The sequence below is a fragment of the Chionomys nivalis genome, chromosome 17, assembly GCF_950005125.1.
Source record: "Chionomys nivalis chromosome 17, mChiNiv1.1, whole genome shotgun sequence".
Lineage (NCBI taxonomy): Eukaryota > Metazoa > Chordata > Mammalia > Rodentia > Cricetidae > Chionomys > Chionomys nivalis.
This window is the reverse complement of record NC_080102.1, coordinates 34,381,976-34,912,182: the sequence shown is the minus strand read 5'-3', so window position 1 is coordinate 34,912,182 and position 530,207 is coordinate 34,381,976. Positions and strand designations below refer to the sequence as shown.

Here is a 530,207-nt window from a genome sequence, read left to right as displayed (position 1 = left end):
GGTTCCATGCAGTGGGGGATGATCTGCATTAAGATTCAAAAGATAATAAAAGAATGGTTTGCTGTGCAGTGATGGGGGCACACACCTTTAATCACAGCACTCAGGAGGCAGAGGCAGAGGCAGGTAGATCTCTTGTGAGTTCAACAAGGCCAGGCTGGCCTACAGAGCCGGAGCCCTGTCTTGAAAAAAAAAAAAAAGACAACACCCCCTCACACAGACAAAACAACAACAAAAAGATGATGGATTTTCTGACTCATTCAAACCTGATGGGAAAATGTTCCAAGCTACAAGACTTTCCCTGTCCAGAACTGGGTTCTCTGTCCTAGCTCCCTTCCTGTCTTCGCTGTACCATGTCACAGGCTTCTCAAACTAAGCCCAATTCTTTCTGTTGTTGATATAACCCAGGTTGGCCTTGAATTTGTTGTCTGTGGCTAGCCCTGATCCATCTCATCCTCCTGCATCTTCCTGTCAAGTTCAGAGGTTTATGCCACCATAGTTAGACCCAAGGCTGGGTAAGCACTCCTACAAACTGAGCTACATTCCAGCTATTAACTGTTTTGTATGTATGTACATACATATTGTGTACACATGTATGTGTGCATGTGGATAGCATTCAGTCACATACATGCCACACTGGAGGTCAGAGAACAACTTTTGGGGTTACAAAGATCAAACTCAGGTCATCTGACTTGTTCTGAAAATGTGCATTTATCTACTTAGACATATTTCCAGCCCTTCTAATTTTTCTTATAAAGGTTTATTATTTATTATTGTTAATATTATTATTGAGGCAATATGTCACTTAGTAGCTCTTGCTGGTCAGGAACTTGGTATGTAAACCAGGCTGAAAGGCTGAAACTCATACAGCTCCTCTTCTCAAGGGCTGGGATTAGAAGTCAAGCAACGACCTAGAACAGATAGGGCCTGAGGAAACAAGCTCCACTGGGAGCAGAAGCCAGGAGCAAATCCAGTCCCAGGACACTGGCAGACCAGGATCGAGCCAACAACCCTATCCAGAATCAGCAATCTCCACTGGAACCATAGTGGAACTGAACCAGCTACTTAGGACAGAGAGGGAACAAGCTCCACCAGGATCAGAAGCCAGGAGCAAATCCAGTCCCAGGAGCCAACCTAGTCCTGGGACACTGACTGATCAGAATTGAGCCAGCAACCAGATTCAGAGTCACCCATTTCCGCCGGAACAGGTACAGGGGAGTAATGGCTGAGTGAGTGAGCCAGAGCCAGAGACTGCTAAGGGTCTGGACATGAATCTTGGACCTTCAAGGGAGTAGACCTAAGCAGGCCCTGGTAGGTCTGGACTGAGTCAAAGCCTGCCAGGAGTTAGGCCTGAGCCAGGACCTCTGTCAGTCTGGGCATGAGTGAACCTGGGACTTCTGAGGAAAAAGGCAGGAACCAGAGATCTGGGCAGGGCCAGGCGTGAGTCTGGGACCTCAGAGGGAGTAGGCCTGGGCCAGGACCTCTATGGGTCCAGGTATTGGTCTGGGACATCAAAGGGGATAGGCAGGAACCTGGAACCTCTGCGGGTCCAAGTGTAAGTCTGAGACCTCTGAGGGAGTAAGCAGGTCCTCTGCGGGTCCGGTTGCACCAGAGCCTGGGACGTCCGAGGCAGTAGACTGGAACAAGAAACCTTTCCAGGCCGGGCGGTAGTGGCGCACGCCTTTAATCCCAGCACTTGGGAGGCAGAGGCAGGCAGATCTCTGTGAGTTCGAGACCAGCCTGGTCTACAAGAGCTAGTTCCAGGACAGGCTCCAAAACCACAGAGAAACCCTGTCTCGAAAAACCAAAAAAAAAAAAAAAAAAAAGAAACCTTTCCGGGTCCAAAGCCAACCCAGGGACTTTTGCAGGAGGCGTTCCAGACCAGGATTTACAGAAACAGGGCAAAGCCAGCAACCTAGGTCAAAGTAGGCCTGAGACATCAAACTCCAAGGGTGCACAGCAAAGCACATAAGTGCTGAGCTATCTCCAGGAACACGGAGTAACCAACGGGGTAAAAAGAACTGTAACACTGACTGTACCATGGGGAACAACCATCTGAGCTTTGGATTAATTGGTACCTAGAAGATTATTCAGCAGAATCTCAGACAGCCCCAACCACACCTATTAGAAAAAAAAAAAAAGATGAGTAGAAAAGGTAAGAACACATGCAACATCACAAAGAGCAACACAACCCCAGTAAAACCTAACGACCCTACAACAGCAAGACCTGAACAACCAAATATGGATGAAGCAAAAGAAAATGATCTAAAAAATAACTGCAAGAAAATGCTTGAAACTCTAAAAGAGGAAATGAGAAATTCTCTTAAAGAAATGGAGGAAAAGACAAAAAATTGGAAGACATCAGCAAATCACTTAAAACCAAGAAAAAGAAATCAAACATATGAAAGAAACTATTCGAGACTTGAAAAATGAAATAGAGATAATAAAGAAAACACAAACCACAACCGAAGGAATTATAGAAACAGAAATTATGAGAACCATAAAAATTATGAGAAATTATCTGGAACCACAAAAGCAAGCATGAACAGCAGAATACAAGAGGTGGAAGAGAAAATATAAGGCATTGAAGATACTATAGAGGAAATAAACCCATCAGTTAAAGAAAACATTAAATCTAACAAGAACTTAACCCAAAATATTCAGGAAATATAGGACAACATGAAAAGGCCAAATCTAAGAATAATAGATATAGAAGAAGGAGAAGTTGTTCAACTCAAAAGCACAGATAATATATTTAACAAAATCATAGAAGAAAACTTTCCTAACCTAAGGAAAGATATGCCTATGAAGATACAAGAAGCTTACAGAACACCAAATAGACTGGAACCAAATAAAAAGTCCTCTTGCCACATAATAAGACACTAGACATACACAGTAAAAAAAGAATATTAAGAGCTGCAAAGGATAAAGGCCAAGTAACATATAAAAGTAGACCTATCAGAATTACACCTGATTTCTCCTTGGAGACAAAGTCAGAAGGTTGTGGTCAAGCGTTATGCAGACATTAAGAGACTGGATGCCAGCCGAGACTACTATACCCAGCAAAACTGTCAATCCCCATAGAAGGACAAAACAAAATATTCCATGACAAATCTAGACTTCACCAATACCTAGCCACAAACACAGCCCTACACAAAATACTAGAAGGAAAACTCCAACCCAAGGAATTTGGCTACACCAACAAAAACACAAGACAATTGATGGTCTCATAGCAACAAATCCCAAAGAAGGGAAAAACGTACAAATTAACATCACCAACAAGGAAAACTAAATCAACAGGAGATAGTAATCACTGGTCATTAATATCCCTTAATGTAAATGGTCTCAACTCACCTATAAAAAGGCACAGGCTAACAGATTGGATACGAAAACAGAATCCATTCTTCTTCTGCGTACAAGAAACACATCTCAACCTCAAAGACAGTCATCGTCTCAGAGTAAATGGTTGGAAAAAAATATACCAATCAGATGGACCTAAGTCAAAAGAAACAAAGAAGGTCATTTCATATTAGTCACAGGAAAAAAAATCCATCAGGAGGAAATATCAATATTGAACATCTATGCCCTAAATACAACAGCACCCTCATATGGAAAAGAAACACTTCTAAAGCTTAAATCATACATTAAACCCCACACACTAATAGTGGAAGACTTCAAACACTCCACTCTCACCTCTGGACAGGTCAGTCAGACAAAAAATGAATAAGAAATAAGAGAACTAACAGATGTTAGGACTCAAATGGACTTAACAGACATCTATAGAATATTCCATCCAAACAGAAAAGAAAACAGAAAACCTTCTTTTCAGCACCTCATGGAACCTTCTAAATAAGTGACCACATACTCGTTAACAAAACAAACCTCAACAAATAAAAAAAAAATGGAATAACCCAATGTACCTTATCAGATCACCATGGTATAAAACTAGAAGTCAACAGCAATACTAATTCCAGAAAACCCATAAACACATGGAAATTAAACAATGCTCACCTGAATCATCAATGGGTCAAGGAAGAAATAAAGGGAGAAATTAAAGACTTCCTAAAAATCAATGAAAATGACCACACAACATACCCAAATTTATGGGACACAGTGAAAGCAGTGTTAAGAGGAAAGTTCATAGCACTAAATGCCTACATAAAAAAGCTGGAAATATCCCACACTAGTGAATTAACAGGACATTTGAAAACCTTAGAACAAAAAGAAACTCACCTAAGAGAACTAGATGGCAGGAAATAATCAAGTGAGAGCTGAAATCAACAAAATAGAAACAAAGGAAACAATATAAAGAATCAATGAGACAAAGAGTTGGTTCTTCGAGAAAATCAGCAATACAGACAAACCTTTATCCAAACTAACCAAAAGGCAGAGAGAGAATATCCAAATTAACAAAATCAGAAATGAAAAGAGGGACATAACAACAGACATGGAGGAAATACAGAGAATCATCAGGTCATATTTTGAAAACCTGTACTCCACAAAATTGGAACACTTGAAACAGACAACTTTCTGGATAAATATCACTTACCAAAATTAAATCAAGACCAGATAAGCAAATTAAACAGACCTATAACTGCTGAAGAAATAGAAACAGTCATCAAAAGTCTCCCAACCTTCAACGCAATGCCCATCAAAATCCCAGCAAAATTCTTCACAGACCTGGAAAGAACGCTATTCATACGGAAAAGAAAAACCCAGGATAGCCAAAACAATCCTGTACAATAAAAGAGCTTCTGGAGGCATCACAATCCCTGACTTCAAACTCTACTACAGAGCTACAGTACTGAAAACAGCCTAGTATCGGCATAAGAACAGACAGGAGGACCAATGGAACCGAATAGAAGACCCAGATATCAATCCACACATCTTCGAACACCTGATTTTTGACAAGGAAAATTTCAAATGGAAAAAACAAAGCATATTTAACAAGTGGTGCTGGCATAACTGGATATCAACATGTAGAAGAATGAAAATAGACCTATATCTATCACCATGCACAAAACTCAAGTCCAAATGGATCTAAGACCTCAACAGAAAGCCAGCCACACTGAACCTCATAGAAGAGAAAGTGGGAAGTACGCTTGAACACATTGGCACAGGGAACCACTTCCTAAATAGAACCCCAGCAGCACAGACACTGAGAGAAACAATTAATAAATGGGACCTCCTGAAACTGAAAAGCTTCTGTAAAGCAAAGGACACGGTCAACAAGACAAAACGACAGCCTACAGAATGGGAAAAGATCTTCACTAACCCCACATCAGACAAAGGTCTGATCTCCAAAATATACAAAGAACTCAAGAAATTGGTCACCAAAAGAAAAACTAATTCAATAAAAAAAATGGAATACAGACCTAAACAGAGAACTCTCAACAGAGAAATCTAAAATGGCTAAAAGACACTTAAGGAAATGTTCAACATCCTTAGTCATCAAAGAAATGCAAATCAAAAGAACTCTGAGATTCCATCTTACACCTGTAAGAATGGCCAAAATCAAAAACACTGATGACACTATGCTGGAACACCAAGGGCTCTCATGATGGTGACTTCAGAGCCAAAGTAAGCAGAGATGAGACATAGATGGAGAAATTTCACTAGCTGTAGCAGGTAAGGAGAGCATGAGCATTTTGGGGAAGGCAGTGTCTTCCTGGAACATAGAAACTATAGGGATTTGATCCAGGGAGCATTCACATATTTTAAGATGTGTGTGTCAGTTCTGGAAGGTGCTCACTGAAGGAGGACATGACACTATTAAACATGGTCAGTTTAAGGTCATGTATCCCATCCCATGCTTTTTCAAGTTATATGAGAGAGGGTTGGCAGAGAGAAAGAACCACTGATTGACTGTATCGATCATGGTACCTGAAATGTAAGTTGACACAGTCTGACCAGAGAAACACTCTTAAGTTTGCACTAGTGCTCCTTCGAGAGGACAGGGACGTGTCAGGAGGACATTGAGATGACAACGCCCTAGAACTAACTGTACTTCCCTGCTGATGTCCATGCCATTAGTGCTCCCATTACATTGACTTATGTTTCTATAAATCTGAGGTTAAATAAACCCTGCCTCTTGCAAGTGGAACTCTCCCAACTACTAGACCACAGCTGTGAGAAAAATTACTAGTATAGTGGCTGGAGACAAGAATGTAAGAGAAAAAAATTCAAAAATCACTATGGATTTTGCTAAGCCTTGATTGGGCCTTTGCATGTGACATAACATGGAATTCATATGAGGTAAGCTAAGTATCAGCCAATAGGAGGGCGCCACCTAAGACTGGGATTTGTCCTTGTCCTTCAGAGAAGCAGTTGGGTGCTGCGGGGTGAGCAGTTGGATTCAGTTGTTTCTCTTAGATTTGGACTTTTCAAAGCCTGGAGGATCCCGATAGAGTGAGTATATTTCCCAGGTTTCAGTCTGGGCTTTTGTCATTTGATGTCTATTTATTCATTGGTTTGGGTTTTGATTTTATTTATTTATTTATTATGTATACAACATTCCTTCCATGTATGCTTGCAGGCCAGAAGAGGGGCACCAGATCTCATTACAGATGGCTGTGAGCCACCATGTGGTTGCTGGGAATTGAACTCAGGACCTCTGGAAGAGCAGTCAGTGCTCTTAACCTCTGAGCCATCTCTCCAGCCCTTGGGTTTTGATTTTTGCCTTTAAGTTCTTTTTCCTCATTTCACTCCATTTTCCTTTTATAAACTTTTTTCTTTGTCATTTTGCCTTTGTTCTTGTGTGATTTACATATTTAGTGGTACGTATTAACTGGTTTTGATGATGAGGAATTTGACCATGACTTCTTGTATCTGCCTGTATTGCATTTTGATCATATTTACCTGCTCTATTTCACTTACCCACCTTTGAGTGTGACAAGAACTTCCAAATGGAGAAAGGTTGTTCCCCCTGCTTCTTCATGACCCCTAGGAAACAAAATGTGACACCTGTGTTTGTGGAACTGGAATATTTGAGGTAACACTTTCTCTAGTCCCAAGCTTTTCCTGAAAAGGCATTTCATTCATTTGATGTCTGATTATAGGAATTACCTATAATGTTGTATGTACGCTATGCCATGAGTCAGTTTATGTGTGTGGATGAATCCTAATGTTCCTGGTGGAGGCATCTTGAACATAAAGTATGGTCTCCTCAATGTGGTGTTGACTTTGGTGTGAGCTACCTCTCATTAAGGATTTTCTAATCTGTGCTATTCAAGGACATCGCCTGATACTGGGCTCTTGTTAAGTTTTATTTAATTGCTTTGAGAATAAGAATTGCTTTTACGAACAAATTTGAAAATATTCCTTCCGTCATGTTGATAGGCTAGTGAAATATTTGGAGAACATTGCTATTAGATGTTGAGATTGTAGAATCCATAGGCTATTTGTCTTAGTCACCATAAAGTCCTTCTTGATACTCAATAATTTCATAGTGTTTTGTCTAGTTTTATTTCCTAGACTTTTATATTTAATTTATCATTTTCCTCCCTCTTGGATGTATTTTTTGTTTTTTTAGTAGGCAGAGAGGGAATGGCCAGAGGTTATAGAAGGAAAGAGTTGCTAGGACAGATCTTCCCTTGAGACTAAAGGTCGTTAATAATGATTGACTCTCAGTGCGTGCCTGAAGTTTTATTCCCGCCCTGATAATGTATGTCTCCATGAATTTCAAGGTTTCTGTGAGAAAGGGGGTTTCTGCAGTACCAGGAAGCAGTCTTGGTTAATAGAGACCTAAGCTATACAGCATAGGATGGGATCTGGAATTTAGGCTACTTGAAGAACTCATTTATAATATTCAGGGGTGTGTGGGAGAGATATGGTCAATGTGTGACTGTGACAGCAATGAATCTATCTTGACTCCTGGGAAAGTAACGGGTGGGTTGGGGCTGAATACCACCCTCTCTGCTAAGGGCATTTGTCCTTTGGGGCAAAAAAATGTAAACTGAAAAAAAATTTAAAAAATCACTGATTTTTTTTCCTGAGCCTTGATTGGTCCATTGCATGTGACATCATATGGAATCCTTGTGAGGTATGTTAGATACTAGCCAATAAAAAGGTGCTGCCTGAGACTGGGTTTTGATGTACTTCACAGAAGCAGTTGGTTGGTGGGAGAGCAGTTGGGTTCCAGTTTTTTCTCATATACTTGGCCTTTTTCCCAAACTGTTGGATCTGGACATAGTGAGTTTCTCTCTCAAGTTTTCAGTTTGGGCTTTTGACATTTGGCATATATTTATTTATTTACATTATTGGTTTGGGTTTTAATTTTTTCCTGTAAGTCCTTTTTCTTCATTTTGAACTTATTTTCCTTTTCTCAGCTTCCTTTCTTTGTCATTTTTTTTTTTGCTGTGTTCTTCTGTTTTCTTTTTAAATAAATTTAGTGGTATCCATAACTGTATAGGATGAGGAATTTTGTCATGATTTTGATATCTGTCTGTGCTCTATTTTAATCCTATTTATCTGCTGTATTTCACTTCCCCACCCATTGAATTTGACAAGTACTTCCCATTATACAAAGGCTCCCCTCCTGCCTGCACATGATCTGTGGGAAACAAATTGTGACCCTTGTGTCTGTGGAACTGGCACGTTTGCAGTAACTTTCTCCAGTTCCAAGCTTTGTCCTGAAGAAAGCATTTCATTCCATTGACAGGACTTAGTGTGCTATGCTCTTTGCCAGTTTCTACCTGTGGACTAACCCTTAGTGTTCCTGGTTAGAGACATCTCGATCATGAAGTACTGTCTTATTAATACTGTGTTGACTGATGTGAGCTATCTATTACTCTCATTCAGGATTTTCCAGTCTGTCAGTCAAGCATATTGCCCGACACTGGGATCTTTCTAAAATGTCTTATATGGTTTGAGAATTAGGGTAGTACTTCCTTTATGAAAAGAGTTTGAAAGTGTATTTTCTCTCGTTTTTCTGGACTACGGAAGTACATGCAGATCATTGCTGTTGTTGAGATTGTAGAAGATGATTTCCAGTTTGTTGGTTTACATCCTGGGCTTTAGGTGTGCTGTTTCATATTTGTATTTATGCTGTTCCCTTCTGCTTTTTATTTATTCTTCTTTCCTATAGTGCCTTCTGACTGCATCTTCCCCTCCCTCCACTCCTCCCAGTTGCCCCCCACCTCCACTCTCCACCTGATTCACTGCTCCTCTGTTTCCCTTAAGAAAAGAGCAGGCTCCCTAGGGATAGCAACTGATTGCGGCATAACAAGGTACACTAAGAATATACTGAAATTTTTGTATTTGTTCAAGTGGTATATTACCCAATTTTTATTTTTTAAAATTTAGTCTATATTTCCCTTTGGTTTCTTTTTTCTCATATAAAACACATTTCTTATTTATAAGAGTAAATAATTATGTGTATTGTATATATTATAATACTATAAAATTGTATATATTAAAATACATGCTAATTATTATAGTATAATGTATAATTGTGCTAGTTTATTTTAAGAATTTATTATACTATATTATATACTTATAATAATCAGTTATATATTTATTACATTATACTAAACATAATATAATATATATACATTACAAATATAAAACATTACAACTATAACGTATATACATCACAAATAAGCATGTGCATGATATATGCATGATTCTACTGTACTTTGTTCATACTTCCCATATTTCCAGTGCCCCCACCACATCTTTATGATGTATACTATGACTTTACAAAAGCTCAGCCCCTACTTTCCTCATGACCCAGAAGAGACAAAAGAGATCCTTTTCTGTTTGTGAACCAGCTTTGTTTCAGGGAAAACTATACCTAGTGTTAGCTCTTTCCTTATAACACAACCGTTCACTATTCCCTGTGCTGAGTGTGGACCCCACAGTCTCTGTCTATGCTGTGCTGTTGATCAACTAGTTTGTTTCAAATGTTCCTTCAGCTCCTGGGTGAGGCCATTCTGACCCTTTAGTGTGTTGCTGAGATGGATGTGCAGTATCAAGGACTCTCATTACAGAGTCCACATCTATGTTCATCAAGGAAAGGAGCCTGCACTTGCTCTGTTCATTGAGCTTATTTGATTGTAGAATCAGGGTAACACTGGCACGGGGATGAGTTCCATGTCTTCCTTTGCTTTCTCTTTCTTTAAGTATATTCTGTGACCCTGGTCTTTATTCTTCTGCAAAGTTTTGAATAATTCAGGGAATCCATGAGCTCTTGGCTGTGCCTTATTTGGAGCTGTTTCTGTTTCCAGTTCAAATTTGTTGTTTATGACTCACGTGTTTGTGTTTTTGTTTTATCTTCATTCAATATTCACACATGTCTAGGAATTCCTTTTATATTTTCTAATATCCTGGAGTATAAAACTGTAACATCCCTGAAAGACCATCTGGACTGTAGTTCTATCAGTTGCAACACTGAGTTTTCTATAATGTAATCTGTATCTGCTCTCTCCTGAGGATATTGCCTTGTGATACATCTATGAAAAGAACTCGCTCCTTCTGTCAGGGATCTCAGGGTTTCCTCTTCATGCCCACTTCACTGATTCCTACTCCGAACTTCCCTATGTCTCCTCATCTACTGCCGTGGGTTTGGGTTCCTCTAGTGTGTTTATATTCTTGAAGAGCATCGTTAGGTCGTTGGTGATGTCTAGATTTTATGACAGAGAACAGAAAGCTATAAACTTCCCGCCTAAAACTGCATTGATTTTTTTTCTTTAGCATTGTGTGACTCTGAAATTTCCCACAAGATAAAGTGGTTGAAATTGATCACAACACCATGGCCAGCAACATGGAAGAGGACATTCTTGAAGAGGATTTCAAGATCTTACTATCCCTAGGTTGTGGCGCGTTCGGGGAGGTGAAGCTGGCCTGCCACCTGCCCACTCAAACACGAGTGGCTGTCAAGGTCCTTGAGAAAACCACCAACAGTGTGGCTGACATCAGCACTGAAGTGAACATCCTTCAGTCTGTAGAACACAGGAACATTGTTCGGTTTTTCCACATGATCGACACACTGACAACCACTTACGTGATCATGGAGTATGTGGCAGGAGAAGATCTGGAGAGCTGCCTCAGGGCACTGGGCTGTCTGAAGGAGGAGGAGGCTCGAGCGATTTTCCGGCAGGTTGTGTCAGCAGTGCACTTCCTCCACCAGAGACGCATCGCACACCGAGACATTAAATTAGAAAACATCCTGGTCGATGCAGCAGGAAATGCAAAGCTTTGTGACTTTGGTATGGCAATTGAAGTCCCAGAGGGGCAGATGTTGGAGGAGATCTGTGGCTCCTTGCTCTATTGGGCCCCAGAGATCTTGGCAAGGAAACCGTATGATGGACTGGCAGGTGACATGTGGAGCCTGGGCATCGTCCTGTACACCCTGGTCACGGGGCATTTTCCATACGTAGAAACCACCCTGGAAGCTATGCACAGGCTCATCACCACCACGATGTGTCCCATTCCTTACCATTTATCAAAACCATGCCATATTATAATTGCAAGATTACTCATGGTCCCCACCTGGTACAGAATGACAATATGCCAGCTTGTGGAACGACCATGGCTGGGCCCCATTCAAGAGCATGTGCCACCTGCCACTAAGGAACTCCTTCCCAGGGTCGTGGAGACTATGTGTACTATCGGCTATACCTGTGAAGAGATTGTTTCTTCCCTAAAGCACAGGGAGCCAAGTAACTTAACAGCCACCATGAATATCATCAAATACAAACTGAGCTGTGGAGATAGCCTTGTGCAAAATAAGACCTGGTTAAATGTGACCCATGCAGCTCCCCTTAGCCTCCCAGTTGCCTTGAAGAGGAGAGCTAGCGAACCAGCTCTTCCTGCTGGGAAGAGTCACTTTCACAAAAAGGGGTTGGGAGAAAGTGTCAAGAGGTGCAGGAGCTGTCCCATGCTCAGGAGACCCTGCAGCCTGGAGGTGATGCCGTGCTCAGGTAACGCAGTTCCAGAAAAAGATGCCTTTGTGGCTGATGTCATCAGCTCTGCTCCAGAGAACACTGCAGTCAACAGGAATTCAGTTGACAGTCTGCCTGGCAATCTCTGCTACCCGGAATCAACTCTGGATGGAACTTTCACGGGGTTTGTGAACATGGGCTTCACAGAGGAACCATCCACGGGGCAAGGCATCCCCAGTGACCAGTCCCAGGTGGCACCCACAACATCTGGATCGAGGCCATTCCGGGGCTGGAAACTGGTGAGGAAGAGAATTTCCCAGGCACTGAGAGCACTGTGCTGCTGCTGCTGCTGCTGCCTGTCCACACCACGGTGAGTCCTGGATCCTTGTGTCAGGGGCTTCAAGAAAAGAGAGGACAGTGGAGACCTACGTGGAGTGCGGTTGGATTGGTCACCCAGAAGGATTCCTCCCTTGTATTTTCACAGTGTTATTTCAATATCATTTATAAATGACAAGTTGAACCCACATAGAAGGCACAGAAATGAAGATGTCTTCCTGTTCATGTAAATACCCGCATGCTGAGCCAGAGGCAGATAGCACAGCATGTGGACCTCAGGGTGGGAAGGAAGGGAGGGGATTTTGGATAAAGGGGACAAAGCTCCAGAATGGAGAAATTGGTAGGGGAACTATGGCACCCAACATTTCTCTGTCACAGTTACTCACAGGGCTGCTTTCTTGTTTCTTTCTGCTTTGAAGTGTGGAAATTGAAATGGTCTAATACAATTCCAGCCCTGGTGAGGAGTGACTGCTAATGAAGGGGACCAGGACAGATCTCCAGAGTGCAGTCCCTCCAACCCAGGGCCACAGACTCCTGCATCCATCCTCCAGCTACTGGGAATAAGCTGCGAGTTTGCATTTCCTTCAGCTTCTTCGAGCTCCAGCACCGCTGTTGTACAAAGAGCTGGTCATAGGCACAGCTTCCCAATGACCCTCTACGTCCCTAGCTTGGGCTGTGCTTGTGAGGCCACTCACACGGCATGTAAAGCAGCTGACTCTACAACCAGCATGCCTAGCACCAATCTGGGCTGCTCTCACCTTGATAACTCTAACCTCTCCAACTTGTTCTGTGACTGTCTTCTGGAAAGGACAGCGAGACCCGTGTGAGTCTCTGGAGGAGGGAGATGGGTGAAAGGAGATAATGGGGATGAATTGGGAGACAGGATCGAGACAGGAAAAGGGGAAATGAGAGGTGGTGTAGGGTAAGGAATACACTCTGTCCTGAGGAACTTCCTATCAACATAACATGAAAGAGATGGGCATGCTGACCTGTGACAGGGGCCCTGGACAAGCTAGAGCAGGGAGAAACCTCCCCTGAAGAGCATATAGGGAGGGACTAGGAACAGCCAGCAATGAGCATGAGAGGCTCCTCTGATGGTTCCAGCATGTGTCAAGACACACAAGTAGGTGCTGCCTTGGAAATATCATTCTGATCTTTCCTACTGAGCTAGGGTGTGGCAGGAGAAAAGGGAGGCCTATTGGTCAGTGGATTCGCATCTTCCTCAGTGCTGAGTAACTCCTGTCTGTCAAAGTCACTAGAGAGGGACTTTCCCTTGGTTTTTACTGAGGGAGAGTGCGATGACCTATTGGGATGTAACTGAAGGATCAGGTCACGGTGCTGTGTCCTGTGATGATATGTCAGGGCTACAGGTTCTGGTGTCCATCTTCCCGCTACAGAGTCTCAGTTCCACCTCCCTGCTGCCCTGCACTGTTGTTGGGCATCCCTGCTGCCCTGCACTGTTGTTGGGCATCCCTGTGTACTCACATGCAGCATCAACACTGAAGGCCTCCTCCCTTGTCTCATGGATCCTGTGGGACCAGGCTTCCCCGGCATCTACTAGCCGGCCTCTGTCGACAGGACAGGCTTGCACACAGGATTCAGGCTCTGTCCTCTCTGATCTCTCCATCACACCCTAACTGCTTTCTCACTATCTTTAGGAAGAACTTCAGGAAGTGTAAAAGCAGAGGGAGGTGAGAGAAGAGAAATAATGGGGGCGGACCAGGGGAACGGAGGTGGAGAGGATAAAGAGGAAATGAGAGGACCTGCAGAGAGAGGAAGTCTGTCCTGAGGAGCTGTTCTGTTTTCTTTTCTTTTCTTTCTTTCTTTTTTTTTTCCGAGACAGGGTTTCTCTGTGGCTTTTGGAGCCTGTCCTGGAACTCGCTCTGTAGACCAGGCTGGCCTCGAACTTACAGAGATCCACCTGCCTCTGCCTCCCGAGTGCTGGGATTAAAGGCGTGCGCCACCACCACCTGGCGGAACTCTGGTTTCTTGCCAGCCATGAGGAGGAAAGTCTCTGCTCTGAAGGTTTTGGCATGTGTCATGGTAGAAAAGTGTGAGGCGGTCTTGGAAAGGCCTTCTTGACCGGGGCTACTGATGAAGGGTTTCTCAGGATAGAAGGGTGCTCCATCATAATTGGAGTCCTCCCCTGGTCTGACATGGCCTATGGCAGGTCTGATGACATCTGTGTCTTTGTCCTCATAGTCTCCTTCATCCAGACTTTCCATGTTGCCTCCCATCGCCTGATCCAAGAATCTGGCATCATTTTTCCTTCTCACGAAGGGATTTATAACCTACATTAGACCTCACATTACCGTTGTTCTGCTCCAACGTGGGAACGTAAGTACTCATGCCAGATCTGATGTTGAGTTCTGCCTTCACAAGGTCAGCAGCCAGGGGCCTTCTCTATGACCAATGCCCACCATAGGGGCATGTGCACAAGGAAACCTTGGTCATCATGGAGCTCCTGATGACAGTCGGTGGTGCAGTGTGAAGACTGGTGAGTGTGGGGTCTGAACTGTTTTCCAGGACACCTTCCAGGTAGGAAGCAGCTCGCTGAGTTGCCAAGGGGAACTGAAATCAACAGGTAATCCAGGGCCCAATTTGTGCGCATCATCACCTGAAGGTAAGATTGAGTGCAGTAAGTATCTGTTTATGGTAGAAGATGAGTTTCTGAAGCCTGGTCCTGATGTCATGAAGAAAAGGATCCCATGAAGCGGCCTCTTCCAGCACCCCTAACACAGAGGGAAAGTTACCATTGACTCCCTTGACTGAAGAGCAATGGGAGGCTGAGAGACCGAGGAGGTGTGGCAAGGGAGGAACCATCTCTCTGTTGTCCTTGGCATCCGACTTCCATCCTGACCATCTGACCTTTTAGCTATCACTGGTTCATATTGAAGGCTTGGCCTGATCTTCATCCCAGCAGGACAACAGCCAGCTTGTGATGTCACGTACGTTCTAGAACCCTGACCATCTGGTGAGTCCCACGTACACAGAACAAGAAGCAGCTTGCTTGGGGTGAGAGCTACTTTAATTAATGGGAATCAGCTGGGATCAGATCTTGTTTCTTTTGCATATCAGTGAAACCAGGGCTGTGAAATGGTTGAGGGTTCTGTTGAATTCTGGACATGAGATAGGGCAATTTCCTGAATCCACATTTTATATTTTATGTTTTGAGACTGGATCTCACTATGTATTCCTGGATGTCCTGAGACTCTCTATGTAGAGCACGCAGATCTCAAACTCATAGAGATCGACCATGTACCCCTGCCTCCTGAGGGCTGCATTACAGAGGCACACGGCCGTGCCTGGCTTCCACAGCTGTATGGCGTCCATGGTAAGTTCCTCCAAACAGCTGTATGGCGTCCATGGTAAGTTCCTCCAAACAGCAGTATGGCGTCAATGGTAAGTTCCTCCAAACAGCTGATGCAGTATCGTACCAGTTCTGTGCTTTTTTCATCTTGACAGGGTCAGGACTGAACTGAAGGTTCTTTTATCCATGAGGGACTGGGAACAGGGGGCAAAGTCCAAACCTAACCTTCAGAATAGAAGTCTATGTCCAGCATGAACAGACACCTGGAGGTAAGAAGTGCCATCAGGAGTTCTTCTGTGGACACAAGTTAGTAGGCTGGGGACATGTGCCTTTGCTAATTCATACTTGGGAACAAGGCACAGAGTATTAAGTCTATGCACCAACCGTGTTTTCACAGAATCTCCACCTGAAGTCTTGGCACAAGTCATATGACTTCAAACTGACCAATCAGCAGAGTCCAGATTGGTTTCCTGGTGTGATTGATTGAGTTCTCTCCATTTAGGCCCTGAGAACAAGGCTGAGGACTCAAGGTTTGTCACTGCAACCCTGGGCTCCTGTCTTGGGATTTTGAAGTCAGAGGACACTAGTGCTAGAGGCAGCGCACGAAGCCACAAATCCTAGATAGAAGATTCCAGTCCTATTCATCCAACACACAGATAGAGTCCGCTTGGCTGCTGGGTTCCACGGCTGGACTTGCTCATGGATGCCCCACGATTTCTTTACTGTGTTTGGGTTGGTTTTGGCCATTGAACCTTCTTCATCCTTGCTGTCTTGTGGGGATCTCAGAGCTGCTGGAGTCTTGATACTGAGCAACTCGGACTCTGCAGCACATGCTGGACTCTGTAGCACACGCTGGACTCTGTGAGGGCAGAGGTGATCATTCCCCTCCCCAGGACATTGTGGGCCATCCCTGGGGGACCACTGTCCTACCCATGTCCTTAGTGTTCTGTCATTCATGTTCCGGCTCCTACAGACCTCCAGATTTTCCATATGAGAGAAGAGAGACCTGTTTGGCTTTTGGGAATTGCTTGCCACACATAACATAGCATCTTAAGATGCACATGTATTCTGGAAAATCACACTCTTGATGCTGAGTGTGTGCTCTTTCCCCATATCTTCAGATAGTTATGTCATCAGTTTTTCATACTTGAAACTGTCATCTGTCTTTTGCAATTGGCCCATTAACTTGTTCCCCTGTACGGGTGTAAATTTACAAATCTGACACCAGAATCTCCAGTCCCACAGCTCTCCCTGCTTCTAAGTAAAGTGACATAGTTGAGCTGGAGATGGAACCAGAGGGTGAGAGACAGAGGCTGCAGAGGCAGCAGGAAAGAGTTTGCAGAGGAGGAATGTGGATGGGATGGAAGAGACAGAGGGGAGGAGCCATGGGGAGAGGGAAGCTCAGTGGGTAAGGAGAGTGGAGACTGAGTGCAGCGTGTTTCCGATTCCCTTAGAGCCCCTCTCACGGGTCCTTCCTGTTTAACGTGATGAGCTCTGGACATCAGGAGACACGGGTGGAGATTGCAAGTGTGGCCCGAGACTCAGAAGTAGGAGCATTGGAGGAATTCCAGATGGCAGGGTGCCCACGTCCCCAGCATACAGGGTCTCTGTCCAGCAGAGGAGGAGGTAAGGTATCTACCACAGGTTTCTCCCTAGGACACCATAGTTTTCAAGGGAAAATGTCCAGGGCTGGCCTTTCAAAGCATCCCTGTGGTCTTGAGCCAATTCCATGTACAAGATGCCCATGAATGTGCAGACCCTGTGGACCAGTCTGCAGGGAAATGCCTGCGCAGAACTCATTAATCTCTCCATTCCTTCAGGTTTCTGGTCCTAGTGAAATGTTTCTCCACGTGAAGACAAGGGAACTCCTTCCCCTCCCTCATCTCCCTCTGCTCCCTGTGGATGTGTTTGCCACCTTCATTTATCCCGGACTCTGCCCATCAGAAAGGACACAGTCACACTGTGTGCGGCTCTGGTTACTGTGTTTGTGAAGGGGCCTCACTGTAGGGAGTTTTATCAGAACTGTATTTTTCCTCTGACAGGGAAGTGACAGCCAGCTGGAGGAAAATGGGCATCACTTTGGAACGCTGGGACTTTGCTCCACTTTGGAAGTGAGTAGGGCTTACCTAGACTAGGACACAGAGGCCAGAGGTGGGGTCAGCACTCTCACAGCTACTTTATACCCAGGTCCCACTGGTCGCAGGGGTCAGGCCTAGGCAGTCTTGTTGATCGTAGAGCTAGGACTTTCAGCTCAGCTGTCAGCTAGGTTGTCCCGCTGCGCTAATTGTCTAAAGTGCTGTCAGGTGCACATGACAGGCTGATCGCTGCTCCATGCAGTGAAGGATGGCCACTCTGATGGGGTTGAAGGCCAAGGCTCATCTGTGGGCAGCACATGGCTGAAGACATCACTGAGACCACTACATACCAGCCTGTGGTAGTTGAGATGTGTTTGTTTTCTGCTCTAAACTTGGCTCTGCTTATAGTTTAGGAAGCATGAGGCTGACCAGACAGGCTTCCCTCAATCCCAAGGGAAAGTGGTCATTGAGCTTGTGTTACAGATGACCAGAAAGAGAATGAGAAACAACACCCAAGCCATGGCTTCAGAGGGATGTTGAGAAAACTTGCTGTAGGTAGTACATCTCTCCCCTCTGATCTTAACATCACTGGGGAGGAACAGTTTGAAACAAAGAAGGTGAACATCTTTGATGGAGGAAGGTCATTTGTCAATAAACAAACTGCCTTGGCCCATTTGATAGGCCATCCCTTAGGTGGGTGGAGTAGACAGAATAGAATGTGGGGAGGAGGAGGAAGTGAGCTCAGACGCGATGCTGCTCCTCCCCAATGCAGACACAATGAAGCAAGCCGCCAGGTCAGACATGCTGAATCTTTCCCGGTAAGACTGGTGCTACACAGATTATTAGAGATGGGTTGATCAGGATATGAGAATTAGCCAGTAAGGGCTAGGGCTAATGGGCCAAGCAGTGTTTAAAAGAATACAGTTTGGAGCCGGGCGGTGGTGGCGCACGCCTTTAATCCCAGCACTTGGGAGGCAGAGGCAGGTGGATCTCTGTGAGTTCGAGGCCAGCCTGGTCTACAAGAGCTAGTTCCAGGACAGGAACCAAAAAGCTACGGAGAAACCCTGTCTCGAAAAATCCAAAAAAAAAAAAAAGAATACAGTTTGTGTGTTGTTATTTTGGGGCATAAGCTAGCCAGGCGACCAGGAGCTGGGGCGGCAGGAACACAGCCCACAGCTCCTACTACACATCTTCTCACACAAGGGGATTATAATAACCACAGCACACAATACAGATGGCATTCACTCTTCTACTCCCCAGTGACAGTCTGTGTTGAGTTCCACAGCCAGGAGCATGAAGATTCACACATCCCAGCAGGAAATGGGCCCAGAGAAATTGGCTGCTTGCTCTTTGGCAGTTGTCTGATCTGTTGATCAGTGAGTGACCACTAAGCAGGCTTCTGTCCTGATGTACTTTACCGACACCAGTGCCTGGGCAAGGGAGACTTGGGGACTGTGACCACGTCATGGAACCTCAGAAGAGACAGCCAAGTGGAACAGGGGCTCCAAGCCCATCTGATTATCTTTAAGCACATGAATCTCAGAATGCAGACATGATGCCCAAGAGGCCTGATGAGTGCAATGTGTATTTTTTATATCGCTGGCCACTAGAGAGAGCCCGTTGTGGCCTTTAGACTGTTACCTGAGCTCAGTCAGCTTAAGATCAGCTCACACATTTAACATCCCCCTTCCTCACTGTCTCCCTGATGGAGGCAACAGGAAGAGGTGCAGTCAACAGCAGCTATTTGCACCCAGATCTCTGCACACACGTTGCTCAGTACTGTTTCCCTCGCAGTGGGGAAAATTGAGTCCCAGAGATGCTCATTGGCTCTATGGACAGAGCATGACTGGTTGGATCCCTGGAGGGATGGCTCAGTGGTTAAGAGCACTAACTGCTCTTCCAGAGGACCTGGGTTCAATTCCCAGCACCCACATGGCAGCTCACAAGTGTCTGAAGATCCAGTTGCAGGGGATCTGACACCTTCACACCAATGCACATAAAATAAAAAGTTAAACCATAAAAATATTTTAAAGAGGGCTGGAGAGATGGCTCAGTGGTTAAGAGCATTGCCTGCTCTTCCAAAGGTCCTGAGTTCAATTCCCAGCAACCACATGGTGGCTCACAACCATCGGTGATGAGGCCTGGTGCCCTCTTCTGGCCTTCAGGCATACAAGCAGAAAGAATATTGTATACATAATAAATAAATAAATAAATAAATATTTAAAAAAAATATTTTAAAGAATAAAATAAAATAAATTCCTTGTCCCCAGCTATGATGACCATTGTGGGTCCCTTGTAGTCTCAGAGGTCACCCCAGACCTCTCATTGACTGCCCTTCTCTCCTCATATCTCCAGGTCCTGTTGGACATGCTCTGGGACAAAGCTCATTGTCACCGTATGTGCATCCTGTGTCGTCTAGGCAAGTGTTGAATGAGATGGGGTGCAGGAAGCACAGTGCCCAGATACAGACATGTTGGTGGGAATCTGCTTCTCCTCCCTGACCCTAGAGCCTTTTCACAGGACAGGAGCAGGAGAGCCGGGACAAACCAATCCCTGCAATCATAGCTTCCTGAGGAGACCATAGTGAGTTCTCCTTCAGAAAGGTCACACAAGAAAGTGGACACTGACCTGTCCTCATTAGGTCCCGGATCCCACCAGAAAGAACCCTGCTATTTTGTGTAAGGCCACAGCAGAAGGACTGGTGAGTGAATCTCTCTGCCAGCCTCGTTATTAGTCTAAAATAAGGTTTCTCTTGTAGGTGCCGGGCCACAAACTTAGTCATGGACCCCGAAATTCCTGACCTGAGGATGTGCACACCTAGCATTAGTGACATTGAGGGAGTTGTTGGCCCTCACTATCACTTCTCATGGACGACTAGCATGCCATTGCCTGAGCTCTTGAGTAGCTCTGAGGCTCCACAGGGCGTTATGAGGACACTCTGTGGAGGACAATGAAGTGGTTGCTCTTCCACCTTCTAACTATAGACAGCCATCCAAATTACCAGCAAGATCTGTGGGATCCACAGGGGCCCCCTTGTAAAAGCCTCCCAGTGGGTAGATATTGTTGTATCCCTGCCCAACTTAGACCCCTCTGCATTTTGACAGTGCAGAACGTGACCTGTGTCTCTTTGTGTTCACAAATAACCCAGAAACCCTGTGTGAGCAGGCTAAGAAATTATCGGAAAAGAGCCTTGGGAAATGAATGTGCTTCTCTTTCTTACTGGATCATCTGAGAAGGATCATCCAAGAAGTGTCCATGGACCCCCTGTCCCAAGGTACCAATAATATGAATAGGGAGACTTGAGGTCATAGAGTTGGGCCAGACTCACTGATATTAGATAGAGACATTTTATAAACAAACAATTCTTGAAATACTTGGTCTCAGAACACACGATTCACAGAAATCCAAATTGATAGCTCTCAGGGTCTACCAGTTGCTATTTCCAAGGTGACAGACCTTTGCCCTTCATCTACAGACTCAGCAAAATCCAGTCTGATGCTCAAACACCAAACGGAACAACTAACTGTACCTAAACCTAGAAGAGATGGAAGAGGGCAGAAGAGATTCCTCCAGAACCACACTGTAGTTCTAGTACATCCCAGAAAACCCCAGAGATCCAGAAAGGGCTAGAGGAAAGTATGGAGACTGGACACGTGGGACAGAAAGCTCCGCAGAGGACCCAGCTATGTCCCGTCAGCTGGTTCTGCCATGGCCACCCATGGAAGTCAAGGAAGAGAAAACGATTTGTACACGAAAGGCGCAGAAGTTTAAAAAACAAAGAACAGGGACTCCACTGGAAAACTAAACGCAGTCACCATTTCAGCTGACCCCAAATAAAACACTATAATGTTCACATAAACGTAATCGAAGAGGCATTTGTATGTTCCTGCCTTACAGGGAGAAAGAGCAGAAATAAATTGGAGATGACGGAACTGTGGACATGGGAGCCCTGAGGTCTCCAGCCAAGAGACACAGCTGGAGCATGGCTGGAGCAGACACTTCCCTAGGTCATCTAGAGGGAGCCTGGCCCCTGACACACCCCAGGAGACAACAGACCCCTGTCAGTGTACATCGTGTGGTTATGAGGAGGTGGACATGTGTTGTGTGCTGTGTGGTGTGATGAGGGCGGAACCTCTCCCATTGTGTGGGATGGAGACGGGCTGTCCAGTGGATCTGATAAGGGCACAGTCGGGTGAGGAAGCAGCAGAGCCCGATACCTAGATACTTATATATGCTAGGCATGCTCCTCCCTGTCAACACCTTACATACATCGTCAGTTTAAGGACATGAAGGACACCCCTCACCCACACTCACCACATACTTTTCTAGGGATCCGGCCTAGATTTTCACCCCCTTCTGCTGTCAAAACACAATGCTAAGTAACAGGCCCTGCCAGAAATCCCTCCGACCGCAGTGACAACTGAGATCTAATGGCAGGTATCTGGCGTTGTTGGACACTTCACCTTCTGTCCATGACACATACCTACTGCTAGGTTCGGGCCTGTGTGGACGCCTCCTGCCCTGACACATATGACTCCTCCCCTGACTAGGTATAATTCACTGCCAGACACCACACCCACCCACCTCACCTGCTCTGCCAGCTGTCAGACCCTGCTGAACAAATCCCCTCACACACACACACAAACACACACACACACACACACATAAAACCTCAAATACATTCCTAAATATTGGCCCATGAAAGAGCCCCCACCTAACCACATATTCGCTATAGGTACCAGGCCCTGCTGAGCAAACCAATCCCCACATCTCATATAAATACCTAGGCATTGGGCCCTGAATGAGACTCCCTTAACCCCACAAAATGCCTGTTATCTGGTCCTGCTGGATCATTGCCACTCTGCCCTAAACACACTGCTTTTATTTGGGCCCCACAGGATCCCATCACACCACAGGAGGTCCACATACAGTGGAGGGTATCAGACCTTCTTCTGCCTCCCACCGCACAAATGGCATTCTCCAGTGTTAATTCTCAGGCCCTGAGGCACACCTCATGACTTGAACTCATATATAATTTAAGGATATCACACCTTCTTGATATCCAAACACTCTAACCATGATAACTCCTATTATGTCAGTTTAAGACCCTTTAAACACACACACACACACACACACACCACACACACATCACCCTGCAGCAGTCTCAAATCCACTGCTAGGTATCAGGCCCTGGTGACACTCCCTAATGCCTCCCACACACTCTGAAGTGCCAGGTACGCCTGGATGTCAGACCAACACCGCCTACTCTCTTCTGAACAGGCCTGCATGGGCACTAATTCACCCCCTCAGCTAACACATATTTATCAGGTGTGGGGCCCTGCTGGATACTCCCTCCTACTGCTCCCCACTGGTGTTCACCCCTACACTCCTGTGACCACACATCTACTTTCTGGGTATCAGGTGGTCTCATTTGACCTCCTACCCCACATAAACCACAAGCTATCAGATTGTGCTGGAAGCTTCTCCCCGTTACCCAAAATCGCCTGCCAAGTATTTGCCTTGCTGGACACCCTTCCTCTGAGCCTGTCACATCCACGGAGCTAGGCATTGAGTTCTGCTGGACTCTTCCCTCACCACACAGTGCTGTGCATCAGTGCCATGCTGTACCCCCACTGTAATGGCATAGAGAGTGGTGTGGATCACGTCCACCTGAACACCAGCCTGCCCTCCCACACGATGCGGTAGGTGTCAGACCACCTTGTCATACACTGCTGGCCAACAAACACGGCGATATTTCACGCCCTGATAGAAACCATGTCACCACCGTATACAAGCTTCTAGGTATCGGGTCCTAGTACCACTGTGCAGACGCTGTCACCCATACAATGCTAGGCATCAAGACTTACCTGACATCTACCATTCTGCTACTACATACATATATAAGGATGTAGATGGAGGATACGGAAGGATCAGAATTATATCAGTGCATACAGAACTTCAGCACTATTATAGCCAAAGACATGCACACATACATGGCTAGGTAGGTATCAGGTCTTGCCAGAAATACCTTCTTCTTTAGCGAATGCCAAGGACACAGGGCAAGGTTTCAGATCTTTCTAGGTAAATCCTTCCCTACAGCCAACATTCTTCCTACACATCCAGGTATCAGGTCCTCCAAAGGATCCCTGCTCCAGTTAACCCCTCCAAGGAGAATTAGAAGTCAGGTCCTCCAAAGGATCCCTGCTCCAGTTAACCCCCTCCAAGGAGAATTAGAAGTCAGGTCCTGCCTGGTCCTTTAAGTGCAGTCAAAGACCCCACACATAAAGAGACACAGAGGACTACGTGTCATGTGTGTCCTTCTCAAAAATGACAGGTTTGTTGGCCACAGGTCCTCGGCAGGACCTCACTGCTGAAGGTCCTCACATGAGATGTGCCTTTCTCTGTGTAGTACATTTCACTTACTCTAATGTCCTTGGGCCTCATCCATGCTCTAGCATGTGTCAGACTCTCCTTCTTCTGTAGTGGGGAAGAGAATTCATATGTGTACTGTTGTATTTTCATGTCCGTTCCTGCAAAAGTGGACACTCAAGTTGGTCCATCTGAATCACATATAGTGTGGGTGTCAAATGTCTGACTGCTCTTTTCGGGTTTGCTCAGAAATGGGAGACTGGACCACATGGCAACTCTGTACTTTTTGTCCTCTCCTTGGTTACCAGAGTCAAGTGCCAAGGGTTTTAAGGCCGTTCTGTGGCATGTCAGTGACATCAGCTACCCCTTCCTGGTGGCTGAGGACTGTGGTGCCCTTGGCCCTTGCTGCAGAGATGCCTGTTGTGGCTCCCCAGGCTTCTCCCTGACCACCAGCCCATCTTCTCCATCTATGTGGGAATCTCCTGAACTTGAGGTCTCATCCTTTCTGTCTAAAGCCCACTGGCAATTCCTTCAGTAATCGGTAGAGTCTTCAATTAAACACCAGCCTCTGAGTAAGTTTCTAACCCTGTTTAAACTGGAATCACAAGGCTGCCGAGTCCACTCAGCAAACGTGTCTGATGCTCCTGACCATTGTGAGCACAGTGTACATCACACAGAGGGCAGAGTTATCTTCACTCCAACATGGAAATACTATGATCATGGGTTCAATTCTGTTGTCTTACACTTGGCTCTAATTTGTCATGCAGTTCCCACATTGTTCAGAGCAAAGACAGTGTTGTCCTGAGGATGAGTGTGGAAGCCAGGCTGAGTGTCAGGACCCTTCCCCTCCCAGGGACGTCAGTGTGCGGTCCAGTTTCCTTCCCTGTGCTTTGCAGCCCTGGCAGCTTTGTCTGTGTTGACGCCTTATGTGATTCCAGAAGTCCCATGTCACATGCTCAGTTGGGAAATCCTTGTCACCTCCATGGTCCCTAGAGAAAGTGAGGTCAGCAGAGAGGTAGGCTCTGTTTTGAGCCAGCCAGTGCAATATCCACCTTGTCTGAGGTCTGTCATTTTCAGAATGTGAGCTGTGCAGTGGTGACCACAATGGTCCTGTACCTTGGCTGATGACCCCTCTGAGCTCCACTAGGTGGTGCTGGTGTTTACCTTTTGCCTCCCAAAGTCATTGCAGGGTTACTTCCCATTGCGTTAAGTCATGTAACCCCTTTTAAAGTTGTTATTATTCATCTTCTTATTTTTACATTCTGACCACAGCCTCCCCTTCACCCTCCCCTCCCAGTCCCTCTCTCCCATATTCCCCGTCCACTCTCCTTCCCCCTCTTCTTCCATCAACAACCAGGAAATGGTGGGTCTTCTATGAGTATCAATAAAACAAGGTGACCCAGTATTAGAAATGGGGTCCCAAAATCCAGCAAAGGGGTTGGAGACAGCCCCTATTCCAGCTGTTAGGAGTCCCATAGGAGGACCAAGCTGCACAACAATAGCATATATGAAAAAAATAAGTATAATTCCTGCAAGATAATAGGATACTGGTGCTATGGCCACAGAATTCAGGCAGTGAAAGAGAAATAGAATGAAAGAACTAGGCACTGAGGCTCAGAAAGGTACAAGAAACTAGTGCAGTAATTCTAGTAGTCTAAGTGACTACTAGGCAGTGGGGAATGGATGGAGATGGGTGGCTGCTGGAGAACATTATTTTCAGGTGTGTGACTTTTGTTTACGCTGCATTTGTTTAACTCAGTAAAGCTGTGTTACGGTGCCTATCAAAAACACTTGATTATCCTAATAGAGAGCTGAATGGCCAATAGCGAGGCAGGAGCAAGGATAGGCGGGGCTGGCAGGCAGAATGTGTAAAAGCAGAACCAAGAGGGACCAAGGACGAAGAGAGAACAAGGAGAGGAGGACACCAGGGCCCAGCCACCCTGGCGCCCAGCCACCCAGCCAGCTACAGAGTAAGAAGGAAAGAAAGGTATCAGATATAGAGAAAGATAAAAGCCCAGAGGCAAAGGTAGATGGGGTAAATTAAGTTAAGAAGAGTGGGCAAGAAACAAGTCAAGCTAAGGCCGGGCGGTCATAACTAAGAATAAACATCAGTGTGTGATTTATTTGGGAGGTGGGTGGTGTGCACCCCCAAAAAGCCAAAAGTAAAACATCACACAACAGTGGACAGTTTACATCTATGAAAAAAGAAAGTAATAATAATAATAATAATCATCATCATCATCACATCTCCATTGGCTGCAATTGCCTCTGAACCAAAGGTCTTTTCAACATTCCAATTCCTGATGTGGCAGCTACCCTGGGTGACATTTCTTGCCATATTACTGGTCAATTGAACTGTTCTTTAGTTGATCTTCAGGATGGGCTCTGCTTATATAGCTGGGGGTTGAAATCCATATTTGTCTCTTTCAGCTGAAACTGCAGTCGGGTTCTGTGGCCCCACCCTGACTCTGTTCGGTTGTGTTCACTCTGGGCCCTGATCAGTGGGTCTCCATCATGGCTGCCCCACAGCTTTTATGGAAATTTTCATGGTTCTGCATCTCACTGTGGTGTCCTCTGACTGTTGAGTAAAGTCAGACAGATGAAAGAGGAAAGAATGAGAATAAGAAAGGCTACAGAAAAAAATAACTTTAAAAAGGAAAGTGTGCTCCCAAGTGTCAACTCTCTGAATATGGATCTTGGCTTGAGTCCTGACTGGTTGCTGAACTGTGGTATGGAAACCATTACCTCTGAACATATCCATTTCCACCAGTAAAAATATCACACCTGCCCCCATTACCGACAATGATGATGTGTTCATTGATAAGACACTGAGATGTTTAGTTTTTCAGAGATGATTTTAAAACTCCAAATCTATAGTAAAATTTGAGCTAGTGCCACCTGCTATCTTTCTCTGAGAAGCTGGATTGGGGTGGCCATCAAGTCCCAAAGGCATACATGTAGGGTGATGCCCATCTCAGTTGGCCCCTGGAATCCAGCCTTGCTTGCTGTTCCTTCTGTTAGGAGAAAAGGAGAACCATTCAACAGTCATGTGAGCTTAGAGACAAGAGATTTGTCCAGGCAGTGGACTTTGACCCCAAGTACTGTGGGAGCCAAAAGAAAACAGGGGAGTCTGCTGTGGAGAATGCTGGGGGCTTCTGAGAGGAAGCAATGCATGATGGTTCCAGGTTGCATCACAGGGGCTGGAGGCGTGAGAAACCCATGCAGGTAGATACCCAGGTGCCAGACTTGGTGAACGCAACAGCACGGCTATCTGCATAAACAGACTCCAGGATGAGGGCTGTGCAGACTCGGAGGAAGAGGAGGAAGAAATGTTTTGCTGGAGAGAGTAAGTGAGCAGGGCAGGGTCATTTAGGGGGTGATCTATGGAAGGTTCCACAATCTGTCATGTCAGGTCTTTCTTCCTGAATTCCACAGAGAACTCACAACCAAGGTATCATGCATTGAGGGGGGTTGGGATGTGGAGCTAGGTTTTTCCTTTCTGTAGGTCAGCCAGGAGGGTGGGACTTTGGGTGGTACCCTAGACGTGGGCATTCTATTGTGTGGGCTGTACTTTGCTCAGCAAGTTAGGGCTTTCACTTTCAATTGTCGGGTATTTACAAGCAGGAAGCTGCTCCTTATTGGGACGCTGAAGTACAGCTACTGAGCTGATGCACAGGGAAGATTCCAGTTCAGCCACGGGAAGATTTTTCGCTAAGTTGGGGACCTCTTAACCCCACCTACCTGCTCCAACTCCCAGCTGCTCTTTCAGAGAAAGATGATCAGGTGAGATCACCAAGGTCCTCAAGACTCTGCTGAAGTTTCAGTCTGCCTGAGACCTGGCCAGCAGGCCCCCCAGGGCAGGTGGCTGTTGTGGGGCCTCCCTCCTTTGGAATGGAGGGAATGAAGGACGTAGAGAAAGGCAGGCAGACAACCCAGAGCTCACTGGTTCATGTGTCCTGTGAACCCTGAGGTTGGCCCTGGGTCGTTACTGCTGCCAAGACCAGATTGCACAAATGTTGTCTGACTTGGGGGCTTCAAGGTGCCCAGGAGTTGTGCCGCACACTGTGTCTCTGAGCATGTGTCCATGCCAAGGCCCTGTGGGAATGGGGGTGCCTTGTTGAGGATTCTGTGAAGCAGGCTGAGCAGGTGGGAGACAGGCCCGCCTCCGCTGGGCTTCCCCAGCCTCTGCACAGCCTGTGAGGGGTGAAGAAGGAAGACAGACTGGCCTGTGTGTTTGGGTGGGCAGGGCACAGTGTGGGGCATGGAGGGACAAGTTGTACAGCCCCATATTTAGCTCTTTGAGTCCTGTTATCACAAGGTCAAAGGCCAGACCACAGGTGGGGGTAGAGGAGATTATCTCTGTGCCTGTAAAACCAGAGCTTTAAGATGATGATGACGGTGATGATTTTTTTTCTTTTTTTTTTTTTTTTTTTTTGGTTTTTCGAGACAAGGTTTCTCTGTGGTTTTGGAGCCTGTCCTGGAACTAGCTCTTGTAGACCAGGCTGGTCTCGAACTCACAGAGATCCGCCTGCCTCTGCCTCCCGAGTGCTGGGATTAAAGGCGTGCGCCACCACCGCCCGGCGACGGTGATGATTTTATTATTAAAATTTTAATCCACACTTTTTCCTCAAATGGAGCTATGTCCTCAGAAGCTGGGGACTCAATATCCAAAGAATGTCTCCAGAGCCCAGACAGCGGCACGCTGGGCACATGAAATGAGGCAGTCCTGCTTGGTCCTGGCATCTCATGGGACTGGAGACATTTCTTGTGAGGGAAGAGACTTAGCAGAGTCCTGGATCCCTGGAAGCTGCTTGTGGGTGCAGTGGGGGAGAAAAGAGGAAATAGGAGAAGGGATGGAAAGAGGACGGGGCTATAGTAGGCAGGAGACCCTCTGTCCAGGGTAAATCAGCTTGAATGTGATCCTGGGAGCTAATTAACCATTCTCAGGTTTGTGCTGTCCTGAGCCCTGTCTCCTTGCCCTAGGAAGATTCTCCACAGACACTGGGAATCGAGACTTACTGAAAGCCTCTATCTGCTCCACTGAAGAGCTTCTGCACAACTGGGGAGAGGACACTCCCAGCGTGGGCTTCAGCTGGCCATCAGAATGGAAGGTCTGGGGGTCACTTATCCTTCCTCCTGACTCACATCCACAGGATGCCAGTGCTAAGAGGCTCTGTGTGTAGCTGATTGAGTGGGGGGAGGGGCTTAAAGGAAGCATGAAGGACAGCTGGCCTTTCTCTTTTCCTTTCTTTTGTGACACTAGGTGCCAGTCCCAGGACTTATGCACTGGACAAGGGCTTGACCACTGGGCTAGGCCACCAGCACAGAGTGACCAGAGACAGGAAACTCAGAGTGCAGACATTTCACCCAAGTATAAGATCACCCCAAATGCCAGTCTTTCTTCCTGACAGCCTCTGGGGTCCTGTAGCCTATAAAACAGGGCACATGAGGTAGGGACCTGAGCTCTCCTGTCATACAGGTACCTCTAGCAAGAACCTCTGCCATCAGCCTCCTTATGTCTGGCTACTGTGGTAAATGAAGACCTGCAGTTACATATGGACTACCCTGGGAATGGCCAGGGCAGCTGTGGGTAAGGGAGCAAAAGGAAGCTGTGTGTCCTGGCAGGAAGTTCTTTTCACAGCCTGGCCTCCCTCCTCCCTCCCTACATGGCAGAAGCAGCAGGTGTCTGAGTAGTCAGTGTCTTCTGCCCGAAGGCTAAGGACACTCCCGTCATCCAGTGAGCTTGCCTGTGGTGGTGGTTATTCTCGGTGATGACGAAAGCTCACCATGGAGAGCCATGGCTGCACCAGCCTGGCAGAGAAAACCTGTCAGGACCAGGGCTTGGCAGGGGAAGCTTGAAGGAGAGTCTAGATGTGTGCTGCAGGAAGTGAGGGCCAGTTGTGTCCGGAGTATCCGTGGAAACCTTGTCTGTGGACAAAGAACAGGACGTAAAGCCCTACTTGGCAAAGACTAACACTTATTCTTCCTCTCCAGCAAGAGGGACCTCAGAACATTTGGGACTATAAGAAGCTGACTGTGCAGACATGACTTACCAAGATAGATATTGATATAGCACCCATTAGCAGATTGGGAAGGCTCCAGGTTTGCTTCTGGCAGGACCTTCTTGATGCACCATTAACACAGTGGGACAGTCCAAATGGGCAGATTTAGGGTTTCTTCCTCTCTTCATAGAGCCATGAGCCTTAGTGTGGCAGCCCAGACCTATGCATCACACCCCTTCAGGTAATACGGACTGTCACCATTGCTGCACACAGTTCCCACCCCGAGTACCAGACTATTTCTCCTCATCTCTCTGAAGAGGCTAGGTCCCTTCCCATGGCTGCCTCCAGCTGATTATCCATGTTCAGTGGACCTAACAGGACAGGAGGCCTCTGCTCTGGCTTGGGTTATGGAAGTGTGAGGGGAGGCCTAGGACTGAGTCCTTCAGGGGTGTGACCAGGGCCAGGCGCTCTTCGACCTTAGTTGCTCTGCTAACCTGGAGACAGCAGCCTCCAATGAAGCTGTCCCCACTCCATCCTACAATTTGTTTTTATCTTCCTTTTAGCCCAGACTCCCAGATAGTTGTGAGGAAAACCTGTGAGAGACCCCACTCCTGGCACCAAGGACCCTGCAGCCCTCATGGCTTCCAAAGGTATAGATTCCTCTTCTCTGGCTCTTTCCTGAGTGTGTCTGAGTGTGGGCATCACACTGAGAACTTGTAGAGTTGAGGTTAGAAAGAGAGTCCCCAAGATGAACTAACAGAGTATCAGCTACCTGGGTATAAGGAGTTCTCCTTTTTGACTCTGTCTTAGGGAGCATGCTCAGGGATCCCCTCCTCTCTCCTGTGCCTCTTAAGGGGGGTTAGGAAAGCCTGGTGACATGGAGGAAATCATGTGGTTTAGGGACAACTCCCAAAGTCTGAGGAAACCCCAAACTCTCCAGCACACGGGATATCACTTGATCCCACAGGCTGAGGGCTTGGACCAAAGACCCCTGTTTCTCTCAGGTCTGAAAGTCAAAGTCCACAACAAAGAAACAGCGAGTTGCTGTGGTGAGGGCACTCTTCCTGGTATGTAGTAGGAGCTTGCTACCTGAGAGTCTGCACATAGTCTTCCCTCTGTGCATGGTGACAGGCCAGAAGGGACTAAGTGGAGGAAGGGACACTAGACACAGGGACCAATGATGATAGGTAAGAGGGTAGGTCAGTGGTGCTCAACCTGTGGCTTTAAGCCACTTTGGGTGATGAAAGACCCTTTCACAGAGGTCATCTAAGACCATCAGAAACACAGAGATTTACATTATGATTCACAACAGTAGCAAACTTACAGTTATGAATTAGCAACAGAAGTAATTTTATGATTAGGGGTCACCACAGCGTGAAAACATGTAGTAAAGGCTTGCAGCATTAGAGAGATTTAGAATCACTAAGATAGATGGATAGATAGATAGATACATAGATAGATAGATCGATGGATAGATAATACATACATACATACATGACATTATACACACGATGTCTATTTTTTTTGTTCAGTACTACACTCCCATGGATTAGGGACATATATTTATGACATCATCTAATCCTCATTTCTTCTCTTTCTTAAAGGCCCACCTCTAAAACTGTTCATGAATTGAAGACACAACACATTCCCTAGCATTGCTGACTCAATTCATGCCCCCAATGGCAGATGCTGAATACTCTGGCTGTTAAGTGCCATACGCTCTTTGCCATTTAGACTCTTCCATGCTGACCTCTAACCTCATTCTCTTTCTTCCCAAGTATTGAGGAAACCCTTCATCCAGCAAGTCACTGAGTGTCTGCAGGACTCAGCAAGCAGAAGAGACCTGCAGTTCCTGTTGGCCAAAGAAGACGCTTGGAAGGTGTTGGTGGCAGAGGCTGAATTGTCCAGGTCATCTCCACGGGACTCCCAGATTGTCCCCAGTTTTGCTCTGATCCCACATCCCTGTGCTCACCTACAGAGTTCCCAATGAGCAAATATTTGGTAGTGATGGCACAGACCTTGAGTGGAGCCATCTTTATCATGTGCCTGTCACTAATGTGTGTCTTAAAATGACTTCACACACTGACACCTACGGACTAAGAACCATTGAGTGTCTGTGGTCACCCTGTAGAATGTAGAGAGTCTGGGGTTTCCTGTAGAAGGCAGAGTCCTGCACATAGTAAAACTCTTTCCCATTGGTTCTACAACGTAATTCTGTGATTTGCATAAGATAGATCTTGGGGAACCCATCTTACAGCGAACAAGCCGTCTTTCTGATGCTCTGACCTCTTCTGTTACAGAGATGAGGAAGCTGCACTGCGTAAGGCTCTGGAGCAGCTCCTAGAGCTCCCAGTCGTGGAGGACAAAGAACGGCTTCAAAAAGAACTGCAGGACAGGAAGAGGTTTGCGGAACATTTTCCTCAGTTGAAAAGGAAGCTGGAGAAAATCATCAGGAAGCTCCGAGCTCTGGCTGACCATCTTGACCAGGTGCACAAGGGCTGCACCATCTCCAACGTGGTGACCAACTCCACTAGCACAGCCTCTGGAGTCCTGGGCATCCTGGGTCTAGCTCTGGCACCTGTGACAGCAGGGGGCAGTCTGCTGCTCTCAGCCACTGGGGTGGGGCTGGGGGCAGTGGCTGCTGTGACTGGTGCTGCCACTGTAGTTGTAGAAGAAACAAGCAAGTGGTCAGATGAAGCCGAAGCCAAGCGCCTGTTGTCAGACACCATGGACACTATGAAGAAAGTTATTGACCTGGGAAAGATTGTGTGTAAACTTTCTGTAAAGTCCTATGGTGTCTTCAGTAAATTGAAAACCTTGGGACAAAACATCCGTGCCATTAGGGTAGCCAGAGCCAACCCTCACTTAGTGGCAGATGCCAAGCTCCTCATGACTGCTAGAAGAATCTCTGCCCAACAAGCTAGTCAGGTGAAGAATGTCTTTGAAGGCACTGCTCTGGCAATGACCAAAAAGGCCCGAATCAGAGGGGCAGCCGTTGCAGGTGTCTTCCTCGCAGTGGATGTGTATTACCTTGTGAGAGAATCTTTGCATCTATATGACGGAGCAAAGTCAGAGTCAGCCAAAGAACTGCGGGCGCTCGCTCAGGAGCTAGAGGAGAAGTTGAAAGAGTTTGATAAGTTCTACAAGACTTTCTAGGTTCCTTAGTGACAGCCTCCCCCGACAACACAGAGGTCAGTCAGAGGAGAAGACCTGGACAGATTAGAGGCCCTGAGGCATTTTGTTGGAGGAGGAATGAGGTAGCTAGCGTTAACCCTCATCTCGACACAACCTAGAATCTATCTTGTGAGAAGAGAGTCTTGATGAGGGACTGTCTAGCTCAAGTTGTCCTGTAAGCATACTTGGGAGATATTTTTCTTCATGACTCTAATTGAGGTGGGTAAATTCCTTCACTGGGTATGGGTTCTGAACTGTATAAGGGAAAGAAGGCTGAGCACCGGTAAGCATGCATGCAGGAACTCACTTCTCATTGCGCTAGACTGTGGACGCATTGTGACTAGTTGCTTTGACTTTCTGCCTTGACTCCCTCAGTGATGGACTACAGCCTAGAACTCTAAGCTGAATAAAAGCTTTCTCCTCTCAGTTGCTTTTCTGTTGGGTGTTTATCACAGCAACAGCAATGAAAGTTGAAAAAGCAGAGAGTGTGGGAGTGAGTCTATAGAACTGAGCCTTGAGGAGCTTGTGTTTCTGTGGCTCACTGTATGGTTTAATACGGACGGCTAGAGGGTCAAGGAAAGATGTGGCAGCATCCTGAACTGAGGGACCAGAGAGGGTTAGAGATTGCAGGAATGGGTCTAAAGACACATAGTGGTTTGTGGGTATGAACAGAGAGGGCTGTGCAGGGGCGAGTAATGGGAAGGTCAGGGAAACAGAAGAGCTGGGAGTAGGAGGCTCCAAGCCTCCCTCCCCACAGAACAATGTGTTGTGAGCCACAGCCCTTTCTGTCCAGCATCAGCTGAACCAACTCCCCCTCTGTTCATCGGGCACCTTCCATATGATGACAGAGGTGCTGAGGATGGTAGCGGTACAGCACAGGGAGTAGAGCTCTTGACGAGGGGCCAGCCCATGAAGAGGACAGGGTAGCAGGAAGGACCAGTGAAATTAAAACCAATATCCATGTGTCGAGCTGGGTCAGTAATTTATTTGGAGAGAGAGGGGAAGCCATGTTTGAGTAAGAGATCAAATGAGGCCGGGCGGTGGTGGCGCACGTCTTTAATCCCCAGCACTCGGGAGGCAGAGGCAGGCGGATCTCTGTGAGTTCGAGGCCAGCCTGGTCTACAAGAGCTAGTTCCGGGACAGGCACCAAAGCTACAGAGAAACCCTGTCTCGAAAAACCAAAAAAAAAAAAAAAAAAAAAAAAAAAAAAAAAGAGAGAGAGATCAAATGAGTTGTGGGGTGGATATATCGGCTAGTTTGTGATTGTGAGACTCAGTCTGTGAGCCTCGACCCCTCTTGACTAAGAAAGGGGAGGTAGGCAAGATGATGTCTTAGGTCCACTGGCTCTGCCCACATGATATCTATAAACTATGGCTAAATAACTATCGCTGATAGTTGGGGAAGCTATACTACGAACAACCAACAGAATAAGAGAAGGTGACTTGCAAAAAACAGGCAGAAAGTGTCAGCATGCCCCTATTGTGATCTGTATTTTGTATCTTTAAAGATTAAATTTATTTGGAGAAAGACAAAAATCTCTCAACCAAAGGACAGGATTTTACATCTCAAGGCATCTCCTAAGTAATATCTACAGACTGAAAAATCATTTTCACATAAGATAGCTTTGTACAAATGTTACATGTATTCAGGAGCCTAAGTCAACCTGTTTTACTCTAACAGGGGCACAAAGTAGGAGAGTGGGTCAGAATCACTTTCTCTTGGGTGCAAATGACTGAAGGCAAAGAGACAAAGAGGGCAAACTGTCTTTCATTGTCCACAACCACATTCCTCATGGGTAACCCTCTAGAAGAGCACTCTCTAGCTATTGGCTGTCAAGTTCACTAGATAAGTGTTTGCTATGCCCACTGCACACTAAACCAACTCACCAGACAACAGGCTTAGGGCTTGCATGAGAGACCGAGGTGTCTTTTGCCTGCAGGTACCCTGACTTCCTCCAGCAGTAAAACCTGCCATCTCTGGAGCTGATGCCTACAGTGGTGATGTCAAAGCACACAGGTCAAGCTGCCGTGTTGCCAGTGAAACCAAGCCCTTCAGCTGCTCTTCCTGTTGTTCTCTACTCTTGAAGGAAGTCAAGAAACCACCCTCATAACAGGAAGCCACACACTGTAGGTCACATGATAGACCCGAGCTCCAGCTTGGGATTCCAGTAACGGAAACCTGTATTGTGGTAGGGTACCCACCAGAAAAGATAACTCAGACACGGGTTTAAGCCAACAGAGTCTTTATTAGCTGGCCAGTGACTACAAGAGTGTTCAGAATCCCAGTATAGCACTGAGCCTTTCTCAGGGGGAGCTTTTAAGCACAAAATCCTTATCCTAGGCTGACATGCTTCAGTTAACAAGAACAGTTAGCCAGGAGCAGAACTACAGAAGTAAAAAGGCAAGGTTAGTACACTTAGGGACTTTCTCAGAAGCATGGACTTTGATGGGTTAAGTCTTTGTTTCCATTTTGTGGTTCTGTCTACATGCTGAGTTTTACAGCCTGAATGGTGCTCGTATCATGGAGTCAGTTGTGCTAAGGTATGGAGGCCTACTAAGAGCTGGGGGCCTTTTTCAGTAGAAACCTGAAAACACCCAAATCAAGGTTGAAGGACTGCAACTCAGATCTCCCTATTTACACACTCCTATTCACCCCTCCCAGCCCATCATCTGAAATGCCCTGACCTGCAGGGGCGAAGGCAGCAGGAAAAGACAGACAGGAGCAGGAATCAAAGATAACAAAGAGATGGTTCTCTTGAGAAAAGCAGCGACTCTTGAGCCCACACCTTCTGGTCTTCTGGTGACTGAGACGAAATGTTTTCAACCTCTCTCTGTCTCTCTGTCTCTGTCTCTCTGTCTCTCTATGTGTGTCTCTCTCTCTCTGTATGTGTGTCTGTCTGTCTATCTGTCTGTCTGTCTCTGTCTCTTTCTCTTTCTCACTTGCCCTGGACCTGTGGTCCAGTTTTGGCTCGTCCAGATGAGGCTGCAGTTTTTCTTGCCCTCTCTTCCACTCTTGTATTTCCTTCTCTGGCAGCTGTGCCGACTGGCTTTGCTCCTCCACAGAATCCACTCAGCTGGACAGGGAAGCGCTCAAAGAGGAATCATCTTCCACTAGAGTACTCTGAGGCTTTTGATTCAGGTTGGATCTTGGGGTAGGGAGAGTCCTCTATCATGACATCTACAGTCGTTCAAAGTGAGCAATCATCTTTGGGGCTCCATAGTATCATCCTGTCTCCTTTGCTGGTCTTCATGGGGCCCCACCTCCCCTGTAGCCATCACCCTACAGTACCCACAGCAAATGCTCTTCTTTGCACTGCCTGTCATGGAGTCATAGCCTCAGGCACTGTCTCTGCGGCCTCAGTAATCATGTCAATCTCAGTTCCATTGTCTCCTTATTCTGGCGGGTGCCATCCTATACCCCAGTGCACATCTCAGTACCCTGATGCCCATCCTAGATCCCCGTGTCCATACTATTACTGGTCTTAATCTTTAACCATCTCGATATTTGTCTCCAAAGGGATCATAGGTTCTCCTAGGTGGATGTTCATTAAAGCTGCCTATGGTGGTCCAGGCCATCCAGACTATGTCTGTTTTGTTGGAATCTTGATTTCTACCTTGATTGAAAGAACAGTCACCCTGTCTTTATCCTACGCTTGATCAGTAAAATCCTCTCCAGGCCTTCTGCTACCTAGAGACTTCCCACTGAGACTCGGGGCGGGCACTGAGCAGGGAACCCAGGTCCTCTAAGTCAGTGAATCCAAAACCATTAACCTGTCTGGATTGCTGGGTTTGTGATGTTAAGTGCACTGCAATTATATTTATCCCTCTGGAGAATTCCTTAGGGGCTTTTCTGTCCCATCATCACAGAGCAGATTCCTTGGGAAAGCAGTGGAAAGTAACAATTTTGAAAGACTGCTCCAGTTGATGCTGGGTTCCCAAGCAGTGCATGGAGCAGTGAAAATGATAGAACGACCAATCAGAGGGGCCGATACACATCCTTGCCGTTACCATGTTAATGATGGGCACATCGCTGTGAGGTCACTTTTTTTCATTGGTCGCGTTGACTGCTTCCTTCACCAGTTCCCCTCCCCCTATCCTCAGCTAGAAAGTCTGTTAGAGACAGGTCTTTCTCTTTCTCCTCCTCATCCACCTCCGCCTTCTCCTTCTTCTTTTGCTGAGGCTGCCACGTTAGGGAGGAGGAGAGAATGCAAAGGTTCCCTGTACTTTTTAATAGGGAGCCACAGACTACACCAGGGACAAGGGCATCAGGAAGCCTGGTGGTCCTGCCACTTGGCTCAGAGGGACGATAATGGTGATGTTTATTAGAGTCAAAATGTGCCTGCTCATGTCTCAGCTGACAGCAATGATGCCAGGCATATTTCTAACGTTCACAGCACTGGGGTTCAGCTGCCAAGCCCCATGTGCCGCTGACATTGCAGGAACCATGCAGGGAAAGCAGGTCAGGGTTATTCGTGACCTTTCTGATAGTTGTGATTCAATATGGCTTCGGTCAAATCACACTAGATCCCTGGACTCCCCGAGCCTCTGCTGTGTTAGCCAGCTGGCTCCCCGGGCACTGATTCCCCGACTTCTCTTTATCCCGAACCTTTCTCCCAAGGAGTCGGAAAGCAAGTCCTTTGCTGTGTTTCTGTGTAGCTTTCCCACTCTACAGAGACTCAGTTACTCAAGATTCCGCCACCTGCAGTCCCACTAGAGAACCCAGTGAAACTCATTCCTGGCTGGTGGGGCTGAGTTCCTCATCCATAAGCCAAGTTCTGGATTGACTGGGCTCAGGGTCCTGTGTGCAGATGTGCATGAGGCGTAGCTGTCAAGTGGCCAAGAGAAACTGCTGGGCAGCATCATTCTTCTCCAAGATGCCTTCTTGTTTTCTTCTCAGGGAGAGCTTTAAGGACGGCCTTTTTCATGGTGTTCCTGCCAGTTTGCACACAGGACCAGAATGGCCCTTCAGACTGTCGCCCCAATTAACTTCTGGCTTGCTGTTCTTCCATGGATTTTATTGCCCTTATAATGAAGATTTCATGCTGTCCATAGATGCCTGTTGTATCGAGTAGTGCTCAAATGTGTAGCCATATGCAGAGTACTGACTCTGGGTGGGGGAGTTAAGGGGAGTGGTGGATAAAAGGGCAAAATATGGGCGTGTTCTCCATTTCTTCTTCCTCAGGGGAGATGAAGGCCACTAGGACTTTCTGAAGAGTCTTCTGAGAACATGCTTCGACGGTCCTCGCCAGGGAAAAGAGAGATGTCCAACATGGGACTGCATCATGGAGGGACACATCTCCCATTCGGATAATCAGATGAGATGTTCCTGTCAAGCTGACTTCTGAGCATTGGAGTTCACACCTGTAGATGACTTTTTCCAGCCTTGGACAGTGAAGGTAAAACCATGCACTGGGCAGTGTACACTGGAGGCTGACGCACTGGGCAGTGTACACTGGAGGCTGATGCACTGGGCAGTGTACACTGGAGGCTGATGCACTGGGCAGTGTACACTGGAGGCTGATGCACTGGGCAGTGTACACTGGAGGCTGATACCCCGCCAAGCTCCCTTTAATAAGTGGCCATTGCTGTGGCAAAGTGGGGCTGTGCACAATCATAAACACAAGTGAGTCATCACACAATTATATTACTTCCCTTGCAAGTCTCAGGGAACATGGAAGTGGAGGGAACAGAGACTGTAAGAGCTGGAGAAGGGTAGAGAGCTGTGGAGCTGTCATTTCCCAATGGAAGCTTTCCATACAGGATGGAGAAGGATGCTACTAAGGCTCAAGAAGGTAACGAAACGTGCAAGGCTTAAGAAGTTCATAAATTACAAGATTCACAAGGAACCCCCACTCCAACTTATTAAGGCAGCACACTTTAACTGCTAGAGACCTTTCCAGCTGGCCCGCCCACAGCTTGTGCAGGAGTCTCCAGACACACGGATTTTATGAGCTGTCACCCATGCAGGAGTGGCTGCTCTGTGAGACAGCTGTCTTTATGTCACCCACACACCTCTAAGCAACCCCTTAAACAATCTCCTGTAAGTAACCCAAATGAACCTACTGAGTTACTGAGCCAGCCTCAGGTAGGGTCATTTCTTTGGTCTGTCACCAGCACCTTTCCTGGCCTGGTGTAAATAGATATTTGTTCATAGCTCCCAGGAAAAGTCAGGTGCCAACTTAGAATTCTCAGAACACGGATAGCTAGGACCAGGTGAAGCAATTAGTGGGTCATCATGCATGGGGTGGATAACTGACACATAACCCGTGGTGCCAGCATTTCAGGCGACTTTACCACCCCATTAGACAAAGCAAAGAGCTTCAGAAACATGCGGATGATTGACATGAATAGCAGTTGCTCATGGGGGACCCAGCCAGACCATCTACACTGTGTCCGCTGTCCTCAAGGCCAGGCGGGAGCTGGGAAATGATCTTATGGTATTTGAAGTGTCGTGACTCATCTTAGGCTCCAGGGAAAATGCAGGGATGAAAATCACATTCTCAGAACCCATAATCACGTTCTCTCCTTTTGGAGAGTAAGACAGCTTTAGAACAAAAAAGAAAACAGGAATCACACCTGGATATAATTCCAGCAGTACCACGCTTAAGCGTATAAGGAAGTGTTTGCAGACTAGGACTGTCTCTGAAGCAACCAGAATTTTCTTTTTCTAATTATTTTATTTTATTAAAAATTCTTAGTATAATCTTTTCTCATTTTACATAGTTATCCCCATTCCAGCTCCCTCCCCTCCACCCCCTCCACCCTTTCTTCCACCTCTCTCCCCATCTATTACTCAGAAAGGGTAAGGCTTCCCATGGGGAGTCAACAAAGTCTGACACTTCACTTAGAGGCAAGACCAAGGCCCTCCCCACTATGTCTAGGCTGAGCAAGGCATCCATCCAAAAAGAATGTGATCAAGTACTAGGGATAAATCCTGGTCCCACTGCCAGCAGTCCCACAGACTGCCCAAACCTCACAATCTTTTTCTAATTATTTAACCTTTTATTTATTCTTTGTGTTTTTCACCTCATTTATCTCAATTCCAATCATCTCCCCACCCCTTCATATCCACCCTCTGCCCTTGCATCTTCCCCCCAAAATGAACTAAAATAAAATTTAAGGGAAAAAAAGAAAAATCTCATCATGGAAGCTGCACTGTGACCCAGCGAGTCATGCAGTAAACACTTTTGTCCACGTATCTTTACTACAAGTGCTCATTGCAAAGTCTTTGGTCTGGTTCAAGGCCTCTGGTTTCTGCTACACTGCTGATGCTGGGCCCTCACTGGACTCCTCTTGGACATTCTGTTGCTGTCCTGTGTCATGAAGATCCTGCAGCCTTGGGTCTGCACGACTGGCCCTCTCAAGTGCTCCAGAAGATCACACAGATGGGGTGGATGCTGTAGTGGGTGAACTCAGAACCACAGTTCTGGGCCTGGGTAGTGCAGGGCTGGTCAGCCAGCCAGCTCTCCCCAGTCCTCACAGCCAGGGCGAGCTCTCCAGTGCTGCCCCAGCTAGTGCGCCATATGCAGCAAGGAGCAAGGGACAGGGCCAGTTCTCCTGCTCTCAGGCCCTCAGATCATCTCTCCCACATCTACACCACCAGGGCCAGCTCTACTCTGTTGCGTAGGTAAGGTGCAGAGGCCACTCTATGGAGTGCTGCAGTGGTGAGGGGCAGGAACAGCTTGCCCACTCTTATGACCTTCAGGCCAGCTCTCCCACCTGCCACAGGTGGCATGGGGTGGAGCAGGGGAAGGGGCACTCACCTATGTCCCCAAGACATGGCCAGCTCTATTGTGTTGCCCAGTTGAGGTGTAGGACCCTCCCTCCTGAGTGTTTCACCCAGTGAGGGGCAAGACCAGTTCTCCCTAGTGTTGCTGTCAGTGAAGGTAGGGCCAACCCTGTACATCCCTATACTTTGGGCCTTCAGTGGTATCATGAGCCATGGACATCAACGGAGACCATGGCTGCAACAGGGCCATAAACCCAGACAAGAGCCGGGGGCACCATGGCCCTGGATGGCAATGAAGTCAGCACCTCAGCCTGCTCCTCACCACTGTCATCTCTTCAGATGTGCGTGTGTCCGTGGGGAGTGAGGAGATGAGCCATTATCTATCTATCTATCTATCTATCTATCTATCTATCTATCTATCTATCCTCTATCTATCTATCTATCTATCTATCTATCTATCTATCTATCTATCTATCTATCTATCATTCTATCTATCATTCTATCTATCTATCTATCTATCTATCTATCTATCTATCTATCTATCTATCTATCATTCTATCTATCTATCATTCTATCTATCTATCTATCTATCTATCTATCTATCTATCTATCTATCATCTATCTATGTATCTCTATCTGTCCCACAGCATTTGCTCACCATAATAATGCCCGACTGCCCAGCAGAGTAAGACACCAGGCAAACCTGTGTTTTCTCTTAGGAGCCCAGAGCACACAGCCCCTGACATGCGTATGAGCCTCCCTGTCCTGCTTAGTCTGTCACAGCGCTGGGCAGGACCTTGCTTTCTCCTCCTATAATTTTCCTAAGTCAAAACATTGCAAATGCTTCTTTCCTTTAATATTTTAAAGATCAATTTATTATTCATATTTTATGTGTGTTGGTGCATTTACACCTGCAAGCACGCCTGGTCCGACGAGACCAGAAGAGGGTGCTGGATCCTCTGGAATTGGAGCTAAGGATGATTGTAAGCTGTCGTGTGGGTGCTGGGAATTGAACCCTGGTCATTGACAAGAATGGCGATGGTAAATGACAGCCTTGTTCATCTCTGAGCCATCTCTCCAGACCCCTTTGGCTATCAGCTTTACCAGAGAAGTTTGGATTTTGAAAAATATTAGAATTGGTCAACTGTGTTTATACTAGCTTTATTCATAATAGCCAGAAACTGGAAACAACATAGATGTCTATAACCCAAGAATGGGTAAAGAAAATGTGGTGCATTTACACGGTGGAGCGTAACTCAGATGTTAGAAAAAAAGACATAAAATTTGCTGGCAAATGGATGGAACTAGAAAAAAAAAATTCCTAATTAAGACAACCCAGACCCGGAAAGACAAATATGGTATGCACTCTGTAGGTAGGACCCAGCCATGACAAGCTCAATAGAGGCTCTAGTCTCAGTAGTTTACCCTGAGGCAATGCCTGGTTACAAGAAAGACCACAAACTGAGACCACCCAGGCACCACCCAGGAACAGACCATCCAGAGGAAATTGTTAATGTTCCAACCATTATAGATAGGATCACCAGCCAGCACACACCCATCGTTTTTCACCAGGACACCCCTAAACAAATGTCAGCCAATCAGGGGTCCTGAACCTCAGCAATCCCTCACCCCCAACCTCTGCTATTATAAAAAAACAACCCCAGCTGGCTCAGGGCTCTCTGACCACTCCAATACGTTGGACACACGGAGAGTCCAAGTTTGCCAACTTGTGTAAGAACAAAGGCTCTTTGCTTTTACATACGGTACTCAGTCTCCTAGTTGGTTTTGGGGGGACTCTGTGATTTGGGCATAACATACTCAGTTATGATATTATAACTTATAAGTGGATATTATTTGTTAAGTAAAGGATAATCCACTACAATTATTGCATGCACTGCATGCATCCCCCTGAGAAGGGGACATAGAATGGATTTGTGGGTAGATTTGGGGGCAGGTGGGGATGGGGACAGGGAGGAACAGATGGGGGGGTGGAGAGAGAGTGTGCAGAGAGAGAAGACTGGATTAGGTGGGCATTTAAGGGGCAGAGGGGAAACCTAGTGCAGTAAAAATGTCCTAAAATCTATCAGGTCGACTCTAGCGAGGACTCCTAGAAATAGCAATGGAGGATATGCAGCCTGAGCTGGCCATCATCTGTAACCAGTCAGGCTCCCAGTGGTGGGACTGGGACACCAATCCAGCCACAAAACCTTTGACCCTGCTGACAAGAAGCACTGGGGCAATGGTGGCTCAGAGTTTGGAGGTGTGGCCAACCAATGACCCGTCTAACTTGGGGCCCAAGTCACAAGAGGGAGCCCGTGCGCAACGCTGTCTGGAGGTCAGGAACTGGAAGCTATGTGGCTATGTGACTCACAGACCTAGGGTAGAACCAAACATGACTGAGAAAAAAATGTCTAATGGGCTGGAGAGATGGCTCAGTGGTTAAGAGCAATGCCAGCTTTTCTAAAGGTCCTGAGTTCAATTCCTGGCAACCACATGGTGGCTCACAACCATCTGTAGTGAGGTCTGGTGCCCTCTTCTGGCCTGCAGACATACACACAGACAGGCCATTTTATACATAATAATAATAATAAAAAAAGAAACAAAAAAATGTCTAATGCTAGTCTGCTCTACCCACAGGACCAGTCTAGCCCAATCGTCATCAGAGAGGTTTTCTCCAGCAGCTGATGGGAGCAGATGCAGAGACCCAAACATTAGACGGAGCTCCTGGGACCCTGAAGAAGAGGAAGAGGAAGGAGCCAGAGGGGCCAAGGACACCCGGAGAACACAGCCCCAGAATCAACTAACCAGGGCTCCCAGGGTTCCCAAAGACGGAAGCCGCAGCAGCAGAGACGGCCTGGGTCTGCCCTATGTCCTCAGAGTACAAATTGTGGTTGTTTAGCTTGGTGTTTTTGTGGGCTCCCAACAGTGGAAGGGGGTGTCTTTGATTCTTCTGCCTGCTTGCTTGCTTGGGATTCTTTCTTCCTTCTGGATTGTTTCCAGCATTGATATGAGCGTTTCTGCCTAGTCTTACCGCATCTTGTTATGCCATGTTTGGTTAATATCCCTGGGAAGCCTGTGCTTTTCTGAATGGAAATGGAGGAGCAGTGGATCTGGGGGAGAGGGAAACTGGGGTGAGGAACTGGCAGAAGGGGAGGGAGGAGAGGCTGTGATCAGGATGTATTGTGTGAGAGAAGAATAAAGTTTTAAAAGAAAAATTAGATTTTTGAAGCTGTGGTAAAATATACATATGGCCCACCATAAGCACTCATGTGTGTGTGTGTGTGTGTGTGTGCCACCCTGAGTAACATTTCTTGGCATGTCACTGGTCAACTGAGCTGTTCTTTAGCAGATCTCTAGGATGTCCAGGTGGGATGGACCTAAGGTTAGAGACCCCCTACTCCACTCCCCCACTGCATGAGTCTGTAGCTCCATCCTGATGCTCAACCCAGAGACTGTCAAGAGTCTGCGGATATTTCAGTGTGTTCTGTACTCTGCAGAGGGCCCATATCCCTGCTAGCCTGCAGCTTGCGTGGACCCTCACAGTCCTGCATCTCGCTGTCTAGCTGAAGTCATATTAATAAACAGGGACAGATTTCAGTGCAAGGAAACCTGACGGAAGAAACACAGTCAACAATCGCTGGAAACCAGAGAGCATGGCCACAAGTATTTGTGGGGAGAGTCAAATAGCCTCTAGGAGAGCCAAGATGTTCTCTTTGTTTTTAATGTCCTTTCCCCAAGAGGTGAGAGGCCATCTTTCTCTATACATCATCCTGTGGAAATGCAGGTAGTAAAACTATAGCAACAGTCTGTGGTTATGGTGAGGAACTTTTTTTTTCCCCATCTGAACCTGGGTCAGGCCGATCAATTTTGCTGTGTGGACTGAGGTACCTGACTTGGGCTAAAAGTATTTCAGTTAAAGTAATTACTCCAACTTCCATGTACCTGGTTTCATCTTTCATCTTATGACAGTCATAGATGAGTTGATATCAGGAAAGATGGTATCAGAATTGAAGGCAGTCAGCTTTTCCAACTTGAGTCGAAAGTGGCCCAGGAGTAGGACCTGGTACTGGTTCACATAGGCATTCCAGCATTCTTGTGTTCCTCAGAGGAGAGCCTCAACAGTGTGGGGTGCTGTGAGTATAAGATCCTGACCGAGAGTTAGCTTGTATTTTGTTGTTGTTGTTTTGTTTTTCCATTAATGGTTGCCACCACCGCTCTTAGGCAGGTGGGCCGTCCTGTGACTACAGGGTCCGATCGTTTGGAAAGGCACGTCACAGGGCATTTACATGGCCCCAGAGTTTGGGTTAGAACCACTTTGTAATGTCTTTTATTTTGTGGACATCTGGAAGTGCTAGGGTTGGAGCTGAAGTCAGAACTGCTTTTAAAGTTTCAAATGCCTTTTGTTTAGTCTCAGTCCAAATTAGGGACTCAGTGTCCCTGCCTCTTGTGCTGGTGTATAGAGGCCTTGCTATGTCCACAAACCCTGATATTCAGAGGCAGCAATACTTAGCCACACCTAGGAACTCTTGAACCTGTCTCTTAGTCTTTGGAACTGAATCTCAAGGATGGCAGCAATCCTACTCCAAGATTGCTCCTTTTGCCTCCCCCAGCTGGGTATCACCATGGGTAGGCTCTGATGTACAAAGTCGGTCCTTCTTAGCTGGTGCTGTGGAGACAAAGGTCTGTCGCTCTTGCCGCAGTCCCTCAGTGGCCCTTTTAGAATTTATTTCAGTTTTAGAGGCTAGGAGGAGGTTTGGTTAGAGTATACGTTGTAAGAGTGTGGTCCCAGGAAACCTCTGATGAAGAACAGGAGGTCAGCACTTAGTGTCTCATCAAACAGGGCTGGAGAATTTTCAAATCTTTGGGACAACCTTGTCCAGGGAAGTTGCCCACTGCAACCTTTTTTTCTGGATCTGACCATGTAAGAGCAAAAATGTGTTGACTCACCTGTGCCCACGGGAGGCTGAAGAAGGCATCCTTCAGGTCCAAGACAGTGCACACCTGTTTCTCTGGCAGAGTCAGACTCATGAGAACCAGAGGTCCCAGGTTTCTTGACAGACATGAGAAGTGTATTCCAGGGTGACTGGCAGGGCACCAGGATGCCTGTCTCTCTAAGCCTGGCAATGTGGACCACAACTTCCCTTTTTGTTTCCAGAGTCATTGGGGTATTGTTTAGTCTGCAGAGAGTAGCTGAACTGATTAATTGAGCAATTACATGAATTTGGTGTTGGGGCAGTATTGAGGGGTTGATTTCTGCCCATATCCCCAATAATTGTAAATCCAAGAGATAGCCCAGCTGTATCCTTTGATTAGGGGCAGAACTCTCAGCTGGGCGATATTCTTCCGACAGAATCTGTAAGTCTAACTGTGTCTCATCATGAGAGTTGACAGTGGCTTTAAGTTTATGCAAAAGGTGTCGTTTCTCAATTGGTTCTCTGCTGTTAAACGCCTTTGAGCTTCCTCCAGCAACTGGGACCCATTTATACCTATACATTTTTCTAATTTTTCTAACTATTTTCTAACATCTGGGGCCAACTGGGTGACAAAGGAAATCTTTCAGCAGCTGTCATTCATCCTTCTGAAAGAACCTGGGAAAAATTATTTAAAGTCCCCTTGGTCAGTGTTGGACATAAGGGAAAATCCATTCTGTCCAGGCTGACTAGCCCTGCTCTAATCCGCACACTGACGAGGTTCTGGGGGAGGGTGTTCTACTTGTTGCAAAGAATGGTAGGTTTTGAGTTCTCCACTTACACAGATTGCTTGTTGAAAAAGATACAAACATCATGAAAGAGGAAGGAGTGGAACTTCCTCTTTTGCTCAGGAACATTTCCTGTTCCCAGGGGCTGCTTAGAGAAAGGGGGAAGGGGAGAAAAGGAAGTGTGTGGTTTGGGAAACTATTTCTCCTTGTGGGCATTCTGCTTAGATGTCAGCCCCCCACCCCACCCCCCAACGCTTCATAGAGACTGGGACTGATTCCAGCCATGAATGGGAGTCCAGCAACAAAACAGTGGGATGCTCTTGGAGTGGGACAGGCAGAGGTAATTTAGGCTTCTGGGTGACCTAGCAGAACCAAAAGGATTCAGGTCCCCAACAAGAAGGCACAGGTCATAAACAGACAGACCGTTTTGTTTTGTCTTTTTTTTTTTTTTTTTTCCTTCTCTCACACCAGAGAACGCCACTGGTCAGGTCAATACAGGGAAATAGAACTGACAGAAACACGTAGAGAGACACACAGTAGAGACAACCAGGGGTGGACGCCACACATTCATACACCTGAGCAGACCAGGGGAGTCTGGTGATGTCTCACACAGATCCCGGACACTAATCAATGGCTATGTCCGGCCTCTCCTTGTGTCCTAAACAGAAGACATCTTAACAAGACTTACCTTTAGAAGGTGACAGGCCAGGTGACATTCTAATGTGTTTCTTTTTCCAGTGGAGGTGTCAGACCCCTGGAAACATTAGTCAGTGAAGAACCAAAGTTCCTCTATTTTGTCCTCTGCCTCCATCTTGTGTCTTGTGTAAGATATCTCCTGTAAAACATTCCAGTCCTCAGAAATGGCTACGGGCAAAGCTAACAGGTAGGTAGCCGTCTGGAAAGTACAGATAATTACAGACTGTCCCCACCTGAGGGTCAGCTGATAAGAAAACTTGACAAGCAACGGGTGAGGCTCAAAAGTAAAATTTCTGAAGTCCCTGGACAAGAGTCGGTCAGGATTGAGCCTGTCATCCCACACTCCGCTAATGTAAATTTTCTGGGTTTTGCCTTTAAATAACGCCCTCTAGAAGAGCAGGGTACCTCCTCTTGCCCCTGCTGCACCAGTTGCTTTGACGAGCTCCCTGTCAGCTTGTATTGTGCACACAATAAACCTTGCTTTTTGCATTTTGGTGAGTCGGTCTCCCTGGTGGCCTTTTGGGGTCCCCACAGACTGGGCATAGCAGGCAGGAAGTGACCAAAAGGAATCCTGGGGACCTGAAATGTAGAAAGTTTCCTGCCCCTTTGAACTCCTTGATCACTGCGCTCTTCCTGCTCTGAGGGGATCTGATGTCTCTAGGGATCTCCAGAACTGTTGTGGGAATCCACCAGAGATGGCTATTCAGACATGGGCTTGAGCCAATAGAAAGTCTTTGTTAGTCCCCCAGTATCTACAACTGTGCTCCATATCCCAGTACTGCATTGAGCACAAAAACCATATCCTGGCATGGCATACTTCAGTTAACCAGAACAGTCAGCCAGAAGCAGACTCCAGAAGCTACAAAGCAAGGTTAGTACATTTAGAGACTTCCAGGAAAACCATGGACTTTGATGGATTAGAATTTAGTTTTCCTTATGTCAGGTGATGCTGTCTATGTGCTGGGTTTTGTGGCCCGAATGGTGCTTCCATCATGGAGTCAGCTGTGCTAAGGTCTGGAGGCCTACTAAGGTTTGGGGGCCTGTTGCCCTGAGAGGATGTGATACTGAGTGATTCAGAGCAGGAGTTCCTGGAAGGAGAACCCACAAAAGCAGATGACCAGATACTGTGTATGCCATCGCAGCACCACGGTCAGCATCAACAGAACCCAGGAGGTGGGGGCGGTGCTGAGGCTGTGGATGGGGAATGGAGGGGATGGGATAAACAGAACCCAGGAGGTACAGAGAGTATCTGTGGAGGGTCCCCAAATCTGTGGGGCCAGGTCTTTTCCCTCTAGGCCACAGAGACACCGCCCCATTTAAAGTGGGCTCAGCTAAGAACCTAGGACTAAGGTCACTCCTTTGAGGCAGTGTGGGATGAGGGTAGCATCCAGCAAGACTCAAATTTCCTGGGTTCTGTCAGTTCCTTGCCAAGTGGGACTTTCTCTTTCGTTTTCTGGTTTGGGTATATCAGCAGGAGGCCGTGTTCGGTAACCACTTGGATGCACAGCTGGTCACCATGTCCACACAGCTAAGGACTGTCCAGCCCCATCCAAACTCAGCCTGTTGAAGATTTTGTGTAAATTGGGGAATGTCTAAGCTCTCACGCCTACATATCCCCACAGCCTCTCTGAAAGAGGAACATGGCCCCTGTTTTGTTGATAAGTTCAACAAGGTCAGGCATCTGCCTCGGGTCACAGACACAGCATCAATGAAACTAGCCTTGCAACAGATTTGGGGTCCAGCTGCTCCCCCTTCCCATCTGCCCATGAGACACAGTGAGGGGCTCCTCAGATGGGACCATAGAACCTATGGGACTCAGCATGTGCACCAGGTCAGGACACTTGATCGGAACACCTCAGGGAGAAGTCGGCTCTCGGTGTTCCTCCACTGGGAAACAGGAAGCAACAAGATAGGGGATAAGGGACCACACATCTCTGTTTGGGGGCCTAGACATGCAGAGCTGGCTTTGGGGTGCTGTGACTTAAGCAGAATGGGGACACGGACTGCTTTTTGAGACACAAGGACCGCAGGGTTTTTGCACCCAACCTGTCTCTGAACCTTCACTCTGGGTCAGGCCTTGTGAGGAAACCGAGGTTTCAGAATAGAGAGACTTGACCAGGATTCTGGGACAGGGACACAGCAGGTGGCTGGCAGCCATCTACCTTCTGAGCCCTTTGATCTCCTGTTAGGGTATGAGTGGAAAGGGTGGGGGCTCTCATGTATCCGTGTGGGGGTTGGGACACACACCCGCATAGCCTGCTCCAGGAAGCCCAGTGTCCCCCATGTCCCCACCCCTGCAGCACTCTTTCCAGTTTTTGGAGTGCTCTCTGGGGTCACTGGACTCGGGTTTGCTTGACCACCACAACCTGACTGCAAAGTCGATTCCTTCTCTCCTTGGGCATTAAAACTTGGCTGCTACCAGCTGCCTCTGTCACCCTGCACATGGTTTCTTGGAATATTTGTTCCGACTCTGCCCACTGGATACCTGAGGTTCAGATGTGACCCTGCTTGGGATTGGTTCAGAGTGTTTGATGTCTGAAGACATCTGGGTATCTATGATTATAGGGGAGTCAGTTGGCAGTGAATGTTTGGAATCATTTAGGCAAGGGAAAGTAGGAGTATGAGAAGAGAGATGAGATTTGTGGGGAACAGGCGATCGTGAGGGAGCAGGAACCAGAGGGTGAGGGTGGGGGTTAGGAGAGCACCCTGTGTTGAAGAAAGGTTAAGCATGCTGCTATCTGGGTCATGTAGTAGAGTGGCCTGGACAGAGGTGGGTTGAGTCGTAAGAGAGGAAGCCTTGGAGGGTCACCTTGGCAGGTGGGAGATTGCAGCTGGTGTTGGACAGATACGTCATGCCGAGAGATTGGGTATAGAGTTTATTTAGTGCGCTATGGAGGGAAAAGGAAAGGGGAAAAGGGAGATGGGGGAAGGAGAGAAAGAGAGAGACAAGGGGTGGGGAGGAATGAGCAGAAGCTACCTTTTCAGGAGAAAGATGGAAAGAGAGACAGCTCATGCTGGAGGAGGCCAGAGACCCGCTTACCTCAGTGGAAGGGGAGGGTTGGGAGGGGACAGGGCTTTTCTCTTAAGGGACAGGATACCCAGGTGACAGGACAGGTTCGTAGATCATAACATTCCCATCTATTATAATAAAAAGGTGGGAAGTTAGGCACAACAGGTGTCCCTAGCCCCTGGTTCCTGAGCCAACCGGCTGGGAATCAGCTTGACTTTATTATCAACCCCCACCCCCGCCTGGAGACATCCCGCCAGCTGCCCTGCGGTTTGTGTCGTTTTCGTCGTTCTCACATCTCAGCTGTGGAAAACCAACCACACTTCTAACTAAATTTAGATAATCACACCATGTGGACAACCATGGCTGCTGCCATTTTCTTTGACCTTAGCAAAGGGAGGACCCTCGGTGTGAGGTCCCGCCCCTAGCCAGCTTCCTTCCGCTCACTTTTCATTTAGCTATATGTGTATAAAAACTTAAATTCAACTGGGTGTAAATACATGTATATTTACTGTTACATGTTATAATTGTCTGTTTACTTATCTCATTCCAGACTACAAAACAACAACTCTCATGTTCTAAATTGGTACATACTTTTAAGTCTCTTACAAAAAGTACTATTTATGTAATCCGACCCTGCTTTAAAATATGTTAAGCTGTTCTCTACTGTTGTCAGTTCTGTTCCACCCTTATCTTCTGCTAAGTTGAGAGCCATTGCAGTCAGCTTAGACTCAGTTCTCCAGGCAGGCAGATTCTATACTGTAGTTATACCTGATAAACAGCCCTCAACTGCCAGAGATCTGGGAAATATGGAACTTAAATATTTAATTATTAAAAAACTTTTCGTAACAGAAAGACAGTTTGGCTCTTAGCAGCAGCACGCTATTTCCTCCAAAGAAGACAGAAGACAGATGGGCACAGAACAACATCCATCCACAACTTGCTTTATCAAATGCTGACCAAAACTGCCTTTCATCTAAACTGAAGATATCCAGACAGTGGACAGAATCACTGGAATTGACAGCCTAGCTGCTCAGGTCAAGGTAGGCTTGTCTTCCTACATATTTCTAACTCACAGGATCTTCTAAAACCTGGCTGGCCCTGCGCTAAACAGCAAAAAGGCAAATACGACCCTCAGCGACCATAAAGGACTCTGAGGAGTAGCTCTAGGTGCCAACTAAGTAAGTTCTCTGTTGCTTTTTTAATTGATAACTCAAGTAAAATTTTATCCTTCTCAAAGATCTCTGATGTAGTTTGACAGCTGAGAGGTTTTGTCATTTAAAAGGACAACCTCACCAAGAAATTTCAGTAAAATACAAAATAAATGTTGTTAAGGTATGTACCTGCAAGTTATACAGAAGATGTTAGGACAAAATTCTCTATTATGCTGCCTTTCATAGACTTAAAGATACTTTTCATTATACAAAAATATCTGTCACAGTCATTGTGGTATAAATATGCTACTGTTTAAAACTTATGTTTTCATAAACCCAAAAAGTTCTTGTAAGTTCCAGGGAGCTCAATTAAAGGATCCACCTTAAACAGGTCAGATTACACCCTTCTCAATTCCCTGATTCTGAAAAAATTTTTCTTCCTAAATTTAACTTTGTCCTCTGTTCTCTTAACACCTTGCTAGGTCCAAGAGACACAGGAGAGTTCCATACCACAAACCCTGGACAGGTGAAAAGTGACCAGCTACCCCAGGATATGACCAGCACCCAGTTTTCTCAGGTCCCCCCAAGACAATGCCCAAAAATAAGCAGGAAGCACTCTTGAGAATCCTCCCTCCTGATTTCTTTAACCCGTTGTGCCTAACTTCCCGCCTTTGCATTATAAAAAATAGATGGGAATGTTATGATTTACTAGCCTGTCCTGTAACCTGGGTACCCTGCCCCTTTAAGAGGCAAGCTCCGCCCACTCCCAACCATTGCCTTCAACTGAGGCAAGCAGATCTCTCGCCTCCTCCATCCTGAGCTCTCTCTCCTGAAGAGGTAACTTCTGCTCTCTCTCCCCTTCCTCTCTATCTCTCTCCCCCCAACTCTCTCTTTCTATCTCTCTCTGCCTCTCTTTCTTCTTCCCCCTAATCCCCTTCCTCATTTCCTTTTCCCTTCATAACCCACTAAATCAACTCTATACCCAATCTCTCTGCATGAGGTATTTGTCTGTCTCTCACTCACTGCGGTCTCCCATCTGCCAAGGCGACCCACCAAGGTCTCAGGGACTCACCCAGGCCTTGGATTACCTGCTACTACCCCTCGCGGGGCCAGCCCCCACCACTATATCTTTAAAAATAATAACAGGAGGAGGAGAGCTTGAGGGAGCAGACATGCTTTGGATTAGGTTCTTTCTGCCCTTGGCAGTCACCATGGAGCGAACTGTGGGTCAGCAGATCCCTGGTCACAGCAGCTGTCCCCATTCTGTCCCACAGGTTGTTATTTCCTCCTGTAGCCTGGACACCCGGTGAGCTGTAAGGAAATCTCTCAGGATCACGTGAGTGACACCAAGACCCACAGCTGTCATGGGCTCCACAGGTAATCAGTCTGTTCTCTACTGCTGCTCATGGCCAAGGACTACCAGGGCCTCCCTGCTGGGGCCTGCTGAGGAGTCAAAGATGCAGAAGGAAAACCACAAGGGGGAGCAGAGAGTCCCCCAGTTCAGGATAGAGCAGCCTCCCTCCTAGCCTTGTCTTTGGATGCATTCTCAGGAGGAACTTCATCTATACCCAGTCTGAAAAATGGAAGCCAAGGAGGGAGGAATGGAGGGAGCAGGAGGCAGGGAATGTGAAGATGGGAGGCAGCTCCAGCCCTCTCTTGGTGGCCCCCTCTCAGCTGACCCTGTGGCGCTGTCCCTGAGGAGGGAGCCCACCCTGCACCAGCTCAGACACCCACCTGTTCTAATTGCTTCAGCAGGAAGTTACTACACCCCAGAGAGACCTTGCCCACAGTCCATCTATGTTACCTGGAGATTCTCACCTCCTATTACCTATTCAGGGCCAAGTGTCCCCATGTGTCCAGGCAGGCTGGAGTCTGCTACAGCCTCTACTGCACCTCACTAACTCCAGGTGACCTAATCCCCATCCCCTGCACAGCCCTGCACAGCCAGGACCAGAGCTTGTTTACCAGGTGTGTTGGTCTCAAGTCAGGCCTGGTTTTTCTTCTGTCGTGCAAAAAAATTAAGTTGAAACAGAAACCCAGAAAACAAACAAACAAACAAACAAACAAAAAACCAAGAACAAAAAAGGTCCGCTCAGTGACTCTACCCAGGAACAGCCCCTACACCAGCCCTTGTTCCACACTAGCGTCCTGAGCCCTGTGTTCACTGTCTTCTTCCCTCACCTCTGCTGCTTAGGCAGTCAAGTCATTTGCTCAGCTTGGCCAACCCACACTGCACAGCAGGCGTGTTAAAGAACGAGAGAGAAAAAACTACAGAGCTATGCACTTGGTCAGGACGCCAATAGAACTTCAATGTAACCTAGTTATCCCACCCAAGGGTGTACACTCCAAGGAACCTCCATGCATGCGTTAGAGAGGAGCTGGAGCCTTCATGGCCATCACAGTGTGATTCACAATAACGGAGACATGGGAAGAGCAATCCTGCACATCGACAGATGCATAGAAACAATGTGGTGCACACAATGGTAGAATTTTATTCAGACATAAATAAAGATGAATGAAAGTGTGCCATCTGCAGGAAAATGGTGGAACTGCGGGGCATCCTGTTGAGCAAAATAGGTCAGATTTAAAGACAAATGTTGACTGTTTCTTTCAAATGTGGAACCTAGAACACACACACGCAGTGTAAACATAGAGGGGAACTATTATCCAAAGGCAGACTAGTAACTGGAGAAGGTACCAAGTGAATATTGCCAACATACATGATAAACTTGAATGAAATGACATTTCAAAACTCTCCACTTTGGATAATAAATAGACGTTAATAACAGAGAAATCATGAAATAGAATAAGGAAGGGAGGAACCTTTAGATGGGGGGTGATTAGAGCATGCAGGAGGCTCTAGGGTCCATGAGGAAGGAGACAGAGCATGTGGAGTCTGCAGGGTAAGTATTCCTTTCTACTAAATGGGGAGGCCTGGAAAGCCTTGGCAGGTTCTGGGGTGCCAGACCCTGACACATGAGGAAACCAGGGTCACCGTGGAGGGTCCCACCAACCAGTGACCCCCGTATGCTGCCGATCTTAGCATGTCCATCACAGCAGGAGTCTTTACTGACACTTGATTTTAGTAGTGTGTCCTTTAAATGTCATTTTCAACCTTAAGAGGCACACCCTCCAGGTATGTTACAAAATAGCTCATCCTCACTCCCTTCTCTTTACTACCATAACCTCCTCATCGCATGGGCAGGAGCTGACCTCCAGTGACCTGAGAAGATTTGCAGCCATTACGATGTTGGTCTCCTTTAACGGGAAATTCACGTGTTCTGCTGCCGGTCTGAATGAACGCCTTTACTGCTGGAACTGCCCCGTATGCCTCCTCCCTTCTTCTTCTCCATTCTCCAATTCTCCCTACCCCTCTCTCTTCCCTGCCACTCAAAAAAGTCTTGCTATGTCACCCAAGTTGACCGCAGACTCACAATCCTCCTGCCTCATCTGCGATGTGCTGTGTTATGGGTCTGCACCATCATTTCAGGATTCCATTTATCAGACATTAGAAGTGCTGACTAGGGTTGGGTGGTAGTGGCACATGCCTTTAATCCCAGCACTCAGGAAGCAGAGGCAGGAGGATCTCTGTGAGTTCGAAGCCAGCCTGGTTTACAGAGCTAGTTCTAGGACAGCTAGGGCTGTTACACAGAGAAACCCTGTCCCAAAAAAAAAAATTTTTTTTAAAAAGGTAGTGATAGTGAGAATTGAATTTTGAACAAGCTTTTAAAAACTGATTTGTTTATTTTCATTTTATGTGAATTTGTATTTTCCTACATGTATGTTTGTGTGAGGGTGTTGAATTCCCGGTGCTGAAGTTACAGATAATTGTGAGGTGCCTGTGGGTGATGGGAATTGAACCTGGATCCTCTGAAAGAAGAGCCAGAGCCCATAACTGCTGAGCCATCTCTCAGCCCTATTTTGAACATTCTTAACTGAATGATAAAATTTTAAACTAATAACATAATAATTTATCATGAAATATCATATTGGTACATCCATGCATACAATTACAATGAGATAATTAAACTGAAAATTCAAAAATCATGTAAAAGTATTGTAAAAGATTTAAATTCTGAATTAATAGAGTGTTGGTGTGTCTATGTGTGTGCGTATGTGCATACATGGAATCATCCACGGGTGCTCGCTCTTCCTGTCTTCTTTCCTCTGGTATTGCCAATTCCACTTCTTTTTAACGTTTTGTTTGTTTGTTGTCTTTTTTTTTTTTTAAAGACAGGGTCTCACTTTGTAGCTCTACTCTTCTGGAACTCAGTTCCCAATGCCCACACCAGGTTCACAGCAGGCTGTAACAGCGGCTCCAGGGGAACAGGACCCTCTTTGGTCACCAGACACACATGGTGCAAAGACATGAATGCAAGCAGGCAAATCTTCCTGTAGAAATAAAAATCAGGGGAAAACATCACATTCAAGGACTGGGCCCCAGGCACACAGTAGATGGATGCCATCACTGGACTCTCCCTCTTCCTGGGGATGAGAGTCTCACTTTCTAACTGTTCTGAGCTGAAAACCATACGTGTCTCTAAAACACCATGACATCTCCTTGGTATATCTGTCCTCTCAGGATGCCATCACAAAGTGACACTGGGTAGGTGACTTAAAGAGAAAAGACCTCTTCTCTCACTGTTCTGGAATCCAGCAACCACAGTCGAAGTGTGGCAGATTAGCCCTGGGCGGGGAGGGAACACTCTCTTCCAGGTTGGTAGAGGGAGCCCATACCCTGTTCTAGCCCAAGGTCTCTCTTGTGTGTCTGGAGAGAAGACAGTCAGGGAAAGGGAGAAAGGGGCGGGTGGGGCAGACAGAGAAAGAGGGAATGGAGGGAGGGCGCTTCTTCTGGCTGCTGTGAGGACACTAACACTCTGGGTCAGGGACCTCACTCACGACCTCACTTGCTTCCTTATCTATCTCCAAATACAGTCACCTGGGGATAGAGCTTTAACAAATGTGTTAAGGGACACAACTCAGTCCCTACCAAAAGTGACACCAGATTATACCTGAAGGGACAGATGCTCAGGAACACATTTTAAAACCTAGCTCCTGAAGCCGCTCAAGCTCTCCAGCATGCTCCTCTAACCAAATTCCTTTTCCTTCCCATCTAGAGAGGAAAGGCTTCATCGAGTCTGTGGTTGAGGACCTCTGGGACACAAGGAACACAGAGGTCCTGCAGGTCCTGCCAACCAAAGAGGAATCCGAAATACAACTTGTGGAAAGAGCTGGTTTGTCCAGTTTCTCTCCATTTAATTTGATGTTGGCTGGTGGCTTGTTGTTGATTGTTTATATTATATTTAGGTAAGTTCTTTGTATCCCTGATCTCCATAAAACCTTTATCATGTAGGGGCAGTGGATTTTGCCAAGAACTTTTTCACCATCTAAGAAGATGATAATGTGTTTTTTTTACTTTCAGTCCATTTATATTGTCGATTACATTGATAGATTTTCTTATATAGAACGATCGCTGCATCTCAGGGATGAAGCCTACTTGTTTATGGTGAATGATTTTAAGTGTTTAAGGATTCAGTTTGCCAGTATTTTATGGAGTCTTTGCATCAGTGTTCTTGAGGGAGACTGGTCTGTAATTCTCTTTCATTGGTGCATCGTTGTGTGGTTTGGGTATTAAGGTAACAGTAGCCTGATAGGAAGAATTCCACCTAGCTTTTCTATGTGGACTCTGGAACACAGAACTCAGGTCCACGTGTTTGTATGGCAAACACTTTACAAAATTAGCCACATCCTAAGGGGGCATCTAGATATTAAGGGAGAATTGTTTGCTGTCCTCAAGACACGGCACAGTCACGTGAGAGCTCACACGGGGTGACACACACCAAGAAAGATGCCTTGGTAGAGAAGCCATGTTCTGACATGAGTTAGCAGTGAGGAAGGTGCTGGTCTGAGCTGTTGCTCTAAGGGAAAGAGATAAAAGAGTTTTGGATATGCATTCAGCTGGGGACTCTGGCAGACAAACTGAGTGAGGGGCAGTAGTTAGCAGGGGGCAGGGGCACTGTGAAGCTGACCTCATGGGATTCCTCCTGAGGGAGGTCAAGACTAAGACACCAGAAGTTAAATACAGGAATTTGATTGAGTATTGAGTATCAAAAGTAGGGAAGTCTCACAACTGACTTAAGATTCTTGACAAGTCTGGGCAGGGAACACCAACGTACACAGGAAAGGCATGGAAAGTCAAGACCAAGCCACCCTATGAAAGTAGCTTAGAAAAGTTTAATAAAGTTGACTCAAGAAAAAATATTTACCCACATAGGCATCAGTGTCCAGAAGTTTGTTGGGCCTTGATCACATACACAGTCCCCATGAGAGCTCTGGGGTCTCCCTCCCTCCTGGAGTCCATGTCTTTAGTGTCTAGATCCCCCTGGAGGTCAGAAATGACAGCAAAATCCCACCACACATCACCCTTCTCAGCCTGGGAATTCATCGTAGCGAGAGCTAGGGAACCTACATGTTGTGTTTTCTCAGTTTTTCCTGCCGTGGAAACACTTGCAGGCACAGTGAGGTGCCTTGGGGATGGGATCCACATGGGAATGGGGATTCACTCATGGTTCTTTATCTTCTGCTCACAGCTGGAAGGGAACTTTGTGTGCTGGGTTTTGAGGGGAAGGGTCTTAGCTGTGAGCGGCCCCACCAGCTCAGGTGTGCACACAGCTGCAGGGCAAAGAGACATCAGCTTCAAAGAATACCTGTGCAGGGTTTCTCTCTCAGGGGTGTGCAATTTGCACACACTCAGAGTCCAAGTCCCCAAGCAAATGTGGACATTCCTGACCAGCAGGTCACTGTAGGGTAGACAGGTCAGTTCCCAGTAGCTGATGCCAAGAGGAGGTTTTTCTTTAATTGGAGAAAGTGTACTCTTTGGAGAACACTAACTTCCCTAAAATAAAGGTTCCCCCCGCAACCTCACTTATCTGTGTTTTAGAGTTCCTACAGAGAAGCATGTTGGTTGTGATGGCATTGACCTTGAGGGGAAGCCATCTTTATTAAATGTCTAGCAATAAAAAGGTGTGGTAAGCAACTAGAGATGACTCAGGAGTTAAGAGCACTGGCTCCAGGTGACTGAAGTTCAGTTTTCAGCATCCTCATGATGGCTCACAACTGCCTGTAGCTCCGAGTCTAGAGATCCAATTCTTTCTTCTGCCCTCCATGGTACCGGGCCTGCACATCACACACACACACACACACACACACACACACACACACACACACACACACACGTAGGCAAAACACTCAAATATATAAAATAAAAAATTAGAGGGACAGATTAAAATTAAAATGATTTTAACTCATTGTGTTCTTAACAATTAAAGATCATCATTTATAGCTCAAACCTGCTCCTCAATGAAAGAAAGGCCCTGTACAGCTGGAGCACTCTCCTCCACTTCACTCCCAGCAGATGCTCTGATTGCTACAGGACAGATCTTTCCAAACTCTCTTCCTCACTCTGTTAGTTGGTCTCTCCCTTTACAGGAAAGTGAAAGATGCCTCACATGAAGCTCATGGTGAGACCACAGTGGATACAGAAGTAGCAGATGAAGAGAAACTCCAAAAGGCCCTGCAGGAGAAGAAAAGGTTTTTGGAAGTTTATCCTCAGATGAAACAGGAGCTCGAGGAGCGCATCAGGAAGCTCCACACCCTTGCAGACAAGATTGACAAGGTGCACAAGGGCTGCACCATCACACAAGTGGTGGCCAAGTCCACCTGTGCTGTGTCTGGGGTCCTGACAATCCTTGGTCTCACTCTGGCACCTGTGACAGCAGGATTCAGTCTGGGACTTTTAGCCTCAGGCTTGGGACTTTGGGGAGCAGCGGCTGTGACGAGTGCTTCCGCAAAAATTGTGGAAGAGGTAAACATGGAGTTAGCAGAAGCTGAAGCCAGCCAGCTTCTGCCAAGGAGCAACAACACTGAGAATGACATTAAAAGCAACAACACTGAGAAGGACATTACAGAATCGTTGGAGAAGATCACCTCCAGGCTTGTTTCTGTATCTAAGCAATTTGTTAAGAATGTGGATGACATAAAGAAGAACATTGATGCCATCAAGCTGGAAAAAGCCAGCCCTCGCCTAGCAAATAAAGCTAAGCGTCTAATGACCACAGGGAAGGTGTCAGCCAAAAGCACGAAAGAGGTGAAGAAAGCCTTTGGAGGCACTGTGCTGGCAATGACCAAAAGAGCCCGGATCATGGGTGCAGCCACTGCAGGTCACTCCCTAGCACTAGATATAGTCAGCATCATAAAAGACACAAAGCATTTGCAAAACGGGGCAAAGGCAGAGTCTGCTGCAAAGCTGCGGCAGCAGGCTCAGGAACTGGAGCAGAAGTTGCAGGAGCTCATCCAGGTGCATGACATCCTGACTCAGTGACCTCTTCTTCAGTGCAGCTCAGAGGACTGGGGGTGGGGTGTGCTGGGCGGAGCCTGGACACTTGATACTCCTGAGTGTATCGCCTTTATACCAATGCCATGATAGTAGTAGTGCCTGCTAGAGGAGAGGCCACATTAAGAAAAAGGAAACAAGAACAAAGAACACAGATGGAACAGGCTTCTTACCTCCCACTACACTACACCGCCCTTTTAGATCCAAAAACCTCCAGCATCCCACATAAGGACCAAGCTTCCAAGCTGGGACGCACATCCAAGGCCTGGCTAAGCCACAGCATGGCTGCTCCCCAGTCACACCCACCACACTGCTCCTAACAAAGGCTCGCCATCCTCACAGTTCCCCGAGCTGCCAACTTTCCCACTGCTTTCTGATTGCTTGCATAGAGACTTCTCCTTTTTCCTATGTCTGCTTCATTCTGTGTTTTTCTAATTATTTCCAAATCTTACAATCAGACTCTGGGTGTGAACCCCATTTCTTTGTTCATGGCTTTGTCACATGGAGTGATGGAGATTTTGGTGGAATGCTCAGAGGGTAGAAAGGAACGGAGGCTGGGGACACCATCTGCAGGGTCATCACAGGTTCTTGGTCCTATGTGCCAGCCGTGCCTCTACAGGAAGGAGAGGTGACAGGATGTGGTGGTGAACTCTGCTCTCTGCAAGCAGACTCTTGGGGAAATCACAAGGCTTAATTCCTACTGAAGTTTAAGACCTGCTCTATTTGGATGAGATCTGCTAAGATGCACACGAAAGCTACACTTGCTCCATAATATGTGAAGAATTAATTAGTAAACACTGTAAACACCGACCTGGTCATGCTTTGTGTTTATGAAAATGATATCATGTGTTTTCTAGGTTGTTGACTTCAGAAAGTTGATAATTGTCTCCAGATTTCTATCATCTCCTCTTTTAAAAACTGTTTTCTTTATTGTGGATTAACAAGAATATTTGAAATTTATACAAGAACCATTTTCCTTCTTGATCTCACGTTACCCTTCTGGCCACAGAAGCACCCTGAGGCTGCAGCAGTGAGCTGTGTCCCCTCCTTCCTTACCACTCAAGTTCTGAACACCTGAGACAGAGAGCTGACCTGTGTACTTCCTGGGTCTTGTCTGTTAGAGGAACATTCTTGGGTTGCACAGCCCCTCTGTCCTTCCTTGGAAGGGATGTCTGGCTAAGGGACAGCTGGATGTGGGCAAAGCCATCTCCCTGGGGGTGCAGAGCAGTAAGAGAACTGAGTACTGGACGAACATGGGAAAGAAATCTATCTGCATCATGCGCTGCCTAGCAACTTGCTCCTCGGTGTCAAAGTTCATGGAGTCCTCTCTACTGTTGAGCCCCTGTGCCCGTGTGATGGTGAACACTGTGCCAGAGCTCGGATTCTGTCCCTGAACACACTCAGGAGCCAGCACCAGAGCTCACCACATCCTTGACCTTGAACCCTGCCCTCTCTCCTGACTCCATCAGTCTGGTCCTTAGGACACAGATTACTTGAAGAGCCTGTGCCTTTGTCACTGCACTCTTCCAGGCTCTCAGGACTCTCAAAACTACCATACCATAGCCCTTTGAATGAATGACCACTTTAGGTGTCCAGTGCCCAGAGAGCTCCCTGCAGCTTCCAGTCCAGGGCCACTTCACCTCCAAAGTTCTGCCCACCAGGAACACACCTTCCTTTACGAAAGAGACAAACAAGCATGGTGGGTGTCAGTGAGAACTGACACAGCCCATGGTCACTTCTCATAGATACAGCATTACCTCATGGGTGGTGAAAGTATTCTAGTAGGTAGCAGCATATTTTCAAACTAGAGATACATTTAAAAAGAAATTAAAGTGAATTTCTAGGATGTAACAATGTATCTCAGGTGTTAGAAGTGCTCTTAGCAAAAGAAAGGCTATGGACAGAGACCAGTGAGCCTCAGAGATGAGTAGAGGACCCAGAAAGGGACAGGGGAGATGGACAGGGTGAAGGAAGGACAACGCAGAGGAGGAGCTGTGACCAGGTCTGTCCCTGCTGAACACCAGTGACAGACAGCAGGACTGTGCCTGCAGCTGCTGCCCCTGGAGGGGTCTGTGTTCAGTTCAGGTGTCTGAGGGTGTCCTGTATGTCACAAACCCATGTTTTGCCCATCAAAAAGTGAAAGTGACCTCTGGATGGTGACAGTGGTGGTGTTGGTGTTGAGGGTGGTAGTGATGATGACGGCAGAGAGGGTGGAACCCTTGGCAGGGGTCAGGGCACCTAAGGGACCAATGAAATTAAAATGGATCCACATGCGCAGTGCTGGGACAGTGGTGGTGAAGGAGAGAAAGAAACACGTGTTACGCATTTATCACCTTTAATGGGCACCTGGTGCAGTCAACCTACTATGTACACAAGGAAGCTTAAATAACAATTCCTCCTCAAGGGCTCTGGGATTATGTAGAATTAAAACTCCACTTCTAACATACTTAGGATAAAGTGCTCACCTCAGACCTGTGTTCTTGTTGCTTCACCTGAAACCCAACTGTCCTTCACTCCCGCTGACTTTGAAATGGCTAACACTTAGGAAAGCTATCTCTTCAAACAGACATGGCAGAAACTGCTGGAACCCTGTCAGCAAGGCGTGCCTGACTGCACTGGATTTCCTCTCTAAGCGCCCTCTGCAGGTGGCCGTGCAGGGTATGAATTCAACACTGTTGTTCAGCCCATAAAAACAGTGAGAAAACCCCGGTCGGGGCTGGATTTTGCCAAGCTCTGGCTGGGTCCAGGCCAGACAGTGAAATCAGCCCTGAGCTCCACAGTCCTCTGTGCGGCTTGATTCTTTACTGCTCAGCTTTTCCACAGCAGCGCATTCTGGGCCCGGTGAGTGCAGACAGATTTTATCAGAAGCCAAACAATTTGTGGTGTGTAGTGTGCAACCCCTTGGTGTCTGAAGACATGGTTTGGGTCTGGCAGGATGGCTCAAAGGATGAAGTTACTTTCCTCCAAACCTGGAGATGTGAACCTGAATCTGGGGGACCCCTGTTGTGGAAGGTAAGTACTGACACCTCAAGATGTTCTCTGACACCCCTAAGCCGCCATGGCACCCACTCATTCCCTCCAAAACTCATGCACACACTGAGTTAATAAATGAAATTAAATATCATTTATAAAAGATACTGAGGTTATCTGAAATTGGAAGGAAGGAGGAGGCTCAGTCCATGAGCCTCAGCTTCTTCCAGAGCTGGGAATGGGGTGCTGGCCTAGACAATGTCTCAGGTCACCTGAGTCTGTCTGCCTGATGCTCTATAGACTTGGGATGAATAAACATCAGTTACTGCTCAGGAAAAATGGATGAAACAGTCAACCATGTAACAGGAGGCAGCGTGGGACAGAGGAAATGGACAGGAAGTGTTGAAATCCCACCTGCCATGGTCTTTAATGCGGACCTATGAATGATGTGAGGTCAAGGGAAGCAGGAATCCTGGTGACCTCCAGGGATTAGAGGGAGAGTTTGTGTCCTGAGCAGGATAATGGTGACATTCACCAGAGCCAGAAAGTGGCTGCTCTTGTCGTTAGTACTCAGGCATCTGCACTGGCCTGCCCTTGGGGTCCTGTCAGGATCCCTCCTCAGCTGCAGCCACTAAGAGCTCCTCCTGTGCACATCTGCTACATTCCTTTAAATGGTGGGCCTTGCCCACCTACTGTCTCTCTCTCTCTCTCTGTTTCTCTGTCTGTCTCTCTGTCTCTCTGTCGTTGTCTCTCTCTTTCTCTCTCTCCTCTCTGTCTCTCTCTCTGTCTCTCTGTCTCTCTCTGTTTCTCTGTCTGTCTCTCTCTCTTTCTCTCTCTCCCCTCTCTGTCTCTCTGTCTCTCTCTCTGTCTCTCTCTGTGTCTCTGTCTGTCTCTCTGTCTCTCTCTGTGTCTCTGTCTATCTCTGTCTGTCTCTGTCTCTCTGTCTCTCTCTCTGTGTCTCTGTCTGTCTCTCTGTCTCTCTCTCTGTCTCTCTGTCTGTCTCTCTGTGTCTCTCTCTCTCTGTCTCTGTCTGTCACTCTCTCTCTCTCTCCCCTCTCTCTCTCTGTGTCTCTGTGTCTCTGTCTGTCTCTGTCTGTCTCTCTCTCTGTCTCTCTCTCTCTCTGTCTCCCCTCTCTTTCTGTCTATCTTTCACCATCTTGTCCACAGGGATTAGTCTTGCCCCATTCCTGCCCCCCTCTGCCCTGCTCTCCCCTTTCTCCCTCCTCTTCCGGTAAACCTCCTGTGTGAGCCTCATTGCAGGACGTGACTTCTCAGTGCAAAATTTCCCAGTGTTGTAATTTTTAAAAGCAGCGAGAGTGAGAAAGATGCCGTGCCACAGAGCCCACGTGGAGGGTGTTTGTTGGGGGAAAGGGAATGGGAGGAAGGGGAAGGGGAAAGGGGAGACCAGCCTCTGGGGACAGGAGCAGCAGAAGAGACACACGGGGGGGGGGGGGGGGGTATTGAGCAGGCCCACCTTTTAAAGGGGAACACAGCAGATGTGCACAGGAGGAGCTCTTAGTGACTGCAGTGAGGACGGATCCTGTCAGGACCCCAAGGCCAGTACAGGTGCCTGAATGCTAACATCTGTCTCACTGACACCCAGGATGCCAGGCCCATTTTTAACACTGACAGCCTGTGGTAAACTCTCATGTGCCACTGCAAAAGCTTGGTACCCAGGTGAGAATTTTTCTCTCTGAAGCTAGTTTTAGAGACTTAGAACTTTTTCCTGTACAAACAGTTAATTTCCTGGGCTATGATCTCATGTTAGTTGAGACCAAGGTGGAGGGTAAATACAGAATATTAGCAGTCTGTTACGTCAGAGCAGGAGACGGTAGATTCCACCTTCCCGAGTCCGCTGTTGGAGCAGACACATTGCCTGCTGTATGAGGCTCCTTTCTTATCAGTGACTACTGTCAATAAAGAAAGTTTGTGGGGGAACATTTTAATGTAGATTTTGGCTATGAGAAAAGGACTTGACTGAATCCTTTTCACGCCATGGCTTCACGGTATGAGGGGAGGTATCCAGCTGCCCTACAGGAAAAGTCGGTTCATACACTGCAGGGATATTATAGAAGGGAGAAATGCCATGAGTTCACAAGATTTTTACAGAATTGACAGTGACTTATCCAAAGCTTGTCCCATAGCTCTGCAAAAACAGGTTCTCCAGGTGAAGTGAGCGTATACACTCCGTGGATAGTCCGATAGATCTGTCAGCTGTCCGTTTACTTATAACACTTGTGGGCTCACTCATGTGGGGACTGGCTTTGGAATACGTTGACTAGCTTGCATCAATAGCAGCGGCCCTATCGCCCTTCATCTACGACAGCAAAGGAGGTGGAGACTAGGACCACATTTTGAGATATTTTAAACATAATGGCCTGACAGGGACGCCGGCCAACCGTCTCTCTGGCGACTAAGGAGTGAGTGCTGCCCTTGCTCCACTATGAGGAACTGCAGGGGGAGGGGGAGTGACTCTCTTGGACCCTCCTTTCTTTCCTCCCATTCCTATTTGGGCACCATTGAAGCTGGATCCCCTCTCTCTTTAAAGCTCACTGGCACCATCCTCAGGGTTCAGCAGTAGTTTTGAAGGTGAGCATAGGCTCTGTGTCAATCACTAGATCCTGTCTGAACTGGAATCAGAGCTACTGCGTCCCTCCGTAGATACACCTGCCATCCCTGACCTGCATATGTGTGTCAAACTGAGGTGAGTTATCTGTACTTTCTCATGAAAATAGGGTAATTGTGGCTTACACGCCATCTTCTGCATACAGTTCCTCTACGACCCTCCTGGAAGTTGGCACTTGTGATTTGGGCTCTGCTGTGTCATCTGAGCAAAGACATATAGGCTTCTTCTCGAAATCAGGTGGTTGGATAGATTCAGGGCTGGGGGCAGTGAGCGCCTCTTCTGTTTCCCTGTGTCCACCCAGAGCTGTGAACAAGGGATGCACTTCTCTTCCCTGTTTTTGCAGACCTGGGATGTTTGCCTCTTGAGTGACTTCAGATGCCCCATTTAACATAGTCAATTGAAAGACACCTGTCCCTACTATGTGATGTCCCTAGAGAAAGGGAGACCAGGAGAGAGGTAGATCCATATTTTGGGGACCTAGTACAGTGTCCAGCATGTTCGAGTCCATGGTGTGTACTTGATGGTTGTAATAACCAGGGTACCAAGATGCCGTGGCTGCAGATCCCTCTGAGGTCCACTGGGTGGTGCTGGTGATCATCCCTTCCTCCCAAAGCCAAAGCAGGGTTACTTCCCTTTGCATTAAGGCCACATTCCCAATGGCTGCAGTTGCATCTGGAACAAAGGTCTTTTCAGCATCCCCACCTCTGGAGTGGCAGCCACACTGCATGACATTTTTTGTCATGTCACTGGTCTGTGATCCAGTTTTTAGCGTTATCTTCAGGATGTCCAAGTGAGATGGTTTCTCCTTGTTTACCTGGAGGTTGGCATCCTTAATTCTCTCTTTCAGGCAAATCTGTGAACTGTCCTATTGCTCCAGGTTGACTCTGTTCAGGACTGTATTAATGTTCTGGTTCATTGTCTGCTCTGCTCTGCTCTGAGACCCCCTTCCAGGCTGTCACTCAGCTGTCTGTGGACATTTTAACGATCTGCACCTGACTGTGAATTTCTCACTGTCAGGCTAAACCCTTGGTGATGGAGGGAAAAGAGACAGAGCAAGGGAGTGTGGAGAAAGAGAGCAGCAAAAAAATAACTTTACATTTCATAATTCTATTGGTTCTGTGTGTGTGTGTGTGTGTGTGTTAGTGCCTGGTTGTCTGTGTGTACTCCACTTGTGTGAAAGACCCCCGGTAGGGACCTTCCCTCAGGTGGAGACCCCGGACCCACAGACCAGGCGAGACCACGAGTCGGATGCAAACTGCAAGAGGTTTATTAGGTAGACACAGGTACCTGCGGGTGGCAAAGTCTTTCGGAGGACTTGCGCGCCTGCAGACTGGGAGGAGGACTTTTTATAGGAAAGAGGGCAGCAAAAAGCAATTTACAGAAGCAGAAGCGTGGTTATCAGAATGAGGCGGGGGGCATGAATGGTTTTCCTCTCCCAGCATGGATGTCTGGCAGCAGACATCCTGCTCTTATCTTATAGGTATCCTACTTTGAAGTCATCCTGCTTTGTAGATGTCCTATCTTATAGATATCCTGTTTTCCTCTCACGAGAGCAGGCTAGCTGCTGATCCTGAGAATCTTTCAAGCAAACAGGACGTTCTCCCGGGGAGCCTGCTAGCTGCGGGTTCTGAGGAGGGGATCTGTAGGATCTTTCAGTGTGCTGTGCCTACAGGGATCATAACAGGGTGTCAGCTCCTCTGGACCTGGAATTACAGGAGGCTGTGAGCTACTTGATGTGGGTGCTGAGACTAAACTGCCCAGACTCCAAGTAACATCAAGGTAGAAAGTATGGTCACAAGACTTTAATGTCTGATGGTAAATCTTGGCTTGGGCTTGGAAAGTCTCTGAATCCTGAGATTTAAGCCATTACCTCTCCCAATAGCTCAGTATCCTCAGCAGAAAGCCACGGCGCTCCCTGGGTATTAACACATGAGCTTCCTGTCTGTTATAAACCAGGAAAGGTCTGGACAATAAGGGAGGATGATTAAGCTCCAGCCCGATGTGGAAGTAAGTGTGTTGGCAGCAGTAGTGTGGAGAGGCCATATCAACTGCTGTCCTTCTCTCAAAAGTGAGGATGGCCACCAAGCTCCAAGGACACATGAGTGGAATGGAACCTGTCCTGACACAAGGGTCGGTTGGCCAATGAGGTCCAGCCTTGTTTAAATCCCATGCAGCATGGAACAAAGCTGACTTGTTCCACAGTCGTCACACCTGTTGTTGACTCAAATTTCCTGTCTGCAGTGGGCTTTGGCTCCTCTATGCAAGGGGTCATGGGATCCAATCTGTGGCAGAAGTATCCACATTGGCAGGGGGTCGCTATGCACTATGCCTGCCACCATCAGGATCGCTGTCCTCATCAAATATCTGGGACAGGGAGGGACATTCTGCTGAAGTGCAATAGGGGATGGGAAGGATGATGCAGGAGAATTGTCTGTATTCTGTCAATCATGTTTTAAATAAACGCTGATTGGCCAGGCAGAAAGTATAGGCGGGAAAACCAGACAGGAAGTAGAAATGGTACAATGAGAACAAGAGGGGAAGGAGGAAGTTGATTCCTCCCACTCCTGCCCATATCACTGAAACAGCAGGATGTGATCTGCCCCACTGAAAAAGGTATTGAGCCACATGGCTAACACAGATCAGAAAAATGGGTTAATCAAGATATGAGAGTTAGCCAGTGAGAGGCTAGAGCTAATGGGCCAATCAGCTTGTAATTTATGGAGACCTATGTGTGATTTTCTTTGGGGCTAAACAGTTGTGGGGTACCATGCGGGACAGAAACCCCAACAAACAAGCAGCCTGGCCCTCGTGTTACACACTGGGGAGCCTTGCCAAAGCAGGAAGGGACTAGGGGTGATCTGTGGAGGGGTCCCTAGTTTGTGCTGGTATGTCTTACCGCTGTGGGGAGCATACCAGAGATGGGGTTGGCCAGAGCAGAATTGGGAGTGTTAAGCTGAGGTCACTCTGTTGACTCAGTATGGTGGATGGGCCGTGGGTGGCACCCTCCAAGTGTCCATTCCAGTGTGTAGATTGGATCAGAGCTGCCCAGGCGAGACTTTCGCTTTCCATTTCCCAGCTAGATCCATCAGCCAGAGGCTGCTGCTCAGGAGACTTTCGCTTTCCATTTCCCAGCTGGGTCCGTCAGGCCAGAGGCTGCTGCTCCTTCTGACTTATGTGCAGCCGTGACCAGATCTACACAGCCTAGGCCATCTGGGTCCTGGACAAACTCATCCCTGCAGAGACTCCTTGGTAAGCTGAGCCTCCTAGGCTGCTCTGCCTCCTCATCCTCACAGTTTTACCTGGGGAAAGAGGGATAATTGCGTCATTGTAGGGATGAACCCAGGGAACTCGGGCATCATCGCCAGACCAGAGTTCAGCCAGGTTGGCATGGGGCTCTTTCTCTCTGCACTAAACACAAGAAAGGATGAACAAACCCTCAGATGGGGTCAGCATGTGGTCTGGGGCTCAGCTCAGGGGCTAGGATGCCTAAGGGTCCAGACAGCAGACTCCTGACAGAAAGCTGATTCTGGGTGTCCAGCAGCTGGGGAAATGGAGAAACTGAAGGATGTGGAGGAGGGCAGGAGACTCAGAACTTGCTGGTCCTTGAGAGCATCTGACGGTGGACCAGGACTATGGCTGCCTAGACCAGCTGGGGACAAATGCTGACTTGGAGATACAGGAAGCCCGGAGACTGAGCCACCAACTGTCTCTGAGTGTGTATCTCTGCCATGCCGTGGGGAAACTGAGGACCTAGAAAGTGGCTTTTGCTGAGGAATCTGTGAAGGGGATGAGCAGGTGGGTCACAGGCCTGCGTCCCCTGGACATCCCCTGAGCTCTGTCCAGTCTGTAGGGGATGGAAGAGAGAGAAATGGTTCCCTGTGTATTAGCTGGGGAAGGGCGTCAGTGTTGGGGCAGGAAGGGAAAATGTGAACAATCAGGTAAACTGCTCACTGAGCTGTGTGTTAATCACAAGGTCAAAGATCAGACTTCAGGTGTGTGTTGAGGGAGGGGTTTTAGTCCCCTGTGCCCGTCGAAGAGGAGAATGTTCTAGAAACATTGGAGGATAAGAAGAGGCAAGGAGGACAGAGAGGATAATTAAAAAGCAAGCACTTGTTATCCTTTATTGATGCCAAGTCCTCAGAAATTGGCGACTCTGTGTCCAATAGATCTCCCAGAGCCCAGATCAGGGGCACTGTGGGCTCTACAGGACAGTACCCACTTAGATGGATCTGGAACCATTATTGGGCTACTACTCAGAACATGGCTGACACTGGTGCTGAACCAAGACTAATGGAGAGAGGGGCCCAGGAAAACACTGTGTTCAGTTCACAGAGGAAATGCAGAAGCCTGCGAGAAAGAGGAGGCCTGGGAGATCTCAGTGGGTGGAGGATGCAGGCGTCTTATGGGGAGGAAAAGGCTAGGGTGGGCCTGAAAAAATGGATGTTGCTCGAGGGGATTAGCAGGAGGGACTGCCACAGGCTAGGACCTCTGAGAAAGGTCAAGGTCCGGAACCTGACCCTTGTGAAGGAATGGACTTGTTAATGAGGCGAAACCAAGGAGTCAGAGATCAACAACTTCTTCTTTCATGACCTTATATAGGCTTTCAGCAGAAGGCGTGCCTTAGATTAGAGTCAGGGCTTCCTTCCTCAATAGGTCTGTATTAAAGATGCATCTTCCCACCTTAAATATCTGACTTAGAAGTGAGCATTGCCACAACAAATTAAGAAAATCCCTTCACAGGTGTGTCCAACATTTGGGTTTAATTTAATTCCAGATGTAGTTAAGTTGCCAACCAAGACTAGCCATCACACATGTCTACCAAAGTCCACTAACCCCAGGGAGTGCACTGCCACCAAGACACAGAAATTAAGTGTTAGGCAAGAAACACTTTTGAAAGCTTATGGTACAAAGTTTGAAACATAGTTTCGTCGAGCTGACTGGGAAGTGTATGTGCCTGTGTTTATGTGCGCTGTGTGGGATGTTGTTTAAATTAGTTAAAGTGAAAATAGTTTATATTTTAACTATCTACACCCTGAGTCCTTGACTGATCTGGGATCCAGGATTTGGGGCCCGGCTTCTTCCCTCTGAGCATCTCCAGCATCAGAGACAAGCTCCTTCTTCCTGGTACCCACTTTTCCATGGCCTCTGCGCCATGTGTGCCAGCAATCCAGCTACCCAAGGAGAGCAGTGCCTGCTAGGGGTGAGCAGAGCAAACAGTCCTAACTCTGTTTATCTGACGAAAAAGAGATTCTGAGAGGGAAAGTACTGTGCACGATGTTACTCAGCTGATTCTGACTTTCAGGGGAAATGTGATTTTTAATAATTCCAAAGTTTCTAGAATATTCTCTGCTTGTACAGGCACATAACTGGCCCCTCTCTTGGCTCTGCCCTTTGATCTCTCAAACACACAGCCTTTGACCTGGATCCTCCCACCATGGCCTTTAACAATTGGATCTTTCCTCTTTTCAGGTTAAGAAAACTAAGACAAAAACCCAAGCCTGGTCATATGCAGGTGATCAAGAACTGCATTGACCCTTTCTAGAGCTCTCAAATTCCAATTCATTTCATGGGCATGGTGGCATGGAGGCAGACCTGGTGCTTTTATAGGTGAGAATTCTACATTCAGATCCCCAGGTAGCAGGAGAGAGAGACACACACTGGCTTGCCCTGAGCTTGTGAAGCCTCAAGGTCCACCCCTAGTGACGCACTTCCTCCATCATGGCCACACCTACTTCAACTGTGTCTGGCATTTTTACTTTTTTTTTTTTAAATTTTATTGATTTTATTGAGCTCTACATTTTTCTCTGCTCACCTCCATGCCTCTCCCCTCTTGTTCAACCCTATCCCATGGTCCCCATGCTTCAAATTTACTCAGGAGATTTTGTCATTTTCTACTTCCCATGTAGATTAGATCTCTCTTAGGGTACTCATTGTTGTCTAGGTTCTCAGGGATTGTGATTTGTAGGCTGCTTTTATTTGTTTTATGTTTAAATACCACTTATGAGTGAGGACATATGACAATTGTCCTTCTGAGTCTGGGTTACCTCACTCAAAATGATGTTTTCTAGCTCCATCCATTTGCCTGCAAAATTCAAGATATTGTTATTTTTTTCTGCTGTGTAGAACTCCATTGTGTAAATGTACCACGTTTTCCTTATCCATTCTTCAGTCGAATGGCATTTAGGTTGTTTCCAGGTTCTGGCTATGACAAACAATGCTGCTATGAACATAGTTGAGCGCATGTCCTTGTGGCACGATTGAGCATCCTTTGGAGAGATACCCAAAAGCGGTATTGCTGGGTCTTGGGAAAGGTTGTTTTCTAATTTTCTGAGAAATCGCATCACTGACATCCAAAGGGGCTGTACCTTCTTGCATCCCCACCAGCAATGCAGAAGTGTTCCCTTTACCCCACAACTCTCCGGCATAAGTTGTCATGAGTGTTTTTGATCTTGGCCATTCTTACAGGTGTAAGATGGAATCTCAGAGTTGTTTTGATTTGCATTTCTTTGATGACTAAGGATGTTGAACATTTCCTTAAGTGTCTTTCAGCCATTTTAGATTCCTCTGTGGAGAGTTCTCTGTTTAGGTCTGTATGATGACAATTTCTCGAGTTCTTTGTATATATTGGAGATCAGCCCTCTGTTCGATGAGGTGGGTTGGTGAAGATCTTTTCCCATTCTGTAGGCTGTCGTTTTGTCTTCTTGACCATGTCCTTTGCTTTACAGAAGCTTTTCGGTTTCAGGAGGTCCCTTTTATTAATTGTATCTCGCAGTGTCTGGGCTACTGGGGTTATATTTAGGAAGAGGTCTCCTGTGCCAATGCAATCGAGTGTACTTCCCACTTTCTCTTCTATAAGGTTCGGTGTGGCTGGCTTTGGTTGAGGTCTTTGATCCATTTGGACTTGAATTTTGTGCATGATAGATATGGATCTATTTGTATTCTTCTACATGTTGATATCCAGTTATGACAGCACCATTTGTTAAATATGCTTCCTTTTTTCTATTTGATATTTTTGCTTCTTTGTCAAAAATCAGGTGTTCGAAAGTGTGTGGATTGATATCTGGGTCTTTGATTCAGTTCCATTGGTCCTCCTGTCTGTTCTTATGCCAGTACCAGACTGTTTTCAGTACTGTAGCTCTGCAGTCGAGTTTGAAGTGCGGAGTTGTGGTGACTCCAGAAGTTCTTTTATTGTACAGGATTGTTTTGGCTATCCTGGGATTTTTGCTTTTCCACATGAATTTGAGTACTGTTCTTTCAAGGTCTGTGAAGAATTTTGCTGGGATTTTGATGGACATTGCATTGATTCTGTAAATTGCTTTTGGAAGATTGCCACCTTTGCTATGTTAATTCACCTACCCAAGAGCATGGGAGATCTTTCCACTTTCTGGTGTCTTCTTCAATTTCTTTCTTCAAAGATTTCATGTTCTTGTTATACAAGTCTTCCACTTGTTTGGTTAGAGTTACTCTGAGATATTTTATGCTACTTGTGGCTATTGTGAAGGGTGATGTTTCTCTGATTTCTTTCTCAGCCTATAATCTTTTTGAGTTAATCTTGTATCCTGTTACATTTCTGAAAGTGTTTAGGAGTTGTAGAAGTTCCTTGGTAGAATTTTTGGGATCACTTATATAAACTATCGTATCATCAGCAAACAGTGAGAGTTTGACTTCTTTTCCAATTTGTATTTCCTTTATCTCCTTTTGTTGTCTTTCTGCTCTAGCTAGGACCTCAAGAACTATATTGAATAGATATGGGGAGAGTGAACAACCTTGTCTTGTTCCTGATTTCAGTGGAATCATTGGGAGTTTCTCTCCATTTAGTTTGATGTTGGCTGTTAGCTTGCTGTGTATTGCCTTTATTATGTTTAGGTATGTTCCTTGTATCCCTGCTCTCTCCAAGACTTTTATCATGAAGGGATGTTGTATTTTTTTCGAAAGTCTTTTTGGCATCTAATGAGATGATCATGTGGTTTTTTTTCATTTCTCAGTTTGTTTTTGTGGTGGATTACGTTGACAGATTTTCGTATGTTAAACCATCCCTGCATCTCTGGGATGAAGACAACTTGATCATGGTGGATAATGGTTCTGATGTGTTCTTGGATTTGATTTGCCAGAATTTTATTTAGTATTTTTGCATCAATGTTCATGAGTGAGAAGGTCTGTAATTCTATTTCTTAGTAATGTTTTTATGTGGCTTGGGTATCAGTGTAATTGTAGCCTCATAAAAAGAGTTTGGCAATATTCCTTCTCTTTCTAGTGTGTGGAATAATTTGAGGAGTATTGGTATTAGTTCTTCTTTGAAAGTCTTGTAGGATTCTGAGCTGAAACCACCTGGTCCTGGGCTTTTTGTGGTTGGGAGATTTTGATGACTGTTTCTATTTCTTCAGCAGTTATAGATCTGTTTAATTTGCTTATCTGGTTTTGATTTAATTTTGGTAAGTGATATTTATCCAGAAAGTGTATATTTCCTGTAAGTGTTCCAATTTTGTGGAGTACAGGTTTTTGAAATATGACCTGATGATTCTCTGTATTTCCTCCAGGTCTGTTGTTATGTCCCCTTTTTCATTTCTTATTTTGTTAATGGGGATATTCTCTCTCTGCCTTTTTGTTAGTTTGGATAAAGGTTTGTCTATTTTGTTGATTTTCTCAAAGAACCAGCTCTTTGTCTCATTGATTCTTTGTATTGTTTTCTTTGTTTCTATTTTGTTGACTTCAGCTCTCAATTTGATTATTTCCTGCCGTCTAATTCTCTTGGGTGAGTTTGCTTCTTTTTGCTCTAAAGTTTTTAAATGTTCTGTTAATTCACTGGTGTGGGATTTTTCCAGCTTCTTCATGTAGACATTTAGTACTATGAACTTTCCTGTTAACACTGCTTTCGTTGTGTCCCATAAATCTGGGTATGCTATGTGGTCATTTTCGTTAAATTATAGGAAGTCTTTAATTTCTCCCTTTATTTCTTCCTTGACCCATTGATGATTCAGGTGAGCATTGTTTAATTTCCATGTGTATTTATGGGCTTTCTGGAATTAGTAATACTGTTGAATTCTAATTTTAAGCCATGGTAATCTGATAAGATACATGGGGTTATTCCAATTTTTTGTATTTGTTGAGTTTTTTGTTACCAAGTATGAGGTCAATTTTTGAGGAGGTTCCATGAGTTGCTGAGAAGAAGGTATATTCTTTTGTGTTTGGATGGAATATTCTATAGTGTCTGTTAAGTCCATTTGAGTCATAACATCTGTTAGTTACCTTGTTTCTCTGTTCATTTTTATGTCCAGTGGTTAGAGTGCAGTGTTGAAGTCTCCCACTATTAGTGTGTGGGGTTTAATGTATGATTTAAACATTAGAAGTGTTTCTTTTACATATGACTGTGCCCTTGTATTTGGGGCATAGATGTTCAGTATTAAGATTTCCTCTTGATGGATTTTTCCTGTGACTAATATGAAATGTCCTTCTTTGTCTCTTTTTTTTTAAATATTTATTTATTTATTATGTATACAATATTCTGTGTGTATGCCTGCTGGCCAGAAGAGGGCACCACACCTCATTACAGATGGTTGTGAGCCACCATGTGGTTGCTGGGAATTGAATTCAGGACCTTTGGAAGAGCAGGCAATGCTCTTAACCTCTGAGCCATCTCTCCAGCCCTCTTTGTCTCTTTTGATTGATTTTAGTTTGAAGTCTATTTTGTTAGACATTGGGATAGCTACACCAGCTTGTTTCTTAGGTCCATTTGATTGGAAAATTTTTCCCAACCGTTTACGCTGAGGCGATGTCTGTCTCCTGCGGTTGAGGTGTGTTTCTGTATGCTGAAGAAGGATGGATTCTATTTTCGTATCCAATCTGTTAGCCTGTATCATTTTACGGTTGAGTTGAGTCCATTTGTATTAAGTGCTATTAATGACCAGTGATTGCTATCTCCTGTTAATTTACTTTTCCTTGTTGGTGATGTTAAATTGTGTGTTTTCCCCTTCTTTGGGATTTGACCATCAATTGTGTTTTTGTTGATGTAGCCAACTTCCTTGGGATGGAGTTTTCCTTCTAGTGTTTAGTAGGGTTGGGTTTGTGTATAGCTATTGGTTAAATCTGGTTTTGTCATGGAATATCATGTTTTGTGCGTCTATGGTGATTGAAAGTTTTGCTGGGTATAATAGTCTGGGGTGGCATCTGTGGTCTCTCATTGTCTGCATAATGCTTGACCACGACCTTCTGGCTTTCATTGTCTCCAATGAGAAATCAGGTGTAATTCTGATATGTCTACCTTTATATGATACTTAGCCTTTTCCCTTCACAGCTCTTAATATTCTTTCTTTATTCTGTATGTTTAGTGTTTTGATTAAGTGGCAACGGGACATTTTTTTTCCAAGCCTGTTTGGTGTTCCGTACCCTTCTTATATCTTCATAGGCATATCTTTCTTTAGGTTTGGAAAGTTTTCTTCTATGGTTTTGTTAAATATATTTTCTGTGGCTTTGAGTCGAACTTCTCCTTCTTCTATACCTATTATTTTTAGATTTGGTCTTTTCATGGTGTCCCATATTTCCTGGATATTTTGGGTTAAGCTTTTGTTAGATTTAATGTTTCCTTTGACTGATGAGTCTATTTTCTCTTTTGTATCTTCAGTGCTCGAGATTCTCTCTTCCATCCTTTGTATTCTGCTGTTTATGTTTGCATTTGTGCTTCCTGATCATTTTCTCATAATTTCTGTTTCTATAATTCCCTCGGCTTGTGTTTTCTTTATTGTCTCTATTTCAGTTTTCAAGTCTCAAATAGTTTCTTTCATATGTTTGATTGTTTATTCTTGGTTTTCCTTAAAGGATTTGCTGATTTCTTCCAATTTTTTGTTTGTCTTTTCCTCTATTTCTTTGAGGGAATTTCTCATTTCCTCTTGAAGAGTCTCAAACATTCTCCTGAAGTTATTTTTAATTCATTTTCTTCTGCTTCATCTATATTTGGTTGTTCAAGTCTTGTTGTAGTATGCTCTCTAGATTTTACTGGTAGTGTGTTGTTCTTTGTGGTGTTGTGTGTGTTCTTACCTTGTGTACTTATCTTTTCCTCTAATGGGTGTGGTCATGACTGTCTGTGATTCTGATGATTGATCTTCTAGGTGCCAGTGAATCCAAGGCTCAGATAGTTGTTCCTCATGCTACACTCAGTGCCACAGTTCTAGTTACCCCATTGGTCACTCCTTATTCCTGGAGGGTGCTCAGCACTCCTGGGCTTTGCTCCACTCCCATGGAGTTTGCTGTCTCAGGCCTGCTCTAGACTAGGTTATTGGCTCAGATCTGTTTCTGTAAAAGTCCCTGATCTAGATCTGCTCCTGCAGGGTCCCTGGCTTGGGGTTGGTCCTGTAAACGTCTCTGGTTCTGATCTACTCCTTCAGAGGTCCGAGACTCGAGTGTGCCCAAACCCACAGAGGACCTGTCTCAGGCCTACTCCCTGCAAGGTCCCAGACTCACACCCAGACCCACAGGGGTCCTGGCTCAGGTCTAGTCCCTCAAAGGTCCCAGATTCATGTCTACACCTGCACCAGTCTCTGGTTTTGGCCCATTCACTCACTGGTTGCTTCCCTGTACCTGCTCCTGTGAAGTTTGTTGTCTCAGGTCTGCTCTGGCCCAATCGTGCCTCCACAAATGACCCTGGTTTGTTCAACTCCTGCTCCTGTAGCATTCGCTGTCCCAAGCCCGCTTTGTCCCAGGTCGCTGCCTCAGTCCTGCCCTTTTGGAGTTCGCTGCCTCAGACCTATTCTGGCCTAGGTTCCTGGCTCAGTCCTGCTCTGTTGGAGTTTGCTGACTCAGTCCTGATTTGACCTAGGTCACTGGCTCAGACTTGCTTCTATGGAGTTCACTACCTCGGGCCTGCCCTGTCCTAGGTCACTGACTTGGTCCTGCTCCTATGGAGTTCACTACCGCAGGCCTGCTCTGACATCTTTACTTTTTAAATTTGTTCCTACTTAACGTATTAGCTGCTTAAGGTTTCACTATCTCATACAAACTCTTTCTTTATTGTTGTTATTTTTCAAGACAGGGTTTCTCTGTAGTTTTGGACCATGTCCTAGAACTAGCTCTGTAGACCAGGCTGGCTTCAAAGGCACAGAGATTCCACTGTCTCTGCCTCCCAAGTGCTGGGATTTAATGTGTGTGCCACCGCTATATGGCCCCCATAGAAACCCTGAAAGAAGCAGTATCCTCCCCTTTTTCAGCTTTCTCAGGCCATATGGAAGCATAGACCACACGAGTTTGCAAAAATGTTGTGAGGTTTTTTATTACTCTTTGTGGGCCAGACATCCAGATACAAAGCAAACCATGAAATAAGAGTAAGATTTACCGAAGAAAGAGAATGGAAAAAGCCAAGAGGCAAAAGAGTGATAGGTTAATTTAAGTTAAGAAGAGCTGAAAAAAAAAAAAGACAAGCTAAGGCTGGTCATTTATAAGTAAGAATAAGCCTCCATGTGTGATTTACTTGGTAGCTGAGTGGCAGTCCCCCAAAGGAGTAAGAAACCAACAACACACAGGTATATGGAACTCAGTGAGTTAGAAGCCAGCCTGGTCTACAAGTGGGTTCCAGAGCAGCCAAGGCTACATGGAGAATCCCTGTGCCAAAACACAAAAAAAAAAAAAAAAAAAAAAAAAAACGAAGAAAGAAAGGAAGAAAGAAAGAAAGACTCATGATCAATACTTACAGGGTACTGGGAGCAACCCAAAGGTGGCTACCAATACATTCCTCTCCATCTTTCATTCTGTGTTCAGGGGCTTTGTTTCTCCTCAGCTGACACCTTCTGCACTGTCCCCAGCATGCCATTAGTCCTCTTCCTTGCCTGGAGAGAGGGCAGCAGGGCTGGAGCCACAAGGCAGACTTCTTAAATAGCAGTCACAGAGTCTGGGGAGTAGACATGCTTTGAGTCACTTTCTTTTGGCCCTTGGCAGTCAACATCGAATGATCTGTGGGTCAGCAGATCCCTGGTCACAGCAGCTGTCCCCATTCTATCCCACAGGTTGTTATTTCCTCCTGTAGACTGGACACCCGGTGAGCTGTAAGGAAATCTCTCAGGATCCCGTGAGTGACACCAAGACCCACAGCTGTCATGGGCTCCACAGGTAATCAGTCTGTTCTCTACTGCTGCTCATGGCCTAGGACTCCAGGGCCTCCCTGCTGGGGCCTGCTGAGGAGTCAAAGATGCAGAAGGAGAACCCCAAGGGGGAGCAGAGAGCCCCCCAGTTCAGGATAGAGCAGCCCCACATCCTCATCTTCTCTTGGGATGCATTCTCAGGAGGTACTTCAGCTATACCCAGTCTGAAAAATGGAAGCCAAGGAGGGAGGAATGGAGGGAGCAGGAGGCAGGGAATGTGAAGATGGGAGGCAGCTCCAGCCCTTTCTTGGTGGCCCCCTCTCAGCTGACCCTGTGGCACTGTCCCTGAGGAGGAGCCCACCCTGCACCAACTCAGACACCCACCTGTTCTAAATGCCTCATCAGGAAGTTACTACATCCAGAGAGACCTTGCCCACAGTCCATATATGTTACCTGGAGATTCTCACCTCCTATTACCTATTCAGGGCCAAGTGTCCCCATGTGTCCAGGCCGACCAAAGCCTGCTGCAGCCTCTCCCTGAACCCCATTAATTCCAGCGGACCTAATCCCCATCCCCAAGCTGTGTCAGGGCACCTGCCCTACACAGCCAGGACCAGAGCTTGTTTCCGCAATGTGCTGGTCTCAAGGCAGGCCTGGTTTTTCTTTTGTCATGTAAAAAATTGAAGTTGAAACATAAGACCAGAAAGAACAATAACAACAACAAGAAAGGTCCACTCAGAAGTGACTCTACCCAGGAGCAGCCCTAAGCCCAGGAACAGCCCCCTACACCAGCCCTGGTTCCACACTAGTGTCCTGAGCCCTGTGCTCTCTGTCTTCTTCCCTCACCTCTGTCGCTTACTGCCGCTTAGGCAGTCAAGACATTTGCTCAGCTTGGCCAACCCACACTGCAAAACAGTCGTGTTAAAGAATGAGATAGAAAAAACTACAGAGCTGTGTACATGGTCAGGAAATAAGCGACAAACAGTGGGAGAGAGGGATGTGTGCTCTTCATAGGAATGTAAGTTCTTTTGGGCAATTTGGAAATCCTCATGGAGATTCGTCAAATAATGAAAACAGAACTTCAGTGAGACCAAGTTATCCCAGCCAAGGGTGTACTCCCCAAAGAGTCTCCATGCGTGTTAGAGAGGAGCTGGAGCCTTCATGGCCATCACAGTGTGATTCACAGTAACTGAGACATGGGAAGAGCAATCCTGCACATTAACAGATGCATAGAGACAATGTGGTGCACACAATGGTAGAATTTTATTCAGACATAAATAAAGATGAATGAACGTGTGCCATCTGCAGGAAAATGGTGGAACTGCGGGGCATCCTGTTGAGCAAAATAAGTCAGATTTAAAGACAAATGTTGACTGCTTCTTTCAAATGTGGAACCTAGAACACACACACACACGCACATACACACACACACACACACAGTGTAAAAGTAGAGGGGAACTATTATCCAAAGGCAGACTAGTAACAGGAAAAGGTAGAGAGTGAATACAGCCAACATACATGATAAACTTGAATGAAATGGCATTTCAAAACTCTGCACTTTGGACAATAAATAGTCGTTAATAACAGAGAAATCATGCAATAGAATAAAGAAGGGAGGAAAGCTTAGATGTGGGGCACTTAGAGCATGCAGGAGGCTCAAGGATCCATGAGGAAGGATACAGAGCACATGGAGTTCACAGGGTAAGTATTCCCTTCTACTAAATGGGGAGGCCTGGAAAGCCTGGGCAGGTGCTGGGGAGCCAAACCCTGACACACGAGGCAACCAGGGTCACCATGGAGGGTTCCACCAACCAGTGACCCCCGTATGCTGCCGATCTTAGCATGTCCATCACAGCAGGAGTCTTTACTGACACTTGATCTCAGTAGTGTGTCCTTGAAATGTCATTTTCAACCGTAAGAGGCACACCCTCCAGGTATGTTACAAAATAGCTCGTCCTCACTCCCTTCTCTTTAATACCATAACCTCCATCGCGTGGGCAGGAACTGACCTCCAGTGACCTGAGAAGATTTGCAGCCATTACGATGTTGGTCTCCTTTAACGGGAAGTTCACGTGTTCTGCTGCTGGTCGAGAATGAACGCCTTTACTGCTGGAACTGCCCCGTATGCCTCCTCCCTTCTTCATTCTCCTTTTCTCCCTACCCCTCTCTCTCCCTCCTCCCTCTCTCTTTCCTGTCACTCAAAAAGTCTTGCTATGTTGCCCAAGCTGACTGCAAACTCACAATCCTGCCTCATCTGCAATGTCCTGTTTATGGGATTGCACCATCATTTCAGGATTCCATTTAAGTTTTTTTTTTTTTTTTTTAGATTTATTTATTTAGTATGTATACAACATTCCTTCCATGTATGCTTGCATGCCAGAAGAGGGCACCAGATCTCATTCTAGATGGCTGTAAGCCACCATGTGGTTGCTGGGAATTGAACTCAGGACCTCTGGAAGAGCAGGCAGTGCTCTTAACCTCTGAGCCATCTCTCCAGCCCTCAGGATTCCATTTATCACACATTAGAAATGCTGACTAGGGCCGGGTGGTGGTGGCCCACGCCTTTAATCCCAGCAATCAGGAAACAGAGAGGCAGGTGGATCTCTGTGAGTTCAAAGCCAGCCTGCTCTACAGGGCAAGTTTTAGGATAGCAAGGGCTGTTACACAAGAAAACCTGTTTCAAAAAAACCAAAAAAAGAAATGCTAGCTAACTTGATGTTTAATAGTAACTAATTGAATGTTTCTGAGCAGGTAGTGATAGTGAGAATTGACTTTTGAACAATCTTTGTTAATGATTTGTTTATTTTAATTTTATGTAAATTTGTCTTTTTCCTGCATGTATGTCTGTGTGAGGGTGTTGGATCCCTGGTGCTGGAGTTACAGACAGTTTGTGAGGTGACTGTGGGTGATGGGAATTGAACCCGGTACCTCTGGAAGAACAGCCAGTGCCCTTAACTGCTGAGCCATCTCTCTGGCCCTATTTTGAACATTCTAAAGTAAATGATAAAATTTTAATTTATCATGAAATATCATACTGTGTTTCATACATACATACAATTACAATGGGACAATTGAAAATGAATATTCAAAAATCACTTAAAATTATTGTTAAAAATTTAAATTCTAGGCCGGGCGATGGTGGCGCACGCCTTTAATCCCAGCACTCGGGAGGCAGAGGCAGGCGGATCTCTGTGAGTTCGAGACCAGCCTGGTCTACAGAGCTAGTTCCAGGACAGGCTCCAAAGCCACAGAGAAACCCTGTCTCGAAAAACCAAAGGAAAAAAAAAAAAATTTAAATTCTGAGTTAGTAGAGTGTTGGCAGATATGTGTGTGTGTGTGTGTGCATATGTATATACATGGAATAATCCACAAATACTCACTCTTCCTGTCTTCTTTGCCTGGTATTGCCAAATCCAATTCTTTTTAATGTTTTGTTTGTTTTTCTTTTTTCACTTATTTCTCAATACAGAGTCTCACTTTGTAGCTCTACCTCTCCTGGAACTCCCTGTGTGGACCAGCCTGGCCTTGAACTCACAGAGACCCACCTGCCTCTCCTCCCGAGTGCTGGGATTCAAGGTGTGCACCACCATGCCGGCCTGTATTTGCTTGTAAAATTCTTCTATTGGCTCTGAGACCACTCACTCATTTATTCTGTACAAGTTAGTTGTTAAAGCTGACGTCACTCACTTTTGTCATTGTTGTAAATAATGAAAGCAGATTATCTCACTTACAATATTGCATATTTTGGTCCATCCTGGAAGGGAGGCAGGGTGGGCAGCCCACATCATGACACACAAAAGCAGTGACGTGAAAGGGCCAAGACAAGACGGCAATCAGCCCCAAAGACACATCCCAGCTGCTCTCCTGACCCCAGCCAGACTCTACTTCCCAAGGTGCCCCACCTCAATCTTTGAACCACTCACACACTCAGAGAACTTAGGATCTATTATATCTGGGAACTCCCTAACACCCCACCGAGAGACAGGCTACTGATCTCCCAGATATTTGTTAACCCAGTGGATTGAAACTAAAGAATAAGAACTAATCATTCCAGTGAGGAAAGTCAAGTTTGGGGCTAGAGAGTGGCTCAGTGGTTAAGAGCACTTACTGCTCTTTCATAAGACATGGGCTCAGTTCCCAACACCCACACCAGGTTCACAGCAGGCTGTAACTGCGGCTCGAGGGGAACAAGGCCCTCTTTGGTCGCCAGACACACATGGTGCAAAGACATGAATGCAAGCAGGCAAATCTTCCTGTAGAAATAAAAATCAAGGGAAAACATCACATTCAAGGACTGGGCCCCAGGCACACAGTAGATGGATGCCATCACTGGACTCTCCCTCTTCCTGGGGATGAGAGTCTCACTTTCTAACTGTTCTGAGCTGAAACCCATACGTGTCTCTAAAACACCATGACATCTCCTTGGTATATCTGTCCTCTCAGGATGCCATTACAAAGTGACACTGGGTAGGTGGTTTAAAGAGAAAAGACCTCTTCTCTCACTGTTCTGGAATCCAGCAACCACAATCAAAGTGTGGCAGATTGGTTCTGGGGGAGGCACTCTCTTTCAGGTTGGCAGAGGGATTGTTCTAGCCCATGGTCTCTCTTGTGTGTCTGGAGAGAAGAGAGTCAGGGAAAGGGAGAAAGGGGCGGGTGGGGCAGACAGAGAAAGAGGAAATGGAGGGAGGGCGCTTCTTCTGGCTGCTGTGAGGACACTAACACTCTGGGTCAGGGACCTCACTCACAACCTCACTTGCTTCCTTATCTATCTCCAAATACAGTCACCTGGGGATAGAGCTTTAACAAATGAGTTAAGGGACACAACTCAGTCCCTACCAAAAGTGACACCAGATTATACCTGAAGGGACATGCTCAGGAACACATTTTAAAACCTAGCTCCTGAAGCCGCTCAAGCTCTCCAGCATGCTCCTCTAACCAAATTCCTTTTCCTTCCCATCTAGAGAGGAAAGGCTTCATTGAGTCTGTGGTTGAGTATCTCTGGGACACATGGAGCACAGTGGCCCTGCAGCTCCTGCCGACCATAGACGGATTCGGAAAACAACTTGTAGAAAGAGCTGGTTTGTCCAGTTTCTCTCCATTTAATTTGATGTTGGCTGTCGGCTTGTTGTTGATTGTTTATATTATATTTAGGTATGTTTCTTGTATCCGTGATCTTTGTAAAACCTTTATCATGAAAGGGGGTGGATTTTGCCAAAGGCTTTTTTCAGCATCTAAGAAGATGATCATGTGGTGTTTTTCTTTCAGTCTGTTTATATTGTAGATTGCATTGACAGACTTTCTTACATTGAAACATCAAGTAAGAGATGAATTTTTCTTCATGATGAATGATATTTTTAAGTGTTCTACGATTGAGTATGCCAATATTTTGTGAAGTTTTTGCATCAGTGTTCTACATGGAGACTCTTTCATTTGGCATTGTTGTGTGGGTTGGGTATTAAGGTAACAGTAGCCAGATAGAAAGAATTCCACCTAGCTTTTCTATGTGGACTCTGGAACACAGAACTCAGGTCCACGTGTTTGTATGGCAAACGCTTTACAAAATTAGCCACATCCTAAGGGGGCATCTAGATATTAAGGGAGAATTGTCTGCTGTCCTCAAGACACGCCACAGTCACGTGAGAGCTCACACAGGGTGACACACACCAAGAAAGATGCCTTGGTAGAGAAGCCGTGTTCTGACATGAGTTAGCAGTCAGGAAGGAGCTGTTCAGGACTGCTGCCCTAAGGGGAAGAGACAGAACACTTCTGGATATTCATTCAGCTGGGGACTCTGGCAGACAAGCTGAGTGAGGGGCAGTAGTTAGCAGTGAGCATGGGCACTGTGAAGCTGACCTCATGGGATTCTTCCTGAGGGAGGTCAAGACTAAGATAGCAAAAGTTAAACACAGGAACTTGATTGAGTATTGAGTATCAAAAGTAGGGCAGTCTCACAACTGACTTAAGATTCTTGACAGGTCTGGGCAGGGAACACCAGCCATCGCAGAAAACGCATGAAAAGTCAAGACCGAGCCACACTATAAAAGTGTAGAATAGTTTAATAAAGTTGAACAAGGAAAAATATTTATCCACATAAGCCTCAGTGTCCAAAATTTTGTTGGGCTTTGATCACATACACAGTCCCCATGAGAGATCTGGGGTCTCCCTCCCTCCTGGAGTCCATGCCTTTAGTGTCTAGTTCCCTTGGAGGTCAGAAATGACAGCAAAATCCCACCACACATCACCCTTCTCAGGCTGGAAATTCATTCTAGCGAGAGCTAGGTAACCTACATGTTGTGTTTTTTCAGTTCTGACTGCCGTGGAAACACTTGCAGGCACAGTGAGGTGCCTTGGGGATGGGACCCACATGGGAATGGGGATTCACTCATGGTTCTTTATCTTCTGCTCACAGCTGGAAGGGAACTTTGTGTGCTAGGTTTTGAGGGGGAAGGGTCTTAGCTGTGAGCGGCCCCACCAGCTTAGGTGTTCACACAGCTGCAGAGCAAAGAGACATCAGCTTCAAAGAATACCTGTGCATGGTTTCTCTCTCAGGGGTGTGCAATTAGCAGACTCTCGAGTCACAAGTCCCCGAGCAAATGTGGACATTCCTCTCCAGCAGGTCACTGTAGGGTAGACAGGTCAGTTCCTAGTAGCTGATGCCAAGAGGAAGTTTTTTATTGGGAAAAGTTTACTCTTTGGAGAACACTAACTTTCCTAAAATACAGTTGTTGTTTTTTTTTCTCTAACCTCACTTCTTTGTGTTTAAGAGTTCCTACAGAGAAGTATGTTGGTAGTGATGACATTGGCCTTCAGGGGAGGCCATATTTATTAAATGTCTAGCAATAAAAATGTGTGGTAAGTGACTAGAGATGACTCAGGAGTTAAGAGCCCTGGCTGCTCCTCCAGGTGGCTGACATCCAGTTCTCAGCATCCTCATGATGGCTCACAACTATCTGTAACTCTGGGTCTAGTGATCCAATTTCTTCTTCTGCCCTCCATGACACCAGGACTGCAGATGGTACACACACACACCTGCAGGCAAAACACTCAAACAAATAAAATAAAAAATTTAAAGGACACAGTAATATGGTTTTTAACTCATTGTGTCCTTAACAATTAAACGTTGTGTGGTGGATCCAACCTGCTCATCAATGAAAGAACGACATTATACAGCTGTAGGACTCTCCTCCATTTCACTCCCAGCAGATGCTCTGATTGCCACAGGACAGATCTTTCCAAACTCTCTTCCTCACTCTGTTAGTTGGTCTCTCCCTTTACAGGAAAGTGAAAGATGCCTCACGTGAGAAGGAAAGGTTTCTGGAAGTTTATCCTCAGATGAAACAGGAGCTTGAGGAGAGCATCGGGAAGCTCCACGCCCTTGCAGACAAGATTGACAAGGTGCACAGGGACTGCACCATCACACAAGTGGTGGCCAAGTCCACCGGTGCTGTGTCTGGAGTCCTGACGATCCTTGGTCTCGCTCTGGCACCTGTGTCAGCAGGAGTCAGTCTGGGACTTTCTGCCACAGGCTTGGGGCTTGGGGCAGCAGCAGCTGTGACGAGTGTTTCCACAACCCTTGTGGAAAAGGTAAGCACAGCGTCAGTAGAAGCTGAAGCCAGACAGCTTCTGACAAGTAGCAACGTCACTGAGAATGACATTAAAAGCAACAACACTGAGAAGGACATTACAGAATCGTTGGAGAAGATCACCTCCCGGCTTGTTTCTGTATCTAAGCAATTTGTTATGAATGTGGATGACATAAAGAAGAACATTAATGCCATCAAGCTGGAAAAAGCCAGCCCTCGCCTAGCAAATAAAGCTAAGCGTCTAATGACTACAGGGAAGCTGTCAGCCAAAAGCACAAAAGAGGTGAAGAAAGCCTTTGGAGGCACTGCTCTGGCAATGACCAAAAACGACCGGATCTGTGCTGCAGCCACTGCATGTCACTCCCTAGCACTAGATATAATTAGCATCATAGAAGAAACAAAGCATTTGCTGGAGGGTGCAGAGTTTGCTGCAAAGCTGCGGCAGAAGGCTCAGGAACTGGAGCAGAAGTTGCAGGAGCTCATCCGGGTTCATGACAGCCTGACTCAGTGACATCTTCTTCGGTGCAGCTCAGAGGACTGAGGGTGGGGTGTGCTGGACAGAGCCATGAACACTTGATGGATTTGAATGTATCCCCTTTATAACAATACTGCGATGGTGGTAGTGCTTGGTAGAGGTGAGGCCACATTAAGAAAAAGGAAACCAGAACACAGATGGGACAGGCTTGTTACCTCTCACTAGACTCCACCTTCCTCTTAGATCTAACAGCCTCTAGCATCCCGCATAAGGACCATGCTCCCAAGCTGGGGAGCGCATCCAAGGCCTGACTAAGGCACAGCATGGCTGCTCCTCAGTCACACTCACCACACTGCTCCTAACAGAGGCTCACCATCCTCACAGTTCCCTGAGCTGCCAACTTTCCCACTGCTTTCTGAATGCTTGCATAGAGACCTTTTCCTTCTTCCTAGTTCTGCCTCATTCTGTGTTTTTCCAATTATTTCCCAATCTTACAATCAGACTCTGGGTGTGAACCCCATTTCTTTGTTCATGGCTTGGTCACATGGAGTGATGGAGATTTTGGTGGAATGCTCAGAGAGTGGAAAGGAAGGGATGCTGGGGACACCATCTGCAGGGTCATCACAGGTTCTTGGTCCTATGTGCCAGCCGTGCGCTCTACAGGAAGGAGAGGTGACAGGATATGGCTGGTGAGCTCTGCTCTCTGTAAGCAGACTCTTGGAGAAATCACAAGGCTTAATTCCTACTGAAGTTTAAAATCTATTTATTTGGATGAGATCTGCTAAGATGCACACGAAAGCTACACTTGCTCAATAATATGTGAAGAATTAATTAGTAAACACTGTAAACACCGACCTGGTCATGCTTTGTGTTTATGAAAATGATATCATGTGTTTTCTAGATTGTTGACTACATTAAGCTGATAATTGTCTCCAGATTTCTATCATCTCCTCTTTTAAAAACTGTTTTCTTTATTGTGGATTAACAAGAATATTTGAAATTTATACAAGAACCATTTTCCTTCTTGATCTCACACTCCCCTTCTGGCCACAGAAGCACCCTGAGGCTGCAGCAGTGAGCAATGTCCCCTCCTTCCTTACCACTCAAGTGGCCTTCTTCCCAAGTTCTGGACACCTGGGACAGAGAGCTGACCTGTGTACTTCCTGGGTCTTGTCTGTTAGAGCAACATTCTTGGGTCACACAGTCCCTCTGTCCTTCCTTGGAAGGGATGTCTGGCTAAGGGACAGCTGGATGTGGGCAAAGCCATCTCCCTGGGGGTGCAGAGTGGTAAGAGAACTGAGTACTGGATGAACATGGGGAAGAAATCTATCTGCATCATGAGCTGCCTAGCAACTTGCTCCTCAGTGTCAAAGTTCATGGAGTCCTCTCTACTGTTGAGCCCATGTGCCCGTGTGATAGTGAACACTGTGCCAGGGCTCAGATTCTGTCCCTGAACAAACTCTCAGGAGCCAGCGCCAGAGCTCACCACATCCTTGACCTTGAACCCTGCCCTCTCTCCTGACTCCATCAGTGTGGTCCTTAGGACAGATTACTTGAAGAGCCTGTGCCTTTGTCACTGCACTCTTCCAGGCTCTCAGGACTCTCAAATCTACTGCACCATAGCCCTTTGAATGAATGACCACTTTAGGTGTCCAGTGCCCAGAGAGCTCCCTGCAGCTTCCAGTCCAGGGCCACTTCACCTCCAAAGTTCTGCCCACCAGGGACACACCTTCCTTTACGAAAGAGACAAACAAGCATGGTGGGTGTCGGTGAGAACTGACACCGCCCATGGTCACTTCTCATAGATACAGCATTACCTCATGGGTGGTGAAAGTATTCTAGTAGGTAGCAGCATATTTTGAAAATAGAGATACATTTAGAAAGAAATTAAAGTGAATTTCTAGGATGTAAAAATGTATCTCAGGTGTTAGAAGTGCTCTTAGCAAAAGAAAGGCTATGGACAGAGACCAGTGAGCCTCAGAGATGAGTAGAGGACCCAGAAAGGGACAGGGGAGATGGACAGGGTGAAGAAAGGACAACGCAGAGGAGGAGCTGTGACCAGGTTGTCCCTGCTGAACACCAGTGACAGACAGCAGGACTGTGCCTGCAGCGGCTGCCCCTGGAGGGGTCTGTGTTCAGTTCAGGTGTCTGAGGGTGTCCTGTATGTCACCAACCTATGCTTTGCCCATTGGAAAGTGACCTCTGGATGGTGACAGTGGTGGTGTTGGTGTTGAGGGTGGTAGTGGTGATGACGGCAGAGAGGGTGGAACCCTTGGCAGGGGTCAGGGCACCTAAGGGACCAATGAAATTAAAATGGATCCACATGCGCAGTGCTGGGACAGTGGTGGTAAAGGAGAGAAAGAAACACGTGTTACGCATTTATCACCTTTAATGGGCACCTGGTGCAGTCAACCTACTATGTACACACGGAAGCTTAAATAACAATTCCTCCTCAAGGGCTCTGGGATTATGTAGAATTAAAACTCCACTTCTAACATACTTAGGATAAAGTGCTCACCTCAGACCTGTGTTCTTGTTGCTTCACCTGAAACCCAACTGTACCTTCACTCCGGCTGACTTTGAAACGGCTAACACTTAGGAAAGCTATCTATTCAAACAGGCATGGCAGAAACTGCTGGAACCCTGTCAGCCCGGCTCCTGAAGGCCTGCCTGACTGCACTGGATTTCCTCTCTAAGCGCCCTCTGCAGGTGGCCGTGCAGGGTATGAATTCAACACTGTTGTTCAGCCCATAAAAACAGTGAGAAAACCCCGGTCTGGGCTGGACTTTGCCAAGCTCTGGCTGGGTCCAGGCCAGACACTGAAATCAGCCCTGAGCTCCACAGCCCTCTGTGCGGCTTGATTCTTTACTGCTCAGCTTTTCCACAGCAGCGCATTCAGGGCCCGTGAGTGCAAACAGATTTTATCAGAAGCCAAACAGTTTGTGGTGTGTAGTGCACAACCCCTTGGGGTCTGAAGACATGGTTTGGGTCTGGCAGGATGGCTCAAAGGATGAAGTTACTTTCCTCCAAACCTGGAGATGTGAACCTGATCCTGGGGGACCCCTGTTGTGGAAGGTAAGCACCGACACCTCAAGATGTTCTCTCACACCCCTAAACCCGCCGTGGCACCCACTCATTCCCTCCAAAACTCATGCACACACTGAGTTAATAAATGAAATTAAATATCATTTATAAAAGATACTGAGGTTATCTAAAATTGGAAGGAAGGAGGAGGCTCAGTCCATGAGCCTCAGCTTCTTCCAGAGCTGGGAATGGGGTGCTGGCCTAGACAATGTCTCAGGTCACCTGAGTCTGTCTGCCTGATGCTCTATAGACTTGGGATGAATAAACATCAGTTACTGCTCAGGAAAAATGGATGAAACAGTCAACCATGTAACAGGAGGCAGCGTGGGACAGAGGAATGGACAGGAAGTGTTGGAATCCCACCTGCCATAGTCTTTAATGAGAAGCTATGGATGATGTGAGGTCAAGGGAAGCAGGAATCCTGGTGACCTCCAGGGATTAGAGGGAGAGTTTGTGTCCTGAGCAGGATAATGGTGACATTCACCAGAGCCAGAAAGTGGCTGCTCTTGTCGTTAGTATTCAGGCATCTGCACTGGCCTGCCCTTGGGGTCCTGACAGGATCCGTCCTCAGGTGCAGCCACTAAGAGCTCCTCCTGTGCACATCTGCTACATTCACTTTAAACGGTGGGCCTTGCCCACCTACCGTCTCTCTGTCTCTCTCTGTTTCTCTGTCTGTCTCTGACTGTCTCTCTCTGTCTCTCTCTTTCTCCCCTCTCTGTCTCTCTCTGTTTCTCTGTCTGTCTCTGACTGTCTCTCTCTGTCTCTCTCTTTCTCCCCTCTCTGTCTCTCTCTGTTTCTCTATCTGTCTCTGTCTGTCTCTCTGTCTCTCTGTCTGTGTCTCTCTGTCTCTCTTTCTCTCTCTCCCCTCTCTGTCTCTCTCTCTGTCTCTCTCTGTCTGTCTCTCTGTCTGTCTGTCTGTCTCTGTCTGTCTCTCTCTCTCTCTGTGTGTCTCTGTCTGTCTCTTGTCTGTCTCTCTCTCTGTCTCTCTCTCTCTGTCTCCCCTGTATGTCTCTCTATCTTTCACCACTCTCGTCCACAGGGACCAGTCTTGCCCCATTCCTGCCCCCCTCTGCCCCGCTCTCCCCTTTCTCCCTCCTCTTCCAGTAAACCTCCTGTGTGAGCCTCATTGCAGGACGTGACTTCTCAGTGCAGAATTTCCCAGTGTTGTAATTTTCAAAAGCAGCGAGAGTGAGAAAGATGCCATGGCACAGAGCCCACATGGAGGGTGTTTGTTGGGGGAAAGGGAATGGGAGGAAGGGGAAGGGGAAAGGGGAGACCAGCCTCTGGGGACAGGAGCAGCAGAAGAGACACACACGGGGGGGGGGGAGTGAGCAGGCCCACCTTTTACAGGGGAACACAGCAGATGTGCACAGGAGGAGCTCTTAGTGACTGCAGTGAGGACGGATCCTGTCAGGACCACAAGGCCAGTACAGGTGCCTGAATGCTAACATCTGTCTCACTGACACCCAGGATGCCAGGCCCATTTTTAACACTGACAGCCTGTGGTAAACTCTCATGTGCCACTGCAAAAGTTTGGTACCCAGGTGAGAATTTTTCTCTCTGAAGCTAGTTTTAGAGACTCAGAACTTTTTCCTGTACAAACAGTTAATTTCCTGGGCTATGATCTCATGTTAGTTGAAACCAAGGTGGAGGGTAAATTCAGAATATTAGCAGTCTGTTACGTCAGAGCAGGAGACAGTAGATTCCACCTTCCCGAGTCGGCTGTTGGAGCAGACACATTGCCTGCTGTATGAGGCTCCTTTCTTATCAGTGACTACTGTCAATAAAGAAAGTTTGTGGGGAGCATTTTTATGTATATTTTGGCTATGAGAAAAGGACTTGACTGAATCCTTTTCACGCCATGGCTTCACAGTGTGAGAGGAGGTATCCAGTTACCATACAGGAAAAGTAGGTTCATACACTGCAGGGATACTATAGAAGGGAGAAATGTCATGAGTTCATAAGATTTTTACAGAATTAACAGTGACTTATCCAAAGCTTGTCCCATAGCTCTGCAAAAACAGCTTCTCCAGGTGGAGTGAGTGTATACACTCCGTGGATAGTCCAATAGATCTGTCAGCTGTCCGTTTACTTATAACACTTGTGGGCTCACTCATGTGGGGACTGGCTTTGGAATACGTTGACTAGCTTGCATCAATAGCAGCGGCCCTATCGCCCTTCATCTACGACAGCAAAGGAGGTGGAGACTAGGACCACATTTTGAGATATTTTAAACATAATGGCCTGACAGGGACGCCGGCCAACCGTCTCTCTGGCGACTAAGGAGTGAGTGGTGACCTTGCCCCACTATGAGGAACTGCAGGGGGAGGGGGAGTGACTCTCATGGACCCTCCTTTCTCTCCTCCCATTCCTATGTGGGCACCATTGAAGCTGGATCCCCTCTCTCTTTAAAGCTCACTGGCACCATCCTCAGGGTTCAGCAGTAGTTTTGAAGGTGAGCCACAGGCTCTGTGTCAATCACTAGATCCTGTCTGAACTGGAATCAGAGCTACTGTGTCCCTCCGTAGATACACCTGCCATCCCTGACCTGCATATATGTGTCAAACTGAGGAGAGTTATCTGCACTTTGTTGTGGAAATAGGGTAATTGTGGGTTACAGGCCATCCTCTGCATACAGTTCCTCTACGACCCTCCTGGAAGTTGGCACTTGTGATTTGGGCTCTGCTGTGTCATCTGAGCAAAGACATATAGGCTTCTTCTCAAAATCAGGTGGTTGGTTAGACTCAGGGCTGGGGGCAGTGAGCGCCTCTTCTGTTTCCCTGTGTCCACCCAGAGCTGTGAACAAGGGATGCACTTCTCTTCCCTGTTTTTGCAGACCTGGGATGTTTGCCTCTTGAGTGACTTCAGATGCCCCATTTCACATAGTCAATTGAAAGACACCTGTCCCTACTATGTGATGTCCCTAGAGAAAGGGAGACCAGGAAAGAGGTGGACCCACGTTTTGGGGACCTAGTACAGCATCCAGCATGTTCGAGTCCATGGTGTGGACTTGATGGTTGTAATAACCAGGGTACCTAGATGCCGTGGCTGCAGACCCCTCTGAGGTCCACTAGGTGGTGCTGGTGATCATCCCTTCCTCCCAAAGCCAAAGCAGGGTTACTTCCCTTTGAATTAAGGCTACACTCCCAATGGCTGCAGTTGCATCTGGAACAAAGGTCTTTTCAGCATCCCCACCTCTGGAGTGGCAGCCACGCTGCATGACATTTTTTGTCATGTCACTGGTCTGTGATCCATCTTTTAGCGTTATCTTCAGGATGTCCAAGTGAGATGGTTTCTCCTTGTTTACCTGGAGGTTGACATCCTTAATTCTCTCTTTCAGGCAAATCTGTGAACTGTCCTATTGCTCCAGGTTGACTCTGTTCAGGACTGTATTAATGTTCTGGTTCATTGTCTGCTCTGCTCTGCTCTGAGACCCCTTCCAGGCTGTCACTCAGCTGTCTGTGGACATTTTAACGATCTGCACCTGACTGTGAATTTCTCACTGTCAGGCTAAACCCTTGGTGATGGAGGGAAAAGAGACAGAGCAAGGGAGTGAGGAGAAAGAGAGCAGCAAAAATAACTTTACATTTGATAATCCTATTGGTTCGGGGGGAGTGGCTTTCTGTTTGTTCTCCACTTGTGTGGTGTGCCTACCGAGATCGTAACAGGCTGTCAGTTCCTCTGAACAGGGAATTACAGGAGGTTGTGAAGCCCATGATGTAGATGATGGGAACTGAACTACTGAGACCCCAGAAAACTTCCAGCAAGAAAGTATGTTTACAAGTGTCTAGTGTCTAATGCTGAAACTTGATTTGACCTTGGAAAGTCTCTGAATCCTGAGGTGTAAGCCATTACCTCTGCCAACGCCTCAGTATCCTCAGCAGAAAGTCACAGCGCTCCCTAGGTATTAACACTTGAGCTTCTTGTCTGTTATAAACCAGGAAATATCTGGACAATAAGGGAGGATGATTAAGCTCCAGCCCAATGTGGAAGTAAGCGTGTTGGCAGCAGTAGTGTGGAGAGGCCATATCACCTGCTGTCCTTCTCTCAAGAGTGAGGATGGCCACCAAGCTCCAAGGACACATGAGTGGAATGGAACCTGTCCTGACACAAGGGTCGGTTGGCCGATGAGGTCCAGCCTTGTTTAAATCCCATGCAGCGTGGAACAAAGCTGACTTGTTCCACAGTCGTCACACCTGTTGTAGACTCAAATTTCCTGTCTGCCGTGGGCTTTGGCTCCTCTATGCAAGGGGTCATGGGAGCCAGTCTGGGAGTCAGAGAGTCTGCCATGAAAGCCGCTGGGCTTTCTCAGAGGTTCTGTGTGATGGAACTGAGCACAGAGCACAAACATGAGGCAGAAGTATCCACATAGGCGGGGCTACTCACTGTGCCTGCCACCATCAGCAGTGCTGTCCTCATCAACCAACTCAGACAGGGATGTTCCGCTGAAGTGCAGTAGGGGATGGGAAGGGGTTGCTAGGGCACTAGGGAGGCTTGCCAGAGCTGGAAGAGGCTGGGGGTTATCTGTGGAGGGCTCCCCAGTTTGTGGTGGTGTGTCTTTCTGCCACAGGGAGACAACCAGAGATGTGTTGACCAGAGCAGAATTGGGAGTATTGAGCTGAGGTCACTCTGTTGACTCAGCGAGGTGGGCGGGACTGTGGGTGGCACCCTCCAAGTGTCCATTCCAGTGTGTAGATTGGATCAGGGCTGCCCAGGCGAGATTTTCGCTTTCCATTTCCCAGCTGGGTCCATCAGGCCAGAGGCTGCTGCTCCTTCTGACTCATGTGCAGCAGAGACGGGATCTACACAGCCTAGGCCATCTGGGTCCTGGAAAACTCATCCCTGCAGAGACTCCTTGGTAAGCTGAGCCTCCTAGGCTGCTCTGCCTCCTCATCCTCACAGTTTTACCTGGGGAAAGAGGGATAATTGCCTCATTGTAGGGATGAACCCAGGGAACTCAGGCATCATCGCCAGCCCAGAGTTCAGCCAGGTTGGCATGGGGCTCTTTCTCTCTGCACTAAACACAAGAAAAGATGAACAAACCCTCAGATGGGGTCAGCATGTGGTCTGGGGCTCAGCTCAGGGGCTAGGATGCCTAGGGGTCCAGACAGCAGACACCTGACAGAAAGCAGATTCTGGGTGTCCAGCAGCTGGAGAAATGGAGAAACTGAAGGATGTGGAGGAGGGCAGGAGACTCAGAACTTGCTGGTCCTTGAGAGCATCTGACGGTGGACCAGGACAATGGCTGCCTAGACCAGCTGGGGACAAATGCTGACTTGGAGATACAGGAAGCCCGGAGACTGAGCCACCAACTGTCTCTGAGTGTGTATCTCTGCCATGCCATGGGGAAACTGAGGACCTAGGGAGTGGCTTTTGCTGAGGAGTCTGTGAAGAGGCTGAGCAAGTGGGTCACAGGCCTGCCTCCCCTGGACATCCTCTGATCTCTGTCCAATCTGTAGGGATAGAGGAGAGAGAAATGGTGCCCTGTGTATTAGCTGGGGAAGGGCGTCAGTGTTGGGGCAGGAAGGGAAAATGTGAACAATCAGGTAAACAGCTCACTGAGCTGTGTGTTAATCACAAAGTGCAAGGTCAGGCTTCAGGTGTGTGTTGAGGGAGGGGTTTTAGTCCCCTGTGCCCGTCGAAGAGGAGAACGTTCTAGAAACATTGGGAAGGTAAAGTGAGGGGAGGAGGAGGAAGAAGAAGAAAATTAAAAAGCAATTACTCATTATCCTTTAATGACGCCATGTCCTCAGCGATTAGTGACTCTGTGTCCAATAAATATCCCCCAGAGCCCAGATCAGGGGCACTGTGGGCTCAGGACGACAGTACCCGCTTAGATGGATCTGGAACTATCATTGGGCTACTACTGGGAACATGGCTGATACTGGTGCTGGACCAAGACTAATGGAGAGAGGGGCCCAGGAAAACACTGTGTTCAGTCCACAGAGGAAATGCAGAAGCCTGCCAGAAAGAGGAGGCCTGGGAGATTTCAGTGGGTGGGGGATGCAGGCATCTTATGGGGAGGAACAGCCCAATGCAGGCCTGAAAAAAACTGGAAGTTGTTTGAGGAGATTAGGAGAAGAGCCTGCATCAGGCTGGGGACCTCTGTGATAGGTTCAAGGTCCTGAACCTGACCCTGGGAGAGAATTAAGGATTCTCTCAGAGAGGAGCATGCTGTCCTCACCCCTTCTGCCCAAGTGAAGAAGTCAGGCAGACACCGGGAGATGCTGTGTTGAGAGCTCGAGTGCTGATGGAGAACACAGGCTCTCAGCCTGGGACTTCAGTCGGCCAGGAGCAGAAAAGGACAGGCTCATCCTCATATTTCCTGGGATATAACCAGGGAGTCACTCATCCAAGAAGGCTCATTGTCCTGCTGGCCAGATGGAGGGCTTAATACAGGTAGAGCAAGACAAAATTTTATATAATTATTTAATTTTGTGGTACTGGGCTTCAATCCCAGGGCCTAGGGCCTAGGGCCTACCTGGCAAGAAGTCTACCCCTGAGTCGTCTCTCCTGCCCAGACTCACACAGAACTACAAGATTCACGGTGCAGACCCTTCACCAATGCTTACTGTCGCCCGAATTTCCTACTTTTCAGCTGACAGCCTGTGAGGTCTTGTTCCTGTGAGGCAGAAGGGACTGCATGTCTTCTATGCACCGTGCCTTTAGCAGGTGCCCCAAGAAACCCCTCAGGATCCTTCTTGTGCCTTGTTGGTCAGGATCAAGTCACTTAGTCACTGTGTTATCGACCTCAAGTCTGAGAAAAACCAATTCTGTGTGGAGGACAATGGGGGCAGGGGGTGGGGGTGGCTATTGCACACAGTAGGAAGTCAGAGATGCCATCTTCCTGGGAACACCCCATGCTGCTAAGGCTTAATAGAGAAGAGAACCTTTGGCTATCCAGGTAGGGACACCTCACAGCTTTCTTCCAAGAGACAGAAGTGACTTATTTCTGTGAAGTTGATGTCCTCCAGCCCAAGGACCCAGGGACACACCTGTCATTCAGTGACCCTGGAATGGTTGTTCCCAGTGGTGCAGAGGGTTCACCACAAAGATCCAAGGCTGGAGGGAGGGTAGATAGAACCTTCATTAGGATCTAGGCTGCGGGTGGGTGGTGCTAGCAGAAATGTCTGGATGTATGTGGAGAAGGTGAGGGCCAGTTGTGCCATGGAATTTCTCCGTATCCTGTTTAAGGAGACCTGAGGAAGGACCCACCAAGGTGTACTTGACCAGGAAGGGACTTCATTTCTTCTGCCATGGCACAGGGACTCGATGTGGCCATATGACTGTAACACAGTACCTGCAAGGATGCAATTTACAAGAGAGATATTTACTGAGCTCCCTGGAGGAGGCTGGGATATCTCAGAGCATGGCCCAGGCTTCAACTTTAGTTTTTTTTTTTTTTTTTTTTTGGTTTTTCGAGACAGGGTTTCTCTGTGGTTTTGGAGCCTGTCCTGGAACTAGCTCTTGTAGACCAGGCTGGTCTCGAACTCACAGAGATCCGCCTGCCTCTGCCTCCCAAGTGCTGGGATTAAAGGCGTGCGCCACCACCGCCCGGCTCAACTTTAGTTTTTGACAGGATATTCTTATTACACCAAAACAAGATGTCATCACAGAGTAGGACAGAGTAAGAATGCAGACGCCATGCTCTCTGCCTCTTCTCAGAGTCCTAAGCCCCAGCCTGGCTGCTCAGGTCCCTGAAGCAGAGCCGCTCTGTTGACGGTAGCTGGTATTGCTCAAACACAGTTCCCACACCAGAATGTTCTTCCCTCTCTCCACTTTCTGTCTTGATCTGAATCTTTTTTTTTTTTTTTTTTTTTTTTTTTTTTTTGGTTTTTCGAGACAGGGTTTCTCTGTGGCTTTGGAGCCTGTCCTGGAATTCCCTTTGTAGCCCAGGCTGGCCTTGAACTCCCAGAGATCCGCCTGCCTCTGCCTCCCGAGTGCTGGGATTAAAGGCGTGCGCCACCACCGCCCGGCTTGATCTGAATCTTTTTCACAACTATGTCCTCAGTGTGTCACACTTCCCTTGGAACTCTTGGACAGTAGGCTTCTTCCCAGGCTGGGGCGAGGGAGACAGGAGGCAGCCAGAAGCCTGGTCTTGTTAAATAGCAGCTATGCGATTCAGGGAAAGACTGAGCTCTGTGAATTAAGTCACTTTGACTCTTGGCAGCCCCCCTGAAGGGGACCGTGGAACAACGAGAGATGTGGTCACCCGCCTTTCCTGCAGTTGTCCTCACTTTAGCCCAGCTGTTTCTTCTTCCTAGAGCCGGGACATCCAGTGAGCTGTCAGGAAAATCCCTCCCTGATCCCGTGACGGGCGACCAGGATCCAGAAGCACTCATGGCCTCTAGAGGTAGGCGTGACCCTCGGCCTTGCTGCCCTCTGCTCTTATCTGCACACCAGATAAGGATGAGGCCACCAGCAACCAAGGTGTGTGCCCTAGCTCTAAGTCTCTAGGGATCCATGTCCTAGCCCTATATGGGCACATATGAGGGGTTACTTTCCCTCCAACTGTCCTCTCTGCTGTGACCAGGCGAGCCCGATGATGTAGAGGACAGCAGGGCATGTGGCGCCATCACACTTCCCAAAGTCAGCGTGGTTCACCGACGTGGTAGACTGTGTAGTTTCCGAACATCCAGAGAGGGCAGAGCTCCCATCGGGGAAGAAATACTTCTACAGTCTCGTCCAAAGCAGGTCATCATTGGCTCTGTAATCTACTTAGACATATTCATTATGAATATAAGATAACTCCAAAAACAATACCTTGCTGTGTTCAACACACTCTGATATCATTTCTATTCCATTTTCCAATGTTGCACTTTGACCCAATAAACTGGTGTCAGAGGCAGAGAAAGTCACCTTTGGAGGCACAGGTACCACAGTGTTTGATGTGGCAGAAGGACAAGGTGAATGCAAACCAGCACTGGAGTTTCCCCTTCCCCAGTGACACCTCCGTATACAACTCCTTCCCATGATATATCTCACAATACCACAGATTAAGGGAAAACAAAAGTCTGTCTTTTCTCTCAGCTCTGGACGCCAATGTAAATGAGGAAGGTGAAGCAGGTTGGTTAGCGTGAGGGCTCTCTGCCTGGCTTGCAGTGGGAGCAGGCTCACTGTAGGTGCAGATGCCTCTGCTGCTGTGTTTGTATGAAAAGTAACAGAAGGGAGAGGGAGAAAAAGAGAGAGAGGGATGGAGGGAGTTCACCGGGACTGTGTATTAGGGACTCGCTTTATATTACTTCATTGCAATGGCTTCACTCCATGTAGACTCTACCTATAAATATAGACCCAGGGCCTCACGACTACTGCATAGAAACCAAAGGACACAACACCACAACACTGGTGAATCCATCAAGCAGAACGGCATGTGACAAACGCTCAGGACATGACACTAAGAACCTTGTGCTCCACGCCACCTCAGCCCCTCTGACTTGTCTCTAACTTTATTCTTTGTTTCACGTAGAGAGCAGACTCTTCACCGGTGAAGCCCCTGGGCACCTCCAGAACATGGCAGGCAGAGATGGCCTGCATCGCCTGATGACCGAAGATGGAGCCTGGGAGGCGTTTGTATCCAAGGCCAAGTTGCCCAGGTTACCTCTATGGGATGCCCCAGCACTGCCCCCAAACCCCTTCATGACAGGATCTCCTGGGCAGGCACACACACTTCAGACAGTCCCAGGAGATGGAGTCGAGGACATTCCTCAACAATTCTCGGAAACAACTCTAACACGCTGTCCCTGGCAAGCAGCTACATCAGATTGAGGGGACATGGTGCCCACAGGGGAAAGGATCATTTCATTTTTGATTAGTGGATTGTAGCATGTAAGACTTGTGTAATACATGGGCACGGACACACGTGTCAAGGTCAGATGGCATTATTCTTTACTACTAATTTGGCTGAACTTGGGCAGAGCCAAAGAAACACATAGATTGGTAACAGCTGCTAAGCTTATGCTTAAGACTGGGAGACAGCGGCTGACCACTGCTTGCATGTGGTACCAAGCTCCTGGTCACAGTCTGTGCCAGGAAAAGTCATGTTCAGCCACCGCTCCTCGATAAACCAACCAGAATATGCAAATTGGTTGTAAACCGGGTAACGGTCATACGGGAAAGAGGAAGCCCAGGGTACAGTGTCTCCTCGGGTCTGTCTTTGGGTCCTGAGTTAGATTAAACTCTGAATAGGATGCAGAGATGTGAACTTGGAAGCAGTCCTGGTCAAAGACTGGTCTGGTCTTTAGAATCTTCCAGATTCGGGATGCTCAAGTTAGATGGTCTCACGGCTGAAGTGCTCAGGTGAACACACCTGTCTGGCAGGCCAGGGCTGTAGAGGACATTCCAGCAGCTGAGGAGAATGAGAAATCTTGTCTTTGGGGAAAACGATCTCTCTGCAGCACACAAAGAATGAAGAGGGCATTGATGTCATTTGGGGTTCTGTGTTCATCGGCAGACTCCCCTCAGCACACACATGGTGGTGGTGGTAGTGGCAATGAGCCAACCCTCAGCAAATCTGTCTGGAGGTGATGGCATTTACCTGGTAGTTAAGCACAATTTTGCAATGTCTACCACTAACTTGCCTCTCAGGTTGACTACGATGAGACATGTGCAAACATGTGTGTGTTCATGTGTGTGCGAGGTGTGCATAAGTACGAGAGGTCTGAGGATAGCCTCAGCTGTACCTTAGGTACTGTCCTTGTACATCGAGAGGTCAGAGGATAGCCTCAGATGTACCTTAGGTACTGTCCTTGTTTTTGAAGCAGAGTTTCTCACTGGACTCTCATTTGCCAAGTAGCCTGGACAACACGGCCAGTGAGTCCCAGGGTCCACCTGTCTCTGCCTCCCCAGCACCGAGATTACAAAGCCATCCTCGGGGTCCGGCTCTTTTTACTGCTGTTTGAGGGATGGGACTCCAGCTTGCGTACTCACATGGCAAGCTCCTTCCCCACTGAGTGTCTCTCCAGCCCTTATGGTGATTCCCCCCTACTGAGGACAACAAAGTTTGTCTTTGAAATACCTAATATCACCCACCAAAGTGGAACTTGCGCACCTTTAGAGTTCCTGTTGGGTGGTGACTGGACACATAAATGCAGGGGGCTATGACCGCCTGTTTTACACAGACGAGAGGCATCTTTCTCATGCACTTGACCTCCGCTCTTACAGGGATAAGGCAGTGGCCCTTCACAAAGTGCTGAGGGACCTGACAGCACTCTCGGCCCTAGCAGACAGAGACAGACTTCAGAAAGACCTGCAGGGCAGGAAGAGGTTTCTGAAAGCATTTCGTCACCTGAAGGCAGAGGTGGAGGAGCACATCAGGCAGCTCCACGCCCTGGCTGACCGCGCTGAGGAGGTTCACAAGGGCTGCGCCATCTCCAACGTAGTGGCTGACTCCTTCAGCACCTTCTCCGACGTGCTGGACCTCTTTGGTCTGTTTCTGGCACCAGTGACAGCAGAGGGAAGTCTGATGCTCTCTGCCACTGGCTTGGGGCTGGGGGTAGCAGCTACCGTGACTAATGTTGCTACTTCCATCGTGGAGGAAGCAAGCAGGTTTTCAGATGAAGTGAAAACCGGTCACCATGATTCAACTGGCATGGATGTGTTGGAGGCTGGAGCAGCCGTGGCCAGGATTGCCAGCAAGTTCCCTCAGGCTGCCAGAGATATCACCAAAGATCTTGAAGCCCTTGAGCAACACATGGATGCCCTCAGGCTGGTAAGAGCCAACCCTCGCTTAGAAGAAGATGCCAGGATCCTCGCCAAAACAGGAAAGATCCCCGACCAGCGTGCTAGACAGGTGAGGGCCACCTTGAGAGGAACCCCTCTGGCGATGAGCGATGAAGCCCGCATCAAGAGGGCCACCGCTGCAGGTGTGTCTCTCTTGCAAGATGTGGACAGCCTTGTGAAGACGTCAAAGCATCTGTACGAAGGGGCACAGTCAGAGTCAGCTGAAGCTCTCAGGGAGCTGGCTCAAGAGCTGGAGGAGAAGATGGGGAAGCTCGAAAAATTCTACACCACTCTGCTTATCTCCCAATTAGTCTCCCCATCCCCCAAAACATGCTGAGGTCAGAGGGTAGGAAGTGAACAGAGATGGGGACTGTGGCGACATTGTTAGAGGGGAACAAGAGTCCGGCCAAGTCCTTGGGACGGAGACACAGGCCTATGGCTGAACATGGAAGGTTAAGTGTGTCCAACTGGAGCCTGAGACAGGGACCAGAGGAGGTGCCAGGGAGGGACTGGAGAGAATGGCCTCTGGACTAAACGTGGAAGAAGCCAGTTATCACAAAGACTGGAAAGCCCTCCCCATCTCAGCTACCAGAAACAAAGCATGAGAAAGAAGAAGCCACAGAACACAAACCCAAGAGAAGGTGTGTGCTATGTAGATAAGCCATGAGCCCCCAGTCCTGTGCTTTAGAGACTGTGCCTTCCCCAGCTCCCCAGTCCATTCCTGCCCTCAGGCATGTCTTCGTGCCCTAAATAAACTGCTCCTGCTGTCACGACCTCACTGTGTGTATTTGTCCTGGGGCATGAGAACCTGGAAGATTCAGGAGGTATCCTATCTCTCCATGTTTCCTCTAACAGCTGGTGAGCCAGGCAGGGGTTAAGCACAAAGGTTCCTGAACTCGTCATTAGCAAGGACACCAGGTGCAAGTGCTGTTCCCTCCTTCCAGAAGCTCAGGGACACCAAGGAAATCTCCCACAGGCGGCTCCACGTGTGGGGACACGCCTCTCCTCCCACCTCTGCCTTCTGTGTGTGTGTGCATGCGTGCGTTCGTGCGTGTGTGTGTGTGTGTGTGTGTTTCGTGGAGATGGTGCAGCCAAGGTGAACAGTGTGGGTGATCCCTCTCCTCCAATTGGGGCAGTAAGGGAACTGATGCCAGGACAAAGCAGCACAGGAATTGACATGAAGTCCCAGGCCTGAGCTCTGGGTTGAGAGGCAGCAGCTGCTCACTGCTGTAGTCAACAAAAAATACAACTCTCATCTCAAACGGGAAAAGACATAATTGATTGTGGAACCAAATAGGAGTGACCATGGCTCAGGAAGACAGATTTAGATGACCCCAAAGACCATCTTCTGACATGGCAACCATTTCATGAAGCTTTTATAGTAGCAGACAAAGAAAGCCATAAATGAATACATTTCCAAGATAATTGGGGAGACATTGGAGAGGGCTACAGACCCCGGATGTCATCTGTGGAAGGTCTTAGTTTGTGGGCTGGAGAAAGCTAGTGGTCTGCTGTGTTAATACATCCAAGTGCTTTTTATCTTAGTCAGAGAGTGTTAAATCCAACACAGCGGTGGCAATAAATGGATAAGAACAGTCAGAGACAAAGTATTATTAGGTCATGATCTGTAACATTCCATCTCCCCACTGCTATTGACGTTCTCATGAGCCAATTAGGATCTTAGAAGCCTCGGTTGGGATTCCTTCTGGACACTTCCATTTGTACCATCCACATTTGCTCCTGAGCTTGGAGCCAGGGTCTGTGCCCCATGAAGCCAGGTGAGAGATGGGGAGGAGTTTGTACAAGAAAGAGGGACAGAGCCCAGAAAAGATGGCAAGTGATCCATTGAGGGTCCCACAGTCACTGGTGGCTGAGACCACAAAAACTCATCAAGCACTGTGAGATGAGAAGGGCCTGAGGTCGCTCCTCTGAGTGGGTATTAGAGATGGCAAGACAGACGGTGGCACCAAGAGAGTGGCTTGTCTGAGGCGTCCTCTGGATCATCAGCTGCTCAGAATGTGTGACCCCACTTGCCCTTCTCAGGCTGGCAACATCGGTCCAGAGCTTGCCTCTGGTTGGGACTGGGGACTGGACACACTGCTAAGGACCACTGTGTCCCATCAAACTTAGTCGGGAGAAGATTCTTCCATAAGTCGGGAAGTATCGGCCCATCCCCACAACCACTATACAGAGGACTATTGTCCCATTTTATAAATGTGATTTAGGCAATGGGCAGGGTCACAGGTTCATCAGCCTGTGGCTGAACTGCATCGATGTTACAATCTGGGTGCTTTTTCCACTCCCTCAGAAGTCTGCACAAGAGACTGTCAGACATCGTTAGATGTGTTGTCTAAGGCTGCTCATTCCTTCCCGGCAGCCCAGATTCTCCAGACCACCTGACTTATGACTATAGCACCTCAGAGGGAAGGTGGGCTGGTTTGGGTGGCCTCTGGGAAATGGAGGAATTGAGGATGTGAATGGAGAGAGCAGAGAATCCAGAGTTCTTCCATCCTTGTGTCCTGACCACCCTGGAGTTCCCTAAGGTGTTGCCACAGGAACGGATGGTGGCAAATGTGGACGTGTGAGATACAAGGAGCCCAGAGACTGCACCGTGAATCTCTCAGTATGTGTGTCTGTGCCAGGATCCATGGTGGAACCTGAGGCCCAGAAAAGAGTGTCCTGTTCTGGATTCTAGAAGGAAGGAAGTTAGTGGATGTCCAGCCTGCACCTCCTGAGCTTAGCCAGCCTCTCTTTAGTCTGTGGGGCAGCAGAGAGAAGGCCAGGGTTGTTCTGTGTGTTGGGTGGGACAGAGTGCCAGCCTAGGGACAGGGAGGGCAAGGTGCACAATCCTGTAAACAGTGCCATAGGCTGTGTGTTTGAGAGATCAAAGGGCAGAGTCAAGGGAGGGGCAAGCTGTGTGTTTATACAAACAAAGAGCATTCTAGAAACCTTGGAATTATTAAAAAAAAAAAAAACAAACCACAAAGTCAGAATCAGTTGTGTGACATTGTGCACAGTACTTTCCCTCTCAGAATCTCTCTTTTTAATCAGATAAACAGAGTTAGGATTGTCTGCTCTCTCATTCCTAGCAGGCACTGCTCTCCTTGGTAGCCGGGTGTCTGGCACACATGCCACAGAGGCATGGGAAAGTGGGTACCAGGAAGAAGGAGCTTGTCTCTGATCCCGGAGATGCTCAGAGGGAAGAAACCAGGCCCCAAATCCTGCATCCCAATAAGTCAGAGTCAGGGTATAGATGGTGAAAATGTAAACTGTTTTCACTTGAACTAATTTAAACAACATCCCACACAGTGCACATAAACACAGGCACACACAAACTTCCTGGTCAGTCTTAGCTCCACGAAGCTGAGTTTCAGCATTTGTCTCATGGGCTTTCAAAAGGTTTCTTTCCTAACACTGAATTTCTGAGTCTGGGTGGCAGAGCACCTCCTGGGGTTGGTGGACTCTGGTTGAGTGGTGTGTGGCTAGTTTTGGTTGTCAACTTGACTACATCTGGAATTCAATTAAAACCCAAATATGGGGCCACCTGTGAGGGAATTTTGCTTAATTTGAAGTGAGAAGATACACCAGTGAGCTGGATCTTATGGTGGGAAGACTCTTCTTTAATACAGATCTTCTGACGAGAGAAGCCCTGACTCTAATCTAGACCACGCCTTCTGCTGGAAATCTATATAAGGTCATGGAAGAAGGAAGTTGGTGATCTTTGCCTCCTTGTTTTTGCATCACTAACAAATCGATCCCTTCACCGCATTACAGCCTCTTTCTTCAGGGTTCCCACATATACTGAAGTCGAGCTGAGCCATCCAGTCTTGTGGACTGAACAGCGTCTGGAGTCTCCAGCCTTCCATTCGTAGGCAGCCACTGTTGGACTAGCTGAGCCACAGCCCGTGAGTCATTCTAATAAACCCCTTTCTATGTAGAGAGATGGATTCTGTGAGTTCTGCTACTCTAGAGAACCTGACTAGTACAGATGGTCACTTCTTCCCAACTTACCCCACGTGGGCCTTCAGCAAGCTACTCTTACCTGTACCACAAAGCCCAGCACAGGTTTCCATGGACTCACTCTTCTGTCTATCTGCCGGATAGTTCAGGGACTGTCGCCCCACCTGATCATACTACAGTCATGGGTGAGTGTTGTTGACTGTTCTACAAAACTCCACAACCTTCCACAGCCAACAGCTACAGTGGTGATGTGTACCTGGAGATGGATCAAGGGCATCTTCCAGAATTTAAAATTCTTTGGCCAGTAAGTTACTTTTAAGATGCATCTCGGTGTTAATGATTATTTGTGAACCTGGCATTGAGGAGATGACTCCATCCCTGTCACCCTGACCCAAGCTCCTGATAGAATTACTGAAAACGTATGATGCTGGCCCTGAGGAGTTGACCCAGGCTTTCACTTCGGGGAGGGGACTTCACAGCACCTGCCATGTCTCAGACTCTGATTTGCTTTTACATTTTAAAAATATTCTTTCATTTCATTGTCAATTCCTGTGAGTATTTCAAGGCTTGCACGGGGGAGGGGCACAAACCTGGGCTCCTGACACTTGGGTGGAGCAAGTCTAAGATTAGGCATTTATGAGGCTGCAGATAAGGAGTTCATGGTTCTCCCAGGCTACAGAGTAAATGTGTGGACAGCCTGGATAGGTGTGTGCCTGCAGGGTTTGAATGAGTAATCAATTACAAGGTCAGAGTGCAGTCCTGAGAGCGAGCCACCAGTATCTTCAGCTCTTCCCACACCAACAGGTCATTCACTCTCATTTTGGTCAGGTCCCAGGAGCTGACGCCTCAGACCCACACTGCTAACCGCGTTTCTTTCCTTCCTCAGCTTCCAGGCAATCCCAGTGCAGTGCGTGTTTCTCTCTTTATGAAGTCGTCCCCATCCCCAAAGACTCCTGAGGACTGGTCAGGATGAAGGAATGTGCCTCCTCACACACTGCCTGTGTTAACGCCCTTAACCCAGTCCTTCTACTCCTACAAATGTCAAAAGGAAATAATCTCACATGTAGGCTCTAACAGGCAATGAGAACATTCTTTGTATCACTATTTACATAATGATTAGGATCACCGCAAGGTCCCGGACTCAGGGAGAAGAGCAAGTATCAAAGACACACACAGCAGGGCTGGGAACAGGCAGGACTCCAGATCCTGATAGGACAAGGATATTGTAGAAGCAAGGAGGGTGTGGTCTTTTGGCATCACGGAGGACCCCAGTGCATTTACTAAGATGTGGACCTGGTACTTGGCACAGGCAGTGCTGTGGAAAGAGAAGAACCATTTATAACACACACAATGATGCACACATTAATATAAAGAGTGGGGAATGCGGTTGTGTCTTTAAGACAGTGGAGTTTAGTCATCTGAGAGTGAGGTGTGGATTACCATAGTCAGGGTTCAAGTCCTCCTCTGCCAACACTGAAAACTCACACACATTATCGAAATATGTGCCTGTCAACCTCCATGACATGGAGTCTCAAGAGTCTCAACCTGATTGAGCATGTCCAAAGACTCGTATGTGTCAGGAGCCAGAGCATCATGGACAGTAAGTGCCCTGGTTTGGAATAGGAACGGCCCCCATAGACTCATACATTTGATGCCTGGTCATTAGGGTGTGGGGCTACTTGAGAGGGATCAGGAAGTGTGGTGTTGTTGGAGTAGGTGTGGCCATGATGGAGGAAGTGTGTCACTAGGGATGGACCTTGAGGCTTTACAAGCTCAGGGCAAGTCAGTGTGTGTCTCTCTCTCCTGCTACCTGTGGATCTGAATGGAGAGTTCTCACCTATAAAAGCACCAGGTCTGCCTGCATGCCACCATGTTCATGACATGAAGATAAATGGACTAAACCTCTGCAACTGTAGACAAGCCCCAAATAAAAGCTCTCTTTTGTAAGCGTTGCATTGGCCATGGCGTCTCTTCACAGCAATAGAACAGTGACTAAGACAGTAAGTGTAAGAAATTACAGCCAGACATTGGTTACACGTGCCTTTAATCCCAGCCCTCAGGATGCCTAAGTGTTGTAGAATATTATTTTAAGGTGTGTTACTTTTGTTTATGCTCTAGAATATTTATTTAATGGTGCAAAGAAGTGTTACATTTGTTTAATTAAGTAAAACTCACCTGTCAAGTTTCAGGAGGTCTCCCTTGGTCAAACCTGATCCAGACGATTCCTGTAGGAGTCCAACAACCTCTCATCTCCTCTGCGAACAAAACTGCAAAGCACTTTTAATTTCTAGTTAAAAAAAATACATATTTTGACTTCTTTTTGAACGTTAAGGCTTTCCTAAAGTTCAGTTTTACAGTCAACTCACAATCCCATTCTCCCAGCAGCTGTCTCTGGCTCATCAGCCATCACAAAATTCAAAATCAACAAACTACTACACAGGATCCAGACTCCCTGTGGATTTCCCATCTTACATGACTTTTTCCTTTTACTCTCTCTTTAACGACTTTATTGTATAAGCTATGCATTTTATGACTATTCACTTTTTCTTTATTTCTTAATGTATGTACATTATAAAACACACTGGAACCTGGTTAGTTTTTCCATCTAGACATCTTATTGAGTATCTTTTCTGACTGCACGAGCAAACTTTGAAACTGCTAAAATACACCTGGATCCCCCGACCGTGGCTTTTAACAGTTGGTTCTTCCCTCTTTTCAGGTTAAAAAAGCTAGGGCTAAACCCCACAACCTGGTCATACGTGGGTGATCAAGAACTGCATTGGCCCTTTCTAGAGCTCTAGAATTCCAATGCTTACACTGTGTCAGGCATTTTTACTTTTTATTAATTTTATTGATTTTTATTGAGCTCTACAATTTTCTCTGTTCCCCTCCCTGCCTCTCTCCTCCCTTCAGCCCTGACCCATGGTCCCGATGCTCCAAATTTACTCAGGAGTTCTTGTCATTTTCTACTTCCCATGTAGATTAGATCGCTCTTGGTGTCCTCATTGTTATCTAGGTTCTCAGGGATTGTGGTTTGTAGGCTGGTTTTATTTGTTTTATGTTTAATTATGACTTATGAGTGAGTACATATGACAATTGTCTTTCTGGGTCTGCGTTACCTCACTCAATATGATGTTTTCTAGCTCCATCTATTTGCCTGCAAATTTCAAGCTGTCATTATTTTTTTCTGCTGTGTAGTACTCCATCGTGTAAATGTACCACATTTTCCTTATCCATTCTTCGGTTGAGTGGCATTTAGGTTGTTTCCAGGTTCTGGCTATGACAAACAATGCCACAATGAACATAGTTGAGCACATGTCCTTGTGGCATGATTGAGCATCCTTTGGATACCCAAAAGTAATATTACTGGGTCATGAGGAAGGTCGTTTCCTAATTTTCTGAGAAATCGCCACACTGACATCCAAAGGGGTTGTACCAGCTTGCACTCCCACTAACAATGAGGAATTTGTCCTTTTCCCCACAACCTCTCCAGCAAAAGTTGTCATGAGTGTTTTTGATCTTGACCATTCTTTGTTTTGTTTTTGTTTTTCAAGACAGGGTTTCTCTGTGGTTTTGGAGCCTGTTCTGGAACTAGCTCTTGTAGACCAGGCTGGTCTCGAACTCACAGAGATCCGCCTGCCTCTGCCTCCCGAGTGCTGGGATTAAAGGCGTGTTGACCATTCTTACAGGTGTAAGATAGAATCTCAGAGTTGTTTTGATTTGCATTTCTCTGATGACTAAGGATGTTGAGCATTTCTTTAAGTGTCTTTCAGCCATTTTAGATTCCTCTGTTGAGAAATTTCTGTTTAGGTCTGTACTCCATTTTTTGTTGGATTATTTGTACTTTTGATGATCAATTTCTCTTTTTTATTGATTTTTATTGAGCTCTACATTTTTCTCTGCTCCCTTCCATGCCTCTCCCCTCCCCTTCAACCCTTCCCAACCTCTCCAGCATAAGTTCTCATCAGTGTTTTTGATCTTGGCCATTCTTACAGTTGTAAGATAGAATCTCAGAGTTGTTTTGATTTGCATTTCTCTGATGACTAATGATGTTGAGCATTTCCTTAAGTGTCTTTCAGTCATTTTAGATTCCTCTGTTGAGAGTTCTCTGTTTAGGTCTGTGTGATGATCAATTTCTTGAATTCTTTGTATATTTTGGAGATGAACCCTTTGTCTGATGTAGGGTTGGTGAAGATCTTTTCTGATTCTGTAGGCTGTCATTTTGTCTTGTTGACCATGTCCTTTGCTTCACAGAAGCTTTTCAGTTTCAGGAGGTCACATTTATTGTTTCTCTCAGTGTCTGTACTACTAGGGTTATATTAAGGAAGTGGTCTCCTGTGCCAATGCATTCGAGTGTACTTTCCACTTTCTCTTCTATAAGGTTCGGTGTGGCTGGCTTTATGGTGAGGTCTTTGATCCATTTGGACTTGAGTTTTATGCATGATAGATATGGATCTATTTTCATTCTTCTTCATGTTGATATCCAGTTATGCCAGCACCATTTGTTAATATGTTTTCTTTTTTCTATTTGATAATTTTTGCTTCTTTGTCAAAAATCATGTGTTCGAAGGTATGTGGATTAATATCCAGGTCTTCGATTCAGTTCCATTGGTCCTCCTGTTTGTTTCTATGCCAATACCAGGCTGTTTTCAGTACTGTAACTCTGTAGTAAAGTTTGAAGTCGGGGATTGTGATGATTTCAGAAATTCTTTTATTGTACAGGATTGTTTTGGCTATCCTGGGTTTTTTGCTTTTCCACATGAATTTGAGTACTGTTCTTTCAAGGTCTGTGAAGAATTTTGCTGGGATTTTGATGGACATTGCATTGAATCTGTAGATTGCTTTTGGTAAGATTGCCACTTTTACTATGTTAATTCTACCTACTCAAGAGCATGGGAGATCTTTCCACTTTCTGGTGTCTTTTTCAATTTCTTTCTTCAGAGACATAAAATTCTTGTCATACAAGGCTTCCACTTGTTTGGTTAGAGTTACTCTGAGATATTTTATGCTATTTGTGGCTATTGTGAAAGGTGATGTTTCTCCAATATCTTTCTCAGCCCATTTATCATCTGTGTACAGGATAGCTACTGATCTTTTTTAGTTAATCTTGTATCCTGTTACATTACTGAAAGTGTTTATGAATTGTAGAAGTTCCTTCATAGAATTTTTGGGGTTGCTTAATGTAGACTATCATATCATCAGCAAACAGTGAGAGTTTGACATCTTCTTTTCCAATTTGTATCCCCCTTGATCTCCTTTTATTGACTGATTGCTCTAGCTAGGAACTCAAGACAACCTTGTCTTGTTCCTGATTTCAGTGGAATCGTTGGGAGTTTCTCTCCATTTAGTTTGATGTTGGCTGTTGGCTTGCTGTATATTGTCTTAATTATGTTTAGGAATGTTCCTTGTATCCCTGCTCTCGCCAAGACTTTTATCATGAAGGGATGCTGTATTTTGTCAAAAGCTTTTTCGGCATCTAATGAGATGATCATGTGGTTTTTTTATTTCTCAGTTTGTTTATATGATCGATTACGTTGACAGATTTTTGTATGTTAAACCATCCCTGCATCTTTGGGATGAAGCCGACTTGATCATTGTGGATGATGGTTCTGATGTGTTCTTGGATTTGATTTGCCAGAATTTTATTTAGTATTTTTACATCAATGTTCATGAGTGAGATGGCCTGTAGTTCTATTTCTTAGTAATGTCTTTGTGTGGTTTGGGTATCCGCGTAATTGTAGCCACATAAAAAGTGTTCGGCAATGTTCCTTCTGTTTCTATTGTGTGGAATAATTTGAGGAGTATTGGTATTAGTTCTTCTTTGAAAGTCTTGTAGAATTCTAAGCTGAAACCATCTGGTCCTGAACTTTTTGTGGTTGGGAGATTTTGATGACTGTTTCTATTTCTTCAGCAGTTATAGATTTGTTTAATTTGCTTATCTGGTCTTGATTTAATTTTGTTAAGTGATATTTATCCAGAAAGTTTTCCATTTCCTTTAAGTTTTCCAATTTTATGGAGCACAGGTTTTTGAAATATGACCTGATGATTCTCTCTGTTGTTATGTCCCCTTTTTCATTTCTTATTTTGTTAATTTGGATATTCTCTCTCTGCCTTTTGGTTAGTTTGAGTAAAGGTTTGTCTATTTTGTTGATTTTCTCAAAGAACCAGATCTTTGTCTCATTGATTCTTTGTATTGTTTTCTTTGTTTCTTTTGTTGATTTCAGCTCTCAATTTGATTATTTTCTGCCGTCTAGTTCTCTTAGGTGAGTTTGCTTCTTTTTGTTCTAAAGTTTTCACATGTTCTGTTAATTCACTAGTGTGGGATTTTTCCAGCTTCTTTATGTAGGCATTTAGTGCTATGAACTTTCCTCTTAACACTGCTTTCATTGTGTCCCATAAACTTGGGTATGTTATGTGGTCATTTTCAATAAATTATAGGAAGTCTTTAATTTCCCCCTTTATTTCTTCCTTGACTCATTGATGATTCATTGCTTATTTCCATGTATTTGTTGGTTTTCTGGAATTAGTAATACTATTGAATTCTAATTTTAAGCCATGGTAATCTGAAAAGATACATGGGGTTGTTCCAATTTTTTGTATTTGTTGAGGTTTGTTTTGTTACCGAGTATGAGGTCAATTTTTGAGAAGTTTCCATGTGGTGCAGAGAATAAGGTGTATTCTTTTGTGTTTGGATGGAATATTCTATAGTGTCTGTTAAGTCCATTTGAGTCAAACATGTTAGTTACCTTATTTCTTTGTTAATTTTTATGTCTGACTGAACTGTCCAGTGGTTAGAGAGGAATGTTGAAATCTCCCACATGTCTCAAACATGCTCCTGAAGTTATTTTTAGGTCATTTTCTTCTGCTTCATTTATATTTGGTTGTTCAAGTCTTGCTGTTGTAGGGTCTCTAGATTTTACCGGTGGTGTGTTGCTCTTTGTGGTGTTGCGTGTGTTCTTAACTTGTGTACTCATCTTTTCCTCTGATTGGTGTGGTCATGGCTGTCTGTGATTCTGGTGATTAATCTTCTAGGTTCCAGTGAATCCAAGGTTCAGAGGGTTGTTCCTCATGTTACACTCAGTGCCACAGTTCTAGTTACCCCATTGGTCACTCCTTATTCCTGGAGGGTGCTCAGCGCTCCTGGGCTTTGCTCCACTCCCATGGAGTTTGCTGTCTCAGGCCTGCTCTAGACTAGGTTATTGGCTTAGTTCTGTTTCTGTAAAAGTCCCTGATCTGGATCCACTCCTGCAGAGGTCCCTGGCTTGGTGTTGGCCTGTAAATACTTCTGGCTCTGATCTTCTCCCTCAGAGGTCCCAGACTCACACTTGAACTCACAGTGTTTCTGGTTCCTGCCTACTTTCTTTCGTGTCCCAGACCGAAACCCAGACCCACAGAGGTTCTGGCTCAGGCCTATTCCTTCAGAGGTCCCAGACTCATGCCTAGATCTGCAGATATCTCTGGTTTCTATCTACTCCCTCTGAGGTCCCAGACTCATGCCCAGACCTACAGGAGTACTGGCTCAGGTCTAGTCCCTCAAAGGTCCCAGATTTATGCCCAGACCCACAGCAGTCTCTGGCTCTGGCCCACTCACTCAGTGGTTGTTCCCCTGTACCTGCTCCTGTGGAGTTTGCTGTCTCAGGTCTGCTCTGGTCCAGGTTGCTGGCTCAGTCCTGCCTCCACAAATGTCCCTGGTCTGGATCTGCTCCCGCTCCTGTGGAACTTGCTGTCTCAAGCCTGCTGTGGCCTAGGTTGCTGGCCTAATTCTGTTCTGCAAATTTACCTGGTCTTTGTCTACTCCTGCTCCATGGAGTTCGCTGTCCCAGGCCTGCTTTGGCCCAGGTCGCTGGCTCAGTCCTGCTCTTTTGGTGTTCGCTGCTTCAGACCTGTTCTGGACTAGGTCACTGGCTCAGTCCTGTTCCTATGGAGTTCACTATCTCAGGCCTGCTCTGCCATTTTTACTTTTTAATTTCTTCCTACTTAACATCCTAGCTGCTCAAGGTTTCACTATCTCATACAAACTCTTTCTTTGTTGTTGTTATTTTTCAAGACAGGGTTTCTCTGTAGTTTAGGAGCCTGTCCTAGAACTAGTTCTGTGGACCAGACTGGCCTCGAAGGCACAGAGATTTCACTGTCTCTGCCTCCCAAATGCTAAGATTTAATGTGTGTGCTACCACTGTCTGGACCCCATAGAAACTCTCAAAGCAGCCCTATCCTCCTTTTTCTTTTTTCAACTTTCTCAGGCCATATGGAAATACAGCCCACATTAATTCGCTAAAATATTGGAGGTTTTTCTTATTACTCTTTTGGGGGCCAGTCATCCAGCTACAAAGCAAACCATGAAATAAGAGTAAGATTTACTGAAGTAAGAGAATGGAAAAAGCCAAGAGGCAAAAGAGAGACAGATTAATTTAAGTTAGGAAGAGCAGACAAGAAACAAGACAAGCTAAGGCTTAAGTAAGAATAAGCCTCCACATGTGATTTATTTGGGAGCTGGGTGGCAGGCCCCCAAAGAAAACAACAACACACAGGTATGTGGAACTCAGTGAGTTTGAAGCCAGCCTGATCAACAAGTGGGTTCCAGAGCAGCCAAGGCTACATGGAGAATCCCTGTGCCAAAACCCAAAAAAACAATCAAAAAAAAAAAAAAAGGAAGGAAATAGCATATAATGAATATAAACAGGGTACTGGGAACAACCCACATGTGGCTTCCAGAACATTCCTCTCCATCTCTCATTCCATGTTCAGGGTCTTTGTTTCTCCACAGCTGTGTCCTCAGCTGACACCTTCTCCACTGTCCCCAGCATGCCATTAGTCCTCCTCTTTGCCTGGAGAGAGGGCAGCAGGGCTGGAGCTGCAGGACAGGATCCCTTAAATAGCAGTCACAGAGTCCAAAGGGGCAGACATGCTTTGGGTTAAGTTCTTTCGGTCCTTGGCAGTCACCATGGAGAGAACTGTGGGTCACCAGATCCCTGGTCACAGCAGCTGTCCCCATTCTATCCCACAGGTTGTTATTTCCTTCTGTAGCCTGGACACCCGGTGAGCTGTAAGGAAACCTCTCAGGATCCCGTGAGTGACACCAAGACCCACAGCTGTCATGGGCTCCCCAGGTAATCAGTCTGTTCTCTACTGCTGCTCATTGCCTAGGACTCCAGGGCCTCCCTGCTGGGGCCTGCTGAGGAGTCAAAGATCACTAACATAAGTTAGTTGTTAAAGCTGACTTTTGTCATTGTTGGAACTAATGAAAGCAGATTATCTCACTTATAATATTGCATATTTTGGTTCATCCTGGAAGGGAGGCAGGGTGGGCATCCACATCAGGGCGCACAAAAGCAGTGACGTGAAAGGGCCAAGACAAGACGGCAATCAGCTCCAAGGACACATTTCAGGTGCCCTCCTGACGCCAGCCAGGCTCTACTTCCCAAGGTGCTTCAGCTCAGTCTTTGAACCACTCAGCACTTAGGGAACTTAGGATCTATTATATCTGGGAACTCCTTCACAACCCACCGAGAGAAGGGCTTCTGATCTCCCAGATATTTATTAATCCAGTGAATTGAAACACAGGATTAATAACTGATCATCCCAGTGACAAAGTCAATTTGGGACTAGAGAGTGGCTCAGTGGTTAAGAGCACTTACTGCTCTTTCATAAGACATGGGCTCAGTTCCCAATGCCCACACCAGGTTCACAGCAGGCTGTAACTGCGGCTCCAGGGGAACAGGACCCTCTTTGGTCACCAGACACACACGGTGCAAAGACATGAATGCAAGCAGGCAAATCTTCCTGTAGAAATAAAAATCAGGGGAAAACATCACATTCAAGGACTGTGTCACAGGCACACAGTAGATGGATGCCATCACTGGACTCTCCCTCTTCCTGGGGATGAGAGTCTCACTTTCTAACTGTTCTGAGCTGAAACCCATATGTGTCTCTAAAACACCATGACATCTCCCTGGTATATCTGTCCTCTCAGGATGCCATCACAAAGTGACAATGGGTAGGTGGTTTAAAGAGAAAAGACCTCTTCTCTCACTGTTCTGGAATCCAGCAACCACAATCGAAGTGTGGCAGACTGGTTCTGGGGGAGGCACTCTCTTTCAGGTTGGCAGACGGATTGTTCTAGCCCATGGTCTCTCTTATATGTCTGGAGAAAAGAGAGTATAAAAGAGAGAAAGAGAAGGAGGGAATGGAGGGAGGGTGCTTCTTCTGGCTGCTGTGAGGACACTAACACTCTGGGTCAGGGACCTCACTGACAACCTCACTTGCTTCCTTATCTATCTCCAAATACAGTCACCTGGGGATAGAGCTTTAATAAATGAGTTAAGGGTCACAACTCAATCCCTACCAAAAGTGAGAGGGGACAGATTCTCAGAAACACATTTTGAAACCTAGTTTCATGAATCCATTCAAGCTCTCCAGCATCCTCCTCTAACCATATTCCTTTTCCTTCCCATCCAGAGAGGAAAGGCTTCATCATGTCTGTGGTTGACTATCTCTGGGACACAAGGAACACAAAGGCCCTACAGGTCCTGCCTACTAAAGAGGAATCTGGAATAGGACTTGTAGAAAGAGCTGGTTTGTCCAGTTTCTCTTCATTTAATTTGATGTTGGCTGTCGGCTTGTTGTTGATTGTTTATATTACATATAGGTATGTTCCTGTATCCCTGATCTTTCCAAAACCTTTATCATGAAAGGGGGTGGATTTTGCCAAAGGCTTTTTTCAGCATCTAAGAAGGTTATCATGTGGTTTTTGTCTTTCAGTCTGTTTATATGGTGGATTACATTGACAGATTTTCTTATACTGAACCATCCCAGCATGTAAGGGATGAACCCTACTTGTTCATGGTGAATGTTTTTAAGTGTTCTAGGATTGAGTTTGCCAATATTTTATCTAGTTTTTGCATCAGTGTTCTACATGGAGACTCTTTCATTGGTGCACCATTGTGTGGGTTGGGTTTTAAGGTAACAGTAGCCTGATAGAAAGAATTCCACCTAGCTTTTCTATGTGGACTCTGGAACACAGAACTCAGGTCCACGTGTTTGTATGGCAAACACTTTACCTAATTAGCCACATCCTAAGGGGGCATCTAGATATTAAGGGAGAATTGTCTGCTGTCCTCAAGACACAGCGCAGTCACGTGAGAGCTCACACGGGGTGACACACACCAAGAAAGATGCCTTGGTAGAGAAGCCATGTTCTGACACAAGTTAGCAGTCAGGAAGGTGCTGGTCTGGGCTGTTGCTCTAAGGGAAAGAGATAGAAGAGTTCTGGATATGCATTTAGCTGGGGACTCTGGCAGACAAGCTGAGTGAGGGGCAGTAGTTAGCAGGGAACAGAGGCACTGTGAAGCTGACCTCATGGGATTCCTCCTGAGGGAGGTCAAGACTAAGACACCAGAAGTTAAACACAGGAACTTGATTGAGTATTGAGTATCAAAAGTAGGGCAGTCTCACAACCTGACTTAAGATTCTTGGCAAGTCTGGGCAGGGAACACCAACGTACACAGGAAAGGCATGGAAAGTCAAGACGGAGCCACCCTATGAAAGTAGCTTAGAAAAGTTTAATAAAGTTGACTCAAGGAAAAATATTTACCCACATAAGCCTCAGTGTCCAGAATTTTGTTGGGCCTTGATCACATACACAGTCCCAATGAGAGTCCTGGGGTCTCCCTCCCTCCTGGAGTCCATGCCTTTAGTGTCTAGATCCCCTGGAGGTCAGAAATGACAACAAAATCCCACCACATGTCACCATTCTCAGGCTTGAAATTCATCCTTCGGAGAGCCAGGGAACCTACCTATTTGGTTTTTTTTTTTCATTCTTTCTTTTTTCTATTACTTTATAAATAATACCAATCAAAATTCCCACTTCCTCCCCTCCTCCCACTTTCTTCCTGCTCCCTCACACACCCTTTCCCACCCCTCTCCACTCCTAAGAGAGGGCGTGGCACCCTGCCCTGTGGGAAGTCCAAGGCTCTCCCCCCCTACATCTAGGCTTAGGAAGGTGTGTATCCAAAGAGAATAGGATCCCAAAAAGGCAGCACATGCAGTAGAGACAAATTTCAGTGCCATTATCATTGGTCCCTCAGTCTGCCCCTAATGTCATCCACATTCAGAGGGTCCAGTTTGATCCCATGCTCGTTCATTCCCAGTCCAGCTGGAGTTGGTGAGCTCCCATTAGCTCAGACACACTGTCTCAGTGGGTGAACCAACCGCTCGTGGTCCTGACTTCCTTGTTCATATTCTCCCTCCTTCTGCTCTTCAACTTGACCGTGGGAGCTCAGTCCATTGCTCCAATGTGGGTCTCTGTCTCCATCTGTCTCCAGATGAAGGTTCTATGGTGATATTCAACGTAGTCATCAGTCTGACTACAGGACAAGGCCAGTTCAGTCACCCTCTCCTCTGCTGCCCAGGGTCCTAGCTGGAGTCATCCCCATGGCCTCCTGGGAGCCCTTCCAGAGCCAAGCCTCTTGCCAACCCCAAAATGGCTCCCTTAATTAAGATATCTCCTTCCCTGCTCCCATATCTGTCCTTCCTCCATCTCAACCATCCCATTCCCCCAAGTTCTCCCTAACCCTCCCCTTCTTCCTTCTCTCTCCCCCTCCCATTCACTCCAACCCCCCACCCCCATGATTCCAATTTTTGCCTGGCGATCTTGTCTGCTTCCAATTTCCAGGAGGATCTATATGTGTTTTTCTTTGGGTTCACCTTATTACTTAGCTTCTGTAGGATCATGAACTATAGGCTCAACGTCCTTTGTTTATGGCTAGAATCCACTAATGAGTGAGTACATAGCATATTGATATTTTTGGGTTTGGGTTATCTCACTCAGGATAGTGTTTTCTATTTCCATCCATTTGCATGCAAAATTCAAGATGTCATTGTTTTTTACCACTGAGTAATACTCTAATGTGTGGATGTGCCACACTTTCTTTATCCATTCTTCCATTGAGGGGCATCTAGGTTGTTTCCAGGTTCTGGCTATTACAAATAATGCTGCTATGAACATAGTTGAACAAATGCTTTTGTAGTATGATTGGGAATCTTTTGGGTATATTCCCAAGAGTAGAATTGCTGGATCCTGAGGTAGGTTGACTACCAATTTTCTGAGAAACCGCCACACTGATTTCCAAAGTGGTTGCACAAGTTTGCATTCCCACCAGCAATGGATGAGTGTTCCTCTTACTCCACATCCTCTCCAGCAAAGGCTATCATTGGTGTTTTTGATTTTAGCCATTCTGACAGGTGTAAGATGGTATATCAAAGTTGTTTTAATTTGCATTTCCCTGATAGCTAAGAAAGTTGAACATGTTCTTAAGTATCTTTTGACATTTGAAATTCTTCTGTTGAGAATTCTGTTTAGTTCAGTACCCCATTTTTAACTGGGTTATTTAGAATTTTAATGTCTAATTTCTTGAGTTCTTTATATATTTTGGAGATCAGACCTTTGTCTGATGTGGGGTTGGTGAAGATCTTCTCCCAGTCAGTAGGCTGCCTTTTTGTCTTAATTACTGTGTCCTTTGCTTTACAGAAGCTTCTCAGTTTCAAGAAGTCCCATTTAGCCGGGCGGTGGTGGCGCACGCCTTTAATCCCAGCACTTGGGAGGCAGAGGCAGGCGGATCTCTGTGAGTTCGAGACCAGCCTGGTCTACAAGAGCTAGTTCCAGGACAGGCTCCAAAACCACAGAGAAACCCTGTCTCGAAAAACCAAAAAAAAAAAAAAAAAAAAGAAGTCCCATTTAGCCGGGTGATGGTGGCACACGCCTTTAATCCCAGCACTCGGGAGGCAGAGGCAGGCGGATCTCTGTGAGTTCGAAACCAGCCTGGTCTACAGAGCTAGTTCCAGGATAGGCTCCAAAACCACAGAGAAACCCTGTCTCGAAAAATCAAAAAACAAACAAACAAAGAAGTCCCATTTATTCAATGTTACTCCTATTGTCTGTGTTACTGGGGTTATACGTAGGAAGTCAGGAGTTAAGAGCACTGACTGCTCTTTCAGGTGACTGAAGTCCGGTCTCCCAGCATCCTCATGATGGCTCACAACTGTTTGTAACTTTGGGTCTAGTGATCCAATTTCTTCTGCCCTCCATTACACCAGGCCTGCGGATGGTAAGTGTGCACACACACCTGCAGGCAAAACACTCAAAGAAGTAAAATGAAAATTTAAAAGGACACAGTAATATGGTTTTTAATTCATTGTGTCCTTAACAATTAAATATTGTGTGGTGGATCCAACCTGCTCATCAATGCAAGAATGACATTATACATCTGTAGGACTCTCCTCCATTTCACTACCAGCAGATGCTCTGATTGCCGCAGGACAGATCTTTCCAAACTCTCTTCCTCACTCTGTTAGTTGGTCTCTCCCTTTACAGGAAAGTGAAAGATGCCTCACATAAAGCTCATGGTGACACCACAGTGGATACAGAAGTAGCAGATGAAGAGAAACTCCAAAAGGCCCTGCAGGAGAAGAAAAGGTTTTTGAAAGTTTATCCTTGGGTGAAATTGGAGCTCGAGGAGCGCATCAGGAAGCTCCACGCCCTTGCAGACAAGATTGACAAGGTGCACAAGGACTGCACCATCACACAAGTGGTAGCCAGCTCCACTGGTGCTGTGTCTGGGATCTTGACAATCCTTGGTTTCGCTCTGACACCTGTGACAGCAGGATTCAGTCTGGGACTTTCAGCCGCAGGCCTGGGGCTTGGGGCAGCAGCGGCTGTGACGAGTGTTTCCACAACCATTGTGGAAAAGGTAAGCACGGCGTCAGTAGAAGCTGAAGCCAGACAGCTTCTGCCAAGGAGCAATGACACTGAGAACGATATTAAAAGCAACGACACTGAGAAGGTCATTAAAGAAGTTGTGGAGATGAACACCCCCAGGCTGTTTTCTGTATTTATGAAATCCTCCCGGAAACTGGAAGGCATGAAGAAGAACATTGATGCCATCAAGCTGACCAAAGACAGCCCTCGCCTGGCAAATAGTGCCAAGCGTCTAATGACCACAGGGAAGGTGTCAGCCAAAAGCACTAGACAGGTGAAGAAAGCCTTTGGAGGCACTGCGCTGGCAATGACCAAAGGAGCCCGGATCATGGGTGCAGCCACTGCAGGTCTCACCCTTGTGCTAGATGTGGTCAGCCTCATAGAAGACTCAAAGCATTTGCAGGAGGGGGCAAAGGCAGAGTCTGCTGCAAAGCTGCGGCAGAAGGCTCAGGAACTAGAGCAGAAGTTGCAGGAGCTTATCTGGGTGCATGACATCCTGACTCAGTGACTTCTTCTTCAGTGCAGCTCAGAGGACTGGGGGTGGGGTGTGCTGGACAGAGTCATGGACATTTGATAGCTCCTGAGTGTATCCCCTTTATACCAATGCCATAATAGTGGCAGAACCCGCTAGAGGAGAGGCCATATTAAGAGAAAGGAAGCCAGAACACAGAACACAGGTGGAACAGGCTTGTGATCTCCCACAACATTTCACCGCCCTTTTAGATCCAAAAACCTCCAGCATCCCACATAAGGATCATGCTCCCAAGCTGGGGCGCACATCCAAGGCCTGACTAAGCCATAGCATGGCTGCTCCTCAGTCACACCCAACACACTGCTCCTAACTAAGGTTCACCATCCTCACAGTTCCCCGAGCTGCCAACTTACCCACTGCTTTCTGAATGCTTGCATAGAGACCTTTTCCTTCTTCCTAGTTCTGCCTCATTCTGTGTTTTTCCAATTATTTCCCAATCTTACAATCAGACTCTGGATGTGAACCCCATTTCTTTGTTCATGGTATGGTCATGTGGAGTGATGGATTTTGGTGGAATGCTCAGAGGGTAGAAAGGAATGGAGGCTGAGGACACCATCTGCAGGGCCATCAAGGTTCTTGGTCCTATGTGCCAGCCGTGCGCTCTACAGGAAGGAGGGGTGACAGGATGTGGTGGTGAGCTCTGCTCTCTGCAAGCAGACTCTTGGGGAAATCACAAGACTTAATTCCTACTGAAGTTTGTTACCTGCTCTATTTGGATGAGATCTGCTGAGATGCACACGAAAGCTACACTTGCTCCATATATGTGAAGAATTAATTAGTAAACACTGTAAACACCGACCTGGTCATGCTTTGTGTTTATGAAAATGATATCACGTGTTTTCTATGTTGTTGACTACAGTAAGTTGATAATTGTCTCCAGATTTCTATCATCTCCTCTTTTAAAAACTGTTTTCTTTATTGTGGATTAACAAGAATATTTGAAATTTATACAAGAACCATTTTCCTTCTTGATCTCACCCTCCCCTTCTGGCCACAGAAGCACCCTGAGGCTGCAGCAGTGAGCAATGTCCCCTCCTTCCTTACCACTCAAGTGGCCTTCTTCCCAAGTTCTGAACACCTGAGACAGAGAGCTGACCTGTGTACTTCCTGGGTCTTGTCTGTTAGAGGAACATTCTTGGGTTGCACAGCCCCTCTCTCCTTCCCTGGAAGGGATGTCTGGCTAAGGGACAGCTGGATGTGGGCAAAGCCATTGCCCTGGGGGTGCAGAGTGGTAAGAGAACTGAGTACTGGATGAACATGGGAAAGAAATCAATCTGCATCATGAGCTGCCTAGCAACTTGCTCCTCAGTGTCAAAGTTCATGGAGTCCTCTCTACTGTTGAGCCCCTGTGCCCGTGTGATAGTGAACACTGTGCCAGGGCTCAGATTCTGTCCCTGAACAAACTCAGGAGCCAGCGCCAGAGCTCACCACATCCTTGACCTTAAACCCTGCCCTCTCTCCTGACTCCATCAGTCTGGTCCTTAGGACACAGATTACTTGAAGAGCCTGTGCCTTTGTCACTGCACTCTTCCAGGCTCTCAGGACTCTCAAAACTACTACATCGTAGCCCTTTCAATGAATGACCACTTTAGGTCTCCATTGCCCAGGGAGCTCCCTGCAGCTTCCAGTCCAGGGCCACTTCACCTCCAAAGTTCTGCCCACCAGGAACACACCTTCCTTTACGAAAGAGACAAACAAGCATGGTGGGTGTCAGTGAGAACTGACACCGCCCATGGTCACTTCTCATAGATACAGCATTACCTCATGGGTGGTGAAAGTATTCTAGTAGGTAGCAGCATATTTTGAAAATAGAGATACATTTAGAAAGAAATTAAAATGATTTCTATGATATTTAATGTGTCTCAGGTGTTAGAAGTGCTCTTAACAAAAGAAAGGCTATGGACAGAGACCAGTGAGCCTCAGAGATGAGTAGAGGACCCAGAAAGGGACAGCGGAGATGGACAGGGTGAAGGAAGGACAGCGCAGGTGTGACCAGGTTGTCCCTGCTGAACTCCAGTGACAGACAGCAGGACTGTGCCTGCAGCGGCTGCCCCTGGAGGGGTCTGTGTTCAGTTCAGGTGTCTGAGGGTGTCCTGTATGTCACCAACCTATGCTTTGCCCATTGGAAAGTGACCTCTGGATGGTGACAGTGGTGGTGTTGGTGTTGAGGGTGGTAGTGGTGATGACAGCAGAGAAGGTGGAACCCTTGGCAGGGGTCAGGGCACCTAAGGGACCAATGAAATTAAAATGGATCCACATGCGCAGTGCTGGGACAGTGGTGGTGAAGGAGAGAAAGAAACACGTGTTACACATTTATCACCTTTAATGGGCACCTGGTGCAGTCAACCTACTATGTACACACGGAAGCTTAAATAACAATTCCTCCTCAAGGGCTCTGGGATTATGTAGAATTAAAACTCCACTTCTAACATACTTAGGATAAAGTGCTCACCTCAGACCTGTGTTCTTGTTGCTTCACCTGAAACCCAACTGTCCTTCACTCCCGCTGACTTTGAAACGGCTAACACTTAGGAAAGCTATCTATTCAAACAGACATGGCAGAAACTGCTGGAACCATGTCAGTCCAGCTTCTGAAGGCATGCCTGACTGCACTGGATTTCCTCTCTAAGCGTCCTCTGCAGGTGGCCGTGCAGGGTATGAATTCAACACTGTTGTTCAGCCCATAAAAACAGTGAGAAAACCCCGGTCTGGGCTGGACTTTGCCAAGCTCTGGCTGGGTCCAGGCCAGACACTGAAATCAGCCCTGAGCTCCACAGCCCTCTGTGCGGCTTGATTCTTTACTGCTCAGCTTTTCCACAGCAGTGCATTCTGGATCCAGTGAGTGCAGACAGATTTTATCAGAAGCCAAACAGTTTGTGGTGTGTAGTGTGCAACCCCTTGGGGTCTGAAGACATGGTTTGGGCTTGGCAGGATGGCTCAAAGGATGAAGTTACTTTCCTCCAAACTTGGAGATGTGAACCTGATCCTGGGGGACCCCTGTTGTGGAAGGCAGGCACCGACACCTCAAGATGTTCTCTGACACCCCTAAGCCCGCCATGGCACCCACTCATTCCCTCCAAAACACATGCACACACTGAGTTAATAAATGAAATTAAATATCATTTATAAAAGATACTGAGGTTATCTGAAATTGGAAGGAAGGAGGAGGCTCAGTCCATGAGCCTCAGCTTCTTCCAGAGCTGGGAATGGGGTGCTGGCCTAGACAATGTCTCAGGTCACCTGAGTCCGTCTGCCTGATGCTCTACAGACTTGGGATGAATAAACATTAGTTTCTGCTCAGGAAAAATGGATGAAACAGTCAACCATGTAACAGGAGGCAGCGTGGGACAGAAGAAATGGACAGGAAGTGTTGGAATCCCACCTGCCATAGTCTTTAATGCGGAGCTATGGATGATGTGAGGTCAAGGGAAGCAGGAATCCTGGTGACCTCCAGGGATTAGAGGGAGAGTTTGTGTCCTGAGCAGGATAATGGTGACATTCACCAGAGCCAGAAAGTGGCTGCTCTTGTCGTTAGTATTCTGGCATCTGCACTGGCCTGCCCTTGGGGTCCTGACAGGATCCGTCCTCAGGTGCAGCCACTAAGAGCTCCTCCTGTGCACATCTGCTACATTCCTTTAAACGGTGGGCCTTGCCCACCTACCGTCTCTCTGTCTCTGTCTCTCTCTGTTTCTCTGTCTCTGTCTGTCTCTCTGTCTCTCTCTGTCTCTGTCTCTCTCTCTGTTTCTCTGTCTCTGTCTGTCTCTCTGTGTCTCTGTGTCTCTGTCTGTCTCTCTCTCTCCCCTCTCTTTCTGTCTCTCTCTCTCTTTCACCACTCTTGTCCACAGGGACCAGTCTTGCCCCATTCCTGCCCCCTTCTGACCCGCTCTCCCCTTTCTCCCTCCTCTTCCAGTAAACCTCCTGTGTGAGCCTCATTGCAGGACGTGACTTCTCAGTGTAGAATTTCCCAGTGTTGTAATTTTTAAAAGCAGCGAGAGTGAGAAAGATGCTGTGCCACAGAGCCCACGTGGAGTGTGTTTGTTGGGGGAAAGGGAATGGGAGGAAGGGGAAGGGGAAAGGGGAGACCAGCCTCTAGGGACAGGAGCAGCAGAAGAGACACACACGGGGGGGGGGGGGGGGAGTGAGAAGGCCCACCTTTTAAAGGGGAACACAGCAGATGTGCACAGGAGGAACTCTTAGTGACTGCAGTGAGGACGGATCCTGTCAGGACCCCAAGGCCAGTACAGGTGCCTGAATGCTAACATCTGTCTCACTGACACCCAGGATGCCAGGCCCATTTTTAACACTGACAGCCTGTAGTAAACTCTCATGTGCCACTGCAAAAGCTTGGTACCCAGGTGAGAATTTTTCTCTCTGAAGCTAGTTTTAGAGACTCAGAACTTTTTCCTGTACAAACAGTTAATTTCCTGGGCTATGATCTCATGTTAGTTGAAACCAAAGTGGAGGGTAAATTCAGAATATTAGCAGTCTGTTACGTCAGAGCAGGAGACGGTAGATTCCACCTTCCCGAGTCGGCTGTTGGAGCAGACACATTGCCTGCTGTATGAGGCTCCTTTCTTATCAGTGACTACTGTCAATAAAAAAAGTTTGTGGGGAGCATTTTTATGTATATTTTGGCTATGAGAAAAGGACTTGACTGAATCCTTTTCACGTCATGGCTTCACGGTGTGGGGGGAGGTATCCAGCTGCCCTACAGGAAAAGTCGGTTCATACACTGCAGGGATACTATAGAAGGGAGAAATGTCATGAGTTCACAAGATTTTTACAGATTGACAGTGACTTATCCAAAGCTTGTCCCATAGCTCTGCAAAAACAGCTTCTCCAGGTGGAGTGAGTGTATACACTCCGTGGATAGTCTGATAGATCTGTCAGCTGTCCGTTTACTTATAACACTTGTGGGCTCACTCATGTGGGGACTGGCTTTGGAATACATTGACTAGCTTGCATCAATAGCAGCGGCCCTATCGCCCTTCATCTACGACAGCAAAGGAGGTGGAGACTAGGACCACATTTTGAGATATTTTAAACATAATGGCCTGACAGGGACGCCGGCCAACCGTCTCTCTGGCGACTAAGGAGTGAGTGGTGACCTTGCCCCACTATGAGGAACTGCAGGGGGAGGGGGAGTGAGTCTCATGGGCCCTCCTTTCTCTCCTCCCACTCCTATGTGGGCACCATTGAAGTTGGTCCCCTCTCTCTTTAAAGCTCACTGGCACCATCCTCAGGGCTCAGCAGGAGTTTTGAAGGTGAGCATAGGCTCTGTGCCAATCACTAGATCCTGTCTGAAATGGAATCACAGAGCTACTGCGGTCCCTCCGTAGATACACCTGCCATCCCTGACCTGCATATGTGTGTCAAACTGAGGTGAGTTATCTGTACTTTCTCATGAAAATAGGGTAATTGTGGCTTACACGCCATCTTCTGCATACAGTTCCTCTACGACCCTCCTGGAAGTTGGCACTTGTGATTTGGGCTCTGCTGTGTCATCTGAGCAAAGACATATAGGCTTCTTCTCAAAATCAGGTGGTTGGCTAGACTCAGGGCTGGGGGCAGTGAGTGCCTCTTCTGTTTCCCTGTGTCCACCCAGAGCTGTGAACAAGGGATGCACTTCTCTTCCCTGTTTTTGCAGACCTGGGATGTTTTCCTCTTGAGTGACTTCAGATGCCCCATTTCACATAGTCAATTGAAAGACACCTGTCCCTACTATGTGATGTCCCTAGAAAAAGGGAGACCAGGAGAGAGCTGGACATGTTTTGGGTACCTAGTACAGTGTCTAGCATGTTCGAGTCCATGGTGTGGACTTGATGGTTGTAATAACCAGGGTACCTAGATGTCATGGCTGCAGACCCCTCGGAGGTCCACTGGGTGGTGCTGGTGATCATCCCTTCCTCCCAAAGCCAAAGCAGGGTTACTTCCCTTTGCATTAAGGCCACACTCCCAATGGCTGCAGTTGCATCTGGAACAAAGGTCTTTTCAGCATCCCCACCTCTGGAGTGGCAGCCACGCTGCATGACATTTTTTGTCATGTCACTGGTCTGTGATCCATCTTTTAGCGTTATCTTCAGGATGTCCAAGTGAGATGGTTTCTCCTTGTTTACCTGGAGGTTGGCATCCTTAATTCTCTCTTTCAGGCAAATCTGTGAACTGTCCTATTGCTCCAAGTTGACTCTGTTCAGGACTGTATTAATGTTCTGGTTCGTTGTCTGCTCTGCTCTGCTCTGAGACCCCTTCCAGGCTGTCACTCAGCTGTCTGTGGACATTTTAACGATCTGCACCTGACTGTGAATTTCTCACTGTCAGGCTAAACCCTTGGTGATGGAGGGAAAAGAGACAGAGCAAGGGAGTGTGGAGAAAGAGAGCAGCAAAAAAATAACTTTACATTTCATAATTCTATTGGTTCTGTGTGTGTGTGTTAGTGCCTGGTTGTCTGTGTGTACTCCAATTGTGTGCCGTGCCTACAGAGATCATAACAGGGTGTCAGCTCCTCTGGACCTGGAATTACAGGAGGCTGTGAGCTACTTGATGTGGGTGCTTAGACTAAACTGCCCAGACTCCAAGTAACATTAAGGTAGAAAGTATGGTCACAAGACTTTAATGTCTGATGGTAAATCTTGGCTTGGGCTTGGAAAGTCTCTGAATCCTGAGATTTAAGCCATTACCTCTCCCAATAGCTCAGTATCCTCAGCAGAAAGCCACGGCGCTCCCTGGGTATTAACACATGAGCTTCCTGTCTGTTATAAACCAGGAAAGGTCTGGACAATAAGGGAGGATGATTAAGCTCCAGCCCGATGTGGAAGTAAGCGTGTTGGCAGCAGTAGTGTGGAGAGGCCATATCACCTGCTGTCCTTCTCTCAAGAGTGAGGATGGCCACCAAGCTCCAAGGACACATGAGTGGAATGGAACCTGTCCTGACACAAGGGTCGGTTGGCCGATGAGGTCCAGCCTTGTTTAAATCCCATGCAGCGTGGAACAAAGCTGACTTGTTCCACAGTCGTCACACCTGTTGTTGACTCAAATTTCCTGTCTGCAGTGGGCTTTGGCTCCTCTATGCAAGGGGTCATGGGAGCCAGTCTGGGAGTCAGAGAGTCTGCCATGAAAGCCGCTGGGCTTTCTCAGAGGTTCTGTGTGATGGAACTGAGCACAGAGCACAAACATGAGGCAGAAGTATCCACATAGGCGGGGCTACTCACTGTGCCTGCCACCATCAGCAGTGCTGTCCTCATCAACCAACTCAGACAGGGATGTTCCGCTGAAGTGCAGTAGGGGATGGGAAGGGGTTGCTAGGGCACTAGGGAGGCTTGCCAGAGCTGGAAGAGGCTGGGGGTTATCTGTGGAGGGCTCCCCAGTTTGTGGTGGTGTGTCTTTCTGCCACAGGGAGACAACCAGAGATGTGTTGACCAGAGCAGAATTGGGAGTATTGAGCTGAGGTCACTCTGTTGACTCAGCGAGGTGGGCGGGACTGTGGGTGGCACCCTCCAAGTGTCCATTCCAGTGTGTAGATTGGATCAGGGCTGCCCAGGCGAGATTTTCGCTTTCCATTTCCCAGCTGGGTCCATCAGGCCAGAGGCTGCTGCTCCTTCTGACTCATGTGCAGCAGAGACGGGATCTACACAGCCTAGGCCATCTGGGTCCTGGAAAACTCATCCCTGCAGAGACTCCTTGGTAAGCTGAGCCTCCTTGGCTGCTCTGCCTCCTCATCCTCACAGTTTTACCTGGGGAAAGAGGGATAATTGCCTCATTGTAGGGATGAACCCAGGGAACTCAGGCATCATAGCCAGCCCAGAGTTCAGCCAGGTTGGCATGGGGCTCTTTCTCTCTGCACTAAACACAAGAAAGGATGAACAAACCCTCAGATGGGGTCAGCATGTGGTCTGGGGCTCAGCTCAGGGGCTAGGATGCCTAGGGGTCCAGACAGCAGACACCTGACAGAAAGCAGATTCTGGGTGTCCAGCAGCTGGAGAAATGGAGAAACTGAAGGATGTGGAGGAGGGCAGGAGACTCAGAACTTGCTGGTCCTTGAGAGCATCTGACGGTGGACCAGGACAATGGCTGCCTAGACCAGCTGGGGACAAATGCTGACTTGGAGATACAGGAAGCCCGGAGACTGAGCCACCAACTGTCTCTGAGTGTGTATCTCTGCCATGCCATAGGGAAACTGAGGACCTAGGGAGTGGCTTTTGCTGAGGAGTCTGTGAAGAGGCTGAGCAAGTGGGTCACAGGCCTGCCTCCCCTGGACATCCTCTGATCTCTGTCCAATCTGTAGGGATAGAGGAGAGAGAAATGGTGCCCTGTGTATTAGCTGGGGAAGGGCGTCAGTGTTGGGGCAGGAAGGGAAAATGTGAACAATCAGGTAAACAGCTCACTGAGCTGTGTGTTAATCACAAAGTGCAAGGTCAGGCTTCAGGTGTGTGTTGAGGGAGGGGTTTTAGTCCCCTGTGCCCGTCGAAGAGGAGAACGTTCTAGAAACATTGGGAAGGTAAAGTGAGGGGAGGAGGAGGAAGAAGAAGAAAATTAAAAAGCAATTACTCATTATCCTTTAATGACGCCATGTCCTCAGCGATTAGTGACTCTGTGTCCAATAAATATCCCCCAGAGCCCAGATCAGGGGCACTGTGGGCTCAGGACGACAGTACCCGCTTAGATGGATCTGGAACTATCATTGGGCTACTACTGGGAACATGGCTGATACTGGTGCTGGACCAAGACTAATGGAGAGAGGGGCCCAGGAAAACACTGTGTTCAGTCCACAGAGGAAATGCAGAAGCCTGCCAGAAAGAGGAGGCCTGGGAGATTTCAGTGGGTGGGGGATGCAGGCATCTTATGGGGAGGAACAGCCCAATGCAGGCCTGAAAAAAACTGGAAGTTGTTTGAGGAGATTAGGAGAAGAGCCTGCATCAGGCTGGGGACCTCTGTGATAGGTTCAAGGTCCTGAACCTGACCCTGGGAGAGAATTAAGGATTCTCTCAGAGAGGAGCATGCTGTCCTCACCCCTTCTGCCCAAGTGAAGAAGTCAGGCAGACACCGGGAGATGCTGTGTTGAGAGCTCGAGTGCTGATGGAGAACACAGGCTCTCAGCCTGGGACTTCAGTCGGCCAGGAGCAGAAAAGGACAGGCTCATCCTCATATTTCCTGGGATATAACCAGGGAGTCACTCATCCAAGAAGGCTCATTGTCCTGCTGGCCAGATGGAGGGCTTAATACAGGTAGAGCAAGACAAAATTTTATATAATTATTTAATTTTGTGGTACTGGGCTTCAATCCCAGGGCCTAGGGCCTAGGGCCTACCTGGCAAGAAGTCTACCCCTGAGTCGTCTCTCCTGCCCAGACTCACACAGAACTACAAGATTCACGGTGCAGACCCTTCACCAATGCTTACTGTCGCCCGAATTTCCTACTTTTCAGCTGACAGCCTGTGAGGTCTTGTTCCTGTGAGGCAGAAGGGACTGCATGTCTTCTATGCACCGTGCCTTTAGCAGGTGCCCCAAGAAACCCCTCAGGATCCTTCTTGTGCCTTGTTGGTCAGGATCAAGTCACTTAGTCACTGTGTTATCGACCTCAAGTCTGAGAAAAACCAATTCTGTGTGGAGGACAATGGGGGCAGGGGGTGGGGGTGGCTATTGCACACAGTAGGAAGTCAGAGATGCCATCTTCCTGGGAACACCCCATGCTGCTAAGGCTTAATAGAGAAGAGAACCTTTGGCTATCCAGGTAGGGACACCTCACAGCTTTCTTCCAAGAGACAGAAGTGACTTATTTCTGTGAAGTTGATGTCCTCCAGCCCAAGGACCCAGGGACACACCTGTCATTCAGTGACCCTGGAATGGTTGTTCCCAGTGGTGCAGAGGGTTCACCACAAAGATCCAAGGCTGGAGGGAGGGTAGATAGAACCTTCATTAGGATCTAGGCTGCGGGTGGGTGGTGCTAGCAGAAATGTCTGGATGTATGTGGAGAAGGTGAGGGCCAGTTGTGCCATGGAATTTCTCCGTATCCTGTTTAAGGAGACCTGAGGAAGGACCCACCAAGGTGTACTTGACCAGGAAGGGACTTCATTTCTTCTGCCATGGCACAGGGACTCGATGTGGCCATATGACTGTAACACAGTACCTGCAAGGATGCAATTTACAAGAGAGATATTTACTGAGCTCCCTGGAGGAGGCTGGGATATCTCAGAGCATGGCCCAGGCTTCAACTTTAGTTTTTTTTTTTTTTTTTTTTTTTTTTTTTTTTTTTTTGGTTTTTCGAGACAGGGTTTCTCTGTGGCTTTGGAGCCTGTCCTGGAATTCCCTTTGTAGCCCAGGCTGGCCTTGAACTCCCAGAGATCCGCCTGCCTCTGCCTCCCGAGTGCTGGGATTAAAGGCGTGTGCCACCACCGCCCGGCTTGATCTGAATCTTTTTCACAACTATGTCCTCAGTGTGTCACACTTCCCTTGGAACTCTTGGACAGTAGGCTTCTTCCCAGGCTGGGGCGAGGGAGACAGGAGGCAGCCAGAAGCCTGGTCTTGTTAAATAGCAGCTATGCGATTCAGGGAAAGACTGAGCTCTGTGAATTAAGTCACTTTGACTCTTGGCAGCCCCCCTGAAGGGGACCGTGGAACAACGAGAGATGTGGTCACCCGCCTTTCCTGCAGTTGTCCTCACTTTAGCCCAGCTGTTTCTTCTTCCTAGAGCCGGGACATCCAGTGAGCTGTCAGGAAAATCCCTCCCTGATCCCGTGACGGGCGACCAGGATCCAGAAGCACTCATGGCCTCTAGAGGTAGGCGTGACCCTCGGCCTTGCTGCCCTCTGCTCTTATCTGCACACCAGATAAGGATGAGGCCACCAGCAACCAAGGTGTGTGCCCTAGCTCTAAGTCTCTAGGGATCCATGTCCTAGCCCTATATGGGCACATATGAGGGGTTACTTTCCCTCCAACTGTCCTCTCTGCTGTGACCAGGCGAGCCCGATGATGTAGAGGACAGCAGGGCATGTGGCGCCATCACACTTCCCAAAGTCAGCGTGGTTCACCGACGTGGTAGACTGTGTAGTTTCCGAACATCCAGAGAGGGCAGAGCTCCCATCGGGGAAGAAATACTTCTACAGTCTCGTCCAAAGCAGGTCATCATTGGCTCTGTAATCTACTTAGACATATTCATTATGAATATAAGATAACTCCAAAAACAATACCTTGCTGTGTTCAACACACTCTGATATCATTTCTATTCCATTTTCCAATGTTGCACTTTGACCCAATAAACTGGTGTCAGAGGCAGAGAAAGTCACCTTTGGAGGCACAGGTACCACAGTGTTTGATGTGGCAGAAGGACAAGGTGAATGCAAACCAGCACTGGAGTTTCCCCTTCCCCAGTGACACCTCCGTATACAACTCCTTCCCATGATATATCTCACAATACCACAGATTAAGGGAAAACAAAAGTCTGTCTTTTCTCTCAGCTCTGGACGCCAATGTAAATGAGGAAGGTGAAGCAGGTTGGTTAGCGTGAGGGCTCTCTGACTGGCTTGCAGTGGGAGCAGGCTCACTGTAGGTGCAGATGCCTCTGCTGCTGTGTTTGTATGAAAAGTAACAGAAGGGAGAGGGAGAAAAAGAGAGAGAGGGATGGAGGGAGTTCACCGGGACTGTGTATTAGGGACTCGCTTTATATTACTTCATTGCAATGGCTTCACTCCATGTAGACTCTACCTATAAATATAGACCCAGGGCCTCACGACTACTGCATAGAAACCAAAGGACACAACACCACAACACTGGTGAATCCATCAAGCAGAACGGCATGTGACAAACGCTCAGGACATGACACTAAGAACCTTGTGCTCCACGCCACCTCAGCCCCTCTGACTTGTCTCTAACTTTATTCTTTGTTTCACGTAGAGAGCAGACTCTTCACCGGTGAAGCCCCTGGGCACCTCCAGAACATGGCAGGCAGAGATGGCCTGCATCGCCTGATGACCGAAGATGGAGCCTGGGAGGCGTTTGTATCCAAGGCCAAGTTGCCCAGGTTACCTCTATGGGATGCCCCAGCACTGCCCCCAAACCCCTTCATGACAGGATCTCCTGGGCAGGCACACACACTTCAGACAGTCCCAGGAGATGGAGTCGAGGACATTCCTCAACAATTCTCGGAAACAACTCTAACACGCTGTCCCTGGCAAGCAGCTACATCAGATTGAGGGGACATGGTGCCCACAGGGGAAAGGATCATTTCATTTTTGATTAGTGGATTGTAGCATGTAAGACTTGTGTAATACATGGGCACGGACACACGTGTCAAGGTCAGATGGCATTATTCTTTACTACTAATTTGGCTGAACTTGGGCAGAGCCAAAGAAACACATAGATTGGTAACAGCTGCTAAGCTTATGCTTAAGACTGGGAGACAGCGGCTGACCACTGCTTGCATGTGGTACCAAGCTCCTGGTCACAGTCTGTGCCAGGAAAAGTCATGTTCAGCCACCGCTCCTCGATAAACCAACCAGAATATGCAAATTGGTTGTAAACCGGGTAACGGTCATACGGGAAAGAGGAAGCCCAGGGTACAGTGTCTCCTCGGGTCTGTCTTTGGGTCCTGAGTTAGATTAAACTCTGAATAGGATGCAGAGATGTGAACTTGGAAGCAGTCCTGGTCAAAGACTGGTCTGGTCTTTAGAATCTTCCAGATTCGGGATGCTCAAGTTAGATGGTCTCACGGCTGAAGTGCTCAGGTGAACACACCTGTCTGGCAGGCCAGGGCTGTAGAGGACATTCCAGCAGCTGAGGAGAATGAGAAATCTTGTCTTTGGGGAAAATGATCTCTCTGCAGCACACAAAGAATGAAGAGGGCATTGATGTCATTTGGGGTTCTGTGTTCATCGGCAGACTCCCCTCAGCACACACATGGTGGTGGTGGTAGTGGCAATGAGCCAACCCTCAGCAAATCTGTCTGGAGGTGATGGCATTTACCTGGTAGTTAAGCACAATTTTGCAATGTCTACCACTAACTTGCCTCTCAGGTTGACTACGATGAGACATGTGCAAACATGTGTGTGTTCATGTGTGTGCGAGGTGTGCATAAGTACGAGAGGTCTGAGGATAGCCTCAGCTGTACCTTAGGTACTGTCCTTGTACATCGAGAGGTCAGAGGATAGCCTCAGATGTACCTTAGGTACTGTCCTTGTTTTTGAAGCAGAGTTTCTCACTGGACTCTCATTTGCCAAGTAGCCTGGACAACACGGCCAGTGAGTCCCAGGGTCCACCTGTCTCTGCCTCCCCAGCACCGAGATTACAAAGCCATCCTCGGGGTCCGGCTCTTTTTACTGCTGTTTGAGGGATGGGACTCCAGCTTGCGTACTCACATGGCAAGCTCCTTCCCCACTGAGTGTCTCTCCAGCCCTTATGGTGATTCCCCCCTACTGAGGACAACAAAGTTTGTCTTTGAAATACCTAATATCACCCACCAAAGTGGAACTTGCGCACCTTTAGAGTTCCTGTTGGGTGGTGACTGGACACATAAATGCAGGGGGCTATGACCGCCTGTTTTACACAGACGAGAGGCATCTTTCTCATGCACTTGACCTCCGCTCTTACAGGGATAAGGCAGTGGCCCTTCACAAAGTGCTGAGGGACCTGACAGCACTCTCGGCCCTAGCAGACAGAGACAGACTTCAGAAAGACCTGCAGGGCAGGAAGAGGTTTCTGAAAGCATTTCGTCACCTGAAGGCAGAGGTGGAGGAGCACATCAGGCAGCTCCACGCCCTGGCTGACCGCGCTGAGGAGGTTCACAAGGGCTGCGCCATCTCCAACGTAGTGGCTGACTCCTTCAGCACCTTCTCCGACGTGCTGGACCTCTTTGGTCTGTTTCTGGCACCAGTGACAGCAGAGGGAAGTCTGATGCTCTCTGCCACTGGCTTGGGGCTGGGGGTAGCAGCTACCGTGACTAATGTTGCTACTTCCATCGTGGAGGAAGCAAGCAGGTTTTCAGATGAAGTGAAAACCGGTCACCATGATTCAACTGGCATGGATGTGTTGGAGGCTGGAGCAGCCGTGGCCAGGATTGCCAGCAAGTTCCCTCAGGCTGCCAGAGATATCACCAAAGATCTTGAAGCCCTTGAGCAACACATGGATGCCCTCAGGCTGGTAAGAGCCAACCCTCGCTTAGAAGAAGATGCCAGGATCCTCGCCAAAACAGGAAAGATCCCCGACCAGCGTGCTAGACAGGTGAGGGCCACCTTGAGAGGAACCCCTCTGGCGATGAGCGATGAAGCCCGCATCAAGAGGGCCACCGCTGCAGGTGTGTCTCTCTTGCAAGATGTGGACAGCCTTGTGAAGACGTCAAAGCATCTGTACGAAGGGGCACAGTCAGAGTCAGCTGAAGCTCTCAGGGAGCTGGCTCAAGAGCTGGAGGAGAAGATGGGGAAGCTCGAAAAATTCTACACCACTCTGCTTATCTCCCAATTAGTCTCCCCATCCCCCAAAACATGCTGAGGTCAGAGGGTAGGAAGTGAACAGAGATGGGGACTGTGGCGACATTGTTAGAGGGGAACAAGAGTCCGGCCAAGTCCTTGGGACGGAGACACAGGCCTATGGCTGAACATGGAAGGTTAAGTGTGTCCAACTGGAGCCTGAGACAGGGACCAGAGGAGGTGCCAGGGAGGGACTGGAGAGAATGGCCTCTGGACTAAACGTGGAAGAAGCCAGTTATCACAAAGACTGGAAAGCCCTCCCCATCTCAGCTACCAGAAACAAAGCATGAGAAAGAAGAAGCCACAGAACACAAACCCAAGAGAAGGTGTGTGCTATGTAGATAAGCCATGAGCCCCCAGTCCTGTGCTTTAGAGACTGTGCCTTCCCCAGCTCCCCAGTCCATTCCTGCCCTCAGGCATGTCTTCGTGCCCTAAATAAACTGCTCCTGCTGTCACGACCTCACTGTGTGTATTTGTCCTGGGGCATGAGAACCTGGAAGATTCAGGAGGTATCCTATCTCTCCATGTTTCCTCTAACAGCTGGTGAGCCAGGCAGGGGTTAAGCACAAAGGTTCCTGAACTCGTCATTAGCAAGGACACCAGGTGCAAGTGCTGTTCCCTCCTTCCAGAAGCTCAGGGACACCAAGGAAATCTCCCACAGGCGGCTCCACGTGTGGGGACACGCCTCTCCTCCCACCTCTGCCTTCTGTGTGTGTGTGCATGCGTGCGTTCGTGCGTGTGTGTGTGTGTGTGTGTGTGTTTCGTGGAGATGGTGCAGCCAAGGTGAACAGTGTGGGTGATCCCTCTCCTCCAATTGGGGCAGTAAGGGAACTGATGCCAGGACAAAGCAGCACAGGAATTGACATGAAGTCCCAGGCCTGAGCTCTGGGTTGAGAGGCAGCAGCTGCTCACTGCTGTAGTCAACAAAAAATACAACTCTCATCTCAAACGGGAAAAGACATAATTGATTGTGGAACCAAATAGGAGTGACCATGGCTCAGGAAGACAGATTTAGATGACCCCAAAGACCATCTTCTGACATGGCAACCATTTCATGAAGCTTTTATAGTAGCAGACAAAGAAAGCCATAAATGAATACATTTCCAAGATAATTGGGGAGACATTGGAGAGGGCTACAGACCCCGGATGTCATCTGTGGAAGGTCTTAGTTTGTGGGCTGGAGAAAGCTAGTGGTCTGCTGTGTTAATACATCCAAGTGCTTTTTATCTTAGTCAGAGAGTGTTAAATCCAACACAGCGGTGGCAATAAATGGATAAGAACAGTCAGAGACAAAGTATTATTAGGTCATGATCTGTAACATTCCATCTCCCCACTGCTATTGACGTTCTCATGAGCCAATTAGGATCTTAGAAGCCTCGGTTGGGATTCCTTCTGGACACTTCCATTTGTACCATCCACATTTGCTCCTGAGCTTGGAGCCAGGGTCTGTGCCCCATGAAGCCAGGTGAGAGATGGGGAGGAGTTTGTACAAGAAAGAGGGACAGAGCCCAGAAAAGATGGCAAGTGATCCATTGAGGGTCCCACAGTCACTGGTGGCTGAGACCACAAAAACTCATCAAGCACTGTGAGATGAGAAGGGCCTGAGGTCGCTCCTCTGAGTGGGTATTAGAGATGGCAAGACAGACGGTGGCACCAAGAGAGTGGCTTGTCTGAGGCGTCCTCTGGATCATCAGCTGCTCAGAATGTGTGACCCCACTTGCCCTTCTCAGGCTGGCAACATCGGTCCAGAGCTTGCCTCTGGTTGGGACTGGGGACTGGACACACTGCTAAGGACCACTGTGTCCCATCAAACTTAGTCGGGAGAAGATTCTTCCATAAGTCGGGAAGTATCGGCCCATCCCCACAACCACTATACAGAGGACTATTGTCCCATTTTATAAATGTGATTTAGGCAATGGGCAGGGTCACAGGTTCATCAGCCTGTGGCTGAACTGCATCGATGTTACAATCTGGGTGCTTTTTCCACTCCCTCAGAAGTCTGCACAAGAGACTGTCAGACATCCTTAGATGTGTTGTCTAAGGCTGCTCATTCCTTCCCGGCAGCCCAGATTCTCCAGACCACCTGACTTATGACTATAGCACCTCAGAGGGAAGGTGGGCTGGTTTGGGTGGCCTCTGGGAAATGGAGGAATTGAGGATGTGAATGGAGAGAGCAGAGAATCCAGAGTTCTTCCATCCTTGTGTCCTGACCACCCTGGAGTTCCCTAAGGTGTTGCCACAGGAACGGATGGTGGCAAATGTGGACGTGTGAGATACAAGGAGCCCAGAGACTGCACCGTGAATCTCTCAGTATGTGTGTCTGTGCCAGGATCCATGGTGGAACCTGAGGCCCAGAAAAGAGTGTCCTGTTCTGGATTCTAGAAGGAAGGAAGTTAGTGGATGTCCAGCCTGCACCTCCTGAGCTTAGCCAGCCTCTCTTTAGTCTGTGGGGCAGCAGAGAGAAGGCCAGGGTTGTTCTGTGTGTTGGGTGGGACAGAGTGCCAGCCTAGGGACAGGGAGGGCAAGGTGCACAATCCTGTAAACAGTGCCATAGGCTGTGTGTTTGAGAGATCAAAGGGCAGAGTCAAGGGAGGGGCAAGCTGTGTGTTTATACAAACAAAGAGCATTCTAGAAACCTTGGAATTATTAAAAAAAAAAAACAAACAAACCACAAAGTCAGAATCAGTTGTGTGACATTGTGCACAGTACTTTCCCTCTCAGAATCTCTCTTTTTAATCAGATAAACAGAGTTAGGATTGTCTGCTCTCTCATTCCTAGCAGGCACTGCTCTCCTTGGTAGCCGGGTGTCTGGCACACATGCCACAGAGGCATGGGAAAGTGGGTACCAGGAAGAAGGAGCTTGTCTCTGATCCCGGAGATGCTCAGAGGGAAGAAACCAGGCCCCAAATCCTGCATCCCAATAAATCAGAATCAGGGTATAGATGGTGAAAATGTAAACTGTTTTCACTTGAACTAATTTAAACAACATCCCACACAGTGCACATAAACACAGGCACACACAAACTTCCTGGTCAGTCTTAGCTCCACGAAGCTGAGTTTCAGCATTTGTCTCATGGGCTTTCAAAAGGTTTCTTTCCTAACACTGAATTTCTGAGTCTGGATGGCAGAGCACCTCCTGGGGTTGGTGGACTCTGGTTGAGTGGTGTGTGGCTAGTTTTGGTTGTCAACTTGACTACATCTGGAATTCAATTAAAACCCAAATATGGGGCCACCTGTGAGGGAATTTTGCTTAATTTGAAGTGAGAAGATGCACCAGTGAGCTGGATCTTATGGTGGGAAGACTCTTCTTTAATACAGATCTTCTGACGAGAGAAGCCCTGACTCTAATCTAGACCACGCCTTCTGCTGGAAATCTATATAAGGTCATGGAAGAAGGAAGTTGGTGATCTTTGCCTCCTTGTTTTTGCATCACTAACAAATCGATCCCTTCACCGCATTACAGCCTCTTTCTTCAGGGTTCCCACATATACTGAAGTCGAGCTGAGCCATCCAGCCTTGTGGACTGAACAGCGTCTGGAGTCTCCAGCCTTCCATTCGTAGGCAGCCACTGTTGGACTAGCTGAGCCACAGCCCGTGAGTCATTCTAATAAACCCCTTTCTATGTAGAGAGATGGATTCTGTGAGTTCTGCTACTCTAGAGAACCTGACTAGTACAGATGGTCACTTCTCCTTACCCCCATTTGGCCTTAAGCAAGCTACTCTGACCTGCACCTCGCACCCCAGCACAGGTTTCCATGGACTTGCTCTGATGTTTGCCTGCTGCACATGTGGGTGGCTATGGCCCCACCTGAGCGTATTACTGTCCTGGATGGTTGTTGTTATCTGTCCTCTACCATCTTCCACAGCCAACAGCTACAGTGGGGATGTGTACCCAGAGCTGGTACAGTGGGCATCTTCCAGATATTTAAATTGGCCAGTAAGTTAGCTTTAAGATGCATCTCTGTATTAACTTGATATTTTTAAACCTTTGAATGATGAGATGACTCCATCTCCGTCACCTTAAGTCCCAAGTCCCTTTCAGCATTACTGAACAGGAAGAATGCTGGCCCTGAGGAGCTGAATCTGGGTTTCACTTTGGGGAGGGGACTTGAGAACACCTGCTATGTCTAAGACTGGCTCTTAGGTCTTTTGAAATATTCTTTCTATTTCATTATAAATTGGTGCGAATATGAGAAGGCTTGAATGGGGGGAGGGACACAAACCTGGGATTCTAACACTTGCATGAGGTAGGTCTAAGATTAGGAGTTCAAGGTTCTCCTGGGCTACACAGTGAGTTTGAGGACAGCCTGGGCTACGTACACACTTGGAGGGTTTGGGCAGAACACTTATCTGTCAGTTACAAGGGCAGAGAGGGCAGAGTGCAGTCCTGAGAGCGAGCCACCAGTATCTTCAGCTCTTCCCACACCAACGGGTCATTCACTCTCATTTTGATCAGGTCCCAGGAGGAGCTGACGCCTCAGACCCACACTGCTAACCGCGTTTCTTTCCTTCCTCAACTTCCAGGCAATCCCAGTGCAGTGTGTGTTTCTCTCTTTATGAAGTCGTCCCCATCCCCAAAGACTCCTGAGGACTGGTCAGGATGAAGGAATGTGCCTCCTCACACACTGCCTGTGTTAACGCCCTTAACCCAGTCCTTCTACTCCTACAAATGTCAAAAGGAAATAATCTCACATGTAGGCTCTAACAGGCAATGAGAACATTCTTTGTATCACTATTTACATAATGATTAGGATTACCACAAAGTCCAGGAGTCAGGGAGAAGAGTAGGTGTCAAAGACACACACAGCAGGGCTGGGAACAGGCAGGACTCCAGGTCCTGATAGGACAAAGATATTGCAGAAGCAAGGAGATTGTGGTCCCTTGGAATCAGAGGATCCCAGTGCATTTACTAATATGTGGGCCTGGCACTTGGCACAGGCAGTGCTGTGGAAACAAAAGAACCATTTTATAACACACACAGACTATGATGCACACATTAATATAAAGAGGGGGGAATGCAGTTGTGTCTTTAAGACAGTGGAGCTTAGTCATCTAAGAGTGAGGTGTGGATTTTCATGTTCTGGGTTCAAGTCCTTTATCAACACTGAAAACACACTCATATTAGCTAAATACGTGCCTGTACCACCTCCTTGACGTGGATTCAGAAGATCTCAACCTAATAAGGTGTGTGTAAAGACTTCATTATGTATGTGTCAGGAGCCAGAGAATCATGAACAGTAAGCATCCTGGTTTGGCATAGGAACGGCCCCCATGGGCACATATATTGATGCCTGGTGTCTAGGGTGTGGGGCTACTTGAGAGGGATTGGAAAGTGTGGTGGTGTTGGAGTAGGTGTGGCCTTGTTGAAGGAAGGGTGTCACTGAGGGTGGGCTTTGAGGTTTCAATAGCTCAAGACAGACCCAGGGTCTCTCACTTCCTGCTGTCTGTGGATCTGTTTGTAGAATTCTCACCTATAAAAGCACCAGGTCTGCCTGCATGCCACCATGCTCCCAACATGAAGATAAATGGACTAAACCTCTGCAACTGTAGACAAGCCAAATGTTTTATTTTATAAGAGTTTCCTTGGCCATGGTGTCTCCTCACAGCAATAGAGCAGGGACTAAGTCAGTCAGTATAAGAAATTACAGCCAGGCAGTGGTGGTGCATGTCTTTAATTCTAGCACTCAGGAAGCAGAAGTACGTGGATCTCTGTGAGTTTGAGGCCAGCCTGGTCTACAGAGTGAGTTCTAGGACAGTCAGTGCTACATGGAGAATCCCTGTGTCAAAAAACAATTTCAAGAGAAAGAGAGAAGGAGAAGGAGGAGAAGAAAGAAGAAGAAGGAGGAGGAGGAGGAAGGAGGAGGAGGAGGAGGAGGAGGAAGAAGAAGAAGAAGAAGAAGAAGAAGAAGAAGAAGAAGAAGAAGAAGAAGAAGAAGAAGAAGAAGAGAAAGAAGAAGAAGAAGAAATTACCATTGAGCAGAATGGTGGTGGCACACTCCTTTAATCCCAGCACTTGGGAGGCAGAGACAGGTGGATCTCTGTGAATTTGAGGCCAGCCTGGACTACAAAGCAAGTTCTAGGACAACCAGGACTATTAATACAGAGAAACTCTGTCTCAAAAAACAAAAAAGAAGAGGAGGAGGAAGAAGAGAAGGAAGAAGAAAAAAAAGAGGGAGGAGGGAGAGAAGGAGGGAGAGAAGCAAGGAGGGGGGAGTGAAGAAGGAAAAAAAGGAAGAAAGAAGTGACCATCGATAGAAACACGGTGCCCACACCCAGGTGGCTACCAGAACATTCCTCTCCATCTCTCATTCCATGTTCAGGGTCTTTGTTTCTCCACAGCTGTGTCCTCAGCTGCCACCTTCTCCACTCTCCCCAGCATGCCAGTAGTCTTCCTCCTTGCCAGGACAGAGGACAGCAGGGCTGGAGCCAGAGGACAGGCTTCCTTAAATAGCAGTCACAGAGTCCAGAGGAGCAGACAAGCTTTGGGTTCAGTTCTTTCTGCCCTTGGCAGTCACCATGGAGAGACCTGTGGGTCAGCAGATCCCTGGTCACAGCAGCTGTCCCCATTCTGTCCCACAGGTTGTTATTTCCTCCTGTAGACTGGACACCCGGTGAGCTGTAAGGAACGCTGTCAGGATCCCGTGAGTGACACCAAGACCCACAGCTGTCATGGGCTCCACAGGTCTGTTCTCTACTGCTGCTCATGGCCTAGGACTGCCAGGGCCTCCCTGCTGAGGCCTGCTGAGGAGTCAAAGATGCAGGAGGAGAACCACAAGGGGGAGCAGAGAGTCCCCCAGTCCTGGGTCAGAGTAGCCCCCCTTCCTGGCCTTGTCTTGGGGTGCATTCCAGAAGTCACCTTCTCAATAACCAGCCTGAAAAATGGATGCCAGGATGGGTGGCAGGGAGAGAGGGTTGAGGGAGAGAAAGGGGAAGGAGTGGAAGGAGGGAGGGAAACAAGAATGGAGGGAACAGGAGACAATAAGGTTCAGATGGGAGGCAGTTCCAGCCCCTCATGGAGACTCGCTCTCAGCTGACACTGGGGCCCTGTCCCTGAGGAGGGGGCCCACCCTATCCAACTCAGGCACCCACCTTTCCTAATGCCTGAGCAGGAAGTAACTGCACCTCAGTGAGGCCTTGCCCAGTCCATCTCTGTCACCTGGAAACTCTCACCTCAAATTACCTGTCCTTCAGGGTCCAGTGTCCCCATGTCGTTCTGGGAATCAGAACAAAATACAGGCAGGCTGGTGCATGCTGCGCAGCAGACCCTCCCTGCTGGTAGCCTCCTCTTCCTGGACCCCAGTAATGCCAAGGAATCCAATTCCCCTTGCAGGCTGTATTAGGGCACCTGCCCTGCACTGCAGGACAAGAGCTCCTTTACCAAGTGCCTACCTAAGGTGGGGCCTGGTGGTGTCCTTTCTCATTCCAAAGAAAAGTCTGAACTTGAAGCTGAAACCCTGAAAGAAAGTGAAAGAAAAACTCCACCCACAAATGGCTCCTAACTAGGAACCACCCTACACCCAGGAACCACCCTGCACCCAGGAAACACACTACACCCAGGAACCACCCTACACCCAGGAAACACCCTACACCCAGGAAACACCCTACACCCCACACCAACATGATCCACACCAGTCCCCCAATCTCTGTGTTCCCTGGCTTCTCCTGGCCTCAAATCCCAGAGACCCAGCTGCCCTAGCCTCCCAAGGACTGGGATTAAAATCATGCACCACTATGCCACCTCCATTTTCTTTTAAAATTCTTCTATTGGCTCAGTAGACCATTTATTCATTCATTCGTTCACTAAAAGCTAGTTTTTTTTTAATGATTTATTTAACTTTATTTCATGTGCATTGGTGTGAAGGTGTCAGATCCCCCTGGAACTGGATTTTCAGACAGTTGTGAGGTGCCATGTGGGTGCTGGGAATTGAACCCAGGTCCTCTGGAAGAGCAATCAGTGCTCTTAACTGCTGAGCCATATCTCCAGCCCTAAAAGCTAGTTTTTAAAACTAGTGTTACTCAAAGCTGGAGAGATGGCCCAACGGTCAAGGAAACTGGCTGCTCTTCCAGAGAATCCAGGTTCAATTCCCAGCACCCGCATGATAGCTCACAAGTATCTGTAATTCCAGTCCCAGGGGATCTGACACCCTCACATAGACACACATGCAGGCCAAACACCAGTGCATACTTTTAAAAAGAAAAAACTACTGTTACTCACTTTAATTATATTTTGACCAATGAGAATAGACTTATTTTGCTTACAATATTGTATGATTCGATCCATCCTGGCAGGGAAACAGGGTGGGCAGCTCACATGATGGCACACAAAAAGCAGACAAAGCAGAAACAAGAAAGGAACAAGACAAGACACCCATCTGCCCCAAAGACACATCCCAGGTCCCTCCTGATTCCAACCAGGCCCCACTTCCCATGATGCCTCAGCTCAGTCTTTGAAACACTCATTCGCTCCCAGCATCCCTGCTCTACTTACATCTGGATGCTCCTCACAGGCCGCATAGAGAAGGGTGGGTGATCTCATAGATGTTTATTCATCCACTGGGGTGAAACTCAGGATTAATGATTAACTATTCCAGTGTCAAAAGTCATGTTTCAAGCTGGAGAGTGGCTCAGTAGTTAAGAGTACTTGCTGCTCTTGCAGAAGACATGGATTCAGTTCCCAACGCCCACATCAGGTTCACAGCAGGCTGTAACTGCCACTCCAGGGGATTCAAGGCCCTCCTTGGGCCCCAGACACACACATGGTGCATAGACATGCATACAAGCAGGCAAATATTCCCATAAAATAAAAATCAAGGAAAAAACTTACATTCAAGGACTGTGACACAGGCACACAGTTAAGTGGAAGCCATCATTAGAATTTCCCTCCTCCTGGGGATGAGGGACTCACTTCCTGCTTGTTCTGGCCTGAAGACAATACCTATCTTTGCAAAGCACCATGGCACGGCTCTGGTACATTGGTCTTCTCAGGTTGCCTTCACAACGTGACACTGGTTAGGTGGCTTTAAAAGAAAAGACCTCCTCTCTCACTGCCCAAAAATCCAAGATCCTCAATCAAAGTGTGGGAGGTTGGGCCATAGTGAACATCTCTTCCTGGTGGAGAGGGAGCCTGTACCTGTACCAGCTCATGGGCCCTATATGTGCCTGGAGAGAGGAAGAGAGGCAAGGGAAGGGAGAAAAGGGAGCGGGTTTAAGATAGAGAAGGTGGGAAATGCAGGGAGGGAGGGAGTGTCTTCCTCTTGCTATGAGGCACTGACACTGTGGTTTGGGGACCTCACTCATGGCCTCACTTATTTCCATTGCTTTGTTTCCTTAATGGCTAGATGTCCAAATACAGTCGCCTGGGTTGGGGCTTTTACAAATGAGTTAAAGCTCACAACTCAGCCTCTACCCCTAGTGACACCAAAGTATACCTCAAGAAAGAGATGCTCAGAAACATTTAACCAGCGTCTTCCTGATGTCGTTCAAGCTCTCAAGCATGGTCCTCTAACCATATTCTTTTTCCAACCAATCTAGAGAGAAATGAGTTCGTTGAGTCTATGGTTGGGTATCTCCTGGACACGATGGACACAGAGGTCCTGCAGTTCGTGCTGAGTGAAGAGGAAGCCTGGAAACAGCTTGTGGAAGAAGCTGGTTTGTCCAGGTTACCTCCCTGGGGATGCTAGCAAAGCCACCAGAGCCTTGTGTCACTGGCTTTTTCTGGGCAGGAATTCTCTATGCAGGTAGACCAAGTAATTAGTGTTCAGGGTGTCCCTTCTCAGTAAATATTTCCTCAGTACTAATCACTAGCAGGAGACGGCCTCTGGTTGAGGGGAGATGACAGTCACAGGGGACAGGATTGTTTCTACCACTGCTACTCCTGTGTCCATAAGAACTTAGTTTCTTTCCTTCTGCTTCATTTGGAGACCATTGAATTTCATAAGAGGATGCATGTGGGGGGCTCAGCATATGGCCAGCACGCAGTATGTGCCCAGCAGTTCACTGAGAGTTGGCTTTTGAAAAAAGTTTTGGTTTTAGTTTATGTGGTGTGTGTGTGTGTGTGTGTGTGTGTGTATACTTCCTGCACTTGAGTGAGCTTATCTTACAAGCTCTCTCCCTCACTCAGTCAATCTCTCCTGATACAGGGAAGAGGAAGTTGTCTTGCGTGAAGCTCTTGCTGAGATCGTTCCGGATCCTGATGTACAAGATGAAGAGGACAAGATGGAGAGGTATGTAGCAACAGAGTCAATGAAGCTTTTTCTCTCAGGTTTGGAAAAAGAGAGAGACTAGGGTAAGGGGACTATGCATAAGAGCTTGACTGGCATCAGGGAGAAGCTGTTTGAATGTGTTTCTGAGCACCTGCTACAGGAGGTATTTTAATGGTGTCACTAGCGGTAAGGACTGAGTTGTGTCCCTAAACTCATTTGGAAAAGCCCTAAACACAGGTGACTGTTTTTGGATATAGAACCTTTAAGAAACCAAGGTTCTAAAATTAAGCAAGAGTATGAGTGAGGTCCCTAAACCACAATGTTATCCATGAAGGTCAAAAGGGACATCAGACCCCTTCAGCTGTGAGCCACCAAATGTGGGTGAAATACACAATCTTTTTTTTTTTTGTTTTGCTTTTTTGTTGTTGTTGTTATTTTCGAGACAGGGTTTCTCTGTGGTTTTGGAGCCTGTCCTGGAACTAGCTCTGTAGACCAGGCTGGTCTCGAACTCACAGAGATCCGCCTGCCTCTGCCTCCCGAGTGCTGGGATTAAAGGTGTGCGCCACCATCACCCGGCTGAAATACACAATCTGAAGGAAGCAGCCATCTCCCCAGCCCCTTTAAAAACAATTACCTTTATGTACCCAAAAGTCATCAATTTGACTACACTGGCTGACCAGAGAGCACCAGGGATCCTCGTGACTTTACATCCCCAAACAGGGATTGAAGGCCAGGTCCAACACCAAGTTTTTCTGTGTGGACTCTACAAGACTGAGCTCAGGTCCATGTGTTTGTACCGCGATAGGGAACCTGACTAAATATTGAGAATCAAAGGTAGAGTGTTCTCACAACCTGACTTGGGACTCTTGCTAAGCGTGGGCAGGTCAGGCCCAGCATGAACAGGAAAGACATGGAATCCCAAGGTCTATCTATACTGGGGAGACAGTTTAGATAAGCTTGAAGTTTTCTCAAGAAAAAAAAATTCTTTGTCCACCTAAGTCTCAGTGTCCAGAAGTTTCTTGGGCCTTGATCACATACACAGTCCCCATGAATGTTCTGGGGTCTCCCTCCCTCCTGGAGTTCATGCCTTTAGTGTCTAGATCTCCTGGAGGTCAGAAATGACAGCAAAATCCCACCACACATCACCCTTCTCAGCCTGGGAATTCTAGCGAGAGCTAGGGAACCTACATGTTTGGTTTTCTCAGTTCTGCCTGCCGTGGAAACACTTGCAGAGGCACAGTGAGGTGCCTTGGGGATGGGACCCACATGGAAATGGGGATTCACTCATGGTTCTTCTGCTCACAACTGGAAGGGAACTTTGTGTGCTGGGTTTTGAGGGGAAGGGTCACAGCTGCAGGACAAACAGACATCAGCTTCAAAGAATACCTGTGCAGGGTTTCTCTCTCAGGGGTGTGCAATTTGAAGACTCTCGAATCACAAGTCCCCGAACAAATGTGGACATTCCTCTCCAGCAGGTCACTGTAGGGTAGACAGGTCAGTTCCCAGTAGCTGACACCAGGGGGAGTTTTTTTGGGGTGGGGGAGTGTTCTCTTCAGTGAAAACTAACTTCCCTAAAATAAAGGGTTATTTTTTCTCTAACCTCACTTCTCTGTGTTTTAGAGTTCCTACAGAGAAGTATGTTGGTAGTGATAACATTGGCCTTGAGGGGAAGCCATCTTTATTAAATGTCTAGCAATAAAAAGGTGTGATAAATGACTAGAGACGACTCAGGAGTTAACACTTTGTGCTCTGCCAGGTGGCTGAAGTCCAGTTCCCAGCATCCTCATGATGGCTCACAACGGCCTGTAACTCTGGGTCTAGAGATCTAATTCCTTCTTCTGCCCTCCATAAAACCAGGCCTGCACATGTTACACACACATCTGCAGGCAAAACACTTAAACAAATAAAATAAAAATTAAAAAAACATATTAACATGGTTTTTAACTAATTGCGTCTTTAACAATTAAAGTCACCATCTATAGCTCAAACCTGCTTCTCAATGAAAGAAAGGCCCTGTACAGCTGGAGCACTCTCCTCCAATTCAGTCCCAGCAGATGCTCTGATTGCCACAGGACAGATCTTTCCAAACTCTCTTCCTCACTCAGTTGGCCTCTCCTGTTACAGGGACGAGGAAGATGACTTACGTGATGCTCACAGTGAGACCACAGTGGATAGTGATGTAGATGATGAAGATGACCTCCAAAATGCCCTGCAGGAGAAGGAAAGCTTTTTGAAAGTTTATCCTCGGGTGAAATTGGAGCTCGAGGAGCGCATCAGGAAGCTCCACGCCCTTGCAGACAAGATTGACAAGGTGCACAAGGACTGCACCATCACACAAGTGGTGGCCAGCTCCACTGGTGCTGTGTCTGGAGTCATGACGATCCTTGGTCTCGCTCTGGCACCTGTGACAGCAGGATTCAGTCTGGGACTTTCAGCCACAGGCTTGGGGCTTGGGGCAGCAGCAGCTGTGACGAGTGTTTCCACAACCATTGTGGAAGCCGTAAGCACGGCGTCGGTAGAAGCTGAAGCCAGCCAGCTTCTGCCAAGGAGCAACGTCACTGACAATGACATTAAAAGCAACAACACTGAGAAGGTCATTAAAGAAGTTTTGGAGAAGAACACCCTCAGGCTTATTTCTGCATCTAAGAATTCCTTCCGGAACCTGGAAGTCATGAAGAAGAACATTGATGCCATCAAGCTGACCAAAGCCAGCCCTCGCCTGACAAATAGTGCTAAGCGTCTAATGACCACAGGGAAGGTGTCAGCCAAAAGCACTAGACAGGTGAAGAAAGCCTTTGAAGGCACTGCGCTGGCAATGACCAAAGGAGCCCGGATCATGGGTGCAGCCACTGCAGGTCTCACCCTTGTGCTAGATGTGGTCAGCCTCATACAAGAATCAAATCATTTGCAGGAGGGGGCAAAGGCAGAGTCTGCTGCAAAGCTGCGGCAGCAGGCTCAGGAATTGGAGCAGAAGTTGCAGGAGCTCATCCAGGTTCATGACAGCCTGACTCAGTGACCTCTTCTTCAGTGCAGCTCAGAGGAGAGGACTGGGGGTGGGGTGTGCTGGACAGAGCCATGGACTCCTCAATGTATCCTCTTTATACCAATGCCAGATGGTAGTAGTGCCTGTTAGAGGAGAGGCCACATCAAGAGAAAGGAAACCAGAACACAGAACACAGATGGAACAGGCTTGTTACCTTCCACTAGACTCCACCTTCCTCTTAGATCTAACAACCTCTAGCATCCCACATAAGGACCACGCTCCCAAGCTGGGAAGAACATCCAAGGCCTGACTAAGCCACAGCATGGCTGCTCCTCAGTCACACCCACCACACTGCTCCTAACAGAGGCTCACCATCCTCACAGGTCCCTGAGCTGCCAACTTTCCCACTGCTTTCTGATTGCTTGCATAGAGACCTTTTCCTCCTTCCTAGTTCTCTGCCTCATTCTGTGTTTTTCCAATTATTTCCAAATCTTACAATCAAACTGTGGATATGAATTCCATTTCTTTCTTTATGGTTTGGTCACATGGAGTGATGGGTGCCTTTGATGAAATACTCAGAGGGTAGAGAGGAAGGGATGCTGGGAACACCATCTGCAGGGTCATCACAGGTTCTTGGTTTTATGTGCCAGCCGTGGACACTACAAGGAAGGAGAGGTGACGGGATGTGGCTGGTGAGTTCTACTCTCTGCAAGCAGACTCTTGAAGAAACCACAAGGCTTAATTCTTACTGAAGTTTCAAATCTGCTGCCGTAATTGGATGAGATCTGCTGAGATGCACATGAAGGCTCCTCTTGGTCCATAATATCTGAAGAATAAACTTATAAACACTGACCTGGTCATGCTTTGTATTTTTTTTTTTTTTTTTTTTTTTTTTTTTTTTTTTTTTTGGTTTTTCGAGACTGGGTTTCTCTGTGGTTTTGGAGCCTGTCCTGGAACTAGCTCTTGTAGACCAGGCTGGTCTCGAACTCACAGAGATCCGCCTGCCTCTGCCTCCCGAGTGCTGGGATTAAAGGCGTGCGCCACCACCGCCCGGCCATGCTTTGTATTTTTTCTGCAAATGATATCACATGTTTTCTAGATTGTTGACTACAGAAAGTTGATAATTGCCATTCTGATTCTTATCACCTCCTCTTTTACAGACTGTTTTCTTTATTGTGATTTAACAAGAATATTTCAGATTTATAAGAACCATTTTCCTAGCCGGGCAATGGTGGCGCACGCCTTTAATCCCAGCACTCAGGAGGGAGAGGCAGGCGGCTCTCTGTGAGTTCGAGACCAGCCTGGTCTACAGAGCTAGTTCCAGGACAGGCTCCAAAGCCACAGAGAAACCCTGTCTCGAAAAACAAACAAAACAAAACAAAAAAAAAAGAACCATTTTCCTTCTTTTTGTTGCCTCCCCTTCTGACCACAGAAAGGGACAGGGGAGATGGACAGGGTGAAGGAAGGACAGCGCAGAGGAGGAGCTGTGACCATGTTGTCCCTGCTGAACACAAGTGACAGATAACAGGACTGTGCCTGCAGCTGCTGCCCCTGGAGGGGTCTGTGTTCAGTTCAGGTACCAGGGGTGTCTTGTATGTGGGAAGATAGGATGGTCCTCATGATGAGCTGTGCCTCCTCAGACACAAAAAGGGAAGGATTCATGATGCCCACAGCATTGCAGATGGCTGTCCCTGGCACGTGCTCAGTCAACACAGAGCCAACTGTAACGGGTATAAAATCTGATCCTGGTTATAAAAATGATGGATACGGGACTGGAAAGATGACTCAGTGGTTGGGGGCACTGACTTTTTTTCTCCAAAGGGCCTGTGTTCAAGTCCCTGTGCCCACATGGCAGCTAACAGCTGTCTGTAACTCCAAGGTCTGACACTTTCTCACGGGCTTGCCTGTGGGCGGAACACCAGTGCACATAGAACAAAAGTAAATAAATTAAAAAGAAAAATGATGAAAACTGTGGAGAGTCGGGGGGTGCTTGGGTGTAGGGAAAGCACAAGACCCTAAAGAGGAGCACCAGAGTGTCTTTGTAATGAGAGAAAACCTTGATTGTCACAATGGCTCTACGAATAATAACCAAGAACTACTGCAAACACAAGAAATGGCAGCAGCCGGGCGGTGGTGGCGCACGCCTTTAATCCCAGCACTCGGGAGGCAGAGGCAGGCGGATCTCTGTGAGTTCGAGACCAGCCTGGTCTACAAGAGCTAGTTCCAGGACAGGCTCCAAAAACCACAGAGAAACCCTGTCTCGAAAAAAAAAAAAAACAAAAAAAAAAAAAAAACAAAAAAAAAAAAACAAAAAAAAGAAATGGCAGCAAACAATCAACACCAGCGAAATTGCAGTGTGTTCTGTGGTCAAGTTCACTGGGTAGGCACGGCAAAGAAAAGCTGTTTACCACATGGCAGCCAGCAAGCAGCAAAGATGTACAGGGAGACACAGCCAAGACATAGCATCCAATGTCAGGCTCCCAAGTGAACCACTGTATCTCTATGTATACTTCACTTCCTAATACAGTATTTAGAATTTTATTCATTCAGTAAGCTAAACCAATCAAGCCAGAGCCTTCTCCAAGCAATCTCTGCAAACTCCAACACAACCAGAGGCAAGCTCTATTAATCTTCATATTGTCTCGCAATTCAGCCACGGGGACAGTCATGATGACCATTCACACTTCGCCTTCTTCCCTGCTATTTCTCCATGATGGGTTTGATGCTACGCAAGGAGAAAAAATGTGAAAGATTTTTTAAGAACCCTGACATTTCAGGATGGATTTGTAGAGTTGGTCTTCCTCTCCATACTGGGCAGAGTGTGATGGTGGCCTCAGGTTGGCATGATGCTTACCCCTCCTGCCTTAGACACCATGTCTTAGTTTCTACTACGGCTGGTCTCTGGCCTCTTTCTGGTTTGAGGTATCTTTCCTATTGTTTTTGTCTTAAGATAACATAGTTGGTTATCTTTACTTATGACAGAGGATGACTTTTTTTTTTTTTGGTTTTTTTTGAGACAGGGTTTCTCTGTGGTTTTGGAGCCTGTCCTGGAACTAGCTCTTATAGACCAGGCTGGTCTCGAACTCACAGAGATCCACCTGCCTCTGCCTCCCAAGTGCTAGGATTAAAGGCGTGCGCCACCACCGCCCGGCTGACAGAGGATGACTTTATGTCATCAACAAAAATACTTTGCATCAGCGTTGGAGCTCGAGGAATTCAAGAGCTCCCATCTTTGTTTCCCAAGACACATGGCTGCTGGATGATGATGGCTCACCTGTGAACCAGTGTCATATGGATGTCCCTACTCCTGTCCCTGTAAACCATGATGATGGCACTAACTGGTACTGATTTTTGACTTTGACGTTCCAGTAGAGACGTAGATCCCAGTGGCCTCCATTAGACAGTCTTTCTGAAATAGCAGTTCTCCTCCCCGACCCCTGGATTGTGGAGGCCCAAAAATATGAGCCTATTTCCACCTTGTCGGAAGGTCAGGGAGTTTCAGCTTGCTCAAAGTTGTTGACGAGTGTGGCTACACACCCTAACCTAGGGCGTGGTTACTTGGTGTTTGGACATTAAGACACCCAAACAGGTAGATCCACTCCACCCCGACCTAAGGTCAGAGAATTCTAACATACTTCTGCTCCTTCTTTTGAATAAGGCTTGACCTAGGGAGTGACTGCCTTCAGTATACTTGGTCTAGTGTGAGTTCACTGCCTAAACAACAGAATGTTTTTCTCAAGAATAACTTGGCCGGGCGGTGGTGGCACACACCTTTAATCCCAGCATTTGGGAGACGGAATCAGGCAGATCTCTGTGAGTTCAAAGGCAGCCTGGTCTACAAGAGCTAGTTCCAGGACAGCTATAGCTGTTACACAGAGAAACCCTGTCTAAAAAAAAAAAAAAAATTAATGACTTGACTTGACTGACTTAATGTCTTAAATACTGAAGCAAGTAACTGTTCTAGTTGTCCTTTATATCATGTTAAAGCAGTCTTTTGCCTTCTCCCCACCCCCACCCGCTGTTGTATTGGGGTATAAAAGTGTGGAAAATTAAACCCGGTGATTTCAGTATTCATTGGAACTCCCTCCTAGTACTATCCTGCTCTCTGTTTTATTATTTTCACTCGTGTCTTTGTTCTCTTTACTAACTTTTCTAATCCCCATTTTCCTACCCTGGTAAGTGGTATACCTGCCGCAGCTGGTCTCCAACACGGATCTGCTAGGCCAGCTGAAGCTCCTGATGGGGCACTTCACAGTCTGTAACGAGCGTGTTTGAACTTCATTCGGTAGGACAGGATCTACACAACCGCACTCAATGGTTCGAAGTTAATCTTAAATCTAGATGTCACACAATAGCTCAGGAGAAACAAAGAAACGGCCTTGGTGTCTCCGATCCCTCACAGTTAAATCTTAGTGAGGAAAAAGTAGAATCTCGGAGATGAGGTAAGCCTCCTGCCAAGAGGGACAAGACCAAGCTACCTTTGAATTCCCTCCCTATATAATGTACTGACTAAAGATGAGATGTAACAAATCTTTCTAGTTTTAATTTGATTTCTATTGCTGTAATAAAGAAGACCATGAGAGAAGAGGGTTTCATGGACCCTATTGCAAGGGATGCCAAGGGGCACACAAGTCAGATCCTGTTTCTTCTCTGATCAGCAGACAGCAGAGGTGGCCTGTGTCAATATGGATCCCAAAGAGTCATGTAAATTTGGTCAGTATCCGACCGTCTTGACCAGCTCACCTGAGGGATGCCCCAGACCCAGGGAGAATAGATATGAGGAAGATTCAAAGGTTGCACACGTGCCTCTCTTCCTTCAAGCCTGTTCTATGACTTGGGTCTGAGGAATGAATGACAGGCAGGGACCATCCTATGTGATGACCTGTGTGTGTTCCTGGCTTGGTAGATTTGGAGTTTTACAAAGCAAGTAGACTCCCTGTCTGTTGTGCATCTGTCTGGGAATCTCTGCCTGTTGAGCTGGCACCAATCCCTGATCCCTGATCCTACACCAGCCTTACTATTCTTTCAGCCATCGACTGTCCACCTCTAAGGAGAGGTCCCTTGGAACTTCTCCCTCCCTAGAGGGATTCGGGCCTATCTGTTCACCCTGTTCTACAAAGTTCCTGCCTATCCATTTATTCTTCATGCCAAAATAGACCGACTCTCCTGTGTCCAGGTAAGAACAGTGTGGAGAGAAGACTCTGAGAACCTAACGCCGACTGTTCGTTGCCTTCAGGTCTTGGTTCATTTTCTCCTCCCCTTGCCCCTTCTATTCTTCTTCCCTGACTTCTTCCTCTTCCCATTTTCTTCCTTGTTCCTGCCCCATCTCATTTTCTCCCTCCTTCTCTTTCTAGTTCATACAGAGTCTTCCTGGGTTTTGGGGTCACAGGGAGCTGGCCTTCATTCAGCTGAGAGTTGCAGGGCACATTCTCAGAAGGTGGAATCACAGCCAGTTGCTGGAGCAAACATTGCCAGCTGAGGAGAATCACAGCAAAAACCAAGGCCTTGCCTTGTTGATCAACCTGGGATGCCACCCACACATTACATCCACACGGGGTTGGTGCCTCTGTCCTTCTTGGTCTGCATTTTTCTCTGATTGGGGGGAGGAGCCCTGGTTTCCAGTCTTTGCCCATCTAACAGCACAGAGAAGGGCCTGGACCAGATGTCCCTAGAGTAGTATAGTTTCCTCTACCAAAGGCTACGCACCTGAAGATTCCTTAGATTTTGTTTGGAATTGGGATTCAACAAATTCCCTCAGATATCCCTGATGACAAAATTTCATTTTTTAGTTTTATATGCATAGGTGTTGTGCCTGTATCTGCACTATGTACTTGCCTTGGAGACCAGAAGAGGGCATCGGATCCCCTAGAACTGGAATTATGGGTGATTGTGAACTGCCATGTCAGTGCTAAGAATCAAAGCTGGGTCCTCTGGAAGAGCAAAGTGCTCTTAACCATTGAGCCATTTCCCAGCCCACCTACTGAAATTGTTTTAATTCAATCTGTACCAGGCTGAATAATGACCTCCCGAAAAATACCCTAGCCTGTCCTAGTGGTCCAAGCCTGTAATCATAACTAGCTGAGAGGCTGAATGTGAAGATTGTATAAAACAGTGATCTTTTTGCCAGATGGTGGTAGCACACACTTTTAATTCCAACACTAGGAAGGCAGGAGCAGGTGGATCTCTGAATTCAAGCCAGTATGGTCTACACAGCAAGTTCCAAGACAGCCAGAGCTACATAGAGAAACCCTGGCTCAAAAAAATCAAAACAAGCCGGGCGGTGGTGGCACACGCCTTTAATCCCAGCACTTGGGAGGCAGAGGCAGGCGGATCTCTGGGAGTTTGAGGCCAGCCTGGTCTACAAGAGCTAGTTCCGGGACGGGCACCAAAGCTACAGAGAAACCCTGTCTCGAAAAAAAAAAAATCAAAACAAAATTGATTTTCAGCCTTGTTCTGAGAGATTTCATTTTACCAGCAGCTCGACTCTGTTTTAAGGATGGAGGGTGACCCGTACCTCTGCATGGACATATGGACGCACCTTCTGCCCTGCACCCCGCACCACAAATTGCTTCTTTGGGGCCTCCCAAGGGATTTTCCCTGTGAAATTGCCCAGGCTCTCAGAGACCAGTGCAGCCATGATTCAATGAGATTCAGATACCTACATCAGTGTGATACTGTATTTGAACACACGGAGAACACAAAAGTTACAGGGTCATCGAAATGTCCACGCTTCAAAGGAAGGCCTGGAGGGCCGGAGAATGTGTAGCAATGTAAATTCCCTTCGACCAGCCCTTACTGGGACAGAAGGGAAGCTGTGAAAGTAAAAATGGAGACACCAGGGAGTTAGAGACGCCAGAAGCATGGAACATTAGCCCAGGGAAACTGCAGGCCTGGAGGAAGGCGCAGGCATAACCTTCAGAGATCCACGCCTGGGGACTCACATATGTCAGCTAGTCCTATCTGCAAAGGGTTCTGCAGCCTCCTGAAATAATACCAACCATGGAACACACTCAGGAATGAAATGAGCTAGAAAGCTCACAGTATTCCCGAAATGTCCACACGGGGGCTCCCGCACTCTTTTAAAAGGAGGCTTTGGAGCAAACAGGACCCGGAGCGACCAGAAATCTCTGCGGCAGAGCTGAGCGTCCCTCAAGGCCTTCCCTCCACAGCCTTCTGCCTCTGAGGATTTCCTTGTAGGCTTCCACGTTTCCTGGGGAGAGGTTCGAATATCCCAAGCGGTCTTAGAGCCATGATCCATGGCTAAGAAACATAACAGGCAAAGGGCTTTACGCAGGGGGAGGAGTTGAGCAGGCAGGCAGCTAACTTGAGCCCTTGGAGAGCTTCCGCGTCATCCCCATGCACCAGTAGAGAAAACCAACATGCTGGCACTGTCTTTGTCACGTCCTCACACAGGACAGGAACTGCTGGCAACGGGGCCAGCCGGGTGGACTAGCCTACCTGGGCAACCGAGCCTCTGAAGCTGCAGCTTCCTTCTCACTCTCCCACACATAAATCAAAGCCTTCTTCCTCGACAGCGGGGACTGCTAACTTCTTTCCCTGCTGCCTCCTACTTCCTTCTTTCCAATTCTTCCCTGCTTCCACCCCCAGCCTCCTGGTTCAGTTTTCCATCAACATCTGGCAGAAGGCGGGTGGAGGAGGAGCTGACTAAATAAATTGGTTACCACATGGCTTCACAGAGCCAGCCTTACTGATCCCTGGGAGAGACTCACCAAGCTCCAAGGCCAGTTTCCAGTGCAGGGCCAAACACCAACAGGTTTTTTGTTTGTTTGTTTGTTTGTTTTTCGAGACAGGGTTTCTCTGTGGTTTTGGAGCCTGTCCTGGAACTAGCTCTTGTAGACTAGGCTGGTCTCGAACTCACAGAGATCCGCCTGCCTCTGCCTCCCGAGTGCTGGGATTAAAGGCCTGCGCCACCACCGCCCAGCATCACCAACAGGTTTTGGCACTGGGCTGGGGGACAGGAACTCACCGAACTATCTTCCTTCTTTCTTTCCTTTCTTCCCTCATTTTCACCCCTCCCCCTCCCCAATTTTCAGTTTACTAAATTGCCCAATTTGTGTTGAACTCATTCTGTAGCCCAGACAGGTCTTGAGTTCTTTAATCCTCCTGCCTCAGCTTCCACAATAGTGGGGTTATAGATCTCCACCACGGCCCCAGCTGAAGTTTCCTCACAGTGGTCAGTTTGTTGCAGGCCACAGGAAGGGCAGGACAGAGGAGGACAGGTGCGGGGCCGGATTTGGAGAGCACAGCTGCTCTCAGAGCCTCCCTCCCTGCACGGGAGTAAATCACGTGCTGAGAAGGCGCACGCCCCTAGACTAGGACTTAGGGACCACTGGACAATGTGGAGACCCCAACATCCACGTGGTGGCTGCAGCTGTGGGGACTGAGCCGAAGCAAAGGTTTGACACGTGTGGAGACTATGCTATTCCCTGAGGCTGTGCTGGGCGGGGGAGGGGCGGGCTGCTGTTGTCACTCAAGGCTTCCCAAGGTTAGTAAGGGTGACAACCGTCCTTCATTCCTTTCCCTAAAATCTCTTGATCCCGTCACAGACCCCCAGTGGAAACTGTGAAATCTCTGCTATTGCATAAAATCCCGTGTGTGAGAACCACATTTCGTTATCAGTTCATCTGATGGTGGGCTTCCAGGCTGGTTCCATTCCCCGTTCTTGTGACTAGAGCAGCAACGCAAGTATCTCTGGGGCAGGTACAGAGTCCTTTGGGTACATGCCCAGGCGTGGAATATCTGGGTCATATGATGATTCTATTTTTAAATTTCCAGGAAAATGGATAGATCTGGAAATTATTATAATAAGTGAGGTAATTCAGATTCAGAAAGACAAACACTGCATGTTGTCTCTCATAGGCAGATTCTAATTATTGAAACCTATGTGTACACATGTATGTGAATGGATGTGTACATATGTGGATATGAATGTGATTGAGATATGTGATCCAAATAAGCCCTTTCCTCTCCAAGTAGCTTTAGTCAAGGAAAACAAACTAGAACTCTGGCAATAGATCGCTTCCCCTACCCCACCTCTTCCCTTCCCTGGATTCTGTCCTCTGTCTTCCTCCATCAGAGAAGGACCTAGAGTGAGGCCAGCCTCTCAGACGGATGACCATGGAAAGCCAACCTTCCCTCAGCAGAGACGTGGGCAGGGACCCCCAGAGGGCTGTTATATCAGTCGTAGCCCCTGGGTGGTAGAAGTGGAGGGAGCTGCAAAGTGGGTGCAAGCTCTGGCTGTCCTGTCATCCTGAAAGAGTAAAGTCTTTCCAGGGGATTATTTAGTCCCATCAGCTAGAAGAATTTAAAAGGCCTGTCTCTAGGAACCCAGCTGCTCCTTGGCACAGACCAGAAACTGTAGAACAAGTGCAGTTCCAGTGGAGGGCAGCATCCCAGAGACAAAGGGGCTGGCTCTTTCCCACCCCATAAGGAGCTGAGATGTAGGGAATGAGCAAAATGTGCTTCCTAGAGGCGATAGAAGGAGCTGCGTAGAAACTCCAGCAGAGCGGCTAAGATCTGGGCAGACCAAGATGGGACTTTCAGAAGTCAGATCAAGGCGGCACTCCGGGTAAGTGGGAACAGCCCATGGGAGCGGGAGGATACAGGGACAGGACTGAAAAGGAGTGGTTAAAAAAAAAAAATGCTTTGTTGCATAAGATGAGGGCCTGAGTTCAATCCTCAGCACCCAGATTTAAAAAGAGCCAGGTGTGGCCCCTTGTCTGTAATCGCAGAACTGGGGAGTCAGGGGCAGGTGGGGACTGGAGCTTGCTGGCCAGTGAGCCTAGCTTAGCTGGTGATCTTCAGGCCAATGAGAGACCCTATGTCTAAAAGTAGCCCCTGAGAAACATTCCCCAAGGTTGACCTCTAGTTTCCACATGCACATACACACATGCACACATGTACCTGCCTGCCCAGGCACATATACACATGTACCCACCTACCAGACACACACATGTACCCAGACACACACACATGTACCCACCTACCAGACACACACATGTACCCAGACACACACACATGTACCCGCCTACCCAGACACACACACGTACCCTCCTACCCAGACACACACACATACCCACTTACCCAGACACACAACACACACGTACCTGCCTACCTAGACACACACACACACATACTGTAAGACTTTAAGACAATTCTGAAGCCATTTTGACAATTCTGAATCCTCTCAGCCTCTGTGCCATAGTGCTTCCCCTCCTCCCTTGGGAACCAAGGACCTAACAGCTACACTCGCACGTACTCAGTTCCTGAACAATTACCCATATATGTATGTTTTGGTTCGGTCCCCTGGGAAATGGGGTCAAAATGACCTCTTACCTCATCTGATCTGGCAACAGCTCTCCAGTCAATTATTGGTAATAGCCCTTTCGAATAAGCCAATCAGAATAGTCAAAGAACAACACCCCCCCCCCGCTACTGTGGCCCCTTTAAAAGTAGACTGTACCAGTTATTCGGGGTCCCTCGGCTTCCCGAATGCTGGGAGACCCTGTCATGACAGAATTAATAAAATCCTCATGCTTTTGCATCGGCTGTGGTGTGTGAGATGGTCTCTGGGGGCGACTCCTCCTCGGTGTTTGGACGCTAGAGTCCAACAATACCCACCTACCCAGACATACACACACATGCCCACCTACCCAGACACACACACCAAGAAAGAAAGAAAAAAAAAGAGGTCCAAGAAAGTCACATTCAAAAGGCTCAGACAAGGGAACCATGGGTGGAGTTCAAACCCAAATTAGATGTTGGCTGGTGCTGGTAGGAGGAGACCTCTCCTGTGACTCAGTCATTCTGGGAAGTGGGTGGGGGATGCTGTACTTTTTCCACAATGGCAACTTCTGGAGACCCATGCTTCTTGGTTTGCTGTCTCGCCGGCTGAAAGGCTGTGAAAGAAACTCCAGAGTCTTACCTGGGGAAAATTCATGCCACTTCCCAAGACAACCAAGAACAGAAACAGAGGTACTGTGACCCAGAAAACCATGCCAGCCCTGCCCAGGTTTGAAAAGGAGCAGGACCCACAGTGCTGAGAGGTGGACAGGGGTTGCAGGGAGGAACGGTCCAGCTGTCACTGGAGCGGCACACATTTCCCAAAGCCTGGAAGTGAAGGACCAAGGACAACAGAAGGTTTCGGGGGTCTCCTCATCTCAGTCACCCCCAGTCACTTCACTACAGCTTCATTTTAATTCAGCATGTCGGCTGCACAGGCCTTTCTGATTCTCTTCGTATCCGTCCTGCCAGAGCCTCTGCTCCTATGAATATTTAAAAGGTCCAGCTGGGATTGCATCTCTCCCATGAATATTTAAAGAGTCCACTTGGGATCTGCTTCTCACCCACCCGTCCGACTCCAAGGTCACAAAGCTGAAGTCTAGCAAGAGACACAAAGGACTTGGAGCAAGTGTTGCCCCCAAAAGAATAAGGAGAGCTGAACATGTGGAATTGCAAGGAGACTGCAGAATGAGGTGAAGGAACGGAGCTGAAAAGCATCCCACCTCATTCACTCACTCACTCATTCATTCATTCATTCATTCATTCATTCATTCATTCATCTACCCATCCAGCCATCAAACCTTCATGGATAATTTTGGGTACTTTCAAGGTTCCAAGAATATAAAAATGAGTCAGGCAGTCTTTTTCCTCTTTGGTTCTCAAAGGTAAGATGGAACAAACACATTGTCACAGAGACTGTGTACTGGGAGACACACGCAGACACAGAGACTGTGCACTAGGGCACACACGCAGACACAGAGACTGTGCGCTGGGACACACACGCAGACACACAGACACTGAGCTGGGACACACACGCAGACACACAGACTCTGAGCTGGGAGACACACGCAGAACAGAGACTGTGTACTGGGAGACACACGCAGACACAGAGACTGTACGCTGGGACACACAAGCAGACACAGAGACTATGCACCAGGACACAGGCCTTGCCGGTGTTTCTCTTCTCTCGGTCCCCGCCTCACCCCTGTGCTCCAGCTGCACTGAAGTTCTGACTACCCCTCCCCTCGCCTCCAGGACACTCCTCCTCTGTTGTTCTCTGGGTGTTCTCCCCTCTCCACCTTACACATCTGTTTGTTCTTTGTAACACACACAACATGGAGGGAGTTCTTCCAGGGATGGGCCTGGCCCCTCGTTGTGACTCTGATGCTTCTCTGGTGGGCTCCCATGATCCCACAGGCTTCCTCTGACCTATTTCCCATTTGACACCCTCTATCTGCCATCCTGGAAAGCACAGGGGCCTTGTAGCTGTGAAGCTATGTGTATCACCGTCTAACCTTTGTATTGTTGCTGCCAGGTATGCCCACAGCAGAAACCTTACAAGACAGTATTTCTCCATGTAGCTTTGGTGCCTGTCCTGGAACTCGCTCTGTAGCTCAGGCTGGCCTCGAACTCACAGAGATCCACCTGTCTCTGCCTCCCAAGTGCTGGGATTAAAGGCATGCGCCACCACCACTCGGCTTCTTTTTTGTTTTTTATTTATTTATTTATTTTATGTGTATGAATGTTTTGTCTTCATCTATGTATGTGTGTCATGTATCACATGACTGCTTGGTGCCAGAGGAGACCAGAAGAGGGCATCCTGGAACTGGAGTCACAAATGGTTGTAAGCTTCCAGGTGGGCTCTGGAAACTGAACTTGGATCCTCTGCAAGAGTAACAAGTGCTCTGAACTTCTTGAGCCCCAAACAACATGTACTTGAAAAAAAAAATAGTCTAGCGGTGGTGACACACACCTTTTCATTCCAGCACTTGGGAGGCAGAGAGAAGCAGATCTCTGTGTTCGAGGCTAGCCTGGACTACAGAGCAAGTTCCAGGACAGCCAAGGCTACACAGAGAAACCTTGTCTCAGAAAACCAAAAAATGACTTAATTAATTAAAAAATAACTTCATCAATTAGTTAAAAAATAAAGAAATAATAGTCCTTTGGTTACTAATAATTTCTTTTTTTTTTTTTTTCCCTTTTGGAAACAGGCAGGTCTCGCTATGTAGCCCAGACTGGTCTTGAAGCCACAGTCCTGCCTCAGCTTCCCTGTGGGTGGGATTATAGGCACATGCCATATTTATTATTTCTGATGTTTGTTATCTGGAGAATCGATTCTCCATTTGGTGTCATTGGAGTTTGGCCTGAGGGATTTGCTTCTGTAAACTCTCTACATTTCTGGAGGTGAGGCCATCTTTGTTCTTTGTATCCGTCTGTCCCCCCCCCCCTCTCTCTCTCTCTCTCTCTCTCTCCCTACCTCCCTCCATCCATCCCTTCCACACATGTGACTGTTCAGTCTGAATGTATCTGTGTGCACCAGAGCACAGTGGTGCCAGAGGAAGTCAGAAGAGGGTGTCAGAAACCCTGGGACCGATACTTACAGATACTTGTGAGGCGCCATGTGGGTGCTGAGGACAAACCCAGGTCCTCTGCGAGAGCAGCACATACTCCTAACCACGGAGCCCTCTCTCCAGCCAGTAGTGACTTCTGTCATTTATCTAGAAATGCCATTGTCATCATGTTTTGATCTATTTGTTCATGCAGCCCCCCAAGCTAGCCTTGAGCTAACTACATAGCCGAGGATGGCCTTGAACCCCTGATTTTCCTGCCTCTATCTGCCAGGTGCTGGGATTAAGGCCTGCACTGCCTTGCCTAGTTTGTGTATTACTGATGATCAATGTGCAAGACTCTACCACTAGCTGAGCTACATCACCAGGCCCTGTTTTCATTCTCAGAGATAATTTTCTTCTAAATATAGGATTTGGAGCTGGCAGGCTTTCCCCAAACGCTTAATGATGCTGAACCACTGTCTCCCAGCTCCCCTGGGGTTTGAATGAGTCTCTTTGAGTATTTTCTATCAACTCAGCAGGTAGCTCCTGTCCCCAGCAGCCACTATAGACCCAGGCAGAAGAACACCTGCAGGGAGCCCCCCTGAATGGGTCCCTTTGATGCGGCCCTGGCTGTCAGGGGTTAGCATGCAGCAGACTTCAATAGCACAGCTGTAATGTGAAGGTTTAAGAGGTTGTGGTATTTGCAGGCCTCCCCGGGGGAGGCACCCAGCGTGCCTGGTGGATGGGGGGGGGGGGGCGGCAGAGAGAGAAAGAGAGAGAGAGAGAGAGAGAGAGAGAGAGAGAGAGAGAGAGAGAGAGAGAGAGAGAGAGAGAAGCATTGGCTGAAGGGTAGAGGGGACTCACAAGCCCACACCTTTATTAGATGCACGGAGCAATCCAAACAGTTGTGAAATATAGACTTGGGAACTGTGTCAGAGGTGATGACACTCTGCTTCTGGCAAGAGGAAGCAAACTTCTATTTAAAAATTGATGCTAAGGGCTGGGTGTGATGGTGCATACCTTTAATCCCAGCACTGGGGAGTCAGAGGCAGTGGGATCTTGGTGAGTTCCAGGACAGTTAGGACTACATAGAGAGACCCTGTCTCAAAAAAAAAGAAAACGAAAAACCACAAACAAATGCATGCTGAGATAGCATACAGTCACGCTCTTGTCACGCACAGCTTCTTACCAAGCGTCCCTGTTGTTTGTGTGGCTGACGTGTGTAACACATATGTAGCGTTATGCAATGTGTTCTCAGGATAATCTTAAAGTTTTGTGTTTGGTTTTGGTTTCCAGCAAGCTTACTATGATAGGCTTAGGGGAATTTGTATACTGAATCTGGGATTTGCCAAACCTCTTCTTTACATACATGGATCTCGTTCACCAAAATTGGAATGGCATCTGGCCATTGTTTCTTTAAATATTTTTATTATATTCTAGTTCTTCTTCTGAGACTGCCGTTCCCCCAAGTGCCCATTACATTTAGTGTAGGGAGGCGAGGAGCCTGAGTGAGAGAAATCCTGAGAAAAAGTGTGCTATTGGCATGAGCCGGCCTCGAACTCAGAACTCAAAGAGATCAACCTGCTTCCCAAGTGCTGGGATTAAAGACGTGTGCCACCATGCCAGGCACACAGCAATGATCTTGACAACAGTCTCTGCTCATTCCACCTGTGTTTCCTCGGGTATCACAATCAATTAACTCTTCTGCCTCAAACCCCAACCCCTGATTCTTCCCTGAAGGCATACTGGGGATCTTTGCTTTGAATAGAAACTATTTTCATCAGAATTAGGAAGCTTTCTTGATTAACCCACCACCTGAATAGTGTGGACAGCGTCTCATGTCTTCCTCCCTGTGCTACCAGCTTCCCTTATGACTTGAAGCTCTTCAGTGGGGGCTAGAAAGATGGCTCAGTGCTTAAAGTCACTGTTTGCTTGTGCCTGGGTTCAATTCCCAGCACCCACGTGGTGGCTCACGATCACCTGTCACTCAGTTCCAGGGGACCTGACATCTTCTTCTGACTTCCATGGGCACCAGGCATGGACACATTGCGCACACATACACCCAGGCAAAACAGCCGCTCACATAAAATAAAAAATAAATATTTAAAAATATAAATATAAGGGGGCTGGAGAGATGGCTCAGTGGTTAAGAGCATTGCCTGCTCTTCCAAAGGTTCTGAGTTCAATTCCCAGCAACCACATGGTGGCTCACAACCATCTGTAATGAGGTCTGGTGCCCCCTTCTGGCCTGCAGACATACACACAGACAGATATTGTATACATAATAAATGAATAAATAAATATTTTAAAAAAATATATAAATATAAAAATGTAAAGGAGCTTCCAGTCAGGGAGTTATTTTATTTCTGGAAATTTTCATTTAACAGTTTCAGATCTCAGGTAACTGACTCGTTGAAAAGACAACAGAAAAGGAGGATGTACTAGATTTTCAGATGCCTCTGTGAAAACTTGACCTGGATATGTTTCAAAACTTAACTGTGCTGGGGCACCTGAACGACACCCACAGTCTTCTATGAAAACCTTCTATTAGAGGTTTTGGGATAAAAGCAAAATAAAACTAAATAAAACCAAAAATAAAAATAAAAAAAGCCGAGGAGTGAGTAAATAAAAGACTCAATAAAACAGCCGTGGGGCTGTGTTCTGGGGCACTGGTTCCACTCTGTGCCCTGACTCGGAGCTGGCTGAGATAGGGCTTGGAGTCTGCAAAAGGTGAACCGAGAGTGGAGAATAAACTAAGGCCATGGGGAAGTGGTGTCAGGACCAAAGACAAATGTGCAGCCAGCCTCAAGCTAGAGCCCTGCCCCCAGCAGGCCCCCAGCAGGACAGGATTCTGGAGAATGAGGTGAGGTTGGACCTGGCATCCTGGGGGCAGTGATGCTGAGGATGGAACCACTTCCTTCTGTGTAGCTTCACTTTGCCTCCCTGTGTCTCTTGGATACTAGACCGTGTAGGTGGTTAAAAGCCTCAGATGTCAGTGATTTCAGGGTCAACGTGGGAGCAAGGCTTCCCTTCCATCTGCCTTTAAAGGAAGTAGCCATTGTCCTAATCGGGCAAATAGTCCCCTCTGAGGTAACAGCCTGGATTCTAATCTAGGTTCTGTTCAATGAGCTCCTGAAGGATGCTGGGAGCAAGGCCTCCTGTAACTATAGGATCAATATATTTCCCTGTGTACAAAGAAGCTGGGAGCTGCCCTTGGCAACGAGAGACTATAGGAAAGGATTCCTCTCCTGGCCACCCATAGTAGCAGATTAAGACCAAAGACACAAAGACTTCTCAGTAAGGCCAGCATGCTGGGCAAGTTTGCATCTCACTCTGAAGGGTCACAGTGTGAGCAGCCAATCTGAGGACATCATTTGCCCCTTGAAAATACTTTTGGCTGGTAACCATTCCTTCTTCCATAGCCTCCACGGTTACCGGGAGCAGAGCTTAGGCAGGGGACTGGACTTCCTCCAAAGAGCAGAAGACAGCTTCCTCAGGAGTGATGTTGGAGTCTTGAAGACTGACAGAGATGGAGACTGGAAGGAAAGGGGTCCAAGGGTGCTCTGGGCAGCAGGCTGCATCCCAAAAGACCCATGCCTGGGGAGACGTCAGAGGGAGAACTTGTATGCAGAGTGTGAACACAGACCAGCAGGGGTCTGAAGAGAAAGCGAGCTCACCACCGGGTCAAGCCATTGGCAAATCCCTGTAGAGAGTTCCCTGAATCCTTTGGCCAGCAGCTTCAGCAAGGACAGGAGGTGGCGCTGTCGGCACAGTCATCCGCAGTTGGAACTGTGCCTCCGCAGCCCCGGGGAACCTGGAAGCCAGCGCCCACAGAGCGGCTGCTCCTGACGTCAAAAGTAACAGGAGATGAACAAAGCCTGGGGATCTGCGAGGGGCCGCGGCCAGGAAGAAGGGGGAGGCTCTAAATTGAAAACACACCAGCACCACTATCTTGGGGCTCCCTAAACCGCTGAAAGCAGTGACTAGGTTCTGGAATCCAAGAGAGTGGGCGGTGTTCTTCTGTGGCTGTTGTCTAAATGTAAGGACCAGGAAAACACCGCTTCTCCAATGCTTCCCCATCAGTGAGAACAATCCAATGCCCCACTTTCATCAGGACCAGCTGCTGTGCCTGCAGCAAAAATAGTCCCTGGGCTGTTCGGGTTCAGGTCCACCCGAGAAAGGTACCCAGTGTTCCCATGGCTTCAATCTTGCCCTGCATTCCAGTAGGTTGAACCTTTGTACTGGACCCTCCTCTTCCTCCCTGCCCTCTAATTCCTATCTTTGTTCACTGTCTGAGCCTCCATACCTCTGGCCTGGGCCGCGGTTTTCAAATCCATTGTGGTAGTTGTTAGGGCTGCTGGCCACATTCTTCCTGCCTTCCTCCTTTCTGAACGTGGTAGGATTATTCTTTCCGATCTCGTCACCTCAGGTGAGACTGTACAATTAAGGGCTGTGGAGATGGCTCGGTATGAAAAGTGCTTGCAGCAATGTCACGAGGTCCTGAGTTTGAATCCTTAGCACCCATATAAAAAGCTGTGCACCTGTGATCCCAGCACTAGGAGGCAAAGGCAAGCAGATAGATCCGTGGGGCACACTGGCCAGACAGTCTAACTAAATGGGTAAGCTCTACATTCAGTGAGAGACCCCGTCTCAAAAACATAAGGTGGAGAGTGATAGGGGAGACCTCTGGCCTCTGCGTGTGCACATGCCCAAACACACACACACACACACATATTTACACAAGTATGTATAGTCGACCTTACTCCGTTTCTAAACCAAGCATTAATGCTGATAGAAGAACTTTTCCTGTATCCTGACAGTCTCTGATGTCCCTGACACTTAGCTGCTCCACAACCCTGGTTCCAGAAAAGAAGGTAAGTCATAATGAACATGCGGCATGAACAAGGACTCTGCTGGGGCTGTTTGTTACTGCAGCATAATCTTGACTCTTCTGACTGGTACATGCAAACTCCTGTAGCACGTAGGGTACCGGAGTTGTTGTGAAAGTGTGCGTTTCCTTACACTAACTGTGATAATTAACAATATTGAGTATCACTTGACCACTATGTGTCACGAATGACATTGGGCTTTGGGGTAGATGGTTTCTCATTAATCCCTTTCATGGTCCTTTGGATTTGAGGTTTTGTATTAGCAATTTCATAGCAGAGTTCAAGGGCTAAGGCTAAAGAACACCTGAAGGTCATGACCCTATATAGTATGCAACTGAAATTAAGATTCGAATATAGAAGTTTCTGGTTTCAGCACCTTTTTATCATTCTTTTTACTGTGAATATGTATGAAGCTAGACTAGGCATTCCAAGAGGGAAAAAAAGTAAGGAGTTTTTAAAGAAATGATTCCTTAGCCGGAGAAACATCATCATCAGCATTAGCAATGAATCAAAAGTGAAAGGCGAGCCAGACCCACGGGCGGAGACGCCGTGCTGGAAGCCTCGTTCATTTTCTCCTCCGATTAGGTGCTTCACCAGATAAGCTGCAGCAAGCGGCAAAGGTTTGAGAAAAATTCAAAGGGATCATTTTGTCTGTCACTTAAAATTGCTCTGAACAAGCTGGGAAACAGGCTGCGTTGTGCATTTTGCAGAATGAATGACCCTGGTCTTCAGGCCTGGCGGGAAAAAGAAGCCACAGGGCTGGCTCGACACCTTCCTGCTTACCCAGGGGTCCTCCTCTCCCTTGAGGCCCAGAAGCCCACAGCGCTACATAGCCACCATACCATCCCCAGTGCTGCCCTTCCTACCCCACCAGGCAGGGCTTTTCTGTCACCACTGCTTGTGGGAGGATGTAAAATGCCATCTCCAGACCTGAGCCTAGCGAAGGCGAGAGCACATAGCCTTTTCTTGCTGGGTGGGGGAGGTGGGTGGGTGGATGGATGCGGAGGCCAGAGAAAAACCTCAGATGTTACAAACACGGGAGCCATGCGTTTGTATCTACTCAGACAGATCTGGGTTTGGCCACGTGAGCTGCCCGGGCACTCCATGGATCCTCCTGTGGCTGCCCTCCCTGCGGTGTACTGTGTCTGTGCTGTACACCCATGGGGGGCAGTCGTGGGGGCAGGGAGAACATGACTGTCAGTGCCGCAGCACAAAGGCCGGGAACAACTTGTACAAGTCGTTTCTTTCCTTCCACCGTGTGGGTTCCAGGGCTGGAACCGAGGCGACGAGCTTAGCAGCAAGCATTCCCAAGCCCTCTTCCCACCTAGAGCTGCACAACCACACCCACCCCCTTCCCGCCCTGCCTTCTTTAACCCTAGCCACCTTCTCTTCTATAATCTTACCTTCCAAGATGGTTGCAGGAGTGATAGGAATGAAACCATTAGAACAACCTTGAGAACTGGCTCTTTATGTCCTGCACAATTACCTGCAGACCCATCCACGCCATTTACACGGGACCAGAGCTGCCAATAGCTCGGGGATGCCGGTCATGCCCCCGGGGAAGGAAGGGCCCCTTCATTTTTCACTCACCAGTGCTTCATACACAGATACTGGGATACAAAGTAAGTGCTTAAGAATGCATGGACTGAGGGCTGGAGAGATGGCTCAGAGGTTAAGAGCACTGACTGCTCTTCCAGAGGTCCTGAGTTCAATTCCCAGCAACCACATGGTGGCTCACAACCATCTGTAATGGGATCAGATTCCTTCTTCTGGTGTGCATGAAGATGGAGCACTCATATACATAAAATACATGAATAAATAAATCTTAAAAAAAAAAGAGTGCATGGACTATGACTCAGAGAGTAGGCTCTGGAATAGGAACCCCCAAACTCACCGTGCAGGTGGGAGCAGGCAAATGATGTCACTTCCATCTGTCTGTTTCTTCAATTGTGAAGTAAGGATCAGGGCGGCACCGATCTCATACGGTTGCCATGATAATTAAGCAAGTCAGTGCATGGCCTGTGTTTAGTCCACCACCGCCTTGCAGTCAGAACATAATTCACAATTATTAATTATAATTAATACTGTGCATACACTGGACGGAACTGAAAAGTCTGGGATGAGAAAACGCAGACTTGCAAAATGTTCAGAGCAGGGAGTGGCAGCACGTTCTAAAAGAAACGATTCTTTTTCTGGAGCCATCGCATAATTTCCTTGCAAATAATGAACTCCCCAGACGCATTGAAATACAAATATTTGACAACACAGCTGAACCCACTGGTGATTTTGCATCCATTCAAATGTAGTCACAGCGTCTCTTGGGGACAATGGAGACTGGATGGACTGGGACAACAGTTATTGAGTGCCTACTGTATATATGCCATGTGCTGGAACAATAGTTATTGAGTGCCTACTGTATATATGCCATGTGCTGGCCTAGGTGCCAGGAAGGCAGCAGAGAAGAAAACAGATACCCCCTCCAACCTCTCATGGCAGGATCAATATGAAGGAGGGAAGCTATTTCCCGGCTCCAGCTCCAGACTGGGGTCTATTGTATACACAGATGAAGTCTGCTGCCAGCAGCCAGCCGTGCGATGCTGACCTTGGGGGCACATGGTCATGCCCTGTGCTTTAGTTTTTCTGAAGCAGAACTGGCCCTCCTCGGCTTGACTGGCTGCCAGGGGAAAACTCTGGTGGGCCATCTGGTCCTCTCCCCACCCCCACTCCCACACTTTAGTCCCTCTGGCATATGGATATAACTTCAGAATGTACCACCCTGAAGTCGCAGGGGTTCTTGGGACCTGGGCCTTCCAGTGGTTCCTACTGGACGTGGTGGTGACTCCCAACGGCTGGCTTTGCACTCCTTCCTCCCTCCAGGGCTGCCTCAGTCCAGAGCTGGGTAGCAAGAGCTGCAGTCCGGCCGGCTGCAAGGCCACGGGTTTTCTCCAAGGGATGCTAACTGGCCCATGACCTTGGCCTCATTAGCTTAGTACTCCCCACCTGAGCTGCCTGGATCAGGGCCAGCCAAAGAAATGAGCTCAGCCCACAGGCCCCTGGGAGAGGTATCAGGCAAAAATAGATCAGAGAGAGCCAGAGACTCCTTGTGCAGGAGGGCGCATGGAGCCTGTCAGCTCTGGCATCGTCCTACCTCTGCAGATGGAGGCTGAAGCCCGGGAAAGGAAGGTCATATCGCCATCAAAGCAGGCCTGAGTAGGACTGGTCTCCAGTCTTCCGAAGTCACACTATTCCCTCACCTATACATCCTATCGGGCCACGATACGCGAAAGATGAAAGCTGCCAGAAGACAATAAGAAATCAGACAATGGAGTCATTGATTTCAAGCCGTTTGTTGGTTTTGCTTTTATTTTTTTTTTTTAAAAAAAAGCATATAAAGAAGTACAAATAAAAATGGCCCCTAAGAAAATGGCAGTAGATTATTAAATATATAAAGAGAGGCAGTGTTGCAAGCCAGCTAAAAGCGGACCTCCACTGCCTGCATTCAAATCCCAGCTCCCCTCCTTCCGTGGCAGGTGTCTTCAAGAAGGTTATTCAATATCTCTGTGCCTTTGCCTGAACAGCAGAGAGAAGAGCAGAGCCTGCTGAGGCTGAGAGGGGGTGGGGAGCCAAGTTTCCCCCAATCCTCAACCTGCACAAAGCACCAGAAGCCGGGACCACGGCAGAACAGTACCTGGTCAGCGTTTGCCAGGAATGTCAATGCCGCAGACGAGACTCAAAAGAAGAGCAAAAAATTGCGAGCCGGACTGTGGGCTCTAAGGTAACCAGCGTGAGCCGCTCTCTGTGGAGCCTTACAGGAAACTACCTGTGTGAGCATGCGTGCGTGTGCATGCATGCGTGCGTGTTCGGCTGTGTTGAGCAGTATCTTTGCAAGGATGGTGTCACAGCATCTGTCTTATAGAGTTCCTGCACCTGCCTCATCCCGAAGAGAGCACGTCTGGGCATTTTTCCTTTTCAGCCGGTTCTGAGGCACCTCTCTGAAGGGCTCCATAGTCTGCAGCTTATCATGGCTCTATACACTGACCAGACAGACCCCTGGAGAAGATGGTGACAGCCCAGGGAAGTGGCTCTGCACAGCTGAAATGGATGAGTCTGCTGCACAAATGGAGGATGAAGAGAAATGCTGTGGCTTGCCATGCTCAGCTACACAGCTTGACGCAAATGAAGAACGGCGCGGGAGGGGGACTGTGGTTGGTATGTAAAATGAATAAAAATTTTAAAATAAAAGTGTTTTCAGTGTCACAAAAGAAAGAAAGATAAGAAAGAAAGAAAGAAAGAAAGAAAGAAAGAAAGAAAGAAAGAAAGAAAAGAATTTTGCTCATGTACAGACATCATTCACCTCGAGAGCTCTTGGCCTCACAATAACTTATTAGACTCCCACTTGCCGTGAAGGCTAGAGATGAAGTCAGTTCCCCTGAATCACACCTTAGTAGGGCCAGAGTGGAACACTCCAGCAGCGTGCCACCAGAAGGTGGTCTGGACTTGATCCTATAGGACGTGACACTTCGCCAAGCTACCTGCTCTGGTGGGTCCTCCTGTCAGACCCTCCTCTGCCCCTAACTGCAGCTAATACAGTGGTTCATGGCTCCGGGATCTGGGGTCATGGATAAAAGAAAGAGTCCATTGAGTACCTGAGTGCCCTTGGGGTCTTGAGGGGGTCAGGCCTGTTGGCCAAGGGCAAGGCTAGGCTTCAGTGAGAACTGGCAGCAGAGAGCTTGGGTCTCTGCTCAGTCCCAAGCCATTGTCCAGTCTGATTTTTAGCCTCCTTTGGAAGGAAACTCAATTCATCAGCTGTGTGTCTATAGGACCGCTGTGAGTTCACCATGGTTACCAACACATCCCTCTTGCGTTCCTGCAGCCTCACCTAAGGGTTCCTCCCTGCCTGATCAAATCTACTCTCTTTCGTGTGTGGTGGGACATTGGCCTTGGCACTACAGTCATTTCTTACGAGTAACCTCTCCACTGCACAGCTTGTGACTGAAGCCTGTGTATAGCCTGCCCTGATCTGTTTCTCTAACATGAGTGGGCTTGTCAATTTGGTGGGTGTGCATCCAAAGGGGAAAATGCAAGCAGATCCCTACCTCATACCATGTCAACCTGTGTCAAGCAGCACTGTGAGAGACGAACCTTTCAGACTCCTAGAGGAAAAGTAATGTGAAATAGTGAATCTATGCCTGCCCTTTGGGCTGGGAAATAACCGCTCTATGCCTGTCCTTGGGGCAGGGAAATAACTGCTCTATGCCTGCCCTTGGGGCGAGGAAGGGTTTCTTGTCCTATTTCTTCAAGGGTTGTTGTTGTTATTGTTGAGAAAAGATCTCCCTAAGCATCCCAGGCTGGCCTTGAACTTGCCACCCTCTTGCCTCAGCCTCCAGAGTACAGAGATGCAGGCAAGAATTTCACTTTTTATTTGTGTATCTGTTTATCTACCCATCTATATACCATGTGTTTTTATGGTACTGAGTATTGAACCTAGGACCTTGCAGAGAGTAGGCAAGTGAGTATTCTCTCACTGAGCTACATCCCCACCCACTAACATACATGGGCATTTTATCTGCATATGTGTGTGCACCTCATGCTTATCTTGTGCCCACAGAGGGCAGAAGAGGGTGTTGAATCTCCTCGAACTGGAGTGACAGACAGTTGCTAACTGCCATGTGGGTGCTGGGAACTGAACCCAAGTCCTCTATAAAAGCAGCCAGTGCTCTTAGCCACTAAGCCACGCCCCTCCCAGCAGTAGCTACCCCACCCCCCACCCCCGAGACTGGGTTTCTCTGTAGCTTTAGAGCCTGTCCTGGAGCTCTTGCAGACCAGGCTGGCCTCAAACTCACAGAGATCCACCTGCCTCTGCCTCCTGAGTGCTGGGATTAAATAAAGGTGTGCGCCACCACCGCCCGGCCTCCTGCCGTAGCTTTTACTCAACCCCTGTGCTTTGCTGCCTGGATGTAAGTTTCTTAGCTTCCAAAAACAGGGTTAAAATCCAGATCTGCGAGCCCAGAGCCTGAGCCTATTACTCAAATTCACCAATTTGCCCCCAGACGATCCACTTAGGCACAGTCAAGGCATAAAGAGGCAGCCAGAATTCAAGAGAAGCTGCGGATGCCGCGCTGCATCTGGGAAGTGACATTCCCTGGGTCTGCTGGGATTTGAGTAGTTTTCAAAGGTAGAAAAATCTATAAGGTCAGAGCCCTGCAAACCTGAGAGACTCTTCCTGAACCAAGGGGAGGATCAGGGTCCCAGAGCTCCAGATAAGTGTGGCTGCGACCTTCATGAGGTCACTTGACCTCTCTGTCCCTCGGTGTCTTCATTGGAAAAACAGGGACAATAATGTACTCCATGTGCCCTGGATGTACACTGTCTTGACTCATACAAACTCTAATTCACAAGAAACTCTGGGGCTCCCAGCCGACTTGCCGGAGGACGGTGGCCGTGCAAGCTGTCTCTTGTGGCATGACACAAGATTGTACACTCTCACACACGTGGAGAGGGCTGACCTTGGGGAGCCCTAGTCCTTCTACCCTCTGTGAGTGGGCAACACAAGCATTTTTTGAAGCCTGCCTGACCTAGTGTTTAAGGCTGGGGTCCCATGCTGATCTCCAATCCTTTCCTCAAACATGAGCCCAGGGAAGACAATGTCTCCACTCCATCTTGGTGACTCTAGAGAGGGCCTGGAAATGGCTGTAAAACTGAACAAAGGTGGCTGTCCCAGCACCTCTGTCCTTCAACCCCTCTGTCCTCTCCCCATCCCTGTTGGTGTCTCTTCCTTCTGTCAGGCCTGCCTCCTTTGCGTCTGTTTCAGGAATGCTGGTAACTGGAGAGTCTTCACCTTCATATTGGCTCCAAAACACATGCTCAAACAGAAACACGACTGCTGCCACAATACCGCAGCCTCGTGGGAAGCTGCCTGCCTGGGCAGAGATGGGAAGTGTGGGCCCAGAGAAGAGGGCCGGCTCTCCCTAACCCAGACTCTCTTCCCTGAGCCTGATGCAGTTCCCTGCCCTTAGCAGATCTTTCCTCCGGTTCTCAGCTACAGCAAGGAAGTGTGGAAAGGTAACAAACAGTCTGTTCACTTAACCCTCTCTTCCCTCCCCTTCTGGGACCTCTGCTGCCTCTGCACTCTGCCCTTCAATCTTCCTGGGCTCCAGCCACCTCGTCTCCAGAAGCCGGTCCTTTATGCTATGAAGAGTGGCAATTATAGTGACAACTGGCCAGTGAGCAGCTGCCCCTTCCCACTATTTCCCATCCCCGCTGTGCCTGTCTCCCAGAAGATGAGCGGAAACCTAAGAAAGTCAAGCGGCTCGCTCAGGCACAAAACCAGGATGCCCGAGAACCCTGACTTGGTTCCCTGAGCCCTAGACCTTCATGCTGTGTCCCCACATGAGCCAGGGAGCGCATCTGACCACACTAGAAGCATGGAAGGCTGTGGAGCAACTCTTCAAGGAAGGGGCAAGTACTGGATGTTCAGGAAACCTTGAGAGAAGGCATTTCCTACACAGTCAGAGGGACTCTGTGCTGGCAAAGCCGGGCAAGTCCGCTGGCAGAGCGCCCCCTGCTGGATTCTTCCTTTCTGTGGTCCCCTCTGCACCCAGGGCTTTCTTTTTTTTTTTTTTTTTTTTTTTGGTTTTTCGAGACAGGGTTTCTCTGTGGCTTTGGAGCCTGTCCTGGAACTAGCTCTTGTAGACCAGGCTGGTCTCGAACTCACAGAGATCCACCTGCCTCTGCCTCCCGAGTGCTGGGATTAAAGGCGTGCGCCACCATCGCCCGGCCAGGGCTTTCTTTTTGTGAGGTCCTTGCGCCAAATCTAAGAAAGGAACAACGACAAGGGCCACTGTTTTCCTTACAGCTTCTCTGAAGGCACAAAGTTCCTGCACTATGGTCCCCAGCGTCAGCTTCGACGTCGCCATGCGCTCGGCCAGTCTTCTGATCCCCACTCTGCCAGCCTCACGCCCAGGTAAGGACATGCAAGATCTCATGACCATGGGATACAGAGGGGAGACTGTCACTCTTTCAGCTTGGAAACGTGTCTACAGGTTCCCCTCATACACCTTCCTTCAGTCCTTCTTCTGCCCACCATCCTTTCCAGATATGGCCCTGGCAGGGAGTGCATACAAGCATGGGCAGGAGTGTCCAGGCTTGCCCCCGTGGAACAGGAAATCCCTAAACAATATGGGTCTCAGCAGAGTCGGCAGACAATGGTGGTATAAATAGAAACACATCCTATCGCCACAATCGCAGGCATTTCTTATCCCACTCAGTCCCATGTGTTCAATTTTATGCACACCTGGAGTGAGGTAAGGACCGTGATCAAGTGCCTGCCCTGCCTGCCCTTGACTGTGTGACCTTAAACAAGTAACTTAACCTCTCTGAGTCTTGGACTTCAAATTTATAAAATGGAAAACTAATGATTCCCTTCCAGCCTTCCTCAAACTATTGCTGCCAGGACAAAGTAATGTATAAAGCAAGCAGACACACGCTATAAACTCCATAAGTAAGACAGCATCACACATATGCACACATTCAGGGCAAAGTGATATATAAAGCAAACAGACACACGCTATAAACTTCCTGAGTAGCCGGGCGGTGGTGGCGCACGCCTTTAATCCCAGCACTCAGGAGGCAGAGGCAGGTGGATCTCTGTGAGTTCGAGGTCAGCCTGGTCTACAAGAGCTAGTTCCAGGACAGACACCAAAGCTACAGAGAAACCCTGTCTCGAAAAACCAAAAAAAAAAAAAAAAACCTCCCTGAGTAAGACAGCATCACACATACGCACACATTCAGGACAAAGTGATATATAAAGCAAGCAGACACACGCTATAAACTCCCTGAGTAAGACAGCATCACACATACGCACATATTCCATCATTTATCAATACGTGCTTCATCTACCAAAGTGTCTCCCGTTAACCCCCATCCCAATTCCCAGTTCTGTTCCAGAGCTTTCTCCTCTGTCCTCAGGCAACAGGGATGCAAGAAGGTGTGTAAGCCATGCTCCACCACTGAGAAAGCCAAGGGGAAAAAAATTAACACTGCCTCATGGCCTCTGCATCTCGGCCTGTGGTCTGCTGGCTCTGTAGCTTCTGGGCCTCTATGAAGGCAGAGCATCATGGTGGGGAGGTACAGGGATGCACTTGGGATGCCAGGATGCCGAGAAACAAGAAGCAAGTGGCTGGGTGTAAGATACCCTCTCCTAGAACACGTCCCCAGTGACTCCTTCTGACCTCTTAGTTCCCGCCACTTCCCAATGACACCGTCAGGGCGCTTGGGTTTAACCATACCCATCAAGGGAAGAGTAGAGAGGACCATCTGAGAAAACCACTGAGGTCAATAGGCCATAGTATGTCAAGAATGGGAGAGGGATGGAGTGAAGGACTGGAGAATCCAGCAGGGGGCACTCTGCCAGCAGGCAATACTCAGAAAGGTGAAGCGCAGAAGTTCTCAACCTGTGACGGCCAGACGACTGAAAACCCTTTCACAGGTCACGTATCAGATATTTACATTACTCTTCACAACAATAGTCAAATTATAGTTATGAAGCAGCAACAAAGATAATTTAAGGTTGAGTGTCACCAAACATGAGGAACTGTATTAAAGGGTTTCAGCATCAGGAAAGTTGAGAACCACTGGAGTAGAGTTGGCTGGGGCAGGAGACCCACTGAGGTGTTCTGAGAAGAGGGGAATTTGATTGTGTTTGAAAGTCAGTGGCGATTTGACTGTGTGTGAGATACAGCCCTAGTTCTCGGAAGTCTACCATCTGTGCAGCCTGGAGGTGGGGCGGGGGGGGCGAGGCTAAAACTTAGCTGCTTTTGTACTGTGCTTTGCTATTGAACCCAGTTTTGAGTTTTGCTTGAAAGAGGGTTCCAGTCGAGGCCCTCACACGTTTATAAATGCCTTTATTTACCCCTCACACCGTGGCTTCGATGGCATGGAATTTTAAGTTGCAAACAGTTCAGGAGAGCTTTGGTGAGATGGCCCATTGTCTTCCCTGTTCAGTGTCGCTGATAGAACCTCACAGTCATTTCTTTGCCAGTGATCTGCCCATGGTTAAGGCTCCTTCTTACCCTGGCTGCTCACGAATTCCATCAGAAGCAGATACTCGTCTTCTCTTCTACTATTTCTTATATTATTTCTTTCCTTAAATTATTTGTTCTTTTAGGTGAACATTGGAAGATACAATAGTCAGACCAATACGGTCACTGATACGATAACTTTCCTGTTTTTCAGATCTGCTTTGCTTCTTCTATGCTCGTCATGCTAATCAGTCTGTTTTCCGACTTCCTTCCTTGCAGCTGCCTGTTACTTAAGCCTAGCTGGGTTCTTCAATAAACAAGTCTTTAAAAACTGCTTGTGTGCAGAAGCGCATTTGGAACCTGATACCAGGAAGTACCTGCAGAGCAACGAGGGCAGTAAGATGAGGAAGGGAGGCAGCCAAGGAAGTATGTGTTGTCAAGACAACAGTCACAGTGTCACAGTCAGTCGTGCTGGCAAATGCCAGGGCGGAACACGCTCAGACTCATTCCAACCAAGGTGCGGGAGAACTGCGGTATTTCTCCAGGTCTTATCCACCGTTGATTGAGGGCTACTTTCAAAAAACAAAGTGTTAATTCTTTGATGCATCAGACAGGCACACGGTTGGCAATGGGATGATGAGGACGGAATTCAAATAAAGAAATACAGCAGCTCCCAGTTGGAGCCGAGTCAGAGTCACCGAGAACCGAAGTGGTGCGAGGACACCTGAGCAAGGAATCTAGACAATCAAATTCCTGGCTACACTGATTGTCACAGTCTCTGAAGACGTGTGATGACTTCTATTACATTTCCTCCTATTTCCTTAAGTGCTGACCCACATTTTATGGAGTTTGGTGCTTCTCTTTAGTGGTTTTGTCTTTTATCTCTCTGAGGGACGTTTGTCACCTGCCTGGAGCCAGCGTGAGGATGAGACAATGTGTGAGAGCTCTCAAGGCTGCTTTTACTCCTGGGTTCCCTCAGCTGCCCAGCACTGTTCCATTTCCTGTTTCTCCCATCCACATCCAAGACTTGCTCCTCAGGTCTGGAGTCGAGATCCATTGCTCAGGGTTTCCTGGCCGAGTAGGGAAAAGAAGCGGTAAACATTTTATGGCTACCTTCACGATAGCCTCAAGACGTCACACAAACCCTCAGATGCTCTGTGGGATTTGGAAAACTCCAGGGAATCCCACTGTCCCCAGCCATGTCCTCCTGTGTATATTCTATATCCCAGGCTTCTTGGTATCAGTATGTATCCCTTTCCGGGTTCTCTTTCTGCACTCTGCTGATATTCCTGATCTGCTCCTGCCACTCTGTTTTCCAGACACATGTCTGAGTCTGTTGTTTAAAGGTATTTCTTTCCCGTCCTTGTTAGGAACTAGAGATGGAAGGAGCCATAAAAACATGTGCTTGTTCTATCATCTTATCCAAATCCCACAGCAGACAATTTTTGTTTGTTTGTTTGTTTGTTTTTGTTTTTTTCGAGACAGGGATTCTCTGTGTACCCTTGGCAGTCCCGGAACTCGCTCTGCAGACCAGGCTAGCCTGGAACTCAGAGATCCACTTGTCTCTGCCTCCCGAGTGCCTGGATTAGAGGTGTGCACCACCACCGCCTGACTGACAGAGAATTTGTTTAAAGTATTGCTGAGTGCTACAAACTTAATCCTCCTAAAAATGTGGATGTCAGTCCAGCGTGGTGGCGACACCTGTAATCCCAGGACACAGAAGGCTAAAGCAAGAAGATCAAGAGCTTGAGGCCAGCCTGGGCTACATAGATCTCAAGCAAACCAACAAACAAATGTGGATGTCGGGCCTGTGCTTCCTTGGAACATGGAATGTTGATGAGAAGTACTGGGGCGGCTACACTGACCGGCTGTGCCCACTCCTGCTGAGTATGGGATCTACGTGTTTCCCCTCGAAGCTTCACAGATCACACCGGATGGGATATATTGGTTTTTTTTTTTTTTTTTTTTTTGAGACAGATCTTGTGCCACACTGGTAGATAACACTGACCCTCTCTTCTCACTTTCTCTCCTAAACGCTGGGATCACATTGACAATGTGGGCACCAACACGCCTTTCTTTATGTGGTGCTAAGAACCAAACCCAGGACATGGTGCATGGTAGGTAAGCACACCACCATCTGAGCCAAATCTCCAGCCCACTGTGTTACATGTCCTTTATTTTATGTCCTGTGAATCATATGGAACATATGAACACTCAAAAATCATTTCTTGTCTGTCTGAAATTCAAGGTTAGCCAAGAAATCTGTACTTTATCCGGCTGCCATGTTGCAAACTAAAGCACACAGTGTGTCCAGGTCTAACCACGCCCTTTGTGGAAGCCTTTGTTTGTAGGGTTCTTATGTGTTTATTTTGAAAAAGGTCACCAGCAGGGCCATGGCACCTAATGGAGAAGGAGCACAGTAAATATTTACAGATTGACGTAAGGAACCTGGTGCTGGGCTCCCTGCCCCACAGAGGTCAGAGTCCACAGAGGGTGAAACAAGCGGCGTGAACAACACGCGACATGCCTCCTGCCACCTGGGTTTTGTGAAGAGAGCAGGAAAGGCTCCTAGGGTGAAGTCAGACCTGACCTGGGAGTAGATGGAACAGCGGACGCTTCTATAGATGCTGAGACCTGAGCTGCAAGCAAGAAGCAAGAGCAGGGAGCTGAAAACAACTTAAGCTGCAAGTGGCTAAAACAAGAGTCAGGAGAGGGATGAACTCGGGACCTGAGGGGCTGGCAGGGGCCAGACAGGCCTGGGAGGATGTGGGAGAGGGTGTCACCTGTGGGAGATAGAGCAGCAGAAGGACTGAGTGCAGGAGAATGGGATACCTGGATCCTAAAGCAGGGCTTCCCCTCTGTGAGGCAGGGAGCCTAGCACTCAGCTCATTAAGTCAGTCTGTGAACGTGGCATTATTTTTATAAGCTCTCCTTTCTCAACACAGCCCTCAGAGACAATGGGCCCCAGGTCGGTTTTTTTTTGTTCCAGAGAGACAGATGCCCAGTGTGATCATAGCTACCACCTTGTGGTGATGCTCACCAAGACGCCTCGTGGAAGCCACCCAAGTCTACCTTGTTGCTAGGAAGGAGATGCTGGAGATGCCGGGGATGCTATGATGGTGAGACACCGTCTACCCGGATCCTCTGAGGTATAAAGTACATTGCATACATTATGTTGTTGACTGCTACTGCTACTTCTTTATTTTGGTTTTTTGAGACAGGGTTTCTCTGTGTAGCCCTGGCTGTCCTGGAACTCACTCTGCAGACCAGACTGGCCTCAAACTCGGAGATCCACCTGAGTGGATCCATTCTGCCTCCATTCTGCCTCTGCTGGGATTAAAAGCTTGTGCCACCATGCCCAGCTCATTACTGACTTCTTGAAATAAATATCTTGAGATAAGTAATTACACCCAATTAACGAATGAGGAAACCAAAACCAAACAACAGAGAAGTCAAGTTCTTCCTCAAAGCCACACAGCTGGGAAGACGAGAGTCTAGGATTCGAGCCCCAATTGTTTTAGCCATAAAGTCCATATACGGTTATGACAAATCCAATGAAAATCGTTAGACCTTGTCTCAAAAAACCCAGAGAGAGATGATGATGATGATAATAATAATGCTGCCAATGATGATAATGAAGATGGTAATGAGGATGAGGAGGAGGAGGAGGAGAAGGAGAGGAGGAAGAGGACCCAAATGAGAGCAAGAGACTTCCCACACTCCATGGCTAAGTTGTTTCACCTAAGTCATCCCTCTTACTCTGATGGAGAAAGTGCCCCTGGTTTAAGGGCAGCCAGCCAGGCACAGCGGCCATGCTCTGGTCCTGCACTAAGTTATCCCTTGTCTTGGCTCCAAACCCCTCAAGGTTCTCATTCATTCACACAATGGAAGGCTAGGGAAGGGCAGACTGGGGAGAGGTGTGGGCTCCTCTGGGGATCAGGACTGCTCAAGAAACTGAGAAGGGGCTACTGGTCACAAAGGGAGGGGCCCTTCCTGCTCCACCCCAAGCAGCTGTGAGTCTCAGAATCCAAGCAGAGTTTGATGGGAAAAGTTGTGTTAAGTCAGAACTGCAGGTGGAATGACCACTCTGCTGGGGCTGCTCCAGTGCTGGTTGCTCCAGGTACCATTGGTGGGACAGGGGAACTTGATGGCAGGGCAGGGGCATACACACGTGAGATTATAGGAAGAAATTGGTTATTTGCTTATGGGAGCTGACTGGGTAAATCTAAAATTTGGAGGGCAGCTGGCAGAAGGGCTGCAAAGAGCAAGTACAATCAGTCCTGCTGTTCCTAGCAGAACTTCCTCGGCTTCCCAGAGCCTCAGCTATTCTTAGAGGACTCCTCCACAGACGGACTGAGACCCACCCAGCTACTCGGTGACCAAAAGGAATCTTAAGCTGGGGACAGCTAACAAATGCCCTCAAGTAACTCGGTAGTAACAGAGACAGTGCCTAGGGCGTGTGTGTGGCACTCACAGCCTAGCAGAGTACACAAATAACACAGGCCTCACTCTGGAGCAGCCTTGGTCAACATGTGTCTGGAGGATCCTGGGCTCTCTCGCATGTCCTAGGCTTGAATCTGCTCGGCCAACATTAGCCTTGTAATACCGTTCAATCTTGGTGAGCCCCCTATGCCTCAATTTCCCGACCGTGAAATGGGGATGGCTATGGTTCTCTATGTGGTACGGCTGTAACGAAACTCAAAGGCACAAGAACGTGAAAGGGGCTTGAAACCAAACCACACAAGGTCCTTGTCTAACTCTGCTACCCTGAGCGCCTCACAAGGTAAGTGGGCAGGCCGAACTCCTGGACCCTGGTTCCAAAATTGGTCTTGGCATGTGCACTCCCCTCTAGGAGAAGAGAAGCGAGAGGGCTTGAAGGATGTTTTCATCTTTAGGGACACTGGCAGCTTTGTTGTGGAGCTTTGCAGCACAAGCAGGTTTCTTTTCTCCATCAATTAAAGGATACTTGTAGGAGGCACGTGATGTGCCACCACCCATAGCTCTCCAAGCAGAGGTGGAGGCAGGCCACTCCTCTCGCACCAGGAGGCAGGAGCCAGCGGCGAGCGGCCTCCAGGGGGCGCAATAGAGCTTCTGCTGCGGTAGCGGGTGGGAAGCTCGGGCTTCTGGGCGTTCTTGGAAAACCTTTGGAAAACACTGGACTTCCTGCCACGAAATGGGTGGGGACCGCAAGCGTTTGCAATCCCGGGTAACACTGCGCCTGTAACTCCATTTGCACTGCCAGATTCACACACCTATCACGTGGCCCTGTGTACGTTACAGGCCAGTCTGAATTTCTTGGAGCCAGGCTGGTTTCTCTTGGGTCCCTGAATGACCCAGGCTTTCGGTTTGATCCGTTTGAACATGCCTGTTGTCATTTACCCTACTGTAGTCCAGGAGCGTTCCTTCGACTCTGCAGACCACTCTGTGAGGCAGGATAGGAAGGGCGTCCGTTAAAACATGCCGGCAGTGGGAAAACCTGCAGGCCGTTAGTTATTACATGCCGCAGTGGCTGACCTTTGCTACCGCAGGCTGGAAGGAATGGAGAGGCTGAAGTGAAGGAGTTTTAGTAAACTAGAATCTCCCCAGCCAGGCTTTCTGAGTCACGTTGATGCCCTCGGACTGAGCCCTGCGTGGGCACAGAAGAGGTAGCTCTCATTCCTGGGCTGTTACAAGCCATCCCAACCTCACACACAGCCGGGCGGTAGTGGCTCACGCCTTTAAACCCAGCACTCGAGGCAGAGGCAGGTGGATCTTTGTAAGTTCAAGGCCAGCCTGGTATACAAGATCTAGTTCCAGGACAGGCTTCCAAAGCTACTGAAAAAAAAAAACAAGAAAAAAAAAAAAAAAAAACAAAGCTACTGAAAAACCATAACCTCATATACACAGATTCCCCCAAAGATGGCAGTTGACAGTCATCTGTAACTCCAGCTCTAGGGGACCCAATACCCTCTACAGGCATAGGCACAGGTGCGCGCGCGCGCACACACACACACACACACAATTGTTTTAATCTTTCAACAATTAAATGAAAATAGTAAATCCATCATATCCAATATTTTGTGAAGAAGAATACACAGATACTTGATGAGCAGCATGATGGTGTTTCTCGGTCTCGTCCGTGTTTTCCTTGTGTGGCTGAAACGGAATAGAACTTATATTTCTTCTCAGTTTTGTTTGCACAGCCTGGAGCGTGAACTGCTCTGATTGAGATTCACGGGGGAACTCAGACCCACATGTACTTCACAGGAACTTGAACCTGGGATAAGGAAGAAAGTTTTAATAATCTCCTAGATCATTGAGTAGCCTTTTTATACTCCACCAGAACTCAACAAGTGGTACTTTCTTCTTTCTGAGAAATTGTCTTAATCGTTTATATATGTGTTTTGCCTGCAAGTATGTATGTGCCCCACATGTGTGCTTGATGCCCTCAAAAGACAGAAGAGGGCATCAGACCCCGTGGAACTGGAGTTACAGACAGCTGTGAGTTTCCTTGTAGGTGTTAGGAATGGAACCCGGGTTCTCTGCAAAAGCAGTCAGTGCTCTTAACCACTGAGCCATCTTTTTAGCCCCCTATGGTACCTTTCCTTTTTTTTTTTTTAAAAAAAAATGTATTTGTTTTTATGTTTATGGGTGTTTTGCCTGCATGTATGTCTATGTACCACATGCATGCCTGGTGCCCGAGGAGGTCAGAAGAAGTCATTGGACCCCCTGAGACTGGAGTCACAGATCTCTGTGAATTTGAGACCAGCTTTGACTACAAAAATGAGTTCCAGGACACTCAGGGCTGCACATAAAAACCCTGTTTCAAAAAACAAACAAACAAATTTAACTTATGCTTAAAACCTCACATTTTTATCATTGGCAACCGACGCTGACAGTGGTTTTACTTGGAGTGTTATGCTCACTGCATTCATTTTCAAGAAAGCCCCTGCCCAATACGCGCATGTGAACAAACAAAACTGGGGGGCTTTGCTTGCTGCCCCTGAGACGCAGCATCTGCCTGAGCTCTCCCTAGAGACAACCAGGGCACTTTGCTAGGAAACCAAATGGCTCCATGCAGACTTCCCATTCCACCCCACAGAAACACTGGGCTCCTTCTGGAGAGGGATATCTGGCTGTAGAATTTAAGCCGCTTCATGGGTTATTTTCTCAGGGAGGATGCACAAAATGACATTATTTCATGACCTCTGTACCTTGCCTAATCTGCTCATGGAACCCCTTTGCACTTACTCCAGCAAGGGTCCACCACCTGGACCTCCCCAACTAGAGTCTCCAAAAGGGGAACCCAGTGCTCAAGCCTATGGGGAAACAATTTCATCCAAACCACTGTACCATTCTTCTGCTTAACCAATATGTGATCAAAACTGATATGCCCTCAGTTCCAACAGAGTACCTGGGAACAGTGGCAGGCAGCAAAGTTTCAGAGTTAGCTGAATTTATAAGTTCTCCCTAACCCTGTGGGGATCTCCCACCCCACATCTCATGAAGTAGGACTATAGCTCAGAACTTTCTGGTTCTTTCAGGTTACAATGACAGGTTGAATATGCATCAGAGTTTGCTGTCTCCTGAAACCTCTCCAGAATTTCTAGAAAAAAAGACAAACCCCCACTGTTGAGAAAAAGCAGGTTGGGAAGCCACAGCCGCGAGAGGACTAGTGGTGACTAAGCTAGCAGGCCGGGAAAGCCAAGTCCAAGGTAGCAGTGTGAAGGCTGAGCACCAGTGGTTTACACGGTGGAGTCTGCCAGAGGCTGGCTGCCAGGGTGCCTAGGCGGTGGGGGTGGAGCTAAAATAAGACCTGGCAGGGGAGCTGAGGGGACTCAGTCAGATTCCTAGGTTTGCCTCCCATTACCCACCCCACCCTCCTAGTCTATAAGACAACTCTAAGATTGTTCTCTGATCTGGGAGGCATGAGGGTGTTGCTGTGATCCTGGCAACTGAGTAGGCAGAAGCAGAAGGATCCCAAGTTGGATGCTAAGCTGGGCTACATAGCAAGACCCTATCTCAAAACAAACAAAATATAAAATGAAAAAAAGGGTTTAAAAATAACAAAAACAAAGAAAAGGAAAAAAATGAACCTGGGTGTGGTGACATGTATCTGTAATCTGAGCACTTGAGAAGCTGAGGCAGGAGGATTGCTGTGAGTTCGAGGCTATCTTGAGCTACGTTGTAAAACCTTGTCTCAAAACCAAATTAAAGAGGCTGGAGAGGTGGGTTAGCAGGTAAGAGCACTTGCTGTTCTTGCAGGAGACTCGGGTTTGGTTTCCAGCATCTACCTGGAGGTTCACGGTTGCCTAGAACTCCAGTTTCAGAGGCTCCAATGTTGTCTTCTGTCCTCTGAGGGTTCAAAGCATGTGTGTGGTACTCACACATACATGTAGGTACTCACACATATACATAAAACACAATTAGAAAATTGCAGAGAAAGAAACAAGTATGTTTTAAGAGCCGAACGTGGAAACAGCACATTCCCCATTCCCGTTGCCCAGCCCTCAGCCATTACTCAGTATGACCTCAACCTCCAGGGAGAGCAGTGGAGAATGACCAACCTAATGAAAACTCATAAAAACCTTGGCATACTGGGGTTCCCAGCAAACAGCTACCCAGACCACCCTGTGGTGAAGCTCGGAGTGGACAGCCCATATGTGCTCAGAGCTGCCAGAAGGTCACTCAGCGACGCCCTGAGGGGAAAGCCAGGGGATACCTCAGAGTCTGGGAAAGCAGTGTGCTGAAGAGAGACCAGAATAAATAGAATAAACAGCCTGGAAGAAACAGATGAGGTGTATGGAGGGGTGTGTGTGTGTGTGTGTGTGTGTGTGTGCGCGCGTGCGTGCCTGTGTGTGTGAGAAGCATTTGTCTTGAGACTAAAGGTATACACCTCTAGTCCCAGCTCTCAGAACGCAGAGGTGGGAAGATCTCTACAAATTCAAAGCCAGCCTGGCCTACATGAAGAATTACAAGCTAACCAGGGCTACACAGTGAAACCCTGTTGTGACTCCTCTTACCCTTGAAAAAAAGCAAAGATCTGATTAGGATGTGGAGTACACTCTTGTAATTCCAATACTAAAGGAGATGGACAGGAAGATCAGGAGTTCAAGGCTATCCGATCTTCACTGCATAGCAAGTTTGAGGTCGGCCAGAGAGACTATCTCAAAAAAGAAAGAAAAAAAAGAAAGAAAGGAAGGAAGGAAAAAAAGAAAGGGGAGGTAGAGTGATGGTTAAGAGCACTGGCTGTTCTTCCAGAGGTCCTGAATTCAATTCCCAGCAACCACATAGTGTTTCACAACCATCAGTAATGAGGTCTGGTGCTCTCTTTTGGCCTGTAGGCATACGTGCAGACAGAACATTGTTCCATAATAATAAATAAATCTTTTTTTTTTTTTTTTTTTTTTTTGGTTTTTCGAGACAGGGTTTCTCTGTGGTTTTGGAGCCTGTCCTGGAACTAGCTCTTGTAGATCAGGCTGGTCTCGAACTCACAGAGATTAAATAGAGGGAAGGAAAGGGAAGGAAGAAGGAAAATGAGAGGGAGGGCAGGCTTGATCACTGAAATATTTAAAATAATAATAAAAGAGTTATTATTATTTCCCTCCAAACTGAGGAAGGAAAGGACCAAAAAAGACAGAGATTGGAAGTGGGGGGAAGAGGAGTAGGTGAAAGTCTAGTGGAGACCACCCTGTTACTAGGTAACTGACATTCTAGAAGACAGCAGAAGACCAGAGAGGACCACTGGTCCATACCTCCTGAGTGCTGGGATTAAAGGTGTGTGCCACCACCACCCAGGGATCATGGATGTCTCCCTTGTTTTGCTTTCTTTTCCCCCGAGACAGGGTTTCTCTGTGCAACAGAACTGACTGTCCTGGAAACTCATTCTGTAGACCAGACTGACCTCTAACTCGTGAAGATTTGCCTGCCTCTGCCTCCTTGTGCTGGGATTAAAGGCAGGTGTGCACCACCACTACCTGCTAGAGAGGATCAATGATTAAAAAAGGAATAAATAAAAACCTGAAAAGTGGAGTCCAACCAGTGCTGAGCACAATGGAGTAAAACTAACTCCCATTAAGACATGGGAGATGGGCCGGGCGATGGTGGCGCACGCCTTTAATCCCAGCACTCGGGAGGCAAAGGCAGGCGAATCTCTGTGAGTTCGAGACCAGCCTGGTCTACAGAGCTAGTTCCAGGACAGGCTCCAAAGCCACAGGGAAACCCTGTCTCGAAAAACCAAAAAAAAAAAAAAAAAAAAAAAAGACATGGGAGATGGGAAATGAGGAGAGGGAAGAGGAGAATTCAGAGGAGAAGGAAGCGAGGGAGAGGAGAAGGAAGCGAGGGAGAGGAGAAGGAGGGAGAGGAGGGTTCTGTAAGCAACTAGAGAGAAAAAGTAAACCTCAATCAAGATCATTTCAGACATCTAATAACACCAGCAGCCAGAAACGACACATGGCCTTTAAAAGTCTGAGAAAAATTTGTTTGGACAAAGATAGTTTAGAGCTGTGGTTCAAGAGCGACAGCTGTGCCGGGCAATGGTGGCGCACGCCTTTAATCCCAGCACTTGGGAGGCAGAGGCAGGTGGATCTCTGTGAGTTCGAGACCAGCCTGGTCTACAGAGCTAGTTCCAGGACAGGCTCCAAAGCCACAGAGAAACCCTGTCTCGGAAAAACCAAAAAAAAAAAAAAAAAAAAAAAAGAGCGACAGCTGTAGCTGGGCGGTGGTAGCACACACCTTTAATCCCAGCACTCGGGAGGGAGAGGCAGGAGGATCTCTGTGAGTTCAAGGCTAGTCTGGTCTACAAGAGCTAGTTCCAGGACAGGCACCAAAGCTACAGAGAAGCCCTGTCTCAGAAAAAAAAAAAAAAAAAGAGTGACAGGTGTGCCGGATTGTCCAGAGGGCAGAACAGGCTGTTCGACTAGTCCAGAGTCCTGTGAGTCAGCAGATGGACACGCTTTGGCTGTTATCACAAGATCCTAGCTTAGCCCCGAGCAGGAGCTCCTGCTGGCTCCTCCTGGTCCCATCTAACCCTGGGCAGGAGCTTTTGCTGGCCCTTCCTGGTCCGTCTAGCCCCAGGCAGGAGCGCTTGGCGTCCCTCTTCTGCCTACAGAGTCAGCACATTTCAATTCTGTGCTACCTCAAGGCCTAGAGATAGGCACTGAGCTAGGAAGCAAATCAGACAAATCAGTGAAACAAGATCTTCCCCATTCGTGCAAGACCGAAGTCTGTGTCTCACTCTCCAGCAGTTGCCCTGTCCTCTGGACATCCCTGGAAGAAGACTCCAGCCAGCCTAGGAACAGAACTCAGCGTCGGGACAGAGGACTCTGTCTGTCTGTGGCTTGGCGGTAGATGGGAAGACTTGGTTTCCATTCCTACAGCCCCCCAAGGAGAGGAACATCTTTTAAAAGCATCAGAACATGTGAGTTCAAAGCCAGCCTGATCTATAAAATAAGAAAATAAGTTCCAGGACAGTCAGGGCTACACAGAGAAACCCTGTCTCAAACAAAACCAAAACCAAAGGAACAGCAACAACAGAAAAACAGAGGTTTCTTTTGCAGAAGCAGGAGAATGAAATATCAAGTAGAATTTCAAAGTACAGGAAGAATTTTTCTTTATTTATTTAAATGATAAGTTCCTATACATTTATTTATAATTCATGATAAAAAGGATAACAGGATAAATGGGAGCAATAGCTGGGCTTTCTTTGGACCACCCGTTCCCAAATAATGACATGGAGACTTCTTACTAATTATGAAAGCTTGGCCTTAGCTTAGACTTGTTACAAACTAGCTCTTTTTTTTTTAATATTTATTTATTTATTTATTTATTTATTTATTTATTATGTATACAATATTCTGTCAGTATGTATGCCTGCAGGCCAGAAGAGGGCACCAGACCTCATTACAGATGGTTGTGAGCCACCATGTGGTTGCCGGGAATTGAACTCAGGACCTTTGGAAGAGCAGGCAATGCTCTTAACCGCTGAGCCATCTCTCCAGCCCCCAAACTAGCTCTTAAAATTTAAATTAACTCATTTATATCAACCTATGCTCTGCCATGTGACTCGTTACCTCTCCTCAGTACCTCTGACTTCCTCAGCTTCTGGACGGTGAGTCCCCCAGCATCTCAGACTCTTCCCCTGAGTTCCACTCTCTCCCTGGAAGGCCTGCCCTTCCCTGCCCTGCTACTGCATTCAACTCTTTATTAAACCAATCAGAAGATACCTGAGGCAGGTGAGGTAAAACAGAGCCATTTTCATACCATGCTATCAAATATCCCATAACAGGGAGCATTTTTTCTTTTGTTTTATTTCAAGTTTTGCTAGCATACGTGTGCATATTTATGGAGTATAGAAAGAATTTTGCTTTGGTTTCTCAAGACAGGGTTTCTCTGTGTAACAGCCTTGGCTGTCCTGGAACTCATTCTGTAGACCAGGCTGTCCTCGAACTTACAGAGATCTGATCCATCTGCCTCTGCTTCCCAAGTCCTGGGATTAAAGGTGTTTGCCACCGCCTCCCTGTCTGTATAGAAAGAATTTTAAAAAGCCACTCAGAGCTGGGTGGTGGTGGCACGTGCCTTTAATCCCAGCACTTGGGAGGCAAAAGAAGGCAGATCTCTGTGAGTTCAAGGCCAGTCTGGTCTACAAGAGTTAGTTGTTCCAGGATAGGGCCCAAAGCTACAGAAAAGCCCTGTGTCAAAAAACCAAAAATTAAAAAAAAATTTTAAAAAGCCACTTGGAAATATCAGATATTTGATTTATGTTTATATTTTCACTCCAAGTTATAACTACTCCTCTTCCTCCTCCTCCTCCTCCTCCTCCTCCTCCTCCTCCTCCTCCTCCTCCTCCTCCTCCTCCTCCTCCTCCTCCTTCTTCTTCGTTTTAATGAAGCTTTCTCTGTGTAAGGAGAGTGAAAAGAAGGACATGTTTGCTCCTAAGCATGGTGGAGGAGAAAGTTTATTGTAGATAAAAGGGAGAACATAGCCAGAGGCAGGGACATCTGGGAGAGTCCAGAGTGGATATGACCCTGAGGCATATGAGAAGATGGGGGGGGGGGAGGGCGGACGGAGAGGAGAAAGGGAAACCAGGTGCAACAGCCAAGAGGGCAAAAGGTAAAAAGAGGGGGGTAATCAGAATGTCTGCATTATAAAGGGAAGAGCCTCGCAGCCCAACTCCTGGGCTGGAGAGTTCAGGGCAGAGGTTAAGGTATGCCAGCCATACCCTGCAATAGTTAGGAACAGAGGGATGCTGGGAAAACCTGGCCAAGTCCACTTTGATGTGTTAAATAGGCAGCTCAGCCTTTTGTCCCAGGGTTTGAGATGCAACATAGACCAGGCTAGGCTCAAACTCAGAGATACCCCTGCCTCTGCCTCCCAAGTGCCAGGATTAAAGACATGTCCCACCACCACCCAGTTTATAATTCGTTTTCTTAAAGGTTTGTTTTTACTATTTTAATTATGTGTATGTGTGTGGGTATATGCATATGAACGCAAGTGCCCACAGGGGTCTGAGGTGTCAGATCCCCCTGGAGCTGGGGTTAGAGATGGTTGTAAACCTCCTGACATGGGTGCTGGGAATTGAATTTAGGCCCTCAGGAAGAGCAGTATGTGCTCTTAACCACTGAACCATCTCTCCAGCACCCTATAATTCTTAATTTAATACCGCAGGCAGCCCCCCCTCTGCCCTACACCTCCCCCTTTTAGCCCTTCCCATTCCCTCTACGTTCTCATTAACTTTTTTTGGAGGGAGGTTGTTTGTTTTTGTTTTTTGAGACAGGGTTTCTCTGTGTAGCTTTGGAGCCTGTCCTGGAACGCGCTCAACTCACAGAGATCCACCTGTCTCTGTCTCCCGAGTGCTGGGATTAAAGGTGTGTCTCATCACCACCCAGTTTAACTTCTACAATAACAAGGATCTCAAAATTTTGGAGCCCCCAAATATTGTGTTTTAAATATGATTGAAAGCTGTAACAAACCCATTACAGAGTTATTATCTGTTGCTCCTTATCAGGTTTTAGAAATAAAGTCAGGTGAGCCTGGTGCTCATACTTGTGATTCCAGCACCCAGGAGGCAGGGGTAGTGAATTCAAGGCACAGAGCCCTATCTTAAAAATAAATAAACAAACAAACAAACAATGGTTTTTTCTTTTTTTTTTTCTTTCTTTTTTTTTTTTTTTTTTTTTTTTTTTGGTTTTTCGAGACAGGGTTTCTCTGTGGTTTTGGAGCCTGTCCTGGAACTAGCTCTTGTAGACCAGGCTGGTCTCGAACTCACAGAGATCCGCCTGCCTCTGCCTCCCGAGTGCTGGGATTAAAGGCGTGCGCCACCACCGCCCGGCTCAAACAATGGTTTTTTAAAGGTCAGTAAGATGCTCAGTAGAACCTGGTGCGGGATAATTCTGTATTCTGTCAATTATGTTTTAAATAAATGTTAATTGGCCAGTAGCCAGGCAGGAAGTATAGGCGGGACAACCAACAGGAAATAGAGGTGGGACAATGAGAACAGGAGTATTCTGGGAAGAAGGAAGTTCTTCCTGCAGTCCTGTCCAGACACTGAAGAAGCAGGATATGACCTGCCCTGCTGAAAAAGGTACTGAGCCATGTGGCTAACATATACTAGAATAATGGGCTAATATAAGTTATAAGAGGTAATACGAAGCCTGAGCTAATGGGCCAATTGGTTTATAACTTATGTAGACTTCTGTGTGATTCTATGTGACCTAACGACTGTGGGAACCAGGCAGGACAGAAACCCCAACAAGCAAGGCCCTCATGTTAGAAGAATTGGGGGTAGTAGTGGCATACCTTGGGAGGCAGAGGCAGGTGGATCTCTGTGAGTTCAAAACCAGCCTGGTCTACAAGAGCTAGTTCCAGGACAGGCTTGGACAGGCTTCAAAGCTACAGAGAAACCCTGTCTTGAAAAACAAAACAAAACAACAACAAAACTAAACTAAAAAGCAGAGGCTCAGTAGATAAAGGTACTTTTGGCCTGGCCTGACAACAAGAGATTCATCCCTGGGACCCACATGGCAGAAGGACAGAACTGACTTTCACAAATTGTCCTCTGACTTCCATACATGCTGTGACACACATGTGCCCAAAACCATAATAGATATACACACACAGAATAAATAAATGTAATAAAAATTCTTCAAAGGGGGCTAGAGAATTGGCTCATCAGTTAACAGCCCTGACTGTTCTTGCAGAGGACCGTGTTTAATTCCCAGCACCCACATGGTGGCTCACAACCGTCCGCAACTCTGTTCCAGTTCCAGGGGATCTGATACCCTCTTCTGATGTCTCAGAGTACCAGGCATGCACATGGTACAGATACACACAGACCAAACATCCACAATCCATACACATAAAATAGTGAAATAATAATTAATCCTTAAAAGATTTTTAAAAATAAATAAAATGACCGGAAGAGCCACAGACAATTTGTACACCATCTTGTCAACTCTCTTGTAGTTTTGGAATGTTCTGCTGTAACTGATGAGGCAACAAGAATGAAAAAGAGCTGGGCGGTGGTGGTGCATGCCTTTAATCCCAGCACTTGGGAGGCAGAGGCAGGCGGATCTCTGTGAGTTCGAGACCAGCCTGGTCTACAAGAGCTAGTTCCAGGACAGGCTCCAAAACCACAGAGAAATCCTGTCTTGAAAAACCAAAAAAAAAAAAAAAAAGAAAAAAGAAAAAAAAAGAAAAAGAGCCGGACATGGTGGTGCACGCCTTTAATCCCAGCACTTGAGAGGCAGAGGCAGGCGAATCTCTGTGAGCCGGGCTGGTCTACAGAGTGAGTTTCAGGATGGTAACACAGAGAAACCCTGTCAAGGGAGAAAGAAAGAAAGAAAGAAAGAAAGAAAGAAAGAAAGAAAGAAAGAAAGAAAGAAAGAAAGAAAGAAAAGAAAAGAAAAATATGGACAAAGTTTGGCATTGCTCTAAAACACTTTATCCTAACAATCCCCTGAAAGGGCCTGAAAAACCCTCACCAGACCTGGACAAAATTCTGAGAGCCATTGCTTAGAACAATGGTTGGCCCATGGTGCAGACAGGAAGCCTATGCCAGGTGTTGTAGATGTTTCTCACGTAGACCCCTTCTGAGACATCTGGTAGAAGACAGTATTACTGTCCACCCTTCCTTCCTAGTTTTCTCATCTGTGGATTCAACCAACCATGGATTTAAAAATCTGAAAAAATATTGCGTGTGTCCCGAACATGTACAGCTTCTTTCCCCAACCTCCCAAAACGACACCGTATAATAGCTGTGTACACATCACTCACTCAGCACTGGGCACTGCAGGTTAACAGGGAAGTCTTGAAGTATATCAGAGGAGTGGGGCGTGGCGGTGCATGCCTTAGATTCTAACACTTGGGACAGCGAAGCAGAAGGATTGCCGGCCAGGGATGTACAGGACCCTATCTCAAGGTGTGTAGAAGGAGCCAAGCAAAGTATGTGTCAGATTTAGTTTAGTGTTTAGATTCTGTTTCTAGAAAAACCTGCAGGCCTGGTGTTAGTGCAGAGTCTACAGGGCTAGTGAGTTGGCTCAGCTGGTAGTCGGTACATAAGCCAGGTCACCTGTTCAGAGTCCCCAGACACAAATAAAAGATGAAAGAAGAGAACTCACCCCACAGCCAGCTTTGTTGCTCCCATTTGGGAGGCTTTGTGACATATCTGAGTGCCTCTTACAAAGGTGGAGAGAGCCCACACAGGTCCAAGAGTCGTCTGGCCTTGGGAAGGTCTCTTTGCCAGTCAGTTTCCTCCTCTGCTAATTAAAACTACACACTAGAGTTTAGTCCTTTGGGGACAGATATTTTGGGCTTCCAGGGTACTGAGTCTACAGGTTTTTTTTTGTTTTGTTTGGTTTTGGTTTTTCGAGACAAGGTTTTGGTGCCTGTCCTGGAACTAGCTCCTGTAGACCAGGCTGGCCTCGAACTCACAGAGTTCCACCTGCCTCTGCCTCCCGAGTGCTGGGATTAAAGGAATGTGCCCCCACCGCCAGGCCCGAGTCTACAGTTTTGTTAGCACCAACAGTGATACACTTGGCCAAGACATGTCTGTCTCATTAAAGCGTCATCCAGCTGAGCTGCCTGGGAAAATTAGCCAGGTTGGGAGACATTTGATCTGCTCACCAGAAAGCCCCTGGGCCACTCAACTTATTTGGGACAGCGGCATCATGAAGAAAACACTGAACCCCATCACATACACTTGTACAGTAAACAAAGTTCGTGCCCTGCCCTACTGCAACCCAAACCTTAGACCTCGTTGAGATGAGCCAATGAGATTCATTCTTGTGGGTGAGATGTGCTCTTGCTCTTTTTTTTTAATGTGCCCTGGGGTTTTGCCTCCATGTTTGTCTGTATAAGGGTGTCAGACCTTGGAGTTACGGAGTTACTAGCTGCCATTGTGGGTGCTGAGCATTGAACCCAGGTCCTCTAGAAGAGCAGTCAGTGTTCTTAACTGCTGAGCCATCTCTCCAAACCCCGCCCCGGATATGTTCCTTTAAAAAAAATTTCATTCAGTTAACAAATAATGTTCAGTAGTTATGGTCTGCCATTAGGTAGTAAGATGCTGTAGTGGTTTCGATGAGGGATGTCCCCCATAGGCTCATGTACTTGAACCCTTGGTCCCCAGATGGAAGGTTATGGGACTTTTAAAAGGTGAGATCTTGCTATGAGAAGTACGCCACTGGAGATGGCTTTGGAGGGGTCCTAGCCTGGACCCAGTTCTTCCCTCTTGCTTCCTGTGTGTGGATGAAAACATGATCAGCCAACCCCAGCTCCTGCCACCATGCTTCTCCTGGCCGTTGTGTGCCTTCTCTGTTGTGATGGGCTCTCCTTCCGGAACCACATGCTAGGAGAAACTCTTTTCTCCCCTCAGTTGCCTTTCTTGGGGTATTTTTAATCACAGGAACCAAAAAGTAACAGATACTGAGAGTGGTTATGTAAAATGAAGTCCTCATGCTTGAGGCCCTGGAGTCTGCAGGTCAGGTGTTGTGGAAGCTCAGTCTGTCCCCTGAGGGTACACGTGCTGGAAGCCCATCTCCGGTGCAGCAGTGTGAGGTGGGGGAACCTTCCTGGAAAGCTCCCTGCAGGTGCTGCCCCTGGAGGGCATCCATGCTAGTCAGCCTCCTGAAGTAAGCCAGTTCTCAAGAGAGTGGCTGTCATTGAAGGAGCGAGATGAGCTGCTCTGCGCTAGGGCTGTCCATCTTGCCATGTGATCTCTTGCTATTGTGATGCCATCTGCCATCACGCGCTTGCCGGAGCCTGAACAAGATGGGGTTGCTGGATCTTAGTTTTCAGCCTCCAAAGCTGTGAGATCCGGGATTGTGATAATGCCCAGCATGAAATTGTGCTTGCTGCCAAGCCTGACGACCTGAGTTCAAGCCCCAGAGCCAACTGGGTGGAGGGAGAGAACAGACTTCCACGAGACTTCCTCTGACTGCTAGATGCTACTCATGTGCTCTCTCTCTCTCTCTCTCTCTCTCTCTCTCTCCTCCTCCTCCTCCTCTCTGACACACACTAAACAAACAAATTGTGGAGGAAACTATCTTTCTTTATAAAATTACCCAGCATGGACTATTTTTTTGCTTTTTCAAGGCAGGGTTTCTCTGTGGTTTTGGAGCCTGTCCTGGAACTAGCTCTTGTAGACCAGGTTGGTCTCGAACTCACAGAGATCCGCCTGCCTCTGCCTCCCGAGTGCTGGGATTAAAGGCGTGCGCTACCACCGCCCGGCCAGCATGGACTATTTTGATATAGGCACAGAAAACACTTGACCCTTCAAAGTGATGAACTAATTCTAACACTTTTCTCATACTCTGAAAGTAACCTAACACTTAAATATCTGGAGATTTCACACACACACACACACACACACACACACACGAATCCAACTTCATGGAATTGCATGAGAATTGGCTGCTATTACCTGGCTTCCTTCAAGTGCTACAGGCGTGGACTTGCCCCATTCAGTGGACTTCCCTCCATCAGGAAGTACATTAATAACAAAGATTGTATATCATGCAAGCTGTCAAGGAGCCATTTAGCCTGCAGTTCTCTGCATACCTACTGTGTGGTCAGCATTCTCCTAAGAGAGGGACAAGAAAGAGAGTGATTCTAGCCCCTAGAAAGCACCCATTCCACCCCCTTGGCCTTCCACCAAGGTGTTCTCTCTTTACGGACTATCTCCCCACTCTATTTTTCTATAGCTAACACCATCTTGTATTCTGCTTTTATCTTAAAGGTGACCCTCACAAAGAAGCCTTCCGTGGGCTTCCCATCCAAAGACAGGCCCGCTTCTACCAGTCTTCCGCCCACTTTTGGCCTCTGAGTGGCACTTACCCAGATCACTCTTCTCTGCTGCTACTTTCTTGTTCTCCACACTAGAATGTAAGTAAGCTCATGAGAACAAGGCCTTTGTCTTCTTCATGGTCTCGTTCCCAATGATGAGTCCGCTCAACACTGACTGAACGGATACAAAGGGACAGCGGTCGAGTCCTAAATTACAGGCTGGAAAGAAAGGAGTGCTTTGAGATGTCTAAGCCAAGGCTGGCTGGCACCAGCATGGATGGCCACAAGGTCACAGTGGTTTGACAGAAAACCAGAAGCCTCTCTGAGAGTGTCCAGAGTGGACTGGACATCAGATGCCCCTTGGCAACAAAAATCAGGGTCAGGAGTATATGGCCAAATAATTTGACAGAAGACTTACTGCTGAATGACAAGAGATTTTCATTTCTTAAAGAAATGACAAGTTTATATCTATTTTTAAATGAACAGATAAAATTATACACACTTATGGAATACAGTATGGTGTTTTGATATGTGTATATAGATTGTGCAATGATTAGTTCAAGCTAATTAACTAACATTCGTTCTTCCACTACTTTGTGTGATGAACACTTACTCTGAGACAGTATAACCACGTGATGCTGTGCAGTAGATCTCCAGACTCTTTCCTCCAGCCTCCCTCAAACCCTCAGCCCTAAGACCAGCCGTGTCCAGTCCACCCCCATGACCCCTGGAAACCAGCGTTCTGCGCGCTACTTCTGCTAGTTCCGCTTTTGTAGCTGTTTGCCTCTCCGTGCCTGACTTGTGTCATTCAACACATTGTCCTCCAGGTTCATCCGTCTGGTTCAAGTGGTAGAATTTCCTTTTCTCTTAAGACAGACACAAGCATGGTAAGCATGATGGTGGTGACACTCGGGAGGCAGAGGCAGGCAGATCTCTGAGTTTAAGGTTAGCATAGTCTACAGAGTTCCAGAACATAAACCCGGTCTGAGTGTGAGGGAGTTGCCCAGTAGTTAAGAGTATTAAGAGTACTGGCTATTCTTTGGTTTGATTGCATGCATGCACGCACACACACACACACACCCCAATCTTCCTGCTACAATATCCCAATGCTATGATCTTCATATCTGTATGCCCTGTTGTAGAATATTATTTTAAGGTATGTTCCATTTGTTTATGTTGTGGAACATTTGTGAAATGATGGAAAGATGTGCTGCTTTTGTTTACGCTGCATTTGTTTAACTCTGTGAAGCTGTGATTCTTTGCCTGTCTAAAACACCTGATGGTCTAATAAAGAGCTGAACAGCCAATAGTGAGGCAGGAGCAAGGATAGGTGGGGCTAGCAGGCAGAGAGGATAAATAGAAGGAGAAATCTGGGAGGAGGAGCACCAGAACAAGTTGAGGAGGGCATCAGGGGTCAGTCACCCAGCCACCCACAGAGTGAAAGATACACAGAGGTAAGACAAGGAAAAACCCAAAGACAAAAGGCAGTTGGGATAATTTAAGAAAAGTAGGCAAGGGGGCTGGAGAGATGGCTCAGTGGTTAAGAGCACTGTTCTTCCAGAGGTCCTGAGTTCAATTCCCAGAAACCACATGGTGGCTCCAAACCATCTATAATGAAATCTGGCGCCCTCCTCTGGCATGTGGGTATACATGGAGGCAGAAAGTTGTATACATAATAAATAAATAAATCTTTAAAAAAAAGAAAAGAAAGAAAAGTAGGCAAGAAACAAGTCAAGCTAAGACTGGACTCTGTGTGCGGATTTATTTTTCCTTTTTTTTTTTTTTTTTGGTTTTTCGAGACAGGGTTTCTCTGTGGTTTTGGAGCCTGTCCTGGAACTAGCTCTTGTAGACCAGGCTGGTCTCGAACTCACAGAGATCCGCCTGCCTCTGCCTCCCAAGTGCTGGGATTAAAGGCATGTGCCACCACCACCCAGCTCTGTGTGCGGATTTATTCAGGAGCTGGGTGTCATCCCCCACAGAGCAAAAGAACAAAGGGCCCCTCAAAAGAGTCCAAAGAGTAAAGAGTAAAACAGCCAATGACAATGCTATTTCAGCTTTATAGACTTAATTGAAAATAGTCAACCTGTGATCTCTCATCTCTGATACTTTAGACACTATGAACAGAATAATATTTAAATATTTTATTGGTGAATAATGAAAACTGATGTAAAGCCAAATACTAAAAAACAAACTTTGGGGCTGGAAAGATGGCTCAGGGTTAAGGACACTTTTCCAGCAGTTCCTATGTTTGATTCCTAGAACCCACACAGGGGCTCACACCATCTGTAACTCCAGTTCCAGGGGACTGGACCCTCTTCTGGCCTCTGATGGCACTGCACAAGTGTGGTACACAGACGTACATGCAGATGAAACACATATACATGCAAGGTGAAAGTAAATAACTCTTGGCTTGCTTGTTGAAAGCACCATACTGTTCTTCCAGAGGATCTGAGTTCAGATCCCAGCACCCACATTGCTCAGCTCATCCCCACCTGCAGCTCCAGCTCCAGGCAATCTGAAGACACCTGCACTCACATGCGCATAACCACACACAAACACATGCACACACATGCTGTGGGATAATGCTCTTGTACACTGTAAAGATCTGTCACTTGTATTGGTTTAACAAAGTGCTGATTGGCCAGTTGCCAGGCAGAAAGTATAGGTGGGGCAACCAGACTAGGAGAATTCTGGGAAGAGGAAAAAAGAGACACAGTCACAAGCCAGAGGCAGAGGAAGCAAGATGAGAATACCTTGATGAGAAAAGGTACCAAGTCACGTGGCTAAACCAAGACAAGGGTTAATTTAAGTTGTTAGAGCTAGTTAGAAATAAGCCTGAGCAATAGGCCAAACAGTTTAAAACTAATATAAACCTCTTTGTGTTTATTTGGGACTGAACAACTGCAGGATCAGATGGGACAGAAACATCCATCTATACACACACAGTTAAATAAATAAAATTTAAAAATAAATAAGTTTATTTTATAAATCAGGCTTCAGCAGATTTTTTATTAACTTTTAAAATTTATTTTACATACCAACCACAGTTTCCCCTCCCTCCTCTCTTCCCATTCCCCCCTACCTCCTTTCTACCCTTACCCCATCTACTGCTCAGAAAGGGTAAGGCCTCCCATGGGAGTCAACAAAGCATGGCAGATCAAGTTGAGGCAGAACCAAGCCCCTGCCCCCTGCATCAAAGCTGAATGAGGCATAACAGCATAGGTAATGGGTTCCAAAGAGCCAGCTCATGTGCCAGGGACAGATTCTGGTCCCTCTACCAGGGGCCCCACAAACAGACCAAGCTACACATTTGTCACCCACATACCGAGGGCCTAGGTCAGTCCCGTGTGGGCTTCCTAGCTGTTGGTCTAGAGTCTGTGAGCTCCCACTGGTTTGGTCAGCTGTCTCTGTGTGTTTCCCCATCATGATCGTGACCTCCACTCTCTTGCTCATAAGATGCCTCTTCCCTCTCTTCAACTGAGCTCCCAGAACTTGGCCCAGTGGATCTCTGCTTCCATTAATTACTGGATTAAGATTCTATGGGTAGTCCAAACTGATCACAGGAGGAGGCCAGTTCAGGCACCCTCTCCATTATTGTTAGGAGTCTTAGTTGGGGGTCATCCTTGTGGATTCCTGGCAGTTTCTCTAGCACCAGGTTCCTCCCTAACCCTCTATCAAGATATTTCTTTGTTGCTTTCCCTCTCTGTCCCTCCCCCAACTTGACCATCCTGATCCCTCATGTTCCCATCCCCCATGCCCTTCCTTTTTACTTCCTTTCCAGTCCACCCAGGAGATCTCATCTAGTTCCCCTTCCCAAGGTGATCCAGGCATCCCTCTTAGAGTCCTCTTTGTTACCTAGTTTCTCTAGGTCTGTGGGTTGTAGTCTGGTCATCACTTGCTTTACATCTAACATCCACTTATGAGTGAGTACATACCATGTTTGTTTTTCTGGGTCTGGGTTACCTCACTCAGGATGACTTTTTTCTAGTTCCATCCATTTGCCCTCAAATTTCATGAAGACTTCAGCAGGTTTAACTAGGTAAAAGTCTATGCCTCACTTGCCCCAGGGCGTCACCCATAGCTGCTTCCACTGGATAATGGGGGCTTGGGTCCCTTCCTCTTGTAATGTTCCTGTCTTCAGATTCAGGTCTCCCCAGCCACCATGGAAGGAAGAGAGAGGACAAGAGGGCTGGCAGGAGAATCTTAGGAGCCGGAGCTGGAAATGGCTTTCATCATCATTACCCACACTCCATGGCCAGAGTTGTCTCCCATACCCATCCTGACTCCAGGGGAGGCTGGGACTGTTATCTGGTTTCACAGGAAAACAGACCCAGAGCTGTCTTTAGCACAGAGACACTAACTGTGCTTCTCCCTCTCCTTGGGCTCCTCCGCACCTTTTGCCTTTCCACTCTCCCTCCTTCCATGAACAAAACTGCTACAGTGGGGCTGGAGAGATGGTTCAGTCGGTAAAATGCCCACTGGAAGCAAATATAAGGACCTGAGTTTGGGTCCCCGGGGAAAAAGTCAGTAGAATGTACCCAGAATCCCAGACCTGGGATGGCGAAGACAGAAGGACTTCAATGCAGCAGCTGGCGGCCAGGCAGGGTAGCAGAAGCAGTGAGTTCCAGGCTCAGTGACAATGGACCTGTCTCAGTCAAGTAACCAATCAACCAACCAACCAAACAAACAAACAAGTAAGGTGGAGAGTGGTTAGGGAGACCCCAACATCAACCTCTGCCCTTCACAACATGCATACACATGTACACACAAGTACATATATGAATATGTACACGTGCACATGCAAAGTACATGTATAAATACATATACATGCATGCCACACATGTATACACATACACACTGTTGCTAAAATGAAAATGTAAAGAGAAATAACCAGGACCTAGCTTTTGAATCTCAAAACATACCTCTGGGGTTGTGCAGTGGTGACGCACGCCTTTAATTCCAGAACTCAGGAGGCAGAGGCTGGCGGATCTCTGTGAGTTCAAGACCAGCCTGGTCTACAGAGTGAGTTCCAGGACAGACTCCAAAGCTGCAGAGAAACCCTGTCCTGAAAAACCAAACACCAAAACAAAAAACTGTACTTTTGGAATGAATTTTTAAGAAAAACTCTGTTTTGTTTTTTTTTTTAAATATTTATTTATTATGTATACAATATTCTGTCTGTGTGTATGCCTGCAGGCCAGAAGAGGGCACCAGACCTCATTACAGATGGTTGTGAGCCACCATGTGGTTGCCGGGAATTGAACTCAGGACCTTTGGAAGAGCAGGCGGTGCTCTTAACCACTGAGCCATCTCTCCAGCCCCGAAAAACTCTGTTTTTAAAAAAGCCTGGTCTTTTTTACTGGCCAAACCTAACCCTGTATGACTCTGGATGTGAAGTCTATGCTCTGGAAAAAAAAGTAGGGGTTCAAAAAGAGTCAGAATCAGCTGGACCAGTCTGGCACGCTGCTCAGAAGAGGCAGGTGCAGCTTGGGGCTGTAGGGAACCAGGGCCAGGGCTGGCAAGGATGTCAGGAGGTTGATGCCTGTGTCCTACGTGAAACCTCAGAGAAGCCAGGTGGAGCACTCCAGGCCTGTGTGACTTCTGAGAGGGGAGGAGCCCTTTCTTGCTCACTCTTGCTCTTAAGGGTTTGGGGAGCAGCAGTTTAGCAGGTCCCCTCTAGCAAGGTGTTGAGAGCAGAAATGCCCAAGTGGCTTCACAATAGGGGCCTGAGTCAGCAACCTGGAGTCCCAAGGTCGCAGAAACTGTGCGGGATGCCATCATACATATTTTTCTGTGCTCTTGAATGAGGCAACCTGCACGGATCAAGGACTGTCAATCAGATAGCAGCTCAGTGAAGGCTGCTGGGATTGATAATGACAGTCACACAGGAACCCAGAGGAGGACGCTCGAGCAGAGGCCAGCAGGGACAGCAAACATAACAAAGACTTCATGCTTTGATTCCAAAAGTCCAGAAGTCTATGCCACCAACACAGAGCTTGAACAAGGCACTTACATTCTGTATCTGAGAATGAAATGTTAAGCCTTTCTGGTCTCTTTTTTTTTCCTGTAAAATTTGGACCTGCTCAAATGAAAACACATTAAAAGGTCCCTAAAGAAGTGTTTACAGAACAGGTGAGATGCCTCAGGCAGTAAGGAGGATTTGAAGTCAGTCTCAAGAACCCAGTCAAAACAAACAAACAAACAAACAAACAAACAAACCCAGACGCGGGAGTGCACATTTAAAGACCCCAGCACAGGGATGGCAGAGACAGCAGATCCCTTGCAGCAAGTTCCAGGCCAGCTAAGGTTACACAGTGTACAACGTGTCAAGATTTACCTCTGACCTCCACATACACTTGCGCAAACTTTCCCCCAGTCCACACCCATAAAGTCAGGACTGCACTGGAAGGGATAGAAATGGGGTAAAAGGACAGGAATGTCCTTGTCATTAATTATCCCGTGTGACCTTGAACAGGTCATTTCATTTCTCTAGGTCTCCATTTTTTTTTCATTTATAAAAGGAGACATAATGCTACCTGCTTCACGGGCTTTTTGTGAGAATTAAAAGCAAAAAGAGAGCCGGACAGTGGTGGCACACGCCTTTAATCCCAGCACTCAGGAGGCAGAGGCAGGCGGATCTCTGTGAGTTCGAGGCCAGCCTGGTCTACCAGAACTAATTCCAGGACAGGCACCAAAGCTACAGAGAAACCTTGTCTCAAAAGAAAAAAAAAGCAAAAAGAGAAAGGCAAACAAAACAAAGCACATAACTAGTTCAGGGTTGCTATCTGTGAGGGGCTGGGCTTCCCTGCCCTTCCCTTCTAAGGTCATTGCCAGTACTGAAACCCGGTAATTGTCTTCAGGAAGGACGGGTACGTGAGGCTATGTATAGCTGGGCCTGGAAAATGGAATAGAACAAGGCTTTCCTCCATTCTGTAAAGAAGCAATAAAAACCTAGGGCCAGTCACAAACCAGACAATGAAAACATGACTTAAAAGCAGGGTAGGGGGCAGGGGGCAGGGCGAGGGTGGAGAGTGCACTAAATGAAAAACAACAGCTCAATACCCTGCTATCATCCTTCATCAAACTACAGAAATAGAAACCAGACAAACACATTATGTGAAGGGCGAAAGGGTTGGCAAAGTCCTGGCCTATAGGAAAAACCCAGGTTCAATAATGCCACAAGCAGAGAGGACGTAGGGAAGCGAGGTCAGAGTCAATAGCAGGGCTTGGGTTAGAATGGCTGCTTTTACAGTTCTAATGAGGCTTAAGCATCTCCTGGTCCTTTTTTTGAGGAACTCAATTTCTTATTAGACTCTATCTGCTCCGGGATCTGCCAGCCTCACGGCAGGAGTTGCTTCCACTTCCTCTGGCTGCTGAATCACCAAGGGTATTCTCTGCCTTTCTTTTTTGGGGAAACTAAAGCTTTGGCTTAGAAAGCGGTCTCTTCTATTTATGTGCACTCTTTGGTCTCTGATTAGAAAGATGGTCAGTTCTGGAGATGGGGTGGACTGGGCTCTGAGAATTCTGTCTGGAGGGCTGTACAGTCTAAGAGCACCTGCTCTGCTGGGGGTCTCTACCTGTTCTTGGTGGTGGTGGGGGTCTTCTTAGACCTGACTGTACCACTGAGGGTTCCTGGTCCTCCAGGCTGTCCTTTTAAATAGCTGTATGATTGTTGGAATAGCTACATCTGGTGGCAGTCTTACCTACATCCTGTGTCCCTGCTAGATTCGAGGGACACAGGAATCAAGAAAAGAATTAAGTCAAGCTAATGTTCTCTAAGAGCTTATAGACATCACCAGCTTGTGAATCACTGTGATAACCAAGGGACTGGGTTAACTAACCGGTTTGAACCCATCTTTCTAAGATCTTTGATTGCCTAGGGCCTTGTAATAGTCTTGTCCACCGGGGGGGGGGGGGGGGGGGGGCCTCTGGTCCCCACTTCCAGAGGGAAGGGCCATTAGCCTTTCATAGTTTATTTGAAGACCACTGTCATTGTTCTGAGACAAACTGATAGCACCTGATTTCCAACTGAGGAAAGGCAGACACAAGAATTTACTTCTCTTTCATCTGAAACCATAGCCTGGGGCTGCCAGGGTGGCTAAGTGAGTTAAAGTCCTTGCTTTCAAGCGTGAGTATGACCCACCCCCCATCCACATGCTGGAAAGAACTGAAGGTAGCAAGTTGTCCTTTGACCTCCACACACACAAAATAAACACATAGATGTAGAAATAAAGCAAAAACCAAAACCAAACAAACAAACAAAAAAAAACCCAAACCCAACCATAGCCTGGAACTTGTTCATCTTTAAAGATCCAGTTAAATGCAACATTCTGGGTGAAAACTGTTCTATCTCCTTCAGCCTTGGGAGTAGCATCCACCTCTGCAGCACTCTTGGTTTGGGCACATGCGACAGCCATGTTAATAAGGATGAGTTACATAGTGGTAGGAGCAAAAGGTCTTTGGTACCCCTCCCTCGGTGTCTGTGAACCAGGTGTTATGCTTGCTGTTTTACATGCATTATTTAATGCTCAAAAGAACCCCAGGGGACACACTACCTTTATCCTGTTTATAGATCCCTATCAGTTAGGACTTGAGTTGGGCTGCAGGCATGTTGAAACCTATCCACAGTGGCTTAGCCAAATGCGAGCTTCCTTTTCTCAAATAACAGTGAATTACAGGTAGCCGGGTTCCTGTGGATCTGGTGGTTCTCCAAAACCTCTCGTCCTGCAACAGCAAGGCAGCATTCTGTTTCCCCAGTTTGCATTCTAGGCAGGTGGGAGTAAAAAGGGCAAAAATCCTAGCCTCTGGCTAGGCTCACTCGTGACTTTGTTGATAGCTGAGAAGAGAAGTTGTCTCCTATGTACATCTTGAGGCCACAGTTGTGTGACATGGCTGTCCTTAGCTGCCAGCAAGCCTTGAGTTCCTTCCTTCCTTCCTCCCTCCCTCCCTCCCTCCCTCCCTCCCTCCCTCCCTCCCTCCCTCCCTCCCTTCCTCTTTCCTTCCTTCCTTCCTTTCTCCTTTACATTTAGTGTGTGTGTGTGTGTGTGTGTGTGTGTATGGGGGGGGCGCTGCACATGGAGATCAGAGGACAATGTAGAGAAGTCAGTTCTCTCCTTCTATCATGTGTGTCCTGGTGGTCAGACTCAGGTCATCAGGCTTAGCAGTAATTGCCTTTCCCGGCTGGGCCATCTTCCCAGGCTCCTCACCCTCTCCCCCTTCCCTTCTTTTTCAAGGCTGTGGAGATTGAACAAAATTGTGACTTTGTAAGTAAGAAAGTGGATGTTGGGCAGTGTATGTGCTATAAAAGGCAAACTGGTCACCATCAACGCTAACAGTCTTGCACAAGTGGAGCCCAAGGGAACCCAGACCTAAACTCATGTCCAGCAGAAGCCCACAGTCCTTGCCCACTGTGAGAGATGAGCTCCAGTCATGCTGCATTGCAATTAGCTCTTTATTTGTTCTTCCTGTGTGACGGACTGTTTGGTACTAAGAGCAAATTTTAGTCACCTTGGTATTTGAGAAGCCTGTCCATAGTTTGTTAAATGGATAGATAAAAAGACCTCAGGGAAACAGTAATTTCTCAAGATAATTTTTTTCTCAGAAATTCTTGCTCCCTTTCTTTTTTCAAGCAAGTTCGTACTCTATTTCTCTATTCCCCAAATCCGTTTAATGTCCTCAGAGGATGCACTAGATATTAAAGTAAGAACAGGTACTACACTTGATTTTAGCAGAAAGGCCAAGGAACAATACACACGAGCACATTCCACATACAAGGGTTCACATACCAAACACACATATGTATGCATGAGGAGGTAAATTATTTTTATTGTTCCTCAGCCACCTCATTCCTTGTAGCAGGGGCCTCAGTAGAATCCGGAGTTCATTGATAAGTCTCTGGCTAGGCTCACTCCAGGTATCCCTTGGCTCCGCCTCTGGAGTGCTGGAATTACAGGTAGGCAGGCTGTCATGCTCAGACCTGAACTCTTGCCCTCAGCCCAGTGCAGCAGGTGCCTTAACCATGGAGCCATCTCCCCATCTTGAAAATAATCTTTTTAAAAATTTTTTTTTTCTGTTTTGAGACAGGGTGGGTTTCTCTGTAGCTTCTGTAGCTTTGGAGCCTGTCCTGGAACTAGCTCTTGTAGACCAGGCTGGCCTCGAACTCACAGAGATCCGCCTGCCTCTGCCTCTTGAGTGTTGGGATTAAAGGAGTGTGCTATCACTGCCTGGTTTGAAAATAATCTTTAATGTGTTTTATTCTGTTCTCTTCCAAGCTTCGTTGTGTGATTTTTCTTGTGTGAATAAATTATCTCCTTACCCCAGACAGAGCACCAATGACAGATCAAAGAAACACTTTCACCACCCAGACATAGCTTGGGAGACATTAAGTTTATGAGGGCTGGTTACAGTAACATGAATGAGGGGTTACCTTTAGCAACGTGGAAACCTAAAGGCAGGTGCATCAAAGAAAAGCCTATTCTAGCATGGGTGCTGACTCACAAAAACTGCATCCCTGGAGCCCATTGTAGGATTTATAGGTAGTTCCACAGGTAAGAGCACCTCTGGGGATCCTATTGCTTATATAGCCTTGGGGGAGGGGACATTGTGACTTTTTTAAGTTTCAGGACCTTCCTGAGATCTGGGAGTTGTTTACTTCTTGATTTTGAACCTCTAGGATGGGATGTTTGAATTAGAGGAGGAAACTGCTACTGTGTATTATTTCCAGACAAGTAGCTTCAGATTGTAAAAAAAGTCATCGACTGTCTTTTGCAATTACAGTTGTATTTGACATGCTCATTGGCAGACTTCTAATCTCTTCTCTCTCTCTCTCTCTCTCTCTCTCTCTCTCTCTCTCTCGGGTTTTTGTTTTTGAGACAGGGTTTCTCTGTATAGATCAGGCTGGCCTTGAACTCACAGAGATCTGCTTGCCTCTGCCTCCCGAGTGCTGGGATTAAAGGAGTGTGCCAACACCGCCTGGCTGTCTCTTCTTTTTTAAAAAAAAAGTTTATTTATTTTTATATTATACCTATGTTTTTGCCTGCATATATGTCTGTGTACCATGTCCTCAAAGGCTAGAAGAGGGTGTTGAATGCCCTGAAACTAGAGTTACAGACAGTTGTGAGCTGCCATGCAAGTGCTGAAAATCAAACCCAGGTCTTCTGCAAGGGCAGCAAATGCTATGAACTGCTGAGCCATCTTATGGGCCTTCTTCTAGTCTCTTCTTGTTCCTTAAATGCTTTATGTGTGTTTACAAAGCATGGTGCTGTTTCTCTTTGTTCCAAATCATCCAAACATTCCTCCATTTTACCGCTCTACTTCTTAGGGATTTTGGTACTACTCAAGCAGCTATAATTGGAGTAAAAGCAGCTCTGTCCCCAAATCTTTTTTTTTTTTTCGAGACAGGGTTTCTCTGTGGTTTTGGACCCTGTCCTGGAACTGCCTCCAAATCTTATTTTTTAAAGAGCTGATATTATTTAGATAATAGATTTTTGGCAAAGCAGGTAGGGAGGGGAGAATTATTCTAAAGATAGCAGTTTAGCAAGTTTAAAAAAAAAATCAAGAAAACAACCATTTATGTTCTTAGACTTGAAAAAAAAAAACCAAAAAACCAGCCATTGTTGCTCCACAGGCCAGCCCTGAGACACCCTGATTTTCCTTCTAACTATCACGGTTGGGTGGGCAGAATCAGGCTCCGTCTGTTCCGTGTAGGACACTGCCTGTAGGAGACCCTGGACTTAAGTGGGAGCTGTCTAGTTAAGCACAATAAACTGGTAGGCAGGGGGGCTTCCACTTTGGTGGTGCAAGCAGTCATAGTAAGAGATGTCTGGGTTTTCACTTCCAGACCTATGAACTCCTGGCCAGTAGCTTATTGGCACCGTATAAATTAGATGACAAATAATTACTACCTATTAAGCAGTTACTACTTTATTCTTTTAAATGCTTCCATTTAAGGTTCAGAAAAACATCATGACTATGATTATTATTGTCATCTTACAAAAGAGGGATACAAGGCTTAGTACAATGAAATTGTCTTGACATTAGTGGTCACATCCCTGAGTGACTTGTGGAGCTTTGTCCATCCCATCGGAATCTGATGGAGCCTCATCCAAGACACCTTACGCAGCAACCTCAATAATAATTAACTCAGGCAAGCTGGGCCACTGCAGCTCTCCTGGAATCACCCCTGAAAATTCAGCAAGGGTTCTCACTCTTGTGTCTGCTGTCACAGTTGGATCCAGAAATATCGGCTAAGCATGAGCCAGCAGGGTTTCCGTCAGTATGGAAAGGACACATACATGCACATTAAAGTTGGACTAAGCGCCCTTCATTGAGTAGATTATTCAAGACTATCTAGCCCCTAAAAGAGATCATGCTAGCTCACTGTGCCCAAAACACTTAATAGCCTAAAAAATAGTGATGACAGTTTTTGATTTTGGTAAAAAAACATTTATTTGGTCGATCTGAGTTACAATGGGAATAAAATCATAATGACTGGACCAGTAAGATGGCTCAGTGGGTAAATGTTCTGGCTGAGAGGGGTTGGAGAGATGGCTCAGAGGTTAAGAGCACTGCCTGCTCTTCCAAAGGTCCTGAGTTCAATTCCCAGCAACTGCATGGTGGCTCACAACCATCTGTAATGGGGTCTGTTGCCCTCTTCTGGCCTGCAGACATACACACAGACAGAATATTGTATAAATAATAAATAAATATTTTTTTTTTTTTAAAAAAGTTCTGGCTGAGAAATTCTGGTCCCAGGAACTCACAGTGGAAGGACAGAACCAACTCCTGAAGGTTGTCTTCTGACCTCCTCATGTGTGCTGGGTCATGTAGATGCCTGTACACACACACACACACACACAAATACCTAAATAAATACAATTTGCAATGGCAATAATGTCCAGTAACTAACACAAATAATGTCCTGAACTTGTTGGTTAGTTTTTTGTCTCTGTGGGAAAGAATCTGAGACAACAATGTAAAGGAGAAGGATTTATTTTGTCTCATGATTCCAGGTCCTGGTCACTCTGTGGCTCCTGGGTCTGAGAGAGGGTGGCAAGGTATAAACACCACCACAGCAAGGATTCCCTGGTGGAACAAACTCACCTCCAGGTTTACTGGAGGAGGCTGGAGACAAACAGGAAGAGGTCAGGGACTAGGGATAAGCTTTCAGATCATGGCCCTAGCAACCCACTTCCTTCAATCTATTCTCATCTTCCACGGCTTTTACCATCCCCCAACACCCCCATTTATGAATCAATCAATGCATTAATCCACTGTGTAGGTCATTAGACCCTAGTAATTAGGTCCTCATGACCCAAATACTTGATACAAGTCTATCAGCTGTTACCACAGGAGCCTTTGGAGGACATTTTTGATTCAAGTCATAACATGATCAAAGTTCTGAATGCTGATAACTCATTTGATCTTCATAATAATTCTTTTAAAAACACCATTATGCTAATTTAGTTGTAGAAGCAGAGGGACAAGAGTCACTAATTGGCTCCCTTCCATAAGGTGTCAAGACTTGTAAACGGCTGAGCTATTGCTGCCTAGAAACATACAGTGTGCCAGTAGGAAAGCTCAGCTTCAAGGCAAGTTGTGCAGTCTTTCACATTAGCCTGCACATGAGGCCTCACTGGGCTGGTTTGACTCTGCAGCAGAGATCTTCACCACTCGGTCCATTTTTAGGGGCTTAGTTCAAGTTTAAAGGCCAAGTTATAGCTGTTGCAAGTGACCTTAGAAATCATCTAACCTGGGGTTTCCCAATCTCTGAACTATTGACATTCTGATTTGGACAACTCTCTCTTGTGGGGACTGTCCTATGCACAGTAAAGTCTTGAACAACATACCCAGCCTCTATTCACTAGATGCTAGCAGCAGCCTCCATTTGTGTAAATGGAGAAAATTTATCAAACAGCAAATAAGGAAATAGGAGGTGATGGAAAGGTACCAACCCTTCCCTGGTTGGGAACCACTGACCCAAACGACTATTTTACAGATACTGCAGTTGGGATCCAAAGAGAAAAACTAACTCGTTTAAAGTAGCAAGCGAGGGAAAAACTAGAATTTATGCTGTTGCGCAACATTCCCTGACCATGTTCATGTGACAGTATGGGACCCAGAGAGGCAGACTCAGTATCTATTTACAACCAGGCAGAAAAAACCTACTGGACAGACCTAATTGCATGAAGATGGTAAGCAGTGAGGGCTACTCAGGCAGCAAGCAGTGAAAACAAGAGAACGCTGGACGGACCACGTTTCTGCTCCAGGACACGAGCAAATTCAGGTTCATCCATTCAGACTTAAAGTATGCTCTTTTTATTAGCAGGCTCAAAAAGGGTCCGTGAATGCATTGTGTAAACCGTAAAGCTCTAATAAACATCAGGCATCATTAAGATCATCAGGAATGCGATCATTCTATTCATAGCAAAATTTCTCAGAAAAGTATATATGGGAGCCTTCATCACTGAACTTCCCAGTTTTTGGGAGGGAGAGGAGCAGGCAAAGAGACTCTCCTCTCGCCGAGTGCCCCACTGTTCCCCTAAATCTCAGACAGTCAGGGATCGATCGGGTCACCACTTCGCACAACTAACACAACTAGCCAGAGAGGCAGCCCCGTACTCAGGCCCTTCAAGCTCCTCCCCACGGCCGCCGCCCTAAAAGAGGCGGACCCTTCTCTCTCCTAGCCTCCCTGAGCATCCCGGAGATTCCCGAGCTTTTCCGATCCCTTCCCGACCTCCCGCGGGCTGCCCGCGCGGAGGCGGCGGCATTGCCGAGGGGCGTAGCCACGCCCCCTCGCCACAGCCTCCTCTCGCGCGGGCCGCCCGAGTCCCACACATCCAGGTCCCTCCCTCGCTCCGTCCTTTCTCTCTCCCCGCCTTCCCGGCGCTGCCACAGTGGCGGGATTGAGGATCCCGACCAGTGAGGTGCCTGCGGCTTCGCGCTCCTCCTCCTCCCAAATAAACAGCCCTCCCCACGCCGGGAGCCCGGGCCGCCCCCTTCCTCGCGCAGCCGGCGTGTGGTGAGGGAGCGCGGGACTGAAGGACCAAGGGACCGAGGGAGCGGCGCACACGCGTGTGAGCGAGTGAGCGAGCGACCGGCCGGCACGAAGTCGGAGCAGAAACCGGAGCCACAGCCGAAGCCTGAGTCGGAGCGGTACCGAAGCCGAAGCCGAAGCGGGACTCCGGGCCGGCGCGCACGCACGCACGCACGCGGGGGGCGGGGCCGGCGCGCGCCCGCTTGTCGCGACTGTCGGCTCCTAGGCCCAGGGGGAGGTGGCCTGTCGCGGGTCGCCCGGCTCCCGGAGGCGAAGGGGGCGCGGGCGGATGGCGGAAGGTGGCCAGCCGCAGCAGCAGCCGCCTCAGCTTGGGCCCGGTGCCACTGCCCGGGGCATGAAGCGGGAGTCGGAGCTGGAACTGCCGGTGCCCGGAGCGGGGCCAGACGGACCCGAGCCCGGCGTGAGCAAGCGGCCGCGCACCGAGGAGACGGCCGACGGCGGGATGCAGGTGACCGCGCGGGACGGGCGCCCGGTTACGGCGGGCCGCGGCGGGCTCGGGCCTTGGGGCGCCGGGTGGGCCTGGCTAGAGAGTGGACCTGGGGCCCGGTGCAGGGGCTGTGTCCATAAGGGGGCCCCGGAGGCAGCGCGAGGGAGTGGGGTTTTCCTTTTGGAGTTGGGAGATCAGGATCGGGATGCAGTCTGTTTCTTAAGCCCGTCCCCAGTTCTTCGAGAAGTTGGGGCGTCCTGGATCTGTTTGTCCAGAGGAGAACTGTTGGGCCGAGTCGAGAGCGGGGGAAACTAGTGGGAAAGCTCCCGAGAAGGGGGCGCCTTTTGGTTTACTCTGGGCACATTGGGATGGGGAGAGGGGAGCGGCATGTGGAGGACAGACTGAAAAGCCAGCCGACTAACTCCTGGAGAGAGCCTGGAGAGAGCCTGAAGGGGATGTGGCTTAGCTTGTGGGTTCAATCAGTTACACGGGAGTCCCGAGAAGTCCGCGGAGTTTGGTAGTGTGGAGGGACCGTGTTGCTCAGTCTCATTAATTTTGTGCAGCATGTTAGTAAGTCTGAAGAGGGACACCAGCAGGCATGCTTTACCCGTTGCATTCTTTATTCGTCGAACGAGTTCCTTAGTGTCCCGGGGTAGAAAAGAAAATTTATAGGGTTGTTAGGAGACTGGTTTCTGAGTTGTGGCCTCAAGGGTAAGCTGACTGATGAGGGCTTGACTTAGTTTGAGGAAGGGCATGAATCCTTTATAGGCTTTAGGATTTAGTCTCTGTTTAGAAAATATTAGCTATGAAATGGAGGGGCTCACCCAGCAGCAATGGGATGCTGTTAAATTCTTTTAGAACCATAGAATGTTAGAGATGGAAGGGGCCAGAGATACCCATCTTCTTTTCAGCCAGGAGTTCTCAGTCTAATAGACTTGGAAGAGTTATGCAGAATGGCTTATGTGCACTTTCAGTGAAGTCAGTACTTTGCATCTTTTTTGTGTGTGTGGTGGGAAAGGATGTGCTCAAGTTCCAGCATGTTTTAACAACCTCCTTTTTTATAGATAGGGAATTAGAAGTCCAGAGCAGACAGTGGCTTGACTAAAGCCACCCAGTTAGCTGGTTCTAATTCCTGTGCTCTCTCTATTACACCACTCTTGGGAATCTCTGCAGTACTCAAACACTTCCCATGCTCTGCCTGACTTCCTGTGACAGGGAAGGAGCTGTACTTAAAGCCTGGCATGTTTGCTGTGTGCCTCTTGTCTGCTTTGCAGAATCCACCCTGTTACCTCTGTTGGTTTGGTTAAAAAGGACTCCCTTGGTGTTTATTTTTGAATTCTTTTGTTTGCTGGCTTTTATTTCCCGTTGAAGAAGTCTGTCAGGCAGAGGGATTGTGAGGTCAATCTCAGAGCCTCAGAAGAATGGGGAGACAAAGTGAGGCGTGTTAGCACTGGATGATAGAGAGGCTGTGGGTGGGCATATTCACTTAGTGTGTGTACACATAGGAGTACACACAGTGTGGTCACTTTCTCTGTGTTAGTCTTAGTTAATAGTTCTCTTTGCTTTCCCATTCTTTTGCCTGGGGTCTGTTATTTGCTGACTGCTTTCACATTGGCTAAGGGTAGTGATTCTTGGGAATGGAGTAATGCGTAGGGACTTTGGGATGTTCAGAGGAAGGAGTGAATTAAGTCCTTTGGGAGAATTATTTTACTCTGTATATTTATGAATATTCTTTACTTTTCCCTTTGTACATTCTTATGATTGTATGTTTTGTTTTTGTTTTTGAGACAGGGCCTTATTTGTAGCCTAGGTTGGTCTTGAACTTATTGTGGTAGCTGAGGATGACCTTGAACTCCTGGACTCCTGACTTTCCTGCTTCTACCTTCCTAGTAGATTTCTGAGATAACAGACATGTACCAACATACCCAGCTCATTATTATAGTTCTTGCTCCATGTCATACAGGTATTAACATCATCATTGACATAGTCCTCCCTCTATTTTTAACTAGCTCTATTATCCTGGGGAAAACCCACTTTTTGGGACCTCTGTTTTCTTATTTAGAAAAGTGTTTGTATATAATGATTTCTAGGTTGCCTTCTTAAAAAATATAAGCCAAGTTCCCTTTCCTAACTGTGCATGTGATTGGGGCAGGGAGACAAATGAATGAAAAGTTAAAGAAAAAAGTGGGTGTGTAATACTTTAGTGTTTACCCAGCAGTTGTGACACTCTTAGGCACTGTTTTGTTTGTTTTGTTTTGTTTTTGAGGCAGCATCTCTCTATCTAGTCCTGGCTGTCTTGGAGCTTGCTGTGTACACCAGGCTAGCTTTGAATTTGGAGATTTTCCTGCCTTTGCCTCCTGAGTGGCGGTGTTTTGGCACTGTTTTAACGCTAGAGGATATATAAAGAAATCCTACTTTTATTGAGTAGCCCACGGAAAGGGACAAATCAGCAGTTTTTGTTAGCTTGTGAGAAAATTAAGCAGAGAAACAGACAACTTTAGAGATGGTGCAGGAAGGTCTCTCTATAGGTGACTTTTGAAATGAAGATGTGGTTCATTTGGAGGTTTTAGGGAAGAGGATTGAGGCCATTCAGTGGTTTAGGGAAGAGGAACCCAGAGGGCTGAGACACTGGGAGAGAAGCAGCTTGGTGTGCTGCACAGGAGGCCAGTGTAGGTGGGACAGAAGGAGCAGGTACAGGCCTTGTCAGGAGATAACATCAGCACTTTAGACGGGCCTGCAGGCTCTATGTAAGTACCTTATCATCATACAGGCATTTTAGTGTATGGCTTTCTCTTGGAGTATATATTTTTTCTCATATCTGAAAGACAGCTGGAGTCTTTCTGAAGTCACACTGGGTCTTTGAAGACTTACCTACAGCATAATTGGCACTATCAGACTCTGTTTTTGCCTGCTGGTATATTTATACGTACTTAAGTTTCATCTTTTATTGTCATCAGAGGCTTTATTGTGCCTACTTCCTTAAACTGTAAGCGTTTACAAGGCAGAAATTGTATTTCCTTTGTTTATTCTTCATAATACCTGAGTTTATAATAAACGTTGAATGTCTGTTAAGTTGAAGCTGAAATTTACCACTTAAAAATAACCTAGGGATTAAATTAATCATGAGATTCGTGAGTAAAGGGACCATCATAAAATTACTCAGTGCCCTAGAGTGCAAAGGATTAACTCCCCCCCTCCCCCCAGAATGCAGTAGTTGACTGAGTTAATTCTACTTACTTAATGGAACTACAGTCCTAAACTAGGTTCCAAGACTGAGTCTTGTTGGATTGGCCCACTAAACTTTTGGACATCATTATTTCCAAAGTGGCGCTCTGGGGCTCCAGAGTCTGGGCTTGTGCTATAAACCTTAGGTTCAGGAGGAACCCTGGGGAGAGAGGAAGACAGTATTCTCTAGACCAGTACACAGAAGCTCCATGAGGGGTGAAGAGGCTACTCAGCCTGGGGAAGAGTAGGGAAATAGAGAAACCTGGACTGTGGAGTTGGAGGAAAGAGAGGGGATTGGTGTGAAATTGAAGCATGGGTGAGAAATGTGGTTATTAAAAATGGGGCCCGGAGGGCTGGAAAGATGGCTAAGAGGTTAGGAGCCATCTGTTCTTCCGAAGGTCCTGAGTTCAATTCTCAGCAACCACATGGTGGCTCACAACCATCTGTAATGAGATCTGTTGCAGAATACAGTATATATAATAAATAAAAATTTTAAAAAATTCTTTCTTTTTTTTGGTTTTTCGAGACAAGGTTTCTCTGTAGCTTTGGTGCCTGTCCCGGAACTACCTCTTGTAGACCAGGCTGGCCTCGAACTCCCAGAGATCCGCCTGCCTCTGCCTCCCAAGTGCTGGGATTAAAGGCGTGCGCCACCACCGCCCGGCCTAAAAAAATTCTTAAAAAAAAATGGGGTCCGGATAGTTCCTGTCCTTACTGGAAAGCTGAGTGTGTGTCATGAGTAGAGGTCAGCCCATCCTCTCACTTGTAGCAAGGCTGATATGGAGACATGGAGGTTTTACCAAACACACCAAGGAATTCTTTGGGTCATCCTTTCTAGTCATTGCAAACAATTGAATCATCAAGAATTGTGATTTTATGTAACCTTCTAGGAATTTGGCTCTAGTATAGGGTAAGATGTTTCCTTTTTTTTTTTTTTTTTTTTTTTTTTTTGCTTTTTCAAGACAGGGTTTCTCTGTGGTTTTGGAGCCTGTCCTGGAACTAGCTCTTGTAGCCCAGGCTGGTCTCGAACTCACAGAGATCCGCCTGCCTCTGCCTCCCAAGTGCTGGGATTAAAGGCGTGCGCCACCACCGCCCGGCTTGGTAAGATGTTTCTTAATTATTACTTATAACCTTCAGCAAAAGTCTTTATGGCAGTGGAAATTTGGTATGTGATGATTTTGTGGCTTAGTAACTGCTTCTGACCATAGTTATCAATCTAGAGTAGCTGAGTGAGTCCAGCAGTGTGAACAACTGTGGTGTACAAATGTGGTGTGTGTTAATGTGTATATAAGTGCATACACGTTGGGGAGTGAACCTAGGGCCTCATGTATGGCTGGTACTTGCCCTACCACTGAGCTTCATCTGTAGTCTGTGAGAATTGTGTGCTTTTTTTTTCTTTTTCCAGTACTGGAGAGCAAACCCTTGATCAAGCATTCTACCATTGAGCTACATTCCCAGTCCTGTTTTTACTCTATATTTTGAGACAGTATCTATTACTCTGCTTGGTCTGGCCTCAGACTTTCTGTGGCCTAGGCAGGCCTGCTATCTTCTGAAGTCAGTCTCTTGAGTAGCTAGGACTACATACAGATCCTGGCCCTCAGGTGTAGCTCAACTCTTAGTGACTCTAGTAGTAGGGAGGCTCTTTCTGGTCCCGGGAGGGCTCCCCAGGTATCCTATGTGTGAATTTGGTGTCGATTGAAGTCGTGGATCTTTCTATTTGCTCGTTTCCGGGTTGATTCCTTCTAGATGGGTATCTGTTTGGACCCCCGCTTGGGTTTTTGGTTCTGAAGCTGGGCATTGTGCTACTCTCAGTAAAGTTACTCAATAATGTGCTTTTCTTACAAGTAATTTCGTGGACAGTATCTCATGTAAGTGACTTAAACCTTATTTCTCTCTGCCTTAGTTTTCTTAGGCTGCGACAACTAAAAGTCATCCACTGGTGGTTAAATAACAGACTTTTTTTTTTTTTTTTGCTTTTTCAAGACAGGGTTTCTCTGTGGTTTTGGAGCCTGTCCCGGAACTAGCTCTTGTAGACCAGGCTGGTCTCGAACTCACAGAGATCCGCCTGCCTCTGCCTCCCGAGTGCTGGGATTAAAGGCGTGCGCCACCACCGCCCGGCAATAACAGACATTTTTATCTGACAGCTGTGAAAGTCCAAGACGGTGCCAGCCAGAGGTTTGGGACCCAGTGAGGGTCTGCTTCGGGGCTTGCAAATAGTGCCTTCTGACTATCTGCCAAGGTGGTCTTTGCTCACTGAGTGCATCAAGGGTAGAGAGAGCCAGAGCTATGCAATGATACTTACCTCAGTGACCCCACCCTCATGCCCTCATCAAATCCTAATACATTCCGGAGTCTCCATCTCCAAATGCTGTCACTCTGGGAGCTAGGGCGTCTACTGAAGTTTGAGGACTCATTCAGGTGGAGAGAAGTGAGGCATGGTCAAGGGAAAAAAAAATCACTGAGTTTTTTATTTTTGTTTTGTTTTGCTTTTGAAAAATTTCCTTTCATGTATGACTTGGCAGCCCAGAATGTAAACCTGGGGATATATTTGAGTCACAGGTGGAGTTATTTTTCTGGGTAACTCAGGCTGAGGGGATCGTGTCTTAGCTTCCTCTCGTCTCCCAGCCAGCTTGTCAGTCTTTTCCCTATCTCACTGACATCTGAACATAACCTGAGTTAACTAGAGATTGAACTTTCATGTTATTGTGAAGCAGACTAGTGCGAACAAGCCTCAAGATTACAGGATGAGGGGAAAGCAGGGCAGAATCCTTACTGTAAACATGCATGGTGACGCGCCAGTGATGTCTCTCAGGCCTTTAGTAGCTGTTGGGCTTTAATTGCAGAAACAATTGTTTAGTGAGCGGATTTGTTTGAATTTTTGTTATATGTTTGTGAACACAACATCATAAACATCTTTATTCTGGTGCACACTTAATCTTCAAGTAGAGACAAGAGGGAGAGAACTGTAGAGATGGTGGGAATGAGATGGCAGCCCCTGGAGCATGAGCCGGGCAGATGGAGCGAGGCATGGCGAGTGCTTGCCGTGTTTAGGTGGCCCCTAGCAGTATTGAGTTTCTTATTCTTTTCCCCTGCCGCCCCAGTCGGAGCAGGCAGCTTACATGGCTAAGGTTTCATTATCTAATCCATCACAGATCAGCTTGAATAAGCCCATTGGCCGATGCTGATCCAGTTAGGGTAGTGCAAAGCTGCTTGAGCCAGGATTGGGACAAAGCGGATCAGAACTGCCATGTGAATCCTGGACATATTTCTATAATTTGGATTGGCAAAATGGTTTGGGAAATCAACTGAGAGAGCAAGGGAGCAGCAGGGTGTTTCTTCCCCACCCCCTACATATTATCTTAGGGACCTTGAGGGCAGAGTGTGTGGAGGGTACATTTCTCTGGAGTATGGCTAAGTTGCTTTGATTGTTTTTTTTTTTGTTGTTTTTGTTTTGTTTTGTTTTTTTGAGACAGGGTTTCTCTGTGGTTTTGGAGCCTGTCCTGGAACTAGCTCTTGTAGACCAGGCTGGTCTCGAACTCACAGAGATCCGCCTGCCTCTGCCTCCCAAGTGCTGGGATTAAAGGCGTGCGCCACCACCGCCCGGCTGATTATTTGAACCTGAACGTTAAAAAAATAATTTTTTAAGATTTGTTTATTTTGGGGCTGGAGAGATGGCTCAGTGGTTAAGAGCATAGCCTGCTCTTCCAAAGGTCCTGAGTTCAATTCCCAGCAACCACATGGTGGCTCACAACCATCTGCAATAAGGTCTGGTGCCCTCTTCTGGCTTTCGGCATACACACAGATAGACTGTTGTATACATAATAAATAATAAATAAATATTTAAAAAAAAAAAAGATTTGTTTATTTTACATTATGTATATGAATGTTTGTTTGCCTGTGCGCATGTATGTGTACCACATGTGCCTGTTGTGTCTCCTGGAACTCGGACCACAATATGGGTGCTGGGAATGGAACCCAGGTCCTCTACAGGAGTAGCAAGTGCTCTTACCCTGTGAGTCATCTCTTTAGTTCCTAAGCCTGAACGTTTTTGATTATTAATGTTTGGGAGTCATCCTTTTAGCACCATTTGGGGATTACATTTGTTATCATCTAATTGTGCCTGTTTTTTTTTGGGTGATCCCTTATCTGAGACTTTAAAGGGTTCCCTCCTCCTTTAAAGGGGGAGAGCCTGTTATTACCAAGCTGGCTGTATAAACATTTGTTATCTATATATTTTACTGGTGGTGTGGTAAACACCCCTGGAGTCTCCCCTGTTTGGATTTGAGTCCTGGCTTCTCCACTTACCAACCCTTGGCAAGGTCCTGAGTGCTTTCACGCATATCTGTGACTTGGGAGAATTAATGCTTATGAGCTGCTACAGTGAGTAACTGAGATTATTTAAAGTGCCTATCAGTGCTAAACGTTGATTCCCAGCTCTCTTATATCCTGCTGTACAGCACTCAGTAAGTTCCTGCTTACTGCTTGATCAGCATAGAGTGGTTAATGTGCTTCTGATTGATTAAGTGCCAGAGTTGGGGACTTAGAGATGAGCTGTGTGTTAAACTGGGAAACCTCATTGCTCTATATTCAGGGGGAGGAAGAGAATGAACCTGGTATTAAGGTCTGTGTGTGTGTGTTGGGGGGAGCTTCATTCTTTGTAAGAAGTGAAGGCTACTGAAATATCTTGGTTCTTGCTGGGGCTGAGGGTAATGTAGCTAGTCTGTAGAATCCAGGGAGCCTTCCTGGGAGGTGGGTGACAGATTGACTGTCGTTCTTCCAGAGGACCTGGGATACAGGATTAGTGAAAACATGTTTCAAATCTTTAAAGTTTGTTGAATAACTATGTTGCATTAAGTAGATTGATTTCTGTCTTGTTTTGTTGTGGCTTGGATTTGTGGAATTGAACAGGGGTACCTCTTTTCTCAGTTCTTCAAACCAGCTTCAGACTGTTGATTGGAGTGATTCCCCAAAAGCAGATCTACTGTTAACTCTGCTCAAAATATTGTTGGAACTGTGCTTTCCCCAGAATCATGTCCATTCTCCTGTTTAGCCTACCAGCCCCTTCTTTTTCTGCACTCAATCTCCATGTCCATATATAGAGACTTGTAGTTTCTGAGAATACCAAGGCTTCCACTTTGTTTCTGTTCCTTTTTCAGGAAACCCCTGCCTCTTTTCTCTACCTTTGCCTCTGCCTCCTTACCCCTTATTTGTAAGGCCCAGTATTTAAGACTTCCCAGAGTGTTGATTGTTCCTGGATGTCTCCTGACTACTTCTATCTACCATGTTTATGGTTTTGTTAGTTGTTTTTTTCTATTTTCTTTTGGTATGCATATGTGTGTGCTTTGTATGCACATGTGTATGTGTGTTTGCATGTGTGTGTATGGTGCACATGTGGGTTTGGAAACCTGAAACTGATGTCTGTTGTCTCCCATGATCACTGTCCCTCTTATATACTTACATCTTGTATAGGTAGGTCTTCTGCTGAACCTTGAACTTGCCTTTTCTGCTAGCCTAGCTAATGAGCTTGTTGGGGTCCAGTTCCCCATTTCTGCCTCCCTTTCACTCAGATCATAGGCTGGCTTCCACTCCCACTGACATTTATTTGGGTTCTAGAGATCTGAACTCCAGTCCTCACACTTGTGTGGCAAGCACTTTACCTCCTTCCCCCCAGCCATCTCCTCAGCCCCTGTTATAGGACTTTCTAGATTTAACATTTGGTCAAATGTCCACACCTCCTCTCCTGCCTAGCCTGTGAAATTCTTAGGGGTCCATAAGACTGTACCTGTACCTGCCCCAAGTGGCCAAGGAACCCTGTTCTTGTAGAAGTGAAGATTTTTCTTCTGCTTCTCAGTTGTGGATAACAGATGGCTTTAATAGTTTCCCCAGATTTTCGCTGAGGGTCTGGCCCTTAGTGTCTGCCTTGCAGCTCCTGTGAAAAGCTGGGTGTTGCACGCTCTGTGTGTTACTGGATCTCTCCATTGGTATCAGGGTTAAAGGTGAGAAAAGACTTTCTCAGAACAGAAGCTGGGGTGGAGTTGAACAGCCAAATGTGTCAGGTGGGCATGGCAACCTGATATTTGGTTTCCTGTGCTCAGATGTTAATTGAATGCACATGTGTATGTGTAAAACCTCCTTTGTAATAGTGTGTCAAGGAAAACAGGAGCCACACCAGTGAGAAGGGCATTTAGAAGTAACATGTCAGTGGAGCAGCCTGTTGACTTGTCTTTTACCATGCTGCCCAGAGAGTGTGGAGGGCTGTGGTTGAGGTGTATGGCTACAGTTGCCACAAGATTACCTGATCACTTTCATTAGATACTGTAAGGGGTCCAGGAAGATTAGTAAGTGGAAACATTTTATATACCCCCTCCCCCTTTTTTTTGGGCTAGTGTAGCAGCTCTGGTTGTCCTAGAATTCTCTTTGAAGTTTGGCACATTTCTTTAAATCTCAGCTTTGGAAGTAGATTCATAGAAGAATTTTACACACATTTTCTTTTGGCCCTTGTTCTCAGTTTTCACTTGGAGCTACTTGTTCCTTTATAACTCCGGCTTACTTTTCAGCTTCCAGACTTCCCTGGTTAGTATAGTAGAGGCTTCTTGAGGGCTAGTGGTCATGCTACATGTTACCTGGCTTTTTAGATTCTGAGTGGATGCAGCAGGTTCTAAGAGGAAGAGGGAGAACGGCTACAGCACCCCTTCCTTTTGTCTTGCACTGTGTGGCATCTAGAAATTTTATGATTTCATGAGTATTCATGGTAAACACCATCACAAAGTTGGTAATATTCTTGTATTATCAAAGATAGTGGTTGACTGACAGTATTAAGAACCTGCTTTTCCAAGGGAGGAAGCTGAGTTTTTAAGATGGGTGTGTTAAACCATACACATAGGTTCCTTCCTTTTTAAAGGACCCAAGTCCCCAATAACATTCTTGTATATGAGGTCTTTCCCATATAGAGGCTGTTTCCTTGTTTTCTTTTTTTGTTGAGAAAAAGCACTTTTGCTTTGGGTATTAGGCTTTATTCCAGGCATATATATATTTATATTTATATATAAAATATATTTATATATATAATATATATTTATATTTATATATATAATATATATTCCAGGCATATATATATTTATATTTATATATATATAAAATATATATATATTTTTTGTTTATTTGTTTGTTTTTGATATGGGGTATCTCTCTAGCCCTGGCTGTCCTGGAACTCACTGTGTAGACCAGACTGTCCTTAAACTTACAGAGATCTGCCTGCCTCTGCCTCCCAGGTTCTAGGACTAAAGGTGTGCACCACCATTCTTGCCATTTATCACATTTAAAGGGGACATTCTGTTTATTTTTCTTTCAGGCTGCCTTGATTTTTTTTTCCTGATCCTGTTTGGAAGTACCACAAGCAAAGCATGATTATTTGAGAGATGGGTTGGTGGCTGTGGGACTTTTCTTGCTCTGGAGATGGGTGTGGGTGTGAGCAGAATAGAGGCAGAATTGTCACTACAATAGCTAAAGGAATTACAGTCAGGGTTGTGGGGTCCCAGTGTGGCCTCCAACTACAGCTTGAGTTGAAACACTTAAGGAACAGAGAGGCTCATTGGAAGTTCTTCCAACTGCTTTATTTTGAGAACTTTTCCCCTGCATATTGGCAGCTGTTTGGAGGAGGGGACTTTAATTGCTGACAGAATGTTTTCCAGAGCAGACCTATATGGATCTCATTTAGGGATCAGTTTCTGGTACTTTAGTTCAGCTTCCCAGGAAGTTGGTGGGTTTTGTGATTGGTCTGCTTCATTTGCCTTGGATGCGGTGACCAGCAGAAAAGCTGCTGCCTCCAGGCATGGAGCTAGTTATGGAAATTACCTTCTCTGTGATTTAGACTCATGCCTGGACCCTAAGTTTATTTCTCTTATCTTTGTTTTTAATTGTTTAATTGCAATCAATATGCCTCACAGAAATTCTTTTTTTTTCTTTTTTCTTTTTTTTTTTGGTCTTTTTGAGACAGGGTTTCTCTGTGGTTTTGGAGCACAGAAATTCTTGAAAGTGTTAGAAATAATCCTGGTGGAGGGCAGGGTTTGTAGATCTTTGCTCAGCTTCTTCCTTCCTTCAACTTTCCCCCTTCTGCGTAAAAGCAACTGCAAATGAGGTCCCTTATCCCCTAATCAGACTGTACCTTACCTGCTGTAACTTGGTTTCTGTAGGATGGGGTGGTAGGATTGTGTGACTTGAAAGCATAGTCTGGCAAAATTTAAAGTTTTGAGGTAGTTATCAACATCACACTGCTTAACTTACTGGCTCCCAGAAACTAACAGGAACACTGTCACTACCAGTGGTGTGCAGAGTGGGCTTTATGGCTTTGTTGGAACTTCAGGAAATCTCTACAGTGACTGCCTGGGAGCTTTGGCAGAGCTTGCCGGAAGTTAGTTATGCTTCTTTTGAAAGTACTACCAGGTTGTGTGCTGTACATCTTCCCAGGAGAGAGGCAGAGAAGCAAATGGTTTACCAGAGTGGAGCAGAATGCTAGGCAGGGTTTCACATACCCTGTTTGCTGTACAGCCTTTGCTGTGTGCTTTATATGGTGCATTGGAACTTGAAGCCATAGGCTGATTCATTCCTCCCAATAAAATCAATTTAATATGAGTGAAGACTGAGGTAGGTAGTCTGTTCTTGTTCAGGTCTGCATCTGGCTTAGACAGTCCTTTATTGGGTGCTGGTGGGGGAGCAAGATCTTTTGCATCCCAGGCTGGCCCTGAACCAGGTAGGTAGCTTGAATTTTGGTTCTTTCTGCCTCCACTTTGTGAGGGCTGGGATTATAAGCATGTATCCCCATGCTCAGTTTAGGCAATGTTGGGTATTGAACCCAGGACTTTATGCTTGGTAGGCAAGCACTGTACCAAATGAGCTACATCCTAACATTTTTATTACCTCTGACTCATATTACTCATTGCTCATTGTAGATATCTTTTGGCTCCTTTCTGTGCATAGGTCTGTAGCTGCTTCCTAACATGTTAAGTAGGTCATTTTGCTCTGACAATTTGGCCTTGACCGGTAGTGGTGGCTCACGCCTTTAGTTCCGGCACAAGCACTTGGGAGGCAGAGGCAGGCGGATCTCAGTGAGTTTGAGTCCAGCCTGGTCTACAAAGCGAGTTCCAAGACAGCCAGGACTGTAACAGAGAAACCCTGTCTTGAGAAACTAACAAAGCAAAACAAAACAATTTGGCTTTGAGTTGTTTGTTTACAGTATTAGTGATCAGTTGTTTGTTTACAGTATTAGTGATCAGTTGTTTGTTTTACAGTATTAGTGATCAGTTGGTTTCTTTGGCACAACCTGCCTTCAGACTCCTGTTGCTGTGTGGGATGATGGTCACTCAGAAAGGTGCTTTTCAGGGACCATTAATGATTTTTGTCAACTGGCTAAAAATGCTGTGATGATAGATGACCCTGTGTGTGTCTGTGTGTTTGTGTCTCGTGTTTACTTACGTCACACTAGGCTTTGCCTTTTAGCCATGGAAAGCCTATTTTAAGCATTCCTTGATATCCTTGGGTTTAGATGTAGGCTCATTTACTTTATTTGGATTTTAACTTTAGTGTTCGTTTAGACAGTTAGTAAAAACTTAACTTGATTTAACAGTATCTTTCCAGAGCTTGATCAAACCTAAACAATTCATCTAGTTTAACATGTTTTAAGCAAAGCAAATTGTTTAATTTAGAGTATCCAAAATTGTATTCTGTTGATCTTTGAGAAACATAATAAATATCATTTTTTAAAAAGGCAGATCACTTTGGGAATTAGAGTTAAAAAGATAGAACTGCCCTGCCAGACTGTACATTTCAAAGCAGATTGATTTTTTTTTTTTTTTTTTGGAGATAGGTTTCTGGCTGTCTTGGAGATTGCTCTGAAGACCAGGCTGGCCTTGAGCTCACAGAGATCCTTTTGCCTCTGCCTCCTGAGTGCTGGGATTTAAAGAAGTGCATCACCACTGCCCCGTGGTGGATGTGAAGTCTTATACAGGGTTTCCAAACTGGCTTAACCAAGTCTGGATTTGTGCCCAGGGTTTCTACTTCTAAGTTAATTCCTGATTCCTGATTTTATAAACAGAACATGAAATGAAATGCCTCCCTCTCCTGGTGAGTCCCATCTGCCCCAGATGTGAGCACACTGTAGTCAACATTTGTTCTTGGAATCCTACATTTTTCTTTTTCTTTTTTTATTGAGCTATATATTTTTGTCCACTCCCCTCCCTTCCTCTCCCCTCCACTTCTACATTCCTCCATGGTCCGGTCCCCATGTTTCCAATTTGCTCAGGAGATCTTGGCTTTTTCTACTTCCCATGTATAATAGATCCATGTATGCCTATCTTAGGGTCCTCTTTGTTGTCTAGGTTCTCTGGAATTGTGAATTGTAGGATTTTTTTTTTCTCTTTATGTCTAAAAGCCACTTATGAGTGAGTACATATTATATTTGTCTTTCTGGGTCTGGGTTACCTCACTCAATATGATGTTTTCTAGATCCATCCATTTGCCCGCAGATTTCAAGATGTCATTTTTTTCTGCTGTGTAGTAGATCCTATATTTTTCATTTGCTCTACTAGAGTGTAAATGCTTTTACTATGACAGTGGGAGTGTTCGGTCACGGTTTCAGGTGTGGGATGCTCACAGATGCTCTTCTCAGTCCCCGATTACAGGACTAGAACGGGCCTTACACAGTCCTTAGCTGGTGACTGAGCTTCTCCCCTGTGCCACGTATGCAGTTTCCAGTGCCAGGGAATAGTCATAACTTACCAAATGTTTATTGAAAACAGATCAAACTGTGTGTATCTCTAGACATCTCTCAATGCTCACATCCCTAATCTGAAGCATGTATGCTTCCTAAAGTTGCATATAATGGTTATGAAACTTGGTGTGTTTGTAAAAGGCTTCCCCACAGGCCTTAGCCAGTCCCTATAGCAGTCCTAAAAGGTAAGACTAGGGAGAGACAAACTGAGACTCCTCTCCCAATCTAGAGGCTCTTTATCAAGGCCTTTTAAGTTTTGTTCTTCCATAGGAATTACTGGCATGACAGATTAAAAATGGAGCAATAGGTACTTCTTTGTCCTTGAATGCCACATGATTTAATATTGAAAGCATTTCTCCCTCCTTCAGGTTCCCAAGTGCTGTGATCAAGGGTGTGTCCACCAAGCCTGTCTCAAAAACATTTCCAGTGATGTTGTTTTAGTGTAGAACTTGAAGGCAGCACTGAAACCCAGTTTTTTTCCTATGTTATTTGGATATAGCTAGGGTCTTACCAAGTCTTATGTCAGGGCTTTGTGTGTTTATCTTGGTTTCCTGTGGTTTAGATTTGTGGGAAGCTACATGAGATCACTGGTTGTGGTGTGTTTGATGGGCTGGGTTTTGTTGTTTTGTCTCAGAATTATCTCATTTCTAATTTTATTGTTGATTGAATGATGAACTAACAGCACATCAGTTAGTAGATTGATCATAGAAGGCAAGATAAAATCATTAAGACCAAAGGTTTGGAAGGTAGCTTTACCCAGCCCTTGGCTTAGTTAGGGGGAATAGTTCATGTACTTAATAATTTATTTTTGGGACAAGGTTTCATTTTGTAGCCCTGGCTGACCTGGAATTCATTATATTGACCAGGTTGACCTCAAATTCAAGAGATCTGCCTGCCTCTGCCCACTGAGTGATGAGACTGAAGGTGAATGCCGCCATCCTGATAAACCTACAGTATATCCACACGGTTACTATTCAGAATACACAGAGATTAAGGAGTAGAAAGTCTGCCTTCTGCCAGCTTTCTGTTCTCTACTGGAGTAACTGTTGCGGTGGTGATTGTGACTTCTCCACAACAGAGACAGTTCCTATACATTTCCTGACCTCTGACAACGCTAACATAGGACTAATCCTCAACTCTGTTTGATTGCTTCTTTTCTCTATTTGGGCATACTCTTCTGCCAGTTTGACTACCCTTCCCCCCATCTATTTGTTAGCTTTCTAGAATTGAGATTGTTTTGTTTTGGTCTTTTCAGATAACCATGTGTGTCTAGTGTGAATGAGTGATTAGTCCTGGACTTTATTTGGTTCCATGTTTTTTTTTTTTTTTTTCTGGAAGCAGAAGCACAAGGCCAGAGACCTAAATTGCACCTTTATCCTTGACTGTTGATACCCAGAGAGTTGTTGGAGTAAAAGAAAGTAGCATCAGCTTTCTCCCTTCCCAGCCAGCTGTTTCAGGTTGTCTGTCTCTGTACTAGTAGAGCAAGCTGTGTGTTAGCCCATTTGTCATTGAGCTGGTTCCTCATGGTCCTCAGGATCTGCCTTGAGTCACTGCACTTGCAGTCTCACTGCAGTGGTTTTATTTCATATGACATCTCTTGTAGATCAGACATCTCTCAGATACCCAGGCTTATTTTGATTGAATGTCACTGCCATGTAGTGAAATTCGGTGTTGAGCTGTGGGAAAAGGTTTAATTGGTAGTAGATGTTCGCATCTCAGCAACCATAATTGCCATTCGCTACATGTAACACCTGTTTTTGGAAGGCCCCAGGTTGATGTTCTTTCTTAGAGTGTGGGTTCCGTGTAACTAAGGCCTGAGGGAAAGTAAAGAGGTACTGCTAGGGGCTGGAGAGATGCTCAGAGGTTAAGGGTATTGGCTGCTCTCCCAGAGATCCTGAATTCAATAACCAGCAACCACATGGTGGCTCACAACCATCTAGAATGAGATCTAGTTCCCTCTTCTGGTGTGCAGGCATACGTGCAAGCAGAGCACTCTATACATAATCAATCAATCTTTTTTTTTTTTTTTTTTTAAAGGTACTGCTAGGCAGATCTCTGTGAGTTCGAGGCCAGCCTGGTTTACAAGAGCTAGGCTCTAAAACTACAGCGAAGCCCTATTTCGAAAAACAAACAAATAAAGGTGCTGCTCAACATACAGGAAATACTTTGCTTCCTGGATGGTAGAGGATTAGATTTCAAACTTTGGCTTGATTCTAGCTTGGCTACTTTACAGATCAATTCATTTAAAGATGGGAAAGAACTGTTGTACTTCATTTTGAGACAAGTTTCCTCTGTGTAGTCTTGGAACTCACTATTATGTAGACTAGACTGGTCTTAACTCACAGATTGGACTGCTTCTGCCTCTTGAAGGCTGGGATTAAAGGCAAATGCTGCTATGCCTGACTTGAACTGTTTTTGAGTTGGCTTCTATAGGAGGCCTTGTTCCCATGAGTAAGAATATATAGAGGACCAACATCCCAGTAGCCTGGAAAAGGAGAATGAGGCCAGTGGAGGTGTGCCTTCCTCTCCAGATGGATGTCAGCCTCTCCTCAGTCCAGGCTCACCACATAGTCATTGTGACCTCTAAGACTCCTCAATGGGTGAATCAGGTTTGCTCTGTCTTACTGGCCTGAGTCTTTTGCCTCAACAGTGAATGGAAGCAGACAGGGCACCAGATGCTCTGTTGTTTCGCCTATTGCTCTTTCCTTCACACCCAGTGTAAGGTTTCCAGGCATTTGTGCAACCTGATAGCGAAAAGCGCCTGCTGTAGCAGTCTAGAGATGGGTTGGCAGGAAGATCAGGTTACTCTGTGATCTTGATAAGAGCCATCGATCTAGGTTGGTGGCTGCTGGAGGTGGGGGCTAAGCTGCCAGTGCTGTCGCCAGTGGGAAAGGTGATGTGGGCTTCTTCACAATCTGTAGAATGTCCCCCAGTTAGCCTAACAGGCCTAGCTAGTATCTCTAGGGAAACAACACTCATTTGATATGTCGTCTGTCTTACTTACCTTCTGGAGAATGTGGCTTAGGAAATGATGGCATAACATAGCCTAACTATAGGAACTGTGAGGTGCAGACCGAAGGGATAGGGGTATTATTTTTAAAATCTTTACTTCTTAACCTAAAACCAGAATTTATTTGAATCATGAAGAGGTGGGCACAGTGTCTTGAATTTTCAGTGGAGCAGTGATGAGTGCTTAGACTACTGATGGAGGTAATTCTTTGGTGACATGTATTTCCAAATCAGAACATTGTAATAAAATCCTGAGTCTAGAGTACTCATGCTGGTATGAGATTGTCTAAGATCAAATTTTGTCTCCAGTTACTTATCTGAGAGTCTTATGGGCAAGTTACTTCTGGTTTTAGTTTTTCATTTGTAAATTGATGATAATTCCTGACTCACAGGTGATTGGGTTAAATGAGCTAATATAGGTGACCGGAGTGCTACAGCAAGAGCCATGTGTCATTTGTTGCTAGGGGCTGTGACACATGGCAAGCAGAACTGACAGGTGTACAGAGCTGAGTTTCTGTGTTCACTGAGTAAAATGTTGGAAGCTGGAGAGATGACTCAGTGGTTAAGAGCACCACCTCTTCTGGAGGTCCCAGGTTCAATTCCCAGCACCTGCATGGTAGCTCACAACTGTCTAACTCCAGTTCCGGTGGTCTGACACTCTTATACAGGCATATATCAAAACACCAATTCACACAAAATTAAAAGAGAGAGAGAGAAAGTGTTAATGTGACTAAGTACGTGGGGAGGGTTGGTGTTTTCAAAGCTGTATAGAATGTTGAAGGGTGCGTGTTGGGTCTTGTGATGTTTTTGGAGTGGATTCACACTGTCTTATGGAGCTGCATGAATGCATTTCAGCCTTGGCATTTGAAAGACAAATTTCTTAAACTTCTTCTGCAAATAACCTCTTTTTGCCCTAGAATTTTTGAATCTAAATAAAAAATTTAAGACATCATTAGGTTGAAGAGATGGGTCAGCAGTTAAGAGCGCTAGCTGTTCTTCTAGAAGACTAGGTTTCAATCCCTAGCACCTACATGGTGGCTCACAACCACCTGGAACTTCAGTCCTAGAGGATCTGATGCCCTTTTCTGGCCTCTGTGGGCACTGCATACATGTAGTTCATAGACATATATGCAGGCAAAATACCCATACATATGAAATAAAAATTAAAAAGGGGGGCAGCTGGAGAGGTGACTCAGCACTGACCGCTCTTTCAGAGGTCCCAGGTATTGGTTTTGTCACCCACTGAGATTAACCAGAGTTGAATTGTGTGAGCATGGGCTTGGAGCTACCCATTGGATCTGGTGGACTCAGCAGAGGGTATACAGCTGAAGATAGTGATTCACCCTTTCCCAGAATCTGTCAATAGCTAGTTGTTGATGGGGCCAGACCTTGGTAACTACAGTTGTTATGAGTGAATGATTGCATTGATTGTATCAAGTCTAGAGAATGGCACTTTGCAGCCCTTCCCTTGTCTTCTGGCTCATACATACTCCCACTTCCTCTTCCTCAGTGTTCCCTGAGTCTTAGAGGGAGGGGGTGGTATAAATGCCTTATTTAGTGTTGTTCATGTGCATCTTGGGCAGCCACGAGTCTGCATTCACCATCATTGATTGAAAGGAGCACCTTCTCTGTCTGATCTGCCTGTGCCCATGTACGGGTATAAGAACAGATACTTAGAAGGCAGTTTGCAGCTTATCAGTTTAGTTAAACATCTACCTCGTGTGGTTCCTTGCGTGGATCTGCAGCCTTCCCAGATAGGAACTGTTAGCTGGGCTTACTGTATCAGAGGGGTTGAGGGGGACATGTCTTGATTGGTAAGTTGATGTTTTGGTTCATACAATAATGTAATAATGCTCCCCTTCCCCCTACTTAGTTCCAGTTAACACCTTCTGATGGTTTGAATGCTAGGCATCAGGGAGGACATTTCCAGCTTGTTCAGTCTACTTTCTCTTTGTTTACTACTGAGGTGTATGGTGCTTTTGCTAATAACATCCTGTAGTTCTGGTGGCCCTAGAGTTTTTTTTTTTTATACAACTCTGGGATATATATATATATATATATATATATATACATACATATATACATATATATATATATGTATATATATATAAAATATGTACACAGTGAAAACATAAACTAGTAATAAATCACAAAGGCATTTATTTTACAGAGCGAGTTCCAGGACAGCCAGAGCTATATGGAGAAACCCTGTCTTGAAGAACCAAGAAAAAAAAGAGCCATTTTAGATCAAAATTTATTAGCGCCCTTTTTCTTTCCTCTCTGAAAAGAAAATTGCTAATGTTTTAAGAACTTTCTTGTTCTTTGCAATATGAGTACATCTCTCAGTCCAGCATGGTACTACATTTTAATTCCAACACTGGGGTGGCAGAGGTGGTCGGATCTCTGAGTTGAGTTCAAGGCCAGCCAGGTCTACATTGTTTGTGAGGTTGAAAGGTCACATATCTTTCATAAAGATCCATTTGGAAGGCTGGCTCAGTGGTTACGAGTGTTTCTTCTGCTCTTGCAGAGGACCTACGTTCAGTTTCCAGCACCCACGTACATGGCAGCTTACACCACCTGTAACTCCAGTTCCAAGGGCCAAGTGGGAGAGTGGATAATTTATTCTCATTCTCAAAATAGTATACAATTGAAAACTTATCTTATTTCTGGACTTTTCTGTTTAATATTTTTAGATTGTTTGACCGAATAACTGAAGTTTTGGAAGTTAAACTGTATATAAAGGGGACTGATATGCATGCATTGAGTAGATGTGCCAATCAGTGTTTGAGCATGCAGCATGAGATTCATGCCAGCACTGCAGAAAGAAAGTTTATTAAAATTATATAGGAATAATTATAGAACTTCAGATCTGTTAACCTGTATTTGTTATAGAAATGAGTGAAGTAGTGCATTGGAGCAGAGGTTTGCTGGTTCTGCCATGACAGTCAAGAAGTGGCACTTCTAGTGCCATACAGCTAGTTTAATTTTGTCTTAAATACAAAGTTTTGTGAACACACGGTATTTTCATTACTAAGCATATTTATGTAATGTCTGCTATTATTCATAGTTTTATGTATATTTATTATTAGCTATGTCACTTATTGTTGACTGGAAGTGTTTATATGAAGGAATTGGCAAATGCAGAGAGAGAAGAATTAAAAATGGAAAATAATGTTAGAAAATTGAACGTGCATGCAGGTGAGTCATTTAACAGTACAGTTATAAGAGGCCAAGTGGAGGCCAGGCAATGGGCTGAGAAGAAACCAGGTGACTCAGAACTAGTGCATAAGCCTCTGCGGTATCTACATTTTCACTGGTTGGTTTTCTTGTTGGCATTTTTATGGGCAGATGGACTTGGGAGAAGCCTTTTGTTCTCAAAGTCGAGCTGATGGTAGCTGGAGGGGCTCTATGACCTACAGGAGTGGGGTGCAGGTAGCTGGAGGGGCTCTGTGACCTACAGGAGAGAGCACAGGAGTGGGGTGCAGAGTTCTCAAGTGTTCTGCTGGAGCTGTAGTGAGCATTGAGAGGGAGAGAGAGAAGCAGTCCATTCTAGGCAGAAGCAGTGGCGTGTTTATGGACAGGGCTTGCAAGGCTAGGGTTGGGGCTGACAGTAGGGATTTTCCACAGTGTCATTGACATCTTGAAGACAGCCATCACCTGACCATCCTATGCCAGTGTTCACAAGCTAACTGAGTGGCTGTTCTTTCCCTCAGGGAGTATGCTCTGTAGTGGGGCTGGTATAGTAAAACTGTAGAAAGCTGCAGCTGGCCATGGAGTGCAGTAAGGTACTTGCTTAGCACTCCCTAGGCCTTGGTTTCCACCCCTGCCCTGCGTCAGGTGTTGCCTCCAGCGGGCTTCCCCCTTTTCTTCTTTCTCGCTGTCATCATCATAGAAGAAACTTGCCCTCAGTTTGGAATCACAGTTTTGCTCTGTGGAAACAGCTTGAACTTTGTGCTGTTTATTTAATTCATTCAAAGCCCTTGCTTCTTCTTTTTTTTGTTGTTTTTTTTTGTTGTTTGTTTGTTTGTTTTTCGAGACAGGGTTTCTCTGTAGCTTTGGTGCCTGTCCCGGAACTAGCTCTTGTAGACCAGGCTGGCCTCAAACTCCCAGAGATCCGCCTGCCTCTGCCTCCCGAGTGCTGGGATTAAAGGCGTGCACCACCACCGCCCGGCAAAGCCCTTGCTTCTATGCAAGTATAGGTTTTGCATTTCATAGCCTGGGATGCTGCTGCCAGCTCAAGCCTGAGAAACTTTGAGATGCTCCAGAGAGCTGAGTGCTTCATTGCCATAGTGCACCGAGTAGGTGCAGCTAGGCAAGTGATGGTTTCTGCATGTCCCGGGTATTATTGCATTGTGACAGTCTGCCCTTTCTGGAGAAAGCTGTTCCTTTGGTGCTGAATGTTCTATGCTTTGAATCCACTCAAAGACAAACTTTTCTGAAAAACAAAGCTTGAACTGAACCTGGTCAGAGCCTCTTGAGTTATGAGAGAGGGATTGAAGTCAACTTTTCCAGCTAAAAATAATTTTGCTCACATGTTACCAAAAATGGCTCACTAGAACTGCTTTTAAGACACTTGTCAAAGCTTTTAGGTCAAGAAAAAGTTTAGAACACATTTTAAGAAGGATTTGGCTCTAATTTGCTAAAACTTTTGCCAGGCTGCTTACCCCACAATTGCCTCATGAGACAAAAGCTAGTAAAAAGTGTTCTGCCTTGGATTCAGTAGGGGCCAAGTCACTCTTTTGGTTTGTTTGCTTGGTTTTTGAAATGGGGACTCATGTCGTCTAGGCTGGCCTAGATTTACTTTGTTTTGAGTGTCTCATGGATGTGAGGTTAGGGGAAGAGAGAATAGCAGGTGGTGAGTGCTTTTCCTGGACAGGAGGGAGACTGTAGAAGGAGCTGCTCTTGGTCTGAGAGCAGTGGTGGACCCTTATAACCCCATAAGGGTAAGGCAGAAGGATCACTGTGAGTACAAGGCCAGACTGTATATCAAGCCACTATCTCAGGAATGTAAGCACAGTGCTCATGTGGGCAGTACCTCACTGAATGGGAACGGTACAAGAAGGTGAGCATGCCCATGTGCATGGGTAGCATGTAAATTTGTGAGCTTTTCCATATGTTTTTTAAATTGTATTTCTGTGTGTATGGTGTTTTGCCTACATGTATGTCTGTGTACTGCTTGTGTGCCCGGTGTCTGTAGAGATCAGAAGAGGGTGTAGGCTCCCCTGGAACTGGAATTGCAGACAGTTGTGAGCCACTCTGTGGGTGTTGGGAATTGAACCCAGGTCCTCTGCTAGAGGATCCAGTGCTCTTAATCAGTGGAGCTTTCTTTTGTGACATGAAAGACAGGGCAGGGAGGTAATAAGGGGATGGGGACAGGAGAGTTGGGAACTTAAGGGAGAGGAGAATCTTCTAAAACATACTTTGTTTGCAGTGTCATAATTATCTTTCATCCTTTGTATGCTAATTAAAAATTTAGCTGCAGCAGTAACAACAACAACCACAAATGAAATAGGTTAAAGAATAGTTGCTCCTCTGTGTAGTAAAGATTTGTGAGAAACTCTCAGGCTTGAAGTCAGGTGGTCTGGATGGCTTCAAAAAATTTTTTTTCCAAGCTGGGTAATGGTGGTGCATGCCTTTAATCCCAGCATTTGGGTGGCAGAGACAGGTGGAGTTCGAGGCCAGCCTGCTCTACAGAGCGAGTTCCAGGACAGGTTCCAAAGCTACAGAGGAAAAGCAAAAAAAAAAAAAATTCCCCCAAATTTTTATTAGTGTATATGGATGATTTGTGTATGTATGAATGATACACGTGTGTAGACACACATGCCCTGGTGTACATTGTGTAGGTTAGGATAACTGTGAAATCAATTCTTCCCTTCCACTATTATGTGGGTTTAAGGGATCAAACTGAGGCAGGCAGGCTTGCATAGCAAGTTTCCTTACCTGTTGGGCTATCTTGCCAGCCCCGGGTTTCTTAAGTTTATCAAACAGACTTAAAAGTCCATGAATGTAGCCTAGTGCCATTACCCAGGACCAAACATTTATCTGCTGCTGAGGGTTTGGGTAGACTAACGGGGTTGGAGAAAAGAAGGACAGGTGATCTGAGACTGAGATCAGTACATTGCAGGTTTGGGTAGTGATGATTCCTGAGGGTCTGGTGGGTGACTGTGGGGTGACCCCTGGAGTGAGGATATATCTGTCAGCTTGAGTGTTGAACAAACAAGATTTTTGAAATCACTAGGCAAGTTGTATATAGAATGCTTCACAAGTTGAGGAAGTGGAGGAAGATGATGGAGGGCATTGTTGAACTTGGTAATTGTGGAGATGCTGGCATCTAGTGGTTAGAGGGCAGGGTGCGGCTTTACATCTTAAGAGGCCCTGTCACAGTCCCAGTCCCACAGGGAAGGGCCATTGAGTAGTTTGGAGGTTGAGACGCTGCACTAACCTATAGAACAGTGGTGATTATAGACAGTAATTTATGAAACTTGATTTTCTCTTCTATTCTGCTGTGTACTGGCTGTGGAGCTCCGGTCACTGCTAGTCACTGTGCTTGACAGGCACAGGGACAGTAGATTAACTAGACATTGCCGCTTTCTTGAAGTTTCTTTTTTACTGTCTCATTTTTTAAAAAAATTAATTTAAACATAAAAAAGGAGTATTGCTTTGTAGTTTAGGCTGGTCTTGGACTTGTGATCCTCCTGGCTCAGCCTCCTAAGTGCTGGGATTACAGGCATATACCACCACATCCAGTCTTTAAAGTTTGTTTATAATTTCAAATTAACACGTAAATTTGTTTTTACAAATATCCCTTCCACACACACACTCTGAGATACAAAACCATTGGTCACAGTGATCACCACCTCCAATTTCTGCTGGTCCCCTAGAGGTGCCCAGTGTTAGCAGTTTGCTTTGTGTAGCTGAATGCATGACTGTTGCCTTCTGTATTCTTTTTCTTTCCCATTCTTTTTTGTTTGTTTGTTTTCGTTTGGAATTTGAGGCGGGGTTTCTCTGTGGAACAGCCTTGGTGTCCTAGAACTCTCTTTTGTAGACCAGACTGGCCTTAAACTCACAGAGATCCACCTGCCTCTGCCTTCCGAGTGCTGGGATTAAAGGTGTGCGCCACCATTGCCTGTGATTCTTACCCATTCTTATATGCCCTGCTAAGAAGTTTAATGCTGAAAATCTCTCCCTAGGTTGTAATTTCTGAAGATCAGGACTAGGAACTAACCTTTTCTTTCTTTCTCCCTTTGTTTATAATGGAACACAGTTGTCACTCAGTAAACATTGGTTGTGTAGTAAATGAGATAAACTAATAGAGGAACTGTCAGTGGGGAGTGAAAGAATCTCAAGTCCCAGTAAAGGTCTTCAGGCCCCGTAGGCAGGAGGTGTGCTGCTGGGGTGAGTGGGGGGGTCCTGGTGGGCACAGCTGAAGACAGGACCCTTACTACAGAGATGCAAGAGACTGAGGAGTCTTTCTCTGTTTTCTTTCCTTTTTGAGACAGTTGACTAAGTAGCCCAGGCTGGCCTGGACTCTTGGTAATCCTGCTGTAGCTAGACTACAGGCATGAGCCATAGAGCCCAAGAAACATGGGAGTATTTTAAGGAAGAAAACACTTGGTTCATCTTTATTTAGTCATCACCTCAAGCTCCCTCCCTCCCTCCCTTCCTCCTTCCCTCCCTCCCTCCCTCCCTCCCTCCCTCCCTCCCTCCCTCCCTCCCTCCCTCCCTCCCTCCCTTTTTCTTTTCTTTTCTTTTTCTTTCTTTTTTTTTTTTTTTAACAGTGCTTAAAGAGGAATCATTTTTATTTAAGGACAAGAAATTCAGAGTCTGGTGCTTTGAGGTCATTCGAGGACCAACGCTCCATCAACTCCACAAGCCTTCATTCTTAGTTTGTGGCTCTGTCCTCGAAGATGGATACCTGGGTGGCTGTATGCTTCCAGTAGAGGATGATATGATGTGGGAGTCCTCTCTGTGTGCTGTGATTACCATAAATGAATAAGGCCATCCTTCTACAATGATAGGCGGTGCTGAGGTGATACACTTTCCCTCTAGGTCAGTGTATTTCACAAGTGCCAGCAGTGCCTTCTGCTTGTTCGTCACTAGCCACCCGTGCCGCAGTGACTTCTGCTTGTTCGTCACTAGCCAGCCGTGCCAGCAGTGAAAACTGAGAACTTTATTCATTTCACTCAAAGGCGTTCTTGCCTTCCAAAAACAAGTAAACAAAACACAGGATTTGGGTTCATAGGAAATACAAAGAGAAAGGATATTGGGGAGGCGACCAAAAGTCTGTCACAGAGTCAGTCAAAGAATCTGTGCAGGAGGGAGAAAGCAGGACAGCAGTCTGGTTCTTACAGAACAAACAGTAGAAAGACCCGGGAAGACCTCAACCAAACAGGAGAGTGAAGGATTCTGAAGGGTCAGAAGGTGCCTCAGAAGGAGTAAAGGGATGAACACCCCCCCATCTTTTCTTTTCTTTCGTTTTTTTTTTTTTTGTATCTTTGGAGCCTGTCCTGGAACTAGCTCTGTAGATCAGGCTGGTCTCGAACTCACAGAGATCCTCCTGCCTCTGCCTCCCAAATGCTGGGATCAAAGGTGTGCACCACCACTGCCTGGCTCTTCCTTTCTTCTAATTCTCTTTAGTTTCCTTTCTTTTTTTCTTCAAGGTTAGGCATAAGGCAAAGGTTATGAATAAGCATCATAAATGCATAAGTCAGAGCTTCAAAGTCTTTTTGCACATACATAGTGTTTATTTAAAGGCAGGTCTGTGAAGTCCTTGGGTGCGTGTTTCGGGGTTGTTCTTCTGATGATTTATTGTTTTCAGCTCTACAAATCTATTTAAATGTTAGTAGGCATTTTACCGTTTTTCTAGGGTCTATGGCTTTGACAAGTCTTCCTTTTAGATATTGTAAAATTAATAATGTTCTTATGTATGTTTGGTGTTTCACATGTGCCTTCATGAAAATTAACCTTTGTCTGGTGAGTGCCTATTCTCTGTGGGACTGTGAGCTTGAGTGTTAATAGCTTCCTGGTGTATCGAGTACCAAGTTACTGTCTAACTCACAGTATGGAAGGCAAATTCCTCGCAGGGATGTTTTAACCTTTTGATGTTGTAACATGATGTTGTCATTTACAAAGTTCACACTTCAGAACTGCTGTTGACTTACAAAAAAAGGACACAATTTCATGTTTTAGTAAGCTTATAGTTTGTGTTGGGCTGTGTTGTAGTTGTCTGTGCTTATAGGTCTTGGGTTGGATGGGCTTCAAGCATTGTTTATTTGTATCAGTTCTTTTTAAAAGGTCAGTTGTGGCATGCCTCAATGAGCACTGGCTGGTCTTCAGAGGACCTGGGTTGAGTTCCAAGCACCTATTTGGTGGCTCACAGTCATTTATAACTCCAATTCCAGGGGATCCAGTGTCTTTTTCTGACTTGTATGGGTACCAAGCTATTAACACACACACATGAAGTAAATAAGCAAAAAAAAAAAAAAAAAAATCCAGCTGCTTTAAAGAAGGTCAGTCGTCTGTGCTTTGCCCTTAGATTCTAATTATGACTATCTTGTTGTTATGTTGGCTGAAAACTGGAAAACCTGCAGGAAAAATTCTGTTATTATGTGCATACTTGAGTTCAATACTCTGACCCTTCAGCCCATCATAATTTCTTTTTATTTATTTTTATTGAGCTCTGCATTTTTCTCTGCTCCCCTCCCTGCCTCACCTGTCATCTTCCACCCTCTCCCAAGGTCCCATGCTCCCAATTTACTCAGGAGATCTTGTCTTTTCTACTTGCCATGTAGATTAGATCTATGTAAGTCTCTCTTAGGGTCATCATTGTTGTCTAGGTTCTCTGGGATTGTGGTTTGTAGCCTGGTTTTCTTTGCTTTATGTTTAAAAACCACCTGTGAGTGAGTACATATGATAATTGTCTTTCTGGGTCTGGGTTACCTCACTCAAAATGATATTTTCTAGCTCCATCCATTTACCTGCAAATTTCAAGATGTAGTTATATTTTTCTGCTGTGTAGTACTCCATTGTGTAAATGTACCACATTTTCCTTATCCATTCTTTGGTCGAAGGGCATTTAGGTTCTTTCCAGGATCTGGCTGTGACAAACAAAGCTGCTATGAACATAATTGAGCACATGTCCTTGTGGCACGGTTGAGCATCCTTTGGATAGATACCCAAAAGTGTTATTGCTGGGTTTTGAGAAAGGGTGTTTCCTAATTTTCTGAGAAATCGCCACACTGATATCCAAAGGGGTTGTACCAGCTTGCACTCCCACCAGCAATGCAGGAGTGTTCCCTTTACCCCACAACCTCTCCGGCATAGGTTGTCATCAGTGTTTTTGATCTTGGCCATTCTTACAGGTGTAAGATGGAATCTCTGACTATTGAGCTATAATACTTAATACTTATATAACTTAATGATTAAGATTTCCTATCAGAATATTAAACAACTGTGCATTAAAGAAGGACAACAACCTCAAAATGTAAACAATGTATAAATATCTTGATCAGAGATAGAAATATATAATGTATAGGTGTACAAATATTGTAAACAAATAGCATATTCAATATAACAAATATAATTTGAACTTGTCTCAATATACAAAAATCTACACCAATGTAAATTGTCCATAAATAATAGCTCACAAGTATTCATTCTATTACTCATTGTTACTATTACTATTAGTGTCAAAAGTTCACACACTAAATTACCTATTATCCTATTCAATTTTCCATATATATATTTTTTGAGATATCTGGGCTTACATAATTTCCACCCCAAACCCCAACCCTATACGAGTAATAAATCAACCCCTAAATGGTGTTTCTAACAATGAGTACAAACTTTGTTGGGAGAGGGGGCGTCATCTTCTAGAATTGCTTCCAGCTGTCATGGGGGCGATGTTCTTTCTATGAGATCCATTTCCACAGCTGGTACTCAGTTGGTAGAGCATGAAACTCTTAATCTCAGGGTCATGGGTTTGAGTCCCATCCTGGGCGCCAGATGATGGCAGAACAAACAAAATAATCCCACGCTAGTTCAGAACTACGTATAATAAGGGGTTATTTATTTAGGGGAGATTCACAGATCACTGTCCTAGATCACGGTCGTCTGCACAAACGAGGAACAAGAACAGAGTTTAGCAAAGCCAGCGAACACACTTTACAGCTGAAAATATCGTATAAGAGACCACGCCCAGGTGGGCTGGTATCTTCAAGGCTATTGTCTGAAGGAGCTCCCACAGCAGTCCTACCCTGGAAACAGCCTCTTGGTCTGCTTGCAGGACCTCCTTGACTGTCTTTTTTTTTTTTTTTTTTTTTTTTTCCTTGACTGTCTTTGTTACTGCAAAATGTTTTGCAGAATCATGTCAGAGTAAGTAACATTTGTGGAAGAAATAAAATTCTATAGAGAAAAAAAAGTGGGAAGAAGGAGCATGTAGAGTATTTGTTATTTTGTGTCTTGTTTAGGGATAGTATTACTGATAGCAGGTGGAGGGATGAAAGGGGCTTTTCCTGGATCTTTTCTTTTCTCTCTCTCTCTCTCTCTCTCTCTTTTTTTTTTTTTTTTTTTTTTTGGAGATAAGCCTGCCTGGCCTGGAAATGGCTATGTAGTTCACACAGGTCTTGAACTTACAGACAGACATCTGCCTGAGATAAAATGTGTGCCACCACACCTGGCTCCATTGGCTTTTAGTAATCTCTACATCTCTTCTGAAGGCAGCTTTTCTTCCATTCTCATGATGGTTTGGCTCCGGTTTGGGCTGCTTCAATCATGTGACTGTCTGTAGTGGCTGAAAAATGCCAGACTGACCACCCACCAAGAAGTGTGTGGATCAAATTCATTTGAGTCATAAGCCAAAGTTGTTTTTTGTTTTTGTTTTTTTTTTTTTTTTTTTTTTTTTCCGAGATAGGGTTTCTCTGTAACTTTGGAGCCTGTCCTGGGACTAGCTCTTGCAGACCAGCTGGCCTCAAACCCACAGAGATTCATCTGTCTCTGCCTCCCAAGTGCTGGGATTAAAGGTGTGCACCACCACCGTCCAGCAAGCCAGAGATTTTAAAGAATTGCCATCTGGGTGTAGAGAGAGCCAGTGGAAGAGATTGTTCCTTAGTTTTCAAGGTCTCATAAACTGGTGCCCACCAAGTCACTGTTAGTGGGCATGATGCCAGAAAAGGTCTGTGTTCTTTCCTGTCAGTCACCGAGAAGTTCCTGTTTAGAATTGGTACCTTCTTTCTGGAGCACTGCTGTTCATTCTGATAGTGTATCAGGACCTGTGTGTAGCCACTTTTCCTTCTGGAATTGATGTGTGGCCAGTTTTGGGGCGCAGTGGGAAGTGGACTAATAGTACTGAGGCTGGTTGTCTTGGACTTCTCTAAAAAAACACTTCTGAGTCTTCTTTCTTAATCAACAGTGCTTGAAGATCTTTGTCACATGAGGTCCAAGAGAAGAACCCCACTTCCCTAGAGCTAGTTCTCTGGTTTCAGCAGCCTTGTATTTCTCGGTGTCTTTTTTCCCTGTCCTTTTTCGTGTGTGAGAAGTTTATGCATTCCCATTTGTGGGTGTAGGTAAGTCTGTTCCACAGTGGTCAGTGGACAGCCTTGCATTGCATATCAGTCTCCACCTTCCACCTTGTTTGAGATAGAGCTTCCTTGGTGATGCTTTACCACTGCTAAAGCCAGCCTTGCAGGTCCACAAGCTTCTGGGGGTCCTCCTGTCTCTTGCCTCCCATCTTGCCAATGGGAGTGCTATGTTTAGAGACTTGTGCTACTACCGCCTGCCTGGTGTGCGTTCTAGGGACTTGGATTCAGGTCCCTTACACTCATGCAGCAAGTAATTTACCCATGGACATTTTTCTTCTCAAAGTTTTATTTAAGTTAGAGGTATCTGACTTTAGCAGATACTATTAAAACATTCTTTTGTCACTTGGTGGATTCTCGTCTGCTATGTATTGTGGGAGACCCATGGTGGCAGTGGTCTCACTGGCTAGTACTTTCATGGGGTCTTTGGTTGTGAATCTGTCATTTCCTTCATTAGGAAAATAATCTTAAGGGAGAAGAAACATTGTTTGGGAGAAAAAATTCAGAAGTAGCTTTTGTGAGGCCAGAATTGAATCATGTGTGATAAACTATGAATTCTTCCTCCTTAGCCTCCTGTTCTCATTGCTGTTGATCTCATAGCAGCTGTTTCCAGCCGTCTTTGGGATTTTTGCCCAGGCCTCTTGGGATGGCCGCAGTGACTCACACAGCTGGACTTTCCTTTCCCCCCATGATGATCTGAATCTAGAAATGGTGGAGGAAGAAAAGGATCGATTTGGTTACACTGGAGTAGGTTTTTTAGTGGTGATCACTGTCTCCTACCTAGTTTGGTCCCTCTTTACAGACTCTAGGATGTAGCATTGGTAGGAGGTGGCAGAGGAGAAAGCCAGATGTGCTGCCTCTGCTTCTCCATGCTTTTATTTATTTATTTTTAAATATTTGAATCTTTTTATTTTGGCAAAGTTTTGCCTGTTTGTATGTCTGTGGACCATTGTGTATGAAATACCTGGGAAGAGCAGAAGAGGGCACCAGCTCCTCCTGGGCCTGGAGTTACAGATGGTGGTGAGCTGTCGTGTGGGTGCTGGGAATCAAGCTCTAGTTCTGTTCTCGCTTTCATTTGGTGCAGGGTCTCTACATAGCCCTGGCTGTCCTGGAACTCACTGTGTAGACCAGACGTAGACCAGCCAGCCTCAAACTCGGCGGAGATCCACATGCCTCTGCCTCTCTCAAGTACTGGGATTAATGGCATGCGCCACCATCCCTGGCTTCCTCTGCTTTTTACCCTTCTATTTCTTTCATAGCCTTCTACTTCAGATCAGACCACATCTTGCCTTTAGCCCTAGGTCAGTGTGTGTGAGGGAAGCACCCGCTAATGAAAATGCAGGCAGTGTTTTCTATACTCTTGACTTTGGTACTTTGTAGGAAGAATTCATTTCTTTTGGGCTTTTCAAAGGGATCCTTCCTTTTCCTGGCAACAAACAATTAAACACTGTTTTCTCCAGCTTTGGAACCTGTATAAATGAGATAGCCAAGTGAAGAAAAGAGAAAGAAACCTTTAGATGTTTGGTGTTTTACATATTACCACTTTCTAGAGGGGAACAAGCTGCAGAGCAGACACTGTACAGGCCGACTCTGCCAGCCACAGTTCAGTCAGGGAACTTAACTGACTGGTGTGGGTTAAAATGCACTGCAAATGGTAAACATAGGCTTTGAAGAATTACTACAAAAGTTAGGTGAAGCCGGGCGGTGGTGGCGCACACCTTTAATCCAGCACACAGGAAGCAGAGGCAGGTGAATTTCTGTGAGTTCAAGGCTAACCTGGTCTACAAGAGTTAGTTCCAGGACAGGCTCTAAAACTACAGCGAAACCTTGTTTCAACCCCACTCCCCCACAAAACCCCAGAAAACTTAGGTGAACTATTTCACTATGCTTTTAAAAATACCATTTTATATCAGTGTGTGAAATTCCAATATTTTAGATATATTAGGGTCAATAAAATATATTATTAAATTAGTCTCACCTTTTTTTTTTTTAAACCTTTTAAAGGTGATTGTTAGAAAAATTTGACTTGTGTAAATGTCCCATATGTCTGGCTAGCAAATGGCACCCATGCCAACCGGCCTCAAACAACAGTTTTTTTCTGGTCACAAATTTGGTAGAAGCCTGGGGTCTCTCATGAGGTTCAAGCTTGCAGTTGCCTGGACCTCGGTCACCAGAGGGTATTGCTGCAACAGTGGATCTGCTTCTGTTTCTTCCTGTGCTATTAGAAGCAAGTCTAGCTTCTCCTGGTGGGAGGAGAATGAGGCATCACTTCTTGAATGGACCTAGTAGCAGAGTGTTTGTGATGTACTTTAAGGCCTGCCTGCATGTCACTGGCTTCTTATGGCCAATCAGTGGCTGAATCTCACTCCACCCTCAGCTCTCAGTTCTGCGGGATTACCTGGAATAATTGTTTATTTTGAGACCTCAAATTCTGATTTATTATAAAAACAGTCCTTTAGTGGGGAGAGCTCCCCGTCACATGTGCATCGCCTGAGGCTCAGGAGTGCAATAATGCTGCCGGGACTGCGCATGGTAAATGTGTTAAAAGTACTAGTGAATTAAGCCTTCACCTTTTATTAAGGGCATTTTGAAAAGTACAAGTAAATTAACTCTCTGTGCATCACATTTCTGTTAAATGAGATTGAGGGTCTTTGGAAATGCAGTAGGATATCCAGCTTTCTTTGTTGTAAGTAGGGAGTTGAGTGTGTTCATTTCCATTTGAGGCTAAGTCAAGGTAGGTGAAAAATATAAAAGTAGAAAAGGCAGAGATGCAGTTGCATGCAGAGGTGGGTTCATGTGCACCTCCTATCGCAGTAGCTATTTTGTTTTGGACTCAGCCCCAAACTTCTGAAGCTTATATTGAGTCAAGAAGCAAGAGCTGTAGGTTAAGTGGCCCAGGAGATGCAGTCTTGAGAGTAGATTTCTGCTTGGGTCAGAAAATGAGCTTTAGTACAAGTTTAAGAGGAGTACTGGGGAAAGTATTGGGTTAGGATAGGGCCAAGATTCAGGAGCAGTTCAAACCACTTGACTTCATGTTTTATAGTGTACTGTGGTTTAGCCAGGTGTTTCCTAAAGGATGTAACAGTCGCTGGGCGGTGGTGGTGTACACCTTTAATCCCAGCACTTGGGAGGCAGAGACAGGTGGATCTCTGTGTTCGAGGCCATTCTGGTCTACAAAGTGAGTTCCAGGACAGGTTCCAAAGCTACAGAGAAATCCTGTTTCAAAAAAAACAAAACAAAAACAAAACAAACAAACCGAATAAAAATATCTCTTCAGCGTGAAAGTCTGCGATAGGCTCATGGACTGTGTAAATTTGTTTTCTTAGATAACAGTTAAAAAGCTGTTGACTTGGGTCCTCTTCCTCCTTGTATTTTCTGCCCTTGTTTAGCTATTAAAATTAAGTTTTGGGTGCACACTTTCTTTTTCAATTTAGAGATGGTTGCACCTAACCCAGGTTGGATTCCAACCCTCTGTGAAATGAGAGTGGTCTTAAACTGCTGATCTTGCCTCTACATAGTAAGTGCACGGATCACATGACCAACTTGCCTGTGTATGTGGTGCTGAGGTTGAAGCCAGGTGTAGTAAGGAGGCCGCTAGTTTGTTCCTGGCTGTTTAGCCCCGAAATCACATAGAAACTGTATTAATTAAATCACTGGCCCATTAGCTCTAGCTTCTTATTGGCTAACTCCTACATATTAATTTAACCCATTTCTATTAATCTGTGTATGGCTACATGGCTGCGGCTGACTAGCTAAAGTTCCTGCATCTGTCTCCTGCAGGGTTACATGGTATCTCTCTGACTCCGCCCTTCTTTCTCCCAGCATTCAGTTTAATTTTCCCTGCCTAACTAAGTTCTGTCCTGCTATAGGTCCAAAGCAGTTTCTTTATTCATTAATGGTAGTCATAGCATACAGAGGGAAATCCCACATCAGCTAGGGCCTGGTGTCAGGCAGACACTGTCAGTTGAGTTGCATCTCTGGCCCTTTGGTCATTATCTCGTCACTCTCTTCATACTTAATTTTCTTATACTAGTGCCTTTGATTTTGTTGTTCTTTTTGATAGCTGAGTTCGAATTGTATAGGTGAGGGGAAATGTTCTTAAGTACGTGGATGGCCATGGCCATCTGTAAATTTCAGTGAGCAGAAAGCAGAGCTCAGTGGTCAAGAATCTCAAGTTTAGAGCCACCTGGCTTTGCAGGCAAGTTGCTTAGCTTCTCTGCGGCTCAGCGCCTTCACCTGGAAGGTGCTGCTAGTAGTTTCTGCCTCGTAAATTGGTGAAGATTAAAGGCCTGTTATGTGAGAAATGCAGCACTTGGTACAGAAGAGCTGTGCTTATGATTAGGTCGGTAACATTGATTAATTTATTTTATTTTTCACTAAAGGCATCAAAGTGCTTGAGTCTTGAAGTAATAAAGCTTTAGTTACCTGATATTTATTGGTTAGTCATTACTGCCGGAGGTGTCAGAAGCCTGAGTGTTAGACCTTGCCAGCCTGAATTGATCCAGATCTTAAATGACTCCATTTAGAGAGTTGTCTTGTCTGATCTAGCAAAATAGAGGGAAAGTACAAACACAAAACATCCTTAAGAATTTGCAGTGGCCCTAGGGTTCAGTTCTGCAGCTCTTGTCCGTGTGTTCCCATCTTAGGCCTAGCTGACTTTGGTTTTCCTCTGGATCTGATTCAGTGGCTTGCGCTCTTGTGGTCTGTCCATTTTCCTGTTGTCTAATAGCAAAGCTCCTCCTCAGCCTCTTTACTGGCTCTGTCCTGCGCCTTCTAACTGAGTCCCTTCTTCCCAGTGAGTGCTCCTAGTGCTCCTGTCAAGGGAGATGAGGGTCTTCTCCCCCTGCCCATCTCTCTTCTCCACTGGTGTCCCTGAGTCCTCCACCCTGGACAAAGTCCCAGGTGTCTCACACTCTGATGTCATTTGTTTGTCTTGTTTGTCTTACCAACCCCTCCCCGTTTAAAACAACTTCTGGCTCTTGGACTGTGAGCCATTATTTTAGGAGACTCCAGTGCCTCTGGGGAGAGTTAACATCTGCTCTACTGACTGTAGTCTCCCTCCCCCGCCTATTTTAAGGTCTAGCTCTGTCAGGCTGGAGCTACTTCATTTCTGGAAAGGTTATAGAGTCCTCTCATTAAGTCTGTCTAGTCTTGGCTTCAGGCACTTGGCAGCTTTTGTGCCTCCAGTGTCACAGAAATGCCTGGCTTTGGCCTCTGTGTTCTTGTCTTTGTTACTCTCTGTTCCCCTCTCCAGCTTGTTCAAATTGTTAGTTTGCTCTTTGCTTACACAACCCTTTGGTCAGTATCCTTGCAAATCCAGCCCAGGTCAGTACAGCCTTCAGCCTTGTGCCCTCATGGTTTCCAGCTTTCCTAGACCAGAGCTCCTGCCGTTTTGTCCCTTTTCACTTGAATTTGAGTTTTGAATTCTTGTCTTACACTTGTATGGCAATTGCTTTTATACAAGGAACCTCATCACAGAGCAATGAGCATGCCACCCTTCCTTTGCTACCTCTCCTCCTGCAGTGAGTACTCCTGGCTCTCCTAGATTTTGACCCGCCTTTCTGTTTTGTTTCATCAGTTGTGAACAGAATGTTTAAAATCCGGCATGTTTTCTCTCATGACTATGTTCACTTGACTTCCTTTTTTTAAAAAAAAATTTTATTATGTATACAATATTCTGTCTGTGTGTATGTCTGCAGGCCAGAAGAGGGCACCAGACCCCCATTACAGATGGTTGTGAGCCACCATGTGGTTGCTGGGAATTGAACTCAGGACCTTTGGAAGAACAGGCAATGCTCTTAACCTCTGAGCCATCTCTCCAGCCCCCTTCACTTGACTTCTTTTCACTTCTCTTCCTCCTACAGCCCTCTTCTTGGAATAGTTGTCTGTCCAGTTGAGCTTGATATGGTCTGGTTTTTATCTCAGCTACTACTGTTTCCCTCAGTATCACCCTATGGCTGGCTAATCCTGGTGAGTTTCCCTTTCTGCTGTCTTGTCCTTACAGTGCCTCTGCTCTGCTGGCTGGCTGGTCTGGAATCATCCGTTGACAATGTTGCCTCCCTGCCTGCCATTGCTGTTCTCAGTCCTTTAAAGGGAGAGCTCTGCTCCAGCCTTTCATTTTGTGTTATTACATATGCTCTGCTTGGGTAAACACATCTCTTTATCCCTTTATCTGTATGATGACAATTTCCAGTTTGCTTTTTGTGATTGATTTACATTTAGATAACTGTGTCTGCCTGTGTCCTGTGTGTTTATATCTGTATTTTGTTACTTTGTAGCCACTGCAGATCTAGCATTGTATAAAACTGACGTTCCTCATCTGTTTTTGGTGACAAACTCTACTGGCATGAAACTCAGGAACCAGTGCCACCATTTGCCCAGTTTGCAACCACTGTCTGTAGCCTCTTAAATGATCCTTTTACTCCTAGTTTTACTCTTGACCCCTGTCACTGCTCTGTAGTGGTCTTAGAGTGACCCTTCTGAAAAGTAGCTGTGATCACACCCCGCCCCTCAGTGTTTCAGCGGTGTTGTGATCCACATGTCAGCTTCCATTATGGCTGCACATTGTCCAAGACAGTAGTCGGCTGTCAAAGGAGAAAAGGTTTGAGGTGTTTTGATTCATGGTCTCCTGACCCTGCTGCTTTGGGCATGTCGTGGCCAGAACGTTGTGTTGGGAGTGTGTTCTGCTTCTTCCACTAGGGCCACCTGAATGGTTTCTCCACTGCTGCAGTAAATCCAGTTGAGCCGAATTAAAAAGTAAAAGGCAATTTCTGTAGGGATTAGTCACTTCCTGCAGGCGAGTTCACAGTCTCACAGTAGGAGGTCCATGAAGTCAAGGGACTGGACAGGGTTAAGAACTTTTTGTTAGAGAGGGTGGGAGGCAGTGACCTTGATAAGGTATTGAAGTATTGTCTGGGTTTAGGGGTCCAGTAGGTATGTCCTGAATCCAGTGATCACTTTGGAATCCAGAGCTAGGTAAGGCTTGCTGTGTCCAGTGTTTTGCATGGGCTTTTTAAATGCTGGGTCCTAGTGGAAATCTCTCTGTCTCATTCATGGGCTTCTGCAAGTGCCAGCTTCTGACTGGGGTCAGGGATTTATTTGTCCTGAAACCTCCAGTCTAACACCACCCCTTAAAGGTTCTGGCACCTTCCAGTAGTGATACTGACTAGAGACAAGCTCTGGACACATGACTTGGGGACATTCAAGATCTAAGCTAGAACAGACCATGTTGTAAATGCTTGTTTATTTTATATGATCCACTGAGTTCCTCTAGGGCAGTTGAATACCATGCTTGATCATTTCCCCTAGTATCTAGCACAGAGCCTGGTGAACAGTAAGCCCTATATTTAATTAGATGATTAGTGGTTGGATATAACGATTCCTTTTGTATAGAACACATATTCCAGATGTAATGTAAATGATGTTGTGTTGATTTGGTTCCTGTGTATATGTCTTTAATACCAACACTAGGGAGGGAGAGGCAGGTTAATTTCTATGACTTTAAGAAAACCTGGTCTACAAATTGAGTTCCAGGCCAGCCAGGATTACATAATGAGACCCTGTTTCAGTGCATGAAACAAACCCTGGGTTTGATTTTCCCCAGCATTGCATAAAACCAGTTCTGGCCACGTCCTATCATTCTAGGACTCAGAACATCCCAAGTTCAAGGTCATTTGAAGACTGGACTACATGAGACCCTAACTTTAAAAAGAAAAAAAGAAGAATTGTCCCAATATCACCTCATGAATGACATAATTTTATCTCATTTTGGGAAGGTTGTCATCCATTTTCTGGTGTATTAAAAGTAGTCAGCAATGTTTTTGTTTTGTTTTGTTTTTTGTACAGAAGAAAGAGCAGGTAAGACTGTATTCTCATTTCTAGGTGTAGCAGCCATTAAGCTTTTGGAAATCCAGGACGCTTTTCTGTCTGAGACTCTTCGGAGTTTGCCTTATGGACCTTGGATCTTGATCTGTAACCCAGTTTGAATAAGTTTCCATCTTTTGTCTTCTCTAGAGGATTCTGTGGGTTGAGTCACTGCTGTTGTGTTACACACTCTGTATAACAGACCGGCAGATTAATTCCCTAGAGCTTGGCTGGATGTAAGTAGGAAAATTTGTTATCACTGGAAGAAGCAGATTTTATTTAATTACTTTTCAATTTTAATGCTATTTCTTCTTTGCTTTTAGAGCTGAAATATTTCCCAGTCAGCCTTTGAATTTTGAGAAGTTCTTTATGGCTGTTGATAACTTTGGGAAATCAGGTTACTTTTCAAAATGGTTTTTAAAAGGATGAGCTCACACTAAGTGCATTAATCTGTGGCATTAATTGCCTGACAAGACACACTTCCTACTGCTTAACTAGTGCAATAGTTAGGATCTGCTCTTTGCTTTAGAACTTTTGTTTTTTTAGAGCCTTAGGATTTGAAGTATATCCAGATACGTTCTTCATCTTGATTGTTGCAGAAGCATGACATTAGTGTTGCAGTATTTAGAAGCTTGCACGTGCTCAGTGTGTTCTTAACAAGTAGCATTTCCCAGATTCAACATGAACAGGGTTATCTGCACCACGTCAGCATTACAGCTTCCAGAAATTGAAATACTTGAACCATTTTGAATATTTTCCTGTTGTCATTAACAAGCAAAACTGGAAGTTAAAATGCCAGAGTGATCAGAGACACATGAAATGAGCCGCTCGCTCACCAGTTTCCTTCCCTGTGTCATTTACTAGTAGGTTTTAACATTTTAAATCTTTACATATATTCCATCCATCAGTCTTAAGAGTTAATGATAAAGTCGGGCCAATTAGCAGGGCAGTGGTGGCGCAAGCCTTTAATACCAGCACTTGTGAGGCAGAGGCAGGTGGGTCACTGTGATTTCAAGGCTAACCTGGTCTACAAAGTGAGTTCCAGGACAGGCTCCAAAGCGCCACTGAAAAAAAAAAGTTAATGATGACTGTCTGATGCTCTGGGTGTAACTGGATCTATTTTCTCAACAGGCCTGGGGGTTTGGGTTAATAGTGGATGGGCACCCGTAAGCCAGAAGTGGCATTGCCATCTTGCAGGTAGATGTTAATGCTTTGACCTTGCTTCCTCAGTGAGTAGTAGTGGAAAAGGTTGGGAGAAGTGGCTATACTTGTAGCCCTTGTGGCTGATATATTTCTTTCTTTTATGGTGCTTGTGGTTGTTGTTTGTTTTGTTTTCTGAGGCAGTCATACTATTTTGCCCTGACTGGACTTGAACTCAGATCTGCTTTCCTCTCTCCGCCTCTGGAGGCATTCTCAGAAGATGAACGTGAGTGCAATGCTCACACTGATCCTTTTTAACCAACAGTGTGTGAGCACTGCTTACTTTCAGGTTTGGTCATTTATGGCGAGTTAGCACTCAAAAAAATAAACTTTTACCTCTACCACAGGTGCAGTTGGCTGTCCATTCAGACAGCAGTTCAGTTGCTTTTAGCTGAGGAAACCCAGCACACAAGCGATGGGACTCAGTTTGTTAAATGAATCAGGCGTCTGAATTATTCAGTCTTCGCCGTCCTGCTCTTCATGCCACATTTCTGCTGTGTTTTTGGGACATCTCTCCAGTCTTAAGTGTGACTGATTTCCTCATCGTCCTGTGTGGTGCATGTGTCTGTGTACATGGGTTGTACCTGTCTAAGCACCCGATTAACTAGGGTAGCTGCCTGTTGAACACAGGTGGGCAAAATTGTAACAGTCCAGGTTACAGCTTCTTTTCTGCTGACTCCTTTGCTGCCTGCAGAGCAGTGATAACCACTTTCCTGTCTCATCAGATCATTTGGGAGGGGAATGTTCTCTAGCCCTTTTCTTTAAAAGCTGTTTAGAGCTTGGATTCTTAGAACTAAGAAGAAGTTAGGAATGATATGGGCTAGAGAAGCAAGCTGTATGGCAGTGGATAGACTCCTCTTGCACATGGGATTGTGCTTGACTAACCATATTTTATTTAAGGGCTGGCCTCTACGGTTCAGAATTGTTTTGAGTGCAAGAGTGACCTTGAACTTCTCATCCTACCTTCACTTCCTGAGTTCTGGGATTTCAGGTTTACACTACCAGATCATGTTTATGTGCTGTAGATTGAACCCAGGACCACACAGATCACATGCTAGAGGAACAGTCTATCAATTCAGCTATGTTCCCAGCCTTGACTAACAACATTTTGAAGACATTGGATTTATCATTGAAATACTGGGGAAAGGTTATGTGAAATCCTGATTTTGTGTGTGTGTGTTAAACACCTCACATGGAATATAGCAAGGAAGTTTCAGGTGGGGTCTCATGTAGCCCAGGCTGATCTTGAATTCACTCTGTATCTGATGCTGGCCCTGCACCTCCTGTTTTTTTTTTTTTTAATTTTTTTTTTTATTTTTTGGTATTTTGAGACAGGGTTTCTCTGTAGCTTTGGTGCCTGTCCTGGAACTAGCTCTTGTAGACCAGGCTGGCCTTGAACTCACAAAGATCCGCCTGCCTCTGCCTCTTGAATGCTGGGATTAAAGGCACGCGCCACCACTACCCAGCTCCTTCTGTTATTCTTATCTTCACCTCCTGAATGCTGAGATTGAAGTTGTGTGCCTCCATGCCTGGTGAAATTCAGATTTCTGGCTTCTCCTGGCATAAGAACTCCCGTTCTTATGTGGAGTAGTCTGCAGTTGTGTAGATAGCAACCTTTCACTTCAATTTGTGTACATCATGGTACCTCTATGTGTGATACCAGCCCAGTTTGTTATGTCTGCCTGTTTTACTGAGGATTTGCCTACAGTCCCATAGGTGATAGGAGCAACTCAGACTTCACGGTTCTTGGCTTTTAGTTGGTTGTGATTACTGCTACCAGCTAGAAATTTCTACTTTCTCCTCTATATTTTAAAAATTGATTTATTAAAAATACTCACTATGAGCCAGGCACGTCTTTAGTCCCAAGCACTCAGGAAACAGAGGCAGGTGGATATCTGAGCTTGAGGTCAACCTGGTCTATGTAGTGTGTTCCAGGATAGCCAGGGCTTTGAAGAGAGACCCTGTCTTAAAATAAAAACAAACAACAAAACAAAAACATTCATTGTGTACCGAGAATATGAAAAGGAGCATGGAAAGTTTCTTGTTTTTGGTTTGGCCTTGAGGACTCAGTGAGTCCACTACCATTGATAACTCCTGTGTCATTATGTTGACACGCTTTCTGCTGTCAACCTTAACCACCATCTAGAATTATCTTTTGGTGGTAGGGTTAAGGCAGTTTCTCTGTGTGGCTCTGGGTGTCCTGGAACTTGCTCTGTAGACCAGGCTGACCTCAAACTCACAGAGATCCTTCTGCCTGTATTTCTTGAATGATGGAATTAAAGGCGTGTGCCACCATGCTCAGCTTCGTGTAAGATTATTTTAGTTGTTTTCTAGTTTACTATCTGACTTCCTAATAGAGTATAAGCACCATGAGACTAATGTATTCATTGCTTCTATCTGTCTGTCTATCATATATCTATCTGTCTGTCTGTCTGTCTGTCTATCTATCATTTATTTTTAAAAGATAGTCCTGCTTAGTCCTGGCTGACCTGGAACTAGATAGACCAGGCTAGCTTTGATCTCACAGAGATTGGCTTGCCTTGGCCTTCCTAAGTGCAGTGTTTAAAGGCATGCACTTCCACACCTGACTTTATTGCTGTAACTCCAGTACCTGTGTAGATCAATGCAAAATACAGCTGTCACCTTAAACTAAGAGATAACAGATACTAAGTCAAATATGAGTGACCATGACCTGGGAATGGGATTCATGTTGCCTTACATGATGTGTTGGCATGATGTGTGGAAGTGTTTACATGAACACTTATAACACAGTCACATAACAAAAGAAACAAATTGATACCGTCTCCCCCCCTCCCCCATTGTGTTTTTCGATACAGGGTTTCTCTGTATATTGTGTTTCTCTGTATGGGGACAGCTCTGGCTGTCTTGGAACTCCATCTGTAGCCCAGGCTGGCCTTGAACTCACAGAGAATTTGCCTGCCTCTGCCTCCCGAGTGCTGGGATTAAAGGTGTGTGTTACCACTACCCTGCTAATTGGTGGCATTTAAAAAAAAATGGTGGGGGCCGGGCGGTGGTGGCGCACGCCTTTAATCCCAGCACTTGGGAGGCAGAGGCAGGCGGATCTCTGTGAGTTCGAGACCAGCCTGGTCTACAAGAGCTAGTTCCAGGACAGGCTCCAAAACCACAGAGAAACCCTGTCTCGAAAAACCAAAAAAAAAAAAATGGTGGGAACATTAAGTGGGTGAGTTACAGCAAAGCAGGGAACACTGTAGGTTAGGCGTTACCTGGTGGCATTTTCAGCCTTTGGTATGGTGGAGACTGCTGGTCTGTTATACATTCCAGATATTTTACCTGCAGTTTAAAAAGATGTTAAGACTCACACAGAGGTAGGCAGCTAATGACTGATTAGGGAACTAAAGGTAGCCCAGGATAATTTGCTTTTGGATCTACAACATTTTATAATCAGGGAGTTTTAACCCATCATCTAGCCTTCTAAGAGTCTTTAACATAGATGTGTAACATATCTTAGGTCATACCTTTCATATAGTAGATTCTCAGTGTTTGTTGAGTGCATCACTTGAAACGTGAATAGTTTTCGTGGCATTAACAGGAATTAGTATGCACAAGAGAACACATGAAAATGCATAATGTATTCTTGTGCCTTGTTGGAGTTGGGTTTGTACATGTACCACAGAAAGCTATTTTTGATGCAGAAAGACCATCTGGATTCTTGGTTTAAAAAAAAAAGTGAAAAACTAAAATGTTTTTGAGTGGAAAGCCTCCCATGCAGCCCTTTTTCCTTCTATGTTCTTTTAGCTTAGTGGGATGCTGACTGATAGATCATTATCATCAGTGAGCTTTGGGACTCTGTGGTCAGACTTACCTGAGTGCCGCAGAGAGTACTTCCAGCAGGCCTTCTATCAGGAGTGCTCTGCCTCAGGCCAGAGCAATCTAGTATTCATTTTAGAATATAGAATGACTAAATGATGAACTTCTTGAGATGTCAGGGCAAAGGTTTTCCAGCCTTTGCTAGCTGTGCATCAGAACCTCCTTAGAACCTTAACATTCAGTGTTTACGAGCTTAGGCAGCCACACCTCAGAGTGTAAAACCAGAATTGTTTGGATAGGGTTTAGGAATCTGCATCTCAAAATTCGGCCGATCTATCTATCTATCTATCTATCTATCTATCTATCTATCTATCTATCTATCTATCTATCTATCTATCTATCTATCTACTTATTTATGCCACTATCTTAGGAAGCTACCCACAAGGGGAAAGGGCAGATTTTGGGATGGTTTGTAAGTTATTATGAGGAAGAGTTCCAGAGAGGACAGTCTTTGAGAGAAGGCTTGTTAATTAAGGGAATTATTAGAAGGGTCTCTAAATGGACAAAGAGGGATGTTTTCATTTAAATTTTAAATTTAAATTTTGTTGTTTTTTAAGACAGGGTTTTTCTGTTTAACCTTGGCTGTCCAGTAACTCATAACACTGGCCTCGAACTCAAGAGATCTGCCTGCCTCTGCCTCTGGAATGCTGGCATTAAAGGCGTGTGCCACTACTGCCCAGCTTAAATGTTATTGTTAAAGGATTTTTATATGAGTACTGTAATTACGTGATCACCCACCTTCCTCTCCACTGACTCCTCCCAAGACCGCCAATTCTTTGAAGAGGGTTGTCTTTTAAACTAGTTTAGAAATGTATAGTTTTCAGAGTAGTTAGAGCCTGGCAGTAGTGGCGCACGCCTTTAATCCCAACATTTGGGAGGCAGAGGCAGGCAGATCTCTGTGAGTTCGAGGCCAGCCTGGTCTACAGGTGCTAGTTCCAGGACAGGCTCTAAAAAAACTACAATGAAACCCTGTCTCAAAAAAAAAAAAAAAAAAAAACCACACACAAAAAAACTAACAAAAAACAAAACAAAAAGCCCAGAGTAGTTAGAAGAAAGACAGGCTGGAAATCTCAGTGCTGATTCAGGGATGAAGGAGTATTGTATGCCTGGGTATTGAAGTAGGGTGTCCCCGGCCACAGTTCTAGCATTCCCATGAGTTAGCTGTGCTCATCCAGTTCAGTTCATGCCAAGTGCTGAGCACTGCTAGGGGCAAATCAGATACAGCTCTGTCATTTTTGATTTGACAGTGTAACTGCCATTAGCAGTTTTTGACTCCTATGAACCTTTCTCCATCTGTTCAGAGTTTGGGGAAGCTATTTCTGAGGTTGCTTTAAGCTCTGATGCTCTATTACATAAAATTTGGTCAAGACAAGTGCCTCCCCAATGTAATTGCTGTGTTTTTCATCAGGAGGGAAAAGCATCTTAAGCAGAACTGTGATTGAGGATACAAACAGAAGCAGCCTTAAGACCTTATAACTGCTTTACCACACTGTGTTCTATTTGATGTTTACAAGTGAAGTTAGTAAACAGGGTTGTCCAGGGTGGCTGGGAGCTTAGAACTGGAGGTCCTAGGACAGCTCTCTGCAGGTAAGACTGGCAGGGTAGGTGCTGTTGGTGTGTCCCTTTCACATGTCTTCTTCCTGGTGCTTTGTTGAGTTGTTAACTGCATCATCACCCCAGATGAGGTTTGCTGTGATTGGTAATAAATTGCACATCTTTTTGACAAACCCTAAGAATCAAATCAGAAGAACTGGGGAGACAGTCCTCTGAGAATTCATGAGGATTGGAATGCATTCCTTGTTTTCTTGGGAACCTCACAGGTAAGTGGTGAGGACAAAGCTGAGAGTGGAGCCCTTGGAGAGCAGCTGGAAATCAGAACGGAGTGGGAGGACTGTCGTCTGGTTATTTCTGCTTTGTGCTTGAGGATATAACAGTAAAAGAGAAGTGGGTTTTTGTTTTAAGTAAGTGATGCTCTTAAGTTTATCTTATTCTAAAGTTCTCTGTTAAAGACTGTTAAGAAATTTTCCCATATAAATATGATCACCACAGCAGTTTTGTTCAGTGTAGACTTGAGCTAGCGTGGTTCCTGTGCTGGTAGTTCTGTACCCTTGCACCTCAAATTACTACCATTTTCTTTTCCACAACTCACATCCCTGTTCATTCAGCACTTTTTGTATTGATCCAGCATATCTTTATTTTGCACTGTTGTCCTCAGCACTATCTATAGGTGCTGTTTAGGATCCTGGTGGAGGAGGGGAGAAACCCTATTCTCAGTGGCTCTGTTATCATGGGGAGACTAGTACTGGCCACATTCAGTGAAGAACTGAATGTCTGGGAATATGGGGATGTGATTTCTAAGGCAGCCAGGGGCAGGGTAGATGTCAAAGAGAAGGGACTGGGCAGTGGGAAGTGCCAGCTCATTTAGTTGGAGCCTTAAGACCTTTGCTTTTTGGTCTTTTGTGTTTAGAAGTACAGTGGCTTTCTTTGCTTCTTGTTCCTGGCAGCAGATTATCTATTCCTTTGAAATTATGTGGGCTGGAAAAGAATGGAAAGGAATTGGCCCACCTGCATGGAGGGAGAGCATGGCATTAGGGATATGGGTGTTTAAAAGCTCTTGGCATGCCTGGCTCTAAGTACAGATGGCTATTTGTGTTGCCATTATTGTAGCTGTTATGCCTACATTCCCTTCGGTATGCCTCTCTACAGGGATAATTGTAGGGCCCTAACTTATATCTCTTCCTGCTGCCAGATAAAATGGATGTGGATGTGTTGTGTGCTGCAGAATATACAGTGAATTCTGTGGTGGGCTGTCTACTGGCTGCTCCCTTAATCTTCTGGGGCTCCTGGAACATAAGCAAAAAGTGTTGCATTTTTACAACCCACATTGGTGAAAACATAAAAGCGAATATACTAGATTTTACGGAAGGATCTGCCTCCAAACGGAGCCAAATTAACTTTGGTGAATGTTTGGGATTTAAAAGTATTAAATACGAAGGACTTGAATATCCAGGGAGAGGAGATTTGTTAGTGGAATCCAAGCAACCTGTAAGGTCTGACAAACTATGAGGAGGTAGAGCAGGAAGCTGGATTTTTTTCAGTCAGGCTGTCACTTGTGTGTGTACCTTCAGTCTCTGACTGAAGTCCCACTTTTTCTTAAATAAAATGAAACTAATGATAATTACCAGAGAACTGTGGTGATTGTGCCAGTCAGAGGACGCCCCTGGTGTTAGTCCTTGCCTTCCACCTTGTTTGAGATAGAGTAGACCCCTGGCCTGGGAGCTTCTAGGGATCCTCCTGTCTCCGCTTCCCATATTCCCTTAAGAGTGCTAGGACTACAGACATGTGCGCTGCGGACCAGCTTTTATGTAGTTCTAGGGATCTGAACTCAGGTCTTTGTGCTTGATCAGCAAATATTATTCACTGAATCATCTCCCAACTTTATTGTTGCTTAAATGTCGGCCAAGTGGTGTTTCCTTTTTGAGGAAGGTGATGTTTGGTTATTTTGGCTAATGGTTCTGGAGAATGAAGTCTAAGGTCTGATCTCTGGTGAGGGTGGCATATCCTGGTGAGACAGTGGGTCAGAGCAATCTTACATCTGGATCCAGGAGGCGGGAGAGGTAGAAAAGAGAAAAGACCCAGTTTCTGTAGTTCCTTTGAGGGCATGCTTCTGGTGACCTAAGAATTTTTTAAAGGGTTCCAGCTCCTGAGTACATAACACGTGGCCAAGCCTTTACCATAGGCACTGACTGGTAAGGGGTAATCCCCACATTTGAACTACACAGAGCCCTTTGTAGATGATGTCTGGACAAGATGTGGACCTTAAAGATGTACAGAGCCTGCTTTGACCCCACTTGATTTGTAATCAGAAGCAAATCACTTCATGTGCTCCTGATTAAATGGTAGGACCTGCTTCTTTAAGGATGGTTTGATTTGTATTTACTTGGTGCTGTCTTTCATATACAGAAACTTTGGGGGGGGGGCATAAAAAAACCAGGGTAGAAAGCTAGCTAGATGGTTCAGCAGTTAAGAACACTGATTACTCTTCCAGCGGTCCTGAGTTCAGTTCCCATGGAGGCTCACAACCATCTGTAATGTGATCTGACTCCCTCTTCTGGTGTGCAGGTGTACATGCAGATAGAGCACTCATACATTAAAAAGGGTAGAATTTATAACAGTAATTTAGCTCAGCTATGCCAAACAGCTCTAGTCCTATGATGACCCCTGCTTTCTTTCTAATAAATTACTTCATAAATCATAGAGAACTTTTGAGGGTGAAAAATACCTAAGGGTTAGTTGTTTAAGAATATTTAAGAATGGTTAAGAATAGTTGTTTAAGCAGGGCTTGGTGGCACATGCCTTTAACCCTAGCACTCAGGAGGCAGAGGTAGGTGGATCTCTGTGAGTTCAAGGCCAGCCTGGTCTATAGAGAGTTCCAGGACAGTCAACGCTGTTACACAGAGAAACCCTGTCTCAAGAAACCAAAAAACAAAACAAAACAAAAAACAACCCCCCAAAAACCAAAGAAAGAAAAAAAAGAATGGTTATTTAAGACCCGTCAAGTACCCTTGTATTTTTTTTGCTTTGTGAGTTTTTAATTGCTCATATCTTACATGTAATGTCTTGGCCAGATAGGGTTCTTCACTGACATGACTTTAGGCATTAGCCTGTTCTGTTCTCAGATGTTATGTTCCCTAATCTAATAACTTTTGATCTCCTTCATTTAGATTTTGCAGTTATCATACTATATTGTGTTTACTTCATTGCTTGTTGCCAGACAGGCATGTATGTGGGTGTGGGGTCTGTGTTTTTATGTGGGGTCTGTATGTTTATGTGGGGTCTGTATGTGTATGTGGGTGTGGGGCCTGTATGTTTATATGGGGTCTGTATGTGTATGTGGATGTGGGGTCTGTATGTTTATGTGGGGTCTGTATGTGTATGTGGGTGTGGGGTCTGTATGTTTATGTGGGGTCTGTATGTGTATGTGGGTGTGGGGTCTGTATGTTTATGTGGGGTCTGTATGTGGATGTGGGTGTGGGGTCTGTATGTGGGTGTGGGGTCTGTATGTGGATGTGGGTGTGGGGTATGTATGTGGATGTGGGTGTGAGGTCTGTATGTGGGTATGGGGCATCTGTATGTGTACATGTGATCCTTTATCATTTCTTTTCTGACATTTTTCTGAGAACAGGTTGCAGATGAGAAATCTTTTCACCCCTGCACATACTCCAGTATGTACCCTCTAGGCAAGACTTTCCTACATAGCTTTGTTTATGGCTCTCACATTAGGAAAATAGTTTCTTCTTAGTCTTTGTTAGTTCTTTCATGTCCTTCTTTAAACTCACATTTTAAATGTGTGTGTGTGTGTGTGTTTGTGTGCGCGTGTGCATATGCATGTAGAGACTAGAGGTCAACCTTGAGTGTTGTTTTCCAGGGGCTGTCAATATTGACTTTTTTTGACATAGGGTCTCATTGGAGGTCACCAACTAGGTTAGATTGTCTGGCCAGCAGGCGCCAGGGTTTGTCCAGGTGCAGTGTGGAGGTTGGATAATGAGTTGACTCTTTCCTTCCACTGCATGACCTTGAGGTCCACGCTCAGGTCAGGTCTTGGCCAGTGTGCTTGATATTTTTGAAGAGTCTAGATCTCTGAGTTCCTCAGTTTCCTCCTGATGGTGGTTAGTTTGTTTTTGTCAGGAATAGGGCAGAAATGGTGCTGTGTTCTTGCTGCCTCTAATCCCTGTCTCACTGTAGTCCCCAAACCAAAAATCACATTAACTAGGATGACCTTGTAAAGTTGGTATCTGCCAATGTCTTTACTTAAGCTGCCTTAGAGTTTTTTAAAGTTTTTTTTTGTTGTTGTTGTTTTTGTTTTTCGAGACAGGGTTTCTCTGTAGCTTTGGTGCCTGTCCTGGAACTAGCCCTTGTAGGCCAGGCTGTCCTCGAACTCACAGAGATCCACCTGCCTCTGCCTCCCGAGTGCTGGGATTAAAGGTGTGCACCACCACTGCCCGGTTTAAGGACTTTTAAAAAATGATTTATTTAACTATTTTATGTGCACTGAAGTGAAGGTGTCAGATCCCCTGGAACTGGATTTACAGACAGTTGTGAGCTGCCATGTGGGTGCTGGAAATTGAACCCAGGTTCTCTGGAAGAGCAGTCAGTGCTTTTAATTGCCAAGCCATCTTTCCAACTCACTTAGGGCTTCTATTGCTGTGAAGAGACACCATGACCATAGCAACTCTTAAAAAGGAACACATTTATTTGGGGCTAGCTTACAGTTTAGAGGTTTAGTCTATTATCATCTTAGTGGGTGGCATGTAGGCAGACATGGTGTTGGAGAAGGAGCTAAGAGTTCTGCAACAGGAAGTGAACTGTCACATACTGGGTGTTGCTTAAACATCATATATATGAGACCTCAGACCTAGCTCCCACAGTGGCACACCTTCAACAAGCCACACCTACTCCAAGGCCACACCTCCTCATAGTGTCACTCTCAATAGGCCAAGCATTTGAATAGGTATGGCCTCCATGGACCATACCTATTTAAATCACCTTGTCAGATCACCATTTCCTCTGTTATAATCGTTTGCTTTCTTGTGGAAAGGTATTTTGAGATTATACATTATTGTGTTTTACAGTAGACCTCTACCTGAGGGCCTTAAGCTTTTGTTTTGTGATGTTTATGGTGCTGAGGATTGAAGGCCGGGTTTGAGTATGCTAGGGTGTTGTGTCACTGAACTACAACCTCAGCCCTTACCTTAATACTATTGGTAATTCCTCCGTGGGTCAGCCCCTTCTGTGCTAGTTGAGTGATGAAATGACCCCATTTCTTGTGGTCTGTGTTTATCAGTGCATTCTGTTATAGGAAGGAGTGTTCTCATTCATTTCTCTGTGTTTCTTTTTTTCAGTGTGTAATAATGAAGTTATATAATTTCTGCTACTCAAGCTGTTCTGCATTTGAGTAGGGCCAGTGGGACCCACCTTAAGCTTCTTTGCTCTTTGGTCTGTCTCCATCATTTATGAGACATTTCCTTGCTTTCTGGAATAAGGTTTTTTTTCTTTCTTTCTTTTTTTTCTGGCTTGTTATATTCTTGTCAAAGCCCTGGAATGAGTCATTTCCAAGGAGCTCTGATTCTTTCAGATAGAGGCTGGGATTAGAAACCAAGGTCTGGGTGGCAGGTATGGCCGCTGCTAGATTTGTCACTGCCTCTAGGCTGTCAGCAGACAGAGTAAAGTGCTTTAAATACAACATAATGCATATCTTTGTATCTTTGTGTTCTGTGCATACCCACTGTTTGTATGTGTAAATATGTTAAAAACCATGCATTTTATATTATAAAATGTGAGTTTATACAAGTAACTCCATTTAACACCTGCTCTCTCCCTTTCTGTTTTTTAAAATATCTTCTCCAGTAGGGAGAAACTTGACTGCCTTAGCCTTAATATAAAGTTACTTATTTGCTCAGTGGAGCATATTTTCTAACCACAGTGACTAGCTCTTCCACTTCTGTAATCTGCACTTCATGCCTGGAGTCCTCAGTCAGTAGCTGTTAGCCCATTCTTGATTGCATGCCTTAGCTTTGCCACTAGCCCCTCTCAGATAGTTCCCGTATCTTAGCTGTAGGTCTGCTGGTGTGGGCATTACTTAGTTGCTTTACTACCCAGTGATGGAAGGAAAGGGATGCTTTTTATAATTTTTTTATTTTGTTTTGTTTTTTTTTTGAGACAGGCTTTCTCTGTCTAGCTTTGGAGCCTGTCCTGGAACTTGCTCTGTAGACCATGCTGGCCTAGAACTCATGGAGATCCTCCTGACTCTGCCTCCTGAGCGTGTGCCGCCACCACCACTTGGCACTTTCTATAAATTTTTTGAGGAAGATTATGTATATTTTAATTACTAGGTGTATTTTATATGCAGTGATAGTCATCCTTGAAGATTTTATTTTTATGAATTCTGGTAAACTTAGTCATGCAGCCATTGTCACTATCAAAGTACATACAGTGTTCTCTTGGGCTCCTTTGAAGTAGGCCTCTCTTCTTGTTCCCAGTTGCTGGCCTTTCCATAAATGCTGCAATACATACCTTTTTGAATCTGGCTTATGGTGCAATTCCTTTGGGATTAATCCACTGTGTTTTGTGTAATAATTAGTAGTTTATACACTCTTTTTGATGAGCATTTGGGTTGTCTCCAGTTTTTTTTTTTTTTTTTTATATATTTTTTTTTTTTAAGATTTATTTATTTATATGTATACAGTATTCTGCCTACATATATCCTATAGGACAGTAGAGGGCATCAGATTTCATTAAAGATGGTTGTGAGCCATCATGTGGTTGCTGGGACTTGAACTCAGGACCTCTGGAAGAGCAGTCAGTGCTCTTAACCTCTGAGCCACCTCTCCAGCCCCTCCAGTTTTTGATATTTGTAAATAAACCTACAATAAAGATTTATTTGTAGACTCATGCATAGTTATGTTTTTATTGCTTTGGGATAAATAAGTAGAGGTGGGATTGGTGGACCATGTAGTTAAATGTAGTTAACTTTATGGGGAACACCAAAGTTTCTCAAAGTAGCTGTTGTATTTGGATTTTCATCAGCAAAGACTATATCTGCTTCTTTTTACACCTGGTATTGTCAGATTAAGAACCCCACCAAAGTCATGCCAGGAGGTGTGCAATGGTCTATCTTTGTGATTTTAATTTGTACTAAAATGGGTTGAGTGTTTTTCATTGTCTTTGTCCTCTGAATCTCTTTGATAGATTTTGTAAATCTTTGCCTTTTCTTTTTCTGGTGACTGGGATGGAATCTAGGACCTTGTTTATGCTAGGGAAGTGCTGTACCACTAAAGCCACAACTCTGGCCCCTTTCATTTATTTATTTTTTAATTTAAAAATATTTATTTATATATTTTATATAGCTAGGCGTATGGTCTGCACTTATGTTGGCACACAAGAAGAGGGTATTGGATACGAGATTATGGTTATAGTATTTTTTTTTTGAGTTGTCATGTGGGTGCTGGAACTTGAACTCAGTACCTCAAGAAGAGCAGCCAGTGTTCTTAACCACTGAGCCATTTCTCTAGCTCCAATTTTTATTGTCTTTCTGAGTTTGTTTGGAAAGTTCTTCATCTCTTACCAGTTACAGGTTCCCCACAGGTCAATGTATTTGAACACATGATCCAAAGCTGCTGGTGCTATTTTGGGAGGTTATGGAGCCTTCAGGAAATGGGGGCTGGCTGATGGAGTTAGGTCACTGGAGGTGACCTTTGAAAATATACCCAGGGGCTGGAAAGATGGCTTAGTGGTTAAGAGCACTGACTGCATTTCCAGAGAACCCGGGTTCAATTCCCAGCACCCACATGGCAACTCACAGCTGTCTGTAATCCCAGTTCAGGGGCCTGACAGCCATGGCAAAAACACAAAAGCACATAAAATAAAAATAAATTTTTTAAAAAAGAAAATATACCCAGACATGGTTCCAGTCCCACCCATTTTGTATCCTGTCATCTCAGCAGTGTGTAACCATAGGCTTGCTTTCCTCTCCCATCCAGACTGCCACTCTAAATCACTGTCTTTTCTGCCCTCATAGACTGAAAGGATATAATCCCTAGAAAAAATCCTTCCTTAGGCTTTTCATGTCAAGTATTTTGTTATCATGAGAAATAGAACTAATACAGCAGCCCCTTTTTACATGTTCATTTGCAAGTATTTTCTCCCTTTTGACACTAGTATAAATGGAAATGCAGCTTTTTATTACACAGAAGTGTCACATTGGATTGTGATTTCACAGGGAGGATGCATATTTGTGAGGGAAGGAACCTTGTGCAGAGGTGGATCTCTCGGGTTCTGCCTCTCCTCGGTGGCTAGGAAAGGAAAGGGAAGGAGGGCCGAGGGTGGTGCTGCTCAGAGCCTTAGATGGTAGGGTTAGCATGCTAGTGCAGTTGTGGGGGAATGGTTGCTAAAACTGTTCGCAACAGAGAGAGGAGCAGGAGGCTTTGTCAGAGCGTGCAGCCCAGATCAGATCTTACAGTGAACTGAAGAGAATTTTGGCAACTGTATTGCTCGACGTCTTCATTTGATAGCTAGGAGTTGGCCTTAGGAAGGGATGGGGTATCCTGAAGAGCAGGTGGGTCATGGAGTGACTAAGTTAGGACAACAGTAAGGAAGACTCCTCATCCTGTGAAGCAGGGAGGGAGGTGAAAAACTAGAATGTTAAATACATAGTGCTGTTTTTTTTTTAAAGAATATCCTTGCTGGGCGGTGGTGTGTACACCTTTAATCCCAGCACTCTGGAGGCAGAGGCAGGTGGATCTCTGTGAGTTTGAGGTCAGTCTGGTCTACAGAGCGAGTTCCAGGACAGCTAGAGCTGTTGCATAGAGAAACCTTGCCTCAAAAAGCCCAAATAAATAAATAAATAAATAAAATCGTATTGATGTAGTAGTTAGTATGATAACAGTAATAACAAAAGCACAGTGGTACAGTTAGTGACTGAACTGGGAGTATTTTGGTTGAAATGAGATTGGAATATATCTTGGGTCAAATAGAAACTGCAAGAGATCAAAAGAGAATTCATGTTGGCAAGCAGGGAAGTTTGTTTTTCCTGAGACCGAAAGGAAATACAAGAGATTGTAGGCCTGGATTATGCTAGTTATAATTAGCTGTGAATACACAAACTCCCAAGGTGAGGCTTTGCTGAAGTTCAAATTGCCTTTGGGTTAGCAGAGTTTTTCGAAGGAAGTACCTAGAGGGCCTGACAGTGGTACTGGGCTCCTTGCCTCTACATTTTCCTAATCCTTCATAACAATGAGGAGTGTTTTGTGACATTACATTTCTATTTATAAATGCCCAAACTGGGATTCAGAGAAACTAGATGACATGGCCAAGGTCATATGACCAGGAAGTTTTTGAGCTGAGATTCCCTGTGAGGATTGCAAGATGTCCCAGCATGCTTTTCCTCTGCTGTGTCAGTGTTAATTACAGTGTCATTTATGGACTGATATTATTTCACTTACTGTTTATTACCAGTTCAGACAGGATAGGTACAGAAATTGAAAGCACTTAGAAACTCATAGCAATTTGGCCGTAGTTTTCTAAGTGTGCAATCCTACAAGACCATGTGTCTTTGAATTTTTCTTTGAAAATTTGATTTCACACTTTTAGTAATACGTTTTAGTTCATTTTAAGAAGACAAACAATAATGCTATTCACTGGTGGTTAGAAACCTAAAAAGAAAAGTTTTTTTTCTTTTTCTTTTTCTTTTTGTTTTGGTTTTTTTTAAACAGTTGTTCTGAGAAGCCCTACTGGCCTTGTGGTAACCTAGCCGTGGATACCTGTTTCAGCAGTTTTACATTGACGCTTTGACACTTGGTTGGTGGAGTTCTGAGTTACTGGTGAGAGGCAGGAGGGGAGAGGTGAGGACCAGGGGAAGAATGTGCTCTGAGCCTGGCTCTCAGTGATGGCAGTGAGGGGTTGCTCTATCTTCTGTGGTCAGGAATGCCCAGCTCGCTGTCTTTTTGTAGAACCTTGACTTGCTTTTTATTAGACTCAGTGATTCTAATCACTGCCAGTGATGCAAAAGGAACGAAGTGTAGGAGAAGGAAATCATAGAAATGAAGTTGATTGAAAATGGGAGTTCAGAAGACACACACACACCATTACCCTTGAGGTGTTTCCCTTTAAGAAACAGGCTGTAGCTTTTTGGCAGAGCCAAGAGTTTTGATTGGCCCCTTCTGCTGTTTGCCAGAAGAATCCTGACCAGTCCAGTTTTGTTCAGAGTTGGTTTGGGAGTCAGCCCAGCAGCCAAGGCTCTGGATTTAATTTGAAGTGTAATGTTTCAGAGAGGGTTGGACCCGGCAGACGTGCCCCCTACTGTTCAGTTTTCCACTGTTCCTCAGGGAGTGTACCTTTGTTGTTTTTAGAACACCCTCCCCAACCTCCACTCTCTCTCCTGGAGCCTTTCTGAATTTCTGAGGTTTTGTCAGTATGGGGAGGAAGAATGTTTACCTGAGGAGACTGTTGTTAGGGACTCCCATGTAGTTCTGTGGAAGAAGAACCATCCCACATCTGTTACTCAGGACATGAGGCTAAGGAATGTTCTCTAGGACTGGACAAATTGAGTTTCTTCTAGCTGATCTAGGAGCTAGATCAGTTTCTGTTTTGAGGAAAGCATCTTGGCTATTGACTGGAGACGGGGCAGGTGTGATGTGTTAGTGGGCCCTCTTGCCGAAAACTCTCCATTTCATCTGTGGCAATCTTTGCCATCTTAGTTGTGTCCGAAGGCAAGGCTGCCAGCAGATAGCAATTTAATCCCCCAAAGTTTAGTTGCTAGAACTCAGCCTGAGGCCAGGAGCAGGTTCCTGGCTGCCTAGGTGTAACTGGTGCCCATTGGGGTCATAGTTGTGGTACTCTGCTAAATTTGGCCTGATGTGGCTTATTAGGTCTGCCCCTCTGTGCAGACAGAGACTGCTTGTTTAACATTCATCAGCACTATGGGGAGGTTAGACAGTTTATAGTTGCCAGCCTGAACATCTCATAGTGAAACAGTTTTCAGATTTGTTAACTCTTGTAACAGATACTGAAGGCAAAACAAAACAAAAAAACACCTACTTTAAAAAGTACCACTTGGGGCTGGAGAGATGGCTCAGCGGTTAAGAGCACTGGCTGCTCTTCTTAGAGCAACCCAGGTTCAATTCCAAGCACCCACATGGTAGCTCACAGCTGTCTGCAACTCTAGTTCCAGGAGATCTGACACCATCAAAAAAAATCCTCCCCCTTTTCCCTCTCTTCTTTCCTCCCTCCTCCCCTCCCTTTATCCCTTCCTTCCTTCTTTTCTTTAAAAAAAAAAAAAAAAGTACCCCTTAAGGAAGGCTTGGGGGAGCACCAGTGACAGGACTCCCAGTAAGTATCTATTGTTGTACACAGTACATATGTCTTCTCTTGGTACTGAAGACCACTTAAGATACCTAATACATTGTCACACTGTGTAAATAGTGGCTATTAAATTGGTGTATTGTTTAGGAAATAAGGACAGAAAATCTGTATATGTTCATAGCAGTGTAGTGTTTTGGTTTTGTTTCCCTTAGATATTTCCAGTTAATGGTTGGTGCAGGAGTGGAACCTGCATGAACTAAAATTGCCTTCCAGCACCTGTTCCTCTCCTTAGCCTGTAGCCTCCTGGGGTATAGGGTGGTTCCTTAGTCTGCTTTCTTCTCAGTCTGGTCTTGGTAAATTGGCCTTAAGTAATTTAGTTACATAAGAAGTTTTTAAACTGAGAACAATGGATGGAGCGCTTTCTGTGGCTTATTTGTAAATTTAGTTCTTCTGGTCTTGGTGCTGTACTTCTCTGATAGTTGCTGGGACCAGGGGCTAGTTAGTAGACACTTCTTCCTTTAACCCTGTACATACCTGCCTTGGGCTGTTGGTCTCTCAGGTTATGAGAAGGACCTGAACAGGAGTTTTACTAACTAATGGACAGGCTGTGTCTATTCCTCTGTAATACACTTAACTGTCTATAGCCTGGAGGGAATGAGAAACTGCCTAGAAGTATGGCTCTCATCTATGCTTCTGTTTTATTAAGTATGAGGAACTGGAGCAGTTTCTGTGCATTCTGAAAGAGACTGCTGTGCACATTTTACTCTATTAAACATAGAGACCTGGAAAGTTAAGTAACAGCTACTAAATGATGGCAGAGATTGTTGTCAAGACTCAGATTTCTTGAGCTGAGTCCCAGGCTTCTTCTACTCTATCAGGATTCCCATTTTTAATAGAAAGCATCAATAAAAATTGATTTCTGAAGAAACAAGTGTTAATAATCAACTCAGAATTATTCCTTTTGAATGCTAGGACAATTATACAAATCTTTTTTGTACTTTTTGCAGTTTAGAAGACAGGATAAATGCCAAAAGTTTCACAAAAGGATATGCTTCAATTACAGCTTAAAAAAAGTGGAGCAATATTTGAATGCCTAAATATAGCATTTAAAAGTACTAATTGTTAAAAGGAATTTTGATTGCATGAATGCTTTAATTTTGTTGGGGTTGCTGGGCCCTGAGAGGATGCTAACCGCTAATCATATGGGTCTCCTAATTGTGGCTCTCAGGAAGAGATGGAGAAGTGAAGTTTTCTATCCCCCTTTGTCGTCCCTCTCCCCCTTCCTTTCTTTTTTTGTCTTAAGAGAAGGCCAACTACAAGCCTGGTCCTAACTGATTCCAGATGGGCTTGCTACAGTATAAAGGTTTTCAGTGTGTTTGGGCTAAGGCTGACTGTGAGGGCCCCTGAGTACTTCCTGTGCAGCTCTGCAATTGTATTCACTTAATAAGAAACAGCCTTACTGCTGGAGCCCAGAGCGGCCATGTTGGTGTCCTGTCTCTGTGCCTCAGTCTCTGAACCACCCTGTCCTCTTGCTTGCTCTCTTTACCAGCCTCTTCTCCATTGTTTTCAGGGGACTCAAATGTATGCATATTTCTTATGGATGAGAACAAAGATGATTACGATTATTTAGGGCAGTCTCCCCTCCTGTTTCTGGATCTGAGGGGAGTTGGTTGTCATGTAAATTAGACCAGGAAAACCAAGGCCCTCTTTTATTTTTAATTTTCAAAGCATCCTGGCAGTCTTCCTAAAGAGTCCAGAATACTGGTGTGTGGTGGTTTGTCACTTGAAGCACTCACTGTAGACCACAAGCTGTGTCTGTGCCAAAGGGCAAGCATGACCTTGAACTCAGAGGAAGGTGTTTTGCATTCAGACCCTGGGCAGCCCTGTTACCAAGGAAGTATACCTGCTGTACTGTGTGACGCTGGCTTGGATTTGGCTGTCCTTTCAGCCGCTGCAGTGTATCTCAGGCCTGCATGGCTTAAAAGAGGATTCTGTGATATTCTTTGGGGCCTTCTAGATGCCATCAAAAACATATTTATGTATATACTTGACTTTCTATTTTGGTTCAAGTGCCTAATGACTGAGGGTGTGCTGATCTCAACTCTCAGTTTTTTAGATCTAGCTGATGATTGCAGAAACTCTGCCATCCCTAGGGTTTATTTGGGCCTTTGCAGCCAAATTCCAGTCTGTTTAGCTTAGTTGTTAGAGGAGATCTTATGGAAGCCTGTTTCTCCTTCCTTCGTGGTGGGTTCTGGTGATTGAACTCAGGTCAGTAGACTTGGTGGCAAGTGTCAGTACTCATGGAACCATCTGTGTGGCCTTCCCCTCAGATTTTTCTTGAGCCAAACCTGAATTGTATCTGATGAATGAGTAGTAAGATTTACTATCTGGATGTTTCGATGTTCATGAATGGTCGGAGTATTTGAAGTGGAATGCCTTAAGACAGGTCATATGATCACCTTTATTATGAATGAGCCCTAGCTTTGCAGCTGAAGGAGATTACCCATATTTAAACACCCATGACTTGTAGTGTTCTTAGGTGACCAATAGGATCCTCTTTATTATTATTAGCCAAGGTGTGCCCCTTTTGGGAAGCTGTCATTAGTTGAGTACAAGGCCCCTACTATTTCTTCTTCATTAGAATTGTCAGGCAGGCAACTTCATTTTCCCTTTCACATAGGAAAGCTGTTTTCACCATGTCACAGAACTAGTGACTGTCAGAGACAGGATTAGCTCTTGTGTTCTGTGTCCCAGGTGCTGTACTTTCCCAGAAACTCCTTAAAAGGGTGCAGTGACCTAGAAGGCAGAAATAATTTTATACTTTTTTATTAAGGATTTATTTATTATATATACAGTATTCTGCCTGAATATATGCCTGCAGGCCAGAAGAGAGCATACGGATCTCATTATTAGATGGTTGTGAGCCTCCATGTGGTTGCTGGGAATCGACTTCAGGTTCTCAGGAATAGCAGACAGTGCTCTTATTAGGGTAGGGTTAGGGTTAAGGTAAGGTTAGGATTAGGTAAGGGGTAGGGTAGGGTAGGGTAGGGTTAGGGTTAGGTTTATGGTTAAGTTCTGTGCCATCTCTCCAGTCCCAATTCTAAGCTTTTTGTTTGTTTTCATTATCTTATTTTGTTAGGTTGGCTGACTTCCTGCCTCTGATATATAAAACGTTAATACTAGAGAGAGAAAGAGGCAAGCTGTTTAGATATTGTTTTTAGGGAGACTTAGGTCTCTAAAAGATGTCCCTCCTTTTTTTAGTTGAAAAATTTTCAGAGCAATTGTAGAATGACACGAATCTGTATAAAAAGCTGCTAATCCAGACCCACCCATATTGGAAAGAGGAGGAGGGGATTCTCTTGACAGTTACTGTCCTGGAGTCTTTTTGAAGCTCACCAGCCGGTCTTTGCTTGGTTTAGAGGATGTGCTCACAACCTGGGTGGGAGGCATCTTGCTCACCTGTTCTGCATGTTTCGAGCACAAGTTCTATCTTAAGACATAAAATATAGGTGTGGGGAGAATTCAGTAACTGTGCTTTTAAAAACTCTGTTCATCTAACAAAATTGTTCTTTCATTTAGCCCCTTTCAGCTTTCGATCTTGAATTGAACTGTAAATCTTTGTTTTATGAAAAGTGTGTGTATATATAAAATCTCTAGCTTACTGGTTCTCTTTCTTAAGACTAGGGGTTTTTGTTGTTGTTTGGTTTGTTTGTTTGTTTTGTTTTGTTTTTCTTAAAAACCTTTCCAAGACCATGAAAAAAGAGATAAACAGTTATGGGCAAAAGAATTAGAAAACATTTGGGGAAAAGAGTAGGGTTGTCTGGGTGTATGACAGCATGTGTGTACACATACATGTTTTCCCTTCTGCTCTTCTCTGGCTGGAATGACCTCGTTATTTTGTTTGTTTTGTTTTTTACATTGTGGAAAATATTACATCATTTGTGGAGCCTGCTATTTTAGATAGTTGGCTTCGAAAATACTGGACTTGTAACTTCCCCTTTAAAGATCTTTTTTATACATTTAAGAAAATTGTTAAATGATGTGGATTTTAGATATGTGAATTGAAGAGGCAGTTGCGGTAATAAAGTAGATTTCCCCTCATATTCTTTGTTGAAGTAGAAATTACTCAGAGCAAGGATAATGGAGGATTATTTATTATTTTGGGCACTCTGATGTCAGAATCCTTGGATTTAATTGCTTAACACAACTAATATTTGAATCATGCTGTCAACTGAGGTTAATGTATGAGCTTGTTTTTGTTCATGTAGTGAAGTATTTTAAGACTAGATATGTATAAAGTTTTGAAAACTGGAAGTCTAAACTGTATAGTACTTCTTATGGAGAGGCTTGTTAGCTACACTATCTTGTGACTGATGACTCCTCTAAACCCTAGGATAAAGTTTGAGTTGTCCTACCTATATGGTAGCAGAAACTTCTTTTATGCATTTTATGTATATCTGTCTGGTGTACAATATGCCTGGGAATCTTAAATGATTTTAAAGTGCTACTTTATTAACGTTTCTAGAGGAAAGCAGACAGATTGTCTTAGGGTTTTATTGCTGTGTTAAAACACCGCAACCGTGACAACTTAGGGAGAAAGGGCTTATCTCAGCTGAAAACTGTCAACTCACACTTCATTGCTGAGGGTAGTCAGGGCAGGGACTCAAACAGTAGCTAAGGCAGAGGATTGCTCAGTCTGCTTTGTTATTGCACAGAGATCCACCAGACCAGGAGTGGCCACCACCCACATCACTCATCAGTAAAGTGTACCACAGGCTTGCCTGCAGGCCAGTCTGGTGAGAGTATTTTCTCAGTTGAGGTTCCATCTTTCCAGATGACTTTAGCATGTATCAAGTTGGCATAACTCCTCCACCACAGCCATCATTTCATGATACTCTTTATTTGAACAGTGTTGCATGAATTTTAATTGGTCTTAATAATAAAAACCTGGAGCCAGGTATCGGGGTAAATGCTGAAAGATCAGAGAGACAAAGAAGCAAGCCACAGCCAACTTTTACCTTGCTAACTCCTCAGCTGAAAAAGGGCCTAGCTCCTGTCTCCTCCTGGCTTATATTCCCCTCTCTGCCCAGCCATGTGACTTCCTGTCTGTCTGTCCAGACTTCCAGAACTCTGTAGTTAACTAGTGACTAGCTCCACCCTCTGATCTTCAGGGAAGCTTTATTTGTTAGCGCATAAACAAAATATCACCACAGAACAGGGCTATTCAGAAGATTCAGGATATCTGAATGCATTAATTTTAGGAATAACTACTCATTAAAGGACACTGTTAAGAAAGTTAAAAAGCAAATTACAGAGTCGGAGCAAGTATTTGCAACACACAGATTTGGCTGCTATCCAGAATAGGTCAATTATTCCTGCAACTCAATATATAAAAGGAATTCTATAAATAATTAAAAAAAAATCCCAGTAGCAAAGCAGGCAGCATATATGAATAGGTACATTACAAAATATGATATCCAGCTATTCAAAAAAAAAGGTCACATGACTATTCTCTAAGGTAAAGCAGATGGCCACAGTGAGGTTCTCTTACCCCGCCTTCGGAATGACTGAACGAAGAAGGCAGACATTCAGCACCTGGAGTCCTCATACAGTGCTAGGGAAAAGGTTAAGTAGCATAGCTTTGGAGAACTAATGGTTGGCAGTGTCTCCCAAAGCTGAAAACAGGAGTTCTCTATAGCAATATGACTCCTTACCACAGCAGCAGAAACCTGCAATGTGTATATATGATTGCCATAAGAGTGTGTACAAGAATGTACATGACAGCATGATTTATAAACTTGAGATAGTCTTTGTTGCCAACTTGGATGGATTTGGAATCACTTAGAGCTATTCCTTGTTCTTTGAGGAAGGAGACCTACCTTGTTGTGGCCAGCATCAACCCCTGCTGGGGGGTAGGCCGAGTTAAAAAAGGAAAAGTGAGAAAGCCAGTTGAGCACCAGTGTTCATCTCTCTGCTACCTGGACTGCCCAGATGTGGACATGCAGCATCCTGCCACCATGTTCCTTGCCATGTGATCCACAGCAGACCCCCTCCCAAGCCTTCCATAAATTTACTCTTGTCAGGTGTTTGGTCATAACCACAAGAAAAGTAGCTTGTACATAGTCCAAACTGAAAATAAGTGAAATGTTTTTCACCAAAGTACTTTCCAGTACATTATGATACATTTGTAAAATAGAGTATTTAACACACACACATGTTCTTGAGTACAAACAGTTCTTCTGAGAAGAAGCTAGTACAGAAGGAAGCATGGCATGCGATCCTTTATAGAAAAGTCATAGCAGAGTCAGATTGGGGTGTTTATGTTGTTGTGAGTAGCTGAGAGTGACTGCAAAGGCACAACAAGATGGGCTTCTAGGGTGTCAATATGTTTTCTTTCTCTTTGTTCTGGTGCTAGGTTTCTCTTGGGGTAGGTTCCCTTTGTGAGAATGTATTACATCGTAGACAGAGGACTTTTGCATATTATCAAATTAACAAATAGTTTACATCCTTTGATAGCTGCGGCTGATAGGTAGCTGGCCTCTCACATGTGGTGTATTCCGCCTGTCCAGCTGGTAGGATGTAATACACACATACATTTAAGTGTTAGAGTATTGCATGGGGATGAAGGGACCTTTTGAAAATTATAATTTCCTTATCAAATATTCAGTATGCTAATAATCTTTTAAAGAGACATAGGAAAAGAGACACGATAAATAATCTCCTGTTTTGTTTACTTTCAAACCAGATCTCCGAGAAGAACAAGAAAATGTTCACTGTCCTCATCAGACAGCAAATTTGGACTTATTCTCTGGACAGAAGAACGTTCTTCATCAGTGTTCTTAGCTGCTTTGTTTTCAGGGCATAACCTCTTTTTGGTCTTTAATTTTGCCATGGACACTTTAAAGATAAAAACTGTCCACATAATATCAAAACTTTGTTTGTTTTTGTTTTTCAAGACAGGGTTTCTCTGTGTCTGTTCTAGACTAGCTCTGTAGACCAGGCTTACCTCAGACTCACATAGATCCTCCTATTTCTGCCTCAGTGCTGGGATAAAGGTCTGCACCACCATGTCTGGCTGACATTAAAATGTTTAAACCCATTACTTTTTGGAGAACTAACAGAAAAAGACATTCTAAGGAAACCCCATCTGCTATGGAAGATCTTAAGAGAGATTGCCTGTGCCTTCTATTGACTGGTCATTTTTCTCAACTTTCAACCTGGCCTTTACAATGTACCTTAAGTTCTCTCTGTTTGCTGTGTTGCCTTGCTTCTCTCCTTCGTTTGTAGCTTTTTGTTCTTTCTTTGTGGGATGCCTTTGCCTCCATTCTTTACCTAAGAATCTTTACCTAATGAATTTTGCTAATGTGTGCTTCATGCACTCTCTGGTGCTAACTACATGGTTTACTCTCCCCCTACAAGTGTATACTTTTGCTGTGTTGCATGTCATGAATTGTTGTGTTCATTAGCCTAAAGCACTTATCTTTTGAGACTTGCTTGTGATAAGTGTTTAATGAATATCAGAATTCAGTATCTATTTTCTAAAGGATAAAAGCTAATTATATTATGTATTATTGGTAGATGCATGCTTAGAATTTGTTTTCATAAGATGTAGGTTATGTTACTTTTTAGTAAAAGCAAGCACATATGTTGTTAATAATTAATTCTGTGTGGCAGTAGGAGAGAAGTGATGCCAACTGGATCCCACGAGTATCAGACATGTGACCTTGGCCTCTTTAGCGTGGTCCTCTAATCATCTGATTTAATTTTAGTGCGATCCCTGCAGAAATGCTCCGATTCCTTATGTAGAATGTGGAAATTATAAGTAATGTAGATTCTGACTGTGTTAGGGTTTCTGGAGTAAAGCTGATGGATGAGGAGCTGAGGCATAGCTCAATCAGTAGTGAGTGAGCTGCTCATACTTAGCATGTGTGAGGTTCTGGGTTCCATTCCAGGTACCAAAACCTATTTACAACTGCTCCCCATCAGAGCAGAACAAGCAAATGAGACTATATAGGCATATATGACTATACTGGGTCAGTGTAGACATTAAGACTCTGATAATTTTTTATCTCAAATACAAGAAAATTAAATTCCAGAATATGTTATCTGAAGTTTTGTAATTTCACTTCAGCATGTAATTTCTCAAGCTCATCTTATTTTAAAAGATCTGAGTAAAACCATTACCATTTGTTCAGAAGTTTAGAATAATAGGATTAGAATAATAAATTAGTAACTGTTGAGTACCCACTTATAGTTAACAATGGTTATTAATGCAGTGGAAGTATGACATTAACTTTGATGTCCAACAACTTATATTTTTTGATGACATAAGAGAACATAGACACAAAATGATATTTTAGACTTTATTTTTTTATAATTATGACTGTGTGTGAAAGAGAGTAGAAAAACTGTGTAGGTTTTGGAGTTGAGAGACCTGAGGGAGATATTAGACACACTGACTTTTTGAACTTTCATTTTCAGGGTGGAGATAAGAATATATCCAACTCACTATTTTTGTCTTCAGTAGCTGATATGATGGACAGTCTCAGAGGCCACTTGGGTCTTCCCATGTAGAATAAGGTCACCATCTGTGAGTGTTAAAAATTGTGCTCAGTGCTAGAGAGATGGCTTGGCAGTTAAGAGTTAAGACTGCTTTTCCAGAGGACCTGGGTTCAATTCCCAACATCTTCATGGCAGTTCACAACTGTCTGTAACTCCAGTTCCAGGGGACTTGACCTTCACGTGGACATACATGCAGTAAAACACCAATGCACATGAAGTAAGGATATATAAATTATATAAAAATTGTGCTTATGATAGTCTATGGAGTCACTTACAGCAGTGCTGTATGAGTGATTTCATCCAAGGACTGGTTTGTTAGGGGTGAGTTTGGAGAGCATCTACTTCCATCTCAGAGGCAGAGTAATCATGTCTGCCGCCACTATTGGGACAAGAGTCTTTAGTGTCCCTCATGCACTTTTGAAACTTATTCTAGATGGCTTTGCATATTAGTTTAAGAATACTATCTTTTGCCATGCAGAATTATGCTACTTGGATGCCACCCCCTTGGAAAACGGGTGTCTTGGAGCTGAGTTTCTGCCCAGTACCAAACTCCCAAATTTCCTGGGTGTGCCTTATTTTATCTGCCCCCTTTTCTGATAGAAGGCTCTGACCTGCTTGGTGCCTTTCCAGCTTAGTTACAGCTTATGCTTAGTCTTTCAGAGTTGTTGAAGGAGGAGCTGCTTGTTGGTTCCTGGCTGCTCAGCCCGAAATAATTACACAGAAACTATATTATTTAAACTACTGCTTGGCCCATTAACTCTAGCTTCTTATCGGTTAACTCTTATACCATTTCTATTAATCTGTGTATCACCATGTGGCTGTGGTTTACTGGCTAAAGTTCTGGCATCTTTCTCTGGTGGGGCTACATGGCTTCTCCTCTCTCTGCCTCCTTTCTCTCAGCATTCAGTTTAGTTTTTCCTGTCTAGCTCTGTTCCTCTGTAGCTCTGCTATAGGCCCAAAGCAGTTCCTTTATTAACCAATGATATTCACAGCATATAGAGGGGAATCCCACATCACAGAGTCACATAGGGCATTCTTAGTTTAGATCCAGCCAAGTAGGTTCTGAGAAAGAATCTCGTCCTAGATGGGAAATGGACAGCTTGATTGAGAAGCAAAGCCCTGCTCCAATTTTAGCTGTTATTTAGGGAGAGTGGGGGCCACTTTAGAATTAGAGCTTGAATTAAGGGAAGAGTAGGATCAGTTCCAGATGCACACTAAGCACAGACCAGCTCCTGAAGTGGAGACCTTTGAAGGGACTGTCCAGGGGTTTGAGATATTATATACATATTTTATAGCATGTCTATGATTATGAAAAGGTCATTTTCTACAAGTTCATCTTCTGTGGCAGTTTCAGATGTTTCATTAAAACTTCAGGAATTTATTGTGTCAACTCACTCAATCCCTTTGACTCAGGGATCTAAACTGCTTCCCATTCCTTTTGTCAGCAGTTTGGAGAGCATCCCTATGTGGAGCTACTTTGTAGATGATGGGTGTGAGATCCTGCTCCAGTTTCCATAGTAGGTCAGCCTGTGAGATGAGCATTGGGTGCAGAATTTGCAGTGTGTCAGCTTTCACCCTCCCCTCCCCACTCCTGTTTCTGTAATGGAGGAAGTTCCGTCAGAGGGCAGATACTGTTCTGCCTGTAGGCATGGCTTTTCTCTCCTTGACTTAGGGTGGAAGGAGGCAGCAGAGACTGATGTTCCCTACATGAAATGCCCCAACTGTGCTTTTGTTATTGTTCTGTTTTTTCCTCTCCTGATGGGAGGAGGTGAGTGGGGAATGTTCTCTGTATGTGGGACAGAAGATCTAAAGGCTCAGCACATACTGCTGTTTGAGTTGGGGACCAGACAGAAGAAGAAACAACCCCTTTGGGGTGTGGTTTAGGGGCGAGTAGACTATAGGAAGGAGGATATTTCCATGTTTTCTGAGTCATAAGACACAGAATCGCAAGTGGCTAAATTTAGCTCAGGTTCCTGTTGAAAGCATCATTTTTGCGGGCGGGCAGTGGGGGCAGAACGGAAAACCTTTTTGTGTATCCTGCTCCATGAAGCCAATAGGGAAGCAGGAGGAGGTGAGGTTGCCATGGAGATGGTAGCTGTATGCAAGGAGAGAGCAGCAGGGTTTAGAATTCCAGGAAGGAAGAGAGAGTGATGTCATCAGATTCCATGGACCAGCCCAGGAACCCCTGTGAGGTTGGTGGGGCGTTGGGTGTGTGTGGGGTGGGGGTGGAGTGGGAGTTTGTAGAGGGGAACGGTGCCCTCAGTAAGGTGTGGGGAGTCCAGTTCAAGCAGAGGTTGGTTGCGTAGAATTATGCTGATCTGCATTAATGCTTCGTTTGAGAAAAAAATTTGTAAATCATTTCTGAATTGCAGAATATTTTCTTTGTTGAAAAAGGACATGTTTCTTTCACAAAGGAGCTCACCAGATATAAAAATATATCATCTTTTTATAACTAAATCCCTATAATACTTGTGTATGTCTTTATACCTTGTATGTGAGGGTATTTGGGTGCGTATTTTAGAAATGTAGTTAGCTACCTTTGCACTATTTCTTTTATGGTATTACATGAAGTTAAATGATTCATTAATGCCCAGTTATGGCATTTATTTTTATATGGATGGGTGTAAATAAATAAAACGCTTAAATTCTGAAATTAAAGCAGTTGCTTTTCAGCAGAGAGGAAAACTAATAAGCTTCAAGACAGTTCTGAGCACAGACATGTTTATATTGGTAGTCAAGGACAAATGTATTTGTTTAGATGTGACTAAAAGGATGATTTCTAAAAGGAAAGCATGTAACGGAATCTGTGCGTCCGAATGAGTGCTGTCCTTCAGACAGTCTCCTGGCTCTGGCGATAGTAGCATTGTGCAAGACAGAAAGAACTGGTTTGAGTCAGCTTTAGAGACCAGTGAGAGGAACACATTTTCCAATTCTGACTCTGGATTTTCCTCTTAAAAACTTAGTCAGAATTTGCTTTTCCTGGTTTCGTTCATCCTCAAATGAGCTTTTAGCCCAGTTAAAGCTATTTTAAGCACATGTTGGTTCTGAAGGCATTTTTGTTTTCTGAACAAGAACTGTTGTGTACTGTAGTTTAGCGGTGATGTTTTGAATGATGGTAGCATGTCGGAATAAGAGCATTAGCTTTCCCTCGATGACATCTCTGAGGTGACTCACGTGGTTTGTATGTTCAGATGTGCCTCTGCTCTTCTATAGCTGACCTTGGGCAATTCGCTGTCTCTTGCTGGGTTGTTTTTCCTCATATATAAATGAGCTGTGATGTAGGAATCAGCCTCAAAAATGCAGCTTGAGGAGTAAGCAGGCCAATATGTAAAAACATTTCCAAATTTGTTCTCAGTGCTTGCTAACTGGTCATTTAATAATTTCTTAAGCCGGTGTGATGGGACACACACCCTTAGAATTGCAGCACAGGGAAGGTTGAGGCAGGAAAGTTATGAGTTCAAAGCCAGTTCGGAGACCTTGTGTCATAAAACAAAAGGGGTCAGTGAGGTGGCTCAGTAGGTAAGGCCTTCAAGCCTGATGGCCTGAGTTTGATCTCTGTAACCTACATGGTGTAAGGAAAGAACTGACTTCTACAAACTGCCCTCTGACCTCCATATAAATAGTGTGGCGTGCCTCTCTCTCCTCCAAATAACTAAATAGAATGCTATTTGAAAAGTATTAAGACTTGACAGGGACTGGGGAGATGGCTTGGTAAAGTGGTTGCTGTGCAGGCGAGGGCTGGAATTTGGATGCTCAGCACCATGTGTTCCCGTGTGGGAGGCTGACACAGGATCCCCATAGCAAGCAGGCTGGCTTCACTGGCCACAGTTGGTGAACTCTGGGTTCAGCAAGAGACCCTGCCTCACAAAAATTGTAGATTGTGGAAGACCACTGCCATCAGCTTCAATCTTCCATATGCACTAGCCAACTTGCACCTACACACAATGCATCCACACATGTGGGAAAATGCATGAAAATGCATAGATATGCACGCATCTCAGGGGTACACACACACACCAAACAAAAATGTATTTTTTAATTGATTTTTATTGAGCTCTACATTTTTCTCTGCTCCCCTCCCCTTCAATCCTACCCCAAGGTCCCAATGCTCCCAATTTACTCAGGAGATCTTGTCTTTTTCTACTTTCTACTGCCCATGTAGATTAGATCTATGTAAGTCTTTCTTAGTGTCCTCATTGTTGTCTAAGTTCTCTGGGATTGTAGTTTGTAGGCTGGCTTTCTTTGGTTTATGTTTAAAAACCACCTATGAGTGAGTACATGTGATAATTGTCTTTCTGTGTCTGGGTTACTTCACTCAAAATAATGTTTTCTAGCTCCATCCATTTTCCTGCAAAATTCAAGATGTCATTTTTTTCTGCTGTGTAGTACTCCATTGTTTAAATGTACCACATTTTCCGTATCCATTCTTGGGTCGAGGGGCATTTAGGTTGTTTCCAGGTTCTGGCTATGACAAACAAAGCTGCTCTGAATATAGTTGAGCACATGTCCTTGTGGCACGATTGAGCATCCTTTGGATAGATACCCAAAAGTGGTATTACTGGGTCTTGAGGAAGGTTGTTTCCTAATTTTCTGAGAAATCGCCACACTGATATCCAAAGGGGTTGTACCAGTTTGCATTCCCACCAGCAATGCAGAAGTGTTCCCTTTTTCCCACAACCTCTCCAGCATAAGTTGTCATGAGTGTTTTTGATTTTGGCCATTCTTACAGGTATAAGATAGAATCTCAGAGTTGTTTTGATTTGCATTTCTCTGGTGACTAAGGATGTTGAACATTTCCTTAAGTGTTTTTCAGCCATTTTAGATTCCTCTGTTGAGAGTTCTCTGTTTAGGTCTGTACTCCATTTTTTTTTTTTTTATTGGAGTATGTGTTCTTTTGGTGTCCAATTTTCTTGAATTTTTTGTATAATTTGGAGATCAGATCTGTGTCTGATGTGGGGTTAGTGAAGATCTTTTCCCATTCTGTAGGCTGTCGTTTTGTCTTGTTGACCGTGTCCTTTGCTTTACAGAAGCTTTTTAGTTTCAGGAGGTCCCATTTATTAATTGTTTCTCTCAGTGTCTGTGCTGCCAGGGTTATATTTAGGAAGTGGTTCCCTGTGCCAGTGTGTTCAAGTGTACTTCCCACCAAAAATGTATTTTTTGAGATTAAGAACTGTAGGGAAGAAGTTATCTGGGATAGTATAGTCCATTGGTCCCAGTTTGGTATTAGAATCAATCTGGGACCCAGAACTCAGTAGTTTTAAATGCCTGCCCAGTTATCAGCTAGGATTGAGAACTTGTCAGAGTAACCCATTTAGAGTGTGGACCAGGTACCTCAGCTTCATCATGTGTCACCTAGAAGAGGTGAGAACTTCAGGTGTCACTCAGACCAGCTCTGATTTATAGAGCCTGCATTTTAACAAGGAACCAAGTGGCCTGTCTTTACATTAAAGTAAAAGGCACCACTGGGAATAATACTATAGGTTTCCTTCATTGCCAAAAGAGAATCAGTTTGCTAAGGCAGTGTCCAGATCATCCTGTTCTTGCCTGGCCCTAGAGAGAAGGTTTTTCTGCACTAAGACTGTGTTTAACATATAATGGAAAGAACATTTACAGTTCTGACTATGTAAACTGTAAGTAGCTGTTTGCTTCTCAGTTAACTTCTCTGAATCTCACTGTCATCATTTGATAGTGACATAAGACCAGTCATGACTTAAATTATATGAATTGTATAGCACCTTGTCTGTGTGTAAAAGTTATGGTCCCTCTCGCCTCTCCTTCTGCCTTTTACTGGCAAATGTGTATAGTAGTCCTGTTTCTCAGAAGGGCCCCTTCTTAAATCATAGTATCATCTCTTTAGATTCCTTTCCACTTCACCTGTCTCTCAGCTATCTCAGATATTTAACTGTACACACAGAGGTTTTCCCTACAAAACACCTTCTACCAAATGTTTATTATTGCCAAGAAGGGTTATAAGAGGAGGAACTGCAGGAGCTGACTAGTTGAGTGGACTCAGGATTCAAGTGTTTTGAAGAAGAGAACTGATGAAGACAGTTCTGTGAATTCCGGGTAGCTGATCACATGTTTAAGAAAAGGGAGTTTGTGGGTTTTAGATTTTGATCTTGAGTGAAAAAGAATTACCTGGCAGGGAAGGTACCATGATCGTGAAGATGATTGCATTTTGGATGAAATTCATTGCATTTCAAACGTGTTGACCTCTGCAAATTCACGAAATTGAGGAAACTTGTCTGTGTAATTTGTCAATGAAGAAATTGCATATACATACCCCCATTCACCCGAATCAAACTCTCAGGTGTTTTTATTTGAAGTTTATCATGCTGGCCTGGAGAGATGGCTCAGCAGTTATGAGTGCTCACTCTTGTAGATGACCTGGGTCTGTTTCTCAGCATTCATTTGGTGGCTTACAGCTTTCCCATCCTTAATAACAGTTCCAGGGGATCCAACTGTTTCTTCTAGCTTCCATGGGTACCAGACACGCCCATGTAGTGCATTTACATATATTCAGGCAAAACACTCAAATAAGATTTAGCATGATATTTATCAGCTGACCAGTGAGTGTTGCCTTCTTCCTGAACAAGGAATCAGCACAATGAGAGGAAGTTCAGGGAATTGTTCTAGGGACCCTAGGACAGATAGCAGGGAGTTGGCATTGGAAGTGACACAGGAGTAGGAAATAGAAAAGGCCCATTTGTATTTAGTCATGCAGATCTTAAGGACCAAGAGGAAAGGTAGGATTTCTAGCTCAAATCTCACAGTACCAGTGACTGTAAGCTTTTCTCTGTAAGGTAGGCTGACCTGCAGGCGCTTCTCTGCGATATGCTGAGATAAAAAACCAGATGCCTGGAAGGGTTGTCCTAAGTCACCGTGCGATAGAGCTGGTTTGACATATTGAATAGCAGTGAGTCAAGAAACAGCTGTAAAAGCTAAATTGAAACAGCCAGTATGTACCAATTAAGGGGAAAAATGATCGTTTTGTCTATATTGACTTTTGGATAGAACTGTTAATTTAAATATAGAGTATGATATTCAACATGTTAGCGTGTCTCAGAGAGACTTTTTGAATATTACAGAATGATCATTTGGGATGTTTCTTTTGTGCTCTGAAACTAATTAAGAGGGTTTTTGTTGTTGTTGTTTTTTTTAAAGTGCCAAAGCTTGTGAAACCTTGGTTGGGCTCAGTGAAGCACCAGTTTGAACTGAGTATCACAACACACTAATTTGTTGATGGTTATCATTTGGCATATTTAGTCACAATAAGCATTGTAATCATGGCTGCTGTTCCACTCAAATCCAGATGCAGATGATTATCAATTATTGCACAAAACAAATTTCATCTTCTTAGAGAGTTCTAAGTTCTAACTGGAAGAACCCCAAGTCTGTAGTTAGAAAACTTGGGTTCCAGGCCATTTTGTTATTTACTGCCTATGAGCGCTTGGGCATGTCATTTAACCCCATCCAGTCTGAACTAAGATTTCCCTGATCAACCCGAAGGAAACATAGTTGTTCCTCAGTGTCTGCAGGGATTGGTGTCAGGATCCATTCAGTCACCCAAATCTGCTCACCTGTCCAACATAAATGAAGTGGGTTTTTTTTTTCAGTAACACATATGCATATACCTGCATACTTTAAAAAAAGTCTCTTTATAAATTTACAAATCCAGTGTCAGTGCTGTGTAAATAATTGTTATTCTGTGTTGTTTAGGGAGTATTGACAAGACAAAAAGTGAGTGCTGTGTTCAGTACAGAAAGTTCCCTTTGCTGCTCCCTGAATGTTTTCATTTGTGGTCAGATGAATTCACAGATGCTGAAGTTAAGGGTATGGGGCGGGTTAGGGGGTGGAGCTTAATGTGACCTGTTCACCAGGACTGTTTCCAGTAAGATGTTTCACAGCAAGCCCTTCCTCTTTGCAGCTCTGTAACCACAGGAAAGGCACCATAAGCCTGTTTTGGCTTTCCTATGTGTGTTGTTTGATTAGGTGCAGGTAAGGAGGGCACACACCAGGAATCTCAACCTGTACTGGTCGGACCTGCCCTCCCACCTCTTTTGGGGGTGTGGAAGTGTTGTATATATAGCTGAAGCATTGTTTCTCATTATCTTTGTTGTTCTCTGACAAGGTTGCCCCATTAAGGAACAGGAACTATGCAGGTCATTTTGCATATAATAATATGTTAATCCTTAAAACAAGTAGATGGTGATATCATTTACAAGGTGAAGAATTTGAGGCTGAGAGGCTGATCACAGATAGTTGTGATACAACTACGGTTCTCTCCTCTTGTAACTCTCTTGCACAAATTATGACATATCAGACTAAGGTGTGGTTCTGTTATGCCATAGACAAACCGTTGGTGTAAAGGAATGTAATGACTATTAAATTACATTCTGTGTGAGTGTATACACATCCATGAATGCGCAAACATGCATTCCAGTTGTGTCCATGTATACACATGTCTCTGTGTGTGTGCAGGCATGTAGGTTGAAGTCAAAGGTTGCATTAGATGTTGTTGTTGATCACTTTCCACCTTATTTTTTAAGATAAGATCTTACTAGACCTAAACCTTGATGATTTGGCTGGCTAGCTGGCCAGTGAGCTTCAGGGATTCTCCTGTCTCTGTCTCCTCAGCCCTGAGGTTACAGATGTGTGCTGCTCTCAGCTTTTATGTGGGTGGTAGAGATCAAAATTCAAGTCCTCATGCTTTGTTCAGCAGGCACCTTACCAACCAAGCCACCTCCTTAGCCTCCAAGAAATTATATTCTTCATTGACACATACTTTGCATTAAAGAAGGGGAGAATGGCACGACAGTTACTGTTACTGTTAATTCTCCACCCTGATTATGCTTCTTGTGGTAAAATGACATTATGTAGAAAGCAGTGTGGTGTGTACTGAGCATATTGTCTGTTGCAGTAAAAAGTACTCTTGTGATTATTTGAGTTACCAGTTGAACTAGCTGCTTTTCCAAGGGATGCCATTTAGACCATGAGTACTGAGGCTTGGGGACTTGGCAGACATTTTATTAAAAGAGGATGCTTGTTATTTGAGGGAAAATAGTGACAGTATTTTGAGTTTTCAAGGAAACATTAAAATTTTGGAAAATTGCCGGGTGATGGTGGTGCACGCCTTAAATCCCAGCACTCAGGAAGCAGAGGTAGACAGATAGATCTCAGTGAGTTCTAGGCCAGCCTGGTCTACAGAGTGAGTTCCAGGACACCCAGAACTGTAACATAAAGAAAGCCCGCCTTGAAAAAAAAAAAATCTTTTTTTTTTTTTGAAAATTACCCAGAGGTGTGCTTTATTGATCTCTTAGGCACTCCTTAACCAATCAAGTTGATAATCAGGATTAATTTACGGTTTCCTATTCCACTTTTAGCCATATTCGCCTGTTTTTCTTAGCCTTTGTTTTAATTTATTGCATGGCTTATGTTAATTTTTTATATGTCCTTCTCCCTTAATAGTCTTAATAGTCAAAGTTCCTTGAGACAAGAATCCACGGGGCAATTTGTTGTTTGCCTCCTTTTTTTTTTATTTTTTATTTTTTGGTTTGTTGAGGTTGTTTTATGTAGTTTAGGTTAGCCTTGAACTTGTGGCTCTTGTGCCTCCATATCCTGTGTGCTGGGATTACAGGTATATATCATCACACACAACTGTTATTTGCATTCTTAGTACAGAACTACACATTTTTAAAAAAGTTCCATAGGAATACTGGTTCAAGAGGCCACTAAACTGGTGAGACCAAGCTTAGAATGTTGCGAATTAGTCATATAAGATAAAGAGGGCTATTAATATCGAAGTGATAAGGTGTGATTGTAGGCAGTTAACCCTGGCCTTAAGAAAGCCATGGAGGTACATTTTGATGACCATGTTGCTGGACCAACCAAGAATTCAGGCATGAGGTAACCCAGTCCTAAGTTAAGGAGATTGTTTTTGCTGTACATCATAAGGCATTTGAAAAACAGGAATATCCCAATAGTTATATATCTAGTGTGATGTATGTAGGCTGAATGTCCAATAAGTGCTTTATGTGTGTTACCTGCTACAGTAGGGTTTATCCCAAGCTTCAGTAATACCAGGCTTGTTTACGTCAGCTTTAGCATACTGTATAATGTATTGCTTTCAAAATCATTTTAGTTGAGTAAAAATTCACATATTACTAACTTTTTTTATTCATTCTTTTAAAGATTTTAAAGTGGTGGTGCACCGCCTTTAATACCAGCACTTGGGAGGCAGTCGCAGGCAGATCTCTGTGAGTTCAAGGCCACCCTGAGCAACACAGAGAAACTCTGTTTCAAAAAATAAAATAAAAAAACTTATTGTAGGTTTTTTGTTTTGTTTTATGTGTGGGGGTGTTTTGTCTGCATGTATGTCTGTGCACCATGTGCATGCAATGCCTATGGAGGCCAGAAGAGGTTGTTGGAACACTTGTAGCTAGAGTATCAGTTGTGAGTTGCCATCAAAGTTACATTCTCTGGAAGAACAGCTGGTACTCTTAATTGATGAGCCATCTCTCCAGCCTCAAGATTAACTTCTTAAAGTGGGAAATTTGTTGGCATATAGCAGATTCTCGGTGTCAAGCACTATCAGTGCTTCCATATCACCTGACATTTTCCATGACCCCAGTGGAAATCTGACCCTCTATTTCTCTTTGGCAACCACCAGTCCATTTTCTGTTTCTAGGATATTGACTGTTTTTTATATTTCATGCCATTTTGTGTCTGACTTTCTCCAGTAATGGATGATAAGCTGCTAGATGGCCCACATGGGTGTGCCTAATAACAGCCCTTGTTTATAGAAGTCACACTTTATTTATCACTGATGTGCTGGTTACAGTTGCAAGAAGGTGCTGGGGAGCAGTGTGTCCAGAATTTGCTTGGGTACCTGGTTTATGGTACTTGGAAGTGAAATGGCTGGGTCACGTGATAGGTCTTCATTTAATTTCCCAAGGAACTGGCAAACTGTCTTCCCTAACAGCTGATTTTTTTTTTTAATTCCCACCTGGAATGGTCAAGGGTTTATCAATTTGCTATTAATGAAGAACACTAAGGTGGGGAAGGTAAAGAGAACAATGTATGTGTAGCCTTTGAGTTTATTAGAGCTCTGTATTTCAGATTTTGTCTGATGGACTTATTAAATATTTATTTACCATCACTTCAGAACTAAGAATGAAATTTAGCTCAGGGAAATGTATCTAATCCACTTAAGTGCTGTACAGAGTAAGAAGTGAAGACCAGAGTAGTGAAGGAAGGGAAATATAAATAGCCTGTGAAGTTCCTTGAGGGCAAAGGACCTACTTATCTGTACACCTCAGCATTTAACAAAGTGATTAGTATGCCAGGGGATGTTTTGGGGGCTCCCAAGACATCCCAGGCCTGGTGATTTGCTAGGACTTAACAGCATTGAGTGCAGTAATATAACAAGAGGGTGTAGTGAATGAACCACTAAAGGAAAGGGTTAGGCTTCCTTTCTTACACCAGAACAGACTTTGTCACAGTAAGTTGTGACAAATGTGTCTACCAAGGAAGCTTAGCAGAGACTTGAGTGCTGAGGTGGATATGCTGGGGCTCTTCATATAGGGGTATGCTACCCCTAAATTCAGGTTCTCAGTAGGAAAGCAAGCATTAGCTGATAGGAGCCATTATGACTGGTTCTGAACTAGAACTCTGCCCAGATCTAAGTTCTTAGACATCAAGCTCCTTCAAAGGGTAGCAGTGGGACTTGCTGTGTCCTTCTGTACATAGACGCATTTCTAGGCTTTGTGAAGAAAAAGAAGTAACAGAGTGGAGAACCGGCAGACACTGGAGCATTAAATGGACCTGGATATGTAATACTGTGGAGAAAATTTATATAGTCTTTTCTGAGTTCGTTTCCTTACTATAGAATGATGTATCACAGAGTTTTAGTGAGGGAATATATTGAGACATTAAATACAAAGTTTATCCTGTACTAGTCAGTAACTTAATATTTTACTCATTTCACATGTAGCAGTCTGGATCTAATCAGGAGAGAGACTGCTGGAATTTGGACAGGATTGGCTTATGTTAATAAAGGTAAACTCGAAAGCATGGGACACATAGTAGTAGTTATAATAGGCTATTATGATTGATACATGATAAAACATAAATTAGTGTAACTTTTATATGATAGCACACACTTATGAAGTAGGACACCTACCTAAAGAGCTGGCTCCTCCAATGGCTTCCCCACTTTTCACCTCTCCAGATCAGATCTGGACTTTGTTGGAGAGGCCATGGCCATAATTCTAGATTACTGAATTGCCAGTTTACCCTCCAGGATCCTGGAGAATTCAAGGGGAGCTGAATTCCCAGAGGTCTTTCTGCTGTGTAACAGCCTGCAGAGGGCTCCTGGGGAAGCTTCCAGCTGTTGGCTGCCCTGTGTTACAGGAGCTGGAAGGAAGAGGAACTGCTTTTCCTATAGGAACAACTAGGACCTGGAAGCAAGACCTTTTCCTCCTAAAGTGTCTCCGCTGTGCCCTCTGCTGACAAAAAGTTCCACATCATGCATGCTAGCAAAGCAAAATTAAAGAGCCCAGGTGAAAAGGCAGTTTGGAGATAGACATCTTTGCAGATGCACACATATCATTAAAACTGAAGACGATGGCAAATGGGCGGGATTCCAAGGGACCTTTAAAAAATGCAGAGAAGATGGATCCTTATGTGCTTGTAGAGAGCTGTTCTCAGGGTGGAACCAAGACCTAGGCATGAGGTGAGGACCTTAGAACCATCAGAGAAAACCTAGGGTGAATCTTTATGACCCTTGATTTTACCATGGATTCTTGGGCACAACACTAAAAGCACAGAATAAAGAAGAAACCGTTTGACTTTATGAAAATTAAAAATTTTAGCTGGATGTATTACCTCCTGCCTGTAATGTCAGTACTTAGGAGGCTGAAGCAGAATTGTCATGTTTTAGGTCAGCAGGGCTAGCAAGATCCTATCTTAAAAAGCAAACTAAAAATCCAGAGATTTAAACTCTTATGTGTCAATGGACACTAATAATGGAATGAAGGGCAACTTACTGGTGGAAAAAATATTTGCAACCTGGTTGTGGAGGCAGAGGCAGGCAGATCTCTCAGTTTGAGGCCAGACTGGCCTACAGGGCAAATTCCAGCATAGGCAGATAAACACAGAGAAGCCCTGTAAAAAAGGAGGAGGAGGAGAAAACTATATTGGTATCTAAACACAAGATGAGCAATAGCATCTAGTAACAAAATAATCTTCAGCAGCTCAGTTAAGCAAAATAATTTAGTATACTGTCAGGATAGTTCTGTAAACATATCTAAATGACCAGCAATGACACAGAAAGATGCTCAGGTCACTCACTAATCATAAGAAAAAGAAAGTTAAAGCAATCATTAGATGCTATTTCACACCCACAGGATAACTGTTAATAAAGAAAAAAGAGGACAAAATAAGCAAGTGTCTGTAAGGATGGGGAGAAATTAGAGTCCTTCTGTATTACTGCTGATAGGAATGGAAGGTGGATGGCACAGGTGCTAGACATGGTGGTAACTCAAAGTTGAGAGTCACCACTCTGGAGTGTAAACCCAGCTGAGTGGGAGGCAGGTAGTGAGTGGGTGCTTGTCCTTCTAGATGCTTCGCAGCTTTACTACAGTGGTCAAAGGTAGAAGCATCACTATTTTTTTTTTATCACGTTTTTAAAATCTTCTATGAAACTGAGTGGTCATTTGGCACGACTTCTGAGGAACTGGTGTTAGAGGACGCTAAGAGAAAGGTTGGTTGACTGAAGACCTGGTAAGTAAGCTGTGGAGTGCACATTCACTTGTCATGTAATTTCTCCTCTGAGTCATTGATCAGCTGTAGAAACTGCAACAAGGGAGTCATTCTTTTGAGCATCTCTGTGCCAGGTAAGCTTGTCCTGTGTTACCTGACCATCACTGCTGTGTGAGGTAGGCATTCTCTCTTACGTAGTCGAGAAACTGAGGTATGCTTCCTTGCTAGCATCACGCAGTTAGAAAACAATATATCCAGTATTTGAAAACATCTTTCTGACTCCCAAAGCCCACACCTTCCCTGCTGCATGGAAACAGGACTTGGATATGAGGTCAGTGGTCAATATGATTTGAGAACAGAGAATTCTAATTTCCCTAGCAGGACCTTTTACTTGATACCTGTTTCTTTGAAAGGCAAAATAGAGAACATCTCTCAACCTCTTAGCCTACTCATCTCTAAAAGAAAGGGGTTGATTCATGTTTTAGATCTCATGGCTTATTGAAGAGATGGACTATGAGGAGCTAATACAGTCTCCTTTCAGGTTTGATAGGAGATGTGTTCAACCAGGTGTTTCTAATTAAAGCAAACAAATAGTGAAATCATCAAGGTCAGGGTGTGTGTGAGTGTGACAAAGAACTGTCATCCATTGTGACCAGTAGGTGCAGTGAGCTGTATTTTGTAATGGCAAGAAGGTTTATGTAATGGCTTTAGCAGTTAGCAATTGAACCTTGAACTGGAAGCATGCTAGACCTACCAGATCTACACCCCTCAGAGCCTTCACCTTATCTCTAAGTACTTTGAACCCTGTGGTTTGGGAACAGAGTGATACCATGATTGCTTAGCAGCCTCTCTTCTATTAGAGGTGTTTGCTGCCGGGATTCATATACAGCTTACACTCATGTTTAGTGCCTGTGGTATTTACTTCATTCTCTGTTTAAACTAGAGCCAATACTTGAAAAGAAGCAACTTGCAGTGAACAAAGTAATGAAATGACTGGAGGAATTGCCCCTAGTACATGTGGCATAAATCATTTCTACTTCCATTGTTCCAAATGTATGCAAGGCAACGAATTCAGTTCAAACATTATGACTGGTGAAGAGGCCAGTTCCTACCTTCTTTTGTTTCCTTTCTTCTCCTAAGGCACAAATTTTGTTTTATTCTTACTATCCTTCCTCTTCCATTTTGTGAAATTGGTTTGATTTTGTTAGATACAAAAATAAAAAGTAGTGGTGGTGTTAAACTGGGTCCATTTGTGGTCTCTTCTAAGTTTTGACACCAGATGTGTTGGGGAGGGGGCAGTAAGCAAATTGCTGACATGACCACTGCATTATTAGGGAAGATTTTGTTGTAGATATGAGAGGGAGGGAGAAAAACAGACAGAGGCATTTGGAAGAGTCCAGAACAGAGTGTAAGGGAATCAGACTGGACATGGCCAGTGCTTAGAAAGTGGGAGAGCAGAAGAGAATAGTGGCTATAGCAAGAGTTAGAGAATAAGAGAGAGTGAGTGCAGGATAAAGAGAATAGGTGATCATAAGGAGTGTGAGTAGCTGGGGTGAGGGATGGACCAGGATACCCTAAGGGGGGGTTGAGATGGGTAACAAGTACTTGTAGCTTGATGGCGTAAGTCATAAACAATCCCACACCAGTTTGGAATTATGATTAATAGGGTGATATTTGTTTAAAGGGGAAAAAACTTACAGATCACCGTCCCAGACAACAGCCCTCTGTGCAATTAGGAAGAAGTCTAGTCGCCGGAACTGGAGCAGGTAGTAAAGAGAGCGAGGAGGGAAGTAGCTGCTTTTTTAAAGGGAAAGAGACCATGCCCCAATGGGCTGGTATCTCAGCGGCTATTGGCTGGAGGAGCGGAAGGACCTCCCGCAACACCTCCCCCTTTTGTTTAAGTAAGAGAGTTCTAAACCTACTATGAAATTATATACAATAAGTACAAATATCCTATTCTAACTAGATTAGGTCTTGTATAATAAATAGCTTGGCTAAGTCATGAGTGGAAAGTAACTGCATTTATATAGTCTTCAACCCCATCGAAGATCTGAGAAGGGAAATAATGTTACCTGAGTAATTAGGAAGTGCAATCAAACAACTTCCAAAACATGCAACAAATCACAGAGACAACTAGCTACCTGGGCAATCACCCAAGGTCACGTTTGCAGCTTTGAAGCAACCAACTTTGGCTAAGGCCTAACATAACTGACATACCATTTTCAAAGGCAAGAAACTTGTCAAAACTATCTTACCCTGTCTTGGCAGGATATGACAGTCCTGTTTTTTCCATTCACAGATACTCTGTATTTCTGTCAGTGGTTGAGGTATGGGCATTTCTTTGCCCAAAGGCCAGTTCAGCCAAGAAGAAAGGCTCCAGGTGGAGTGTCTTTGGTGCTCAACATTCTCTCGGGAATAGAGCGGCGTTGCCAGGAGCAATTGTGTCTCACTACCATAAAACTCTGAGTTAGATTAAAGGCCATTTTCTACAGCTCTTTGAAGAGGTTGAAGATTATCTATCTATACTGAGTATAATCTCTATGTATCTAAAGAACCTGATTAGTCTAATTATAAATGACAAACTTAGAATACTATTGATCTATATAATTCTCAATACCTATCTAACTTAAAGACTAAGACAATAAACGACTGTGAAACAAATGAGGACAATGACCTCCAAATATAAACAATGTACAAATATACATTGCAGTATGGTAAATATATATCAATACACAAACAATATGTAAGTATCTTAATCAGAGGTAGAAATGTACACTGCAATATGGTAAATATATACAATATATATATCAATACAATATATGTCAGTACATAAAAAAATGTTTTTAAACAGAGGTAGAAACATGCATGCATACAATAGTCAATATAATTTCACTTTGTATCAATATATAAGAATCGATACCAATACATTTGTCTCAAAACAATAACTCACAAGTACCAACAAGTACCAATCTATTATCCCTCTTTTTTTTTTTTCCAAATGATCCCTGAGCTTATAAAATTCCTTCCCCAACCCTCAACCGTATACCAATTATAATCAACCCCTAAATGATGTCCCTAAACCCAAGGGCAAACTTTACTGGGAGAGGGGATGTCGTCCTCTAGAGTTACTTCCAGCTGTCATGGGGGTGACGTTCTTTCTGGGGGATCCTGTGAAAGTAAAATGATGGTTAAATTTCAAGATCAATGTCTTTTAAAATTGCAAATAGTCTCTGAGTATTTTGTGCAGGTTTGGCCAGAATGTTGTATAAGATGTGCACTGTTTCAGCTAACCAAGTTGGAACTGTCTTGTGTAGCTGGTACCCAAAACAGGTCTTGTAGTAGCGCTATCAGTATCATGACGTCATATCAACCAGGTGGAGTTGTTGTTATGGGGCCCCATCTTCTTCCTAGAAACTTCAAATGTTCAGGGAAAACTCATTGTTCATTGTGAAAAACTTAAACATTAATCATATAGACATATATATATATATTCAATGAAAGGCATGATAGATATATTCAATGAAAAGTATTATAGATATGAAGAAAAGCAAAGATGCTTTCTAAACTCATATTTCTTTCTGTCCCCTATCATGGCTCTTGACATGAGACAGAAACTCCAGAAACTCTGGGTTTTTCTCTTACCAACAGGCTTGGAATTGGAGAGGGACTGAGCCAGAGTCCAACTTCAAAACCAGCTCTATAAATTTAGAAATATGGTTTAGTATATTTTACTTACACAACCTATTCAGTTTTCTTGATAGTTCCTATTGGGCAGATATTTTTCCATCTGTCAGTATCCAAACATTCAGGATCCCTTGAATTTTTCAAAGATGAGTGTTTTCCTGTGGAGATAAGAACAGAACCCTGCTCCCATTCTATATGTTTTTCTTACCACCTGTAGGAATATCATCATTGTGGATGAGTTGTCATTTCTCCTTTCCAAGAGGTTTCTCCTCTTCAAATCGAACCTTTATTAATTTTGATGGTATCCACAATTTTTCTTCTCCTGTGGAAACAAGAGCAAAACCCCTTCCCCAACGTAGCACATCTCCTGGCTTCCATTGAGAGGTCAGCACATCTTTGAAATAAATTGGTTGATTTAGTTCAGCAGACTTTTCCATTATCCAATGTCTTTCTGCTGCTGTCGTTCCTTTCTCATTAGCGTTAAGAAAATTCAAGGTCAATAAAGCATTATGTAATCTATTTCTGGGGGTATTTTCGGTCCCTTTCTGTTTGTTCAGCATATCCTTTATAGTACGATTTGATCTTTCTATAACTGCCTGACCTGTGGGATTATGTGGTATACCTGTAATGTGTTTTATATTATAATAAGCAAAAAAGTGTTTCATTTTCTTAGATACATATGCTGGACCATTGTCTGTCTTTATTTGTGCAGGTATTCCCATGATGGCCATAACTTCCAATAGATGTGTGATTACTGAATCAGCCTTTTCTGAGCTCAGGGCAGTAGCCCATTGAAAACCTGAATACGTGTCTATGGTGTGGTGTACATATTTTAACTTACCAAATTCCATAAAGTGGAACACATCCATCTGCCAGATTTCATTTCTCTTAGTACCCTTTGGGTTACTCCCTGCAGGCAACGGTGTTTGATTATAGAAAGAACAAGTAGGACATCTCTTTATAATGTCCTTAGCTTGTTGCTATGTAATGGAAAATTCTTTCTTTAGGCCTTTACTATTGACATGATGCTTTTTATGAAATTCTGAGGCCTGCAACACGCTTCCAATCAATAATTGATCAATCTCAGCGTTGCCTTCTGCTAGAGGACCAGGCAGACCTGTATGGGACCGGATGTGTGTTATGTACATCGGACAAAGCCTGTTCCTGATTATGTCTTGTACCTGGATAAACAATGAAGTCAACTCTGTGTCATCTGGTATAAATTCAGCGGTTTCAATATGCAAGATAACTCTTTCTGCATATTGTGAATCTGTAACTATATTAAGAGGTTCTTTAAAATCCCTTAGCACCATAAGAATGGCATATAATTCTGCCTTCTGGACAGAATTATAAGGGCTTTGTTCTACCTTACTCAATTCATCTGACTTATAACCTGCTTTCCCTGATTTATTTGCATCAGTATAGAACGTACGGGCTCCAGTTATTGGAGCATCACATACAATTCTAGGAAGAATCCAAGAAGTTCTCTTTATGAGGTTAAGTCTACCACTTTTGGGATAATTGCTATTAATTTCTCCCCAAAAAATTAGCACAAGCTCTTTGCCATGGTTCATTGTCTTCCCATAACTTTTTTATTTCTTCAGTAGTAAAAGGCACTATAATTTCTGCTGGGTCTATACCTGCTAGTTGACGAAGTCTCAGCTTACCTTTCATAATTAATTCAGAGACTTTTTCCACATAAGTTTTTAATTTTTTACTTGATTTATTAGGTATAAATATCCACTCTAAAATAATATCTTCCCTCTGCATTAGAATCCCTGTAGGAGAAATTCTGGAAGGCAATATGAGTAGGATGCAGCTAAGATTTGGGTTCACCCTGTCCACATGTGCCCCCTGTAATTTTTCCTCAATCATTGTCAGTTCCTTTTCTGCTTCAGCTGTCAGTTTTCTTGGACTATTCAAATCTTTATCACCATCTAAGGTTTTGTTTAAATGAACTATTAGATCAGGTGTTATCCTAACAGCTGGTCGTAGACTGGAAATGTCTCCTAACAATCTTTGGAAGTCATTAAGAGTCTTTAACCGGTCTCTCCTAATTTGTGCCTTTTGCGTTTTAATTTTCTCTAACCCTATTCTGTAACCTGGGTAATTAATAGAATTTCCTCTTTGAATCTTTTCAGGGGCAATTTGTAATCCCCACCTAGGCAAGACTTTCTTTACTTCTTCAAACATCCTTTCTAAAGTAGCGTTATTTGAATCAGATAACAAGATGTCATCCATGTAATGATAAATTATGGACTTGGCGAATTGTTTACAAATTATTTCCAATGGCTTACTTACAAAATATTGGCACAATGTAGGACTATTGAGCATACTCTGTGGGAGGATAGTCCATTGATATCTCCTATTAGGCTGAGAATTATTATAAGTAGGCACTGTGAAGGCAAATTTTTCTCTATCCTTTTCTTGTAATGGTATAGTGAAAAAACAATCTTTCAAATCAATAAGTATAAGAGGCCATCCTTTTGGTAATAGAGAAGGCAAAGGAATTCCAGATTGTAGTGGGCCCATAGGTTGAATTACCTTGTTGACAGCTCTTAAATCTGTCACCATTCTCCATTTATCAGATTTCTTTTTTACAACAAACACAGGAGAATTCCAAGGGCTGGTTGATTCTTCAATATGATGAGCATCTAGTTGCTCTTGCACCAGCTGTTCCAATGCCTGTAATTTATCTTCAGCTAGAGGCCACTGTTTGATCCATATTGGCTTCTCAGTTAGCCATTTTAAAGGTAGGGCTGTTGGTACCTCTAAAGGTTTGGTATTTGCTGTATGTTCTTGTACAGCCTGAATGGCTGGTGACCTTTTCCCATAATACCTCATCATATCCTTCCCAGAATTATGAGTTCCTGGAACTACAGGAATGTTAATCTGGGTATTCCATTGCTGTAGCAGGTCACGGCCCCATAAATTTATTGCAATATTGGCAATATATGGCCTTAGTCTTCCTATTTGCCCTTCAGGCCCTATGCATTCAACCCATCTTGTACTTTGTTTTACACGAGATAGGGTTCCAATTCCCAGGAACTGAACATCTACCTCTTGAAGAGGCCAATTCGGATGCCAAGATTCTGGAGTAATGATACTTACATCTGCACCTGGGTCTAATAAGCTTTCAATAAAAGTGCCATTTATACAGACTCTTAGCTTTGGTCTTTGATCGTTAATAGAAGTCTGCCAAAATATACGTTTACTCTGTCCTACTGGGTTTTTTGACTCATCCTCCATGCGTAATTCATCATTTAGACCAGTAATTGGAGCTTTTAATTTTCTTGGTGAGGCACGTTCTCCACTGTGACTGGGAATGACTGTTGGCTTGGGGGCCTGCGAGAGCCCCCTCAAAGAGTTTCCTGATGGTATCAGGTTGCCTTGTCTGTCTGTTGTGGACCTGCATTCGTTGGACCAATGTTGGCCTTTACCGCATCTCCTACATATACCTGAAGGCCGAGGTCTCTTATTTTTGTCATTCCCAGAAGGGATATTATTCCTAGAAATCCTTTGCCTGCAATCCCTTTTCAGATGTCCTAATTTACCACAATTAAAACACCTGGTATTTTGATGTCTCCTCATTGCTTTGGAAATCGCTTCTCCTACCCAAGATTCATCATTATAGCTAAACGTCTCAACATTCATTGTATGCTGAATCCATTCATCCATAGGTGCTGATCTAAACTTTAAAGGCCCAATTATCTTTTTGCATTCTATGTTTGCATTCTCAAAAGCTAGAGATTCAAGAAGTAGTCGTCTAGTTTCTGGGTCTGTTACCCCTATGTCCAGAGCCTTAATTAATCTTTGCAAAAAGTCAATAAAGGGTTCTCTCTGTCCCTGCCTAATTCTGGTATATGATTCAACCCTTTTTGCTGGATCTTGTAGCCTATTCCAAGCATTTAAAGCTGCTTGGTGACATAGACACAGTACTTCATCATCATAAAGAACTTGGACCTGTGGATCAGCATATTCTCCTGCACCAAGAATTTGATCTTGGGAAACTTCCACACCTTTTGCTCTTCCTTGCTGTTCCATATGTTTGGATTCTTCTCTGAAATAGATTCCAAACATCAAGGAAGGTCCATTATCTAAAACTGCAGACACTAACTGATGGAAATCGTGGGGGGTAGCTCTAGCATTAGAAGCCCAAGTCCTTATCATTTCCTTAACATATGCAGAGTGCAAGCCAAAGGTAACAATAGCTTGCTTAATTTCTTTTTTTTTTTTTTTTTTTTTTTTGGTTTTTCGAGACAGGGTTTCTCTGTGGTTTTGGAGCCTGTCCTGGAACTAGCTCTTGTAGACCAGGCTGGTCTCGAACTCACAGAGATCCGCCTGCCTCTGCCTCCCAAGTGCTGGGATTAAAGGCGTGCACCGCCCGGCTTGCTTAATTTCTTTTAGATCATTCATTGCTATTGGCATCCATCTAGCTTCTCTGACTCCCTTTGAGCCTTTAGAAGTTGACGCTTTGTCAGAATGAATTACAGGGTATGTCGCTAAAACCCTGGGTAAGCCAGTTCTAATAGCTGGTGGTGGCATTGTATCCTGTCCTTGTGCCTTCTTACTCTGTTCACCAGCTCCAATAATTTCTTCAATCATTTCAAGTCTTTTTATTATTGTCTCTTTTGAATCCTGAATCTCCTGACCTGCATGAGTTTCTAGTAAAGATTGTATGGTTCTTAGGAGTGCCATATTCTTCCTAACTGATAGAATATTCAAAAGAATACTGAAACCTAGTAACCAGTAAATTAAGTTATCCCCATAGTCATATAAACCTTGCATGATATAACCCATTGTTTTGGTAACCAAAACAGTAAAATTCGTGTTGGAAACGAAAACTGCCATATTACCTATTATCCAGCAGGTGGCGCTGTTGCCAAGTCGTGAAGAAAACGGGGTCTCGTTTCAGTGTCCGCCTAGTATTTGTTAAAAACTGGGAAATGCAAGTTGCTGAACAAAGTAAATATAATTAAATCAATCCCGTACACGGAACCATAAACCCAGAATCCAGGGGTAGAGAAGAGTAACCCGGAAGCCGTGTATGCCTCCACGTGACAGAGTCCTCCCAAGGTGTTGCAGCTTTCGGCAACTGGTAACCGCGTGCTCTGGTTTGCGCTGCTTAAGAGCTGCGCTTGCAAGGGAGATTTGAAAACGACTCAGAAAAGAGCAAACCACATGGGCAGAGACTATGCGGGCCTGTGGAGGTTAAATCCACGTAGGGAGGCAAACGATAGGCTGCGTGGGGACTTGAAGTCAATCTGAGGTGTCTAAAGGGAAAATATAAAGAACTGCAGCAAGAAAAGCCACTGCGTGATGATTTATGTTAAACTGCTGGCTCCACGCACAAGGCACAGGCCGCGGAGCCGGGGAAGGAGGGGTCCTAAAACCAAACATTGGGTGCCAGATGATGGCGTAAGTCATAAACAATCCCACACCAGTTTGGAATTATGATTAATAGGGTGGTATTTATTTAAGGGGGAAAAAACTTACAGATCACCATCCCAAACAACAGCCCTCTGTGCAATTAGGAAGAAGTCTAGTCGCCGGAACTGGAGCAGCAAGTAAAGAGAGAGAGGAGGGAAGTAGCCGCTTTTTTAAAGGGAAAGAGACTACGCCCCAATGGGCTGGTATCTCAGCGGCTATTGGCTGGAGGAGCAGAAGGACCTCCTGCAGCAGTAGCTAGGGGCGAAGAGAGCCTGCGGGTGGAATGGACTTTGTTATGCAGCCACAGGTCTATGTCAGTGGAGCCATGCACCCCTTCTAGCAGTAAGGGAAGAACCAGTTTCACAAGTTCCTGAGGAATGCTGGGTTTTCTCTAACCACTAGAAATCTTCCAGTAGTTCAGTGTGTGCTCATTTATTGATGTCTGGACAACTTGAGACCTAACAGTGGTTTACCTTTTGAACATTTTTCACTGATTAGTTTATCTTATTGTATATTTATTGTTTCTGCCTCTGTTCCACCCAGCCTTCATCAGTGATCCTGACCAGGATGACATACATGCTTTCGTGATAATCTTTAGATTGGTAAAGCATGACCTGTTGAGTATATAAGGCAGGAGGATGTGCAGTGTGGTGTCCCCCTTGGCTCCTGGGAGACTTAGCTTTAGTGCTGTATGGACTGCTGCTTGGGGGTCTGTTTCACAATTGTAATTGTGAACCAGAAGCAGGACCTTTGAAGCTCAGCATTGGTAAGTGCTCTTAGCACTCTTAGCACTCCTTAGTTGTACTTAAAGTTGCTTTAATGGTTCCTCCCATGCAGTATTTGTGGCAAGGTGTTTTTGTACATATATTAACTAATTCAGCGCTAATACCGGTAATTTTCAGAAAGTAGGGTGGGTTTCTTTCCCCCAGATTTATTTATCGTGTATACACTGTTCTGCCTGCAGGCCAGAAGAGGGCACCAGATCTCATTATAGATGGCTGTGAGCTACCATGTGGTTGCTGGGAATTGAACTCCAGACCTCTGGAAGAACAACCAGTGCTCTTAACCTCTGAGCCATCTCTCGAGCCCTAGAAAGCAGTTTTTAAAAAGTGTCTTTAAAAAACCGTTGTCTCAAGAACAAGAGTGTGGTAGAATACTTGCTTGGCATGCATGGAGCCTTAGGCTGGGTCCCTCATCTTTGGGACAAAGGCAGAAACTGATCAGTAATCAAACAAACAAAACCCAACCATACTGCTGTCTATTTGGCATGCACCAGTCTGTCAGTTTTATTTGGGGTTTTGTCCTAAATAAGAAACTAGGGATACTAGGCTGTTGTGCCTCTCCCTCATTCAAAAAGAACTGCATGGTTCTAAATAGCTTTATCCATACTACATGTGATCATCAGGACTGCACTGTCAATAGCAAGGACACTGGTGCCTTGATGGTCAGATAACCATCAAGCATGGTTCATCCTTGTTCCATAATGGAAGGTTCTTTGCTTGAGTGGATCTTTCAAACACAGGTGTGTCAGCGAAGATGGAGAAGCAGGTGGCATTTGTCTTGCTGTGTCACTCCTCGGTGTCCACTAGCACACCCCGCATCTATTATGGTTTTGCTTACTTATGGACCTTTTGTTGCTTTTTCACATGTCCACACAGGTTTAGTTGCTGACCTCAGTAGCTAATGAGTATTTCTGTGGTAGTGATTACACACACTGCTTAAAACTCAACATTGGGCCAGCAGGGTATCTTAAGTGAGTAAAGTGCATGCCATGTAAGCCAAATTATATGAGCTTAGATCATCCTTAGAGATTTGCCTTTATTTTTAAATGTACACATAGGTTGTTGAAATCACATAAATGATAAATTGAAGTTCCTCCTAGGTTTTCACTGTGACTGGCAGTCTGCACACATGCTTCCTGAGTACATGGACTAGTGATTCTCCAGAGTGGAGAGAATGATGGGTTTCCACTAGGTGATTTTGTTCACTGATTGCCAGTGGCCCTACATACTTATTTTCTACCCCAGGTATGACGAGCCCTGCTTGTGCATCTTGACGATTATAATAGTTTCATTTTACTGAAGTGGTGTCTCAACTTCAGAAGGATTCCTACAGGCTGTGCAAGACTGCATTTAGGTTTCCTGGCCACCCAGACCTGAATAATCACACAGAAACTATATTAATTACAGTACTACATGTCCAACAACTTAGGCATATTCCTGCCTAGCTCTTGTATCTTAAATTAACCCATTTTTATTAATCTGTGCATCACCATGAGGCTGTGGCTTCCGGGAAAGGTTCTGGCATCTTTCTCCTTCAGCAATGATATCATGTCTCTTTGACTCTGCCTACTCTGTATATCTCTGTTTGGATTTCCTGCCTGGCTTTACTCTGCTAAGCCATTGGCCAAAACAGCTGTTTATCAACCAATAAAAAGCAGCACATGTACAGAAGGACATCCTATATCAGCTGTGTGGCTAGTAAACACAGTATAACCAAGAGGAATTTCAGTGTTCATCAGCAAGAAAGTCAGATGGAAATACCTGTTGGCATTTATAAGGATACTGTACTAGAGCAGCATTCAGAATGAGTGGAACATAGTGGTATGCATTAGTGGAAATGAAGCTCACAGCATTGAGCAAGTTGCTATAAAACACATACTGCAAGATCCATATTTAGAAAATCCAAAGTCATGCGAAATTAGTACAGAGAGATAGGAGTCTACCCAGTAAAATTGAAAAGGAAAGCTGTGCCTTTTCATTTAGTTCAGACCAGTCTGAGACATGGCTCTCCAAGTCCCAGAATAGTTCCCAGTAAGTAGCCTTAGCCTTGTTGTACAACAGGCGGTCATGTTTCCAGTCTTCACTGGTTTTGATTCTCTCTCTCTCTCTCTCTCTCTCTCTCTCTCTCTCTCTCTCTCTCTCTCTCTCTCGTTTCTATATTGTTGGTTTCTAGGATGTAGGAACACAGGATGTATGTTGGGAGAATGGGTCCTTGTTAGCAAGTGCTTGGACTTTTGATTACTTTCTTTTTAAATTTCAATAGCTTTTTAAAATGTATTTTGCATGCTGACTGCAGTTTCTCCTCCCTCCTATCCCCCCCCATTCTTCCTCCTCCCCTGTCATGTCCTCCTCCTCGCTTCCCATATGCTCCCCTCCCTGTCCACTACTCCTAGCTCCATTTAGAAAGGGGCAGGCCTTTCATGGGCTTGAACAAAGTATGGCATATTGAGTTGAGGCAGGAACAAGCTTCTTCCCTTGCTAGCATGGGGAGCAGGTTCCAAAAAGCCAGCTAAGTGCCAGGGACAGGTCCTGATCTCACTACGAGGAGCCTTACAAAGAGACCAAGTTTGTAACTTTGACTACTTTCTTAATCATATAATCTCTCTGAGAAAATGTTGATTTTTTTTTTTTTTTCTGTTTTTCGAGACAGGGTTTCTCTGTGGTTTTGGAGCCTGTCCTGGAACTAGCTCTTGTAGACCAGGCTGGTCTCGAACTCACAGAGATCCGCCTGCCTCTGCCTCCCAAGTGCTGGGATTAAAGGCATGCACCACCACCGCCTGGCAAATGTTGAAATTTTTATAATTAAAGGGTAATATGGAATGGTCCTTGAGATGAGAACCTGCAGAATGAATAGAAGAGGACTCTGGAGTACTGGGTTCTGTAGGCTAAGGTCAGCAGTTCTTCAAACATAGGAAATAGACCCTGACACATTCCTGTATCATCTCCTCTTTGCTTTGTCCTCTTCCCCGTTTTCCCATCCTGGAGTATACTGTGGGAACTGCTCATGATCTGAGTTTTTTCTTCGTCATCATCACTGTTAGGGAATGGTGGTGAGATAAATGTGCAGAATCTAGGACAAGGATAGTACATGTGGATTTCAGGAGGCACGTTCTCTATCCTCTCCTGTCTTGTCTTCTCCTGCCCTACCCTGCCGTATCTGTTATATGTCTCTCCTGTAATTTCTAGTGTGAAAGAGAGCCAACATTGTTTTTTTAACTACTGTTTTCATTTTCATTATCTTTTTCATTTTAAAAATGTATGTTAGTATATACACGTACATATATTTTGTACGTACATACAAATACATGCCATGATGCATGTGTGGAGGTCCGAGGACAACTTTTGGGAGTCAGTTCTTGCCTCCTATGCTGTGGGTCCGAGAGACTGAACTCAGGTCCTCAGAGTGGCAGGCTCCCTTACCAACTGAGCCGTCTGGCTGGCCCTCTAACTATTATTATTTTAAAGTAAGAGATTGACTGAGGTGTTTTTTCACTGAGCTGTACATCTGTCACTAGTACCCGATTCTGAGCAGTTTCATCACCACAAATAAAACCTGCTAGTGGTTACTGCTCATTTTACCCTGTTGCCTCTGAAGCCACTCATCTATTCTGTCACCATGGACATTTCCTGTAAATAGAAGGCTGACACTTGTGCCCATTTTTTCTCTGGTCTGGTCTTTTTTTTTTTTTTCTTACTGTGTTGTTTTCAAGATTCATCTACACATAGCATCCCATTTCTTTAATTGTTCCGTTGGTCACTGTTTTACTCTCTGGGTGCTCTGAAATTAGGCTGCTCTGGACACTTATGTGTTCTGATTGGATGTGTGTTTTTGTTTCTTTGGCTGTATTCTCTGTTGTGGAATTTCTGAGTCCTGCAGTAACAGTGTGCTTAACTTCATCTATCTGTCTGTCTGTCTGTCTGTCTGTCTGTCTGTCTATCTATCTATCTATCTATCTATCTATCTATCTATCTATCATCTATCTATCTATCATCTATCTATCTATCTATCTATCTATCTATCTATCTATCTATCTATCTATCTATCTATCTATCTATCTATCTATCTATCTATCGGGTTTCTCTGTGGCTTTGGAGCCTGTTCTGGAACTAGTTCTTATAGACCAGGCTGGCCCTGAACTCAGAGAGATCCGCCCTCCTCTGCCTCCCAAGTGCTGGGATTAAAAACGTGTGTCACGGCCGGGTGATGGTGGCACACGCCTTTAATCCCAGCACTTGGGAGGCAGAGGCAGGCGGATCTCTCTGAGTTCGAGACCAGCCTGGTCTATAGAGCTAGTTCCAGGACAGGCTCCAAAGCCACAAAGAAACCCTGTCTCGAAAACCCAAAAAAAAAAAAAAAAAAAAAAAAAAAAAAAAAAAAACCAAAACAACAACAAAAAAAAGTTTGTCACCACTGCCCGGCTTATTTTATTTAATTTTTTCATCGTGTGTGTGTGTGTGTGTCTGTCTGTCTGTCTGTCTGTCTCTGTCTGCCTGTCTGTCTGTCTTTCCGTCCTACAGGTGATACACAGGCATCATCAAAGCCTGACTTGTAGGCAGTTATGAGCTTTCTGACTTGGGTGCTGGGCATGAAACTCAGGTCCTCTGCAAGAACAGTCTATGTTCTTAACCACAGAGTCATACTTCTTGTGTTTTACCTTTTGGGGGACTACTTGGCTGTTTATAAGGTGATTTACCAGTTCTATATTTTCACCAGTTGTGTACAGAATCTTGATTTTTCCATCCTCAACACTTGGTGTTTTCAAGACTTTTGATTTTAACTACCTCACTGTGTGTTGTCTATGTGGTTGGACTGCAGCAGTGGTTCATGAGACTGAGTCTCTTTGCCCTTTTCTTACCTGCATCTGCATAGCTTTAGGAGAAGTGACCATTCAAACCCTAATTTCATTTTAAAGTTATTTTTTTCTTTCATTACTGAGTTGTAAGAGTGCTTTGTATGCTTTTGACACTTTTCCTTTATCAAATGTGGTTTGCAAATGGTCTCCATTATGTAGATTGCTTTTCCCCCCTGGTGTCCTTTCAAGGACAGAAGTTGTAAATCTTAATGGTGTTTAGTTGACCTCACTTTCTGGTCTTCAGTGCTCTTGGTGTTGTAGTGTTGTGTTCAGAGGTACTGAAGGTTTCCTTTTTAAGTTTCAATTTTAGGTCAGTCTGTCTGGAGTTAATTTGCTACGTAGCACAGGGCTTTAGTCCTTTTACATGTGGCTATTCACTTGTCTCATATTTTTTCTTAAAAAGACTATTCTTTCTACCTTTGACTTTTTTGGCATCTTTTAAAAACATTATCTGGTCATAATTGTGAGGCTTTAAAAAAATCTGTTGATTTCTCAGTTGTACTTTATTGACCTGCATATCTAGTTCTCACCTCATCCAAAGGCTTTTATTTAAATAAATTTAAAAGGGCTGGGGACATAGCTCAGTGGTAGAGTGCTTGCCTAGTACATGTAGGACAGCAGCACACACATGCACACGTAGGAATGGTTGTGGGGAGGATAATTCATCTTTATGCAGAAACAGACATGCCAGTGTCACACTGTCCTGATGGTTGTAGCTTTGTAGTGAATTTGGAAATCCTGTTCTTCAACTCTTTTCTTCTCAAGATTTTTTGGTTTTGATATCCATATTTTTTAAAGGCAGTTAGTTATCTCTTATAACGACTAGTGGTTTTTATTTTGATTTGAGACTACAAATATTTAAATGGCCACAGAAATTTAGGTAGAGAAAATAGCTTAGATTAGAATTTCTAGTTTATGTAAAACTGTAGTAGGGGCTGCGGGCTGTGTTCCTGCCGCCCCAGCTCCTGGTCGCTTGACTAGCTTATGCCCCGAAATAACAACACACAAACTGTATTCTTTCAAACACTGCTTGGCCCATTATATCTAGCCTCTTCTCGGCTAACTCTCGCACCTGGACTAGCCCATTTCTAATAATGTGTGTAACACCTTGAGGTGCGCTTACCAGGAAGATTCTAGCCTGCGTCCATCCTGGGTCGGAGCTTCATCGCGTCTGCCCTGAGAGGAGCTGCCCTGCATCTGAGCTCACTTCCTCTTCCTCCCAGCATTCTGTTCTGTTTACTCCACCCACCTATGTTCTAACCTATGAGGGCCAAGCAGTTTCTTTATTATTTAACCAATGACCTTCCTCCATCATAAAACCAATTCCATTTATTTGCTTAAATATTGTTTTATTTATTTATTTATTTTTGGTTTTTCGAGACAGGGTTTCTCTGTGGTTTTGGAGCCTGTCTTGGAACTAACTCTTGTAGACCAGGCTGGTCTCGAACTCACAGAGATCTGCCTACCTCTGCCTCCCAAGTGCTGGGATTAAAGGCGTGCGCCACCACCGCCCGGCTTAAATATTGTTTTAGGTGTCTACCATGTGTTAGTCATTGTGCTAAATCTTGAGAGGGAACAGAGCATAGTGGACAAGATACAATGGCTCTGTTGAAACTTAAATTGACTCTTGGATATTTTGAAGTGAGTGCTTACTTTGACTGTATATGCATACATTCATGCTTTTAAATGTAATTACATCTTTGATGTAGCTACCATTAAGTGGAAAAATTATTCTCTTCCCATGAAGCCCATCAGTATGAATGAAAGTCCAGGTGCCTGGAAGAGGATGGGGTTCTTTAAGTAGCTGCAAGTTTTTTGTAGATTCTTTAGAAGCTTCTTTAGAAGCTACAAAGAAAGTATATGCTGCCATTACTCCTTTGTGTATACAGTGCCTCCTCCTAACGTTTACTGGGATACAAGGACATCGTTTTATTCAAGTTTCTTATGTCTTCAGTCATTTAACATTAATTTGGAATTTTTAGTATTCAGTGTCTGTTGCCTGAATGATCGTGTGGGTCCTCTGAGCCATAAGTGGATGCTCAGGCAGTGTGTTGTGGGACTGAATTAGTTACAATAGCTTCTGTTAGCTAGCACCTCTATCCTCATGGATCTTGATTCGTGTGAAGATGAGACACACTAAATATGATGACTTTTTTAAAGAAGGAAATTAAAATAATGACATGGAAAGTTAACTGTGCAAGGAATTTACGTGATACTACTATGCATGCACACTAGGAGTCCCTTCAGTCCACAGATGATTGAGTGGTAGGGAAGTCTTAAAGAGAAGTAGAATTTCATCTGTGTTTAAAAGAACTGATAAACTGAAACCTTCTAGGTTAGAAAACATTTCGTTAGGGTCAGTACACTTGAAAATGTGTGGAATTCTGGTTCTCCTAATGGAGAACTTCTGGGTCTGCTCAAACTCCAGGGGTGAATGAAGTTAAAGAATTATTCTCCCCGTGTCTCAGTAATACTCTGCTTGAGGTTCACTGTGAAATAAAACAGTTTACTTGCATAAAGAGGAAACTAGGTTTTGTCTGTAGTGTGTTTGTGTTTGTGGCATTGTAGAACTTAGCTGGGGAGTGTGTATAGTAGGCAGGTAGAATACCAAAATGGCAAATTTGGGAACTTGGGCAGAAATTCATTTTTGATTGGTTTGGATGATTTTGATTCTTAACGTTTTCTTTTAAAGTTTGATTATTATTTTTCTCTTTGTCTTAGAACGAGCCACTGACCCCTGGTTATCATGGATTCCCAGCACGGGACAGTCAGGTGGGTACCTGTTTTGTCTAACTCTATTATGTGTGTTCTGAAAAGATGCATTAAGAGAAAAATGGTATCTTTTTTTCTGAAATTACTTATTTTGGAAGGTAATACAGTTTGTTTTGCCAATGAATTTGCTTTTAGAGATTATGAATTAAGTTCATTTCTTAATCTTAAAGGTATTGTAATCATGTTATTTAAATTATGGATCTCATAGGAGGAACGGTCTTTTAGTGGTAATATCTCTGTGATGCTTTTTTATCTCTAGGCTGTGTAATTTTTTTTGCCTGGTTTTCTTGATACCTCCTAGTTCTTAATACTAGACTTGTCTTTTTATTTTTTATCACTTGGCCTTTGCCTTCCCAGATTACTTGAGTCTTTGTAATAATCTGCAGCAAAATAATTCATTCTTCTCCCTGGGGTGTTCTTAGTTGGGTAAGTTTTAATAAGGAAAAGCTTACTTGAGAGAAAGCAGTTTCTGTTGCCTTTGTTGTTGGTTTGTTGGTCCCAACCTCTATTGCAGCCTGGGCTGAAGTACATCGTATAAGACAGCTTCAGGACAGCTGGTGTGTAAACCCTCAGCCTCAGGACAGCCAGCCGGTGTGTAAACCCTGAGCCTCAGGACAGCCAGCCGGTGTGTAAACCCTCAGCCTCAGGAAAGCCAGTGTGTAAACCCTGAGCCTCAGGACAGCCAGCCGGTGTGTAAACCCTCAGCCTCAGGAAAGCAGGTGTGTAAACCCTGAGCCTCAGGACAGCCAGCCGGTGTGTATAACCCTCAGCCTCAGTACAGCCAGTGTGTACAACCTTCAACCTCAGTACAGCCAGTGTGTAAAGCCCTCATCTTCAGTAAAGCTGATGTGTAAGCCTCAGCCTCAGTACAGCTGGTGTGTAAAACATGTTGTTTCTGGTATTTAAAGATTTGAGCAGACGAGACTGGAAGGCGTAAGGTAGGACCCATAAAACCATACCTTAGAGAAATGTGTGAACTAACTTCATCTTGTCAGTAGGATATTAACATTTTTGTTTTGTTTTCTTTCGTTTTATTTTTCAAGACAGGGTTTCTCTGTAACTTTGGAGCCTGTCTTGGAACTTGCTCTGTAGACCAGGCTGGCCTTGAACTCACAGAGATCTGCCTGTCTCTACCTCCCGAGTGCTGGGATTAAAGGTGTGCACCCCCACTGCCTGGCTAGGATATTGACATTTTAAAGGATATTTGAAAGGGTAATTTCTGATATTTTCAGAGGCTTTATAGGTTGTTTATAGGGCTATCCATAATAGCCAACTATGTTACTCTTGTCCAAGGGACACATGAAATGGCAGTGCTATAAGTGAAAGATTTGAGTAGTACCCCATTCTAGAACGTGACTGAAGTCTCATCAGAGTTGCTAAAGCCAGTCTCACCAACTAGGATAATCAACAATTCTCTCCTTGACTGCCTTCTGCATTAAAGATTTTTTTGCCTGGTATTTTTATTTTTGCTAGCTTGATGTCAGAGTGCCTTCAGGTAGGAGAGGAAGGACAGAGGAAGATTTGTTCTTCTCAGGGTTCATCTTCCAGTGGGATCTTTACTGTTCAAATAGAATATGGGCTCCTTTCTTGAAAGATACGGTCACTGACCCCAAATCTAAAGAGAATGTAGAAGTCAGGTGTGTTTGTTTTTCTTTTTAGTGTAGGTCTGCCCTGGAATTTCTACTGACAGTGGTATTTATGACATTTGATAATTCTGATTCTTGGCATACATCAGAAAGAACGTGCTGGTGCCTAGAAATGAGCCCTTACAGATTCTCACAGGTTGGGCTTAGTGGTTGTAGTGTTAGAAATCGCTGCAGATTTCTGCATGCAGAAATGAAACTGTAGTGTTAGGGGCTGCTTTACACAGAGTGTTTTTTCTCTATATTGTCTTTCGCTTTTTACCCAGGGTGCTAACATATAAGAGATCACATTCAGTATCCTAATCTTGTCTTAAACAGTAACACACATAGTTCATTATTTATAAAATATTGCATATTTGGGTATTAGAAGGTAGGGTAATGATGTACCTATAGGGAAATAGACTTCTGAATTTGAAGGCTCTGGAAGAATACTGTCCAGTTTTGTGTTCCTGTGGGGACTGCAGATCAATGAGGAGGTAAGCAAAAGGACTTAGTAAGGAATTGTTAAAGCTCATACAGTAGTGTCTCTGCCCCACAATCCTTCATTTCTCTTCCTTTGCCACAGGGAGCTGTTTGTGTAACTCTGTGTTCATTATTTGTGCTACTGCGCTGTAGGCTGGTACAGACTCTTTGCAGTGGGGCAGAGCTGCTGGTTTTACTTGAGGCATGTTCTGTTGGTGAAAGGTTTATTTCAGTTTATTTTCTTGGGCTTTGTTTTGTACTGCGGCTGGGTCTTTGAATTAGGGATCATAGAAGACTGCTTTTTGTATTTGATGAATACAGAATCCAAATTAGTGCTGCTAATTAATGCACCTAACCTTGTGAACTCTCACTTGGTGCTTTGAGACTTGGGAGGCATTTATCAGTGTGAAACACTGGTCACTGAACAGTCTGCGCTGGGCAGGAACTGAACTTGTGATCTCTACAGCTCCCCAGTGTGGATTTGTCTTTGCAAATCCAGGAGCTGGGATGGAGGTGGGGTGGTGGGGTGAATTTTAATTGTGAGCCTTTATTTGCTTTCCTTATTCTTTTAGGGTTCTGTTCTAAACATGTCAGAGCTCTTTCTACCCAGGGCTTTCATCACCACCTGATGCTCTTCTGACTGTTGTGGAATGCTGTCATCCGTGACTCTTATTTCTTCCTCTCAGCCTCCCTCCCTCCCTCCCTCCCTCCCTCCCTCCCTCCCTCCCTCCCTCCCTCCCTCCCTCCCTCCCTCCCTCCCTCTCTTGATTTTACTGAGTTCTGCATTTTTCTCTGCTCCCCTCCCTGCCTCTCTCCTCCCCTTCAACCCTCTCCCAAGGTCCCCATGCTCCCAATTTACTCAGGAGATCTTACTTTCCCAGACTTCTCTTAAAATAGACAGGCAAAAAGACAGGCAAGTGTTCCCTTTGGAAAGGTAGGGAAACCAGTAAAACACCTTCCCCAAGGCTGCAGTCCAAGTCAGTTCTTAATCAGATCCTTAACTGCTCTTGTGCTTGTGATCCTTCCCTTCTGGAGGTGGAAGATGATTGACACTCACTCGCTTGCTCCTGTTTTTACTTCCACTTAGAGATTTCCTAGATTTTGTGATGTTTAGCCATAGATCTAGGTAGGAGTTCATGGTCAACTTAGTGGACCAGCATCGTATTGTATATCCAAAATGTTCATCTTGTTATAAATGATAAAACATGGTTAACCCAGGAAGAGAAGCAGAGGGGAACTTATCTACTGGTAAAGTTTCACTTTCTTCCTTTTTGGTGGTGTTTTGTTTTTGAAACAGGGTCTTTCTATGTAGCCCTGGCTGTCCTGGAACTCTCTTTATAGACCAGGCCTGCAACTCAAAAGAGATCTGCCTGCCTCTCTGCTTCCCAAGTGCTGGGATTAAAGGTGTGCATCATCACACCTGGCACAAGGTATTTTTTTGCTGTTGTTTTAAGATTTGTTTATTTTTATTTTATGTGTTTGAGTGTTCTGCATGCATATATGTGTGCCCGGTGACCCCGGAGTTCAGAAATGGACTCTGATCTCCTGGGACTGGAGTTATTATTGATGGTTATTAGCTCTCCTGTGGGTGCTGGGAACCAAACCAAGTCCTCTGCAAGAGTAACGAATGCTCTCAACAATCTCTCTAGCCTTACTTTGGCTTTTTTTTTTTTTTAAATTATTTATTTATTATGTATGCAATATTCTTTCTGCGTGTATGCCTGAAAGCCAGAAGAGGGCACCAGACCTCATTACAGATGGTTGTGAGCCACCATGTGGTTGCTGGGAATTGAACTCAGGACCTTTAGAAGAACAGGCAATGCTCTTAACCGCTGAGCCATCCCACCAGCCCCCTTACTTTGGCTTTCTTAAGCACGGTTGGCATAACCTTTTTTCCTGAGCAATGACTGGGACTGCAGTCCATTTCATTCATAAAGTGCTCAAATCCACACTGATACTTGCCAGTATGGTCTTTCTATATAACTGGGGAAGACTAACATTGTTCCAGTTTTACAGATGTAGAATCAACTCAAAAAAGTATTTATCAAAGCCATCCAGGATCTTAGGCTGATAATGCCATTTAATGGTTTAGAATCCTAAGTAGTGGGGGCTGGAGAGATGGCTCAGTGGTTAAGAGCTGCTCTTCCAGAGGACCCTGGTTCAATTCCTGATCACCCACATGGCAGCTAACAACTGTCTGTAACTCCAGTTCCAGGGGATCTGACACCTTCACATGAAAATACAGGCAAAACACCAATGCACATAAAATAAAAAAAGTATTTAAAAGTCTCGGCTACTTACTGCCTTTTAAAAATGGTATTAGCATATATTTGTTATATATAATAATGAGTTTCAAAATGGTATTTTCTTACATGTATATAGTATATTAATCATGTTTATGCTCCTGTTACTCTCTTTTTTCCCCCTCTTACTGCTTTTACTAACCCTTTCCTCTTCCCAGTTTGTCTTTCTTCTGTCTTATCCCGCAGTCCCTGTGACTTAGTGGATTTTATTAAGGCAGTTTTTAGAAGGACAAGGTGAGAGGTTATTTACAGTAGCATTGTTATATCATTGGGGGAGCATCCTAAAAGAAACCACTAACTACTTATAAATCCTTAGGGATAGGTGAACCTCTTGAGTCCCATCCTGCTCCATTATAAATGTTAATGGCCCAGTCTTATGCAGGTAATTATAGCTTCTGTGAGTTCAAGATTGTCACAAACATTCTATGCCCAGAAGACAGCAGTCTGTAATGTTTCATCTCATTCTCAGTTCCTTTATTCTTTCTGCCCTCTCTTTTGCGATGTCTTGGAGGGGAGTGACATAGATGTCTCATTAAAGCTGAGTGCTACATGATCACTTATTCTTAGCACCTTGACCGGTTATGTATGAGTGAATACTGTCAGTGGTGAGGAGTTCCTCTGATCAAAGCTCTCAGCAGTATTTATCCATAGGGATAAGCATATTTGCTTAGGTAGCAACTTGATATCATGTCCTTTCAGGAAAAACAACAGTTGCCACTTCTCTACTAGAACCTATGACCCCATACCATCCTCAACAGGCTTTTGACCAGATTTATAGCATGGATTTCTTCTTGCAGAGTAGATTTGATTCCAGTTTGAAGGTGGTTGGTTGGTTATCTTCATAAAAGCCATGCCACTGCACACTAGTGGGCATGTTTTGCCTGGCTGTTTTTGGTATCACAGCGCTGTCTACCACTGAATAGAGCTTTGACAGTCTCCCCAGCACCTGAACAGTAGCTTCTGGCACTGTGCAGGCTGGCCGGCAGAAGATGCTCCTATCTCAGTCAGGAAAGCCTGAGCTTTCCATGTCCCCCACCAGAGTGTGCAGTTTCAGCCGCAGGGTCTTAGTATCTAATTCTGGTGGGCAGCCAGCTATAATCTGTCATGCATGTGCTTATAAATGTACCCAAGTATAGTGAAAATGAAGCTGTTTGTTGACTTGTATTAATTTTTAGATGGAAGGATAATTGCATGTGTCACATTTTGAGTTCTTGTATAGAAGGGATTTAGGAATGGTAATCCAATTAAAAGAGGTCTTGGTTCTCTATGAAAACCTCACTGATGTTCTAAGATTATTGCTTTGGAATTGGCTGTGAGAGGAAACCTTAAGTACATCAGGAATCCTAAGGCTGGTGGTCCTGTGTCACTGCTGAGTGTCACAACTTTATATATCTGCTGTTATTAAGGTGACTAATCTGTTGTGTTAAGTTGGGGCAGTTCTGAAAATGGAAAGAGATGCTGACAATTATACTGATACAACCCCAGACCAAACTGGGTGGCATGGGATAAAGGCTCATTTTAGCTGTGATTAAACAGGCATATTCTTTTTTTTTTTGTTTTTTGTTTTTTTTTTTTTTTTTGTTTGTTTTGTTTTTCGAGACAGGGTTTCTCTGTGGTTTTGGAGTCTGTCCTGGAACTAGCTCTTGTAGACCAGGCTGGTCTCGAACTCACAGAGATCCGCCTGTCTCTGCCTCCCGAGTGCTGGGATTAAAGGCGTGCGCCACCACCGCCCGGCTTCAGGCATATTCTTGTAGTGTGATAAGGACTAGGAAGCTACCAAGGGTTAACTAAACATTTGGTTAAAATGGAGAGTAATTTTAAGCTTTTGTTTTAACTTAGAGTATTGTATTTTAATTTAAACAAATTGTGTTTACCCTGGAGTCGTTCAGTAGGAGGTCAAGGTGTCTTATGTGCATATGGATCTACCGCTAGAAAAGCTACTAAATTGTTTGATAGTGGGGCTTCACAAAATGTTCAGTGTCTGTTAATTTTTGTTTTATTTTTTTGGAACAGCTTCCCTGTGTGTTCTAAACTCACCTCCAATTTGGGTTCTTTCTGCCTTAGCCTGCAAAGTGCTGGGGTCACAGGTATGTCGCCAGACTTGGCAGTGTGTGTGCTTTTCCAAAGAGAAGCAAGGCATTAATGGCATTTTTAGTATTTCATGGAAGTCCGTTCTTGTTCTCTCTCAGTCTTTACATTTGTCTTGCCTATATCTAATATGACTGAACAAGAATTTCTGTCTTTAATGTTCTCAGAGCTTTCAATTGTGAACTGTTTGCAGGGAAACTGCTAATTTCAATTTAAACAATTTATATAATGTCTAGTTCTACTGTAAGAACTTAAGTTTGTGTGGCCAGGTTACATGTAGCCCAGCTGCTGTGAGAAGGGCTTAGAGGAGGACCACAGAATTGTGAATGGGTTTAGCAAGCAGGATGACTGGAAGCATGTTGGCTAGGAAATACAGAGCTAGTGTGTGTAATACATGAGCTGGTTAAAAGCACACTGTGGTTTTACTATCAGGAGCTCTGTCCATTTCTAGAGTTACTAGGTTGACTGTTGTTTCGGAGTCACCTCAGTGCAGGCATGGGTACGGGTAGAAGCAGACGTGCACAGATTAACAGGGTAGCCCATCTAAGACATGCTCAGTTGTATGGGGTATTTGTAAAGTATGCGTTGGAAGATAATGTGACAGTGCCCTCTTGCACTCGTTTTGGAGCTTTAATTCAGACACATCTCAGTGTCTCCCACTTAAGCTGTTGGGGAATGAGGTATTTCAGTCAGGATTTGAGACAAGCACACCGACTGCCTTAGGTTCAGGTGTTGAAGCGGCTGTAGAAATGAGATTATCAGTAAATTACAAAACCTGATGTCTGTAAAGTGCTCTGTGGCTTTTGTTTACAGAGCTCTTTTATGTTATTTGATTTGCAGAGTAACTCTCCCAAATTTAGCTTTATTCCTACTTCATAAAAAGAAAACTGAAGCACCGATGTCCCATAGTCCAACTGTCAGGTTTTCTTCTTGTCTTGCTTTAAAGGACTAATGGCCTATAGTTTAATCTCTTTATTTTAAAATTAGAGGAAATTATCGTTATGTTGTTAGGTTCTTGATTTAATTGAAGAAAGACTTTTCTTTCAGTTTTTTTTGTTTTGTTTTCTTTTTTGACACAGAGTTTCTCTGTAGCTCTTGTAGACCAGGCTGACCTCGAACTCACAGAGATTCGTGTGTCTCTGCCTCCCGAGTGCTGGAATTAAAGGCATGCTCCACCACAGCCCGGCCTTCTTTCTGCTTTCTGCCAGTTGATTGTATGGATATACTTTAGTTATTCACAGAAATAAGTGAAAATTTCAGAGCTGATATTTAAGTTGTTAGGTACAAGGGAGTCACAGCTCCTTTGATACTGAGAGGGGCTCAAAGTGATTAACTTTATTTCAGACCAATCTAAAAAGTTTTCTTTTAGATTTATATATTTGTTTATTTTTATGAGTGTTTTGCCTGTATATATGGGTGGACACTATGTGTGTATGTGTACCTTGGTGCCCCTGAGGCCAGAAGAGGGACTTGGATTCTCTGGAGTTATGGATTGTTGTGAGCTCCTGTATGGGTGCTGGGAACTGAACCTAGATTCTCTGTAAGAGAAACTAGTGCTCTTAACCACTGAGCCACCTCTCCAGCCCCTGAGACCAGTTTTTGTGATGAACTTTCCAAAATTTTAGTTATTTTGATTGGGAAGTAAGGACAAAAGCAAAGCTATCTCGTAACCATTTGACCTTGTGGCAACGAAGTGATGGCTGCTGGGATGGCTGCTGTGCTTCCCGTGGCAGGAATGGTGGGTGGGGGATGTGGGGAAGGGCTCAGTTACATAGCTCAGTGCTGGACACAGGTCTGTGTGAGGTGTGCCTTTCAGGTCCTGAGCCAGTGTGTGTATGTGCACGTTCAACTCCCCTGGACTTGGTAATGGATTATAATCTGTGACTTTTGGAAAACATTATTCCAATCATTCCTGTCCTTCAGAATTCAACTTTAGGGGCCAGGAGTGTAAAGGACACTTAACATATACAAGGTCCTGGGTGTAAACCCCAGCATAAATACAAACAAAAACATAGGATGCCGGTGTCTTTGGGCATTCTGTGTCCTACCTGCACACCCCAGTTCCTAGATCTCCCAGATATACCTTCCTCCAGCTAGAGGCTAGATTAATTCCTAAATTAAATATTCCTTCTGTTTCTCAAAGCCCATAATATATCCCCCCCCCCTCTCTCTCTCTCTCTCTCTCTCTCACACACACACACACACACACACACACACACACACACACACACACACTGTCCTTACACCCTCTCTAGTGGAGGAAGAGCAGGCATGTGCATTTCAACTGCATAGGTATTTCAGCCTAAATTCTTGCCCCAGGATCTCATTCCTCAGGTAGTTCACAAACTGCATTCTCTTGGGAAAGAGTTTTTTTCTGTTGTTACCATGGATCTGCCAACTTGTACTCTGCTGTTTCTTGTTGATCGATTGTTCATATCCTCTGGCTTTCTGCTGATAAAAATAGGAATTTTGTTTTATAAGCATACCCTCTTCCATTTAATAAAATCATTATTTGTCAAGCCACTATTTATCATTGCTTTATAGGTTACATGATGCATCATTAGCACTGTAAATATTTTTATAGTCAAATGGTGAAGTATTATGACTATATTTCCTTATATACTATTTTCCTCTCAGATGTATAAATGTATAAAATATATGAATCTATTTAAATGTATGTGTGGCAATTGCTTTTTAAAAGCTCTAGTTAAATATAATCTCCATACCATTAAGTTCATCCAGTATAACGTTTTTATTCAACAACTTTTGATAATTTGTGGAGTCATGGCCCATCACCGTATTCCAGTTTTAGAACACCTCTGTTACCCCTGTATTCACACAGATTCTCTTTGAGTCAGTTGTTGACTGAAAGACAAATGCTTTGATAGACTTTTGATAATGAAACTCTCTTCTGGATGTTTCCTATTGATGGACTTATATGATGTATAATCTATCGTGAGTCTCACCTAGCAAAATGCTTTTGAGGCTCATCCAGATGATGTTTTAATCAACAGTATTTTAGTTTTTGAAGTTTTGAGCCACTGGAATTCTGCTGTAGCATGTTCTCTCTAATGTATTTAGACATAAACACAGCTCTGGTCTCACTGAGTCTTACTGCCCTGATTAGCATGTATCTCCTGAGTACATGGACTGGCCCTAACCTCCTCCCTTCTTTCTCATGTAAGGTTCTCTTTATTCTAACCTTACTGTAGGACTGGGTAAGGGAAAGGTGTTGTAGATTCTTTAGGATGGGTTTGAATTTCAGGACCATCACTGGGGTACTTCCCATGTTTAAATTCAGCCCATCCCTAAGTCTCACTTTAGTTGCTACTCCTGCTATGAAGTCTTGCGGATACATTTTCTTTTTCTTAAGGAATAGATTCTTGGTGTTTTCTATCCTCCAAAGGACATACTTTCCGCTTCTGATGGTACTTTATCACTGCCATTAGGTGATGGTTAAAGGGTTATGACCCATACAGCCTTGTGATAAGAACGTGATATATTTGAACAAAGAGGAGCAGGACAGCTTTGGTCAGACTTGCCAGATTTTATCGCCTTTGCCTTGCCAAAGCTTTATGAAAAATTAATATTCAAGAAGCAAGATATCTGATCTGCTGTGAGAGAGCACCTCTTACAAGTTTAATGAGTTTGGTCAAGTGGGTATTAAATGTAAATCTGTCATTTTATGTACCCCACGAAGACTCTTAGAACATCCAATAAATGTCTTTATTGAATAGTAGAACTTTCTCTGTATGTCTCTTACTATTAGGACCGTGCTCCTTTAGCCAGTGCTCTGATAAGTTTCCTGGCATCATGGATCATAGACTCACCTAAGAGCTCGGTAATTCTGCTGTTTTGTGATTGCCCCCACCCTCAACCCACATGTTAGTTCTAGTAGCTGTGTTCTAACCTCAGGATAGCAGGTATCAGGTAGGGGTGATGTGATGCAGGCACTGAAACATGGAGAGCACAATGGTGCCAGAACCTGTAAGAGGCATTCAGACCTTAAGACTTAAAATGCTATGTAGGTACAGAAATAAGACACAGGGAGGTTAAGACAGTGTATGGGGTTCTGTGTCTCGTAACTAGTGAATCTGAATTCTAAACTTAAATGTGCTAGGTTTCAAATTTTATGAATTTTTCACCTAGGCCATCTTGTATTCATTACTTTCACTTTGATTAAAGAAACGATTTAAAGAAACCTTTTTGGGCTGAAGAGATATTTCAGTGGTTGAGAGTACACACTGATTTCCCAGAGTACTGGAATTTGCTTCCCAGCCCTTGTGCCAAATGTCCACAGCTGCCTCTAACTGTTCAGCACCTTCTTCTGGTCTCTACAGGCCCTTGCACCCATTGTGAACGTATATGATTGTGTTACACACACACACACAACCACAAACAAAATAAATCTTAAAAAAAACTTTGTTTTATATTTGATTTTCTTTAGTCAGCATTAATGTTCCTGTCACTGAGGGGTCATATCTTGCTCTGTGTCTGATGTCCTGCACAGTGTGCCTACTCTGTTCTACTGGTTCTCCTTTGAACTCAGTGAGACCCCCAAGAAGTCTGAATGCAGGAGGACAGAATTTGAATCTTGCTGTCACACGAGGAAATCAAGATTTCCAGTTTTGTGGGATCTTGACGAAAGGCTGTACGAAGTGGCATAAACTGGCTTCTGTTTTGATGAGATGTACTGCACCTCAGACTAAAAGGCTTAACTTTTTAAGATAGTTTCTCTTCGGATGATTGCATATGGTGGAAATAAGGAGACAATCAAGTATGCTTTGGTGAATCCTACAGTTTATTGCTATGCAAAGGGTTTCTTCTGAGGCTTTCAGGAGGAGGTAGAATGATATGAATAAAATGCTCAGAGTTCTCTCAGTCGAACAGGGATGTTGACCACACACTGAGAGGACTGGATGGAAGCAGACCTCCGTGGAAAGGATGCTTAGAGTTCTTGGGAGACGCCAACTTGCTTGCCACCACATTGGAGATCTGGGCAATACAGGAGTCCTGGATGCTAGACTAGTATTGTGTAGTCAGGCAAAAAAACTTCAGAGCTCCAAGGTAACATGGTGTTTCTTGTGACAGTTCTTGGAGGACAAAAAGAGAGTCTAGCCCTGCCATGCCTACATGCTTAGTGTTAATCAAACTTTTGAGTTTGACATGTGTTGAAATCTAATAGCCGAGGCTAGTAACTCACAGGTGGGTATTGTCCAAAAGTTTTGAGATAACATTCCTAAGGAGTGGGATCTGATGTCATACTCTAGAAGAGAGAGGGAATGCATACTATGTAGCAAACCGTAAATGCCTGAAGTCATTTCATAGCTCACAGTTGAATTACTTGGACAGTTTGTCCATTTAGGTAAGTGGTGGTTGGTTCTGGTAGAAACAAAGGGAAGCTGGAGCCTGTCCTTTTGGTTTCTTTCGCTTGGGGGGTCCTGCAGTTGATTGGAGCAGTTTGAAAACTACTGGAGAATGATTTAGGACTTTGGTGTCAGATCTAGTTTGGGCCTGATGTTTCAACTCTCTGAGAGGTTGTGTTCATTATTTGACAAAAGGAATAATGCAAAGTATTAACCGGAAAACTATGAACACCTTTCATAGTGTTTCTGATAACAAGATGGGTCAGGTGTGCCCAGTGTGCCCAGTGTGCTTGCGCTGAGTTTCTGGGTGAGCGACTGCAGAGGCAGAGACCTCATACAGACGGTGCATGAAAGTGAGCATCCCTAAATCACAGTCTCAGTAGTTTAGAATGGGGTAGGCCTGCTTTTGTCAAGTATTGAGTTAGATATGGAGACTGGTCCATCCACTCTGTTAGTTGGAAATTCAGTGGGTGTAGCTTTTGCTCTGCTAACATGGTGGGCCCAGAAATTAGAATTTTTAATAAAATTAAAAAAAAATTTAAACCTGCTTTTGATTTTTGTTTTCATCCACAAACAAAACAAAAGGGCTAGGGAGCTGGCTATCTCAGCTGATAAAATGATTTGGTGCACAAGCAGTCTCTCACAGCTGTGTAAAAAGCTGGACATGGTGACACACTTTGTTTCACCACAAGGGAGGCAGAGACAGGTAGATCCCCTGGACTTTGCTGGACAACCAGCCTAACCTAATCTTCAAACCCTAGGTCCCAGGGACAGACTGTCTCAAAAACAAGGTAGGTGGACCTTGGACTTCTAAAAATAGATGCACAAGAACACCTGGGAAAGGGGAGGTGAGGGAGGGGGCTGCATATCTTACACATAGGCTGTACTATGTGGGTTAAACAACAAATAACAAGCTGATTTTGGCCCACAGATCATACTTAAGTGGTCCCTAATTTAGATATTTCTATAGTCTGTGTAGCTTTTGGCCCCATAAAAAACAATTTTAAAAAGAGATTGTTATTAATGAAAGATTGGTATTAGGAAAAGCTTAGTTGTGGTACTAGAAAAGGCAGGATCTCACCCCTGTGAATTGTTACATGTTCATTAGTTTTTCTTATTTTCCCATTTATAGAGGTGGTTAAAATGTGGTTGTCGTCAATGGCTTAATGAAAGAAGTCTTTAGGCACTAGGGATGCAGAGGCAGGCCTCTGTGAGAGAGAAAGAATCTCTGAATTCTAGGCCAGTCAGGGCTATATAGCAAGACCCTAACTAACAAAAAGGAGAAATGTTATAAATAACAAAAGACCTCGAGTCTTGGGTTTGTTGCCGATTCTTGTGGCTCATATTTGTCATTTTACCTTTGGTTCCATTTGTTTTCTCAAGTGGAGTAATAAAGAAGGTGGACATGAAGACACTTGATAGCTGGAACAGGGCTGGTAAAGTTCTCGCCAACATAGATGCCCAAGATACCAGCAACATTTCACGTTGTACTGGGTACTTTACAAGAACAGGTTTTTGTTGTTGCTGTTTTCCTGTGCCACTTCCAAAATGACAGGCAAGTTTGGCTTATAGCCACAAAATCATTTTGGCAAATGCCAGTCACTTATTCTTCAACCTTGAACCAGTAGACAAGCATGGAGACGAGATGGGACCCTACATATAGGAAAAGGGCCTTGGAAAGCTGCCTGAAGAAAGTCCATCCTGCCTACTGTAGGCTGAGGGAAATTTCTTAACTGGAAACTTTTTTACAATCTGAGTCATACTATGTGGACTCCTCAGTCTCCTGGTAGGAGAAGAAAGGAACAAAGGAGAAATGGCAATGTCGGGTTTTGTCAGCAGAGGGCACCCCGAGCAAAGCAAGTACTTGTTGATCATGGATAGGCACCAAACAATTTGTCCTGGTTTGTTTGATTTCTATTAACATTCTCAGATGTTTTTATCCACATCAGAGTTTGGCCTTGTTTCTTGCCCATTTTCACTAGAATCTCAGCTCCTAGAGAGTGTCCTGACATGAGCTATCCTACACTGTAGATCTGGCTCTTAGATGATTGTGTGGTGTTAGACACTGTTTATCTCATATCCTGTAATGAAGTAGCCCTGGAATAACATTGATCTAAAAAGGCCCTTAAGGGCAGTGTGGTGTTTTGTCAGGTGACTTCATTCTTGTTACATGGAACGGTGGCCTTCAGTGGGTGGCTCCTAGACCAGCAGCATCAGCACTACTTGAGCTTATGTAAATTTATGGTCTTCCTACCTCCAAGGCTTATTGAACCAGAAACTCAGAGGATGGAGCCCAGCAGCCCATTCCAGCATGCTCTCCAGAGAATTCTGGCTTACACTCACAGCAGAGAGAGCCACTGTTATAGAGGAAGGGGTAGCAGAGCACAGACTGGTCCTTAATGAAGGGTGCCAGGAATTTTCATCTTCACTTTCTAGGCAAGGATTCCAAACCCAGAAACATCCACTCACTTGTCAATTGCCTATGATCAGTAATGGGTGAAGCTCTGAGCCTGGTCTTTCTGATTCACAGCCATGTGCTAGTTGCTAAGAGAATGCTGAGTCATTGAATTAATGTTTTAAGCCCTTTAAAAGCCGTACACACCCATCAAACAGAATGTAAAATACACAGTAGATCAAAAGGATAAACTAAAAATTCCCTGGTTTGTTGAACCTTTTATTCATTGCTCTAGTCTTGTTTGTATGTAGCTGCTCTGTGTGTATGCACACTCTTAAGTTTTTTCCAGAGTGTCAGTTGTATTGTGATAGACTTGCAGCTCAAGCCTCCTCTACTGAGAATTTGTTCTCACGTTATTGACTACTACAGATTTTTTTGTGTTATTGCCTAGTATCCCGCTGTGAGAGTATCAAGTTTCACTGTAATTCTAAGTCTATCCTGTTTCCATGATACACTTTTAGGAAGACTAGGATTATTAGTGTTGTGCTGGGCAACAGTTACCCAGAGTAGCTAAAAAGTGTTATAATTAAGATGATAAATACAGATGATGGTGGAGGAGGCAATGTGAAGTTAGAGAGGCCATACTTAGCATGTTTGAGATTAAAAGTGACTTGAAAAATAGGAAAACAAATTGAAGAGCCTGCCAGTAATACTCTGCATTCACCTGGACTGATTGAGGTAGACTGTGTCATCTGGGAAGTAGTTATGACCTGTTTGGAGCTAGTAAACTGCTTTTATCACTGACTTTTTGACATGGAGGCCAACCTGCTGGTTAGGTGACATGAGAAATACTGGGTGTACAGCTTCTGTAATTGGTTTTATTATCGAGTACTTTCGGGTGGTAGACACCATGTTAATAATTCACTTAGATTTTGTTGCTTGTTTACCTTTTGTTATAGCCACATTTATTAACTGCTAGGTGGTGCTTCCATTTTACAGAAGTGGGAGCTGAACGCAGATATTAAAGGAACTCACTGCTTTGATCACAACCCTGAAGTGTTGATGCTCCCAAACTTGTGCTTTCTCCCTGTTCTCATGATGCGCCATGTCACTAAATCCTACACTCGCTCATGGCAGTGCCTGTCTCTCTCTGTGGCTTCACTTTTTCTGATGCACAAACAATTAGATGTGTGTGGAAGGACTAAGCATGAACTGACTGTAAGACCCAAATCAAGATGGCATGAGCCCAATTGTTGTTTTCGGGAAGGTGGAAGCCTGGCATGGGTACTACTACAGGGGAGCAGGAGTTGGTAGGCTCTGCAAACAGAGATGGCTGGAAAAACCAAATCTCCCTCAGTAGTTTTTTTTTTTTCCCTGAAGAAAGATGTCATTTCTTAGTATGATTTAAAAACACCTGCCCTGAGCTATAACCTGCATTTATACAGTTGAATCATTTAGCATATATAATTCCACTGACTTTGTATGCTCACAGAATTGTTCAGCCACCCCAGCATCAGATTTAGAACAATTCCATCACTTCATACAAAGCAGTTTCCCACTTAGCCATCACTTCCTGATTCCTGTATTCCACCCATGCCCCACGTTGTGGGCAGCGACTGGTTCTTTTTCTCGACAGATTTTTTTCCTTTTCATGTAGTTAGGCCTGTGGTCCTTGGAGTCTGACTTCCTTTCTTTTTTTTTTTTTTTTTTTTTTTTTTTGGTTTTTCGAGACAGGGTTTCTCTGTGGTTTTGGAGCCTGTCCTGGAACTAGCTCTTGTAGACCAGGCTGGTCTCGAACTCACAGAGATCCGCCTGCCTCTGCCTCCCAAGTGCTGGGATTAAAGGCGTGCGCCACCACCGCCCGGCTCTGACTTCCTTTCATTGTGTATTCACATATCTGTCCGTGCTGGGTGGGAGTTTGTGTTGGTGCTCCTTTTTTTCTTTTGTTGTTGTTGCTAAGTCTTGTTCCTTTGCATGGTTATCATGTAAAAACTTAGATTTTCTGGAAAATTTTTTTTTCATGCTAGAGAGAAAAGGGTAAAGGAAGCAGAACAATAAATAAATCTTGGGGAATAGGGAACTGCTATGTAAAACAGACAAACCAGGCATGCTTGAGTATCTACAATTGACAGCGTAGGAAGTAGGATAGCTGGTACCCGGTTCTTCGTGGGTCATTGTGGTAGAGCAGCAGTGCTTCTGACCTGAACGCGTGTGGCTTTCAGGAACCTATTGTATAAATCTTGTGTGTTGGTCAGCATATCACCTGTACAGCACCTCGTGTGGAACTGGAGAGGCCTTAGCTGATCTAATCTGGATACATTTCCCATGGTTCCTGAAGCTCTGGGTCCCTTGAGAACTCCTTCTAAAGAGCTGCCAGTTTGCTGAGTGCAGGCAGTTGCGGGGTTGCTTTTTGACCATATGGTTAGTCCAGTGCAGATAGCTTCTTTCTTTCTTTTAGGTCCTAATCCATCAGTCATCATTTCTGTGTATGGGGTATGACAGCCCCTGTGTGTCCTTCTTAGCTAAGGTGTTTGGGGGGGGGGTTCCTTTAGCAAGCCAACAGAGTGCCTTTCCAGGGTGACTTTACACATCTGTCTCATTGTTTCCTGATACTTGCTTTTAGTTTACACTCCAGAGATGTGTCTTGATGTGAACTGTCAGTCTGGGAGAATGAGCTGTAATTACTTGTCTTGATACCCCGTCTCTTCACTGGCATTTCTTTCAACATTAAAACAGCCCAGGCTAAAGGACAGAAGCTGGGCCTTCAGGTCCTAAATCACGGAAGGTCAGAGCTGGGTTTAGTCGTGTCATCTTGGTTTGGCAGTTGGGAAAACTGAGTCATAGAGTAGTTCTTGAAGTTAACCCCAGGCCATAATGTGGTATGCCCATACTCTAGCTAGTAAGGAGCTGGGCCTGTGATACAGGGCCCTTATTATCAGTGTGCACTTTCCCCAGGGAGTTTCCTGGTGGACTTGTACTGTTGTGACCGAGACTTGGCCTGGCCGTACTCTACTCCAACACTGCCGGCTTTGAGCTGTGGGTGAGTGTGAGTTTGACAGGTTGGGGTGATGATAATGAAAATCTCAAGAAACAACAATCTCAACAATACTGGATTGTAAGCTCAGGGGCCAGAGTCACAGAATCCTCTCCCATGTAGTATGTTTGTCTGTTATTATATGATTGTAATTTCTTGAGAGCTTATTTCTATTCGATAAAAGCATGCTGCTACCCTATCCGAACAATTCTTACAGCGTCTCCCTAAAAATGTTTGGTTGTGGTTGTCAGCTCCATACCTGGTAAAATGTGGTGTTGAGACTAGAGTCCTTCCTCTTCATGTTAACATTCCCTGCTCTTGTTCTGTCATTCTTCATGTGCAAATCTGCAAAGGGTTTGCTTTTAAGCTCTCTACTTTATCTCTACAGATCTGTTCGCTGTGGCAGCCCATTACAGTGGGGCACTTAAGCTACTCTGTATTGAGACCCTCCTCACTATCTGACTTCATGACTTCCTTTTCTCTGTGCTTCCTTCCAGCCATGAGCCTCTGGCAGAGATCCTTTTTGTTCCTTCAGTGGTCTGGCAGCCTCATCTTGTTTATATCTCATCCATGGATGGGTCAAGTGCAGAAATGCTAATAGGATGGTTGTCAGCTGGCTGTGTTACTCCTTCACAGTTGTTTTACAGTCCTCCATTATAATTTATAGCAACAGCTACTCTTTATTGAATGCTTACTGTGCATCAGGTACCACACTAAGTACACACACCTATGTACACATCCCTTCAACTCCTCATTATCTTAATGACCACTTTCTTTCCAAGGCGACAGGAGAAGCTGAACTTTAGTGAGGTTCAAGTCTCAGAGGCTGAAAGTGGTGGAACGGGTATTTAAATCTAGACCTGCCCGATAGTCAGCCTGTGTTCTAACTGCTCTGCTCCTGTCTCCCGTGAGTAGTTAATTCACTGAACATTCCTGAGAAAAGACTACCTGGTCACCAGTGCTTGTAAGATGTATATAGGAGACCCCTGTGTTAGCAAAGGGCATTAACAACACATTAAACTTGGCTTTGGGATAACAGCCAACACAAAAGAAGGAAGACCCTGCACGTACTTCCTCTATGCTGAGGGAGATGTTTGCCCTTCAGGTCAGAATGATTGCAGGTCTTCTGGAGAGATGGGGCTGTCCAGCATTTCTGGTTTGTTCTGTTGGGCAGGGGAGGATTTGGCCCAGCCCTGGTTCTGAGGCCACCATAAGGTGAGCTCAAGTTCATTCTTGCACTGACTTGGTTTAGGTTCTGAAACTTTGCCACTGAGTACGAGCACCCCACCCCACCCCTTTCCAGTTTAGAATTTGTGGCAGTTTGTAGGTACAAAGGCCACAGAGCTAGTTTTAGTGGCTCCTTGCTGCTTGAGCATGTGGAATCCTTGTCAGCTGCCAGGCAGAGCAAATGTTGCTCCAATTCTCTTCACAGAACACACACGCACTTCCTGTAAAATTTCAAAATGGGACAGAGAAACTCCTGAGCAATGAACAGTTGGATAGCTATGGTGTAAGGGGGTCTCACAGTCCTACCTCTACCTTGCGGGGAGAGAATGTAGCTAGGACTGAAGGACATCACCTCAACTAATTAGCCTGGCCTAACTTGGGCAGACCTCCCAATGGATTTGGCAGGGTATTAGGTTTCCCTGTTCTCTTTCCTCCACACGTGTGTGTTAACAATTGCAGAGTTATAGCTTACAATGAGATAGCTTTCCCTCCCTTCCTCCCTCCCCATTCCATTCATTCAAAATGGAGAGGCTTCTTTTGAAAGATAGTACGACAAACCAGAGGAGGGATTGAGATTGAGTAGCCAAGTCATGTTTCTAAAATGACACAGCCAAAAAAAAAACAGTGAGAGAGGCGGCAGGCTGGGTCCACTCTAAAGGGGGAAGGTGGCAGTGTCGACTTCCATCTCCAGACCTTGAGTATGGGGCACTAATTTTGCACTGTGGAAATATGAAACTACTCATAATAAGCATTCAGTCATCCCGACCGTATTCTTAGGAATCTAGTCTGTGAACAGCAAAGGCGGCGAAGGTCAGAAGTTACCATTTCCCGAGCATGGTGCTCACAAGTATTCAGAAATATGTCCCAGATTTAGTGGAAAACCTGCCCAGATGCTCCTGCTGTTGTTCACTGTGTAGATCCAGTGACATTCTTTTCTCTTCTTCCCACCCCTTTGGGAACCAACCAATCACAAAGAGGAATAGACTTCAGTGCTTCTGGCCTCCTCCCATAAGGCCCTGCCTGACATCTCCTGTCCTAGTAAGGTTGAGTGCTTATTAACTCTTAGGTGTCTGGGTCACAGAAAAGGGATTGTAAGAGTATAGACTCTGAGCCACCCCCAAGAGACATGGACACACTGAGCAGGGAGGAGCTTGTTTTCAACTTGAATTCTGTCACTAACCAGGAATATAACCTTAGGAAAGCTGCTTTTTGCCTTCTTGGGCTTGATGCCCTATTCTGCAAAATGAAAAAGGAGAAGAAAAGAAAGAGAAGGATTATGGCATATTCTTATTCAAACCACGAGTGTTTTATAGATTGCCATGGTCTGAGGTATAAGGGAAAAAAGCATTTGACCTGTAGTGGGTGCCTGTTCTGAAACAGCTTACTTTTTCTCACAACTCAGCAGAGCAACTACTGCCCGCTCGGTTTTATAGATGAGAAAACTGCAGACCAGAGAGTCTGTCCTACTGCCCAAGGTCACTTCGCTGGGAAGGCCTGACTGGCACTAGTGCCCAGACTTCCCTCCATTCCACTGGATGGCAGAAAAAGCCCTGGACATCCTGCCAGCCATCTTACTCTAATACTCGGAAAGTTTGAATTCTTAGCTCTTAGTCCTGTCCTGAAGAGCCAGGACTGCCTCCTGCTTTGTTATTCTAGCAGGCTGACAGCCTCTAGACATTTTTCATGAGCAGCAGCAGCAACAACAACAGCAGAAACTGGTTCAGCATTGGGTATTCCCCTTCCTTCACGGTCTTGTACTGCCAAACCCCACCCTCCAATGCAGGTGCACACACCTTTGTTTTTCTTTTCTCTTTGTCTTGTGTTTGTGATTACCAGTCACGTATCAGTAGTTTAAAGGAGAAATGGAGTTTGGAAGAAGTTCAAAACAAAACTCCTTTATTAAGTCTTTTCCATCACATAGATCAGTAGTATTTAGTTCACCTTTACTTGGAATTCATTCTCTCTCACACACACACATGCACACATACACTCATATATATATATATATATATATATATATATATATATATATATATATATATTCCTTTCTATAGAAAGGAATAGTGTGTATGTGTGCACACACCTGTGCTTGATCTTGAAACAAATACAAACTTTGGTGTTGGGGAGATGGCTCAGTGGGTACATGTGCTTGCTGCCAACTGAGTTTTATCCCTAGGTTCATGGTAGAAAGAGAGAACTGATTCCCAAAGCGTGTTCTGAATTCTACATGCCAGTGTCAACACTACTCCTCAATATATAAAATTTAAAGCCAGGCACGGTGGTGCAATACTTTATTCCCAGCACTCAGGAGGCAGAGGCAAGCAGATCTCTTGAGTTTGAGGTCTGCTTGATCTATAGAGTGAGTTCCAGGGCAGCTGTACACAGAGAAAGCTTGTCTGGGTGGGAGGATTAAAAGAAGAGTTTTGTTTCTCATATATCCTAACCACCTGATTTAATAGGGACCCCAATCCTAACTTCTTTCTTTTGTTTCTTCTTTATTTTTTTTTTTCCTTTATCAAGTCTAAGTAGGCCTTTAAGAATAAGATGCAGGAGGGTAGAGACAAGGAAAAGGAATTTTCCTGGGGTAAAGAAAAGTTTTACCCATGGCCTGGTACATGTCCATTTTTCTGAACTCCTGCGAATTGTGATGGCTCTTAGAAAAGGTGGGCCTTTGCTATTTAATGCCTATGAATCCTGCCTTTCATCCTCAGAAAATGCTTGCAGTTTAACTCTGCTGGTGTTAGGTTGAGGTTCCCAGTCCTGTGCTGTGTGAGGCTCATAGGATATCTTTTATCCAACAGTTAAGAGTTCACCAGTTACTGTGCCTGTGATATGCATGCCATGATATTGTTGATAGAGAGGGGGGTGTGGCACGTCTTTGTCTCCCAGGGGCAGTCTCATTTATAGATAAGACCACTGTGCCACAAGTGGCAGAATGAATAAAAGTTGCTGAACCAGACACTGAAGATGTCACAAGGCTCTAGATATAGGACTTAGGAGTTGCCAGAGAAGTAAAATCTAGAGTTCCCATAGGGATAACATGGCTGATATGAGATGGAATCTGGGTTCTGACACAGCTAGTGAGAGGTAAAAATGGCCAGAAGAGGAGTTAGAGCCTTGACTAGAATTATATAGACTTTTGTGAGATGACATATGGATGCTGGGGATTGAACCTGGGTCCTCTGGAAGAGCAGCAGTGCTATTAACCCTGAGCAGTCTCCAGCTCCACTTTTTTTTTAAAGACAGAGTCTTACTATGTAGACATGGCTGGCCTGAACTTATTGTGCAGACTAGGCTGGCCTTAGACTCATAGAGATCTGCCTGCCAAGTGCTGGTGTTAATGGCATTGACCACCACATTTAACACCCCCCCCCCCCCCCGGCTTTTAAAGTGAGATTGTAAAGATGTCAGCAACAAAAGTAAAAAAAAAGAAAGAAAGAAAGCCCATCCACCGTCACCCTAATCCTTGAGATCACAATTTTTAGGAAAAGTTAATCTCTTACGGTTTATCTTTGGTTCCCTTGCTTAGCTTTTCTTTTTTTTTTTTTTGTTTGTTTTGTTTTTTGTTTTTTCGAGACAGGGTTTCTCTGTAGCTTTGGTGCCTGTCCCAGAACTAGCTCGTAGACCAGGCTGGCCTCGAACTCCCAGAGATCTGGGATTAAAGGCATGCGCCACCGCCGCCCGGCCCCTGATATTTATTCTTTTGGAGTGTTTTGTTTTAAGACAGCTTTCCCCAGGTTAAGGAGAGTTACAGAATGAGATCAGCACAGATGAGGAGTGACAGGGCGTTCTTCGCCAGCACTGGTGCTCACTGTGGAGCACGGCTGCAGATGGTTGTTGAACATCCATGGAATCCCCACCCACAAATACAACAAAGTAAGGGCTCCCTTTTAAGTTTCCAAAATTGACCTTACACGTTGCTGTAGGAAAAGGCTTAGGAAATGGAACTTCTCTCTCCCTCCTCGCAGCCATGCTTGCTTCACTTAAGTACTCTAGAGATAAAGATAAATGTGGAGACTTGAGATGAGAGGAACATTAGACCGAGAGAAGTCAGGGGAGGTCATATCAGCTTAAAGTGGAAACTATGTTACAACCTAAGTAAGGAGCAACTGATAGTTCTATTAATAGGATTTTATCTCCTCATAGAACATTTCTGGCATGGTTTGTAGCTTCCCGTGTGGGGGACTATAATATTTACTAAAAATAAACTGTTTTTCAGAAATAATTAAAATAAATCACAGTGAACTCGTTTGTGTTATTAAAAGTGTTGTCATGGCCTGAAACTAGTGGTCTGTACTAATATCTTGGCTCTTGAAGCCTTATTGGTTAGATCTGGTATAGGACCGTGTAGTTCATCTTGTGTGGCTTTAGGTTCTTAGAGAATGAGGCTACTCCAGCCACTTTTCCTTACTAGCTCAGAAGACGTGGTAGCCTTCCCCTGCTTTCAGACACAGGAGCTGGTGCTTTAAGTGTTCATCTAGGCAGGTAGGGCAGCTCTCACTGTTAACAGCTCACCCTGTAAAGCTGCATGTGCACGGCAGTTCAGAGCAGAAACTGCACAAACCAACCTCCAGTGAAGAATGGAAACCTGCAACTGTCGGGAGGGAGCCTGTTTCTCACACCCCCTTATCCTGATTGTAGCTCTTTAAATTTTGTGGCAAATTCTTGGCATCTGTCTGCCTGTCAACTCATCTCTGACACCCCTTAGTAATTTCTTCCTATCAGTTTTTGTAAACTTTGTCAAAATATCTATTCATTCTAAAATTGGGCAAATAGTAAGATTGGTTAAAATGTAATTTTCAGTTATTTGGCCCTAGAATATTTTTAAAGTATACTAGATTGAACAACACAGTACTGGTGACTCAAGTCCATATGGAGTAAGGGTCATCACAAGTGACCTCAAAAGAGGTGGTTTCATTTGCCTTTTCAAACTGTGAAGTGCATTGTGAAGATAGTAAGCAATTTAGGAATACAAAAATTTTTAAAGAAACTAAGCCAGTTGTAGTTTGAAAATAAAATCTCAAAATGTTGAAATTAAATATCTATGATTTGTTTATCATCAAAGTAGACTGCATGTGTGACACACAGGTTAAGTTCTCCTTCCCGTGTCCCTCTCCCCAGGTCTACTAAGTAGAGCTCTTGGTGTGCTTGGCCTTTCTCACTTGAAAGGTGTTTTTGTTGTTTTTTTGTTTGTTTTTGTATTTTTGGTTTTTCAAAACAGAGTTTTCCTGTGTAACAGCTTTGGCTGTCCTGGAACTCACAGGCTGGCCTCAAACTCACAGAGATCCTCCTGCCTCTGCCTCCACAGTGCTGGGATTAAAGCCCGCCCAAAATTTTTTTTTTTTTAAATGATATCATGATCATTTAAAAAAATTCTTGGGGTGGCGCTAGAGAGATGACTCAGTAGTTACTAGCAGTTGTTGCTCTCACACAGGACATGGGTTTGGTTCCCAGCACACGCATGGCAGCAAACAACTGTATGTAATTCCAGTTCCATGGATATCTAATGCTCTCTTCTTGCCTCCTCGGGCACTAGGCACACAGGTGATATACACGTGTGCGCATGTGAGCGTGCACATACATATGTATATATGCGTACTTGCAGACACATAATAAAAGTAAACAAATCTTAAAGATAGCAATAAAATTACATATCTGGGTCACCTATGGACAGCTTGTGAAATGATAGAGCAGCTTATAGACTTGAGCAGAATCCATTCATAAGGCTTTTTAAGTCTTTAATTATTCTTTGTTTTATTTTTGTTTCCTTCCCCTTTCTAGCTACTCAAATGAAACACAATTAATAAAAACTCAGAGACAGAAATTGGGGTTCAACCTTAAGGTCAGAAAAGCAAAACAGCCTGCCACTGGCTCTTACCTCTACCTCAGTCTAAAATGACGATCCTGCCTCCAGGAATCTCAGAATGAGACTGACTGAGAGTTGTCTCCTTCGTTTTACAATCCTCTCTAATTCTGGGATTAAAGGCGTGCACCACTACCACCTGGTTTCTATGACAAGCTAGTGTGGCTACTGGGATTAAAGGTGTGTGTCATTAAGGTCTGTAAGGCTGGCCAGTGTGACTGTTTTACTTTTCTGATCCTCAGGCAAACTTTATTTATTAAAATACAGACGAAATGTCACTACACTCAACTTTCCTGGTGCTGTGAAGAATTGAAGTTCCCAAATAGAATAGTTTCTGAAAGATACAGAAATGGGAAAAGTTGGTAAAAGAGGCTAGACACTTTGGGCTCCAGGCCCAAGTTTTTGTCTAATTAATTGCTTTCATGTACTTTTTTTTGTGTTCTATTTTCTGACCACACTTACCCATTGTCTGTTGTAGTGGTAATAGGGAATGTGTGACTATGTAAATACATGTGCACATAAGGCTGTGTTTTTAGTATATCTTGGATCTGTCAACATCTCTGTTCATTGTCTTTGTTGTTTCTGTATTTTCAGATGAGAATAATGAGTACAAATATTTAATTTTATACAAGTGTGTGTTGTGTGTGTGTGTGAGAGAGAGAGAGAGAGAGAGAGAGAGAGAGAGAGAGAGAGAGAGAGAGAGAGAGAGAGATCATGTGTGGGTCTGATTATGTATGTAGAGGTCAGAGGACCTTTTGGGAGAGTCAGTTCTCTCCCACCATGTGGATTCTTTGGGTTGAACTCAGGACACCAGGCTAAGGTGACTTTACCTCTGAGCCATCTCGCTGGCCTGTACTTGACTGTTCTATTAGCAGTACTTAGGAATGCTATGGTAAACTTTGATTTCAGCACTTCATCCACTGATCTATTTCCTTAGCCCCTCATCTCCCTTAGGCATGTCTCCTAAGAGGACAGGACTTCAAGTCCAGAGCTTAGTCTCATGACTACAGCTGAGTGCAGTGAGGTAGGAGGAACAGTGACCGTGATCATGTGCCAGAATGAAAACCCAGGTTTGATTACTAAGGAAGGAGATATTCCTAGCATTCTCAGCCTCGGTGCCTGTCCGAGTGGTCTAACTGTACAGCTGTATGACATTGAAGACCTTCTGCCGCCTCCCTGGGGGCTCATTTAGCTCTTGGAACCACATTATCCAATAATATGACTCAGGCCTTAAATCTACACATCTGTATGCTGTTGCTATTACTTATTAAGTTCAGTAATATGGAACAATAAGGGTCATGGCAGTCTGTTTTAACTTTGAGGGTTTAAAAAAATGTGCAGGAGTGTGTATGAAGTGTTGTGAATGTTCATACCACTGCTCATGTGTGAAGATGGGAAGACAGCTTTGTGGAGTCACTTCTCTCTTCTTCCACCTTTACATGGGTTCTGGGGATCAAACTCAGGTGACCAGGCTTTGAAGTGAGTGCATGTACCAGCTCAGCCATTTTGCAGTACCCAATTTCGGGGGGTGGGGTTTTTTGTGTGTTTGTTTTACCTTGGTTTTTTGAGACAGGGTTTCTCTGTGCCAACATCCCTAACTGTCCTGAACTAGCTTTGTATACCAGCCTGGCCTCAAACTCACAGAGATGCACCTGCCTCACTACCCGAGTGCTGGGATTAAAGGCACGTGCCACCATGCACAGCTTCAATTTCAGGTTTTTGTTTTTGTTTTCAATATTTTTCTAATGATGGATTTTGTTTGTTTTGTTTTTTGAGACAGGGTTTCTCTGTCTTTGGAACCTGTCCTGGAACTCGCTCTCTAGACGAGGCTCCACCTGTCTCTGCCTCCTGAGTGCTGGGACTAAAGGTGTGCTCCACCACCGCCCTGTTTTTAGTGTTCTAAAGAGATAAAACATGAAACATTTAAATGTTCTCTCTCTCTCTCTCTCTCTCTCTCTCTCTCTCTCTCTCTCTCTCTCTCTCTCTCTCTCTCTCTCTCTCTCCCTCTCTCTCCCTTTCTCCCTCTCTCCCTCTCTCTCTCTCTCGCCCCAAACTCAAGAGATCTGCCTGTGTCTGCCTCCTGAGTGCTGGGATTAAAGGTGTGTACTATCATTGCCCAGCTAAGAGTGTTACTTTTTTTTTTTAAAGATTCATTTATTTATTATGTATACAGTGTTATGTCTGCAGGCCATATGAGGGCACCAGATCTCATTACAGATGGTTGTGAGCCATCATGTGGTTACCGGGAATTGAACTCAGGACTTCTGAAAGAGCAGCCAGTGCTCTTAACCGCCGAGCCATCTCTCCAGCCCCAGTTGTTACCTTTTTAAAAAACTCATAACAAATTTATTTAAGTCAGTCTTTAAAAAGCACACAATGGTCACATGAGAAGTTGCTACCCCATTCCTTCCTCTAAAGCAGTGGTTCTCGGCATGTGGATCTTGTCCCCTTTATAGGGTTTTGAACAATCCTTTCATAGGGCTCACATATCAGATATCCTGCATAGCAGATATTTATATTATGATTCTTAACAGTAGCAAAATTACAGTTACAAAGTAGCAATGAGAAAAATCTTATGGTTGGGATCACCACAGCATGAGAAACTATTAAAGGGTCATGACATTAGGAAGGTTGAGAACCACTGCTCTGAAGGCATTGGTGTTTCGGCCTTGTGTGTGGCTCTTTCTCTTTGTTAAATAATTGGTAGTGTGATGTGTGTCATTCTGAACCTCTCTCTTTTCACTTGTGATGTGTATGAGGCTATTTTGTGTGACACTATTTAATAGCCCCTATACTCCCATAGTTCAAGAAAGCTGGGGGCCTGCCTTACACTTGTAGACACCTGCTTTGTAAGCAACATTTGCTTGTATTAATTAAACTTAAGTCTTAAATTTAACCATTCAGGGCATTTTTAGATGTTTTGTTTGTTTATTTTTGTTGTTGTTGTTGTTGAGTATCCTAGCTACTTGAGAGGATTTCCCTCCTTTGAAAACCATGATATTTAAAATTTAGTCATTGAAAATAAGTCCTTTAAGAGTGCTGCACAACTGTTGATTTCCAACAGTGAAATGCAGGCTCTTCTGAAAATGGATTTTAGCATAACCGTCAGCATCTGCAATGACTGGAGCATCTGTGTGTGCTGTGGGAGTGGGGGCTGGTGTTTCTTACTATTCTGCCCTTGTTTTCCTTATATCTTCTGTGCCTTTTGGATCTTCTCCTTTGGGTCTTCTTACATCTAACACAGTGCCCTTTCTCCACTACTGCCTATATTCCTTTCTTCATTTGCCTTTTGAACTTTGGTGCACAGTTAGCCAGATCACCAGGACAGAAGTTTTCCTAACCTAAATTAAGGTAACTTTGAGAGAAAAGGCCCCAGGAGCTTTCCCACTTGGGCACACACAACAGTGTCATCTTCTATGTAAGAGTCCTTCTGCTTCCTGGTTGTCACTACTTTTTAATAGGTCTATCCATACAGCTTCCTGTTGATGAAAATGTTTTGTAGTTGCCATGTCCACTGTGATATCTACTTGCCATGTGTGGCACCTGACTGTGGCTGAGGAATTGAGTAATTTGAATACTCACATACGACCACCTCATCTAGACTTAATGTGCCTAGTTTGATTAGAATGCTGTTTTCAGTTGGATGGTTTTATTCATACTGAGAATAAATTTACAGCATTGGAAAATGAGGCAGTTTGGAATGTTGATAATTAAATTAGCTTAAAACAAATGAGTAAGTTGGCACTTCTTTTAATACTAGTATTATAGTATTATTATTTTCACTTGTCATATTTTAAAGTCACTGATGCTGATGTCTGTTTATGACTTTCAGTGATGGTAAAGCTTTCTGTCCTTTTGGTAACTAGGAGGAAATTAGTAGCACTCTAATTTTATTTATAGGACTCAGACAGTTGCTGAGTGTCAGAAATGCCTATGAATAACTTTGACCTTTCATAACAAAGAGTCAAGGGATAAAATAAATGTTCTGTGATAGAAAGTCTCACGTGTGTGTGTCTGATACACAAAGGAGGAACTAGCCACAGACAGGGAGAAAACGTTTAGAGAGTTTTTGGAGCTGTCAGGAAGAAAAGAAACAGGGTATGGTGATAGAGGACCAGGGGTTGGGAGGAAGGGCCTCATCTAGATACAGTATCTGGGGAGTCTTATTTCAGGGAAGGATGTTTAAGTTAAGACTTAAAAGATAAGAGCAGCCTAGCCGAGAACAGATACCAAATGTAGAGGGATTTTGAGATGAAGGAATAAAGGAGTGTGGAGTCTGGAGGAGAGGGGTGAAGTTTACCTGATCAGGAGCTGGAATAAGATCCCAGTATATTCAGAGCAGTGACAGAGGAGATAATGGTTTGAAGAGAGGTTGGAGGTTTGGGAACCTTGCAGAGCACTGAGGATATTAAAGGAGTTTGGATAAATAAAATAAAATCTTGTGTATTCTGTGGAAGGGGTGGGCAGTGTGTGCTATGATCTTGTTTCCTGGCTGGAGTGAGATGGATATTTTGAAGGGGAACAGCAACAGAAATGGGGAAAGTGTTGTAAGGTTCATCATGAAAGAGATGTTATCCTCCTGCATTATGAGAGCCACGTCAAGAGAAGTAAGATGCATAGGGTACAGGAAGGGGTCCTTGCTGTTGTTCTTGTCAGGTGATGCCAGTCATTTAGGTAGGGAATGGCAGGGGCACTCTAGATTTCAGAGGTGATGGTGGTGACAGGCTAAAGAAACAGTTTTAAGCGTGTAGTATTTTGTCATACCTAACCTAGACTGCCTCCCTTCCCATGTTCCAGTATCACTACTAGGTATGCCATGTTGTCATTAATACCGTAATCAAATCAATGGGAATAGAAGAGAAAATTCAGAGAGAAGAGAATGATTAGATTGAATAACAAGGAATATTTTCTTATGAGGGAAAAGTCCAGAAAGTCACTAAGGAGAAACCAGTGATAATGTTCAAACAAAATAAAACAGTACAATTCCCAAGTTGTAGCATGTCCAAAACTAGAGGAGAACATTTTTAAAAGGCTGTCAACTTAGTTGACTCTTGCTAAGAAGCCAGATAACTTGATTGGGTTAGGTGGAAGAGGTAGACTCAGTGGAGTGCAGGACTTGGAGACTTGGATTGGAAGGAGGTGAAGAGGAGACAGATGTAGATGACTTCTTTGAGTTCTGCTGTGAAGTAGTGAGTGAGAATGTGGTTGGGTGTCAGGTGGAGTGAGCAGGCAATGCAAGGTGGCTGGGGTAGGAAGTCATCTTGAGGTCTAAAATTATGGTGAGGGGTGGTACTAGAGAAAGTCCGATTTGGGGAGGTTCTTTGAGAGAGTATTTGAAACAGGGCCCCTAACATAATGAAGTTTTCTCTTTCAGGGATGGTGGTTCTGGTTTCTTTGCCTTGGAATTGGAAAAGGAACCCTAACATATGTTCTGCTTGCCTTTGCCAAGAAGCCAACTTTGAGATTCCCCTCCCTTTATGTATATAACTACAGCTTATTTTAGCTGTCTTAGAACAACCACAACTCTCAGGACCTTTTGTCACCTGCTGTCTGCTTTAGTCAGTGCCTCGGCAGCCTGTTTCTTCTGAGTCACAGTCCTCACTTTGGCCTTTGTCTTCGTAATGGGCAGAAGTAGAATGCAGGATGACCTTGCCAGTCTCGGTTGCTGATGAGTAGGTATGACATAAAAATGACCATGGCGTCTTGTACTCAGCTTATAGCTCCTTTAGTCAGTTCAGTGAGAGTGTGAGTGGTGTTTAACCTCTTTTGACCTCATTTTACTTTGATATATGTGATAGAGAAGGTCCGCTTACAAGAACACTAGGAAGATGTAGTGAGGTACTGAATGTCTAGTTTACAATGAGCTTGGAGTGCTTACGGAGATGCTGCTGCTGGTGCAGGGTCTCTCCACAGCTGGTGTGTCGTGAGCCAGTGCTTTCTGACCAGCTCCTGAGATTGCCTGTGCATTAGAAGCACTTGGATCTCTTGTTGCAGTGTGTATCTTGAGCCTGTCTTTTGGAGTGGAGCCAAGAATCTCTGTATCTAAGAAGCTCCTCTGTGCTGGTCTTGGGGCCCATTTTGAGCAGCAGAGTTCTGTCAGAGAACCACCTTGTGGGAACCCTGCTGTTTTAAGCTGAGAGGAAATAAGGTAAAAAGAGGCTCATCCTTTTGAGCTTTTACTAAAAGTCAAATTCAGCTGGACCTCCTATCTGATATCTCTAACCTACTTTTTTTTTCTTTTAAGGTAGGATCTCATTTGTAAACCTGGTCTCTGTCTCTAAATGCAAGGATTAAAAACATGGGTCACCCTGCCCAGCCATTTAACTTGTACATCATTGAAGTGAGGCTTACTGTTTTTCCCAGGCCTGGAGGTGAAAGAAATAAAGTGTATATAGATGTTCACCTCAGGTTCTTAAATCTCAGTGTCTGACTTTTCAGGTGTGTTCCTGAGCAATATGCTGCCTCTCCGTATATAGACACTTTACCCCAGCCTTTCAGTCACAGGAGCTTATTCTTCTTCATGTATAAAGTCCAGCACTTCCCTAAGCAGCAGACAGTGTGCTTGCCGAGGGTATCATTGTTGACAGCATCCACAAGCTGTTAAGAATTACCTTTTTGTCCCAGAATTGAGCATGCTAGATATTTTTCAGACCTTCCCTGGAAGAATGCCTCCTCTAGTACTCAAATTGGCCCATTCCCCCTAAACTCCAATACAGAGGCTGATGAATTCAGAACATAGAGGCATAGTCTCTGTGTGTGAGTTTTCAGGTAGCTGTGTAGTGTGGAATCATTAAGGCCCTTTCATGGTGGCACCCAGGGCCCCACACATGCTCCTCCTACTGTGTCCCCAGCTCCTTAACATGAATCCTATGCAGCTATAAACCACAGGCTTCCTTGTTCGACTCTGATGATTGGAAAGACTTTTTTCTCCTGCCTCTTTCTTTTGTTTAAAGGTAGAGAATGTGAACATGCATGGGCATGAACACAGGAGAGTCCCTTGACTTGTCTGTTAGTATTCTTCCTGTTTGTGAAGGAACAACACAGCAGTTTGTTTTCTGTCTACCTAATTGAGAAGTTATAATAAGGAAAGAATTACATACATTTAAAACAAAAAATTTCATATGGTTACAAAGACATTTCTAAGTGGTTCTACCTGAGAAGATTGTAAAGGTGATTTTCTGATTTTTGTGACATATCTAGACTTTCCTTGCTTCATTTCGAGGATTTTTCCATGTACTTTTCTCTTGCTTTATTATTACTTTGTTTTGTTTTTTAAGATAGAGCTATTCTCTATAGTCCTGGAACTCACTTTGTAGACCAGGCTGGCCTCGAACTTACGAGATCCCTCTGCCTCTTGAATGCTGGGATTAAAGGTGTGCACCAACTTGCCTAGCTGCAGATTTATTTTTATTTTCATCTTACCCCTTAAAATGAAAGTTGAATATTTGAACTTGGTCATGTTTGTTTTATTCATGCCACAGTTGATGAATGATTAAAAAGCATCGACAAAATCTTAAGGGTAGTAGCATAAGCTGGTACTTCTAGAACTTAGGAAGCTGAAGTAGGATTGCTGTGAGTTCAGTGTTAACTTGGGCTACACAGTGATACCATGTCTCACTCCCACCCTTCTCCTAACTACAGTTTCTTAATGTGATGTTAACATATTTATTTCTCGTAGAAGAGGGACAGGGCTGGTAGCTTCAAATTTAGATCATTGTCTGTGAGACAGGAAAATCTCATGTATGGATTAATTGTGGATATACTACAGATTCTAAATACCATTGTTAAGATGTGTTTTCTTAGTGCTGGGGTTTCTAGAGTTTCTCAGAAAAAAATATTTGTTTTCTTAATTTTTAAAAATTAAAAACAAAAATTCGGTCCCAGCTTTAAGCTTAGAAACTTTCGTTCTGCTTTTTATACTAGAAAGGCTGCAACCTTGCCCTCAGAGGAAGCAGAGAGATGTTTTGTAGAAAGAACAGAAAGGATCAAAACCAGTGGTTCTCAACCTGTAGGTTACCCTTGCCCTACTTTTGGGGGTGTGTGTCGCATCTCAGATATCCTATATATTAGCTATTTAAATTGTTTATAACAATAGCAAAATTACAGTTATGAAGTGGCAAAGAAATAATTTTATGGTTGGGGGTCACCACACATGATACCCTATTCAAGGGTCGCAGCGTTAGGAAGACTGAGAACTTCTGCTCTGGACAAAGCTGAGAGCCCTACCCCATTCCACCAAGTCCAACAGAGCTGATAAGGGAGGAAGGGAGCAAAAATTGTATAGACTCCCTGCAGAGGCTGTACTTAGAGAGGAAGCAGCAGAAAAGGGGCTAGGAGGGATTAGGCCTGGACTCTCAGAGAAACGACACTATTTTAGCAGGCACCTGGAACCAGAGCAGCACAGCAACAAGCACCAGAGGTGGCGAGCCTTCCTGGGAATTGCAACCCTTCTCAGGGGTCTCCCAAGATGGAGGGAGCTGTTTAAACATATCAGAAGCACCTGAAAGGTATTAGACTTTTTGTTTGTTTTCAATTTTGTTTTGGTTTTCTTTAAATAAATTAACCAAGCAGAATGTTCCTCAAAAACAGTAACATTTTGAGGATATTTTGTAGCTCTGTGCCAGTCACTATGCAAAATATTCCAGGGCCAAAATTAAACTGTACCTGAAGGATGCGGAGAGAAGATTGGTATGGAAATACCTGTTGTAGAGGTGGTGGGTGCTGTGTTACAAGCTCCAGGCCCACGAGGAGACTCAAGTGCCAGTAGGGTGGGCTTTGTTCTGTTTTGTTGGTTTCACTTTGTAGCCCTGGCCTTTAACTTCCGACTGTAGGATCTTCTGTCTGACTCCTGAGGGTTTAGGATGGGAGTGGCACACCTGTGTTTTTTGGTTGAGGAATTTAGACCCAGGCCTTGTACCCTGCTCTGTCAACATGTTCAGGTAAAAAGTCTGTGTGGCAGGCTAGTGACCCAAGAGCCACGCGACTCTTAAAACCCTTGTTGCTGGTCCTTTCAGACAGAAGGCTGTGCTAAGTAGTGATGGTAGCAAGAGCTAATAATGATGGAGATGAAAAGCTTTTTTTTTTCCCCTAAAATGTGTATCTGAATTTTTCCATGTTTTAAAGTCTTATAGATTGAGAGTTTTTAGTGGTAAGGAGACAAAAAGCATAGTTTGGGCCGCAGGCCAGTGTCATGGAGGAGGAATGTAGAAACCCAGTAGATTCTGTGTACGTGTCCAGCCTCTGCTGGGGGACCTAGAAGAATCAGGACAGGGGGCAAGCTTGGTGCATTTGCCTTGATCTTGGAGGGCAGAGTTTGTTGGTTGCATCAGTCATGTTTGAACTAATTTATGTCTAGCTCTAGAACCTGTTCATTTCCAGTCCTGCCCAGCCCTACCTTTTGCAATAATCTTTGAAGGTGGCGATTGTGCTTCTAGAAGGAGAATGACTAGAGAGATTTCCCTGAAGGCAAATACAAAGAGTGTGTGCTGTACGCTCCAGTTTAGACACTTGGGCTGGGAACTCCCTGAGAGGGGGGGAGGGTGAGAGGGAGGAGAGAACAACAGAACAGTCGGCTGGAGAAGAGGGAGGAGGGGGAGAAAGCTGGTGTTTTTATTTTATTTTATTTTTTTAGAAGATTTTTTAACTCAAGTGGTTTTAGAGGTTCTTCCCCACTTGGTCCCTTGCACCCCACTCTGGTATCCTTTTTCCTTTGGTTCACTGAAGTGCCTTTTTGCAGTCCAGGCTCAACGCCAGCTGAGTCTGCAGCGGCTCTGCCATGATGTACCTCTGGGTGAGTAGAGTGCTGTGGTGAGGCTCGCACTTGCACATATAAGGAGTGGAAAGCTGAGGCTCTGTGCCTGCACAGATGCTCCGCAGAGCGCAGGACACAGCCCTTCCTCACACAGGTGTGCGGGCCTTTGAACCCTGCAGATTACATTATTAGAGTCTGGTTTCTAAATGTTGTTTATCTTGTTAGACTTGGTGCAAGGGCTGAGCTCCCAGAGCAGTGCTGTCCCCCGGGCCTGGTAGGTTTGGAGAAGGCAAGTGGGCGGGTGGCATGAGCTGGAGGCTTCAGGAGGGCAGTCTTCCTTGTGGGTCAGGATGGGCTTGTGTGGTATGTGTAGTATGTGTAGAGAACACTGGCCTTGATAATCAAGCCACATCTGTAGATAGCACCAGTAGATGGCACAGTCCTTAATAAACCTTTGTGCGTTTTTATCCAATAATTAATGTCCTTCAAGGTTGTCTTGTGAAATAGGTCATTGTTGTTACTAAAACTTGTAGGGAAGTAATTAAGTCACAAAGAATGACTTGCTCATACTTAGAAACAAGGCCCATGGCAACTGGAATAGTAATTAATAACCAGCCATTATAAAACATTTTACATTTGTAAAGCCAGAACTTAATATGTACCTTACTTAATTTTAATTTGCTGGTAATTATGGCAGTGTAATTTGGGATAGAGTGAACATTCTATAGTTAGAGAAGTTTATAAATGATGAAATATAAAAATTGTTAGGAAAATGTCAAGGAAAAGAATACAGAGTCCTCTCCCCCCCCCTTTGCTTTTAGTTGCAAAAATACTAGTATCAATAATCCTTTGTAAAGATGGCGATAGTTGTCTTGAGCAGACAGCTGTTGTGTGTTGCTAAGGGAGACTATTATTCCATGTAATGCCTTTGGCTACTAGCCAGGTTTTGGAAGTTTCGCTTTGCCCTTTGCCCTCCAGCCCAGATGTCTGGAATCACAGGAACCTAGTTGGCTCCGGGAAGATACATTTGTAAATGCCAGAAGCCAGTATTTTAACAGTGTTTGTGAAGATGGAGCTGGGTTACAGAATATGTATCTATATGGCATGTTAGGGAGGCTTCTTTATCTGTTTCTCCTTTCCATTTGAATATGACCTTGAAATGCAATTTCCTCCCTTCAATTGATTTATTTTTGTAGTATTGTGTTTATGAGAACTCGGGTTTGCTGGCACATGAGTGCACACTAAGTAGTTTTTGTTGGGTGGGGGATTGGTCCACATCCTTCTCGGGAAGGATGGCTCTTCTGTCTTTTGGTTGTTTTTAAGAGACCTTATGAAGGGATAGGAGTTGAATTAATCTAATTTTAGCTTACTTAGACTTGATGAAACTGACACTGACAGTCTCCTTTCTTATTTCTTCTGTCTACCATTACACATTTATCTTAGTCCCTTTACTATAGCCCTAGAACAACTTGCCGACTAATACACCGCATGTTGCATTGAGATGTTGTGCCAAGAGAACTGGAACAGCCAAAGGTCTTGTGATTTCCTTGGTTGCAGTTGCCACTGTATGTCCTAAACCAACCCTCCCTCCCTCCCTCTCCCCCCTCCCTCCCTCCCTTTATTGGAGACAGGGTCTCTTTATGTAGTCCTAGCAGTCCTGGAACTTGATGTGTAGAACAGGCTGGCCTCAAACTCATAGAGATCCTCCTGTCTCTGTCTCCCGAGTGCTGGAATTAAAGATGCTTGTCACCAAGCCCTGTTCATAAAAATGTTAATGTTTAGGGATGGAGAGTAGCTCAGTAGATAAAGTATTTTCTGTACAAGTGTGAGACCTGAGTTCAGATCCCTAGCACCCATGTAAAAGAAAATCTGGTTGTTGACAGTGTGTACCTGTAACCTTAGCTCTGGGGAAAGGGGGTAGAGACAGGAAAATTGGCCAGCCTGTCTAGTTAAAAATGATCTGCAGGTTTTGTGAAAGACTGTGTCATCCTCTGGTCTCCACATGTACTCACGTGTGCACACACAAATCCCCTATGCCCCAAGCTTTGTGTTATGTTTACTGTGGCCCCTGGATGTTTAGGTGTTGTTGTTAGCTCCAGAAATTCTCTTTACCACCTTCATTGTCTGGCCCATAGACAGCTAACTGTACAACCCCTGAACATGGAGGAGGTTATCTAGTGGTCAAGGATTAAGCAGAAATCCCTGAGATGCTGTGTGGGGAGAAACTTACCAGGGTAGACATGGGAGAGCAGAGCTCCACTCTAGGTGTAGCCTGGGCCAGTGGTAGTGAATATCAGCTGGTGTGACTGCAAGTAACCCTTTAACTGTTTGTGCCTCAGTTTCTGTACTCATGAGACGTAGGATTAGCCCAGATGCACCTGATTTTGAGAATTTTTTATAGTGGTTAGTATGCCCAAAAGGTGTGCTCTTTGAGCACAAGAAAGCTGTGAAGCCTATGCCACATCTATTATCTCCAACTGTCTGCTTGGTTCAGTAGTAACAATATGTCAGCACACGGTTTCTAGTGTTGCAGAAAAGTTGTTGAGCTATGTTCAGTTGTTGGTACCTCTGAGTGGTGTGGACGGACATTCATCTAACCTGTAATTGAAAGGTAAGGCTACAGACCATCTCAGTGTTTTAGTCTGTGCAGTTAAGTATGGATCATTAATTTGCCCTTGTGTTTAGAACTCTGAGAGAAAATGCTGTGTTGTTTGCCTCTTTGCCATCCTTGTGTCTTTGAATTTGGTGTTGTCAATAGGAGGACTAATCTAGTGCAGAGTTAGCTTGTTGGAGACTTCACTGAATGCTGCTTGTGCCCTTCCCAATTGTGTGGCTGTGAACAAGTTACTTCACCTGCAGACCTCAGTTTTCTCATTTGTTGTGTGGGAAAATTAATCATATCACGTGATTACCATGATTTGAGATGACACACATGACACAGTGTGGGGCACGCTGTAGATGCTCAGTAAATAACTAGTACACAGCACCTGTTTGTGTTTTGTTTGTTTGATAGTCTCATGTAGTCCAGGATGGTCGCAAAATGAGCAGACAAAGATAACCGTGAACTCCTGACCCCCCCCCCCCATTTCATCTTTCAGTTGCTGAGACTATAGGTACACCACCTTGCTTGCACAGGCTAGCATTATTTACTTAAGCAGACTGCAGACTATCCCTAAATGTTTTTTCCCCATTGTGTTGAGATGTTCTTGAATTCACATAGGGAGAACTTTGATAAACACAAATTAGTTTTATGTTCAGCCCTTATTGATATTAGAAGTGTTAGTGGGTAGGAAGCCCTCATTAAGGCTGCCTCTCAACTCTTTGGGGGAGTATATGCAGCACTATGGAGAGTCTTTGTGTCATTGATTCACCCTGTCTTCATCATCTCAAATGATGACAACAAGGAAGAAATAAACAGAAAGACTTGATTCTTATGTTAAGCAAACACACTTGCTTGATTTTGTGACTTTTATCAAGTAAACAATTATACTGCACTTTCCAAAATCCTCAGAAGACACGATTGCTCTCCAGTCCAAATGAGCTTTGCTAGTCTGGCAGTGGGAGCTCTTACCACACTCTGTATGGCTGGATTTCTGGATCTCATTTGAACTGTTTGGTCATCAGTTAATCCTGTCTTAGTAAATCAGTTTATCCAGTGTTTAAGGAGTGCCTGCAATGTATGAAACCAGCTGATGCAAATACAAAGATGGTCAAAGACATCTTGTGCCTTTCAAGAGTAAATACAGTGTATGAAGAGTGTATCTAACAATAGGAATTGTTATCTGGTTTTATTTAGTTAGGGAAGTTCTTTTATGTATCGCATTGTTCTGTTTTATTCTCACAACATTGCTAAAGGATGTCACTACTACTGCACAAGTGAGGAGGAAGAGATCAAGAGAGAGTTCATAAAACTTAGCAAATGGCAAGGCTAGAATCTCAACCTCATCTCTCTTAAACAATGGCCTTTATTTCTTTAAGTAGCCTGTTGAGTGCTAACATGTCTGATGGACATATATGTACCACTTGTAGTCTTCAACAACGCTGGGAATTCTCCATCTCTTCATGTTAGAGAGCAGAAAATTGTCCTCAAACACACTGCACCGCTCCTACCCTCTCTCTTATTGGTTCAGTGGTTTCCTGTTGGCACCCCTGCACTCAGGATGACCCAGGAGCAGAGTAGGGAAAATAAGGAGATGTAAATTCTGTTTTTACCACCACTGGTTACTTGAACCTTCCTTCGCAGGTTGTGGAAAGGATGTGATGCTCTAGGGAAATGTTCATGGAGTCCTCAGGAAAAGGTCTCTTTCAGCCATTTTAGAGTGACATGGCAGCAGCACATGGGCATCTTAGACTGGACCTTGGCCTTGCTTGTGCAGTGCATCTGTGTGCAGCATATTGGAGTGTTAGTGTTCAGATTTCCAAAACAGAATGGGTAGACTGTAAATGTAGTTTCTCTGAAAGTTTTCTGGAGGTTATTTTGTGATAACTAAATATAAGGCAATAATAACAGCACCTTTTAAATGGAAGTTATTTTTAGTGCCCACCTTCCAGAAATCACTTGCCATTGTAATTGGTCTGTAGGGCTAGAGAATGAGACAGTAGTAAATTGGGCTACCACAAAATGTAGAAGCTGTTCAGTTTAGATAACATAAGACTCAATACTACAGTAAGGAGCCCATTTAGGAGTACATGAAATAGAATTTGTAGTTAGTTTTGATTTATTTTTATTTTTTAAAAGCTATCTATACAGTTTAAGGCAGAGTAAGAATGCAGCCAAGCACAGTGACTATAAGAGAGAAGTGCTCTCAGGACGGGGCTGGTAGGAGAGGCACTCTGGGAGAGAGACTCAGGTAAAATAGGCAGGGTGTTGCCGTGATCTGGACTAGTGATAGGTTTTTGTAGGAGGAAAGGTGAAAGGGATCATGTACTTGATTTTGGATTTAATATTTTGGGGTAATTGAGATGTTCCTAGGGGAAATACTGTTTAGATAGCTGTCTACCCAGGTCCAGGAAAACATGGAAAGATAGAGGTTTAATTTGTGAAAGACTCCGTAAAGTGTCGCAGAAACTGCATGCTTAAAATGAGAATGACCTCATGAGGAAATGGAGGGCAAGAAAGGGAGTTAGTTCCTGGTAGAGTGGGATAGGCCCTGACTGGAAACAGGGCACCTGTTCTTTTGGAGTAAATCCAGGATGTGGAAACCTGGGTAGGAAATTGGAGGTCAGCAACATGGTGGTTACTAGTGACTTTAGCTAGAGCCATTTTGGGCAAATGATGAGGACAGAAACCTGCCTGTTATGGAGTCAGGTGAGGCAGTCCATGGGGGAGAAACAAGGGAATAAGATAGAACAGTAGATGCAGAAGTTTGATTCTGAGGAATTCAGTGGGTAGTTAGGTGTGGGAAGAAGCTACGTTCATATTGTTTTAAATATAAGAGACTTAGGACTGGGAATATAGCTCAGTGGTCAAGGTGCTAGGTTTGATTTCAGGTACTCCAGGAATATAAAGTAAAAGACAGTAGACTGTCATGTCTAAAAGTGAACTGAGCATATCCATTAGAATAAGAGAAGTGAAGTATATAAAAGTACAGAGGGTAATTGCTTGTGCTCTGAGAAAGTAGAACTGGCTTTGGGAGTAGGACAAGCTCAGGAGGAAAGAGATAAATATTGCTTTGAGGCGCTAAAAGGATTTTCTAAAAGAGAATAAATAGGTTACCAAATCTCATTCATATTCATTCCCCCTTCCTCCCCGCCCCCCATAACCTGTGTGCAGGGCCTAAGTAGAATGGCAGTTATTGGTAAGAAAGAAAACATAGGAGACTGCATTTTCTAATAAAGATCCACTAATGAATCTAGGCAAGGTAGTGTGTCATCAGATTTATATATTAGAAAGATAACAGAGGCTTCCCTTCTTATTACAGAGTTTACAATTGGAATAAATTTGGGTTAGTGCATAACATCTTGGTAAGTCAGGCATTGTGGGTCACACCTGTAATGCAAACACTTGGGAGGCCAAGGAAAAAGAATCACCTCAAGTTCAAAACCAGCTAGTGTACATGAGTGAGTTCTAGGCAGCTTAGACAACAGAACAACATTCTATCTTTAAACAGACAAACAAACAAATATCCAGAAAACTGGATTTGGAGAATGGCTCAGTTAGTAAAGCACTTGATAAGTATGAAAATACCAGGTGTGGTAATGGACACTTCTTCCTGCTAGAAAGTCAAGATGGAGACAGGAAAATGGCTCCCTGTGATTCTCTGGCTTCCCAGACTAACCTAATTGGCAATCTCCAGGCCAGTGAGAGATCCTACTTAAAAGGAAGTGCTCTCAACCGTGGGGTTGTTTTCAGGCCTCTACACACATGCTCACACACATAGCCAGACACATTAAGAGAAGAAAGCTCAGGAAACTCTTAGGTTATCATGTTAATAATAAGACTTGAGCAGTTAATACGTGTTGGCTGAAAATACTGTGTGTGGGTGGCAGAAGAGCAGCACGCAAGGTGAGGAGCCGTCCATCCATGGGTTTCTTTCCTTTTTTAAACTGGTAAAAGAGAGCAGATTGAACACGTCCTGAGTCATTTCTGAAAGTTACTGAAAGGAATGGTGTTGGGTAGGTAAAAAACTAGACAGATTTACCTGGAGAAGAAAGTGCTGCTAGTTTTGAGTCGTAAGACCAAGTCATTGACACTGGCTTTAGTAGGGTGTTAGTGACTAGGAAAAGCTGTTTTGGAGAATATTGGGATGAACCACATTGTAAATTGGAAGGTATGGGTGACTAGGAATACTATTGAGGAGAAGAGGACAGAATTGGGCAGTAACTGTAGGGAAAAGTAGACTGAAGGGCTTTTAAAAGGTGAATATCAAGCATGTGTCGTGTTAGTGGGATAGATCCAAGTAGAGATGAAGAAACAGAGGGTGCTGCCGGGTGGGGTGGTGGCGCACGCCTTTAATCCCAGCACTCGGGAGGCAGAGGCAGGCGGATCTCTGGGAGTTTGAGGCCAGCCTGGTCTACAAGAGCTAGTTCCAGGACAGGAACCAAAAGCAACGGAGAAACCCTGTCTCGAAAATCCAAAAAAAAAAAGAAAAGAAAAAGGAAAAAAAAGAAACAGAGGGTGCTAAAAAAAAAAAAAAGTTATGAGGAGCAGAGTGTTCTGTCCATCCCAGACACAGGGCTCTAAAGGGAAAGAGGGCATCTGCTTGCAGTCAGGCAGGATGGGGACATTGGTTTCATGGCAGTATTCTGGTTTTGTCTTCTTTCTCTGTGTCATATCTGGGGAAAGTAGCTGAGACTTGAATTAAGGAGTAGCATTCACACAGCTATTATGCGGGAGGAAAGGTGTTAACCTTCTAGAAAGAACAATGAGTAATGTTACATTGTCACATCTAAGCTGTTCGAGGAAGAAAGGAGAAACAGATGGGGAGCAGAGACAGTGAAAAGGGGTGGATTTATTTTTTAGGCCAGAAAGCATGAGAAGGGTTGGGAACTGCTGCAGTGGGAAACTAGTACACACCAACTCCTCTTTAGATGCTTATCGTTTTTAGAGGGATGCTGGTGTTCGCCTGATGCTAGTAGGTGGTTCAGGTGAACAGTTGAAAAATATATTTGGTGCTAAAAACATTGAAAACAAATCCTAGGAGACTAAATGTTGGTTCTGTGTGGTTGTTGAAGTCCTGAGTTGAAGACAAGACTAAGGCTAGGACGACAGGAAGTGGAACCTCTTTTAAAAGATCTGCAGTTTGCAGTTTCGATGGGAGCAGAGGGGGGCTTTGGAAGCTGTGCTGGGAAGCAAGGAGGATGCTCGCCTCTGCCAAAACAGGTGAGCAGCTTTTGCTGCAAAAACAGCTGTATTCCAGGAGCTGTCAGGTTTCCTTTTGCTGCAAAAACAGCTGTATTCCAGGAGCTGTCAGGTTTCCTTTTGCTGCAAAAACAGCTGTATTCCAGGAGCTGTCAGGTTTCCTTTAGAGCAAGGGAGTAGATGAGCCTGCTGAGGATACTGTTGACCTCAGTTCTTGGGAGTAGTAGGCAGGATTGGGAACAATGTTGACAGGCAACATGAGCTGTCCTTAAGGCTTGGGTTTACTGCCATGATAGTGACACGGTAGGATTATTTTGGTAGTCTCTCAGAAGAACAAGGAACCTTAATGAACCCATTGGGCAGTAGCAACAATTTCAGACATAGTCATGTATTAAGAGATTCAGATGGTTGAGTTCTGCCTCCAGCTAGATTCCTTGGATCTGAGTGGGCCTAGAACTTTACATTTCTAGTATGTTTCCCATGGATGCTGATGCTGCAGGTAGAGCAGATATGTTCGTACTTTGAAAACCACTGGTCTAGAGAGATGGATGTGGCTAGTTGTGAACTGTAGCTCACAGTGATGAATAATACCCTGGCAGTAGGCAGAACTGACACAGATAGAGATACGGTTTACTTTCAGTACTAGGAATTGAACACAAGGCTTCATGTGTTGTAGGCAAGCCACTGATTCATATTCTCAGACCCGGAGTGAATGTCCTGTGCTGTTGCTCTTCTCACCAGAACTCTGAGCAGTTCATATCTCAGTCAGAGTCCACATGTCCTACTTTGGCCTGGGAGCCCCTACTATTTGTTCTCCTGCTTAAGTGTTAGCTTCATTTTCTTAGAAGCTTTTCTCTGTTTGCTCCTCAGGTGTCATACTGACCAACATCTACTATTTGAATCATATCAACTACACTTGTTGCCTCCAGACTTTAGCACTTAGCCATTTCACTGCCTGGTACTCATATGTCATAAAGGAATAGCCTATGTATGTGCTGATTACCTCCTTGTTGATCTTCTATTCTCAGTTTTATTTTTCTCTACCTCCTACCAATTGACGTTCTTCCTTCGTGAAGTTGTTGGTTATTATATGTCCCTAGAAAGGTACCTGGCACATAATGGACATTTGTAGAGTGAAAAGAAGCAAGAAAGCAAATTTTGTGGGAAAACCAGGGCATGAGTTATCTACTGCTGCTCTTTTTGTTTTTTGGGTTTTTTTGTTTTGATTTTTCGAGACAAGGTTTCTCTGTGGCTTTGGAGCCTGTCCTGGAACTAGCTCTGTAGACCAGGCTGGTCTCGAACTCACAGAGATCCGCTTGCCTCTGCCTCCCGAGTGCAGGGATTAAAGGCGTGCGCCACCACCGCCCGGCTTACTGCTGCTCTTTACATGATTCTTCTGATCTTCTTCACTCTTATTAACTGGGTACTTGACAAACTACATGGAAGGCGACTAGATATTATGTGTAGGTGTAATGCACTGGTAGTGTAGCAGTGTCCACCTGAAATTCTAGGTTTCTATTCCACTTAACTGAAGCCTGTCTGCTTTGCACTGCTGTGATTCTGAATGCCTCTAGGGTTTACTTGCTTATTTGACTTTATACTCTAGATCATTCAGAAGTTAACTGAATTAAATAACAAATTGAATGTTTGTTATTTAAAATAGCTGTCATATTATTTTTCATGAGTCTGAAATGAACTGCTTAATGTGTGTGAGACCCTGAAACAGCAAGGAGAGGATCTCCTGTGCACCACCATCAGCCAAGGTCCTGGCTGTGTGTTGGATCTTGGATCCAGCTATTCTCCGCCTGGAATCATTGAGTTTTCTCTATTGGGTTTCCCATCTGTGTACAGTATGCTTTCCTTTTACCTATGGAAAAGTTACACTCCTCCTGCTTTATTATTTCTGCCAGCAACTGCGGATTCTCTTTGCATTTGAAGCAGATGCAGCAGGACTGTTGATGCCACTTTTCCTTTCATTCCCTCTTAACCACACAGGTTTCTATTACCATTGTATTATTGAAATGGCTCCTGCCAACATTGCCAGAAACCTATCTGCTAATGAATCTGTTGGTCAGACCTCAGCTCTCATTTTTGTGCCCCATTTCCATTCCCACCCCTATGATTTAATTTGCTGGATGTTTGATTTTCCTGGATACTTGTGAAGTTTATCATTATCAGTTTGAGGTTTATAATACTCTAAGCCAAGTCCTTGCTCTTCTTTTAGTCATTGGCTTCTCCATTCATGCTTTAGCGCGGTTAAAAGGAAAATATTTTTTTTTAATGTTTAGCATTTGAATCCAATGGGCCCTTTAAATTTTTTGTATTTTTCAGCTTTATAACTAATTTAGAAGTAAAATTAAAAGGGCTAATGGAATAACAGATGGGTATGATGGTGCAGAACAAACCCCTTTGCATTTCTCCCCTCCACTCCATACAAAGCGGCGTGCTTTTTCTTGTGTATTTTGTGTATATTGCTTCTACAGGGTTTATAAATCACACTTGAGTGCCCCCCAATATTTCTGTTCTGGGGTGCTGGATGAAAATCAAGACTTCGTGTTCCCACCAGTTACATCTCCTGTCTTTATTCTGTCTTTTTAAAACTCCCTTTATAATATTTCATGTTTTTTTTTTCTGTTTCTATTTTCTGTTTTCTGAGAGCTGCTGCTACTCTTCTGTATTCTTGCAGACTCATTTCCTAGTGTGTGAGGAATTGTCTTACTTGGGATTCTTTACTCATAGAAGCATTCATTGCTTTGATATCAGCCATATTGTAGATTATCACGTGAGCTACCCTCTAGCCACTCTTTTACAGCTGTGGCTCTGGCCTCCTTCCCTGTTTGTCTGTCCCTCCTTTAGTTTTGTAACAGTATCAAATCATTTTAGGTTTGTTTTGTTCTGTGTTTATTTATGATGCATGAATGTATGTTTGTGTATATTTTAAAGGCGGGGTTTCACATAGACTAGGATGGCCTTGAGCCTTGAATTCCTTATCCATTTTCCTCCACCTCTTCAGTATTGGGGTATGGGGTGTGTTCCGCCAGTGCTGGGGATTGAACCCAGGGCTTCCCACGAGCCAGGCAAGCACTTTACTGAGCTACAAGTGCAGTCCTTGTTTGTTTGTTTGTTTGTTTGTTTGTTTGTTTGTTTTTATCAGCACTGGGAATTTAGGTTAGGGTCTTCTACATGCTAGACACATACTCAACCACTGAGGTCATCAACTTTGGGAGTTTCTTTGTTGTTGTTTTGTAGCAGGATTTGGATCTGCTATCTTACAATAGATCATCAGTAGTATTCCTTAGAGCAAAATTATTGAATGTCTGAAGTCTACAGAAGTGCCTCATTTCTCATTTTTTAAACCGTGAAGATGTATTAATACTGAACCCTGAGGACTGCGCAGTAGTTAAGACCGCTTGTTGCTCTTTCAGGAGAGGACCCCCCCCCCCCCCCGCGTTCAGTTCCCATCAACCACCTGGTGGCTTACAACTGTCCATAATTCCAGTTCCAAAGGATCCAATGTCCTCTTATGAACTCCACTAACCCTAAGAACACACATGGTGCACATACATTCATGTAGGCAAAACACTCACAAATGAAATGAATAAATCTAATTTAAAAAAACAAAAGCTGAGTCCTGTTGTATCAATGCCATCTGAGGCAGATTTTCTGTTAGGCACAGCTAAAGCTAGTCCCAGTTCTGGAACTGTCACAGGTTGTGTGGTGGTGAGCGAGTCGTTCCATCAGTCTTTGCACTGCTGTCATGTCACCCTTCGTTCTGTTCCTGCCCTTTTGTAGGTCTCGAGCTGTGCGGACCTGGATCTGCCTAGTGTACGGCGCTTCACAGACATATGCCGTCCACATTTTGATTTCCCATTTTCCTTTAGAAGCATATCTACCTCAGAAGGCTTTATATGGACCTGATAGTTTATTACTGCCACTCGGCACCTTTTGTGCCATCTTCCAAATTCCGATTCCAGACTTCCATGTGTATTTCCAGTGGTCCTGCTTACAATGACTTCTGTTCTTCTCATTCATAGCTTAGAGAGCAGTCAAAGGCTTCAAAAAAACATAGTAATCTAGACATAGCATAAAAATTAAACATAAGCTAATTTTATTGAAGAAAATAGGTGTCTTTATTATATAGTCGCAAAACATTTTATTTCTTATTTACAAGCATTATTCAGAATGATAGATGCAGACTCTCTATGTCATGCTTTATTTTCAGCTCACTGTGTGCATGCCATACTGCACCAGGTGCTTTCATCTTTACCATGATTGACTAGTAATGGGGACGGCTCAGAGGAGGAAGGGTCATATTAACTCACACTCTCACAGGGTTCAAGGAATAGTTTCCTGGGTCTGTGCCACATCATGGCAGCAGGCACATAGGATAGGGAGAGTGCCTTTACCTCATTGTAGATAGGAAGAAGAAGGGGATAGGAGTAGGCACCCTAACTTGTTAGTGACTTCCTTCCTCCTAGTAGGCTTGACCTCTCAAGTTTCCAGAAATTCCTAAAATAGTATCAGCATGAAACTAGAGACATTTCATGTTCAAACTTTAACTCTGCCACCAATACTTACCAAACTGAACTGTATGGGAGAGTTTTGTGTTCTGAACTTGATAAGGAGATAGAAGACTGTTGTGTCCTCTTAAGGAAACTAAACTCTGAGTGTGTTTCGTCCAGGTCCTAGACACACTGTTCACTGATTTTTAAATTGAGAAAAATCCATCTGTTAGGGTATCCTCTAAAGATCAGTTTTGAGAGCTGGGCAGTGGTGGCGCACGCCTTTAATCTCAGCACTTGGGAGGCAGAGGCAGGCAGATCTGTGAGTTTGAGGTCAGCCTGTTCTACAAGAGCTAGCTCCAGGACAGGCTCCAAAGCCACAGAGAAACCCTGCCTCGAAAAAAATCTAAATAAATAAATACCAGTTTTGAGCTAGCCATGATGGCTCTGTGCCAATAATCTCAATACCTGGGAGCTGAGCCAATAGTATTACTATGAGTTTGTGGCTACTTGGACTACCTAGTAAGCCCCAGACTAGCCTGAGCTACAGATGTGACCCTGTATCGCCAAACAAACAACTGTCTGTACCCTTGAGATTTTGCTCATAACCTGTTGTGTCCGTGGCCACTGAGTCTAGAACATTGCTTTCTTTGCATAATGTGAGTCATTCAGTAGTGATTGTGGGGTACCTACTTTTAAAACTTTACTTTCTTCACTGTTGTGGGTAAAAGACTGAAGCACTGAATTTGTCAGTGTTCAGAGAAAACTAAGCAACCCTCAGAACACAGCCTTCAGACTTCTTACGTGCTTTCGAAAGATGCCACAAAGCTTTGTGATTCGATGAGAAAACAGTGTCTGTTAGGAGTGACTCATTCCTGGTCACATTGTTCTTCAGAGTCGGTGTGTGCTTTTGATATGTTTTTAGTCTTTACTTCACATAAGTGAGAGTGTACACCACCACTGTCCACTGAAAATCAACACTTCAGTGATGCAAAATAATAATAATAATACTCTTAAAATCTCATAACAAGTGTTGGATTTATAAAGGATCTAAGGAATTCTGTTAATCAAATAGAGTTGGGTTTTTTAAACAATTGTTTTCAGTTTTTGAGATTATAATAGAATTACATCATATCTCCCCTTTCTTGCCTCCCTTCAATCCCTTCCATATAACCTCCTTGCTCTCTTTCAAATTCATGGCCTCTTTTTTTAAAATTGTTGTTGCATACATACTCATGTGTGTGTTCATTCCTAAAAAATGAAAACCACCTGCCCAGTCCTTAAAATGTTACTTGCATGTGTGTATTGACAGCCATTTGGTGCGCTCTTCCTGAGGAAGATTTCCCACTCTCAGCACTCTTTGTTGCCTGGAGTTCTTTGTCTAGAGTAAAATAGAACCAGGTTTTAAAAGTAACCTTTTCAGAATATTTTTGGGATAGTTTTATTTTTTAAAAAAGTCATAAAATGTAAATCCTCACAAATAGAAATTCCCAACTCCCATTCCCCTTGGGAAAAAAAGAAAAACCTATAGACTGATGGTACACTGATACAGAGGACCAAAATTCTGCCTGGATGCTGATGCTCTCAAATGCATACCCCTTGGCCAGACCTCTCCTAGCTTACAGATAATGCTCACTTGACATTTCCATGTGCAATAACTACCTTAAACTTACCATTTCTGAAGCTGAACTTCTGGTGTTTTTATTGTTAAATATTGTGTGTGTGGGTACACGCACATGCTTCTACTTGCCAGCCACAGTACACTAGTGGAGGTCAGAGGGTAACTTGTAGGAGTCAGTTCAGATTCCATCATGTGAATATTAGAGATAGCATTCAACAAGCTTGCTTGGCAAGTGCTTTAGCACTGAGCCATCTGGTGAACTTCTGGTCTTCACTTGGCTTTCTTCTGTACTCTGACATGCCCATAGCTTTCCTCTTCTTAGATAATGACATCTCTCAACTCCTTAGAACTACAGAATACTGTAGTGACTGTGACCTTATCTTTTTCCTTTGTGCTAGTCCTGCTCATTAGCAACTCCCCTAGGTTTTACCTTTCAAAAGTAATGTAGGTATGAACCCTTCACTATAGTACTACTAGCTCTATCCTATTCAGGGAACCATCCAGGTTTGCCTGGATTGTTGTTCCTGCTCTTTGCTTGGTCTCCTCACCTCCAGCCCTGAGTAATTCATCTAAAACAGTCTTCTTAAAGTGTTAACCGTGCTGGGAATTCACATGGCCCTGCAAGGTCTGCTATGGCTTGACTGCCACCTCAGCACCTCTGCTCTTCCGTTCCTCCTGCTTTCCCATCTCTCAGTTTTCCCCTTTCAAGCCTTCAAATTCTCTTTTACACTTAAATATCTTCTAAATACTGTAAAAATGTCTTGAAAGACCCCCCCCCCACACACACACACAAGAAACCAACCCTCCCTGCATGTCCTATAGAGAGTTTTGTTTGTTGTTTTGTTTCCAAAACAAGGTTTCTCTGTGTCGCCTTGACTGTCTTGGAACTCACTCTGTGGACCAGGCTGACTTTGTTCGAACTCAGAGATCTGCCTGCCTCTGCCTCAGAAGTGCTAAGACTTTGTCCTGTAGAGATTTTTATTTGGCTTGTTTATTGTTGTCTCCCCAGTGTATTTGTCAAATGGGTGCTAAATTCCTGACATTTGCTACCTGTGACCTTTTCTTTTACAAAGAGATACGAAGTAGTGATGGAGCATCTTTTGCCCTTGCTACTTGTCACTCTTATGGGCACCTGTGCACGTGATGGCACTGGTGCGTCAGTGGAGCACCTGATTCTGGGAGGTGTACTGTTTGAATGGTTTCTGACAAACCATTGTACTCCCTTTACTAAAAATCATAACAGCATTGCAGACAGATGTTTGTGGAACAGAAAGCTCTCAAAGAATGCCTGGCGTGTAGATGTTGCCACAGTTACTACTGTTGTAGCCCCCAGACCAGCTGTGCAATGCCAGCTGTGCTCCCAAGCAGCAGGACTGAGCAGGCTCTTTGCCACCTGTTTTCTTCCCTCTTTAAGGATCCCCTAGGTGTGTTGGGCCCCCTTCCCCCACCTCTCTCATTCCTCCAGCCTCTTTTTAGGCCCTCGGGTTCTTACTGCTTCTTTCCCCCACTCTGTTCAGCAGCATATAGTAAGTTTTACTTTTCCCTTCCCAGTCTGCTCAGAATCTTCCTGTCTTGTTTTGTTTTCCTTGCCTCCTATCCTTTTGTTCTGTGTATAAAATGAAGTAAAATTTCCTTATCAGTTCATTGTCTCGAATTGTATTTGTATATACACAAAAGGAAATGTTATAGGTGTCCAAACAAAGGTAAAATTGATGTTTTTATAGAGGGGGAAAACCACAAACAAACCAGCTTTAAAGGTTGTTCAGGACCAGGCACTGAACCAGGCACTCCTGCTCCTCCCTCCTGTCTCCACACCTTCACTTCCGTGGCCAGTGATTGATTTAATCTCCTACCACCCAACTGGGAACACGACTGGGGAATCATTTCCTATGTACCACTTCAGCACTATCTGAAGCTTCCTGCTATTTTAGAGTCTTATTTCCTGTTGCTATGGCTCAGTGATCTCAAAGACACCCCCCCACACACACACCCTTTGTTGTATTAGTAGTTCTTGTGGCCCGATCTGGAAACCTAGCCACCATTTAAAAACCTGTATATATATGTGGATGTATGAAATCGTGTTGTTTTTCCCAGTGATCAAATGTGATCAGTGTTCAAAACAACTGAACTTTAAAAAAAAAAAAAACAGCATGTTTTTAGCCTGTGGTTTTGTGAGTCTGTGCAGAGGATGTACCCTCCTTTCAGCATGTACTTGGAAGGCTTTAGCTTGAGCTTAGCAGTCTTTATTTATAAGGTGAACCAACTTTTTCTGTTGTTACAGTAGTAAAAGAACAACATTCTTTTTCCTCCTTGGCAATTTAAACATTATTGATGCTTTACCTCTGTGTATGTCTGTGCATCATGTGTGTGCTCATTGCCCAGGGAGGCCAGAAGGTGGTGCTGGATCCCCTGGAACTGCAGTTCACTGATGGTTGTGAGCCTCCATCTTAGTGCTAGGAACTGACCCAGGTCCTCTGGAAGAGAAGCCAGCGCTCTTAACTGCTGAGCAACTTCTCCAGCCCTCTGCTCCATTTATTGATAGAATCAATTTTTTGAGGGGGGGGGGAGTTAGGCCATATACTTTGGTTTAATGTTAGTTTATAATTTTTCAGTAACATTCATTTTCTTTTGAAATGCTAAAATTTGCTTCTTTCACATAAGAAGACTAAATTTTAACTTATACCTTTTAAAATTGTATTTGAATTGAGCAGTAAAGCTCTGATTTAATCACTTCCCTCTTGCCTGTGACAAAATACCTGACAAATTTAGGAAGGATTTCTTTGGCTTACTGCGGAAGGGTAATGTCACAGCGGGAAAGTGGTTGGAGGAGTGGAGAAGCTGACAGACAGTGCTCTGCTGCCCAGTTGCCTTGTCCTTTTTGATCATTCCTGGGCACAAGGTGGTGCTTCCCACAGCAAAAGTGGATACTTCCTCCTGCCTTAACCCAGTCTAGCAGCTCCTTCACATATGTATCAGGGGATGTGTCTTCTACATGAGTTCAGGTCCTGCCCCCAGAAATACACGCCTTTTACTTATATTTCTACTATTTTTTTTAAACAGATTTATTCAAAAGATTTCTGAAACCAATAAAAGTTCAGAGGAGGGGAGGGGAGAAGAAGAGGAGAGAAGGATTTATCCCTGCTTATGAGCAGTTGGTGCATTGTTTGGGAACTGGGAAAGCGATACATTACTTTTATAACTACATCTGTTTACCCACTCATTAGCTGAATGAAAGTTCACTGAGTTTCTGCTGTGTCTTTAAAGAATTTATGTGCAACCCTCCCATCCTCCCACATACATACCTATAATCTCAGCATGTAGGAGACAGAAAAACAGAGGAGAACACAGATTTGAGGCCAACTTGGGCTATATCAAGTTCAAGGCTATTTTGGGTTATGTAGTGAACACCATCACAGACAGACATAAGTACATTGTCTGGAGTTTTGCTAAAACTAAACCCTGTCAGTGACCCTCTGGTAACATTTTTATTCTCATTTGCTGAAAGAAAGAAGGAAAAAGAAGGTAAGGCATGTGTTTGTATTTTAAGTTAGAACTTCACCTTTTGAAGGCTTTCCCAAAAGACTTCAGGGCTTTATTGTCTTAGCCTGCTAGGACTAATGCAAAAAAAATTACCACAGACCAGTAATCCAATAGAAACTTGACCCCAGATGATCAGCCTGCCAGCAAGGCCTGCTTTATTCCAAGGTTTCCTCTTGGTTTATAGACTTTTGCCATTTACCTTTTGGCTCACATCCCTTTTTCATATGTATGTGGTTGGGGTCCAGGAGGGGAGACAATTCCGGTGTCTTTTCTTACAGGAATACTAATAAAAGTGGGATCTGGCCTCTTTCCCCCACGCCTGCTGTGGTAACCTTACTGCCTTCCTTAGTGGGCTCCTATCAATAGCTACCTGAAGGCTAAGATCTCAGCATGTGAATGGGCGGGCAAAGAAGACATACACTTTAATTCACTGAGAAATGGAGTTTGTAGCCCAGTGTGCTGGCACATGGCTATAATAGAATCCAAGCACCTAGGGCACCAAAGCAGTCTATTCCTTCCATGAATTAGACATGATTTCTAAGAACTTAAAAGTTAATCTATGTGTTAACTCTTTAACAAATTAAGCAGTGTCCAAAATATTTTATATATCTTTCTGTTAAGCATATTAAAACCTCATAAATTTACTTGATTCGAGTTACTTTTTAATTGCTGTTGCACAAACTTGGTTAGTTTTTCTTTTACTTACTGATTGCCCTTTGCTAAGTACACTTTCTCACAGCATGGGTCCCAGATGTTGTCCAGAAGTTGCTAGAGATGCTGATGTTTATACATACTTCTACTGAAGCAATTTATTCTTTTATTTTTACTTTTGAGATTATAATAGAATTACATCATTTCCCCCTTCTCTGTCTCCAAGCTCTCCCACATATCCCTCCTTACTGTCTTTCAAATTTATGGCCTTTTATTTTCATTACTTGCTAAATACATACATACATACATGGATATGTGTGAATATATAATTTTTCACACATAAGCATATTTATATAAATTTATATTCCTAAATACATTATACATATATATATTTCTAAATACATAAATACAACAAGCTCAGTTTGTATAATGTTTCTCGTATGTGTGTATGTTTTCAGGCCTGACCTTTTGTACTGGATAACTGGCTGTGTTCTTCCCAAGGGAAGATGATTTCTCCCGCTCTCAGCATTCTTTAGTTGCCTGTAGTTCTCGTATAGGGCTGAGCACTGCCTGCCACACCATCACTGAACTCTTAGAAAAGAACAGCCCAGATGAAGCTAGTTTGATGTATCCACAAGGCTTGCACACTTGGATGTTAGCTTCTTTTCTGTGGAAGGTCAGTCTTCTTCAGATTCTACTTTGATCAGGCTTTATTTTCCTTACACAATTCTTGCTCCTACTATTTCAGTTTTCCTATATTCCCATTTTTTTATTTGAGGCTTTTTTTGATCTGAAGAATTCTACTGCTTGGATATTCGCAATTCCCTATTTTCCTGTTCTGTGATCTTAACATTTTTTATGTTCTCTTTCGTCTGGATTCCTGGTACATCTGTAAGTACATGGAGAAACACAGTTATATTTTGCAATGTGGGCCTTGGAAACTGTTTGTTCACTGTCAAAGCTATTCTTCTTCCTCCATCCCTTCCTCCCCAGGTAATTAGCACAAATGAATATAATGACTTTTGGGGTCTTTTTCAAGGGCAGCAGTCAATGTGTCAGCTTCCCCAGAAGACTGTTGACTGGAAGCCAGCCCATGAATTAAGAATGAGAAGTGTGAACCCTTAACACAAGCAATTTCAAAAGTAGGGAAGCAATAAAGCATGCCTAGAAATGCTGCTGTCCCTTAGCACTGAAAGGGTTAAAAACCATCCGCGGAGGTATTTTCTTTAAATTTCATGTCTGTTGTAGTTGTGTCAGTGTAAAGGTAAGTGGACGAAACTCGATTTTGGAATTCACTTTTTGCATGTAAAGTTAAACACGTACAGTTTGTTGATTCTTACATGCGATCACTAAACAGACCCTAAAATTAAAATTACTAGATGTTTAACCTAATAATATACCCCTGGGTTTTGTTTTTTTGGAGGGAGGAGATAAGACCTGCTTTTTTCAAACTTTATTCAAAAAGGTTGTAAATCCAGCATGCGTCCTACACTGACTATGTGTGTTCTCACAGAACAGCTGCTATTCACAGCAAGGTCCTAATGTTTTCAGCACAGCTTAAGTAGCTCATAAGTTCTGGACTTTTTTTTTTTCCAGTGATTAGTAAAAGATTTATTTATTCAAGAATAGAGTCGGGGCTGGAGAGATGGCTCAGTGGTTAAGAGCACCGTCTGCTCTTCCAGAGGTCCTGAGTTCGATTCCCAGCAACCACATGGTGGCTCCAAACCATCTATAATGAGATCTGGTGCCCTCCTCTGGCGTGTGGGTATACATGAAGGCAGAAAGTTGTATACATAATAAATAAATAAATCTTTAAAAAAAAAAAAAAAAAAGAATAGAGTCATCCTTGCTAAACTTAATAGGAGATCTTAAAAGTTGGTCCAGTTTTCCTCCCTGGATAAATCTTTCCTTTCTGTCCATGTCTTTTTTTATTTCTTTTTTTTAATTGATTTTTATTGAGCTCTACATTTTTCTCTGCTCCCCTCCCTGCCTCTCCTCTCCCCTTCAGCCCTCTCTCAAGGTCTCCATGCTCCCAATTTACTCAGGAGATCTTGTCTTTTTCTACTTCCCCCATGTCTGTTTTGAAAACATGATACGAGAAGACAAGGGGCACAAATGCCGGCACGGCTCCTAGAAGTGAGTTCTCAGGGGTGGGTCTGAAATTAGGATAAATATTTGTTGATATTGTATAGGTCCAGTGAATCAAAGCAGGATCTTTGATGTGTGTTTGACATTTGGGGTCTTTGTACTAAAGCAGATACTCCTGTTTCAGCCGGGCCCTTAGGTTAAAGCACTTGACCTATGCCCTTCCGGTCTTCAGAGACACATCATACTTGATTGGGTCAGGTATTGGGGAGAGTGGCTAGGGTCACAGGCTTATATTTGGAACCCACATCTTGGCTCCTCAGGGCTTATTTTTTGTCATTGCAGTTTATTGTTGTTGTTGTTGTTGTTGTTTTTTGAAAGTGTCTTTGTTATTAAAAAGTGACAGGAAGCATGATCCTGAAATGTTTGTCATGATGTGACATATCCTATCACCACTAATTGCTAGTACGCTGGTGCAGATGCAGCTGCCCAGACTACAGTGTTATATTGGCATATAAATAATAGTCTATAATGAAAATTTGTTTATTACCACTGGAGTTTATCTGACAGCCCAGCAGCGCTATTTTCTGTTAGCCTTATTCTGTTCATATGTTACTGTTCTGAACCTTTAAAGGGTCCTTGCCATACCAGTCTACATTGACATTTTGTATGTTTAGAACCCTAGTCCTAGAAAGGAATGCGAGGTCATGGAGACCAGAATTTTGGAAGTGACACACACAAACTCTATGGCTCAGAGTTTTTGCAGGGTGTGGTGGCACATTCTTTTAATGTGGAGGATGAGGCGGGAAGATCTCTGTTGATTCAAGACCAGCCAGGAGTACATAGTAAGACCCTGTGGAAAGAATGAAAAGGTTAAACCTCCAGGTAATAATAAGCATGTCAGAAAATAGATGGTACATGCTATTCTGGGTTGCTGGAAGATTCAGGAGATAAAAGTAGGTATTAAGAAACAAGGGTTTTAAAAATGGTTAAGAAACATTGGTCTAAAGTCTTTCATTTTCTCAGACTAAAAGAATTTCTACTTTTGTAAATCTGCAGTAGAAACATGTCATTAGAACTTGTTCTGACTCCAAGATGTGGGACAACTTAGTAAAATGTAAGCATGGCCACAGGGGTGATGCATTCCTAACTCCACATTTTCACATGGAGATCTGAAGCCAGATTAGTTCGAAGAGCTTTCTCAAAGAGGAGGGTGTTGGTCTGTCAGTGGATGTGCCCCTCAGTGGCACTGGAGAGTTTGGGAGCTGGAGTGTGTCTGAAAGAACCAGTATGGGGTAGGCTAGGGTTCAGAACCTGAGCCTAGCCAGTAATAATCACTTAATGTGAACTGATGTTCACTATTGCTTGATAATACAGATAAAGGATGGATTAGATTCAGAATAGAAGTATCCATGTTCATTAGAGCTGTGTTCTGTGACAGGTAGAAATAGGTTCTGGGTTTTGAGGAACTTACCTTCTTTTCAAATCTTTTTAGTCAGTACCTTAGGAGTTTAGAGAAACTTCTGCACTTTGGACTTCTGTTACTTACTGTGGTCCTGGACAGAGCTAGTTTATAACTTATCCTGTTGTAGAAAACAAGAAAAAAGGACACTGCTAATGACACTGGAGACTTTGACATAGATGGGATAGGAGAGCACTGGACTATAGCTCAGTGCTGTATTTCTTCCCTAGTGGATGAAAACCTGCTGGGCTTGAGCCTCAGCATTTATGAACACACACACACACACACACACACACTTTTCTGGTAGTGTAACTGTAAGATGAGAAGTTGGGTGCTTTGGTGCACAGCAGACTTGTGAACTTGAAGGCAGTAGGTTAGATCCAGGTGTTTTGTGTTTGGAGTGAGGACCAGAAAGCTTAAGAACACAGTGGAGCCAGTGACTAGTACACTTGTTCACTGCTGAGTGAGAATAGAAAGCCAGAGCATATTGAAGATCTGCAGGCAAGATTCTAGAATCCAAGGAGACCATGTTGGCAGAGGAATTTTGATGCTGAGACAAATAACCCAGGCAGAATTTTGGGAATGAGATTCTTGGGTATAGTCCCTGAATTCTAAGGATTCACAGTTTCTCCAGTCAGTAGGTTTCAGATACCACTTATTTCTGCATTTATTTTTTTTAACTTAGTGCACACATTGTGCAGACCTATCTATCACCTTTATTCTTTCCTTCACAAAATAGTTTTCAAAGTCTTTTGACTAAAAAGATAATTAGACAAACCAATGGAGGAAGCATCCTCCATTGAGTTCTAGGAGCCCTTAGGAGGTAGTAAAATGTAATGTTGGACAGGCTTTTTATATGCAAGCTCAGGACCAGATTTGCAACTCCTGGGGCCATGGGCATTTTTTGCTTGAGCCTCCATAATCTGAAGGTTTAAAAATTTTCAACAGGCACTTGAAAATTGCATTATTTCCAGTTTTTGGATTAAGGATATTTGACTTCTGTATTAAAAACATGAGCAATAAACTGAAAAGTTGTTATGTGGTCTGCATGCTGACTGATTTGTACAACTGTGGAACCAGTGAACACAAAGGATATATTGTAGGTTTCACACAATGTTTTTGCTAGATCACTAGAAACACATTATAAATCATTTTGTGAAAGACGTAGAAATGTAAAGATTCTGCTGGACGATGGTGGTGCACACCTTTGATCCCAGACTCAGGAGGCAGAGGCAGGCGGGTCTCTGAGGCTGAGGCTGGGCTAAGTCTATAGAGTGAGTTCCAAGACAGACAGGGCTATACAGAGAAACCCTGTCTCAAAAAACAAAAACAAAAACAAAAACAAAAAACCGTGTGTGTGTGTGCACGTGCGTGCATGCACACTGACAGATGTACTCAGATTATGCTTGATCTCGATGCTAAGTAGTTTTTTGATTAAATGTTTTATTCTGAGATAATTATCCATTGACCATACTTGAAGGTATGGTGTTGATGGAGGTTTGGTATGGGTAAATAATACCCATGACACATTGCATTCAAGATTATGGTTATATCCATCAACCTCAAAGGTTTTTTCTTTATATTTTGTCTTAATTGCTTTAATGACTTTTAAAAATTACCTGAAAATGAACTCTAAATTGTGTCTGTGCAAAGTGTCTTGAAGGTTTTCAATAATTCTCTGTCTAAAACAGGTGTTCTCCTCCTTAATCCCAGTAGCATCAGAATCAGACCATTAACTGTAGCTAATGGCAGACTGTAGTCTAGTTAGGGCTGGGTTTTTTTGGTTTTTTTTTTTCTATCTGGGTTTTTTATTTTCAATAGGCATAAAATTATCTGATATATGGTTTACAAGTACTTTCTTCCAACAGTGTCCTTGAAAGTAGCAAACTTTTCTATGGTTGAAGAGAATATGCGTATGCACATGTACAAGTTGGGTAAAGGCTTGTGGGAGCAAAGATAGACACTGGATGCCTTCCTTGATCACCCTCCAGCACATTTTGATACAGGGTCTTTCAGGGAATATTGAACTCACTGATTGACCTCTGCTGGCTGAGCAGTGAGCCCCAAAGGCTTTGTTGTAAGTGAGTTTTCAGACAGGAGCTGCTGTCCCGGGTGTAGGTGGGTCTTGGATGTCAGAACTCAAGTCTTCATGCCTGCAGGCACTTCACTAGCTGAGCCACTTCCCTACCCCTTGTTTGAACTTTCTGTTTCCAAAAAATTACAAATTCACATGCAGCTACCCAAAGGACAGAGTGTTCCAGTGGGTCCTTCTTCTCCAGTTTTCTAGATGGCAACATGGAAAACTAGTGCAGTATCACCCCCAGGACCCTGGCCGTGGTACTGGGAGACAGAGGCACTGTCACCATGGGCTGGCTGTTCCTGTTGTTCATCTGCCGCTATGTCTTCTGCTTCTACTCCTTGAGTGGCGACTTCCCCTAAGCTGTTCCTTGTTTCAGCAGTTTTTCATCTCAGATATGATATGTAAATGAGATGTAGTAGAATCCTTCTGGGATTGAATTTTTTGTTTTGTTTTGGTTTCTCTGTGTAGCCCTGTTTATCCTAGAATTCACTCTTGTAGACAAAGCTGACCTCGAATTCAGAGAGATCCACCTGCCTCTGCCTAGAGCTGGGATTAAAGGCGTAGCCACCACTACCCAGTGGGACAGAATTTTTACACTCCGTGTAAACTGTGTTTCAGGAGAGTTTCAGGATGTTGCAGGTGTCCGTCATTTATTGTCTTTATTGCTCAGTTCCATAGCATAGATGTACCAGAGTTTAGTGATCACACAGTAGAAGACATATTTTTTTCTATTCTCTCTGTCTCCTGTTGCTTCCCCTTCCCTTTTCCTCCCTAACCTATTGTGAATAAAGATATTACAAATAAAGCTGGGCGGTGGTGGCGCACGCCTTTAATCCCAGCACTTGGGAGGCAGAGGCAGGTGAATCTCTGTGAGTTCAAGACCAGCCTGGTCTACAACAAGAGCTAGTTCCAGGACAGGCTCCAAAGCCACAGAGAAACCCTGTCTCGAAAAACCAAAAAAAAAAAAAAAAAAAAAAAAAAAATTACAAACATTTGTGTAGAGGTTTCTGAGTATAAACTTTCATTTCTCTGGGTAAGTGCTTAAGAGTGAAGATGCTGGATCATGCGGTAATTACATTTTTTAAAGCAAATATCTGAGCTGTTTTCAGAACTAAAGTACCATTTTCTATTCACCTGTAATATCTGGGTGATTCAGTTTTTCCATATTCTCATCACATTTGGTGTCATTCCTCTTTTTAATCCTTTTGTCAGTGTGTAGTCTGTCTTGCTATAGTTTCAATGTACATTTCTCTGTTGATTAAAGATGCTGAGCCCATCTACATGTCTCTTTGACTGACTGTATATCTTTGGTGAGATGCCACTGTCTATCCTTATTCTAATTGGATGATTTCTATTTTTGAATTTTGACAGTTCTTTTTATAATTACAGAGTTTAAGATATATGGTCTACAAATACTTTCTTTCATTTTGTTGATTTTCTTCTTGTTTCATGTCACAGAGCAAAACAAAGGCTTAATTATGATAAAGTCTAGTTATTTTTTTCCACTTATAGATCACGATTTTGGTGTCTAAGAACTTTTCCTTGTTTTTTAGTCTTGGAAATTTTCTGGTATCCCCCCCCCTTCCAAAAAGTTTTTTAGCTTCTCAGGGATAAATGTCTGTAATTGTAAATGACATGCTGAGGCACCTGGTAATGGAGAGGTCAAGACCCAGCACCCAGTATTTGCTTGCTTGATGACTCTGTTTGGCTCGATTTCAGAAGTTTGAAAGCTGTGTATATTGTTCTTCCTTTGGTTAGAGATGCATGCCCTCTGTTGTTTCTAGGTGCTTTAGCCACAGGTCTGATCCACAGGAAACAGGGAAAATCTGGGAACTCACCCCCTGCCCTGAGGGCACTACCCAGTTTGCTTTCTCTTCTCTGCCTTGAAGAGTCTTTGTGATTATAGATACAGCTCACTGTCAGAGCACAGCTAGGACTGGAGATGGATCTCAGTGGTCGAGCACGTCCCCCCAAAAGAGAAAGACTTCTTTAGATTTGTGTGAATCTGAATTGTTGTAGACTTTTAAATTGTACCCAAAGGGTGAGCAATGAAAATTGTGTATGCACTATCTTCCTGGAAGAAGAAATCAGTAGTTTTGTTATGCTTATAGAATATTGCCAAACAGAAAAGTGTACAAATTAACATGCAGATATTTCCAGAAAAATAAGTGATGTTCATTTGCTCTTGCTTATGGAGTCAGCAGTTGAGCACATTTTCTGGATTTGCCATCACCAGAGGCACTGCTACCGTCTGTAAGATAGAGAACACCATCCTTGCACAGAGGTTCACAGCTCCTCTAACAATGGGGAGTGAATTCCTTGAGTCCAAGAGTTCTGGGCTAGCCCCAGCAAGATAGACCTTGCCTCTTAAAAACAATGAGCAGAGTCAGACGGTGGTGGTGCATTCCTTTAATCCCAACACTCGGGAGGCAGAGAAAGGCAGATCTCTGTGAGTTCAAGACCAGCCTGGTCTACAAGAACGAGTTCCAAGGCAGGCTCCAAAGCTGCAGAGAAACCCTGTCTTCAAACAAAACAAAAGCAAAGAGGCAAAGGCAGGCCGGCAGATCTCTAAGCTCAAGGACAGCCTGGTCTATGTAGAGAGATTCTGTTTCAAAACAATAAAAGCAGTAACACATTTAGAAGCTGAATACAGACCCACAGCCTTAACTTAAAGCACCTAGGGCGGTCATCTGGATTCTTGGATTTCTGGAGGAGTAATGGCTTGTGAACCACTTGTTAGTTTGTTGATGTTTTTAGATAGTCACACTGAATAATAGTTGTAAGTCTACATTGGCTTAGCTCACATTTGTCACACAATGAAACCTCTCCTACCACCACACAAAAGTAGAGGAAAAGAATGAAAAAGAAACTTTGTTCTAGACTACTGGACTTTGGAACTAAGGAGATGTGGTTTTGGACCCTGAAGTATGCTTATCAGCAGGACTAGCCTCAGCAGAAGCCCCTGTCGTTAACCATAAGGAGATGCGGTAGGCCTGAACTATGATTGTTTACATTGTGAAAACAAAAGTAGCTATTGATTTAATCCTATTACATGGCATTGATTTTAGAAATCATTGGATTGGTGCTAGGATTTAGGGTTTAATCCTGTAAAGATCAGACTTTCTCATCTTATTGATCCTAAGTCCTTTTTAATCTTATTAATTATGCCAGGCTGTTTTCCCAAAGTGCTAGTGCTTGCGTGCATGCATGTGTGTATATGTGCAGTTGTATGTGTACATGCGCGTGCGCGCGTGCGTGTGTGTGTGTACATAACTCTTTTTCTAAGATAGCCGTGCCCCTCCTTCTGTCTTTGAAAGAGAACTTGAGCTTTCTCATGAAGAGCTACAGAACCCTTTACAGGTCCCCAGATTAACATCACTATTGTAAGCATGATGTGAGTTCTATATTCCTATAGCTAAGATTAAAGTAAGTCTTGGCAGGCTTCTGGAGAGGGACTCTAGTCTTAATCTTGGATTTCCTGAGAAGGCATGTGCTACTCTGCGGAAGGGTGTGTGTGTGTGTGTGTGTGTGTGTGTGTGTGTGTGTGTCTGTCTGTCTGTCTGTCTGTCTGTCTACATGCGCATGCACATTTAGAAGCTCTTAGTCAGAAATATTAGTTAAATTAATTATAACTGGGATACTACTCTCCTATGGTAAAACAGAAAAAAAGTTCATTTTGTTTTTCTTTTTTTTAAACATTTATACTGAAATTGTGCAGTGTGTGTTAGGAAACAAAAATACACATTTAGACTTGTGGCTTTTGTATTCACTTTGCAGACTTTTTTTTTCATGGTTATTTTTCGAGACACGGTTTCTTTGTGAAGCAGTAGTCCTGTCTATCCTGGAACTCACTCTGTAGACCAGGCTGGCCTCATACTCACAGAAATCCACCTGCCTCTGCCTTCGAAATGCTGGCATGTGGATATAAAGGGGTGCACTGCCACCACCTGGCGCTTTGCAGACTCTTAACTGAATGAAACCTTACGCTCTCTCGTTCATTTTTAACTTTTTCCCACAAAGGATAATTATTGACCATCCCAGGAATCAAAATGATAAATTTTAGATAGCTATACATTCTTATTTGGGGGTAGGAACTTTCATAATTAGATCAGCAGTGTTGTGATTGATCAAGAACTACTGGGTGTGCTAAAGAGTGCCCTCTCTCTCAGGTTCTCTGGTTAGAGTGGTGCTCGTGGTTGTTTTTAACTAGCATGTCCACATTAGCTTTTGTTGTTTCTATGGGGAGGGGGCTGCTGCAATACCTGTGTAGAGGTCAGAGAACAGTGTGCAAGAGATGACTTACGCTTTCCGCCATGTGGATCCTGAGTATCCAGCTCTCGGCTGCTTTAGTGGCAGACACCTTCTTGCTGCCCCAGAATGCAGTTTTGAGCAGGAGTGTTAGTGAAGTCTTTGGATTGTGGTAAGGTGGCGTTTTGATGTTGTAGGTGGAAAACCCTAGAATATGTTCTTAACCATTATACAACTTAAGGGTTAAGAATACCTTACAGTACTCTTATGACTTAAGATTTCCTTGTATACAGTGTATGCCATAGCAAACTGTTGTGGTTTGAAGTGATATAAAACTGGTTGGGGAGGGAGTTTTATTGATTTCTCAATAAATTGAGTCTCTTCCCACCCCCACTTTTTTTTTTTTTAATACAGTATCTCACTAAGTATCTGGCCTTTATCTTGTAGTTTCCCCCAGAGTTAGAGTTAGAGGCTGGGCCCAGTGTCTTTTTTAGGCATGTATGTATGAATGATACTTTGCTTATTTATTTAAAAGGAAATTATTATAATTTCTTTACCAAAAGGAGAACTGGATCTTTAGTGAATTTCTAATGCTGACATTACAGTCTTGAAAAGTAGAAAGAAGAATCTAATTACATAAATGAGAAAAACTTAGGGCTAAAGGACCTACTTTTGGTATAGGGTAATTGTATAGGAAGGGGTAGGGGCTTTAGCTTCTAATCTTCTTTCAGGGAGGCTCCGTATCAGGCTTGCACAGAAAAATTCAGTGGAGCAGCTCCTTTATCATAAAGGGAATTTTAATTTAAAAATGTTCTTGCATCATGAGCAGAGCAAGCGACACTGGGCATTTTATCTCCTTCAAACCACATTACCAGTAATTGCTGCATTAAATCAAAGTCAGAAGAGATTACAGGTCTGAATAGAGCAAGGAGCTGGTGCCGACCCAGGGATTCCCACACTGCTTCGTTGTTGTCAGAGCCCTGCCCCTTCCTCAGCAGGGATGATAGTTAGGGGAGCTGCCCTGATGTCTGACTGTGCATGTGCATTGTAGGATGCAAGGTGACGAACACAGTCTGGGAAGAGAGGCAGTCACACATCTAAGACTCCACAGCTTCTCTTTCTGTTAACTTTTCTGTGGCCCCAAGGGGATGACTGACTGTTTATCTGTTTGTCTTTATATATCTATCTATCTATCTATCTATCTATCTATCTATCTATCTATCTATCTATCTATCTATCTATCTATCTATGGTACTACTAGATAAATAAGAGATAGGCATAAAAATCATGCATCCCCCTAAACTCATATATAGATAATATTCTCTCCTTCCTAAATTATCGGAGATGATGCTGAGGAGCCTCACTATGTACTGGCCTTGTTTGTGCACTAACTGATTTTACACAGTGCTATTGTTACTTTCTTCTTTCAGATGAAGAATGTGAGGCAGAGAGACTTTAAATAACTCCCAAATCATACAGTTGTAGAGCTTTGCTGCTAAGATTTGACTCCAGCTAGTCTGGCTTCAGACCGTCTCCAGCACACACACACTGTTGTGTAGGCCATTCTGGAATTCTGCTGAGTGTAGGAGATACTTGAAGAACAAAGGTAAACTACATAGTCCCTCTCTTCCCAGGAGTAACAGAAGGATGTGTACAACAAACTGAAAAGGCTGTGTGCAAGTGCTAAGCAAGGAGTCTGCCAGCAGCCTAGCCTGGATGGCTAGTCATTTCCAGAGCAGCCTGACCGTCTCTACTTACTTTCAGACCTAATTTCCACTATATCATTATTCCTTACTTACCATAGGACAGCTTGAGGCTTTCTCTATTTCCCTTTGCGAAACTTCCCTCACCTCAAAGCAGACAACTAACCTTCCAAAACCTCTCTGCGATGAGGAGGGCAGGAACTGAGTCTTTCATTGGCAGCTCTGCTGAGGTGTACTTAATACACAGTTAAGTGGTACACATTGAAGTCAGTTTATTAAGTTTTGACATGTACACACCAATGAAATCATCATCACAACTGAGATAATCATCAGATTGAAGATCTCCAGATTCTTCATGTCCTGATGCCTCCCCTGTCCCAGCACATTAACAAGCAACCAGTGATTGTTTCTTGTCATTGTATGTAAGTTTGTACTTTTAGCATTTGACAAAAATGAAATCATATGGTAAAAGCCATATGCCTTGGACTTCTTGTGCCTAGTATCATTATTTTGAAGTTCGTCTTGTGTGCACTAAAGACGCATTCATTTTGTTGCTGAGTTACTAGTGTTCATCTGTGACTGTGTCAGTATGTTGAGCATTATCTCTTGATGGCGTTTGGGTTGTTTGTACTTTAGAGTTTGTGTACAGGTATTTATATGAATATACATTCTCATTTCTCCTTGGTAAATATTTATACTAGCAAATTAGACTGGGTAGACTACGTGAAAGGTATATTGTGATGTTTTAGGAAGTTGCAAAGTACTGATTCTAGTTGTCAGTGGTACAATTTTCTTATGTATTTTGACTTAAAGCCCTTTATCAAATACATGCTTTATAGATGGTTTTGCTAATGTGTGACTTGCTTTCTTCTCCTCACAGTGTTCATTGGTAAGGAAAATTTTTTTAGTGAAGTCTGATTTTTTGGTTTGTTCTTTTATGGCTTGTTTTTTGTTTGTTTGGTGCTAGGGGTCAGACCCAGAGCATTGACTATGCCAACTATGCACCCTACAACTGGGCAACACCCTTAGGCAATCATAGCTCAGAAATCTTGCTTAATCCAAGGAGTTTTATTCCTGAAGTTTGTAGTATCCTGTTTTGTGTTTTCAGCCTGTGGTCAAATTTTCTGTACAGTACAAATGTGTATGTTGGTTCATTTTTACCATGTGTGACTGTCCAGTTACAGTTGTTAGATACTGTTTGTTGGGAATACTATTCTCTCTTTGAATTGCCATATACCTCTGACTGTGTTTCTAGATTTTTCTGTTGTCTTCCCCACCCCACCCCCAACATCATTACACTCATTCTTTTTTTTTTAATTGATTTTTATTGAACTCTACATTTTTCTCTGCTCCCCTCTCCTCTTCAGTCCTCCCCCAAGGTCCCCTTGCTCCCAATTTACTCAGGAGATCTTGTCTTTTTCTACTTTCTACTTCCCATGTAGATTAGATCTATATAAGTCTCTCTTAGTGTCCTCGTTGTTGTCTAAGTTCTCTGGGATTGTGGTTTGTAGGCTGGCTTTCTTAGCTTTATGTTTAAAAACCACCTATGAGTGAACATTTGATAATTATCTTTCTGTGTTTGGGTTACCTCACTCAAAATAATGTTTTTTAGCTTCATCCATTTTCCTGCAAAATTCAAATTGCCGTTATTTTTTTCGGCTGTGTAGTACTCCATTGTGTAAATGTACCACATTTTCCTTATCCATTCTTCAATTGAGGGGCATTTAGGTTGTTTCCAGGTTCTGGCTATGACAAAGCTGCTATGAACATAGTTGAACACATGTCCTTGTGGCACGATTGAGCATCCTTTGGATAGATACCCAAAAATGGTATTACTGGGTCTTGAGGAAGGTTGTTTCCTAATTTTCTGAGAAATCACCACACTGACATCCAAAGGGGTTGTACCAGCTTGCATTCCCACCAGCAGTGCAGAAGTGTTCCCTTTACCCCACAACCTCTCCAGCATAAGTTGTTATCAGTGTTTTTGATTTTGGCCGTTCTTTCAGGTATAAGATGGAATCTCAGAGTTGTTTTGATTTGTATTTCTCTGGTGACTAAGGATGTTGAACATTTCCTTAAGTGTCTTTCAGCCATTTTAGATTCCTCTGTTTAGGTCTGTACTCTGTTTTTTTTAAAAATTGGTTTATGTGTTCTTTTGGTGTCCAATTTTCTTGAGTTCTCTATATATTTTGGAGATCAGACCTCTGTCTGATGTGGGGTTAGTGAAGATCTTTTCCCATTCTATAGGCTGTCGTTTTGTCTTGTTGACCGTGTCCTTTGCTTTACAGAAGGTTTTCAGTTTCAGGAGGTCCCATTTGTTGTTTCTCTCAGTGTCTGTGCTGCTGGAGTTATATTTATAAAATGGTCTCCTGTGCCTATGTGTTCAAGTGTACTTCCCATACACTCATTCTTGTAGGGATGGAGTCTAGTAGAACTTGAGAAAAGATATTACAATGCCTAGAGGAAGATAATCAGTCTCCGCCTGTATAGAAGAGCATGGATAGCATAAGGAAGTGGAAGAATAGCTGTGCATGGACTCTGTGTTCTAGACTATTAAGTTGGCTCCAACTGGTCTGTACATTCAGTGTAACTTCATTCAGAATCCCAGCCAAATTTTTATAGGAATTGACTAACCTATTGTAAAATTACTATGGAAATCCTAAGGACCTAGAATAGTTACAACAGCTTTGAAGGGGAAAAGGCTTGTTTTAGCTTGTGGCTTCAGAGATTTCAGTTTGGGTCTGATGTTTTTGGTCTGCGGTGAGGTAGCATGTCGTGGTAGAGGGAAAGCAGCCCACCTTGTGGGGGATGGGCGGGAGGTGGGGTACAGTTTCCAAGGATACACTTCACTGATCTGTTCCTCCAAACTGCACTGATGCACAGTACCATCCCATTCCAGAAGGGAGGATAAGACAATAGCAAAAGGACGAAGACTAAATCCTGTAGCCCCTTTCTGGCATCGTGGGCATGTGCTTTTGTGATAAGAGATCAGAGATGGGCAACCCTGTCCCTTCAGTACTGCTACCTTCAAGGTCCCTGTCTTGGGTTGGCTGCCCCTATCTTTAGCAGAGGTTTCATGTTCCTACTCATCGTTTATCTCCTGGAGTCTCCATTGCAGCTTCTCCTTTTCTCTCACAGCTTCACATGCCATCCTTTTAGGGGCTGCCCATGGGGATGCCAACACTGTCCACACATTTAGTGGCCTCCTAGGCTTTCTTCTATATCTGGGTAGAAACCTTTATGGTCTCAACTCTTTTTCTGCATACCTGTAAAACCAATATCACACACATGATATCAAAGTACCTATCAACTTGACTCATAGTTAGAACCCCCAGAATCAAAATACTGAGATTTCTGAGTGCCCACATGTCTGAATTGGGGAAACATTTCCTAAGTGGTCAGTATAAACAAGGGACCACATGGCTCTCTTTCCTTTCCTTTCCTTTCCTTTCCTTTCCTTTCCTTTCCTTTCCTTTCCTTTTTCCTTTCCTTTCCTTTTTGGTTTTTTCGAGACAGGGTTTCTCTGTATCTTTGGTGCCTGTCCTGGAACTATCTCTTGTAGACCAGGCTGGCCTTGAACTCCCAGAGATCCGCCTGCCTCTGCCTCCCGAGTGCTGGGATTAAAGGCGTGCGCCACCACCGCCCGGCATGGCTCTCTTTTCTAAAGGAAAAATCGTTCAGATACATACACATGTTAAGGTAGGTGGGGTCTAGCCAATTTCTGAGATGTCTCTGAGGCATCTTTCCTGCTGCTCTGATGCCAAATTTGTTTTCCATCTCTTCAGCAGCCCCGATTTCTAAAGCCTCAACTTTATATAACCTCTTTTTTTTTTTGTCCAAACCACAAGCTTTAAAAATCCTTGTGCTCTGCTTTTTGTGCCTGATTCTTACTAAACCTAGCTAAAAGCAGTTAGTAATAATCATGTAGTAGTCTACATATTGGATGAACTACTTGAATTTTTCTACAAGATTTGTTTGTAACCTTTAAACAAGCCTTCCACGAAGTCTCAGCACACAGACAAAATGAAGATAGTTTCTCTTTGGTAAAGTAACATGAGTGGTCTCTAGTCCAGTTCCCAGAGTTGGTGTTCCCATCTGAAATCACATGAATACAATCTTTCCTAATCATATTTCTGTGGCATCCTGGTCTTCTGACCTCCTATCCAGAGCTGCACAGTAAGCTTGGTTTATATTCTAGGCTTTCTCTAGCCTACTTCTTTCTTTTCTTTGATTTTAATTTTGTATGTACAAGTTTTTTGCCTGCATGTATGGTTTGTGTACTATACGCATGCAGTGCTTGCAGAGGCCAAAAGAGGGCATTGAATCCCCTGGAACTGCAGTTTCAAACAGCTGTGAACTAGGAATCAAAACTTGGGTCCTCAGTGTTCTTACTCACTGAGCCGTCTCGAATCCATAGCCTACTTCTTCAGATTCTTCTAAACTTCTTGATAAACCAGTTTCAAAGGCTTATGATAGAATAGTTTTTAATTATCAACTTAATGCAATCTAGAGTTGATTTAGGATGAAATTCTCAATGAGGGATTGTCTAGACAGATGGTTATCTAATGGACACATTTGTGGTGATTGTCTTAATTATGTTAATTGAGTCATAAAGACCTGCCCATTGTACATGGTCAAAATAAGAAATAGAAACCACCTAGGATTCCCTAGGGTTGGGTCCTAGATTTTGTAAGCCTGGAAAGAGTGAGCTGAGTACAAGCATGTATACATGATTCTCTCTGCTATTGACTGCAGTTGGGACTAGCTGCCCTAGGTTCCTGCCACCTAAACTTACCTGCAAATGATGGCCTCTAATCTGGAACTGGGAGCCAAATAATAAGGGGAAAGAAGCTGAAACAACAGTGTGGTCAGGGTCAGTCACAGCAGCAATTCCACTTTCTGTGTTGGTTGTATCTTGTCCTGTGACAGAGCATCTGAGAGAACAGTTTAAGAAGGGAGGTGTTGGTACAGTCCACAGGTTTCAGTTGTAGTACTCAGTTGCTGTTACTCCTCTTCCCTCGCCATAGGAGCTATTTTATATTTAAACACTAAACATCTTTTCTAAAACCTACTTTCTTACAACAGTGAAAGTGATTCATTCACTGCATTTTGTGGACCAGGAATTTGTGTGGTTTTAGTTGGACCGGATTGGCTGGACATAGGTACTGTAGAATGATCTCTTCGTATCTGGGAGTAAGTAGGTTGTTTGATCTTAGGGGTCTCAATTAGAACAGCTCATTTTTGTTCCAGTTGTCTCACTGTCAAATTCCTTTACACGTTGGCATTAGGACAAAGAGAGATGAAAAAGATGGCCAGCCACAGTGAGGAGGCACCTGTACAGTTCTCTGCTTTTCTTTCTTTTTTAAAAATCTGTTTATTTATTATGTATACAGTGTTCTGCCTGCTTACAGTGTTATACCTGCAGGCCTGAAGAGGGTGCCAGATCTCATCGTGGATGGTTGTGAGCCACCATATGGCTGGTGGGAATTAAACTCAGGACCTCTGGAAGAGCAGTCAATACTTTTAACTGCTGAGCCATCTTTCCAGCCCCAAATTCTCTGCCTTTCATTTGCTAATTTTTAGTTATTCTATATAATAATAATAAATGCCTTAAGCATTATTTTTTTTACTCCTGTATATTATCTATCAAGATTTAAGTAACTATGATGCTATTATTTATAGGTACATTTTACTACCCTTCCTTTCCTCTTTTTTTTTTTCTTTTTTTCTTTCTTGAAACAGGGTTTCACCACGTAGCCCTAGCTGTCCTGGAACTCACTATGTAGACCAGGCTGACCTTGAGTTCCTGGCATTGCCTCCCCAGTGTATTCCTTATTAACAGTACAAGCTGAATACCCATTATCAAAGATGTGAGGGACCAGAAGAGTTTTAGATTTCAGACTGTGAGGCTTTGGGATATTTTCATAGACTGCACTGGTTGGACTTTCCTAATACAAAATTTTGAGATCCAAAATGCTAAATCTAAAACTTTTTTGAGTCAGTATCAATGATCAAAGATTTTAGATTTCATAGTTTTGGGATCAGGGATTCTCAAACTCTGCCAATTTAGAAAGAGTAAAGACAGACACTTCCAAGAAGAGTGTTGTCGGCTTGCCTCACAGTTGACTGGCCCTGCCTTTCATTCCTGAACACAATGTTTCAGTCACACACGGGTTCGTTCCTGCCCACATTTTTTATCCTATGTGTCATGCAAAGGCATGTTTCTACCCTTCACTGATTTTCAGTGTTCTGGTTAGGCATCATTTGAAGCCTTTCTGTTGGTAAGAATATTCAACTGTCTCTTGCTAGAACCAGTAGAACTCTCATGCAGATAATCATACAAGCTTTTGGCCTTGTGATGTTTTTCTGCCCTTCTTTGTTTACAGCATGTTGTTTATTCACCTAGAGTGCTGCTCCAGTCTCAGTCCCGTACCCAAGTTAAAGATGGTTGGTATGGTAACTCTTCTACTTTTCTTCTCACTGTAATCGAAATATCCAGCAGAACTAAGTTGACAGGAACAGTTTAGTTGGGCTCATGGTTGTAAAGAGACTGGAGTTTCTCTTGGCTGGAGGGAGCTAGGGTGGGAATTGACTCAATCCCGGTGTTAGAAACTTGTGACAATTACTTATATTAGCATAATTTTGAGAATGATGCAAGATAAATGGGTGGGTATTGAACTTTATTTAGCAAAGCAGCTAATCGAGATGTGCCCAGGATCACATAGGAAGTGCCGTCATACTTAGCAGGAAGGCGGATGACTGCTATTGGACACGGGAAGAAAGAAGAACCTGTTATGTGACAAAAGTTTTCCTGGGGAGACATGTCTGCTTACCCCAGAAAAGGATCCCAAGACAGACCAAAGTATGGATACCACCAAAGTCCAACTTGGTGAGCCAGTGAGTTTTATTGGGGTTACTTAGAGGAGCAGAAACGACTCAAAGACAGCTGCATCACCAAGGCCCACCCTGGTAGCCTGGGTGACATCTCACACAGCTGGGAAACCTGGAGCACACTGCACAGCCTTCAGGCAGCTCTACAGGTTGGAGAGCGTACTTTCCAACTGACTCTGGTCTAAACCTCTTCAGGCAGCTCAGTTGGTTTTGGTCTGGTCTCAGAGTCTTCTTTATAGTTCGGCTTCTTTTCATCTGACAGGTACTCTCAGCTTTTGCTACTTACTCTGTGAAAGAATGGCGTAGGGAATCTGGTTTTAGGGACTTCCTGAAACAATTGAGGTATTTATCCCTTATTTAAAGAGTTTCCCTGTTGGATGAAATGCTTCATCTTGGAGGAAACCATAGCACAAGTCAGCCTTATGGATCAGTGCTGAAGATAGGTCTTGAAAGGGTCCATTTTTAGACTCAGACTCTGGGGTGCACAAAGGAAATAATTTGATTGCAGGCACAGGGGGAAAACAACGAAGGAAAAGACAAGGGTGGGCCACTGATGGTGCCAAGAGCTGTCCTGTGAGTCCCACCTGGGTCCAAGGCAGAAAGTCTGGTGAGATTCATATTTCAGTGTGGTTTCTACTTCTTCTTTTGACCAGCATCGAGCCCACCCTAGTACCAGTGTCACCAAACCAGCTTTGAGAAGTACAGTTTTCTAAATCCTCATTCTCTTCAGCCTTTACATGTTACATGGCATTGTTTTGTTTTTGTGGGGTATATTGTTGTTGTTTGTTTATTTTTTGAGACAGGATTTCTTTGTAGTCCTGGAACTCACTCTGTAGACCACACTGGCCTTGAACTCACAGAGATCGACTCGTCTCAGCATCCTGAGTGCTGGGATTAAAAGTGTGTGCCACCACTGCCCAGTGCTACATGGCATTGTTAAGGGATGTGGGCTGCAGAAAAGTAGCAAATGCCCTCTGTGTTCTGGCTCTTGTGAGGACTCTAAAGCCCCACTTAATCTTGTGTTGTCTGCTTTCTAGAAGTTGAGGCTTCTGTAGGGTTCTACTTACAGCCCCTTTGCTGTCCCTCTGAGTGTCTCTCCCACTCCCACTCTTTTGTTGTTGTTTGGTTGGTTGGTTTTGTTTTTGTTTTTTGAGACAGGGTTTCTCTGTGTAGCCCTGGTTGTCCTGGAACTTGCTCTGTAGACCAGGTTAGTCTCAAACTCAGAGATCCACCTGTCTCTGCCTCCTGAGTACTGGGATTAAAGGTGTGCGCCACCACTGCCTGGCTTCTGTTATCTTAAATATAATACCACCTGAACATGTAATCTTCTGTAAATTAATTCACTAGATATCAAACTGGGTTCACTGATGAAACTTTAAGTTTGTCAGCCATAGTCTATTATTATGGTCCCATTGTCATTTTCAGGTCTTTACATCAGGAGGAATCTTAGAAGATTGAGTGGGCAGCTGTGCTCTTACTGACTGGACTACCAACACAAAATCTCAGAAGATTTATTAGTGACTTAAGGGGCTAACTGACAAGTGTCATGTGACCAGTCATGAAATACTCTTCTATATACCATGTAGCGAGGTTGGAGTCACATAGAATTCCTTGATTTAAGAGGATATTTTGGGTAAGATTTTTATTGCAAACACCTACCCCTGCCTACCTTAGAGTAGGACCCAGGATGTTCTGCATACTAGGCAATTGCTTTCCCCTAAGACCTACCCCAGCCCTCTTCTGTTATTGATCAGCTTCAGAGAGAACAATTGAAATGGACATCATAGGCTTTAAGGTGTGGCCAGACAAATATTAAGATGGTGGGAGCCTCTGATAACCTTCCTTCAGAGTTGGCAAAGGTTAGTGATGGGAAGTGTGTGTAGAGAGCCTTTTAGCAGTACTAGTCCACGTGTGCTGAGCTGCCCATGGTGCTTAGATTTGTATTACGGCGGTATTTCACCCCTTACTTCACCTGTACCTTCAATATGTTTTGCACCAGATTGTTGCTACTCATTTCTCTAGTACTTAGCATAATACCTTATGTAGAGTAGATGTAAATAATTGTCTTTTGGTATGGGACTAGGTGATCTTGCTATCCTTTGCCATTTGAGCCTTGAACTCCGATTTATTTGTTTGTTTGTTTGTTTGTTTATTTATATAGTATTCTATATAAATATAGTATTCTGTCTGAGTGTATGCCTGCAGGCCAGAAGAGGGCACCAGACCTCATTACAGATGGTTGTGAGCCACCATGTGGTTGCTGGGAATTGAACTCAGGACCTTTGGAAGAGCAGGCAATGCTCTTAACCGCTGATCCATCTCTCCAGCCTGAACTCGGATCTTCTTGCCTCAGATTTTCAGTAGCTGGGATTTGCAAGCATGCCCCATCATACCAGATGTTTTAACTACATTGAATGGATTGCCTCCCCTCCCTGAGATAAGGTTTTTCTATGTAGCTCTGGCTATCCTGGAACTCACTCTATAGACCAGACTGCCCTCAAATTTACAGAGACCCATTTGCCTCTGCCTCCCGAGAACTGGGATTAAAGGTGTGTGCTATCTCTGCCAAGCTGAATTGGTTTGTTTTTGATTCTCATTTGTAATTAATAGAGAATTAGTGCTGGCAAGCTAGGAATATTCTAGTATTTTGTATGGTCCTTGTAATCTGATTGATTTAGGGTACATGTTGTACCTGGAAGACCATCTCTAGATGTGTCAGTGCAATTTGAACCTTAAAGAACAGTTCCTCCTGGACACTCTTGCACTTAACTTCAATGGCCATAGAAGGCTGCACTGAAGATGTGTGGGAACAGCCATGCTAGCGCAGGCCCTCAACACTCAACCTCGCCAACCCCATGAAGGCATGTCCTAGCATTACTGACTCTGCCTTAGTAGATTAGGAGGTCATAACACTGAAACAAACTTAGAATTATCATTTGAATTTTTGAATGTTTGTCCCAAATAGGATATTTCTTAAGAGGAATAGTTTTACTGGCATATCTCTATGAGCCATTTATTTTCACTTTTGTGCATTGTGTGTTATTTTCTAATGACTACTTAGCTGACTCGACTGTAGATGAAAGCCAACTCAGCTTGCTGTGGGCTGCTAACTAACCTCACACCTGTCTGTATTTGTTACTGCTTTTAATATCAGTTACAGAAATATGTGTGCACATGTGTGTGCAAACAATAGCAGGATGGGTGAAGCTGCTTCCTAAAAGGAGAAAAGCAACTGCTTTTCTGTAGCGACCTCTCCACCCCCTTCTCTTTACAGGCAGCCACAGTTAATCCCTCCAAGTTTGACTGGAACAGCTGAGAGTACGCCCTGCATATTTGCGAGCCTCCAGTGGATTCATATTGCTCAGAGTTGGGGCCACCTTCCTCTTTTCTAGCTGATCCTGCCAGCTGTCCTAGCTCCTGTTGAGGCAGGAGGGGGCTGCGTGTTAAACGATACAGAAACATACAGTATCATGAAAGGGACCCTTTTTACTGCATGTATCAGTATGGCTCTTTTCTGCCAGTTCTTTCCATGGCTTGGCTTTTATGCTGTTAATCCTAACACCTGTCTCTGCCGGAGACAGTGAGAAGGGAGGGAGGAGAGAGAGAGAGAGAGAGAGAGAGAGAGAGAGAGAGAGAGAGAGAGAGAGAGAGAGAGAGAGAGAGAGAGAGTGTGTGTGTGTGTGTGTGTGTGTGTGTACATGCACGCACATTCCTGCCCAAGGGAGGGCTAGAGAAATAATACAGTCCCACTAGCCTTCCATGTCCTAGCTTGCGAGTATTCCCTTTGACACACAGCCTGCACCATATTATTTTGGCTCTTGTGCTTCTGCCCTTGTTTGCCACTTTAAGGAGCCAGAGGTCTCTTCCCTGGCTATCATCTTCTGCCTCTTGGCTTTCTGGTGGAGTTGTCAGCTAAAAACCAATCCCTCGTGCTGTCTTTAGTGTGTACAGCTAACTCCGTTGCAGCGGTTTGCTTTCTTTGAACATCTCTTATGTATACTGCTGAATCCTATTAGTCTGAACCAAACTCTTAACTTCACCAGCTGAGCCAGCACGGCTATCTGTGTAGACTGGAAAATAGCACAAGAATTTTTTTCTTCTCTTTTTGAGGGTGCTTCTAGTTCCCTTGGACAGGACACATCAGCCAAGACAAAAATTTAAGGTGATTTTTGTGCTGTCCAGATCTGGAGTCTCTTTTCCTCTGCTATGTATGGTGTATATTGCATGGATTATCAGTATCCTCTTGTCCAGGTAAGCTGGGTTATGATTTGTTTTCCAAACACCATTTGATTGACGTGAAAGTGTTATGATAGAAGAGTACAGGCTTTCTATCATTTGACTTAGTGCCATTTGGGATAAATTTCTCAAGGTTTTGTTGTTGTTGTTGTTGTTGGTGGTGGTGGTGGTTTTTTGTTTGTTTTGGTTTTTGGAGGGGCTAATTTGCTGTAGCAAGAGATCTGATTTTAATAGTGATGATAACTGAACAGGAGTGGTTGGCTTTTCAGTTTTAGAAATTCTGGAGCTTTAGAGACTGAGGAGACAGAATGGGTTAGGCAGTATAGATGTAATATTTATAATGCCATGATAGAATAAACGTCAGGCTCTTTGGAGGTATGGGTGTCAGTCTCCAAGTGTTACTGTATTTTTCAGAAAGGTAATACATAATCAAGGCCAGGCCTAGACTATTTTAATTTGGTTTAGCCTAACATTTTCAATTATTTTGTGGTAGAATTACTGACATTTTCATTGTTAACTTGTTGAAACCCAGAACCAGAAAAGGTTAAGCCATTCTAAAGCATATTACATTGTGTAAATGCCTTTGGACTGGTAGCAGGACAGAGAGTAAATGGAGAACAGCTCTGGATCCTGGCCCCACGGGTGGTCAGTCTATATACCCATGCTCAAAGAACTTCATTTTTGTTGATTGTTTGAATTATTCTGAATTACAGATATTTTATGATCTTTAATTACTGTCCTTTTAGTTGCCAGTTCTAATAACCTTCACCTAAGTTGCAGGTTGAGCAGAGATGCACAGAGTTAAAAAAGATGGCCAGGATCTTAACCCCAGCCACCTCCATTCCCAGAGGTCTTACTGGAAGTTTGGGGCCTGGTAGGTAAACTCCTTCTCAAGGACCCAGTCTTAGAACCCTGCAGAAGTTGTAGTCTGTTTCTCTGTATTCTGTCTCCTGACATGTTGTTCTTGGTGTTTTATTGGAAGCACATAGCCTTTTCCATGATTTTTGTGTTTTTAGATAAAGTGCAGTTGTACATTCCATTTGTCATAATGAGGTTTGCAGCATTTATGAATTTCATTTACCCGTGGACTGTTTCTTTACTGACACATCAGGGTATTATCTTTCTACCCATTTAAGACTGGACGTGTCATGAGACTAGACTAGAAGCAAATCTTAAGAGTAAATACTGGTGGGCCTCATGAGATAGATACATCTGTGAGATACATAAGATGATTCGGTGAAAAAGGGTTCTCTTCAGACTTTAATACAGTTGAATAAAAAGCTGTGAACAGTAAAACTTTGGTTCATTTGTGATAAGATGAATTGATATTCTAAATATTATTCACTCAGATTTATTATTGGTGAATACAGGGTTTAGTATTTTAAACTGTATTTCCCTGGCCTTACTCTGTTTGTAGGTTTATTCTATCTAAAATTAAGATAGCTAAGAAATAGAGGGAATGAGAAGTTAAAACTAAAAATGTTTCTTCATTCTGCCTCTCCAGTAAACTAATGGGATATTAAAAAATAGATTTGCATGAAGGATTGTATTTTATGAACCTATTTATTAACATTTTGATGGAATAGCTTTCTGTGTATTTGTAAATGAGTGATAAATGGTTGTTTGCTCCATATACTTTTTTTTTTTTGGTCCAAGACAGGGTTTCTCTGTGTGGTTGTCCTGGCGGTCCTGAAACTCTTGCTACACACTCTTACATTGACTATAAAATGCTTTTTTCCCCTAACCTTCTATTATATTATTACACTTGTTTTAATCAAAACTCAATGCATAATACTTGGAGTTGTATACTAATAAAAACGCTTAAGGATGTAACTGAATAGTATTTTCAATAAGATTTATATCTGTTTTTAATTGAGTGTTTCTAGATTTGCTAATGTAGGGATAATGAAACAAAGAGAGTTCTCTTCAACAGAAGTCAGTAAAGTATTTCATATACTTGACCTTTCATTACTCTTAATGTTAATAAAGTAATGCCTGGCTAAAACCGTGCAATTGAAATTTATTATTTTATTAGTTATAATTCCTGTAGAATCCAGTCAGTTTAAAAGTACAGGTAAGTTAAAAAAGATAGAGGCTTGCTAGAGAAGGGTTTAAGAGACACTGAGTTTCCTTGCCCAGAAAAAAGAAGAGAAATTATATCCAAAGTAGTTCTTTCTCGTAGCAGGCTATAGTAGCTAACACCTTTAATTCCAGCACTTGGGGGGCAAAGGTGTGTGAATCTCTGAGTTTGAGGCCAGCCATGTTACAAAGCTAGTTCCAGGATGACCAGAGCTGTAACACAGAGAAACCCTGTCATGAAATACATTCCCCCCATTCTTTCTCCTTTGTTTATTTAGTTATTTTATTATTTTAGACAGTATTGTACTATAAAACTTGCTATGTAAAACCAGGCTGGCCTGAACTTTAAGATCCACATGTCTCTCCCTTCCTAGGGCTGGGAATAACCAGGGGCCAGGCTCTGAAATTCTTGTAAATGGTTTTAGATTAAATAACTACCACCTCTGACTAGATAGTTAAAATGTAGCTATTGTTGCAAATTAGGGTGTTATTTATTGTCACAATTGTTTCTTAGTGAAAAATGTTACAGAGTACTGTCCTATCACCCACTAGTAGTGAGGTGGTTAGAGGAAGAGGAAGCAGGGTCTTAAATCACTGGAGGCAACTAAATGTACTAATTGGAGGGTTTAGACAGCCAAGGGCAGCCCAAGGATGTTTGACTTATGGAAGGATAAGACAGAATTACCTCTGCAAAAGATATCATTGATACTAAGATACGTGTGGGGGAGTGCACTAGAGCATGAGTTTTAGTGCCTCTGCTTTGTAATTCTCCAAGAAATGATGACATATAGTGATACACATGCATATACACATTCTTTAATTTCTCATCCTGAATTAGTTTATTGTACCTTTTTAAAAGTACTTCCCATGTGCCAGTTACCTATGCCAGACACAGAGATACAGTGACAGCAAAGTCTGTATAGTCTCTAGTAATTTAGTTAGAGACACAAGGCATATTTTAGTGTTAGAAAAAGAGCACATTTTGGTTTTCAGTTTAATCATGTTTTATCTTGATAGTTTAGTATTGACACATTTGTTTACATTGCACCTTTTTAGTATTGATCTGAGAAATTTCTCCTTAATTTGTCATGGAAAATCCCAAGGAGGTAGACATCATTTCAGTTGTGTAAATGACTCAAATTGTTTAAGGTTGAAATATTTATTATAAGATATGAATAAGTTACCTAAAGCCAAATTGTAGTTAATGAAGTAATAAGTTTTGATCTATCTGGCCTTACCAGGGTGTTAGTACATTTTTAAATGTTCTTTTCTAACGGTTGGATTTGGGGGTGTAAGAAGTAAATGTGAAGAATTTGTGAGTATATAAATGTATAAGGTTTAAAATCTACTCTTACCCATTTTTCTGAAATTGACTGTCTGTATTGCATCCTGCAATACAGGAAAAAAGCAGCTGGCAATTATAGAATTAATTTATATTGAAAGGAATGTTGGAACAAAGGAGGACGTTGAAGTCATATCTTGAGATGCTTCTGGAAAGGTATCCCATGTAGGAATAACCCTAAATTGTCACTTAGGGTTATTGAGGGGCATGCCGTGAAGGGCTTTTGTGCTAACAAGGTTTCCTTGTTGCTCTTCACTTGGATTTCAGAGGCAGCCTGGGAAAGTATGAGGCCCTGCTTCCAGACTCTGGATCTCCTTTTATAGCATAACTGGTGTGTGGGTGGGAAGTAGGGAAGTCGAGTTACAAGCATAAAATTATAAAGAAGTGTGTGAAGAGAGTTGTTTACTTTGTTTTTTCCCCCAGACAAGGTTTCTCTATATAACAGCTCTGGCTGTCCTGGAGCTAGCTCTTGTAGACCAGGCTGGCCTCAAACTCACAGAGATCCACCTGCGTCTGCCTCCCCAGAACTAGGATTAAAGGTGTACACTCCCCACAGCCAACATGAAGTGAGTTTCTAATTAGCAGGTATTCAGTCTACAGTCTCAAGTATTCTAATGAAGGAGAAAATAAAAATCTTTGTCACCTTATCTTTTACATATCTTTCCAGATCAGTGTTCTAAAAGATACTGAAATAAATTTGTAAGTTTGAAAATATTACCAAATATATTCTTAGAAAGAATGCTTTCATAGTATTTTAGTAACTACCAAGCTACTTTCTACCACCACCACCCTCTTTTTTGTTTTTTCTTTGTTTGTTTGTGTTTTGTTTTGTTTTGTTTTTTGCTTTCTTCTTTTTTTGAGACAGGATTTCTCTACGTAGCCCTGATTGTCCTAGAACTTGCTCTGTAGACCAGGCTGACCTCAAACTCTGAGATCCACCTGCCTCTGCTTCCTGAGTGTTGGGATTAAAAGTATGTGCCACTACTACTCAGCGATACTTTCCATTCTTATTTAGCAAAGTATGCCTAAATAATGTCTAGAAACAGATTAATCTATCGTTTGAGTTCAGCAATCATCATCATCGGTGGTGGTGGTGGTGGTGGTGGTGGTGGTGGTGGTGGTGGTGGTGGTGGTGGTGGTGGTGGTGGTGGTGGTGGTGGTGGTGGTGGTGGTGGTAGTTCATCCAAGCACTGGTAAGAACTGAGATGTGATATACAGCATGATTTCTACCCTCCAGATGATTACAGTGTAGTCAGAAGTATGCAGAGGCTTATGTCCCTGATATATGCCAAGGTAAAGTGTGCACACAGATGTTGGGCGACTAACTGGGATGTGGAAAGCAGTTAAATCAGGAAATGTTTTCAGGGGTGAGGATTTCTGTAAGTAAGCCTTGGAGAATGGATTCACAAATAGGAAGCTGTTTTCAAGGGTCGGAACAGAAACAGCATTGAACTAACTAGTTGCTCTGTGGCAAAATGTGACAGACTGCTAGAGGGATGGGAACTGTGGTTCTGACAGGTCTGCTAGACAGATCTGCCTGCAAGAGTTGGGCTTTTCCAAGTACCTGGCTCCTCTCTGCACAGAAAAGCACAGAAGACATATTTCCACCAGGGTGCTGGTGTGAGGAGCTGTGCATTTTGGGAGGATAAACCAGAGCTGCACTAAAAGGAGACTGAGTACAGTACCTCATGCAATATCAACATTAAGGGAGTGCCGAGGAAGGAAGTGAATGGAGAACAAGAAAAATTAGAAGAAACTGATACATTGTCCCCCTCTCTTCCTGTCTCCCTCTTTCTTGCTCTCTCCCCCATTTTGAGATGGGTAAACAGCTGAGGGAACCTCATTGCCTGGAATGCTGCCAAGGGACAGCTGTATTCAGTCTGAGGTCCAGCAACAGCAGCACCAAGACTGGCTGTGACTGGCAGGGTGACAGTAAATGAAGCAAAATTTGAAGCTAAGGGTGAATTTCCCAAAAACGGGATTCCAAATGGCACAGAAATGTCAGAAAAGATATGACATGACTGTTGAATTTGGTCATCACCTGGCACTCCTCAGTGACTCACTGAGATGACTTTCACTTGAGCAGCATAGAAGAAAGGTTCTGAAGACTGAACTGCCAAGGAAATGGTCAAGAAATTGAGACACAAAGTGCCCTTTCCCGTGTTTGTTTATTCGGCAAATATTCCTAGTGCCTCCCACATCCAGGCATGGCTCCTACACTGGGTAGACATGATCTTTAGCTGACTGTTGCGCTCTGTTCAGATACCCACCTCCCCATCCTTCTAAGAGAGAGACAAAAGCAAACTGTCAAAGGAACTTTTCCTTGGTACACTCAGCCACCAGGGACTTCAGTTGTTTTCCTGGGTCAGATTCAGGCTGTTCAATTGCTCCTCTATCTCTTGGGCGCCAAAGAGCAAATTGTCCTTTCTGTCAGCTTTTAAAGTCAGGGACATATTTCAGAATACCATCAGCCAGTGGTCACGGTGATCCTATTGTTCAGAGGCTATAGAAATCATTTCAGCATATTTTATTTTAGCTTATACTGTCCCTTGTGATAATGAATGTGTAAGCCTATTATTTGGAGTTTAAAATATTAATCCTTTAAGTTTCTGGGCCTGTGAGACCTTTATCCTTGTCCGACACTTTTGTTTATGGGAACCTTTCATTTCCCTTTTTTTATTATTATTTTTTTAAAAGTCCCCCTTTTTTTTTTATAGTAGGGGACTGAAGTCACACTCAAGTATCCAAGTAGCTTTTCTGGTGCTTGTGTCTTTTGTCAAGGGTAGTATGATTGCCTGATGGATTCAAAACGTGCTATGCAGGGACCTACCTACAGGTTTATTTTGTATGTGAAAGCAGAAAACACAATTATTTTATAAATATGACCTTTTTCTTAAAAGTACAGGAAGGATTGCAAGCGTGTATTGCCACATTCTGCTTTTGTTTACCCCTTCTTTGTTTCTTTCTTTGCCTTTTAAAATTTTTAATGTCATTTGGTTGTACATTCCAAAAGTCCTGGATGTTCAGACTTCAGCATGTTCATTAAGGTGTTAATTTTGTGGTCTACTCCTCCTCTCCCATTTTTGTTTGCTTAACGTAGTACTTGAAGACCCCGTCCTTTGAAAAAAAGGTGTACGTGTATGGGTGTCAGCAGAATTGAGAAGAGAGTGCCAAGTCATGTGGGGCTGCCCAGCATAGGTGCTGGGAACTGAACTCAGGTCCTCTTCAAAGCACAGTGCACACTCTAAGTTACTGAGCCATCTCTTCAGCTCAAGATTTTTCTTTTGCACATATTTCTTTATATCTGTAAAGTGTCAGGACAACTCTGCCCTGCCATGCAATGAGTACATGAGTACACTGCCCTGACTGTAGTCTCCAGATTTTGTTTATGGTTTTGTAGTCTATGCATTGTTTGGAATTGTTAAAAGAATTGGCAATTAAGAGAACATGGTGGTGGTGTGTTAGATTTAAAAAGCCTGGTTCTACATTGTGCCAGACAGTTCTGGTGGAGACAGCAAGAACCTGTACTATTGTGATTACAGACTTACAGTTTTGAGTATTTTTAAAATAAACTAATTTTGTAATTGATCTCTTCTAAATTTCAGTGAATATAGTAGAACTAAAATGTGTAATCTTTAGAACAGAATCTTGTCAGAATCCACATAAAAATCTTAAATTTATGAGATAATTAGCAAAAGTACTAAATTTATCAAATACTCACATAATTTGAGGCTTTCTATAGGGATGATGAAATTTACATTCAGAAGTCAATGGATATTTTTCTACTCTGAGATCACTAGTAAAGGACAGAACGAGATGAACCCTCCTGCCCAGTTCATCACTGAGGCTTTTGTATTTGAGTTTTAAATGTGAGGACTTAAAAGAAGCATTTGTATGGAGTAAACATTCTCCTGAGCTACTGTGTTCTTGGAGCTCTGTAGTAACTGTTACTGTTTGCAGTAATGATGAAGTACTGTTGCAGGTATATGAGAAAAGTTCTTTTTCACTATAGCAGCTTCTTTTTCACTATAGCTGAAACACCATCGAGGAAGCAGGAAAAGCACTTCTCGTTAACCTGAGCATCAGCAGTCAGATGTGCACACCTTGAGATTTATGATGACACCTTTTCAGAATCTCCAGGGTTTTTAGAGGAGAAAAAAATAGACATGTAACTGACCTCCCTTTTCTGCCAGTCCTGTGCCCTCATTACATTGCCTCTGGCTTCCAGCTCCATTCTGTGCATTGCTGTCCTTGAAAACCTTCCTGCTAGTCACTGAGCAGCAGTTTGCTCCACACCTTTCACTAGACCCACTCTTATCTATAAATGTCCATCAGTGGAGGAAAACTTAACTTTCATTTCTTTTTTTTTATTATCAGATATTCATGGCCATAATCTCTTAAATCTGTATTAGCTGTAATAAGTTGTGGTAAGTGCTTCTAGAGAAATATAATTAATATCACCATCACAACCTTATAATATGCCAGCACATGGCGCCTATCCCCTTCACTCTCCCCCCTCCTTCTGCCGTATGTGCTCGAGACACATACACACGCACACACGCGTGCGCACAGTAAAGCACAGGCCAAGCTGCCCGTTCTCCAGCAAGCCTGCTTCTGGAGTTGGGAGCTGTCAGCCTGCTGGGAGGGGTTGGGGGGAGGAGGAAGAGGTGGGGCTCCACTCTGATTAATTACCTTAGGCATTCAGGGGTGGGGCTTCCTTCAGCCATCTGCCTGAGATATGGGAGGGAGCTGGAGAAAGAAGGAGGGGGAGAGACTGCCAGAGAGGAAGAGAAAAGAAAGGAAGAAACACTAGAAAGAGAAAGGCAGGAAAACGAATAAAGGGAAGCCAGTCACCCGCCCTTCGCCAGCTAGCTGGGGACGGGGTGGCAGAGAGCCACCGAGGTGTGCCCCACTACGGCGGCTTCCAGCTAGTTTTTTTCTGCTTCTTCTGGTTTATGGAGAAAAAGAAAATGGTAACTCAGGTAAGACTTGTGCGTCCTCCACACATTTCTGTCTCAGGGATCTGCAGGAAGGTCTTGAGGTGGAGTATAGCCAGCCAAGTTTTAATGAGGATCGCCTTCTTTAAAAGGCAGATTTATTGTTATCAGCTGAAGTATTGGTCCTCCGGAACATGTGTACTATATCGGTGTCCTTTCCTCCCCTCCCTGGGCTCCATAGCCGATCCCAGTTTCCTGTAGCGTGCAGCTGTAGCTCAGGAAGGAGCCTGTGGGGATTTGTCTACCTCTTTGTCTTGGTTCTGAGAAGAGGGAGGGAGAGAGACTGCAGAGGTAGAAGAGATTCTTGTAGACTGCCAGAAAGGGGAGAGGGAGTGACTTCCTTTTAAGAATTGCAGAAAAATTTGTGTTACTGGGAAAGCTGATTCACTGGGGTTTCTCAGGCTTGGCTGTGGAATTACAGTTTGCTGCCTTCTTTCTAAACCGACGATCAAAAATGAAGGCTAGGAAAGAATGTTTCATTTCTGTGGCTTTGTCGTTGGTAAATGATGTTTTCCATAGGAACCCATGGAGCATCTTGGTGTAGCAGAGGCAGGTACTGCTTTTCCTGACCGGATAAATGTGTACATAAGTGACAATTGCCGCTTTAGACGACGTTTGAAGGAGATGGAGTAGGAAATGGAAGATCTCCATCTCTGTCTCTTCTCCCCACCCCCTTCTCTCTGCCTCTCTGCTTGTGTCAAGCAGTGTCTACTCTGCATTTTCAGCAAGTCATTCCCGACAAATGGAAAGGTGGCTGCTGTTCCGTTCCTGGCAGGGATGTTTTTCTGGTTGTCACCCTACAGTATGCTCCTTTACCCCCTTTTCCTTATGTGTGACTTGGGAGAAAGTGGTGAGGCTGTGCCATATCAGAGGACATCATTTTTATGATGGGACTTTCAGACCCTTTAGTCTTAGACTTGGGATCAGTTCACCCCAGGCTTCCCTCACTGGACAGGGCTTTCCTTTTAAGGACGGTTGCCCCTATTTTTGTATTCTCTCCCCTCTTTTTTCCTCTCAGAGTCACCACCGGAGGGCGAGAGGCAGCAAGCTATCCGATAGGCATCGCCTTCGGTGCTGGGGCCCTGTTTAGTTAAATGTTATATAATGCCCTGCAGTGCCGTTTTGAAGGAGGGAAACCTGTAGGGAGGAATCTATCCTGATCCAGAGAATAGGGAAAATTTAAAAGATAAATCCTTCCAAGAAGATTTTCTCCAAATCTAAGTTGGGGAATTGTCAAGAAATTCCTCCTTTGGAAAGGGGAAAAAACTCTTTTATTTTTTAATACTTCTTAAAAACTAATTAATGCTTTTGAAATATCACTTTATTTGTCAAAATCTCCATGTCTTGATTCTCTCCAAAGCCAGTGTGAGCTGTTACTTACTTCACCTGAGGTGCATACCAAGTCTCCACCGAGGAGCTATGTTAAAGAACAGCCACTCTCAGCTCTGTGGAAGGCTTTTAATGCTGCAGCTCTCACACGCATTGTAAAATCAGTGAAGGAGTCATCTAAGCAGGAACTGTTAGGATCAGACTTCTGTGGCCTCATGGAGAATTACCTCTTGGCAATTTTAGAAACATTGAAATGTGTGTGACAAGTAGAATGTGCACGCTTGTTTGTACTCTGTGTCGTGCTCCTAATCATCAGACATATGGAAAGTATAATTTTAGGAACAAGGTCGAACAAATAAATGGAACCTGGGAAGGAACTTTTTTTTTTAATGATTAGGAGTCCAACAGATAAATTTAATCTTTGTTTTCTCAGATGTACTAAGTGCTGAAGGAAAGAAAACTCGCTTTCTCATGTTGAATTCATACAGTAGGATCTGTGAAATTCAGAATTGTGTGACATTTATTTCAGTGTCTTCACCATCTACCTGAAAGTCATGGAGATGGTTGTTTGCAATCTAAAAGTCAAAGGAAATAGTAGGGCCAAATCTTTGGTCTATCCTGTGGTTTGTTTTTTGTTTGTTTGAATTTGTTGTATAGGTTTGGATGTTTTGAGCCAGACAGCAAATCCAAACATTTGATAATGCCCTGTCTCCTAAGTGTTTTCACTGTCACTGTGTTGGTCAGGGGTCACTGTCAGAATTAAAATGGCTATTGCCATACTGAGTATCATAGCTAGGCTGTGGAAAGGTGGTGAGATGTTTGGTCACTTCACACCTTGGTTTGCCTTAGACTCTCCCACCTGTCCCTCATCCCCATCACTGGGTGGAAGAAAGCATTTTGTTAGTAATTCCTTTTTGCACAGTCTGTGCTTTGTGATTATTATATATACTATAGCTTTATATGACCTTTTTTGTTTTGCTAGCTAACAACTTTATTACTGACAATAAATAGAACTTGGCTTTTTAGTAAAAATAGTATTTTAGTGGCAAAATTTTCATGCAGTAGTAGCCAAACATGCTCAATTGACACTTAAGTATACTTTTATCTCTTGTTCATGTTCATGTCACAGAAATTTTTGACTGAAGTCTCTTTAACTTGATTGACATATTAAAGATCGTGCTTGTCCTATCTATAGAAAAGCAAGGTGGGATAAAAGGAAAGAATATCATTCCCATAATAGTGTAAACTAGAAAAGCAAGGTTGAAAACCATTTTTCCCTAATTCGTTTAAAAAGAACATTTAGCAAGACACAATTTCTGTTCATTGTTGAGGGGGGAAGTTTATCAGGCAAAGGGGAAAAGCTTACAGTACAACCTGAAAGCAGATGTTTTACTCCACAACGATGTGAGAATGCCAACTTCTATGGAACACAAGGGCCCTCCCTTTCTTGGACAACTCAGTGCTTTGCTGGCATTTTCTTCAAAATCTGTTTTCCATCAGAACCAGGAGGAGAGAAGGTGTTAGGAATAGGGGAGGTTAGGAAGGAGGTTGCTATTCCTTTAAATAGTTCCCGGAGCCCAAGTGGCAGCAAGCTGCTCTAGAGTGTATTCTTTTGTAATGAATCACCAGCTCCATTGTCTGCTATCTCCCTCTTTGTAGCTGGAAGGCCTGAGTCTTTCACCTGAGCTGTACCCTCTGTGTTCAGGGTGGTTGGGAGGAGAGGAGTGGGACGGGGTATTTTATGCTCTAATTAAAGGCAGATAAGACATCAGGTATGTTTGCTTTGTTTCGGTTTCCCTTCCCCTTTGGGTTTGTGCTTTCTGAAGTGGACTGTTGTTGGGAATCTGGTCTGTGAATTTGCTAAGCACATCCCATTTCTGTGAATCTGGGAGTCCTGCCCTTCACTGAGTCTCCATTTTGTGGCCTTCATCTGAAGTGATTCCATTCTCTTGCCTGCCAGTTTCACTCCTTCCACACAGCCTCAGCCCCTCCTCCCACAGAGTGGAGCCCACAGTGTTTGTTTTGGCATATTTTCCACTTTCTATGGGCTGCACAGGATTCTGGGGAAAGTTTGGGGATAAGCAGGGATGTGGATTGGAGGCTAAATTTCTGTTCCTTTACAGTGAACCAGAAAGAAAGAGAAAACGCTATACTTTTTACATTGATTTTGTTTCTTTCTGAATTCCTCTACACTGGTCATAACTTGAGTTTTAACCATTTCCTTACTAAGACCAAGACTGACTATTAAAAACTATCACTGTTCTAAAAATTATTTATCTTTCCTGGAAGGTACCCAGAATTCCATAAATGGGGCTGTTACAAATCTCGGCATCTGTGAGGCAGTAAGTGTGTTCGCCTCCATCCCATACCCCCTCTTTTCTTTTGTCCCTTCTCACTTTTATTTTTCTTTTTACTGCTCAGTCTGGAAGTTGAGACTGAGAAAGCTTGGTTTTTGACCACTTCCTGTTGAAGCCTGCATTGCTAGAAGCCAGCTTATGCTGGAAGGTAATGACAGCCCTCTCCATGGTTATGTTCTCCCTGAAGAAACTGCAAAGTCACATCGTACAGATGGCTCTCGGGAACCTCTTTCTGACCTGTGGTTTGTGAACTGCTCAGCTTTTAACCGCTCATGATGTAATGCCTTTCTTTAGGTTGTCTCATGGAAAACCTATTTGTGATGTTCATGCTGTCACTCAAGATCAGCCACATCTCAGTCTCCTTCCACTGACCCCAGGCTCAGGGATCTACTGTACATGTTTCATTCTAGAGCCACAAGACCTCACTCAGTGTCCCCTGACATTCTAAAACCACTGTCAGTTCTTTCCTTGCACGTTTTGACCATATAGGTTGTACACGAGCTCTGCCAGTCCCAGTCATGGGGCTTCCTATCAGAAAACTCTTTGCAGTTTGGACTGCAGCGCCTTTGTTCTTGAGCTCAGGTGCTCGGCCTCTTGTGAGCAGTCAGAATGCTGCAGCCTTCCACTGTGGAGCATTATTTCCATTTCCTTCCAGATTCTGAGTGTTCCTCTGTTACTTTCGGAATGATTAAATTCAGGAAACCTTGGAGTCATTTAATTCCTTAGAGGACAGTGTCCAGGGTTAATCACCTAAAACCATAGTCTGATTTTGTCAGTTCTGAATTTAAACCTTTTAGAATCCCAAGTAAAATCCCATGTCCATTCCAGTTCCCCAAAGCCCTGCATAATCAGGAACCTGTTTGTCCAGCCTCATCTCTGTCACTCAAATTCTTCTGATGGTACTGGTCCCTCTCTGTTTCCTTGAAGCACCTTGCTCTTTCTTGCCAGGCCTTTTCCTCTCACCTTGCTGCTGTGCTCTGTGCGTCTGAGCCACCTCTGCCCACCCCACCCTTCTCTTCAAGGGACTGTGCCTGTGACTCTCTCTGCCTGCTCCTGTTCTCCACCATCTTTCATCCTCTTGCCACTGGTCTTAGTGCCTGTCATTGTCTGTTGTCTATCTCTCCTGATCCCCCAAACTCCACGACGGCAGGAGTCTCATAAGTAGTCTTCCCTTCCTGTTGTCTAGAACAGTCATTATAGTAGCTAATCATTATGCAACTATGTGATGTCATTTTCAAATACTGTTCTCAGCACTTTACCTAAATGAACTCACTGAATCTGGCAGCATTGGAATTTGAGTGAGTAAACCCAAAGAGTTTATGTCCAACATTCTTGTTAAGTGCCACCAGTAATGACTGTCGTTAAAAGAACTGCATTTTACACACCGACTTTGTACTGATGTATACATACCGCATTGACAAAAGTGAATTATGATTGCTTGCCAGTCACCTTTTGAGTAATTGTCATACACAAACAGCATACCGTGTTGAGTAGTTCAGTGTGTGTCTGTCTCCCCCATCGCCTTTATTGCATAAAACTTTGAGATTCGAGAGGTCATGCAACCTAGTAAGTCTTGAGTACAGAGAGATTTCCAATCTGAGTCCAGATTCCTCTGCTGTTTGATTATGTTGCTGGCCTTGCAGTACTTTCAACTCCATGTTGGTTCCTGGAAAGTAGACACAGTTTCCTTAAGGTGAACTGGGTCGGTCTCTGCTTTGTCTTCTCACACCTCCCTCCTACTTCTTTCCTCTAGAGTCGCCTGAGTGTTTTTATCACTTTTACACGCACACAAATGGAAGATACTAGATACTACTTATTGTTCCATTCAATCTTCTGTTGTCTTGACCCATTTTACCTAATTCTTTAAGTTAATCTTCATAGAAAAGAAAATACAGTTTCCAGAATCTTTACTGTCCTAGACTAATTGTATTAATTCGTATAAATATCAGTTTATTGTATTTAATGTATTATATACTCATATATAATATACTTTAGCATATTAATATACTCAGTATTATTAAGTATCATGTCTTTATCAAAAGTTTGCTATAATATCTTTTTCCCCATTAAAGTATTATTTTTCTGTTTCATTTTATAACATGCCACCACCTTACTGGCAAGAACCTGCTTGTCATTTAGCCTCTGAGACTTGCCTCAACTCATCCTGAATGGGAAATCAAAATTATTGATGGCTGATAGTGTGTGTGTGTGTGTACGCCTATGTATGAGCATTCTCATTCATATACATGGGTGGAAGTCAGAGACCAGCTTGATGAGTTGGTTGTCTTCTTCCACTATGCCATCTCAGGAATTGAACTCAGGTTGTCAAGCTTGGTGGCAAACACCTTTACCAAAAAAATCATCTCACCCATACAAGATTCTCATTTGAACTTACTTTTAGAAATACTATTTTGAAAATGATAGTTGAATTAACAATAAAAATTTTCATATTATTCTCATCATACCCTTTAAATTTTCCTTTTAAAGGGGCTATCGATCTCAGATGTCAGAATAACATTCCCTATTTAGCCAATTCAGAAGTTAGCAGATAGTTATTAATAAGGATACAGTTTTTAAAAAGTATAGCTTGAGCTGGGCGGTGGTAGCGCACTCCTTTAATCCCAGCATTCGGGAGGCAGAGGCAGGCGGATCTCTGGGAGTTCGAGGCCAGCCTGGTCTACAAGAGCTAGTTCTGGGACAGGCACCAAAGCTACAGAGAAACCCTGTCTCAAAAAAAAAAAAAAAAAAGAAAGAAAAAGCATAGCTTGAGCTAGGTGTAGTCATATATACTTGTAATACAGTATATGGGAGTCTGAGACAGGATTGGGACTTCAAGGCCAGACCAGGCTGTGTAGTAAGACTGTCTCCAATTAATTAATTATTTAAAAGTGTGTGAGACTTACAGTCATAAAAAGAGATATTAATTTCATTTAAAATTACAGGGAAAGATTTTGACACCAAATTTTGACTGATATTTCCTTTTTGGTTAAAAGAATCTTTATAGAAGACATGGTAATAGAAAGCAATAATTATTTGTAAAATTATTCATGAGTGACTTATATCCATGACTATGTTTTGTGTTTTGTTTTTTTATTTTAACCTAGTGATGATTATGAGATTACTTACAAAACTGTGTGTGTGTGTGTGTAAGCACACACATGTGTGGAGGTCAGAGACAACTTGCTGGTGTCTGTCCTTCCCACATGGGAGTTCTAGAGTTCTAAGAACCAAACTCAGGTCCATAGGCTTGGTGACAGACATCCTTACCTGCTAAGCCATCTTGCTGACTTTTCTTGCAAGGCATTTTAAAGAGACAATTTTTATTAAATTTTTGTAAGCCATTTTATCCAATATTTTGAGAAATGTGTTACTTTTCTGAGAGCCTTAAGTTCTTCTAGGGTAAGTGGAAGTGTAACTGTTTGTTTACTTCCACTGTGGAAATGGAAGTGAAAAGTTTAACTGTTGGCATTTTGTATCAGCACCATGGTTGAGAGTCTGAGAGTGTAGTAATTCTTGTGGAGAGCGTTGTGCGAGGTGCTAAAGACTTGGAACGCTCAACCATCTAGGTGTCCCCTAAAGAGCTGGGTCCACTCCTGTGAGGTATTTACATAAACCCATGTATGCTATCAAACCCTGATGCAGTGTAAATGCTGTGAACAGTTGCTATCCTTGAATCTTCCAAGAATAAAGACGGGAAAGGTCTACATCTTTAATACTGACTCATCCTTTTCTGCATATTGGGAACAAGTGTATCTGCAGATATGGAGGGCCAGCTTTATTGACTGTCTGCAATAGCTTGTAGCTCTTTGAGCTTGGGAACAAATAAACTGTTTAATAACATTTTGCTGACTCTGTTATAAAAAAAACTTTTCTATGGTAATATTATTAGACACATTTCTTCTTTTTCTAGAAACTTGATTAAGGCTCCTGTATCACAGAACTACAGACTATTAAATCCCAAGTGTTGTTCATTTAGAAATGAGAGTACACTCCAGAGAGGCTATGAGTTGCTCAGGCACATGTTAAAGGCAGGATTGAAGCCAGAACTCATGTTCCTTTGTCTGTGTCCTGCTGCATAACAGATGGGTTGACCTGAACTGCCAAGTGTCAGATGCTTATAGTGCCTCCTTCAGGAAAGGAGGGATGAGAAATTAAATTTGTGCTGCCAACTGTCCCATCCCCCAATCTCGTCCCCCTCCCCACTTAGATTAAATAAATGTCCCCTCATTTATTTTATGTGTATGACTATTTTGTCTTATATGTCTGAGCACTGCTTGTGCCGTGCCTGATGCCCAAGGAGGTCAGTGAAGGCCTAAAGTCTCCTAAAACTGAAGTTACAGATAAGCCACCATGAATGCTGGGAACTGAACCCTGGTCCTCTGGAAAAGAGTCCAATACCCTGTACTGCTGAGCCATTACTCTTCCAGCCCTGCTAAAAATAATTTATCTGCAGCTTTTCCTGTGGTGGAGTTCAAACCCAGGGTCTTGCACATGCTAGACCAGTTTTCCACCCATGGTCTGCATCTCCAACCTGAATTTTTATTTTCAGTAATAACTGTGTAATTTTGATATGGATGATCAGATTTAGGTAAAGAGAAGAAATAGATAGCTGATACACCACCACCTTTTAAAATTGAGCATTGACTTGGTTTTCACAGGAAATGTAGAGAAAAATCTGAATGTGTTGTACATTTTAGATCCAATGGAAGATAGATTCCTTCCCTGGGATACTCTGAGTGGCTGGTTTCAATGTGCCTCCTTTCTGGTTTGCATGCCTTTCTTTCCTCTAAGATAGGGGAAGAGGCTTGCTGGTGATTTCTTCTCTGATTTGTCTTGTGAACCAGGATTAAACCTTGTAATCGCTGGTTTATGTTTCGTGGCTGTTCCTGAAGGGTAGGAGTCCATGACATGCCTTACTGATCCATCTGTTAGATCAGTGAGGCGGCAGCAGTCATTTTTCTCTTTGGACTGCGTTCTTGTCTAGGCCATTGTTGCATTCACTATAGAGGAGGCCCTCTAGTCGGTAAATAGTTGACTTTTCTTGTGTTTCCTGAGTGGATAGACACTTGCAAATCTTTTGTGTGTCAGCTTTAGAATAACTGCTACCACATTGTCTTGTGTACTTTGATGACACAGTGCAGCGTGCACTTGGCTCTGATGATCCTCTGAGTTGCTCTGTTTTCCACAGTCTCATTGCACTTAATTTTACCTTTAAAATACTGATTTGTTTTGAGGTGTGTGTACATAACGCTATGTGTGCATGTTTGTCTGTGTGGTGGTCAGAGTACAGTTTCAGGGCTCACCTACCTTGTTTAAAGTGGGATCTCTCTCTCTCTCTCTAACTGCTAGTGGATCTTACAATGGATGGGAGGCAATGTAAAGAGTCCTAACCCAGAAGTCAAGGCTTGCATTATGTAAGACAATCACAACTTTAAACAAGCTCTCAGTTCTAGACTTCATTGTGAGTGACAGAGGTTGGCTATCAAGGACACTGAGAAGTCACTAAAAACAAATTGGGGCTTCAAAGGAAAATGAATAGAGTTTGCTATGATTCTTGAGACAGTCCTTGTACTTAAGCTTCAAGAAATTAGGCACACTGGCCAGGGTGATGGCTAGTGGGAAAAAGCACTTACTGTGCAAATAAGTTCAGATCAGTTTACAGGAATCCATGCAAAACCCAGACCCAGTGATGCATGTCTGTAATTCCAACATTTCTCCAAGTGTGATGGGAGAAAGAGACTGGGGAAGCTCTGGAAGCCTGTGAGCCAGAGAGAGAGAGAGAGAGAGAGAGAGAGAGAGCGAGAGAGAGAGAGCGCAGAAGAAAGTGGAGATGGCATAGCTGATCACAGGGGCTAAACAAAATTCTGGAAACATTGCAGATGACAAAACTGACAGGTTAGAAAGGAGGAGGAGCTAAAGCCTGGGGCCGACTTGCGATACTGCTGTGGTGAAGGCTGTGAAGCTAGCACAACATGAAGATGGAAAGTAGCCGAAGGTTCTGTTTATATGGGTAGCTAGCTGCTTGGCACTGCTCAGGACTCTCCAAGCACTTCCCCTGCCTACTGTGCCACCCCCTTTCTTCAGCTTGAAAGTGGGATAATAACCAAGGTTGTAATGACTTCTCTCCAAGGAACCTGATCAACATGTTATGAGAAATTTAATTATATTTTGTTTTGTTTGTGTTTGGGGTTTTAGGGTGTTGTTGTTGTTTGTGGGCTTGGTTTTGGTTTTAGCTTTTTGTTTTGAGACCAGGTCTTACTATTGTAGCCTTGATTGCCCTATGTAGACCAAGCTGGCATGGAGATCTGCCTGCTTCCTGAATACTGGCATTAAAGGCACATTCTATCTCGCCCAGGTTTATGTTTTATGTATGTGGGTGTTTTGCCAGCATCTGTATGTATTAACCACTTGTTCAGTGGCCACAGAGACCTGAAAAGGGCATTGGATCCTTGAAACTAGAGTTATAGATGGTTGTGAACAGCCATGTGGGTGCTGTGACAAACTTGGATCCTGTGAAAGAACAAAAGGTACTTTTTACTGCTAAACAATCTCTCTGACTTCTTAGTTTTAAAAAATTTTTATTATTGTTAACTGTGCATATGTGTGCTTGTCACAGGGGTGTTGGGGCTGGGTGTATAGAGGTACCCACAGAGGCATCAGATCCCCTTAGAATTGGAGTTGCAGTTCAACACAGATGCTGGGAATAAAACTGAGATCCTCTACAAGAACAGTTTGCTCTCTAACTGCTGAGCCATCTCTCCAGCTCTAGAAGTTTAATTCATTGCTATGATACTTGGCGAAGTGGAGAGACATTCCACACTAATAGGAAGCCTGTGGTGTCCTTCTGTCCCCACCACATTCTGAGTTCACAGTTGGAATTTTAATGCCAAAAAACAGCTGAGCAGAGGAAACCACATCATATAATCAGGTCTTTCTACCTGGGAAATTGGAGCACGAAGATGATTGGCAGTCCTAGAGGAACTTGAAGCATCCAAGAGCCAGAGGGAATGAAAAGAAACCCTGACCTGAGGGGAAACCGATAACCATGGGAGCAGAAGGGAACTTTAGGAAACCATGTTGGTTTCAGAGAGCATGGGTTCTAATAATAATAATTACTAGTAACTGAATGTCAAAGGAGAGTTAAGAATGCAAAGGGTTTGAGACTAACAACATACTTCAGAGAAGGACATGCAGAGAGAGGGCAGGAAAATGGACTTATCCTTCCCAAAGTGTAAAATAGAAGACACAATGACTTCCTTAGTTCTCTAAGGCAAAACCTGCTAACACTGTTACCAAGAAAGTTCTCAGGGCGAGGCAATACTGCCCAAAACAGTATGTATTATTTATTGATAGATTTGACTGAGGGTGTCTCTCTACTCCTCTGCCCTATCCGAGGCAGGCAGAGTACTGTTTGTGACCCATTTCCCACTCACCTGTTCACGTTTGTGAGGAGCAAACTCACTTGGTCCTTCCTTCCTTTCTCCGGGAGCCTCAGGAGTGGGGTGCCAGGCCCTACGATGTGTGCACTGTGTTATGTTGACCTGTCTAAGTCTAGAAGCATCCCAAGCATCTGCAGCCCCCTGCCTAGGATCTCTGCCTCTTTAAGAGATGTTAAAAGAGAACCACTCCCCTTAAAGAGCTAGGAATAGAGTTGCTCTTCCTCACAAGTCTCTGAACTATTTGGTTTGCCATCACCTGAATGGACACATTTAATAAAAATAAAGGGTTAGGGGTTTTTGCTTTTTATTTATGTATGTATGTCTTTGTCTATGTTCAGTACATGCCACGTGTATACAGGAGCCAGAAGAGGGCATCAGATCCTAGATATGCTGTTATAAACAGTTGTGAGCTATCCAGTGTGGTTGGTAACAACCAATCTAGCAAAGCAAGAGATGTTCTTAAACTACCGAGCCGTCTGTCCAGCTCAAAAATAAAACTTAAAAGAGAAAAACGAATTGCCAATTATGCCTTAGAGGTAGCTTCAAGGACCTTTCTGAGTTAGAAGCCTTTCGTCAAAGCTCCTTGTCTCCCTGCAGTGCTGTTTCCCCACATTAGGTTTTGTGCTAGTGTTTATTCAGTATCGCTTTGGCAGAAGCTTATATACACTAAATTGTAACTTTTATATCTTTAAAAAAATAACCATGGAATGGTTGAAAGGTTTCAAATAGTCGTGGAACCTAAGAAGAAGAATTGGAACTGGGCATCACCTAGTTAGGGAGTCCTGCTCTGTTGAAAGTCAGTGGGTCAGCAAACAAGGGATGTAGGATACAGAACTAGGAAAGTTAAATATCAGGGTGGGGATAAGAAGAGAGGGATCTGTTTGAGATGAGTAAAGAGCCCAGACAAGAGTAAATGCTTGAGCCAATTTCAAACATTGTGTGTGAATTAGCTAGATAGGGAGAACTGAGCAGAGTAATTGGTTTAAAGAAACTGAAGGACAAGCCAGGATGAGACGTCTTTTCTGGATCTCCGACACTGTGAGCACCATATCTCGAGTGGATGTTTGGAATGGATCCACCTGCTCTTACCTTGCTGAAAGAACCATATACAGCCTGGCCTTTCCACATCACGTCTCTGCTGGAACTCTTTCCTAGACCACAGAAGCCAGAATGCTGCTCCCTGCAGCTTGACCAGCTCCCTCCCAGCTGTCAGTCTGTCCCATCGCCACCTTCCTCACTTAATCACTTGTCACGGTACCTTGCCTCTCTGTTGCAGTTTGGTCACATGCCTCCAAGTCTCTTGCTCTGGACCTCAAAACTGTGCTCCCTTTGTCTGTTGTGCTCTTCCATCCAAACAGACATCTTGCTGCCTTGATTCCAAAGATACCTGACCAGATGTCACTTTCCCTGACCTCCTGCTGAAGGTAGAAGTCCCCCTGTCACCTGCCTCCCAGCAGTCCATCTGGTCATTGCTTTACTAGTTTGCCTTTATTTTTCTCTCCCTACTAGAAAGTAAGCTCCACAAGGACTTTGGGGCTAATCTGGTGGCTGCCCCCAGCAGAAACTGGGTCTGTCCCATGACAGAGGCACAGCAAGAATGAGCTGAGTGGGCAGAGTAGACCAGAGCACAGCTCCTTTAATTTCAAAGAATCATTTTGGTAACTTCTTTTAAAATGAGTCAAGTTGAAGTTTAAATTTTTTTTACATTTATTTTTAAATTGTGTGTGTGTGTGTGTGTGTGTGTGTACACTTGTAGAGTGCAGAGGGAGTCTGAAGAGGGCATATGATTGAACTGAAGTTACAAGCAGTTATGAGCTTCCCAATGTAGGTGCTGGGAACTGGACACAGGTCCTCTGCAAGAGCAGTATGTACTCTTAACCACTCATCTCTTCCGACCTCTATTTTTGGTAGAGTCCCGTGTATCCCAGGCTGGCCTTGAACTCTGTGCATTCCCAGCCGTCTGACTTTTCATTCTCCCTTTGTGTGTGTGTGTGTGTGTGTGTGTGTGTGTGTATAACACAACCCTCTGGACTCTCACTGTACCCTTTCAATGATTATACCTGCTTTAGTGGAGCTGATGGGAAAGAGAAGTTGCGTTTTTCACAGATGGTACATCAGAGTACGGGATCATTTCCATAGATATTCTCTAAAGAATCACAATTGTGCTCCCATCGGACACTCATGCAGGTTGGAGCTTAGAATGAGTAAGTCTGTAGTTCATTTTTGACCAACTTAGAGACTTGAACACCCAAGCCATAATTAATAGAATTGTGATTGTAGACACGATCTGGTTTTGTTCTGGGAAAGGAATAGGGAAGAATTTTCCCAGTTACTATATGTGTATCTTATGAATTTTTTTCCTCATCATGAAGAAGTAGACTATAGTAGAGCACTAACCTTAAAACATAAGTTATTTTATAATTCTGAAGACACTCCGAGACTTTTCTACAGTGTTTTATTCTGAACCAGAGTTGTTACTATTCCTAATAATATTCCAGTTTTGACATATGAAGGATGTAAACTTAATTATCCATGAAGAACATAGTAAATTAACTTAAATTGTTGTGGGAATTTTGGCTAAAAAAGAGAATCATCTGTAGACTGCATAAACCATCAATCACGTTGACAAGACTAGACTTATAATCCAAAGGAAGGAGTTGGAGGAGGGCAGCAGGTGATGGCATTGGTGGTCTTCTGTTGCTGATGGAAGGCATGATTCATGGAAGGTTGGGGCTCTGAGTGCTGCTTTAAGGGGAAGTGGAAGAGTCTTTGAGAGTTTGGAGACATTAAGACTATTACAGAGTTGTCACATTTAATCTAATAGACTATTGGTTCAGATATTTTTGTTCTAAAATATTTATTTTCCTGTTTAAATATTCAGTGATGTGTGAGATAGCAAAGCTCAGCCTCAGGGGAGAAGTTTGTATTGTCACTTCTCTCTAAGTAAGTCAAAGTGTGTGTGTGTGTGTGTGAGAGAGAGAGAGAGAGAGAGAGAGAGAGAGAGAGAGAGAGAGAGAGAGAGGAATTGGTTTAGAGGTAAGCTTACAGTGTGTTCCAGATTCTGTCATTTATTTTTGTTCTAAGCGTGGAAGTAAACATAGTACATTGCCTGTTTGTTTTTTGTTGTAGCACTGTTCACAAGTGCTTGGGATTGCACTGGTGTGTTCAGCATGTCACATGGCAGCAACATAGGTTTAGTTTGGTTATATAAGAGAAGGATCAACTGTTAGGCCTGCAGTTTAGTAAGTTTTCAGTTTTGGAAAAAAGATAGTGTTTGTTCTCTTTGTAGGCTCTATTGAGAAGATGATCCTTGACTTACAGAAAATGTGTGTTTACAGCAGCTGTTTCCTTCCTCCTGACCAGCACCCTTCTAGAAGCACAGCCCTGGAGAGCTGCTGCTGCTGGCTCCCCATTACTCATTCCTCTAAAGCAGTGCTACTGAATTACAGAACATGTTAGTCCCCCCTGCAGCCCACAAATTTATCCCGCCACTGCATCACTCCAAATGCAGCTTTACCGCAAAGGATAGCAATCCTTAGATTTTTTTTTAAATATTTATTTATTTATTTATTTATTTATTTATTTATTTATTTATTTATTTATTATGTATACAATATTCTATCTGTATGTATGTCTGCAGGCCAGAAGAGGGCACCAGAACCCTCTACAGATGGTTGTGAGCCACCATGTGGTTGCTGGGAATTGAACTCAGGACCTCTGGAAGATCAGACAATGCTCTTAACCTCTGAGCCATCTCTCCAGCCCCAATCCTTAGATTTTTAAACATAGTTTCTTCTGAGTAGGGGACTAGGGCCAAGAAAATATGGGCATACCTGCTGTCAGGAAAGAGGTGAACTGTGAATTTATGCAAGTGGAGAGCTGGGATGTGGCACTTGTTCCTGGCCTCTGGGGTCAGTATTCCAGCTAATTATTGAGACTGCCACAGAGAAAGATCCTCGATTGAAGTAAATAACAATTCTGTTCATTTTCCAGTCGCAATAGATTTTTCTGTTAGTAGGCTCCTTATTTATTTATTTTTTTCTTCTTTTTTTTTTTTTTTTTTTTTTTTTTTTTGGTTTTTCGAGACAGGGTTTCTCTGTGGCTTTGGAGCCTGTCCTGGAACTAGCTCTGTAGACCAGGTTGGCCTCGAACTCCCAGAGATCCGCCTGCCTCTGCCTCCCGAGTGCTGGGATTAAAGGCGTGCGCCACCATTGTCGGCTCCTTATTTATTATATAATCAGTTCATCTGATTTTGTGAGTCTTTTAAGGATCCCGGTCATTTATTTACCAAGTTCCAGAAACATAAGTGAAAAAATAACTTTCAGATTTTTCATCCAGATGTAAAAATTTAAAGTTTCGTGGAGGCACCATGTTTAGATACGCCTCTAAAGCTCTGCGGGTTACCTAACATCTTCTGTCTTTGTGCAGACTACCCTGGAACTGAATTACAAACAGGTGTGAGCTGCCTTGCTGGGAGTTGTACTTGAATCTTCTGGACGAGCAGCCAGTGCTCTTAACTGCTGAACTATTTCTTCAGCCTTACAAACTGCTTTTCAAATTGAGTTTAGATTTTATTATCCTCCCTCCCTCGCTCCCTCTCCCTCCCTGGAGACAGGGTTTCTCTGTGTAGCCTTGGTTGTCCTGGAACTTACTCTGTAGACTAGGCTAACCTCAAACTCAGAAAAATCTGCCTGCCTCTGCCTCCCAAGTGTTGGGATTAAAGTGAGCCACCCCAGCCCAGCTTGTTTTCTTTTTTATGTATATGTGTGTATGGTTTGGATTTGTAGGTATGTATATGTTTATGTGTGTGGGGTGCACTTATCTGTGTGAATGCACATGTGTGAACATTCATGTGGATGGATGTCTGGAGTCTTCCTCACTTGCTTTCTACCGTATCTTTTGAGGCAGGGTCACAAACTCTGGGCTTGCAAATGGCCAGTCTGGCCAGTTGGCGTGCTCTAGTGATTCAACTCTGCTTTCCAGCCTGAGGTCATCAGCCAGCCACCAGGACAGCTAATCACTACTGGGTTCTGAGTTTCCAGACTTGTAAATGGCCCTCACATTTACAAGACAAGTATAGTGATCACTGAGCCTTCTCCCAGGCCCTGCCTCTAGATTTTAAATCTACTGCTTTTTTCCTTATCTTTCTGTGGTGACAGTTATGTAGATGCTTTCTTCCTTTTGTCACAGATATGGCAAAATTCTCCACTTTGCCAACAGATCTAACTAGTAATCCTCTTTACTCAGGTTCTTCCAACTGAGAGATTTTCATGTCTCTTTTGATATGCATGTGTTTGCACATGTATGTGGGTGTGTGCGTGTACACGTACATGCTTTTCTGTACATATGCATGCATGTGGAGCGTATAAGTTGATGTACAACATCTTAGTTGCCTTCTACCTTAGTTTTGAGACAGCTCTGAGATTACAGGTGTATACTAAAATACCTGGCTTCCACATGGGTTCTGGGGATCAAACCTGGGTCCTCATGCTTGCTCAACAAGCACCCTCACAACTGAGCCATCTTTCCAGCCCTATTGATAAATTGGTTTTTATAAAGGCAGACCAAGTTTGAAATCTGAGCCTACCAAAACAATTCCCAGGGAATAAATATGACATTTGTAAAATACTTAAACGGAAAAATATTTTATTCCTTTTATTAGTAGCATCCTAGTTAAACTAGGGTTTTTTGTTTGTTTTTCAAGACAGAGTTTCTCTGTGTAGCCTTGGCTGTCCTAAACTCCCTCTGTAGACCAGGCTGGCCTCCAACTCACAGAGATCCACCTGCCTCTGCCTCCCAGGTGCTGGGATTAAAGCCGTGCGCCAGAACCACAATTCTTAACATTTAAGACTGTTAAATGACTTCAGATTTCTGATGAAAAACAATTAACCACAATATATTTGCCAAAACAAATGCTACAAAACATACACTTTGTTGAATATATTTTCTGTGCTTTTGAGTTGGAGGTTTGGTTTTTTCATGGTGTCCCATATTTCCTGGATATTTTATGTTAAGCTTTTGTTAGATTGAATATTCTCTTTGACTAATGAGTCTATGTCCTCTATTGTATCTTCAGCGCTTGAGATTCTCTTTTCCATCTCTTGTATTCTGATGTTTATGCTTGCATTTGTGGTTCCTGATCGTTTTCTCATGAGTTCTGTTTCTATAATTCCTTCAGCTTGTGTACAACATATAACCTTTATCCCAAAGTCTATTCTCTTAACAAATAAACAGTTGCTTTATTTTTTAGCAGACAATTGAAAAAGTATTTGCTGTCAGTCACATCTCTCAAGTAAAAGTATTCCTGACCTCCTGGTGGAGGCTTGCACCCCTCTTCTGGAAGACATAGTCCCACTGTGGCTGTGTCTCTGCAGTGCTTAGACTGCGACTGAACCCTAGAAACATTACCTTTCTCCCCATCTCCCACCACTCGGTGTGTTTATTCAGTTCACTGGGCCCGCCCTGTCGGGAGTGGCCCCATGGGCGATTCATACTGTGTACTTGTGTACCTAGCCTCACTGCCATCAGGGACGGGGTAGAGAATGGAGGTTAGAGTTCATGAAGAGCAACTTCAGAGCCAGAGGCAAGTCCTTTAGCCACTAATCTGAACTTAGAAAATTGTGTCTTTAAACCCTCGTGTGTTTCGAAGATTTCTGAAAGACAATATGTTAGGCTCTGCTCATCCTCCAATCCACATGAATTTGAATTTTTGTATGTTTCATGCCTGTCTTCAGGCCTCAATCTTCTAAGGACTGTGGAAGTAGTGTGCTCTACCAACTTTGGGTACAGGCAGAGCACCAAAAGATTTGGAAGAGATGATCAAGTATTAAAATTCTGGGCTACCAAGATGGCTCAGTAGGTAGAGGCACTTTTCACCAAATCTGAATTTGATCCCAGGGACTCACATCGAGGGAGGACATGGAATCAACTTGTCCTCCTACCTCCACACATGTACCATAATGCTCACACATATGTGCGCACACACACAAAACACATAGGTAGATAGAGGGATGGATTGATAGATAAAGGTTTGAAATGGCTTAAAAAATAAGATTTAAAATTCTATGTACATTAAACCATATTCCTAGATAATAATAAATTCTCTAGCAATGGAAAATGGACATTTTTCCAGAAAAAAACTTACAAATAAAAAAATTTATGTCCTTTAAGGTCAGCATGATCTACAGAGCTAGTTCCAGGACAGCCAGAGCTGCTACACAGAGAAACCTTGTCTCAAACAACAACAACAAATTGTGCCCTTATAGCATAATTTCTAAGAAGTAAAGGAAAGATTTTTATGTAAAGCAATTCTTGGTTCCAAGTCATGTTAACCTGGTGTCTGACTTTCCTCTGCACATTTTGTTCTGGTTGCTTCCTCTTTGGACTTTAAAATCCACTTGTTTGCCAGGTTCTATCTCTTCCCACCCCTCTTTTCTTAACTTCTTGATCAATATTGCTGAAGCTCCCTTTCACTTCTTTCTATTTTTCAGGTTTCCTGTCTTGAGAATCCCACACCCCTCAGTTACACTCTCATCTCTTCTCTTATTTTGGTTCTCCTGTGGAAGCTTCTGTGTGAGCCGAGCACTCTTAGCCCTCTGGGCACTCTGTCTGATCATGGTAGTTTCATTGTATGATGATGCACACCCCTTTTCAGGCTTCGCTTTCTCCCTTCTCCAACATCCCTGGTAGCCAGTCTGCCACCTCCCACATGTGTATGCCGTTTGCTTCTAATCGGGAAGAGCATCGGGGCCTCTTATTTGGATGATTAGTGCTAAGTATTCAAAACAAATTACAACTTTTAGTTATTCAAATTTTGTTTTGTATATGCTGTATTTTATAATAAACTATTTTAATAACAAGTTTAAAAATATAAACCTTACACATTTTTAGTTCTAAACACGTAGTCTTGTTTGCCATTGGTGAATTCGTTCTTTTGACTGTTATATATATTTATAAAAAGTTTCTTCCTAAATCCTATCTCTGGTCATTTGCTAGCTGTATATTGTCTCATAGTCTCTGAGGCATTTTTTTTTAATTGGTGTCTTGATGGTGTCTTTCAAAGAACAAATTTTTTAAAATATTGATGAATTTTGTTTATTGGTTTCTTCTTAATGGTTCTTGCTTCTGTCCTAAGGATTTTTTCATTGATTTTTCTTATACATCTGGAAATCTTACAGTTAGTTTTGTTATTTCTTTAAAGCTGCCTTTTGCATCTCCAGGTGAAAATGCCTGAGAGTTTGGTTGGGTTTATGGTGGTTGATTGGGGTGGATGATTATTTTTAAGAACAATGAATCTTCCACCACATCTTTGTTTTTCATTTATAATAGCCTTTGTTCATTGTTATGTTTCAGTGTTTGCAGAATAACTGTACTAATGCTAGCTAAACCTTCTTTTAAAATAACCTGAGGGGGCTGGAGAGATGGCTCAGCAGTTAAGAGCACTTTCTGCTCTTCTAAAGGTCTTGAGTTCAATTCCCAGCAACCGCATGGTGGCTCACAGCCATCTCTAATGAGATCTGGTGCCCTCTTCTGGCCTGCAGGCGTACATACAGGCAGAATACTACACTAACTAAGTAACTAAAAATAAATAGATAAATAAAATAGATAGAGAGATAGATAGACAGACAGATAAAAGTGACCTGAGCAGGCTGGGTATGGCCTTAATGGAGGAGTACTTTTCTAGCACACAAGAGACTTGGGACTTCGGTTTTTGAGACAGAGTTTCTTTGTGTAGCAGTCCAGGCTGTTCTGGAACTCACTTTGTAGACCAAACTGACCTTGAATTCACTGAGATCTGCCAGCCTCTGCCTCCCCAGTTCTGGGATAAAATGCATGCACTGCCCAGCAGCATGAGACCTTTGGATAGTTTTGAATTTGTCTTTTTTGAGACATGTTAACAGCTAACATGTTTGATGGTGAAAGCCTGAAGTAATGTTTAGAAAATGCTCTGAGTTTTGCTCACTGCAATTTTCACAGGCTAGAGAATTCCCTCTCAAATCAAGGGCAAAGTGGATAATCAGGACCAGGAAGAGGGGGAATTATTGCCTCTGCTCATAGCTAACAGGGAACCGGTGTTACAAACCCAACTTTTCTGTGATATCCAGTCTTTTAACATCTTAAACATTAGGGAAGATACAACTTAGCTAAGTGCTTGCCTTTATTGTGATACCTGGCCATCTTAGAATCTATTTCCTGCAGCCTAAAATATTGCAGCCTTGTATGATCAGTAAAATAGTGGCATTTGCTTTTCTTGGGTGAGTTGGAAGATTAGGAGGTCTTGTTGAGAGGTGGGACAATAATGGGCTTTTTTGAATCTGTAACATAAGATTTCTTTTTATATTTGACCTTCAAGACTGAACAGACAGGAGACAGAGGCCATGACACCAAAATGGCTTCAGTTTCTTCATCTTTTTAAACTTTTTTATTTTTTAATTAGCATACCAAGCATGAGTTTCGTTACAGCATTTTCAGGCATCACTTGATTTTGTTATCGCTCCTCCTACCTCACATCCCCTTGTTCTTCTCCCACCCGCCCACCACCAACAACCCCCACTTTCATGTCACACAGTTAAAATTCTGTAACCCAAATCTCTGTCTCAGAGCATCTGGGAATGGAGGTTGAGGGGTACTGTGACTTCAGCTTTCAAAGCTCATCATAACTATGAAAAACATGCCATATTCAGTCTGATCTTAATATCTTTTGACATTTGTTTTTTTGGAGTAGGTTCTGGGTTCACAACTTTCAGGAGTCAGTTTTCTCTTCACTGTGGGTTACAGGGATCAAACTCAGGTGTCAAGCATGTGCTTTTACCCACCGAGCCATCTTCGCTGCTCCCTTATATTTTTAACTGAAGGAAAGTTCTATTGTTAACCTAGTAGTAATTTAAGTAGCTCTCTACTTTGATGTCTAAAACTCTAAGCTGATTATTTAATACTATTTTATCTTCTGAACTCTAAAATTCTAGAAGCCATGTCTTGTTTCAGGACTTTAATTTGTGGTGTCAGTCTTTTAGATATCATGTATTATCATTTTAATTGCTTCTTTTTGGCTTCTTACACAGGCTTGCCTCATAAGGAATTAGAGTTACCTTATTTTGGTTAGGCTGGTGAAATGGCTCAGTGGTTAAGAACACTTGTTGCTCTGGCAGAGGGAGCCAAGTTCAGTTCACAGCACTCAAATGGTGGCATGGCCTTTTGTAACTCCAGTTCTAGGGGATCTTATTCCTCCTTCTGACGTTTGTGAGCCCCAGGCGTGCATGTGGTACATGTATATGTTTTCAGGCAAAACACTCAAATAAAATAAAGGTAATCTTTTTTTTTTTTTTAAGAGTGAGGGTTATCTAATGACCCAAACATTTTTTTCCCTGAGTGGGAGACAGTGAGAAAGCATGCCAGAGCTCTGTATAGTTACCTTGTAAGTCATTCTATAGTGAAGATTTATGCACTCACTCTTCTCTCTCCTGTGGTTTGCTCTAGGGTAACCAGGAGCCAACAACAACTCCTGACGCAATGGTTCAGCCTTTTACCACCATCCCGTTCCCACCACCTCCACAGAACGGAATTCCCACAGAATACGGAGTGCCACACACTCAGGACTATGCCGGCCAGACCAGTGAACATAATCTGACACTCTACGGGAGTACACAGGCCCACGGAGAGCAAAGTAGCAATTCACCCAGCAACCAAAATGGATCTCTCACGGTATGTGGGGTAGAAGATTCAAAGTTGAAGGATGTATGAAATCTTCACCTTCCCCCGAAGACTGAAAGCCATTTGAGTTAGTCTATGCATATATTGGTTGTCCTTCTGGAACCCTCCTTCCTGCACCATCTGTCGTACCATTCCCCACACACTGCTTTCACCCACACGGTCTCAAAGCTGCAGGCTCATTGCCCCTCCCTGTTCCCTAGTACTGAACCATTTGGTTTGTGCCTCCCTCTTGGTTTTCCTATTCAGCAATGGATGTTCTGATGGTTTTCTTCCTCTTGTTCTCAACAGTTTTGGTATTCTGGGTTTGGGTATTGAAACCCCTATTTCTTTTTTTTATGGTGCTTTTTCTATATTCTTATACTCAAGTCTTACTCTTCAGTCTTATTTGTACTTAGACACTTAAAACTTAGACTTAAGTCACTCACTTTCGTAAGCAAACACCAGGCTTCTCTGGTTCCTTAGCCTTCATTTCTACCCTTGATCATTATGGAGTTCAGCAGCCACAGTTCCACAGTAATGTTCAACTCAGTCCTTTTCTCATGTCCTCTCCTAGATCTTAGCTCTTCTGCCAGCTGCTTAGGATTGACTCGGGTAAGCTGAGCTTAAGTTGCAACCTGGCCTCAAAAGAATGAGTTTAGGCAAGTTATTTAATATGTTCCTTTTCCTTGAAAGAAAAGAAAATGAAGGTCATAGTGCCCACCTCAAGAGTTTCTGATGGGCCTGGTGATGGCACAGTCTTAAATCTTAGCACCCTAAAGTCTGAGGCAGGTGGATTGCCATAATTAAAGGTCTACTGGAGTTACAAAGAGAATCTAAGCCAGCCTTGATATACTTGCAAGACCCTGTCTCAAAAATACAAAGGGGCTGGGGATAACTCAGTTGTGGGGCTCATGTGTTAACGCCACTCGAGTTACCTCTGACTTTTCTTCCCCTGCATAGCAGCCATGATGGTTTTGTTTTCTAGTCTATGCTGTCCTGTGCTCCTGCCTAACTCCTAATAATTTTCTAGCACAGTTAGAAAACCATCCAGACTGTCCTTGGTTTTCTATTCCCAGCTCAACCACCTCTTTGACCTCACCCCTAACTGCTTAATAAAGGAAAAGAAAATGCCCTAAGCTTACCACAGATACCTATCTCACACATGCCTACAATCACATCATATTGTCTGTAGGATTTTATTCTAAATGTCGAAATGTTCTGTTGTGTAGATAGATCTGTTTCTCATGATTAGATTCCGTTTTTCCTCAGTATCATTAGAACAGGGATGCATCATTTAGACTTTAAACATCTTGGTAATATTCACTTCACGAAGCTAAAAGCTTCAGTTAAATAAAGGTGGATAGAACCTGCAAAGACATTCATTTTATTTTTCTAGATATCAGATACTCCACCATGAAAAAAAAATTGTTTCCATGAAAACATGTTGTCTTTCTAATGATAGTTACTTGTGTGTATTTAATATCCAGTTGGTTCGAAGGCAGTATCTAGGTCTGAGAGGTAACGAGAGGCTCCTTGTAGTATTTATTCAGGACAAGGAATGTACAGTCTCCTGTGTCAGACATGGTCCAGTTATCTTTCAAATGATAATGAACTCACAGACTTTCTAAGACAACTATTTCAACCAAATAAAATAAATTATAAAAATAAATTTATTTTTTATAAATAAATATATAATTATAAAGGAATGAAAAGGGAAAAATAATATGTATCCAAGGCTTTTCATGTTATTTTAACATTAAATTTATAACTGCTGTTTCTCCTTTTTTACTTTCTTGGTGGGTTTTGTTTTTTGTTGTTGTTTGTTTGTTTGTCATTGTTGGTTTTTGAGACAGGGTTTCTGTAGCTTTGGGGCCTGGTAGCCTGTGTTAGAATTTGCTCTGTAAATCAGGCTGACCTCGAACTCAGAGATCCACCTGCCTCTGCCTCTCAAGTGCTGGGATTAAAAGCATGCATCACCATGCCTGGCTCATTCTTAGTTTTGATAATTTATGCCTTCTTTGGTCAGTCTACAAATTAAGATTTGTATTTATTTGTGTGTGAGGATGTGGGTGTATGTATGTTTATGTAGGTGCACGTGCATACCGTACATGTGTGTACCACATGTGTAGAGTCCAGAGGCCACACTCAGGTGTGGTTCCTTGGAAGCCACCCATCTTGTTTTTTCCTTGGTTATGGAACTCACTAAGCAGGCGAGGTTGGTCAGCCAGCAGGTCTCAGGCATCTGTCTGCCTCTGCTTCCGCAGAGCTGGGATCACAGGTGTCTGCCCTTACACTTGGCTTTTTCACTTCGGTTCGGGGAATTGAATTCAGATCTTCACAGTGATCAGGCAAGCACTGCACCCAACTGAGTTTCTCCCCACTGTCCCCTTCTGATCTCACTGTCTTCTTCCTGATTGGTATGTGACTCTTCCTCCTCTACATTTTATTTTCTGTGTTGGGTGTCTGCCTGCCTGTCTGTGCACCATGTGTATACAGTGCCCTCAGAGGGCAGCAGATACCCTGGGACTGGAGTTACATGTGGTTGTGAGCTGCTAGTTGGGTGCTATCTCACCCAGGTCCTCTGGAAAAGTAGCATAGACCCTTTTTAGCTTTTCAGGTTAGAAGCTAAGGTGATTGATTTTTTTTTTTCTTCAGGATTTCTTCCTTCTGTGTTTAAGCTGTAAGTTTCCTGTAAAAATTCTTTTAAGTGCTACCCACAAAAAGTGATAGATTGTGCTATTATTTTCATTTTAAGATATTCTTAAAACTTCCTTAGTTCTGGTCTGAGCAGTGATGGTGTACATTGTTAATCCCAGCACTCAGGAGGCAAAAGCAAGCAGATTTGTGTGTGATCGAGGCCAACCTGGTCTACAGAGAACAACAGTGGTTTGAAACCCTTTGAAGTTTAATGAAACTTATTTTGTGGTTTACTAGATAGTAGAGAGATGCCCTCTCTGTCTCTATTCACGTTTCTTGCCTTAAAATATACTTGTCTCATTTTACTGTAACCACATGAGCCCTTTTGTGTTTTCTGTTAATATGATAGGTCTTTTTTATTTATTTTAGTGTCTTTAACATATATCTCATTTTAAGGAGCTTCAAGGCCTACAGTGTTGGCACACTCCTTTAATCCCAGCCCTCCAGAGGCAGAGGCAGGTGGATCTCTGGGTTTGAGGCCAGCTTGGTCTACATAGTGAGTTCCAGAACAGCCAGGGCTACACAGAGAAAAAAACTTGTCTCAAACAACAACAAAAAATTAAATCTTGCTTCTTTATCTACTCTAGAAATGTCCATCTTTTTTTCTGATCCATCAGCATTCTCATGTAGTTGTTAGTCTGGGTAGGTGTGCCGCCATTTCCCATGTCTCATGTCTTTCTCTTTTCCTCTGCTCCTGTTACTGTGTAAAACACCGTGGCCAAAGAAAACTTAGTGAAGAAAGGGTTTGTTTTATCTTAAACTTCCACATTACAGTCCAACTTCGAAGGGGAATAAAGACAGAAACTCAAGTTAGGAAACTGGAGGCAGGAACTGAAGCCAAACTCACTCAGCCTGCTTTCTTATGGAACCCAGGACCACCAGCCCAGGCTGGCACCACCTACAGTGAGCTGAGCCCTCCTCATCAATAACCAATCAAGAAAATGCCCCTGGGAGGCACTTTCTCAGCTGAGGTTCTCTCTTCCCTGATGACTTTAGATTGTGTCAAGTTGATTTGAAACTAATCTCAAGACTAACCAGCACAGCTCCATTTGTTTGTCTATTATTATCTGTGTAAGTAAGGGGAACACTTGTTATTTAATAATTTCTGCTTTCAGCTGATTCCATCTTTGTTGAACCATCTCAGATCTGCCATTGATCTCAATCTAGTAAATTTATTTGTTATTTCACTTTTTAATTCTGGACTTGCCATTATTCTATGTATCTCTGTATACAGATTTCTTACTTGCTGTGATACTTTTTCTTAATTCCTGAGCTGTATTTGTATTTGCTACATTGGCAGTCATGTTCAATTTAGCATCTGGGCCTGGGTCCATTTCTGGTTACTGCTCTTTTCCTTTTTTCTTTTTTTCTTTTCTTTTTTATTGGTTTTTTTTTTCATGCTGCAGATTTTTCTCCTACCACTCTTCTTTGTATGTTATTGTTTTATTGTTTTTGTTTTTACTGCGCATGTATTTAATCTGGATCACACTTTGCTCTTTCCTTCTTTCCATAGTGACTCTGTTTTGTTTGTTTTCTGAGGGAAGGCATATGCACATGTGTTCTAAGCGGTCTGCCCACGCTGGAACCCCATTGCCAGGACACTGATGTTTCTACCTGATAATGTTTCTTCTCTCTCTCCCTGGCGTTTGCTCGCTCTTGCGCGCTCGTGCTTGCGCGCGCGCTCTCTCTCTCTCTCTTTCTTTCCCTCTCTCTCTCCCTCTCCCTCACCCTTTTCCCTCTCCTCACCTTCCCAGCTAGAAGGCAGATGCTCCTGAAACACCTGCAGCTTTAGAGAATCCAGTTCATTCTGTTAGCTGCCTAACCGTTAGGAGATGGCATTCAGAATTCAGCCAGTTCATTCTCAAGTCTGCCTTGGGTTTTCTTTCTGTTGTTTCTATTTTCTCTTCCTTTCCTCCTTTTTACCTGTCTAGTTTTGCACCCTCCATGGAAAAGGAGAGTTTATCTAGCCTTTCTGTAGTTCTCTTTTTCCTAGGATCTCCCTTTTAGCCCTCTGGCGAGTTCACTCCTCATCCCAGTCAGACCACAGCCATAAGCTCAGACTGTCCTGTTAGAGTCTTACCAGTTTGATACTTGTTGCTGCATGAGGTTTCTTCTTCCTCACTTTCCTCCCACACTTGTAGGAGATGGGAATATATCGCTTAGAGACTGGGTTGAGTAGTAAAACTCAGACCTAACATTTCCTCTACTAAAATTTTACCATCTGCTTGTGTGTCTCATAAAATAGTCTAGCAGTTTGCATGGCCAATTAAATTCAAGAGGCAGACGACAGGAAGCAAATTAATTAATCATAACCTGAGTTTGCACAGCACCTTTCAGTTTAAAATACTTTTTCAGACTGTTTTATTGTGACATGTAAAACAACCCAAGTAGGGAATTCTAGGTCCATACCCTTCACTGTGCCACTCAGATTCCCCTGCTCAAGCCCAGTGGAAATAGATTGTATGCATATTTATTAGTCTTATCGTGCTGTGAGCATCTTGTCACTCAGTCCTTGTAGATGTTGTCATTACCAGAAAGTCTTCCTGACTTTCTGAAGCTTCTAAAGCCAAAGTTCAGTTGTGTTCATCTCTGCATCCCATAACTTCTCCCAATGCCCAGAACTTGATGCTTTTTGGAGAAAAGATGAAACAAGGTATAGATATGCTCAAGAGGGAGAGGCTGGGTATTTCTGTAATTGTTGTAATTGGTCTGGTATTGTATTATCAGCAGTAGGAATTCAAGCCTGCATAGATGGTGATACAAAGGATTAAGAAAGTCGCATCTCAGTCCAAGGCTAAAGAGAAGGAACCGAAATGTCTAGGTCAAAACATGAATTCCCATTTGGACAAAGGTCAGGGGTGTTTGTTGAAGGCTTGTGGGAGAAAAATCATTTGAACATGAATCGGTAAGAACTTTTGAACACTGGGATGAGAATCAAGGACTTTGTTGGAAGTTTTGAGCAAAGAAATAAAGTGAGTAAAATATACTTCTAGAACATGGTCTGTTGCAGCATAGGCAGCAGGGATGCCAGAAGCTTAAGTGCCCAGCTCTCTAGTGAGTCACTAGTGTGGTTCTTACTAGGGGCCATAATGGCTATGTAGAGGAAGTGAATGCAAGAGAAATAATGAAGGTGGAGAGTACAGAATTGGACATATGATTTAAGCAAAATAAGTAGACAAGTAGGCAGCCATATAATGGTTGAATAAAGCATCCTTCTCTGTGCGATGAAGCTAATAGTCACCTTTGTTGGAATTCAGTGAAAATAAACGAGAAATGCACATGCCTTTGACACAGTTGCTGTGAACACCTCATGTCATTCTGGTGATGCCACAGGTCAACCCAGGACTTTGCATATGAGAACTAGGCAAATGCTTGCCTCTGAGTTACATTCCCTAGCCCTGGGATTTTTGAGGCAGGGTTCGCTTTGTATCCCACACAGGCCTTAAACTCAATACTCTTCTGCCTCATCCTCCGAGTCCTGGGATTGCGGTATACTACAGCACGTGGCCAGTGTTTTGTTGCTTATTGCTGTAAGCTCAGCTGTTCTGAGTGCAGCTCTTGCTTGTGTTGGATTGGATACTCCTGTCTTGTTGGGAGAGAAAGGACTTCTCATTCAAAGATGAGAACTGAACATTGAATTCTGGAGTCTTTGTTTTTAAAAGGAATTTTAGAAATTAATGTTAACATACGTCTGAGAGCTTGTTTTGATGGTCTTTTGGTCCCTCACGGTGTGTTGGTGAACGCAGTAGCAGTTAAGGATTGCATCCTGGCCTGTAAAGAGGAACCCAGTCCTACATGTACAGATAATTTTTCTAAATGACAGCAAGCTTATATACCAAAACTTTTGAAGCAGTCGAGCGTAAAAAGTGTATCTACTGAATTACATTTTTCTTGAGAGCCCAAGCCTGTTTTTTGTTTTTGTTTGGTTTGGTTTTTCAAGACATGATTTCTCTGTGTATCAGACCTGGCTGTTCTGGAACTAGCTCTTGTAGACCAGGCTGGCCTCAAACTCACAGAGATCCACCTGCCTCTGCCTCCCAAGTGCTGGGATTAGAGGCGTGTGCCACCACTGTCCGGCTATGCCTGCCCCTTTTTAAAAACGAAACAAAACACTTAATGGGAGAGAGCTTAATGGTATAATTCAGCTTCAGTGACTGATTGGCGGTAGTAAGGTTTTAGAAATACATCACTGGAGTTGGAAAGTTGACTCCGAAGCTAATAGTACTTGTTGCTCTTGCAGGGGACCCAGGTTCAATTCCCAGTACCTATGCGGTGGTTTATAACCACTCATAACTTCAGTTCCAGGGAATTCACCTTTGTCTTTTTTTTTTTTTTTTTTTTTTTTTTTTTTTTTTTTTTTTGGTTTTTCGAGACAGGGTTTCTCTGTGGTTTTGGAGCCTGTCCTGGAACTAGCTCTTGTAGACCAGGCTGGTCTCGAACTCACAGAGATCCGCCTGCCTCTGCCTCCCAAGTGCTGGGATGAAAGGCGTGCGCCACCACTGCCCGGCTCACCTTTGTCTTTTGACTTCTGTGGATCCCAGGCTTGTGTATGACAGATATACACATTGCAGACAAAAATAAAAATCTAAAAGAAAAGAATTTAAAGATGCTTTTAGGAGACAGATACTATTTTTCTATATCTGATAGAAAATAAATGAATAAATAAAAACTGCAGTGAGTTGGAGGAGAATGCAGGATGGAACATTTGTTTGTGGCAGTGGCTTTCCTCATGTGGTCACAGATCATTGGCAGTTCCCAAGGGTTTTGGTTTTGTTTGTTTGTTTGTTTGTTTGTTTTTGGAAGGACACTGGGTTAAGAAGTTTCCATGATGATACAACACCTGCCATTTTCACTACATTTGTTGGCTTTTGCATCAATCCAAAAGCAATAGTAGGCAAAATTACAATACCTTAGCAGGAATCAAAACAGTGATAGTAAACCATGCTGGTGGCAGTCATTGTACCCTTCATGTCACCAATGAAAGCTACTAAGACTGTCATTCCCACCGCTGAATAGCTAGCTGCTCCTTTTCATATTTCCGTGGTAGAAAGAAAGGTGTTCATAGCATGTGTTATCTATGCCAAAATTCTTTCCTTGCCACAAGCACAAGCATTGTCACTGGGCTTCAGGCTGATACTCTGATCTGAAAATGTGACAGACATTCTCTTGAGAAGGAGTAGACCCATCTTTTTGAGGGGAAAACTGACCAAAGGTGCTATTAACAAATCCAGACTTTACTACAAATATCTGAAAATTTTGTATCCCCTGTGATCTTTATGGCTCCTAAGTTATGCTCAGAAACAGTAGGACAACGTCCTGGTCAATGATGGGCCAAATGTAGGACAGTGGTTCTTTAAGATTATCTTGGAGAATCGAGTGTGTCAGAGCCAGGCAGACCTCTGTGAAGCAAGCCTGGTCTATATAGCAAGTTCCAGACCAGCCAGGGCTATATAGTAAGACCCTATCTCAAAAGAATGTTATAATGGAGCCAGAAAACTCCTGTCACTCAGTGACCACACCCTCTTCCCAGGTGATCTAGGTTGTGTCAAGTTGACAACGCTAACCATCACAGATAAAAAGAAAACATTTTCTGTAGCTGTACAGTGTTTATGTTTTTAAAACTAAGTGTTATCACAAGAGTTTTAAAAAATAGTTGGCCCTGGTGACACACATTTTTATTCCAGTTCTTGGGAGATGGAGAAAGCAGGGCCAGGAGCTCCAGGCAACTTCTGCAGTCAGCAGTTCTCAGCCTTTGGTTCACTACCCCTTTAGAGGTCCAACAACCCTTTCACAGGGTCACCTAAGACCATCTGTATGACAGATGTTTACGTTATGATTCACAACAGTAGCAAAATTACAGTTATGAAGTAACATGAAAATAATTTTGGGGGGTCACCATAGCATGAGGAACAGTATTAAAGGGTCACAGTGTTAGGAAGGTTAAGAACCACTCTGCTACATGGTACTCTGTCTCTTTAATTAAAAATATATGAAACAAATAGTATAAATTTTTATTGAAAATTTTTATAATAAAGTTTTGTAATAATCGTAAAATAGCAGGGGATCTCTATGAGTTCCAGGCCATGCAAGGCTACATAGCAAGAACTTTGTCTCAGTCATCATCGTCTATGATTCATTTATTACTTAAAACATTATAGCCGGGCGGTGGTGGCGCACACCTTTAATCCCAGCACTCGGGAGGCAGAGGCAGGCGGATCTCTGTGAGTTTGAGACCAGCCTAGTCTACAAGAGCTAGTTCCAGGACAGGCTCCAAAACCACAGAGAAACCCTGTCTCGAAAAAACAAAAACAAAAAACCTTATAATGTGTTTTGTGGTAGGGCAGCAACAGCATGGGTGCTCACATTCATCATGAACTTACACAGACATTTTCCAGTCCTTCAGATACTTCTCACATGTGCCCTGTGCAGATGTACACTTTTTCATCTTTGGGATCTTATTTGTTTTTGGAGACAGTTTGCTATGTGATCATCTGTAAGTCCCACTCCAGACAATCTCATGCATCTGGCCTCAGCAGACTTCTTCAGTTATCTGCTCATACCTACATGTAGTCATAAAAAACTATACATAACTAATATAATTTTTAAATCTTTAAAAAAAAAACCAAGAACGTATGCTGTGGAGCTAGGTTACCTGGGTTAAAATCCTGTCCTGGCCTTTTTATTCCTCAGACTTCTTATCTAGAAATGAGGATTAAAATAGCATCTACTATGCTCGTTAAGAAAAAAAATTACCTACTGTGTAGGGTTATGAAAAATTTACATTAAAATCCTTAGCTAGTATATGACAGCTAGTAAACCTAGGGCAGGTCTAACATACAATATGAATTAAATAAATAGTTACAGTTATCATGTCAGGAATTCCTGTTTTCTAGTAAAATCATGCAAGTGGAGAAGGGGAAGGGAGAAAAACAGGCAGGAAAAAAGAGAGGAAAGACAATCTGAAGCCCTGTTCATGGGAGGCAAACCCTTGTTCCCTCAAGGCAAGTCTAAGATCCCTCAGCTAAGGGCAACCCCCATCCCCCACGTGCTCATACACACACTCACACATACAGCGTTCATACCGTAAGTAAATTAATTTTTGGAATAATTGTTTTATAAAGAACACCTGTAAACATAAGCAAATGCCAAACATCCCAGTTAAAAATGGATAAAAGATTTGCATAGATATTTAAGATTACCAGTGTCAAAAAAAACATGCGTTTGGCTTCAATGTAAAGCCATTGTCTCCCACCAAAAGGACTCCAACAACTGTATTGCAAGTACAGAGAGCACAAGCCCAGCAGGTACAGCCACTTTGGATGGGGTGCTGTTGCTAAGGCACACATGTCCTTGACCCAACAGGTCCACTCCTGGGTATGTATTCAGCTAGTACCCAAAGACGTGAATGAGATGCTCACAAAGAAATTATTGTTAACAGGCACTAAGATGATTTCTGTTTATTTATGCAGTGCGATACTTTAAGGAAGGGAGGGTGAGTGTACAAATTAGCACAGCAATGACTTTGGCAAGGACTAAGGACTAGAGTGGGCCCTGCTTCTTGCTCCAGTTTCTTGGCTATATGGTTGTACTTTCTGATGAAGATTCATACAGGCCTGTACTTATGGTTCTGCAAGAGCAGCAACTGCTCTTAACCACTGAGCCATCTCTCCTGATTTGTATATTTTTACTGATTATATTTTACTGTTAAATCTCCATTTTAAATTACTTATTGTTATTTTGATTTTTTTGAGACAAGGTTTTTCTGTGTTGCTCTGACTGTCCTGGAACTTACCCTGTAGACCAGGCTGGCCTCAAACTTAGAGAGCCACTTGCCTTTGTCTCCTAAGTGCTGGGATTAAAGGTGTGAGCCACTACCATCACCTCTGCCTGGCAAATCTCCTCTTTAAATTGCCCTAGACTTAAGATTTTGGAGGTTGGAGAGATGGCTCAGTGGCTAAAAGCAATTCCCAGCAACCACATGGCAAGTCACCATACCTATCTGTAACTCCAGTTCCAGGGAATCTGATGCCCTCACACAGACGTACATGTAGGCAAAACACCCAATGTTTTGAATAAAAATAAATTTACTTTAAAAAAAAGAAATTTTAGAAGACTTAAAAATTTTAAAAATGGCTATCAGCTTGCTACTTGCCAGGTCTTCCTAGAATTAACAAGTACTCACTAGAGACTGGAGAACCAGCCACTCTTTGCTTATGACCTTCCTAAATTTAGTTGTCAGGACAGTAAACTCTCAGGAACAACAGCTCTGAAGAATCACTCCTCCCTGTTTATTCTGCCAGTGCACGTGCACCACGACAGGCAACATGGTGGCACATGTAAGTCGTATGTAAAACTTGTGTGGCAGGTTGGCATTCTAAAGACTAAATCCGGTGCTTTTAAAGATTGAAAGGGGTTTACGTGATACAGTTGTGAGATAAGAGAGACTTGAATAAGTCTCTTGGAAGGTACTTGAATAAGATTTCGTTACAGTTGATGATTCTTGCTTTGACTATGTAGAGGTGCTCGTGATACTATTTCATCTTTGAATTTGTTTAGTCTGCATTGTGCTCCCATTGGGAGTTGAAAACCCTGCACTTTTGCAGAGCATTGCTCTATAACCTTTCTCTTTTTTGCTATTTTTACATCCTACAAGCCATTACACATTTAATGCACCAGGAAGGCCTATATGGGATGAAGTACAAAGCTGCCATCCTGGGACTAGAGAGATGGCTCAGTGGTTAAGAGCACTGGCTCTTCTCCCAGAGGACCCAGGTTCAATTCTACCTCCAGGGGATCTGACACCCTTACACAGACATACATGCAGGCAGAACACCAATGTGCATAAAACAAAAAATAAATTTAAAAAAAAAGCTGCCATTCTTAGAATAACTTAAAAAGCAAATGTTTATTTCATTCAAAGTATATTCTTGATTATCCTTTATATTTTAAGTTGCTGAGTTTATGTCAGGATTCATATTAAGCCAAAAGAAGTACCTCTGATTCACAGTGTCCTTTAGCCTGAACATTGGGTCAAGGAAAGTTTTCCCGGTGTCACTCAGAAGAATCTGCTAGACTCAGTTCTGTTTCAGTTAAGATAATAAAGCTGGGTGGTGGTAGTGCACACCTTTAATCCTAGCACTTGAGAGGCAGAGGCTGGTGAATCTCTAGAGTTCCAGGACAGCCTGGGCTACATGAGAGACTCTGTCTTGTTTGTGTTATTTTGTTTAAAAGGCTAGAAAGAACAGCCCATTTCACTCCTTTTTAAATGTATGTTGTTTTAACCAGCTCAGATTATTAGGTTTGACATGCACTGCATAGGGAATGGTAAAAATGTAAGGCTAAATTGCCAAATGAGGACCACAAGGAATATATCAATCCTATAAATGCCTTAAAATATTGTTTATCAACATAGGAACTTTGAAGAGTTGGTGTGGGAAAATTTAGATCAGATGTGTATGTTATGTTTGGTTAAAACTGTCTACTACCTGGGGCTGGAGAGATGATTCTGTGGTTAAGGACACTGACTGCTCTTGCAGAGGACCCTATTTCCATTCTCAGCACCCACATGATAGCTAACAGCAGTCTAACTCCACCTCCAGGCGATCTGGTACCCTTGTCTGGCTTCCACAGCGCACCATACCCCACCCCATGCATACACTCATACAGACACAATAAAATTTCAAAGGAAAGGATGCTCGTACTCTGTCACCATGGACACAAACAGACTAGTGTGTTATCTAATAGCCCGGGCCCCATAAAGCCTTGGAAACATAACCTGCATTTAGGACACAGGTAAGTATCCCCTAATACCAGAGTCACCTGGAGTTGAATCAGGGAGAAGTGAGAATAAAGATGAATTCAAGATAAGAAGCTGCCTCAATTTTTAGGTAAATTGACTGTCATCACTAGGTTTTTCCACCTTCATAAGTAATAGCATTGTAAACTCTGAAACCAAAAAGAGAATAGAATGTTAAAGTACTGCCTTACTGGTTTCCTTGAGAGTCTGAGGCAATGGAGCTAAAGAGGCTATGACCTCTACAAACAAGCACAAGGGATGCTTTGTTTTCAAAACAGGTCTCAAAAAATAGAAGGCTCTACTCGGTGCTTGAGAAGAGAAGGGCTATTTTTACATCTCCACGTGGACTTCAGCAAACCACAGAGGGTTCTGTGCCAGTGCTCCCATTTTGCTAATGGACTAAAAATAATCAAAAGACCCAAATTTTGTTTGTAGACTAGAAGCATTTTGAGCATCAATGACACCTTGGGCTTTTTCTTCTTTAAAAGGACAGAGCCGGGCGGTGGTGGCGCACGCCTTTAATCCCAGCACTCGGGAGGCAGAGGCAGGCGGATCTCTGAGTTGAAGGCCAGCCTGGTCTACAAGAGCTAGTTCCGGGACAGGCACCAAAGCTACAGAGAAACCCTGCCTCGAAAAACCAAAAAAAAAAAAAAAAAAAAAAAAAAAAAAGGACAGTAACAAATCTTTGCTTACACATCCACTGTTTGAGAGGTATTGTAGTAGAGGAGAACTTCATTTCACATCATTCTTGGGAAATAATTACTGTGTTTCAAGGTGTTCATTGTGTTTACTTATTTCTTTAGCAGACAGAAGGTGGAGCACAGACAGATGGACAACAGTCACAGACACAAAGTAGTGAAAATTCAGAGAGTAAATCCACCCCCAAGCGACTACATGTCTCTAATATTCCCTTCCGCTTCCGGGACCCTGACCTCCGGCAGATGTTTGGGGTAAGTCTCTAATACCTTTTTATGGATTTAACTGAAACAATTTAATCCACCAGAGATACTATTAGTCATTAGGACTTTAGGGTGAAACTATAAGGAAGTTAAGAAAGATCCTTAAGTAAATCACTTTTGTCTGAAAACCTTTTCCTACCCTAGACATTAGTGTTACAGGTTGTCACACAGACAGAAACTACATGCAGCTAGCTAGGACTGAGGTCGTTCCTGAAGATGAGATAGTCAGTGCCCAAACCACTGAGGTGACCACCCTTCTCACACCAACCTTAGTGAACATGTCAGGAATATTCTTGGTTTCACTAAAAGAACAGACATCCACGATCCTTTATAGCATGATTCCTAACCTGTGGGTGCATTAGAATCCCCCGGGGAGCCTAAAAAGTACTGTCCACCCAGGTATGATTTAGTTTCCCTAGGGTGCAGTTTGGACATCTGCACTATAAAAGGTTCCCAAGAGATTCTGTGTAACAGCATGCTCATTTTCCTGACATGTCACTGCCTCCTGCCCATCACAATCCTCTTCGTTTCCCTTATTCGGGATGCATTAGTTCTGGTCTCAGTGCTGCACCGTCTCAGGACACATGCAGTGTAGATAATACAGGTTTACAGGTGGCGCATCTAAATGGAACAAATAAGGAATGGCATTTTAAAGAGCCTAGGATATAACTCTAGTTATTTAGGACCTTGGGAAATTCATATAATCTCTTTTTTGACCTTGAAGTTTATATTTAAAAATGAAGTAATAATTTCTAACTTGAGTGTTAGAAGTAAATGAACTAATACCAGTATCTCCAGGACTTTGTTTTCAACCCTCATATTCAGTAGTGTCAGGTCCAACATCTAAAAACATGGAACACTGATTTCCTACCTCTGATGAGTTCCTTCAACTGTTCGCTTCCTCCCCAAATTACCATCACAAAAGCAAATGTATGTTAGCACAAAATTCTATTGCTGAAAATTAATGACTAAGTCTTTTTTATTTTGGCTGCTATTAACTTGACTTGGACAGAAAACAGTCAATAGTTCCCTAAATGTTTCATAGGATAGCTTTGTCAGAACAGATGCCCTCCTATGGTTTGGCTGTGCCATTTCATGGGAGCCAAGTTCTGTCACAGCTAACTACCTGGATATATTTTTGCCATCAAAGATAAGGTCAGAGTTAAGGTGTAACGACATTCTTGAAGTACCTAAAAAACTTTCCCATGTGTCATGGTGACAGCTGTTTCCCATCTTAGAGGAAGGAGAGTGGACAGACAGTAGTAGGGACACGTGGAAGAAGGCACGTCTAAGAAAATGAGTTGTCTGGTTCTCTTCTGACCACCCATCAAAAACAGTAGAGACTCAGTCTTGGATGCCGAGGACAGCAGACTTGGCATCTGTTAGTGATGTTTTCTCTTGAGTCAGAAGGATGTGGCCTTCCAAGAGCTACCTTGGTCCTTTAGTGATTTCTCAAAATGATTCATGCCTTATCCTAAAGCATAAAGTAGGAAGAAGTTTTTTTCTTTACAAAGGACATCTGGGTGTCTCTTTCTTCTGCTTGGTTGCCTGTCGTTAGAACAGTAACACTGAGAAAGCAGGGATTCCATGCTGTATTCAGTTAGCCAGCACAGCTACTTCAGCTTCATTCTTTTTAATCATAAAAGAGGGCAGACCTTGCTCCAAAAAAATGGTTATTTATGAAAGGACTGAGAAAATGGCCCAGCTGTTAGAGCACTTGCTGCTATGGCAGAGGCCCAGAATGCAGTTCTCAGCACCACATGGTGAGTCACACAACCTCTGTGACTCCAGGCCCAGAAGTTACAACACAGTCTTCTGGCCCTCATGGACACCCACATAGATATGTGCATGCATGTACACACACAGACATACACATACACAAATTAAAAAAAAAAACTCTTATATAAAAAAAGACGCTATAAGAATACAATAGAAGGGCTGGAGAAATGGCTCCACAGTTAAGAGTACTGGCTGTTCTTCCAGAGGCCCCAGGTTCAATTCCCATCACCCACATGGCATTTCTCACTAGTTCCAGGATACCCAACACCCTCACACTGACATACATGGAGGCAAGACACCAATGTACAAAAAAATAATTTTTTAAAAAAATGCAGTAGAGGCAGACTACTTTCCTTTAATCCCAGCACCTGGGAGGCAGAGGCAGGCAAATCTCTGAGTTTAAGGCCAGCTTGGTCTACAGGACAGCCAGGACTACACTGAGAGACCCTGTCTTGGAAATAAGGAATGCAATAGAAAAGATTAAAAAAAAAAAAAAAAAAAAACAGCCTAACATTCCATGTTAGTTAATTTCTCAAATACTATTATATAATAAAAACCATTTTTCTTTTCCTTCATTTTCTCAATTTTCTGTTAATGATGAAACTAGAATCAAGTACAAGTATCTAACATAGAAAACTTGGGCTTTTAACAATTTACTGATTGAAGCATTAACACTTTAGTATGAAAATGGCATTTCTGCTTTATGTTTTTCTACTTTTCAGGACTTTTTCTCCAACCTTGTATAGTTTAGTTTGAAACCCAAATGAAGCAGATAATGGGGGACAGGTCAAGTCAGTGCTGCCTGGGTGGGCCCTGCAGCCTCCCTCTCACTCAGGCTGTCCCCAAGCACCTCTCTCGAGTGACTAGGTGCAAACCCTGCATAGATGTGTGGGACTTAGCTAGTAAGAGTAGAGCTTTGTGCCTCTGTATGGTTTAGCTCTGAGATGATATTTAAATAACTATTGAACAGATTGTTACTTTAAAAGACTCCTAAAATTTTGTTACAGAACTATTAAAATGGCAAATAAGTGGAAATCACTTTTATGTCAAAAAATGTTTTAAGTATAGAAATTGTAATAAACACATGTTTATTGGGGCCAGTCATTGTTCACAGTTTCAAAAGACAAAAACAGTATGTGACATTCATCTGCTGTTATATTTATTTGCCTGAGGAAAAGGATAGAAGGCCATGTGGTCCAAAATGGAAGGCCTGTGGTTAATCTCTGTTTTCTTTTTCCTTATATTATCTAACTTTTGTACCATTTTTAAGGGAGGGAGGGTGGGAGTAGAGTGCCCTCAACAGTGTACTGATTCTGTTTGGTGAAATTTAACTTTTTAATACTGAGACATTAAAAAAAAAATTAAGGTAGCATTTAGAAAAAGACCCAGTAGGACATCTATGTGCAGTGTTTGGACTGTGACTTCTACACATGGACATATACACACCTGAGTTAATAGAGGAGCCACTGGCCCAATGGGGCCCTTTCAGAAGCTCATGTTGGATCTGCTGACACGTGGGAACATGCAGGTTAAATGAATACTAGTCAAAGAAGAAAAGCTGTCTCCTTCAGAAGGAGGGCTAGTGTCTAGACAAAGCCTGACCTTAAGTAAGTGCCTTTGTTTTTGTCTCTGCAGCAGTTTGGCAAAATCCTAGATGTGGAAATAATCTTTAATGAGCGCGGCTCCAAGGTAAGCCCTGTGTCAGTGTCTGGTGCTCAGCTTCCTGAGACTTGTTTCACTGGAACAGAGCAGAAGTGGGTCCCGTGTTGCCAAGTATCTTCCCTGGGTTAAGTTCTCCAGAAAGAGGCTGCTCACATTGGGAGGGTGTCAGGAAGCAGGGGAGCTAGAGAGGAGGAGTATGGTAGATCCAAGGGCGGGAGGCAAGGTTCCTCAGCCAGCCTGGGTCAGCCTACACTGTCTCAAAGGCAGAGAGGCACCAGGTTCTCTTTGGAGTAATTTTGACAAGCCTCCATTCAGTTAGTAGTGAGGTCACAGCCATGAGCGAGCCTCAGGGTGCTCTGGGCTGACAACAGGTTTTATATTAGAATGAGCAGAGTATCTGTCCATGCTAGTGTATGTAGTCAGTCCCTCTACACAGACATTTCAGTTTAAATATTTTCCTTATTAATTAGTCATTTTAAAACTCATTTTTATTTGGTCATGTCTGCTGCTTTCAAATAGGTCTTGGCCATGATTAAAGCCCCAAGAATATAATTTAAGGAAAAGCTAAATGGAGTAAATGAGTTAACATTTACCTTTCTTCAGTCCACTGCAGATTCCTGTGCTTTAGTAGTTGCTAGCCCTCACCTCCCGCCCACCTTCACGGATGCACACATGCACACTGTCCTGATGCCTCAGTACCCTTGCATCCCTTATAGAGTATACCAATAACTGGTATTCATTCATTGTTAAAGAGGTAATTATACTTTAAGCTTCCAGCTTCCATTTAAAACAAAAAAGATTAATATGTCTATACAGACCTTCCTCCAGCACTTAACCTGGTAAGTATCTTTCAAGTGAATCTGTTAACTAACCTGTAAAATTATTGATGCTTGTATTTCCTTACATTTATTTTTATTAAGCATTTAGTTACAAAGTGGGAAAATAACCATGGCGTCAAGGTGGTAGCATACGAATGAAGATGAAAATGAAAATCAGTAAATGAAGATCATTGACCACACTATTTATCTACAGTAGTTAATTGAGACAGTTTTGGCCTTAAGTTGTGAGTACTTCAGATAACCTTGGCTAAGCTGTACCAGCCCGAAGGCCAGTGTAATTGCCCCAGGTACCTAACACTTGCTCCTGACAGAAAAGAATGACTGAATTCTTGTAAGGGAAGGAAACTGAGCTTTCTAAAGGTTTTCACTGACTTCAGGATTCATCTGCTTCCAATATTTAATTTCGCCATAACCAGTTGCCTCTCCCATGAAATCTCATTTTAAAAGAATGGCACGTGCCTGCCTTTTTCCCTTTGGGGACCCTCAAGGTGTGTATTGCTTCTGTAACTTCAGGCAGTGTCCTCACTGCCCCTGCTTTCTTTGGGCTGTATTATAGACACTGCTGTTTGGTAAGTGTATCCACAGCAAAGCATAGAATTCAGAAGAGAAAACCCTGGATGGGACCTTTGCCTTCCTGACTTCTGTGAGGCCTTTACCATTGTAGGCAGCCCTGGGACTCTACTGAAGATCTACTGAGAAGTGAGGGTGGAGTCAGGCCAGCGATGTCTCCTGGGATCCACCCAAGAGAAGGAATAAGCATTCTTCTTTTCTTTCCTTTTTCCTTTCTCGGTTTGTTGTTTTGTTTGTTTGCATTCTGAGACAGGGTTTCACTATGTGGTCCTGGCTGTCCTAGAACACTCTGTAGACCAGTATGGTCTTGAACTCACAGAGATCTCCCTGCCTCTGTCTCCTGAGTGCTGGGATTAAAGGCGTGCACCACACGTGGCTTCTCATTTCTTTTATATATTTGGAGTTGACTACAAAATTTCAGAAAGATTTTCTTGTGGTACTGTGGTTTTAGCAGAAGCCCTGCCCTGGCTTTTAAACAGCATACTCTTCTATGCAGAAATTAGCTTTATTAAAGTTTTTAAGTAGTAATGAAACTAGTCATAAATTAGCCCACAATAAGTGATATTGACATGTACATTAATGTTTAACCAAATTATTCTAGACCAAAAACCAAACCAAAACGAAAACACCCTCCCCCACCCTGTACTGGGTCTGGAACGCAGGACCTTTTGCCTGTTAGGCAAGCACTCGGCCAATGGGCTGCATCCCAAACTGTCTTTTTTTATAGTGAGTTCATTTGGAAGGGGATGAGCAGTGCTCCCTGCACTCTGCTTAGCCTTCTCCAGCTCCCCTGTGGAGTCTGCTGTGAATGTGTGATGAGAAGTAATATTCCTGACCCCAAAATTAGCTCATTTCCTCAAAGGCTCTAGAGAAGTGAGTGTGAGTTGATCCACAGCTTTCTTAATTCTCAGATTTCACTAGTAGAAGCAGAGCGACAGCGTATCGTGCGGTCACCTAGACAGACTAGTCATACGTTTTAGATTAGGCCAAGTCTGTTCCTGGTGTCTTGTTAGCTATTCATAATGTCCCTTCTTCCTCAAAATGACCCAATTTAAATAATAAACTACAGTATTACTCTCTTTGTAACTCCTTTGAGTACCAACTTTAAAATACCTTTTAGAGGGAAAACAGACCCTTAATGAAAAGTAGAACGTAAAAGAAAAACCATAACAGCACGTCCACCCATGAGTCTGGTTTTCACTTCTGTACTGGTGTCCCATGTGGACTCTTCAACAAAACTCTTAAGTCATGGCTGCCATTTAGCTGTGGGATACTTGAGCTGGTAGTTCTTGCTTGTAGGTTCCAATACCTGAGAGTTTTTTCCTACATTCACCCCATTGTTGAACTTGGGACTTTCCACTCCTCTTCGCCATCACCTAACTATAGAGCAGGTTTTCGTGACGATTCGCATGCTTATTGGTGTGTGCCTGCGTGCTTTCATTCCTTCTCTCAGGTGGATCCTCATGAAAGGCCCTGGCTCCAGACTGGAGTGCCGGAGACGCAGTGTCTTCCTGTCCTCACACACAAGAGCTGTGCTCTGCTGTCTTGACCATTGCCTTAGCTTCTGTTTTCACATGAAGATAGATTATTTCCAAATATGGTTAAAAGATTTTCTTTGAAGTCACACTAAGTGAGCCTTTATGGTTTTCAGTAGAGTTGGTAGATGATGGTGTGAAATGTTTTCCACTGTACTTAATTAACAATATATGTGTCCAGAAGGCTTCGTTTATTTTTATTTGTGACCACTTTCTGAGTTTTAGTTTCCCTCCCCCCATTTATTTTTTTATTTTTTTTTTTTTAAAGATTTATTTATTTATTATGTATACAACATTCTGCCTCGATGTATGCCCGCACGCCAGAGGAGGGCGCCAGATCTCAGCACAGATGGTTGTGAGCCACCATGTGGTCGCTGGGAATTGAACTCAGGACCTCTGGAAGAGCAGTCAGTGCTCTTAACCTCTGAGCCATCTCTCCAGCCGCCCCCCCCCCCCATTTATTTTTGTAATCTCTGTGCTCTGGCCACACCCAGGAGATCTTCTGCTTTTGATTTCTCCCTTAAAAATTACGTGGTAAATTTTCTTTCTCATTCTTCTGAGATGGAAAAATTCAAAAATTATCACAACTTAAAAGAATGTTTTTACACTGTTTCATCTTACTGCTTGTTGCTTATTACAGCCTGAGGCCAGACCAAAAAGGTGACAGTTACTTGGCTCCTGTGTGTCATTGGTGATAAATGGGTTTCAAGGCAGGTATGAACATACTATTCCTCTTGATAGAAGTTGGAGCACGGCCATGCACTTTACACGACGCTCTCTTTCTTAAGTACAGCTAAGACAGTAGGGCAAGAGCTGCTGCAGCACTAGAATGTTTCATTAGCATTAGAGGGCAGAGAGCCCTACAACAAGTATGTACAGACCTGTGTTGTCCACTGTGGCAACCACTGTGAGCCTTTGAAATGTGAAGAAGTCTGAGATTCGCACCATGAGCACACATCAGACTGCAGAGGCTTAGCACAGGAAGAACGCTAGACACCTAATAGGATTTTTATATTACTGTCATATTGAAATGAAAATACATGATTACACTGGACTGAATATGTTGTTAAAATTAATTTCATCTCCTATTTTAATGACTGTCAGAAAGTTTCAAGTACATGTGACACATTTATTTCTTTTGCATAGGTTGATGTAAGCAAACGTGGCATCTTTTTTAATGAAAAAAAAGTTTACTTTTTATCAATGAGAGTATTATCATTGCCTTACACACTTGAACTGTTTCCTCCTGTTAAGAGTTTAAGAGTAAGCCAGGCGTAGTAGTGCGGGGCCTTTAATCCTAGCACTCAGGGAGTCTGAGACAGGTGGATCTCTGTGAGTTCAAGGCCAACCTGGTCTACAAAGTGAGTTCCAGGACAGCCAGGGTAACACAGAGAAACCCCCCCCCCAAAAAAAAAAGTAAATTGGGCATGATGACACACATTTTTAATCCCAGTACTCTGAAAGGCAAGAGACAGGTGGATCTCTGAATTCAAGGACAACCTGGTTTACATAGAGAGTTCTAGGATAGCAGGATTATATAGTAAGACCCTGTCTCAAAAAAAATTATGAGTAATTACCTTTATTACAAATTATATCACATTTATTAGTATATATTATGCTAATACAGGTTGAGTTTTATATTTCAGCATAACTTATATGGTCATTTTAAAGCTGCTTGTGTTAAATTTAGAGTTTATTTTTTTTCCCTTTAAAACTAGAGGTTCGGACTTAACTTACCTCAGTTTTGAAGGATAGAGGTACATTAAACCCTGGTTTTCGGAGCATGCTTTTCTGTGGATGACCCTTAAGCCCAGAGAAGCTGTTGTTGTCCTTAGTATTGTTCCTATGCCTTTTCTAAACTTCAAGTTTATAATATTGAAACTGGAATATTAATGTGTTAGGTAAGGAAGCATGGTGTTTAGGTTGATGGGGAAAAATGTCTTTTTAAAGTTTTAACAAAAATGCTTGGCTACCCTCCTAACAAATAGACTTTGATTCTTAGGGGTGTGTGCTCTGACCACAAGTTCCCGGCCGCCCAGACCAGAAATAATCACACAGAAACTACATTATTTAAATCACTGCTTGGCCTATTACCTCTAGCTTCTTATTGGCTAGCTCTTACATCTTAAACTAATCCATCTTCATTAATCTGTGTATCACCATGTGGCTGTGGCCTACTGGGTAAAGTTCTGTCCCAGCATCTGTCTCTGGTGGGAGTGGGCGCTACTTGGCTTCTCCTGACTCCGCCTTCTTTCTCCCAGCATTCAGTTTAGTTTTCCCGGCCTACCTCTGTTCTGCCCTGCTACATGCCCAAAGCAGTTTCTTTATTAATCAGTGGTAATCACAGCATACAGAGGGGAATCTCACATCAAAGTCGGATGGCTAATAGCCATGTGTCTATTGCCTTACAGCACTAGAGGTCAGGCATCTAAAGTGAGTCTTAGGGAGTTGAACTGAAAGTTCTGCTATGTTGCTTTGGGAAGCTCCTTATCTTTCTGGTCCTCTGGAGGATGCCTGCTGTTACTGGTCTGTGGCCCCTCTGTTTTCAGGGCCAGACCTTTTTGAAGCTACTAACATTGGGTTTTGGAGTTTGGCCCTCTTGTGTTCCTTTGCTTTGTAGATACCATTGGTATTGCATTGAGCCCACCAGGGTTGTCAGGGTAATCTCCCTACCTTGAAATCATTTAATCTAATCACATCTACAAAATCCCTTTTCCTTGCAGGGTAACATATTCTGTGGCTTCAGGGATTAAGATCTGAGGGACTTAGGGGGTGGAGAGCATTATTCTGCCTACACAGGGTCTGTTTATCTTCAAAGGGAAGAATGAAATCTTACCTCTGCTTCATATCAGAGTATCCCAACCATCAAGTGACCTTCTTCCTCGCTCACCAGGGAAGACTTGACTTGCTGGGAAGACTGCTTTAGTTTGATGTCTTTAGTTTGATTAGCATTTCCTTTGGCATTTGATCACCTTAGAATATAAAACACTTAGACATTTGAAAATGCAGTTTTCCCCCAAATAGTCATTACTGAGAACCCCCTAACATGAATGTTAGTGTTAAACTTTGTCATTTGCAGCCTGGAAATTGTCAGTGCTTGTGATGTCACCTCTGTTCTTCTGACATAGTTACTGTGTTGCTTATGTCTCATTTACACATCCCAGAAGAGAAGCCATCAGAGACTTCATGGTTGAGTTATAAAAGAAACGAGGGCTTTGCAGAATAATGCAACTTAGCAAATAGAGTCCGCAGGCAGTCCATCAAGCTGAAGTTCTAACATCACTGTGTAATACAGGCTGGTACCTTTCATTTTAAATCATTCTTTACCTGTAGAATGTATCTACCAGATCTGCCCTCACTGCCCTGTCCCCATAGCTGTACTAGGACAGCTGTGTGCAGTTTGGGTGTTGGTGCACAGGTACACATGGGCAATCTTGTTGTTAAAACCAAGTCTACATTTCCACATAACAGTCAGAGCTGTCTATAATTTATTAGCTTAACCAAAGACATAAGAGTTATGGCTCTGAGAATCAGTTGGAAGGAAGTTTATAATTCTTTTCAGGTTGATGTAAAAACTCTTAATGTAGACCTGGGAAGATGGGTCAGTAGGACACAAATGTGTCATGTTTGCACAGGACCCTGAGTTTGGTTCCCAGAGCTCAAGTCAAACAGCTCATTTTCTCCTAAGCCCAGCTCCAGGGGAACCTGATGCCTCTGGGCTCCTCAGGCACCTGCACCTAATGTGCACACAGACACACGGGCAATTAAAAGTCAAGTAAATCTTCAAAAACTCATCACTGTATGTGACCTTTCTCAAAAACCAGTTCTCCTTGCCTGCCAATTAATAGAGTCTCGGGTAGGAAAGTTGGCTTCTTGTCTTCAGAATCTGGTCATCTTCAGGAAAAAAAAAAGAAAAAAAAAAGAAAAAAAAAAGAAACTGGCATCCTTAGTAACTTGCCTTTTGTACCTTGAGGTTATCAAAGTACCTACAACAGGTTAACATTAAAATGTATATCTGAAAATGCTTTTCTATTACTGTTTTCAACAAATGTATACATTCTATAGGAGAGTACTAAGAACAATTGCCCCTGATATTCCACCACAGGAAACATCCATTTGCTTTCTGTCAGAGCATGCCCTCCTGTGGTATCTGTAGCAGTATGCAAATTGTGGGTAGAAAGGCTCCATTGGAATCCTAAGACACCACCTCCCATGTTAGCAGTTGGACTGCTAAAGGGTCACATCTGCCTAAGCTGGGTTTATGTGTGGAGGCCTGCTTATGCTTACACAGCAGTGACTTCCCAGGAGTCCTGAGGGTCCCCTCTGCAGGTGTTAGCTTCTAGGAAGTGAGAATTTACAGTGTGGAGAGTGGACAGAGCCAGTGCCCCAGTGGTGGACTTGGTGGGCACTTGCTGAAGTAGTCTGTGAGCAGGTCGTGAGCTGCCTGTTTCTTCTCTTTCTCATGTGGAAAATCACTGGTTTACTTTTAACAGCAGAGATAGACATCAACAGATACATGATATTTAGGGTATCAGTTTTCCATAATTCAGCTGTACACAGGTTTTCTGTAAAGTGCCAATCTGATTGTTTAAAATTGTTTTTGAAGAAACATTCTAGTTGTTTGTGGTTTGTTGGCAATCTCCTTTGCTTCTACAACTGTTACCCACAGAACTAGACCTCACTACTGTCCTAAATTATCCTACTCCCAAAGGTAAAGTGGAGCTAAAATAATGACTTTAAATCCTGTCATGGAGCCATTAACCTTGAATGTGAAAGAAGTATAGATTTGGGGGTCAGCAAGTCAACTGAGAGAAAAACACAGGGTCTGCAAAGATGGCTCAGTTTGTACTTTCCTTGTAAGCATGATGACCTGAGTTTGATCCTCCGCATTCATGCGGTGGGGGGAGCCAGACATATCAAAATGGCTCAGCAGATTAAAGGTACCTGCTGCCAAACCTGAGACTGATTTCTGGAACTCATAATGGAAGGAGAACCAGCTCACTCAAGTTGTCCTCTGACCTCCATCCATACATTGTAACACACATACTCTCACACACACACATAAACAAATATTTTTTAAAGCTGTATGTATATATGGTGGCTTGAGTCCTATCCTTGGGACCCACTAGCTAGAAGGAGAGAACCAACTCTTGGAAGTTGTCCTCTAACACATACCCCGCTCTTGTATGCCATGGCACGTGCATGCCCATCACATACACACTAAATAAGTACATGTTTAAAGAATAAATAAAAATAAGGTAGAAAGCAGTTGGGGAAGACACTGCATTTACCTCTGCTGGCCACATGCACCAATGTGTGCCTGTGCACATGGTAATAATAGTTCTGTGGTTTGGTTCTGTTTTTATGTTCAGATTTTTGGTTAGTTTAATCCAAGTAACTTCTTACCTTACTCTTGGTCTGGTCTCATGTACTTTATATTTTATTGTTATTGTTATTGTTGTTAATTAAGTTACTGTTACTATTATTACAGTTCTTTATCCTTTTATTGGGTTTAAATTTCCCTTTACAAAATATGCATGGATCAAAAATGTGCCTTTGGAAGAAATTGCTGGTGTTAGTTGTGCTGGCGTCACTTCATACTGTGATGTTTTCTCTGTTTACCAAGAGATGAGTATTTAAATATAACCATGTGCATGTTTTCCCCTTCTCCCGCTGCATGCAGGGATTCGGGTTCGTAACTTTCGAGAATAGTGCTGATGCAGACAGGGCCAGGGAGAAATTGCACGGCACCGTGGTAGAGGGCCGTAAAATCGAGGTGCATGTCTTCAATAATTCAATTTCTCGTTTATATTTTTCTTTCTCTTTGTGTACTGCCTCACTTATTTCACATTTGGAGCCCTGTCCTGTCCGTGTGTGCACACCTGTCTGTGTCTGTCTTCACCTCCTTGCACCACACTATATAAAAGTAACACCCTGTCTGCTTCCCCCCCCCCCCCTTGGCTGTCTGAGGTGTAGTTGGGGGCGGGGAATGTGTGCTTACCTGTGCTCTCATTCCCTTTTTTCCTCTTCCAAAATGTTTATCCTTTGCTCTCTTGATGTTTTTTTCTTTGCTTCAGTTTCTGCAAGTCTGTGAATTCCTGTATGAGGCCTAAACAAAACTAACTTTTAAAATGTTTGAAAACTACCTAGCTTGTAACGTTGTGTCTTGGAGGCCAGTTCCCCTCCGTTTGCGTTTGAGAAGTGTGGATAGACGATGGTGGAGGTTTTGGGGGGAGGACAGAGTCCAAAGCTCTGGTAGTTCTAAACTTTACTTAATACCAAGAATTTCAAGACTTGATTACAGAGTTGACAGCAGAGGGCTCAAGGGCAGCTGGTGGCATAGATGGACAGATACTATGATTGCTAAGTCATCCCCTGGGCTCACCAGCACTAGAGGGACTAACGCATTGAAGGTTAACTGGCTCCTCTCTTCTTTACCTTTTTTTTTTTAAAGTATTAAATATAAAAGCCACCATTCGAGTAAGATGTCTGCATATTTTGCTTTTTCCCCCTTTTCAATGGTTTAGCATTTAGGGCCCTTCACTTGACTCACTCTTTCCATGGTAACTATACACAATGCTGGCGATGGTGCCCGTTGGCGGTAAGTGAATTCAAAGTGCTAGAGAAGAAGCTTTTAAAATGTAATCACAAAACAATTAAGAGAGAAAAAGTCCATCTGCCATCTCACATTAACACTACCAGATGTGGTTTGACTTGCTTCTCTCCCTTCCCGCCCCTTTTATTTTCACTGCTGTGGGGTGATGTCGCCTGGACTTTGGATGTACATCCTGTCTTGTAGCAGTCTGAGCTGTTTGGTTACTGACTTCATGATGATTTTTTTCCCCTTGCGCATCTTACTCAGAGTTACTGAACTCCAGTTTGGCTGGTTTTATTAATGCACTTCCTACCCCAACTTCTTTTCCCTTTTTCCCAAACCACTGTGCAGCTCTTTGCTGCTGTTACCCTCCTCACATTCTCTCCTATTTTCCCGCCACTCTGTTCTCTTCCTGTGGCTTCTCATTCCTTCCTTTCTTCCTTCCCATTCCTCTCTGTCTGGCAGCTGTTGGTGTCTCTTGCTGACTGGTAGTGTCTGGTTGGTTCTGGCTGTTTTTCCTTTGAATTGCTTGGTGGCTTTCTGCTCTAGTCGCTAGTTCAAGCTCTTGTTCCATTCCGACCTTGCTGTTCATTTCCCCTCTTTTTTCGATGCTGTTTCTTTCTTTTTTTGTGTGTGTTAATTGCATGCTCACAGTCTCATCCTTGTTGTCTTCCATTCTTTCCTTGTAAATGTGAAATGTTTACATTATCTGGTGGTCAAACTAGAGTAAATGGAGTTTCAAGCTGTCCTCACACAGGGAGGGGCGGGAGGTCACCCTACAAATCATAAAAGATATCATATGTTTCTAAATTCCAATTTTACCTAAAATTGGTCTTCATAACATAAATCTAGCACAATGTATATTCCTAGAGACAATGTAGGCTGGCCTTGGTGGCACAAGTCTGTATATAATCTAAGTGTTCAGGAGACTGAGGCAGGAGGATCACAAGTTTGAAGCCAACCTGACTACATAGCAAATTGCAGGCTCAGCCCGAGCTGCCTAGTAAGTAAGACTTTGCTTCAAACAGTAAACGAGACACATTTATATTTCATAAGCTCTGAGCTTAAGGTTGGCTATGGTTGAGTTTATGGTGAGGCTTTATTTTTCTGACAGGAACTCTGGGGTTGGTCTTGAGGACGCCCACAGTGTCCTGGCTCCTAGGCTTCATCCCTCCTTTTTGTAGCAGTACCATCTTTGTGAGGCCTACTTCCCTTGGTTTGGAGAATGCCCAGATTGTATGCTTTTGTTAGGGATTAGAGAGGACCACAGCACAGGAGAAACACTCAGCTCTTCACTGTGAGCACCTGTGCCAAAGGCCCTCGGGAAACTTCATCTTAAATGAGTAATTCATATGGTCTAGGAAATTGAGGGTGGCCCTCCAGACTGTTAACTTGGGAATCTATAGTTCCTGTATTTATGTACTAATCCCAAACAGTATAGAGAAAAAAAAAAAAAGTAGACCCGCAGGAGAGGAAGGTGGCAAGCCTCTGTTTTATAAACAAGCTCCAGATTCATTTGCAGACACACTTGTTCCCTGTCTACTTTTTGCCAAATTGTCCTCAGTACAGAGACAGCCCAAGGCCGGCCAGAGAACCTGTAACTGCTCCTTTTCTCTGAGTGCCGAAAGGAAGAACAACCACAGTTTTCTCTTAAGAGACCAGGAAACTGCATTTTACTCTTGTTAGCCTCATTTAATAAGCACTTGCATTAAAATCCTATGAATATTTCATAACGCTGTGTTAATTATCTAAATGCTATCAGGAATTTACATTTTAAATTATGTACTGTATTACTGGATAACCAGTGTCATGTTTCCTAATATATCCCTCCCTCCCCTCTTGTCTGCCTATTATTTTTAGGTGAATAATGCCACAGCACGTGTCATGACCAATAAGAAGATGGTCACACCATATGCAAATGGTGAGGAGTTACTAGCTGCCTCGGGGGAATGTTGTCCTCACATAAATACATGGAGTTTTCATGGCTTTCTAGGACCATCTGCTCAGTTCACATCCAGCCTCTTACAAGTTTTTTCCTTAAAACTAAGCTAAGCTTTTTACTTACAAAGGTGTTTTGTTCTCAATAACTTTCATCTTCTACACAATACCATTGCTTGAGGCTACCTGTTAAAGCAGACTAGGTAGCCTGTGAGCATCCTCCTTTTCAGTCTCCTGTAATGTGGGAATTGCCCGGGTTGCCCTGGTGGCCCTGGTGTGTTTTCCCGCTGGTCTCTTCAGATGACTGTGATCTGGATTAATGGGAAGGAAAAGCCTAGTCTCTTGTAGGTCTCGATCCCTTGCTTTCCATGGGGCTTTAGGGTGTAGCTTCTTATTCCATGATGACATGTCATGTAGTAAGTTTAATGAATATTAGTGAGAGTGGGATTTTCAGTGAATAATTTGCCCCAACACAAACAAAAGCTGGAAAGGTGGCTTCTAAGGTAAAAGTACTAGGCGTACAAACTTTGGCAGTGGAGTTCAGTAGCTGGAACCTCCATGAAAAGCCATGTCTGCTGACCCATATCTGTAATCTCAGCACTTTACCCAGGGATCCGAGACAGAGACAGGAGAACAGGAAGAAGTTTGGGCCAGCCAGCCTGAAATACACCATATAGTAGCAGAGACAGTAGAGGCCTTTGCTTCAGCAAGGGAAAAGGAGAACGCTGACTTCCACTGCCCTCCGTTGGCACACCCACACCCATACTCTCATATACAAAATAAGTTTAAATTCTCTGAAAAATACAAAATGTAGGGCTGAAGTAACAGCTTAGGGTAAGAGCCCATACTGATCTTACAGAGGACCCAAGTACAGTTCCCAGCACTCATGTCAGGTGGCCCTGAACTACCTGAAACTCTAGCTCTGGAGGAAATGAATTTGTTCATGAGTGCCCACATGAGCATCGTGTTCATTTTGGGAGGTATGTACAGGTCTGTGTACATGGAAATCAGACACCATCGGACCTACACTAGTCTGGTCTCCTTTCACCATACAGACCCAGGGATCAAGCAGGCATGGTGTTGGATACTTTTACTCACTGAGCCGTCCGTCTTGGCCCTTGTGAGCATTTTTATCAGAACGGGGATTGGACTGAGGTGTTTCAGCCAGATAATGCTGGCTTATACCTGTAACCCTGGCACTAGCAAGGCTAAGGCAGGAGGATAATGAGTTCAGAGCATATAGCTTGGACTGCATAGGGCCCAGTAAGTAAAGATGCTTACCTCCAAGCCTGATGAAACCCACATACATGCATGGTGGAGAAAACCAGTTCCTGTGAGTTGTCCTCTGACTGCTTCATATGTGTTTTTCATATGCACGCGCACACACAAACACATGCGCACACACGGTAAATGTAAAAAAAAAGAAAGAAAATCTCTGATTTCAATAGAACTGGCCTTTCCCTCTCTGTGTCTTATTTCCATAGTGTAGCAATGGCAGTGGCTGGAAAGTGAAGTCATAGCCCCTCTAGAAATAAATGCAGGTGTGCTGCTTCTCCTGTAGAAAAGTCGGTAGATATTTGAGGGGTTTTTTTTGTTTTGTTTTGTTTTTTGTTTTTTGTTTTTGTTTTTTCCCGAAACAGGGTTTCTCCGTAGCTTTTGGTTCCTGTCCTGGAACTAGCTCTTGTAGACCAGGCTGACCTCGAACTCACAGAGATCCACCTGCCTCTGCCTCCCAATGCTGGGATTAAAGGCCTGCGCCACCACCGCCCGGCCGATATTTGAGTTTTTATATAGAGTTTTACTCACTGTGCTAGAGAGAGTAGCATATATCCCTTGCTTACCAACAAGATACTTGCCATATTCCTGTAAGTATATAAAACAATAAAATTTTCTCCTAACATGGTATTATTTGGAAACTCCACATTTCTAAATCTTGAACTTAATGTTTGGCATCACTATGTTGTCCTTCAGAGTTTGAGTAACATGCTCATCAAATATGTTTGTTACAAATTAAAACCTCAGAAGAAGCCATGAAGCCATGCTCAAAAGATGGGAATGGACTTCGTATTTTATTACTGCCCATCTTTTCCTTTCTACTTACTGATCCCAGGCTTTTACTATGAAAGGGGATTTCATTTACCTACAAAACTTGTGTGGTACAGCTGAATGTGCCATCAGGTTCCAGGTCACATTTGAATTCAGTCAGAGTTCACTTTACCGAAGCCTCTAGTGGAAAGTACTGTTAAGGTGGTGGATGAGAAAGTGTTGTCATTGGCACCAAACACCTGTCTTCTAAGCTCAGAGCAGGTCCTGTCTGTCAAACCCCATAGTGCATTCCTGATTCCCCTTCTTCTCATTCCCCCTCCACCTTCTTCTCTCCATTTTCTTTCTCTGCTCTAGTTAGTCTGTTGCTGTGATAAAACACTCAGATTAAAAGCAAGTATTTATTGTTAGGGGATTCAGAGCAGCTCTCAAGAAGAAACTGGAGGGACAGTGCTTACTGGACTGCTGAAAAGCTCAGACTTAGCTATATAACACAGGACCACTTGCCCCGGGAATGATGTCACCCACGGTGGGCTCGGCTCTCCTGCATCAGTTAATCAAGCCAGTCCCCACGGGTGTATCCATAGACAGTCGGATCTAGACAGTCCCTCTGTCTTCCCAGCCCTTCACTCTGTACTGTACAGCCCTGCCTACCTGCCTACCTGCCTACCTGCCAAGCCCTCATCCCCTCAGTCTAACCTCGGGAGGAAAAGCAGTCCAGAGAGGCCTGGAACCATCTTGACATGCAGAGTTCACATAGTTATAACCCATTCACTGTCTTCTTTTCTGTTTCAGGCTGGAAATTAAGTCCAGTAGTTGGAGCTGTGTATGGCCCTGAATTATATGCAGGTAGTATTGTACTCTTCCCTTTCTGACACATAAAGCCTTATGTGCTTTTCATGTGACTGTGTCTTTGTAATCTTTTCACGTTTCTATTTTTTATTTAATTTTTTTTTAATGCACCTAGCCTCCAGCTTTCAAGCTGATGTGTCCCTAGGCAATGAGGCGGCTGTGCCCTTGTCAGGAAGAGGAGGCATCAACACTTACATTCCTCTAATCAGTAAGTAGCCTACACTGATCTAGCATGGAATTTTTTGGTTTTTGGTTTGTTTTGTTTGTTTGTTTTTGTTTTTTGGGGTTTTTTGGGGGGAGTGGGTTTTGTTTTGGGTTTTGGTTTTTTGAGACAGGGTTTCTCTGTGAAGCTTCGGAGCCTGTCCTGACACTCACTCTGTAGACCAGGCTGGCCTCGAACTCCTGGAGATCCGCCTGCCTCTGCCTCCCAAGTGCTGGGATTAAAGGTGTGCACCACCATGCCCGGCCTGGCATGGGTTTTTACTGTTGCCGCTGATGTGCTAATTTGGTCTGTTTTTCTTCTCCTAGCATGATATAGAACTGACAAAGAGAACCATTCTTTTTTTGTTATTGTTTTGTTTTGCTTTTTTTGAAATATGGTTTCTCTGTGTAACAGCCCTGGCTGTTTTGGAGCTCTCTTTGTAGACCAGGCTGGCCTCGAACTCACTGAGTTCTCCTGCATCTGCCTCTGTAGTGCTGGGATTAAAGGCATGCGCCATCAATGCCTGGCTGGGGCGGGGGGGGGGGGCATTCTTGAAAGGATAATAGATACCACAGTGCCCTGTTCTGTGTAACTCACATACTAGAAGCTTCCACTAGACAAAAATCATTGGAAAGTATGCAGAGGGTGAAATGTAAATATCCTCTCTATATTTGATCACAAGGGAGTCAAAGACATGGGTGTGTATAGACTGCATTACTCAAGCCTTCTCCACCCCAGGCCCACTCTCCTGTGGAGTGTCACTTAGCACAGCTCCACTGTCAGGGACTACCCTCCACTCTCTTACTCTTTCTAGGTCACTCAGACCCAAGCCCTCTTCCCCCAGGAAGAGGTGTGACTCAACTGGATTCAGCAGAGTGGGGTATTTCTGTATAACTTTCAGAGCAAAGCATATTTAGAACAGGCCTTTGGAAAATGTCTGCCTTGTAAAAGGATACAGCATAGCTGGAAAGGTTAATATTGTAGAGACGCCTGGACAGTGGTGGCGCACGCCTTTAGTCCCAGCACTAGGGAGGCCGGGGCAGGCGGATCTCTGTGAGTTCGAGGCCAGCCTGGTCTACAGAGCGAGTTTCAGTACAGCCAGGGCTACACAGAAAACCCCTGTCTTAAAAAAACAAATGTATACATATTTTAGAAAAATAAAGTTGACAAATGAATTCTCTAAAAACTGTTGTTTTCCTTGGAGGTTAGTACCATGTAAAAATATATAAAGAACATTCCTTTTGAGGAATAAATATTACATCATAACATATAGAAATGAAGTTAAGAGACTGGTGGGTCACTGTGATTTCGAGGCCAGTGTGGTCTACAGAGTGAGTTCCAGGATAAGCTCCAAAGCTGCAGAGAAACCCTGTCTCAAAAAAATCCAAAAAATAAATAGATAAATAAACTAGAAATGAAATTAATAATTGACTAGTTAAAAGTGTATATTACTCTGATTTAAACCACCACAGAAACTAAGTGTTGTACATCTTATTGAGGTGGTTTTCAGAGCTGCTTCTGGTAGAAACTCCTCTTCTCATGCATTATTACTGGAAACACCTAAAAGGGAGCGTAAATTCAAGATTTGTGATGAGTGAGCCATGGAATCATCGCTTGATCATCCTGTGTCTCTCTTTCCACTTCTTCCCTCAATGCTGCAGTGTCGGGGTGTATTAATAAGTATACTTGCTATCTTTTCAGGAAAGATTTGGTGCCTGTTTTTCTACCTTTTCCACAATTAATTCTCAGTCTGGTTTTGTACCAGCTCCTGAAAGCAAGTTGAAATTTCTGTTATATTTTGGGTCTCCCTTTAGTTCCTGGCTTTCCTTACCCAACTGCAGCCACCACGGCAGCTGCGTTCAGAGGAGCCCATCTGAGGGGCAGAGGGCGGACAGTGTATGGTGCAGTCCGAGCGGTGCCTCCAACAGCCATCCCCGCCTATCCAGGGTAAGCATTAGAGTCCAGAATCATGTTTCTAAAATGAGCAATTGGATAAAAAAAGAAGGGAAGACCTCTCTGATTTCTAGGATGTTGCTGGGCAGCATTTAGATGCTGTGTGAATATTTTCAAATCAATGGATAGAGGGCAAGAACCAAAATACAGAAATGTGACCAAGGGTCAATTCATTATACAAACTCTCGTTTTGGCCACCTTAAGCCTTCATGGTGATGGCTTAAGATAGTAGCCAGAGCCGTCTTGTGTTTGCTAGCGGTGTGTTGGCATGGAGTTCACTCAGCAGCGCACGAGTGTGAATTAACACTACTACAGAGAACTGAGAAAGGAGCTGGAGATTTTAGTGCCGGACTGCGTCTGCTGTGTTCACCCTGTCTCACCCCCCCACGTGGGGCCAGAGGCCAGCACATGTGCCCACCCCATGGTTTCTCTGCCTGGGTAGTGAGCAGCAAAGCTAGTTACCCACAATGGATTTGCTTTCTTTGTAGGAAACAGATTGAAAGAGGTGAATTCAAAGACAAACCAAGTCCAATTGAATCGAGGGAGAGAGGGAGAAGTAGGAGGAATCAGCTGCAGCTGGCTTCTGAGACGATAGCAGCTGGTGTAGCTGAGCTCCCTCGTCTTCCGTTTGGAGTGGAGGGTGTCTCATGCAGTGGAAAGATTCCATAGCAACAAAAAAATCCTTTGTTTTTGAATGGGGAAAAGGAGGGAAGATGGCAGATTGGCTTTCAGTTGTTTATCTGTGTCAGCCTAACGTATATTTTTATATAAAGTGAACTTCTCTAATTCAGTTGTACCAAGGACTTGACATTTCTCTTCTTCATCTTTTCTCTGCCTATGAAGTTTTTTTTTTGTTGCTGTTGTTGTTTTTGTTTTGTTTTTTCCTATATTCTGGAAAAATATAAATAGCTGCAGAAAAACTAATTAGCTGCTTTTTAGTTAAAACATAAAGGAAGATAGCATGTCCCTTTCTGATAGCAAAATTGGCTTCACCAGGAGGTATACTAATTTAACATTCATTCATTCATAGACCAATGGACATACCATTAGGAGTCCTCCATGCCACAGAATTAAAGCATTTTTATTAGACAAGGCAAGTATGCATGCTGAAGTGGGCAGACTCCAAGACACTGCAAGGGAACTGCTTCAGAGAATAACTTTCATTTGCAATTTATAGATAATTAAATCCCATGCATTCCATCATCTCCATCTTCTGCCATGACTTGCTTTTAATTTTATCCTTTTTTGTCTCAACTTGACCTTTGACCTTCAACCTCTGACATCTCTTTTTAAAAAAATTAATTGAAGATACAGCTTTGTTTCACCAAGAAATAATTGAGTGAAACATGAAAGTGCATCTTTTGCAAGCTCAGCACACTAGAAAAACTGCTCATGATGCGTCTCCCATTCCAACCCGAAAGCATTCACTGTCGCCACATTTGCAGGGATAGTGCACAGACTCTACGGACTACTATTGTAACTTCCTGAGCTACTTCATAAAGTAGCAGAAGTCATTCCTGTTCAGTGTAGGTCCTTTCAGTATACTGTCCAAACTTAAGAACCATTCTCTACTAAGTCTGTGTCAGGTATATATTAAACAAATCTTACCTTTTTTGTCTGATCATGTCAGTTTCTGTGCGTTGCATTGAACACTAATTTCCCTTGTATTCTTTTTTATTAACTATACCATCTATTTACATGGAAGATGGCAAGGAATAAGTCCAGTATTTCATGGGAAATGGCCTAGAATTGCTTTCAGCCTTGTGAGTCACTGTGCTCTCGCCTCTTAACGGCATTGGGTACAGGGATGATCAGAATTCTTCTAGAATTCAAGTGAATAGTTAAAATAAGTGATTTGCCTTAGAACAAAAATATCCTTGTTTTAATGGCAACATTCTTTATAGAAGGAATGTGTTGTAGTCTTTGCCTGTGTCCCCTCACTGACAGTAATGGAGATTAATCCTCTTGACCTCCATGCTTGCCACTCATCAGCCTTCTCCTACACAGGTCTTTTTTGAAAATGAATTGGAGAGGCACATTCAAGCTGATACCAGACTCTAGCTGCAAATGGAGACTGAACAGGGAAAGCCTGCTTACAGGCACCGGAAGTGTGTCTGCTTTTCCTGCAGCGCAAAACAGGCCTAGCATTCGGTGCATCGCAAGGTGTGACCTTGCGGCTTGGTGGCCCTACTTGTTAGCTTATTCCTTATAACTGGAGAAAGAAACTGTCCATTTTATCTAGCTTAATAAACAAAAACAGATTATTGAAAATACATTTAAACAGCCAAATTTTGACCTGACAAATGTGAGAGAAAGCTTGTCTTTTCTCTACCACTGTTCATGTCTTCTGGTCCCAAAATAATGTTCTGGGGGAAATCTCTGTATACAAAAGCACTTCTACATTTTAAGCATAACAGTGTAGTGCTGCTTCAGATTTATGTTTAAAAAAACTAATATTGCCCATTACCAAATAGGAGGGTGAGGCCTGCCCGCAGCTGCCTGGGTCACGGTTTAAACCAGACAGAACAGGCCTCGGCATGCGCAGTGCCTCCATCACCAATTGTAGTTTTCAGAATTCTTAGACTATTAGTTAAGAAAGAACCCTTAAAATCTTCCAGTTGCTCCTTCCCACTCTGGATTATATTGTTACTATCTGGGATCCCACTGCACCTTTCAATTCTTGGACCAATCACCTTAACCTTGAGCTCATTACCTCTGCTTGTGAAAGCAATGCATTGTGGGTATTTTTGGTTGTTTTGTTCTTTTGGTTTTTATTTTAATTACATTTCTCTGTTTACTTTGGTCAGAATTGATTGACTTGTTTTTCCAAGGTGTTGCATTGGTTCTCAAAAATGCTGAATAATAATACTTTGCATGCTTGTGTGATCAGCCAAATCTTATCGCATGTCTAATGTGCAGGGTGAAAAGCAGGTGATGTATGGATAACAGGGAAAGCCTACACTTTACTTTGAAAATGAAAATACACTAATAAGCATCATTTGGAACACACTTCGCACACAGGTTCTGGAATTCGTTTTGTTCACTGTCTTCCTGAAGTTAATCCCTCACCATCCCTACCCTTTGTGCGCTTTTAAAGAACAGCGTTCTCCTAGGACACACTTCCATTTAAAAATGCTCCAGATTCTAAAGTCGATCTGTTAAACCAGCAGATCTCAGACAGCTACATGAGGCCCTGCCAGGAGCACTGTTTGTGTCATTAGTCTGAGTTACCCAGTGTCCAGGTGCTCGGTCTAGTTTTGCAGACCCTTAGCTCTCCTTGCATGTCCTGGAGCCGTGGAACGCACGTGTGCACTTGGCACATCTCTGTCACAGCTTGCCGCGGCCCCATGTCCAGGTCACATTCATACATCACCTGCCTGTGTAGCGCATGTGCATGCTGCCGTCCTCAATAACCGGAATGTGTTTCTGTTCTTTTGTTTTTTTGTTTTTGTTTTTGTGTGGATTTCTGCAGTGTGGTTTACCAGGACGGATTTTACGGTGCTGACCTCTATGTAAGTACATACACCGGGGCCTTTTTGACCCCATCCCCTGACAAGCCAGCCTTTTTTTTTCTGTTTAGTTTGTTTTGTTTTTATTTTCATTTTATTTTGTTTTCCTTTTTAAAAAATATAATTTAATTTTTGTTTTCCTTTTTCCTTGTGGATATATATATTATATATTTTAAGAATGCAAGCATGCTTCTCTGCCACTGCGCTTGCCCCTGGGTGCAAAAACTAAGCCTTTGGGTCTCATGATGGTTGCTGGGGTCAGTCTACTGGACATATTCTTCCCCTTCCCTACGCTCAGGAGTGTTCTGGGCATCTCTTACCTTGTGAGATGATCAGCAGGTTTAAAGTCGTATTGTTGTCTCATCATCTGCATACATGAATAGCAGGACAAGTTTAGCCTGACCAGCTCTTCCCCCTTTGTGCTTCCCTTCCCATCTCACACCCTCTTCAGAGCATTAGGGGCTTTGGTGTGTGTAAACGGCAATAAGCTTTCTGAGCTGTGTTCTTTCTGATTTTACATCATCTAAAGAGCATAAACTTGTGAAAGTGCCATCAAGGAGCTGATATTCAGAGGCTCATGTAGTAACTAGGGGATCTCAGATGAAGACCACAGTCAGGGGTCAGCCAGGGAAACTGAGGAGCATAACTCACAGCCTGGACTCTTACAACCATTCAGTTGTGGTGAAGATTTGCCAGTTCCATCAGCCAGAGTGGCATTTAATCCATCATCCATTTAGCTGGAGGTGAAGTTACATGATTTTTTGGTCACATACTCTTAAACGATGGACAAAATGTGGTAGCTAACAGGAAGAGCTTTTGAGTTTTGAAGACTGTTTGTAGGAAGCTTTCCAAATGGTCTTTTTCTGAATGCTAGCATAGTCTACCGACCCAAATCATTAAGACAATTTTATAAAAAGATTCAGCAATAAATAGGAAGTTACTCGGTAGGGCAGGTCAGCATTCCCAGGAGGTCCTTTCTGTAGCCTCGCCTCTCTGGGCTTTGAGGCTGTTGATACCTGCTTATTCGGCAGTCTGAGGTCAGACCATTCAGAAGGCACCAAGTCAGGAGAGCATGCTGAGCATGTACTATTTAGAGTAGGCCTTAAGCGTGTCTACCTAGTAAAGATCCTTAGTCATGAGTCATCAGTCCGTGTCTCAGATTGTGATTGCCAGAATTGCATACAAGCTCTCTTTGTACTTTAATTCTAATACTTGTTCAGGAAATTTTCAAGAAGTACCTTTCCCCATGTTTATAGTTGAAGACTGGGCAGATTATGCATTTCTGAATGTGCATATTTACATACGATGTAAGCATATGCATCCTCCATATTCTTAGGAAACAACTTCGTATCATTTACTTTTTTTGGAATCTGCTCTGGTAGAGCAGGCTTTCCATTTGAATTATTTCCTTAACTGAGGTTTTGTTATTTGTTTGGGACTTTGTTTGTGTTGTTTTGGGGGGCAAGGATTTGTTGTTTGGGGTTTTTTTATTGTTGTTTTGGTTTTTTGAGACAGGGTTTCTCTGTGTAACATTGAGTGTTTTGGAGATATCTCTCTCTCTCTCTCTCTCTCTCTCTCTCTCTCTCTCTCTCTCTCTCTCTCTCTCTCTCTCTCGACCAGGCTGGCCTTGACTCACAGATATCCACCTGCCTCTGCCTCCCAAATGCTGGGATTAAAGGCATGCGCCACCACCACCCAGATTTTTCTAAAATATATCCTACTTCTATTCTGGTTTTGCCTATTTCTACCTTAAACCAACCAACTAAATATTTGTTTGTGGTTCTCCTATTTCCTTATTTTACATTGTAACATCTTAATAAGAGATGATTTTTGATTTTTCAGTGTCATCAAGAAGGTGTTCTTAAGGATTTCTCTTTTTTAGTTTTGGGGGTTTTGGGGGGGTTTTTTTGTTTTTTGGGTTTTTGTTGTTGTTGTTGTTTTGAGTGTTTTGTTTTGTTTCCCAAGACAGGGTTTCTCTGTGGCTTTGGAGCCTGTCCTGGAACTAGCTCTTGTAGACCAGGCTGGTCTCGAATTCACAGAGATCCACCTGCCTCTGCCTCCCGAGTGCTGGGACTAAAGGCGTGAGTTGCCACTACCCAGCTTTGTTCTTATTTTTAATCTAAATAAGTAATCTATAGAAGCTAAGCAAGAAATGCAGTGATTTGGCCACAGTACCCTTCCTTCCCAGTGGCCCTTGCTAAAGCTCTGCTGCCTGTTTGCTGCCTTTTTCTTTCTCCCATCTATGTTGGTATTGCTAGGAGGAGAAAAAAAAAAGTTGATCCCTAGTGCTGAGACCATATCTGAGCGCTCTAGTGAAAACCAAGACCACAGTGTCTTCTTCAAACTATAACTGCTTAAACAGATTGTCTGAGGCTGAGTGTGAGGGAGCTAAGGAGTCTTAAAATCACAAGCAACAGATGTCTGTCTGGCTTTGAATTTGTTCTGCCTTTCTCTGCACATTTTCCTAACTGGGAATCTATCACTGCACCCTTAGCTGTAGTTTCCTCAGAAGTGTGTACTAGAATAGGATGAGTGCAGGATTTAGTGTGTGAAAGACGCTAGCCCAGCCAGAGCATGAGCAGAAGACACTTGGGGAGGCTGACTTTACTTCTCAAGTCCTCTTCCCTGTTCTGCTCTCAGAGCAGTTCCTGATGGCACTTGTCTTACTCAGGGCACACTTGTGTTTGGAGATGGTCTAGCCATCATGTCTTCCATTTGTAAAGAGGCCTGGGCTTCCAGGATAGGTGTGTGCCCATCCCTGCTGTCCCCTTTTTTCCCAGTAGAAAAAGCCATAGTTCACCTTAATTCATCCTCTAAATGGGATAACAACTGTTCCTGATTCTCACCTGTGAAAAGCATGCTTGCATCCAAAGGAAAGAAAAGGCTGGCAGCCCATGGTGGGCTCTTTGTATGATTGTTTTCTTCCACAGCTGTGTTTTTGAACTGCTCTTCCTGTGTTCTGTTATAGAATAGTCTTACAGGAACCAATCATTAGCGCTAAAATACCTCAGGTAGGAGTGCCAGTGTGACCTGCCAATCAATCAGATTGTGGATTGCAGTGAAAAAATTGAATTATACTAACCATTCCAGCTCCACGTTAGAGATGGGAACAGAGGCTTTTTTGGACGATCAAGACTTGTGAGCGTGTGATCTAAGGCCTGCTACCTCAGCAGTGCACACATCACATCCACACATCACGGCACTTCCTGCAAGATGAGCCTTCCAGTCCCGTCAGCACACATCTGCACAGACATGCCACTTGCACTAGCCCATCCCTGCTGCCTCTTTCAGCCTGTCAGTCACATTTGCCTGTGCTATTTAAACTAATCTTTGGTATCAGAGATCTTATCAGCTGAGGAACTGCTGAATGAAATGTAAAAAAGGAGGAAACAGACGTCTGCCTACACAAGGCTTTCTTGCTTCTTTGAGTCCCGTGTTTAGCTGCATAGTGAAGTCCTAGTCAGAGGTGGACTGTGCTGCTGCAGAAGTGTGGATCTGCTTCAGGTCTGGACACACTGGGACTTGTAGCTCCTGTGCCCTCTTTCCTCTCCCCAGATAAGGTCAGCAAGTGTTGGATAATAGCAAGCCTGTTAGAGGGCTTGCGGACAGCTGGGTGCTAGCAGAGGAAAGTTGGCCACTACTTCATAACCCAGTTAGCTCACGTTTTAGATATGAACTAATTTGGAGAGTTATGAAATAGTAAAGTATTTGAAATTCATTAAAGATTATCTCTCTATCATGTAAGTCAAAGATATTTAAGTTGATCATAATAATCTCTCCTTAGCCACAAATTTAAATAAACATGAGATAGAACTTTAGCTGACACTTTCCAGAGTAGACCGATCTGACCATCTAGAGCACAGATTGTAATTTTGTAATCAAGTCTGTGCCATGTCTTCATGAGAACTCACTGTTTCATGAGGCTGTGGCTCTCAGCTGCAGTGGGAAAAGAGGGCACTAGGATCACCTAGGGCCAAAACCAATAGTTAGAGGCCAAACATTAGGCCCTTGCTGAGTGGAATAGATCTACTCCTTGGTGATGCTATTAATCATCATGCCTGCCAGTCCCCTAAACACATGCATACACACACGTGCACACACTTGCCTTGCTCTGTCCATGTGCACTTACATGAGATAACAAGTTTCCATTTGTCTGCTGGTCTTGAACTGCACACTTTCCTCCTTGGTGTCACATGTCATTGTCTTTCAGATAGAGAGAAGGTGTCTTGACATCACATGCTCACCAAAGTCCTGTTTTAATGTAAACCTAAAACAAAAATACAATAAAATTAAAGTCAAGGTTAAAATCAAGATAAGATAAAAAAATCTGTAGATGTGCAGGCAAGGGTCACGTGCAGGGGAATGATGGTTAGAATCTGTTTTGATTCAAACGTAGCTATAGAAATGGTACAGAAGAGTCCCAGTGGTACGGAGTTAATTCAGTGATAAAACTGATTCAGGGAGGAAGAGTAGCCAACCTCCAAGAGGTAACACTGGGCTGCAGGAAATAGACTTTCCTTTAACATCTTTGGAAAGTCATTAGCAAAGGGGCAAAAGCAACAGCATTTAGCTTTGAGAAGCTGGAAATAGAAGCAAAGATATGGCAAATAATTGAGAAAACAGAATTCTCAGATATAGGAAAAACCTTGGAAGAACACTAGATAAGAATATGCAGTTGTTCCCAGAGAGTGAGCAGCTGGGTGAGCTCTGTGGGTTGGGGCTGAATTCTAGCGCCAGAACCAGGCAGGTTGAATAGCAGAACAATGTAGGATTGGACCACCTAATTGGTGGTATTGTTTAGAAAGGTTACAAAGAAATTAAGTATTTTTCAAGGGGCATGTGTGTATTTAAACCAGGCTTAGCCATGCTAAACTTAGGCAGCTCTTAGAGTTCCAGAAGCCGTCTGTGTGTGCCCTCCTACACTATGGTGTGCTGTGGCCATGCTAATCCCCATTTTTTGTTTTATTTCAAATCACACACAGATAGAATCTGCAAACTGCTTCAGATCAAACAGGTCTGATTGTGTGTAAATACATATGTCCTTTTTAATTTTTATTAATGGTTGCTTCAGTTTTGCATCAGTGCATGGTTAAAAGCAATACACATCAGCTATTCATGACCTCATATCTCCAAACGAATTATTTCTCCTCTTTTTTTGTTTGTTTGTTTGTGCAGTCAGCTGAAGAAATGTTAACATCTCACTCTAAATCTCTCAGTGGAGTCTCTGTTCCCTTCTCTGATATAACAGATGGGTTACTGCTTGTTATAATTATTAACATTGTGGTATGGGCCAGGGCTCGGGTGGGCAAGATTTACTCCTCCTTTGGGCTGGGGAGGGCCAGTTGTTAGGGTATGGAATGTTAACTCAAGTGGTGACTGACTGTCTCCGTAATGCCAGGTCGTTGTGGCTGCACGCTCTAGTAATTGAGGCTGTGTACTTCACCGAGCTTGTGGTAGAGCCTAGGGCAAACCGCTGTCCCAAGAGAATGCTGGGATAGATAGAGTTAGCCAGTGCCAGTCTGGACGTGGTGGTTTTGCTGTTGTTTTAGCTCCGGATGTCGGCATGCTCAGTTTTAATGTGATTAATATTAATGTGGCGCCACCCCCCACGCCTGAGCCCTCTTCTCCTTCTCCCACCTTGTTCTTTTGAAAATTTTAAGAAACAGTAATGAAAACCTTGGTGTTTCAAACTGCAGTTTGCTCTCGTGTTCTATAAAAACCTTCAAATTTGCTGTCTAAAGTAAAGTCTGGGGGAAATTTCTTAGCCCCTTGCACACTCTGAAACCTAGAATACAATTAAGTAGATTGTATTTTGTAGACTTTGTCCTGAGTTTTGTGTAATGTTCTGTAGAATACCCAATTGCAGCAACAGCAAAAAGACTTCGGATCTGAAAGAAATAGCTTCCTGGTAGATTCCAGGTGATGCTCTTTTCCTTAGGCATTGGTGAATTCCCGGCTTGCTTTGGTAAAAAGTATTACCTCTCCCTCCCACACGCAGCCCTCCTTTCAATGACTTCTCGAGAACTGCTGAAAGATTCAAAGCTTTCCAAGAACTTTAGTGGGGTTTTTCTTATTGCCATTATTCTCCCAAGCCCATCAGTGCCAGTAAAGTATTTCATCCCATCCTGCACTTGAATCACAGAGAGCTTCATCAATCAAACCCCAAAGTTAGAAGCCACTCATGGAAGCAAATACTGCAGATGGAAAAGGCCCACTTCCTGCCCAGTGGGAAGGACTTCAGCTACTGAGGAAGCCATTGCTGTCAGTTACCTGGTTCAGGAGCCCTGTCTCCCAGTTAGCAGTCACAACTCAGAGCTCTCAGGGGTCAGGCCTGAGTCTGACTACCAGTGGGAACCTACAGCCCTGCTCCAGTCTGTAAGTGCTATATCTAGCTAAGTGGTCGCCAGGCTTTAGCTCCTTTCACTGTCTTAGCTTTCTAAATTTGTAAAGATTATTTTGAAGGAATGCTGAAGAGACAAAGTACATGGTGCTAAATTACTTATGTTACAAAGACATTTCCCTAAAGATTCAGCTTCTAATCTAAACAGAATGAACAGCTGAGCCTTTATGGCCCAGATAAAGAAGGAACTATAACGATGAACGTCCTCTTCTCTAACCAGCGGTTTCACCATCCCATGTCCTCTCCGGAGGCTCAGTATCACAGGGTGCTTCCTGCCACGTTCCTACTTGGACCATGCCACTGCCAGGGTTTTGTAATGTGACTCAGATTGTCCCTTTTGGACACCTGTAGAGTGTCAGCAAAGGAATGCTGCATGGCAGCTAGACCACGGACATGAAAGGTATATTTGAAGCTGCTGACAGGGACTTCTTACATCATAGTCTTAGAACAGGATGGATGCTCCCTCATACTGCTGGCAGTTTACTAGAGGAAGCTTAGACATTCATAAAATTATACATGTTCCCAAAATGAGATTTATCAGCCAGAGCTGCTAGGTAGAGTACCAGAAAAGAGCAAGGATCCCGTTAGAAAATACTTTAGCCTGGGGCTGGAACGTGGCTCAGTGGTTAAGAGCACCGACTGCTCTTTCAAAGGTCCTGAGTTCAATTCCCAGCAACCACATGGTGGCTCACAACCATCTACCTAATAGAATCTGGTGCTCTCTTCGGGCGTGTAGGAATACATGCAAAGCATTCATATATTAAAAAATAAAAATTAATTTTTAAAAAGAAAGAAAATACTTTGGTGGTGGTGGCACACACCTTTAATTCCAGCACTCGGGAGGCAGAGGCAGGCAGATCTTGAAGTTCAAGGACAGCCAGAACTATAGAGAGAAACCCTGTCTCAAAGCACCCCCACCCCACTACAAAAAAAAAAAAAGAAAAAATAAAGAGATGTGTATCTGAATTAGATTTAGATAAAGTAGGTGAAGAGATGTGTATCTGAATTAGATAAAGTAGGTGAATTGTAGAAGAATAAGTGAAATGAGGCCCCTTACCAGTTGTATCCTATCTCAAGAGCCCTGATTACACGACTATCCTTGAATCCTTCCAGAAGGGGGAAAAATAACAGTTAAATGATTAAGAGGCATGTCTGATTTTGTCAGCGCTAGCCAATGCTTCTAAACCACTTGTAACCGATTTCCCTGGGTTGTGGGCTGGATTTAACCGGGTTTTCTTTGGAGAACCAGGGTCAGACATTGGCCTTTACAGCCACATTCTCTGCGGGTGGCAGGCTCAGTTGTCTCACAGGTATTGATGCTCTCCTGCCTGGTGTGCTTGGCTGCTTCCTTCTCAGGGTTATTCTCCACAGACCTGATAGGCCAGATGGTCAGACCTTCCTCTAACCTACTACATTCCCTAGCAACCAACTAGTTCCAGGACAGAGAATCTGAACTTGACACCTCTGGGTGTAATAGGTTTTAGCTCTGTTATATACATGTACTCAGAGTTCTCCCAACATACCATGAATATTTCCCCTATCAAGAGTTCCAGAAAACACTGTGAAGCAAGATTCAAAATCATATCTGTATTTCTTAAAATTACTAGATAGTATTTGTGTGCTTTATTTTTCTTACTGTCACAAATTGAAAAGCAAATTCTGACATTGGCTAATGCTTGATTTCCTACCATAGGAGGAACATGCAGACTGGTGCAGTTTGAAACATCCCTTCCCATGTGTGTCTGTGTTTGTGTCTGTCCTTTTGTCTACACGTGTGCGTCTGTATTGGGGAGGGGGGGTGTCTATCTCGGGGAGAGGTAGCTGTAAAGTCAGTTCTCTTCTCTCCTGTAGGGTGGATATGCAGCCTACAGATATGCACAGCCTGCTACTGCAACCGCAGCCACAGCTGCTGCAGCCGCTGCAGCCGCTTACAGCGACGGGTATGTACAGAGCCAGGGCAAGCAGGCTCTTGGATGCCCTGAGCCCCGTGTCATCTGCAGCGTCACCCCTCTCCTCTTTCGTCATGTCTAGACCTGCCCTCAGTGCCCGGTCTCCTGCCATGCCAGTACCCAGGCCTCGGCTCTTCCTGTTCTCGCGCCTTCCCCTCTCACCCCCACAGACAGGGTTTCTCCGTAGCTTTTGGTTCCTGTCCTGGGAACTAGCTCTTGTAGACCAGGCTGGCCTCTAGCTCACAGAGATCCACCTGCCTCTGCATCCCGAGTGCTGGGATTAAAGGCGTGCGCCACCACCACCTAGCTGTTCTCGCTCTGTTGTCCTGTCTCTTCATGGGCTATGATCACAGCCAGTTTTCTTCCGCATCTGATCCCTCCTCTCCCATTTTACAGAAGTACATCAGGAGTTCCCAGGTACTGCATTTGGGAACAGCCCTAGGAAGGCTCTTTCCATCTGCCATTTTCCCTACTGTGAGTTCAAGTCTGCAGCACAGAGCCTTCTGTTTCTGTCTCGCCTTTCTTCATCTGACTGTCCTTCTCTTTTCCAGTTACGGCAGGGTGTACACAGCTGACCCCTACCATGCCCTCGCCCCTGCCGCCAGCTATGGAGTTGGCGCTGTGGTAAGTTTATATGCTTTTTTTTTTTTTTTTTTTGAGACAAGGGTTTTTGTGTGTGTGTGTAGCAGCTCTGGCTGTCCTAGAATCTGCTTTGTAGACCAGGCTGGCCTAGAATTCACAGAGATCTGACTGCCTCTGCCTCCCAAGTTCTGGAATCAAAGGTGTGTGCATCCACCTTGTGCATACCTTTTTTTCTTTTTTTTTTTTTTGTTTTTTTTTTTTTGTTTTTTTTTTTTTTGTTTTTCTTTTTACCACTATACTAACGAGGACATACCTTTTTTTCTTAAACCATGTTACTCCTAACTTCTACACACAAACTTGGAAAGATCTGGGGAAGTGATACATTGTCATCTGTTGCCAGGGTATGGAAGCCGTATGAGACTCTGGGAGTTTCTGTTCTTCTCTTTACTGTTTGTCTGGAAAGGCAGTGCGATTGATGGTGACAGTCTTCCCCACGTAATGACATCATTTAAAGAAGATGAAGGCACTGGGTTCCAGTGCCAGGTGCATGCATAGTGTTCTCGATAGTATCAAGGGCTTAGTTATGTTAAGATGTCCAGTTTTCACAGTAGTGTATTCAATTTTTAATTGCCAAGGTCTAACAATGTCCCTGCTATCCCCCCTGCCTTCTGATATATTGGGACTCACGGTATTGTCAACACTGTAGAGGTAGTTGTAGGGAAGAAGCATCTAGAGCATGTCTAGAATAACCCATAGGACTAATGTTCTCTCTGCAGCCCTCTTGGATGTGGCTTAGATGCCTTTCCTGCTGGTTGGAATTCATAGCTACAAGGACAAGCCATTCCATAATGACACTGTTTTATCTCATGCTAAACAATAAAGCCCTACACTGAAAGAAAGACTCAGGGTAAGATCCTGAGAAGTTTCTCATGGAAAGAAACAAGATACCAGAGAAAGTGAGTTGATAACGGTGAGGAACTAACCAGGGTAGTGTTGTACGTCTGCAGCTCACACTTACAGACTCCACCACAATATCATGGAGAGATTATCCTCGTGGAACTCATTCCCATTACTCTCCAAACAAGGCAGTGTGACAGTGGTTTACAGAGAGCACGTTACCTGCTGCAGGCTTTCGTACACTAGAGAGAGGAGTCATTTGCAGAGCATGTGTCTGCTTATACAAGAACACTAAACCCTCCTAACAGAGGACTAGAGCTGATGAGTTTGGGCATCCCTGAACATTTCAGGAATCGGTGCCCCATGATATTGAGACGCCTGTATTTTGTAGATGTATGGAGGAGATCTGTTTCATTGGTTGAAAGACTGATTTAGGTTTAAATGTAGCATCATCTCAAGCCAGGATGTGACCATCTCTGCCAAGAAGAAGTCGGAAGTAACACACTCTCCCCAGGTCACATGTGAGAAGAGAGTTCCCAGTCCAGTTCCTGTCAGGATGCTAATAGCATCACAAATGCAAACTTGTAGGGCTTCTCTTTAAAGAACTAGTTAGAAACTGTGCCAGGTCTGCCTTCTCTGCCTAGTCATTGTGGGGTAAGCCATTGTGCTGCCCCCTACCTGGGCTGCCCAAGTGATGGTGACCGACCCTTTCTCAGGACTTGGTGCTTCATTTCTAATGCTTCTCATCGCCTTTCAATATTTTTGTCTCTAATTACTGCAGGCGAGTTTGTACCGAGGTGGCTACAGCCGATTTGCCCCCTACTGAAGTGACGTGAGACCCCTGCAAATGGGACAGCCCCCAGTTCATGAGGCCTGGCTATTGCAATATTTACTAGTAGAGGACTCTATAGCAAGATGAAGAGGAAAACAGACAAACAAAAAAGAGAGAATACTTTTTTATACCTCACTATGTTCTTTGAATATGTATTTTTCCTTTAAATTTCTGCCTTTAATTCTTTTGTTCCAAAGATTGTGCTTTTTTTTGTTTGTTTGTTTGTTTGTTTTTTGGTTTTGATTTTTTTGGGGTTTTTTGTTTTGGGGGGAGGATTGTTTTGGGGTTTTTTTGGGGAGGATTGTTTTTGATTTTTTTTTGTTATTTTAATTTTTTTTAACTGGTTAAAAAAAGATACTGCATTTCCACATCTATACGTTCGTGCTTAGCTTGTTCTGTTAGTCACAGAAGAGGCAGCCCAGGAGGAAGGAGCTGAGAAACGTATTGGATCAGAAGCCAGCAGACAGAATTACCAAAGTGTATCTGGTGCTGAGTGGCTGGGGGACAAGCAGAGTGGGCCAGCTCTGCAGCAGTGTGTTCTTCTGGCCTGTCTTTGGCCAGAGACTCTGACTGGCTGTGGCTGGAATCCACAGGCCGCTAGATAGGAGTCTGTTTGTGCTTGTAAAACAGGAGAATTTAAAAGATGCTTTTCTCTCCTCTTCCCTCCTGGCTTTGCATTCTTTTTACAATCATTTACACTCACAGCCTGCGAGTGCTGGCATGGTTTGGGAATACAGAGCTGGTATTTCCCAGCATGCTCTCAGGCTGCGGGTAAGAGACACCTCAGTAGAAAACTGATCTTGGAGTGAGCTCCAGAATAGGAAACAGAAACCCCCAGCATTCCTGCTGGGCTGCTGCCCCTTTAGTTGAGCCACTGTGCAGCTCATCTATTCTTTTATTAACATGCTACTCCCATGTCCTCAAGATTCAGGAATCTAGGACCCAGGGACAGAAGAATGAGTAGTCAGTGGCCAGATCCCCCAGGTATCTGGGCACAGCTTGAGGACTGAAAGTACAGATTGTTAGAGCCATTAAAGAGTGTGTAGGAGAGAATGGATGTCCAGCCTGGTGTCCCTTCCTTCTCCTGCAGCACAAAGTCAGTGCAGAGTGACACAGGCATCAGAAAGCCTCTGCTGGGGTAGGACGAGGAACCAAGCCCTAGTTCGGCTGTCCCTGCAGTGTGGTAATCAGGTAGGGCAGGCAGAGGCACTTTGTACTCACTCCAAAGCCATAGGAACTTCCATCTTCCAAAGCCTCATGAGTCTCCCACCCCTGTGACCACTGCACCCAGCTTCACACTGTCCTCCAGAGTCCCAGCAAGCACCCGAACCCCTTGGGGAACATGAACAGGACAGGCCATGGAATCCAAGCCTACCTTGGAAGAAGGGCGTAAAATGCAAGGTCCTCCTGCAGGGGCCTTGACAGTGAAACCTGGCTTCAGTTTTGTTTCCAAAGGACTTCTCCCCTAGATCTGAGGTGTGCCTGATATGACAAGGGTCCCAGAGAGGCTCCAGAATGCAAGCAGTAGGAAAAGGGCACATCAGATGGCTCCCTGGTCAGTTTACCTAAGGAGTCGCTGCTAAAGGGAGTAGTTTAGAGACACTAGCTTCGGCTTTGTTTTGGTTTGTTTTAGGTTTATTTTTATTGGGGTTTTGGTTCTTTTGTTACTGTTTTTGCCTCTGCCTCTACACGTTTTTGACTGATAAATGATTCGTGTCCCTGAATTAAAATGGCTGACGTTTGACCGCATCGAGCATCCTTTGTAAGCCGGGCCCTGGCCTGCAGTTGGACAGACTGTCCTGCTCTCAGATCCTATCTCCTGTGATATCTGAGGAGACAGCATGGAAGCCAGAGACTTCAGTGTAGTCATTGATTCTGGGACAATGTGTAGATTGGGAAATAAGATTGGCCATCCACTGGCCATTTATGGAGTCCTTTCCCCAAGGCCAAAGTTTGGTTTGTTGTTGCTGTTGTGACAGTTTTCTTTGTCTGTACATGAATATTTTAGTTGGGGGGGAAGGGATGGGCTAGGGCCTTTTGGAGTTCTAGAGAATGAGGGCAGAGATATTTTTGTTTCTTTTACTTCATTTTGAGAGAATTTCCTGACTAAAGGAACAGAAATTTGGGGTCATGTTTAATGAGGGCCATTCTAATAAAAAGGCCTCTTCACCCAAGGAAGACTAGGCCAATCCCTCAGCAGCTATCTCCACAGAGGGAGGAATGGGAAAAGAATTGAAGAAGGCATCTTTTCTTTCTCCTAGACAGGAGTAAGGGTGGCCCTGGCAGGGTGAGGAAGGTAATTCCCATGGCCCATGCTGGAGGGGCCTTCACGCACTTCAGTTCAGCTGGTTCTGGCTGAGGCCTCCAAGGCCAGTTGTTTGCCAGTGTGTCTGTGCTTCGTGTACAAGGACACTCTCCCATGCCACTTCCTCGGCTTCCTTTTCCAAGGAAGACTAGATGGAATTGGCTTTTTATGCAAAGGTCTTTGGATTTCAGGGTGAGCACTGAGAGTTGAGGCTCCCCCAGGTGTCTGGATTCCACTGTATCTGCCTCATGGTTGGTCCTCAAGGCCACAGTGCTGGCATGTTGGACGGCTTTGGGAAGCGAGCTGGAGGAGACGGGCATTTGTGACTATAGAGGATGCTGGGTGGTGGTCTCCAAGATGACTGATGTTACAGCGCAGCATGGGACTGATGATGCTCAGCTTTGCAGGCTGGTGTAGCCTGAGCTTTCTCTGCTGCGACTCCTACTTAGAGGCTGAGATCCTTTAAGGAGACTTGTAGTGAAAACGTTTGTCTGGCTGTCCCTCTTTCAGCCCAGAGAGCTGCCTTAGGTCTTTTCTAGCATTTCTGTGTTACTTAGTTTGAACTCAGCCCAGATCCACCGTGTTACCTGTCATTTTTAAGGCTCTCAGGTTTCCCGGAACCTCCTGTCACCAGTCACCATCACCCCTGCAGCGGCCACAGTCTGAATTGAGCCAGCATGCTTTCTTCCCTTGGAAACGATCTGGCACTTGGCTCTTAGTTTAAGGGGAGCTCGTGGCTTTTCTGAAAATGTGGACCTCCTCAGGGGCTGAACTGCTTAGTTTAGGCTGTGCGTTCCTAGAGGAGCAGCCTGCAGATCTGTGACCACCTCCATCCTGTACCTAGTCATGTAGCTTCCAGACATAAGGGACTGTGAGATGAATGGAGCATCCCCAAGGATATGCAAGAAGAGCATAGTGCACCCCCGTTCCTGTGCCAGGCGAACAAGACCAACCAAGGGCAGTCTGGAACACAGGTGTGTCAGGAGGGGTAGGGAGCTGCCTGCCGAACCTTCCCCTTTGGCCCAGCCAGTTCTCCACTACTCAAAACTCTAGCATGGCAATGTTTGCAGAACTGCAGACTTTTCCCCAGATATTAGGAGGAAAGGGACTTTGGGGGGTGGGGAAGGGGTTGTGGTGTTTAAAGCATAAGTTACCTGTTTGCACTGTTTTCAGATAGGAAACAATAGTGGGCACGGTGAACATCTGATGTGAACGTGTGTTTTATTTTGTCATGCTCTTGAGAATGTCTGACCATTTGTAGTATACACCAGTGACACTTGATTCTCTGTTGCATAAAACACTATATTTTTGGAAATGTTGCTGTCCGGAAGCCTCTTCCCCTGCCTTCCCTCTCCTGTGTTCTTCCTTTACCTTTGCTTTCCTCATCAGCCAGGCAATTGCCATGCCCGAGCCAGAGCGGGAAACAGGGCCCCACCCCAAGCAGGCTCTGGGTGTCCTAACCAGCATGTGCCCTCTAGGTTACTGAGTGCAGGACAGTCCTTGGCAACTATCCTTATGAAAGGCTCACCAACTACCACAGGTTGCCGAACTCTTCAGCGAGGCACTGAAAGTGAGCCAGGGGGCACAGGTCCCTGAAATATTGTGGTTGGCTGTGGAAGCCATGCTCTTATGCAAGTTACCAAAACTGTAGCCAGTTACAGTGTACTCAGGAAAACGGTAGATGAGTTCAGCCATGGTGGTGCTGGCTGGCAGGGATTGGTAACTGAGAACAGCTCATCAGCCAAAACTCAACCTTGCCTTGATAGAGACCTCCGGCCTAGGGGGGCAGCCCTCTGTCTGGTAGTTCTGTCCATGCCAGCACTGGGAGGGCTGCATTTACCCTGGCAGGCAAAAAGGGAACAGCGATGCTCTTTCCTTCCCCTCCCCCTTCCGGTTACCAATGCCAGATTCCCAGGGGCACGCAAGTTTTTGAGTTTTTCAGAAAATGCTTTTGGTTTGGTTTTTCCGGGGACTGACATGCTTTAATCGCTGTCTGTCCCCATCAGGACTCCTAGCTTAGCTGTTCTCTTGTATTTTCTGTTCACAGTATTTTTGTGTGTGCGTGCTTGTTGGGCAGCTCATTTTGGCTGCATTATATATTGAGTGATGAACTGATCCTTGTTTTTTTTTCCCCAAGGGACGTGAATTTTCCCCTTATGTCACCATTATGCTTGTGAATAGCTAGAGCCAACTGGGGCTGACACGCACAAAGCTAGAGCTGCAGAGAGAACTGAGGCTCCAGGTTTTTGAGTCTCAGTCTTGTCAAGGCTCAAAGTACCACAGAGCCTCTCTCTTCTCCACACCCCTGTGGCAAGGAGTGGCCTGCCTAGTACGTGCAGCTTCCCTGTGGCAGGACAGGTACCACTGGGGCATGGGGACATACTCGGATGCTTGTACAATTGACCACCTAGCCATGTCCCTTTCCCTCCCAGCCTCTCCCACAATCACCCCCTAGGACACCGGAGCTGCTTGCCCAGGGCCCTGTTTCCCTGCTAACTCCAGAGAAGCACTCGGGGCTTGTGACAGTCTCTAACTCCCTCCCTCCTCCTCTCCCTAAGAATCATATTGTATAGTAGCTTTCAGACCATACAGTATTCATTGGGTTACTCCTATTATTATCAAGTAGCTGGAATTGTGAAGGTTGGAGTAGTTAGATCTTTAGCTTTTATTCCTTATTTTTTGTATTACTCTCCATGTGTATAAATTATTGATCATGTTGCTGGCTTTTATAAACTCTAAGCAGAGGAGGGGCCCTGCCTCAGCCTTTGCAGACGGTAATGAAGCACTGTTTTTAAATAAAAGAGAGAAACACCACCTGGCTGCCTGTGGGTCTTTCTTGCCTGAAGCCCAGGCTCTAATAGGGAAAGAGAAGGAGAAGCCACAACACTTGTCCTGGAAGGCTGTCCAGGAGCTGGGAGGTAGGTGACTCTACGTGCTCTGGCTGGCAGCCAGCTCTTCTTCATCCCCCGCCGCCCGCTTGCATATATGCCAGCTCCGCTGACCAGCTGAACCCTCCTGGGGTGCCTGCTTCCCTGGCCTCTGCCACCCGACTCCTTTCTTAGCCGTAACTGTGTGGAAGGCTTCTGCTGTTGGACTGGCCTTCAACCATCCCCCACTAGTGGTTTCTCAGCCACTCCCTTCCTGAGTCCTGGGGAGAGTGGGATCCTCTGGTAGACTCCCAAATGTGTGAGCCTTGGCCTCTTCCTGTCCTCCGCTCTCAGGTGAACCTCCCCTGTGCCCTGCACCCTACCTTACCACTTTGTCTCTATAGGGTTTGTCTCCTTTCTCACATCGTGAGTCTTTTCCTGCCTAGGATCTTAAATCTTGAATGCTTTCTCCTCTTCCCCCACCCCCCAAAATCCCAAGTTTTCTCCATGGCAACCCAGAATAAGCTCCCACCTTCTGTCTGCCTGCTCTTTGCTCTGCTGCCGCCTGACCCCACCTCCCACACGAGGCTCTCCCTCAGGGTGAAAGCCAACACTGCTCCGTCCCATGTGGTGTCCCTCAGCTGCCTCTGCTGGCCCCGGTAACTGGCACATTCCCTAAACTGAGAAACCCATTTAATACACAGCAGCAGCACTTGGCTGGAGAACTTGGGGCTCATGGGACTGTCCCCTGTGCTCTGGCCCTTTGACCCTGACCCAGGCTGTATCTCTGGGTCTGTGACACGGTGGCAGGATAGTGTGATCACTTCAAGGAGAGAAACTGGTCCTAGCCCTTACCGTGTTCCCTTACTAAACACAGAAGCTAAAGCATGGAGTGGGCATTGTGTCCAAAGTCACATGGGAAGTGGCAGGGCAGGGTCCAGCCCCAGGCAGCCCAGCTCATATCTAGCTGACCCCTTTCTTTGTGTGCATCCCAAAATGTCACTAATTCCAACAGCTATTTCTGCCCATAATCTGGGTGGGGTACAGCAGATACTTGTTTCTCGCCACCAAGGTCAAGTCGTCAGCAGGCCTATGCGGTAAGAAGAGGAGTGACCGGGGCTGAGTGGCACCTGCCAAAGCCCTTGACATTACCAACCAAACTGTACGACACATTAGGATGTGTCATAAGTTTTGGCTATATTTTAGCCAGCAGTGGTACAAACACCATTAACCACAGCTATCTGAAGGCAGATGCAAACGGATCTCTGAGTTCAAGGCCAGTCTGGTCTACAGAGTGAGACCTTGTCACACACACACACACACACACAGTTTTGTGTGATGAATATACTTTAGAGTGGTGGTTCTCAACCTTCCTAATTCTGTGACTCTTTAATACGGTTCTTTATGTTTTGACCCCAACCATAAAATTATTTCCTTGCTACTTTATAGCTGTAGTTTTGCTACTATTAGGAATCGTCATATAAATATCTGATCTGCGACCCCTGTAAAAGTGTCATTTGACATCCCACCCAAGGGGTCATGACCCACAGGTTGAGAACTGCTGTTCTAATTAAAGAAGAAAAACCTTTTGAAAGGAGGTGACACTCCAGTTGTCCTTCCTCTTCTGGGTCAGTTATCACCGACCCCGGACCCTGTTCTAACCACACTGCTCAGAAACCCTTGTTGCTGCATCATGTTCCCTTGGGGACAGTGTCACCAGCCAGTTTCTAAGCTCTGAGTTGCTCCTCTCCACCTGCCTCTCACTGAACCTTGGCTGCACCCTTCCCTGACAGCTGAGCTCATTCCAGTCTTAGATGCTTGCCCAAGCTCTGCCCCAGCTCTCCCCTTGGTCATGATTTAAGCACCCTTCTGGGAAGCCCTGACCACCCATCAGCTTAAATGACTTCCCAGCACTGCCTCTGTACCTACCTGGTTCGCTCTCATGGCACCAGTGAGTCTGAAGATACATGACTGACCTTGGCCTCTTGGGAGCTTGCTAATGCATTCATCTCAGCTGTGAGGAAAGCAGGCTTCCTGGCTTCTCGGTCCTCCAGGCTTTCACCTGGAGCCTTGTAAAAAGTATGACCATATATCCAGCTCCCTAAAGTTCCTTTTTCCAGTCTACAACCTAAACTCAGTGCAGTTCTCCAAGCCCCCAGCCGCTTCTGTGCTTGCATCCCACCCTGCAAGCATAGGTTTGTGTGTGTCAGCACTCGGGGGTGCTAATGAGCTGCGTTCATTAGGAAGGAGGTCGAAAAGCAAATGGGCATATGTACCCAGCTGGTAGAGCTGGCCCAGTGGTTAAGAGCACCAGCTGTTCTTCCAGAGGACCTAAGTTCGATCCCTAGCACCCATATAGGGCGACTCACAACGCCCTGTAATTCCAATTCCAGAGGATCTGATGGCCTCTTCTGGCTTCCACAGGCAGCTGTACACATGCATCGCACACACGTAAGAAGTCTTTAAAAGAAAAGTGTGTCCCCGTGTCTAATCTAAAGTGTTCGGATGGGTGGCCCAAGTCTCTCAGGAAGAGGGATCAAATGCCACTGTGGGTCAGCACCCAGTCACCTGGGATCTGGGGAAATGTTACCATGAAGGCATACAAGAGGCTTTTTTTAAGATAAAAATAGGGTCCTACTGTATAACCCTGGCGTGCCTTGAACTTGAGACTCCCTGCCTTCCCAGGCACTGGGATTGCATGCCCTATTTTACCTACCAAAGGCACTTTTTCACCTCACGTTACCCGGTCTATGACAACGGCCTCACTTGGCTTCTTGCCCTACCCTTGCTTCCCCCAACCAAGCACAATGTGTACACAGTTACTTTCCAGTAAGCCAGAAGCTTCGCTGGAGCTGGGGAATGCCGACCGGTAAGTGATGAGTCTTTCGGATTGGGGGTGGGGAAAAGGTCTCTATATAGCCTCAGCTGGCCTGAAACTTAATATGCAGACCAACTTGGCTTTGAGCTGCCTGCCCCTGCCTCTGGGGTGTTAGGGTTTCGCCAAAAGTGGAAAGGCGATTGTCATCCCCTCGAAATTCGCTCTTCACACCCTTGACCTTACCCATCCCAAGTCCGACACTATGGTTTGGGAATCAAAGTCTGTTCCTTTCCATAGTCCAAGCAAATAAGTGCCAAGGGTTGCCTCTCTTCAGGACGTGGTCCGGAAGTGCATGGGAAAGTTTTCCAGGTTGGAATCTCTTGGGGATAGGAAGTGATTTTTTAAAAAGATAAGTGGGGATGTCTTAATTTCTTTTCTATTGCCTTGACCAAGGTAACTTGTTTTAACAAGTTTAATTTGACACTTACAATTGCAGAGGGTTAGAGTACATCACCATGGTTGCAGCCTGGCACGCATGGTGCTAGAGCCGTAGCTGAGAGCTTACATTCATGAGGCGGACTTTTGAAGTCTCCAACAAAGCCACGCCTCATGCTCTCTCCTAAACAGTTCCAACTGTTCTAACCGAGTATTCAAACATATGGCTGCGGGGGCTGGAGAGATGGCTCAGCGGTTAAGAGCACTGCCTGCTCTTCCAGAGGTCCTGAGTTCAATTCCCAGCAACCACATGTAATGGGGTCTGGTGCCCTCTTCTGGCCTGCAGGCAGACACACGGACAGAATATTGTATACATAATAAATAAATTAAAAAAAAAAAAAACATGGCTGCAGAGGACATTCTCACTGAGACCACCACCAGCAGTTTGGAATAGCTACCTGTTAGAGAAGGAGTGTGTGCTGGCTTTCCAGGTTATGCTGAGCACTGAGTCGTAAATGTAGATCTGTCTTCACAGCCTGCCAGGGATTATTTCATCCATTTTGTAATCTACAGAAACCTCTTCTATCCCAACATGCACACACACCACAATTTCACGTCCTTTTTTTTTTCTTTTTAATGACCAAGTCAGAATCCAATTTGTATGCGTGTGGGTGAGAGGTCACGAGTGGTGGAATATTTTAAACCACTTTCCACTACAGGCCAGTGGGGATGTAGACTCAATCTCAGCTTGGTCACGAGAATCTTCAATGAAAAACACAAGCACAGAGTGAGAAGAGATAGCAGGGCGGGTGGAGGAGCGGAGCAGGGATGGAGGAGCAGAGCAGGGGTGGAGGAGGGGAGCAGGGGTGGAGGAGGGGAGCAGGGGTGAAGGAGTGGATGGAGCAGGGCGGGTGAAGGAGCAGAGCAGGGGTGCGGAGCAGGGCAGGTGGAGGAGTGGAGCAGGAGCCTCAGGCTCCACTGCCATCCTAAGACATTTATCAAAACGTTGGTGACAGCAACTGTTGAGAACACGGAAGTTGCAGTGTGGCAGGGACTAGGGCCTTGAGTGCACACACGACTCCAGGAGCAGCCCTGAAGAGCTAGCCGTGAGGTGGGGTTCTTGGACCATCTTGGGGTCCTGTCAACTTGTCCTGCAATGGCCAATAGTTCTCTAGTGTTCTCATCCAGCTTAAACATTTGTAAGGGAAATTCATGGAGCTGGCCTTGAACTTGTGATCCCCCTGCCTCAGCTTCCCACATAGCTGGGATGACAAGCCCGTGACACCTGATGGAGCTAGAAAATTCTATTAACTAAAATGCCCCTTTAAGAAGGTCCCCGTTCAGTTTTCCTTCTGAATTCCTTTGGTCCGAATCCTGGCTCATTACAGTCTACAGAGTTTGAGAATCACAGCTCTATGTCAATTTGTCTGCTAGGAGGCTTCCCGGATGGCTGGGGCTGACCCGTGCAGTTGGCTGCAGCCTTCCTGTAGTATACACAGCAAGGCTCTTCTGAGGTTGCACTTCTGAGCTGTGGGCTCAGATTCCAAGGGATGAACCTGTGAGAAGGAAGCCAGCACTGCAGACCAAGTGGGCTTGCACAAAGCAGCCCAAGGCCTCACAGCAGTGTCAGGAACAGCCTGGGTCCTCCAGCTCCTGGACAAGACCATTTTAGATGGCTATGGGCCAGCCTGTCTGTGCACCTCTAGGGAAGCAGGAGGGGCCTCTGGCAGACTTTCCCACTCTGAGGAGAGCACCATCAGATTTTGCTAGAGAGAGATATGTGCCCTGAAAACAGCGAGCCGCCTACTTCCTGGCTCTCGGGAAAGTCATGGAGTGTCCTGGGTGGCAGGGAGCGATCTGGCCTGCAATTGGGGGATACCAAAGATCCCGACAGTGGCCTCAGTGCAGACCGAAACCATAGGGCTTCCTCAAGACACCGTGACCACAGCAACCCTCATAAGGAAAGCAGTTAACGGAGTGGCTTACAGTTCAGAGGTTTTCAGTCCATTATCATCATGGTGGGACCTGGTGGCATGCAGGCAGGCATGGTGCTGGGGCTGAGAGTCCTACATCTTGATCAGCAGGGAACCCATCTCCACAGTGACACACCTCCTCCAACAAGGCTAAATATACTCCTAATAGTGGCATTCCCCAGGAGCTTATGAGGGCCAATTATATTCAAACTACCATAGAAGGTTTACACAAAAACAAACAAAACAACACAACACATTATTATTGTGCAATGCAGAGCCAACCAGCCTAATTTAAGCGGCAAAGAACTAAGCAAACATTTCTCGAGAGATAAACCTGGGACAAATGGCGCTAAAGAAGGTATCCATTGCCTTAGGAAACACAAAATCACAGTGAAAGCCAGTTTGAAAGATTCAGATAAGAACACGTTGATGAGCGCCTCCTTTGCAGCTTAATCTTGTTCATCAGTTTGATTGGATCCAGAATCAACTAAGAGCCCTTCTTCTGGACGGTCTATGAGAACATTTACTGGAAGAACTTACTGAGAAGAGAGGCCCTTCCCCAGAGTAGGTGGCAGCCCAGGTATAGGGAGGTGACAATGTCACAAGATTGTGGAACCTTCAGGAGATGAAGCCTGTGGCCACCATAATGGACCCTCGTCAAATCCCTCTCTGGCTTGTCTGTGGGATTAGACCCTCTCCAGCAGACTCCCACAGTGACATCATGTACCGAGAAGTCCTCATCACAGTGAACTCAATGCTAGGCATCACAGCTATGAGCCACATAAGGCTCTTTATGAAGTGTACAGCCTCGGGACTTGGTGGTGACAGAGTCCCTGTCCTACAGCGACAGAGAGATGGCTGCCACACAGGCTCTCAGAAAGGTACATGAAGACCAACAGCACGCAGCCCTATTCACAGTAGCCAGAGCAGGGACCCCTGTGTCCTGTGATGGGGACAATGTCTGAATGAGACCTAGGCACACAGTGTCACCCATCCTAAAGAAGAAAATTCTAATACACGCTTCAACGTGGATTTCAGGGACCATGAGTCAGATGGATCCCTGGCAGACAGACAAAGAGGGAAAAGATACTTCAGTTAATTACATTCTATATAAACACTTAAAATGTTTGACTTACCGATTCTCCCCCCTCTCTAAGACAAAGATGCGGTGGGCTTTCTCTATATGAAGAAAGCCTATCGCAGAAAAACACAGGTCGCTTGGAGCTGATGGAGGAGCAGGGAGAGGGGTTACTGTCTCAGGGTAGAGTTTGAACTTGCAAGAGGAGAGATCTGGAGATGAGTAGTGGGTACAGACTGGGCACCGCAATGTCAATGTTCTTAGAAGTGTAAGTTGGTGATGAAAGATACTGTGGGATATGTATACCCCACATATATATCCCACATATATATCAAAGGTTATATATGAGTAAAAAGGGATGCTTAGGGGCCATCTTTAAGTTATAATGTTGTATAAATTGAGGACATGACCATTCCAAGGTATGGTTGAGGAGAAGGTTTTTATTGTAAACATGAGGGAGAGAACAGCCAGAGACATCTGGAAGAACACAGAGCAGGGACAGGAAGTGGTCACTAAACATGGCCCATAAACTGAGCTGGGCCATGGGGGGAGGAGCCCGTGGGAACCAAGGGAGCAAAGACAGTGCGTGGCTGGAATGGCAGGTTACATAGGAATGAGAACAGGGGAAGAGAAGCCCATGAGCTGGAGAAGTTTAGGGTAGGGGCGGGGTGACAAGAGCAGAGAGAAGACACAGGTACCCAGGGGGCCTGGAGGCCAGCGGTGCCTTGGTGTGCTGAGAGGCACCACAGTTAGCCATTTGTCCTGAGTTTCTTTTGGACCTGATAAATGCCTAAGGCCATACTCTGAGAAAAGATATGTGCTCTGTGTTTCTCACAAATACCTTATGTGTGGGTAAGGGAATTGGCACAGCCAATAAGAAACGTGGGCCAAAAGGAGTATAAGAGTGGCTAATACGCCCGTGGACATCTTCAGTATCATCTCTACAGGCTGGTGTGAACACCCTGTATCCCACTTCCTCGAGAGTCTGGCCTCAACTGCACCGGAACCCTTCTGAGCCCACCGTCACTGTCACTCTGCCACCATCGGCTCTCTCAGCTCACCCCAGAATGACCCGGCAAGCTCTAGGGTTTTACTAGCTTCCAGGTGTTTCCAAATGCCTCCCCCACACCAGTTCTACAGGCTGTGGAGCCTGGCTGTGAAGACTGGTGAAAGCTGGGAATGAAGGCTGTGTGGATTTCCCAGGGGGAAATCACTGAGAAGAAGCAGGCTTGCACACTGGGCCGGCACCCTTGCACCAAAGACCCCAGAGTGATGAGCAAGGCAGCTTACTAGGGATTCCCTACAGTGTGCTCATGGAGCCCGGCTCCACCCCGTTGCTGCTTTACAGAGTCCATGCAACAGTCAGCGAGGAAGGAAGCACACCAGACCAGGAGAGGAGCTGGGGTCTGGGAGCACCCCAAATCCTCAGCCAACATTGGGGTAAAGACTGGAGTGTCGCCGGTGACTGACTACATGGGGCAAGGGGACTCTGCAGATAGAACTGCTGCTGTGACCTTGGGAGACAGGGGTTGCCTGGGTAGGACCTTTCTGTGTCTGCAGGGGGAAGAAATGTGACAATCAGAAAAGAGAGAGAGAGAGAGAGAGAGAGAGAGAGAGAGAGAGAGAGAGAGAGAGAGAGAGGGAGAGAGAGGGAGAGAGAGAGAGAGAGAGAGAGAGAGAGAGAGAGAGAGAGAGAGAGGAGAGAGAGGGAGAGAGAGGGAGAGAGAGAGAGAGAGAGAGAGAGAGAGAGAGAGGAGAGAGAGGGAGAGAGAGGGAGAGAGAGAGAGAGGGAGAGAGAGGGAGAGAGAGAGAGAGAGGAGAGAGAGAGAGAGAGAGAGAGAGAGGAGAGAGAGGGAGAGAGAGGGAGAGAGAGAGAGAGAGAGAGAGAGAGGAGAGAGAACACATGAACAGGCAGCCTGGAAGGAAATTAGATCCGTCGATAACTGTGCCTTCTGTCCCACAGCAATGAGACAAGAGCTGGGCCAGCCAAGGAGAGTTTGCCAGCTAGCTGAGCTGCTGGGACTTTTTACACAGTACTGGCAGAATAGATGGGTGTTGTTTAAAGTAACAAAGTTCACAGATGTTTATTACAACCACAGAAAACAGAGTCAGTGAATGCTGACCGCTGACAAGATGAGGAGCTTCAGGGAGCTAGCTTTGACGCCTTAATCATGTATAATGAATAAGAATGTAAAAATTAAGCTGCATACTTAATATTCTGTATCAGTTACTTTTCTATTGCTGTGTTAAAACACCATGACCAGCTTGGTGTGGCAGCACACACCTTTAACCCCAGCACTTGGGAGGCAGAGGCAGGTGGCTCTCTGAGTTCAAGGCCAGTCTGGTCTACAGAGTGAGTTCCAGGACGACCAGGACTACACAGAGTCTTGAAACCAATCAAATAAACAAAACCAAAAACAAAACAACAACAACAAAAAGTACATGACCAAGGCAACTTATATAAATAAGAGTTTATTTTGGCTCAGGGTTCCAGAGGGATAAGAATCCCATCATGGTGGCAAGCGTGGAAAAGGGGCTAGAATCTGAGAGCTCACATCTTGAGCCAAAAGTATAAAGCAGAGAAAGCAAACAGGAAATAGGTGAAGCTTTACATTTCTAAGTCTGTCCCTGATGATGGACTTTCTCCGGCAAGGCTGTGCCATCTAAACTTCCCCAGTCAGCACCACCAACTGTAGACCGAGTGTTCAAATGCCTGAGTCTGCAGGGGACATTTCTCATTCAAACCATCACGAATTCTAAAGAAAGGGCTCGGGAGACAGCAGCTTCAAGCACTGCTGCCTGTGGGGCTCCGAATGACACGTCCCCCATAGTCTTGAGCATTTGAGCACTTGACCCCTAGATGGTGGCAGTGTTCGGGAGTGTTGTCTTGCGGGCAGAAGTATGTCACTAGTAGTGGGTTTTGAGGGCATATGCTTTTGGCCTCAGCTCCCTGTTCCAGTTGCCACACCTTTGCTCAGCCATCTTGACACTAACACGCTGTAATTATAAGTCTAGACAAACTCATCTTTCTGGGAGTCTCCTTGGTCATGGTGTTTCATCACAGCAATAGAAAAATAGCTAATACACTGTTCTTCCAGGAACCATTCATTGCCAGCCTCCGTGTTGAGCAGCTCACAACAAGCAGTAATTCACTTCCAGGGGCTCTGATGCGCTCCCCTGGCCTCTGCTAATACCAGCGTGCACACAGCATACCCTCACACAGACACACACAATGAATAAATAAATCTTTGTAAAAAGTCAAACACAACAGAAAATAGTTATCAAGGAGATAGGCCAGCAGCTAAAATACGCACCACAGAAATGGGAGGACCTGAGTTTCAAATCCCCAAAGGTGAGAGCATATACCTAGGACACCTGGAATCCCAGCATCTACCCAGGAGGAGGCAGATGAGGACAAGAGAGTCCCCAGAAGCTGGAAGGTCAGTTGTCTGTCATATATAGAAGTGAGCAAGAGAACTTGTCTCAAATAAGGTGGAAAGGCAGATGCCTACCACCCTGCACGTTCATGCCATGGTATGTATGTGTGTGTGACACACAGGTATGATCATGCCCACATTCCCACAAATACACACACACAATAAATAAATATTTTCAAAATTTAAGTGTTGGCTCGGGAGTGGGTAAAGTGCCTGCCACATGAGCATCAGGACCTGAGTTTGGATTCCCAGCACTCATCTAAAAAGCCAAGTGTGGTGGCCTGTGAAGAGCCTAGGGGGCCCCCAGTGGATTGTCTACTGGAACAAGTAAGCTCTGGGTTCAGTGAGAGACCCTGTTGTTGTTCCCTCTCCCCTCCAAAAAAGGGCAGAGAGACTAAAGAGGGCAGTTTCTAAACGCACACGCATGCACGCACACACACACACACACACACATACCACACAATCATCTTAGGTGACCTTTAGGTGACATATTGCCCACAACGTGCCTTTCTTTCCTGGGCTTCCACTGAGGAAATCATGGCCACCTCCCCTCCCCTCTCCCAGATCCCTAGGGAGGAGTTCACCCATTAGTTTTTTAGGCTGGGACTTCAGCTGCCCAGCGTCTCCTTTTCTTGTCCCTAGGTCCTGCCTGCTCGCAGGACTCTTGGTCTTTTGTTCCTGAAGTGTGAGAGGGAGGCTCCAGGGGAAGCCTGCACCTGAGAGGGGCTCACTGCTCAGCTCTGGGCCAGATGTTCTCAGATGACTCAGGCCAGAGCCCCATTCTCAACAGCTCTACAGGAAGTAAGGTCAAGTGTTGACCGCCCTCTGCTGAATTCTTTGCATCTTATTTGTTTTGGATATGGGGAGTGGGGGGGCCAACACATGCCACTCCATACCTGTGAAGTCACAGGACTGGTGAAAGTCAGTTCTCTCCTTCTACCACAAGGGTCTCAGGAACCAGATTCAGGACCTCGAGCTGTCAGCATCACTCTCCCTGCTGAGCCACCTCACCAATCCCCCTCTTAATTCTTCTGTCTTCTCCTGGGCTGGTGCACCCTCCAATGGCGCATCAGATTATTCAGAAACTTTATTGCTCCGGCCTTTGGGTTGTGGTCACACAAGTCTTTGTGGAGCCCCATGCTTGGTGCTCCCTGCACTGGGTGGCTTTGACAGTTACACAGTCGTTTCAAATGGAGCCGGCTTCATTTGCTCAATTGTCAATTAACAGGGGTAGGTCCTAGTTCAAGCCAGCCCCCTCTGCCTCGGGAATCAGCCCTGGGGGCTCTGTGGATGATGGGAAGTGGGTAACTGAGAATGAGATTTTCTCCTTTTTTCGGCGTCTCTTGGGCTGCACAGAGCTTCTCTAGAGCGTGGCATTAGTCACAGCCTGCACTGTGGGTAAATGTTTAGATCTGGGAGGCTCTGCGGGCTCATACTTGGAACAGTCCCCAGCTAGTGGCTATGCTAGAAGGCATGGGGACTAAGTGACTCAGAAGGGTGGGGATTTTAGAAGTCATGATCAGACCCCAAGATGCCAGGATCCTCCAGCACACACCCCTACTGTTGAGAACTCAGCCACACTGCCCACTCCCCAGGGGACTGAAACCCTCTGAAACTGTGAACAGAAATGAATCTTTTCTCACTCATGTAAGTTGTTCCTTTCAGGGTTTTTTGTCACGGAGCTCTGAAAGACACTGTCACAGACATAACACGTGCAGAAGCCATCTTCAAATTGTTGGTACCCAAGAAAGTGAAGAGGTTACAGTGAAAAACCATAAACATCACGGAAAGAAGTATCACCTATATGGATAAAGAGATACCTTGTGTTTGTGGGTTGGAAGCTTTAATGTTGTGTAGGTCAGTGGTTCCCAACCTGTGGGTCATGACCCAGATGTTTACATTATGATTCATAGCAGTAGCAAAACTACAGTTATGAAGTAGCGATAAAACATTTTTATGGTTGGGGTCACCATGACATGACTGAACTATATTAAAGGGTTGCAGCATTAGGAAGGTTGAGAACCACTGTTGTAGATGCTAATGTTACCCAAAGAGCCGTCAGGTTCAGTCAATACCTACCAGAAGCCCAGCAATGGTTTTTACAGAATGCAAAACTCTTCTGATCCTGGTATAACATGTCATGGCCAAGGCAACTTAGAGAAGGAAGATATTCAGCTTCTGGTTCCAGGGGGATACAAGTCCACACTGTGGGGAGATACCGTGGCATCAGGAAGCTAAGCCCACCTCTTCAGATGCAAGCACCCAGCAGGGAGAAGGAAGTGGTCTGAAATTCTCCAAGGCCACACCTGGAGACAGATGTACTTCCTCCAGCAAGGCCACATCTCCTAAACCTCCCCAAACAATGCCTCCAACAAATCCTAATGGAAGTCCCTAATGAAGGAGGGGACAGTTAAAGCTGTGGGCAGCAGTCAGTGCTAAGCACCATCTCCTGTTGCAGCGCCATCTATCGGGAAGACTGCGCATAGACACGCCTGTGGAATGGCTGTAAGAAAACGGAAGCTGACACCAAATGACACAGTACAGGAGTCTGTTTATTCGGGCTTGCTTTTGTTAGCTTATTGCTTTTTTTTTTTTTAAGTTTTTTGAGACAGTTTTTCTGTGTAGCTCTGGCTGTCCTGAAACTAACTAACTATAGACCAGTCTGGCCTTGAACTCAGAGATCTGCCTGCCTCTGCCTCCCAAGTGCTGGGGTTAGAAAGGCTTGGCCACCACCACCCAGCTTCATTCATTTATTTGTTATTTCATTGTTGTTTCAAATCCATAGGTCACAAACGCATTCAACAAGCCCCACTTGGAGTGCTGTGGGCCCAGTCTCTCTCTGCTTCACAGAGCTGCCAGGGCCACGTTGTGGCTCGGCCATGTGGCACTGCTGTGGGATGCATGAGGCCCCAATGCATCCTAAGCACTGCACGTATGGATGCATGCATACACAAGCCTCAAATTTCTTCCACTGAGTTACAGTGTCCCTGTGGGTTCCTCTCCTTTCCCTTTCGAGGGGTCTTTATCTTAGGTACCCCAGTTTGTGGACTTGGTTTTGAGGAAAGCATCTCCAAAGTCACGGAGCAAGCTTCTGTCAATGTTCTTCCGCTACAGTGAGTGGCAGAAAAGTCGTGCCCTCAGCCCTTGGGAAAGGGGAGTGCAGATCGAACCCACCTTCTTTCTCTTCCCTCGGTACTTAAGACTTGTCCCAGAAAAGCCTGGTTCTGGCCAATCAGAGTACGTCCAGTATTCTTACCCTGGCCAGAGTACATCCTGGATTCTTATTCAGTCCCCTCCTGGCCAATCAGAGTATGTCCTGTATTCTTACCCAGTCCCCTCCTGGCCAATCAGAGTGTGCCCTGGATTCTTACACAGTCCCCTTCCTTAGAGCCGAGCCTGCAGGGCGTGGCCTGGAGATACAGCTCTCCCTGACAGCAGTGAGCACCCTTGCTTACCTATCCCCCAGGTGGAGACATACAGCTGTGACCTGTGTGTGCTCACCATACTCCTAAGCCCAAGCACCTGTGTGCCAACATACCTGCCTGCCGTGTAAAGGGGTGAAGGCAGGCAGTTCTGTGTACTACAGAGAGCCGGGTGGAAGGTTCAGACACAGGCAAGTGAGGGATTAGAAAGGGGCTCAATTCTGCAGCACACTAGGAGGGAGGGTCCCTGCAGAGTCTAAGGACAGCAGTGGACAGCCAACACCTAGACACCCCGAGAAGAACACAGGAAGTTCTGTGTGCATATGCCACACTCTCAACCCTCCTGTGCCGTTTCTCCCCCCAGCCTTTGCCTTCCCGGAGTGTGTGCGTGTGTGCGTGTGTGTGTGTGTGTGTGTGTGTGCGTGCGTGCGTGCGTGTGCGTGTGTGTATTGTACTACCCATGTGTGACTTTCACAGACAGAAAAGGATTTTTAAGTTGAGAGACCCGGCAGCCAGGTGAAGTGCTGAAGATTGTCAGCTGAGGGCTCAGGACGTGGGGGACCAGAGTGGAGACAGGCCGTCCTCCGTCTTCCCCTGGAATCTGGCCTAGCCGGTCCCAGCGACAGCCTTTGTGTGGGAACCTGACTCTGAGCCAGCAGCTCCTACTGGGCCTGGGCGGGAGGAAGAGAAAGCGGAGAGGCCGAGGGCAGGGAATCCTCGCACCTTATCATTGCTAATTACTAGGGAAGCTGGCCGGCAGGAAGCCTGTTATCTGTCTAAAAACCAATCTGGTGCTGTGTGTGAGTGATGGGGGCCCCGGAGAGGGGATGTGGTGTTGAGTCAGAGTGAAGAAGGGAGACAGGTTCAGAAGTGGGGTTAACAGAACCCTCCCTTCTGAGACCCCAGGGACCTTCCTGGCACCTCCTTGTGTGTGAGTCTCAGGCATCACCTCTGACAGCCTTGCTACCCCCACCCTGGTCCCCCTTTATTGATCTCAAAACCCCAAGTGCTCAGCTTGTCTTCGTTGCTGTCCCCTGGGCTTTGCTTTCTCAGTGGAGGATAGAGGCCGAGGCTGAATCTCCATGGTTCTTTTCAAAGACTTCACAGGCTTCTTATTTGAGTCTCTGAGTCTCTGAGAGGAAAGAAAAAGAAGGTGAGCATTGTATAATTATCCATGTCTGAGTCTTGTTAGAAAAGAAGAGCCAGGCTCCGTGGTGTAAACATAATTCCAGCATTCATGAGACTGAGGCAGGATGACTGCTGTAAGTTCGAGGCCAGCCTGGTTATGATGAGTTAAAGGCCTTCCCAGATTGTGTAAGTGAGGGCCTGTCTAGAAGGAGGAGGAGGATGAGGAGGAGTGGGAGGAAGAAGAAGAAGGGGAGGGGGAGGGGAAGAGGGAGGAGGAAAGTCAGTAAGTAGAAGAGTCCCAGGCCAGGTTTGGCTTCACTAGGCAGCTGCTTCCCAGCCAGGCAGGTATCAGTGCCAGCATTTGCCATCCGGGTCTTCTACTACCGTGCGTGTGTGTGTGTGTGTGTGTGTGTGTGTGTGTGTGTGCGTGCGTGTGTGTGAGTGCATGTGTGAGTGCGTGTGTGAGTGCGTGCGTGCATGTGTGTGTTGAAAAAAGGGTCTCACTAAGTAACCCTGACTGACTTGGAACTCAGTATGTAGTTCAGGCTGGTCCTGACCTCATGAAAATCCATTGCCTCAACCTCTTGAGTGCTGGAATTAAAGGTGCGTGCCACCAAATCCAGTTTATCACTACCTAGTTTTGAGAAACCTAATCCCCATGTGACAGAATTAGGAAGCGGGGCCTCCTGAGGATGACGTAGAGAGCTGCCCTAGGAAAGGGACCACTGGTGGTCTGCTTGCCTCTCATGCTCAGCTGCCTTCGCCCTGTGTCACTAGCTCAGCCTGTGTTACAAATGGCGAATGAAAGGCCACGGGAGAGAAGCCTTACTGGGTCTAATGTGACCGGAAGCAGACAGCATAAGAGTGAGCCAAACAGCTTGTATACCGCCAACACGGGTGTTTGACCCAAACCATAGCACATCCGCATGCAAATTACAGTCTTTGTTAACACCAGTGGTAACCCAGTCACCTTTGCACCAGTTAAGGCATTCCCTGTGAAGCAGAAGCTCCTCAGTGGAAATGGTGGCCGGGTCATTTACATTTCACTGAGAGTTGTGAAGGCCAAAGCTGAAACCATTGGGGTTCCAGGGCTGTGATCCCAGGAGCTGCTGTTAGAGTTCAGCAGCAAGCAGCTGTCAGTGCTGTGCAGCTTCCTCGGGGCGTTTATGGGGCAATCAAAGCAACTAGTGCTGGCATGGGCACAGTTCAGCTGGCTCTTGGGTGATAATTCTTCCCTCAAGGCAACCAGAGAACCAGGGAGTTAAACAGTTAATTACCAGCTAGGGAGTCAAATTGTCCTGTCCCTCAAAATCTTAGCTTATCTACAGGTAAGATGAATATCGGAAAGAGTTCTTATAGTAAAGACTTCTCGTTAATATTAATAGTGATTTTTATCAGTGAGTTAACAATGCTTACGCCAGGGATTGTGGCATAAACACATAATCTTGACACTTGAGAGCCTGAGACAGGAGGATCATAGACTTGAGGCCAGCCTGGACTACATAACCATCACCACCTCCACCACCACCATCATCACCACCTCCATCACCACCACCATCACCACCTCCACCACCACTATCACCTCCACCACCATCACCACCTCCACCACCACCATCACCTCACCACCACCATCACCACCTCCACCACCACCATCACCTCCACCACCACCATCACCTCCACCACCATCACCACCTCCACCACCACCATCACCTCACCACCACCATCACCACCTCCACCACCACCATCACCTCCACCACCACCATCACCTCCACCACCACCATCACCTCCACCACCACCATCACCTCACCACCACCATCACCACCTCCACCACCATCACCACCACCACCATCACCTCCACCACCATCACCACCTCCACCACCACCATCACCTCACCACCACCATCACCACCTCCACCACCATCACCACCTCCACCACCACCATCACCTCCACCACCACCACCACCTCCACCACCACCATCACCACCTCCACCACCACCATCACCACCTCCACCACCACCATCACCACCTCCACCACCACCATCACCAATCATCCCTACTCCCCATCACCACAACCGCCCACCACTATACTGCCACCACAGGTGCTTCTCAATGCTCACCACTTGCCCAGCACCCCAGGGAGAGGCAGACTGTTTACTCTGTCCCTAGCCCGTTCAACTCCTATTGCATGCTGACTTTTTCTCAGCTTGCAGATATCTGATTACTCCTAAGGGGAAGCCTTTGCATAGTTTTTCCCTGTGCAGGTGCATGGCATGGGCTCCCCAGTTTCTGCCTTCTCTTTTGTGGACATCAGGCCTGGAAGGTTCTATCTACCCTTTCAACCTTATCCAACCTTAACCACACCCACACTCCAAATATGGAGGGAGTTAAGATTCCACATGGGGTTTGAGAAGGCAGTTAGTCCAAACACTCCCTGTGACTCGGAGAGCTATTCTATTCAACCAGGAAGCTGTAAGAAGAAAGAGAAGGCTAACCAAACCAGCTGAAGACAGGCCTCCCGCTCTTCAAGGGGCACCTGAGCACTGGATACTATTTGGATCTAGTCCTGATTAGCTTTTGTTGTTGTTGTTTTGTTTGTTTGTTTGTTTGTTTGTTTGTTTGGGGAGCAACTTAACAGAGAATCATCTGGAAAGAGAAACCTCAATTGAAGACATGCCTCCATCAGATGGCTTGTGGGTATGTCTGTAGGGCATTTTCTTGGTTTAGTGCCTGCTATGGGAGGATCTGGCTTACTATGGGTGGTGCTTCCCTTGCGAGGTGGTCCTGGGTGGCATAAGAAAGCAGGCTGAGCAACCCATGGGGCAGGAGCAAGCCAGTGAGCAGTGTTCCTCCATGGCCTCTGCTTGAGTTCCTGTCTCCACGGTCCTGCTTAAGCTCCTGTGCTGGCTTCCCCCCATGAATGTGACTCAGGATGTGTAAACCAAACAAACCCTTTCCTTCTCAATCTCAAATTGCTTTTGATCATGGTCTTTAGCACAGCAATAGAAACCTAACTAGAAAAGACCTCTGGGGCTACCGTATGCCATGTGGTGAGAGACAGCCCTGAAAACTTGACAACACATGTGCACACACACACACACACACACCACACACATGCGTGTACACAAAGGTTTCCTTAACCATGGCTGTTCTAAACTGGCCCCACAGACGCCAGTTTCTGCCACCTGGCTCCTTGCAAAACCCAGCCCTCACCTTCTTCAGCCTTTCATAGCGACAGGTGCGTTCTGATACCACCCGCTCCTGCTTCTGAGCCCGCGATCTTAACTCTTTTGCAAGCTCTGTTGGCTTTCCAGCCTGCAGTTTCTCCCAGTCCTTCAAGAGAGCATATATGTCCTGGCCGAGAAAGAAGATGGCAGGTAGACTGTTCCTTATGAGGGCATCTTTGGTCATTGCCAGAGCTGTGCCCCCAAAGGCCTTTTGTATCTGCCTGCCGCTTCGGGTTGAGACCTGGCCAGCAGTCATGAGCTTGCTGGCAGCCGAGGCGACATGGGGATGTGTTTTGGTTAGCTGGAGGGCTCGGATGTGCTTTCGGATGGTTTCCCAGGCGCTCCCACATTTGTAGACAATCTCACCGGCAGCCGTGGCATAGGCTGTCTTCTTTCCCGTGACCTCCTCAAGCTCTTGGTCACTGCTAGGTATGATTCTGTTGGCCTGAGCTAGGGCGCTTTTGTTGCGAGAGTCTTCCTTCACGTCAGTCACGATGTTGGTGATCCCAGCAGCGGCCCCCAAACCTGTCCCAGCAGCCGTGAGCACCAGGCTTCCGCCTGCAGTGACTGGAGCAAGGGCCAAACCCAGCAGACACATGGCTCCAGAGATGACTGACGCAGAGTTAGTCATCACTTTGGTTTTGGTGGCTTTTTGGTCGCTTTTGTCAATGTTGTCAGCAATGGCATAGAGTGTTCTAATGCGTTTGTTTTTGTTCTTTCTCCAGCTGTGGAATTGTTTTAAAAACTTTCGTTCTTCGTCTGTTAGAGCATCATCTTCAACCTCCACTTCTTCCTCGTCAGTCGAATCTCCACCCCGAGGACCACCGTCCTTGTCCCTGTGGGTGAGGACACAAAAAGACAGCTTCAACCTCCCAGAGGAAGAAGCCCATGTGGCCTCCAGGCGGCTTTTATGCCTAACTTTGAACCCTTCCCACATCTCCTACAAAGCCCTGAGCTCAACCTTTGCAGGAAGTGACTGGTATAACGAGGAGAAGCATCCCAGAAGAGGGACAACTCTGGAGGTGACCTTGGCCCTGTTCAAAGACATGAAGAATACAGAATGGTTCTGAGGGACATTCCCAGCCCCGCTCTGAGTACCACCCTAGAGGGGTGAATGCCACTGTCCTGACCAAGAAAGGGCCCAGGAGGCAGAGAGGGAGGGAGCCTGGGGAAAGGAGGAGAAAGAGGAGGGCCGGTGTTGAGCACAGGGAGGTAAGGAGGAAGAAGAGGAGGAGACCATATTGTATAACATATCTTCACTCTGACCGTCTTGACTATGGCTACAGCTGCTGGGCTTCTCATTTCTCTTGTTTTGTTTGTTTTTCAAGACAGGCTTTTTCTGTGCAATCCTGGCTGTCTTGGAACTCACTATGTAGACCAGGTTGGCCCTGAACTCAGAGATCCTCCTGCCTCTGCCTCCCGAGTGCTGGGATTAAAGGTGTGCGCTAACACCATCCAGGAGCTCCTGTTTTTTGAATAATCTCTAGACTCTCGAGTCCAGATGATATAAGATCTTGTAGGACATTGATACAGTCGTATGGACTGACTTGAGAAAGCAAGTCTGTCCTTGTTAGTGAAGAGGTAAGCCGTCTCAGGCCTGACTGCATGGCATGCCATCTGCGGTGTGTTGACTCACGGACACAGATCTACAGTTAGAGGGTACGTGTTACATGGCTATGATGTCTCATTTCTACATGGCTTCAGGCAATGGACGCTGTAGCCTGCTATGTCCAGGACCCCCTGTGTTGGGCAGCCATGCCCCCAGCATAGCGTGAGCTCCCATCCAGTCCTGTGAAATTTCGCCATCACTTGCTCGCCTCCCATAAGCCTCTGCATGACGTTGGGTCCGGCTCCGGACTAATGGCTGACTTGAATGTGCTGATGTATTGAAAAGGGGATCTTTTCGCTTTATTATTTCACATATATTACTGTGTGGTGTATGGGCCAGGAGGACTTCCTTCTCTCTGGGGCTTACAGCAGACAAACCTTAGAGTGGGGAGATTTCTGTCCCTGAAGCCCAACACTATGCCTCTGACTAAATCTTTATCAACTCTCCAAAGTATTACAGTCATCCTTACAGTACTTTCTCCCCAGGGAAAACACTTCCCTGGCATTGTGGGGACTTTTGAGAATATAAACCACCACCCTTCCCCCACAGCCATCCTGGAATGGTGTGAGACTTTGTATAACAGTGGTCCCATAGGCTCATGTATTTGAATGCTTACTGGAACTGTTTGAAAGGATCAGGGTTAGGAGGTGTGGCCTTGTTGGAGAAAGTGTGTCACTGTGGGTGGGCTTTGGGATTTCAAAAGTCCACTCCAGGCCTAGGGTCTCTCTATCTCTCTCTGCCTGCCTGTGGATCAGGATTAGAGCTCTCAGCTACTACCCCAGTCCCATGGGTGACAACTATGTTCCCTGCCATGATGATATGGACTAACCTTTAAAACTGTGAGCCAGCCCCCAATTAGATGCTTTCCTTTGTAAGAGTTGCCTTGGTCATGTTGTCTCTTCACAGCAATAGAACAGTGAACAAGACAAGTGGTTATTCCCGATTGAAAGAACACATGCTGCCTTCTATAGATACAGCCCTTCCCAAGAAACCCACCCTGGGTTACCTTTGCAAGTCAACGCCAGCCTTAAATTCCTTCCCCATCTGAGCCATGTCCTTATAAGTCAAGTTGTCTTCTAATTGGAAAAATAGAAAGCAAATTTACTGTTAATATCATAAAACATTATAAAAACTCAAGTGTGGAAGGATTTTAGATTATGCAGAATTGAAATCATACTAAACCATGGCTTATACTAACTACAATATCTGCAAACAATTGTTTTTCAATTTACAATTAAAGTATAACCTATACACAGCAGCATACCCAGTAAACTATTTATATTGGAAAAAAAATTGTAAATATTTATATTGGAAGGCTACTTTGGCACAGGGTAATTCTTAGCACAAGGTAATTGAGAACCAGATAGTCTTTTCCCCCTAAGATCTTGATGGGCTGCTGAGAACAAGGATGATGCCAGGCCCTACACAGACCATGTTATGCTAGTGATTAATGGGCAGGTGGCATCTACAGTGCAGAAACACTGGGTAGAGAAATCATTGCTGTCACAGGCGGGACTACTCAGAGCATTGTGTAGTTTAGAATGTATGGATTACTTCTAGCATTTTCCATTTAATTTTCTTAGATTGCAGTAACTGAAACCTTGAAAGCAAAACAGAGGTACTGTGATGGAGGAAGGTCATTGGTTAAAAAAATAAAGAAATTGCTTGGCCCTCATAGGTTAGAACATAGGTGGGTGGAGTAAACAGAACAGAATGTTGGGAGGAAAAGAGGAAGTGAGCTCAGACTCGATAGCTCTCCTCTCTGGGGCAGATGCAGGGCAGCTCCTCTCAGAGACAGACGCAATGCAGCTCATTGCCAGGGCAGACGCGATGAAGCTCTGACTCAGGATGGACGTAGGCTAGAATCTTCCCGGTAAACGCACCTTGGGGTGCTACACACATTATTAGAAATGGGCTAGTCCAGATGCGAGAGTTAGCCGAGAAGAGGCTAGATATAATGGGCCAAGCAGTGTTTAAAAGAATACAATTTGTGTGTTGTTATTTCGGGGCATAAGCTAGCCAGGCGACCAGGAGCTGGAGCGGCAGGAGCACAGCCCGCAGCCCCCACTACAGTACTGCAGAGTTACTGTCCCTCCACATTGTCACTATCCGAGTTGAGACTCACCCTTTCCTCTCAGCACCCTACTCTGACTTCTAGAACCATTGATAAGTAGATTTATTGGTTTTTTAGTGTGTATGTGTGTGTGTGTATGTGTGTTCTGTGGGTGCACACGTGTCTGCACATGCATATGCATTTGTGTGTGGAGGTCACAGGACAACCTCAGGTGTGTTGTTCCTTGGGCACTATGATTGGGTTTTGTTCTGTTTGGGTTTTATTTGTTTATTTTTACTTCATGTGCATTGGTGTTTTGTCTGCATTTATATCTGTGTGTTGATGTCAGACACCGTGGAACAGAAGTTATAGACAAGCCTGAATTGCCATGTGGTTGCTGGGAATTGAACCCGAGAACTCTGGAAGAGCAGCCAGTGCTCTTAACTGCTGAGCCATCTCTCCAGTCTGCTATTATTGTTTCTGAGACAGGGTCTGTCACGGACCTGTAGCTCTCCCAGTTGCATTGGGCTGGCTGCCCAGTGAGCCCCAGGATCATCCTGTCTCCACCTCCTTTCTGTGTAGCTCACACAACCGTGCCTGGCTTTTTTTTTTTTTTTTTAACCTGGGCTCTGGGCGCTCGGGATTCCATGTTTGTGTGGACAATCCCTTATGAACTGAATACCCACCCCAGGGCGCTTCTGTCATTTACCAGGACCTCTGTGGAATCCACCCGTGTTGTCAACGGTATCCAGAGTTTTAAAAACCACTACTGCTGTGTAGCATTTAATGATGCAAATGCATTGCAAGGGGTTTCTCTGTTTTATTGATTGATGTATTGGGGTTGTTTCTTATTGGCTACTGAGAACAAACCGGTAATAATGATTCAAAGTTCATTTTCATAGAACAACATGGCACTGTTAAGGATGTTGTACCAATTATATTTATAGAAGATGTTAACGTTATGTTTGATTTTCTAACACGTGCTCAGTAGAGAAGTCATCATCTGACTGAACTCATGTGCTGGGCTCTGACACACCAAATTAAAAGCCTAATCTGGGGTGGCCCACGCTGATGCTCCAGACCAAAGGGACCTAGGGTGTCTGTCGCTCTCAGGGACCTCAGGAGAGATCTGACACCCCATTGCCTAAAGGCCAGTTTCAGCAAAAGTTCCCTCTGCATAGTCCTCACCAAAATTAATTAATCAATTAATATATGTTATACATAAATAATATGAATAGTGAACTTGCGGTCCCTGCTGAAGCAGAGCAGTAACTTTGAAGTGACCACTTCTCTATGCTATGCCCCCTCCCCCGACTCTTCCAGTCTGTGAACCCAGCCTGCCCACTCAGCTCTCTGGAACACTCGCTCCATTTTGTGAAGTGTTACTCAATTTTAGAAGTGAAAATGGGGCCAATCAATTTCTTGAAAATGAAATGCACTTGGATTTTATCGTCAGCATTTTACATTGATTACTGAATTTTGTGAGTGCGGGGCCAGGAAGCACGTTTGTGCCACTGTGCCCTTGTGATGGGTGGGGCACTACTCGTAGGAACTGGTCCTCCCCTCCACCTTCTGGTCCCTGGGCATCAAAGTCAGGTCCTCAGACTTGGTGGCAGACACCTTCTTCGCCTGCTGAGCCATCTTACCAGCTCCAGGATTTTCCCTGTTATTGCAGAAATATATCGTCGTCTTCCCTGTTCTCAGGATAGCTAAGACCCTTGGCATTCCCACGTGATTGGGCCGTGGAGATAAAAAGACTACCCTGGCTTGCTCATGGCAGTCCTTCCTACCCTGGAGCTTCTGTAATGAGGTGACTGCAGAAAACCCTGTAAACATTGAGGGGGTGCCAAGGCTTATAAGAGGGAAGAGGGGCTAGAGATTGACTTAACCACCCAAGGACGATGACTTTGTCACTCACACGTCCATACGGGTGCCACCATAAAACTCAAAAGGACCCTCAGGAGAACCCAGGAAATCCCAAGATCCCAGGGACCCTGCATCAGTCATCTTGCCACTGTTGGAGGTGGCCTAGTCTGCAGGGATATTGGGAGCTCTGTGGCAGCGGGGACACTGACCAGTGTGCAGATGACAGTTTTTCAGGCTGTGGAGAAGAAATGGAGTCACAGGAAGTCTGGCATTGTTATTCTTGGAACAAATGGATGACAGCTTAGGCCAGGTAATGGAAGCCCTTAAATTTCCCCAGTGGGCACGCGTTGTGTTCAAGAGCAATGTCAAGCCTGAGGCGTGAACAGCTATTCAGCTGACCTCTGTGCTGATGCAAAGGGTGATGGGTGTTTCTGTGTTGTGGGGTGTGATGGAGGCTGGCCCCTGGTTGAGCTCAAGAGGCCATTAGCTGTCCCATTGATTTGAAGGGGCGGGGGTGACTGAGTGTCCAACCAGAGCAGAGGGAACAGCTAAAGCCACATAGCAGGTGAGAAAGGCAAAGTAGAAGCTAAGTCAGCTGGTGACACAGCTCAGGAGGAGGAGAAAGCAGAGGTGAGTGTGGCTGAAGAGAATGTTTAAGAGGACCCTGCTTGACAGTCCTCTGGGCCCGGCTGCCCTCCATGGCACACACTGCTGGGCATTGAACCCGGGCCTCTCACATTCTCAAGCCTCTGGGACCACTCCAGCCTTCTGGGTATTCTTCAATGTCCAGCCTGATTTCTCCACCTCTGATCCATAATGCCCTTCCTCTGTCATGGGTCAACTAGTGGCCCAGGACGTACTGTGGCAGATTCTGCTGTGGTGATGACAGGAAGGATGGCCCTGCTGTCCTCCAGGGCCCAAGTGGCTAGGGCAGGCAGCAGGGAAGAGGGCCTCTCTGTCCTCCCTGCAGAGGACAGACACTCTTACCAGTGCAGGCACAGCCCTGAGAGCCATGATTTCCACAGAATCTAGCTTGCTCTTAGAAGTGTCTCTTTGTCTGGGGAACAGCTAGCTAGCCAATCCCTTGCTAAGGATCCATCACGCCCGAACTTTTCAGAATTACACAGAGGATTAAAAACAAACCAAACTCAACTCAAAGGAAGGAACTCTGAGTAAATAAACATGCCAAGCCATGTGTCCCTCACAAGTGGCCCATCTGAGCCTGTGAGGTTCCCGGTGGAACCTCAGATGTATGGAGTTGGGCCTGAGTACTCACCTCACAAAGAGCCCTCCGGTCAGCGTGGCAGGAGCTGGGACCAGCGCCTGGGCTGAAGGGGAACAGAAGGCAGGGCAGACATTTTTATTCACCAACTAGACCAATGGTTGGAGTGGGGTGGCTCATGGAGGCGGGAATAGGATTATGAAACTGAATATTTCTTAACCTCAAAGGGCGCTGTGAAACCAGCACAGCTTGGCAGTCAATTTCCCGCAAAATGGGCGTTGCTGAGAAGTGGCCCGCAAAATGGGCGTTGCTGAGAAGTGGCCCGCTTTGACATTTCACGCTCTTCTGTTTCTCCCACGTGCGTGCGTGCGCAGCGAGGTGGAAAGGCAGGGGACTGGCTAGGGCATGGCTCAGAGTCAGAGTGCTTACACGGGCCAGGCTCTGAATTCCATCCCCAGCTCTGCCAAAGGAACCATTTCACCCCTGCTTCCCAGCTGGGTGCCAGGCTCCATACTGAGTGGTCCCTGCAGAACCAGAACGCAGAAGTCCACCGGGGCATCTACATCTGCGGTCCTGTGAGTGGGCACCAAGCTAGTGCTGGTGGCTTTAAACAATTGTGAGATGCCCCTGAGCATGCGCTGTGTCACCCATCAGGCAGCCCGAAAGTAATAGAGCCGCAGCAGCGGTATTCACAGTGTTGGGTTCCCCCCACACCCCTCCTGTCCCAGGCTGTCTCCTACTGTGTGGGGGGGGTGGGGAGGGTCCTCTACAATTGCCACACAGCAGAGTAAGATCCACATGAGGCAGAAAGGAAATCCAGTTCAACACAACTTAGCCGGTACCGGTTCAAACTTCTAGACCCTGACACCGAGTGGTTTATTTTTGATGTAGCAAAACACAGTACAACTTTGGCAGCAAGTTCCCTTGTGACACGTCTCACAGCAAAGATATCATCAAAACTCCTCAACGCACTTGTCTTTTGCAAAGGATCAGTGACCTCATTCACAAAGATGGTTCCCATTGACGGAGAGATGATGCTCAGGAGTCTGGGTAGCATCTGGAATAAGAATAATCGTCTGGGGTATTCAGGTGAGGACTGACCCTACAAACAGTACAGGTCACCAGGTTATTAACTATATCCAATCCAAGGCAGAAACAGGTACAACTCCCTTCTGTTTAGAAAAGCCTTTGTGTGTTCTGTGAGCACAAGTGTAGCGAAATACCTGCTCTGTGCGCTACACGTTACGGTAAGGTTCGTGTATTGGGAAAGGGCCTGGAGATTGAAACACACACAGACAGTGACACGGGTAACGCCAAGAATGTCCCTTTTATTGTGTTCCAGGGCAGCTTATATAGGGTCTTCTTGACTAATGGCCACGCCCTAATTCTCAGCTGCAAGCCCACCAGAAACCACTCCTCTGCCATCAGGAACTCCTGAGGGTCTCGTGCTCAGAGCAGCTGCTAGCATAGGAAAACAAGCTGTTTACTCTGGCAGGCAGGAGGTCACAGGAAATTCAGGGCCTGGGGGTCCATAGTCCCCAACACACAAAGACCTCGCGCCCGATACACTATAGCATCTGATACAGATGTGTGACCCTCGTCACAAGCCCCCTAGGAAGAAATCATCAGGACTAATAACCCACATCTGAGATCCTTTGATACGAAGTGCTTTAAAGACAGAAGGCTCAGTAAACTGCCATGCAAGAATGATGCCCTGCATTTGGTCCTCAGCATACATAGTAAAAAGCCTCCATTCCTATAATCCCTGCTAGGGAGGTGCAGACAGGAGGATCCTAGGTTTGCCTGCCAGGCAGCCAGGTTCGGTGGGAGACACTGTCCCAAAATTAAGGTGGAAGGTGACTGATGGAGAGACTCATGTCAGTCTCTGGCCTCCACATACCCACACCTGAGCACAAAGGTGTACACACGTACGTGAATACTTACACACGATTAGCCCACACATTGGTGGGAAAACCTGACCTCAGCCCCCATGAGAAGGCAAGACATGGGTGTCCTGAACCCTCCACGGTCGCCTGCTCTCTGACTTTGATTAGTTGTGAGCCCTGAGTTAACCGCCTTTCGCCGCAGGGAGAAACTTCCCTGAGGGACACAGAGCATCAAATTGACCTCTAAATTAACCCTCTTCTTTATCAGCTTAAGCTACAGTGGTTCATACACACATGCTACAGTCAGTCGGCCACATCTGGGGCTTCCACAGCTGTGAATCAACCAACCACAAATAGCAATATTGGATTGGCAGAGGGATGCATTCCCGTAATCCCAGCGCTCTGGAGACTGAGCTCAGAGGAAGAGGAGGTTGAAGCCTGCCGGCTCCACAACATCATACTGTTTTACAACCATCCTTTCCCCTTTGGCTTGGGAAAGTACTGCTCGACCACTAAATGCGTACAGATGCTTCCTGGTACCATAAGTCGCTACCTATTTGCATAATCGTTTATATTGTATCAAGTGCTGTAAGTCGCAGGAGGCCAGGATCAGGATCAGACAGGAGTGCCTGCAGGGGCTTTCTGCAAATAGCATGTATTGTTCTCCGGGAGACTTGAGCAGCCCCAGGGTTTGATGTCTGAAAGGACCCACCGTTTCAACATGTACACACATATATGCATGGCTGTGGACACATCCACCGCAGGGGGATGGCCCAGGGAGCACTCTGACCCTGTAAGTCTCTGATTCCCGGAAACAGTTCTTTTCCTGGCCTCTGTTTGTAAGCACGTTTTTGTCTTGAAGATGTTTGAGATTGCACTGTGCCGAATGTTATAAAGTTTCCATCTCTGCCCTCCAGGCTCCACCTAGAAGCAACGTTCAGGACCCTGGCAGCCACAGGCAGGGCAGAACAGGGAGGCAGTGGTTATGAGTAGAGTGGGGGGGGGGCGGCAGAGGGGCACTGAACTTGATCCTAACAACATGGCGTTTCAGCTCTGGTAGCTCCTCAGACGTTCCCTGACTTGGGTTCCTGTAGACAACAGATTGTCTTGAGTGCAGTAGGAGCTCACACACACACACACACAGCAGATCACCCAGGAGTGAACTTGCCCATAGGCACTTATGTGCACGTATGCAGGATATATCTGAACATTTACAGCTGGGCAGTGGTGGCACACGCCTTTAATCCCAGCGCTCGGGAGGCAGAGGCAAGTGGATCTCTCTGTGAGTTTGAGACCAACCTGGTCTATAAGAGCTAGTTCCAGGACAGACTCCAAAGCTACAGAGAAACCCTGTCTTGAAAAACAAAAAAACAAAAACGAAGTATTTATTTATTGTATTTGTGCACACGCGACACAATGTGCACGCCACAGCCTTCAAGTGGAGGGCAGACAGCTTTCCGGAGCTGATTCTCATCTTCCACCCTGTGAGTCGCAGGGACTGAACTCAGATACTGTCAGGCCTAGCAGCGAGTGCCACTGCCCTCCCAGCGGCCTCTGGGGCTCGTGGGAGGACTATCCACCCACTGCATCCCACCTCGCATTAAAAGCTGATGATGTTGCCCACATTCTTTCCTCTTTCTTCAATTAGCCCCCAGACCAGTGAGGGGGGATTTATTCCAGGTGGCATAAGGCAGGCTCAGGTCCCGACTGTGGATAGAGCAAATAAGACAGGGTACCCTGTTCTGAGCTCTGGGAAGCTGGTGGGGGCAGTCACTGGAAACAAAATGCCGGAGGGGTCTGGGTTGAAAGATTTGTTTGGGCTCATGGTTTCGGGGACTTCAGTTTGTGGTGAGCTGGTCCCATGGGTCTGTGGTGAGACACCCTAAGCAGTGGTGGAGGAAACAGCTCACCTCGGGACAGTCAGGGAGGAGGGAGAGGAGGTGAGAGAGAAGGAGGAGGGCAAGAGGGAAGCAGTGGAGGGGGGAAGGAGGAGGAGAGGCGAGCAGGGCAGGGCAACAAAGGAGGATAAGGGAAGAGAACTGGGCTCCAAATCCCTTTCCTTGTGTGGACATAGTGACCTCGCTTCCTGGCACTAGGTCTCTTTTCTTAGAGGGCCCATCACCCTTTGGGCTGGAGATACAGGTCAGCTATTAAGAAAATGTAGCAGCCTTCCAGAGGCCCCAAGATCAATTCCAGGTAACCATATCAGGTGGAACACAGCTGCCTGTAACTCTGTCTCTAGAAGATCCGACTCCTCTGAGCTCACTGAGTACTTGCACTAATGTGCACCTACACTGGTGTGTGCCTACACTGCTGTGTAAATACACTGGTGTGCACCTACACTGGCTTGAACATACACTGGTGTGTAAATACACTGGTGTGCACCTACACTGGCTTGTACATACACTGGTGTGTAAATACACTGGTGTGCACCTACACTGGCTTGTACATACACTGGTGTATACATACTCTGGTGTGCACCTACACTGATGTGTGCATACTCTGATGTGCACCTACACTGGTGTGCACCTACACTGAAGTGTGCATACTCTGGTGTGCGCCTACACTGGTGTGCACCTACACTGGTGTGCACCTACACTGATGTGTGCATACTCTGGTGTGCGCCTACACTGGTGTGTGCCTACACTGGTGTGCGCCTACACTGATGTGTGCATGCTCTGGTGTGCGCCTACACTGGTGTGCGCAAACGCTGATGTGTACATACGCTGGTGTGCACCTACACTGGTGTGTGCCTACGCTGGTGTGTGCATACCTACACACAGACATACACATAACTAAAAATTTTTTAAAGTCATGTTACTTCCAGCAGCATCATATGTATGAAGCCCAGCGTGTGGCCTCTAGGGGCATTTCCAAGCCACACCATGACAACCATGGTGGAATGTGGCAGTGGGGTGGTGTGGGCTGGGGATGCGCCAAATAGGCCAGAAGGAAAGGTTGGGCTAGGGCAGGACCACCACAGAGCAAACTCGGGGAGTGGGCTTTCCTGGCCCTGTGCCTGGTATGGAGTTAGGCTGCCCCCTTCTGTGGTCTGTCACCCTGTCAGTAAGAATGAGCAGCCAGCTCTTTCTGTCTCAGGGAACTGAGGCCGAATGGGCAGGCCAAATCCTATTCCCTCTGCTCCATGACCTCTGAAAGCTGAGGACATTGGGATGGAACCATGGGTTTCGACCCTGTGTTCTGTGCCTGACTTTTCACCCGAGAGCAGGGACCCTCTCCAGGGAGTACATGATCTAAAGGACAGGGAAGGCAGGGCAGGGAGTGTCCCCAGCCCCCAACCCTGTGGTGGCAATGGCCTCCACCAGCGGGTGGAGGCAAGGACTCTCTGGGAATGACGTGGCCTGTTCATGAGCGGTGGGAGAAGCTGCTCCCTCCCCCACCCACCACCAGACAGGGAAACCCGCCAGTGATCGCGTGATCACACGCGGGGACTCCCCAGTGCAGCCCGAGCTACAGATGGTTTTCACATGAATGCTTTTCCAGAGTCCAGAACCGGAACCACGGCCGTCCAGACACTGGCCTAGCCTCCCTCCCCGGGGCAGGGCTTCCCTTGGCTGCCTTGATGCGCTCCCCAAGGTCTAACCCTTCTGCGCCAAGCCTGCCTTTTCCCTTCTGTAGACAGTCAAACAATGACACCCCCCTCCCCCAGAGCTGAGCCTGAGACCATGTGACCTGCAATGGGACCGTATTTGGAAACATTTTCTGAGGATAAAAAAAAAAATCAACTCAAATCTGGAGATGAGATCATCCTGCCGCTTGTCGGAGCTGAGACGCCAACAGCAGTGTCCTTGAAAGAGACGGGAGGATGGGGGCTCCTGGGGGCAAGTAGGACTGGAAGGGGAGGAGGAAGTACTTCAGCCCCAGACACTGTCTCTCTTAGCCTGCGTCCCAGCAAGCAGAGCGCCCTCCACCTCCGTTCCAAGGAAGACGTGTGAGAACAAAGAAAAGAATATCGAAGCCCGTAGCCACATGATTCCAGAGACACTTAGGCAACTACAGGACTTGCAGAATTTGCCAGAATTGACTCATTTTTGACTGTTTCTTCCCTTCGCCTGACATTAAAGACCTGAATTCACGAGAGGAAAGTGTGGGGAGGGATGAAGGGGGGACCAGTGTCACTGAGCATTGCAGCCTCTGCTGTGGAACAGCACCGCCATACAGGTCTTAAAACTTCTGCCTCGTCGTCCAGTTTAAAATGACAGCGGACTGAGCCACAAAGACAAGGAGGGGACCTATGTTAGTGCCACCTGGTGAGCATTCTTGAGAAGAGAGCTTCCCTGAAGGAGGAGCTGCAAAGAAAAGGGGAGCTCTCCAGGCTGAGGTAGCTCCAGAGAAGTTGACCAGGGAGTCAACCGCAGGTCACACTACCAAAAAGGCCCCAGGGTGTTGCCCACAGCCCCAGATGAGTTCCTGGGAGGACACAGAGCCCCATCCCACACAGCACTCCCTGCCCAAGATTCCCCTGAGTCTGTAGCTGGCTGCCACACAGTTCACACACTGTGCCTTCTGGCTTTTAGGCCACTGGGACTAATTTTAACTGGCCCTCTGATTCATGCCAGAGCCCCGGAACCGCCCCTAGCTCCAGCCATTCCTTGGACGGCTGGAGCTCCACCAAATGCTCCAAGCTTAAAATCGTGCCCAATGAGCTCCTACTCAATCCCTCTTTTAAAACCTCATTCTTGACCAACCCACTCCACAAACTTCCCCACCCAGCCAGACTGGTCATTTTGGGGTTTCCAGATGTTATGTTTCTGCTTCCCCAAGCATATGCTAATTATCCCTCAGCACCCCCCCACCACCACCAGAGCTGTTACTCCTCCATCTGCCCCCTCACCTGCCCCTCCTGGCCCTGACCATCTCCTAGCCTTTGCCAAGCACAGCCATTAGTAGAAGCAGATGTTTTCCTTTCTCCAGCAATGCCCACGGCAGCAGTGTGGTCACCCACTTCTGGCCTCATGGCCCTGGCCCAAAGAGGCCTATCTTTGTCCTCCCTGCAAGTGTGCAGAGCTAGCTGGCTAAATCAGTTTGTAGCCCTCTCAGAGGGGTCTCTAAACCTCTTACTTAGTTCTAAGCACCTCTCTTCTTCCATTTTGGCCTCACCCGGGAGACCAGGGGTGTTTGGTGGCCCTGAAGAAGGAAGTTAGGTCCCTGAGCGTCACGTGGAGCGGAGCCTCCTCTATGGACGGTGACATAAATGAGGCCTGGGTCACTGAGGCTGATGTGACTGTGACTGGGGACTGTTTGTTACAGCAGAATGCTCTGCCTCCGGCTTCCTCCCACAAAGCCTCAGGAGCCTGTCTCCACCTCCGCCAGGCTCTCCCCTTTGTCCTCACTGTGCAGATCAACCCGCTCATCACTCTCCTCCCTGCCAAGACTCCATGGTCCTTGGAAGTCTCTTCTTTCTGCCAGTTCCTCTGCATTAGCATCCTCAGAGCCTGTGCTGGTTAGTTTTGTCTTGTTTTTGTTAAGTTGACTCAAGCTAGAGCCATCTGGGGCAAGGGAACCTCAGTTGAGAAAATGCCTCCACCAGGTAGTCTGGCCTGCAGGGAGGCCTACGAGGCATTTTCTTGAGATCGATGATCGATGTAGAGGGCGGAGCCCACTGTGGGTGATGCCACCCCTGGGCAGGTGGTCCTGGGTTGTATAAGAAACAAGCTGAACCAGCCAGTGAGCCGTGTTCCTCCGTGGTCTCTGCTCAATTCCTGCCTTGGTTTCCCTGGATGATGGACTGTAAGCTGTAAATCAAACACATCTTTTCCTGGATAGATTGCTGTTGGGTTTAGCATAGCAATAGAGAGACACTGAGACAAGGTCCTTCCTTCTTGCCCTTTCTGTACACTGATAGACCCTACAGCTTACATCCAAACCTGTGCTCTGTGGGGCAAATGGGAGCATCTCCAAATTGTTGAATAAACCCAGACTATTCTGGGATACAACTAGGGTAGGGAGCAGAACAACGCCCCCCCCCCTTGGGTGACAGAGTAAGATTGGGGGAGGCTAAGTTCAGAGACGCCCCAGCCCTGCACATGGGCTCTCTCCCATGGTAAATGCCTCCCAGGACTCTGTATCGCAGAGTGGGTTCGATTTTGGAGGCGCAAGTCTGAGAGGCCCAAGGATACCCTGTCCCTTTTCTTCCTAGATCCCCACCCATGGGATGTGCTTTGGGGAGTAGGTCCTGGGTTTTCCAGAGGACAGAGGTCCAGGGTGGAGGAGCTGGGGACCTAGCGGAGGACACCCCCTTCCATGTGGACGCTGCCGACCCTGGAGCCTCTTGCCCAGGACGCGCTGGCAGCTCAATGCCACTGCAGTGGCTGCGCAGACTCTGCCTGCAGGCCCCGGCCCTGGGCCTCCTAGTAACGCACGCCATCTGTTGGTGAGTCATTCACCCTGACCGCTCCGGCTGCTCCCCGCCCCCTCACTCTGCCACGTGGTCGCTCTCTCCTCTGCTTTACCAGCACCACCACCGCCTTAGACACGTCCCCACTGCAGGCTCTTAAGTGTCTTTCTTGCCCAAACCTATCCATAGTTTAAAAAACCTAATAGACCCTGGCTGTAATTCCGTGGCCGAGAGCGCAGGCCTCTGCCTCTGTCACCAGTTAAGAGAGTGTGTAGGAGGTGGGCGAGGCTGAGACAGATGGCACGGTGTGAAAGGGAAATTTTGGGGGGTGGTGACATTGTCCTGTGTCTTGATAGTTTGGTGAGCCGAGGGTGAGCATTACTGGGAAGAAACTTAAAGGCAAGCCTGCCTTGCTTCTCATCTGGAAAGCCTGGTGAAGCATCACACAGGAGGCTGGTCCTTGTGTGAACATCACATAGATGGAGTAGCTTACTGCAGGCATTGAATTTGGGACCCCTTTTCACCTAAGGCAGTGTTCCGCAGCAAACTCAGCTACATAGGTATATAAAATAACATATTATCTAGCTGCCGATTGCCTCTGACCCTTGAGTGACACTCTATACCTTTACGCAACCCTCGCTGTGCTGGTCATTGTCGTGGTTCACAGATATCTTGGGCTGGGCAGGGCTTCCCTCCATCGGCAGCTTGCACAGTGTTTTCTGGAACCACGGACGCTCAACTGCAGGAAAGAGACTTTCAGGTCAGATCTAGTTCAAATCTTCCAGCTCCTGTGTCCTAAGTGTGGTGTCTTCAGCAGCAGATGCCGAGGTTCTCAGCCCCTGAGAGGCAACCAAGGGCTCCATGGATAATCTCTATGGTTTGGGGAGTTGCCAGGGGTAACCTGAGCAACCATTTGAAAGGCTACCTACTACTGCAGTTTTTGTTGGTCTGTGGTTCTTGTGGGGCGTATGCTCGGCCTGAGAGGTCTGACTTCCTTTAGAATATATTTATATTATATGTAATTTTTAGGTGAATGTAAAATAATATGATTCCACGGGACCTTATTAAACAACCTTGGCGTCACTGTTCTCACTCCTTCTCTGTACACAATTCCCTTCCTCATCCCCAGTCAGAGCCCCTCCCTATTTTCCCGTTTTCCACCTCACATCACCCGCGTCCCTCTGTTCCCACCCCCACCTATGCTCCCCTATTCTTCCCTGCTGTCTGTGGTTACTCCGTGTGTGTACTCACACCTGCAGGTTTGGAGCTGGGAACCGCAGAAGACAGAGAACACGTGGCATTCGCGCTCTGGGTCAGGGTTATCTCCTCAGGATGATCCTTTCTACTGCCATCCATTTAGCTGAAGATTTCATGGTCCGTTTCTCTCTACAGCCGAACAATACACTGTGTTTATTGTCACATTTCTGTTATCCATGGATCTGTTGAAGGGCAGTTAGGTTTTCCTCATTTTTTTATTTTTCCATTTCCTGACTGTTGTAAAGAGGGAGGCGGTGAACACGGCTGAGCAAGTACCTGTGGCGTAGAACGTCTTCCTTTGGACACGTGCCAGGGAGTTCTACCCCTGGGCCGTATGGCAGGTTTAGTTTTACTTTTTGAAGATTCTCCACACTGGTTTCCAGAGTGACTGCACAGATGTGCACTCTGCCCATGGCAACTGAGGCGCCTCTTTCTCCACAATGTCGCCAGTGTTTGCGGTTGGCTGTTTGGCTGAGTTTAGGCCTTCTGAGTGGAGCGAGATGAAATCTTACAACTGTTTCAGTTTGTATTTCTCTAATTGCTGAGGATGATGAACACATTTTGAGGTATTTCGTGGCCATTTTTATTTCTTCTATTGAGGACTCTGTTTCAATCCCTAGCCCATTTATAATTGTCACTTGTTTCCTTGTCTCTATGTTTTTGAGGTCTTTGCATACCCTGGATATTAATCCCCTATTTGGACGTAAGGCCTGATCAACAGGAGGGGAATCATGCCAGTTTTCCTGGAGCTACTGAGGCCGTGGACATTAGAAGAGAAGCTGCTATCTCCACTTCGCTAGACCAGCACAACTCCTCTCTGCATTCCAAAGCTTTCTTGTTTTGTTTTGTTTTTTTGTTTGTTTTTCAAGAAAGGATTTTTCTTTGTAGCCCCGGGAGCCCTAGAACTTGCTCCACAGACCAGGCTGGCCTTGAACCCAGAGATCCTCCTGCCTTTGCCTCCCTAGTGCTGGGATTAAAGGCGTGCACCACCACTGCCCAGTTCTACATCCTGTATCTTACCCTTATGCCCACAGATAAATGTTGCTCCTACCCCTCATCAAGGAAGCCTCTCTCTACAGCACATGGAGACCATCACAGAAAACCGCAACTGATCACGATCCAGAGGTCAACAGATTGTGGGAAGCTAGCCCCAGAAGATACAGCTACATCACAGCTATGTCTCGGGGAACATCACAGAGGACCAGAAGTCTGCTGTGAAACAGTCCCTATGAGAAATGCTGTATATACAAGATCAGGACGATGGCCATATCACTGGAAACGTTTTTTCAGGGTCCCAGCCCCCACAAAGAGCTGCAGGCAAATGATGGCTGCTGGGAGATAGAGAATTAGCCTGTCTCAAGAGCGAGCCTCGAAACCACACACACACCACCAACATAGACAGACTCGGCAGGTTATGTCTACATACACCTGTGCATACACACACACACACACACACACACCACCAACATAAACAGACTCGGCAGGTTATGTTCACATACACCTGTGCATGCACACACACACACATATGTAGGCAACAACAATAATAAAAGAAAAAAGGCTCTCAACTTGAGAGTGGGGAGCGTGGGAGGGGTTTCTAGAGGGCTGGAGGGAGGAAAGTTATGAAATGCTATTACAATTAAAAACATGTTTTAAAAATTAAAAGGCAAAAAATAAACTAGCTATACAAACCAAGCATTTAATGAAGACAAGTCATAAAGAAATTTATTTTAAAACAATCCTTTAGGGCTGGGAAGATGGCCCAGTGGTTAAGAGCTCTTGCTGCACAGGTATTAGACTTTGAGTTCAAATGCCCAGCACCCACAGAAAAAGCCAGATGCGACTATAGGTGTAACCTATAACCCAGCATTGTGGAGGTGGAGGCAGTGGGAGACTCAGCCGCCAAGAAATAGGTGGGGGTCATAGAGCAGACCTCTGGCATCCTTCTCCAGCCTCTGTGCTCAGGTGAGCGGATGAGCACGCACGCATATGCAGACATACACACAAGTGCACAAGCACACGCATTCACAGACACACACAAGCACACGCACACACGCAAGTGCACACACACATGCGCAGACAAACACAAGCGCACACACGCATGTGCAGACACACACACATATACACAAGCACGCACACACACAAGCAAGTGCACACACACATGCACAGACACACACAAGCGCACAAGCGAACACACGCATGTGCAGACACACACATACACAAGCCACACACACGCAGAACCCAGTAGATGCTTTTCTCAGTGCACTTCCAAATGAAAGAGAAATGAATAGACTCTTATGACACCCTATTATTTGGAATTTGGTGTCACCCACATCCATGCTCTGTCCTAACCCACCAACCCAGATCTAACTTTAGTCTTTGTGCTGGGATTACGTGAGCTAAAACATTTCAAAAAGATATCTGAAATAGAAGGGTTTATTGAGTCATTATAGATGTTATCCAGAAAAGAAATGATCCTAGGACAAGTGAGGAAGGTGTCTGCTGAGCCCAGAGACACAGACACACATACCAAACACACAGAGACACAGACACACATAGACAAACACACACAGACACACATAGACAAACACACAGACACAGACACACATAGACAAACACACACAGACACACATAGACAAACACACACAGACACACATAGACAAACACACACAGACACACATAGACAAACACACACACACAGACACACATAGACAAACACACACAGACACACATAGATATACACACAGAAATATTCACATAGGCGCGCACACATACGCTATTCATGATAACACTTGTGAATGAACACCTTTTAAAATTCTCATTTTACAGATGGTGGAAGAAATGAAGTGGTCACTCTTTCTCTTCGTGGCAGAAATGTCTTAGATGTCTTAGAACAACACCGAAACCAGCCAGCCATGTGACTCCAGAGCATCACAACCCAGCTGAGGCGCCCTCATAGCTTTCACACACATGCTAAAGCGACTTTTCCTCCACCACATTAGGAAGCCCAGGGAGCACGTTTCTCTCCGCAGCCCCGAGAGCTTCACACAGGGCCAGTTCTGCACCCTCAAATCCGCGCCTGGCCACCAGGTCCTTCCACCCAGAGCTCACCTCCCTCAGTACCCACGCTCCCTCCTATTCTCAAACATCTCAGGCAACTGTCGCTCTGCCCACAAGCTGGGCACAGCCTGCCGGCTCTCCCATGGTTTCTGCCACAATATCTGCTTCACAAGAGTTTGACTCTGAGACCCTGAGAGTCAGGAGTGTGTGTGACTCATCTTTTAACAACGTGGAATGCATTCCCGGCCAGGGGTGGTGAACACAGAATCTCAAGCATGCACGGCAATGGCATTTCTTCTTGTTGCCACTAGATGGCAGCAGGCACTCCGTTGCCAACCACTAGGAAAGACCTTTTCTCTCTGGCCCCTGGAAGCCTGGATGGAATCCATACACTAAAATAAGCGTTCAGAACGCCCAGGCCTGGTTCTTATTAGTGCTACGAGGGAGATGAGGCGGCGAAGCGAACTAAATCAGACCACCGCTGAGCCTGAAAGTCCGGATGTGGACGCAGACGCCCTGGGTTCTGACATGCTTGCGGACCCTTAGTTCTGGGACTTTGAATAAAGTTCCTGACCTTTCTGTGCCTCTGTTTCTTCAGGTGTGAGAGTGGGGACTCTAAAAGTGTTTGCCCCAGAGGAAGGGCTCTGGGAGGAGGGAGGGGGCAGCCATGGTGTACAGCAAGCATGGTGTGTTTGTGGAGTCTGTGCGTGAAGGAAGATTCGCTGTGTAAGGCCGTGTTTAGATGGAAGATCCTGCAGTCTGACTGCTTAGAGCCCTGTGCTTATGGAGAGCTGGAGCATTGCAGATCCAAGGCCAGCCTTACCTTGGGCTGTCTTCCATATCCTTAGTCATTTATCACCCACCCCTCTATCTGATCATAACATATTTCTACTACCAAGTGAAACTGTTAGCTTCCCAAATCCCCACATATAAGAATGTCTTAGCTAGCCTTTGAAATCTAGGGTTTCCCAGAACATGCCTTGCTGGCCACCCTCACCAATGTGTTTGCTAAGTGCCTTAATTTATTATTTTTAGTTTGTTGTCTGACTATAATAAAGTTCACGTAGGACATGTGTGGTAGTGGATGTGTGTACTTCAAGTGTTTGGTAGATAGAGGCAGGAGAATGAGGAGTCCAGTGCTAGCCTGGGCTACATGAGACCCTGTCTCGCAAGGAAAGAAATGCTTCACATAGCCACGGTGAGTAGTGTCACACCTACATATGTGCATTATGTATATGGCATACATGCGTATGTGAATTGTGACATGAACCGATTCCCAATACTGTTCAGCTATGTTTGGCTCAGAGACAATAGTCTAACTTCTATTGGTCACTGGCTCAGGCTCCAGAGACTATCTTGGGAAAAGGTTGGCCCGGCCAGTATGACAATGACTGGGAAGGACAGCCTCAACTGTGGTGGTGAGCTGATGAGAGATCTGAAGAAAGCCTGTGGGTCCCCCACCCCGTCAGGATGTCCCAGTCCTGCCAACATCAGGTCTATTGTACCTGTGTCCTGGCCCGTGACAGCCAGAACGAAGGCTTAACCAGGGAGGTGTCCGAACTGAGGGAGGGAGAACTCAGGTGTAAGCCCTGCCAAGATCAAGGAGGAAAGAGGGAGGGGACCCAGTTTTCAGGAGCCAGAGTGCTCACACACACCCTCCCCTGTCTCTGTCCTCAGTCCCAGGAGAGTCTGAAGAAGTCATCTCTCGCCCTTGCAAGAGAAGCTTGTCAGTTGCCCAAGGGCTATCAAATTCCCAGCTAACTAGAGAAGTTTAAGGCCTTGAGTAAGGCCAGGTTTGCAACTGCCGAGGTACGTAACTGCCCAGTGGGCACTGGCAGACTGAACATGGAAGCCCATCCTCTACCCCAGACTGAGGATCTGGCTGCCCTTGTCTGGTGTGGTGCTCAGAATCCTTGGAAGGTGTGGTCTGGACAAATTAAAAAAAAAAGTTAGATGAGCTTTTAGACCCAGCCCCTCGCCTTGCTGTGTGAGACCCTGCAGGCCCTCTGCAGCCCAGAAGCAAGCAGAGTCCAAGCAAGAGAATGAGTAGCATGCAGGTGTCTTTGGGGTCAACAGAAAGTGTTTCTATATCTCTGGGTAGTGTTCACCGACCCTAGAAGCCTTTGAGCAGTAGATGGTGACATTGAGTGGGAACCTGGATGGTGCACTTTAAACAGTCTCTTTAGTGCCTAGACACCATGGCACTGTCATTCTAGATGTCTCCATCCCTAGATGTCTATGCCTGGAATCTAGAAACCAAGGTTCTAGAGAGGAAAAGAAAAGAAAAGTTCATGTGTACCAATAACTTTTGTCCATGGATCTTGAGACTCGAGATTCTGAAGGCTTGAGATGGGTTTTAATAGCCTAACAATTGGGGATGCAAACATTCTGGGACAGGTGGAGAGTGGGCTGACTGGTAGTTCAGCTTGTCCCACGGGTGTCTAGCAAACATACGTGTGTACACGTGTGACAAGAGTGTGTAGAAATCAGGCTGTCGGGAGCTTTGCACACCAAGGCATCCTGGCCTCCTCCCGGTGGGTCTGCAGCCCCCAGCCTGGCCAGGGTACAGTTGTCACAGGGAGACTAGCAGGCATCAAACAGAGGGGCTGGCTCTGGATCTCCATAGCAACCGAGAGGCGGGCTCCGTTGTGGCAATGTGTAAGTACACACAGTTGAACATTGTACTGACTGATATTGTGTGTCAACTTGACACAAGCTGGAGTCGGCAAAGGACGAGCTCCGGTTGAGGAAAAGCCTCGATGAGATCCAGCTGTGAGATCCAGCTGTAAGGCATTTTCTGCCATTTAGTGATCAATGGGTGAGGGCCCAGCCCATGGTGGGTGGTGCCGTCCTGGGCTGTTGGTTAGGGGTTCTTTAAGAAGGAGGACTGAGCAAGCCAGGAGAAGCAGCTCCCCTCCATGGTCTCTACATCAGCTCCTGCCTCTGGGTTCCTGCCCTGTAGTTCCTGTCCTGACTTCCTTCAGTAATGAACAGCAATGCTGAAGTGTAAGCCTAATAAATCCTTTCCTCCCCAACTTGCTTTTCGGTCATGGCGTTTCCTCGCAGCAACAGAAACCCTAACAAAGACAGCATGATTCCCCGAAAGCTTAACGGTAAAGCTTTAAAAAAATTCATCTACTTCTAGAGCCATAGGCTTCCCCGAGCAGGCAGCTTAGTGTCTTAGTGTCCAAACTAGAGACAGCTTCCAGTTAAATACCTCAGCACCACTGAGGTACTGATGACGGTTTAACTTCCACCAGACAACTCTGGGAAGCTGGAGACAGAGCAGAGCTGGGTGGTACTGCCCCGATGAGCCCTGGTAGGACAATCCCTGGGGGCTGCTCCTCAGGAACACACAACAAAGTGTGAGTCCCTCACAGTGTCCCACTGATGGAAGGAAGGACCTAGCTGCTAGTTCTAGCAGGTATGTCAAGGAGGTGAGCGTGTGGCCTAGGTGGCCTCTTTCCTTCTGCCTTTTCTTCCTGACCCAGAACTCATCCCCTCAGAGAAGTGGAAGAGGGTTAGTTCCTCTAAGGCCAGCACTGACTGGGCCAGGGACAGAGAATGAACACAGAGACAGATAAATGACACATGGACATTCACTCTGGAGCCCGTGTCTTCGAACCTGCTTCAGCAACTTGGGCCTTGGTGGCCGGCAGCCTAGAACCTGCTTCAGCAACTTGGGCCTTTGTGGCCGGCAGCCTAGGCAGGCACCAGGCATGAGCAAGAATGATTCTTGCCTTTCACTCCCTACAGTGGCTGCCGTTGCAGAAGGACACCGGCGGAAACCATGCCGTCACCTCTGGGAATATGTTTTGCCAATGGAGCTTGTTATGCAGGCCCCTTGGAGAATCCTGCCCACCTGCCCAGGACTGGGGAGGTGCCGCTCCTGCCCAGGACTGCAGAGGTGCCGCTCCTGCCCAGGGCTGCGGAGGTGCCGCTCCTGCCCAGGACTGGGGAGGTGATGCTCCTGCCCAGGACTGGGAAGGTGCCCCTCCTGCCCAGGACTGGGGAGGTGCCGCTCCTGCCCAGGACTGGGGAGGTGCCGCTCCTGCCCAGGACTGGGGAGGTGCCGCTCCTGCCCAGGACTGGGGAGGTGATGCTCCTGCCCAGGACTCTGGAGGCGATGCTCCTGCCTAGGACTGAGGAGGTGCCGCTCCTGCCCAGGACTGAGGAGGTGATGCTCCTGCCCAGGACTGCAGAGGTGCCGCTCCTGCCCAGGGCTGCGGAGGCGATGCTCCTGCCCAGGACTCTGGAGGTGATGCTCCTGCCCAGGACTGTGGAGGTGATGCTCCTGCCCAGGATTGTGGAGGTGATGCTCCTGCCCAGGACTGAGGAGGCGATGCTCCTGAGCCTCAGGCCGCTCTAACTTCCGTTGTGCCTATTTCTATGATGATTCTTAGTTTGTCAGTTATGATTGTGGCTGAGGTTGAGTTTACTGGGAACAAAAACTGATAATTTTTCTAAAGTTTCTTCAAGGAAATTAAGCCTTTTTGCAGTCTACCAGAAAAACCAGCTCATCTGGTCACCCCTGGCGGCCTTTGTAGTCACAGTTTTTTCCTTTTTTTTTTTTTTGAGACAGGGTTTCTCTGTGTAGCCCTGACTGTCCAGGCTGGCCTCAAACACAGAGATCTGCCCGCCTCTGCCTCCTGAGTGCTAGGCTTTAAGGCGTGTACCACCACCACCACCCAGGTGACATTAAAAGATGACGTTATAAACTTGTAAGGACATATAAGGAAAAGATAAAGGACGTGAAAGGTCAGACATCTGTCAGGTGCCAGGGCACAAATTTATTTCGTTTATTTCAGTGCCAAAATATCAATCTAGAGCTCCTAGCCCCTTGGGCCTAAAGGAACAGGTAGAAACTTCAGGAAGAATACAAACTTGGGCCCAAGAGCTAAGAGTCAGGCATTATAATCCCTGCCATCCAGAGATTGTATAAAGAGCAGGACTCGAGTGCTGCTCACACAAAGGTGATTCGCAGGCCATTTCGAAATTGAGTTACACCTGTAGACAATGCTCTAGGTATGGTTTCCTGCTTCAGCTGACTACACAGATATACAGGCATCCTACCATTAAAGACTAACCAGCGGGCCCGAGTATCTCCCATTTCTCTAACCACGCTTGCTGCCAACCTGGGCACAGTACTAATAAGATGTGTCTGGCTAGTTAAAATCATTTCGCTTACAATATAAAATTAATGCTTAGATACAGGGTAAAGGTCAGTTAGTGATGTCAGGGGAGCGGGGAAGAGAAAAAGGAACTAAACTGGGTAAATGTTAATGACTCTGGGAACATGGCTAACGAGGAGAAATGAATTGAAGCTGCCCATGCATGGGCGCATTGGAACGTGTGTAAACAGAGACAGCTCGAGCCATTCGGGGCCATCTGTCTGAAAGACAACAGTCGCCGGGCTCTTCATTTTCGCCGACTTCACACCTCCATCCTCGGCTCAGAACCCAGCTGGGGCAGGACTCTGGCATGCACACAGAGTCCTGCTGGAAGTGAGGACTCATGGGAATTGACCTGCGAGAGGGTGTGGGAACCAGGGTGGCCAAGAGCCCTCTGTTCTGGCATTCTTCCCCAGGGCGGGGCACAAGTTGCACACTTCTGTTGTGTTTCGCCCCTGCCTGTCTGCCTCTAGCCACAGTCTGCAGGGAGATCTGATTGCAGAGTTAACAGCCCCAACTGATCAGGTTGAGTCCTGTTATTGACGGCCCTGAGTTGGGTATCATCCCTGACCCCACCATCTGCAGCCGGTGGTTGGTTTGAGGGGACCAATCGTGTGCTCCCAGAACTAGAGCAGGTTCCCTGAGGCAGTGGTTCTCACCCTCTTGAATGCTGCGTCCCTTTAACACAGTTCCTTGTGTTGGGTGACCCCCAACCATAAAGTGATTTTCGTTGATACTTCATAACTATAATTTTGTTTCCGATATGAATTGTAATGTAAATAAATATCTATTGTGCAGGATATCTGTCTGATATCATTTTGTTCTGTGGGGGTTGTGAGCCACAGATTGAGAGCCACTGCTCTAAAGTACCATGGAGGTTGGGCAGCCACTCTTGACATACCCAGAGAAGACCCAGCATTGTCAGATGTATGTGGCCTCTTCTTTCTGAGCTAGACAGTGCCCCCTCCCTCATTTGGTGGTTGAATGGTAACCAGGGAGACATTTTAAAACCTGAAAAGCCACTGGGTGTGGTGCCACATGCCTTTAGTTCAAGCATTTGGGAGACAGATGAAGGCAAATGGTTGTGAGTTTGAGGCCATCTTGGGCTACATAAGAAGTTCCAAGTCAGTCAGGTTTGTGCAGTGAGACCCTGTCTCAACCAAAGCAATACAAAAACTGGAACACCCTCATCTTTGTTAGGGCTTCTATTGCTGTGAAGAGACACCATGATCGTGGCAACTCTTTCAAAGGAAAACATTTAAATGAAGTGGTGGCTTATAGTTTTAGAGGTTTAGTCCATTATGGTCACGACAGGGAGCATGGCAGCATGCAGGCAGACGTGATGCTGGATATATCTTGAGAAGGCAACAGGAAGTGGATTGGGACACTGAATGAGGCTTAAGCAAAAGACCTCAAAGCCTGCCCCCACAGTGACACACTTCCTTCAACAAGGCCACACCTCCTAATAGTGCCACTCTCTATGAGCTTATGGGGACAATTACATTCAAACCACCACAGTCCTAAACAAACAAAAATGTCTGTGGGACCTCCATCACAGCACTGAGCAGCCTCCTTGGGAGTGCTGTGAATTTCTTGGCCACAGGATGTGCTTGATTTTGTTTGGTCAGCATGTGACAGAGTGACTGTCATATCATGTGTACTCTGTGACTGTTGGCTAGATGGTAGGTAAGTGACAGATGGGTAGATGGAGGAAGGGGACATGAAGGGATGAGGGCTGATGGATGGATGGATGGATGGATGGATGGATGGACAGACAAACAGATTGATAGATAATGGATAATTGATGGGTGGAACATGGATGAAGGATGGATAGTGGATAGATGGATGAATGGATGATAAATAATGAATAAATTATGGGTAGATGGATGGATAATGGATGAAGATGGATGACGAATGGATTGATAGATGAGTAATGATTGGTTGGTGAATGATGTGTGGGGATAAATGGAGAGACGGACAGATGGATGGATGGATAATAGCTAACTGCTGACTGGCTGGCTAATGGACGGGTTGAAGGATGGGTAGCTGGACAGATAGATGGAAACTCTGCTCAGCCTCTGTCTTCCTTAGAAAACCATCTATCTTTTATTCAACAGTATTTCATCAGCTCAAATTTGGTAGAGCGACCAGTGTGGGGCTCAAAAGATACATAGATAAATGAAGCAGATTCTCTGATACCCCATAAAATCCCAAAAAATATTTTTAAATTTATTTTTATATTTGTTTATTGTATATGCACACAGAGAGAGAGAGAGAATTCAGAGGACAGCTTGCAGGAGTCTGTTCTCTTCTTCCACCATGTGGGTCTTGAGGATGGGACTCAGATCCTCAGGCTCGGCAGCAAGTACCTTTAACCACTGAACCATCATCTCCACAGCTCCTGAATAAGGCTTTTGAGAGCATGAGTTCGGACTCACTAAGACCAAATGCCAGCTGTGTTATTCATCCTGGGGCCCATGTCAGGGTTTGCCCTGAGGACTCTTGGGGGATTGCAAGAGCCAGGCAAAGAGAAGGGGGCCTGGGCCTGGCAGAATCTGGGAGTGCTGGCAGCTACCACCTTGCTGGAAATGCCACGTGAGGGAGCAAGGGGAGCTGAGTGATAGGAGATCCCAAGGCAAGGCAAGGGGCTGAGGGCTTCGTGGAGCATGGTAGCACAACCTTCCAAAGGGAACAGGGAGCAGGCCAAGAGCTGGACCCAGACTCAGAGACTTGTCTGTGGTTCAGCAGCAAGTGCAGACCCACTGTGGCTTCTTTTTACCACTTCCGGCTCAGTTTGGAGTGTCAGGAAGTAAGCGGAGGGCTTCATGATGGCTTAGTGAGTACAATAGTTAGCCACCAAGGCCAAGGATCTGAAGATCCTTGGGTCTTTCTAAAAGGAAAGAAAGTTGTCTTCTGACCTCTACAAACATGCTGTGGCACACATGCACACACACACACACACACACAACAAGTGTAGTAAAAAAGAAAAGCAGTCAGAAAGTGAGAGGAGACTTCTGGGGGCCAGCTGGATGCCTGTGCCCAAGCTTAGAAACATGGCAAGTCCCCTTGGGCAGTAGACAGGGAGAATTGACTTTCAGCTGCTGGCAGTGGCTTCAGTGCCCTTTCGTGGGCTTGTGCAAGCTCAGACAGTGGCCTGGCTGGTTCCCGCTCCCCACCCCCTATTGCCCCAAGCTGTCCTAGCTCCCCACAATGGCACTTGCCTCAAAATAGCTGCCCATGTGAGGGCAGAGAAAGGCAGAGATTAGACCCCTGGGGGGTTGAGGAGGGTGGCAGGAGGAGCATGTGGTACTCAGTGATCCTGGCCAGAATAACTTTGGGAAGGTATAAAAGCCCTCCAGGACCAGGTGGCCTCAAACCACAACTGACAGCGGCCCACACTCACTCCTTTCGGCTCACTCCTCTGGTCCTCTTCAGAAGCTGCCATGGGGCTCAGTGACGGGGAGTGGCAGCTGGTGCTGAATGCCTGGGGGAAGGTGGAGGCTGACCTTGCCGGCCATGGACAGGCTGTGCTCATCGGGTAAGAGAGAGAGACCCCCACCCGCCACCTGTCCCCTAAAGATTACCAGCGTTATGGCTGCAAGGTGGAAGTTGGCAGGTAGACCAGTTGGCTGCAATAAAGAGCTCAGATTTCACTTGATTCTAAGTGCTGGGGCCTGGACTGAGGAAAGGAAAAGGGGACCCATCCAGCCCAGCTGACGTCAGCAGCTGGACCGAGCTTGAGCACCGAGAAGAAGCTTATCATGGCAGACGGCCAGAATAATGAGGGCCGAGGGAGGGCTTGCCCACTCGTGAGAACTGGAAGCTTGCAGCAAGTGGTTGCCTTCTGCTGCAAGGATCTCCTAGATAAGCCCAGAAAACCCAAGACTCTGAGTCTGCACGAGTGAAGGGTGCTGAGGCTTGTCCGTGGGACTCACTTGCCATGCCTCACCCAGAGCCTGGGGCTCTTCCCTGGACTCTGGGCTTGGCTGGCTCAGAAGCCCAGTGGAATATTCATGAGTAATATTTTGGCTCTGGGAGGAGGTGGCTCTGTTGCTATCAGCCCTGACAATGTCTTGAAGCTGTAGTTTGGAAATGAATTCCTGCTACTTTTTTTTTTTTTTTTTTTTTTTTTGGTTTTTCAAGACAGGGTTTCTCTGTGACTTTGGAGCCTGTCCTGGAACTAGCTCTTGCAGACCAGGCTGGTCTTGAACTCACAGAGATCCGCCTGCCTCTGCCTCCCGAGTGCTGGGATTAAAGGCGTGCGCCACCATCGCCCGGCTCCTTGCTACTTTTGATCTAGGGTGAGTCTTCCTCCTGATCCCAATGGTCTTGCATACTCCCTCGGCCCCTGTCCATTGCTAGCCCCTCGGCTTGGGGACAAGGTCATCTGAGGTCAGAGCCCTTTGGGCAGCCATCCTGGAAGGAGGCTGGGCAGCTGCTGGAACCCCTGGTTCTTCCTGCTTGTCTTTCTTCTCCAACTGCTCCCCTACCCGCCTAGGTGCTAGGCCTACAGGCCTGTTTGACTGGGCTTCCCTGCCCCAATCAGCATCAATCCTAGGCCACAGCTTTCCTATGTGACCTTGGACAAGTTGTTCCCCTTCTCTGAGACCCCTGACCACTCTTGTGCCCTGGGACTCAGAGTCTCTGTTCTCCTTTGCTGTGGGCAGCAGGTTATTGGGGGCCAGAGTAGGTAGAAAAAAGTCTTGCAAGATTCCAAGGCTGCCAGGCCCTGGGCAGTGAGTGACTTGGGGCTTTGAAGGAGACTTGGAGTATTGTATAATCAGAGAGATATACTTCCCTTCCCAGGGGAGTAATGGAGGCCTGCCAGGACCCAGGGCCAGGTGGGACATGATGCCCAGGGCTGCTGACCCTGAAAAGCCCCAAGTGCATGACATGTCTCAGACTTGAGTCATGGGGCCACACCAGCTATTCCAGCCTTCTCTGGTTGTGGGTGCAAGGAGGTGGCCTCCCAGGGAGTCATGCCAGCTCTTAGGGTAGCAAGTGTTCCATGGACACTGGGCTCCTGGCCTGTCCCAGATACCAACCACAGCCTTGTCTTCTGACCTCAGCAAGGTCATTTCTCTAAGTGCCCTAGCAGGCCTAAGCTAGGAAACACAGAGTTCTAGAACTAGGAGATCCAGCCACTAGCAGAGCTGTGGGCTCCAGGTGGAAGGGGCTGCTTGCCTCGAAGCCTCAGCTCTTCCTGTCTGGATCTTTTCTGGTTCATTCAAACCTGCATTATTCTTCTTTCTTCTTCTTCTTCTTCTTCTTCTTCTTCTTCTTCTTCTTCTTCTTCTTCTTCTTCTTCTTCTTCTTCTTCTTCTTCTTCTTCTTCTTCTTCTTCTTCTTCTTCTTCTTCTTCTTCTTCTTTCTTTTAAGATTTTCTTACTTGGTTTGAGTATTTTGCCTGCATGTATGGGTGTGCATTACATGCAGTGCCCAAGAAGGCCAGAAGAGGGCACTGGATCCCTGGAACTGCAGATGGTTGTGAGCCACCACACATGGGAACTGAACCCCATTCCTCTGGGAGAGCAGCAAGTGCTCTTACTTGCTGAGCCATCTCCCCACCCCCTATGATGCCATTTTTGTTAGGGAAAGGATTTAGGAGTCAAGAAAGGTTTGGAAACGACTTCTAGGGCAGCAACATCTCACATAACGCCAGAAGTGACTCACAGAGTCTGAACCAGCCCATGTCAGTGTCATGGCGCCCCTAAGACTGACTCCAGGTGGTGATAGTGGTGGTGAAGCTGGAGATGTAGAGGAGGAGGGAGTCTCACAGACAAGCCCCACCCCCCGCCCCTGTGTTACGAACACCTTTACGAACTCATGTATTACATCTAACCAAGAGGTTTGGCATCTTGTTCCAAATCACGTAGGTAGTGAGAATATGGATCGGATACAAATCCAGGCTACCTGGCTGGAGTCCATGCTCTTGGTGACCCTCCTAGCTACCACCCCACGTGCTCCTAGGCTGGGCTCTGATTGGGCAGCAGTGTAGAGGAAAACAAAGAGGGAGCCTCCCTTCCCCAACCAGCCTGTCCTCTGAGCCTGGCCACCTGGACACAGGATGAAGAAAGGAACCCCAAGACACCATCGTCGGGCTCTCCGATAGGAGCCAAGTCAGGGAAATTCAAGGGCATGGGCTCTGGGCCACTACAGGGACTCCACCTGTGGAGCTCAGGGTTCAGAGAACCATGTGACTATATGGGGCCTGTACCTCTCTTGCGATGTGAGCAAGCCTTGTCCTCTTCTGCTTAGGGCTGGGGGAGGGGGGGTTGGGGTAAGCCTTCTAGAAATCACCTAAACAACCATATTGGTTTGCATTCAATGAGCCAAGACTCAGAAAGGATGAGTGACTATTTCGGCATCACACAGGGCTCTGGGACGGAGGGCTAGAATGCAGTATCTCTAAAAGCCTAAAGCCTCAAGTCCCTGTTCTTGCTGTCTTCAGGCCCCATCCAGCCTGATGACCTTGGGCTCACCGGTGGGTGTCAGGCTACCCATCTGTCAGCAGGAACTCAAGGATCATTGTCGCTAGATAATAATAGTCAGGAGCTCAGGGACCCTGGACAAGGTGCCAGAGACGAGCTGTCAGTGATGCACATGGCTGTGGATGGGCTCCCGGGGTGCGGCTGGGACACAACCATGGTTGGGGACAGACCTGCCAATCGTCACGGCATCAGCTTGTGTGCCTGGTTCTCCACACAAATGAAGAACAGACTTGTGCGTCTGTGTGCATGTGCTTCTGCGAGCATGTGTGTGCATGTGTGTGTGTGTGTGGAGGGGGTGGGTTCGCATGTTACCGTTTACAAACAGGATGCCTTTGTGTGACCGTGATAGGGCTCAAGTGGTCACCCAGAAGGTGAAGGAGAAAGCCCTGCAGGACGCTCAGGCTTCCTGTGCCTCCGTTTCTACAGCTGTTGCTTGCTAACATCAGGCTCTCTTAGTGGGTGCTGCGGTGATGGCTGCCTCCGTGCAGAGCAAGTAGTGATTCGTGTGCATTCCTGAGTCCATGCAGCTGGAATGGACTCATCAGGGACCCCTGTGGTCAACGGAGCTGATGACTGACACATGGTGAAGTGTTTGAGTGGTGGGAAGGCCTGTCTGCGATGCGTGACCACGGATGAGGAAGAGGGGCATAGACTGGGTGACCCCCGTGGCTGCATCAGGCACCCATCCACTAGGGACATGGGACTATCGCGCTGTGGGATATCGCGCCCTTATTGTCCTGCACTGAAGGGGTTATGCACTGAGAGGCAGAGCCCCCACGCTCCCTCTGCTGCTTGTGCACTAAACCCCTCAGTTCCTCCTCTGTGGCCTAATGCAATGGCAGACTCTGCTTCAGGTGTACTGTGGGGATTTGGTGAATTTGCAGGTAAAACCCGTAGTGTTTTACACGGGTGTGTCCTCTGTGCAAACCGCAGGCGGCGCTGTGGTCCTAACCAGACTGGCAGGCCTGGAAGGGGGACTGGAACAGGGGAGGAGCACCAGCACCCACCCCCACACACACCCAGGCCCCATTGGTCCCACAGGGAAATGGGGCACCATGAGAGAAGAGCTGGGGTATCAGCAGACCACAAACTCGGGGGATTGTGGAGGGAAGTGACTCTTCAGTAGCCAGACCTAGCTCTTGGGTTGGCTGAAGCAACTTGGTGTCCTGGTCATAGAAGACCCTCCCCATGGGACCGTTGGGTAGGGGCCACGGGGACCAGGTGCTTCCCACATGGTTTGATACACAAAGAGGAACATACAAACTCATAGACACGGTATCAGGATAACACAGAGCCTGGGTAGCCAAGGTCACCCTGATAAACACGTCAGGGTGGGGCTCTAGGGGGGACCGGATGAGAATTCTATTACTGTCCAGGCTCCAGTTTTGAGATCTGATACCCACTTGTGACCCAGGGCAGGCCAGTGCCTTTGACAGTGTTTCATTTGCCCCCAAGTGGATCAGGGATTGGCCTCATCTGGGAAGGGCAGTGGTCCTTGCAGCCCTCACCGTCTTCCTAGAGCAGGGCTTGGGTCCCCGACTGGGAGAGGCCAGAGCTCCCAGGGTGGCAGGCAGGAACAGCTATGGCCTTTGGTGGGTCACTTTGCCATCATCCTTAGAAAAGGAGTGAGGGAGGTTCTGAAGTCTATGCTGGGATAGGTGGTGTCTCACGGCAGTCACAGCTGGCCAGAGGTCATAGACCAGGGTAGCCTTCTGAGTCACCCAGATCCAGTGGCTGCCTGGCTTTTCTGCACACCAGCCCTGAGATCCTGCTGGGGACCTTCCATTTCAGAGTCCCGTCCCTGTCTATAAAATAGGAAGCGCGTGGACGACAAGGAAGGGTAGGTGTGAGCCCCACATAGAGCTGACATACGGGTGCTGAGCCCCCAGCACACCCCACTCTCTGGGTAACAGAGAAAATGGGGTGAGGATGCAGAGACGTCACTGCCCTTGCCCTCTCAGTGACCAGAAAAAGAAGAGGGTGATAGTACCAATGATAACAGAACAGCAGGCATTTATCCCACATTCCCTGCACCCGACACCGCATTTGACCCGTTAGATCAGGTCATGTCACCTCCATCCATAGGGAATACTGAAGCAGGGAGAGGTGTGGTGCATTGGCCCAGGCCACACAACCAGGAAGAAACACAGCAGGAGTCTAGTCCTTCAGACTCTACCCGTCTCACTCCGTCCCTCCTGGTCCCCTAGGCTGTTTAAGGCTCACCCTGAGACCCTGGATAAGTTTGAAAAGTTCAAGAACCTGAAGTCTGAGGATGATATGAAGGGCTCTGAGGACCTGAAGAAGCATGGCTGTACCGTGCTCACAGCCCTGGGTGGCATCCTGAAAAAGAAGGGACAGCATGCTGCAGAGATCCAGCCTCTGGCCCAGTCACATGCCACCAAGCACAAGATCCCCGTCAAGTACCTGGAGGTAGGTGGCCACAGCGCAGGGCAAGTCTCTGAAGGCATAGATCTAAACCCCAGCTCAGTAGCTCTATGGGAGTGGCCTGGTTGCTCCCCACTAAAGCACCCACTAGACAGATGGGGAAACTGAGACTCAGACTGCTCATGCAAGTCACAGAGGCAGGAGTCCCACTTGGGAGCCAAGGGCACTTCTGTTTTCCAATGCATGCCTGCCCCCACTTCATGGTAGTCCAGCAAGCAGTTGTACTGTGACCTGGAGAGAAGCCAGGCAAGGAGTCCCCAGGGGTCCTCTCAGTCCCCATTTTGGAGCTGGAGTCCCAGGGCAGAGCGGGGTCAGACACAGGACACTCCCCACTCCCTGATGGTGGGCTTGGTTCTGCAGACCCAAGCCCCACCGTCTTTGCTGTGTCTGTGAGTTGTGGGGCAGACTTCCCAGGGGTGTGTTTACAAAGGAGTCCTGTGCTCCTTTGTGTCCCTGTGTCTCTCGGTGCCTCCTTCTGCTGTGTCCCACTCCCATGTCTGCTTTGTCACTTGCACATGAGGGCCTTATGGAAATGATCAAAACAGGAGTTGCACCCCACTCCTGAGCTAGCAGGGGCCTGTCCACAGTCCCTGGGACCAATCGTAGCTCATTGTAAATGATGAGCAGCAGGTAAATCTGCTGAATGACCTCGACCAGGCCACTTGGTTGTCTCCTCAGTATAATGCCACCACTTGCAAGGTATGAGCTCTCATGAGCTGGCTGCTGACTGGGCACGCATCCTGAGCTCCAGAGGTGAAGTGGGGGGGGGGGCTCATGTAACACCCCCTGGGTTCAAGTGCCCTTCCTGGCTATGTGACTTCAGCATGTGCTATGTAGCTGAAGTCTCTGACACACCTGTCTGCCTTAGTTTCCCCATCTACAAAGCAGGGATGGTGGTCGTGCCTGCCTCCTGTTGGTAGGGGGGCTTAAAGGAGTTGGCTCACAATGATTGCACAGAATGGCACCTGGGACATCATAAGAGCCCAGGAAACAGCCCTGGAATAAAGAGGAGGGCAGCGGGTGAACACCCTCGGCTCCTGGCTGACTCAGCCCCTTGACTTGCAACCTTTTGTCCCCTCCTTGCAGTTTATCTCAGAAGTCATCATCGACGTCCTGAAGAGCAAACATTCCGACTTCGGAGCAGATGCTCAGGGCGCCTTGGGGAAGGCCCTGGAGCTGTTCCGGAATGACATTGCCGCCAAGTACAAGGAGCTGGGCTTCCAGGGATAAGCAGCCTGCTCCCACTGCCTGGCCCCCCAAGCTGGGACCCAGTGCCATGTAGCAAGTAGAGTGTGCAGTGTCCTAGGTTAGCAGAGAGCAGGAGAGGAGAACGCAGCATGGCGTCCAGGCAACTCACCCACACTCCTCGGGACAGGGCTCCAGGTGGTACCACCTAGGACCCGGAGGTGCAAAGAGGCCTCTGCTTCCTCAGTTCTGTTAGGTCATGCTCAGTTCTCCTGTTACCTAAGTCCCAACCCACTTCCTTCTGGTTTCAGGAAAATCCCTCTTCCCACTGGCACATTTGATCCCAAATCCAACTCACTGACTACCAGACCCTGACTTCCGGTTGAGGTGGAGGGTTGCTTAGCAGGAGTGGGGGGTAGAAGGGAGGTCACAGGCATCTGGACGTCTCCTGCCACTCAAGTTCCCACTGACCCACCTTGTTTCAATAAAATACCCTGAAACTCCTCATTTATTGTCTCTGCATAGTGCTTTTAGCCCGTCTAGCAAGGGAAACACACACAAGCATCCCGGGAAGAAACGGGAAGGTGTATTCTGGGATTGCAGGCAGATAGAGAGGATGCTGGACAAGCCCCTTTCTCCAGTCACCTCTCAATGGCAGGCACACACCGGGCTACAGCGGAGACGTGGGTTTCTTCTCCCCTCCTGTGTTTGGGTAGTATCTCCCAGCTGTCTGTCCTCTTTATGGCCAGAAGGTCAGCAGCTGCCACTGTTGGCTGCTGGCCCTGTCCTGGGGTCAGAGTCCCTGTTGCCTTCCAGGCCACTGTTTGGATCTAAGCTCTGCTACTTCCTGGCTGGGTGACCTTCTCACATTTCCTCCACTGTTGGATCCACAGTGACATCTCCCCCCCGTATCCTGCCCTGGGCACCTGGCCCTGATCCCCACATTGCCAAGGTCAACTGGTCCTGCTTGCATTGCCACCATTATGGCACGGATTGGAGCCCAGATAGGGGCCCTTCCTTCCCTGTCCCTGCACGATGGAGCGTGTGAGCCTCACTGAGGACCCGGAGCAGGCCTGTGCCTGGGGCTAATACGGTCAGAGCCCAATCAGCCAGGCTCAGCCACCAGTGCTCAAAAGGCTGAGTAGAGCCGGGCGGTGGTGGCACACGCCTTTAATCCTAGCACTCGGGAGGCAGAGGCAGGCGGATCTCTGTGAGTTCGAGACCAGCCTGGTCTACAAGAGCTAGTTTCAGGTCAGGCTCCAAAACCACAGAGAAACCCTGTCTTGAAAAACCACAAAAAAAAAAAAAAAAAAAAAAAAAGGCTGAGTAGACAGATAGTAACGCGGAAAAGTAGAGAAAGGAGAGTTATTCAGTGTGGCCACACCTCGGAAAGAGGAACAGAGAGGCTCGGTGGCATCTCAAGTCAATCTTCAGGGTCCTGATATGAGGTGAGGTGAAAATACAGGGCCCCTGGTCCGTGTGTGGTCTCGCGCAGCACCGTTGTCTCCTCTCCTCTGACAGTTGTCTGAACTGTGAGAAATTTCTTCCTGGGAGACAGAGCGCCTCCTCTGACTGCACAAAACTTCAACTTTTTCTTTCTTGACATGAGATCCCAACTCGGGGAGTCCATTGTTTCAAAGAGAGGGATGTCTCTTAGCACCTGGTGACCTGAATTTGACTCACGAGAAGATGGCTGAAGAGATCCAGCTCCATGAATTTATTCTCTGACCTCCACCATGGATCCATGTGTGCATATCTATGTGAGTGTGTGCACGCAATACACACACACATCAAGCATGCACACACAATAGTAATGATGATTCATAACAATAATGATGTCTTCATTCCTCTGTGTGGCTATGCCCTTTCCTTATAGAAATTCCCTTGACTTTCAGACAATAGGCCCGTCCTGACATGTAATCTTCCTAGGAGCCCAAGGAGCTGGTTCTCTCCCCCCTCCCCCCCCCCCATCCGTCAGCATTCCTGTCAGGGACACTCCTGGCTCCCAGTTGTTAAATCAGCAGGAAGAAGCACAGGCTGCGGAGGAATGCCAGGTATTTGTCATTTGCTCTGCATTCATCTGGCAAATCATGTCAAAGCCAGAGGTAAAAATAGAAGTGCGTTAAGAGCTCTGCGTGCACACACGCCGGTTGCTTTTGTCACGCTTGCTCGGCTGAGTGTCTGCTCTGAGGCCTCGTGGCGCCAGCGGCAGACATTTCGCTTCAGTTTATTTGAGGATTCTCTTCAGCCCCAGCCAAGCTTTGGCAGAGCCCACATGCTGAGTCTTGGTATGTGAGGGCAGAGGCGGCAGTTTGATTTCAGCTAGATCCTGGTGTTGTCCTTGGGGCCACTGTACCCCCAGCTGCTCCTGAAAGCCCCTCCTGGAGTTGAGGCATAGATCCCCTCTGTACTCGGGCCCCACAGACCCATCCGGGTTTTGCTGTCTCCTCCAGGCCGCAGGTGTGCATTCTGCACGGTGCCACACAAAGGCGCTTCTAAGGCTTGGGTCTCAGCTCCACGTACCAAGCTATGGCCACAGAGAGAAAATGTATTTTCCTAATCCACACGGGGGGCTCTGTGATCTGGAGGTGACCCTGAGCAGAACCCCTTTCTCTGGGAACCCTGCAATCTTGCTTATGTTCCACTCTGTGTCCAGAGTGTTTCAGAGAGGGGTTTCCCACCCCAAGTGGCAGAGAGTCCTGTGAGTTATTCCAGCCTTTGCCCTGCTTGCAATCCTCCTGGCTCTAGAGGGACCCAAGCTTCCCTTCCACACACTCAGGCAAAGATATAGGTTGTTTCTTGTTTGTTTTTGGCAGCCATGGCCTTCCCTGAGGTGTGAGCACAAACATTTTATAGTCTGATAAGGTGTGGGCCAAAAAAAATAAAGGCAGTTCCTGAGGTCAACACCCACTAGTGTCTAAAACACACTGTCCCACTGGGGCAAGTTAGCCCTACTTCAGCGTCCTGAATTAAGTATGGATTAAGTGTGTCTGCCACCGCATCCAGCTGTTTTTCGCTTTGTTTCAGATCTGGAATTATTACAGTAGTGAGATGGAATGGATTCGTGACACAAAGGCCACCACGCTTCCCGAAACAGAAGCTGCGATTACTGACGTCCCCTGTAGACGACAGTGTGCTTTTGCTCCACAAGTAACCTGTGGCACATCCGTTCAGCTTGCAACACCGATTGTGTGTGCCCTGATGTGAGCTTGACTTGTAAACTGGAAGCTCTGATTCTGAGCTCTGTGTGTCTGCCTATGTGCCCGTCTGTCTGAGCCCGTGCATATGCACATGCTCACGCGTGACGGTAGAAAGGGCTGCCTGCCCCCGCCCCCACCAGCTAGCAGGGGACTGTGGGCCTAGTGGGTTATGACATGGGATTATCTGGGGCTTTCAACACTGAAGATTGAGTCAGGTGAGAGGGGGTGGGATCCAGGGAAGGGGTGGGCATCTCTGGTTCCACTGAGCAGTGGTATGCCAACCAATGTCCATGCAGAAGCTCTGCACCAGATTTCCCCCAAAATAAGCCAACTGGGTTAGTCTACAGAAACGGTTAAACTGAAGTTCTGACTGGTGTGTGTGTCGGGGCAGGATTAAATTTTTCTGGGAGTGTTTTGCAGTAGTTGATGGGGAAGCCAGGCATGAGGAGTGAAAGGCATTTCCAAAATGTTTATTTATTCTAACCTGTTAGTTCTTTCAATAGCTCTGTGAGTGGAATATGGCCATGACTGCCATCAGCACACATGATATTTCTATGTGCCACTTGGGCAGGCTATGGTGTCCCATATCAGAGTCAAGCACCATTCTTGATGTTGCTGTGGGGAGGAATTTAACATTTAAATCAAGAGATGCTGCATGAGGCAGAAGACCTCTGTGCCATGGTGGGCCTTGTCCCATATGCTAAGAGTCCCCAGTAAGAAAGGAATTCTGTGCCCAGGGACTGTGTGGCTCTATCCTGGACCTCCAACCCTGAAGACTTCACCTGTACCCATCCCAGTACCCGGTCCCTACTCTAAACCTCTTTTTCTACATCCTTTTGGTTTGGGTCTTTGGTAACCTTAACGGTACAACTGCCACTCCGGGACACGGGTACAGTTAAAGCAGGAGCTCACCGTGCACACACACGAGATCACCCAGCTAAGAAGAAGCAGAGTAGCATTGGTACCCAGAACTTCAGCCTGCAATGAGTGGTGTGTAATGTCATGGCATGGTTCCAGAGGAAAGGTTACGTGTGTGTGCATGTGTATGTGTGTTGTGTGTGCATGTGTATGTTTGCACAGCCTGCCCCTCCAGTCTCGGCTCCCTGGGATAAGCAGGGAACAGACACTCATGGGTGTTCTAAGCCCAGAGCTCACTAGCCCACCAGCTGAAACCAGACACCAAATCCTACGCTGAGTGTTTGCAGTCAGGCCAGGCTTGCGAGTCTAGGGCGACATCCAGCCTTCATGTGGTAGCCAGGTCCCAGGTCACTCACCTCTCACCTGACTGAGGCATGTTGATGGGAGGCAGCTGGGGGACGCTCCTGAGCCATATGACCTGGGGCGAGTTGTTCCACCCCTCCGTGCCTCAGTCTCCCCTCCTGAAGTGCAACAATAATTTTCTTATTATTAAAGTTTTGGGGCTCAGAAGAGCTAAAGTAGCTTTCAGGCCTAGAACACACCTGGAAGTGCTCGTTCTCGTCACTACCACCAGAACACAGTTCAGACGGCATTCTGACCAGGGTGGTGGCAGGAGCTGACTTCTCCCACTCCTCCTTCCTCTGTAGCCAAGTGCAAGGGGTCACCAAGGGAGGGAGGAGAGGAACAGTCTGGTAAGCCCCTATCCATCAGATTCCTAGATCTCCCAGAGGCAATGTGGCACAGCCAGGTCTACCGCCCCTTGTCCAAATCCAAGAGGACAGAGCATCAGATGAGAGGAAGCGAGTGACAGGGTCAGTGAGGGGACATGAAGGATAGGTTCAGATCGGGTCCACTCTGAGAAGAAATGATCAGAAGAGCTCTGCCCACTGTTCTCGGCAGCCCCAGGTCAGGGAGCTGTGACCCCAGTGTCTGTACAGCAGAGTTAGGCTGCCTTTGGGGGTTGCCTAGCTCTGACTGTATGGTTGGGGATACAGACACTCTCAGTTTCTGTCTCTCTGAGTGCCTCACCCCACGGGCAGGCATTGTCAGCCAATGAACTCCCGACTCTCTGTCTTGGTTTCTTGCTTCTCTCTCACCCTCCAGTCCCATAAAGTCTACTGGACTCCATAATGGTTGAACGTGGAGAGAAAGGTTCACAGGCATGGGGTGGGTTGGGGGCCATGGCTCTGTGGCCACTACACAGTGACGCCCGGCTCTTGGGAGTGCCAAGCGGCTCAAGGTCAGAGGCAAGGCCTGGCCAGATGGTGACCCAGAATGAGCCAGTACTGGGATAGGACTGCCCCAGTGAGAACACAGGGCCAGCTGAGGCCACTAAGAGACGTGCAGGGGTGCACTGCCCTGAGTGCTGGCTGGGCTCGTCCTGGCACAGGCTCCTGGTGTTGGCAGCCGTGGCATCTTGAGAGGCAGCCTTACCAGAGTGACAGGTGAGGGGCAGAGGGGACAATGGTCCCATGGCCAAGCTGAGTCAGGCTTCATGGCAAAGGGCTGGAAGAGGGTCATCTCAGTGACACAGGACTATGTCCCCACTCCCCAGGGTAAATACAGTCACAAGGCCTTCTCTACCCACCTCCCCACTTTTCCTTTCTTCCTGTGACACAGAGGGCTAGGTCCTCTGCCCCTGCAGCTCTGGAGAAAGCTCAAATCCTTACCCTACCACTACCCCAACCTCAGGCACCAAAGCTGCTCAGTAACTCTGGGCTCCAGGCCTAAGAAGGGGGGCCAGGGTCCTCGGAAGTCTCCCCATCATTCATACCCCACCTTCAGTTTCTGAGCCGTGTGGGCTCAGTCCAGGACGTGATCACTCACCTCAGATCCCTCCTTGGCAGAAACAGGAGCTCTGGGTATCTCAAACAACTTATTCCATTGTATCGGGGCCAAATGCAGGTCACAGTGCCAGGTTAAGCAGCAGAGAGAAGAGAGTAACTGGTGAGGACAGGGTAGCCTTGGTAGCCTGGGGCACCAGGGCTCAATCCCGGGTATACAAAGACCCTCTGAACTGCCCACTGCCAGTGAGTGAGGCTCCCATGCTAAGCTGGGGCAGGGGCTGGGCATAGAGCGCTTGCCCAGCAGGACAGAGACCCTGGGTTCCACCCTGATCCCTGCTATATTCTTTTCTTTCGGGGACAGTGATTTAAGAAAGGTTCCACTGTGCAGCCTTGGCTGTCCTGGAACTGGCTCTGTAGACCAGGCTGGCCTCGAACTCACAAGATGCACCTGCCTTCCATTCCCTCACGCTGGGATTAAAGGTGTGTGCCACCACCACCGGGCAACACAGGCTACATTCTTTTTGAAGACCAGGCACTTTCCACAGCAGCAGGAAACAAAACAGACATGACCTGAACCTCAGTCACCTAGGAAGGATGACCTCGTTCTTTTCTGTGGGAAGATCGAAGATTAGAGGTCAGGTAACTTGCCTAAAGTCACACAGCAAGAAGGTCATGATTTTGGTCATGATCCTCCCCTGGAAGAGCAACGAGCTCTCTTAACCACCGAACTGTCTTTCCAGCCTCAGAACCTTCCTCTTAGCTTTGGTCTAGCTCTCTACTTCTCAGGGACCCATAACCAACTGTGCTCTGAAAATATTAAATGGAAAATTCCAGAAAGAAACCATTTCTAAGGGTTTTGGGGCTCTTTTTGTGTTTTTTTTTTTCATTTGGCTGGTTGGTTTCTTTGATAAAAGTTCTCCCTGTGTAGCTCTGGCTGTCCTGAAACTCACTATGTAGACCAGGCTGGCCTCACACTTACAAAGATCCACCTGCCTCTGCCTCTTGAGTGCTGGGGTTAACAGCCTGCGCTACTGTGCTGGCCAATTCCTAAGTTTTAAATTGTTCAGCCACTCTTAAAAATAAGATAAAAACAGCCGGGCGATGGTGGCGCACGCCTTTAATCCCAGCACTCGGGAGGCAGAGGCAGGCGGATCTCTGTGAGTTCGAGACCAGCCTGGTCTACAGAGCTAGTTCCAGGACAGGCTCCAAAGCCACAGAGAAACCCTGTCTCGAAAAACCAAAAAAAAAAAAAAAAAAAAAGATAAAAATTTCTCACTGTCCCTCTCCGTCTTGCCCAGGATGTGGCTTATTCTTCATGCAATGTTTCCACATGGTATAGGCTGCCGGCCCTTTAGCCACTCAATAGCCATCTGGTTATGCAATAGGCTTGTCACGGTGTCATTGTGCTTGTATTTGAAGAACCCTTATTTTACTCACTAATGTCCCAAGCACAAGCTTATCCAAGGGCAATGATTTATTACAGTATACTGTAATGATTTTATAGTAGTGTTGTTACTGTGCCTAATTTACAGATTAAAGTTTAAGCTGAGTGGTGGTGGCGCACACCTTTAATCCCTTTAATCCCAGCATTTAGGAGGCAGAGGCGGGCGAATCTCTGAGTTCAAGGTCAGGCTGAACTCCTGAGTTCCAGGACAGCCAGGACTACACAGAGAAACTCTATTTCGAAAAACAAAACAAGTATTTATCATAGGATTATATGTGTAGGAAAAAGCATATTATATATGGAGTCTGGTCCTATCCACAGCTCCAGGCACCCACAGGGATCATGGGATGTATTTCCTGCGTGTTTGAGGTTCTTCCGTCCGCAAATCTTGTCCGTTTCTTACAACATGCTGTTTGCCTAATTGGGCTGTAGGGTCTGGTTCTGCTCGGGTTATGACTCCTGAGCACACCCGAGGAGCAGCTACAGAGGACAAGCTAATTTTCAAAGCGCATGAATAAATATATCAAGCTCCTTGAGGGCCAGAGCCTTTACAACCATGAGATTTTTTTCCAGCTGTGGTTGTTCCTAAGCATGATGGGATTTCTCTAGTTGCGTCTGTCCCGCGGTAAGATGGAAGTAGGGGGCGGGCGGGGGGGAGGGGGGGACACGGACATGGGAAACATTGCGGGCCACTTCAGCCTTTTGCCTGGTAACCCAGCGTCAGCCTGAGCCTCAGCTGTTGGCTCTCCAGACCAAATCCTGAGGGATCATCCTTCCACACAGACCCCTCTGCGCTCCCAGAGCCCCCACAGCTTTCCAGCTCAGACTCAGGACAAGCCTTGCCTCTCTGCAGGACCCTCAGGTACCCAGGTCTGTCCTTGACTGGGCACAGGTGCTTGAACCAGGCCGCCACTGAAAATTAAGAGAGCCCTTTTGTTCACTTTCGACTCCAGCCGGCTGCAAAGAGGATTAGGGCCTTCTATTTTGGAATCCCGATGGGCTCTGTGGTTCGGAGGTTCAGGAAGGACAGCATGTCTCTTCATTGCCACTAGATGGCACCCGGTGGCCATCCATCTCCCTGAAGGATGGCCGCCTGAAGCATTTCCACCCCTGACCGAACCCAGCCTGGCCAAGGTAAAGGGGGTTGACTGGAAGCCATGCTAAGGTCCTAAGATCCTACAGGCCACTGGAAGTTTTCTGACGCATGCAATGCTCAGGAATAGAACCAGCAAAGGGAATCACAAGAGGGAGTCCATTTCTCTTCTTAAGGGTTTTGACCTGATTAAGTCAGATGCGTTCTGGCTAATCTCCCATTGTATTAACTCACAAACTACACTTACTGGGAGCTTTATTATTCCACACAATGGCACATGCTTACTGGGAGCTTTATTACCTCCACACAACAATGCCTTTACCTCCGCAGCATTTCCATGGACCAGAAGCAAGAGTTAGAACAGCTCTCCCTGCTCAGTTTTAAGGTTTTATTTTAGGGCAGGAACATCAGGTGATAACCCCTTTTGTGGTCAGAAATTCATAAAGCTTAGGGATATATTTTTGTCTGTTTTAAGGTCTGTGGTGTCCCGCCTGTACTATGGGATGGTTTGTGAGTCGGGCAAGGGGCTGGAGATTGAAACACACACACACATACACAGAGAGAGACACGGGCCATCCTTGAAACAAGAATGCCCCCTTTATTGTGTTCCAAGGCAGCTTATAGAGGACTCTCCTTGACTAATGGCCACGGCCTAACTCTTGGGATTTTTCAACTGCAAGCCCACCAGAAACCACTCCCCTGCCATCAGGAACTCTGAGGGTCTTGTGCTCAGAGCAGCTGCAAACATATAAGAACAAGTTGTTTACTCCGGCAGGCAAGGGGTCACAGGAAATTCAGGGTCTGCAGTCTCCAGCATCTCCCCCTTTTCGATATAATCAGCACTAAGGTTCTTAACTGGCCCAGGTAAGGCACAAATGTGACGGAAGGAGGGAGAGCAACTAACCACATGTAAATCCCACAAGAAATCCAACTGCTCTTGTAAGCTGGAAAATGCCCTAGCGAACATGCTCATTCTACATCTAACAAGATAGCCACAGCAGCTGTCTGGCTGATGGCAACTCCAGCTGCCGCGGAGGCTGCAGCAGTGACAGTAGCGGCCACTACAAGTAGGGGTGATCCTGAAATCTCTGTGGGGATGGCTCAGCACCAGCTGATTAATCCGGACAATAGCAGCAGTTGTCTCCTTTGCCCAACAGCTGTTTAGACTTGAGAGCAGTTGAGGGCAGACAGCCGCATGAGAATGGATGTCTGTCCTGTAGCCCAATTATTCATATAGGTTTAGATGATTAGTCATATCCAGGTCCACCAGCCTCAGCACTGTTCCTGTTGGCCATGGCTGATGGTACAAGCCCAATGCCCTCCCCCCAAGCTGCTCCCCTCCCCCACAACCTTCAGTAAACAATCATTTAGGGAATGTGGGAGTAGTTCTCTCTAAACAGCTTCCTGCTGTTGGTTGGGTGAAGTAATTTGGGGGGGGGGAGAGTTCACGGTGACCTTTCAGGGGGTCTTGGCCCATAAAACCACATTAGTCTGGAATGATTCCACAGGTTCTCATCTTCTGTGGAAACAAAAACAGAACCTTTTTTTCCAAAGCAACAAATCCTTAGGCCCATATTTTGAAATCAAGATACCTTTCTTAGTAGTCCCCAGAATCAAATGTCTCTCTCCAGTCAAAAAACCAAAAGAAAACACAGTGATATACAAAATCCAGATTTTCTGTGCACATTCCATATTCCTATTACTTTCCTTTACCAGAGTGGACTTGAAAAAAATCTGCCCCATCCTTCAATTCAACCCTCATCTTTTCTTTATTACTTCCCTGCTGGCCAGTCTTCCAGAGGGCGTCCCTCAGAGTGTCCCTAGCTCCCGATCTCAGGCACCACCCGGAACCACTATCGGGCAAGGGTCTGGGGATATAAAAATCACGCAGACACATCCCCATCTTCAGTTCATCGTCACCATTCCCAAGGGCCATCTCTCAGGGACCCCAGTTCCTGATCCTGATCCTGCTGGGGACCTCCACCTGGAGTGGCCTGCCTGTACTATGGGACTGTTCACGAGTCAGGCAAGGGGCTGGAGATTGAAACACACACACAGATAAAGAGAGAGAGAGAGAGAGAGAGAGAGAGAGAGAGAGAGAGAGAGAGGTCATCCCTGAAACAAGAAAGCCGCCTTTATTATGTTCCAGGGCAGCTTATATAGGGCTCTCCTTGACTAATGGCCACGGCCTAACAGACATATATCCAGGTAAAACCCAGGATACATAAAATAAAATTAAAACAAAGAAAAAAGGCACTAAAACATACCAAAATTATGATATAAGGCGCCACCTCTAGATGAAAAACTACAGGAAGCTGGGCAGTGGTGGCGCACGCCTTTAATCCCAGCACTCAGGAGGCAGAGGCAGGCGGATCTCTGTGAGTTCGAGGCCAACCTGGTCTACAAAGGGAGTTCCAGGACAGGCTCCAAAGCTACAGAGAAACCCTGTCTCAAAAAAACAAAAAAAAAAAAAAAAAAGAAAAACTACAGGAAATCAGTGGTTGCTGAGAGAGGAAGAATCCATTTTATTCCTGGACAAGAGCTCCTGATTGGTTAGCCAGTCCCAAGAAATCAGTCCTAAACACACAATACAGATGAGTGACATTAAGCAGACTCAGCAGAATACATACGTGTGTCTATATGTGTGTGTTTGTATGCAAATTTTTTTTAAATTTAATTTAATTTTTTTTTTTTTATTTTAGAGACAGGGTTTCTCAGTAGCTTTTGGTTCCTGTCCTGGAACTACCTCTTGTAGACCAGGCTGGCCTCGAACTCACAGAAATCCACCTGCCTCTGCCTCCCGAGTGCTGGGATTAAAGGCGTGTGCCACCACCGCCTGGCCTATGTAAATGTTTTGAGGTCCTACAGTGAATGAGACCAGTGGTATAGGCAAACCCGGGTCCTGCGGAAGAGAAATGAGCTTCTGGATTAAGAGTAGCCATGAGACTGGTATTACAAGAGGCAGAAAGGGGGGAGGGGTGAGATGTTCTATTTCTAGTCCTGGTCTGGAACAGACTTGGCACGGGAGTGAAGAATCCCAGGGACTGTCAGGACGCCAGTATAAGGTCCTTTCCAGTCTATGTCTGTCCTTCTTTCTGAAACTTCTTGATGTGTTCTTGGTCCCCTGGTTGGAATAAATGACAAGGCACCAACCAAAGAGGGAGCTGGATGGGCACCTCGAACCCCAGAGGGGCTGCAGTCTGGTCCTGCTGGAGAGCCTGGAAAGACTTTTAAAAAGACTGATGAACAATTTCCTCAATGATAGGTTCTCTTAAATGGGACAACAGTGAGGGGGAGGGGCAGCCTTCCACTCTTAATCTCACAGATTAAGTAAGTAATCACAGATTAAGGAGTACATCACGTGCCAAGAAGGACCAGGGGTAAGAGCTTGGGGCAATGTTCACTGGATTCCAAAATTAATTTAGAGGGAGTGAATTCTCTAGTCCAGTGTTGGGGAATATTATTTTAAGGTATTGTTTCTTTATGCTGCATTTGTTCAACTCTGTGAAGCTGTGATTCTTTATCTGTCTAAAACACCTGATGGTCTAATAAAGAGCTGAACGGCCAATAGTGAGGCAGGAGCAAGGACAGGCAGGGCTGGCTGGCAGGCAGAGAGGATAAATAGGAGAAACGAGGAAGAGGAGCATGAGAGAACAAGGAGAGGAGGACACCAGGGCCCAGCCACCCAGCCAGCCAGCCACGGAGTAAGAAGGAAAGTAAGATATACAGAAGCAAGAAAGATAAAAGCCCGAAGGAAAAAGGTCGTCAGGATAATTTAAGAAAAGCTGGCGAGAAACAAGTCAAGCTAAGGCCGCCCATTCATAACCAAGGACAAGCCTCTGTGTGTGTTTACTTGGGAGCTGGGTGATGGGACCCCCCCAAAAAGACAAAAGAGCAAAAATCATCACACAGCAGTCCAGCTTGTGCGTTCAACCTGTCCAGAGATCTGCGGTCAGTAGGAGCAAGGGAGCTCCCAGGTTACTTTTCGGTAAGGCCTTACTGACCACTGGAGCTGTGGACGAAGTGAAGGCAGGGTCGTTATCTGACCCAATTCACAGGGGCAGCAGGACCAATGGATAATCTTGTATTAAAAAAATAACAATAAACCGGGCAGTGGTGGTGCACGCCTTTAATCCCAGCACTCGGGAGACAGAGGCAGGTGGGTCTCTGTGAGTTCGAGGCCAGCCCGATCTACAGAGCAAGTTCCAGGACAGGTTCCAAAGGTACACAGAGAAACCCTGTCTCAAAAAAACCTAAATAAACAAACAAACAAACAAACAAATAAATAAATAAAAATAATAATAATCTCTTGGTCACTCCCCCGCTCCAGGAGCAGGAGTTCCACACCCCAGACGAAGCAAGTTGGGACGGGGCACACAGCGAGCGCAGCCTGTTTAGGTCCCGGGGGCTTTGAGGAGTGAAGCAGGCCCCAGCTAGAGGTCCGGCCAGAGTCCGAGAACCACCCTCCACTGCGGATCCCCCGAAGAAAGGCGCTGCGGGTCGGGCCAGCGGTGTGCCTCCAGGACCTGGAAATTTCCAGTCTTGGGAGGAAAGACATTCCTAGCAGACAAGACTGCTAACAACGACATACAGAGGGTGCCACCTACTGGCCGAATCCGGGAAAATCCGCAGCATTCCCGTCAAGAGTCAGCTCCCGTTGAAGGGGGTGGTGCTGGGGGGAGGCGAGACAAAACAGAAACACAAGCAACAAAATCAAGAAATCAAATAAACAACTAACTCCCTAAGTCAAGCGAAACTGAAACCATATCTCTCTACTGAGAGACAGCCAGGGTACAGGGTCCCTCACTACTGTCTCTACTGAGAGACAGCCAGGGTACAGGGTCCCCCACTACTGTCTCTACTGAGAGACAGCCAGGGTACAGGGTCCCCCACTACTGGAGCGCCAATAGTGTGAGAGGACTGGGGAAGAATTTCTCATCAGAAAGTTTCTTCCCGCCGGGCGATGGTGGCGCACGCCTTTAATCCCAGCACTTGGGAGGCAGAGGCAGGCGGATCTCTGTGAGTTCGAGACCAGCCTGGTCTACAAGAGCTAGTTCCAGGACAGGCTCCAAAGCCACAGAGAAACCCTGTCTCGAAAAACCAAAAAAAAAAAAAAAAAAGAAAGAAAGTTTCTTCCCAAACCAGGAAGAGCAGGAAGAGGGCTCCCCCAAAAGGACCCTCCTAATCTCCAGCAGATTCTCTTGGGCCTATTCCCTTATCCAGAAGAAGACTCCATTGGAGCGCATCCTCTTATCCAGAAGGCTCCCGGTGGGGATCGTCCTCCTCAACCAGAACCAGAAC

General features: G+C 45.2%; 11 protein-coding genes and 1 pseudogene across 42 annotated transcripts; 10 read left to right on the top strand and 2 right to left on the bottom strand.

The window, feature by feature from the left end:
• The first annotated feature begins 10,747 nt into the window (after positions 1-10,747).
• LOC130888879 (putative sperm motility kinase W) lies at positions 10,748-12,253 on the top strand. The gene has a single exon (XM_057792245.1). It carries the CDS (start codon positions 10,748-10,750, stop codon positions 12,251-12,253), a length of 1,506 nt encoding a protein of 501 aa, XP_057648228.1.
• A 15,051-nt stretch (positions 12,254-27,304) lies between these two features.
• LOC130888910 (apolipoprotein L3-like) lies at positions 27,305-33,561 on the top strand. 3 transcript variants are annotated; one of them, XM_057792286.1, is made up of 6 exons: positions 27,305-27,315; positions 27,594-27,752; positions 28,957-29,080; positions 30,535-30,621; positions 31,750-31,879; positions 32,272-33,561. In XM_057792286.1, the coding sequence occupies exons 4-6, from the start codon at positions 30,609-30,611 to the stop codon at positions 33,125-33,127; spliced, it is 999 nt and encodes a 332-aa protein (XP_057648269.1). In that variant the 5' UTR covers positions 27,305-27,315; positions 27,594-27,752; positions 28,957-29,080; positions 30,535-30,608; the 3' UTR covers positions 33,128-33,561. The 3 variants fall into 3 exon arrangements, with proteins under 3 accessions (XP_057648269.1, XP_057648267.1, XP_057648268.1); XM_057792284.1 differs by having other exon boundaries at positions 28,953-29,080; XM_057792285.1 differs by lacking the exon at positions 27,305-27,315 and having other exon boundaries at positions 27,593-27,752; positions 28,953-29,080.
• Positions 33,562-38,905: 5,344 nt separating this feature from the next.
• LOC130888876 (apolipoprotein L6-like) lies at positions 38,906-59,808 on the top strand. Its single transcript, XM_057792244.1, has 3 exons — positions 38,906-38,936; positions 56,546-56,735; positions 58,917-59,808. The coding sequence occupies exons 1-3, from the start codon at positions 38,906-38,908 to the stop codon at positions 59,806-59,808; spliced, it is 1,113 nt and encodes a 370-aa protein (XP_057648227.1).
• An 8,183-nt stretch (positions 59,809-67,991) lies between these two features.
• On the top strand, positions 67,992-87,442 carry LOC130888698 (apolipoprotein L3-like). Of its 3 annotated transcripts, none has more exons than XM_057791978.1 (5): positions 67,992-68,029; positions 68,549-68,665; positions 78,406-78,508; positions 83,442-83,631; positions 85,758-87,442. In XM_057791978.1, exons 3-5 carry the CDS (start codon positions 78,496-78,498, stop codon positions 86,572-86,574), a joined length of 1,020 nt encoding a protein of 339 aa, XP_057647961.1. In that variant the 5' UTR covers positions 67,992-68,029; positions 68,549-68,665; positions 78,406-78,495; the 3' UTR covers positions 86,575-87,442. The 3 variants fall into 3 exon arrangements, with proteins under 3 accessions (XP_057647961.1, XP_057647960.1, XP_057647962.1); XM_057791977.1 differs by having other exon boundaries at positions 67,995-68,029; positions 68,493-68,665; XM_057791979.1 differs by lacking the exons at positions 67,992-68,029; positions 68,549-68,665 and adding an exon at positions 70,897-71,023.
• A 6,940-nt stretch (positions 87,443-94,382) lies between these two features.
• LOC130888992 (apolipoprotein L3-like) lies at positions 94,383-101,787 on the top strand. The gene is made up of 4 exons (XM_057792422.1): positions 94,383-94,480; positions 97,887-97,975; positions 99,089-99,215; positions 100,783-101,787. Exons 2-4 carry the CDS (start codon positions 97,963-97,965, stop codon positions 101,675-101,677), a joined length of 1,035 nt encoding a protein of 344 aa, XP_057648405.1. The 5' UTR covers positions 94,383-94,480; positions 97,887-97,962; the 3' UTR covers positions 101,678-101,787.
• A 5,474-nt stretch (positions 101,788-107,261) lies between these two features.
• Positions 107,262-120,560, top strand: LOC130888873 (apolipoprotein L3-like). Its single transcript, XM_057792239.1, has 3 exons — positions 107,262-107,300; positions 119,392-119,402; positions 119,669-120,560. Exons 1-3 carry the CDS (start codon positions 107,262-107,264, stop codon positions 120,558-120,560), a joined length of 942 nt encoding a protein of 313 aa, XP_057648222.1.
• A 7,606-nt stretch (positions 120,561-128,166) lies between these two features.
• LOC130888994 (apolipoprotein L3-like) lies at positions 128,167-135,168 on the top strand. Its single transcript, XM_057792424.1, has 4 exons — positions 128,167-128,264; positions 131,268-131,356; positions 132,470-132,596; positions 134,164-135,168. Exons 2-4 carry the CDS (start codon positions 131,344-131,346, stop codon positions 135,056-135,058), a joined length of 1,035 nt encoding a protein of 344 aa, XP_057648407.1. The 5' UTR covers positions 128,167-128,264; positions 131,268-131,343; the 3' UTR covers positions 135,059-135,168.
• A 6,197-nt stretch (positions 135,169-141,365) lies between these two features.
• On the top strand, positions 141,366-149,046 carry LOC130888903 (apolipoprotein L2-like). The gene is made up of 4 exons (XM_057792274.1): positions 141,366-141,718; positions 144,568-144,694; positions 145,176-145,259; positions 147,363-149,046. The coding sequence occupies exons 1-4, from the start codon at positions 141,706-141,708 to the stop codon at positions 148,252-148,254; spliced, it is 1,116 nt and encodes a 371-aa protein (XP_057648257.1). The 5' UTR covers positions 141,366-141,705; the 3' UTR covers positions 148,255-149,046.
• A 61,571-nt stretch (positions 149,047-210,617) lies between these two features.
• Rbfox2 (RNA binding fox-1 homolog 2) lies at positions 210,618-464,297 on the top strand. Of its 28 annotated transcripts, none has more exons than XM_057791461.1 (15): positions 210,622-211,241; positions 306,355-306,405; positions 411,377-411,601; positions 424,889-425,032; positions 428,456-428,509; positions 437,110-437,202; positions 439,882-439,942; positions 442,798-442,851; positions 442,970-443,064; positions 444,861-445,003; positions 448,482-448,521; positions 453,501-453,532; positions 456,770-456,858; positions 457,419-457,491; positions 459,128-464,297. In XM_057791461.1, the coding sequence occupies exons 1-15, from the start codon at positions 211,062-211,064 to the stop codon at positions 459,180-459,182; spliced, it is 1,389 nt and encodes a 462-aa protein (XP_057647444.1). In that variant the 5' UTR covers positions 210,622-211,061; the 3' UTR covers positions 459,183-464,297. The 28 variants fall into 28 exon arrangements, with proteins under 28 accessions (XP_057647457.1, XP_057647463.1, XP_057647444.1 ...); XM_057791463.1 differs by having other exon boundaries at positions 210,624-211,241; positions 442,970-443,062; positions 444,871-445,003; XM_057791460.1 differs by having other exon boundaries at positions 210,627-211,241; positions 424,886-425,032.
• Positions 359,453-362,728, bottom strand: LOC130888795 (NADH dehydrogenase [ubiquinone] 1 beta subcomplex subunit 4-like; annotated as a pseudogene).
• Positions 464,298-478,507: 14,210 nt separating the features above from the next.
• On the bottom strand, positions 478,508-488,726 carry LOC130888872 (apolipoprotein L6-like). The gene is made up of 4 exons (XM_057792237.1): positions 488,669-488,726; positions 484,480-484,549; positions 481,752-482,700; positions 478,508-478,645 (listed from the first exon to the last, which is right to left on the bottom strand). Exons 2-4 carry the CDS (start codon positions 484,524-484,526, stop codon positions 478,508-478,510), a joined length of 1,134 nt encoding a protein of 377 aa, XP_057648220.1. The 5' UTR covers positions 484,527-484,549; positions 488,669-488,726.
• Positions 488,727-509,696: 20,970 nt separating this feature from the next.
• Mb (myoglobin) lies at positions 509,697-516,965 on the top strand. The gene is made up of 3 exons (XM_057792355.1): positions 509,697-509,881; positions 515,042-515,264; positions 516,366-516,965. Exons 1-3 carry the CDS (start codon positions 509,787-509,789, stop codon positions 516,507-516,509), a joined length of 462 nt encoding a protein of 153 aa, XP_057648338.1. The 5' UTR covers positions 509,697-509,786; the 3' UTR covers positions 516,510-516,965.
• The last annotated feature ends 13,242 nt before the right edge of the window (positions 516,966-530,207 follow it).

What these genes read in the sequence shown, in the direction of transcription:
- LOC130888879 (XM_057792245.1), top strand. Translation starts at nt 10,748, where the DNA reads ATGGCCAGCAACATGGAAGAGGACATTCTTGAAGAGGATTTCAAGATC.
- LOC130888910 (XM_057792286.1), top strand. An exon ending in GCAGAGGCTGAATTGTCCAG is followed by an intron (nt 31,880 to 32,271) that starts GTCATCTCCACG and finishes CTTCTGTTACAG; the next exon opens with AGATGAGGAAGCTGCACTGC.
- LOC130888876 (XM_057792244.1), top strand. Translation starts at nt 38,906, where the DNA reads ATGGAGAAGGATGCTACTAAGGCTCAAGAAG. An exon ending in TGCTACTAAGGCTCAAGAAG is followed by an intron (nt 38,937 to 56,545) that starts GTAACGAAACGT and finishes CTTCCCATCTAG; the next exon opens with AGAGGAAAGGCTTCATCGAG. An exon ending in ATTGTTTATATTATATTTAG is followed by an intron (nt 56,736 to 58,916) that starts GTAAGTTCTTTG and finishes CTCCCTTTACAG; the next exon opens with GAAAGTGAAAGATGCCTCAC.
- LOC130888698 (XM_057791978.1), top strand. An exon ending in ATTGTTTATATTATATTTAG is followed by an intron (nt 83,632 to 85,757) that starts GTATGTTTCTTG and finishes CTCCCTTTACAG; the next exon opens with GAAAGTGAAAGATGCCTCAC.
- LOC130888992 (XM_057792422.1), top strand. An exon ending in TCCAAGGCCAAGTTGCCCAG is followed by an intron (nt 99,216 to 100,782) that starts GTTACCTCTATG and finishes CCGCTCTTACAG; the next exon opens with GGATAAGGCAGTGGCCCTTC.
- LOC130888873 (XM_057792239.1), top strand. Translation starts at nt 107,262, where the DNA reads ATGGCGTCTCTTCACAGCAATAGAACAGTGACTAAGACA.
- LOC130888994 (XM_057792424.1), top strand. An exon ending in TCCAAGGCCAAGTTGCCCAG is followed by an intron (nt 132,597 to 134,163) that starts GTTACCTCTATG and finishes CCGCTCTTACAG; the next exon opens with GGATAAGGCAGTGGCCCTTC.
- LOC130888903 (XM_057792274.1), top strand. An exon ending in GAAGAAGCTGGTTTGTCCAG is followed by an intron (nt 144,695 to 145,175) that starts GTTACCTCCCTG and finishes CTCCTGATACAG; the next exon opens with GGAAGAGGAAGTTGTCTTGC. An exon ending in GAAGAGGACAAGATGGAGAG is followed by an intron (nt 145,260 to 147,362) that starts GTATGTAGCAAC and finishes CTCCTGTTACAG; the next exon opens with GGACGAGGAAGATGACTTAC.
- Rbfox2 (XM_057791460.1), top strand. Translation starts at nt 211,062, where the DNA reads ATGGCGGAAGGTGGCCAGCCGCAGCAGCAGCCGCCTCAGCTTGGGCCC. An exon ending in CTTACATTCCTCTAATCAGT is followed by an intron (nt 443,065 to 444,860) that starts AAGTAGCCTACA and finishes TATATTTTGGGT; the next exon opens with CTCCCTTTAGTTCCTGGCTT. An exon ending in GCCATCCCCGCCTATCCAGG is followed by an intron (nt 445,004 to 448,481) that starts GTAAGCATTAGA and finishes GGATTTCTGCAG; the next exon opens with TGTGGTTTACCAGGACGGAT.
- LOC130888872 (XM_057792237.1), bottom strand. Translation starts at nt 484,526, where the DNA reads ATGGCTCAGATGGGGAAGGAATTTAAGGCTGGCGTTGACTTGCAAAG. An exon ending in GCTGGCGTTGACTTGCAAAG is followed by an intron (nt 482,701 to 484,479) that starts GTAACCCAGGGT and finishes CCTCACCCACAG; the next exon opens with GGACAAGGACGGTGGTCCTC. An exon ending in AAACCTTTGTGTACACGCAT is followed by an intron (nt 478,646 to 481,751) that starts GTGTGTGGTGTG and finishes CTTTCCTCTCAG; the next exon opens with AGACTCAGAGACTCAAATAA.
- Mb (XM_057792355.1), top strand. Translation starts at nt 509,787, where the DNA reads ATGGGGCTCAGTGACGGGGAGTGGCAGCTGGTGCTGAATGCCTGGGGG. An exon ending in GGACAGGCTGTGCTCATCGG is followed by an intron (nt 509,882 to 515,041) that starts GTAAGAGAGAGA and finishes CTGGTCCCCTAG; the next exon opens with GCTGTTTAAGGCTCACCCTG. An exon ending in TCCCCGTCAAGTACCTGGAG is followed by an intron (nt 515,265 to 516,365) that starts GTAGGTGGCCAC and finishes CCCTCCTTGCAG; the next exon opens with TTTATCTCAGAAGTCATCAT.